The 576,716-nt window shown below is 43.9% G+C and overlaps 2 protein-coding genes across 24 annotated transcripts in view; one reads left to right on the forward strand and one right to left on the reverse strand.

The window, feature by feature from the left end:
• The window catches only part of LOC146861496 (uncharacterized), a 299,073-nt gene extending 238,750 nt beyond the window's left edge, over window positions 1-60,323 (forward strand). For 9 of the 23 annotated variants that reach the window (XR_014978977.1, XR_014978980.1, XR_014978981.1 and 6 more), the window contains 3 exons: window positions 6,451-6,584; window positions 11,345-11,512; window positions 59,745-60,323. Coding sequence is in view for 1 of the 23 variants with exons in the window: in XM_085645824.1 (XP_085501950.1) it covers window positions 6,451-6,541 (91 nt within the window). In the remaining 22 variants the exon portion in view is untranslated. Of the gene's footprint in view, window positions 1-116; window positions 279-6,450; window positions 6,585-11,344; window positions 11,513-58,742; window positions 58,861-59,744 lie in introns of all 23 variants that reach the window. The other 14 variants (XR_014978988.1, XR_014978992.1, XR_014978989.1 and 11 more) reach the window with 4 other exon arrangements.
• Window positions 60,324-94,655: 34,332 nt separating this feature from the next.
• On the reverse strand, window positions 94,656-399,098 carry POU2AF2 (POU class 2 homeobox associating factor 2). The gene is made up of 5 exons (XM_085646444.1): window positions 399,065-399,098; window positions 262,138-262,247; window positions 149,935-149,977; window positions 101,578-101,876; window positions 94,656-96,030 (listed from the first exon to the last, which is right to left on the reverse strand). The coding sequence occupies exons 1-5, from the start codon at window positions 399,078-399,080 to the stop codon at window positions 95,623-95,625; spliced, it is 876 nt and encodes a 291-aa protein (XP_085502570.1). The 5' UTR covers window positions 399,081-399,098; the 3' UTR covers window positions 94,656-95,622.
• Window positions 399,099-576,716: the final 177,618 nt, after the last annotated feature.

Consider the following 576,716-nt stretch of genomic DNA (forward strand, 5'->3'; position numbering starts at 1 on the left):
GGGTCATGGGCCTGAACATAGGAATTATGGCACTGCTGTATGTAGGGGTGAGCTGAATGAATATAGGGCCTAGTCTACCACCTTGGTTTTCAGTGCTAATTCTTTGCCTTCTCCAGGGACCACCCCCCACCACCCTTGCTGGTGACACACCCCTTGATGTGCGGTCCGGAAGCACCTGTATCAGAGAGGGTTTGCCAGCGAAGTATCCCGATACCATCTGAAGCTTAAACACCCACCATCTCAAAGAATGAGGAAGCATATGTGGCAGAATACTTGAAGTAATTTTGTTTATACCTTATTGGTTGCGGCTGTTTTTATCCATTTTGCAGAGGGAAGTAGTGTGCGCTCAACTTGAGATATTGTGTGATAAGTGCAGTGTGTGGTATAAATAGAGGACTGAGTGGTTCAGCTCAGTACACCTTGCACCACATACAGGTATCACATGTGGTTCTTGCGCCTGCAACACCACCACATTACACTCCATAAGCTACTGTAGCCTCATTACAGCAAGGAATTATGTCAGACTTGAGGGACTTCTTGTAACAACCTAAGGTACTGCTGCCTGTTACTGCAAAGATTTGAATCTGACTACAGGGACTTTTAATAATGACCTTATGAGCTACCACCAAAAGAAATGTGTATCTAACTCTAAGGACCGCTAGTGATGACTTAAGATATTGAAGCCAGTTACAAAAAGGATTCACGTCTGACTCCGAGGACTTCTAGAAACAAAAGGTACTGCATGCAGCCTGCTTCAAAACTTATTTGTGTGTGTCTCCTGGGATCTTTAAAAATGACCTGTGGTACTGCAACCTGGTACAGCAAGGAATTGTGCATCTTGGCAAGGATGTCTAGCAACAGGCCTGGAGCCTGTACAAGGAAAGCGCCATGTTTGGCTGAGGTGTCATTTGTGTTCTGTTTATTTAAATCTAAGGCAGACGCAACACATGTTTGAAAAAAAAGTTGCAGGACTTTTGGCTTTGCCAGCGGTTGTTAGTATTTTATGTCTGTAATGGACAGAATGGGAATTTAGGAAAGACTGCTATCCAGGGTTTACATGTAGGGCTATAGTTTACAGAGTAAAGGCAGATATTGATGGAAATATTTCAATTACTGCAATGCCCACATATTAGACGGCTCAAAAGAAGCATCTAGCATGTACCAAAAAAGGTCATTGTACAGTAGCCCTAAAACCTGGTATAGGGACAGGAAGTATAGTAGTACAGGAAGGGGTGGTACATGACCGTATATAGTTCCAGAACTACATAAAGCACTACCTATGACGATACCTGACTTTTTTAAGTCCAGCCCTGGATTCTAGGATAAAGACTACATTCATGCTTTTGAAAGGGGGACAGGATACAGCTTTGAGACTCCTGGTTTCCAGAGGTGTAGCAAAAAATTGGTAAAAGTGCATAAACACTAGAAATTGTATATTATTTTGTAGTTCCAGGGAAAGTTCCATGTGAGTATGAAGAGGCCCTCTAAGATTGGAAAGAGGAGCCTCCTTGCCCCAGAATAACATTAGCACTCATTACATGTACGACAAAATCTGAGGACACTACAATCTCCATTATTGCAGCTTGCAGTGTTATCTGTGAGCACTTTTACCACCTATTGTTATGTTACATGGCAGAAATGGCATATAGCATGTAGATTCTGTTTGACCACACTCACATTATGCATGGTAAAATTCTTCAAGTGCAGGAATAATTCACTGGGGTGTGTTCATAAGACAACTCTGAATACTGAGATCAGACTCTAATAGTGTTTTTTTCACCTGATTCCAGTTATTCCAACATTTGTCTAGTCAGGTCCTTACTTTAAGAAAACAAAATAGAGAGATTCTGTGTAAAAATTGGGATATGTGTTGTAGTGAAATCTGTGTTTGCAAGTAATGTGATTATGGTTTTTTTTAACGTTTGTGAAAAATCAAAAACAATTATGACTTATTGGTCCTCATAATGAGGTCCCTGGAATTTCAGATGGTATCACTGATGGAGTTATGGGCCCCATTGCGAATAAGTCGGTCAAAGGGGAACACCACGGACCTGCTGTGTTACACTCTGTAATTGTGATTGCTGCAGATAGCCAACATCTCTAGGTGAAACACCTGGGGGAAAGAAGCAATTAATAGGTAAATCAGACCTGCTATAAACTATTCCTCCAAAAAATATCCATTTCTAAGGGAATGTTCCAGGTTCAGCCTGGAATTCAATCAACACTCCACTGCCTGAGTTAGGAGCTTCCACAATGTTATTCACTTTAAGGTCAGGGTTAGGCCTGGCATCCTTGGGTTGGTTCTCCCCAACATTTTTGCCTTTAACCAAACCTGTTTTTGCTGATTCGTTTTTGCTGGCGTTCGGACTCTGGTAACCAGAGCTGAAATGCTTTTTCTCTGTCCTTAAAACATGGTAGAATTGGCTCACTCCAAATTGGCCTATTTAATTTATTTGTAAGTTCCTATTAAAATGTACTACATGTACCCAGGGCCTGTAAATTAAATGCTACCAGTGGGCCTGAAGCAGTGGATTTCGCACACACTGAAAGAGCCCTTTAAATTGTCCCAGGACTGCCATTCCAGCCTGTGTGGGCAGTTTTAAACTACCATTTCGACCTGACAAAATAAACCTCTCTTTTCTTTTTGATACCCATCAGTCACCTGCAGGGTAGTCCCAGAAGAACCCAAAGGGCGGGGTACAGAGTATTTAAGAAACAGGGCAAGCACTTTGAAGTTTTACATGTCTTGGTAGTGAAGAACTCCTAAATTTAGTTATTCACCACTGCAAGGCTTACCTCTCTCATAGTATAATATTGCAGTTAATTCATTACATTTAAAAAGCTATAACTTCCAATTGGGAGCAAGTGGACAGCTCAAGTTTGGGTCTAAAGAATTGTAATTAAAAGCCCTAGTTAATGGTAAAGTTTAATTTTTAATCACAATTCAGAATATTTCACTTTTAGAAAGTTGGCATTTTTTTGTCCTAACCGTTTGGTGCCTCCAACCTGTTGGTCTTTGTGTAATGTTCCCAGACAGTGAGGCAAAAAAGAAAAGAAGGGTGTTGGCAGGATGGGCCGCTCTGTGTCAACAAGGAGGAGCAGCTGTCACCTGCAACACTTGCACATCACAACAGCTCTGCCTGAGCACTCTCACATAGGGTTTGTCACTAGTTTCTTGTGACCACAGGCAAGCTGGGGCCAGGACAGGAAGGAAGGGGATGCCTGTCACCTCAGGCAAGTGGAAACCTCTACAAACTCCCTCCACTTCAAAGTGGGCACCAGGTATAAATGTTGGACCCGTAGACCCAACTCTTCACCACACTCTGGAACTGTGGAGTCTACTAGGAGGAAGCACCTCTGTTCTTCTAGCCTGCTGTCCCCTTTCCTGTGCTAGAAGCACTGGACCTGCATCTCAACAACTGTGAACACAGTACCGGGATTCTGCCATCTAAGAGTCCTACCCTGTGAAGTGGTGCCACTCCAGCCCTGGACCCTTGGGAGTGGGACTGAAGTTGCTCTGACAGCCCATCTGTGGACCAAGGAGAACCAACGCATCTCCTCTGCTGCGTGGCATAGCCCCGATCATAACGGATGCATCGCTTCTACCGAGTGGACTGCCGCAGCTCGATGCAGCCTTGATGCAGGCCCTCACTTTGCAAGTTTCTCGTCGATGGCAGCCTCGATGACGAAGAATGAATTCGCATCACAAGCCCCACAGCTTCTTAAGTCCCAGCACTTGTGCAACATATCCTCAACACAGCACTTCGCATCGCAAGGCCCTCGTCAATGGCCTCCTCGACGACAATGCAGGACCTTGCATAACAGCCTTGCTAACTGGGTCCTTGTAGATGGCCCGTGGTCCATTCTGGTTGAATTGCACTTGTGACTCTGTCCCGTTCTAGCACGGCCAGATATTCACAGTTGGCACCTTGTTTTTTTTGGCGCTATGTTCACTTAAATCTTTAAAATTGCATATCTCCAGTTCTACTGATTTGAATGTTGTCATTTTGGTCTCAATTTGTTTATTTAAATGTATTCTATTGTTCTAAGTTGGTTTGGGATTTTTCTTTTGCTGTGTTTTCACTTTTACTGTTTGAAATGGTACTTAACTACTTTACACTTTGCCTCTAAGTTCAGCCTGACAGCTCTATACCAAGCTACCATAGGGTTGAGCACAGGTTAATGTGGGATCTACTTATGAGTCACCCTGAAATGGTTTGCGTTTCCTGCTTGTGTAGGGTTTCACCACCCTCAACCAGTAACTCAATTCCTTACAGTGAGGAATTAACATGCCCATTTAGGGGCAACATAACAATCTTATTTGGGGGGAATATTTTGAATGTACATTCTCCCATGGAAAACCTGATTTCCCACTTTTCAAACTTACTACTACATATAGTTGCACTACCTTAGCATAGTTTCCCATTTAGTATATGAAATTTACCATTGAAAATCATCACACATTCTAATTAATTGAACCAACATTTGGGAAATACTTCCCTGAATTCCAAATTATATCTAAATTGCAAAAGCTTTTGTGAAACAGATCTTGTTTACATAAAAGCAAATAATACACAGGGTGGCTTGTTGAAACTGGTTAGGTTTTAATAACGCATCCAAAAAACTAGCAGTGTATTAGGCATTATAATTCTCTATACCTCAAACCAAAATCATTATTTTGAGAACTGAAATGGAAAAAAAAACTAATATGCATTCCTTTTTGGACACAATCCCCCAAATCATGAGTATATACGCTTTCACTACTTTTGCACTTGAAATGGCTAATAAACAGATAAATACAACATAAGCTAGCATAGTTTAGCTTGATGAGAGGATGTAGCAAGGCTCTAGGTGTTACTTGCAGATCAGTGGTGCAATCCTGGCAGCCCAAAACATTAATTCTTTCAAGGGCAATAAAATCATTTTGTTAATAGCACATTATTATGACAATTATTTTGTTATCCTTTTTTATTACATGAATGGTCACCTTTAATATGGTATGTCTTTATATTGAAGTAGAATGGCTCTATCTGTATTTTAGAAGTTTAATGTGCTTAACAATGCAAACCTTTAAATTTGGGGTATTACATCCATTCAAAAATTGACTGTGCATTATCCAAACTGTTGACCAGCAAAGTTGCCCCCGCTTATCTGAGTCCTTGAGGACATGAATTTGCAGCATATTTTTCTAAAAAACATTATTGTCTCTGAATTAATTTTTATTATAGCTTGGTAGAAGATATTTCACTTAGCTTTCAGGTATTTTAATGGGGCAAGTTACATCTCCTTGTCAAGAAAAAAGACAATTTTTTGGGGGACGTGGCTTACCTCACGCTGAAGATGGCCAAGTCTCGGTGAGGCTCCAGAGGTTGGCGTCGATGTCGGCGGTGCAGCGGCGGCCCCCCTGCTGTCTCTACCGCAATGGTAAATCTTACTTCAAAAGCTGAGTCAAATGTGGCCTCTTCTCATATTTCACCTGCCGGGTCATCTCAAGCTCAGGTCAGTAAATCACAAGTTAAGAGGCTTAAAGACCCACCTTCGCCAACAAAATCTGTGCCTGCAGCCTCTCTTGACCTTTTATTGGAAGAAATTAGGGCTCTGCACCCTTTTATCCAGGACACTAATGCTAAATTGCAAACTCTCACTGAGAGTTGGTCACTCCTGGAGGAGCGTTTGTCGTCGGCGGAAAAACAAATTCTGCACCTTAATGACGCATCTCTTAAAGTAAACTCCTTACAGGTACAAGTTTCTTCTCTACTGAGACAGGTCGAAGACATTGAAAGTCACAATAGACTAAATAACCTAAGCATTTATGGTCTTCCCGAAGGCACGGAAAGGCCGAACGTTGTTTCTTTTTTTAAATCTCTTTTACCTCAGATCTTACAGTTACCGGAGAGTCGCAACTTAACATCTAGAGAGCTCATAGATTGGGTCGCCCTCCTTCAAATGCTTCACCTTCTAAGAGACCGAGAGGTGTCAATCTTTACTTACAGCACACAGATTTGATGCAGGTTATATCCACTGTGCGTCGCCTTAAGAGAATCACCTGGTCTGGGAATGCCTTATATTTCTCTCAAGACCATGCCAAAGCTATGGCAGACAGGAGAAGAGACTCTTGGGGCATGAGACCTGCCCTTCACTCCAACGGAGCCCAGTTTGGTCTTTTTCACCCATGTTTTTGTCAAAGTTACTCATAATAATAAACCAATGACATATGAAGATCCTTCTCATTTGCAGGACTTTTTTGCGTCCTGCAGAGCTGATGTCAGGGACGTTGCTACCTCAGTATCTATAAAGTGACTGCTTTTTGTTGCTAAGCTTAGTTGTTACCTATATTGTTTTTCAGAATATACTATACCATTCTTGTTGTTGATGAGCTTTCTTGTTCTAGTATAAGAGACTAAAGGTTTTTTTTACTAACATTTTATATTGTTCTTTTTCATCCTACAGATCATTTCTTTATGTTGCGGATGTCTTCTTTCCCCATTATTTGTCACACTGCCCCCCTCTCGTCATGCCACTCCCTCTGGATCGGATGTGATGTCTTCTTCGTCCCTCCCCTACCTTCATAAGGTTTTTGTTAGGTATGTTATTCTTCCAGTTTGTTTGCTTACCCTGCCTGTGTTAAATATTTTTTCGATGTATTTTCTCTCCTGTTACGGGGTTCTCTGTCTCCTCTTTTCTCTTTTTCTCCTCCTTTCTATCTTTACTTTTCTCTCTTATTTTAAACTTTCTAACTTATCTTATTCTTTGCATAAGATCCCTTCTTCCTACATCTTCTGTGGCTTTGTTGTATTTTCTCTCAATTAAGGTCTGATTGCTTTCTCCATTTTGTCTGTGCACAATGGTCTTGACAATGGTTTCCTGGCATGTCAGGGGTTTAAATTCTACAATTAAAAGACAGCTTGTTCTCACCCATTTAGCAAAACTTGATGCTCGTATAGCTTTTCTGCAGGAAACTCATGTATTGGATACTGAATGTATAAAACTCAGAAGAGGTTGGGTGGGTGAAGCTTTCTTTTCTCCTGCTCTGGGGAAAAAGCATGGTGTTGCAATATTTTGTCATAAGTCTTTGAAAGTATTATTGTTTTCTCAGGAAAAGGATGAAGAGGGGAGATGGCTAAGACTTAAAATGTACTGTGATAAAAACCAATCGTTTTGTTCAACTTATATGGGCCTAATTCACCTGATTGAAAATGTTGGTGTTTAATTTCTCAGAAGCTTTTACAATATCCGGACAACAGTCTGGTTCTAGCTGGACATTGCAATTTACTTGTTGACTGACACTCTACATCACATTACATTCCAAATGAATCACAGAAAACTTTCACACAAGCTATTCAGAGACATAATCTAACTGATGCCTGGCGCAAATGCAACCCTACCCTAAGGGAATACACATTTTTCTCCCCAGTACATCATACACAATCTCAAATTGATTGTTTTTGTTTCACATCACCTTACTCAATCCTTACATTCAGCGGATATTGTCTCCATTCTGATATCCGCTCATGCCCCACTTTCTGTGCATTTAGACATCATACCCAAGTCTACTCTTCCTAAAAGATGGAGATTTAACAACTCCCTACTGTTGGATTCCTCTTTCACCTCATCTTTTACAACGTTTGCCCAAGACTTTTTCCTCCTTAATCAAATGGAAGACATTCCTTTTCATACAGTTTGGGATGCATTCAAGGCCTCCGCTTGAGATTTTTTAATGAACTTCGTTTCTGCAAAAAGACGTCTGTCACAATCCCAGTCTAAACTACTTCTTAATGAAATAAGACTTTTAGAACATTCTTACTATACATCCAATTCTCAAAAGTTCTAAATCAGTTAATTAAAGCCAAACTTAATTTTGATAAAGTATCAACTGATAATGCTGCTTCTTATCTTCTCAAATCTAGTGCTAAGTATTATGGAGGTCAAAAAAAGCCTGAAAGCTTCTAGATAATTATCTGAAAATGAATTAAAATGAATTATTCATTGAATCAATTATTGACGACAATGGTTCCTCTGATCAAGATATTCTAACTCAATTCCAACAATGTTATACAAATCTTTACACGCTGGAGTACTCGTCCTCTGATCCTATTATTTTAAGTTATTTTTCCACTATTTCAAAACCGGCTTATTCTAAAGTCTACCTCTCCTCCCTAGAGATGGATATTACTCAAACAGAACTTCAACTCGCATTGTATTCCCTTAAAAAAGACAACATTCTAGGGCCAGATGGTTTTACAGCTGAGTTTTACACACTTTTTTCCAAAGTGCCTCTTCCTAAACTCTGTCTGTTAATTCATTCTTTTCTTAATTTGGTTACCTTTTCTGCCTCATTTCTAGATGTCTATACTTTTGTAAAAACTATCGTCCCATCTCTTTAATTAATTTAGATTATAAAATTTTCTCCAAGGCATTGGCTTTACGGCTTGAAGTGCTTCTCCCTGATCTTTTAGGCAAGGAACAATCTGGCTTTGTCAAGGGTAGATTTCTCTCAGACAATACTCGTTTATTTTTTTACATTATTTTCAGATCTGCAAACATACCCTATTCTCTGGCAGCCATTGCTTTAGACGCTGAGAAGGATTTAGATCGTGTCAATTGGTCCTTCATATTTCAAACTTTAACCTCTTGAGTGCCCATGACGAGATGGTCTCGTCATGGGCCGCGGTTGCGCTGTGCCCATGACGAGACTATCTCGTCATGAACCCCGCCCGCTAATGAAAGGGCCGGCACAGGGCGGGGAAAGGGCGGGGCACTCAAGGGGTTAACATGGTTTGGTTTTGGACCGAAGTACATGACTCTTATTTTTCTTCTTTATACTTCCCCCTAAGACGGCTATCTGTGCCAATGTTCTCATATCTTCTTTTTTTAACCTACACAGAGGGGTTTGACAAGGTTGTCCCCTCTACCCCTTCCTTTTAATCTAGCATTGGAGCCATTTTTATCTCGGATCCGCCAGACTGTTAACATTCATGGTTTCATCCATGGCTCACAACAGGTTAAATTATTTGCATACGCTTAAGACATTTTATTATTTATATCTCAACCTAATTCTTCACTTCCTGCTTTCATGTCAGAAATTGCTTCTAATTCATCTGTCTCAGGCTATAAGCTAAATACTGACAAATGCGAAATTCTACCCCTTAATAAATTTGCTTTTAGTCATGATTTTTCTTCCTCTCAATTCACTTGGTGATCCAAACAATTTAAATATCTCGGTCTTCAATTCTCTTCCTCCATCTCATCTTGTATTTCAATAAATATGGACTACTGTATTCAGACAATCACCTCTCTAACTAGTCTGGACACATTTAATATGATGCTGGTTCCTGTTATTCTTTTAACTCTTTCTAATATTCTGCTACATGTTCCACTTAAGCATTATAAGAAACTTAATTCACTACTTTCTTCCTTCCTTTGGAGTAACAAGAAGCTGCGTATGTCTCTAGCAAAGTTGAAACGGCCTACAATTAAAGGTGGAGTACACTTCCCTGATTTCCCGAAATGTCACAAGTCTTTCCTTTTGCAGCAATCTTCTCATTGGATTGCACCCCCTCACTATTTATTCCTTTTTGGGTTGATTTAGAATTAGCTATTTTGTCTCTATATTCTTTTTCAGAATTGCTGTCTTTCATAAGGAAACCTCTAAAAATGTCTACCATATTATCAATACTACTTGCAGATTATTATCCTTTGTAGTTCATTATTTACCCACAGATCTTGGCTCCTTTCCTAATTCTATGATATGGAATAACCCATTTATTAAGGTGAAAGAACATCCAATTTATTGGCATTCCTGGCGACTTAAAGGGTTGATCTGGGTTCATCAATTATTTGATTGGGATACATTTCTTACTTTTCCACAAGTTCAGAATCTTTTTAGCCTGCCATCTACTTTCCTAGCCAAATGTCTTCTTCTACCGGGGCTATGATTCAAGTATAAAACTATTAAAAATCTATTCACCTGCTGATACTTCATCATCCACAAAATTAGCTGACATCCTGCGAATGTGTGCCAAGGCTTCCCTTATTTATTCTCATTTACTCGAACCTCCCACTTTGAGATCCATGTCTAAGACTGAACTCAAGTGGGAGGAAGATCTTTCCACAACTCTACCTATATCTTCCTGGAAACTAATCTGGATTAAAATCAGAAGTCCTCTTGTGCAGCTAGCACTACACAAACACTTTTTTTCATTTACAACAGACTCTTTATTACACCTGATACCCTTCACAAGATTGACCATAATATTCCAGACATTTGTTGGACTTGCTCTGCACCACAAGCTGATTTGAAACATTTACTTTTCACTTGCCCCCCAGTTTCTGCATGCTGGTTACAAGTTTGCCTCCAAATTAATCTTATTTTTCAGGGTAATGTTCCTTTCTCTATCTCAAATGTGTTTTTTTGGTAGTGTATCTGAGGTTTGGGTTAATATTCCTTTTTATTTGCCAATGCTAGATTTGTTATTAGCACTTGCTTTCCAACAAACAACTCGAAATTGCAAGGATTTTACACAATTGTCTTTTAAGGCGTGGTGGTATTCAGTTTGTCAGAACCACCGATTAGAAACTGCCTACATGCCTACATGCACCTTCATCTCTTGTGTTAAAACGAAAGGCCCTTTGGACACCTGTTACTCAATTTCTAGATCACTCTGCTATCGCAGCTTTTGCCCTCTCCACCTCTTCTTCAGGAAGTTCTACAACCTCTCTGACTTTCCCCTCAAGATTTTAGGATTTGGTAATATCAATTATCCCCTTATACTCCCTCAAGTTTGTAAAGTTGATAAATAATCAGACTGTAATGTTCTATTTTTATGCAATGTATACCCTTTTTGTTTTTCTTACTTTTCTTCTGCTTCTCTTGTTTAATTGCTTTGTATTATTCTACTGTATGCTATCTTAAGATGAATAAATATTCTTTCAAAACTAAAAAGATAACATTTCTTATTTTATAGCTATTAATAGATGAGCACAGCTTGGGCACAGTAGTATGCCACATGAATATAATACAAATATCACATATACAGTGTGAAGGATATTGGGGTATGCCATTTTATTTTTTGCAATCAAATATTCTTCACCTTAGAATACCTTACTTGGGGAGCAAGATGGCGCCTGAAAAGTTCACGGTGTTGCTCGCCGCCCACACCTTGCTTCTCAGGGAATCAACCATCGGCTATGCCACCTGTAGCTTGGCCCCTGCTGAAAAAAATGCTACTCCTTGTGCTGGGTGGACGCCGGCATTTTCTTTGTGGATCTCAGACTGGGGGCGTCAGCCTGATCTCATTAGACTGCTTGCTTGTGGCTGATGCAGCATCTTTCCTATATTTCGCAGTGTCTGTGAAACTCGGGCAGATTACTAACACAAGGATACTTCAAAGGAGCGCCATGGCCATGAGGGGAGCAAGGGGCACCAAGACGCGAACCCTTCCATCGATGGCTGGAACCACTGGCGCGGTCTCAGCAGTACCGGCAGACAAATCCAATGAGATCGGCACTAAAGGTAAAAGGGACACTGGAGGAGGTGGCCGGAAAGCGATACAGTGGGGGACTGGGGGTTTGTGCACAAAGAAGGGGGAGATTCCCAACCCTCTATTACGAACTTGTTTCTTCCCTCTTGTACTATTAGCTCTAAGGGGAGGAAAAGCGCCTTAAGAAAAAAACAGTGGGATTGTGCCAGACAAGGGTGAGACCATAGACTTAGTTGGTTTGGATGGGGTCCCCAGGTGGAAGTGGGACAAGAAGAAGACATCCCAACTACTCTTCCCACGGAAAATAGAATTGCTGCCAGGGTGCAGCAACTACGAGTGGTCTTTTCCCCTGAGTTAGCTGTGGATCACTTCTTTTCAGTCACTGATGGATCTGACTCTTTGGCAGGGCGTAATTTGTCTACAAGCGATGATGCACGGTCAGATTCAAATTGTAGCCACACCACAAATGAGGTAGGCACCTCACAATGCAGGAAGATTACATCAAGCAAATGAAAGGGGAAGCGGTATAAAAGCCACATCCACCTAAAATGGGACTATTCCGGTACGCAGCTTACCTTTTCCCACGGAGATGAGCCACTCAGAGAACCCAGGTCAGACAGAATCAAGCCAAGATTGGAAACAGAAGAACCCTCTCTGTCTTCCATTCTGCAATCAATCGAACAGTTCCAAGAAAAGGTGCAGAATGACAATAGCCAAGCAAATGGTGCAGCCAAGAAACTGCAGGGTGGGATTAGAAAGCTGAACTAGACATGCTTAGATATTGCTGAACGTCTCACTATGATAGAAAATGTGCACCGAGAGCCTGGAAGTAGAAGTCAGCTCCTTAAAAAGGCAAAGTATCTCCCAAGGTGCTTGGATGACCAACATCATGTGGAAGCTGGAGGACCAGGAGAACAGACAGTGCCGGAACAACCTTCGACTCCTGGGGATCCCCGAAAGGGTTGAAGAAGATGACCCCGGCAGTTTATTGTGAAGCTTTTTAAAGGAGCATTCCCTGAACATCCAAACTGGAACTGGGATAAAGAGCTACAAAGGGCCCACCAATTTCCTTTCACAATCAAGAAGCTTTATTGTAATGAAGGAGAGAAACCTAGAGTCATCTTGGTCTATTTTGTCAACTTTTTGCTAAACAGTTGGTATATGAACATGCTCATCTGAAAAATGTTTGAAGGGGTGTCTTTTTGTACTAAACCAGATTTCAGTCATGCTTCAGTCGAACGCAGATGGCGTCTTCGCCAGATGTTCACCCATTTGCAACAGATGGGAGCCCAAGATTATCTAATGTATCCATCTAAGCACAAAATGAAATGGCTCCTCTCGCAGCTTTTTGTCTGAAATTAAGGCTAAGGAATATCTTAATGAAATTAAGTCAAAATCTATGCAATGTTAGAACCCCTAGCAGATTTTCGATTCAGATGCTGTGGGATTGATGTGGTTCCCTCTCCTGATATCTTTTCCCAAAAAAGTGGGGGGAAAAGAGCAGGGGGAGGGTAAAAAGTGGGGAAAGAAATTTAAACTAATATGAGTCTGGCCGTGCTCGGCCTAATGTTTAAATATTTCTTTGTCTAACACGGTGGTGTTGGGCGGCATGGTTCTAGCTAGACGTCCATCATTCAAGTGCGTAGTAAGGGTAAGTGGGGCTTGGGGGTTAGACAGAGGGGCCCACACTATGAAGCACTTTTGTGTTCTCGTATAAATATGGCTTCTTTGCTGCAGTAATGTTGTTTTTTGTTTTTTTATTCTTTTTTTCTGGTGACAAAAAGAAGTCTTGGGCATGTCATCTACGACATTGAATGGGAAACCCAGATAAGCAAGAATGTCAAACTTAGCCCATTTTAGAATTTTTACTCTTAATGTCTGTGGATAAAATGACTCGCGGAAAAGACAGAAGGTTTCCCAGGGATTGCGCTTGTTGGGGGCAGATTTAGTCTGCCTTCAAGGAACAAACATTGAAGGGGCGCAAGTGGATCTCTTAAACACGTTGTGATACACTTTGATAGGGGGACTTCACAGAGTGCACGTATTTGAGGGGTAGCCATTCTGGGCCTTTGCAGCAACCTATTTCAAACTATCCGAACTAAGACAGACACCCTTGGGAGATGGGTCCCAACTGAGTGCAGGCCTTTATCTAAGTCCTCATTTACTTTATGTATAATATACTGTAGCACTGCAGATGACCCTGGGGTTATTAATTGGCTTTCTGGTGAGCTGGTACACTGGCCTCTCCCCATCATAATTTGCGGGGACCTGAACATTAATTTACCTTGTGACTGGGCCATGAATGAATGAATGACATAAATGTATATACACCTATTATTCTGCCCCACATCAGTCACATGTCTGTCTAGATTATTTTTTAGTGTCTGCCTCATTGCTCCAGGATGTCAATATTGAGCTTGTGCCCCGGTTTATATCAGATTACAATCCTTTTATTTTAGAGGTCAAGCGTATACACCTTAGCAAATGAATCTCTGCCTGGAGCTTTCAGACAGCCTTATTATTCAATAAGGAATATTGTAACTACATGAAAGGTTGGATCCTGTTGTTTTTGGAAAGAAATAGTGGTTCCGCTCAAAAAGGGGTGGCCTGGGACACCTTAAAGTCATGTATATGGAGGAAACGCTTCAGTTTTCATTAAGGAAGAACAAAGAAAATAAACATTTGCTTCAAGAGTTCCAAAAGAAATTAGCAAGCTCTGAAAAAAATCTTATTTGGGCAGTCCAATAAAATAAGAAAATAGATTCGGCACAATTGGAGGTTGCCACAGCCAGGGCAGCAATCAGTGAAATCTTTGCAGAGAAAGCTGCCTCCAAGTGGGCCGCTTCTAGAGAAAAAGTTTACGAACTTAGTGAGCAAATTGGTCATCAATTAGCGTTGAGAACCAGACAACAAATTATTGATAATGGGATACGTTCAATCAAAGGCCCGATTGCCGGCGTAGTTTCTGAGCCAGACAAAATTCGAACAGCCTTCCTTCAGTTCTATTAACCTCTCTATACCGAGAAAGGGGTCAGCAAATTAACAACTAGACAAAGCGCCATTGATAACTTTTTGGATCTAATTTTGATATCCAGACTGAGTGAGGAGGATCGCACATTTTTAGAAGGCTCCCCCTCTTGGGAGGAGATCGCTACTGCTTTAACTAGTCTACCAGATGGGAAGGCTGTGGGCTCTGACATTATTCTGGTCAAATTTTATAAAGTCGTCATTGATCAAATCAAAGAGGCATTTAAAACTTCGCTAGATCAAATCTTTAATGGTTTAGCCCTGCCTTCATCTTGATCATTTGCAAAAATCATAATTTTCCCCTAAAAGAAAAACCTCTTCATGTAATGGACTGTTATCGCCCAATAACCTTTTATCATCATAGACTCCAAAATCTATTATAAAATATTAGCCTTCTGCCTATCGTTAGTAATTGATGGACTAGTATCTAGATTGCAGCATGGATTTATACCTAAAAGAAGCACTTCTGACCATATAAGTAGAACTATTATACAGTTTGATGCAACGAAGGTTACAGGAGAACCAATGGCGCTAATTTTGCTTGACGCCAAAAAAGGCCTTTGATCGGGTCTCATGGCTTTTCCTGTGAACCAACATGCAGATAATGGGGATAGGGCCCGGATTCATTGAGGCTGTCAGTGCGCTATACATAAACCCTATGGCCAGTGTCTTGATAAATGGGGTACAGACAGAGCAATTTTCAATAACACGGGGGACCTGTCAAGGGTACCCCTGCTCTACCTTGCTTTTCCCAATGTATATTGACACGTTCATCAAGGAGCTAGAAAAAACCCAGGGATCACTCCAATGCATAGTCACAGATGTGACACTAAAATTATGGCTTATGCTGACGATTTAGTGCTTGTTACCCCTCATCCTGCAAGGGAAATCGACCATAGGGTGGTTAATAAGGTGATATATCTTGGGGTGAACATTCTGTCTAATATTGATATGATTGTGGTAGAAAATTTAGCTTCTTTAGCCTCAGAGACGAAGAGGTCATTGCATCGGCTAAACAATCTTCATCTCTCATTAGTGGGTAGTTGCAATGTCCTAAAGATAATATTTCCCCAAAAAATCTTATATTTTTTAGAGCTATCTCTCTTGAATTTACAAACCAAACGATAAAAAAATTTGATAATTTCTTTACACAATTGTTATGGGCCTATTCGCAGCCTAGAAGATCTTTAATATATTTATCTCGCTTTAGGGAAAGAGGTGGATGGTCGCTCCCAAATCTAAAGCTATACTATTGATCCAATATTATGCAACTTTGCCCTGTACTACAGCAGGATCGCTCCCAAGTTTTAATGGCGGAACTTCCTTCTCCGTTCGAGCACTTGATTGGTAAAGAAGCTTGGGGCGGCCTGTGGCGGCAATTAAAGTTTGGATAGTTTAAAAGAGTAAGACTTAAACCCTCATCGGAACCTATAAGGTCTTCAATGCTGTCCGCAAATTATTCAGGATTGGCAGATTGAACTATTATACTGCTATAAAAAACAACGAGAACCTGCCAGAAATATTTGGGGAACACTATTTTGCAATCTAGTTTAAACTGGGATCAACAAATTGGGAGTTTTCTATTCCTCTGGAGATATAACTTTTGGGGACTTAAAGATAAAATTTGGCCTTAGCCATAAGTAATTTTTCAAACATTTACCAATTAGGAATTTTTCACAATGCAAGGGAGGTGGCCCTTTGGGATTTGTCAAGTGCAAATTAATGCAGAAATTTGCTGAGAGTGCCACGAATAGAGACTATTCATGGTATCCTCAATAGCCCGATGCCTTGAGTATGATCTCTGGGAAATGGCAGATTAAATTAGGCATCACGGATAACGCTTTCCAACAAGCCTTCCTCTTTGCACAAACTGATTTACTCCCTGCTAATCTCCAAGCCCAGTTTTATCAAACAAGTTTTTTTCTTTATTATACCCCGAGCAAAATTGTGAAATGGGGGTATGGCAAAGGCATCAAGTGTCCCCATTGTTTTCAACATGGAGCAGATTCTGTGCATATGTTCGCAACTTGTGGGAAGCTTGGACATCTGATGAAAGCTATTTCGGGCTTTTTTAAGATAGTTTTATCACGGAATGTATCTCTAACCCTTCCTATGATGTTATTGTGAGTACAGGATATTATAGAAAGAAACAAGGGAGGGGCACTGATTTTTACCGCTATGGCTATACTTAGGCTGTGCATCGCCTCAGCATGGCTGGATCACAATCCCCCTTCCTCCCAGCAGTGGTTGGCCCGATTACTCTTAATACACAATTTGGAAAAAGCAATAGACGCCAAGTAGGGAATCCACGCCAAAAAAAGGGATTGGTTATCTGGGACCTGCTCACCAGGTGGTCTTGTCACCCAACTTTGCAATATGGGGGGGGGGGTTGAATCCAAGTGGACATACTGTGAGTCTGGGCAATAAGTTATCAGTACGGTATATTTTGTACATTAATTCTATCCACCTAAGGGAGACCCCAAGACCGATTTTGAACCCATAATGAAATCTGTTAGATTTATGATCTGGAATCCCAATCTCAAAAGCTCTTCCCTAGGGCCGCGCTGCTGCACCTGGCACTTTGCACTCAACACTTTATATACCTCTGGTGCAGCTCAGTTTATCTGGGGGATATTACCTATGTGTATAAACATATTTTTCATTTATGCAATGTGCCATTAGGGAGAACAAGCACACCTGAAAGAATATTACTGGGTTAAACCATGTTGTATATGCAGTTTGCAATTGGCACCTAGCACTTTGTCGTTTGCGCACTTTTTTTGGTACTTTTTTTATCTTATACTTTGAATTCAGCGGTGAATATAAGTTGGATTACTTCATTTAATATGATTTTGTTAGGATTTTGCTAGATAGTTGTTGATCTGTGTAGGGCGGGGGGTAGGTCTGGAAGGGTGTGGGTGAACGAAGATGGCATTCAGTCATATAATTGTATTTAGTTGTATATGCATTAAAAATGGTAATAACAATTAAAAAACTAAAAAAAGGAATACCTTACTTGGGGATTTGGAAATACTCCATATTTAATATATTTTTTATAACAATGCACAAATTACTTGTGGTAATGCCTAGCAACACATCCCTTACTGAGATTAATAGTTAGTTCGTCTTCCAGCAAGAAACATTGCATTATCTAACTCTTCTAAACCAGGGGATTTATTGTGAATGAAGAAAAAAGAGCTAGAACGAGTCAAACTAGTATCATGTTTACAAAATAATGTTTTTACAACAAGATTTTTCATCCATAACCCAAGTATAATCATTGACGAGTCCAGAGAGATGGACTCAACAAAGATCAGTCTTATGTGATTCCTGGTATTCTACTAAAGGTTGGTCAGACTCAAAAAATGTAGACCAATCCTGCACTGGAGAAATTGCAATGCGGCACAATGAACGTGCTTAAACGTAATATTCCATAAAAATAGTTTTCATTGATATGTAATAAAAATGATGGTGATGCAGCGTGAATCGATCATACATAACCTTCTCATGTTTATCATAGTGACATAAATGTATGTGCTTTTTTCAATATAGATATAACAAACACAACAGAATGTATTAAGGTATGTGATAATTGTGCAGGGAAAATGTCACCAGCAAAGATACTCATCCTAAAAATATCAAGGGAGAAAATAGAAAACTATCCTGAAGGAATTCGAAATACCTTACATTACAGGGTTGTGGATTTAAAGTCTGCAATTACGGTGTGGCTTGCTGGAGTCAAAGAAGTCAGATGAAGGGGTTTTTTTTGTTTACATTTTTTTATTGAATTTTATCTTTTCAGAAAACCCACAGGTTAGAGTGATACAGGTCATGTATATCGATTTACACACAGAAGTCAGATGAAGGTTGATGGCAGAATGGGAGGTTTTCATCCCCAGCTGCAGTTAAGGGTGTTACTTAAGTGATCGAAATGAATCTACATAGACTTAGTCATGATTTTATTTTTTCACTTCCTTGTTGATGCCGGCGCACAATGGGGAAGCTTTGTCTTGTACACCAGTAGGTTTCCTCTTATATTTTGAATCATTTTCCTATTTACATCCATAAATCAAGTTAGTACAGCCCGTAAACTGAATTGAAGAGCACGAACGGCTTTGGGAACCGGGTCGAGTGAAGGCAAATTAAATATTCATTTGGAAATAACATACATGTGTAAAACTGTACAAAAATATTTATTATAGGGAGCATTATCACATAGAACTTTTATTACCTGTGTAGGTAAATATTGAACGCACATCTCCCACCGTGGGATGCAAATATATAATCTACAAATACCCAGCCCCTCCCTAGACAGAATACGTTTTACATAACAAAACATTTGCCAACGCAAACCTTTCTTACGATACCTAAGTATTGATTATTTTCTCTCGCTTTATGTAGATTAACTATGTTTTTTCTTGCCCTCTGTTTCCTTGTCGTGCAAAGGTTCGATTGGTTGGGTCATCCAACCGGTTTAAACAAGTATTGAATTGCGGCTCGTCTGAACTCGTCCCGCGCTTCACCTTTTGCCTTCTGACTTCGATTTTTCTCTCACTTTTCAACATTTCAAATGGAGGCTGTCTGGAAGGCTGAGGATGAATTTACGTCTATGCATTCCTAACCCCCTGCTGCGCATTGGTCATCCTAACAATGGCTTGTTAATCAAGTTTACCATGTGTCACAAGTGAGTGTATAGATAATCTTGGAATGTGTCGTGCAGAGCTAGTAAAGCGCGTGGCTTTGTCCTTTTTGGAATATTGTACATTTTTGACTGCCTGAGGACAGATCCATGTAGAGCAGAAATATGCAACTAAAGGGTTTTGAGTTAGGGTTATTGTTGTTAAGAACCAGATCCTGCCAAGAAGGGGGGTGGATTCCTTTAAAAAGGGGAGGAGGAAAAGGTGCGTGAGAAAGCAGAGCAAGGGGTAGGATGTCACATACATTCTACTGGTGTTAACAGTAATTTAGACAACGTGGATGCTGTGCATTCATTCTATTTTTGCTCTTAAACTTTATTGAATTTTCGTTGGCAAAAAGGAAATATCGTCGCCTTTTCACACAACAATCCATTGCCTGGTCAAAATAAAACAAGCATTGGCATAGCCAATAGATCTCGCCTTTGGGGCCTTGTAAGTGTTTAGCCAGAGCTATTGTTTTTAAACTATGTTACTCAAGCAGACAGATATACATAAGTAGAAAAGAGAGCATTTGATGAACCCAACGATTGAAGATCTGACGCCCGTGATTATTTAAAGAGCTGGGAGAATGGAGAGTACCGTGGAATAAAAATACTCCATGGTAATTGTATGAGAACACACACATGTTGGAAAGCACATTAACTCATGGTAAACATAGAACAAGCAGCTCTGTGTGCCAGTGAGCAGCGAGGAGAGGGCGGAAAGTAAAAGTAGTGCAGTTAAAGAAAACATAGGGCCCATACTGAAAGAGTCCATGTAGCAGGGGCGGTCGGCAGGGTTGGAACAAAACAGCCACAAGGCAGGACAAATGTACGCTATTCACCAACGAAAACTATGGAATTAGTAAAGGCAGACCGAGCAACCAATGAAAAGCTGTGGTCGTCTGGTGGGTGTGTTCAAAATCCACAGAAGGAATATAGCATGACTCGCAGAGCAGCGAATGCATGCTGTTTTTGGGCTTAACCTAATACATATGGCCTGCTTCTTCGTACTACTCCTGCGCTGGTTCACAAACAGACTACCTTGCACAATGAAAAGTTTTGCACCATGGTGCAGATGTGAGTATATGCTGCCTAACATAGGATTTGTACTGAAAGCATACCCTTTCAGTTCAGAATTCTATGCCTAGCCAAGGTCTGAAACATTCAACACATGACATGTGTTCTGCACACTTGCCATGTGTAGAAAATGTGAAGAAATGTAAATATTTCTCCTCCTTAAAGGAGATGTTATTATTTTTTTTTTACAAAGCACAGTCTGGCTATCTTAGCAGATCTGACCGCGTATCAAAACTATGGGTGCTTGTACTAATCGCCCAAAAATCCACCCCCTTGACCCAAAGTGGCAAAAATCAGCACAAAGCACTAATTGAACTAAGAAAGGGGCACTTTTCAAGCAGAAAATACCTTTTGCACAGAAAGTTAATACCTGTGCAAATGTTTGCACTTCTTTATTTCACTTAGAATTATTTAACCCTGGTGCAAACTCTTCGTAAATTTGGCCCTGTGTTTCTATTAAGCACCCCTTTGATGTCAAAGTACTACAACACCTGTTTTTTTGCATTGTTATTGAGGCAGGAATTTCAAGCACACCATTCACTTCACCAGGGCCTTGGTAGGGGAGGGTCCTGGGCATTTGTCTACTTTGCCAATGCTAATCGTCTCTGAGGGAAGTTAGAGAGAGGAAAGAAAGGACAGTTTTCACTCCACTGAAAATGGGGGGAGTTTGGGAAAATAAATGGGGGCCTGAAAGAATGTGGAGATATAAAGATAGGGGAGAGGGAACCAAGAGACCAGGGCGGAGCACAAAGCTTGGGACAAACACTGAGCAACATGATAATATGCAACAGAGTGAGGAGGGCAGCAAGATAAGGAAGGAAGAGGCGATGAGAGAGGAAGGGACCCAAATAGAATAGGGGAGTGAGAAACGAGAGTAAGGGGAGCTAGAAACAGAATGTGGGGTAGAAGGGGAGAGAGAAGATGACAGATGATGGTGTGAGATGAGAGAATGACAAAATGAAAAAAAGTTTGGAGTAATGTTAGCACAAAAAACAATGGCTGGCACTTATAGTGCATTGACAGGCACCAGTAGTGGCAGTGGGCACCATCCTCTTCTAAACATTTTGGGCACCAGTGCCTAATATTTCTTTTATTGCAGATTAAACATGGCTGTCTTCAGGGAATGTATAAAGTGATGTCAATAATAAGTTGTTGAATCAATATCAACACGTCAAAGGAGGAATGTTTCTGTTTACACCCGGAGTCTGACTTATTGATTACGTGCACACGTTAAAAACTGACGTAATGCTGCTGTAATGTGTACATGACTATCCTATGAAAAGGAAGGCCTTGGGGTTTTGCATTTGGAAGGTCCGTATGTTTCTAGCAATCTACCTGAACAACTGCTGAGTCATAATGTCTGCATCAGTGTACAGTAAGCACTACCTGCTGCAGCTTCTATTCTAGGCGCTTTCCAAAGTTTGCATCCTTTTTACTGTTACCCAGTACAGGGTAGTTTGCTTTGTAAATTAGACCATCGTGTTTCTAAATGCTTATTTTTATTGCATTAGTTAGATTCCTTTGTTGTTGTTTTTTACAGTGGGAACATATGCCCAGGAGTGTTAAAGAGCTTTACACACGATGTATAGTGAGAGGGAAAGTATTTTTACACCAGGAATATATATAAGTCGTGTATATAAAAATCAGTTGCACAATGGTAGATGGGGTTCAGATTTGACATTTTCACAGTCAGGGGTATCAATTTTAATTATACAATATGATATATAGTGTGTAGGCTCTGCATATAGTCAAAGGGAATTTGTGTACCATCGAGGTGTATGTGGCTGATGGTAATGGTAAATGTTAACATCTAAAAACAAGCACAAAAATGTAATATAATTCCATATAAGCTTCTTTAAAAGTCAACATAAACTACAGCATGAGGAGGAGGGCAGGAAGAAAGATAACACGGACAGCAGGAGAGTGGCAGGAAGAAAGACCACATAGACAACTGGAGGGGCAAGAGTAAAGACAACACAGACAACGGGTTGGGGCGGGAAGAAAGTGAACAAGGACCATGGGAGGGGGGTGTGAATGAAGACAATATGGACAACGGGGGCAGGAGTAAAGACAACACGGACAACAGGAGGGGGCGGGAAGAAAGTGAACACGGACAACAGGTCAGGGCGGGTAGAAAGACAACATGGACAACGGGAGGAGTCAGGAGTAAAGACGACATGGACAACAGGAGGGGGGTGGGAGTAAAGACGTCACAGACAATGGGAGGTGGGCAGGACGAAAGTGAACATGGACAACGGGATTCAGAGGGAGTAAAGACAACACAGACAACGGAAGGGGGTGGGAGAAAAGTAAACATGGACAGATAGCAGCAGAGCTCGAAAGTGAATAGGAAAGCTACAAAACAAGCAGAGGCAAAACAAACGTAGTGTGCAGACCAAAACACAATGGCCCATATCAAAAGGATCCATGTAGCAGGGGCAGTCCGCAGGGCGGGAACTAAACAGCCTCAAGGCTGTAAATAATGCACTCCAGTCACAAACAAAAACTATGGCCTTTATGAAGGCGGAGAAGCAACAAATGAAAAGCTGTGGGAGTGTGATGGGTGTGTTCAAACTCCTCAGAGGGATTACGGCATGCCTCGCAGAGAAGCTCATGCGTGCTACCTCTAGGCTCTACCTAATGAGCAATAAGGTGGGAAGCGTAGTATGCATTATCTTTAAGAAAAGTATGTAGGGGTTGTAAGTCCCCAGTTTGAGGTGATTTACTTCTCTCCTAGATCTGAATCGGGTTCTACTTATCAAGCAGACAAGTGCTAAGCTCCATCTTTGCACAGAAACACATTTTCTGGGTTTCTTTGATGAGACCCATGGATTTAATAATGAGGGACAGGCAGGACTGGTCTTTTAATCCATGGAGCATATCCCTGTAAAATTCCAGGGCCACTGCCACATCCCCAGCTCTCCCAGATTAACTGCAAGAGGCACAGTTGAGATCCAGAGACATAGAGGTGCGAAGAGAGAGAGAGAGATTGAGACCAAGGAGAGGAGAGGGAGATAATGGATAGATGAAAAGAGAGAGCAAGCGCGGGAAGAGGAAGGGAGCAGGACTGGTTTGAGCATTTTGCTTTTGGTTCCCTGGTCCGGGTCTGAGGAATTGCATCCCTGCTGGTGCCCTTTGACCTTTCTGAGGCCTTTAACCGAATGGAACACAACGTTCCAATTGACGCTTGTCATTGGTATGGGTCTTGCATAATACAACAAATTAGTCCTGCTCGTTCCCAGTGTCACAGCTTAGGGGGTGATGGATATTTGTGGTGTTACGCCCCCCAATAAATGTATATTCTCCTAAATAGTTGGGTACAGGTGCTTTCAGTCGAGTATAGTGAGGTGTCTGTCAGATTTCAACAGGAATTTTCACCAATACACAGACAACACACAAACACACACTTTTTCCTCTCAGTTTTGAACGTCTTCAACAATGTTGATCATTGGACCAAATAATGTGTTTCCTCTCACTTAGTACCCCTACCATTAGTCTCCCTTTTCATTGTCCTTTAGCCCTTCTCATGTGCCCTGCTTGTCCTATAATGTATTTTAACATTATGTGCCAGTGCCATTGTTGGAAAATCTTCAGCTGACCCTACCAACCCCTGGCCCTAATCTTACTGACCAACAGACAGTTTCAACAAGTGAAACTGGGGCCTTCACAAGGTTATCTCTGATAACTGTCATCCACTAATGCCAAAACAACATTATCTTTCTGGAATTAAACCACAAGTAGAACACCCAGAAATAGACTAACAATTTGTTCGTCTATTCATGAAATGTTTTGGGACGCTGACGGCAGTATGAATCCTGGTTCCTGGAAAGTGAGAGAACGCTAGACAGGCACTAAACGTGAAATATCGAAAGGAGGATAAATTACTTGTTGCAAAATATTACCCAGGAAGAAAAGATAAAAACTGTCTTGATTACAGGTTAATAATAGTAAAGGAATGAATAGGTGTCCAGGTAGTTTTTTTCAGAGAAGAAGTTAGGCAATATAAATAGGCTTTCCTGTTTTCAGTTTCTATTTTTGGTAAATTCTGGTGGGGTTTTTTCAGTGTTTTCAAGTGATTTCAATACCTTAAAAAACAGTTGTCATCAGTGGTTACACATTTTCGAACCACCAAAAACAACAGAAAAGTGTTTTTCCGGTGTTTATGGAACATTTTGCTTTCATTATTGCTTGCTTTCTGCACTGATAGAACATGCTATATAGACAGTGTACGTATAGTGTATATGAGGTCCAAATAGATTTTTGTGAATTAAACTTATTGTAGTACACCATACAATACTTATTCAATGAGTCTTTGGTCATGTGCACTCGCTCTTTCCTTCCCATGTAAACTTCTGTGAAAAGGCCCTCTCAACATTTGCACTTGAGAAAGACAACGCCAAAACAGCCAGTACACAATTTGTTAACTCTGGCCACTGACATAGCTTTCCATGCCAATACTGGTGCACTTGAAGATTGCAATTCTCAGGGCAGGTTCTGCAACATTTGCATTGAGCTGGGCGGGCGCTTATGCCCTCAGAGTTATTGAAGCGGTCAAAAATAAAGCAGCAATTTTGAAACTATGGAGGAAATTCCCCTTTACTGAAGGGATCTAGAACTTGTATAGAGTACCACAGTGAGGTTTCATTGACTTCTAATGTCATTAGTGGTGAAGGGACATTTCTATACATCATTGCAAGCCAGTTCTCATACATTGTAAAATAAGCGTTCCTGAATTGCTCTTCAACATTGCTTTACTTACAAAGTGGTAAGCACTCTAACATGGAACATGATGCAGTGCCAAATTCACTAAAGGTGTCACCCAACCTACCCTTAAGGAGATGTTTCACATCTACACTAGTTAACACTTGGCAGACAAGGGTTTTTTCAGACTCTAGTTTTTTTATTATGTCCACTACAGCAGTTATGTTTTCCTATAAAAATCTAATAATGCAGTAGAGTGTACTTTTTTCACATCACTATCAACATGCAACCCTACGATCTTCACATTTCTTGCCTTTGGCATCATCACTCAGCAAAACTTCTGTAAATGGTTGCCACATGGATAATATAGCATTTATAGCCCCTTGGACTGAGAACCATCAGCTAAGGGACACAGTTGGGATGACTCTTTCTTTGATGCCACACAAAGCATGAAATGATAAATGTTTGTCTTTTAATTCCTGTGCATAAGAAAACAGTGCACCAGAATGGACTAAAAAGTCAATAGCATCCCTCATTAACTCTGAAGATTGTAAAGATGCTTTCAGCATACCATCTAATAAGAGGCAAGAATCTCCTACAGGGAATCACGTCAGCTTGGGTATCAATTTTGACTGGTCATCACACAACTTTTTCATATACGTAGCCGAGTCACTGCAAATACAAACAATATCACTCCAATCTTTGTTGAACTTGGAAAGAACCTTTTTTGCAGAGCATTCCAAGTGACACTACGCTCCATGTTTTCCAAAGGTCTGGTGTCATGTTTTCACCACTATCCCAGATGCTTGGTGATAGCACTCTTTATACATATACTTGTCACTATACCTTGCATTGAATGTTTAAAGCCTGAGGCGTTGGCAATTCACCTACTATGAATACTGACCCACTAGAAACTGTGGGCTGATGTATTAAAGGTTTTTTACCCATTCTCTGTGGGTAAATGTGATGACACATATTAGGAAAGATTCTTATGAAACCAGCCATTTTACCTATCAGTGAAAGAATCATATGCAGCTAAAATATCAAATATGATTTTGATATTTCCTGATTCTCTACAATTTATAAAATAATTAAACAAGACCTAAACATGATTTTAAACACTGCATCTTTAGACCAAAGACCACAAAACTGAGAAAAGCAAAAGGAAGAAGAAACAAAATTTTAGTGGCATCCCTAAACAACAAAACTCAAGCAGAATAATGTTAGCCCAGTCTTTCTTACTACTAACTTGTATAACAAAGTTACATTGTATTGGCACCTTAAGGAAGACAAAAAATGACTCTTCCACTCTATTTTTCCTTCCTTTGAATGACATTTAGTTTGTGGTTGTGCAGGTGTTTTTTCAGTGATTATATGTTTTCACTGGTCCGGGCTATTTCTCTTTCAGTGGGGTTTTATCAGTTATTATAGGTTTAAACCTAAAACCCCACACCCTAAATATAAATAAAACAACTACTGGTTACCTGTCACAGCTAACTTAAAATAAATTCTACTCGCAAGGGTCATTCTTGTTGCTAATTCTTTTGTCTACTTAACCCCTTCGGCGCTCATGACGGAACGGTTCCGTCATGAGCGTCGGTTGAGCTGTGCTCATGACGGAACCGTTCCGTCATGACCACGCCCGCGCAAGCAGCGCTCAGCACAGCGGGGGAATCCGCCCCGCATGGAAGGGGTTAACTCTTAATCTATATCCCAAGATATTGATCTGGAAGAAGTCAGTCAGACATCACTGTTGATGAGGTAAAAACAGGGTACTCATATGTGCTTAGGACAAATTAGCTAGTTATTTGTCTAGTGACACCATCAGAAGACAGACCACCTACATTTAAATGACTTGCCATGTAATTCAGTATTTCTGAATTTAAATACTCCAAGGTGTGAATGCAGTGGAGATAATCCTGAGTAAGGGTAAATATGATCTTTGCTGATATGATTAGGGAACATGATAGACATGATAGACATGATAGGCTAGGGGACATGTAGTGTAAATGTAAACTGAATGGAGAGCTGAAAAATCAAAGGAAGGGAGGGATTCTCATATGAGGTGAAAATGGGATCAGAGGGTAACATGAAAAGGGGGCAAGAGTATGGAAAAGATGAAAAATTATGGAATGACAATAAAAGGAATTGTGCACAGGACAAATAAGGGAGGCAAAGAAAAGAGCGGAATATATGGACACGAAGAAGGGAAATGAAAGAATAAGGCTCCATAAGGAAGAGGGTGATAAGCAGAAAGAAGCATTATAGAAAGACTGACAAAATGTAGGGAAGATGGTAGGTAAAGAAAGTATAAACTGTGAAGCATAGGGGGAGACTAGGGAGAAGGCGGAAAAGCAACGAGGAAGGAAAACTGAAGAAGCAGCGTTGTGTTTTTTTCAGGACAGAGGAGACAAAAATATTAAAGGGTAGTACTAACAGTCTATAGATAATATTCCCTTCACGGTCAATTACTCATTTTGAACTAGAACCTTAGTGTCCAAATTACTTGAATTTGTAAACATATGGGGCCTGATTTAGAATTTGGCGGATGGAGTAGCATCCGTTGCGATGGCGAGGGACATTATCAGTGCCATTCTATTGGTACTCCACCTGCCAAATTTATAGATAACCTCAGCCATTGCAGTAATCGGTCTATATTGAAATGAAATGCCGTCATGGTGGTTCCTTTTAATGTACGCAAAGTTTGGTGTACTGCTGCCATTGGTTTTGAAGGCTGTACACCAAACTATTGAAATGTTTTTTTGTTTTTCCAAAACAAACTTCCAAAGTTAGTTTGTATTTGAAAACCAAAAACTAATGGCACACCCTGAGAGTCTGCACCTAGTGTATGGGGGTCATTACTGGTTTTTTCATGTCTCTCACCGCCAGGTATCAGGCAATGACAGATAGGGAAAAGCCAACCCAAATAAGGCAGACAGTGTAATGTCCTTACTAGGATGAGGGCAACAGGGGCTCTGTTGGCAAAATACTTAAGCTCCACCAATCTCTAAAAGAAGCAGGAGAACCAAGGGTTTGGCAGTTAGGGTACTTCATTGCGTTTGTCTCCAAACTCTTAATCTAATGCTTCGTTCTTCTGAAAGATGTCTTTAATTTTTTTTTTTTTAAATGGTAAACATAAAAATAACTTTAGCATTGATTAAGTGAATGTATTGAACAGCTGGAGGGTTTAAAATAGCACCACAAAAAGACAAGCCTGGAAACCCAATGAATCCACCTGAAAGTTTTCTCAGAAGCATTTTCATGCTGCTGGACAATTCTTATATAAAAAAGATATTTAGCATGTAAATTCTAACAAATGTCAGCTCGGATAAAGGACCTGATTTATATCTTGGGGCACAGGATACTCTGTAACAACAGTGGCGGATTCCCAGTGCCCCGAAATCTAAATCCCCTAGGATATAATGGGATTTATATTGCGACGGACGAGATATCCGTCCCCGTTGTGATGGAATAACCTGTCCACCAAGATCTAAATAAGGTCCAAAGTCTCTTTAAAATTAAAATAATAATAGTTTATTTATTTAACATGCAAAGGAGATCACATTAGAGCATTAGTTGTGTCACTGCATTGAGTGCCATTTATTAGAAGAGATAGTTATTTAAAACAACTTTAAAATATTCATGTCCCTCCCCCACTGTCCTATTACGATGACATTAGTGAAGCAGGTGGAAGTCAGTTCTCATGTTTACCTTCTATGTAGCATAAGTTGGCATTATAGATGGCCACTATTAAAATCGATTCATTCATGTAGGTTTTTGCCAGCGCACATCCTCAACTTATGTATTTCAGGGTGCTTTTATATGTGGCTATAAAGGAGAAGGAGGCACAGTTAAAGTAAAACGTAATTGCTGGGATTGAACAATTTGGACAAGAAGGGAAACTGGGGTAGATTTGAATCCATTCAGTGCATAGGATAGCTCCATGCTATCCTCCGCACCAGTCCTCTTGTACTGAGGATGGCTCTAGGCCATACTTATTGTAACCTCAGTAGCTGGCTGTTTTTCCCTTTGAAATGCCGATTATATAGCATTACAGAGAAAACAAAAGTGAAATGAGCAAATCGGATCATTCCACTTTCACTGCATGGGTGCTCATGGAATATCTCAGCCCCCCAAGCACCAATTGAGATGGGAGATGTCTCATTGGAAATAGGAGAATCTCCTTTGTACAATAGTACCATTCCCTAGTGAATCCCCCAAGCAAGTATCCACCCACTGGATCACCAGGGAACATTTGAGGGTGGAGCTGAAAGCTCACTAGACACCAAAAGAAATCCCTGTGCCTAATGGGTTAGGCCGTCCTCCCAGGTAACAGGCCAAGCCCCCACCCACTAAATAAATCCCAACAGTATTTCTGCCCCCCAGTTGGCATTTTCCTCCAATCCACTCCCGGCAGGGGCAGAAAGCTGATGAGACAACCAAGTATTTAATTTAGGAGGAGGAGCTGCCCTCCTGGCAATGTATTTCTGCCCCCCGAGAGCAGATATTAGGTTCTTACTTCCAATCTGCCCAGGGGGCAGAAAGCCCACTAGACACCAGGGATTTCTTTTGACAGAATGGGTGGGGAAGCCCTCCCAGGCATTGGGCCATGCCCCCACCTACCCATATAACCTTCAACAGTCTTTCTTCCCCTCATCAGGGGCGGATAGGAGGTGTGTTCCTCCAATCTGCCGCTGACAAGGGCATAAAGCTCACTAGACCACCAGGGATTACATTTGGAGGTGGGAGCACCACCATGCCAATGGTCTAATACTCCCCACTATCCCTAGGCCCAAATGTATTTCTGCCCCCGAAGGGGCATATTGGAGGTTGTTAACTAAAATCTGCCCACGTGGGAGTGGCATAAAGTCCACTAGACACCAGGGAGTTTTTTGTATTGCTGCAAGGCGTGGGGGTGTTTTCCCCCTACCCACACATCGGGCCTAGTCGTCTCCTCCTATATGACCCAAACAGTCTTTCTGCTGGGGATTAAAACATCCCCATCTATTTAGGAAAGAAGGGAAGTTCTGATATTGGATGTTTTTGTGTTTTTTATACATATAGGTAGCAGAGTTGGGGTAAGTCCCAATATAGTCCCACTTCTATGGTGAAGGGCAGCACTTTTCGGGCTCGGGCCAGCTGTCACCTGGGAAAGTCTACCAAATCCAGACATTTCTGAAAACTAGACATCCAGGGGAGTCCAGGGTGGTATTCCTTGCATGGATCCCATAGAAATATCTTACCCACAATGCCCTGCAAACATGAAACTTTGCATAAAATTGCACATTTACTTTGCATTTCTGTGATGCAAACTTCCGGAATCAGCAGGAATCCACAAAATTCCTACCACACAGCGTTCCCCCACTTGTCCTGATAGAAATGTTACCACACTTGTGTGACTTGACTATTGCCCCGGACAGGCACGAATCAAACCAGGATCAGTGAGAGTCGCTCCACGAGACTCCCATTGACCTTGGTTTGATGCTTCCTGTTGAATGCTCTAGGCCCAGCCACACAAGTAGGGCCCAAAATCCACAGCTATCCACTTTGCAAAAGATGGGTCAGTTTTGAGAAAAAAAAGTGATGTATCCATGTTGCATTTTGGGTCGCTTCCTGTCACGGGCACTAGGCCTACCCACACAAATGAGGTACCATTGTGATCAGAAGACTTAAGGAAATTCTGGTTGGAAGGACGTTTGTGGCTAATTTCAGATTCCAGAACTTTCCATCACAGAAATGTGAGGAAAATTTGTTTTTTTTTTAAAGTCAAAGTTGGAGGTTAGAGAGGGATTCATCATGGTGGGAGACACGTAAGTCACCCCATACTGGATTCCCCTAGGTGTCTAGCTTTCAAAATTGTGCAGGTGTGTAGGTTTCCCTAGATTACGGCTGAACTAGGGCCCAAAATCCACAACTAGGCACATTGCAAAAAAACAAGTCAGTTTTGAGGGGAAAAATGGGATGTTTCCACGTTGCATTTTGGGACATTTCCTGCTGCGGGCACTAGGCCTACCCACTCAAGTGAGGTCCCATTTCTATCGGGAGACTAGGGGGAGCATAGAATAGTAGGATATTTATTATTACCTGTTGGATTTTGCTGCATTTGTGCCTTCCCAATGTAAGCAGTGTGTAAGAAAGAAGACACTTTGAAAAGTACCCTCTAAATCATATCCTCATAAGGGTACCCAAAAATTCAGAGATGTACAAATAACCACTAAACTCCATATCTTGTGTTCATTTCAGAAATCCATAGATTACCTTGATACCTATTTTTCACTCTGCATATTTCACCATACAAATTGGTCTATACCCGGTTCATAATGAAAAACCATTGCGCGGAGCAGCACAGTTGGTGTGTCCACGTACCTTGGGTTCTTGGAGAACCTAAAAGCCATATATATCGCCACAACCAACAGGGTCTTGCAAACGTAATGGTACATTGCTTTTGTAAATCTGTCATCATGACAAAAAGTTACACATGAAAACATTGTCACAAATGTCTGTTTTTTCCTTGAGGGATATACTCATATGACTCCTTACTGAATTTAGAATTGTGTCTACTTTTCATATAGCTTTCCTGGATCACCCATGAGGTTCACACTTGTTTGCACAACAAACTGGAAGTAGATTGAAAGCACACAAAAAAGGAAAATTGGGCTACCTCTTTGAAAAATTGCAACACTGTGACAAAAATAGTTTTTTGATTCAGCTCTGCATGTTCCTGAAAGTTGGGAAGATTGTGACTTTAGCACATCAAACCGTTCATTGATGCCATGTTAATGAAAAAAAACTGACACTTTTATCCAGAGCACTTTGATCCTATTTTTCCCAAAAGAGTCAAACTTGTGCTATATTTTGGTTATTTTCTAGGTCTCCTCCAAGAGAATTCACAAACCCTGGGTATCTTTAGAATCCTCAGGATGTTGGAAAAAAGCACACACTTTGGGGTGGATCGCTTATGTGGGCAAACAGTTATGGAGGCCTAAGCACAACTACCCCAAAAAGCCCAAACAAAGGCTTAGCATGGAGAGGGGGGAGGCCTGACAGTGAAAGGGGTAATAAATAAAATGGCACCAAAATGACAAAATTCCAATAAGTATAACTGGAGGTTTGAGTTTTTACATTCTGAGTTAAAACTAGCCCAAAAATCTTTATGCTCCAGTCACAGGTATCTGGTCATGGTAGACCGGGTCAAAGGTAAAAGTTAAGGACAACAGCAAATTACCTTCCGCCGTATACAGGGACCTGGTTCTTGCCGGTGGAAAGTTTACCTTCTGACTTAGGAAGGTTTCTGGAGAAAGTTGTCATGAACGAGCTGCTGTCAAGGCAAGCTGCAAACTGGATCCAAAGCAGGGCTTTAAGATGAGGGGGTGCTGGAGAGCAGGGTCCTGGTGTGGTCATTGATGAAGGTGGGGAAAGCTCCAAGTGGCCAAAGTTCACAGTCTGCACACAAGTTTGGCTCAACATTGGTCGGATGCGGCTCAGCATTGGCATCGGTCTTGGTGAAGCCCTCTCTGGACTTTGAAACCTCTCTGGAAGTCAGATCGCCTTCAACAGGGCGAACTGGCAAGTTGGAGGCGACTAGCGATTCAACATCAACTCAATGATGATTCTGGTATCACACCAGCTCTTCAGAGGACAAGTTGGAAAAATGTTTTTAAATTCCAGCTGTTGCTGTTGGACAGGAGTAATACACTCTAATACCGGCCAAGGGCCCCGGAGCTCTGGGTCACCACTTGAGGGTTAGGACTCACTCCAATAGAGGCCTGCAGCAGGATCCAGTTGGAACTGGTCAGCTGGGCAATTTCAGGAAAAATGCTTCTGTAAGCTTGTTGTGTACCTGTAGCTCACACAAGAGATCAGCAAACTGACCCTGGTGTCATGGACCCAAGGCAAGCAAGTCCAGTCTTGATTCAGGTGCAGGGCAGTCCTTCTTCTGATTCTTCACAGGGCCCAGAGTGTTTGGAGGAGAGGTCCGGAGTGTCCACCGCTATACCTAGTGCCATCCTGTGTATGGAGGACAACCGTATGACCACCTCTTAAACTAATGCTGGGTAGCTCACCCCCTACCACTGGGTTTGGAGGCAGCTGAGTAGGAAGACAAAAGGAGGGGCAGGCCCTGGTGTAAGCTACATCTCACAATGGCAGGTTAGGCATCCTTTGAAGTTCAGGCAGGGGTAGGCACAGCCCCCAGTCCATCCTGTCCCAGGGAAGAAAAACACCTCCCCACATCCAAAGCACTTTGTCCGCTGTCTGTTGAGCAATTCACATTTCAATGCAGGGGAGCCTTCAGCGGTCACGTGAGATTGGATACTGCCAAAAGGGCCTTTTGGTTTTAGGCAGGAAAAAGACAACTTTCAGAAAGTATTTTTTCCTTAACATTAATATAAAATCTGACTTTATCATTAAGTTGGATTTTAAATTACTATTAAAGTGAGTCCTTGAATCATTTTTTAGCTGCTCTCAAACTGAACTTAAACATTGTAAGTTGTTATAATGTAGCCCAGTGTTTTCCTAAGGGAGAACCAGCCTTGCCACAGTGAAAAACAACATTGGAGGTTGTTCACTGCCAGGATATGACTAACAAAATGCACCGTGCCTTATTGTACAATAAGACCTACCTTAGGGGTGATTTTATATATATTAAAAGGGAAGCTTTAGACCTGTCAAAACAGTGATTTTTGAGAGTGCCAATTTGCAGTTTAAAAACTGTGCAGCTAGGCTGAAGTGGCAAACGTGGAGAAAGGTTTTACAGGGCTACTGTGGTGGGTGGCACAAAGAGTACTGCAGCCAACTAGTAGCATTTAATGTACCTGCCCTGGTTACTGTAGTGCCATATGTTAAGGACTTGTAGTTAAATTAATTGTGCCAATTAGGTGTATGCAAATTTGACTATGGTTTAAAAGGTAAGCATAAGCCCTTTACCACTGGTTGGCATGGATAGAGTGCACAGAGGTATGTGGCCAACAACAACGTGTCCAGCAACAGAACACAAAAATCTGGGGGAATACCATGCAAAAGATATTCATTTCCAAACTCAGAGTGTGCACCATCAGTTTGTTGTCTGAAATGTTCCTCAGTTGCTTGCACCATGATGCTGCATCAAGTAATACTTTATTGTAATGTTGTGGGCATCTTTTAAACAAATGCCTTTCCAAAACCTTCTATGTGAAGGCCATCATCCGTTTGAGGTGACACGCATTCCAACTTTGTCAAATATGCTTACATTTGCATGCAGGGGTAAATCTCAACATAGTCCGTTAAGATGCTTTAGCTATTTTCCATTGACAACTCTCATGCAGACAAGTATATCACCATCGCTGTTTGTTTAAGCAACTTTGAAATTGTCTATCTCCTCCAGCATCACATGAATGTGTGTTTAGCACTGAAGGTCTGTTAGTCCAGACACTCAAGCTTTTCATTCAAAGCATCAGTGATAGGATTATGTTTCTGTTGAATTTTTAATGCACAGAGTGGTGTCCGTGTAGGAGGGGTAGGTCAGTATAACTGCAGCTGGTACCAGATGATATGTACAGCTTCCACAAAGGTTTCCATTAGTACACAAAATTTGTCAAAAATTAACCAAAACGTATATGGCAGGACTATAAATATAATATTCCAAAAACCATCACAAACCTCCAACATAATTTCCTTCTCAAAACATATATTCCAAATCACAAAAATCAGGAAACCAATGCAAATTGTTCCTCATAGCATATCCCACAACTCTTCTTCAACTTCTCTCTGCTTGCTTTTAATCTTTCAACACACACTTGTCAACATACTCATCCTGTAGTCCACACTCAGGGACCTTCACTCCTATCTCTGAATCTATTCTCATTACTGAACTCTACTGCACCCCATCCTACCCTCTTTAGTTGTAGTGGTCCAAAAAACGTAAACACTGATTTTCTCACCAAACCTCAAAATGTCTCTCTCACTCAAATTCTAAGTTGGAATTCACTGAGCGCACCTTTTTTTCACTCCCGTCATCACAACTCCCTCTTGATTATCTTCTCTACTTCCTGCAATATCCACTGTTCTTTGATTATAGAACATAACTTCTGATCAACTAATTATCTTTTACAGAGTTCTACTTTCTGAATCGACATAGAGCCCTGTGTTTCTCCCCAGCTAGGTTGAAACTATATTAATATAAATATACAATTAATGCAATACCACATAACACAATGCATACATGCACATGGTATGAAAACCCATAAGACTTCCATACTGCATCTCTCTACTTTCCACCCTCACACAACACAAACTGTATTGCCTCCTTCACTCTCTACTCGACCATTATTCTGCAGATATTAAACAGATGATCTGATGTGACCAAGTTGTTTTTACCTCAATAATTCTATTGTTTTTCGTGACACAGACTGGACCATATCGTTCATTAGCAACTCCTTAACAAATCTTTTCCTATCAAATATCCTCCAATAACTCAACAACCAATTCAGTTTGGGTCCACTTACCAATACCCTGAAATGTCTAGTGCTATCTTGTCACATGGCCTTTCCAGAAGGTCCCCCAGGATCTTTGGGTTCACTATCGTTTTCTGAGAATTGTTGCCCAAAGTAGATGGTCTAAAATTCAGAACTTTTCTTTCCTCTCAGTGGTCTACTCCTGGCCACCAGAAATCTTCAAACATGGCTATTTTCGTGGTGCCTATCCCTAGATGCCCTTTAGGAACCAGAGTTCATATGTATTCCCTGATCTGAATGGAGCAACCATCAAATTACCCAATACAAAAAAATGCCCTTATTTAAAATCGATTTGTCAGCAGCCTCCATGAATGTTACTTCCTTCTCACCTACTTGATTTTTATCCAACCTACCTAACTTAACACATTCTATTTCTGATACTTTTTTAATTGCACTGTCATAATCTACCATCTTCATCCAGTCTTCCTATGAGTTACCTCCTAGAATGACGTCCCTCTATTCAGCTATCACATATTCATCTCCTTCCACCTCACAAACCACCAAACTAAACGGCAACAATAAAAGGCACTGGGCCATTGTATTCTTTATTTCCAAAAGGTATACCATCCCAAAAATAACTCTTGTAGCCTTATCTACCATCTGGCTATTGATGTGGTTGCCTCTTGCATTTCCTTTGTCGAAAAAAAAATCAAGCAATGGCAAATGATCTTGTCTTACTAGAAACTCAATCATCCATATGTACTGCTGGAAGCAATTTGCTATCCAACAACAGGAAAATGCCTTTCTTTCAATAATTGATTGATTGCTTTCCTCCCTACTTAACAGAACTGAAACACATGTGGCCTCTAAACCTTGTAATTCCTCATTTGCAGCACCTAGTTACACTTTACTTGAATCTATTGTTGCCAATTTTTGCATCTTAGTTTAAATGGTTTTAAAGACACCTAGATGTGCGTCCCTGCTCACTGTGCCACAGGATCCAAGCTATATCTTACGTATGAGGCCTAAAAATGCCAAAACCATTTGGGGTTGCTTGTATTGGGTTCTGAAGGGACCTCGCCTGGGAGTTTGTGATGGGTTGATTCCAACAACAGCAAGGTCAGTGCTGATTTGCATAGGGCTGACCCTTGTCTAGGGTGGTACAGTCAGTGTTAAACTATGAGTTGGAATGCTACCCTGAGTGATTGACAGGGGTTAGCCTCTTTGCAAGTTTTCCTTTCAACACCTTTTATTTGAAGCTGCATACTCACAGTATATTTCTTCAACTCATTAAAGCCCTTTTAACATCTCTTCCACACATATAGTTTTCTGGTTTCTTAAGCAATAAAACCAGCATTTCCTTTATTTTGTCAGTGTTCTTTTTGCCCTGATCACCCCTATTTTTTGACTGATGCTGATGGTTACTGGCCCTAAAGGGTTCCTGAGCTCTGCTAACCAGGCCTAGGGCCAGTGCTCTGTCCTCTAAAGGAATATGGTAATTGGTATAATTCTAATTGACCAAGACAATCTACCTGTAAGTTCCTATTAAATGGTAGGACATGTAGGTTTAGAGACCCCAGTGGACTTAATGCACCGTAGTGTGCACTGATGTGGTGCCCTGTGTCATTTTAAAGCCAGGCTAGCTTTGCAGGGTGGTTTTAAAATAAAACTGTGTGCAAGTTCGACTTTGGAATTAAAAGTACTCCTAAATCCCAAAACCACCTTTTTATAACTTAGAAGTCACCCCTAAGGTGTGTCCTAGGTACCCCAAGGGTAGGGTGCTTTGTTATTAAAAGCAGGAACAACACAAAAAATGTTTTTATTTGCCCTGTTAGGGAAAAACAGCCTACATAGTTTTTCTCTGTTAGAGTGCTGCTAATCCCTTAGGCTAACATGGGAAGACTTTATTAAACTTAATAAAGTCTAACTTATGATTGGAGCTAGCTAGCAATTTCATTCAACGTATCACAATTATGGTAACATTAAACTCAACAACTTGCCAAGGTTGAATTTAGTATAACTAATACAGGAAAGGAATTTTAGAACTTACTATCCTGAAGTTACCTAAAGTAGCCCTGTTGCAGCCTCTTCTGATTGGTCAGCCTTTTGACAGCCTGAGTCAAGCTGCTGTCTGAGCTGCAACATTACAGACATTTGGTGGAAGGAGATTTGCTTCATGGAGAAGACTGGGAGAGGAAGGGTGCTGGGGAGATACGCTGAACTTCAAAGGCAGGAGAACAGATGTCACAGGACCCACGCCAGCACCCACTTTATTTATGTCCAGCCAGATGGAAGCCCCCTAATTAGATTAGGAGAGGGGCTGGAAGGGGAGTGTAGCAAGTTATTAACCACACCTTAGGGGTGAGTTACACAGACACACACCAAGGAGAGATTTTCATCTATTTGATTTATGGCAACGCAGTGCATTCTAGGGCAGAAATATGCCACACTTCACAGGAAGTGGCCATAGCAGAGGAAGGGAACTTTAGCCCTTTGGATTGGGATGTCCTTCCCTCTTGCCAGCCCAGAATGTAGTATAAATATGGGAGAGCTGCTGGAGCTTCTCAGAACACTGCCTGGAACAAAAGAAGAAGGACTGCCATGCTGGACCCTTGGACTGCACCACAGAAGGCTTGCATTCAAAAGGACAGCACCTACTGCACTCTTAAGGCTCCCCAAGGAAAGGACTATGCCTGACTCAAAAGAAAGGATGTGGACACATGATCAGCAATAGGTACAACAGAGCTGGCAGAAGTTACCTGCAAGCCCTAAGAGAGGATCCCTCCAGCTGACCAGTGGCAACTGGATTTTTCCAGGACTATGCAGGTTCATTGTGGGAGACTGAGTGCTGACCCCCAAGAGGCAATCCAGAGTCACTGAATCCTTGGCAGGTGCTGCTGGACATTTCTCCCCCCAATGGAACCAACAAGGAACAAGATCTGAAAGTTTGAAAACTTTCTACAAAGTTTTGCTGAAAAGCTCCAGGAGGAGACCAGCTCAACATGCAGAGCCAAGCCACCATCGTGGACTCACAAATTGGTCTGACTGCATTGTTTTGTCTGTCTGAAAGCTCCGGAGCTCCTCTCCATCGAGGACAAAGTCTTCCAGAGGCTCACTGAGGCAACGCGCTGCATCAGGCTTGCATAGTTGAATCTATCTCTGGATCCGAGGAACCCAAGGACTTGAGATTGAGAGAAAAGCTCCAAGAAAAAGATGAAGATCGAAGGTAAACTTCTGACCGGCACCTAGTCCTCAATCTATCCAACCCGCGTTCCAATGCAGTGGCCTAACACTTTGACTTTGTTCTGGTCCAGTGTAACCAGATAGCCTTGAGTGGCATTTTAAGCTGTTTAGTGCTAGAATGCACAGTTTTTAATGTATTTTTTAAATATTCATATCTCTGGTGACCTACGTTGGATTTCTGTTGTTTTGGTGTCATTATAAACATAAACATATTTTCTGTTTTTAGAAATTGGCATTGGAGTTTTATTGTGTTTTGTCTCCTGCTTATTTACTGTTTTGTTAATATTAAATGCTTTACACATACTTGTCTCCTAAGTTAAGCCTGAATGCTCATTCGCCAAGTTACCAAGTGTTGAGCAAGGATTCATTTATTGAGACTTGACTGTACCTATTAGTGATTGTGGTAGTATTGCTAGCTGAAGGTGATACCTCACCTACTACTAATCCACTTTCCTGCAGTCAGCAAGTTAGGTGTAAATCTGGATCAACATTCCTAAAGCCAAAAAGTTACCAACTTGTCCCATGTCACCATGGCTTAGCACTTCCTCTAAAGCACATTCCAAACTCTGTTTGGGCACAACACTCTTTTTTATTAAGCGGAGACATAACTGCTCCACCCTGATGGCTCCAATTTTGCATTTCTTTTTTATGATCATACCACACATCCAATTCACCTCCTCATGTCTCATCATGTTCCTTCCTCTTTTTACAACAGATTGTCGTCACAGTATGCTACAACTTATACATCCTTAAATATTACATGCATTGCCCATTGGAACACTGCTGATTCTAATGCTAGTCTATAGGGCCTACTAATTCATGAGTTATAAAAGATGTTATTGGCATTGAATGCTGATGTATTAAAATCTGGTGGTAAGTCATCAACAAACTTTATTTCGGGTCCAAGAACCATAAAAGTGCATGATAACATATCAGGTTAAAAGCAATACAGTATACTGACATAAAAAATAAACATTTGAATAGTAAAAAATATACGTTTCTCGGTAGTTTAAGTGAGGCAAAAAATAATAGCAATTTGAAATGTCAAGTTAAGATAAGCCTAAGTAAAGTTTGGTGAGGTGCCCCCAGGTTTTGAGAAACTGGGAACTCTCTCCCAGTCGGCCTACAATCCAAAACAAATGTCAATAGTCAATGTTTAAAAAAAAAAAGATTACAATCACACACTTTGCACTTAGTTAAAAAATGAAAAGAAACACACAGGGATATCCTCTCAACCATCTGATGCCGCAAATTAACAAAAACATCTAGCAATAGCCTAAAATAGGCTATCGCAAGGCCCACTATGCCATTCAGGCAACCAAGGTTGTAGTCCGGGTTGGAGGTTCTTTCAATGCACTAGGTTTCATTGGTGTGATAAAGTGTGCAGTGCCTAAAAAGATTTAAATTAAAGCTTGGGCCAATGTGTATTTTAGCCATACTGACCTCTGGAAGAAGTTGGCCCAAACTATTTTTTGCCTGATATGCCAAATTGAACGTAAAAAGTTGGAGACACTAGGCCTAAGGTCAGTCTTGCAGATCCTCCAGGCTAATTGTCAATTATCTAAATGGACTTGAAGGCAAAGAGGGGCAATCCAACATGAACACTGTTTTGAGTAAGCAGTGCAGAAAAATAATACGTTTGTCACTTTCAACACTTTGGCAACCCATAGTGCATAATTTAGTGGGCATAGCAAGGCTTTTACTCCATGTAGCAGTGAAGGCGTCCAATGGAAGTGTTGCAACCGTAAACTTAATAAACAAGTATCTCTCCAGAGTAGCTCTCACATAGTCCATGTAATACTCAAAGCACTTGAAAGGCAGATAAACCATCAGACAGACTGCCCGATGGAACGGCCGAAAATCTATTAAAAAAAACATTCAAATAACTTATTTTAGCAATTTACCTTGCATGTTTGGGCATAGAAAGCAGGATTCTGCGAGTATTCGGGTAGACCAAGCTTGAGCAGCTAAGTCTTTACATGGGATACCCATGGTATTGAAAGTACCATGTGGTCGTCAACAATATCCCTGACATTTCTCTAAAAGATGGTGGATAGTACATTTAGAATTCAGAGTAGAGAACACTCTCACACCCTTCAACATTGCTAAACCTTTCCTGTTGTTCGGAAGTAGATGCCTATCAATCCGTATAATTACACTAAGGTGTGTTAGGTTTACTCAAAATTGTATATTACCAAAGGACTTCCTTGATACTGCTATTGCCATGTGCAATTCTGATGCCTCAGTGGGTTCTGTAACGTCCTCATCATTTAACCACTTTAATTCCACCTTCACTTCTTACTTTAACATGATGTGAATGTTGCACACCTTGTATGCCTTATCCTCTGCACCTTATCCCAAACTGATTCTATGACTAGCTTACTTTAACAAGCCAAACTTTTTCTTAACTACCATTGAACATCTGTTCACACCATCGTCTCTGTTTTCTCTACCTTGAGTTCTATTCCTTGCTCCAATAGGCTCATAGCCAGTAATCTGCCTGTCCAAGCAATTCTCCCACAATCAGGGCCTGATTTACAAAGGTAAACTTGTTCTTTTGTGTCATTTAATTTTATTTTGCTATTCACAAACAAATTTTACGAGTAGTATCTTTATGATTGCGGAAACTCTGCACTCATGGCAGAGACTCTACACATTAAAAGATGCAACAGTGATAAAGATACTGTTAATAAATTAAATTTACACAAAAGTGTAAGTTTATCTTTTTGAATCAGGTCCTCAGTGTTGATCTTATCACTCATACCTTGCCCAGGAATTTTGCCAACATGTTGCATGTAATTCTCATGTATTTACAATGAGCAATATGATCCAACTTTATTTCAACTCAAATGACAAATTTGTAATTTATATTCTTCTTGTTCAACCTCAGTCACATAACTAACTTGATACAATACTCTGGCTGTTTCTCTCCCTTATTTCATGCATTAGAAACTCCCTCTTCACATTTTGACAACATGTCATCTTCCTCTGCCCTTCCAGCATACTTGTTATACTAAGTGGTCTCTCCTTCTACAGCACTAGCATACAGTTTCTTTCTTTCACATACCCTTTCCTCCTTGCTTAACTTAGTCTTGTGCACAGTGCCAAACTGTTTTCCCTAACCTCATTCAATATTGTGAGTGCTCCATTACAGCTAGTTCCTTTATACACATGATGTTTCCTGTGATTGGCAAACTATATCTATGGGTTTCTCTGATGTGAATCCTCTGGTCAGCAAGAGTTTCTACAACCATTTTCCTACTACTAATTTTAACCTACTGTTATTATGAAACTCCTGATAATTGCTCCTCAAAGCTAATTCTCTGAGAGCTGCTACATTAGTATCAACTGCCATCTTTAGTGTATGTGCTACTCCCACAATCTTATGCCTCACTCTCTCACTGTTCTAATAATTTACATATTATTCTACAGCATGCATATAGCAAGTTCAAATCCATTTAATTTCTCTAGAGAAGATGGAAAATGTTTTTATATTACCTCACTCCTACTCCCAAACAGTGCTCTAAATTTGCTAAGTTACCTTTCTCACTGCAAATGCGCCTATCAAAAACCTTATTTCATAATTCAAATGCATCCTTCCACTTTTCCCAAGTGAATTCTAACTCCCAGGATTCTACAGATATACAGGAGTACAGGGTGGCCGCCGCGGTGGGGGGGGGAGGGGGGAGGGGGGGCGAGGGGCTGGGAATAAATAATCTAAAAGTAAGAAAATTAAAAAGACTTACCTGCTGCTCCACTAACGCTGCCAATCGTCTCACTGCTCCTCTTGTCGTGCCGGATGGGAATGGGCCCTCATGGTACAGAATCCACACCCAATCCAGACATTGATATCAATGCACGAGAGCAGTGCCAGGATTGGTTTGAGCGGCCTCATTTGCCTGTGGCTTTTTTCCAACCCGGCCGTATAACACAGCCATGTTGAGGAAACATCAGTTTGCCTCGGATAGCTGGCCAAACACACATGCACACTTATGAGTGCGCACTACTTCTCCTCCCTGCCATGCCCAGACCTGCCCCATACTCATTGCGGGGCTCAGACAGCATTAATAAAATATTAATAACATTTTGTTATTATCATTTTATTTATCATCTACTGGTGCGGGCTGTGGGGCAACACTCCTCTGCCATTACGGAGGAGCCACCCCTGCAGGAATTGTTCATAGACTTGATTATGGAACATGTACAAGAGAACCTGTTGAAGCATGTACCCTAGGTATCTGCCTACTCCGATGTACAGGGTAAACAATCTGAAGGAACTTTAATTGAGAGTTATGCAATCCTATGTACCTGTTGATAGAAATGTGCACCGCATAGTTCAGAATGCACACTTCTACAAAATCTACAGATATGTAAAAAAAACCTGTAAGAATTTTGGTTACTGATTGAGGGGGTAAAACCCTACTCAAGCAGGAACCACAATCTTTGATTGCCAGGGTGAAGTCACAAGCAATCCCTAAATTACCCTGCACTTAACTCTCAAGTAGCTTGGTACAGAGCAGTCAGGCTTAATTCAGAGGCAATGTGTTAAGTATCTGTGCACCACTTCAAACAGTAACACAGTGAAAAACACACCACTAAAGGATCCCATATGAAAAATAGAGTAATTTTTGTAAATAAAACAACACAAAAAATACAAAGATCCAAATAGTAGAACCAGAATTATGCGGGTTTCAGTATTTCAGTGAAAGTATCGTCGGAAAGCACAAAGCGTCGACTGGGAATATCTGGTAAGGCTGGACCGGAACAAAGTCACAAGTTCAGGCAACCTGCGATGGAGCACAGGGCAGCTACAGGGACCCAGTTAGGCCAGCTGTATAAAGTATAAAGTACACTAAATGCTGGCTTGTGGGGGCATTGCAAGGATCCGCAATGAAGATGCATCACGCAGCCGAGTCTATGTGTCCGTTCCTGAGATGCGGTGAGGCTAAGATTCAAGGTCCTGCCTGATCATCGACTATCCCAGTGACAATGATTGCAGTGAGAAGTACGGTGTCCATGATGTGATGCACAGCTGGGCTATGCATCAGTTCTGAGGAGCTGCGAGCCTGCGGTACAGAGTCCGGTGGCGTCATTGAGATGGGGGCCTGCATCGAGTATGCACTGTGCACCAGCGGTTCCGAAGAGGCCACGCAGTTTAAAGATGATGCAGGTCTTTGGGATGGGTCCAATCTCCACAGAAGGGACAATGCATTGGTTCTGCTCAGGGTAGCGCCTTGCACCAGAGGAGATGCATCATTTCCGCTTGGTCCGCAAAGGCCTGCAGAGCACCTTAGGCCCACTTGCAAGAGTCCCAGACTAGGGTGGCACCCCTTGGCAGGGTAGACTCACAGATGGCAGAGTCAAGGTGCTCAGTTCATGCATGTTGGAGCCTTCTGTCTCTGAGGCTCAAACAGCAGGCCAGGAAACTAGCCCTTGGAATAAGTCTGGGGTACTGGGTTCAGCTGATGCAGGTCCAGTCCTTCTCAGCCATGCAAGAGGGCAGCAGTCAGCAGGTCAGCACAGCAGGACAGTAGACCTTCAGCGCAGCTTTCCAACAGAGTGACAGTTCTTTCAGCAGCACAGTAGTCCTTCTTCATGGCAGCGTATGTACTGTACTTAAGACTTGGTGTCTGAGGTCCAATATCTATACCTGGTGCCCTTCTCTGGAAGGTGGGAGAAGCTTCTAGAGGTTTCCCTTTGAAGTCCCCAGGCATCCTACCTTGTCTTTCCTGGCTTCTGCCTGACTACAGGGGGTATGCAGCCTTTTTTGTGGTGGTTGGATACAGCCTATACACGTGTATATACAGCTGGGTCCAGCTCCACCCTCCCATCCTGCCAGTGATGGCCCTTCCAGACACACCTATGCTCTTTATTTTAAGTGGCTCTCTAGGAGAAATACACAAAGCTCAATTGCCATCTGCAGCCAGTTATGTGACCTAAGGACAGGCTACAGTTACTACATGGCCAAGGAACAAACTGGTTACATGCCCTGTATGGAAATTACAGCTTGTTAAATGTAATAATATATTTCTATGTAATCCTATAGGAGAGGTAGACCTTGCAGTAGTGAAGAATATTTTTCACTACCAGGACATGTAAAACTTAAAATTACATCTACTATGTTTTAAATACACTGCAGCATGCCCTCTGGCCAGTCCAGGTCCTACGCTTGGGCTGACTTAGAAGTATTAAAAAGTTAGGTTTGGGCCTAACAAAAGCTTTATTTTACCAGGTCGAAGTGGCAGTTTAAAATTGGACACAAACAGGGTGCAATGGCAGGCTTAAGGCATGTTTGAAGGGCTACTACTGAAGTGGTTGCACAATCTGTACTGCAGGTCCACTATAGCATTTAATTTGCAGGTCCTGGGTACATGCCGCACCACTTTACCAGGGGCTTGTAATAAAATTCAACATGTCAATTGGTGGAAAAGCCAATGTTACCATGTTTTAAGGAGTGAGCTTCGACACTTTAGCACTGGTTAGTAAAGTGCACAGATTTCTAAGACCATCAAAAAAAGATCAGCAAAAATGGAGGAGGTAGGCAAAATTTGGGCCTAACAAAAGCTTTATTTTACCAGGTCGAAGTGGCAGTTTAAAATTGGACACAAACAGGGTGCAATGGCAGGCTTAAGGCATGTTTGAAGGGCTACTACTGAAGTGGTTGCACAATCTGTACTGCAGGTCCACTATAGCATTTAATTTGCAGGTCCTGGGTACATGCCGCACCACTTTACCAGGGGCTTGTAATAAAATTCAACATGTCAATTGGTGGAAAAGCCAATGTTACCATGTTTTAAGGAGTGAGCTTCGACACTTTAGCACTGGTTAGTAAAGTGCACAGATTTCTAAGACCATCAAAAAAAAGATCAGCAAAAATGGAGGAGGTAGGCAAAATGTTTAGGGGAAGAGCACCCTAAGCTTGACAGGTCTAACACGTGTTCCCCCAGCTGAAAGTGGGGCGAACTACACAAACTCTTGAGAGTTCTCATCACTAAGGCAGAATCACTTGGATAGACTAACAGCAATGGGGTGGTCTGACCCAGGACGATGTTCCACCACTGCTCGCTTGCCACTCTTTTTAAAATTGATAGAATTGTGTTTTGATTTGTGCTCTGCTTTTAAAATTGAACTCGATCTGTTCACTTAACCGTACGCTCTCTCCCGGTCCGCAGCTGCTGGCTGTCACACCCTCTCCTCAGCCTATCAGCGCAAAGGGGGGCGGAGCCAAGGCTGCCACCGGCTACTTCACGCCGGTCGCAGCGCGGGAACATCAGTTTGGCTGGAACTCTGCGCACTTCAGATGCGTTAGAAACTGCTCGCTTGCCACTCTTTTTAAAATTGATAAGAATTGTGTTGTGATTTGTGCTCTGCTTTTAAAATTGAACTCGATCTGTTCACTTACCCGCACGCTCTCTCCCGGTCCGCAGCTGCTGGCTGTCACACCCTCTCCTCAGCCTATCAGCGCGAAGGGGGGCGGAGCCAAGGCTGCCACCGGCTACTTCATGCCAGTCGCAGCTCGGGAACGCAACGGTGGCGTGCCAAAGGTGCGCCAAAGGCAAGCCCATCTGCGCCCTTCCGCGCCCTTCCGGGACCTGGGGCCTGTCACCATGTCCAGAGAATTGTCTATACTCATGCCGAGCTGCTGGCACTTCAAACAGCCTCTGCTAACCTCACACTCAGTTCCCTCACACATTCCAGCATCCTTGAACAGGGAATCCTGGTACTTAGGACTACCTTCCCTGAAACATGTGGGGTTAACATAAATGGTCCATCTACAATGTAACAAAGCCAGGACCATAATTCCCGCAAAATCTCAGCCATATACCTCAACACTCGCTCACTGGTCAAACACCAGTCTGACATCTTCCTACTGCTCAAATGTGAGCAGCCTGACCTTCTCCTGATCACTGAAACCTGGCTGTCCCAAGAGTCATCCCCTGATATCCTTGCGGCTTTACCCTCGGACTACTGCATCACTCAGGCCAACCGTCCCTAGGGGAAAGTGGGTGGAGGAGTAGCTATCCTTGCTCGCCACAACTTTAATTACAAGACTCTTATCTTACTTGACTTACCCCTGGTAGATAGCCTGGTGATGAAATTTGAGTTTGAATCTGGCGCTTCGCCACTCGTATGTTTCCTGCTTTATAGGCCCCCTCAAGGCATGCCCCATTTTCCCCACTCCCTGGGCGAACAGATTGCCCACCTGGTCACAAACTATGGGAGGGTTTTACTTATCGGCGACTTCAACTATTGGGCCAACGACATTCTCGGCGGCCCCAAATCGGCTGAGCTAACCGAGCTACTCACCGAGCGTAACCTCACCCAACATATATCCACGGCCACTCATATCAAAGGACACACTCTCGACCAGATCTGGACCACGAACATCTCTCTGTCTACTGTCTTTGTATCACCCTGCACTTGGTCCGACCACCATCTTATCCATTTTTCTATTTTAAATAACTCCATGAACAAAATCCCTTGCCCAGCTAAATATACTCAAAGAAACTGGAACAAACTTTAGAAACCATCCTTTCTTGATTTCCTCACTAACTCAGCTCCTTTGGATAACCCCACCCTTGATCTAGCCGACGCTCAGCTCACTAACTGGCTATTGACCGCCAGCGATAAGTTTGCTCCCCTCAGGAAGTCCCACGCACCCCGCCCACATGACGCTCAAAAATGGTTCTCAAATGAATTAAAACTCCTAAAACTTGCCCTTAGGCAACTAGAAAGGAAATGGCGCAGCAATTACAAACCTGAAGACAAACTGTCTTATCTTAATTGTTTGAATTCCTACAAAAAATCCATCTCAGCGGCCAAAGTGGCCTACTTCTCTACAAAAATCTTGTCTGCAACCAACCGCTCTAAGGAGATCTTTCGCATTGTTGATGAGCTCTCCAACCCCGAAAGAACTCTGTGTAGGCCCCCACCCTCTCAAACCTTCTGTAATGCCTTAAATATCTTCTTTATTGATAAAATCAAGAAAATTAAGTCCAGCATCCCGGCTAATCAAAATTTGTCTCTTACACCACCAACACCAGCTCCCTTACGCACTTTCCTTTATTAGCTGATCACACCTTCGCTAAACTCCTTTCAAAAATCAAACCTGGCTCGCCCACTGATTGTTGCCCTCCTAGCATTTTGAAGGAAATCTTCACTGTACTTCCGGGCCCTGCTCTAAATCTTTTAAATGAATCCTTACTTCAAGGTACCGTCCCCGCCACCTTTAAAGAGGCCATTGTCGTACCTCTCTTAAAGAAGATGGGCTCCGATCCATCAATCCTGACCAACTATCGGCCCATCTCCCTTCTCCCTTTTCTGGCCAAGTTATTGGAAGCCCATGTCACCAGCTGTCTCGCTGATTTCTTGGAGAAATCTGAATTCCTCGACCCCCACCAAGCTGGCTTCCGTCCGGCACACTCTACCGAGGCGGTTATTCTTACTGTTCTGGATACCCTCCGCAGTGAGGTTGATAAGGGCTCTCCGCAGGCCCTTGTCCTACTTGACCTCTCCGCTGCTTTCGACACGCTCGACCACCGTCTTTTGGTCGACCGTGTCAGGGAAGCCGGAATCTCAGGTCCTGCCCTAAGCTGGATCAACTCCTTTTTGGAAAATCGATCTCAGGCAGTTCGCACAGCTCAGTTCACTGCCCCCAGCGTTCAAATTTCTTGTGGCGTCCCCCAGGGCTCTTCTCTCTCTGCTTTGTTATTCAACCTCTACCTTCATCCACTTGTCCGAGCCCTGAAGGAGCGCAAAGTTTGCACCTTCAACTACGCCGATGATTTCCAACTCATCTTTCCCATTAGCAATACCCCCGAGTCGATCCACGCTTTTCAATCCACCATGCTGTTCATCAGCAAATGGATGAACAAGAACCACCTGAAACTTAATCCGGATAAAACGGAACTCATCCTAACTGGTGGTATTGCCAAAAACCCATGGGGACCTCACTTCTGGCCTGGAGAACTAGATCAGCCTCCCGTGCCCTCCGGCTCGGCTAAAAGCCTGGGGGTGATTATCAGTCAAGACCTCACTCTGAAGCCCCAGATTAGCTCCGTAGTATCCACCTGCTTCTTCCAACTCCGGAAAATAAAGAAGATTTGTAAATACCTCACTCATGACGCTCGCATCCAAGTAGTCATTGCTATGGTCATGTCACATGTTGACTACGCCAATTCCCTGTACTTTGGCATCCCTCTTCATCTATCTAAACGGTTACAGTTAATACAAAATCAGGCAGCGCGTTTAATCACTCATTTACCCAGGCATCACCATATTACCCCCATTCTGAAGCAACTTCATTGGCTGCCAGTCGCTCAGCGGTGTGCCTTCAAAATCGGATGTCTCATTTTTAAATCACTCAACGGTTCTAGCCCGAAATTTGTCAATAACATGATCAAAAAATATGCCCCCACCCGTCATCTTCACTCAGCTCGCAAAAATCTTCTCTTGACCCCCTCTTTCAGACTCAAACGCACCGGCGGAGTCAGGTTCTCTACCTTAGCCCCCCCGTTTTGGAACTCTCTCCCATCAGAAATCCGTCTTTCCACTACTCTCCTCGCCTTCAGAAGTCTTTTAAAGACCTGGCTTTTCTGACAGGCATTCTAACTCTTCCTCTGGACCGAACTCCTGCCAAACTAGCGCCATGAAACCTCCCCGCGTGCGCTCTATAAATTCTCATTGACATGACATGACATGACACAAAGTCTATTCCCTGTAGGGAGATGGACCACCTCTACAGTTTGGGATGTCACCCGCCACTTGGATGAGCCATATGATCCGCCTTTGGTCTGTCTAAATCGGGAAGTGAGCACCAGACAGGTATGGTTTCAGCTTCTTCACTAGCCAGACCTCAGCAAAGACATCCCTTTTAGTTGCGCTCCACCTCCTGCTAATTAAGGCTACTTGTTGGTCTAGCCCCTCCTCGTTTAACTGTGCTAAGACAGCCCCTTATCTATACTCAGAAGCATGTCTCTGCACTATCAACTCATTACAGAATTTGAGTGCCTTGAGTACAAATGTTGTACACATGAGCTACTCGAGGGCATCAACAGCTGTCTGGCAGGCCTATGTCCAGATCACTTTTCTGGGCTGATTCTTTGAAGTCAGCTCTGTTAACGGGGCCACAATGGTCCCATGTCTCTGAACAAAGCTCCAACAGTATCCTGTGAGGCCCAGGAAAGCCCTCACCTCAGTCTATATTTTTAGTGGGTTGCCAGGCCAGGATTATTTCAATCTTGGCCTGGGGGGGCTGCACCTTGCCTTCATTCACCATGTGGGCGAGAGACACCACAGAACCCTGCTCTATCTGGCACTTACTAGCCTTGATATTCAGGCCCGCCTTCTGCAGGGCCTGAAGCACCCCCTGGTGTTGTAGCATCTTTTCAAGCCCTGGAGCATGCAAATAGATTATGCCACATAGGAGCTGCAGTTGAGCATATCCTTATTCTCCAACATTCATTAATACACTGCACATTACATCATACTTCCCATAACCACACCTTAATACCTCCCCCGCATATCACGTAGTTCCTGTTCCGAGTCTGTGAAGAACCACGAAGGTCCTAATCCACATTGCATCAATATGCTGCACGTGTTCCTCCCACCTGGAGCTGTAGACAGCTATGTCGTCCAGGTAGGTGGCACATAATACCCCTTACCAAGCCAGGACCCTGTTGACCAACCTCTGATAGCGGAAAGGAGCATTCTTTAAACCAAACTTGAAGTGACCCTCTGGGGTCGAGAATGCAGACCTCTCTTTCGCCTCTACAGTCAGGGCAATTTGCCTGTATCCTGATGTGAGATAAAAGGTACTCAGGAAGTTGGCGGCACCCAGCTTGTCGATGAGCTTATTAGCTCGGGCGATGGGGTGGACATCAGTTTTCGTGATGGAATTGAGTGCCCTGTAGTCCACACAGAACCTAAGTTCTGGAGTGGTGCCCTGTGGGGCAGCATTGGGTACCGGCACCCCAAGGCTGAACCAGGGACTGTTGGAGGGCTCAGTCACCCCTGAAACCAGCATCTTGGAGACGACCTCCTTGATACTGTCCCTCACCTTCTCTGACAGCCTGTAAATGTAATTTCTAACAATCAGACTGTCACCAGTGTGAATGTCATGGACGCACTGGTGTCTGAGTCTAGAGGTGAAGGAGAACAGAGTAAAACTGCCCAGCAACTGCCAGTAGTCGCACTGCCGTTTTGGGATCAGGATATGAGAGAGGTTTAAATGCTCTACCGATCCATTGTGCTCTTGGGCAGACAAGAGGTCAGGGAGAGGCTTGCTCTCCTTTTCCACCCCGTGATCTGTCACCAGGAGCATGTTGACTTCAGACCACTCAAGGTGTTGTTTGAATCCGTTCATGTGGAGCACCCTTAAGGTCTTTCCAGCAGTCTTGAGATCCACCAGGGAGGTGCACTCCCCTTCCAATCCTTTGCCTCAAATGGGCCTGTCCAGTGAACCTGGAGACCTCTGGACTCCACATGCTCTATATTCCACACCTCCAGGCCAGGTTGAAACTTTATCAGAGGGGCCTCCTTGTCAAACCATACTTCTTGACTGGCCTCAAGATTTCTTTTCACCTTTTTCCAGAAGTAAGGCTTCTGATTGCGGTAGACCAACATGTAGCTGACCACATCCTAAGGAGGTTTACTGGAAGCTTGCTCCCACCCCTCTCTGACAAGACTGACAGGTCCCCTAACAGGGTGGCCATAGTGGATTTTGAAGGGGCTAAACCAACCCCCCTTCTGTGGCACCTACCTGTAGGCAAAGAGAAGGCATGGCAGTAGGACGTCACACTTATGCCTTATGGGCTCAGGTAGGCCCATGATCATTCCTTTGAAGGTCTTATTGAATCTCTCCACAAGCCCCTTGGATTTGGGATGATAGTGTGTGGTGAAATTATAAATTACTCCAAATTCATCCCACATGAACTTCATGTATGCTATCATGAAATTAATGCCTCTGTCAGACACTACCTCTTATGGGAACCCTACCCATGTAAAAATCTCCATCAGGGCCCTGGCCACTGCAAATCCAGTCACCGACCTCAGAGGGATGGCCTCTGGGTAGCGAGTGGTGCGGTCCACCAAGACCAGGTGTTGCCTAAAGCTGTCTTCAGGTACAAGGGACCAACAAGATCGACGCCCACTCTTGCAAAGGGAGTTACAACAATAGGTAGGTAGAGCATTGAGCTTTTTTCCTAACTTTCCACTGGCCTGACAAGTGCAACATGACCTACAGAATGCATCTGAGGTCCTCTTCACCTGGCGCCAAATGAAGTGGGCAACGAGGCTGGTGAAGGTCTTGTCTTGCCCCAGATGTACTGTCAGGGGAATGTCATGTACAAACCCAAGTAGGGAGACGTGTAACGCTGGGAGACCACCAGCACGTGGGCTGTCCCAGGTCCAGGATCCTTAGGATCACAGTATAGTCGGTCATTCTCCCAGTAGATAAAGTGATCACAAGAGGTATCACCTGCTGCCTGGGCCTCACATTGTCGCCTCCTGCCCTCTAGAGTGGGGCACTCTTTCTACATTTTGCGGAATTCCTCCCTGGTGGTCCACCATAACCTTGCCATCCATCAATCTCACGCAGGTCACCCAGGATGTCATTGTCCTCCCCGGTTGATTCAGGAGCATCCTCCTTGGGTGCCCTGTCAACCTAGACCGCTGGAAATTCAGGGGCTGGCTTCCCACACCCTTGGCCATTACTCTTATTGGCAGCTGCCTGGGCCATTGTTCCAAGCTCCAGATGCCCTTGACTCCCTTTCTGGGCAACCATGGAACTTGTGGTCAAACAGACCCATTCATGCAATCCCAACATCTCCAAGTGTGACCTGACCGCTACCTTCTTCTCCAGAGTCTTCTCCAGGTCATTCCCTAACAGACAATTTACAGGCATGGCAGGGTTCACAGCTATTTCTAGTGACCCTGAGACCCCCCATCCCCGCTCAAAGGGAACCAGAGCCACTTATGGAAGACTCTCACTGTAGTCTGCGACTATCACTTGGTGGAATGTTCGGCAACACCTGCTCTGAGGACACCATCTGCCGCCTTACAATAATTATGCTGGCTGCTGTGTCTCTCAGAGCCTCCATCTATTGCCCTTTGATGGTGACCCACTGCCTATACTTTGAATTATTTGTAGGTCTACAGGCTTTTGGCACCATCTCCTTATCCCCCAGGAACACTAGGGTAACCTATGACCACCTCCTCCCCAAGCACTACATTCGCCAGCCCAGGTGTCTACCCACTGGTGGGTGGCAGTGCCCTCTTGGGACATTTGGTGTCTCCCTTGGAGTACCCATATTTGTAACCATATTCAGTACATTGGGGAACAAACCTCTCTGTCTACTTGTCAAAGAATCAATTCTTCATTGGTCTAGGTTGGGACTGGTTACCACTGTTCCCTTGGAAATATTTTGGGGGCCTTTTGAGAACACCTTACTTTTACTCTTTCTTCTGTTGGGACCCCTGACTATTCTTTTGGGAGTCTCACGCCAGATGCTTTATTGGTCACCGGAGCTGACCCAGAGGCCTGCCTCCTCAGCAAGCTTCCTTGTGTCAGTCAGCTTGCTAAAAGAAATATTGAGCATGTGTTCCTTGAGAATCAAGTTGTACATCTCATTGTATTAATTAACTTTGCTGCGTCTCACCCAGCCATTCAGTGCCTTGTTAGACTAGTCCCACCCAAGACTGATTGGGGAGTTTTTGGCTGTCCCTGAACCCCTGGCGATGCTTTTCAGGGGTCAGTCCTAATTTAGCTAGAAGGACTGCTTTCATGGGACCGTACCTGATTTGGACATCTACTTCTAAGGTCAGAAGAGTGTCCACCACCACTAAAGGCATTTGCTTCCACAGACTATCTTCCAGTGCTCCACTGGGATCTTGTGTACGCTCAGGGTCACTTCATAAGCTGAAAACGATTTACCAATGTCATCTCTCAAAACATAACTGGGTACCAGGTCTATGGGCCTGCTTGTCTCCTTCAGACGATGAGGAAGTCATGCAGTGCTGCACTGCGGGACAGAGAAAGGGCAGGAATGTGCCATATTTAAGGCACTAAAGAACATTCCTGTCCTTTCCTTTGCACTGGCACCCTTTTGGCAGCCATAGCACCAATGCAGGCACCCCTGCACCGTGGTGCAAGGGTGCCTTTGTTGCATCCACATTTCTGGGGGCAGGAAGGGGTTCCGTCCTGCACAAAACCAATCCTGGGAGGAATATTCCTCTTTCTATGTGTGCTGCAGAATGCAGCGTTTCTAGAAATAGGAAGAAACAAAGAGAAATAGAGATGGTTCTCCTTGTTATACCTCCCATGGGAAGATATAGGTTCTTGGCACATCGCCAGGTTTACAAGTTCGTGTAAATCTTGGGATACACCAAAATCCATGGGAGTTGCATGGTAACACCCACGCAATGCCCATGGAACACCTACCAGGACAGAGTAACGCAACCCAGAGATTTGCGCTGCGTTGCATTACAGATTTTTGGAGCCACTCAGAGCCACGGATAATGGCTTTGCGTGGCTTCAAAAATTTGTCTTAAGGTTTGCGTCGCTCTTGTACCACATTGCATGGTGCAGGAGCAACGCAAACAGTCTCATACATAGGCCCCTGAGTGTATGCTGCCACTAATACTGCTGGAACCTGCTTGTTATTCCTTCAGTTCCAGCTCTTAAAGACTCCTTTCATGAAGCCAAATGCTCCAAAGCAAGTTTTAACTCCATCATGATCTTGGCCATTTTCTGCTGAAACTCCCTCTCTGCCTTTCTGTCCACTAGCTCCTCTACCAGGGCTCAAATTCAGGTGCTAATACTGCTCATCCAAATCATTATCATCATCCTTCACCCTTTTGGCTGTTAGTAACTGGTGAATCTCCCACCAGGCCCTCAGAGTCTTCTGCAGCTCCAACTTGTTTGTACCCTTCTTGGTGGGGGGTCCTCTTTCCTGGCAGAATTGCTTCAGCTCAGGCACAGTGTAATTTTTCAAGTTGACCAATTTGAATTCCATCACCGCAGGTATGGTCGCAGACATTCAAGTAGCAAAAAGAGTAGATTTGGAAAAACAAAAGTAGTCAATCTAGGAGAATGTAAAAACTCTAATTCGTCTTAAATTATTTATGTGGGGCACACAAAATTACTGCATGGTACTACACCTGCACAAGTCCAAACCCACGCCACTGTACACCAGCATAAGAAATTGGGTTACTGATTGAGGGGGATGAAACTCTACTAAAGCAGGAACCACCATCCTTGCCAGGCGAAAGTCACAAGTAATCCCTAAATGAACCTGTTCTTAACCCTCGGGCAGCTTTGAACAGAATGGTCAGGAGTAACTCACAGGCAATGTGTGAAGTATTTGTGCAACAATTCAAATAGTAGCATTGTCAAAAACACACCACTAAAAGTTCCCACACCAGGTTAGAAAAATATAGTAAATACATCCATAACAAAATGACAAAAATCTAATCAGTTGAACCGGAGATATGCAGGTTTAAAGATTTCAGTGAAAACAGCACCAATAAGCACAAAGCACTGACTGTTAATATCTGGCCGTGCCAGTCCAGGACAAATTCACAAGTTTTGGTCAACTACAATGAAGTGCACGCTGGCTACAGTGACCAAGTTAGGACTGCTGAACAAAGTAACTTAAATCCTGGTTTGGGAAGTGTTGCAAGGATTCCATCAAAGATGCGTCGGGCAGCTTCGGCGATGCGTCGGTTTAGAGATACCGCAAGGCTGCGATGCGAGGTCCTGCATCATCATTGAGGATGCCATTGATGAGGGCTTACGGTGCAATTCAGGAGCCAAAGATGTATTGCGCAGGCAGGGCAATGCATCGCTTCCGAGGAGCTGTGAGGCTGCGATGTTGAGTCTGTCGTTGAGGCTGCCACCAACGAGGGATGAGAGAGCCTGCACCGAGGATGTGGCGCACATCGGCAGTTCCAAAGGGTCTACAGGCTGCAAAGGTGATGCAGTTTTTTGCGACAGGTGCAGTCCCCGCACCAGCGGCGATGTGACTGTTCTGTTCCGGATTGCATCGTGTAGCAAAGGAAACGCGTAGGTGCTGCTGGGTCCCCAGAGGCTGGTAGAGCTCCTTATATCCACTACCAAGGGTCCCGGACTGTGCTGGGATGACTTGGCAGGGTAGACTCGCAAGAGTCCAGATGCTGGGATAACAGTTGATGATGCCTTCTGTCCCTGAGGCTCAAGTCGGGAGGTCAGCCAACTAGCCCTTGAAGTCACTCTTGTGTGCTGAGTTCAGCAGATGCATGTCTAGTCCTTCTCACCCATGCAAGAGAGTTGCAGGTCTGCACAGCAGGGCGGCAGTCCGTCCGAGCAGCAGTCTAGCAGAGTAGCAGTCCTTTCAGCAGCACAGCAGTCCTTCTTCCTAGCAGAGTATCCAGAGGTCCAGAAGTGTACCAAAGTGTTGGTGTCTGAGGTCCAATATGTATACCTGGCCCCCTCCCTCTGGAAGGTAGGATAAACTTTTGGAGGTTTCCCTTTGAAGTCCCCAGGCATCTTGCCTTGCCTGTCCTGACTCAAGACTAATTACAGGGGGTATGCAGCCCTTTGTGTTGAGGCAGGACACAGCCTATTCAAGTCTAAGTATTGCTGGGCCCAACTCCGCCCTCTCATCCTGCCAGTGATGGCTCATCCAGGCACAACTAAGCTCGCCGTTGTTTGTGTCTGTCTAGGAGGAATCAATAAAGCACAACTGTCATCTACATCCTGTCGTTTGTCCCCAGGACAGGCTACAGGTACTAAATGGCTAAGGCATAAAAATGTCAAATTTCTAAGTAACATTTTCCAAATCTTATTTTACCACAAGAGAGGATTTTTCATTAAATTACAAAGACAGCAGACATGAACTGGTTACTTCCTCTCATTTGGAAATTACAGCATATTAAATGTGATAAGGTAATTCCAGTGGTTTCCTACGGGAGAGGTAGGCCTTGCAGTAGTGAAAAATGAATTTGAGAGTTTTTCACTACCGGGACCTGTGAAACTTAAAATGACATATCCAAATTTTTAGATACACTGCACCCTGCCCTCTGGGCTGCCCTAGGGGTGACGTGTGTATTAAAAAAGGAAGGTGTGGGTCTGGCAAAATGTTTTTTGGGCCAGATCAAAGTGGCAGTTTAAAACTGTACCTACACAGGCTGCAAAGGGCAGGCCTGAGACATGTTTAAATGGTTACTGAAGTGTGTGGCACAATCAGTGCTGAAGGCCCACTAGTAGCATTTCATTTACGGGCCCTTGGTACATGCAGTACTACTTTACTAGCGCCTTATAAGTAAAATAAATGTCAATTGGGAATAAGCCACTGTTACCATCTTTTAAGGAGTAAGCACACACCCTTTAGCATTGGTTAGCAATGTAAAGTATGCAGAGTCCTAAGACCAGCAAAAACAAGATCAGCAAAAATGGAGGAGGAAGGCAGCAAGTTTGGGGGAAGACCACCTTAAGACTGTCGGGTCTAATAGAAACATTAGTGTTGCTCGTCTTTAAGGACCTGCTCACATTGTCACACCAAGCATAATAGATCTTGAATATCATATGGACACAATGTTTCCTTGAAATCAGCTCCTAGATGTCATTCAGGATTAATAGCAATGGAGTTTGGATTCAAAAAGCCATTGTCCTACAGCACCTCATCTTCCTCCATATTGATTTCTTCTGTACCTCCACATATTTTTCTCATATCTTATCTCCTCTACTCCTGTACCAGGCAGCATTCATTGTATGGTGCTTTACCACACCAATATTCAGTGCTTAATTTGAGCTAGCGGTTTCCAGGGCTCGACACTGGCAATTAACTCTCAACACAGGCAATTATGACAACTGCCCCATGGTGGCAATGTTTGTATAATTTACAGATGAGAAGAATAGTAATTGTGTATTCATTCAATACACAATAAAAACAACTAATACCTGCAGTCCAAGTCATTTTTATAGCTGTGGGGGCCTAAAACAGTCTGAATTGGCATACTCGTAGCATTGTGCTTGCTAGGAGTCTTTAGGTACTGTCATAGGCAATGCTGGCAGTGGTAATGGGTGGTGCAAGCTGCGGAAGCCTCCTGACAAAGGCCCTGGCACTTATTTTTTTTAACAAATTAATCACTGCCAATATCTCTCTATCTACTTCAATTCCTCCATAGCATCTGTTCATGATTTCCCAGCTACGATGTGTGCTGTGCCGAAATCCTGCTGCACAGGTGTCGTATGTGCTTCGTCAGATATGTACTTCTTCAGTGGGCGATTGCATACTTTTTAACATCCATGTAATGTGCCTCCAGCTGTTGACTCCACCTCCACTGACTGCTTATTGAGCTCAAGTATGTTTGGTTGACACAAATCTTCCCAAAAGATGGTTTCTCCACTTCACGAGATGCTAGACCAGAGTGCGTTACTGCAGTAATGTTCATCCCTGGGTAACCATTTGACCTGGACCTTTGAGTTGCTGCACCTTTAATTGAACTTTATGTGCAAAGGCTTCAGCTCCTGCTCACTGCCATATATGCTTCCTTGCATTCAGGTCTTTGCTGATATGCTAGGTCAGTGTCTTCAATGTCTAACTCTGGCTCCCCGCTCACTCTCGACTGGATCCGATTTACATTGCACTTCATTGATGCTTATTGGAGTATCGAGTAGGTAGAGGTGATCTCGAAAACTGTCATTGGTACAACATGTACCCGCTCATCTCTGTGTTCCAGATGATATTTTGAGCTTGTGTGATGAAATCCACAGTTTCCATTAGCATTCACAGCAGATAGTTAATTCCACTTCTTGTGCCATGGACCAAAACTTTGAACCTTGACTTAATGTTTATAACTTGTATGTCAAGCAACTCATAAATGAGATTTCATTGTTTGTACATATGCATTTTAGACTCTGTTGCACACTGCAAACTCTCTGTGGCAGTCTTAAATGGTAATACCAAAACAACTTTTTTTGAGTGTTAAGTCAAATTATATATTAAGTAAGTTATATTAAAGATCTTGCTTACACATAATAAACATTAAGGTTCTACTTTTTTATACCTACCTTTAGCGTACAAGGCATTGTTATGTAATAAGTATAATGTTCTCTGCTTGATATAGGCCAATTTCTGTGGGGGTGGGAGTGAGACCAATCCTGTACTGGAAACGTATATGGGCCACACCTGAGCTTGGCTCCTACCGAGAGGGGCTGAATGAAGTCCTAGGAATTCCTGATTAAGTAAGTATACCCTGGATCAAGTACATAAGAGAGATCCTGGGAAACACGGGTTGTGGAAACTTATGTGATGACCAGCAGGCAGATGCCGCAATCAATAAATTAATTCTAAAGGGGAACTATATTCAGAATAAAATGAGTCTTCTCTGGCTCAACCCACCTTTGGCACCCTGACTGACTAGTTCCTCTTAATAAAGGATACATTCAAATGTGAGCACTTTCTCGATGAGATCGAGCCTCCGCTAGCTAGGAAGCTGTATCTTCAGTTTCCGTATAGTAAACTACCGCTTGCCACATCCCCTGCCAATTGGCCCAGCGTGTCAGAGCCAGCTAGGCCCTTCTGTCTTTGTGGGACCACTAGGGAAACAGGAGAGCACGTCCTGTTCTTCTGTCTAGCCTACCTGGGTAGAAGGAGTAAATGACTAGTTCCTGTTTGTCGAAATTTAAGTGTCAGGAAACACGCAGAGGCCCTTCATATTCTAGGAAGAAAAGTTTGGTTTTTGCTGTATCCCCTTATCTGTTATTTATGTGGAGAATTAGGCAAAAGGTGAGCCCACAACCAATTCCCTTAGATACTCTGGAGGGAGGGGCTTTTCCTAAATTATATTTTTTTGCAGCACTCAACTTTTATTAGGCCAAAGGTGCATTGTGTGTACTCATTTTATAGATGTGATGCATCTTGCAATATCAAGATAGCTATGAATTTTAACCAACTGTTTTAATTTTATTATTAATTCATTTTATGAATACTGTTTTAATGATTTTAACTGGACCTGCACTTTTTAATTGCGTTTTTATGGCAGATTGCCGAAATTCAGATTTGTATGATGATATTTTTCTTCTTTTTGTGATATGTTTCTCACCTTCTTGATCTTTTTTCTCTTCAGGATCTTCTGAAGGATCTGTACCCCGATTCACTTGAAATAGATTAATTCATTTGGATATTGTCATGGAAAATTGACTTGGAAATTGCTACTTCACTTGAATGGATGTTCTCCTTTGGATCTTGAAGGACTGTTGACTTTTTTTTAATATGTTAAGAAGGCTTTTCAATTTTAGGTTTTGAATAATTTTTTGAAATTTTTGTGCATTGCTTTATAATCTTTGTTTTCATACTGCTATTTTGGACCTGCAATGCGGATTGTGTCTAGACTTGAAAAATGTTTTTAAGCTCTTTGCACCTGACACAGGTGGGCCTGGATTGTTAATGAATTTTCTGCTTCCCAAGAGCTAATGGATTTTTTCCTGATCCTATCTGTATTTTTCCTGGAGGGGAAATGGTGTTGGCTGGATCTCTTCCACTCCATCCTGAAAGCTAAGTATTCTAATCCCCTTGTTTTCACAGGTGCCATATTTCAGCAAGTATGAAGAAGGCTGATATTCTTAAACTGCCTGTACATGCCCAATATATATATAATTTAACCACATTCTCTTTCATATATAACCAAAATAAATTTATTTTATGATTGCGTTGTTAATGATTCAGAGTTATATAGTAACTTTTCAAGAACATAATTGTATCTCGCCCTCAGAATTTTGAATGTAGCCTTGTTAAATAGTTAAAAAACCAAGTGTGTTTATGCTTACTATTCACAAATCCAATGCTGAATCAGTGCAACTATTCCATTATCAGTATGGGTCACAGAAAATTAAAAATAAAAATTTGAAAACACGATCGGCCCGTGCAGGTAAGAGTGGGGGCGGTGGGGTGGGGCTATGTGGAGAGCATTCGACGAACGACACAGAGAGGAAATTGCATTATTAATTTTCTCTCATCATCGTCTGTTGGTCCCCCACCCGCCCCACTGCTATTATGGGCCGCTCCTGTTTGAAAGGATGTCAAGGATTATTAGCGCAATTAGTCCAGTCAAGATCGTCAAGCATGGCCACATTACATATGGGTTTGTGAGATAAATCACAAGCTGATAAAAAACATCAAATCCACTAAAATGATATACTGAAAATAATATGAACCTGCCCCTTCTCTGGAATTATATGACTGACAGGCACTCCATTGTTTTACCTTGGTACATAATGCCTTGATGAAAATCAACAGTCTCTACTACTGATTCTAGAACTGCACGATCACATAAAATATATCTCTATTGCACTATAGACATTGAAGAGGGACTATCCTTTTGCATTGCAGATGATCATCCTGCTTTTGTAGCTGGAATCCTGAGCATGGATGTGGGAGACCCTCAGGGCTCCATTCTGAGCCCCACACTATTCAATCTCTTTATGTCCCCATTAGCTGTCCTGGCCGAGACATAAGGAGCGAAAATTATTTCATACGCTGATGATACGCAGCTCCTTTTCTCCTGTGACAAAGGGAGGAGTTTCAAGGGATCCAAGATCAAAATCTGCCTCTCAAAAGTGTTTGCATGGCTAAGATCGAACCAGCTTAAATGCAACGCGGAAGAGTCGGAAATCATATTTTTCGGCACTCAACCGCCAGACGACTGGAGACTCTGGTGGCCAGAAGATATGTCGCCATTTCTCGCTGCACAACAAAAGGTAAAGAATCTGGACGTCTAGATAGATAATCGCTTATCTATGAAAGCCCATGTTCAATCTGTGGTGGGAACATGCTTTGGTCTCCTCAGGATGCTGAGGAAGTTCCTTCCACTCCTGACTTTAGACAGTAGTAGATCTGTGGTCCAGGCACTGATTACTTCAAGATTGGACTATGTGAATATACTCTACCTCGGCCTTCCAGAACATCTTCTCAAGCATCTGCAGGTGGCAGAAAATGCCGCTGCCAGATCATTCTCAGGCTTAAAGCTAGGACCCATATGTCCCCCCACCTTAGAGTGCTCCATTTGGCTCCCGGTAAAGAATAGAACCAGATTTAAAGCTATGGTGCTATTCTTTAAAGCCTTGCATGGAAAGGCGGCTAAGTACATCTGCAGAAGGATTGCCCACTATGTTCCTTCCAGAACTTTGAGATCCTCCTCGATGAATCTGGCTACGGTCCCTAGAATTTCTCGTGTCCGGGCTGGGGGATCCTCATTTGATTCCTCGGTGCTCAGGCCTTCACTGAGAGCGGTGACAGATTTAGCTACCTTCAGGAAGATTCTCAAAACTCTGCTTTTTAACCAATAATTGTGAGTAATCTGCCCATAGCTCTCTGTTTTCCTCTCTTCCCTTTTCTTTCTCTGCAATTTGTAGCTAGTGTGGGGGGTCTACTCAAAGGACCTTTGATGGGACAGGACACTCTTTTGAGTAGCTGTGCTCTATATAAATGCCTTTATTCATTCATTCTTTCATTCATCTTGCTTTCCTACCTATTGTAACATATACAGAATGTCTACAGCACTTTGTGAAGCAAGACTATCTTCAATAATTTATATGCTAGACCTCCAATTGTTATTTATTACCTGAGGGCTGGTAGTAGTGGTGAGTGAGGCTACCAGACCTAGCAAGGGAAATAACAGGAAGAATCTCAATGCAAACCTGCTCCCACCACAGGATTTAAACCAGTAATAATAATAATAATATTTTTTTAAATAGGTCCCAGAAATTGACCCACTGAATATTGGAGATGTTTGATGGCCTGTGGAAAAAGCAAATTACCTGGAAAAGCAGTTGAAGTTTGGATGGAGAACTTCTCCTAGACCTTACTTCCACAATAAAATTTATAGCTCACGTTTTAAAGTTATGCAAAAGTTAACATCAACAGATGTTTGCTGTTGATGTATACCCCAAACTCAACCATTAACATAGCAGATACTTCCCTTTTGAGAAGGGATATTTTTCGGGAAAGCTAATTAAGGTAAAGCAGATCTACTTCGAACCTGAGATAATTTCTTTGGAGAATAAATATCATGTCATCCTGATACAATCAAGCCATTGTGCTATATAGAGTGGGCAGCGGGCCAAAAAGTGTGCACCTAACCCATGTTCCAAAAATAAAGTTCACAAACCTTCAATTTTGTACCTGTGTGCACTCACTACAAGCATCTGCTGCCAAAGTGCACGCCTTCAAACTAGGTTAAAACAATAATGCAAAGCACAGAGGTGCATCACATTGGAAATCAACAAAACCTAACATGTGAACTGTATAAAAATATTCTCTTTCTTTTCTTTTCTTTTCTTAAAAGTGACATTCAGTAAATCAGCCTATGCATTTTGTCCATAAGAATGGTCTTATTTAGGTTGCAACGGAAGTGGAGAGTCTAATTTCTCCAGGTTGGGTGCTTCAAAGAAGACCTCATTCATTATCCAAGAAGATTCCCTTCCAAAAGATGTGCTAATCCGTCTCTATCACTGTATAATTCAGCACCAAATCCTTTAAAAATATTTCAAAGTCAGTATGCATTCATTCCCCATGTCCAAATTCAGCTACATGGAAGATCCGGTCCAGTCAGCCTAATAGTGACACTACAATTGGTGCCCTAAGCCACACAAACCCATCCCTTTATTATCTCGTGGAACCAGATGGTGATAAAAATCTTTGCCATCTCAACCTGGAGAAATTAGACTCTCACTTCCATTGGGCCCTGAAGAAGTCCATTGTCATGGACGAAACACATTGGCTGTCTTTGCTATATACGTGTGACACTTTTGAGAAAATAAAATAAAGAGACGATTTTTATACAGTTCACATATGTGATTTGGACTTTTTCTGTTAATTTCGACTGTGGTCCACTTCTGCGCTTTGCATTACAATCAAGCCATTGATCTAATGAATTATGTTTTTGAAACTGATCTGAGAGCCTCATTGGCAGTCAGAAGATGAACTAGTCATTCTCGTGGCAATCTCAAATCACAATAAAAGCATAATAAATGGAAGAATTATCTTATTATGATGCTGTAGAGGAAGAGCAAAGTTATGTACCTTAGCTCAGCTTTCCCTAAGGATGTACATCATTTTGTCACTGGTGAAGTTCACAGCTTTTGGCACATTGGGTGCTTCTTATAATTTTAAAGGTGGGCCCAATTGTTTAAAAAAATATTTCCTGTGACAATTTCCCTGCAAAACATCTCACTTGCAAGATAATTCTCCTCTTAAATTTGTCCTGGGTTTTCTCCCATTAAACCTAACTTCAGATGGTTTTCACATGCTTTTATTTAGAACTCCCCTACCTTCACAAACGTTGTTATGGTTGCAACAGTTTCAAAGTTAAAAAAAAAAGTTTACGAAACTTGCAATGTGAACTAACCTAATTTTGTACACTGATAATTTTCAAATTAAGTCCAGCTGAGCTGGTACAACAAAGAAGGCCATGGTCACTCTATTCAACAAAAAATTCTGGCCTTTGAGAAAGATTTATGTGTCTCTGCAGGCTCGTGTTTTTTTGAAAATCCATACATAAATACTATATTTGCAAATATGTGATGAAGGGGCTTTAGTACAGCTGTCTTCATCCGTTAGTCTGTTACATTGTCATTCCATTTTGCTTCCACCCACCACAACATAATCGATTGAGAAATTAGTCAGCCCACTTCAAGCACTTTCACCCCTCTGTATGGATGCGTGTATGTGTGTATGTATGTATATATGTGTATTTATATGCATTTCTGCAGTATTTGTATATTGCAAACCAATCCAAAAACCATCATGCCTCTTTGCAGGATCAAATGCAAGGACATCACAGTGAAAAGCTGATTAGAAGAAAGCTGGATTTTGAGACTTATGGCACTTTGCTTGTTTACAATGACTGGTCGGCCAATATGTATTTTATTTTTTAAATAGACATTACTATTTCTCTTTACCAAGTTTCCCCCCCCCCCCCCCCCCCACTTTTATGAAAGTTCAGCAGACCCTCATGCACTGCCACTTGGCCACTCGTTGCTGCTTTGAATCCTGTGTGGCCACTGATGCGGTGGCCCTCATAGAGTGGGCTTTCCTATTCTATTCTGTTTTTACTACTAAAGTATACCAAACGCATACAAAGATGACCACGTTTGCATGTGATTTTTGAAAGATTTATCACTTTCTACTATTCAAACATGGTCGATAAGCTTTCAACATGTGAGCCATCTTGGAACATTAAATAATGATAAAATGCTCCAAAAACATCCAAGGATGGCTGTTCCACTGTACACACATACAAGCGAAAATCTTTGCACTTTTTTGCATTTTTTTAAAAAGTTTTGTTTATAATGAGGAATCAGAAACTCCATTATAAGATGGAAGCCGAAATTACACAAACATTTGCAAAGGCATTAAACCCGGAGCAGCAATTTAAGGGCAGACTTATTATCTTTGCCATTGCTCATTGATTCTGATATTGGCTCTACTTTACCTAGAGTTGGTGCAGTGAAAATACATAACAGATCGGGGGATATGTACAATGAAGCGGCGGAGCGTGTCGTTAGCCTACTTGGCTTAACCACACGCTGCAGCTACTTCAGAAACGCAAGGCTGCACCATATTTACAAGAAAGTGGTGCAGCCTTGTGTTTCCCCCTGCGATGGCACTGAGTTTAACAACTTATCACCAATGCAGGCACCCTTGCACCATAGTGCAAGGGTGTCTGCGTGCAGGAGAGAATTGGTTATGTGTAGGAAGGTGTCCCTTCCTGCACATAAACAATCCTAAATTGCCATCCTGTCATTTTCATGTGTGCTGCTTCATGCAGCACACATAAGTTACAAAATGGCATTTTTTAACAAGGTTTGAATATGTACAGGAAGGGACATCTTCCTGTACATAAACAAACCATGGCATTTTGCTTTTTCCATGTGTGCTGCACAAGGCAGCACACATGGAAAAAGCATAAACAAGGAGAAATAATGCATATCACCTTGTTTCGCCAACTTAAGAGCAGGATTTCCCTGGTCTTAATTTTGGCACTGCCTCCTATGTACGCCACCCTTGTACACCCTTGTACTCTACAGTATCAGAGGTAATGTAAATAAACCCGTGAGTGTATATTTAATCTTTTATCATCAGTATCACAATTTGACAAATTTGAGCCATACGTTTGTGTGCATTTCTCTTTGGTGAACTAGTGTAGCACATTGTGTATGTTTTAACTTTCCATTTGTTTGAAAGCTTTGTGAAATATGATCATCCTTTTTTAATTTTTGTGGTATTTGGGAAATCCCCTTTGAGGCTCATAACCTGAAAATATTCAGCGAAGGAGAGATTACCTCCATTTGTTTTATAGTGATATATTTCTATAATTCTATGATTTATTACTGATTACATGTTTTGAGGAAATGGGGTGTATTAAAAGGTATGGTTTCAGTGACCTCATCATGTAATACCCTTTCCAACTCCTTTAGGACCCCTAGGTTTCCTTTGTCAATCCTGGGTAGATGTGGCTCTGAGCAGCAAGGCGTACACAAAGGAACAAGTGTAAAGCACATAAACAGTACTAAAACAATTGAAAAATAAATCGACAGGACACCAAAGAGATCTGACACTAATTTATAAAAATGGATTGTATTTTTGGACACCATAATAAAAAAGATTCACTGAAGGGTTCCATAGATATAGAATTTACATGGCATGGCAAATCAAGATATTTTCACTCAGCCATGAAAAAGCATTGGCAAATTCAACTAATTTGACACTTAGAAACTTTGTCACGAAATAGTTTGGGCTAGGTGCAATGCGGTCACTTGGGGTCACCTTAGACAACCAACTCCAGGGGGAAGTCAGACAGCGGGACCATCAAGGTCCTCAGAAAAAGTTAGTTAAGCAGGTGAAGCAGTTCAGTCAGTTCCAGGCACTTTTATCCTTTGCAGGGATAGTGGTCCTGATGCACGGGATGAAGGATGCTAAAGATGCACAAATGATGCTATTGATGCAATGAGGTAGATGGGACTCTTGCTACAACTACCCCTCGGTCCACATAGGTGGGTTGGGTGGCCCTGGTCACAGGGTCAAATCCCTTGAAGCCCTCTTGATGCTGGCAAAAGTCAAGCAGTGGAGGCTCCTCCGCTAAGGCACAGGAGCTTCGTCCTACCGCTTTCAGCAGTACAAAAAAAGAAAAATGTAATGATAACAACAAGCTGTTGTTATCATTTTATTTTACCCTGCTGAGGCAGTTGGGTGGGGCTAGGCTACCCATATAGCGGGAGAGGAATGGTGAGCATTTAAGTGTGCATGACGGTATGGCCAGCCGTCTTGGGCTGGCCAAATAGTAATGCACACTTTGCATGTTGTAATGCATAGTCTGGGGAGGAACATGCAGGGGCTCCCACTGCCTGTCTGAGTGCCGAACCACAGCACTCAGACCAATCACAAAACTGCATTGCAGCATTGTGATTGGCTTAGGGGAAGCCTGTTTGTTTCCTGCTTCCATTCTGGACTCGTGGAAGGGAAGAGGAGGTGAGTCACCGCTGGCCGAAGAGGTAAGTGAATGTATCTTTTTTACTCACCGCCCCTTCCCCCTGCTGTCACCCTCACCGCATCAACAGCCCCCCTGATCGCCACCCTCCACCCTGCCACCGCGATCCCTGCCAGCGCGCACAGAAGTCAAGTCACCAGTGGACTACCAGTCGCCCAGTATTGTGGTCACAGGACAATCCTTCCTGGATCAATAACTCATTCTCTGGAGGTCCCAGCTGCACTTCAATGACACTGCTAGGTTCAGCAAACTTGTGTGCAACTGTGTGCATTGGGTCCTGGTTCCTGGTGCTGCACGGTGGCAGTTGGTGGCGGGTTGAAGAATTTGGGCTACCAATTTGTCCCAGAAGGCTTCTCAGTCATTGTGTCCCTGTTCTTTGAACTGGAGGCCAGCTCACTGACTCTGATTCTCTTGGCTTTGGCAGGGCTCTGGAGATGACTTTTCTCAAGCAATACATAGCAGGAACAGTCCTTCTCGTTTGCAGCAGTTTAGCAACTGCTGTTCAAGCAGATGCAGCCACTCTTTGCTGTTTCCATGGTTCAATAGAGCAGTCCTTTGTCAGTCCTCCTATCAGTCCAGTCGAGATCTGAGTTTGGGGTGCCAGGGGTGCCCTGCTTAAGGTCAGAAAATGCCCTCCAGGCAGGATGTTGTTGGTAGCCAATGGGCTACCAGGGTTTCTCCCATCTGATGACCACTTCTTGCGAAGTGTGACATCTGGGCATGCCATTCTGCACACTTCCAAAATGGCAGGAGCCCTCTCACAGCATGTGGAGTTCTCTAGCCCAACTGAGAAGTGTGGCTACCCAGGGGGCTGCACGCTTCTTCAAAACTGGTTTGACAACTGGCTTCCTCTTCCCTGTCCCTAGTGGCAGCTTATCTATCCAAATAATAGAGCAGCCCCTCTCCCAAGTGTTCCTCATTTGCCCTTTAAAGGTGGCTTCTCTTTTGAACCTTGACATTTGGGCTAACACCCTTCTGGCTTCCTGCCTGGGGGAGGTAACACCTCCTCCAGTGGCAGGCCTCTATTGATGTCTTTCCTGGGCGTCATTAGCATGTCTCCCCAGGAGGTCAGAAATCTGTCTGCACGACAGACCCCGATAGCAACAGTAAATTGGCACCGTAAACCTTGGGCAAATAAAGTGGCAATTTCTAAAGTTGCATTTTGCCTATCTGTGACCTTAAATTCGATTTAACCAATAAATCATATTTAATGCACTGATTCTTTTGATAGCTTAAAGTACAAACTTTGGTTGTCCCATTCAGAAGTTAGCAGGGCCTGCTACCATTTCCAAGTAAAAACAACAATTTAGGGTTTTTACTGCTGGAACACGTAAAAGTATATGTTCCACTTTTTAACATACAGCACCCTGCCTATGGGCTCGTTAGACCTTCCTTAGGGGTGACTTGCATATACTAAAAAGGGAAGTTTGGACTTTGCCATTACCTAGAATGTCAAAGTTGAGATAGCAGTTTAAACTACCCTTCCAGGCTGCAGTGGCAGACTGGGAGCCATGTTTTACATTCTCACACTCTGGGTGACACAATAAGTGCGGCAGTCTCTGGGGGACACTGTATCTTACAGGTCGTGGGTACTCCTGGTATCATATATTATTAACTTACAGGTGTTAGGCTATGCCAATTGGGGACAAGCCAATTCAACATGCACCATTTTAAGAGTCAGAGCACATGCACTGAGTCGTGTTAGGGTGGCCCATGACATTTCAGAACCATTACACCAGTACCAAGTAACCAAAATGTCAACAAAATTGGGGGTAAACCTGAAAAAAACTTGTTTCCTTACAAATGTGTTTCCTTAAAAGAAGGAATAGGCTTGTTTAACCAACAAATGACAAAATCCACCCAGGTTTTCAGCACAAAAAGCAAACATGTAAACAGTATCCGTTGAAATTGGTTGTATTTCATTGGACTTCACTTTTCAATGGCTAGATGCAACCTACTATGTAAGAAAAGAAGACAAACACTGTTATTACATGAAGAACTTAGTAAATTTTCTAAATGTTTATAGTGAAGCAACTAGAATTATTATTGCTCAGTAAATCAGAATTTGACTTTCTATAAAATTCCTTTGGAATATAACCTCTAACTAAACTACAGATCACGTTTTCATTTCTCTATGCAGGATGTCCTTTTAGGTGTGGATTTGGCAGAGCAGCTGTCAAAGACACCTGTTGCAGTGCATAGAGCGAGCTTTGGATCCGCCTGTTTAATCCATTTGCTTTCCTCAAACAACCTCTTTCATCCATTGGCTGAAGGCTTTGTCAATCGAGCATTGGCTCAGCCCAGTGGAGAATAGATCTCTAGCCTCATGATAATAGCTGTTTTGTGAATCCTTCTGTCCCACGTGTGTACTTGAACTGAAAGGCATAGGAAGGCTGCTTTACAACCCTAGGCGTGGGGGACTGCCTCCCATTCTGCGAGTTCCATCCTGCCTGTCTCGCTCTAAAGAGCTAATGCTGAAAATATTAACACATTGAACTAAGACCTGTTGGCTCTGCCAGTGCTTTTTAAATAGTTAAGTACGCTGCTGCTTGAGAGGCAAGAGATCTGCAAGCACTTTATAACCTCTTCCAGGTATTCAGGAGCACTTTAGGTGTTCAGTTTATTTTACTGGTATTTAAATTCACAAGGTCTGTTTTTCAGCTCTAAAAAACAAGGGCCAAATGTTTCAAATTGCCTAATTTACAAGGGTGTTGATAAAAATGCCAGCTTTCAAGTTAGGGGGATATATATTTTTGATAAGGAAAAGTACATAGCTTAACAAAAGAATATTCAACCAAGAGACAAACGTCCTATAAGGTGGATGGAACTGGTTTGATAAGTCGTGGGTGAGAAAATCTTATTGAGCTACAGCTCACAAGTTGAGCACAAAAGTTGGGAAACCATGGCATACTCCTTTGAAAAGTGCAGAAATAAGGGGATATGAACCCCCCAACCATCCCTCGCTGCACCCTAGGACATCACAGCAGTGACTCCTCTCAACTGTTAAACTTGAGGACATAAAAGAAGTGGATTGAAGTACTCCTAAAATATGTGCAAAACAATTGAAAGAAGTTCAAGTTCTCATTGTTGCAGATATAACACAACCATTAACTTTGCCAAGACGAGTATGTAAGTGATAAACGTGACGCTTAGGTGACACCCCCGCGATCAGTTACACTGCTGTGGAATACCTGCATTGAAATGTGTAAATGGTTCCTTTGAAAGGGTTGGTGCAGCAAAGTGCCTGAATTCCTTCTGCCCCTGAGGCAGGGCCGGACTGGCCATAGTGGGTACCGGGTGGTTCCCCGTTGGAGCGGAAGGGTGAAGGCTGGTTTTCAAGCGCTGGGGGCTGGTTTTCTTACTGGGGCCGATTTTGCAGCAGTGTGCTGCAATATTGGCCCCCTGTAACAAAAGCGGCAGCAGTGCTTCTCACTAACTCGCCCCCTGCCCCACCATCCTGCTGCCCCCCTCTTTCCCCCCCACCCCCTGGGTCTGGTCCGGCTGTATTGCCAGAGCTGGTTTGTGATCCCAGTCCAGCCCTGCCTTGAGGCTAGCCACACAGGGGACGGCTCCTCCGAATTCTGAGAGTTCAAGGCTGATCACAAGGTCAGTATGGCAATCATGGTGAGGTGCATCTCATTCCATGACCTTAGATCAATGGGGTTGAGATCCAAGGGCGTTTGTTTGAAAGAACCAATAAGAGGCCAATTTTAGAAGATGGGTCAATCACTGGAATGATGGGGCAGATTCACTGTGGCGGCTCCTCCGCTAAGGCAGAAGAGTGTTGCCCCACAGCTTTTAAGCAGTGTGAGGAAAGGAAAAAATGATAACTTGTTATTATCATTTTATTGTTTCTAGCTGCTTTGCGGGCAAGCAGGGCTGCTCTGCTCTCAGAGCAGGGCAGGGGAGAAGTAGTTTGACCACTCCAAGTGCTCATCAATGCTTGGCCAGCCCTCTGGGGCCGGCCAAATGTTCATGTACACTTTGCATGTTCTCCACGCAGGCAGCATTGTGATTGGTCAGGGGAGCCTGAGATTGCTTCCTGGTTGCTATTCGGACGGGGTCCCACGGAAGAGAGAGAGAGCAGAGACGCGGGACGTTGCGACAAGGTAAGTGTTTTTTTTGTTTATTTTTTGTTTCATTCCCCTTCCTCTTCCAACCACCCTTGTCCCACCACCCCGATCAATGCCAGCCGCCACAGCAGATTCACAAAGATATTGCTGTGACTTACACTTGTAGTACACCTGTCTTATGTCTGATATCCAGGAGCAAATCAGGAGTGATATCAAAGAATGTAACACCTCCTCTTTGTAAGATCTTTGAGAACAAAGCTCATGGTGTGGAAGCAGGGGAAGGTCCCTAATGTAAGCAACAAGATGACAGATGCATAATGGCGAATGAGAATGACTCCAATAACAATGAATGTGTGTTAAAATCTAAGTAGTGTGAATGTGCCAATTTAAACTTGACAACTGATGTACTTAAAATCCCGTCCTCCACAGAAATGTGGATGCCACGTAACAAAACCTCTGTCATTTTACATTACATTACAGGAACAGTGTGAAAAACGACCTGTGGCTATTTCTTGAATCATGTATCTGGGCGATGCGAATCCCAGAACTGTACAGTGAAGAGGAAGACATGATCTATACACATGCTGGCAACATAACACAGCATATCTTACAGAAGAAAGAGGATGCAACATATCCAGTTAGGCAGCTTCACAAAGAAGCCTTTTTCAAATTGGATATAATTCATATTCTCTGTTTATGGGATCCAACCACAAACCTTAAACTGGCCACATTGTCTTCATTCTAATGTTGATTTCCAGCTTTCCTGCAACCAGAACAGGAGGGAGCAACATCAGTTGTTTTGGCCTCTATGCTTTCCACAATTTGCTACACTCTTAGTACATAGCAGTCAATGCTTCTTCTCTGTCATCTTCAAAGAAGCACAGTGTAAAATGGTAGCAGCAAGGCGTCCTGTACCTGCTTCGCAATGCTGTTGATCTGGATACCCTTGTGAGTGGTAGGACGCTATAAAAATACATATTAACATAACATCTGTATTTGCAATATTAGTAAAGATGCCAAACTAACAATGTTGCAGTATTCAAGCCATACGCATAGATCTTAATAGACAGAATAATGTGTTCAATAGTGTATTCAATTAGATATCAATCAATATAAATAAAGGAAGGTTCAAAATTAATATAACCAATCTGGTTTTATTAAATTGGATTGTGAAAATCGACACCAATATGGAAAATCCTGGGGCTCAACAGAGGGAGTAGTAAAGGATATTTCAGTGTACACAAAACAATTACAAAGTAGAATTTAATGTGTGTATAAATGATTCTAACTGCTCATAAAAGTGATCAGCTGTGGCCAATCTGTACATGTGGCGGTGCCACGCCCCCCAACAAGAAGAGTGTCTACAAGTCTGAACAAATTTCAGCCTGACACACACTCTTCTTATTCAGGTCAGACAGTCAGGTGCTAGACATGTGCAAAATGCACGGGGGCCTGGCTGCCTAAGAGGAACTTTGCCACCTCGAGGATTTCACAGCCCTATGGGTGTGACCTCCTTGGCATGGCAAAAGTGCCCCGAGGCCCTCCTTCTCGTGACAAGGGGGAGTGTCACTGATAGCCTCAGACCTGGGTGCTTTAGTTTTAATTCCAGAAGTGCCAGATACCAAGTGTCAATCAGTGACACCTCATCACAGATTGGGGTAGGGTCAGCAGTCTCACCGACCCCATCCTACTTAGTGACGAGTGAGGGACTGCTGCCTTCCCTGTCAGCCAATCAGGGAAGGCAGTAGTCTCCAACCCCCCCTGGAACCCTGGGGTTTACCTCCCATAGAGCTGCAGCAAAGGTAAGTTTTATGTTTGGTGCTTGCATGTATGTCTGAATGTATGTATGTGTATTTGTGAGTGAGTGAGTGTTGTGAATGGGTGTGTGTCAGTGTGTATGTGTGTGTGTGGCCCCTGGCGCCTCTCCCTGCTAAAATTACAGACCGCCACTGAAACTGATTTGTTAAAAATTGCACAATTTTGATCAAGTAAGGAATAAGCGATTGAAATTTAGGCTTCCTTGTTCCAATGGCTTGAAATGGAATGGATGTCATTACCTTATCTAAGTTTAATCAAGTGAAATAACCAAAACAAACTAAGAAGTTGTAACTGAGCTATACAATTGTGTTTTCCTAGGCTTTTTGCTTTTTCACTTGAGCACGCAGGGCCATTATGCATGTTCCCTCAGGGCTCCCTATTAAAATTGTTTTTAAAAAAGCAGCCTAGAGCGGTTTTCTGTGGACTAGAGGTACTGAGCATGACTACTGCTATCTAATTGCACTGCTGTGGAGATACAGTGCTGGTAGAGACATATTATTGTGCTAAAACATGCCATTTTATCTGTCACCTGCTAGGGAGATTTACTGACTGACCTCTTCTGTTTTTTCTAACTTATCTGCCAGTACCCTACTACCATCTCCTTTTCTCAATTCATGTAGTCCTGTGTATGAGTAATTGTGATGCATGGAGATTGTGCAGTCTTTTGCATGTGTCTCTGACTACATAGGAATCCATTCTAATTTCCTGAACCAAGTGGTTTCTAAGGTGGAAGCTGGAGAAAGCCTAAGATGGAAATGTGAATTTCCGGGGTCCTCAAAGCATTTATACAGTCCCTTGTATTGGACCAGTCTCTAGTGAGTGGAGGAAAGGAGAAAGAAAGTCTCATTGAAGACTAGGGAAACTCCCCTGCCCTTGGCTGTTCTGTTCCATGTAAGGACTCCCATCTTCCTGTAACAGGTCCATAGCTAGTTAAGTGGGACTGCGTCTCCCTCTTTGTGTCCTTGTTTTGGATTTTCCCTTTCAGGAGACTTTAAACTTCACCCCACCTATCTGCTAAGAAAGAGAACATGGTTGGACATGTTTGATAGGAATAAGGCAAAGACAGGAACTTCCCAAAATATGTGTCAAAGCTTGACTCTTGAAATACACAAACTTTTTCTGCAACCTTATTGAATAATGGGAAAGAAATTACCAGCCAATGTGTCAAGATTTCTCTGCAAGAATCCAGGGTCTATCCTAGTGACAGTGTTTGCTGTATTGTTTGCCAGTTTCCCTTTGACAGAAATCTAGGCAGTTCCACACGCCAGTATAAGCTGCTGTGGGCCTGCCTTGGAAGAGGAAAAATGCCTAGAGGTGGAGGATTTCGAATAAGTGAGACAGGAGAAACTGAAGTTTCCCACTGAATCTTGAGGAAAGACCTACACTGTTGTGTTGAACTGTGGAAGTCTATGACAGTAGGGTGCTCAAGGAAACCATCGATATGCTTCACAGGCTTTTACCCCAAAGAATCTCAGTGCCAGAGAAAGTGCTCCGACAAGAAGGAAGCTGTCCCCTGATTTCAGAGAAGACATTGATTGATGGCTTGCAAATCCCAGAGTGCAAAACTTTTTTTGATGGCGGACTTGTATCTGAGGCCTAGGAAGATCAAATGAAAGAGGATCACCAGACTGCAAGCAGTGGAACATAAACATGGCATCTCCATGAAGAGTTCTTGCACTGCTGATACTCACCTGACCATGTGTGCAAGCATGATGTTGATCAAAGTAACATCTGCTGGGCCCAGGGCAGAGTGCTTATCAGGCATTTTTAGGGTACACACCACCTACAACAGCAAAGTCCATGCCATACACAAGCTCATGCAGGCCCAGCCTGCACCACTCCGACAACCAAAAGGACAGAAAAATACTGTGAAAGTGTAACACGGAGAACAAGTGGAACAATCACTCTGGGGGCTAAGTATACTCTTGGACTGGGATCAATCATATCCACATCTGCTCCCTGGGAATATTACCCACACAGTTCCTAGTGAAGGGCTAGTCTCTGCATTGCACTGAACTACCACGTGGCACCTGTCCTAGAGGAGCAGCCTATTCTGTCTCTTAAATCACTCTAATTACTTAAGATATTCATTTACAATTGAAATGCACTGTGAAGGTTATAAAAATGATGTTGTAAAAACTGTGTTGTACCATAGAAGTAAAGCACTTCTTCTTTTATAAGAGGAAGAACTGGCTGGCCATTGATTTACTGATTGCTACTTGATTTTCTACTGAGTCGTCTACTGAGTGCTGAGTTTGCAGCCTAGCACCAGATCTCTGATTAAGCTTTGGACTACTCAACCTCTCTACCATGAGGGTCAGGTTCTCAGTTTTGTGCTCAATAGTAGGAAAAAGTCCCAGGACACGAATGTTAGGAGGTCCTGATTTTTACTATTTGAGCCCCTTAACACCTGTCCATCCTAGTGCTCTGTTAGACCAGCCATACCTCAACTTTCTACCTTTTGCCTCTCATTTTTGATGATTCTTTTTATTGGCCTTAGGACTTTGAGCACTTTACTACTGCTAACCAGTGCTAAAGTGCATGTGCTTTTCCCCTAAACATAATGAAATTAGTTTATACCTGATTGACATATTTTTTGCACTGGTAAGTCCCTTGTAAAATGAGTTACCATATATCTAGGGCTTGTACTTCAAATGCTACTAGTGGGCCTGCAGCACTCCGCCACTCACACAAGTAGCCTTTCAAACCAGTCTCAGGGCTGCCACCGCAGTGCCTGTGTGTGCAGTTTACTGCCACTTCGACATGGCATATACAATGACTTGCCAAGCCTTAAACTCTCCTTACTTATAAATCACCCCTACGGTAGGCCGTAAGTAATCCTCAGCGCAGGGTGCTATGTAAGTAAAAGGTAGGACATGTACCTTTGTTTTGCATGTCCTGGTAGTGACAAACAGCCTATTTTGTTTTTCACTACTGTGAGGCCTACACCTCCTATAGGTCAGCATTGGGAATTCCGTAATATGCATTTAAGAGAAGAGTAGCTTTTTCATGTTTGATATGTTTGAAATGGTAATGATAAATCCTCCTAACTGGTAAAGTTGGATTTAACATTGCTGTTTTTTAGAATACCACTTTTAGAAAGTAGATATTTCTCTGTACTTACTGCTCTTTGTGCCTGACAGCCTGTCTCCGATACACATCTAGTTTGAGTGACAGCTACACTTTGTGCATTCCCTCTAGACAGCCACAAACACAGGAAGGTAAGGCTCATCTGCATTCTGAGCACTCATCTGCATTCTGATGGGTCTTCCTGGGTAAGGTAGGAATGGAAGGGGCTGACACTTACATTTCAATAGGTAGTAGACCTTACATAACCTTTTGACCGCTAGTGACTTCTAAGCACTATTTTTGATTTAATCTTTATATATTCATATCTCGATTTCCACTGATTATGTGTTTGTCATTTTTGTCTCATTTTGCTCAGATAAATATTTAACACATTTTCTAAACCCGTGTGGAGTCTTTTTGTAGTGTTACTGTGTTTGTGTGTTGCACAAATACTTTACACGTTGCCTGAGTAGATAGGCCTGAATGCTCTGTGCCAAGCTACCAGAGGGTGAGCAAAGGTTATCCTATTGTGTATTTAGCTTACCCTGACTAAAGTGGTGGTTCCTGCCTGGCCTGGGTGCATAACTCAGCCAACCAGGAATACAATTTCTAACATTGGTGTTCAGCGGTGAAGATGGGACTTGTGTTTGTGCAATATCATATAGTAACGCATTGTTCACTACAATTCTATACTGAGACCAATTTGAGCCTTTTTTAACTATCCCTGATCTGACATCTTTTGATTTTATCAAACGTCCTTACCCCAATCCCATTTCTCTCTGCAACATCTGTGGTCCAACCTGTCAAGATGTAATTTGAGCTGGTCAACCTGAAAGCTTACACATGGCTCTACTCATGGGGTCCTGCCAGGAGAAAAGGGTGTTCCACAAGGGAAGTGTTAAGAAGACAGAGCTTCAGAAAGCCTTGATATTGATAGCATGGACAGCTGCCCACCCAGAAGGTGAAGTGGATGATGAGGGATCTGTGTCTGAGGAAGAATCAGAGTGATACCTGACAGAGGGTCTCGTCATGCAGCCTACAAAGGAGAGAGCAATTTTCTCCCAGGACTGGCAGTCCACTCTAGAGCAGGCACCAGTGTGTCTTCAATGAGCCTGACCCCAGAGGAGCTGGAGGACAGGAGGGAGGAGAGAAAACTAAAATTAGAGCTGGCAAAGCTTGAGATACAGCAGCTCTGGAGGAGAGGCGGCTTGCCATGGAGGAAAGATAGACCGCCTTTGAGCTTAGCAACAAAGAGCTGGATATCAGAGCCTTTCAAGTGGGGGTCAGCAGCAGTGAAAATGGTAGTAGCATACCTGCAGTGTCTTCACATGAGTCCAGAACCTATATCCCAAAAGATATAGTGCAAAACTATGTCGTGGGGGATGATATAGATAAATGGCTTTGAAAGTGCTCAGGGTTCCGGAGGAGTTCTGGGAGATGGTCTTTGGAGGTACATGCACACGGTGGGGGGGGACACACTCCTTACACTAGAGATGGGGGACCAGACCAACTACACTGCCATCAAGATCATTTTAGTCAGCAAGTTTAGGTTGACAACTGATAGGTGTTGACAAAGGTACAGGGGTAGTCACAAACTCTCTACACAAACATGGGTAGATTTTCTGGATTATGCTGGCAAGCCACTGAAGGGCTGGGCGAGGGGCAGCAAAGTTAATGATTATGAAGAGTTGTATAACTTGTTTATGAAGGAGCACATTCTTGATCTTTGTTTTCCAGAGCTGCACCAACACCTGGTTGATTTTAAGCTTACTGATGCCAGGAAACTCAGCACCAGAGTGTTAAAAAAAGTATCTGAGGGGGACTCCAAAAAGGGTGGTCAGGGTCCCAACCAGAAGGAGGGGGATATAAAAAGACTGATTTCTCTAAAGGCCTCCAAAACAACTCATAGGAAAAAGGGTCTGGTTGATATTCCCAATCTGGCCACCGGAAGAAAACTTACCCTGACAATGGTCAGCAGCACATGCCCATCAAGTGCTATGAGTGCTACAAGTATGGACATTACAAAGGAGATCCCAAATGTTCAAAAATAGCACCACCTCCCACTGGAGAAAATATTCCTGAGGTGGCTATTATAATGCCTGGGGAGGAGTTTTTCCCAGTTAATCGGGGGAGTATACCGGTCTTACCCTACTGTCCCTGGGTGACAGTGCGATGGGTCCTAAGATTCATGTACCCTCTAATACTACAAAGTATAGGCAATGGGTCACCATCAATGGTGAAGGTGTGGAGGCTCTGAGGGATACATTATGAATATGGTAAGGATTCTGCTGGTTGCCCCAGAGCAGGTAATTCCTAGTGCATCCCGCCAAGTTGCGGGGGCTGACAACAGAGAGGGTCACTATCCTGTGGCGCTTGTTCCATTTGAATGGGGGTGGGGTCAGATCTTCTGAAAGCTGCAGTGAGCCCTGTCATGCCTGTGGACTGTTTGTTGGGTAATGACCTGGAGCACACTACCTGGAAGGAAGTGGAGTTCAAGGCTCATGTGGACATATTAGGGTTACCTGCTGAGTGGATCTGTGCCACAACAAGGTCCATGGCTGCCCGGGTGGATCTATGCCACGACAAGGTCCATGGCTGCCCGGGAAGGGAGTGAAGGAGGACTGGAGCCTGGAAAAATGGCGTAGCCAGCCGCTAGGATGGGGAAAGGCAGTGGGTGTGGTATTCCAGCCCCTGAATGTACCTTCAGTTAGACGGATGGTACACCTGCAATGGCAACCCTAGAGTCCACTGAGGAGGCATTGCTTCCCTTGGTGAACTGCCTAAGCTTACAGGCATGTACAAGGAGGGCCCATCAAGGAAGAGTTTTGTTCGTCACAAAGGGAGTGCACAACACTTGTGGACATGAGGCAACAGGCTGAAGCCCAAGCAGCAAGTGAAGCCTCTGGTAGTCACCACATTTACTGGGAGGACAACCTCCTGTGCAGTTAGTCTAAATCTCCTAGGCATGGGACATCAAGGGCCCGATGGTCCCCCAATACTACTGAGCCTTTCTACTGAAACTGTCTCACGAGATTCTCCTGGCAGGACACCTGGGCCCATGACAAGACCTTTGCAAGGCTTGTCCCCCACTTCTGTTGGCCTAGGATCAAGAATTCCTCAGATTCATTTTATGGGTCTTGTGTGACCTGACAGCCTAGTGGGAAGACAGGGCAGAGGCTGAAAGCAACCCTTAACCCACTGCCTGTTATTAGCACCCCCGGGTGGGCATTGAATTGTAGGACTTATGAATCCCCAGAATGCATCAGGCAGTAGGTTCATCCTGGTTCTGGTGGATCAAGCCACTAGGTACCCAGAGGCAATCCCACCCGCAGTGGCAAAGGCCCTGATGGGGAGTTTTTACCTGAGTGGGTTTCCCCAAGGAAGTTGTGTCTGACAGGGGCACAAACTTCATGTTTGCTTATATGCAGCCAATGTGGAAAGATTGTGGGGTAACATACAGGTGTTCTACCCCTTACTACCCACAAACCAATGGGCTTGTTACGAGGTTCAATGAGACCCTGAAAGACATGATCAGAGACCTGCCTGAATACCTGAGGAAAAAGTGGGCTATCCTCTTACCACACCTCTTGTTTGCTTACCGTGAGGTGCCACAGATATTAGTGGGTTTCAGCCCATTTGAACTGTTGTATGGGCACCCAGTAGGAGGACCTCTGAGTCTGGTGAAAGAAGGTTGGGAGCAAGCTCCCAGGAAGGTACCCCAGGATGTAGTGAGCTACATGCTGGCCTTCAGAAGCCAGATGGCTGAGTTACGGAAGCAAGCTTCTATTAACCTTGAAGCGAGCCAGGAAGTCATGAAGGAGTCGTATGACAAAAAGTCTACCAATGTGGAATTTCAACCTGGTCAAAAAGTGTGAATGATGGAGCTGGTAGAGCCCATGGCCGTCCATGCCCACTGGAATGGGCCATATGAGGTGATTGAAAGAAAGGGTGATGCCACAATGCTAGTAGACCTCAAGACCCCTAGGCAACCCCACACAGTGCTGCATGTAAATCGCCTCCAGCCACACTTTGACAGGTCTGAGCTGACCATGCTGTTGGTGACTGATGGAGAAGGGGAAGAGGAGATTGAATCTCTCCCTGACCTCTTGGACTCCAAGGAGAAGGACTGGTCTGTGGAAGGAGTAATCCTTACCCCCACTCTAACTCCTAAACAACAATAGACTACCACCAAGTGCTGGGGCAACACTCTTCTCTATTTTCTCTTAACCCTGAGACTATCCACCTGTCTACCCATGATATGAACACAGGGGACTACCTCCCTGTTAAGAATACATATTACAGGTTGTCAGATAAGGTGAGGTCCTTTGGTCTGTACCAAAAGCTGCCCAGCAGGCACAACACCTGAGCTGAGCTTCTGTGTGGATTACAGATGGCTGATTTCTGTAACCAAGACTGATGCTTACCCCATCCACTGGACTGATGAGCTGATTGATTGATTGGTTAGGGACTGCCCTGTATCTCATTACCTTTGATCCTACATCAGGGTACTGGCAGATAGCCCTAACAGAAGGAGGAAAGGAGAGGTGAGCCTTTTCTGCTCCAGGTGGTCACCATCAGTTTAGGGTGATGTCCTTTAAATTACAATTAAAGAATGCCCTTGCCAACTTCCAGAGACTAGTGAACCAGGTCCTTGGTAATATGAAGGTCTTCTCTGCTGCTTATCTGGATGACATAGCTATCTTTAGTATCAGCTGGAAGGACCACCCTTTTCTCCTCCAGGAAGTGTTTTTGGCTCTACAACAGGCAGGTTAAAGAAATGATCTCTTGGACACTAAATGGAATCACCTAGACCACTGCTAGATTGAAGTCTGTCTGTGGCCTAGTCAACTAACCACACTAATATTATTTCCAGCCCACCCCGCAAGACAAAATCATGTACTAAGTTGTTCAATTGAAAAATTACAAAAACATGTTTTATTTCATTATTATTATCACAATCTAAAAATCATTTCTCTACAACAGGCAGGCCTGACTATCAAGGCTAGTGAGTGCCATATAGGGCAGGTGTCTGTGCTGTACTTGGAACACTTGATGGGCGGGGGAAGTGTTACCCCTTTAGGCTAAGACGGAAACCATTCGTCACCTGGCAACCTACAAAACCCAGACTGAGGTCAGAGCTTTGTTGGGCCTCACTTTGTACTATAGAAGGCTAGAACTATTGCACCATTGTTGGCCCCTTGACTGAGCTCACTTCCAAGAAGTAGCCCAGAAATATGTTTTTGACTGAGGCATGCCAAACTGCATTTGACTCCCTGAAGCAACCCATTTGCATAGCTCTTGTGCTCAGGGCCCATGATTTCTCCCAGTAATTTATCATTCAGGCAGATGCCTCAGTGTACAGCATAGGGGCAGCACAATCCCAATTTAATGGGGAGGGCCTAGACGAACCTGTAGCCTTTATCTCCAGGAGGTTACTCCCAAGGAGAGGTGGAGTTCTATTGATAGGGAAGCTTTTGCTGTGCTCTGGGCACTGAAGAAGTTGAGGCCATACCTGTTTGGCACTCACTTCCTGATTTGGACAGACCACCGGCCTCACAGGAGGCTCATGCAAATGAAGGAGAGAATCCAAAATTGTTGAAGTGGTCCATTTCCCTACAAGTATGGACTTCAGGGTGGAACTCAAACCTGAGTAGACCACATTAATGCTGATAGTCTGTCCAGGTTTTTCAACCTTAGTGATGAGAGCTCCCTATAGGCTGGTTAGATAACCCCACTTTCCGCTGGTGGAGGGGCACGTGTTAAACCTGTCATCCTTAGGGTGGGCTTTCCTTCATCCTTTTGCCTCTCATTTTTGCTGATTCTTTTTATGGCCTTAGGACTCTGAGCACTTTTCCACTGCTAACCAGTGCTAACATGCATGTGCTTCTCCCCTAAATATGATGACATTGATGCATACCTGATTGGCATATTTGTTGTACTGGTAAGTCCCTTTTAAAGTGGTATACCATATAACCAGGGCCTGTACTTCAAATGCTACTGGTGGGCCTGCAACACTCATTTTGCCACCCACTCAAGCAGCCATTCAAACCTGTCTCAGAACTTCCACTGCTGTGCCTGTTTGTGCAGTTTATTGCCACTGGAACGTGGCATTTAAAACTACATGCCAAGCCTTAAACATCCCTTTTATTACATATAAGGTGCCCCTAAGGTAGACCCTTTGTAACCCTCAGGGCTGAGTGCTATATAAGTAATAGGAAGGACATGCGCCTTTATGTTTTGCATAGTTATGTATCAATGGGGTAACCCGATAGACCACTGGACTCGGGTAAATAGCGGTACAAACAAGAAGTAGTCACAGTGGAAATTTTTCACAATGTATCAACAACCAATACATGGTCAGTGGAAATAGAATTATGACAACACCAAAAAGCTCATACAGTAATTGACTGTGATTTAATCAATAACATAGGGATTGTCAATACATTAAGGGCTCACAGGATAAACTATTTTTCACATTCGGCATTATGGTAAAACCAGGTGCATATAACGTGAAGTGACAAGCGTGAAATTGGGATTAATGCAAGTGGTTGTGCAAAGGGAAGGTGGTACATATATATACATCAACATTCAGTGGTGAAAACCTATCCTGCCAGGTTTCTGGCAAACACGAACAATGCGAAATCATAAAGCAACAGATGCAGTTATTAATTCACTGTCATCTGGGTTTGATGTAGAAGGAAGGAAAAAAGTCGAAGTTTCGACCCCTATGGGGACCAGCAAATTGAGCGTCTTGGAGATGGGTTCTTCATCAGGACCAGGAGGGGGGAGGGCACCAGCGGCAGCAAGACTCCTTTGTGCTGGAGATTGGTGATGTGGGCCTGCGAGGCTCGGTTTGTTCAGTTATCCATGTACTGTGTACCATAGGATCAGAGTTGTCTATGGTGGCGGATGTATCAGTAGCGAAGGTGCAAGGTTCAATAGTAACCTGAATGTTGATGTATATATATGCACCACCTTCCCTTTGCACAACCACTTGCACTTATCCCAATTTCGCGCTTGGCACTTCACGTTATATGCACCTGGTTTTACCATAATGCCGAATGTAATATATAGTTTATCCTGTGAGCCCTTGATCTATTGGCAATCTCCATCTAATTGATTACATCACAGACATTTTATATTTTGCATGTCCTGCTAGTGACAGACAGCCTAATTAATTTGTCACTACTGTGAGGCCTACCCCTCTCATAGGCCAGCATTGGGAATTACTTAATATACTTTTAAGCTGTAATTCCTTAAGAGGAGTAGCTTTCTCATGTTTGATATGTTTGGAATGGTAATGATAAATCCTCCTTACTGATAAAGTTGGATTTAACATTACTGTTTTAGAAATGGCACTTTTAGAAAGTTGACATTTTTCTGTATTTGCTGCTATTTGTGCCTAACAGCCTGTCTCCGATGCACATCTGGGTTGGGTGACAGAAAAACTTAGTGCATTCCCTCTAGACGGCCACAAACACAGGAAGCTGAGGCTCATCTGCATTCTGAGCACTCATCTGCACCTATCAGCCTTCTGATGGGTCTTCCTGGGCAGGGGAGGAATGGAAGGGACTGACACTTACACTTCAATAGGTAGTCGACCTCAAGTAATCTTTTGACCGCCAGTGACTTCTAAGCACCATTTTTGATTTAATCTTTACATATTCATTTCTTATCTTTTACTGATTGGATGTTTGCATGTGGACAGGACACTACCTGTTGAAAACAACAAAGCCCTGATTTCCCCTCCCCCCAGTGTTAGCCTTGTACACAGGACTGGGTTGAGAGGGATCCTTGTGCGCTTTGGAAAGTTCTTTTGAAATCACCCCCAACATCAAACATCAAAGGCACTTGTGGGTATAAGTACTGGGTCCTGACCCCCTGAAATCAGACACTTCTGGATTTTGAATTGAACCTCTGTCAGAAGGGCTGCTGTGCTTCTTAAAGGACTCAACTGGACTGCTCTTCTGTACGGAACACATTTCTGCTTGTTGCTGTGCTGCTACCTGACTCTGCTGGAAGGACTCTGCCTACCCTCGCACCTTCCAAGTTATCTCCAAGGGCTTGCTGGCTTGCCTTCTGTTCTTCTGAAGTCTCAGGGACACAGAGGACCTCCTACAATTCTACTGGTTCTGCTGAACTCTGCATTCTGTGAGTCCTACCCTTGCCTGAGGTGCCCTCTCCATGTTCTTGGCCTCAAAAGTGGGTTAAGGAGCAGTTTTCACCAAAAACCAATGCATTGCATCCACTTCATGAGAAATTCCACCGCATCGCTCTTCGACGCCCATGCAGAGACTGCCGGATGACAGCGGTTCCACAGCCTGCGTGGCTCGATGATGACTCATTACCTTCACTTAAGCAAAGCTAGACGACGAAGCAGCGACCCGACTGCGTCGAAAGATCGACTCATTGAGCCCTCAGCATCGGCACTTTGCTCCATCCAAGGTACTTTCTTAGTGGGCTCTGCATGGGTCCTGGAGCTGGCCTGCCCTCCTTCGGGCTCAGTCTGAACTTTGGATTTGCACCAGTCCCTCGCTACCTCAAGTAACCTTTTGACAGCTCATGAATTCTAAGCACAATTTTTGAGTTAATCGTTAAAAATTCATATCTCAACTTTTACTGATTCGATTTTGTAGTTTTGGTCTCAGTTTGCTCAGATACGTTTTCTTTATTTTTCTAAACCTGTGTGGAGTCTTTTTGTGGTGTAATCATTGTGCTACTGTCTGTGTTGCACAAATACATTACCCATTGCATTTTTAGATAAGCCTGACTGCTCTGTGCCAAGCTACCAGAGGGTAAGCACATGTTATCTTATTGTGTATCTAGCTTACCCTGACTAAAGGTTCCTGCCTGACCTGGGTGCATACCTCAGTCAAACAGGAATCCCATTTCTGAATTGAACCCAAAATGACTTCCTACTAGGAGTTTTTCAGACTTTATTAACAAGAGTTCCATTGTAATTTGTTCCTACTAACGTAACATATCTTTTCCTCATCTTATTTGCACTGTCTTTTATTGTACCTAGCCACCGTTAACCCTCACATTTCCAATAGTATTGAGGAAAAGATATCTTGTTATGGATTTACGATTACGGATTAGGGTGATTGTTAGGGCTAGTGTTTCATTTCGAGTTAGGGTCATGTTAGCATAAGGATAACGCTTACTGTTGGAACATGTATCTAACAGTAAGCATAAGGAACCCTTTATCAAAATTTTAAAGTTGAGAGATCCCTTCCGAACAATGAGTAAAGACTGATTACTGTTCAGGATACCCTCACAGGTGATAGTCGCTTTACAAATACACATAACATATTGAAGATACAATAAAAAAAAAAATATGAATCTAAAAACCACTACACGAATTACTTTAATGGAATTTCCTGTCGGTGGTTGATTTATCAGGCTCTGCACCCGATAACAGAATGTCTCAACCAAAACCCATCCCAAACTTAAAGCCCAGAAAGACTCCAACCACTGAGAGACACCTTACAGTTCTTGTGTTTTTAATAGTAAATTGATGACAATCATGATTGAAGCTTACTGCATAAATGTATTGCTGTGTATAAAGGAGCGCCTGGATAATCCATCAGAGATGCACCTATAGATTTCATTGAGCTGTTGAGTCATGCCACATGTTCGGGCCATCCACGTAAAATAAATATACATATAATAAATGTACGTAGGAATCAGTTACATTCTATGTACTATTCTAAATACCAGGCACCATTGCTATCCTCCAGGACCAGCACTGATCATCTTTAATTTCTAAATGCATTACTAGTTCACCTGTCAGTGACATTGACAGTGTGAGTGAGAACCTCTTCTCAAAATGTCTGTTGAGTAACTCTGTGTACATCACTGTATATTTCATCCCATTTCTTAAAGTCTTAAATTTACACCAGTAAAATAACTTCTAGGCATGGACTACATATCAGGCACTTTAAAGAATTCAATGAGCAATTCACTTTATGATTTTATATTCACGCTTTGTGAAAACAAAACATGACCCTACACTCATGAACCAGGGCCTTTTGTTCACAGGAGTGCACCTTAAGTGTGCAAATAGGTTTGAAAAATGGACTCTCTGCTAACATATCTGGATTGTATTTGCAATCAGAAATACACTTCTTAGTTCCAAAAATGAACCTGTACCTTTTCTATCTTTTCCTTGGATGTAGATTTGATATAATGAGCCTAAAGCTGAGATTCCACTACTACCAGCTCACTGCACTGCTGAGTAGATACGGTGCTGGAAGCAACAGAGTGTAGTGCTAAGCAGGATTTTTAGAAAAAAACAAAAAAACACATATACATATATATATATATCGCCGAATCATATTTTCAATTAGTAGAAGCCCATTGTTTGACGCCATGTCCACAGACACGTTGAGGAGTCGGGAGGAGGCAGCTTCTGGTATGTTCACTGATTCCCCGGCTGGGGAAAGTGTGTTGAATCGGACATCTAGCAGTCCGTTGGAGTCACGGTCCAACCTTAGGGAACTTTTCAAATTACTAGAGAAGGCCAGCAAGTCGGAGCAGGTGAAGTGGTGGGAGCACCGCTCGCTTACAAGGTACCTGGAGGTGGGAAGAATACCGCGGGGTTTACACATAATGGTGGCACCTTCATATGAAAACCCGGACCCCCGCATGCTTTTAGAATGCAACCTTGAGTCCTCTCGGCGTCTAGTAGAAATCCTAGTGAAGTACGCCGAGAGTGACCGTGTGACTTTGCAGAGTCAAATAGAGGCATTGAATGAGGAAATTGACAAATTACCGAGTACTCCTCTTATCTCCAAGTATCATGAGGAAATGGCAGTGCAGTTACAGCGTGAGGAGGAAATTATCAAAAAAAGAAAGACCTACAAATTTCAATGAGACCGGTTGGACTATGAATATGGGCAAATATTTACATTTGCCAAAAAATATGACAATGTCAGAGCGAAAAGCAATAAGCCATTGGAATTGCCAATCGCGGCACGACCGGCCCTCAGTGACCCCCCAGAGACTTCATCTGTGTCAGAGCTGAGCTCTAACGTGGATAGTGAGTCGGATAATGACCAACAAAGGGTGCAGAGGCTGGGGTTTCGGAAACTTACCCTGGCGCAGGAATTGTTATGTTATGTTATGTTAGGAACTTTTATATTGCACACAGCTGCCCCAGCTAAGGGGCGTCCTGGCGCATGACCGGTAAGACACAACTAACACTGAAATTGGAAGTAAAAGAGGGGGCCGCAAAAGGAGGGAACAAAATTTAAAACAAGAGGGTTTTTATAGCTTTCCGAAACAGAAGAAGGTCTTCCATCGCGCGAATCTCAAACAGAAGCGAGTTCCAGAGCACTGCTGCTTTTACCCGAAAAGCTCGACCACCAACTCGACTGAGCTTAAACCTCGGAACTACAGCGAGCGCTTGGCCCATTGATCTTAAAGAACGGGTCGGAATGTAGCAGGTCAAAAGACTCGAAATGATCTGGGGAGCTAATCCCCTCATAATCTTGAAAGCCAGGCATAAGACTTTAAAATGAATTCTAGACTTAACCGGCAGCCAGTGTAATGATCGGAGAGTACTTGAAACAGAGCAAGACCTAGGCAAGCCAACTATTAGGCTCTAGCTGCAGCATTTTGAACACGTTGAAGGCGGATGATTTCTGCCTGGTTTGTCCCTATCAGGAGCGAGCTGGCATAGTCCAGACGAGATATTACTGTTGCCTGAACCACCAGCTGCCTGGTAGGGGGGTCAAAAAACTTCAGGATAGGTCTTAGGCCCCGAAGGACCCCAAAACAGCAAGCTGCGGTTTTCTTGGTGTGCCCAACAAAGCTCAGAGAGGAGTCCATCCACACTCCCAAATTTCTCAACTCCGTAACCGGAGTTGGAGACGGCCCAAGTTCCGGAGGCCACCATCTATCCCCCCAAAGTTCCTTACCCGTCCCGACCACCATAACCTCAGTCTTCTTAGCGTTGAGCTGGAGACAGTTGGCATTCATCCAGCTCGCCACCGCCCTCAGACCATTCTGGAACCTAGGGGCATCCAAGTCAGCATCCCCGCTTATAGTAACCGCCAGCTGTGTGTCGTCCGCATATGAGACCATATTCATGCCCCACTGCTTGACGACATCAGCCAGCGGTCTCACGTAAAGATTGAATAACGTGGGACTCAGCGAGGAACCCTGCGGCACCCCCAGGTCCAGAGGATGGAATTTGGACTGATACGGTGGTATAGCAACGCAGAAGGACCGGTCGTCAAAAAAGGAACGGAACCACTGTAGGGCTAACCCACCAATGCTAATCTCCTCCAGGCGATGTAAAAGGATGCGGTGAGAAACAGTATCGAAGGCGGCGCTCAGATCTAATAATACTAGCGCCGCCGTCTGTCCCCTATCCAGCAACGAACGCAAATGTTCAACCATGGCGAGGAGGGCTGTCTCCGTGCTGTGCCCAGCCCGGAACCCATTCTTGGTAGCATCCAGAATGTTAGCACGGGTGAGATGGTCGGCGAGAGCCTGGTTGACGTGAGCCTCCACCAATTTTGCCGGCCAAGGAAGCAGAGAGATGGGCCGGTAGCTCTCCAACCTTAAAGGATCCAAAGATGGTTTCTTCAGGATAGGAGAGACTACTGCACGCTTCCATTTAGCTGGAACCATGCCCGTAGCCAGCGAGATGTTGATCAAAGAACAGATCGTGGAGCGACCCACAAAAGACTGATCCCTGAAAAGGGCAGATCTTACCGGGTCCAAAGGAGATCCAGATTTAATCTTCTGGGCCAGTTTATCAAAAACCTCAGGAAGGAGCAGGGGAAAACAATCCATAGTATGAGGAGCGGGAATAATATCCAAAGCCTCCGAGGGTGACCCCGTACAAGGAAAGGCCCGGTAAATGCCCTGCACTTTCTCCAAGAAGAAAGATGCTAAAGCCTCACAATGAGAGATAGAAGCCATTGCCGGGGAGGAAATTCTTTTTGACAGAAGATCTTTAAGGGCCTTGAATATGGTTTTAGACGGGTTCTTGCTGTTGCGGAATTCCAGAGAGTAGAACGCCGCACGAGCTCTGCAAATGGCACGGTGATAAATCTTAATGGAGGCCAGATACACCGCTTTCTTAGCCGTATCATAAGACCTCCGCCATTCTCTCTCGGCCCGCCTACAATTCCCTTTCAAAGCACGTAAAGCGCTGTCGTACCAGGGATTCGACCTTCTGGGGCTCAATTTACTTATAGTAGTCGGAATCAAAGAGTCAAGCGCCCTGGTAATCCATTGACAGAACAGGTCATAACCCGTTTCAACGTCATCCAGGGGTCCTAGCAGATCGATAGCCAAAAAATGATGCAGGTCCTCTAACCTAAGTTTACTCCAATGCCTTCTAGGGACTGATCTGACCAAAGGAGTAGGAGGAATATCAGGCAAGGAGGCCCGAATATCCACTAGGAAATGATCGGTCCATCCTAAGGGTGAGATGGAAGAGACTGTGGCTTCAGTTAGATTCGTAAAAAAGGGGTCCAGTATATGCCCCCCTATATGGGTGGATTGCGCTACTTTTTGAACCAACTGAAGGGCCTCGAGATCCGCTAGGAAATTCAAGACAGCCGGGGTGCTCTGATTATCAAAGTGGAGATTGATATCTCCCAGAATAGAAAAATTGGCACAACCAAATGCCAGGGAACTTACGGCGTCAGGGAAAGCATCTCTAAACGCAACGTCGTTGCCTGGAGGTCGATATACCACCATCCCTGAAATCAAAAATTGTGGGCTGATCCAGATCTTGAAGGAGGCGCTTTCGCACCCAGCGATACTTAAGACATTCCAGCTACAGGGGAAACTAGATTTAACAGCAAGGGCAATACCCCCTCCTCTAGTAGGACGATTAAGAGTGAAGATTGAATATTCAGGGGGGAAGGCCAGATTAATAATAGCTGCATCGTCCTCCTGCAACCAGGTTTCCGTGATGGCGAATACATCAGGGGTCTCATCCTGCAAGAGGTCCAAGATGTCTTGGTGGTGTTGCACCAAGGACCTAACATTCAGGCTGAATATTCGAAGAGCACGCACCGAACCTTTACTTCGGGCGACGAAAGATGAAGGCTTCTGACGGGTATGAGCCGGAGAGGCAAGAGCCCATCTTTTGCAGGCACACCAGTATGGGCCGCTTAGAGGGTGGATATTTACCTGATCGCATTTAGGAATGGACAGTCCAATGGTCCGCAACGTCTTGTTGGAATATGCGATCATCGCGGCATATGAACTGAGAGTGCAAATAGAGCAACCCGCTACGCCCCGCGTGTCCTTAGCGCGGACGGGCGCAGACGGGCAGGACTCTGGCACGACTCTGGCTAAGCGACGGCGTCCCACTGCGCGATCCCGCTACGTGGGAAAAAAGCGACTTTAAGTAGGCGTCCCGTGAGGCTAACTGAGCGTAGTCACGCTCAAAATGGCGCCCGCCGGAGGATGCAGTGCCCAAGCCAAGATGTCGCCCAACCCGAACAACCCCCGAGACCCGGACCCACCAAAACGGCGGTGAATTAGACTGCATGCGCCAGGATCGCAGGCAGACCCTTCGTTCTGGTGCCCTAAATGCCAATACAAGCAAAGCGCTAACAGGAAACGCAGCGCAAGGCGGAGATGTCGCAAACAGCGAAAATGTGAGTACCAAGCCACCTCACAGAAAGGCGTGCAAGCAGTGGAAGAACAAGTAAGTGGCAATACAATTGTGTGTGATTCACAGTCGGTTGTTAACCTTACCAATTTAATACTTTCTGATAAAGAAAAGAATATCTTGGCTTTGGGACTTTCATATAGCACCAGAAGCAATTTTGACTATGCTGGGACCCGAGTAGACATCTACAAATATGTACGTAAATTAAAACTGCGCAAATTTCACCTATTGCATAGATCTGATCATATTACACCACCAGTTTTACCTAACTCAAGTCCTCCGCCATTAACTGCAGGTGATGCAGAGTTGTTAAATGATTTATTTCAAATGCAGGCCGAGAATACACAATTGACATGCAACCTAGATTTAGGACAGAGGATCATGAATGTACTTACTGCATTCAAACCAAAATCGACGTTTTGTCCTCTGATGTTAAAGGATAATAGTGATATGTTACATGACAAGGTCGCGCATGATCTTAGGCTGTTACATCTTAAGGAGGCCAATACTAAAAAAAGACATCAATATCATGACTTTATATAGCATCAATTGGTTAAAAAACTGCAAAAGAATGTGAATGTGGTCATCCGCCAGCCTGACAAATGCAGGAATGTGGTGCTTTGGCCAAGGGAGATGTATATGGAGGAGGCCCAATAGATCCACTATGGCGGAAGCCAAAATGACATGGAATTTGCTATATATCAATTTGATGGCATGGAGGAGTATGGGCCTAATCACTATGGACGAATATACATTTTTGAAAATCGAACACCCTGTGATGCCTATAATTTATTTCATACCCAAGATCCATAAAGATACTGTGAAGCCACCTGGGCGCCCTATTATCTCTGCCTGTAACAGCATTATGGAGCACATGAGCAAGTACGTGGACTTTTTTCTGCAAGAACATGTAAAAAAAACTCCCTTCGTTCATATTGGATACTGGTGATTTATTGTAGAAATTGCAAGGAGTGCACTGGCAAACTGGTTATCATCTAATTTCTTTAGATGTATCATCCTTGTACACCAGTATCTATCATAGGGATGGACTGAGAGCGATTGAATATTATCTAAACATGAGATCTATCAATTTTTGTGAACACAACAAAATGTTACTATCCATGATCAAATTATGTCTGGAAAATAATTGCTTTATGTTCTCCAATCAGGTGTTCCAGCAGGTTAGGGGTGTGGCTATGGGGGCCTGTTTCTCCCCTAGTTACGCCTGCCTGCATATGGGGTACTGGGAGGAACAGGTTCTCATACCCACCTTTCCTGATATCAAGTTGAATAATGTGGTGAAATGGTTTATGTATATAGACGACCTTCTCATTATTTGGAATGGAACTAAGAGTGATGCTTTGCAGCTCATTGAGAACCTTAACAAAAATAACTTGAATCTAGAGTTTACAAGTCAGATCAGTAATAGTTCGATATGCTTTCTTGATGTAGAAATCTTTATTCAGCATAATGAACTACAAACTAAAATGTATCGTAAACCAACAGCAGGTAATGCCTTATTACATGCCTCCAGTCACCATCCTGCACATTCGATCAGAAGCATACCATATGGGGAAATGCTCCGTATTAGAAGGATTTGTAGCACTGATCAAGATGGTGTAGAGGCTCAGAATGAGTGCAGGGATAGATTTCTGAGCAGAGGCTATCTCCCAGAATTGGTAGATAAGGCAATAAGCAAAGCTAATAATTCCGGTAGCTCGTTGGCAACAGCAGGTAAAAAAGAGAAAGAGCAAACAGAGCAGAATGAAACCCGGTTAATTCTAACCTATAACAATCAGCATCAAAGTATTCGTAAAATTGGGAATAAGAATTGGGTACTTATTGCCAGTGATCCAGTTTTGGGAAAACATTTGTCCCATTCTCCTAGTATCACCTACAGGAAAGCAAAATCTATGAGCAATTATTTAGTCTCTAGCAGCCCAGAGGTTAGAATTTAATAGTTCATAGTAACAGTAGTAAGGGTTTTCTTAAATGCTCAGTTTGCAAAGCCTATAAAAACAGGGTGAGTAAGACAGAATACACGACTCCCCTTAGCAATACACATACTCGTATACAGAGCAAGTTGACTTGCAAAACTGAATACGCGGTATATGTGCTGGAGTGTCCATGTGGCCTGCGCTATGTAGGGAGCACTAAGCTTCAAGTCCACAAGAGGATACTCCAGCACATACGGGCCATTACCAACGGCGATACCGCGTATCCTGTGGCAAGACATTTTGAGGAAAAGCAGGCTAAAAAGCCTACTGGTCTGAAATACTTTGTGATTGACACAGTCCCACCTCAGCGAAGGGGTGGGGATCGTGAAGCACAGTTACGTAAACTCGAGACAAGGCACATTATACTCATGGACTGCAAAGCACCCAATGGACTCAATGCTAGTGGAGATTTTTATACCTATTTTCAATTGGTTAAAGTGATATAACAGTATACTTCAGCTGCCTCATATCTCCATCCAAATGGTTTTAACAGTATTTATGTAATTATACTATGTAAGTTATTTTGATTTTTGCACTTGGTTTGCACTTTATTCTATGAACGTACTGCTTATGCAAATTTGCACAATGTCATTTTGATAATGGGGGTTTTATACCAGAAGGCCCACATGAGCTTAATCTCCTCCCCCTAATATATCATGGAATCGCTAGAGGCATCCTGTGAAACGCACACAAACATTTAAAATGCTGCTATCCTGTGGGACACAAGGTGTTTTATAAAATAATTGTATTTTTTCTTTTATAAAAAAAACTCTTCAGTAAGCTGCTAGTGTGATCAGGATTGAGAAATGCCCAGTCAGGAGTCATCTTTCAATATAACAGTTTTACATTGGGATTGTATTTAAACACATTTATTTATTTGTTTATATATTTATTTAAATATTGATGTGTTGTTAGATCTTTATTCTACATGCTGTTTCTCTAGTGTGATTACTCAACACAAGACGTTTTGATGACTGTTCTCAATTGATGTATTTTGCATGTATTAGGAGCACTCAGGATTCGAATCTCCAATGGCACAGGCATAGTATGTTTTCCATGTCTATTGATTGCTAGGCAGTACGTCATCCATTTGCACTTTAAAAACATCTTACTTCCTCTTCCGTGTCATGTGATCAAGGCCCCACGTGGGCTGAAACGCGTCATGGCGGTGGTGGTGTCGGGCACTAAATAAATAATATTGCACCATCCAACGGGTTTGCTTCGTCTGTTTTCCAGTGCGTGACTGTACCTGAAGGACGACTCAACCATATATATATATATATAAATATATATAAATATATATATATATATAAATATATATAAATATATATATATATATATATATATATATATATATATATATATATATGTATAAGTATATGTATAAGTATATGTATATATATATATATATGTTCTTTCTAAATTGTACAAGGAATTCCATCTCTGAGAAGCAGCGTCATTGTACGTTATGTGTCGAAATGTGTACATTTTCATTTATTTTTTTGCACCATTTTGTTAAATCAAAAACAAAGGAGAAGATGTACAAAGAAGTGGCTGAGTGTGTGGTTAGCCTCCCGGGCTTTACGACACACTCCGCCACTTCAGAAACGCAAGGCTGCACCATATTTACAAGAATGTGGTGCAGCCTTGCTTTTCCCCCTGCGATGGCGCCAAGTTTAACAACTTAGCGCCAACAAAGGCACCCTTGCACCAGAGTGCAAGGGTGTCTGTGTGCAGGGGAGGATTGGTTATGTGTAGGAAGGTGTCCCTTCCTGCTCATAAACAATCCTAAAATGCAATTTTGTAACTTTAACGTGTGCTGCTTCAATAGGGGCTTGTACATATGCCCCAAAGTTTGTAAACTGATTTTAAGGTTAAACCGTTTGCAGAATAGAGATAAACACTTAAGGCCACATTATGAAGCCAGTAGGTCGGACCACTGGCCGCTATTGCGGCGGTCAGAAGACCACTGACAACCATGTGGCAGTCCCCCAGGCTACTGGTCATAAAGTCATCAGTACCACGGCGGGGGCATGTTGTGGCCAAGGAAAATGGCTGCCACCGTACAGCACATCCTGCACGTCAATGCACCGCTTCCCATGCACCATGTCGTGCATGGCACATGGCGCACGGAGGTAAGTGGGGGTGCTACATGTGCCCCCAGTGACACTTTTCATTGGCCCAGTATAGGTAGGGGCCCTGTTTGGCGACCCCTGATCCCTTTCTGACAACCTTTTGATGGCGGAGTTCCCGCCATGAAAAGGCTGTCGGAAAGGTATATCGTAATCCTGACAGCGGTACCTGCCTTGCCACTGCCTCCATTCCTGGATTCTCATCTGACCGCTACACTGTTGGGATCTATGATCCTGGCGGAGGCGACAGTGTTGCTTCTGAGAGCTGTGGGTCTGACCCCCAGTTTCGTGATGCGGTGGACGGACCGAAGGGCTGTCGATGGTCGGACCACCACCAATGAGTTGTCGGCTATCTGACTGCCAGCTTCGTAATGAGGTCCTTAAAAATATCCTTAGGATAAAATGTCCTGCTCAATAGATATCAACCAAATGATTGCAGAATTTTGATATATGCAATATTCTTAATGTAGAATTATTATGATTGATTTTCTGTGCTACAAATGAATACAATATTTTGAAGACTTTTGTTAAAGTATCCTTGAAAATTAAGGTCCACTCTGACAAGAAAGAAAAAAATATAATGAAGAAATATGGCTTACAACACCTACAATCAAACAATCACTTAAACAAATGAATAATCTCCATTAAAATACAGGGAATTGACACTACTCTGCTGTTATTAATTAATGCAACCTGCAAAAACGAAACAAAGTCCAGTAATATTACTTAGTAGTTTCGCCTGAATTCATAAGATCCCCAAACAACACTTCCATCTTCCTTTGGCCAGGAGGAGGTGTCATGCAGTGTGCTCGCCTCAGAGTTCTCTTCGGATGAGAAATGGGACATTTTGGTCGTTAACTCATTCGGAACAGTCATAAATGGCGAGAATGAATAAGACGGTGTCGTGGAAAAGCTTGAAGGGTAGTGTCCGTCCTCGAGGGCATGCAGGGAGTACGTCTGAGTCCCAGGGAGGGTAGAACTCCGGCTTGAGCTCCTGTACGATGGACCGCTTGCTGGATCATGATGAGGTGTGAGGCAGTTGGAGGTAGACGACGATACCGTTTGCAGGGTATCTGGACACAAGACATCTGGCTGGCTGAGGCTGTCTGGAACCGGCTGCTCCCAGGAATCTCTCTGTTGAGGTAAGTGCAAACGTCAGTCATGAGGGAGGAGCTGTGATCAATTACAACATGGGAAATGTGTCCACCCTTTTTATAGATGAATGTTAACTGTAAAGAGTAGGAATTTGATGACAGTAGAGATAGTCAGTTGGGTATAGGCAAGAGCAGAAATATTTCACTCTGTACAGCTCTGGTACAAAGGTATAGGTAGGAGGCAGACTTTTTAATGTATAGATATGTAAGAGATATTAGTGCATAAGTACGCGTGGAGTTACTTGCGTACAGATAAGTCTTTAGCTACTTTACTGAAGGTAGCATTAGATGAGAAAAGATAAGGCGTGGATGTAGGTATGGGTGTTTACAATGGTGTTTAGCAATATGATAGTGCTAGGAAGAGTTTGGGGAAGTAAGGTATTGTAGGGACAAACGAACTAGGGTATAGACTGGGGAAGAGGTAATAGGAGGTAAGTATGGGTAGAGATACCAGGTTATAGACGATGATGGATGAGTAAGATGTAGAAAAAAAATACATATTTGAGGGAATAAGACCCTCCCCTCCCCCAAACCCCCCCCCCCAACCGGCTTTATTATGGAAACAAGGGATCTATGTGAATCTGGAAAAATCAAGTGCAGGGAAATTTCACTAAGAAAGACTAATTATTCACTATAAAGGGTTTCTTTACATGCATTTTTACCCTGAATGATATACAGCCCATACACATCTCAAAGGTGTAAATGGAAGAGAGAGTATTCAGGGCCCCACAGTAAAATGGAAACAAGGGCATTATGAGAACCAGGAAAAATGAACTACAGGGAAATTTTATTGGAAAAGTGGACGCCTATTAGAGATTCTCGAGAAAGAGCACATTTTCATGCAGAATCCCCTACAGTCTATTAAACAAACATGGGTTCATATAGCAAGTTACTGTAGAACTGAAAGAGAGATGGGCAAACGGGTTATTATATCACAAATGTCCCGAATTATCCCATCCACCATATTATAAGTACATTATTTCGAATTGAACTTGTAATAAAGCAGATGGGATATGTCACATTTGTGATGGAGTACTCCTCCGCCAAACTTTGAATGAGGTCTTTTGTCTTCTTCCGTGAATACTGGAAATTCACCATCAAACCAATAGTAAAATAGGAGTTCTGTCAAACCGTTGAATAAAAATGTATATTTTCACAATGTACAATAAAAAGTGACTTTGTATTCCATAGTACAATTGTTGTTTTTTGCCTTCAATCGCAAGCCCCTAATTTTATTGCTGAGGCATTGAATGCAGATTTGTCAAAATTTGTTCTAAAATATCTTGAATGCTGCAATCTAAATATCCACTTTAAATTGTAAAGATTACCGTCCAGAATGTTTCACTTCTTATGGCAAGCATCAGGGAGTGTAAGATTTGCTGAAGTGTTTTTTCTTCTTTGGACCTTCGTGTTTATTCCTAGGTTTAGCAAGAATGTTGGCATGAGTAGAAGGCAGCTTTCATTGCCGCTGATCAATCATTTCTTGCTAGTTGAAGTATGGAGCTTCACAGCTGTGTGAATGAAGGTCATGGGCAGAGGACTGTGATATAACCTAACTGTAACTGTAATTGTAAATTATATTTAGATTGTGCTTACTAACACTGACCAGGCATTGAAGCACTTTGTGGCGGTTAGCACCTTACTCCGGAAGCTAAGGTTAGCGGTGAATAGGTAGTACATTAGTAATTGGGGGGCATATTATCAAGGGCTTTATCTCCGCTAAAGCGGAGATAATGCCATCGCCCTATTAACAAGGCAGCGCAAACATGAATTAGCGCATGTTTGCTGCCTTTTTAGTAACGCCTCGCTTTACATCGCTAATAAGATGCAAAGTGGGCGTACCTTCAGGAAACAACAGGAAAATGATCGCCGACCTCACATCGTTGTATTTACAAGCCATCCTCGAAAAAGCTTAGCGATGTAAAAATCCACGCTAAGCGCGGATATCACCTAATACGAACGTCTGCTAAATTCTCGACTTCGCCATGTACATAATGGGAGGTGGATTGTAAAGTTACATCCACTTCTCCCTATTAACAACATTTTCCTAAGCGCTGTTCAAACATCGCTGGTTTCCATGCGATGTTGATGTCAATCGCCGTATATCTCCGGATTTCACATCGCCTGTTAGCAAATCGTTGCAAATACGCCGCTAACATGGCGATGTGATCCGGCGATATACGGCGATAATGAAAAATGCGCTAGACGCGTATAGCGATATTTATCGCTCGTTTTTGATAATATGCCCCATGGTTTTCCTTTTCCTTGAAATCATTACAATGTGTAGGAATGAGGGTGCTAGCTCCCCTCTCAATCAGACAGCGGCGGCCGCCATAAACAAAGGGTGGTAAGGCGGGTGACATCCTGTGGGGAGGGGGGAGAATTGAATTATTTTTAAAACTTTACGTTTGCCGCCGGCTGCTCTAGCGTTGCATCTCCTCTTCCAGTCTGCTGGTCCCAGCAGGCCCTGGGACAGACTCCCTGTCCAATCCCCGTGCTGCTGCACTGGGATTGGTCTGAGCAGGCAGAAACAATGCCCTGCTCAGACCAGGGAGTCTGTGTGGTTTCTCCAGCCCGGCTGCTTAATACTGCAGGGCCAGAGAAAACCTAAGTGCTCATGTGTGTTTTGGTCATCCTGAGACAGCCGGGCAAAACTCATATGCACATTTAGGGAGTGGAGTGCACATCGCACTCCTCCTCCTCCCTCCCATACTTCAGCCCCGCCCCTCCCAATAGCGCTGGCTAAGAGCCGACAAATGTAAATTAAATCGATGTAAGAACATCCTTTTAATTCACATTTGCTGGCTCTGAGCCAGGCAGTGGGGCGGCGCTCCTCCGCCATTGCGGAGGAGCCACACCTGCATCCAGAACCACCCAACCAACTTGGCATCCATTTTGCCAATAGGGTTGAGCTCATTTACGATAAAGTTTTTCTACTGCCCGTGTGAAAAGTGCTCGATTGTCATCCGAGAATATGGTTGTGCTATTCAAATACTTCAAATAAAAAATGATTTATATAAAGTGTACACCTGTAACTTGTCTGTGTGTTTATGAGAGCCACAGCCACTTTTTGGAAAGTAGGACTTCTGGTACAGCCTGGTTCCTTGCCATAGGATTAACTGTCAAAACAGTGTAACAGGCTTTGCTACATCTTGAGAATCGGATTGTGGATCAGGTGATTTAGCAGAAGGGAATTAGAATGTTTAATTAAGACAGAAGTAAACCAGGTAAACAACATGACTGCTAGGCATTTCTCATCTGAGCGCTGAAACATAATTCCATGATCCACAGTGTCACGTGCATGTGAGAACTGAATGAGTGCATGCCCATGAATCCACAATACTCCTGATATTATCTAGCATCAGCAGAGGTGGACTCAGTGCCTCACTTTGGGCAAAAGCCACTGGCCAGATGTTCCTGTGTTCCAAAACGTCAGACAGTTTATCAGAGACCAATTTTTCAAGGATTTTACTGAAAACTAAAAGAAGTGCGCTAGGTCTGTAAATACTGATCTCAAGGGTCTCTAAATTAGTCACTTGCAGAATAGGCGTTATAGTCCCACTCCTCGAGATGTGAGAGACATAACCCAGCCAAAACTCTGGTGCTAAAGATGTCGCATAAAGTCGAACAGATGTAAGGGCTCAGAGTTTTTAAAACCATCTGGCGTACCATGTCCTATGTAATCTCACAAAAAAATGTTTAAAAATGTCATACATTGGTGGTCATTGATCCAAAAAATGCATTCCTTAAACTAAAAAAATTAAATATATCGGGGCAGATTTATAATAACTGGCGCATCCCTGCATATCAGCAGGGATGCACCAGTTATTTTGCGCCCCAGCTCCGCCATCATGAATGCGCCGCATTTATAATGCAGCGCACCATGGGGCAAATACGGCACAGATGCGTCACGCATCTGTGCCGTAAAAGTGGCGCATTGCTGGAGTTGCGTCGCAAGCGCGACGCAGCTCCAGCAATGCTCTGGAGGGCCCTATCTGCACAATGCTGCGTCAATCCTTACGCCTGCTTCAAGCAGGCTCAGGGTTTTGACGCAGCATGGGCCTAAAAGTGACTGAGTGAAATCTTGTAGATTTCACTCAGCCACTTTTAGGAGGCGTTCCTGCACCGGAACGCCCCCACCTGCCCTGGAACGCCTACATGTGGCGCAGGGCTTTACAACATGACGCATCTCCCAGATGCGTCACGTTGTAAATACCCCGCACCATGGCGCAGGATTTGCGCCGCTGCTGCGTCACAAAATTGACGCAACGGTGGCGCAAAAGTGGCGGAAGTGCAACATAAATCTGCCCCTAAATTTGATATGCTAGTGAGACTCCTCTCCTCAGCCCCTCTCAGTGCTTACTCGTGAAAAGGGCCTTGTTGTGAGTTCACCAGTTTCAGTTTCAATTTCAATGTGAAATTAATAATTTCCAACCTGTTAAGTGCCGTCTTTGCTGGTAACAAAATAAATTATCCTGTATTCATATATATATGCATAACGCAAAGAAAATATCAGATTAGGGGCAAGCATGTGGTGCCTGATTCAAGGAGAAAAATACACAAAACCGGACGTCTACAGAACTTGTGTTTCCTAATACAATTTGCCTAGACTTCCCACTGCTAGGAGGTTTTCCAAAAATCCCAAGGAGAGCACAAGGAAATCTATTCAAATTTTAGATTCCCATGCATACTTTTTCTCTATATTTGCTGCTATGGATTATTCACAAAGCGTGCGGTCTGGAGTAGTGAGACAGAGATGTGTATTTGCCCAATAAATAATTGTCCCTTTCCCCCAACCTGTCAATGTAGAGAAGACTTTCTACTACATCCCTTGAAGTATGGGGTACTCCATACCTTAACCCGTTTTTAAAGAACACTTGCTCATTCTTTTTTGTAGGATTAACAGTATATGTGCTTCTAGGAACTATTTTTAATCATGCTGCATTTATCTGGTTTTAATCAACAAGGCAACAGGTACCTTGTAGGTTAAGTGGACCTCTGACTTGACTTAACAGGCTAGCAATAGTAATGCAAATTGTCAGTCAATACCAAAAATGTTATGACTTAGTAGGCATTGCACTACATACTATGGCCACCTGCTGAAACCCCTCGACTTTCCTTTTCCTACGCCTACTCTTAAGTATATGTATATTGAAAATGTGTGGTTTACTCACTTGCATGGGAAATTTGGAGTAAGAAAAAAATCCAAACTCATACATTTGTAAATCAGGATTTTAGTTTTCCAATTACAGGTTTACTTACCTTCTTGAGCACCAGAGTGGAACTTAGATCCACCAAAGGTATTGTGAATCTACCCCCTGGAGAACAATTATTTGGGACCGATTCACATCTGTTTTTGTTTCCAACGCATATGTTGTATGATCTATTTCATATATGTAAGTATACAAGACATGGAAAATGACTTACTTTACTTCCCATGTTTATATTCAATATCACAAAAAATGGTGAGAAAAAAATATTTCAACTACCTATCCAATTTTTACAATGCTTATAGGCAAATTCTTACTAGTAAGAAATGTGGCGAATCTCCAGAGAAGTGTGGCAGGATTGGCGGTAGTGCTGTTGTGCTGAAGACAGATCCAGTGGTAGCTGTTAGGGATGTGCTACGGTAGTCTCCGAAGGAGTCTGTGAAATACGGGTCCAGCATGGGTGGGTAGCCTTGAACCGAGGACGTCTCACATGTTAATGACTTTGTGCCCAGTGCTGATGAGTAGATATCATTTGAGAGCTGTTTCCCTGTATGGTAGTCTGAATCGCATAGGTACGGCCTTCGAACACCATAGTAGCTTGACAAAGCAGGTGAACCTGAGGATAGAAACAATCTGTGTGACACAGCAGAATTGACAAAGCAAAAAACGTGACTCAGCAAGTTGAGGAATTCGACCTGGAAACAAAAATGCATCAATTGCCAGATCCTGTCTGACATACAGGGATGCATTAAGCACATATTATAACAACAGTTTTGCTAATTTCTCAGTACAATAGTATTGAAACTTCAAAATATAATTGATACATGGAATTTTAACAAGAGATGTTAGGTGTTGGAAATGGCCCTTTCTAGGGTGCTTTCCCTCGACTTTTTGTTTTTCTCCTTTTTTGTTTTCTGCTGATCTAGGCCTTAGGACTTAGAGCCATTCAGTGCCAAAGCAGTCTGCTTGTCATATACATACTGGTGATTGGTGTATACATGATTGGCTGATTCTAGTTACCTGTAAGTCTCTTGTCTAGGGTAAGACATATACTAAGGGGCATGAGCCTCGAATGCTTCTCCGTGGGCCTGCAGCACTGGTTGTGCCATCCATGGAAGTGGCTCATCGATGGTGCCACAGGTTTGTCCTGGTGGGGCCTATGTGTGCTGGTTTCTGTTACTCGGCTTGGTATTTAAAAAGCTACGTGGCAAGGCAAGGTTCTGCATGTCTTTTGCTATATCCGAGTATTCCCTGGGAACAGGGTGCGGTGGTGTGAAGAGGTGGGGCATGTGCGCATATGCTTTCCATGCAAGGGTCATGACTGGCACAGGATGGTGTGTTTGGTACAGCGGGGATAGCTTCTCGCATTGGATTAGCAAGGGGGAATGTAGGGGAAGGCTATTGAGCAATATTTCCTACGTGCAGAATAGTAGCAGTGTAGTGTTTGAGATCGATGAGTTTGTAATGACCAATCCTCTCCAGTAGTGCGAGTGGATCCGACATTACACTTGTGGAAATGTCACTTTGTTGACTCTGTGCCTATCAGCCTGTCTCCAATTCACATCTGGGTGCTGGGGAGACAGATACATCTGTGCATTCCTCATAAAATGCTATAAACTAGGGATCTCAAGGGAAACTGAGGACCTCTGACTCTGAGAAGCCACTCTGGGACGGTTGGGTGGGGGTGGAATTGGCACTTTCATTCCAAGGGGCAGGGTCTCAGCCCCACTAACGATAGTGATTGAACCTCCTAGGGTAGGATGGCAGACAGGAAAAAATATAAAGATGACCTGTGCATTTCACTTTACAATACATTACAATTTCGAAGTGGTCATATCTTCAAATGCCAAAGGGGGTATTACTACCCCCTGTTATAGCGTCTGAAAGTAGGTACACTTTTGGATTTGGAACCATACAACGCTGGGACATTGACAAGAGGAATCATTAGGGCAGGAGGGAAGGAACTGGATTATCCACAGACTTGTGATGGCCAGAAGCTTGTCGTGCTCTAGGAAGGAGACTATCACTTAGTGAATTTTGCCTGGACGTTGCTGGCCTGCAGCTAGGTGCCAACAGTTGTGGCCCGGGTCCCTAAGTACTCTCCAAGGGGAGGTTGGCTGGCCTCCTGTCCACGAGATCCCAGTGATACAAAGTATCTCTCAATTTCCACAAGATCATAAGGACTGCGCCGGGTGCTACAGAATCAGGGGAAAGTGATCATTGGTTGAGACAAGGACTTTCCTGATGTACACCATCATCACAATGTGCAGAGGAGTGTGTTTGTAAAGATCAGCAGCCCACCTGAGGTGCTGGGACATGAGGAGGTCGAGGGGTGTGGGGTAAGTTTGCAGAGTGTGAGGTACCCTTGCTTGTAACCAGGGGACCTGTTCTAGTTTGGACTCCAGAGCGTCTGGTGTCCTAGTGGTATTGAGGGACCTGACCTGGAAGCTGAGAATGTTTTTGACCTCCAGAGCAGGAGGAGGACAGTGTCTGATATCGCGGCCTCAATCTGAGGTTGCAAGCTCTGACTCCCTGGACCCATGCCACAGGGTACTTTGTTGTGGAGAACATCATGACGGGGCCCGAAGGGTATTTCTTATGTGCAGAATAGTAGCAGTGTAGTGTTTGATATCAGTAATTTCATAATGACGAATCCTCTCTGGTAGTGTGAGTGGATCCAACATTAGGCATGTGAAAATGTTACTTTGGAGAAGTAGGCATTTCGATGCTAGAGGCTCTGTGTGCCTGTCGGCCTGTCTCCAATTCACATCTGGGTGCTGGTAGGACAGCTACATCTGTGCAATTCTGATAAAAGGCCCCCTACAGTACCTACAGCTGGCTGTCAGGAGCTACGGCAGCTTGCACCTCCATCTGAGGGGGGACACTTCTCCAGACTTGGAAGCACACCAGATTACTGGGTCACAACCTTTTGTCTACGGGGAGAATAGTGATCCTGCGTTTGTGCAGGTGCCACCGGGTGCCTGGAGGTCTAATCCAAATGGATGATACTAATTAACTGCCTCTTTCCGTTTTAGGTGGTTTTGTCAATCTAATCAACATGGCACCAGCAGGGGCAATGTGTATCGCTAGTTGTTGAGTGACTGAGGAGCTGGGCCATGAGGCATAGTCAAAGACCTGTGATTGCTTGGCTATTGCAAATGTCATGGGTATGCGATGTTGGGAAATGTTATGTTGGATGAATACCTCTGAATAGGGCATGTATGTTCATGCCATTCTGCTGCTAATGGGAAAGTTCGACAATTGCATTGAACTATAAAGTGTATATAAAATGTGTATCTCGGTTTGAATTCAATGTGTGTGTAATACAAAGACCAGTGTTTTATACATACGGTGCAGAAACTTTTTGTGGTGCACACAGTGTGTTGCAAGGGCGGTGTTGTGCCAACACTTTAAACGTAGGCCCTAAGGATAAGCATGACTGCTCGGTGCCATGCGATGTTATCTAAGAGATAAGCATAACTCTGCACATCTATGTTTGACAGGTATTTATTTTCCCTATGTCTGAAAATGTAATGAAAATAGGAGGATTAATAAGAAAAGAAATCTTGCACAATGGAGTCAGCATCTATGTTGCTGCTATTTTTTTTTATTTTAAAAAAACACATGCAGATCTAGTTATATATTTGTAAGTAAAATACAAATGTTTAAGCTTGAAAAATACATTTAAAGTTGGTAGCGGCTGCTGTCATTTCAAAGTGGCAGGACGTAAAAGTTGGGGATCAGTATTACATCGTGAGCGAGCCTGACTAATGTGGGGAAGTTCCCCTTGAGAAATATTTTTAAAAAAGAGTGTCAAATGGCGCATCTTAAAGTAAATTTGGAGAAATAGCACCACCAGAATAAATCCGATATACAATACAAAATGTTCTTTTGCAACGTCATGTTAATTCACTTTGTTGTGTGTTCTGCTAATTTGCTTATTTATTTGATGTTTGCAGGATGATAAACATAGTCTGTTCTCACTCTTGTACTGCAACCTCTCACTCCCCTTGGTTTGCCTACACAATGCTTATTTTTTTTATAAAAGCAGGCAACAAGGTTTCCATCTGATCTCAAAGTTCCTCATGTGCAGAAAATAAACGACAGTGAGAAAATTGGTTAACAAAGAAAAGTTTGCGAACATATTTACATGTTATAATAAATACAAGTGTGTTTTTGTTTACATGGGGGCAGAAACTTGTGCAAGAATATGTTGTGCAATTTAGCTGCCGCTGCTTTTAATTTTCTGCTATCCTGCTGCCTCTAATGACATGAATTAGTCATTTAAGATCATTGAAAATATATGTACTGTGGGAAATGATTTAAAAAATAAACTTTTGACTTGCAAACCATATTAGAAGTGTACCTTACAATGTGTTTAAACTGTTGCAGAAATGTTTTCACACAGAAAATGACACGTTGGAAAATGTGCCTGTATTATAACATGAGAGAACCATTTGAAAATGCATTATTAATATCACAAATAATTTGCAAGTAGATTACATGGCGGGAAAATGAGCTTGCATAAATATATATGAAAAGGATTGTGAGAAAATAAAAATTTCCTGATAATCACTACTAATGACAATCTGCCTTGAGCTTAAAAAATGACACGCAGACATCTGGTGCTGAAAACATGAAAACAAGAGGCTTTGATACTCAAGGTCTTTAACCAGACACTTTCCCTTTAATAAATCTTGTTCTTTAGAATGCTAAAAGATGAACAAATATAATTTATAGTTAATGTGACTAATTTAGATTCTGTCTTAACTATAGAATGTGTTTCTTAACTTACAATTATTATTGTACAGCATTAATGTGTAGTTTGTATTAAATTAACACAACATTTAAAAGTGCAAAAAACAGTGACAGCTAACTAGAATATTGCTTTGTAGAAATGCAGCTTGCATAATAGTAGAATTGGCCTTTCGTTTCTGAAAAAAGACACCTCACATAAAATAGAGCATATAACCTGAAACCTTCATGATATCGTATTTGTTGGTGGTAGAATGTTATTATTTAAACAGAGCCTTATTCATGACTGCCTTAAAGCTTCATTTATTTGCTATAGAGAACAGAAAGCATGCGTATTTCAAAATGCATTACCATATTGTGTTTCTAAAGATTTCCTGCTGAAATAATAAGATTATTTGCAGGTTACAGACTATGTTTTCAGTTACAATAACAGTTGTTTTACCAAAATGTTAGGAAATTAAGTCATTTAAAAAAAATGATTCGAACTTTGGAGAGGATGTGCCCTGAGAAAGATTTATTCATTTTGCCACAAAGGAGATAGCCAGCTCACATGATGGATGACATGGGAGAATGCTGAGATTTCCACTGGATGAAGACAAGAAGAGAATATGCTTTATTTCAACTATAAGTTACTGTGTTTATCAACAAGTTCCCAGCTTAGGAGCTTTAGATTTGGACAGATTTTGACTGAAGAGATTCCTTTAGCACAGCAAAGACGCAGCTGGCGGGGGCAGATCAGCTGAGAATCAGAGCAGAAAGGACAGGCTGTGTTCTCTTGGCATTTATTACAGCCCAAGCTTACTGCTTTGACTAATTGGCTTTGCCAGGGCTTTTTTTGCTCAATGCTTCATTTTCTGCTTAGGGGAAATTCTGCAATTATAAATTTTTGATTTTTAGCGTCATTCTATTCCCACTCTTGCCTTTGTTTTTGAGCTCTTCATGGGTTCTGACTGATATAATTTGCACGTCATTTCTTCGAATAGGGATTCTTTCCTTTATGGCGAACACTGTATTTACATTATAATATGATCTGCACTAACTTAATTTTTCTCTTATCAATTCTGTAACCTTATTGATATTTGACTAATGCATAAAGAATTGGAGAACCCTGAACTTTTATAAGAAAATTTAAACATTTGAAAATTACGCATACCTCTCAATATAGACTGAAAATAAAGAACTTGACAGTTGATGATACACTTGACCTGTAAATTCTGTTTCAGCTCCAATTCAGAACACAGCGGCAAAGGTCCATTGACCTGTCAAGAGCCATCAGGAATTCGAGAGGATGGAATCTGTAAGTTAGGGTGTTTAGTCTTAAATACTCACTTGACTAAATCCTCTAAGACTTCCCACATACTTGAATGGGATAGAATAGGAAAATAAAATGTAACAAAGTACTCACAGTCGCAGGCTGGCTGGTCTGGTGAACCAAAATCAGCTGTGGCAAAATTGCTCAAACCACTCATTCTTCCTTATTCTCTTCTTTCTCCCTCTTTACATCTGTCTGCTAACCCTCTCTCTGTCTAATCGTCTCCTCCCTCTCTCATCTCTTTCTCTCCACATTCTCTTGAATTCCTACTATCCCTGCAATTATCCTTGGGAGCTGAGGAAGTGAGATGCACCTGCCTTGGGCCTAGGTTGTCATAGTCAGCTTTCAGCCCCCTCACTGTACAGAAAAGTCACCACTTACAATGTTGAGGGGTGGAGCATCCCAGATTCCCTAGCGGGAACAGGGAGTTACAAGATGTTAACAAAATGTTCATTGAGCAAAATGTCACTATCAAGCAAATGGCAAGTTCGAGAAAGACACTACAGAAGTTATGAAGTGCACCTGAGGTGATTCAAGATTGAAGGGACACCATCACATTCATTAGGCTTGGTGAGGAATCCCAACAACCGTTAGATGTCAGAAAAGTATGCAGCAACCCAATCATCTACTACCCCATTCTTTGCTTGGTTCTACAGGGGTTGGGAGGTAGGGAGGTAGTGATGGATGGATAGCATGTACCAATTATTGATATTACCTTCTCCCCTTATCATTTTATGCCCCCAATTGAAGCTCATTTATATGGAATGAGCTGTACTTGAGTTCCTTCCTATCCAGCTTACTCCAAACCCCAGCAGTGGCCTCCAGTGGCCTCCAGTGGCCTTCCTTTGGAAGTTGTGGTCCCGAGGCATTCTGATTATAACTAGACATTCCTTAGTAAAGTCAGGACTGGTTCTAGCATTTGTCGGGCCCTAAGCAGAACAAGAACATGCAAGGCCCCTCTAAGACGTAACTTCACAGGACGTGACATCACAGGAAGTGACATCAATTGAATATTAATTTTCTGGCATTGTTGAAGCAGCTTCACAAAATACGACTTACCTAGTATGGATATCATTAAAATGGCCAAAAATATAGTATCTATGATCTCTAGATCTCCTGTCAGGACATGTGCAAGAAAAGGTCCTACTGGGAGTGAGATTTCATAGAAAGATCAAGAGGTGTAATAGAGTACACAGAGAGCAGGATTGACATTCAGCAGACACATTAAGGATGGTTCAAGATCAAAACCCTGTGTGAAGGATGATACATGCATCTCAAAAAACTACAACATTTTGTTTTTACATTTTTATCAAGGAAAATATAGAGATAGTGAATTGAAAACTTTGGCTGAAGGTTCAACGGACTTAGTAGCACACATTGGTCCAAAAACATCTTAATCGCTGACAGACTCATATTTTTTGCTGATTCTGCCTACTTACATCCACATCTCCCCTTCATGCTCTACTTTTCACCTCATCTCTTGCCCAACTATTACCTACTCTTACTGGTTCAGCCCCCTCTTTCATGCTTGACCAACTTGAATTTTGTTTCTTTATCACACATCAGAGAACTTTCAAATATGTGCATTCAGAGTGTGTATTGTATAGACACCTATTGTGGTTTATTTATATACTATAACTTTGATCTCTGTTTAAAATAATCTATCCCGCGTATAGGGTACACATGAACCCTGAAGTACCTTGGTCAGGGCCACAGAATTTTACGGTTTTGCAGTTGCTGCATTTTCCGCATAATTATGAATTTCCCGCATTTGCCACATAATCCATCTGCTGCATAATCTACAGCTTTTAACATAATATTCTTTTTCACTACATCATTTTGTTTACAGCTCAAATGGTTCGAAAGTTTCTAAAAACACAGCAGCGCATGTTGTTGCACATCAGAAAGTGCATCTCAAAGGTTCACTGGTCCTCTTTCTGTTGTTTATTGCTGTATTTAGGTATCATATTGGTACTAATCAGATGAAGCCTTTGCCCAGATAGTAATAACAATGAAAAAAATGACTAAAAATAAAATATGTAAAATATGCTCCATTATGCCACATAATTCATCTTTTCTTCTTGCTTAAGTTGGTAAACTGCCACATAATTTGGTCCTTTCCTTTTGCATAATTCCAGTGGCCTGCTCTTAGGTCACTAATACCAATATCAGGGCAGGGGCAATAATTTTTCTCAGTTCATGTTTACAAGCTCTCACTTTTACTGAATACATCTAAATGCTGTGATATGACCTAATATACTACGGTAAAACGCTACAGAGTGAAACTTTCTTTTTTGAATCTTGAAATTTAATAACATCAGTAAGCTCGTCACAGAACGTGACAGTACTTGGTAGTGGGTTACCGCGGTACCAGCTGGCAAAGCAATCGTCTTCACTGCACAGACACCTATACCACAGCAGTCCCTCCTGGCATAGAGGGTTGTCACTAAGGCCAGCAGATGTCTTGGCACAATTACAACCATGGTTTCCCCTTATGGCATACGGGGTCATCTCAATGAGGTGGTATGGGTGTAACACTGTCCGCATTGGCATTTGATCCAAAGCAGCCCTCTTCTGACATACAGGGTTCACTGATCCAATCCTGAACACTGGCACTGATCCATTCAGTGCACAGCCGTTTCCTCACACTGAGTGCTCTCGACAGGGCTCCCCACTGGACCTCACTCTTTCCAGCACTCTTCTCTTCCTCACAGGGCACACTGATCTTGGCAAGAAGGCAGGCTCCAGAGCAGGTCATCTTGGTTCCCTTGGTGATCTTCCCTCACCCAGCAGGAAGACTAGCAGGCCTTTGCCCACAGTCCTGGTCCCAGGCAGGAGTCTTGCAGAGCTGCCCCTTCTCACACAGCTTGTCAGGCTGCTTTGTAGATGATAACTATTTTTGATCTCAAAATCCTCTTCTTATACTCCATTTCCAGACACCAGATGTGACTTAGCATCTGAGTCTTTGAAGTTTTATGTTGGGGTTCTGCTTCTTTTGAAGTACACCCTTCTCTCCTCTTCCTCTTGAAAGGCTGTCTCTCACAGCAGAAGAGACTCCAAAGCTGATAGTCCTACAGCACAGGCCATGGGAGTGACTAGAGTTCACACCTGGATGTCAAACACAGTGATATGTGCATCAAAAGGTTATTCCTGGCCTCCCAACACTCCTTTTATGATTCCCTTATCAGCCTCCTCTCCTTCCTGAGATGTGTCAAGGCACCTTCCTTGTGATCTCTCACTGAGTCAAAGAGCAATCTTTGGGGGTGTAGAGTGGGAGTCGCTCTCTCACTTCTCCATTGTATCCCACCCAGCATACAGGAATGAAGCAATACACAAATCTCTTTGGGGGGATTCCTCTACTCCTCATGTCTTCAACAGACAGGCCTTGGTTCCTATAATGGAACCAAGGTTCCTCCATGTAATGTACCATGGTAGGCACACTTGCACTCAGTGTATGGACATAGCGCATACACCATTCAGTGCTGTTGCCTCCATGCATTGTGCCACCACTGAAACACATACATTTAGCACACACATTCATTCTGTTAGCACTACACAGTACTGTAGCCTTTCAGCGTTGAGCCATGGTGCGCTACCTGCAAACATACACAAAAATAGCACACACATTCACATTGTACAACACTTCACATTTCACTTACTGTACTTTTCGCAGGAACACATACACCACATGCTTTCACTGTGCACGCGCCACACAGTACTATATCTCTCATGTAATGAATTCCTTGTCAGTATATATATACCCAGTACACACATTCACCACGCATTTACTGCACAGCACTGCTCGATCCCTGTGGTGTACCCTTTCCAGGCACTCATACATCCAGCACAGAGTCACCACTTTTGCACTGCGCAGCACTTTAAATCTAACTGATATAGGCCAAGGGTGAGTTAAGCACATAGCAGGAGAACTTTTATAAAGGTGAGGGAGCTTGTAGACCTTGTTCCAGTGACACAGGTTAAAAAGGACCAATTCACTGCTACTGATCACTGCAAGATATACTGCTACCACTGCACATGTGCTGCTTAGCTCCTGGTGAAGGCAGTGACCTTTCATGGCTGACAGTAGCACTTTAGGGGCCCCTCCCGGTCCAACAAGACCACAGTCCATGTAACAGGCCTATTCATGATGCACACGCATGATGATCCATGTTTGCCTAGGACAACATGAATCCGCATTAGGGATCCAGACTATAGCACAGTTGGGCAATTAGGTCAGGGATACACAACCATTACCATACAGAGGACATTTCCGTCCCAACACCCTGCTTCTCATTCATGCAAGGGCAGGGCTCAATTCACACCCAAAGGCACTTCAAGTACCCATCTAATCGCTGTTAATAAGCAGATGCCACAATTAGATTAATGAAACACTTTCATCCCATGGCTGCGATTCCTAGGGAAGGCCCTAGGCCTCGCAGTGCTGCACCACAGATGCACTATGGGTCTCATCGCACTGTAGTGTTTTTGAAGGTAGTGCTCTGGTTCGAGGCCCTGTGGTTGTGAGTGGGACCCTGGGCAGCGGACCTCACTGCCTATGCCTAGTACTGGCCCTTTAGCAAATTTGCACATGCTCTGTTTTGTTGTTTTGTTTCATAAAGATGAGACAGATGAGGCGTGACTTTACTAAGAAATGCATGCAGAGTTGGACAAGCTTCCACTTTCCCTGGTATTTTATATTTGCATCATGCACCTCTGGACATTAATCTACTAACACGCGTAAAGATTTCCTGAAAGGAATCATTATGGCTGCTAGTCATGTATAATGAAACACCAATAAAGCTGCAGTATTCACTTAATATGGCTTTTCATTGTTCCTTACGTGCAGCTATCATGACCTTCAGGGATGCACAAACTCAGCGCTCAACAATCACTCAACAGCGCAATAATGGATCATCCAACTCAGTGCTATACTCTGTTAAAAGTAACGTACTTTAATCTTAACATTTAAAACATAACAGTTAATTGCATATAAAACAGAACTATATCGTGTACTAGTGCTTAGATTAATGCACTTGTATACTGCCCCAATTCACCCCTCTCTCGGGTTTGCCCCTCCTTTGCAAGTCTAGATAGGTCTCCCACCGTGGTTGAGTGTTGCTTCAGGTCAGTCACACCTCTGCAGGGCTGGCAGGATCCATCCCTATGTCAGCAGCAGATTAACTTCAAGGTGCTTCAAGTCAGAGATTCAGCTCTTCCAGCAAGGCTAAAGTCCAAGTGATGTTCCATCACCTCTGAGAAGCTGTCTGTAAGGCAGACATAAGCTCTAGTTGCACAGTAGTCCTCTGAGTACTAGTCCTTTGTTGAAGAAAATGTAGAACTGGAACAATAAGTGGGTCTGAGCCTCCTACTTTTAAACAGTCAAACCAGACAAAAGATGTGGATTCCTTGTCTGCACTTTTAGAACTGGTCTGTGGGATCTTTTAAATAATATATCCTCCTAGTCTGTTCTCTAGACAGAGACTTTGCAAAGAGTGATGCCACTCACAGCAGGGTATTCACCCACCAGGAGTACCCACAGAGGTACAAAGAGGTTTAATCTTTCTGCACCTAGTTCATCAACATCAACAATGATTAATAAAGAATTGAAAGGCTGGAATCACCTTAAGGCCTCTCCTTCCAGAATAATAGAAACTGCAGTCGCACCCTTTCCCCTATCATCCACCACGGAAGACTAATCAACAAATCCTCTCAGTAAAAAGATTTCATCAAATTTCTAAAGGAGCCTTGTCTCCTCTTTTCCCACTTCATTTTCTTTCTTTCCTCACTCTAGCTTCAGGAATGTCAGCAAAACACTTCTACTGCCTGGAAAACACCACCTCTGTCTTGTACACAGAAGCAGGCCATTGGCTTTCCCAATAGTATCCACAGGCCTCCATTACTCTGACTCTCATTCACACACTGTACTCATCACACAAGCCACATACATGCACATGCATAACATGCACACAAGATGTTAGTGTATGGATCTGGGTTAACACACAGAAGGAGAGCTTTACATGAGTGGGCCAGAAGTCTTCCATTCTGGAGACACACATACAAAATTTGAGTCACAGCTACTGATTCACAAAACACGATATGCTGCCACCCCTACTCTGCTTAATAAACCCATGACAGGGATTGCAATTGTCTGTCATTCAGCGATGGCTCCTCCGCTGTGGCGTAGGAGCGTCACCCCTCCCACCAGCACTTTTAAAAGTGCGAAAAGTAAAACGATAATAAAAAGGGTTTAACCTCTTCAGCGCTGCGCGGATTCCCGCGCAGTGCTGAAAGATTTGAGCGCGGGCGGGGCCATGACGGAACGGTTCCGTCATAAGCACAGCCCAACCGGCGTGCATGACGGAACCGTTCCGTCATCGGCATCGAAGAGGTTAAAACCTGTTTTATTATCGTTTTTATTTTTCCTTGTGCTGAGGCGTGGGGGCGAGGCCAGGGTGGTGACAGGCTGGGAGGGGAGTGCTAGGCACTGCCTTCACTGTGCATGTGGGTTTGCCTGGCCGTCTCAGGCTGGCCAAACCCGTATGTGCAGTGAGACTCTCTCCAACCCCAGCTGCTTTGCTTGGGTTGGAGAGAGCAGGCACAAGCTCCCAGTTTGTACTGGAGTGCAAATCATCGGTGATCAAGCCAATCCTGAAGCTGCTCTGATGATGAGAGCAGCTTCAGGATTGACTGCTGGGCCTGGCAGTGGAAAGAAGAGATCAGCAGAAAAGTGCCAAGCGACGCGATCATGGAGGGTGCAGGTAAGTTCTTTTAAATTTATTGCCATTTGTCACCGTGGTCGCCCACCCTCCCTTCCCGACCCCCTCTCCGCCCCGCCTCTTTTCCCAACACGAGCTGCTCCTGCTGTCATTTAAATGAGGCAATGCGTGGTGAGCCCATCCAGGTTACAGGACAGGTCCAGGAGCTCACCCGAGCCAATGGACATGCCTAGGGCTTTGTGCACACAGTAGAGTAGCATGAGGAGGGGCCAAAATCGAAAATTAGTATACCAGATACTTGGAGTCAAGACCCAGGAGAAGGAAGCATAACTGTATGCTATGAGTGGGACATTCCTGTCCAAACATTTATTTATTCTTTGGTATTTTCGTAAAGGGCTAGTACACCCTGCAAGATGACTTAGGAAGCTTTTCTAAACATAACAGACTCAAAATGATTTTTGGAAAAATGCACTTTGAGTTTCTTTATGCCATGCATAGTAAACAGTTTAGAAAATAAGATTTTACTAAATCAGCAGATTTTCTTCGTACACGAATGTCAAAGAGGAAAAAATATTTTTGGGAGTTTTATATAAATATAGAATTTTTAGAAAAACAACAACCAGAGAGATTAATGGCTGTTGTGACTGCAGTCGACTCATGTGCACAATAGGGATAAGGAAAACAAAGTTTTGCAAAAGTAACAGGTCTCTCCTTTTGACTCCTAATATGGACGTGTTGGCACTGCCAATAGTTTTTAAACCAAAATTACTTTTTGAAGATATATGTCTAGCTGTCCCTTTACAAATTTTAAAACTGACGCTACGACCCTTTTGACATCTAAGGCTTCGAGCATCATCGGCAGTTAATCAACCATTTTTCAGTAAGATCATTGCACTCTTTCAGTATCAATATGTGTCTTTTAAAATTTAGTTTTTTGTATACATGAATTGCACATTTTTAAAATTGTTATGGTTTTTAGTAATCAAACAATAAAGATAATTTAATTTTGAATTCGAAATCCTGAAGCTGTTCAGCATTGGCAAAATGTTTTTCTTGCCATTCTACACATCGTCAGCAAAGAATGCGTTTTGCCTAGGCTGTGTAGCATTGGTAAAAAAATGGCACTGCTGTCATTATTTCATTTTTTCATATGCCAATCCAATAACGCAGATATCAGTCGTAGAGCTGTTAATTTAGAAAAATAGGTCAGATGTACGATGAAAGGGCATTTTGAGAAAGGAGCAATCTGGCAGCAGTTTGGAGCTCCTGGGTCCTCCTAAAAAGTCAAAAAAAGTTTAAAAAATGCAATGAGGAGGGGCTGGGAGGTGGGGGAGAGCAGAAGGAGAGAGATGGGGTAATGCTGGATTGGGCGGTGGTAGGTACAAATGAATGCTGAAAGGCAGGCAGTGGGGGGACACAATGAGGAGAGGTGCAATCACACAAAGGAGTAATCGGGAGCAGGAGATCCATTAGAAGCTTGGGGTTGGGAGGTTTAAAACATATAAAACCAGATGGGGGAGTGTGACAGACAAACTAGAGGATAGGACCAATATGGAAAGTATGGGGAGCATCACAGAAAGGAGAGATCAAAGAACCACATGCATGTGTGTGGAGTGCTGAAATGAATCCCTGAATATAAGCAGTGAAGGGAGGGGACTTATTCAGTCAAAAAGATGATAAAGAAGTTTTGCTCTAGCAGAGGGACAAGCACAAGTAGAGGAAGGAGAGTCACCAATTAAGAAGCAAGCACATTATAGAAACAAGAAAGGCAAACAAAGATAGACAGTGGGCTGGCCCAATGCCCGCTGAACGTTTTTATATAGTCCAAAAAGGTCTTTTAACAAAGGAGCTTAGACCCACTCAAAAATCCTGGGGTCATCATCAGGACAGAGAGAAGTAAAGACTGAGCATCGCAATAAAAAGAAGGAATCAACACATATTCTAAGGGCAAACATTGTACTACTGGTTGTGTCACATTCAGAGTTATCAAGAAGGAACTTCTGATGGAAAATGCAGGCATGTTCTGTGGCTCAGCAGAAAGCTAGTGAATTGCTACGGTGTGTTAGATAACACCCAAAGGTACACAGCTGGAGGTACACCAGGGTCCATGCCCTCTGCATGGAAGGTCCAAATTGGTGCTTTCATAAAGAAAACAAAGACTTTAGCCTCAACCTTTCTACAGTTTTTGGGACATTCATAAACTGACGTTCATAAAAAAGCTATGCATGCCTGATGAGGGCTAATAAGGGCAATATTGGTCTTGAGTTGCTTGTGTTCCGGTCCAGGGAGGATGTAGCCTGGCAGTTTGAGCTGGACAGATCCTACTGGACCAGGGTCAAGACTGATTTACATATGCCTGGGTCCAAACTGAGGATGTATGTTGTGCAAAATAACGATGGACTGGGACAAGGCCCTGAGTAATTACCAGAGGCTGACATTAATTCAAGCATTCTCTCCATCACTTTTTTGAACACTTCAGTAAGGTCAGACAACGGCACCGATGTCGAGTTGGCAGTCCGTAGTAACACTTACAGATCTGAGAAATGGCATCTAATAAATTCCAGGGTGGCAGGGTCCATTTCGGTTTTTAAGGCTGTCAACGGACTATTTAAATTAGTTGTAATTAAATGCATGTGTCTTATCCGAATATACCGAGGGGCAGATTTACAATCACTGGCGCATCCCTGCATATCAGCAGGGATGCGCCAGTTATTGTGCGTTACGGCTCCGCCACCATGGATGCGCTACATTTACAATGCGGCACACCATGGGGCAAAAACGGACAGATGCGTGACGCATCTGTGCCATAATGGCGGCGCATTGCTGGAGTTGCGTCGCAAGCGCGACGCAGCTCCAGCAAGGCTCTGGGGTGCCCTATCTTTGAAATGCTGCATCAATCCGTATGCCTGCTTCAAGCAGGCACAGGGTTTTGACGCAGCATGGGCTTAAAAGTGACCAAGTGAAATCTTGTAGATTTCACTCAGCCACTTTTAGGAGGCGTTCCTGCGCCGAAATGCCTCCCCTGCTCTGGAACACCTACTTCTGGTGCAGGACTTTACAACGTGACGCATCTCCCAGATGCGTCACGTTGTAAATACCCCGCAGCATGGCACAGGTTTTGCGCCGATGCCGCTGCCGCTGCGTCACAAAAGTGACGCAACGGCGGTGTAAAAGAGGCACAAGGGGCTTGTAAATATGCCCCCAAAAATCTGGCATGGACAAGGCCATCCTGAATCTATGCTGGACAGTCCTTTTCTAAAGTATAAAACATGATTTACATATTTGCTACTGCTACCAGTCTGCTATCGCCTAAAACATTGGTATCCATTGGTTAGTTAGAAAGCAGAAATTATTACAGTGTGTTTTAGAGAGGGGATAGAAAAAAACTCAGATGGTAACTCATTAAAAATGAGTGATTGCAAAGCCAATAAAGTAAAATAATTTTTAAAACCTAGATAGACCACGATTCTTTTAGGCAGTGTACCATGAAACATTGACAGTTTAAGCAAATGGTAAACACCTAATTGACTAAATGTTAAAAGAAACATCCGCTGATTACTTTTAGCAGCCTTGGTTGGTGGGGTGATTTCAAACGCGGGGTTAATGGATTTATTTATCACTTATCCCCAATTCCATCCATTTTGCATGAAAAAAATCTTGAAAATCAATGCACAGCATCTGAGGTGGTGTATGACAAACTTTCCTTGGTCTATCAATAGAAGGTACGCATGGGTATTTATACAGTGTGAACTGCACTGCACTGCACATCAATAGGAAAAAGAGTGTGGGGAAACGGTACAACATTATTTAGGTTTACACATTTCAATTGCACAATGTCCTTTCACATATGTACAATTGCCTTGCATTTCACTCATCGTTACGATTTTCAGCACAGAGATATTGAGAGTTTTTCCAGAAATCACAACATTTTCAGTCAAGTGCCATCGAGATTTAGAACTCAGCTCACAAACTTAGCAGTTTGTCCATAAGATCAAATCTACCTAACTGTTCTAATATATATTTAGATCGCTTCTAGTGTTAATTTGCTGCCTCTTCATATGAAAATAAAGTTGTTACTGAAATGACTCTGCAGTGACCTTACTAAGAGGTTTCATGCAAAGAAGGTGGTAGATGAAACAAATTCATGACCAAATGTTTACTATCTATCACATTTAAGTTTCATGAGAGTTTTTAAAACTTTTAAACAATCCTGAAGACATTTTGCAAGGCAGCACTATGAGTGTGGTACTCTTGTGCGTCAAAAGGAGGAGACTATCCTTCCTGGTTTAAGGTTCTTTATTGGGAACTCTGTGATGGCAATTTCTATCCGAGAAGAAACGAATTCAAAAACCGTCCGCAGGCAGGAACCCGAACAGTTCGGGTTCCTGCCTGCGGACGGTTTTAGTGCTGCCTTGCAGTGTTCTATTATCCCTTCATAGATATCAGGAAGGAATATCTTCATCCAACTAAGATCGGAACCAGCATAATCCATTCGAGGAGGGGATGAAATTGCCTCTACTCAGACTGAATTCAATGAGTCATAAGAGTCCTTTTTAGAAATCTCCACTGTCCTGAAGATGGTCTGACGGATTGACGCCATCACAGACCGAAACGTCGACTACATTATCCATATCCATAACATCTATGTACAGTTGATTGCTCTCCTAATATGAGATAGATCTCTGTGTTTTCTCGTGGATTGGATATTTTGTTTCATGAAATGTGGATAACATTTATTTTTTTCTCTCTTCATGTTACACTGCACATTCAATTGTTTATTTGTACTCCTTTTTATTGATTGTATATATAAAAAGATCTGTGATTTTTTCACGAAATAGATACCCCGTGTGTGTTTTACATATTTGATCAATTCAGTCAAATAATGTGTTGTTGAGTATCAGTTCTGAACTCATTTTCAAATTAATTTTCTAAAACTAAAAAAAGATATAATTTCTTCAAACAAAATCCCTTGTTGGCACATTACTTTTTCATTTAAACAGGTATAATGTAGCGCAGAGCTTTACAATGTGACGCATCTCCCTAGATGAGTCACGTTGTACATATGTTGCAACGAGGCGCATTGTTTACGATACCGCTGCATCATAGAATTGACACAACCGCGGCGTAAAGTTGTTGCAAGGGGCTTGTAAATCTGCCCCTTAGTGTTTAAATATCCAGAAGCAGTTTTCACTGTCTAGGTATTGCTGGGTTCTCCATGAACAGGTCTTAGTTTAAAACCCTAATACATATCTTGGATTATGAAAATGAGAGAAAAATGATTCAAAATAATTTTGCACTCAGTTTTAAAAATCGAATTTCATGTTGAAAGTAAATTTTTTTTATACCTTTAGTGGAAAAGTATACAAAAAGTGATGGATGGAATGCTTGACCTAATCTCAGTCATTGGGTATTACTCAGGCCCCATCCTAGTCCATCGTTATTTTACTCACCATGTCACCTCAGTGTGGACCCAAACTGCCCGACCAGGTGCTCGCTGAACCAGAATACAAGCAATCTAGGGGCTCTCAAGATTGATTTGCATATGGGTGGGCCCAAACTGAGGACTCATGGTCTGCAAAATAACAATGGGCTGGGATGCGGCCCCAAGCAATTACCAGTGGCTGAGATTAATTCAAGCTTTCCATCCATCACTTTGCAGAGAATAATGGTGTGGCCTCTTGGCCCAGGAAGGCAAATGTGTTATTAATAGCTTGCCACTTAACAGGGGTTAAACCTGTGGGTGAGCAACAGGAACAGTTGGCAGGACAAAGAGAGTCTTTACACTAAGCCTCCACACTACCTTGTTTGACTTTGAGATGCCAAATGGGCCTGCTCCAATTAATTTGCAGGGTTCATCTTGACTTTCCGGGTCTAGTCCCTGCAAGGCGAAAAACAGTTCTTGGTCTGGAGAAAGGGAAAGATCAAATATATGTTGGGAAATAGTTTTGTGAGAGTCAGAACCATTTCTGATGGAAGAAGAGGTTTTCTATGTTTTATTTCGACTTTTTGGGAATTTGGAAAGTATAGAAGAGAGGAAGTGCTGCAAAAGGAGGCATAGTGTGAGAAACTAGACTTGACTGGGCACAACAAATTCTCCAATCAATGACAATTATACAGGCTAAGACTTATGCCACCACCTCCTCAGAACATTTCTGGATCTGGGAAAACTACATCTGAAAAAAAAGTTCTTGTTGGAAGAAAGAAGATTCAGGAGCTCCTCACTTGAGCTGGCACCTAGGTACTGGAACTGCTCCTCAAGAGCTAGGTGTCAGGGCTCCTGTTTGCTAGCTCCAGGGACATCAGAAGCAGAACAACGTCTGTCTCCAAGGTGACCACAGAGGAAGGGACCCTGCAAGAGCCCTGGCAATAGAGAAACTTAGCCCCTGGAAGTTTCACCCGAGGACCTTTGGGCTGCTCGAGTGACCAGAAAGAAGTTGCCCAGCTTTTGGAGAAAAGTGGAATGTAGCCATTATTTTTCACCTCCAGGGGATCTGCAAGTGATACAGAGATTTGTCAATGTAAGCACACCAAAGGTGGGAAAGAAATCTGGTTTGTACTATTTCAAACTTGATAAATTGTTAAAAAATCTGGCCTTGTGCACACATTCCTGGCTACAGCTTCCAGCCTTGCCTCTGGGGTGGATTTTGAGAATTTGAAATGTGACTAACTCCTAAGAGACTAGCTTGAGCCAGTGCTAATCAATTCCAGTAACAAAACTCACTCAGCAGCTTTTAATTGCAGCTTTGTCCTGCTCAAAGATTTTGGTAATATAGCCAACGGCTTCAGCGGGAGCTCATCAATGACATATCCACTTTCAAGGTATCCTTGAAGGACTTGCCCTTAGTGGAGGGCTTAGACTTACAATAAGTATACTAAGTGCTCAATTTATATATTGGCAATGGCAACAAAGTATGCTTTCGCCAACAATCGTCTGTCTGTCGAATTTAGATGCATAAGAACCTTTAGCTTAAACACAGCAGAGACTATTCAATCAATCAATCAATCAGGACATTTGTAGAGCACGCTACTCACCCGCGAGGGTCTCAAGGCGCTGGGAGGGGGGGGGGAGGTGCCGCTACTGCTCGAAAAGCCAGGTCTTGAGGTGCTTCCTGAAGGAGAGATGGTCCTGGGTCAGTCAAAGGGGGGTGGGGAGGGAGTTCCACGTCCTGGCCGGCAGGTAGTAGAAAGATCTTCCTCTGGTGGTGGTTCTGCGAATCCGTGGGACGGTGGCGAGGGCGAGGCTGGGGGAGCGGAGCTGGCGGGTAGGTGTGTAGAACGTGAGGCGGGTATTGAGGTATTCGGGGTCCGTGTCGTGGAGAGCCTTGTGTGCGTGGGTGAGGAGTCTGAAGGTGATCCTCTTGCTGACGGGGAGCCAGTGCAGGTCTCTCAGGTGTGCAGAGATGTGGCTGTGTCGGGGAATGTCCAGGATGAGTCATGCAGCTGCGTTCTGAATGCGCTGGAGTCTTTTCTGTAGTTTGGCGGTGGTCACAGCGTAGAGGGCGTTCCCGTAGTCCAGTCGGCTGGTGACGAGGGCCTGGGTGACTGTCTTCCTGGTTTCAGTGGGGATCCACCGGAAGATCTTTCGGAGCATGCGGAGGGTGTTGAAGCAGGAAGATGTAACGGCGTTGACTTGCTTGGTCATCGTGAGGGAGGAGTCAAGGATGAAACCCAGGTTGCGTGCGTGGTCTGTGGGCTTGGTGGCGGTGCCCAGAGCAGGGGGCCACCAGGAGTCGTCCCAGGTGGAGGGGGATGGTCCGAGGATGAGGACTTCCGTTTTGTCTGAGTTCAGCTTCAGACGGCTGAGCTTCATCCATTCCGCGACGTCTTTCATTCCTTCCTGGAAGCTGGCTCTGGCGGTGGCGGGGTCGTTGGTGAGGGAGAGGATCAGTTGGGTGTCGTCGGCGTAGGAGATGATGTTGAGGTTGTGTTTGCGTGCGATGGCTGCGAGGGGGCTCATGTAGACATTGAAGAGGGTGGGGCTGAGCGAGGATCCTTGGGGTACGCCGCAGATGATCTTGGTGGCCGCTGCGCGGAAGGGCGGGAGACGGGCTCTCTGAGTTCTGTCGTAGAGGAAGGAGGTGATCCATTCCAGGGCCTTCCCTTGGATCGCGGCGTGGTGGAGGCGGGTGGTCAGGGTGCGATGGCAGACGGTGTTGAATGCGGCCGACAGGTCAAGGAGGATGAGGGCGGTAGTTTCACCATTGTCGAGCAGGGTCCTGATGTCGTCGGTGGCTGCGATGAGGGCGGTCTCGGTGCTGTGGTTCGCTCGGAATCTGGACTGCGATGGATCGAGGGAGCTGTTCGTCTCGAGGAAGGTGGTCAGCTGTTTGTTGACGGTTTTCTCGATGACTTTAGCGGGGAAGGGGAGGAGCGAGATGGGACGGAAGTTCTTGAGGTCTGTGGGGTCCGCGCTATTCTGTCTCTATTGTGATTAAAATATCCAATGCCCTGTGGAAGAAGCCCATAGTAGGCAGATCTCTAATTCTGCCTACCTAATTTAAATGGGCAGAATTAGAGGTCAGTCTTCACTGCCCTTACCACCAGGAAAACCCTAGGCATAAGCGGTAGGTAAAAGTGCTAACTGCGCCCCTTGCCATGGGGGCATTTTCTTTTGTATTTCCAAAGAGAAAATCCCACTTTGAGATTTTATTTTTGAAAAGAAAAAAGAAAACAGTTTGGTACAGGGATCTGTCTCTTATGTTGACAGAGCCCTGCACCAAACTGCAAAAAGCATTGCCAGGAACTGCCATGACTGCGATTCGTTACAATGCATTAAGAAATACCTTGCTGAACATTTCTAAATCTGGTGGGCAGTACCTCTGTCGGAGCGATGGAGTAATTTACTCCATAACCCTGGCAGAAAAATGGGCCGTCCGCCAGATTATGAGTCTGGCCCTAAGTCAGAAGGAAAAACATCAGACAGGGCAACCAAACTGGTGTGTCCGGCTTCTCCTACATTGTGATAGGTCTTCATTCATGCTTAGCTCCTTGCGAACTTCGAACTGAGACTTTAGATTGGCACTTTTCTTTTTCTGGGTGCTTTTTACCTTAAGACTTTAAAAACAAACAGGAGTCCATTTCCCCTGGCGTATTTTGATTGTTTTTGCTTTTTCAATTGTTCTCTCTTTTTCTAATACGGTTTGATATTTTGCCGGGGTGTTTTGTTGGCTTTAGAATTATTTGTACTGCTTGAACGTAACACACAGTTCCTAGGGGAATTATCTGCTGCTTATGTCATAGCTGCTAGGGTTCAGCAGAATTTCACCTAGACTTGTGTTGATACATAACCAAGTTGTGTATATTACATTGGCAAGGGTCCCAATTCACAAATGAATAACCCACTTTCTGATAGTGACATGTAATTTCCTTTTTTTCGGAAATGATTTGGAAATAGATATCAACCTTTAACCAACTGTTGAATGAGTAGCAAATATGTGTGTCTGTGTGTGTGAGAGTTGATAGTGTAACTTGGCAGCCCACATTCAACATCGTGTAGTGAAAGCTGATATGCATGGGTTGCTGAACGTATATCAATCTATATTATGTCATTTTGTGTGTCTACCTAAACATTTTCCTGTTCAGACCACTGTTCTACAGGTGAGGTAATTACTTAATGATCAATATCTGCTTCATGATTGAGAGCCCTAAATTGTGTCAGGAACAACATGCCAAAACTCACACATGGAATAGAGGTCAGAGACGAAAACTAAACCTTATAATGCAATATTTTTGTAAACCAAACCAACACCCTTTCTTGCCTTTTATAATTTTTCAGTAGCGTTTAGTATTTTTACCTCAATTAGGGATGTGACTCTGTCATCTGAACAGCATGTTTTGCAAAAACAAGGCAAGAACTTGATACCTGTTCCATAATCAAACCGTACATCCTGGATGCGGGTCTTACTCCATAGAAAGCACTAGCAAGAGCACTGTTATCACAAAATGGAAGCATCATGGGGCATATTATCAAAGTCCGGCGATAAATATCGCAAAGCGGGCTTAGCGCTTGCATATTTATCGCCGGTTTTCTCTGGAATTTATCGCCCGGTTAGCGCGTTATCAACAACGCGCATGGCCAAGGCGATAAAATTCCAGAGATAGTGGGGATATCGCCGTTTTCCATGGTGGAAAACAGTGATATCCTAGATGATAGGGCCTGTGGTCTTAGCCACACAATCCACCCCCATGTTAGGTATGCCGAGGTCAGGAATTTAACAGATGTTAAATTCCTACGTTAACGCAAACTTAACGTGATTTTAAATATCGCTACCCCTTGTCAATATGACAAAACTGGGTTAGCGATATTTTCCCAAGGGAGTCTTGTCAGGCACACCTCCTTTGCATCTCATTAGCGATGCGATGGGAGACGTGCTGACAAGGGGTGCTATTGCCAGTAAACTGTCGCAAACAGCTGTTAGCGACATCTTGCTGATAGGGCGATAAAAATATCGCCGCTTTAGCGGCAAAAAGTGCCGCTAAAGCGACGATATTGCCCTTGATGATATGCCCCCATATTCTTATTTCTGAACATCATTTGGATGAAATTGGGTCCAGGATCGACACTGTTATTTATGGGTAGACTTTAAAGGCCAGATGCATCGATACACTGTTTTGCGGTTCCCTAATGGTGAATCATTGAGATTCTCAATTAGAAAATCGCAAAACGACATGCATGAAAATGTGTTGAACACTTTCTGCAATTTCTTGGGGATCGCAAATCACCCGCCTCATGAATATAATTGAGGTAGGTCGTAATTTGCGATCCCCTAGGAATCGCAAAAATCACAGTGATGGTAGCCTGCTGGGGTCAGCAGACCACAATGTCCGTGATTGCTTTAAAATAAAGCAATCTTTTTTGTGTACAGCAGCACATTTTTCTTAAAGGAAAACGGGATGCTATACAAAAATTAAAATAAAAGGTTTTCCTTTCATTTTCTTAAGAGCAGGCAGTTGTCCATGAGACCACTGCCTGCTCTTAAAAATGCTTCTGCAAACATCCACAAAGGGGAAGGGGTCCCTTGGGAACCTCTTCCCATTTGCAAATGGGTTACCACCTACTTGAAGTAGGTGGTAAAGTGTGAATGTTTTGCGACCGCATTTCGGTTGCAAAACATTCATCCATACCGATGAGATTTGGTATTAGGAAGGGACACCCTAAACACGCCCCTTCCTAATACAGAATCTTAAACCCAAATTGCGATTCGGTAACCTGTTACCGAATCGCAATTTTTGTTTGATACATGTGAAAACCCTTTTTTGTGTTCGCACATGGGACGATTCTGCGAAACGGCGCAAAAATGATTGATACATGTGGCCCTTTATCCCTTAATATTTCATTGCTGTGTTATCGGCTGATTGCTTTCCTAACTGTTTTTTACTTAACTAGGAAAGCAAAGGATGAAAATGCCAGGCTAGTAGATGTGGCAATTAGTCAATCTACTAACCTGGCATTTTCATTCTTTGTTAGAACTTTAAGTCAGTTTCTCTGTCCTTTACTGAAAGAGTTACATTAGGATTGGTGAAGTTAAAATAACCCTAAATCGCAAATGTTCAGCAGAATCTAACTTTCTTTAAGGTTTCTTCCTGTAGTGGTAACATTATTGCAAAGGATAGAGAAGTAAAGCACGGGTGGGGGGAGGACACTGGGTAAAATCTACTGAATTTCAAAGTTGTGAGGATTTGTTAAATCTTTTTTCCAAGATTTTGAACGCCATGAATGAAAAGAAAATACACCAAAGAACACCTTTTTGTAGTCTTACAACTGTCCTGTAAATAAAATGTTTTGTAGAAAAAACTTTGCTGAAGGAAAAGTTTCCGTCATTTGTTTCCAGCTGCTACTCCTCACTGCCAGGAGATTTTTGTTAAAAAACAAACACAAACTTTGCACCATCATGAAGAATCTCTTTTGTGCACTTTGCCCAGCTTCTCCAATAAAATGATTGATTTCACACACCCCAATATACAAGTGTGAGGATACTGGCATGAGGAGGGTCATGGTACTGCTTTGAGATTTTGGGAACTCAAGCCGAAGTTGATTGATGGTAAGTTCTAACCCAACACTTACATTGCTGTTCTGAAAAAAATATGATTTGTTGTGGATGAACAGTGTTTAACAGTGTGTATCTCGCCCACATAGAGGAACATCCTTATTGCAATAATAAGAGAGCAAGGCCATGTCATGTGATACCCCCAAACACCTGGTTCTGATTATTGAAGAATGTTCAGTCTTGGTAGTGGCAAATACCTGTAGGCCAAACCTGCATACAGCCTGCGAGTTAATGGGATAAGTGGGATTTAAAGGGAGGACAACAAACAAACAGAACTGTGAATTCTTAAATCTTGAGTATTGCGTCCACTTACAACGAGTTTCACAGAGCAAAAGTTAAAATTTGTTTATTTCTTAACATCAAATGTGATGGGTGCAATTAACGATATTTAGTATGAAAGGCAAATGAACAGATACAATAAAATGGGCACAATTAGTTATTTTCCCTTATGTCAGAGTGAACAGGCATCCTGGTTTTGTCAAGACAGTCCTGGTTTTTCACCATTCTGGCAAATTTCAGCAAATTTTGCACATGTCCTGTTTTTAGAGTGGGCTGACTGAACTCAGAGCGAGGCAAGTTTACCAGTGTAAACTTCGATAGCGGTCCCAAGCAGAAAGCAATTTAGGGCCCGATTACGATGTCGGGCGGAAATCCTCCGACCAGCTGTTGGAGGCTTTCCACTTGAGATCGTAGGTTTCAGTCTAACCGCTGTATTAGGATGACGGAGGTCGAACTGAAACCTGCGTAGGGATTCTGATGCTTTTCTGACAGGCTTTTTAAGGAGCCCGTCAGGGTGTCGGAAGTAGGGGTGGACGGAATTTGCGAAATTCACTTTCGCAAATTATCGCGAAAATGTTAAAAATCTCCGCAAACACGCGGAAATATCACGAAGATGCGGAAGTTTTTTTCCCACCCGTTCGCGGTATTTTCTGCGTGGTTGCGGCTCGCCAACTTACCCATGCGGTTGCTCGCGGGCGCGGCCATCTTGTTTTCACTTGTCTCGCGGTGCATGATCGCGAGAAGAAAGACGTGATCGCGAGACGCATGACGTTACTGCGGGCGCGAACTGTCGCGAGACAGCGCAAATGGCTACCAACAATCCAACATCTCATGGAGAACGCGACCGGATCGGGAAAACTTGTCGGCGAACGCGGAGATTCAGGTAAGGCGATCGCGCACACCCAAGAATGTATTATTTTACAGCGCGAGCAAGAAACAAATTATCGCTAAGCTGCGGAATGCGGAAATTTTGACATTTTCCTGCTTTCTGCGGAACGCGAAAATGCCAAATTATCGCAATTTCCCCGAACGGAACGGAATTTTGGCCCAGGCCTAGTCGGAAGCCATCTTAATCCCCTAATGATGGCGGAGCCAGGCTCGGCTCCAAGTAGGGATTATGATGGAACTTCCGGACAGCCTTTTCATGTCAGATTTTCTGACATGGAAAGGCTGTTGGAAAGTGTCTTTGGGGGCCCCTGCACCATTGAAAACATCCATTATCCAATGGTAGCTTGTGCTGCAGGCCTTTTCCGCCCACTACACAAGCTGCCATTGGGATATGTATGCATCCAAATTGGGCGGTCAGAACCGCCGATCTATGGTTGGTCAGTTGCAGACCGTAATGGTGTCGGACAGATGCAAGTCAGAACAAAATCGTAATTAGGCCCTTGGTTACCAAAAACTATACTAAGTGTAAAAGTTGTATTTAATTTCCCGTGGTGCCTCACTGTGTTTTCTGTGTTGGTGAGTGCTTCATTGAAACCATTTTGTGCCCCACTGTCGATGCCAAAATTGTAGTCCTAATCTTTGCTTGTGGAATGCCCAGTTTTTGGCTTTCAATGTCTGGTCACCCGCCTTTATGGGGTGTTGAAAAAGGTGGGAAGCTGTGAACATTTTGACTTTTCTAATACCCTTCTGAACTGTAAAAACATTAGGCATATGCTTTTAAGGTATGTGCTTATCTGGGTTTACCTATGCACCACTGATCCTTCCGTCAGGAGAAGGAAGAGAACATGCTCTGGCGGAGTCGCTCAGATCTGTCATGAACACGAAAAAAGACCTTGGTGCTACCTGAATGTTATAAGACTTATGGAAGACTGCAAGTGAACACATGCCACTCTACAGGTAGATGCTGGTCTACAATAAAATAAAATGAACCACATTGCCTAAAGAGTGAACAGTACCTCCTGATTGTCACCAGGTTTCTGGCCCACAGTACTATATTACCTGATTCGTGGTTGTGATGGCCAGTGCTTCTGACTGTTGGGGGTAAAAATCCAGTTTTTAATTTTTATTTTTTTTACTCAGTAATTTAGAGTCAAAAAAGTTAATACAAAAAGTTCAGTATTTAAAATTCAGACAGCACTAAGAGCCAAGGTTACAAATATTTTGCTAATCACATAGACAACAAGGATAGAAAAAAGACAGACGTTCAGCTGTCAATCTCTTCTGTACAGAGATATCATGAAGGCTATCTGCCGGCTTGGCTACCGATCGAATCATGTTGTTCTATTTTCATAAATCGATACCAAAATATACATATTTTTTCCATATTGTATCAAACCTACTCATGGTCCCAATTCGCTTAGCATAATAACACTCAAGATTCCTGGTTCAAAAAAGTTTCTAAAGTGAGTTTGCATTTGTGTATGATTAGGGAGCGGGTAAGTAGCATTCCCAAAAATATCCAATTACAATACTTATCTGCAGTACCGCACTGTGCTATCCATCCAAGCATTCTAATGTGTGGATTAGGTTCAATGTGGATGGCTACAATACTGTAAACGAAATCAAAAATTTCAATCCAAATATTTACAAATGTTTGACTCACACAAATCATATGGTAAACAACTGCCACTACTCTTGAAAAGACACTTGGGGCATTTGTCTGAGATTGAGATCTGAAGCCTCTATCATTTTCCCAGGATTAATATATTATTCAGTTAGAAAGAAAGTGCATGCATTAGAGATTTGCTCCTCTAAGACAGGTACCTTCACAAATCGCAGACCATGTAGAAAATGGAAGCTCTACTACCATGCTAACATGCTATATTTCCATCAAACCTTTTCCAAACAGAGGTGTGGTGGTGTGAGTGAATTTGTGGCCTGGTGATTTAAAGGGTTCCACCCATTCTGTGTCTATCAGGAAATGTGTTGATACATAAGTACCCTAGTCCATTGTCCAATACCGTGGAACATCATTATATCCGGAAAAAAAGGTTAGATGCAAGGTCTTTGCGCTACAATTTAGAATTTTGGGATGGTTCTAATGAAGCTGACTGTTTAATGATGAGAGGAAAAGCTGTTCCCTCTGCACACAACCTAACACTGCCTAAAGCCATGAGATGACCCAGCTTGTGATACTTCCAGCTCTGAAAACTAAGCAAGTGTCATACATCCCACATGGAAAAATTGCAAAAGGAGCTAGAAACTAAACAAATATTTTCCATGACTAATTCTGTGTTATGGACACCAGGACCACCTGCACGGGTCCCATTAGCCGCTGGGGTGTGCAACAGAAGTACAATTTGCACAGCCCACATTTTCACCCACCTGAATAATTTCCGTTTTTGGCCACGGAGAAATGTTGGAGTGGGTCATGCCTTAACGGAGAAAGGAATAATTTATGCGGCCCGCTCAGTGTGGGAACTACTACCCAACTGACTGAATGAGCCACCACCCACCTAAATAGGTGATATGGTTTGCATTATAGGGGCCAATATGTGTAACAAAGAAGGCCTCTTCTTTAACATAAGAATCCAATCAAGGAGCTCAAGCTAAATGTAGACTATCAAACCTGTTGCACCAGATACAACACAGCAGTGTATTGCTATAGTCATTGGCGTCATTTAAAGCAACAGAAAATGGAGTTCCACTACAGCTGATCCCACTGAAAGAAGGTCTCATTAGTGGGACAGAGAATGACCATCTTTGTGGGGGGGGGGGGCAAGAGCTTTGTAACACGGAGTCTCAGAATACGTGTCAGCTCAGAGATATTGAAGCCAAACACATCTGGCACAAGTGTAAATGATCGATTCGTAGAGAAAAAATGATGTATATGCTTCTGTATTGTAAGAAATTGAATGCAAAACCTGACGATCTGTAACGATACCTTGCAATGAATCGCACAGTATTGTTACAGATTGTCAGTCTTTGCATTCAATTGTGCCAAAATGTATTTGGCTTCAATATCTCTGAGCTGAGATGTATTCTGAGGCTTCGTGTTGCTCTTGAACCTCCAGAGACGGTCATTCACTGTTTACATCAGCTAGCAGCTGCTGTTTTATTGGCTATTCTACCTGCATTACGCAGGTACACTGCTCGCGTTCTGTTCTGCCGTTCTTGAGGCGGTAGACGTGCTGCCACACATTTACACGAAGTAGATCCAGAATCTTCATCTTTTAATCAGGACATCTATTACTGGGCAATCTCCAGAGAAAGGAATTTCAAGAGGCCAAAGACTGGTATCTTCCAACTCTGTTCTCACTAGTGGCTTTCCTGAAGAAGATGCTACTGTTCCGAAATGCGTGTACATTGATGATCGAAGATAAAAAATTTCAAGCCACATATCATCCCAGTCTATTGTATATAATTGCCCGACAGTGTTAACCAATTGTTTTATGGTGCAATTCAAATAATTTTGTGTTCTCTTGTGTGCCTTATTCTCAGAGATTGGATGATCTCAGTATGAATGCAGGTATGAATGAAGTGTGAATGTGATGTGATGTATTTGTATTTTGTTAATTTTAATTTTCAGATTTGATCTTGTAATGTATTGGAATAAAATTCATAGTTTTCGTGCATTCAATTCTTATGTTGCCCTCTATTGTTATAATTATATTTTGAAACTTTGGTCAATGTAAATATTGTAGAATTACCTCAGGTTTCTGTACATTTATTGCATTTACCTGCCTAGAGAAACTCTCACTCAGTTGCAGGGGGGCCTTTCTCTGTATGCTAGACTGTGTCTTTTCTCCACACAAAGGGCCTAACGACCCTGCATTGTCTCTTCAGCCAGCTCGGAGCCAGGACAGGGGAGGCACAGAATTCCCTGGGCTTCAAAGCCACTGTCTAGAAGCTTCTCCCACCTTCCAGAAACAGGGCACCATGGTAAAAAAGAGGGACCTCAGACACCAACTCTTAAGTGCACATTTGGACTTGTGGATTCATCTGCCAGGAAGAAGGACTGCTGAACTGCTAAAAGGACTGCCACTCTGCTGGACTGCTACTCTGAAGGAGCATCTGCCCTGTTGTGCTGACATGCTTCCTGCTTCACTCTTGTCTGGGGAAGAAGAATTGCACCTCCAACCCCTCTTAAACCCAGGACCCAGAGTGACTCAAAGGAGTGGTCTTCTGGCCTCTTGATCTGATTCTCGGGGACATAATAGGCACCTCAACAGCTCCTGAACCCATCTTCAGTGAGTTATGGACCCTCAATGTGTGCCCCTTTGGTCCTGGACCCTTGGTGTGGCTCAGCTGGCTCTAAAATCAAGCTTTTGGGCTCTTCATGACCACTAATGAGCCTGTTCACACCAGAACAGCGCCGCTTGCATGTAAATTCAGAGCAAGACGCCACCAGCCCGTCTCCTCACACAGCAAGCAGTGCCGTCGCAGAGGACCATCACCCCGAAGCTGTAGCCCGCACATCTGCGATGCCTGGCCTGCTCTTCGCACCACGCTGACTATCCCCAGCAACACTTTCCTTGGTGCCTGCAACCCTCTCTGACACGAATCGGACACTTGGCACAAAATGTGAGAACTTCAGTAGGATTTATCCGGGACTGTACTCAACCGTTGTTCCATCATGGTTGTCTTGATCTTTTGACTTTGACACGGACTAGCATGATCAGATAGCTGCGGTAGGAGCTTTCTGTTTCTAGGTGCTACTTTACAGTTTATTCTTTAAAGGTTCATAACTTCGATTGGATTTTTGTCGTTTTGGTCTTGTTTTATTTACAAATTAACCCCTTGTTTGTGGAGTATAATTGCTATTTTCAGGACCCCTACTGACAGGATAAATATCAGAGTGACCAGAGATTAAATTATTTATTTGGAATCTTCCTTCACTCATAATATAAAGGCAGGTACCACTCATTTATAAAAGTTAGATTCTGCCAGTGTCATGTTAATAGTCATATCTATATCAAAGGGAATAATAATATGGCATTTTTTACTGTACGTCTATTTCCATTTTGTTCTTTTCAATTGAAACCAATGGCTTTCACTGTTTCATGTTTCCTGACATCAGTAGAGGCCGGCACTGATCAGGGGTAGCGCCCCAGTGAGGGGCGAGGGGCTTAAAGGGATTATAATTACTTTTTTTAAACTTCCCTTACCCCCGCATCAATCCGTTGTCTCTCCTTGGAACAGGAAGCAGGCAGCCAAGCTCCCCTGACCAATCACAACGTTACAATGCAGCGTTGTTATTGGTAAGCACCCTGTAATGAAGCCTGCATGGAGATCATGCGAAGTGCGCAATACTGTTTTGGATGGCCCGAGAGGCCCAGCCAAGCAGTCATTGCGTGCTTAGGAGGGTGCCACCACTCCTTTCCTGCGAGCAGAGCAGCTCCGCCCAGCCCTGTCACGCAAAGCTGGCGATGCGGGGTGAATTCCCTGCGAGCCACTGAAAGCTCAAACCAGATGTCCGGCCCTGTCTTAGCTTGTGGTCAGTTTGGAAGCTCGGGCCCAAAATGAGCAGAGCTTTTATGGCTGCAATGTTCCCTAGTGACTTAAATTGTCTACCATGTAACATAAGGAACCAGCAGTGACGGCTGGCATGTTCCGAGGGTGGGATATTAAAAATACATGACATATTTTTTTTGCAGAGTTTTATATAGCGCGAACTTGACCCGAATCCAATCAGGTATCAGAGCGCTTTACATAGCACCAGTTACATTACATTAGGACACACATTCATTCTTTGTTAGGCACGGGGAGATTAAGTGATTTGCCCAGAATCACAGGATGTTCAGCGTCATTACCGAGACTCGAACCCAATTCCCCAGGTCCGAGGTTGAGCGCCCTAACCGTTAGGCCAACTCCTCTCACCTAAAATTAAAAGCACTTACCCGCGAGCACGACATCCACCTCGATGATCTTTTCCCCTCAAGGCAGGCTCTAAACTCCAAAGCCAATCCTGGCGCTGCTCTCACCAGCATGAGAGCAGTGTCAGGGTTGGTGGGAGTGGCCTCTATCAGTGCTCAGAAGAGCACTGAAGGCTTTTGCTTTCTCTAACCCATTAGAGGGGTTTAAAGTGTGCATGGGTGGCGGGCCATCACAAGATGGCCGGTCAAAAAGACATGTACACTTTAAACCGAAAGTGACCTGCTCTCTGCTGCAGCCAGTCAGCAGCCATCCGCCCCCGTTCGGACACTCCATTCTGGACGGGTGTCAAAAAATAAAATGGTAAATGAATTAACTTAGTTACTATTTTATTTTTCATCTCTGGGGGCATTTCAGTGAGCTGATGCTCCTCCACTCAAATGGAGAAGCCACCCCTGGGAATAGGGTTTGAACTCCAACCTCTGCTAAGCATCCTGTGAATCCTGACAAACCTCCCAGTTCTGAAAACCAATGTTTAACTGTGTCTGTTCTGAAGAGCACCTATGTCCTTTGGTTTGCACCGTCTAAAACTACCAAAAATAACATCTTGATTCTTCTTGTCAGCCACCTCTAATCTCATTCACCAGGAAATAATAAGAAAGCACTAACCTTCGATGTCAGAAAGAGAAGCCCATCTAGTGCCTGAAATTCAGACTCAGGGACTGAATAAAATATTGGCGGGCGTGTTTCTACACCAGGGCGATGGAGTAAATGACTTCTTCACCCTGACAGAGGTACCGCCTGCCAAATTTAGAAATATATGCTGGCCCAGTGATCGTTTTTAGCACAGGCAGGAACCACCATCATGGCACTTCGTGTCATTGCATCGTAATTTTGGCGTATGGCTCCGCCAATATGATGGAGATATAAAGCAAACTTACAATGTTTTTTATTTTCAAAAAGGAAATCCCAAAGCAGGATTTTCTTTTGGAAAAAAAAACAAAACAGTAGAAGTTTTGTCCCATGGGAATTGAGCACTTTTCAATGCCCCTTACCACCAGGTTTTTCCAGGCAGTGACAGGCATTGAAAAATGTCTGTATAACTTCCTATCTAAATTTGGTGTGTGGACATATAGCCAAAACTTGACCATCGCAGAGACGTCTCTGCCATCCTTAAACCTATGGTCCGCCCAAATCTAAATCGGGTGGGCAGACCATAATGTTTGCAGGGAGGAAATTCCATCGCAGTTGCGACACAGTTCCCTCGCTTCCAACATTTAAATCAGGTACTGAAACCTGGTGTCAATCCCAATTTCTCTGCTTGACCAAATTTTATGATTCAAGGCAAACACTTTATTTCACAATGCTTCCTTTTTGCTCATTATGAAATATGAGAGCACCTTCAAAATACATGAATTCAGCATATATGCACCATAAAAAAATCTCCTGTGTTTTATTTAATTGTCTATAATGTTGTTCTGCCATAAAAAGAATCTAGGCCACATACAAGCTACACATGACAGCTGACTTGCCTCTTAGGTTACTAATAGCATTGTCATCAGCAGGGTCAGACTGGGAGAGATAATGGGCCCAGGCACCAAAATAACATTGGCCCGCAATAGTGAATGGGATAGCTAAAACAGTGGACCATATTTGCAAATTAGGCTTATAAAGACTTACTGAATAGATGTCTTGCAATATATGGGAAACTGCTTGCATGTGTGCTTACTACAAACAATGTCTGTGGTAAGACCAGGCAAATCAACAGACCATTAAACCGGCCTACACAAGCCATAACACCAGCCCATGCACTGGCCTATTTGACCAGCCCATCTGGCACTGCCAGATTGCCTTATTGGCCAGTCCAACCCTGGTCACCAGGACGGAGGCAGCAATGTTTTCTAAGTTCATGTTTGAAAACTCTCACTTTTAATAAATAATCTCAATGAAGTGATAACTCATATACTAAGCGAGAAGAAATATATTGTTTGAATTTTGAAGACACCTTACCCTATTAAAACATGAAGTTTGTTGCATGTTTTTCATGCCAAATATTTTCAAGCCTGAGCTCTTGGACAGGCTTTCACAGCCAGAGACGCTCCTTCGCTCTGCTCTGACTCGGCTCTCCCTGTTAATTTACTCCTTGCCCATTCCTAGGGTAGCCACATATACACTACAGCTTGCGGGCTGGGTCTGTCACCTTTCCTTTTGCTAGATGGTTCCATGGCAGCACTTCTTACAATGGCCAAAGGGAAAGGAGCAGTTTTTCGGTTGGCTGCATTATGTTTTGCCCTTTGCACTCAGGGTTTGCAGCCCAGAGAAACAGCAGGCATAACACAGCTCTTAGGGCAGTGTTTCCCAAACTGTGGTCCAAGGACCCCCAGGGGTCTGTGACACATTCTCAGGGGGTCCGCAGGCAGCAGTTTTAAAAGCACTGCAAAGTTCCTTGTATAATTCGCAGATTTCAAGCAACAATAAAAGTGTCAAGATAACACCAGTGATTAATGTACCTGGTGGAGAGAGATGAGAGTTTTTTCCAGTGGCACCTTTGACTTATCCAATGTAGCACAGAGGGTTAATGTGCCTACCGCAAAGAACATGTGCCATGCATTTTAAAAAACAGTATTTTATGTGCATAGGTCAGTGAGTTACTGCTTTTGTCACAGAGATTCTTTTGCTACTGTGCAGTTCATAAGTGACAATGGTAAACCAGCAAAATGACCTATAAACTGTCATCAAAGAGCTGCTTGCAAACTGCATGGTACAAGCTAGTAACATGTTTTTCACAGTCTTTCTTTATCCTAATGCTGCTTAAAAAGGTTGATTTGGGTGGAAATACATTTTTATTGTTAAAGTCAATGCTAACCATTTCCTGCTTCTCCAGACCAAACACTTCTTTAAAATGCCTACCAGTATGAATGACGTGAATCCTGCACCTTGTAGTCCCCTTTGCCTTATGTAACATTTTCTGTACACTGATTTACACGTATGATTCATTGTCTCTATATTTGTGTGATGTAAAGTGCTCTGACATCCTACAATGGTATGAGAGATGCTATAAAACACATGAAATACATGTGACAGAGGCGCAATGGAGAGATGAGAGGCACTGTTGGAGGGTGATAATAAGGGAACCATTGAAGAACCCCAACAAAGATTGTCGTATTCTGGGGAACAGTAAGGTCTTCGTTTACTATTCTTTAAAAGCTAATACAATTCAATATATAAAGATAAATGTGTTGCAGACTGCACTATTGTTTCCTACATTTTTTAGGGGGGGGGGGGAGCCTCCCAAAGCCCCCTTTGTAGCAATCAGGCTCACTCACTGCACTTGGTGTGCACCGTATAGGGACTGGTCTGAAAACATTTGCCGGGTCTGCTTTGGGTTTCCATTCTGGCCCTGGCAGGAGCAGGAGCCTCGTACTGTGAAATAAAACCAACCATTTAAAAGTTAGTCACAGAGATGTAGCTCCAACCTTCCCATTAAAATGTTTGGTGCTTTGCAAATTCTTCCAATATAAAATACTAAGGTGGATATTTACAACAGAAGTAGTGGAGCGTGTCGTTAGCCTCCTCGGCTTAACGACACGCTCCGCCACTTCAGAAATGCAGGGCAGCACCATATTTACAAGAATATGGTGCAGCCCTGCGTTTCTGCCTGCGTTGGCGCTACACTTAGCAGTGTAGCGCCAACTCAGGTACCCTTGCATCATAGTGCAAGGGTGTCGGCATACAGGGGAAGATTGTTTATGTATAGGAAGGTCCCTCTTTCTGCATATAAACATTCTTGAAATGTTGTTTTATTACTTCTATGTGTGCTGTTTAATGCAGCACCCATGGAAGTTACAGAATGTCATTTTTTTAAAAGATTGTTTATGTGAAGGAAGGGTCACCTTCCTGAACATAAACGATCCAAGGCATTTTGCTTTTTCCATGTGTGCTGCACAAGGCAGCATACATGGAAAAAGCAAAAACGGGTAGAAATAAAGCATTTCTCTTCATTTCGCCAAGTTAAGCCAGGTTTTTCCTAGTCTTAATTTTGCCGCTGCCTCCTATTTACGCTGCCCTTGTAAATAGGGCCTGCGCCAAAATCAATGGGTGTTGCGGTGGAAACACAGCGCAACACCGACTGCCCACCCCTTTCACGCTAAGCATTGCGTGAAAGGGGGCCTTATTTACAAGGCAGCGTTAAGCTACTTTAAGTGGCTTAACACTGCCTTGTAAATAGGGCGAAGCCCCTATTGCCACGAGAACATCGCAAAAAGTGACTTTTCCATGGTGATAGGGGGTTGTAAATATGCCCCTAAAATCCTTAGTAATTCGAGTATTTGTTTTCTGTGCACACATGTTTATTTTTTGCGAATTACTGTTTTAATGTCTGAAATTTAAATCATACAAATGTCTTGGGGGTCCCCGGGTTCCAGTGGTGACTTAATAGGGGTCCTCAGGAATCAAAAGTTTAGGAACCACTGCTTTAGGGTTTTCTGTGTGAAGGGGATAAGGTAGGGTGTAATCGAAGCCTCACCTCACGAAATTCGTTTAATCTTATTTGCAAATGCTGAAAGTGTTCCCTTTTCCCAACAGTACAAGCAAAATATAATGGCACATCCCCAATGGGCACCTGCTATATTCTGTTGTCATTTCACTCTAGCTATGTGCAGTAGTGCCATGAAGTCAAGTGTTCATAAAACATATTTCCTAGATTGCTGTCACTACATGGACATTTAACAATTAGGCACTGGAACGTAAGTGGTTAGGGGAATTACATTAAATGTTTTACATGGAGGACACTTAATCTTACATCTTTGACATTATCTTAGTGCAACATTGTACTGTGACAACTTTAAAGCTAAAGTTATGCAACCAGGTCTCAAATACACATCTACATTTGTGTCAGAAATGTAATTTGAAATTTGAACTTTGAGCATAGCCACTGCATTATTTGCAGTGCATAATAAATGTATTTTTCTTTTTCAATATATTGGGGGAAAGATAAAAAGGTTTTCATCTTCCTACATCTGACAATACCAGGGGGGCCAGTTAAAGACGTCATAGTTCTAATTCTAACGAACCTACCAGAATATTTCACGAAAGAGTGATAATGGGGGTGGGGCATTGAGGTTTGGCAAGGGCAGGATGCGGTTCCTGTACATTCAATGTCTGGTATTTTTATGGTTCTAACTTAAAACTTGCTATTTATGAAAACTTAAGGCCCAATTTTCAAGGAGTTTTTAGGGCCATAAATGTACATCTATGGCTGAAAATGACAGCATTTGTGCCTTCCGAATCCACAAAGGGAGTCCTGAGTAAGTGCATATACTACTGTTGATCTCCCTCTCACAAGTGTGGAGAAATCAGAAGCCACAGACCCCACACAAGGGTTAAGGAGTGGACTCAACAAGATGCAGTAAACCTTTTTAAGTTTGGGAATTCCCACAAGCTTATATTTCTGTGCACATTCCCAAAGCGATAACCCATCTGTCCATCCTAGGGGCATATTATCAAGAAACAGAGTTAAAATTATCGCCCCTTTAGCGGCAGAAAACTGCCGCTAAAGCGGCGATAATGAGCTTGATAATATACCCTGGAGAATTCCCATAGAAGCCCATGTTTTGGTGACAATATGGGCTTCTATTGGAATTCTCTGCGGCATATTATCAAGCCCATTATCGCTGCTTTAGCGGCAGTTTTCTGCCGCCAAAGCGGCGATAATTTTAACTCCATGCTTGATAATATGCCCCATAGAAAGTGTCATAGAATTACCACAGCAAGTAGCTGTAGAAATTCCCTTTCTAAGATGGGAAGGAAAATGAATCACGCCCAGACTTGATGGAGTGTAAGGGAAGAGCTATCTCCATGCGTAGAAAAGTCATTGAGGCAAAAAAAAAGAAAACATATGTATTTGCCCAGTAGCCTCTATTTTATGGACTTGATTGTGCCATATGTAGAATTATGCACATGGGGAAATAGGAGCCCACAGAATGTTTCACATTACACTCAAGGGAGCGTGCCTTGAAACCTGTGCGTGGCACCGCTTTTCAGGTGTACTATTGCGAATATATGAGAGTTATTAAATGTAGTAAATGTGCTCCTGTGTATAGATGTACCTTAACAGATGCAGATTTGCCTCTTTTTTGTTAATTTGCAGCTTAATTTTAAAGTTATTACTTTACAATCTCAGCAAAAATGAGTGTGTCCTCCAGATATTTAAGGGTTCCTTCAAAAAGGTCAAAAACAGCGAGAATGCCCCGATTAATTACCGGTAATCTTCATTACTCCGAGTATTGCCTTCCTCGCCACATGAGTTATGAAGTGAGCTTTAGCTCCACACCAGAACCCTCCAAAGCAAATTAGCATCTCATTCATCATTTACTTTGTTTTGGCATAACACCTTAAAACGTTTCACATACAACATCCAAAGGAAACCGAGTCTTATTTAAAAATACATTCATTCCTATAAAATTCATAAACATTTGAAATTGTGCCGAGTACAACATTCAGAGTGTCGCTAGAATTAAGAAGCTCTACAAAAGATAAAAATGGAATAATCATATATACAAAAGAGTAAAACAGCCTAGAATCGCGTTAATAGTAATTGCACAATCAAAAGGCCTTATGGCTTTTTGACAAAAATACTAAAATCAATTAACATACAGTTAGCCAAGCAGGGACCTAAATAGCATCTCTGTAAATTATGTTGTTCCTCATCTATAGCCATTTAACTACTGTTGGCCACCCCACTATGTTCTGTGCTTTTTCCTTGCAGCTTTGAACTAATACCCCACATGTGGCTTTGGAACTTAGCAACTGTGCAAACAAAGACAGGTCTTGTGTCAGATTTTAAAATACACAAGGCTTCCCAAAGTTCTGCGTGTCCAGTTGCTGACAGATGGGCTAATCAATTTCAGTCTCTGTCGTGCGTAAGCAGGGCAAGCAAACAGCACATGGGCTATGGACTCCACGGGAGCCTTGCATCCTGGGCAGCTGGTAGGGCACATATCGTTAGTATGCCAATTGGCTTTTACCTCATTCACTGGGAGAGTGCAAAGCCTAAATGGATATAGAGCTTTCTTCCTAGTTTACTTGTATTAGGTCAAGGTAATGTTCCAGAAGTCTAGTCTGATTGTGGAGTAGGAATTCTGTAGTTAGTTTTCCTCGGTCAATCCTGGTGGAATCTGCTTGTGTGACCCATTCCCAATAATGCTTCCTTACTACATGTTTTTGGAGCAGGGGTGAGTCAGGGTTTTCTCAGGCTTCTCTGAGTCCTATGCTAAATACAAGCCTTTTCATATTGCTCAGCCACCCAACCTTATTAGAAACATTTAGGAGGATGACCTCTGCCATGGCTTCGGCATAAGGCAATAGCTCCGGAGTACTCCGGACTCTGGCCCAGAATACCAATGGACGAAACTTGGCAATGTCACTAATGGGATGTCAGCCCATGTCTAGCATTAAAGGATGGAGTGGGTACTTTGGGGCAGCATCACTAGATTCCTTATACATTTATGCTCTGATCTAATGAGCTCCAATGTCTTTTCCAAGCCCCACAATGTAGATCCGTACAGGGCAGAACTCACAGCTTTGAGATCATAGACCTGCAGGGCAGCAGCAACTGGTCTGGTGTGGGAGCAGCAATGTTCTTTCGCTAGTGCGCCTGTTACACATTTGTGATTCAATGACATTTTTGTTATATGGGACCTCCAAGACATTTTCTCCGAGAGTTTAAACCCTAGATAGTCAAAGGTGCTTACTCTTTGCAGGGTATCCCTCCTAGAGTTGTCGTGCCCTTATATGACTTATGTGGATTGTAAACCATACATTTTGTCTTGGGGGTATTCATTTCAACGCCCGAGCATTGCAAAAAAGACTAAGGGCCATATGTAGGTAAATTACATTTACCGATTCTTAAATACCGAATTTTACCGATTCGGTATTTATGAATCGGTAAATGTAATGTAGGTAAAAAAATACCGAATCGGTAAGTGTCGGTATTTTAGAGTCGGTATTTACCGATTCGGTAATGGCAACTGGCTTCCCATTCATTCCTATGGGCCTGGAGGCCCATAGGAATGAATGGGAAGCCAGTTGCCATTACCGAATCGGTAAATACCGAATCGGTAATGGGGGAGGCAGTATCATGGGTGGCAGGGTGGCACATTGACACCCTGTTGCACCCCTGATTCGTCCATGTGTGCACATGTGGTGCACATACATGCCCTAAGGGCATGTATGTCTGCCACATTGCACACTTCACAGTGCACAAAAATGCATTTTTACACATATTCGTCATTTACCACCAACTTTTAGTTGGTGGTAAATAACGAATCCCCACACCCACGACACACTCCCCCTACATCTCATTTCTGGATTCGGTATTTACCGAATCGGTAAAATTACCGATTCGGTAATTTTACCGATTCGGTAAATTACCGAATCCAGAAATGATCCCCCTACATAGCAAAAGCCTAAATACCGGTCGGTAACGGTATATTTACCGAAAATCGGCCGTTACCGACCGGTATTAGGCTACCTACATGAGGCCCCAAATCTGTTTAATAATGACTGCAGCCCTGCCGGAGTTTTAGACACCAGTAGGGTATTGTCTGCAAAGAAAAGGGTTACTACCTTCTCCCCACGTAAAGAAGGGGCATCGGCAGGCTCTTGTAATAAAAAACTTACAACTTCGTTCATGTAGAGGTAAAACAGAGTGGGTGCCAAAACACAACCTTGGCAGACACCCCAACTATCTGGAATGCGGTCTGTAAGTTGCCCCTGCATGCCCCATGCTATCCACGCAACATTGTTTTCGTGAAGTCGGGTGACCAAATTGTGAATTGGAGGAGGGATTCCCATATCATTTAATACTTGCCATAACTTTGGTCTGGGAACTAGGTCAAAGGCAGTCTTCAGATCAATAAAAGCTAAGTACAGGCTGCCCTGTCCAATGACTACAACTTTCTAATAAAGCAATAAAATCCACAAAACCTGGTCGATAGTCCCTGTCTTTTCTCCGAAGCCTTCTTGAGATTGCATTAGAATAGCGTTGTCATCTGCCCAAACCTGGATCTTCTGAAGGAGGGCTCTGCTGAAAATGTTTTGCAGCGCATCTATCAGCTAATAGGCCTATAGTTGCAGGGCTGACCTCTGTCCCCTTTTTTGTAGATTGGGATCACCTACAGCCAGGACCCTGGGACGGGAGCACCGCTGGCAATGGCGTTTGAAAGGAGTAATATGTAATGAGGCCAGTTTGAGATGTCTGATAAAAAAGGTCTCCCAGCACACCGTCTGGCCCTGAGGCTTTGGCCTGAACTATTCGCCTAATTGAACCCTTGATCTCATTCAAGGAGAAGAAATCTTCATCCAGTAGCAGGGGAGGGCAGAAGGTGTTCCCCACAGTGGGTGGGACATCAGCATCAGTATAAAACATTTTAAAATGATCATGCCAGACTTGGGCTTAAATATAATTTGGAGGCAAACAGCCCTTTGTTTCACTGCCCCAGACGAATAAGGACCAGAATGTTTTTGGATCTTTGTCGGCACAAGCTTCCTTAAGTGACTGCCAGCGGGATTCATCCCACGCCTTCTTTGCGTGGTGAAGGGCAGCCTTGTAGCTACTTCCAGAGGCTCTAATTTGATTGATGTATTTAGATTTTAGAGCCAGAGCTAGATTTAATCGTTGGATCTTACATTCCTTATTAAACCAAGATACTGAGCCCCCTTTCGATTTTTTGGTCCTTGATTTGTGCCCTGGTACAGTGAAATAGAAGCCTATTTGCTCGAAAAGGCGAGAATGGACAGTACCTACTTCGTCCAGCCCTCCAAGGCTTTTAAGTAGGAACTGTATTTCTAGAGTGCCCGCCATAAGATCCTGCTGTAGACCCCGAAGCTTATCTTCACAGACAATAACCTTTTGCCATTTTAATCTACGGCCATCATTTGATGGGAAGACCTCCTTTGAGATATTCTGGAATGGGGTCTCATTGGTATAGCCACCCCACACCAGTTTCATATTTAAACAGAGCGGGTTGTGGTCGCTATCAGTTGTGTTTCCCACAATCATATCTATGACGCACCTCCATAACCTCATATCTATTAAAATATAATTAATTTGTGATATACTATTTGCCCTATTAAAAGAATTTGCTCATAAGATGTCTGATTTTGTTCTGCTGTTCGCTGCCCTCAGCCCATACTCTAGGTTTACGGCATTTACTTGGAGAACCAGTGGCGACCATCTCTTAACTGGCGGAAGCTCTAAGGAGGGGACCGCCTACATCTGGTCTTTAAATGAGATGTTAAAATCACCTATCATTTATCTGGAATGTGCTAGGCACTTTTCCAATAATTCCTCCAGCTGTGAAAGTGTAGCAGAGGGTCTACCCCCCTTTGTTCCTCCTACATATATATTGTATAGCTCAATAGTTTTACCTGAAGGGCCCATAATATGTAACTCGAGAATATCTGAGCTGTCCGAGTTAAGTAATGTAATCTTGCAACCCAAGGCAATCTTAACCCAAATTATCAGACCCCCTGTTGGGCATCATTCCCTTTGGAGACTGCTGGGGCTCAGTAGCACTGATTTGTGTAAGGGGGCCAAGCTCCAGGTTTCCTGAAAAATGTATACATCATAGCCCTCTATCAAATCATTCCAATGGGGGAGGGACATTTTACTACTTAGTCCTGCCACATTCCAGGATACTATTGTAAGTTGGAGATCAGAGCAAGGGCTTTCATGCTTTCCGCTGCTTGATCTAACATAAAAGCTATCGATAGTGGTTGGGATCATATTGCTAGAAGTGTTTCCGGAGATCATACCAGTAGAAGAAACCCCCCAATTTTGGTTCACTATTCTACCACCTTCAGTTTCTCGAGTCCTACTTGCCTCCCTGATTGGTAACCAGGTACCTTCGGAATGGAAACTAGGGGTAAGTATTGTCGTATTAATGCAAGAGTAGCTGTCCATACAACAATTAACCCCCAGGAGTCAATCAATGGTCTCTAGTGTTGATTTGGGGCCTGTCCGATCCAAAATAGTAGATGGATTTGTATGTGAATATAACTGATCTATGGGAATATGTCGTTTGAGTTGAATATGGGATGAATCGGGTGGGCAGCTTCTAAAGTCTAAGGCCAGAAAATTCTCAGCTAGCTCATTCCCTTTAAGAGTTAGCTCTATGCAATCAGTAAGCTGATTTGGGACTGCGCATCTTCTTACCCCTATGATACATCGCGACTCACTGAGCGGCATCCTCTGACATGGCAAATTCAATGGATTGCTTTATTTGGCAGTGAGTCTCCTCCCTCATGCCCCTTCCCTGCCCCCATTTTGGGGACTTTTGTCATGTAGATCTTCTGGGAAGATATTAGTGCTGGGAGTGCGTGAGCTAGTGGTGTTGGCTGTATCCGGCCAGTTCTCACGGGAGCTGCCTCCCGATATGTGCTGTTTCTTATCACACCGAGGTGGTTGAGATGTTTTCTCCCTGCCAATGTGTTAAGGGGGGAATCAATTTTGGTGCCCCTTGGACATGGCAACTAGTGGAAGAGTGTGAAATGCTTTGTGAAGAAAGATCCCTTCTATGCTTGGTAGGCAGGGCTGGAGGGGGGGGCGCATAGGAGATTTGACTGTTTTCTCTCAATACGGTCTCAATTAGAGGAGCAACTGTTGCGTGAGTAGCCCTGTAAGGCAACCTATCATAGATCTTACAACCCCCACTTCAGCTCTCAAGTCACTAATAAGCCGGTAGGTGTTCTGGTGATCATCTTGAGAGTTTGACACTGGTTCACATAATGCCTCTAAGTCCAATTGCATGTTGCCAACTTCTGGGCTGGTATTTGAATCTGAGAGAAGAGAATATCTGTTGTTACATTGGATCCCTAAGTCAAGTTGGCTCCTGGTACAAATATCAATTGGCGGTGGATGAACTCTTGCAGCGTGGCACATGTCTCTCTGTTTCCTGGGGATGGAGTTCTTACTCTTTATTCTACTAAACATTTTTGGGATGGCCGGCGTAGTGCTAGAACTGGTGTTGTTGCTAGAAGGGCCTTGGCTACCCAATATGCTTGTTGGAGCTTATGCTTTAATGTCTCGGATGCCTTCACATTTGTCTAACAGACAATAAATTCAGTCTAGAACACAATTACTGCCAGCTTGTTTAGTCATTTTCTTTGCTTTTTTCCCCTTACCCACTGCCCCACCTTCAGTGCCCTCCACTGCTTTCCTTTTTCCCATGATTAACATAACAATATTTACCAAGGGACAGACTACCCTCACTCTCTTATCCCACTAGGTGTACTAGTCCCTCCCAAAAAAGAAAAACAACGGGATGCGACAGGTTTGGGAGTGCACCAAAAATGTCCTTGTCGATGTTTACAGTTGTTAGAGGATTGCGAGCAAAGAAAGTGGGTCCCACGCAGCGGGGGCTCGCAGATACCTTTATGCTCCTCTAGGCACTTCAAGATCCGGCAGAAGTATGGCAGGTGCAAGGGAGCCTGGGTGATGAAATCTGTTCCCTCCCCAACATGGCCGACCACTGTCACCCCTGACCCAGTATAAGCGAAGGGTCGAGCCACCCCACTTCCTGTAGAACTACCAAGCCCCAAGGTCCACACGAAGCCGAAAGCCAAACAGGGAGGGAGGAATGGGAACTCATGTGGCAAGGTAGACAATACTCGGAGTAATGAAGATGACCAGTAAGTAACTGGGGCATTACCTCCTCGCAAGTCTTCCTCGCCACCAGAGTTACGAAGTGAGCAGATACCCAAGCCCAGCGGCTTCATGAAAACTCACAAGAAACCACAGACAACAGGACAATGAAAAACAAGGAGGTGTAATCCAAAAAGAAAACAGTTGGGCAACAACCAAGAAGAAGCACAGAAGGCAAAAACAACAAGAGCCAGAAGAACCAGCCCAGAGACCCGCCTCAACAAAGCCCCCCACAGAAGAACCACCTCACACCACCTAGCAGTGATCCATGAACATGTGCGGGGAGGCCCAAAGAGCAGCCCTACAGCTATCAACAATAGAGACCCCAAGGAACGAGGCCCATGAGACAGACAGACCCCAGCCAGGACCCCAGGCAGACCGACCCTGTACCCGGGCAGACACCTCAGAACCATGTGCACCATAGGCCAGCAAACCATCCACTCAGGGTGGAGAGTGAAGGTGAATGACCAAGCCGGACAGGACCAAAAGTGACAAACAAGGTAGCACAGCAGCAAAAAGACGCAGTCCGCTCCAAAAACAGCGTCACCGCCCGTCGGACAACCAACAGCGAGGGAGCTGAATCCACCCCAGACCAAACGACTGGAGGGAAAGTAGGCAACACGACCCCCGGGGACAGTCGACAACCGAGGGGACAATGGGCACAAACGTAGGAAGCGGATGCCCCAAAACGGTCCGTCAGAACCCGCAAGACGCAAGTGAGTGCAATAGGACCCCAGCTTTATTATCATTTTATTTATGATGGTAATGTAGTGGAGAGGGCAGGGGGTACAAGATAAAAAAAATAAAAAAAGAACTTGCCCCCTCGCCACGCCTCTCCTCTGTCGACTCTCGTCGTTCTCGGCTGTTAGAACCAGGATGCACACAGGCTCCCTCCCCTAAGCCAATCATAACACTGCAATGCAGCATTGTGATTGGTCTGAGCGTTGTCGTTCAGCGCTCAGATGAGGTATGGAGCCTAGTCATGTTCCTCACTAGGCTGTGTAATGCAGCCGGGTGGGGAACATGCAAAGTGCGCATGACTGCTTGGCCGGCCCAAGATAGCCGGCCAAACAGTCATGCACATTTGGAGTGTGCAAACCACTCTTCCCAATGTCCCACCAGCCCAGCCCCGCTCTCCCTAACCCAGCCCTGAACCTGCAAAAAATTAAAGGATAATAACTAAGGGGCATATTATCAAGGACAGCGTTAAAAATGATCGCCGGTTTAGCGGCAGAAAACTGCCTCTAAAGCGGCGATAATGGGCTTGATAATATGCCCTTGAAAATTCCAATAGAAGTCCATGTTCTGGTGTGAACATGGGCTTCTATTGGAATTATCCAGGGCATATTATCAAGCCCATTATCGCCGCGTTAGCGGCAGTTTTCTGCCGCTAAACCGGCGATAATTTTAACGCCATCCTTGATAATATGCCCCTAAGTTATTCTCCTTTTATTTTTCCTGCTGTGGGGCAATGCTCCTCCACCTTAGCGGAGCAGTCGCCCCTGGTGGCTCGTCCACCTCTAGGCAGCACAGCAGCGTGTTTGTGGCGCTACACAGCAGGGATCCTTTTCTTGTCAGGTTTTTTCTTCTTTTCTTTTTTTTTAAGGTTCGCCAGCTTTACTCATGGAGGAGTCTGCAAACTTTTTCAAAAAAGTGCAACGTTGCAAGCAGTCAAGTCTCGCACATTCACACCTCTCTAGCGTCCACACCGCAGGCGGGGCAGCCGAGTGGCTTCACAACACAACGCAGATTTCCCACATCTTAACATATATTTTGTCCAAAAAGTCCTTTTCTATTCAGTGCAAAAATGAATTCAAATGCAATGCCTACGCTCACGAGGCAGCAACTTTGTCTGTTTGTAACATCAGGCGAAGGAAAAGGGAAACAACAGGAAACCTCATTGTTATGGTTAACACAATGTCGTGTTGGGCCGGGTATTTCTGAGGAATTGTTTGCCAGGCGCCATAAAGGAGGAATTAACTGGCTCCTAGGTAGAAAGCTGTCCCGTATACATCCTCAGCTGGCTGGATTTCTGCATGGACAAAGGACAGTCTTGGATTGTAGTCATTGGAGTCTTTGTATCCTTAGATGTCACCAGACTGCATTTTCATGCACCCTTTGTCCTTGTGATCGAGTGATGCTTTTTCGACTGCTCGGGTTTGTTTTCTTAGCACTAACCCGCCCCCCCCCACCCCGCATAACCTGTTATCCAGTTCAAATATTCACCTGTATTCAAATACAGGCGAGCGAATAGATTTATGAATGATCCAAAGAAACACACCAGGCACCCATTATTAGCTAAATCCATTTTAAGTATTGTGGTGTGGTGAAGGGGCCAGGTATATATACAGCATTAAAACGAAATGTTAGCTTGATGGGTTGAGAGCCAAGTGCAGTGATCTCTGTGCCACGAATCCCAGAAGGGCTGACTTAGCCTTTTATCCTACCGAGAACAATGAGATATTTAGCTTCAACTTGGGTAAAACAAATAATAAGAAGAAAACACTAGCAGCTGTCTCTACTGTAATAGGAAACATAATCAAATTGAATACATTTATATAAAACCATTTATCACTCGGCTCATAGATATCAGTGAATGGTTCCTTAGAACTACCACAGCCCTGATCAGAGATTAGTACGATTATCAGGGCCACTGGAATTATGCGTCAGATGAGGGCCAAATCATAAGGCAGAGTTGACTAAATTATGCAGCAAAAAAAAGAAAATTATGAGGCATAACGTGGCACGTTTTGTGATAGTATTATTTCATTATTTTGTAATTTGTACACTTGCTAACACTTTCTGGGATTAGGTTGCTCCTCATTGGTGCCAGTTCAACACCTAAATATAGCAAACAGCCAACCTTTGCAAAGGGCGCTCCACTGCCTAGCAACATAGTCACTTGGGGGCATATTATCAAGGACGGCGTTAAAATTATCGCCGCTTTAGTGGTAGGAAACTGCCGGTAAAGCGGCAATGATGGGCTTGATAATATGCCGCAGAGAATTCCAATAGAAGCCCATGTTCACACCAGAACATGGGCTTCTATTGGAATTCTCTGCGGCATATTATCAAGCCCATTATCGCCGCTTTTAGCGGCAGTTTCCTGCCACTAAAGCGGCGATAATTTTAACGCCGTCCTTGATAATATGCCCCTACGTTTTTAGGAACTTTTGATCTGTTCGCGCTAGAAACAATTTTTTTTCATTGATAAAATCTGCAGTTTATGCAACACATAATGGATCATGCAGCAAATCCTGCAAATCCATAATTATGCGAAAAAACGGTGCAGCTGCACAATCGCAGGATTACAGTGGCCATGACAATTATTTATATGACACATGGCTATTTAACCATGAATGTGTCTAGTATAAACTATTCTCGAGTATTAGGATTGAACTGAAAAATGACGCATTCAAATATACAAATTATACGGTTTCATATCATTTATTTAGAAACTGTATTTGTTTTTTTTTTTTAAATCGGTAAATCCTGGGGTACCCCTTTCTCCTCAATCGTTCTACTTCCCTCCTGCTTCTTCCTTTTCCTTTTTCTTTTTCAAAATGGCGGAGTAGCCGGCCGTGCCACCATTTTACATCATACAGTACCCTTAACTGCCTGTACTCTTTTTATCTTGCACTCTTGGTCCAATATTATTTTGCTTTATTGTCTAATTACCTTTTTTTGTCAGTCCGATTTCAACTCACATTATTTGATTAATTTGAAAAAGTTGCTTATTACCCGTCTTTACACTGATTTGATACAGCCCTCCAGACCCACATGGCACCCAGGCTCTGAAACATTATCTCTGTTTGCCTTCTTATAAATTACTCGAATTACCAAAATAATCAAACGATTTTGAGAAACTTAACATTTTAACAACTCTATGTCTCCTTTTAGTACAATCTACTAAAAGCACTGGCTACTACGTCATTCACTATGTTATTCAGATTGCCTAAAGACATTAGATTTCGCATGCACCGTGAAAAAAAAATTGTTCAATTTGCAGTTGCTTAATTCTCCTGTCCAAACAAAAATTTCTTAAGATGACCAAACATTGTACGTGAAATGATTAATGGACAGGATAACAAAATACTGACCTGACATTTGGACGAATTGAGTTTGAGACGCGTTGTTGCTGCCCTAAAAAAAAAGAGACATCTTTTTTTTAAAGAATGTTTACTTGTTAGCTCCAAGTACAAGATATAGATATGTTTTTACTTGACATTTCACAGAACCTGACATGTGGACAGAAGTAATTAATTAGGAAATTCAAAGCTAGCGAAAGTGGAGAAAACATTCAGTGCCAAAATCCAGAGTTTCTTTCCAGGTGATTTTTCATCTGTTTGCAAGCAACTTAGAAATGGCTTTCATACATTAACCATACTGATGGACTATGGGGCATATTCTCAAGGACTTATCGCCGAGTTAGCAGCACTTTATCGCAGCTAAAGTGGTGATAAATGTATCGCCCTATTCACAAGCTGGTGCTAACAGCCGATATCCCCAGTTTTCCTGCGAAAGCAGCCGCAAAAAACATTGCCACAGATGACACCGGCAACTAACGCTAATGAGATGCAGAGTAGGCGTTCCCATGCAAAAAGCCGCGACAACACCACTTCGCAACATTCTCAACAACCAGCCAGTTTGGCGATAAAAACACAAAACAGGCGATAAGGAGCGTTAGCAGCAGGGATTTAACACCTGCTCCGACCTGGTGTTAAGTCGGACGACACCCTGCACCATAAAGGGTGCCCATCCCAGAGCCACACTTGAAGAACAACAGATGCCATGGAGCTACTCATCATGCAGCTCGGAGCCCCAAGAGGGCCACAACACCCACCGCCATCACCCCCATACCCGCCCCCTGGGCCCTCCCTCTGCCCCCCCTGGACTACCATAGAGGCAGCGCAGACAAAGACAGTGGACCTTCAGAAAACGCACCAGCCTCACAGACTTAACACCAGAGGATGTCATTGCCCACTACAGGTTCAAAAGGACAACTATCCTGCGCATCCCCGCCATCATTGCCCACAGGCTGACGGTATCAACACAGCGGACAACCAACAACCCTCCGCAGACAAAGCTGCTGGCTGTGCTGCACATGTTGGCCTCTGGGACCTTCCAACCAACAACTGCCAGAGTCGGAGGTTTCTCACAGCCAACCCTATCCAAGTTCCTCATACCTGTCTTGGATGTCATCATCAGCTTGGTACCCCAGTACCTTCACTTCCCACACACTGCGCACGAACAGCTGGAACCCAAGCAAGGCTTCTACGCCATAGCTGCCTTCCCGCACGTGTTGGGTGCAACTGACTGCACACATGTACTCCTCGTGCCCCCTGCTACCACTGCACACAATTACCGCAACAGGAAGCACACACATTCCATCAATGTACAGGCAATAGTGGACCACCGGGGACTCTTCACCAATGTCATCACCAACTACCCAGGCAGTGTGCATGATTCCTTCATCTTCCGACAGTCTATCACCAACCAGCACTTTGAGGCTGGCACCTATGGGAATGCATTGCTCCTTGGTAAGTACCAAATGAACACACCACACACCTCAACTCCACAATCATGCAACTCACAACTCTGGGAATGCACATGATACAAACTCACACACAACATGCCAAACAACATGCCCACCTACCAGACACGACAGCACAACTTACTGTGGTGACCTGGGCAAGCCATGTACACGAGCCATCAACGGCATGGCACCTCAGCCACACAATAGCAGAATGTGGCGAGAGGTGGGAACCATGCATGTACTAAGGAGGCAAGTGACCCATGAATGAGAATGTACACAATACCAAGTGTGGCGTGGATGTGCTGGCCAGACTGCAGTATGCAGACCACAGACATGCCTGTGTCAACATATACTGCTGGTGTTTGGAGTGTTAGTGAACAGTGGACACAACCATGTTACCCCAGGCAGTGGGGAAGAGCACGGAAAGTAGCTCATTACGTTCCCCCCTGTAAGTATGAGCGGAGTGGGCTGGCCCAGCGTACGCCAGGCCAGAGTAGGGGTTTGCATAAAAAGCCCTTAGCTCTGGGCGTGGTTCTCCTCAGGAATGGCCAATGTGTCTGCCAGGGTGGCGCCTCCCAGCCCGCCACGGGGCCAACACAGTGAGCAGAGGTGCCTGCGACCATGTGCGCCTTCTGTACCCCAGGCCACAGGTCCCCAGACCCGTCTTGGCCGCCCCTGCGCAACCAGGCCACACCGATCACCTTCCGACACTGCCGTATGTCAAAGAGGGCCCACCACGTGCCTGTGCAAGCTCCAAGCCTGGGGCCCGCGACCTTGGCAGCCTCTTCAGACCATCGCTGTCCTCCCCGAGACAGGCCCGCAGCACTCCTTTCTCATTGACGTACCCAACTAGCCTACACAGCGGTCAAGTAGGTCACACAATTGGAACTGAGTCTTGATTATACAATGGCCGAGTACACATATTAATGCAGAGTTTAAAAATCACTATACTCCCTTTGATGTGGTGCCACCAACTCTGTGCATAGCATTCCAACCACACTTGTCTGTGGGCCCTTGCTGACTACGCCTTTGGCCTACACTGCAGTCCAGCACCACGGGGTCACCTGTGTGCTGCCTACACTGCAGTCTAGCAGGCCTCACACCAATCCAATCCAGTCCGTACCAGGCAGGACACGGCATTGTCGCAGGCTGCACACCCGCTCAGCTCTGCTGCTTCTACCTCCGTCAACCACAAGTCATCTCCATATGCCATTTCAACGTCGTGTGTTAGAGTTCCAGGAGGAGCTTGCTAAACAGCGGTTTGCCAGTGCTGACTACTGCCGCTAGCCTACAGTGTGGTCAAGTAGGTCACACATTTGAAACTGAGTCTTGATTTCTGTATGGCAGAGTTCATATCATTGTATGCAAGGAGAGGAGTAAGAGGAAGACGTGGATCAGTCTGGAGGAAAAAAGGATTCTCATTACGGAGGTGATCAAACACTACCAACAACTGCGCTGGTGCCACTAACTCTGTGCATCGCAAGCCAACGACAGATGGCTGTGGGCCCATGCGGACCGCTGCCTCCGGTGTACACTGTGGTCAAATAGGTCAAACATTTGGATCTGAGCCTTGATTTATTTATGGCATAGTTTATATCATTGCACAAGCCTCATCGCAGACTGGATCCCCTTTCAGCCCTGGTGCCACTGACTCTGTGCCTCGAAAATCATGGACACTCTCTGGTTGAACTTTGGTGGCATCTGAGTCTATGGCCTGGGGGTTATCTCCATCATTATGTAGCTGATACTGACTTGGTGGTAAAAAGAAGTAAGTAGCATTTTACTCCTCCATTTGCCTGTTTCGGCTTGCTTCTGCCCTCTGCATCATGCCCTGGAAGGACACCTTCCACTGTCCCCCGAAACACTGCGTGACATTCACCTTCGACATCAACGAGGACCCGCTCAGCTCACGTGGCCCTACCTCAGTGTACCGCAAATCATCGGCCCGTGGTGGTGTGCCTCTGCCGGCCGCAGTGCATCCTGGGTCACTAACTGTGCAGCTCAAATAATGGACCCTGTCTGATTGACTATTAGATGACCTCTGTGTCAATGATCTGGGGCTCATCAACGCCATGTGTCTGTGGCCCTGCGCTGTCCACTGCCTCTGGCCTCAACTGCGGTCCACCAGGGCTCACACATAAAAATCGATTCCTGACCTTCCCGGGCCACCACTGCCAGGACCACCTCCATCCAACAACTGCCAGAGTCAAAAGAGTCTTAGAGCCAGACTATCCGAGTTGCTCATGCTGGAGTGGGGTTTTCTTAAAAAATTGTATACCCTTTCCATTTTGCATGTTTACATTAATAAGAATAATTAATTAATAGTAATTGTACTAATTGTTTGCTTTGTGAATTGACCAACATTACTAATATAAGAAATAAACGTGGGAATTGCAAGTGCATGGCCTAATTAATACGTAAACTAATTTTCGTATGCATATTAATTATACACAATTAGAAACTGCATGATTATATGTTGCTTTCGTGATGTATTCGTGATGTGTGCTTTATTAATGTGAATATAACCCGCATTAAGTGTTGCTTCTGCTAGATAAATACACACACATATGGGTAATAGTAAGGGGACTACATATTATTAGTCATTCTATGTATTGATTACGTTTTTGTGTTTCTTTGCTTAAGTTGACCATTTGGTGGCCACAAAATGGCTGACATCCCCATCAGATGAATTGACTTCATTTGTGAACGCCTCTGGGTGAAGTGCGCATGCGTCACCATCAGCAGCAGTGGCCTTTGGACGACCCTAACTCAACTGTGCCACACAAGGACACACCGGGCTACCAGCCAGCTGCTCTGAAAGAAACAATAAAAGATACATCTCCGAAGAGAATAATGAACTATATCTAAAGACACATTTTCCGTATGGGAAAGCTGTTGAACCATTTTAAACGGACCAATTAGATGCATTCAAAATATCGTTCATTACTTTGTGGAATGTAATTTTACTATAAAAATGGTAGAATAGAGAGGTTGATATGGCGAGACCCTTCAGAAGATTTTCGATTTCCTGACGTTATGCTGACGGAGAGGACGGTGACACTGCAGGACAGCTGTTTCCTAAGACTCTGACAGTATGAACTGATGACCAAGATTTTGACTTAGAGGACGACCTATTAGCCAGAATAGGTCAATATGATGGTCTATTGCTTGATTAAACCAGAGACTCAATTTTGATTATTTAGATAAAAATTTAAGATTCATTACAAGAACTGTGTTGGGTCGTTATTATGAGAAAAAATGTATTTGTGTAAATAATGTTATAGATTTTGTTATCACTCCAACCTGCAGCTAGCTGATCCATGGCCTATTCATGGGAGGAGTACTAAAAGGTGAAGTTTAGGCCTTTATAAATAGGGATATATGAGTACTTCCTTCCATTACAGCGAGTGGAACAATCGCCTCCTTGGAAACAGGTTATTAGAAGGATGAATGTTGGTGTTATGGGCCCCACCAGTGAATGTAGTGATTGTGTGTGATCTATGATCTGTGACGAAGTGAGGGATTTTGCATTCCGCGCTGCATCAGTTTTCTTGGTAGCAGAGATATGGTTAGTTACTGTTTTGGTTTAATTGATCATTGCTTGTAAATAGCTTATTGATTATTGATCGGTATTGATTTATGTACTAACACTATATGTTGAGTTACGTTGAGTTATATGTTGTTAGCACGGCTTCTGGGATGTAGGTAGTCGGAAGTTTGTAAACAGTTCCGTAGCAGAGCAGAGGTAAGCGCTGCTCTCGGGAAAGACGGAATTGTTGTTGCCCTGTAGGTACACAGGGGAAACGTGTGACAAGTGAAGTTGCACGGCGCATTGTCTGGGTTCGATTCGGCAGCATCGTTGTGTGTTGCCATTAGAAATATTCTCTGTGTGAGAGAAATGTGTATGATAGCGAAGGTTACCTGTGAAATTTTGGTCTTTAAGTACCAGGAAACCAATTGGCATACCGATAACGCTTATCACTGAAAAGGTAGCAGGTGTTCTCTGAGCTTGTTAGAAGGACAAAGCAGAGGGAAGCGCTGCTTTGTTAACGTGTGTCATAATTCTGTAGTAGGACAGACTGTTCACTGTTCTCGGGAAAGACAGGATTCTGTGCGTATGTACTACATTTTCTTGTGTGAAAGAGTGTGAATGTAAAGGCATTCGGGTTGATTGCGAAACTCTAGGTTTATTTCTCAGGAGCATCGGGTCTCCAACTATGTGTCTTAAATGCTAGAGAAACAATTAGTGAATGCTTGTTAGAAGGGTGAGGTAGAGGGATGTGCTACTTTATCAACGCAAGTAACGATTCCGTAGTAGGGCAGAGGTAAGCGCTGCTCTCGGGAAAGACGGAATTCTCGTGAGAGAGGTCTATTGCTATTCTTTGGTTAGCGAAGCGGACAATGGAGATGTTTTAGTGTTATAACTAATAGAAATGTAAAAAGTTGCAATAAGAGTTCACGGAGCGGACTTGTAAAGGAGGGGTAGACAGGAGCAGAGCTGCCGCAGCGGCTGCTGACGTCTGAACGACCGTGCTGGGTTTGGACAGTGGGTCAGAAGTGTGAAACGCCCCGGAATGGTGCGTTAGTGTAAAGCCGCGCTAGGATTGGAGAAGTACAGGGTGACGTAAACGCTCCCCATTGGTGCGTTAGTGTAAGTCCCGCTGGGATTAGAGGACTGTGACAGTGACGTAGATGCTCTTGATTGGTGCGTTAGCGTAAAGTCACGCTGTGAGTGGACAGAATAGCGGTACAGTTGCAAGAAGACTAGTGATACACAGAAACCAAGAAGATGTATTACCAGCCACCAGATAGGGAAAATAAATCCTGGTTTGGTAAATTTAAAAAGTGGTTCAAGAAAGATAAACAGGTCAAAACTAGGGAAGGACAGGTAATTCCTCCACTGAAAACTCCCGCAGCTTTAAGGATTGCGAAATATGGATATCATACTTGTATTTGGGTAGATAATTGGGTAAAATATACCAAGGACGATGGAGTCCTGGCATTTCCAGAACATGGTTCCTTTAATTTGGCTGTTTTAAGGAATCTACGCGAAAAGATGATGTACTTAGAACCAAGACCTAGACCAACGCAGTTTGAGGCATTGACAGAGTGGGAAGACGAAGTACATGAGCGAGAGAAGCAAAGAAATGGTAGAAGTTACAGATATCTGTTTGGCAGGTCATATGGGCATGAAACACATGATGATCGAATGAAAAGATGGAGGAATGCAAGTATGACAGAGGGTATGTTTCCCTGTAAGAGCGGTAGGAGAGAATGAAGGAAGAAAATGTGTGGAAAAAAGGAATAATGTGGAATCAAGAGGTTACGGAGCAAATGAATCAGAGGATGATGTGTTTTATAAAAATCCACCACCGTATCGACCAGAACCAGAAATGTTGACACCAAATGCCCCAATGAGAGAAACACTACGAATTATCAAGACTGAGACTATGTCACCAGATTTAGAAAAAAGAAACTTCACTAGAGAGGTAGAAAAGAAATCGGTGAATAGAATAGATAGTGAAAATTCAGCAGAATTGGCCAAAACAACTCTAGAATTAACAGAGAAAATAAGAGAATTAACCAAGAATCTAGAAGCTGTAACAGTTTCAGTGACTATAGGTCCTGTAATGCCCATTTTTGAGAAGCAAAAGGATAGTGAACATTGCTTAACGGTACCATACCGGAATAATAATTTGATTGAGAGTCCAGAACGGAGTCAAATTGAGAATCCATGGGGACCGACAATAAATATGTTTGAACCAAATTTTTCAAATAATCCCTTTATAAATCAGAATTATGCTGAAAGGAGTAGAACGACAGTAGAAACTTTGTTGGAACCCCAGAGAAATCCAGAACAGAGTAGCGAAGAAAAACCAGTAGGACCTTCTGTGGAAGAACTGAGTGAATGGTTAAGAGGGTTAAAGAAACAAGATAAAGAATAGATGTGGCTAAATTACGGATGGTATTGGAAGAATTAATTGTAGGGACTATTCCTGTAGAAAAATTGACAATTTATCAGGATGAGGAGCTGTTATTCCTATGCAAAAGTGTGACATGGAGAGCGAAGAATCTGCATGAAAGACTAGGAGAAGTTGCGAATGAAATGGGTATAGATATTGATAAGGTAAAAGACTTACAGAAACCCTATCGAGTTGATTTTACTGAGAAAGACATTGAAAATCTGAACACCACAGGACAGATAGGTCAGATTAAGGACATAATCATTTTATTGAGAAAATGGGGAGACGTGGAAAACGTAATGATGCCTCAGAAAGGACAGTTTCGGCATTCCCTGTTAGAGAAAGAAAAGGTAGTGACTGAATACCCTATGAGGGAGATCCCAGGAGGAGGATATGTATTCGTCCCATGGACAAGACAAGACATTTTGTCATTTACGAATGATTTCCCTCGACTACGCGAAAAGCCCGTCGAGTGGTACAGGCAGGTAGACAGATTTGTGAAATTGTCAAAAGTACTGTGAATAGATTTGAATAGTCTGTTCGATATAATAGTACCGGCAGATTTGTGGACAGAGTGCAAGCTGATGATCAACTGGCCAACTCAGGAGTATCCTAGGGATCCTAAGATAGGAGCTCCAGACCCTGAGGTAATGAAAAAGTATGAACAGGTTATGGTATTTTTGAAAAACAAAGTGCCCCTAAAGAGACAGATTGGGTAAAAATTGATCGAACACATCAGGAAGGTAAAGAATCAGTACATGCATACTATGAGAGACTAATACAAGCCTTTAAGCAGTTTAGTGGAGATGAGAACCTGAGTGATAAGGATTTGAGTCATTTCGTATACAGATTTGTATATGGTTTACGCCCAGAAATTGGTGACATGATAAAACAGCATACGGTTGATTGGCAGAATAAGAAAATAGATGAAGTATTGAGACATGCTAAATATTTCAGTGACGAAATTGAGGCCAAACAGTGAAAATTAAAAGAAAAGCCAATTTGGGCACAAGTAAAGGTAGCTGAAAGGCAGGAAGCTCAGCTGGTCGAACAAGCAAATAACCCAGGAACTAGACCGAGATTTTGCCCAGGAAAAGGGAAAGGTAATTTAGAAGAAGCTAAAAAGAAGTTCCCATGCCATAATTGCGGTAGGTTGGGGCATTGGAAATCCGAGTGTAAATACCCTCCAAGTACTAATAATGAAAATGCATCATTGAATCCGCAGGTGCAGAATGAGGTGAGTGGTCAACTGCAGCAACAGCAGCAGGTGGTTACCTCAAAGAATCAGGTGCCAAAACCACCTTTCCCGCAGAGCAGAAACACTCAGAAGTATAGTAATGAATCGGGATTCTACAATGAAGAACAGGTAAATAAACCACCACGCGCTCGCGCTGTTTCACAGTATTGGCTGCAACGCGATGAGAGTGACTCAGAGGAAAGCTATTGACGGTGCCGAAAGGAGGAAGAAGAGTGCGCACTTGGCGCAACTCTAGAAGTAGACCAGACAGGACCATTTGTAGAGGGGAAGGTTAATGATGAAAATATTACTTTCCTAGTGGGCACTGGTGCTACTCGATCAACTGTTAGATCAGCTGATGTTAAGAATATTACTCTTTCGAATGAAACAATCCAAGTGGTTGGTGTGTCCAACAGACAGATAAAGAAGTTTTTGACAGAACCAGTGAAAGTTAGTATAGGGAAATTTTCAGAGATGCACCGTTTTGTTGTGTGCGACACCAGTCCAGTGAATTTATTAGGTAGGGACCTGTTGTGCAAAATGAATTGCACAATATTCTGTACTCCAGATGGAATAGCTTTTGAAACCCCAGATGAGGATGTGCTGAATAAAATGACCATAGCTAACAGAGAAAATGAGGTTACTGAGACGTATGCAATATTCAACCCTGATGAACTACCTGAAGAACTAAAGCAGTCAGTGAAGGCAGAAGTGTGGGATTTTACTGGAGAAGATGTAGGGTTAATGAGAAATGTAGATCCAGTCAAAATAACTGTGAAGGAAGGAATAAGCTATCCAAATGTCCCTCAGTACAGATTGACACCTGAGATAATTGAAGGAGTTACCCCAATAATTGAGAAAATGATTAAGCAAGGAATTCTACGAGAAATAATGAGTAGTCCGTGTAATTCACCGATAATGGGACTGAAAAAGCCTAATGGGAAATTCAGGATAGTGCAAGATTTGAGAAAAGTAAACAAAATTGTGGTATCATGCTGTCCCATTGTGCCAAACCCATCAGTAATTCTGTACCCGATTCCCCATGATGCGGAATGGTATACAGTAATTGATCTATGCCATGCTTTCTTTTCTATTCCATGGCACCATGACAGTCAGCAAATTTTGGCATTTCGTTTTGGAGAGCGGATTTTGGCATGGTGCCGAATCCCACAGGGGTATACAGAGAGCCCCTCAATATTCAATCAATTGTTGAAGAAATCTTTGGAAAGTCTGCAAATGCCTGAAAGTTCAGTACTAGTGAAATATATCGACGGCCTTTTGGTGGCGTCGAAAACACGTGAAGCTTGCGAGGTAGACACAATAGCACTACTAAATCATTTGGCAGACGGAGGGGTGAAAGTGCCACCAGCAAAATTGCAGTATTGTAAGAAAGAAGTACAGTATTTGGGACATAAAATTGAGAAAGGACTGAGAAAAATAACAATAGACAGAATCAGAATTATAAAAGGAATGAGAGCCCCCATGACCCAAAGAGAGGTGAGAATGTTTCTGGGAATGGTGGGGTACTGCCGTCAGTGGATTAGCAATTTTTCCCTGATTGCAAAACCCTTGGTACGACTAACAAGGAGTGATGTAAAAGATCCCCTTGAATTGAACAAGGAAGAATTGGCAGCATTCAAACGATTGAAAGAAGGTTTGTGCGAAGCCCCAGCACTAGGCATGCCTGACTATGAGAAAGAGTTTGAGTTGTATAGCAGTGAGAGAAATGGATGTGCACTCTCTGTGTTAATCCAGAAGCATGGAAGGTTGAGAAGACCAATTGCATATTTTTCATCAATGCTTGACCCAGTGGCTGCAGCTTTACCTGGGTGTCTGATAGCAGTGGCTGCAACATGTCGAAGTTTGGAGCAGAGTGAAGGTATTGTGATGGGATATCCGTTGAAAGTGTTTGTACCTCATGATGTGGCGATTCTCTTGACAAGGAGTCGTACTCAGTATATGACACATAGTCGGCTGACTAAGTATGAGAAGGTCATATTAGGTGCAACAAATGTGAGCCTTGCGAGATGTGTGAATGTGAATCCTGCAACTTTGTTACCTGATGCTGAGAATGTGGAAGTGAGAGATGAAGTAGATCATGATTGTTTGGACGTGCTTGAGTACTGCACAAAGCCACGACCATATATAAAAGATGTACCTTTGCCAGAAAGTGATTTTGTGTTGTTTGTTGATGGGTCATGTTTGAGAACAGATGAAGGAGTGCTAAGCGCAGCATATGCAGTACGCACGGTTGCAGCAGTGATGGAAGCATCTTATTTGAAAGGAGTGAGGTCAGCCCAAATAGCTGAGCTCGTTGCTTTGACCAAAGCATGCAAAATTGGGAAAAGTGTGAGAGTGACTGTAATAACTGACAGCCAGTATGGCTTCTGGGTTGTCCATGATTTCGGCCAGCTTTGGCTACAAAGAGGTTTCCTGACCTCAAGTGGAACCCCTATTAAGAATGCTGAAGTGGTTGGAAAGTTGATTGAGGCGATACAGCTGCCTAAACAATTGGCTGTGGTAAAATGTGCTGCCCATAGTCAAGGTAGTGATTACATCACTACTGGAAACAGGTATGCAAATGATATGGCACAGTATTGTGCACGGAACCAGAATTCGGTCAATCGGGCCAAGGAAAGAGAAATGTCTTCTTGCTCAGTAATGTTTACTAACACTGTGGGAACTTGGGAAGAAGTGAGGCAATTGCTGGAAGAGTCAGGAGATGAGGAGATGAAACAGTGGATAAAAGCAGGGTGTGCACCAAGAGAAAAGGACCGTGTGTGGGTCTCTCGAGATGGAAGACCAGTGATGCCTGATAGCATGATGTCTACCATGGCACGGATGTATCATGGCCAGAGACACATAGGGAGAGACGCCATGATTAGGTCTTTTAAGCAGACCTGGTACAATCCAACATTCTGACTTGTAGCAGAAAGCCTATGTCAGAGATGCCTAATATGTCAGCAATACAATCCTGGGAGAAAGACAGTAGTGAGTCTAGGAACCATAGGCCGAGAAGGAGGACCTTTTACCAGAATGCAGGTTGACTTCATTGAAATGCCTCCATGTAACAGACTGAGGTATGTTCTGGTTGTAGTCTGCCTATTTTCCAGGTGGGTGGAAGCCTTCCCAACAAGAAGAAATGACGGGATGACAATGGCTAAGCTACTTTTGAGAGAATTCATCCCCAGGTTTGGGTTCCCAGTGACTCTTGAATCAGACAGAGGAGGACATTTTCATAACGAGATTGTAAAATCTTCTGGTGTGGTTGAACAGATGAATAGTACAATCAAAAACAGAATTGGGAAAATGTGTTTAGCCACTGGTATGAAATGGCCTGATGTCTTGCCTCTAGTTTTAATGACAATTCGAGCAATACCAGATAGAACCACAGGGTTAAGTCCTCATGAAATAGTCATGGGACGAGCAATGAGGCATGTGTACACTCCAGTCAACAAGCTGATGACAATAACTGATGACATGGTGTTGGCATACTGTAAAGGCCTGGATGACGCAGTTCATTCTGTGTTTCATCAGGTTGGAGCGGATGCCGCCACTCTTGAAAGGAAGCCAGCCCATGATCTGAGCCCAGGAGACTGGGTAAGGATAAAAGTCCACAGAAGAAGAAATTGTTTGGTTCCAAGGTGGGGAAAACCAAGACAAGTCATTCTGACCACAACAACAGCTGTGAAGTGTGCTGGAGTGAAAAACTGGATCCATGCCAGCCATACTTTAAGGATACCAAATCCAGTTGACAGCAAAGGAAAAGAGTACTATGACGAATCAGAGTCAAGTACTGAATCAGATAACGAAGAGTCAAAAACACAAGAAAATCCTGAAAGGGGGGAAAAAGAACTTGATCAAATATTAGTCCCCAGACTGATGCAGATTTCTGATATCAGTTCAGATTCTGAAGACGAACAAGGGAGACAAGGTCCCAGAAAAGAAGACAGTAAGAAAAAAGGAAAAGACAACGAAAAAGCAGTAAAAGAAATTCGAGAGAAGGAAGTTTCAGATGAAAGACCAAGAGAAATTCCACCTGAAATAATAGATCAAAGTGAAAAAGGGACAAGTACAGAGAGAGAGGGACAGATTGCGGAAGACCCCCGAGGAGGTGTAGGGAACTGCAACATCCAGCTAGGGGAAGGGACAAGTAGCCAGCAGGAAGATTGCGTGTCGGAGACCCGAGGAGGGACAGAAGTAGGGAAAACAGTGGTGAAAAAAGAAGTTGTTGAAAAGAAAAAGCAAGTTGAAACAGAATCTGAAGAGAGTGAAAATGAGATACCAGAAGGTCGAGTTCTAAGAAAAAGGGCTTGGAGAGAAGAAAAGAATACAGAAAAGAGTAAAAAAGGACGAAGTGTGGCCAAACAAAATAAAAAGATTGAGATATCGGCTGACACGAGTGAAATCACCAAGGGCAGATCAGGTGAATGAAGTGACAAGCCAAGAAAAATCAAAAGAAGAAGAGACTAATCAAGATAAGGAAGAGGGAAAAAGAACAAGGAAACCTAACCAGAAGTATAAGTCACCGGAATGGACGTACGTGGCTCTGCCTGAAACGGAAGAAGAGGCAGATAGTCAAGGAAATCCAGAGGAGGCTGTACTGAAAGTGGTTGAAAAAGAGAAAGAAGCAGGAATCCTGAGAGTTATCTTATCCGACACCGGAGAAGAAGAAACGGAAGATCAGGAAATTCTGTTTTTGGATGAACAGAAAGAAGTGAAAAACGATGAAATGCCAAACTGAGAAAATCACTGATGAAGAAATAACAGTTGAATCAAACGATATATACTGGTAGAACTAAGTAGGGCCTTAGAGGCCTAAGATTAGAGAACTAGTTGCGAAACAAAAGAGGCTAAGTCAAAAGACACAGTCCAAATTAACAAAGATGGCTAATATAGATAGTAGCAAAAGTAGAGGTACATTCATGAAGAGATGGTGTAAAATGTGTTGTTGTTGTACAGGATTATTAATGCTTCTTTGGAGCATACTTGCTCTTTTGATTTCTTTTAAGGTCACTATAGATACATTAGAAGGACACACTGACAACATTACTAACATTAAGAAGATTGAAAAAGTAGTTCCAACTAGAATAGATAATAATTATTTATATAAAGATAAGTCTATTAATGATTTTTCAAATAATGTGTTTTCAAAGTTATTGTATAAATATGTAAAGACCATGGACGTAAGGGACTGCTACGTATGCATGCAGTTACCTGCATCTGTGTCAGAGGGAGTGACTTATCATCACCTTCCAGCAACGTATGGAATAGCGTGTAGTGTGATAGCTAGTTTATTTTACGAGACAGGTAAATTAGAATATTATTTTTCAGATGCAGATAACATTTTTGCGCAGTACCTGCTAATAACAAACTAAACAAAGTAAAACCTGCTAAGGTATTAGGTGAATTTTTCTTAGAAACTAAGGAGCTAACATTAGAGTATATATTTAAAAATAATTTGACATGCAGTTTGAAGAAAGAAGAAAAGACATTCCTAGACATGGTCGAGGAAAGGAGATTAAAAATGCGAAGAAAGGCATCTGAAGGAAAAGGGGAGAAAACAGTCTGGGATGTAGAAATGGAAAAACATATGAAAGGAGAGTCTAATCCAACTTTGGCTTTAGATTGGCCTCGGAAAGGGAAACTGTGTATAAGAAGGAATCAAACAGCGTATGACAATCATTTCCTAGGGAATAGTGAGTGCCATGATACACACCGAATCATGTGTGGATGGGGATTTAAAGGTGGAAGAGATCCAGTTTTCCCTGGACTTTATTTTATCTGTGGGAACAGGGCATATTATCGTTTGTCAGACCATTGGTATGGCACATGTTACGTAGGCCTGGTTTTTCCAAAAATCTTTCACATGGACAGAGGTAAAGATGGTGTACATAGGTTAGGTAATAATTTAGTACGCAGTAAAAGAGAATCTTGGGCAAAAATTGTAGGTGCCATTTTTGGAGCATTGATACCAGCAGTGGGAATATCTCTGAATGCGAACAATATTAGGAAATTATCAACAGTAGTGGATCGCTTGTCAACAAGCACCGCTGGAGGATTCTTATTGGTTAATACTGAAATGGTTGCCATGCGTGCTATGGTAATGCAAAATCGACTTGCCCTTGATATCTTATTGGCAAAAGAGGGTGGAGTCTGTGGAATGCTGAAAGTTCAACATTGTTGCACTTACATTCCAGACGAAAGTAAAGATCTGAAAGTTTACATTAAAAATATTACTGAATTGCATGACGAAATTGTACCACTGGAGGTTGAAGGTGTTTGGGAAAGAATTGGAAAGAAAATTGCTGCTATTAAAAATTTCTTAGTGAAAATAGGTAGTACATTTATAGGTAAAATATTATTTCCATTAACATGTGTGATTTTCGTGTTATTAATATTAAGATTAGGATGTATGTGTTGTAAAGACAAGAAAACAAAGAATAATATAAAAAGAGAAAAATTAAAAAGAAAAAAGGATCCAGAAAGAGACTTAACAGAGATAACTTTAGAAGAATGGAAATAAAGTTTGTATAAAAAGGCAAAAAGAGATGAAGAAGAAACTGAATTATAATTAAGAGCAAGAATACATTTCAATTTTCCGTAAAAGGGTGAAAAAATTGTTGTGGTGGTGATAAAATCACCAAAGGGGGGATTGCTGGAGTGGGGGTTCTTTAAAAATTCTATACCCTCTCCATTTTGCATGTTTACATTAATAAGAATAATTAATTGATAGTAATTGTACTAATTGTTTGCTGTGTGAATTGACCAACATTACTAATATAAGAAATACACGTGGGAATTGTCAGTGCATGGCCTAATTATTACGCAAACTAATTTTCGTATGCATATTAATTATAGACAATTAGAAACTGCATGATTATATGTTGCTTTCGTGATGTATTCGTGATGTGTGCTTTATTAATGTGAATATAACCCGCATTAAGTGTTGCTTCCGCTAGATAAATACACACACATATGGGTAATAGTAAGGGGATTACATTTTATTAGTAATTTCTATGTATTAATTACGTTTATTTGTTTCTTTGCTTAAGTTGACCGTTTGGTGGCCACAAAATGGCTGACATCCCCATCAGATGAATTGACTTCATTTGTGAACGTCTCTGGGTGAAGTGCGCATGCGTCACCATCAGCAGCAGTGGCCTTTGGACGACCCTAACTCAACTGTGCCACACAAGGACACACCGGGCTACCAGCCAGCTGCTCTGAAAGAAACAATAAAAGATACATCTCCGAAGAAAATAATGAACTATATCTAAAGACACATTTTCCGTATGGGAAAGCTGTTGAACCATTTTAAACGGACCAATTAGTTGCATTCAAAATATCGTTCGTTACTTTGTGGAATGTAATTTTACTATGAAAATGGTAGAATAGAGAGGTTGATATGGCGAGACCCTTCAGAAGATTTTCGATTTCCTGACGTTATGCTGACGGAGAGGACGGTGACACTGCAGGACAGCTATTTCCTAAGACTCTGACAGTATGAACTGATGACCAAGATTTTGACTTAGAGGACGACCTATTAGCCAGAATAGGTCAATATGATGGTCTATTGCTTGATTAAACCAGAGACTCAATTTTGATTATTTAGATAAAAATGTAAGATTCATTACAAGAACTGTGTTGGGTCGTTATTATGAGAAAAAATGTATTTGTGTAAATAATGTTATAGATTTTGTTATCACTCCAACCTGCAGCTAGCTGATCCATGGCCTATTCATGGGAGGAGTACTAAAAGGTGAAGTTTAGGCCTTTATAAATAGGGATATATGAGTACTTCCTTCCATTACAGCGAGTGGAACAATCGCCTCCTTGGAAACAGGTTATTAGAAGGATGAATGTTGGTGTTATGGGCCCCACCAGCGAATGTAGTGATTGTGTGTGATCTATGATCTGTGACGAAGGGAGGGATTTTGCATTCCACGCTGCATCACTCACACATGTCTTGGATGCCATCATCAGCTTGGTACCCTGCTCAGCTCCTCAGGTGCCACCAACTCAGTGCACCACAACTCATGGACACTTTTCAATCGATCTTTTTTGATGCGGACAGCTCACGCAACAATGTCACCTCAGGCAGTGTGGAAGACCTGGGACGATAATGGGGAAGATTTGGCCGGTGTGGGGTCGGGTGAAGGCACAGACAATGGTAGGGCAGGAGGCAACAACGAGAAGGCAGCAATGGAGGTGGTAGTCCAGCTACACACCAGGATCTATGAATGAGGTAAGTGCTGTGGACTGCGGACACAACTATGTCACCACAGGCAGTGGAGAAGAACTGGGACGAAGATAGGCAAGATGTGGCAGATGTAACACACCCTACTGTAGCTGCAGCAGAAATATCCCGAAGGGACACAACGTTGGACAATTTCTTCACATGAGCACAATCAGCTCTGGTGCCCCTACCTCAGTGCACTGCGACTCGCTGACCCTTCTAATTGAATATTGGGTGACCTCTGTACTTGCTCCGGCTACCAACATGATGCTTCACAGTTGTTTGTGTTATGTTGGTGTTTTCTATTTCCGCTTTAATGGTGAACACTGTTCAGGTTGTTGCCAGCACCAACCACTCCCTGAGGTCTGACTCACACTCACCCCACACCCATCCAGCAAAGACGTCACTAGTCAGGTGACCCTGGTAATAAAGAGTGGCCGGGCGCACGTGCCCATAGCCAGTTCAACTGACTATCAAAGTGTGTCCTTGTGCTCATTACGTATGCATGATGGCCCCGGGTCCTACCACATTACATTGTGCATTGTACAGCGGACGCAACCATGTCACCCCAGGCAGTGGGTAAGACCTTGTACATGTAGCTCTGTCATCCACCCCTTCATATGTAAGAGGAGTGGACTGGGCCGACGTATGCAAGTCCAGCTTAGGGGTGTGAATGATTGTCCCGGGGCTCAGGGTGTGGTTCAGTACTTGAAATGTGCAAATGCGTGTGGGTATGTCGCAGTGTGTGTGTCCATTGGTGAGTGTAAGTGGTCCCTGATGGGAATTAGACACCCACGTATGTAATCGAGTTCGGCTGCCATGAGTTTGAACCCCACCCGCACCTGTTTAGCCACCTCCTTCTGGCAGACTAACACCTGGCCGTGGAATGCGATGTGTGCTTCTGTGAGGTGCTGGGAGCCATCTGTGGGGGAGTGTGCTTCCTGCTGTGTGGTCTGTGCAGGGGGTGGGGTCTCCTGGATGCAGCTGGGCTGCCCTGCTCCTGGAGGTGGGTTGCCTAAGATGTCCATGAGCTGTTGTAGGGCGTCGGTGTCGAAGGTGTGGAGGTCCTCTTCATCATCACTGATGAGTTGTCTAGTCTGCTCTGCAGGAGGTGTTGATTGTCCCTCTGCTATGTGAAGGGGAGATGCATTGTGTTGACATGTATGTTGACGCATTGTTCATGTTCACCTCGGGACTGCTTGACAATGTACATTGTGACTGTTTGGGAGGAGCTGAGTATTTGATGTGGGACAGTGGACATTTGAACTACATCATAGATGTGAGGTTGTACACGTACTTTTTCATCTCACAGTTTCCTGCTATGCCAGATGTGATTGGCCAGTTTACACACACAGGCGGAATTGTGTTCTCTGTTCTGTCAAGGGGGTGTTGCACTTTGTACCACATTGTCGTCAAAGTTGATTTGCTGTTATTGCTATGTGTGTGTGCTGCATTGTGGGTGAGTCGCCCCTGCTGCTCAGATTTGGCTGCCCCTTATCCCTTTCAGGCAGTGTGCCTTTGACTTCTAGGCATCGACAGTGCTGGTATGTTTAAGACTTGGGTATATTGGGCTCTTGGTCGAGTTGTGACTTTTGGGCATGGTTTGTCCGCAGATGTTGTGTTGCTCCAGGGGTGGTTTGTGCACATGGATGTGTCGGAGTGTGGGCTGCTCCTTTCCGGATGTGGTCCACACTCAGCCACCTCAGTGTTGTGGCGTGCACAATGTCATGATGATTGAGCTGCAGCCATGCTAATCGTCGTGTAGTGTCACTTGCATTGTCGGTGTGGCTCACAAATACGATTCTTTGCTGGGTTTTTCATGTGTGCATGTGTTGGTTGTGATATTGGTGATGTGTGGGGTGGGACCCCTTTGGGCACATTGTGGACGGGGACCTACTTGGTGTTTGTATGTGTGCTGCAGTGTGCCATGGGTGTCAGGGACATGATCCAGAGTCATTGTGGATGTGCAGTGTGCTCTGCTTAATTGTGCATGTGTGCCATTGTGCCTATCTCCCCCCCGTCCCCCCTTCCCCCCAGTCCCTGGTCGGTACTCACCCTGTTGATGTTGTGTCAGGTCATATTGAGCAGTGTCCGGTGCCACAACTCCTGGCACCGTATCCTGGCTGCTGACTGTGGCCACCATTTTCTCCATGTCATCCAGCTCCTGGTGTGCCGCTGGACCCCCACCTCCAATCTGCGTTGCTGCTTTCATGTTGGCATCGAGTTTCTTCTTCAGCATTCACATGGTCAAAGATACTCTGACATATTTGCGTCTTTGTTGCCTATGACACATTGGCTGTGACGAACAGTTGTTGGGAGTGTTCTGTCACCTCCGTGACGATGATCCTGTTTTCATGCGGACTGAACCGTGTCTTCCTCTTTCTCTTCTCCTTGGCCTACCCAGACCCCGAGGTTCCTTGCTGGTCATCTGTGGGTTTTTTGGGGTTCGCGTTGTTCTCTGCACTCGGTCCGGGTGCATCCATGGTGCTACGCAGTTTATTTTTTTGGCATTTTTTTTTGTTTCATTTTTATGGTGCATTTTCCCGCATGACGTGTGGGAATTGCAGGCCTGTCGTTGGTTATCGCTAGTTTTTGTAGTGCAATTGGCCACATTGTAACTTTTTCCGCATTCATGTTTCACATTTTTTATGCGCCGAGTTAGTTTTAACGCGGTCATTTGGCGCGTTATCGTGAGACTATCGCATGGTGCCGCCGGGTTGAGAATACAATGTTAACACAGCGTTATTTTCTCACGATAGACTGCGATGTGCAAAGTTGTGTTAAGTAAATTTTGCGATAGTTATCACACGTTCTTGAGAATATCCTCCTATGTGTTTAAAGAGCAGGGTGTGCACATTCAAAAAATGCAAATCTTGTTAATTACTCAGACAAAACTATGGGTAGTTTATCAGTGTTTTACATTCTTATACTGCAGGTTAAGTAGGTGATATATTGCTTCTGACTGCCTTTAATCGATTTGTGTACGATAAGGTGCATGTCAGAAAAAAAAACCTGAAACACTTTATCTGTGGAATTTGCATAATTAAAATTACGACCGTTCCCATTGGCTAATAGTGCCTGCGGTGCATACAATGTATAGGTGAATGAATACACCTAGCCTTACTGGTATAACAGTATCCATTGCCTACACATTGATGCTTCAGTACAAGAACAATTGTTTTGGCCATGCCCCTGGGGACTTACTTGTCTTCTTCGTGACAGACAAATGCATATGTAACTTCTGAGTGCATACAGTATGTAGCACATATAGCAGTTCTTGAAAACTAGTTCTTTTCGTGTGACTGCCTACTACTAGCAGTAGCATTTACCCAATGTGAGGGGCCAATTACATCTGTGATTGAGTCCTTTTTAGCAGGGATAGCGATGTTTATGGTTGAAAAGCCCACGATTCTTCTTTATTATTGCATATTTGGGCATTATCTCAAAGCTGTGATGTAGTGCCTGGTGTCATAACTTTGGTTAGTGAAGATGGGAAACTCAGCCATGTAAGGCTATTATGAAGTCTTAGCAGTCTCACTATGCCAACCTCACAGAAAATGTAACTCTGGAAGTTCTGTGTTATGCATGACAAGACAGTCGTAGTTCTATTTAGTCGATGATTTAACAGTAGCTCAAAAATAGTTGTTTCAACATGTGTTCAGAACTTCTTCCAGTAGAATATGTCATCAACTGGGTTTACTGACAGCCAGTTTCATGTATGCTTTCCCTTTGTGCTGACTCTATGGGACATATGTACAAGGGGATTGCGCCACCAGAACATCACTTTTACTGACGTTCCGGTGGCGCAATCCCTTGCTCCATATTTACGAAGTGACGTTAAGCCCCTTTTTGTGGCTCAACACTGCTCGTAAATATGGCACCCTTTCACACAGGTTTCTGCATGAAAGGGGCGTGCAATGGGTGTTGCTTTGGGCGTTCCACCGCAACATCCATTGCTTTCTGGCGCTGCCCCAGATTTGCAAGTATCTGTAAATCTGAGGCAGCGCCCAAACTGCAAAAGCAGGCATTAGATTGGCGCAACGAGGATAAATATTTTTATTTCTCCTCGCTTTTTCTTTTTCTCTGTGTGCTGCATTCTGCACCACACATAGACAAAGCAAAACTCCAATAATGCTTGTTTTTGTGCAAGAAGGTGTACCTTCATGCACAAAAACCATCTTTAAATAATGGTGATTTGCTACTTCTATTTGTGCTGAATGCAGCACACATACAATCAGCAAATATCCATTATTGATTGTTAATGTGCTGGAAGGGACACCTTCCTGCACATAAAGAATCATCCCTGCAATGTAGGCACTCTTGCACTGTGGCGCATGGGTGTCTGCGTTGATGATAGGCACCTATTTGTAGTGCCAGCACTAGGGAAAACTCAGGGGTGCGTCATATTCTTGTAAATTTGGGGCATCCCTGTGTTTTGGAAATGGCGCACTGCAGAGCTGCAAAATATGCCGTTGCGCTGCACCATTTCCTTGTACATATGCCCCCATATCTTTGCAAACCACAGAGACCATAACAGAAAATTTGCGCTAGGAAAAAAAAAGTTGGGATGTATAGAAATTATAACTGGTAACCTTGTTATATGTTCCAATATGGACACTGAGGAGTTCTGGTGTCACAAATCATGAGGTAGCGATTTTTTGAGAATCGCTATTTGAGAATTGCAAAACTGGATGTATTTAAAAAATTGCAAAACTTTTGCGATTTCTTAAAATTCCTTAATTGCGATTAGCAAATTGCGAAATCGCAATTAAGGAATACCTTTCCATTCATTCCTATGGGCCAGGAGGCCCATAGCAATGAATGGGAAGTCCTTCTCAATTTGCAATTCGCTATTTGCTAATCGCAAATTGAGAATAATTTCAAAGGTGCAAGGGTGTCATGATGACACCCTGATGCACCCCTGAAATCAGCATCTGTGCACATATGGCGCACATACATGCCCTAAGGGCATGTATGTGCACCACATGGCACTTTGAAATATGTAAAAAAAAGTGCATATTTCAAAGAAATCGCAATTTACCACCAACATGAAGTTGGTGGTAATTTGCGATTTCTTAAGGAGAAATCGCACAACTTGGGTGCATGTTACATTGCATTTAAGAAATCGCAATTTACGATTTCTTAAATGCTTAGGCAAACTTAAGAAATCGCAAATTTAGCGATTCCTTAAGATTGCGAGGCTGAAATGCCTCATACATCTCCTTTTGCGATTTTGTATTCGCAAACGCTGTTTTTTTGTGATTCGCAGCGTTTGCGAATACAAAATCGGTTGATACATATGCCCCCAAGTGATTTGGAAATGTCACCAGTACCCCAAGATGGCAACTTTGGACCATATTACATGTTAACGATTATGGGGCAGATTTACAAGCCCCTTGCGCCTCTTTTACGCCGCCGTTGTGTCACTTTTGTGATGCAGCGGCGGCGTAAAGCGTCACGTTGTAAAGCCCTGCACCACATGTAGGTGTTCCGGCGCAGGGGGGGGCGTTCCGGCGCATGAACGCCTCCTAAAAGTGGCAAATCTACAAGATTTCAATAAGTCACTTTTAAGGCCATGCTGCGTCAAAACCCTGCGCCTGCTTGAAGCAGGCGTAAGGATTGATGCAGCATGTTAGGGATAGGGCACCGAGCCTTGCTGGAGCTGAGTCCATCACGGTCCTGCTGGCTTCCTATCCAGCCCATATCTTGGGGTGCAGCAGGAACTAGCTATGCTTTGTTTTAAATTATTTTTTTGTGGGTGCCACGGTCGCACCTCTGGCACACACAACACTGTGGCCAGATGGCCATTGGGGCAAGTCCAAGTCTCCTGAGGCCCTGCTGGCCTCCCAGACAGCACCCATACTCGGGTGCTAGCCTGGGAACAGACCATACTTCCATATGCTCCTGCTCTGTGGGAGCAACCTTTCTTTCTACTTCCACCAGCTGGAAGCAATCCAGTGCCCTATGCTCTTGCGGCAAGGGGTAAAAAATAGAACTATCTTTAGTGTCCCTGGGATGTGTGTCCCTGGGACAACATACTTGTGTGAGACCCACGGGGGATATGGTCCCTGGGGCCATTACATAGCTAGGGGAGGGGGACACACAAGCCCTCCTCCCCACTTTCATATATGTTAAAAAAAAATCTAAATGTGCCTATCTCCGAGCCCTTCTTTTCATTTCTTTTTTCCGCCGGTCCTGTGGGAGTACGTGGGATTGCAAAATGATTTTTTAAATATTTTTACTTGTGACCCAGAAGATATCCATCTTCCCCTCCCCCAAGGGCTACAGGGTAAGGGTATCCCTACTATGTCCTTCTTTAAAACATTCTCAGGACAGGGGACCAAGTCCCGGAGTCCTGCAAAAGCTGCCACAACATTTCTGTTCATGTTACAACCAGCCAAACAGATTGCTCGTTCCAAAAAATCCCTTGCAGCCAATCAGAAGGGTCCCATTTTTGAATTTCAGCCCAACTGTCATAATATCTCTAAATTTGTAACCTTCATTTCTCCAAAACCACTGAACGGATTAACACCAAAGATCTAGGTAAAGAGTAAACATCTATCTTTCTGCCAAATTTGTGTAATTCCCTACTTCTGTACAGCTGTTTTGACTGTAGTGCTGTCTAAAAATCCCTATGGAATCTTGGTGAAAAAGCATTTTGAGACCCCACCTTTTCTCAGTCGTCACTGGACGGATCACCCTGAAACTTTCCATGGAGGAGCTAATGTGAATGAACTACTTTTTAGAACATTTTGTAAAGACTAGTCAAACAGTGCCAACCTTTTTTAAGTGGAGAAAGCAGCCCCTTCAACATGCCGCTTCCTGCTTTGGCCCTACGCGTTTCGGATGTGCTCCTTGATCACGAGCCATGCGGTAAATCAGACATACAGCGACTGATGTAAGTTGTCAGTTCTTTATTCCCTCAATAAAGCCTCAGTGGGTGTGTCTTTACAACAGAGCATTATGGTATGTGCAGTCCGTACTTTACTTAAATCCCAAGTGGGTGTCACCGCATCTCAAATCCCAAAAATAAAACCACAGTGGGTGAGGCAGGCATCGTTGAATACGCTGTAAATACTGTCTCTCACTATAAGGCATGCTTCCAGTCCTGCATTACGTGCCCGAACCATCAGACACTCCAGGGCTGCACACAGGCTGTGGTTCCTCCTCGCGACCCAGGCATGGCCGCCAAATATCCCACAAAAGAATTGCCCGTTATGAGGAGGCCCACACTGGATGCAAAGCCTCAATTTTTCGGTGGAGATAGCAGCCCCTTCAACATGCCGCTTCCTGCTTTGGCCCTACGCGTTTCGGATGGGCTCCTTGATCACGAGCCATGTGGTAAATCAGACATACAGCGACTGATGTAAGTTGTCAGCTCTTTATTCCCTCAATAAAGCCTCAGTGGGCGTGTCTTTACAACAGAGCATTATGGTATGTGCAGTCCTTACTTTACTTAAATCCCAAGTGGCTGTCACCGCATCTCAAATCCCAATAATAAAACCACAGTGGGTGAGGCAGGCATCGTTGAATATGCTGTAAATACTGTCTCTCACTATAAGGCATGCTTCCAGTCCTGCATTACATGCCCGAACCTTCAGACACTCCAGGGCCGCACACAGGCAGCGGTTTCTCCTCGCGACCCAGGCATGGCTGCCAAATATCCCACAAAAGAACTGCCCGGTATGAGGTGGCCCACACTGGATGCAAAGCACCAATTTTTCGGTAGAGATAGCAGCCCCTTCAACATGCCGCTTCCTGCTTTGGCCCTACGCGTTTCGGATGTGCTCCTTGATCACGAGCCATGTGGTAAATCAGACATACAGCGATTGATGTAAGTTGTCAGCTCTTTATTCCCTCAATAAAGCCTCAGTGGGCATGTCTTTACAACAGAGCATTATGGTATGTGCAGTCCTTACTTTACTTAAATCCCAAGTGGGTGTCACTGCATCTCAAATCCCAATAATAAAACCACAGTGGGTGAGGCAGGCATCATTGAATACGCTGTAAATACTGTCTCTCACTATAAGGCATGCTTCCAGTCCTGCATTACGTGCCCGAACCTTCAGACACTCCAGGGCCGCACACAGGCGGCGGTTCCTCCTTGCGACCCAGGCATAGCCGCCAAATATCCCACAAAAGAATTGCCCGTTATGAGGAGGCTCACACTGGATGCAAAGGGCCAATTTTTTGGTGGAGATAGCAGCCCCTTCAACATGCCGCTTCCTGCTTTGGCCCTACGCGTTTCGGATGTGCTCCTTGATCACGAGCCATGCGGTAAATCAGACATACAGCATGTGATGTAAGTTGTCAGCTCTTTATTCCCTCAATAAAGCCTCATTGGGCGTGTCTTTTCAACAGAGCAGTAGAACCGAGGCACAAGAAACCTAGAAAACAAACGCGAAAAATGCGACAAGGGGGCAGGGTAGAAACACCCTAACCCCCTAGGCCTGCTCAGGGGGTCCCACAAGGACCCCCAGGGCCCAAAAAAGCATTTTTTTTTTGATTTTTTTTAAATCGGCGAGATTTGCGCTCCCAGCGCGAATTTCGGCTGAAAATGAAAAAAAAGGAAGCGCGGAGCTCCCGCGCTTCTTTGGTAATTGGCGCCCGGGGGGCCAAATCCCGGGGGCAGAATTAAAAAAAGTGTGGGGGGTCCCAATCCCCCCCACACTGCCCCGGGGACCTCCACCCCCGGGGCTCAAAGATACTATATGCGGGGGGGCTCACAGCCCCGGGGTCTATTGAAAATGGTTGGGGGACCCCCACACGGCCCCCAAAAGAGGCCAGGCCCCAGGGGATGGGGTCCCCGGGGCCATAAGTGGCCTGGGAGGGGGACCACGCGGCCCCCTCCCCAATTAAAAAAATTAAAAAACAATGGCCGGCCCCGGGGGATGGGTCCCCGGGGCCTTAATGTGGCTAGAGGAGGGGGGCTACACAGCCCCCTCCATAACATTTTTTTTTTAAAAGGGCCATGCCCCGGGGGATGGGCTCCCCGGGGCAAATTATAGCCTCAGGAGGGGGGCCACGCGGCCCCCTTCACGATTTTATTTTTTATAAAAAAAATTGGGGGCAGGCCCTGGGGGATGGAGTCCCCAGGGCCAAAAAATGGAAAAAGAAGGGGGGCTACACAGCCCCCCTTCTAAAAAGAAAGAAAAAGAATGGGATCGGGCCGGACGCCACGCCCCCTCCTTACACCAATCAGCAAATGCGCCCCCTGGCGCGTTTGCAGCGGGGGAACTAATTCCTATTGAATACTGGGGGTTCCTGGGGGCCAACTAGCCCACCAGGAACCTCCATTATGCGCCACGGGGCTGAGTTGCAGAGAGGTGTAATGAGGCCACACCCCTTTTTACACCTCTCAGCAACGCAGCTCCGTGGCGCTTACTGGAGGTACCTGGTGGCCTAGTTGGCCGCTAGGGAACCTCGGGATTCAAGGGGACTTAATCCCCCAACTTAAAACGTGCCACGGGGTACGTTTGCACAGTGGTGAAGGTAGGGGGCGGGGCCTGAGGTGATACTGTGCAAACACGCCCTGTGGCGCATTTTAAGTTGGGGAATTCATTCCTCTTCAATCGAGAGGTCTCCTAAGGGCCAACTAGCCCACCAGGTACCTCCAGTAAGCGCCACGGAGCTGCGTGTGGCCTCTGAACACCTCTCTGCAACACAGCTCCCTGGCACATACTGGAGGTACCTGGTGGGCAAGTTGGTCACCAGGGGACCTCAGGATTCAAGGGGACTTAATCCCTCAACTTAAAACACGCCACGGGGCGCGTTTACACAGTTTTGAAGGTAGGGGACGGGGCCTGAGGTGATATTGAATTGAATTGAATTGAATTGAAGGGGCATTTATAATGCGCATGGCTACCCTAGAGCATCCCAGCGCTGCAGCAACTCTCATACCTGGTGGACATATTAAGGGAACAGAAAAGTTTTTAGAGATTTGCGAAACGTCATGTAGTTGGGTTCAGATCTGATAGTCAGTGGGAGGCCATTCCAAAGCTTTGCAGCATTGTAGCCAAAACACCGTCCTCCCCTACGTATACGTTTTACAGTTGGTACTAAAGCCAGAAGTTTATTTTCTGATCTCAAGGATCTAGTCGGGCGGTAAAACTGAATAAGGGCTCGAACAACTGGGAGTCCCTTGTTAGAAAGTGCTTTGTGAGCTATGCACAAGGCCTTGAACTGGATCCTTTGGGAAACTGGCAGCCAGTGAAGTGCTGCTAAGGAAGGTTTGGCAGAGATCCACCTGGCGGACTTGGTAAGAAGTCGTGCTGCGCAGTTCTGGATAACTTGGAGTCTGTTAATGACAGCCACGGGGGCTCCCAGATAAAGCACATTCGCGTAGTCTAGGCGTGATAAAATGAGCGCCTGGACCACTATTTTCCTAACTGTAGAGGGAAGGAAAAGAAGAATCTTCCTTATCATTCGAATCAGTCCAAAGCAGCTAGCAGCTACCTTATTTGCTTGATTCTTGAAATTCAGCTCATGGTCGAACCAGACTCCCAAGCTCTTAATTAGTGTTTTTGGAATCGGGGGGGGGCCAAGACAAATCGGCCAACAAGGGCCTATTGACGTGGGGGGGCGGTTCCCAAGAAACATAAGCTCCGTCTTTTCTCCATTAAGTTTCAAATAGGATGCGTCCATCCATTTTGAAACTTCTTGCAAACACAGCAAGAGATTGGGGGCAGACTTATTTTCTTGGCTGAGGGATACCACTAAATGGGTATCGTCTGCATACGTCACGATCTGAATTCCATGGGGGATCACCAATTCAGCAAGGGGACTCATGTACACATTAAAAAGGGTAGGACTCAGGGAGGAGCCCTGAGGCACCCCACAACTCAGATGTAATGGTTCCGAAGTGGCATTCCCATCAAAGACCACAAATGATCGGTCCTCCAGGTATGACTGTATCCACTTTAAAGCCAAACCAATGATTCCAAGGTTTTTAATTCTTTGAATCAGAAGTTGATGGTTCACGGTATCGAAGGCCGCGCTGAGATCCAGTAAAATTAAAGCAGCGCAGCCTCCGTTATCCGTGATCTTTCTTAAACTTTCCGTCACAGCTAACAGAGCTGTTTCGGTACTTTGTTGGGCTCTAAAGCCTGTCTGAGTTGGATGGAAGCAGTTATTGGTTTCTAAGAAGGACGCAATTGTGGTATTAACATACTTCTCTGCCAGTTTACCAATACTTGGCAGTAGTGAGATAGGGCGATAATTAGACAGTGTCTCAGAGTCCAAGTTCGGCTTTTTCAGTAAGGCTCTGACCATAGCTTGTTTCCATAGGGGAGGGACGGATCCAGTTTTTAGTGAGGTATTAATAACTTCAAGAACAGTGGGGGCAAAAGTTTCGAAAACTCGTTTTAAAATAGAGAAGGGAGCCAAGTCTGACGGAGCTCCAGATTTAACCTGGTTAAAAATGTTCTGAAGAATTGTTAAATTCATAGGGGGAAGAGAGTCGAGTTGATTTGTGGCAGCACATATAGGGGGGATAACTTGTGATTCTGTGCCCATGGGGAAGGATTGATAGATGGTCTGAATTTTTTTGTTGAAGAATTCTGCAAGTAGATTGCAATGAAGAGAGCTATTTTTATCATTATTAGGGGGGGCAGGGGGGGTAAGGAGGTTTTGGTGATTTTAAAAATTTCTCGGGGGCTATTTTCGGCTGAACAAATTTCTTTTTCATGAAAGACCGATTTTGCTAGTTTTATTTCATCTTTATAGCTTCTAATTGCACTTCTATAGTCCTTCTTCCTCTCAGCTGTCGGTGTTTTTCTCCAACAGCGTTCTAACTGCTTAGCGTTTTGTCTAAGGGTACGTAACTTGGGTGTATACCATAAGTTATGATGACCCCCTCTTTTTTTATGGATGACTTTTTTGGGTAGGACTATGTTCAATGAAGAATGTAGCCAGCTATTGAGTTGGTCATTGGCAATTGCAGGATAGGCGTTTAGTCTAGGAATAGTTTCTTCTAAATTCTTTGACCAGGAGTCATATGACAATTTGGCCCAGGGTCGTATTGAGTTGGTAGTTTTGTTTACTTTTACATCAAGTCCTTGGACTGTCCATGAAAAGGGGATCAGTAGATGGTCTGACCAAGGAAGGGGAATGGGGTCAGCCCCCATTAGATTAGGGATGTTGGAAAAGATAGAGTCAAGAGTGTGCCCTTTATTATGGGTGGGGGTGTTGTTCAGTTGCTTTAGGTCCAGTACTGTAAGACCTTCTGTCATCTCCACTACTAATGGAAGGGAGGCTTTATCTAAATGGAGATTAAAGTCTCCAAGAATAGTACAATTAGGGAGCGAACTAGCCAGGCTTACAATCTTGTCAAGAAGGTTTTTACAAAAATTGCCCGCTGGACCGGGGGGACGGTAGACTAAAATGCCAGAAAATGTGGTCACCTGGGATAAGCTAATCGTGAAGAAAATACTTTCGCAGTTGGATAATGGACTAGGTGTGGTGCGACATTTGAGGCTATCTTTGTAAATAATCGCTAGGCCTCCTCCTCTGCCTGTAGTTCTGTCTAGTCTGGATATAATATAACCTGGAGGTAGTGCTTGAACAATCCCTGGACCTCCCTCTTCGTTCAACCATGTTTCTGTCAGAAAAAGTAAGTCAGGTCTTTCCTCCTCCAGCAGTAGGCGAATTTCAAGTGCATGTTTAGAAAGAGAACGACAGTTTAGGAGAAACATTATGATTTTATTCGAGCTGGTCAATACCTCCGGTACAGCGGGAGTCGCGTCAAGCTCATATTTACATGCTGGACATGGGTTCAAAATTGTCTCAGAATGCGAGGTGTGTGCACAGTGCAAATGCAAATTAGGTCTTAAAGATAAAAGCTCTGGGATGGAATATATTAGAGGGTTGCTGGCCGGAGGAGCAGGGGTTATGGCCCCTGGGACCGGACAGGCGCGGACGGGCGCAGACGGGCTTGCCTTAGGTGCGCCTTCGGCGCGCCAGCAGCGGGCCCGCTGCGCGCGTCCGCTGCGCGGCCACGGCATCGCTCCTAAAATAGCGGAAGTGCGTGGCGCGTGCGCAGGCAGCAACAACAACTATAACACTACCCTTTCTCTTTGGGAGCGTAAAGGTGGCAAGTGCTTCGTGCAAATAGGCAGATAAACAGCTGGCGATTTTAAAATGTTAAAATTCCCCCCAGGAGCATTGAACACAGCTCCTATGCCCCACAGATAAAATTCAAACAGTGCAAAAATCGGCTATGGCATTCGTCCTGTACCTGATCTCAAGAGTGTGCTATGTGTGCAAACATGCCCTGTGGCGTGTTTTAAGTTGGGGAATTAATTCCTCTTCAATCCAGAGGTCCCCTACGGGCCAACTACCCACCAGGTACCTCCAGGAAGCACCACGTAGCTGCGTTGCAGAGTGTTGTAAAAAGGGGCGTGGCCTCTGAACACCGCTCTGCAACGCAGCTCCCTGACGCATACTGGAGGTACCTGGTGGGCTAGTTGGCCCCTAGGGGACCGCAGGATTGAAGAGGAATTAATTCCCCAACTTAAAACGCGCCACAGGGCGTGTTTGCACCCGTCACCTCAGGCCCCGCCCCCTTCCTTTACCATTGTACAAATATTCCTCTAAAATCAGCCGAACTACGAATTCCGATTTACTCACCTGTTATCAGGAGAGAACCCAGGGCTGCATCTTTTAGACCAGCGCTGACCCTGAAAAATAATTCTAAGCTTACTTACCAGTAACTTGTATTTCCTTCCATAGGAATCCATTGTGTGGTTTTCAGCAGAAAAGTTTCTAAGTATCCATTTTTGAAACGTACAAATATTCCTCTAAAATCAGCCGAACTACGAATTCCAATTTACTCACCTGTTATCAGGAGAGAACCCAGGGCTGCATCTTTTAGCCCAGCACTGACCCTGAAAAATAATTCTAAGCTTACTTACCAGTAACTTGTATTTCCTTCCATAGGAATCCATTGTGTGGTTTTCAGCAGAAGAGTTTCTAGGTGTTCATTTTTGAAACGTACATATATTCCTCTAAAATCAGCCGAACTACGAATTACAATTTACTCACCTGTTATCAGGAGAGAACCCAGGGCTGCATCTTTTAGACCAGCACTGACCCTGAAAAGTAATTCTAAGCATACTTAACAGTAACTTGAATCTCCTTCCATAGGAATCCATTGTGTGCTTTTAAGTAGAAAAGTTTCTGTCTATTTTCACAAACTAAAAATATTCCTAAAAAATCGTTGTATGACTTAAACACATTCTTTCAACTGTTTACAGGAGATTCACCTGTGCTGGATCCAGGATCCACCACTGAGTAAGAAAAAGTAACGATAACACTAATTACCTGCTAAGTGAATTTTCTGCCATAGGATAACATTGGTGATTCTATGTGAAAACATTTCTGTCAACTTTTAAAATACAATACTAATCCTTAAAAATCACTACTGTAACCAAAACGCTTTTACTCAACTGTTTACAGGAGATGTCCAAGGACTGAATCTGGCATCCAGTCCTGTGGTTAGAAAAGTAATCCAAAAAGTAACTAAATGCATTTGACTAGAAATTCACATTGAGCTCAATGTTGCTTTGTGTTTGAAATTGTGTTTCCCATTGCAACAACTGTAACTACTGTACATGAAAGTCTATTGCCTATTTGCAAAGTATTTAAACTAAAGTAATTCATTCTGAGAAGGTATATTTTGTATTGTAATGTATAATGTAAATAAAAAAATAAAATTTCTAAAAATAAACAGTTTAAACAATGTAGTAAATCAGTATAAAAAAAATCAGTATAACAATTAATACATTAAAAATTGTCATTTACAAAACCTTTGAAATTCACTGAAAAAATCATAGGTTTCAGGCCTGATATAGTTAGGAATTAGCATTTAAAAAACCTTTGAAATTCACTGAAGAAAACATAGGTTTCAGGCCTGATATAGTTAGGAATTAGCATTTACAAAACCTTTGAAATGCACTGAAAAACCCATAAGTTTCAGGCCTGATATAGTTAGGAATTAGCATTTAAAAAACCTTAGAAATTCACTGAAAAAACAATAGGTTTTAGGGGTGTTATAGTTAGCTGGATATTACACTCGAACAAAACCATTGAAATTCCTCCGCTATAGTTAGTTGTACTAACTACATCTCGCGCGCCCGCAATCCACTGCTGATGATGTCACATATTACATCATCCATGATATGGTCAGTGACATCACTGATGACATCTCAAATGACATCACTGATGTCATTTATATATATATATATATACACGCAAAAGATATTTGCAAGTTATAAGACAGCAATTCATAACTCACATACCAAATACAATACATATGACTTCACAGTATTCAATATTTATGCCAATTAATAATAACAAATAAAAGCGCAATGTAATTAGATAACACATACTCTAAACACTAAATAATACTGTATTCATTGTCATCTCTTTATAGTGTTAATCAAAATACAATATGTAATATCTTCTGTAAGATTATTACATTTGGAATGTTATATGCCACATCAAGGATTTGGTCATAAGCATTCCATTTGGTGTGCAAGTTATGGTTTGCATGTTTGTATGTTTCTATATAACCTAAAGTATGAAGACTATGACTTTGAGCATTTTTACCCATTTCTTTCAGGACATGTGTGTAGTTGAGAGCATCGATATGAGAGAAGGATACATGATCTGAGACTGGTGGTGTGAGTCAGGGGCTCATTTATCTTTTGCTGGGCAACCAGGTAGCCCAACTGATTTACAGTTGACTTGGCCTCAGCCCCAATGGCAGAACATCATGTTTCATAACTGCAGACTCCCACCTGCCTAACCTGGATTGCAATGCCTTCGGTGCATCTGTGATTTTGCTGAATGTACTATTAGTGGAGATGAATGCTGAGTGGAAGGTCTCTGTTTGTACTTTTGCTCTGGTGCAAAATTGACATCTCATGTAAAAATCCAATTAAAGAATGCTTCTTTCAACATTGTGGGTTACTTCAATTCTATGACAAGTACGGTAGCTGAATCCCTTCTTAGTTCTTGCAAATATTTATTAAGAAAGTCTTGTCCAGACTATCAGTCTGATGTGTGAGGAACCACTGCATTCCCGTCCTTGCAGGAGGCATAGAGAAATTTATTATAATGGTTTTGAGACATCTAGATATATATCAATTGTTGCGCTTCAGTAGGACCTAGGATTTAAATAATTTCAGTCAATTATTGAGCCACTCCCTACTTTAAGCCTGATTAATCTATTAACAGACTGTCGAATGAATAATAATTTACAAAATATAGCTACTGTAGTAGTAAATTACAATGGGTCCAAAATATATTTTTGGCTAAACCACACACTTTGGGCCCAATTCCCAAACTGTATTTTGTAGAAAGTTAATTAGTTGCTGTAGTATTACTTACTACAAAATGCAATTCACAAACCTGCTAGTGGAAATCTCCACATCCACTTCTCTTATCTTTTCTATGGGGAGATTTCCAAGCTTATAAATGTACTATTTATGGTCCGATGCGGTTAGGAACGGTTCCGTTCATCGGTCAGAGCCATTCTGACAGCATCGGAATTGCCCTTTCGGATTCCTTTCCAACCGACCCATTTTGATGGGCTCGGTTGGAGTGGAATCCAAATCAGTTTTCCGAATGGCCTCGGACAGGCTCAGAGAGCCCGTTCGCCATTCGGAAAGCCTGCAGTAATCCCTCGGCTGTCTCTTGCCGGCCGAGGGATTACACTGGCAGCTTCCCACTGTCTTTCTGTGCAGGCCTTTCCAACACAGGCACTGGGAATCTGCCCATGGGTGCAAGGCTGACGAATGGACCCCCTTATGATCCCTGCCCGTGGTGGCAGGCACCTTGAGTTAGATGCCACCGGATGCAGGGATGAACTGTACCTCTGCTCTTTGCAATGACAGTATGCATTCCATTCTGAACAGGATTCAGTCGCATCCTACTTCCTCGGCTGGAACTGATGACAGGAGGTCATTTGCTTCCAGTTCCAAACCGATGTCGGATGGGCTCCGTTCCGTCCGACATCGGAATCTGTCCCTTAGTAGTAAATTTGGGAAGTACCGGGGGAGTGATGGAAAAATGGGGAGTGTCTACACAAAATGGTGTGGTTAAGGAAAATTAGGGATGGACAAGTTAATTTATCACCCAACCACAAAAGAAAAAGCCCATTGCCATGCACAAACTGAACTTCTAAAATTACTACAGCACCAAAGGTGACAAAACAGTAAATGTTCTACAGTCCAGCTTCAGAGTAGGTCAGGTACGACACATGACCACTCACAATTATTGCAAAACACTCCCATAGAAAATAATGGGAGCAGAAACATAAAATAACACCCCATAATTGTTTTTACTGTTGGTGGGATTTTGTATAATTATTCATTAAGAAATATTATTAAAAACATATATTTAAATGTAATAATTATTTAATTCAAATTAATTTTAGGGAGTAAATGTGCTAAACATTTTATTATATTAGTTCTAATGTTTAATACTAATTATTTTAACTTATTGTACATTGATGCTATGCATTAACATTTTTAATCATTCTTTAGAGAATAATAAACATTATTATTTTCCCTGGATTTGCGGCAATTTGACCTGACTTGACTGTCAAGACTTAACACTCTCCCTTTGGATGTCATGAGGTTTAGTTAGCAGAACAAAAATACAAAGATTGCAAATGTGAACGAGATATTTTTGAGGACGTAATGTATTTTATTCTGCTGCATAGTCTTTTTGAAGCACTCATAAATCAATTTCTTACACCGATCTTACAAAAGGTAAATCTTTCGGTAATAGGGAGGATGCATCGTATATGCAAATAACAGGAGTGTTTATCAAATAAACTGGTGATTTGTTTATAAAGCAATAATTATTTCACATACATTTTTGCTTTTTTGTATGTATATTATTTTAGATTAAAACTAATCATTTTCAAACTCTTGTAATCAACACCTATATTTTTATATATAAAACTACATAAACAATTCTATTTCCCTTCTTGCACCCAATGCACATGTTGCTATCTCAGGCACACTATTAGGGCTAGCTGCATTATAATTTCAAGCAACATGACCATATCTACAACTACTACTGCTACTATTGCTCATTTCATCATCAAATACTATTACTACTACTGCTGCTACTACTGGTACAAGGGATTCTACTTCTGTCATTAACAGTACCACTAATAATAGCAGTGGAAGCACAAAAACATCATTTGTGGTGTTACTATTGCTATTCGTTCTAGGATACGTGATAGCAATATTATTAATGGTGCTAGTAGCATAACCCAGACCAGTAATAGTAAAAAGCCAGTAGCAGTAATAGTAGTAGTAGTTAAAGTAGGAATCGTAGTAGTGCCAATTGTTATTCATGCCACTAGTGGTAGCACATGTAGTAGCGGTAATTGTGTACCAATACGCCTTACGAGTTGTTATTGCATTGGTAATAATAATAACAACAATATTATCAGAAAGTTTAGCAGCATTAATACTAGACTAAATACTAAGAAATAGTCTTGTTCTGTGATTATTAGTACCAATAACTCGGGCAGTAGTTGTAGTTTCATTTGAGGTCACTAATATCAGTTTTAAGAATAGGTGCTGGTACCTGTAGTTGTACTACATGTAAATTTACCAGTGGTTAACATGGTTTATCATGAGGAGTAGGCAGGCACGATGCTCCTTAAATATGTCAACATTATTTGCAAGTTAAAAGATACAAGCTCACATGTTCCAGTTGTGCTGCTGTAATAGATCTGCAGACAACACATCCTTCTTCATGGTTTGAAGCCTGGTAAGAAACTACAGCCCAGCTAAAAAAAAAAGAAAAACTCCCACAAAGCATTGCAAATCAGCCATATGGAAAGTGTTTGTGAAATGTAAGGCTAAAAGAACTTAAAGAAGTATGGTAAGTAGTTTTAATTTAGCTAACACTCGTGATAGCCTGTAGTGCTAGTAGTACTAACTTAGGCCTACTTGTATCAGAAGGAAGACTTCTAGAAGGAAGACTTCTAGTAGTAGCATCAGAGCTGTTAATAGTATTAATGAGGGCCTCATAACACACTATTTTAAGCATCATAAATAATTCTATCTACGAACCTTAGGAAAAAGGTCAGGTAGAGACTATCTGCGTGACAGTGTCCTGAGATTTTACAACTTTATTTAAAAAAAAAAAAATGTACACCTAAAATTAAGCACTCAAGATTCCAGCAGAGTATTACAGATCTTAGTTTTATGGCTAAAGACAGTACAATACACGAATTCCAGTCTAATATTGGTTCCTTGTGAACCATGCTTTCCAAATGAAGATTTATCTGGTTGCATTCTTGTGGTACAAATGCATGATGAAAGGTAAAGAAGGGTGCCTTGATAAAAGACAGGGAGAATGGCATAGTTTGTTTGTCTCTATCCACATATAGGTGCATTTTATTCTCTATTCCTAGAATGGCAAGCATTTGTGGTGAACCTCTGATATAATTTTTTACCTAAGCCTACGTTGCGCGATTTGCCTACAGCAAACAGCAGGTTCCTGCGATGCTGGACAGCCAAATTTAGAGGTTAGCATTTGAATGAAATTTGAAAGTCTAAGACTTCCTTTTGCTAACACCAGAGCTTAACAGCTGCCCAGAAATCCTTCTATGGAAATCAACTCATTAGTACTAATGGGTGAGGGATGCAGCAAAATGATTCATGCATCGATGAAAGAACCAGAGCTGACCTGCCCACAAACACACAGCTGCTCATTGTGTAGACAATTCTTGGCTTTGTGCTGTGTGTTTTACAGCACAAAGATCTCCACATAATGATACTGAGGACAATAGATGGAAAAAAGCACAATATGTTTGTTGTGTTTGCTAGAGGGGCTCCCAATGAATCATTTGCTCTTGGACTTTCAAGTGTGTGCTATGTGGGATAGAAATGTCAATTTACAATCTCCGCTTCATCCTGCTGAGTGCACTATGTACTTGTCAAACTGCCCTTCTCTTTCATGCACCAGATTGCATATAGGCGGCAAAATCTGACATAGTGTGCTCTCCTGTGAATCTCCTGTGAAGGATAAATAAATAATTTATAATGCACCCGAATCACCCCCAGAGGGGTATCTCCGCGCTATAAGAGATGGAGGATCGGCCCAACAAGGTCAGTTGCAGAACAATTCGGTTTTAAGAAGTTTCCTAAAAACGCAGAGGTGAGTGCACTTGCAAAGGTGCCTAGGCAAGAGATTTCTGTAGAGGGGGTCCAGGTAAAGGAAAGCTTTAACTCCCACGCGGGACTTCTTAAAACGGGGTGTAATCAGAAGGGATTTCTCCCTTAAGCGTAAAGATCTGCTAAGTGAGGGAATATGGTAATTTATTGTTTTATATTAATTTATTAGTATACGTCAGGGAGAAAAAATAACCACGTTTCACACGTTAAATCACAAAAAGATGTCCCATTAGCAAAACAAGCTTCCACACCTTACAGAGATTAGTTTTAAAAAAAAGTTAAAATATGCGAATTTGTTCGCATATGAAATGACACAACTTAATAAAAAATGTTTCTGATATAGTTCATACAAAATAAAACATTTTATCCACATTAAATTCTGTCATGCATCAGTAGAGCCTAATATTTGGGATCAGGACTAAGAAAAACCAAACATGCACACTATCAGCATCTATCTTTGGCATTATTAAAATACACCGAGAACACATTCCACTTTTAATCAATCAAAATAGCACACATGTAGCACTAAAATGAGGAAAAGTTAGCAAAGTGAAAAAAAAACTTAAAAGGTTTTGCTCAAAAGTACAGAACCAGTTAAAGAAAACATTGAGCACATTGTTGTGGCTTCCGAAGCCATATCCAGACATACTATTAACATCGATTTAGAAGATCAGTATAATATACCGATCTGACACCTCACACAATGTTTTTTTTATTATCATGATGTTCTGACATCCGAAAGCTTTGCTTGTTGGGATTCCCTAATCGCCTGCTTCTGAAATAAACCCCATGATTCAGCACCTGCTGTGACCGAAACCTCAGTGTTTCCAGCATACCAGTAACTATAAATGTAAAGGCTAGGGACAGTTTTAACTATACTTTTCAATGGCAAGTTTGATCTGGCATCCATTTTGATTCCATGAAAAGTGTATTCCTTTAACTGTGCCTTACAAATGTCAGTGCGGAAAAGAGCTATCATGTCTTTGCATTTTTTACATCAGAGTGAGAGAGTAGGGACTGGGAATAATTGATTTATCTTTATAGCCTGAAAGCAAATAGTAACATGGGGCTTATTTTTACCAGAATCTGGGTTTTATGGCTGCGGCTCAGGGCAGCTCCTCTTTCAGAATGTTTTATCTGCTCAGCAATACCTTGAGTCTTCTTTTTATCAATTTGATTTTCATGTTTTAAATGCTATTCATATAGCTTATTATGTCACCCTAAATAAAATTATAAACAACAGTATTTTAAAAAGCATTACAAAAGATTAACAGTCTCTTTGCCACTGACCATCAGTGGAAATGGGTTATGTTAATAGATTTATTAAGTGCACGAATACCAGAAGGTGTCTTGGCGCTGAATGTTGGAGTAGGCAGGTTCCTGTAAGGCACGGGTCTCTATTTCTTAAAAGACAAGTTTTCAAGGCCTTCCTAAACGCAGATAAAGGAAGTGTTCTAATGGAGAAAGGTAATGCATTCCAGAGCTTGGGGGCAGCCGCCCTAGAGCTTCTGCCACCCAAGCTAGATTTGAAAACTCTCGGAATTGCTAGCAGTTTAGCTCCTTCAGAGCGCAGATGCCTTTTTGGGGCATACCAATAAAATTGGCATCTCAGGAACTTGGGGCCGGAATCCTGAAGTGCTCTGTAGGTAATACAGAGGGCCTTAAAGATGATACAGTTCTTAACTGGGATCCAATGTAGCTTATGCAAATGTTTTCAAACTGAAAGGTGTAAGGGATTCCCAACAGAAGCCTAGAGGCCGAATTTTGAATCATTTGCAACTTGTTGAGTTGCTTCTCAGGCATGTCAAGATAGAGACCATTGCAGTAGTCTAGTTTTGCAAGAATCAAAGAAGAAATCACTGTTTTCCTACTATCCGAGGGGACAAAAGGTAGTATTTTTTTTTATTGTTTTAAGCAGAAAAAAACTAGATGAGGAGACGGCATTAACCTGTGCCTCGAAGTTCAGTTTATTATCAATAATCACGCCAAGTTCTTTGCCGTGTTAACTGGGATAGGTGCCGTCCCAATGTATAATAAGGTCTAATGTATAATTTAAAAAACAAAGCTCTTTAACTACTTCTATAGCAAGAATAATAAATGAGTGAGTAATTTGCTCTTTCCTTTTTAAATACTTATGAAAACAGTTAAATGCTTTCATCTAAATATTTATAGCACTACACTCATTGTTCGTGGCTCAGGAGAGTACAGGAAGATAGATTTTGACTTTCAAATGCAGAGCTATAGTAGAAGTAAAGTGCTGCTATCTTAATATTGATAACAATACAATTGTGAAACGTGTGCTTACACCATATAATTGGATCTATTCCATATGTAACGCATGCAACTGCTACTGTTTATTGTTTACTTCTTGTGTATACTGTTGCCATGCACCTGTGCTTACCACATGTAATTGTATTTACCCCATATATAACTCAAGTAGTCTGTTACTTTACCAACTATGTAAAGCGCTCTGATACCTTCGAGTCGAGTTTGTGTTATACAAAAATCTATCAATAAATCATTCAAATCTTGTCAGTACTATTTAGCTGCACTTACACCAGGGAATATCAAATATTCTGTTTTCATATCCTCATATCGTGCAGTCACTAAAATTGGAGAGAGGATGCAAATTGTGAGGTGATAGGGCACTTTATGTATAATAGGATCATTTGATGGTATGTTGTCATCAGAGACTGTCCTAAGCAGCAAAGCAAATAAATACTGAAATTGAGAATCTTGTAGGCCGTGTCTTGCACTGGGACAATGTGTGAGATTTCTGTGAACTTCCTGAATACAAGTTTTGAAGTGGGGGAATGATAGTTCATGAAGAATACAAGGTATGTTGTGGTGTTTATTTTTGTGTGTGTGTGTATGTGTGTGTCTTTGTTTGTGGGTCAATGTGTGTGGGATGTAGGTTCCTGTAGGCCAATTGCCACCGGTGAAAAGGCTTTCCTTTAACACTGAACAGCAAGGGACATTTTGGAGTGAGATAAGCAAAGGTTCACTTGGCTGCTTTTCTTCTGTGTCAGCGCTGTCATGTCACCTCTTTTGGAGAACAATTATAATTGCCCTAATTCCAGCCCTGAATCCGGCAAGCTGCGTCCCAAATTACATGCTATTTGACATTTTGGTAACTGTTAGTGCTTTTAAAATTTCATCCACCCTAAGTCAGACCTACACATTTCACCATATCAAAAGAATGTCCAGTTAAATTGCTGGTCTGTGAGAGGCTATTGCCACCACAAACACCTCTGGATTAAAGAATATGTACGATAACAAATGATCAATAATAAAAGCAGATGTGTTTGTGAAATTCTTCCACATTGATCTACATTTCTTTTCCGTTTCATTATGCATCAGCCTGGGAGCAGGCTTCTATGCTTTAATGTCAATATCAAGACAATTAGCTGACTGCTGCATTCAAAGAGAAGGCCATCAAAACCTGTTAAAAGTAGTTCTTGAGTTTTTATGAAGTCACCTTTCCCACGAGGGTACTACAGTTGTGCAAAGAACAGAACAGAGTATGAATGCAAAATGATTATGCAAAATCAGTTTACAAAGGAAATTTGGTGGGCATATTTAACAGATGTATCAACATGGTACTTTGCTTGTGACTGCCTGTAATCGCTAACAGGATAAAGATATCCATCTAGCTGAAGTAAATTATTTGTGATTGAATCCTCTAGTGAACTTACCTCTGCTGGGAGATCTACAGCTAGATAGGGGTGGGGTAAGAGGCTACAGACTTTGATAGGCTTTATATGAGCTATCACAAATCCACTTCCAGGAAACCCACACAGAGGCAGGGCAACGAATCCTTTGAAATATCTATAGCTAACCTTTTCGGTTAGCAAGTCGAGCTCACGCATTACTCTGAAAAGGTGCTAGTGAATGCAGGCATCAACATCAAGTAATGCAATCAAAATAACAAAACATGTTTTATTAAAATATATAATGCTGTTGTAATTAGGTAATATTGGGCATAAGGATCAATTATAGAATTAAGAGAAAAAAATTTTAAAAGCACAAAGAAACTGCCATTAACATTCAACCCAAAAACACATAATTGACAGTGCCAAGAATGTTTAGAATCTTAGCAAAAGAAACATTTTGACAGGGCGCATCCAACATGTTCAACCTGTTATATTTACCCCTGCCAAGACGAGAATGTTAGGACTTCTAATTAATTACCTAGTAGAAAGGTGCCAAAACTATGTTAACATGCAGATAACTTGCAAAAGTAAGACTGTTCTTAATATAAATTTGGAGAATAATCCAGTGAGTTCTGCGGTGCTCTACACAATTATGCATACCTAAATTTAACTTAGGGGTGCAAAACGTATACAAACGAATGAGAATTCCCATACTGGTAAAGGTTTCTTGGCCATAGTGCATTTGCTGAAGCAATTATTAGAGCATGGTTACATCTCTTCCAGTGCACATTTTTAAGAATGGACATGATTTATTGTCTTGGGAGCTTCACCAGTTAAATTTAGTGAACAAACTCAAACTCTTACTTTTTTGAGTATTCACTACCAATTTGTAGGTTCTTCTGTTATGACATGTTATTTTGATGCTCTAAAATTCGAGTTTATGCTATGCTATCTTATGTTGTTAGGTTATGAGTTATACATATACGTTATTCCCATCTCTATCTTATATAACGTATGTCAGGAATCTGGGTCGGAGTTTCCCAAGGAGAGAGGAGATACTGTGCCCCATCCATAGCAACTGTGGAATTTTACCAATGGTGTCTTGGGGTCCCATGCTATGGAACCTTTAGGTAGGAAGCAAGTCCCCTTTTTTAGCACTTGATATTCAGGGTAGAAAGGCAGTGAGATCCAAGGCTTACTCAGGAGAGGTGCTGGGGGTTAGAGACTTAGCATTCAGCAACACAAATAACTTGATAAATCTCTGTTCAGTTAGTGCTTTTTTTATAAAATGAAAAAGTACTTTATTGCACACACCACTGTGCACTACGCACAAATGTGCAAATATATACGTAAGAGTAGAATGAGATGCATATTGTTATACCCTATAAAGGGCCTCACAAACAAGAATTGGCACATGCTTTGAAAGGTCCTACTAATCAGGTAAACCCCAGCTGTAACTTGTGCCCCCTATGCTGGAGGCACCAGTAAAAGTCTGTGTACCAACAACTCCTGAATAGGCGCGGGTGGTAAACTCCGCTCTGCCAGGGAGTTCACCGACTTTTTCCACTCTGCACTCAACATGGAGTTCGGTAAAAACTTCACCTGCCGCTGGCAGAGCAGAGTTTACCAGCGCACTCTCACCCCTAGTGAGGAATGTTATATTAGCCTGACACTCTGCTGTTAACATCACTTAGAATGACAATACAGACCTCTGCAGGAGCTGGACGCTTTCAGTAGAATGCTGGATTGTGTTCTAAAATCCCCATTAATAAGTGTACACATAAATCAGACAGGCCCCTTAAATTAAAGCCACCTAAAGAGAATACAGTGATTCACCAGAAAAACCTCATATTCAGTAAGTTTCTTTTATGTTCACCCCTTTAGGTGTTGACCAGGGAAAAATGGTATGTCTTATGAGTCTGGCTCTTCTCAAACAGCATCGATACTGTTGTATAAACAAACATGGACATCTCTATGGTTTCAATCATTATCTTTTTATAAAAAAAAATTCTAAATTGTACCTCCAGTAGCGGGGCAATTGGGTAGTCGGTAGGTTTCTCCATCCAACAGAAAGCAGATGACTGTCATTTATATGTCTGGTAGTCAATTATTCAATCACTTGCAAACTTTTCTCCAATCAGAGATGGCTGACGCATTCGAATGTGGATTGGCCTCTTGCTGCCCTCGTGCTTCTTTCTCTGTGACGTCATGTCAGGACTGGGGCACATGGGTGTTGAGGGTCTAACCGTACGATGGAGGGGTTGGAGTCAGCATGCAAGGTAGGAGGTCGGCAGAGAATAGGAACTGAGACCGGAAGTGCCTGATAGCAACAGCTTAAGATGTTGTTGTCACACTGAGCCTCTTGAGGTGGCCTTGGACTGCGGTGATCCTGGAGCAGAGAACAGGAGATGGCTAGAACTCAAGTATAGGAAACGGACAGGAGAGAGGAGACGCAGCATCAAGACTACGTGGACTTGATTAAAGGTGACTCAAGTAAGTTGGGTGATGTGACAGTTCCAAGGTGGGAGACAGGAGGTGGGTTGGCAGTTCTTTCACATAAAAACACTGACACAATTACATATATCCAATCAGTGCAGGGATACAATTTTCATAAGAGACAGCTCTCTCGCATCTTCCTCAGAGAAAATATATAAGGAGGACAGTATGTAACCTCTCTCCTCTACCGTACAAACCAACATAGGGGTTACCTAAATGTTACACAAATCCCTGGCCCCATCCTCTCATCATGCTAGGTTCTTCCACTTTCCCAAACTCCCCAGTTTCGAAACTAAGTATTCTAGTTTTTCCTATGTGTCTTTAGGGTGGCCAAATAATACTCTGCCTCCTTCGCAGAACTCAGCGGAATTCCGCACAGTGAACCTCTATGAGCTCCACTCAGGCCTACTCCTGAACCCCTCAATTCCAATGCATCCTTTATGCCTAACACAACTTAGTGGGTACTGGTAGTCAAAGTCAGACCGACTGGTTTTGTCTTGGTCCTACCAAAATAGCAGAAAGCAGAAATATAAAGTCAAAAAAAGAATATAATCTATATTAAAATATTTCAAAAGAATATCACCTTCAATGACATTCCCCATGCACAATTACTCATTGTTAATATCAATATTTATTTTAATGTTTAAAACTGTGTTGTGCATAATTGTTTCTTCTATCTACACAATTAGTGCAAAGCATTTACAGGATCAAGAAACAAAGATCTCTGAGATCCAGAGACATGAAACTGAAAGTCCCTGTTCATAATGTTTTTCAAAATGAAGATAACTTTCTTAGGGTCAATATTTCTGGACCCCATAACACTTGGGGAGCCGCAAAGTTGAACTCAGTGGTCCTTGGTTTCTGGGGAGCCTGAGGTTGCTCCATGCAGCCCTCAGCAACAATGTATGCAGTTTGCCTGGCCTCCGAGGGCATAGCAATTAAAAAATGCTAATTTTGGCAGCCCATCGCTGTGGCTTATAGGGCGACCTTTTCAATAAGTTGGTCTTTTCCCTCTTTGTTCATTTTAGAATATGCACTCTGGCATGTGTAATTGTCCTTTCACTGTGTGCCCAGTGGGCACCAAACTATTGTTGATACAGGGCCTGCAAGAGAACCAAAGCCATAGTAGCTGACAACCCCCCCCCCCTTGGCTAACACAGCTCTTGTGTGCCAGCATGGGGGGCAGCTTTATTCTTTTCCAACCCACAATCAGCACTTGCGGGACCCTGTGCACTGGCTATTGCCAACTACCCTGGACCTGAGCATAGGGAGCAGGTGAGAAACCAGCAGTGCTCCTGTGGTTCTGGAACTCCGAGGAGGACTAAAGCAGAGCTGTGCTCCAATGATACCGCTGGGGAGACTGGCTTCCTCACAGGTGGGAAAATATTTTGGTAGCAGGGAGCACCATGCTCCCAAATTTAGTTTTGCTCAGGGCACTGGCCCTCCCCATGGATGAAAAGAGAGGATCTGGGGAGTAACACATTTGCTCCTCCTCTACATTGTCCCTTAGGGGGTCTCACAAAATCATGGGGGATCAATGAGGAAACCTCTCAAAACAGTTACAATTTACTGAGCCTGGCAGTCGCAGCAGACCCACTGGGTCAGGTGCACATGAACAGCGGAAGCAAAGTGTTGGACCTGGCACTTTCTGTGGGGTCATCCCCAAATGTTTGGTTTTTAGCATCTTCTTTTCTAAATCCATTTTTGTTGGCTTTTAGGTCCTTGCGCTCATTATCACTGCTAACCAGTGCTAATTTTTGTTCTCTCTCCTTAAAACATGGTGAAATTGTCTTATGCCCAACTGGTATATTTAATTTACTGGTAAGTCCAAGTAAAGTGGCACTACACGTACCCAGGGCCTGTGAATTAAATGCTACTAGTGAGCCTGCAGTGTTTATTGCACCACCCATGTAAGTAGCCCTTTAAACATATCTCAGGGCTGCCATTGCAACCTTTGCGTTGAGTTTTAAACTGCCATTCTGACCTGACAAAACAAACCTTTTGCCAGGCCCACACCTTTTTATTACATATAAGTCTCCTCTAAGGCTGGCCATTAACAGCCCAGAGGGCAGGCCGCAGTGTATCTAAAAAAGTTGGACTTGTACTTTTACCTTTTACATGTCCTGGTAGGGAAAAATTCCTAAATTTGTTTTCACAACTGCAAGGCCTACCACTCCAATAGGACAGCATTGGAAGTACCTTATTACATTTAATAGGTGATAACTTTAAATTGGGAGTTGCTGCACGTGGACCTTTTTGGCTAAAGTTCATTAAACGTTTTGCCTTCCCCCTAGACCTTTTTCTGACATTTTGTTGCTGACTTAGATGCTTTGGGCACTTTGCCACTGCTGATCAGTATCAAAGTGCAAGCGCTCCCTGTATAAAGTGTTATGGTAATTGGTTGTCCATAATTGGTATGTTTGTCTTACTAGTAAAGTGCACTATGTGTGCCAGGGTTGGTAATACAAATGCTACTAGTGGGCCTGCAGCACTAATTGTGCCACCCACATAAGTAGCCCTAAAAAGAGATCTCAGGCCTGCCACTGCAGTGCCTGCTCGCAGTTTATTCACTGCCTTGTTGTCCTGACAAGTGCACCCACTTGCCAGGCCTTACCCTTCCCTTTTTATGCACATCAGACACCCCTATAGTAGGCCCAAGGTACCCCCCTGGGCAGGGTGCAGTGTATGTGAAAGGTAGGACATGTCCTGAGGTGTGTACCATGTCCTGGTAGTGAAATACTGTCAAATTTGTTTTTCACTGTTGCAAGGCCATCTTTCCCATAGCAAAAACCAAAGGAAATGATGAACGGAGTGTTGAACATTGCAAGCACTCACCCCCAGTCAACTGATCTGGGTTTAATCCACCACCGTTCTTTAGCCCACTCTGCCACCCCAGTTCAGACATGGCCATATGCAAATCAGTCTGACCCTGTGCCTCATGGGAACAGTCCAGCCCGAACTGCCAAGCCATGTCTTCCCTGGACCGGAAACAAACTTCCTAGGACCGGTTTCTGGCATTTCAGCCGTCTTCAGCCAGGCTTGCTTGAATCCAGTGGCAAAGTGAGCAAGGGACTCACGTCTGAGCATACCCTGCCAACTTATGGCGAACAAAGCAAAAACCAAAGGAAATGATGAACGGAGTGTTGAACATTGCAAGCACTCACCCCCAGTCAACTGATCTGGGTTTAATCCACCACCGTTCTTTAGCCCACTCTGCCACCCCAGTTCAGACATGGCCATATGCAAATCAGTCTGACCCTGTGCCTCATGGGAACAGTCCAGCCCGAACTGCCAAGCCATGTCTTCCCTGGACCGGAAACAAGCTTCCTAGGACCGGTTTCTGGCATTTCAGCCGTCTTCAGCCAGGCTTGCTTGAATCCAGTGGCAAAGTGAGCAAGGGACTCACGTCTGAGCATACCCTGCCAACTTATGGCGAACAAAGCAAAAACCAAAGGAAATGATGAACGGAGTGTTGAACATTGCAAGCACTCACCCCCAGTCAACTGATCTGGGTTTAATCCACCACCGTTCTTTAGCCCACTCTGCCACCCCAGTTCAGACATGGCCATATGCAAATCAGTCTGACCCTGTGCCTCATGGGAACAGTCCAGCCCGAACTGCCAAGCCATGTCTTCCCTGGACCGGAAACAAGCTTCCTAGGACCGGTTTCTGGCATTTCAGCCGTCTTCAGCCAGGCTTGCTTGAATCCAGTGGCAAAGTGAGCAAGGGACTCACGTCTGAGCATACCCTGCCAACTTATGGCGAACAAAGCAAAAACCAAAGGAAATGATGAACGGAGTGTTGAACATTGCAAGCACTCACCCCCAGTCAACTGATCTGGGTTTAATCCACCACCGTTCTTTAGCCCACTCTGCCACCCCAGTTCAGACATGGCCATATGCAAATCAGTCTGACCCTGTGCCTCATGGGAACAGTCCAGCCCGAACTGCCAAGCCATGTCTTCCCTGGACCGGAAACAAGCTTCCTAGGACCGGTTTCTGGCATTTCAGCCGTCTTCAGCCAGGCTTGCTTGAATCCAGTGGCAAAGTGAGCAAGGGACTCACGTCTGAGCATACCCTGCCAACTTATGGCGAACAAAGCAAAAACCAAAGGAAATGATGAACGGAGTGTTGAACATTGCAAGCACTCACCCCCGGTCAACTGATCTGGGTTTAATCCACCACCGTTCTTTAGCCCACTCTGCCACCCCAGTTCAGACATGGCCATATGCAAATCAGTCTGACCCTGTGCCTCATGGGAACAGTCCAGCCCGAACTGCCAAGCCATGTCTTCCCTGGACCGGAAACAAGCTTCCTAGGACCGGTTTCTGGCATTTCAGCCGTCTTCAGCCAGGCTTGCTTGAATCCAGTGGCAAAGTGAGCAAGGGACTCATGTCTGAGCATACCCTGCCAACTTATGGCGAACAAAGCATAAACCAAAGGAAATGATGAACGGAGTGTTGAACATTGCAAGCACTCACCCCCAGTCAACTGATCTGGGTTTAATCCACCACCGTTCTTTAGCCCACTCTGCCACCCCAGTTCAGACATGGCCATATGCAAATCAGTCTGACCCTGTGCCCCATGGGAACAGTCCAGCCCGAACTGCCAAGCCATGTCTTCCCTGGACCGGAAACAAGCTTCCTAGGACCGGTTTCTGGCATTTCAGCCGTCTTCAGCCAGGCTTGCTTGAATCCAGTGGCAAAGTGAGCAAGGGACTCACGTCTGAGCATACCCTGCCAACTTATGGCGAACAAAGCAAAAACCAAAGGAAATGATGAACGGAGTGTTGAACATTGCAAGCACTCACCCCCAGTCAACTGATCTGGGTTTAATCCACCACCGTTCTTTAGCCCACTCTGCCACCCCAGTTCAGACATGGCCATATGCAAATCAGTCTGACCCTGTGCCTCATGGGAACAGTCCAGCCCGAACTGCCAAGCCATGTCTTCCCTGGACCGGAAACAAGCTTCCTAGGACCGGTTTCTGGCATTTCAGCCGTCTTCAGCCAGGCTTGCTTGAATCCAGTGGCAAAGTGAGCAAGGGACTCACGTCTGAGCATACCCTGCCAACTTATGGCGAACAGAGCAAAAACCAAAGGAAATGATGAACGGAGTGTTGAACATTGCAAGCACTCACCCCCAGTCAACTGATCTGGGTTTAATCCACCACCGTTCTTTAGCCCACTCTGCCACCCTAGTTCAGACATGGCCATATGCAAATCAGTCTGACCCTGTGCCTCATGGGAACAGTCCAGCCCGAACTGCCAAGCCATGTCTTCCCTGGACCGGAAACAAGCTTCCTAGGACCGGTTTCTGGCATTTCAGCCGTCTTCAGCCAGGCTTGCTTGAATCCAGTGGCAAAGTGAGCAAGGGACTCACGTCTGAGCATACCCTGCCAACTTATGGCGAACAAAGCAAAAACCAAAGGAAATGATGAACGGAGTGTTGAACATTGCAAGCACTCACCCCCAGTCAACTGATCTGGGTTTAATCCACCACCGTTCTTTAGCCCACTCTGCCACCCCAGTTCAGACATGGCCATATGCAAATCAGTCTGACCCTGTGCCTCATGGGAACAGTCCAGCCCGAACTGCCAAGCCATGTCTTCCCTGGACCGGAAACAAGCTTCCTAGGACCGGTTTCTGGCATTTCAGCCGTCTTCAGCCAGGCTTGCTTGAATCCAGTGGCAAAGTGAGCAAGGGACTCACGTCTGAGCATACCCTGCCAACTTATGGCTGAAGACGGCTGAAATGCCAGAAACCGGTCCTAGGAAGCTGGTTTCCGGTCCAGGGAAGACATGGCTTGGCAGTTCGGGCTGGACTGTTCCCATGAGGCACAGGGTCAGACTGATTTGCATATGGCCATGTCTGAACTGGGGTGGCAGAGTGGGCTAAAGAACGGTGATGGATTAAACCCAGATCAGTTGACTGGGGGTGAGTGCTTGCAATGTTCAACACTCCGTCCATCATTTCCTTTGGTTTTTGCTTTGTTCGCCATAAGTTGGCAGGGTATGCTCAGACGTGAGTCCCTTGCTCACTTTGCCACTGGATTCAAGCAAGCCTGGCTGAAGACGGCTGAAATGCCAGAAACCGGTCCTAGGAAGCTTGTTTCCGGTCCAGGGAAGACATGGCTTGGCAGTTCGGGCTGGACTGTTCCCATGAGGCACAGGGTCAGACTGATTTGCATATGGCCATGTCTGAACTGGGGTGGCAGAGTGGGCTAAAGAACGGTGATGGATTAAACCCAGATCAGTTGACTGGGGGTGAGTGAGTGCTTGCAATGTTCAACACTCCGTCCATCATTTCCTTTGGTTTTTGCTTTGTTCGCCATAAGTTGGCAGGGTATGCTCAGACGTGAGTCCCTTGCTCACTTTGCCACTGGATTCAAGCAAGCCTGGCTGAAGACGGCTGAAATGCCAGAAACCGGTCCTAGGAAGCTTGTTTCCGGTCCAGGGAAGACATGGCTTGGCAGTTCGGGCTGGACTGTTCCCATGAGGCACAGGGTCAGACTGATTTGCATATGGCCATGTCTGAACTGGGGTGGCAGAGTGGGCTAAAGAACGGTGATGGATTAAACCCAGATCAGTTGACTGGGGGTGAGTGCTTGCAATGTTCAACACTCCGTCCATCATTTCCTTTGGTTTTTGCTTTGTTCGCCATAAGTTGGCAGGGTATGCTCAGACGTGAGTCCCTTGCTCACTTTGCCACTGGATTCAAGCAAGCCTGGCTGAAGACGGCTGAAATGCCAGAAACCGGTCCTAGGAAGCTTGTTTCCGGTCCAGGGAAGACATGGCTTGGCAGTTCGGGCTGGACTGTTCCCATGAGGCACAGGGTCAGACTGATTTGCATATGGCCATGTCTGAACTGGGGTGGCAGAGTGGGCTAAAGAACGGTGATGGATTAAACCCAGATCAGTTGACTGGGGGTGAGTGCTTGCAATGTTCAACACTCCGTCCATCATTTCCTTTGGTTTTTGCTTTGTTCGCCATAAGTTGGCAGGGTATGCTCAGACGTGAGTCCCTTGCTCACTTTGCCACTGGATTCAAGCAAGCCTGGCTGAAGACGGCTGAAATGCCAGAAACCGGTCCTAGGAAGCTTGTTTCCGGTCCAGGGAAGACATGGCTTGGCAGTTCGGGCTGGACTGTTCCCATGAGGCACAGGGTCAGACTGATTTGCATATGGCCATGTCTGAACTGGGGTGGCAGAGTGGGCTAAAGAACGGTGATGGATTAAACCCAGATCAGTTGACTGGGGGTGAGTGCTTGCAATGTTCAACACTCCGTCCATCATTTCCTTTGGTTTTTGCTTTGTTCGCCATAAGTTGGCAGGGTATGCTCAGACGTGAGTCCCTTGCTCACTTTGCCACTGGATTCAAGCAAGCCTGGCTGAAGACGGCTGAAATGCCAGAAACCGGTCCTAGGAAGCTTGTTTCCGGTCCAGGGAAGACATGGCTTGGCAGTTCGGGCTGGACTGTTCCCATGAGGCACAGGGTCAGACTGATTTGCATATGGCCATGTCTGAACTGGGGTGGCAGAGTGGGCTAAAGAACGGTGATGGATTAAACCCAGATCAGTTGACTGGGGGTGAGTGCTTGCAATGTTCAACACTCCGTCCATCATTTCCTTTGGTTTTTGCTTTGTTCGCCATAAGTTGGCAGGGTATGCTCAGACGTGAGTCCCTTGCTCACTTTGCCACTGGATTCAAGCAAGCCTGGCTGAAGACGGCTGAAATGCCAGAAACCGGTCCTAGGAAGCTTGTTTCCGGTCCAGGGAAGACATGGCTTGGCAGTTCGGGCTGGACTGTTCCCATGAGGCACAGGGTCAGACTGATTTGCATATGGCCATGTCTGAACTGGGGTGGCAGAGTGGGCTAAAGAACGGTGATGGATTAAACCCAGATCAGTTGACTGGGGGTGAGTGCTTGCAATGTTCAACACTCCGTCCATCATTTCCTTTGGTTTTTGCATCTTTCCCATAGGACAGAATGGGGAATGCTGGGCCACATGGTTCCAGCATATCTTTCCATAGGCATAAGATGGAGAGATGAAGTTTTGTGTACCTGAATTCAGAATTTAAAAACACATCTTTCTATGAAAATTAATTTTAAAATGTGTGTTTAGAAACCACACTTTTAGAAGGGGCTGGTTTCTTGTCCTAACCACCCTGTTTGTCTCTGCCTGGTAGTGTATTGACTGGCTGGGACTGGGCCTGCCTTTGGTGTAGGGGGAAGAGTAGCCCTTTGATGCAAAGAGGCCTGTGCTGCTGCCACAAAAGAATGGCTCCACCTCCTGCGGAGTGTCTGGGGCCCAGAAACTCACTATCAAAGAAAGAAGGTGTGCACTGGCAGGAAGACACCCAGAACTGGTTTGGACCGGGCTCAGAGCCCCCTGAACACAAAGACTTAAAAGGCATTTAGGGGTATAAATGTAAGAGCTGAAACCCCTCAACTCAAGACTGAAATCCAGACTGAAAAAGGATTGCAACTACTTCGTGATCAAGAGGAACCTCTGCCAAAGGAGAACAGCTGAAGAGACTGAAGAGAAGGACTGCCCTTGCTGTGTGTTCTGGGGCTGGCCTGAAGTTTGCTGTTTTGACTAAGGAGAGGACAATGGACTTTCTTGTGTGCTGTATCCCCCTGCTTGAGAGGACTTTGCTGTGTGTTGTGTCCTGAAGTAACTTGTCTCCAAGGGCCAGCGGAGAGCTGGTCCCTTGTTGTGGAAACTCAGGAACATCAAAGTTTCCAACTGTGTCTCAGCGACACTTGGTGATTGTGCTTTTGCACGCCTGAGACTGCCATGTGGTCTGTGGTGCTGTTTAGGAGATGCCCCGTGATCGCATTGCCCATGCAGCGTGAAACATCGTCCATGCTGCTGCGTTGCTGTTTGTGGCTCAAGCCGTCATCGTAACTGAAGCTGTGAGTGAGGAGCGCTGCTGCCGGCCCGAGCCGCAACGTGCTAAGGATTTCTTGAAGCTAAGGAAGCTGCATGGTGAAAGGGATCGTGATCGTTGTTTGCCAAGATGCTGCACAACCATCTCCCTACCCAGACCTCGCATTGCCTCTACAGCGCGACGCATCCTCAACGTGGGACTCCACATCTCTTCACAACCAGGATTAAGGTACTGTGTTCAGCAGATCTAAGCGTATCCTTGTAGCCGGACCGTATCCCATCGGCAGTCGGCCTCAATTTGTGGCTTTGTCCTGGTCTAGTGCTACCAGATAAACACCATTGGCGCTTAGTGGTTTTTGGCACTATTTTCACTGAAATCTCTAAACGTACATATCTCAGGTTCTACCGATTGGATTTTTGTAAGTTTGGTCTTGTTTATTTATTAAAATTCATTCACTCTATCTTTCTAAGTTGCTGTGGGAGTTTTCTTGTGTTGTGTTTTCATGTTATTACTGTTTGAAGTGCTCTTAAATACTGCTCTGTGTCAAGTTACTAGACTGTTGGGCATAGGTTAATTTGGGGTTTGCTTCTGACATCACACTGACAAGGATTGTGGTTGCAGCTTGAGTAGGGTTCACCCCTCTAAACCATTACCACACTTTCTCACATAAAGTAATATATTTCAGCCCCAAATGGGCCAAATAACACAGGGCATCTTGTGTTTTGCTCATGGAGGCATGCTACAGCCAGTTTATCTTAGGACTTTTGGTTTTCAGGTGGAGCTGCTTTTTAATGCCTCTCTCTCGGTAAACAGCATTTACCACGCATGCGTAACAACGCGTGCCATAACAACACGGTTGTTACGACGACGCAATGTTATTTTGCATACCGTGACAACGCAAGTCCGAACAACGACTTGCGTTGGGGGGCAGAAGGTGTTGGATTTAAAATCTAACACATTCCCTAGTGTCCGCATGGACTGGAGTTGGAATAGTAAATTATACTATTCCAACATCCAGCGTCCCCTAACGCAAGTCGTTGTTCCGACTTGCATTGTTACGGTATGCAAAATAACAATGTGGTCGTTGTAACAACCGCGTTGTTATGGGATGCGTTGTAAACGCATGCGAAAAAACATCACATATTCCTCTCTCTCCAGTGAAAGAGAGCTCAAGGCCTGCGCTCTTGCCTCTTAGCTCTTTACAGATTGCGTTATTTGTTCTTTGTGGTACCCAGGACCTGTTCCACTGTCTGGGCTTCTGATGCATTTTATTTTCCCAGCGTTTCTTCAGCAGCACCCTACAGCCCTACAGAAAAGATTACCCTCCCTGCCTGCACTTTCTAAGCCCACAGCCTCCTCGCTTCTTGCATGGTGCCTCTGTGTCAAGCAAGAGTCATGTGGTCCCCCTTTAGGGGTCACTCTCCTTGGACCAGTCCACAGACGTTCCAGGGGAACTCTCTCCAACAGGGTCATCAGCACATCCACCCTGCTACTGTCCCCAAGAGTGAGTTGGAAGGCCATTGTCACTGACCCTGGAGACATAGAATCAGAGTCCACATCAGTACAGTTCCAGAGGCCCCCACCCCTCCATAAAAGGGTTCATCCATGAGAGGTCCTTCAATCTTTGTCTTCCACTGGTTCCAGGGCTTCTTCTGTCTTTCCCTTGTCCAGGGATTTTTACATGGGGTTGTAATGTTTCAGTAAGCAGGTATCTTTGACAAATCTAAGGATGACACACCATCACTCTGCCCCTGGCCCTTCCTTCATGCACAACACCTTGCAACTTTTCAACATGACAACTTCAAATAGTTGATGGTCACAGCTCTCTGTGACCTGTATGCCTACCCCGACCTACCACTGCAAGCTGGCTCTGTACAGAACATCTTTAGAGGGGCCTCATGAGAGAATGGACACAGAGGACTTGCAGCAACACCAGTGGCATAACAATAGCTCCCACAGGCTTGAAAGGTGGGAGGCGGTTTTTGTTATTGTGAGCTGATTTTGTTACTGGGGACGATTTTGAAGCAGTTCTGCAATATCAGCCCACAGTATCTAAATCAGCAGGCTAGCAGAAGCAAATCCAAAATCCATTAGTCCCCCTGTCCACTCACTCACTTTCCAACCTCCCTGGGACAGGGCTTCTTCACATGCAGAAATCTCTGCTGCTGTTTTGAAAATGTTATAAAAATGTAACAATATCCATAGACTGTGGGTGTCACCCCTAGACTGGGGCTAGTGTTACATTTTATATCATTTTCAAAACAGCAGCAGTGGTATGTGCTTTTTGCTTTGCTGCACAGGAAAGTAATACAGATGATGGCTACTGGCTCCTCCACTGACACCCAGGCTTTGGACGGCGCACAGGCTGCCCCAGCACCGGCTGTGGACAGCGTGGAACATCATCTGTGCTCAATTGGCGTACTCTGCGAGGTGTTACAGGGGCCTTCTACTGCGGAAGCAAGCAATGAAAATGTTGCGTCAACCAGCCTGGACACTTAAACAATTGACTCCTTTTGGCTCGTCGTGTGCTGGAAGAATTCACCCTTTTTTAAACAAGCTCAAATTTGGAACTCATAACAAAATTGACATTGACATTCCTTTCATTTATTGGGCATAAATGGCTTTCTAATTCTTATAGTGGTTCAGACTATAACTACGGACACTTTTAGAGCAATAGTTTGCAAACAAATTTCTTTTAAAAGTTTTTAAGCTTTTTAGAAGTTTTTTTTAGAAGTTTAAAAAATGTTAACAAAACAAATGTTTTATGAACTTTGAGCATACCTAAATTTAGTTAGGTTAGTAGTATGTTATAGGTTACATATGTCATCCATTCGGAAGAGGAGTGGGTGTTATATTCCATATAGGTAACTTATATAGGTGCAGGTAACATCACAACCTTTCACCTATCTTCTTCCCTACATTACATACATAATGGTTCTTAGGCACTGACCTTTTACCTAAATACCAAACTGCATTCAAAACACGGAAGAGTTTAAGAAACTGGGGGCCGCTGTCCAGCGAAAGTTTCCAGCACAATTAAAAATCATGTACAATAATAAAATGTACAATGCAAAAACAGTGCAGGAGGCAGAAGAGCTTTTCAAAAACTTAAAATAGCTCTTAAAATAACACCCAAGTTGGGAAAACTACCCCACAAACATTAAGAGTTGGTCAATCGACCATGATAATATACATCTTCTAGACCCACATATATCGCACACATCTGCAAGATTTAAAGTATGAAATGGGATAACAAGATGTTGGAAAAACATTAGAAATAGTGGGAGCCTTAGTGGGAGTTTCAGTTATATATGGTCACTGACAATTGACAAAGCTTAACCTCAGGGCCAAAGTGGGGCACACCGGCAGGCACAATCTGGACTAAGTCCAGGTAAATGGGGGTAGGGTTCTCCAGGGAGGGTATCAGGGATGGGGATGGAGAAGGAGAGTGGGTGTCACGGGTGGGGGAGCATAGGAGTAAAAAAGAAAAAAAAGAAAATTCTCATTCGCATCATAACTCGGGCGTTATTTTTTGGCTATCGTTTTTGACTTGGTGTTGACACTCAGGAGAAGGTAGATGGTTTGGGGTTCAATCTCTTTATACCCCATGGGAACGTTACAATGTCTATCTTGGAATGTAAATGGTCTCCGGGTCAAAAGTAGGAGGTAAAAAATCCTCCAATATCTTAAAGATTCACCTGCACAGATAATCATCCTGCAAGAAACACACCTTCTGAGGGAAGAGATTACCGGCATATGTAGAAAGCTTAGGTGGGTGGAACATTGTGTTAGTTCTGATCAAAATACCAACATCAAGGGTGTAGCTATTTTAGTTAAAAAACAAGCTAATGCCTGTCTCTTAACAACTATGACAAATCCAAGTGGCAGGTGGGTCATTGTTAAGCTATCTGTAGAAGGTGCACCCATAACAGTAGTAGGTTATTATGGTCCTAACCAAGATGACCCTTCCACACTAAAAACTATTTTTTCAAACCTTCTGGGGTTTCCTGATTCAGTTATTCTTGTGGGAGATTTCAACATAGTGTTGGATCCTCATAAAGATAAATTGCCCAGTAGTAGGGCAAATGTCCTGTCTAAATCTAGGACATACCTAAAGATGATGATGAGGCAGAATGCCTTATCTGACATCTGGAGAGAAAGATCAGATATCCAACTAGGTGTTTCCTTCTATAACAAAAAATATACGCATAAATCAAGGATCGATTACATCCTTATCAGTAATGATTTAAGGAGTAAAGTCAAAGATATAGGTTATCTGACCCCTCACCTTTCGGACCATGCGGCGGTCTGGATAGAACTAAAGCTATCAGACAAAGAACGACGAAGGATGTGGACATTCGATCGCACACTCCTCCTAGATGAGGCTGAGAGAGAGTATTTATCCCAGGAGACAGAGTTCTTCCTAAACATAAATGTAGGCTCGGCGGAGACTGCAGTGGTTTGGGACACCCTGAAGTCGTACTTGAGAGGCTTGATAACAATAGGACCTCCTATAAGACCAGGCAGTACATGGAAGAAACGATATCCATTGAAAGTGAAATGAAGGAGGTAGAAAGGAAGTTTAATAATGAAGCAGATCAGGCGACTCGCCAGGCACTAGAAGAGAAACTAAAAATCTTGAAAGACCAGTTGGAGGATATTATTCAGGCTAGAATCTCTAAACGAAGGGAAGCTAGCAATCTTGCCCATTTTGAACACGGTGCGGGGGTCGGTAAATTATTGGCATGGAAGACCAAAACTGACAGAGTTCGTAACCTTATTAAACAGATTGATGACGAGTATACTAAATCATCGACAACTAATGACGAAGAGGTAGGAAAAGCCTTCTTCACCTTTTTCAAAGATCTGTATACTGAGGATAAGGATGTAGACAGCATAAGCGCGTGTGAATGGCTAAATCAGATCAATCTCACTCCCCTAGACTTAGCCAAACGAGAGAACCTAGAGTCTGAGATCTCCCAACAGGAGTTTAGGAAGGCGCTATCAATCTGCAAGATAGGTAAGGCTGCTGGGCCGGATGGCCTTCCTATGGAATTATATAGGAGTTTGGGAGAGACAATAATTCCATCTATGACAACCCTCTTCAACAAAATTTTGGTAGAAGGGGCTAGACCTCCCACTTCATGGGGCGAAGCCAATATAACATTGATTCTAAAGCCAGGTAAATCTCCAACTAAATGCGGGTCCTATAGACCTATTTCACTCCTAAATAATGACTATAAGATCTTTTCTAGAATACTGGCAGATAGGCTAGGTGTAGTAGCAGGAAGTCTGCTGCATGCAGACCAAAAGGGTTTCTTGAAAGGCAGGAATCTTTTTGACCTCAACCACAACTTTATAGGAGCCATCGATTTTGCCTCTACTTTTTCACTTTCCTTGGCAGCAATGACCCTGGATGCCACCAATGCTGTTGACAAGGTCAACTGGAAATATTTAGCAGCGGTACTCGAGAAGTTTAATTTTGGGCCAAAATTCTGCTGAACCATCAATCTCATGTACAGCGACCCATCAGCGAGACTTGTGGTCAATGGAAACCTAACTAGACCCTTTAAAATCGAAAGAGGAACCAGGCAGGGTTGCCCCCTCTCCCCGCTCTTATTTAACATGAACATAGAACCATTTGCTATACGTCTCAGGGAGGAGACAGACATTATTCCATTCAAGAGTGGAGTGTGGGAGAGGAAAGTGGCTCCATATGCAGACGATATAGTAATTCTGTCGTCGAATCTGGAGCTATCTTTCCCTCATATTATCCGTCTAGCGCAGGATTTTGGTCAGGTCTTGGGGTATGAAATTAATGCTGACAAAACCAAAATTATGACATGGAATCTACCAGAGTGTCGACATCAGGTTAAAAATGAGATGCGATATCTGGGAGTGAAGATTGTCCAGGACATCAATAAGATTACAGAAACCAATTTTTTAAACATTGTAAGAGAATGTCAAAAACGCATGAAGTCCTGGGCACACCTTCCCTTGACAATCATGGGTAGAATCAACTTAATAAAAATGGTAATCTTACCAAAAGTTACTTTTCTCTTCAACACCATCCCGCTATACTTTGAGAAGCAGGTCATAGATGAATTTCAGCAATGTATTTATTCATTTGTGTGGGCCTATAAAGCGTCAAGAATAGCGTGGAAAAACTGAGGCGCAGGAGAGAAAAAGGCGGTCTTACACTCCAAGACATTCAGTATTATGCCTGGGCCTTTCAGCTAACACATTCTAGAATGCTACTAAAATGCCTGGACTCATCAGAAAGGGGGGAAATGTTTTTAGCAATGTTAGATCGAGTAGGGTTATCACATGAGGGCTTTCTTTTTAAATATGGAGACCAGAAATTTTTTAAGAAAATAAGGTTGAAGGTTTACTGAGTGCAGCTCAAACTTGGGCCAGAATAAAAAAATCAACGGGCCTAGAGTACTGCTCAAGCTTGGCTCCTTTGTGGGACAACCCAGGAACTCAAAGCTGCTTAAAAGATAAATTGGCAGCCCCCCTTAAAACAGCGGGGTTCCTGGTATGGGGAGACTTGGTCTCTAAGGGAGCACCTCTGCCCTGGGCATCATTCGATGAGAAAATGGAGGAAGGCATGTCTAGATTCAAATATTTTTGTTTGGTTGGATAGATGCACAGCAGATTTGTTGTACCTTTGATTATATTAGGTTTAGTTGATTTTTATGGTGCACCAAAAGGTGGCGCCGAGGGTCCAACGGCGTCTAGAACATAAGTTGAAAAAGTGATACTAGAGGTTCTCTAGAGTCATCCCTTTATGGTCACACATTTTGTTGTCTTTTCCACAGAAAGAAAGACTTCCACTCTGTTGATTCAATGGTTTGCAGGTAATTTATTTCATTAGCAATTTAGCTTAATTTCGAGCATAATTTGTTATCCTTTCACATATTCTCAAACGTTTTTATCCCAGGCAATGTCATCATCATTTATCCTATCCAATGCATTTCGGGCATTAGGGTCATGCCCTTCATCAGGGAGTTGACACTGTAAAACGGAATGGGATACCGTAAATGTAGTATGAAACAATTTGTATCATAAGTAATATCATTGTGGTGTGACATCATGAAAATTAAATAAGGCAATACGAGCAAAAAACGTGAGCAAGCTTACAAGCAGACATGATAATGGTGTACACTCAAGGTGAACATTGACATGAGAATGAAAACGTCACTTACATGCCTTTCTGTGTGTTGTTTTTAAGATCTGTAAAAGAATGGTAGGGTTCGGTTAAACTATGGGTGTTGGGAGCTACGGCATTGCGCTGAATAAGTATGGGTCTATCCTAGCTGATGGACTAACCTGAAAAGGAACTCGAACGTGCTCGAGTCCGTTACTCGTCTTCCGTAGCGACGGCACGAAGATTATCGGCCGCGCTTTGCTATTTTGAAATGATTCCGATCATGTGGTATGTCACATGACCATTGACGGGAAAGAAAGACTACAGTTAATCGGTATTCTACGGCCGGGGGGTCAATCTTAATTGCGGGAATCACCCGTTAGATGAGAAAGTGGACACATTAAACAGGTGGAGGGTATGTGAAATTAATTTGAGTGGTCATCTGCTTCCAAAAAAAAGGTGGTATGAAAATAAAGGAAACGAAAAAATGAAAAGGTGTTGAGAACCCATCGGGGCGCGAACCTGTGTAGATATGTGTACATATCATCTCGTTTTGTGAGTGGTGCCACTAGCGCATCTGGCAGGTTTACAGGGAAAGTGCGAGTACAATAAACAATGATACGGTGGGTGTCAGATATGATTGTGAACGAACACAGTGTTCACGAAGGTACAGTCTGCGGAGCTATTAATTACAAATAACAAGAAAATTAAATTCTTTCATTCAAACCTGTCGGTTTTTGGGTGGAAAGTTTTTGAATCCAGTGGTTCTCTCTTCTAAGGAGATGTTTAGAATTGTCTCTCCCCTCAATTTTCCGGACTGTTTCGAGTATGATATACTTAATTTGGGAAACATTATGATTTTCTTCTACGAAATGAGATGATAGGGCTGATTTCGTGTTCTTCAATCGAATGTTGGATTTATGTTCTGTTAGTCGTATCTTAATGCGACGCTCTGTCTTACCCACGTACATCTTCCCACATGGGCATCTTATCCCATAAATTAAATTGCTGGATTCACAAGTAGCATTCACCCTGAGTTTAATAGGATGACCTTGTGAGGGATGGCATATGGTGTTTCCTCTGATTATGCTGTTGCAATTGCCACAGTTGAGGCAAGGTATGGTTCCTGAGTGTGATGTAGTATCTGGGGGTTTATTCTGTAAGATTTCACCCAAGTTCTTTGCTCTAGTGAACGCAAATATTGGTGATAGGCTGAATGACTGTTTGAAGTCTGGTTCCATGTTCAAAATTGACCAGTGTTTCAAAATGGTTTGTTTGTATTTCTTACTAGCTGTGGAATATTTTGATACCACCACAGTGCGTGTTTGATCTGTTTTCACCTTGGGGGTTAAGAGTTTAGATCTGTCCATTTTATCGATTCTTGTTTTGGATTCTTCCACTAGAGTTGGTGGGTAACCTCTCGAGATGAATTTGTTGGTCATATCTTTAAGTCTGGTTTTGAGGGTCTTTTCGTCAGAGGTGATTCTTTTCACTCTAGCCATTTGTGAGAATGGTAAATTCCTGATGAGGTTAGGTTCATGAAAACTTGAATATAGTAGCATGTTATTCCTATCAGTGGGTTTGACATATAGGTCAGTCGTGAATCCATCTGGGGTAATTGATACTCTAACATCCAAAAAGTTAACCATGGTATCTGATATGTCCCATGTCAATTGAATTCGTTGGTCTATATCATTGAATTTAGTCAATTCCATTATTAGTTTCTCCTCTGTGTTTGTCCAGATGATAAAGAGATCGTCAATGTATCTGATTATCATTTTGAGGTTGTCTGTCCATTCTTTTTTAGAAAGTATATATTGACTTTCATACCACTGCATGAATATGTTAGCATACACGGGTGCTGCCGCAATTAAGTTTGACCCCCCGGCCGTAGAATACCGATTAACTGTAGTCTTTCTTTCCCGTCAATGGTCATGTGACATACCACATTATCGGAATCAATTCAAAATAGCAAAGCGCGGCCGATAATCTTCGTGCCGTCGCTACGGAAGACGAGTAACGGACTCGAGCACGTTCGAGTTCCTTTTCAGGTTAGTCCATCAGCTAGGATAGACCCATACTTATTCAGCGCGATGCCGTAGCTCCCAACACCCATAGTTTAACCGAACCCTACCTTCTAATAAACCTATAGGTATGGGCAATATTCTCGAAGAACATTTGGTACAGAAGCCAGGAGGAAAGAAGGAGGTATCATTCTTTTATTGGACTATTGAAGAGACCATTGATGGAGATTTCAGATTAGCCGAGGACCTATGGGGAGATGCTATCCCGGATATAGACTGGGCAGACTTCTGGCAAATTTCCTTCAACACCTTGTTTTCAGTTGTGAAACCAGCCTGGCTAAGAAGGAATCACTACTTTACCACACATAGGGCCTATCTTTACCCAGGAGACTTACTAAAATATCTAAGGGTCCCCCTGCTAGTTTCAAAAAGTACCATGTGGAAAGCGCCCCAGACACACATATGTTCTGGGATTGCTCAGCTATTTCAGAATTCTGGAAGGAAGTAGAAACCACTCTTACGGATATTCTAGGGTGCCCAGTATGTATCTCCCTTAGGCTTATCATCCTTGGTATATCAAGTGAAGTCATAGGCTCAAGCAGAAGCTTTTTATTCTATGCTATTCTGCTGTCCAGACGTGAAATATGCAAAAGATGGGCTGAGACAATATCCCCCACGCATTCAGACTGGCTGACCTCTCTATATAAAACCTCTAGAACTGATTTAACTAGAATGGGAAACAGCAGGAAGAAAGTCATTTGGGATCGCTTGATAAACTGGTCTCCTGGTTAATAACGATAATCTGCTTCACATTGATAAGATAATTGATATAATTTACATAATTTCTTGATCCTATGATTAAACCTCACTGGAAGCTCTCAGACTGTGTCAGGCTGTGTTGCGTCTTCTCAGTATCGATCTCCAATTACAAAAAGACTCACAGCAACAGTCACCAGTTTTGAGAAATCAGAAGAGAGCATGACCACCCTCTCCTCGACAACGAGAGGTCAGCAACAGGAAGTGGGTCTGTTTGCCACTGGTAGGCGGGCGACAGAGAGGCAGGGTTCACACCTCGCGGGCCTACGTCTCGTAACTGAGTAACAGTGGCAGCCTACCAGTCTCCTAGTTGTCTGGGGTTAAGAGGCGAATGAGAAGGGAAAAAACATGGGGTTTCCCTAGTTCGAATCTCATACATTATGCGTGAGGCTTATTGGAAGCACAGCAGGATTAACAGCAGGACTGACATCTCCTGTATAATATCTCTGTATAAAGTTCAGGGCCGACGTCATCCTTTAGGCCAACATGGTAACACAGCAGGGTAGGACCCCTGGGGATACCTATGGGTATATATATACATCATGTCTTACCTAGAGAGACGGAGGAGACCGTGGCTGCCCGGCTGACACACTGACCAGAGACGCTGAGGTTCCTGCATGCAGACACTCCAACTCGAGACCAGGACGGGGTCCCATAGTCTCTTTTCTCAGGTAATGTGGCTGACAAGACCTTAGAGGGATTCTTGGCATAACACCTACACAGATGATAGGTACATTTAGGTACATCTAGTTAGGGAGGCATCGTAGGAGTAGGCACTTATTATCATGTATTCGATGTACTTGTATATATTCATGATTACTGCAAAATGGTAGAACTGTACCATCCCTTTACTTTCATAGTACTGCTAATCATATATCTCTGCTACTGTCTAATGGTTGCTACAGCACATCTCTACACTGGAATAACAACTGTTCAATAAAACCTCATTGAACTGTTCAGCCTGTTTATTCTGTGTATCTCTGAGACCAACTAAGTGAGCACGAGTGACTGAGCGAAAGGTAGTATATTGTTTACACGTTCCTGGGGGATTAGGGTTGTCATTTTCTGAGGTTGCCAGAAACTATTCTCTCCCCAATAAGAGGAGATTCTTGTGGCACTGTGAGCCAGGTAATGCAAACAGGCTAACGTATCTGGTGGGGATGCTCAGAATCAGTCTGCCACCAAACCCCCAGTTTATGTTATCCAAATGCGCAGATCCCTGTATAGGATATATAGGAACTACACGACAGTATTGATTACACTGACCTGACCCAGTGCTCCCCACCCTCCCTTGCGACAACGCAAGGTGCCTTGTCACCAGATGACGTGATGTCAAGCAGCCTCAATGGAGTCCTACCTTGACCTCATTGTCTTCATCATGCAGCAGGGCAGACAGCTGCAGACAGGCTCAGGCCCAGCTAGTAGCAGTAGACTAGTAGTCCACCACCAGCAGCCACTGCTCTGCCATTACTTCTACAGCACCCCAGCAGGAGATAGACTACTACCTTGGTAAGTGGCTATGAGATTGATGCGATCGTGAGTAGTTCAGCTCCTCACAATGGCCCCTAGCCTATAAAAGGTTCACGATCACAGAATCAAATAAATCTGTTTTAAGCCAGGCAATCCATTCCCACCCTACTGCTTCTGTACTTGCTTGCTCTTTTTTAAATAGTTTACAGTAAGTATACAATCCTCACTTAATTCCACAAATATTGAGGCAGTAGGGGTCTAAGACTCAAGACCACCAATGAGGTGAAAATACTCAGAATATGTTACAGAATCAGATGAAGAGGGGGCAAACCACTCACAGTGGTTCCCTGGTCTCTATCAGATTACACAGCTTTGGCTTGAGAAAAGGGACATCTTTGTGAAGGTGCTGAACCGCATGCCACTGCGAGTGGTGGGGGTAGTGAGGATGGAGATTGAGTCACGTCACCTTGTAGCCTGTGTGTGCTATTTGCTGCACATTGAGCCCTCCCCACCTTCAAACCACGTATGTTATGAATACAGGCCTCACCATAATTAAAGTTGTTTCGCAGCCTTTTCTGCAGGCTGCGCAGGTCTCTGCAGCAGGCACATTGATGTAGCGCTACATGGGAAAGAGTTGCATGGAGAGTTTATGTTATTCCTTCCGGTCATGTCTTTCTACTTGTCAGACTGGTGATGTCAGTGGGCCATAACATCGGGTGGATCCACTCTAACGCTCCCTATGGTGATGTAGGAAAACGTATGGCAGCTTAGGCCTGCAGTCCCATGCAGTCTACCAATCCTTTCCCTTCTGGAAAATGGGCCAAGATTCCCATAAGTGCTTTGGGTTAAAGTGCAGATCAAACGTGCTTACAGTGATCAGGTGTGCACTGCATGTGAAATGCTTGTAAAGTGTTCTGGGTACAGAATAACAGTGGGTTCTAACGTGTTTTGCTTAAGTTCATATTTAGGATTTGTAAAGTTCTTATAGATGCAGTGTAGCTGCGAGGCTTGAAAGAAAAATGTTCTGAGATGTTTCAGTAATACCTAAATTGCTTCAGCAAAGTGTAAGATTAAAGCTTGTGAAGTGCTCTGACATACAGTGTTTATATTGCAGGCTTGGTTTTCAAGTTCTCAGTGGTGCAGAGTTTTCCGAACGGCTTGCAAAGTGCTGAGTGGTGCAGTGCATGATTGACTTGTAACATGCTTTGCCATACAGTGCCTGAGCGGCTTGGGGCGCACTGTAGGTTGCAGTTATCAAGGGCCTCAGAGTGCAAGCACCTCATATGCACGTAAGGACAGAGCACTTTTCAAGTGTGTCATGTGCATTATGTCTCGGTGCACTCTGCAGTCTCCTCATATTAACTGTACAGAAGAAAGGGTGTATGTCAGGCTTGTAAACTGCTCAGTGCTAGAGTGCAGTCCACTAGCAGCCAGCAATACCACAGCATATGACAGGCAGCTACATTTAGTAAGTGACTTTGACAGTGACATAATCTTACTGTGAGTAATAAACCCCCTCACAATGGCCTCAGCACATAAAACGTGCCCGGGAATATACAGTGCAGCGTGCACATTATGGCATTGTCTTTGGCTCTCAGGCCAATAACTGTAAGTGATGAGATTTATTACAGCATTTTGTCACATTAACATCAGGTATTTATCAAATATCTTAAGATTTGTCAAAGCAGACAAGCCAGGCCTTTCGGGGGTGGGCATCTGGGGGGGCCCTCGCAAAAAATTGCATGGGTTTTGTGTGGCACAAAAGGACAGTATTTCCTTACTGCAAGAATGTCTGTGGATATGACTGGGTATCTTTTAAAATGCTTTAAAAGTTAATACATTTGAATATATAATGAAAAATATGTTGTAAAATGCACCATTTGTGACATTTTTTCCACATTTTTCAGGAGCACCACCCCAAAACCCTTCATGCAGTGATCAGGCTCGCTCGCTGCGTTCTCTTGCTACAAACCATATGGGGACTGGTCTGTCTCATTTTTCATGTTCTTTATAAAAAATGTCTATGGCTATAACTAGTTATCCTTGTGCACTATAAGGTAATCTTTAACTATGCTTTAAATGTTAATACACTTGAATATATAATGACAAATGTGTTGTAATATGCACCATTTTTTCCATTTGTTCTGTGGTAAATAAAATATTACGCTGTCAGACTTTTAAAATATAAATAAGATCATGCATAAAGCAAGAGGCTGAGTCTGTGGTATCAGGTTCATAAAGGGATTTATTCCATTAACTCGAGTCAAAGGGAGAATATTTCCATCACCAAAATTGGATCTGGAAAGGGGCTCAAAAGTATTCTCAATATTCTCAAAACATTATTCACAGAGTACAGTATATATACATTTCTCAATTGTACGTAAGCAAAAGAGCAAGAGAGAATGAGATAAGAGCATGTGGGCGTGTAAGTAGGCGTGAAGGTGGGCGTCCATGTGGGCGTCCACTTGATGATAATGGGTAATTTGTCATGTGTGGGTGGATACCTGGAGAATCCTGCAATGTCAGCAGAAATATTTGGCAGAGATGCGTGCACAGTCGCATGACGTGTGATTGACGTGCAACTAGAGGGAGAAAGGGACTTGACATTTAGCTCTACATGTGGAGACAAAAGTCTGGGGTTATGTCAACCTAATCCCAAATCATATCTAACATCCTATGTTTAAAGAACTATGTTATCCAAAAGAAAGGTCTCTCGGAGTAGAACCTTATTCTATACTGACTATATTGACTGTGAGTGCGTGTACAAGCGTCTAAGTGTCTACACTAAATGCGAGGGGGTAGGAATATTCCATGGTAACAGGGCTATGAATTACTTGCATAAAGACAGAGAAGCCGGGCCCTTTGCTCGGTAGCTGGAAGAATGTTTACTTAAACTACTAGACAGGAATGCATTGGGCAGGGAACGGAGCAGATAATTTCGAAGGTGAAATACAGTTTTTGGCAGAGAATAGGCTGATGTCAGGCTTCGTGAGCCGCGCAGAGAATGAGACAAAGTTCATGGTCACAGATGCAGGCTCAGACTGGAGCTTTCAGAGGCAGAAGGCAAGAAGAGTTTGATGACAGAATCAGGGCCTACTTGCCTGGACTGTAAAATGGCATAAGTGAACCATATAAAGGCGGTGGCCTTTCGTACTTAGGAATGGAATATCCGGCCCATTCATGGCGGATCAACAGAGGACATGTTAACGGTGGACGCACATGTATTTGCGTCTTCATAACTGGAACTGGAGGGAACATACATGTACTTGTAACATGCACATAGAACCATTGGGGTCCAAGATAGGGGACATAACTGACCAGAAAAATCCATATTTCCACAGTTCCCACATTTTCCTGAGGGGAAAACCCGCCAAACCCCCGTGCAGGGTCAGGTTCGCTCACTTTGCTTGCTCACTGCACACAGTACGGGGGCTGGTCTGACAACATTTGCTTTGAGTTGCTAGTACGGCCCTGCCTCACTGTTTCATGAAGGTGGAGGCCCCCTCCATGTACTTTGGAGGTGGGGGGCATCAAGTTTCATTACACCCCTGTGCAAGACTATTGTATGCCCAGGCGTGTCATATAGTGTAACTATGATCTAGCTAGGCAGATTTTGCCCCCAGCTTCTTCCTCACAGGATTAATCCACTGAAGAGCAACATGTCATGTGGAGACCACTTTGATCTACTTACTGGTTAGTAGTGTCGGAGGGGCCTAGCTAATGGATCAAATTTAAAGTTGATTCTTGATTAGGGGCAATTATGCTCTTGGGTAAGTGAAAGTGTGTCCGTGCTGAGGATGTAATGATGTGGTTCAGATCAAGGGTAGTTGTTGCTTTATAAAATGTGGCTGGAGTCTATATTTGCGGCACTGTTGTTTAATCTTTTACGGTTAGGTTGATCACAGTAAGGCTTTAACCCCTTCAGTGCCCGCCCCTTTCCCCGCCCTGTGCCGGCCGTTGCATTAGCGGGCGGGGTTTATGACGAGCTGGACTCGTCATGGGCACAGCGCCACCGCGGTCCATGACGAGTCCAGCTCGTCATGGGCACTGAAGAGGTTAATATTCAGGGTGCAAAGGATGTGAGTACCTATGCCCACTCTACTGCATATATTAGCAAGTCACTGAGGAGGTAAACTGGAGGTGGAATTAAGAGCAGTGGTAAAGAGGGAGCACATGAGGGATTTAAACCTACTTCCAAAATAGTTTGTCCTTATATCTGAGGAGGGTGTTGGAGCAGTGTAATTTAGATTTTACCTTGAGTTACTGTAGGAGTGCATTAAAATCATGTGTAGTCATAACTCGAATATATTCTGTGTGGTTAATGTTGCGAATAGAAGATGGGGTATTGCATATTTTAGGCACTCCACGTGAAACTAATAAGATTTATAAATTGTGTGCCGAGAAATGTGATTAATAGAAATTCTTACAACACTTATATATTAATGTTTTAAGAGAAAGATAGGCTTATAACGTGTCTCATGTGAAGCTGATTATATGATATGTATGCCTAGACTAATGTTTAGGCATTTATACATATATAAGGAATTATAGTCATGCAGATATATCTTAAAATGACATCCTTTACATTCATAATTTGCAATTTATGCATTTGTTAAGAAACTGCATTTTCTATGTGTTTAGAAATGGGGACGCATTTGTAACCTTGTGCACTATTCAGTTGACATGATTTTGAGGCCTCAAACACAGTTTTCGCACAAGCTTGCTTCTCAAGTCTAACATTTATTTGCTTTTAACCTTCAATGTAGAATGTCTTTGCTTGCATTTTCATTGGAAGAGGTGTGGTGCAGCGGCCAGGGCAGATGACTCCGGAACACGGGGGATCACGGTTCGATCCCAGACTCTGGCGGCAGGTTAGCCCAGCACCTTGTGACTCCTGGGCAATAGCTTGCTTAATCTTCCCGATGGCCCCAAGCGCTGGGACACCCCTCCGGAGGTAGCTGTGCACTTTACAAATGCTGGTATTTCTATTTCTCTCAAGCAGCCGAAAAGACCATCTGGTTGAGTAGGGATGTTTAAGTAGGCACAAGCTTTCTTAGTGTCACCGATTGTGTCTTGTTTCTAGTGAAGGTGTTTCTAGTGCTGGTGTGCAGTAACAAACACTGTGGTGAACAAGACAAGGAAAGTGAGGCTCGAATAGAGGCAGGCAGGATCAATTACTTTCACACACAGAGTCATGAGGGCAATTAAAGGTCTGATTTATAGTTTGACGGACTGGTACTCCATCACAAATGTGACAGATATCCTGCCCGCCTTATTACAAGCGCATTATATCCTAATGCACTTGTAATAAAGTGGACAGGGTATCGGTCATATTTGTGATGGAGTTATCCTTCTGCCAAACTCTAAAACATGCCCTAAATCGAAATTGCTGAAAGTAGGGGTGGCAATCAAGGAGAGGGAGAAATCATGGGGAGAGACAATGTTGAAGCTGAGCATATACCATAAAGGTGTACTCAGAAGTTCAACACTCCCAGAAACAATTGGTGCTCTGATAAAAGAATTCAGGATTCACTGGGTTAAATGAGTAGGAAATGGTCAAATGAAGCGAGTGAAGGAACTGAAGGGGCGAGATGATGCCTTTTCCTCCTTCACCATGAAAAAATGTTACAGAATGATGTATCCCTGACTGATGTTTAAAAAAATAGGCTATACCAATCGCTCATGAAATGTTATCTGCATGGGCTGCAAAAATTAGGACCACATAGAGTCTCCCTGAGAGATGTATTGAAAATAAGCATTCTTCAGTGACAGCCTTGAAATTTTATCTTGAGCTACTCCATGAAAAAAGGCGGATTTTAAAATATGGTTTATAAGTAGATTAATAACTTGAATGTTGTTGTTTAGAAACATCAGTAACTATTCATTCCAATTTCTGTTAAGTAGTGTAAGATAGACATTTTTTAAATATGTTACAAATCGGAGTGGTCACTGGAATCACCACAACGGTGCCAGCTCTCTCTAGGGGCTTGATATTTGCGAAACAAGTTGGACTGGAATTCGGGCAATACGTAAATATGGTCTTTCTTTGCTGACACATTTGTATATATATTCTGTATTTGTAGGGCCTGGTTACACGTGAGATATGATCAGCATCCAGGCCTAATTCGTTTTTTTTTTGTTTTTTTTATATCCCTAGTTCACATTGATGGAAGAATCTGGAACGAGCACAAACCATTTGGAACTTCAATCAGGTGGGCTCGTACATCTTGTTTAATTTGGCATTTCACCAACATGAATTTTTGGCATTAAACATTGCGTTTATCTTGCACTACCTGCGGTAGGGCTATGTATTTCTGTGTAGCAAGCCAAGCACAACATACCTGTAATTAGATGTGCGATATTATTCTCTGCACTTCCATAAAGGAGAGCCACATAATTTGTTTTTATCACTTTGACCTCTGAAACTGAAATATGCTTTTCCTCTTTGCATTTTTCACATTTATTTTTCATGATTTGGAATGTTTCATATGGGCATGTTAATGGTGTTTTAATCAGCTGCCTCCAGACAAAGTCAGTACAAAAATAATACAAAGCAATGTCAGTTCAATTGTCTGTGTCAGGCACAGCTGCATTACCGAGGTAAACCCTCTGGCAGCCATCTTGAATGTTCCTAAAGGCTTCTTAGTCAGATGAGGGTCACTGAACGCCTAATACATTTTATTTATTAGTTGGCCTCCTTCACACCTAGATGGAGAACCAGCTCTTCAGACGCCAATGCATCCTTTGTAAAGGGGAGGACCAAATGCTAGTTTTAGAAATCCTTGTCAAACAGGAGAGGATCTCTGTCTTCGATGACCCTGTAGGTGCAGTATCTCCACCAAAGGTACTGAACACTGCTGAGTGGCCACCATGTTCAATGCTCACACACGACAGAGTACTTTGTTGAGCAAGATCAAACTCCCATGCAGGAGTTTGTCCTTGCATAACAAAATACCAAAGGCCCCATTGTGGACTATTGTGGGACCTCTCTACCCTTGACTGCCATATCTTGATTGGTGGTTCCAAGTATTAATGATAGTTGCACTGCCCTTAATATAGCCGGGTGACTATCACTGTAAGCAGACAATCCTTTAGCAAATGAGCTATCAGGTTCGAAGTTGTCAGTGGCAGGCCGTTGGCGGACAGCTCATGAGTTTGGCAGAAAGGTGTAGCTACTAATTAATTAGAATGTACTGATCCACCATATTTTGAATGACCCTCCTAGTAAGAATGCTTTCAAGCCAGCACCTTAAATTTTCTGCCCTATGCCTGATGAGTAAGTGGCTGACACTGCTCAAACCCCACCAGCCTTGCTGAGGTAATGACCAATCAGGACATCTCCAAATTTCAATGTGGAATCATACTTTATTTGTCTGGCAGGGCTGGAGCAGATTCAAGAAAAGGCCTACATTTTACTCACAATGACTCACTCCTACAGCTTTGCGAGGGGCACAGTTCCAATGGGAAATAATACCTAAGAGAGATTATATGCCTGCTGCAGGTATCTTCATAAACTGAGATGAATCTAATTACTAATATTGGCAAGATATTTGGAAGGGCTAAGGTACCTGCTGTTGAGAGATGTATGGTGCCTGGTGCTCAGTAGCTTAAGTCTCACATGTCCAGGCACACACCTTCCATTTCTCTTAAAGGCTGAGCTCAGACTATGTATGGCTGAAGTGTCTATTTGTATCCGGTGATGGAGAATGTTCCCTTGACGTAAGTTTCTGTTCAAATGCCTCTTGAGTTGTAGCCACTTTCAGATGTTCCTTTCTGATCTGGTTTGCATGGCTTTGTCTACCTTCCCATGCTGGCAGATTTTGGTGCAAAAAAACTCTGACATAGTGATTTTGCTCCCTTCAAGCTTGACTGCTTCAGTGCTAGGCTTTCTCACATTTTCATATAATTGGTAAGCTCTTCCCCTGGATAAAGAGGTGTTGTATAGTTGGATCAATTTCGCTACTAAGCTTTTATGAGATCGGGAAGTGCCACAGAGCTGGATTTGTTCCCACACTCAGCACATCTCCAGGATAATGAGGACCTAATAGTTAAAATCCTTGGAAGCTGATGCTTTATTGAGTGTCTATGCTGGATAAAGGGGTGCTGCGTAGTTGAAACTGTTCCTGCCATCGCGCTCCTGCATTACACACCCCATCTGGACATGCAAAGCTGCATAACGTCCCGCGTAGAACCTTTTCTGTGGTTTTACTTTAGTTGTACTCAGACGAAAGAGGGATGCATTGTTCTCCTGTTTAGTTGCATGAACATACAATGGTTTGATTTAGGGATCTTAAAACATGAGCAAATGTTAATAGGCTTAGAAATGAGGGTAAAAGAGGGAGCGGGTCTTTAAGTGTTCTTCAAAGCATTTTATGTTGAGAGCTTTATTACTGGTCTAATATACTTTCAAACAAACTATTTTGCAATAATTTCTAAGCATGTTCTTGGGTGGAGTGGACCACAAAAGTTCCTGTAAAGTGGTCGTTAAAGTTATTAATGCGTTGGATAATGTTTAACCAAGCCAATCTTTCACCATGTTTGGACCAACCTTACATTGTTACTGGTCGTTAAGCTTTCAAATTTACAATTCTGAGTTAATTTTCCTTGGGACGAATGCAAACAATACCAATGTAAAGCTGTGTTTGAAGTTCTAGGGATTTCTTAGTCACACATTGCTTGTTGCATAATCTCTTAACAAAGGCATTTCGTCTCCTCCACAAAACCAGTTATTCCTTTGCTGCAAAGCGTTCTTACTGGTAATTAGAAATATGCATCTTTGCTCAGAATTCTTGTTACTGTCACTAACAGTGCATCCAACGGTGAGCAATGTGGATTTTTTGATGGAGGTGACATTTTGCATTCCTAATGCACAGTGCAGTTAGGCCGCCTCTAAAGTGCCTTCCCCATGAGGCCTACGCTTCATCTGTGCATCTAGTAAACCCCACCACTTCCTTTGGAAAGGAGTCCTTGCTATTTCCAACAAAGGCAGCAAGACTCCTTGCTTTCTATAGTCACAGTAAAAAAGAGTGCGCTCCAATCAGGTCCAGCGTGGGCATCAGGCTCAAAGAGGGTTGGCTGCCTACATGTCGCAACCCTCAGGGGGTCTGATTACAATACACGGGTGGGCCTGCATATAGCAGAGGGGACGCCAGGCCTCAAATAACATCTAATATACATTGAAAAGAAGAAACCCTTCATGATAAATCAATACAGGGTGTTATGTGCAATCAGTATAGATCTGGATGTTCAAGATGCATAAATCATCAAGGGCCATATGTAGGTGGGCAAATAGCGATCGGTAACGGTGAAATTAGCAGAATTCCAGCGTTACCGATCGCTAGTTGGCTGCGAGCAATGTAGGTGAGTTTAAACCTACTAGCAAAATAAGGGATCGCAAAATTGTGATTCCTTATTTTGCTCTTGCATTTAAGGAATCGGTAATTGCGATTCCTTAAATGCAATGTAAGTAGCACAAAAGTAAGTGCACTTTAGCCTTACGGAATCACTAATTACCACCAACTTCAAGTTGGTGGTAATTAGCGATTTCCTTTAAAAAAGCACTTTTTTACTTTTTTAAAGTGCCATGTGGCACACATTCATGCCCTTAGGACATGTATGTGCGCCACATGTGCACACATGCACATTTCAGGGGTGCAACAGGGTGTCCTTTTGACACCCTGGCACCCTTGAAATAGCGCCCACTATTTGCCATTCCTTAATACTGAATCGCTAATCGTGAATATCTTCCCATTCATTCCTATGGGCCTCCTAGCCCATAGGAATGAATGGGTAGGTATTCCTTATTAGCTAATCTCAATTTGGGAATCGTTATTAAGGAATGTTAAGGAATCGCTAATATTTTAGCGATTCCTACCTACATTCAATTTTGCGATAAAATTCGCTATTAAGGACTCGGTATTTCGGTTTTACCTACATCGGGCCCCAAATTACTTGTCTTTTATTCAAAATCACATATTTTATAACCACAGTAGAGGAGCACCTCATATGCCATCTGACAGTTCCCGCAAGAATTTATTTGTATGTAATACAACCACTCTTCAGTATGTCATACCACTATTCAAGAGATTAGTATTGGCTGTGGCCTATCAGTAGTAGGACAGAGTCTTGAAAAGCAGTTAAAGTGGACATAACAAATCTAGCACAAAAAGAAAATAATTATTTATTTTTTCATCAGGAACAAAAGTGTTTCTAACTCAAATAAAACGTCAATCAGTTATCACCTGTCCAGTGCTGTTTTGAGAATCCAAAGTGGGAGTGTAAGTTCGCAGCATTTACCTTACACGTTGCACTGTTTGAATTGTCAGATGTCTGTGCAGTCAGCATCCAGTATGTGGAAGAGAGAAGGAAACCTGTGTTTTAATAGACTGTTGGCCCTTCTTAATCACTCAAACATGAAGCAGCATGCAAGCAACAACCTGCTTCAATGGAGCAGGATCCTGTGAAACTTAATGGAGCAGGATTCTGTGAAACTTACACTCGCTGGCAGTGCCTTAAGTTGAATTTCAATTATATTTTGTTTTCGTTTTCCTTAATGTTGCAGCTTAATGGGGTCATTTGGACGCTTTCGGGTTTCCTGCTAGCCAATAAGGATGGCAGAGACTATGGTCTCCGCCACAATGGTGGAAAACGTCCTGTCAGATTTAGAGATCCCTGCCATGCACATATGGATTTCTATGGACTTTGCCAAGCAGGTGCCATGTTTGTTGCATCTGCTCAGCAAAGGGTTGTTCTGTTTTCAAAACACAAATTCAGCATGGCGACCACCAATATGTCCTGGCAGCCCGGCGGTGGTCGAACAGTCAGGTATAAGGTTGAAACAGCTGATACTCTGCTGATATAAACCTGGTGCCTCCGCAACCTCTAAATAGGGTGCAGGAATGGCGGAAGCCTGGGACACCCTTAAGTGCTCAAAGAACACAGGCCCTCATTTTTGAAAAGTGACGCATCGCTGCGAGAAAACAGTGATACGTCACTTTTTCATTGTGCCCACCACCAATGATGAGTCATATTTACAGTATGATGCATTGTGTCGCAAGGAGTTACAGATACGTCAATATTTCTGACGTATCTGTAGTTGCAAAAAATGACACATTGCTACAGTGTGTCACAAAAGTGATGCAACTCCAGCAATAGGTCATTACACATGGGCAAGTCCCATGTTGAATGTGCCTGCGTCAGTCTTATGCCTGCCACGAGGCAGGCGTAAGATATTGACGCATTTACATCCTAGAAGTGGCACAGTGAAATCTTTTAGATTTCATTGTGCCACTTGTACAAGGCTTTCCTGCATCGGAACGCCCTCCCTGCATACATTATACCTGCCGCAGGTATAATGTGGCGCAGGAGTTTACAAAGTGATGCATCTACCTAGATGCATCACTTTGTAAATATTGTGCACACTATAACGTGTGTGAAACCTATGGTTTTTTCAGTGAATATATATATATATTTCGTCACATAGCCATTGGATACTCTATAAGCACACTCTAAAGTTGCATATTGTGTACCAGTTGTTGTATGTGTGGATTAAATGCACAATTTGTTTGCACAATAGTGTGTGACATTAAAAAAAGCATTACCAACCAAAAAAACACCAAAATGTCTTTCATCTTAAAAAAAAAACTTGAACTTATTCTGACATTTCTGTCTCCAAATTTCAGAGACAGAATCCACCCTTAGTGCCACTCTTATTTTTTGCTGTCATTACCGGAGCCATGGCCCCCTACAAACAATCCTGCTGGCCACAGCCCTGCTCCGTAAGTTACTAAGGGGCATATTATCAAGAAACGGCGTTAACATTATCGCCGCTTTAGTGGCAGAAAACTACCGCTAAAGCGGCGATAATGGGCTTGATAATAGGCCTTTGAGAATTCCCATAGAAGCCCATGTTCTGGTGTCAACATGGGCTTCCATTGGAATTCTCTGCGGCATATTATCAAGCCCATTATCGCCGCTTTAGCGGCAGTTTTCTGGCGCTAAAGCGGCGATAATGTTAACGCCGTGCTTGATAATATGCCCCACACTTGTATACTATATACTCAAGGCCAACGAACCACTTGCTCAATAAAAAAAAAAACAGGAACTATAGAATGAAAATTCTGGATGTCTTTTCCTGCTCTGATGCTGGAGTGAAGGGAGAAATGAGCTCTGTGGCCGAGTGGACCGAATGCATCAATCTGAGGTATGGGCAAAGGCATCAAGAGGGTGTCAAGGGGTAGAAATTCTGCTCTTCAGCCATTCTCCTGCTGATCTGACCGACGTCTGCATTTAGCACCTCCTAGCTATAGTAGCTTGTCAGTTGTACGTTATTAGTCACTGTTTAGTTTCACTTTGTTTCATATGTTTTAAATGCATAAAGAATCAATCGGGGGCACGAGGACAGCGTACTACAGAGAGTTAATGTTTATGTTTACTTGATGTACCTTCCTGTGTAAGGCATCAGCTTCAAAATAACTTCCTTTACAGATCTACCCGGTGCGCCTTCGTTAGTGTTTACATGCTGGCCTCAATCGCCATCTTTGGAACATTCACTTTTTAACTTTTCTGACTTGAAAACGTTTTCTCTATAAGATGTGATTGCCTACAACTCCCGCCCATGCCTCCCCTGGGGACATCCAGGAGCGAATCTCTTGGTGCAGCGATTCTCCCATCCTAGACAGGTTCACCCCCTTGCCAACAGTCTAGTAGACTCCATCAATGGGATGTTGCCCTTTGTGAATCACATGCTCCTAATCCGAGACTGGCAATGATGTTATGCCTTTTTGGGGTCTTTCCAAATGGTATCAACCTACGTGAGCAATATTGTGCTACAAGATGCAAACAAAGACATCATTTGCCCATACAGTCCACACTAATGCAATGTATTACCCTTGTTAACATGGACAATTGACTATAATTTTCAAACAAACGCCATATTTTTTGCATAAACCGAACTCAGACGAAGTGCCTTGGGGTGTTGTTTTCCCTCAACAAAAACCCTCACACTTGCTCTTTCTAAAGGGTTTTGTCCTTTAGAAATTACCTTGACTTCACCGCAAGTCTTTATACATACAAATGCTGGCCACAAAAGGATGACTGGATGCTCTATTCATGTGGCTGCTTTGAATATCATGTCCTGCGATGGGCTTTGGGATTGGTGATCAGTGGGGGCAGGTACCCCTCCAGACGCTGATTCAACACAGGGAGCCCAATTGATGAGGGCTTAAGTTGAACTAATAAACTGGGTGCTGTTTATAGTCATGACTGACTTGAGCCTCGCCCTGTGCCGTAACTTTCTTTTAAGAACCTATTGTCCTACCAGGCTCAGCAAATTTGATACTGTTTGTCCTGGTGCTGCGCTGGGCTTTGTCACTTACGGCAGGCAAACAAAGAGCGAAGCCAACCCACCGTGCTATTGTGTTGACATGCCAATAATAGCGTGCAGCTGCACAGCTTGGAGACCAAAACACTGGCTTGCCGCCTCTACTGAATACTTCTACTTACGTATGTTTTTGGTGACATTGGCTGAGTTATTCCACACGCACTAAAACATTTTGGGGCAGATTTACAAGCCCATTGCGCCACTTTTACGTCACTTTTCCCATGTTAAAAGTGACGCAAAAGTGGGGCAAGGGGCTTGTAAATCTGCCCCTTTGTTTTTTGTCACTAAACAGAGGGCTCAATTAAAATATAGTATACAGAGTGCTCCATTGCAAATGCAATGTAGTACTCTTTCCAGAAAACTCCCACTTTGGAAGTTTGTTTCTGAAAAACAAAAGCTTTGGAAAAGTTTAGTGAACAACGGTCAAAATCAAAGGTGTCCATCCACCAATTTCTTTGTACTTTGTGAGGTACCAGAGGGACAGTGATTCCTTTCAATGTAGAGAGATGACTGCTGGGCCTCAGGTCAGTTCTAAATTCGGCACACGTAGTCCATTAAGTGTTGGAGATAATGTCCTCCACCTCCCTGACAGACGGGGAACCATCCACCAACTTTAAGTCAGGCTCAGATTCTGCCTTGATACACTGTTACAAAAAAAAGCAACCTCTACCCATAATCTCCACTGGGAGATTTATGGGTTAGAGTCAAGAACAGCAGATATTAAAATGATGTCTACTGGAGATGATGTAATAAATGAAATCAAATGGATTTCAATGGATCTTCTTTCATGAAGACTCTTAAAGATGTTTTGGGGCCATATGTATCAAAAAAAGAGTTTTGCGGTTCTCAAATTGCGATTTTTAGTGAAACGCAGTTAGAGAATCGCAAAAAGCAATGTATGTAGGATTTGCTCAATATTTTGCAAATCCTACTTATTCCTTATTTGCGGATCGCAAATTGAGATATGCAAATAAGGAATACCTCCGCATTCATTCCTATGGGCTAGGAGGCCCATAGGAATGAATGGGAAGACATTCTCAATTTGGGATTACCAATTAGAGAATCACAAATTGAGAATGCAATTTCAATGTTGCAAGGGTGCCAAAAGGACACCCTGTTGCACCCCTGAAACATGCATGTGTGCACATTTTACGCACATACATGCCCTAAATCGCAAATTACCACCAACTTGAAGTTGGTGGTAATTTGCAATTCCTTATGGCCAAATAGCAAATTTCTGGTGCTTCCAGAATTGCTTTTAAGGAATCGTAATTTGCAATTCCTTAATTGCATTTGCAAAAAAAAAATCACAATTTTTGCGATTCTCTATTTTGCGATGGCCTTTTGGGATAATACATCCGAAAAAGCTTTTTCCCATTCGCAAACGGGCAGATTCTGAGAATCTGCCCGTTTGCAAATGGGAAAAAGGCTTGATACATATGGCCCTTGATTCTGTAGTAATGACAAGGCAGGACCTCCACCACTGACCCTTCCCTTACCCTCTACTTTGTCTTTTTTGCTGAACATTTTTTTTAGAGTTTTTGCATTTAATCGTGTTATTCCCAATAAAACCTATGTTTTATCTAATGTTTTCCAGTAGCTTTTCCCCTACACAAAAAAACTTCTCAACTGACCGACACATTCTTGCACTCAAGTAAATAATACAAAATTCCCATGTTGCTGAAAGTTTTAAGTTTATTTTAATTCAAGCTCGAATGTTATTCCTACTAATACATAGCGAATGGAACTTTGGGTCTGCGCCTTTCAATGATTTGTTTTGTTGAGTGTCATTCAAATTTGGATCAGCCTACAGGGCTGGCATTTGACAAATGGCATGGCAGGACATGTAAGTGAAAACAATTTGTCTGTTTCCCATCTGAGTTTGCATTGGCCTGGGAATGGGTGTGGAGAGTCATAATAGGGCACCTTGCTCTTGCCTGCACTGGAGGAAAAAAGACACAACAAGGGCACACCGTGCAGCCCTGTGGTGTCTGGGGTGCTGTTGAAAGTCTGCCGCTTACTATCTTGTGGCTGACAAATGTGTGACATGTTTATTCATAGTTTACCATCTTCATGTTCATCGCAAACTATATCACTCTCTTCTATCCTCCCCACCTTGTGTTCTCTTTTCCTTGCAAGCAGGTGCCTTCCTGGGTAGACAAAACATGCAAACACTGTGTGGCAACTGACTTACCGCCAGTGTCAGTGGGATTATACTACAGAGAGGAAAGAATTATGCACAGGGTTGACTACATTTTGTAGTAAGAAAAGGCAAATTATGCATCGTAATGTTACACATTTTGAAGCAGAATTACTTCACTATTTTGTCATTTCTACCTGTTAATATTATATGGGCAAGGATTTCACCACATTAATATCAGTTTAACACCTAAATACCACAATCAGCAGCTGAAAGGTGACATGCCTCTGCATGTCAAAAGGCCTACCACTGCGCGGTGTCATGTACTGTAGCGTTTTTAGAAAATGTTGATCCGTTTTTGCTAGAAACTACTTTTGTTGTTAAAATTGTTCAGACGATTGATTATATGGCAAGTGCAGCAATGCCATAAATATGCTTAAAAGAAAACATCATAGCCACAGAATCATGTCATTCCGGGGGCTTTGTTCACGGCATAAGCAGCGCTCACCTGGGCTCTGAACATACATACCGAGAGAGTGGCACTTGTCCAGCTCTCTAGTGACGAGAGCCTCGCAGGCTGGATTTCATCACACACAAAACGGTGTATATTGGCGCTGCACTTTCATTTTCATCTGTCTTACTCGCAGATGTAAGGATATTGGCAGGCCTGGGCAGTGAACTCCACTCTGTCCACAGAGTTTCCGGAGTTTTCCCCACTCCACGTTCCCCGGGGCAAGTGGAGTTACAAACAACTCCGCTCTGCAAAGTTTTTTTCCTCGCTCGCCAACGTTAAGTTGGCAAGTGCGAGTAAGGAAGATCCAATGCTAGACCACCTCCCAGTGAGATTTTTCAAAGCAGGCGGTCACAAATTGTTGTGACCGCTCAGATTGAGAAACCATCCATTCACTTTGAGGTAGCTGCAGCTTAAGTAGAAAATCTACTCAAGCGAAAGAAAGAAGCAGTGCCCTCTTCGCTGCACATGGTGCCGTTTACACTGATTTTATAGTGTGGGACAAACACCCGGTGCTAGAAATCAGTGCAAATCGCCCGACCTAATGCACGCCCCTGCTTTCAGAACTTCACGTTGTGCAGGGGAGTTTTTAGGTCACTCAACAAAGTTCTGGATAGCGTAACTCCACAAACTCCACCCAGGCCTAGATAAGGGTAGCTAAACCACCTCTATGCACACACTTTTTGAAATCTCTAAAGGATGGGGAAATATAGAGGCTTTTAGTCTCCCAATCAGTTGCATCAAAGAGAAGAACGGTTTAAAAGTGAGCAAATGAAAATATATCCATCATTTGTGTTTTTTCAAATATTAGGAGGCAGCTGCTAAATCAGGAGGGTTTTTATGCTCCCAATTTCAGTATGAGTGTCAAAATGGTCTATTTGTGGATCCTATTTTGACTGATTCTTTCTACAGACACCCATAGAGTAATAGTCTTTGGCTTGGCTAGATCTTTGTTAGCTCAATGGATCAAATGTTCAAAATCTATTGTACATTATTTATGTTAGGTTATAGAACATTTAGTATAGAGGCCCAACAACCAATTAGAGGAAGACCATCAGGGGGCCTCTTAAGTTGGATAAGAAATAACATAAAGGCCTCCATAGAAATGTTATCTACTACCACAGATGATATTCTGGGCTTAAGTTTTAAATTCCCAAATAAATCTTGGTTACATCTATTTAATATATACATAAAACCAAGAGAACATTCAAAAGAATCATCAATAATACAGTATCTAGAAGAAGCCCTAGATTCCATCCAATCTAAAGGGCCTATTATAATTGGAGGTGACTTTAACTGTTGCTATGAACCCTTGTCGGGATTAAATACAATCTTTGAGGAAGAAAACCTAGCTTTGGGTATCCCGTCCCTAAGGATAGAAAAAACTCTAGGATGCTCTGTCTCTGCAATGCAACTACTTAATTTTACTGTAGAGAAAGGATTAAGGGCATGCAATGGTAGAACCCCCTCTGATCTCGAATGCTCTAACACTTTTTTGAAAGGCCTTTCCTCATCTCAGATTGACTACATTATGATAAGTGCTGTTCATTGGGCTTATGTCAAGGATTTTAAAGTTGATAACAGAAGAGAAAGTGATAATTTCCCTCTGTGTTTAGATCTCACAGCGGAATATTTACTGCTACATTCATTGATCCATCTTGGATTGGGCACAGAGGTTATACAGCCCATAGTGAGCAATAATAGGAGGGCAGTAAAATGGCCATCCATACGGGGAAATGTAGAACCACTCACTTGCATTTATAACATCTTTAGTGACTTGGTATTGCTCTACTTAAACGAGTGTCCTGAGACCACACTTATAACACAGATCCATCAAAAGCTGGTAGAAAACATAAAACCCCATTTAACTAAATCGGTGACTGCGAAGACTAAATATAGTAAGAAGATGTGGTAGTCTAATCCTTGGTTTGATAAAGAATGTGCAGTGACTAGACAATGCCGAATTAAGGCCTTGCAAACCAAGGATATAATTATGATTAGGCAAGTAAGAAAAACATACAATAAAGTTTTGAAAGCAGCCCGTAGAAACTGGGGAGACGCAAGTTGGGAAGAACTGATAACAGCTTCAAAGGCAGGTGATCAATTTTTGTTTTGGCGATTTATTGCAAATGGTAGTAAATCAAGCAACCCGGCTCAAGATTATAATTTGGACCCTTGTACTTGGCATAGACACTTTGCCCATCTATATGCTCCATCGGCCTTAATGATCAGAGATCCTCCATGTAGTATTGAATATCTCATGTCATCAAATGAGATTGCACCATTACAATTGAGCGTAGAAGATACCACCCTGGCCATAGCAGCTATTAAGCCATCGAAAGCTCCTGGTCCTAATAAGATACCGGGTGGCCTTTATAAACATGCGCCTGAGGTGTGGGCCCCATATATTAATCTCCTATGCAATGCAATCGCTAGAGGGCAGCCCATTCCGAAATCTTGGAAGGGCGCGGAGATCGTCTCGATATATAAGAAGGGCTGTAGGGACGATCCCGCCAATTCTAGACCTATCAGTTTGATAGATATATTGCAAAAAGTCTATGCCAAACAGATTTTAGATAGACTAAATGACTGGATGACTGCAAACGATGTACTTTCCTCATGCCAAGCGGGGTTTAGAAGAAGGACAAGTACCATAGACCAAGTGTTCAGGCTGGTAACTATAGCCTGGAAATATACAAGGCTAAGATCTGGCCATTTATATGTGGCTTTTATTGGCCTAAAGGTTGCATTTGATTCAATTCCCAGAGACCTCTTATGGTTAAATTTCTTACAGCAGGAGGTACCAAAAAATATCTTAGTTCAGCTGGTCAGGCTCCATGAGAATAACTTTGCAAGGGTGCCTGGGGGCAAAGGGGGGAACTCACAGATAAGATACCTGTTAAGAGAGGTGTGCGCCAGGGCTGTGTCCTGGCGCCAACTCTCTTCCTTCTGATGGTTGAGTTCCTGCAAAAATCCAAACACGAATCTCCGAAACTGTGTGGGAACCATGTTTGTGCATTAGCATTTGCTGATGACACAATATTGCTGTCGCAAACGCCAAAGGGCTTGCAAAACCTTTTAAATTCACTTGATGAATATTGCAAATGAAAAGGCCTGGAAATAAATCCAGTAAAAACGAAATATATGTCTATAAGGCCCCATAAGTGTTTTAAGAACGATATAAAGCTGGATGGAGCGATTTTAGAGTGTGTCTCTAATTTTGTTTATCTTGGGGTAACCAGCGACTCTACACTTTCATGGAACCCACAGATAACGAAATCGAGATCAATCTTAATACAAAACTCTGCACCAGTCATAAAGAAACTTCTTACAACTACAACAAAGGCTATCACCCCAGTCCTAGAAGTTTACAAATCCAGGGCCCAAACTGCTGCCCTATATGGCTCAGAGCTGTGGCGGGGAGGATCTCTCTCGAACTTAACTGTGGGGGAAAACAAGGTATTGACAAGGCTAATTGCTCTTCCCCAAAACACACCCGTGAACCCCTTAATGCTTGATCTGGGCATAAAACGAATCGGACAAAGGGCTGCCTGGATGACTTTGTCATATTGGATAAGAATATGGACCACCAAGGAATTGTATACTTATAGACAAGCATTGAGTGAATTACTGGCTCTAGACACCCACGTTACCTTCCAGTGGTTGGCCCATATCCGTAAATGGCTTTTGGATCTGAGCCTGAGCAGGTTTTGGGAACAGCTGAGTACGCTGACTCCTGACTCAAAGAGGGAAATCAAGACCATTTACTGGAATTTTATTAGGCACAGCGTCACTTTAAATAGTGGATTTGGAGCACTCACCACCCAATTTTTGATGTTTAAAATAACCCCCTGTTTCGAACAATTTTTAGAGGAGATTGAACCCCTACTTGCTAAGGTACTGTATCTAAAATTTAGGTTCGGCACTCTCCAGACAAAGTCTTTTACATCCAAGTGGGGAACAACTCAGAAAGGGGGAAATGATTGTAGGTGCACCCAGTGCCATTTAGGAAGTAAAGAGGACTTTGCGCATATCTTATTTTTCTGCCCTGTATACAGAAATCCCAGAAATAAATGGATAAAACCTTTGGGCAGGAAATTGTGTATTAGGAAATATACTGAAATGCTGCGCATTTTAAAAACTGACAGTTCCAAGCTTATTGTATTTGGTATTAGTAGATTTTTACTGGCTGCTAATTTTATAAGGATGAAGAAAGGGCTACAATTTTAACTTTATGAATTTTAACAATATGTTCTATTTTTATGAGAGCTACATGAAACTTAAAATGCTGACTTGTTTATAGTCAATGACAGCATAAACTTAAACTTAGAGTATAGATTAAAAATGTTTGTACTATGCCACGCAAAAGGCATAATACTTTGCACTCTGCACTTTATGGAACTAATCATATTTATGCTAATTGTAAAACGCAGTTCGAAGCACTGTGGTGTAATCCACATGGTAAAGTATCCTTGATGATATAGTATTTTGCACCATGCACTTTGCACTTTATGGAATCAAACACATTGCTACTAATACAAGAACTAGATGTTATGTACTGTAGTGCAACCAACCAACATGACGATCAATGTACTGTATATATATATATATATTTGTTTTTATTTTTTATTTTTATTTTTTTCCTTATTATATCTTTGTATTTATTGATGCTTTTATGGTTCTTTGAATCGAATAAAGATGCTTTGATAATGTTAATAATAATAATAATTTTTATTGCATTTTTAACTGTATATACGGAAGAGATGTTATTTTTTTATTGGCTCTTATGTTTTTATGAATCTTTAACTTGTTTCTTTTTCTATGTACTTTTAAAGATCCTTGTGATCAAAATAAAGTTATGATGATGATGATGATGATGATAGTGAAAATAGCAACTGTCAGAGCTTTGAGTGGACAGGGTCCTAAGAATGACTTTAAAACAGGTCGGTATCGCACTTTATATTCACGGCCGTAACTTTACAGGGAAAAACACAAACTGATTTCTCATGAATGACTGTAAATCCCTTAAGGTAATCCATATCAGTGATGCAGTCACTGTTTAATTTCACATTTTACTTCATCTTGCATTTCCCTAAAAGTATTTATTTTTTCTAGCTGTTGTGTTTTTGTAGTTTTTTCACACAACATAGTACTATTGTATAGTGCATCTTGTTAAATGAGTCGCTTCTAGTTGTCTGAGTGAGTTCAGGTTGTGAGCGGGTGTTCATGACGGGGCACAGTTGAGAGCTCTGGAACTGAGCCTGACGGCAGTGCAGGTTTTACACAGTGCTTTTCAGTAGGCCATAAAAGTGTTCACACTTAATGTGCATCCAGTCCTTGGCCTAACTACACAGCACTTGATGCGATGGGCACCTATGTGTTCATTTTAACTGTGATTCTGTGGGAAACAGTATGAAGGTGGGAACAAAGTCCTCAAAATACTTATGGTGCCAAAAGAAAAGAAACTGCAGTACAGGTGAGTGTGTGGGTCGTGTGTTTGTGAGAATCGTGAAGTGGAGGAGACAAATGGAAGTAGGTGTAGAAAGAGAGAGTGAGGAGACACTATTCAAGAGGAAAGATATCACATGATGTATGTAGACAGAGGATTTCAGAAAGATATGGTTAGAAAAATAGATTATGAGCTAGGTGTAATATTCACTAGGGGGATGTGAAATTTGTGGTATTTCCTTACGTGTAATTACATGAAGTTTTAGCAAACTTCTGCAAAATTACGTAATTGCATGAAATGCAAATCCACTCTTTACAGCTATATTTCAGCGCAATATATGTCCTTGCTTAAATGTTTGTTGTGCAAAATGGATTTTATGCTAAATAAAAACAGTGTAAAACCACCACAAGCAACAACTATGCGCCTGCAGTTGTTTCTGTACATTTGTAGTAAATTCTTATTGTGTATGTCTTATTTGCCGAAATCTTTACCGCAAAAGGTCTGCATTTATGTAAGGTGGTAAAATGGTGTAATTTGAAATAATTTGTGTAACAAACCTAAAACAAAATTCCCCAGCTTATCCATATTATGCAGGCATTATTATTTTTTTGCCCAGGCCTTTTATTTAGTACTTTGCCAAGCCACATGTGGCCTTAAGATCCTCCCTGTGCCAGAAAAGCATGCAGGATTTCAGATTTTTTGGCTGGTACACTTCAATAATTTTAACTTTTGTGATGTCAACTTTTATAATGCCAAAGGTACCTGAAATATTGATAACCTGTTCTATATTGTGCAGTTCCTTCAAAGAATAATTGGTGAGATTTTAATGCTACATTGGAGTCTAATTGTATGGTGCTTCAACCATTCCAAGTCTACCAGGAGGACGCTGTTTCTGGCATCACTGATTTTACGGGAGAAAGTCTTTTAAGCATATCCTTGCGTTGGGGTTGGTGAATTTAATGGAACTATTGGGACCTACTGACCTTGTTATTCCGACCTTTACTGGTTGAGGCTGGGGCACCACAATTGAATACATCTTTGTTTCTCCTTCTATGAGTAGGTTAATCCACTCAATAGCCATCTCCACTAGCGCTCTCAGTGATCACAACCCCTTTGAACTTCCCCTTTCCCTCTAATTGACTGTTAAAATCCCTGCTTCAACCGGTGCTACAGGTATCTCTTTACTTGATTGTGGGTTAAGGATCAGGTGGCAGGATATAGATTTCTCCAAACTTTGTAACACTGTGATTAAATCAAATTTTTCCTTAATAATGGAGTACCTTTTGTCGCCTGATCAGCCCAGTGGTACCATAGATTTAGCATTCTGTTCCTTGAATGCCAGTATAAAAAATCTCTTATCATGTCCAGCATCTGTGGGCTATAATTCCAATCCAAGTTGGTTTAACTAGGAATGTAGGGCTGCTAATAGGCAACTATGTGCAGCTATTAAGTCTATCCCCAGGGATAGGATCTATTTGGCTGCCTGTCAAGCCGCATATAAAAAGCTTTTCATTCTAGAAAATGGGCTATCAAAAGGAAATGTGGGAGAAGCTGGTTTCAACCATTGCTATAAAGGACACCAGGGGCTTTTGGAAAACCAATAACTGGCTAAAAATCTCAGAGGTTTTGACTGATGGGACAGGGACAAATATTAGTGGCAAATATTGGATTGGGCATTTCGAAGCCATTTATTCTTACTCAGACAATGCAGCTGTTAACATGTTAAACCAATTTTTTCCCCTCCCTTTGAACATCAAATTTCATCATACAGATGTGTGTGAGGCAATTATGCCTGTCCTTCAAGAAAGTCACCTGGGCCTGAAGGGGTCCAGATGGATCTCTATAAGGAGAGCATCAGGTTTTGGGTACCTACAGTGCTTTTACCAGCGGGATCTCCAACTCTTGGCATACTGCTGTGATAATCCCTGTTTATAAAAATGAATGAAGACAAGATTCCCGGTGCTATAGTCTAATTTCTTTTTTAGATTCCATTGTCAAAATCATCAGGCGTATTGTCCTTAACAGGACTGAGGATTGGGCTTCGCTTAATCACATGATTTCTCCCCTGCAAAATGTGTTTGGAGAGAGTCTTGGTACAGTAGCACAATACCTCAAACTCTACCTGATTATCAATAATTGTACGACTGCTAAAGAGGGGATGTTGCTTCTTTATGGACTTAAGAAGAGCCTTTGACAGAATTAATTTCAGTAAACTATGGGCAATCCTTTCAGAGTTAGGGTCTGATGATGACTTGCTAGTCTTTCTGTGGGCCCTGCACTGTGGTGTGAGTGCTACTGTCAGGTATGGGCGAGAAGGAGCAAGTATTGAGTTCTTCAACTTACAACATGGTGTTTGCCAGGGCTGTGCCTGGTCACCCATTTTGGTTCTCCAGTACAATAATGTATTAAACGCCTCTCTGCAAGCCTCTGGGAAGGATCTACCACAGATCAAGTCAACCTCAGCGCCGGCTCTGCTTTACACAGACGATGCTGTATTGATGTCACATACTCCCAATGGTTTGAGGCCCTAATTAACAGCTATGCTGCTTTTATGAACAACTTAGACTTGAAACTAACATCTCCAAAACTAAGTGTACAATATGCAGTTCAAAAGCCGTTAAAACAGGTTATTTCTGGATTAAGGGTAAGCTAATCGAGCAGGTCACCAATTTTCCCTATCTCTGAATTATGTTTGACTCCAAAGGTTTGTGGTTGCCTTGTATAGCTAACAGTTGCTATTGTTTTAACCATTCCATGGTGGCCCTGTTCGATTTTGCCAAAAGAGTATGCAATAAGCCAATTAAGCTGCTTTTGGAGGTCTACATGCGGAAGTGTTTACCTGTTTTAACATATGACTCTGGAATTTGGGGTTATTGGGATACCATCAGGGTACAGGCGGAGGATAACCAATTTTGCCAGCATTTGCCCTGCCTCCCCCATCGACGCTACATCTTTTTTTAAATGAAGAATTGGGTTTGAACTATGCATACCGGCTCAATTAAGGTTGCACCATTACTGCTCTGGGTTCTGTTTGGTCACATAAACATACAACCCTTAATCAGGAGATTATCTCAGATTGTATAAATTGTTAAAACGGTACTTCTATCCCCTGGCTAAATTATATGCAGTCCCTCTAAAAAGCCATAGGTTGGAATGAATTGTTTAGTTCTCCTGACTCATTGACAACAGCAAATATACCCACAGCCAAAAAGCTTTTTTATAAGCCACAGGGTGTCATCTAGGGAACAAGAGGAATTGAGGAAAACTCTGCTGTGTTATTATTCCATTGTTCAACCATCACCTTATCTTCAACCATATATGTCATGGTTATGGGCTGCGGCCCTAGGGGCACGGGCACATGCTCGCGACCATTGTGTGGCAAGATGCACTGTGTCAAGCCCATGGCTCGATTTTGGTGGCAATGTTTTAAAAAACGCTAACTGCATTGCTTATAGCCAGTGCCTGCCTTTCTGTATGTGCGTTAATGCATTACTTACAGTCATCGCCTGCCTTTATTTCTGAGCGCACCTTTGAATGCTTTGCTGTTTTGCGCGTGCCTTGAATGCCTTGTTGTTTTGCCTGTATTCATGTGCTCATGTGCGCCCTTTGCATGCCTTGTGACTGCATTAAGTGCACACTCCTTTTTGCATGTGTGTCCTAATCTTTGATAACAGTTTCAGCCTTTTTTTTCCTGCGCTTAGGATGCGCACAAGTTACATCACAGGACATTCTGTGACTGCAGGGTTAAAACGTGCAAGTTCGGGCCGCTTTCTCTAATGAGCGTCATTACGCTCTACTCTCTTCCTTTTCTTGGGTGTGGCATGGCTATAAAAGGAACCACACCCAAGGCAACGCGCTCGCAATTCTCCTGCATCTCTGGAGCATCCCTGAAGCAGCAGCTGATTCCGGTTTTCCCGCGATCATCGGAAAATCGTTTAACAACAACTCCGGGTAGCGAAGCGGAAGCAGTGAAGTATTTCCAGAGCGTTATGAACCTGCTAATTTGAGTCTACTAAATCTGGGTAAATCCATTTAGGATATTCCACTCTAGTATGGAACATTCTTCCCAATTTTTGTGAGAACTTGACAAAGGCTATTATCTCCAGGTTTAGTCTTTAATAAAACTCGAGTACTATGAACATTCATATAATTTTTGGAACATTTGAAACTTTTGAACTGTGAATCCAGAACTATTGAACTGAGAACTAAGAATCTACTCTTTGAGAATTGTATAAAGTTGCGTGGCAGGTCCAGCCCATTTTCAAGACTTTAACAAGTGTGGAACTACTACATAATATTTCAACTATCCCACAGCAGGGAATGCAGGTGATTATAATTTCCAATATGTTATTGAGTAGTACTGATTTACATAGTGTTAAACTGTGTTTTATGTATATTGGATTTCTATTACAGGGCTCCTTCCCCGCTGTTACTTCCCCAAAACCTTTCCCCCACCTGGCAACTCAAATTCAAATTCAAATTTTTTTTTTTTTTGATTTAGTTCTCTTCTGAGAACAACAAATAAGATGGTTAAAAACGATAAAATAACATTTATAATTAGAAGAATTGTGAACGCTTATCCTAATACAAGTTTATAATTAAAAAAAAAAATTTAAACAGATTGTAACATACATATTCATTGGGAGGTGATTTAAGAATAGAAATCAAACTCTGTACAGTTGTAGAATTACACTTTGTTTGAATTGGTTTTAAAAACCGCTTTCTAGCAACAACTACTGTGGAGTTAGGACAAACAAACAAAATATGCATCAGATCTTGAACTCCTCCTTTACAGAGGTCACATAAGCTACTGGCATTATTGTTATTTTTCCATTTACAGGTAAAAGATTTGAGAGGGAGGATCCCAAACCGAAGTAAAATCATGCAACGCCGGGCGCCGTGTCTTAAAGTAAAAGTAAGATATTGTTGCCTTTGTTTGAATTCAATTGACTCAGCATATACCTTATAACATTGCAATTTTGTACAATGCTGGAAATCAAGATCATAGCTTATCCTTGGAGTCAAGTGTTTTAAAAAGAGTTTCAAATGTGCCGGGGTCCAGGTTTTCAGCAGGTCAACTGTACATACTGACAACTTCAGAGCAAACACTAAGTTTCGATAAAAGACGTATTTTGAGGATCGTCAAAGATTTCCAATTTTAGTAGTGCTCTTAGAGAACCTTGATCAGCATGTAAGATGTTATACGCCCATCGAATGATGCTAGTGATTCCTCTAGCGTATGTACTAGTTAGAGAAAACTTGAGGCGCATGAACCCATTTCAACCGACTGGTCTCAGAAACAAAATGGCCAGAGGAAAAAAGGGCTGCCATTAACTATCATGGGTTGCGTGATGATCTAAAAGATGTTCTGGCACAAATAGATCCACAACCCAAAGGATGTACAGAACTAATAAATTTGACTTTACGCCTTGATCATAGACTTTCCGAAAGAAAAGGACGTCGGTCAGAACGAACCACTTTTCGCTTTGAAAAAAGTAAGCCAGTATTCAATATTGCATCCCAAGATAACCATGGAGAACCCATGGAGATTGGATCAATCCATCCTTCTCTTACAAAAGAAGAAAAAGAAGCACGCAGAAAGAACGGGTTGTGCTTATACTATGGAAAAAAAAGGACATTTTGTGAAAGACTGTTCAACCAAACCTAAAAACAGACCGTTGCAACCTTCAAATAAGACAATAAATTCAGTTGTAAATACGAGGGAAAACTAGAAAGCTCAAAGGAAAAAGAAGGGGATCTTTTGAGTATATGGCAAATCCCTTCCATGAGAACCTTAACATGTGAGCGAGTAGCTAATTTCTCCCTAGAAATGGTTTTAACGATTTCTCCAAATCAAAAAAGACATAAAATAACAGTTCTCCTTGATTCCGGAGCAACAGGAAACTTTGTAGATTCCACTTTAACAGGCCATCTGTCAATACCAGGTGAAATCAAGTAGAAACAGGAAATTGTACAGACAGTTGATGGACGTGTCTTAACGTCAGGTCCCATTACAAAGCAGACTCAAGCTATGCGACTAGAATTGACCTTTGCCAGACAACAACATATCGAGACCATTTCCTTTAATCTGATTGATGCTCCACAATACAGATTCATCTTAGGAATGCCTTGGTTACAAATCCATAACCCACAGATAGCTTCGGTGCAACGAAAGATTGTTGGTCTTTCAGAGTATTGTAAACAACATTGCATTACGAACACACATAAGAAATCAGAAAGTAAGTCAGATGAAAACCACAAGATTGCTACAGCTGAAGAAAAAGAGACAATGCTACCACCACAGTATGAGAAATATAGAGAAGTCTTCAACGAACAAGAGGCTGACAAGCTACCACCTGACAGGGCATATGATTGCCAAATAGATTTAATACCTGGAGCAGTCATTCCTAATTGAACATTTGCGATCATATCTTGATAAATATTTGGCCAATGGATTTATTCGACCATCCAAGTCCCCGGCAGGCTCTCCTTTATTTTTTGTGCCGGATGCCAATGGCGAGCTCCGCACCTGTATAGACTATAGAGCGTTAAATAAAATCACAGTCAAAAACAAGTACCCCCTTCCACTCATTCCAGTCCTCCTTGATCAGGTGAAAGCAGCCGTTGTGTATACAAAACTGGATTTAAAAGGGGCCTATCATCTAGTTAGAATGAGAGCTGGTGACGAGTGGAATACGGCCTTTAAAACCAGGTATGGCCTTTTTGAGTATTCAGTGATGCCATTTGGACTATGCAATGCCCCAGGGGTGTTTCAATTCTTTTTGAATTACATTTTACGAGAGCATTTGGATCGATTTGTCATCGTGTATATAGACGATATTCTCATTTATTCATCATCTCACGAGGTCCACGAACAACATGCGTCTATCATTCTGAATCTTCTGTTGTCCAATGGATTGTACTGTAAACTCAGTAAGTGCAATTTCCATGTCACTGAAGTTGAGTTCCTTGGTGTCATTTTAACACCAGGAGGTTTTCAAACGGCAAAACGAAAAATCCAAGCAGTTCTCAGTTGGCCCAATCCAAAATCAATCAGAGACGTCCAATGTTTCTTGGGCTTTGCAAATTTTTATAGACGCTTCATTAGTCATTTTTCTCATATAATCGCGCCCATCACTCAGTTGTTACGAAAGAATGTACCTTTCCTGTGGAACTCAGATGCTCAAAAGGCGTTTGACTCTCTTAAACAGGCCTTCACTTCTGCTCCCATTCTGGTACACCCTAATCCGGAACAACCATCTATAGTAGAAGCTGACGCTTCCAATGTAGCACTGAGAGCTATTTTATCTCAAAGAAATCTAACTACTGGCCAGTTACATCCTGTGGCATTCATGTCAAGAAAACTGTCTCCAGCAGAGAAGAACTACACAATTGCGGAAAAAGAACTATTCGCGAAAAAGGACACCTTTGCAGAATGGCGACATCATTTGCTAGGGGCAAAACATACCATCACAGTGTTTACGGACCACTGCAATTTACAATTCATGAAAACTGCTCGTTCATTAACACCACGTCAAATGCGATGGATGTTGTTCTTTGCGGAATATCATTTTGTGGTCACCTTCCGCCCAGGTTCAGACAATAGAAAGGCTGATGCACTTAACCGTCAAGAATCCACACAACTCACTGTTCTTGAAAAGCAACAAGCCATAATTGATCCCGACAGAGTCATCTGTTTGGTGAATACTGAGAACTTTTTGGATTCAGTACGAGATAGTTTCCCTATTCACGTTTGGAAAAAATGGGTTACACAAGAAGCCAACCGAGAAATCATTCAAGAGTTACCTTTTCACAAAAATGCTTTATTTGTACCCACAGAACAACTACAAAAGACAGTTTTTGAGTGGCACCACAATCCCCCAAGTTCTGGATATCCTGGCAAATTAAAAAACTTAAAAGCCATTCAATTGAATTTCTGGTGGCCACACTTAACTCAAGACGTTTCCAAATGGGTTGCAGACTGCGAAATTTGCGCTCACAATAAAAGCGAACATGGAAAAACCAAAGGCCTGCTAATGCCATTGCCAACTCCACAAAGACAGTGGGAACTCTGTTATGTAGGCTTTATAACAGATTTGCCTGATGATCAAGGACATACCTGTATCCTCGTAGTAGTGGATAGTTTCTCAAAAATGGGACACTTCATAGCGTGTAAGAAGATGCCTACCTCCAGTGAATTGGTTAATTTACTGTTACTTCACGTTGTTCGTTTACATGGACTTCCGAAGAAAATAATTTACGACCGTGGCCCCAATTTTCTGCTACCTTTTGGTCCCAATGGTGTTGATCGTTACAAATCTCTCCTGCCCTTTTTCACTAGTCATCATCCTCAAACCGATGGCCAAACGGAGAGATTAAATCAAACTCTGAAACAATATCTCCGCTGTTACGTCACCAATGCAAAAGACTCCTGGGTTAAACTACTCTGGCTAGCAGAAATTGAATACAATTCCGCTTATCACACATCATTGCAATCCTCTTCATTTTATTCCACTTATGGATTTCATCCTACTTAGCTACCTATCACTCTGCCTATGAACCAGGATTTAGTTCCCTCAATCTCAGCAGGTGAAAAACAGATCCAGAAAGTACATTCTTTAATCACAGAACATCTGAACTCTGCCAAAAGTAAATACAAAGCCTCAGCAGATAAACACAGGAGACCAGGTCCAACGTACACCATAGGAGACAAGGTGTGGCTTTCCACTAAGAACATTCGATTCAAGAATAAAAAGGCCTTTCACCCTAAATACATAGGACCATTTGCAGTACTCAAGCAGATCAACCCAGTGACTTACAAATTGCAATTGGCTCCTCAGTTAAAGGTTCATCCTGTGTTTCATACTTCTTTATTGAAACCTGTTCCCCAATGCTGTTCTTCACAGCCTGGTCCTTTAATGGTGGATGATCAGGAAGAGTTTTAGGTGCGTCGCATCTTGGACTCCCATAGAAGAGGCTCTCAATTGTGGTATTTGATATCCTGGAAAGGATATGGCCCTGAACATGACTCCTGGGAGCCTGCTCACAATGTGCATGCACTTTGTTTGGTACGACAGTTCCATGACTCCTACCCTTCAAAACCTGCCCCTAGAGTCCGCTTGGGAGGGGGGAGTACTGTCATGGTTATGGGCTGCGGCTCTAGGGGCACGGGCACATGCTCGTGACCATTGTGTGGCAAGATGCACTGTGTCAAGCCCATGGCTCGATTTTGGTGGCAATGTTTTCAAAAACGGTAACTGCATTGCTTATAGCCAGTGCCTGCATTTCTGTATGTGCGTTAATGCACTACTTACAGTCATTGCCTGCCTTTATTTATGAGCGCACCTTTGAATGCTTTGTTTTTTTGCGCGCGCCTTGAATTCCTTGTTGTTTTGCCTGTATTCATGTGCTCATGTGCGCGCTTTGCATGCCTTGTGACTGCATGACAGTTTAAGTGTGCACTCCTTTTTGCATGTGTGTCCTAATCTCTGATAACAGTTTTAGCCTTTTGTTCCAACGCTTAGGATGCGCACAAGTTACATCACAGGACATTCTGTGACTGCAGGGTTAAAACGTGCAAGTTCGGGCCGCTTTCTCTAATGAGCGTCATTACGCTCTACACGCTTCCTTTCCTTGAGTGTGGCATGGCTATAAAAGGAACCACACCCTAGGCAACGCACTCGCAATTCTCCCGCATCTCTGGAGCATCCCTGAAGCAGCAGCTGATTCCGGTTTTCCCGCGATCATCGGAAAATCGTTTAACAACATCTCCGGGCAGCAAAGCGGAAGCAGTGAAGTATTTCCAGAGCGTTATGAACCGGCTAATTCGAGTCTACTAAATCTGGGTTAGACCATTTAGGATATTCCGCTCTAGTATGCAAAATTCTTCCCAATTTGTGTGAGAACTTGACAAAGGCTATTATCTCCAGGTTTAATCTTTAATATAACTCGAGTACTATGAACATTCAAATAATTTTTGGAACATTTAAAACTTTTGAAATGTGAATCCAGAACTATTGAACTTAGAACTAAGAATCTACTCTTTGAGAATTGTATAAAGTTGCGTGGGAGGTCCAGCCCATTTTCAAGACTTTAACAAGTGTGGAACTACGACATAATATTTCAACTATCCCACAGCAGGGAATGCAGGTGATTATAATTTCCAATATGTTAATTGAGTAGTACTGATTTACATAGTGTTAAACTGTGTTTTATGTATATTGGATTTCTATTACAGGTCTCCTTCCCCGCTGTTCCTTCCCCAAAACCTTTCCCCCACCTGGCCACTCTAATACTCTGTGTCATTACGACAAATCAGAGTTAGAGCTGCCTGGAGGTGGACCATTCTAACGTCGAGCATGCCCTGAGGAAACTACGTCCTGACAATATCTGACTTGGGTTTTGACCCCTTGGGAAAGAGCTCTTTTAGCCAGATTTCGGATGGGAACTAATGGATCCCTGCTTTATTTTCCCTTGGGCCAATATGATAATGCATCTAATTTAGTCTGTCCGCATGATGAAATTCTGTACACTCTTTGGATCATTTAGTTTTTTTCTGTAAATGCTATGAATTTCAAACAATTTTTTTTTTAAACCTGTTCTTAAGTTAAATGGTTTTCACCAATCCAAGCCTGCTTTGTAGTTTCTGTGTAAGCTTGCAAATCCCTAGGTTTTACCTATGTTGTAAATTTCTTGACGTCTGCTCTATGTAAACGAAATTCATTAACTGTTTGATATTTCCTTTTTTAATCCTGTGCATCTTTAGTGTATTCCTTTTTGTAAGTGCTATTGATGTTTTTAAAGCTTTTATGATTGTTTCTAATTGATCAAATAAAGTATTTTGATTGATTGATTGATTGATTGACTGATTGATTGATTGATTGGTTATGCTTTGCAAAATAATGCATGCATTTTGCAACCAGTTTGTTTGCGACCAGTGAATAATTTTCCAAAACAACCTATGTACAAATAGGTTTGTTCCGTCAATTCACGTTCAAAGTGGATCGCAGTCGGACCTACCTTAATAATATTCATGAGGTATGCCACAAATTATGACTGACTCAGATTTGAGGCCATCAGAGGGAGGGTGGCATGCTGAGGTCAAATGACTACCATGTCTGTGATTGCCTTTTAATAAGTAAACTATTTAAAAAGTGCAGCCTGTTTTCCTTCAAGGAAATGAAACTGAATATAAAAGAATAGTGTACTTTTCTTAAAAGTTTGAGAGTTGGCAGTGGTCATGTGGGCTACTATCTACTCGCCAATAAACATTTTATAACATTCTCAAAGAAAACCCCTTCCACTCTATAGATAGGTTATAACCCCAACCCAATGGTTTACAATCTCTGTTTCAGTCCTAAACCATTGATACATATGGAGACAAATTGCTATTTGGAAGAGGCTCCCACAACATGCCCCTGCAAATAGCGATGTCTTATTAATTTCTGAACTAGTTTTAGGGGTCGGAAAAAAGCTAGATACTAATTACAAACTAAAATGGGTTTAGTTCATTTAAAAAAACTTGCTTGTGGATGCAAACTCTGAATCGGAGTGTTTGTGACCACCAAGATGCTTTGTACAGGTGGCCTGTTATATCTAAGGTTTTATATTATGCATCTTCCCTGTTTCTCTACCTCTGCTGCTCAGACAGTGTGAATGTGTTGGGTAGAATGTTGGTGTGGATGATGATGTCATGGAATGTATGGATTACTGTGAGGTGGACTGTCAGTTGGATCCTGGGCTGAGCAGCAGAGAGGCTGCTCCTGGTGGGGCCTTATTTACATCTTTACTGAAAAACCTACTTAACATCTGAGAACAATCAACTTATTCATCTGTAACCTAACCACGTCTACTGGAACTCCTTACTACAACACAACATAAATTGGCAACGAGTTGGATCAAAAACTACGGATTAGGACTTACTTCAAGCTTCATAGAAACTTTTATTCAAGATTTTACTTAAAACAGAACCTACCTAAGGATTTTGATGCCCTCCCATCCCACCAGTGTCCAGATTCACTGGACAGCCCATTGACAGGGCGTATTACTTCCTGCTTCTGGTCACATCCATTTCAAGTCAAGAGGAAAACCTTCAGATTCTTCTACCAAGGAGTGGACCTAGCATCTACTAAGAGTGGCACTTCACCAAACAACCCACTGACTGGGCATGAATTGAACTGAAGTAGAGTGTGTCAACTGCCTCATCATGCAGCTACCGTGTTGTGCCTCATCATGCAGCTACCGTGTGGTGGTGTAGAGTGACTGCTGAGAGTTGCTGCGCGACATTGGTGCCTTGTGTTCTACTACTTTATATTTATGTTGTGTTGAGGGAAGTGGTAAACCACGACATGCAGCTGTGTACAGATGGGCAAGATTTGTGCATTGTTAACTGAGTACAGCTTTGCTACAATGTCCTTTGATGCGATATTCAGTGGGAATTTGTTTGGTACAGTCACGCATGGATACCGCAAGCACACAGGCTACTCAGTTTCTACGTGAGTCTATTTTTGTCTGCTGTTTTGTTTTAAATCTAGACCAGTTGGGAGTCTGGGCTGTTGCAGCACATGAAGTCTTCTCAAAATGAGCCCCGAGTCAAGCTTTGCACACGGGATCTTACCTTCTGCTTCGAGTCGCGTGGAGCCTCTTTTCCTTCGTCGTCGTTGCTATGCAGCTCGCAAAATTTGTTGGACGTTTGTGAGCTGTAATGCACCTTGAGCTATCCGGTGCAGCGTCACTGTATGCCACCATCTTGCGATTTTAGCCATCAAGATAACTCCGGGCTTACGAAGTACATCGTAGGGTCCAACCTGCTTCAGCCATCTGCCAACCACGTGTAAATTCCAATAAACCTGATGTCGGAGTACTTTCTGTGAAGCTGCGACATGTTGGACACCCATAGTTCTTGCTGTTGCTGATATGCTGGTGCTCACTTCCCGTTTTGATGTCCGTGGAGCCATATCTATCTGAGGTGCTTTCTGAGACATTATTTTCTGCCTTCAGCTTAACCGCCTTCTGATTAGAGACACTTTTCAGTTTTGCTCGCTGCGTTTCTCTTTTTCACCTTTATGTACTGAACTTCAGGTCATAATTGGTACTCAGACAACGTGTTTTGCTGTCTCATTTTGTATCACATAACTACGACGTTTTTACTATTATGCATTTTTTGTTTCTTCTTATACCTGCATTTTCTTTCCATCTCTGTTTCTTACCATTTCACTTATACTATTTATCGGTTCTATACTGATTCAATGTGTTGATGTTTATTTGTTTAGTGTAGTACTGCTACTATATTTCTGATATTCCTTCTTTAACTCAATTATTGATAGTGTGCTTTTACTACATTGACATTTACATATGACAGTACTGTTAACATGTATCTTTCCTGAATTGCAGGTTTTTTGTTTGTCTTTCTCTTTGGTTGTCAGTGGGTATCTTTTACTTCTTTACTTGATCTACTTTTACTACGCATTTTATTGCTCTTGTGTACTACTGGTCGAATGTGCATTTCTCTTCGTTTTCTTTCCTGCGTGGTCTCATTTTAGGTGTGTCTGCACCAGTTATCTTCCGTTGGCTGCAGTCCATCTCCATCACTCTTTTCTTTGTGTGTTCTGTTTGGGGATTTCCCTCACTATTGTGGGGGCGTAAATCTCCCTTATTTTATGGTTGGGTGTATGCCACCCGTTGCGCGCTGCTTGCTTTCCGTTTGGGTGTCAGCCGCCTGTTACTTGCTTTCTTGTTGGATGTCAGTCACCTATTGCTTTCTTTCTGTTTGGGTGTCAGCCATCTGTTGCTTGATTTCTTGGTTGGGTGTCAGTTGCCTGTTGCTTGCTTTCTGTTTGGGTACCAGACACCTGTTGCTTAATTATGATTGCTTTCTGTTTGGGTTCCAGTCACCCCGTGCTTACTTTCTAGTTGGGTGTAAGCCACCCTTTGCTTGCTTTCTGGTTGGGTGTATTCTCATCCTGGTTGGGTGTAATTCACCCCTTTCTTGCTTTCTGTTTGGATGCTAGCCACCCATTGCTTACTTTTGGTTGGTTGTAAGTCTTTGTCCTTTCTTCTTCCTTTTGCTGTGTTCCGTGTTTCCCATTTTCCTCACCAGTCTGGCCAGCTGTTGTGGTGGTGATTTGGAGCACTCTTTCCTTGCTTGCTTTCGTGGTACACTTCTTTCTTATTTAGGTATGTCTCTTTCTCCTTTTGCTTTTGTGTTTTTGGACAATTTCCTTCCTTTTGAAATTTCTTGTTTCATCTTTGCTCTGCTAAGAAAGGAGATGCGTGTCTTATATTTCATTGTTTTCCTTTTCCTCCTTTCATCTTGCTGCATTTTTATGCATAATCGCAATTTAAGTGCCTTGTGTAATTCATGAAATGCTGTTTGCATTTTTGCATTTGCGATATCTTATGCAAGTTTCTTTTTTGGTAACTATAATTTTCTGCTTATATTCTAGTATTTTCTGCATTTCTTATGTAATGCTATTTTATACTTGAATTTTGTTACATTTTCTCTTGCATGTTTCTTTTGTATCATTGTGATCTTTCTTCTTATATTTGCTATGTTTTTTGTGTATTACATAAAGGGGGAAGGTGTGTTATATCTAATGTTTTATATTATACATCTTCCCTGTTTCTCTACCTCTGCTGCTCAGCCAGGGTGAATGTGTTGGATAGAATGTTGGTGTGGATGATGATGTCATGGAATGTGTGTATTGCTGTGAGGTGGACTGTCAGTTGGATCCTGGGCTGAGCAGCAGAGAGGCTGCTCCAGGTGGGGCCTTATTTACATCTTTACTGGAAAACCTACTTAACATCTAAGAACAATAAACGTATTCATCTGTAATCTAACTACGTCTACTCGAACTCCTTACTGTGACACAACATGGCCCTCAGTGGAAAGCGGTGTGAAGAAAACTGGAATGATGGAGACACCCTGATTACTACCCTTCGACAGACCTTAGTGATATCTAAATCAAATTTGAAACATTCTCAATTCTAATTTGAACGAAAAATCACTGTTACTCATTTGATTGGTACTTATTGGTACTGCTTACATACATTGGCAAAGCAAGTGGACTGTTTTTGTCATATGATTTTAAGCGTGTTATATGTTTGGTGGCAATTAAAGAAAACTTCCAGAGTGGTACTGATATACTGAACAGGAGAGAAAGGAGTGTTGCACACAGCTGGAGTTTACCGATTATTTAAAATCTAATGGTCTTATTTCCACTTTCTCCACATAGAAAGTTTCTCTTCTTCGATGTAACTGAATGGGAGGTAAAGAGCCTCTCTTTCTTTCTTACTGTATTGTCAGATCAGATTATAAAATTAATCAACAAGAAAAATATGAAAATTCGTCATACAATTTTGAAACTTGATTAATGAAATCAAAATTTCACTAACTATTCCATACATCAGTGTCTTACAGATCCGATACATAACACATTCTATACACAACTAAGCAGTCTTTCAGATTTTGATGTTTGATTGTCTATCAGCTCAGTTAGGCAGATCTTAGTTTTTTAGGTATTATATTGTCATTGTAATCATATTTATAAAGTGCTTATGACCCCTAATGAGGTGATGAAGCACTTTTTTGGGCTAGCAGCACACTACACATGAACTCAAATTAGGTTTAGTTTTGGATAAGTATCAGGCAATATAAGCTGTTTATTTGAGCAGTGAACATGTGAGTCTGTTAGTTTGATTAAATAGGATAAAGTAGGGATAGAGGAGGGAAGAGTCTAGATAGTGTTATTTAGGAGATGACAGCAGTGGCCCATCCCTACGGGCTGACGGGCCACTCACCCCACCTTTTTCCAGGCAAGAAGAGTGCCCATCAGGCTGAACAAAGGTCAACCTGTCAGACACTCTTTCTGGTTCAGGTCAGGCAGCCAGGAACAATACATGTGCTAAAAGCGCAGGCTCCTGGCTGCCTGAGCTGAACTTTGCCAGGCTGAGGATTTCACAGCCCTGTGGGCATGACCTCCTCAGCCTGGCAAATGTGCCGCGAGGCCCTCCCCCTTGTTACAAAGGAGAGCGTCACCAATTGCCGCAGACCTGGTTGCTTCAGTTTTAAGCCCTGAAGTGTCCAGGGCCGGGTATCAATCAGTGACACCTCATCACAGAGTGGGGTGGGGGCAGCAGTCTCACTGACAACATCCGACTCTGAGACAAGATTGGGACTGCCGCCTTCCCTCACTGAATGAACATAGGTCAGCCAACGAGAGAAGGCACCAGTCCCAACCCTCCTAGGACCTCTGAGGCTTCCCTGGAAGAGAGATGCTGGTGAGGTAAGTTTTATGTGGGTTCTTTCTGTTTGCTGCTTGCGTGTATGTAAGAATGTATGTGTATTTGTTAGTGAGCGTTGTGAATCAGTATGTGTGCATGTGTGACTGAATGGGTCTAAAGGAGGTGTATGTGTGCATTGACCCCTCCCTGGTAAAATTACTGTCCACCACTGTGAGATGTTAGTTGTGAGATGAGATTTGGGACAAGTCAAAGGAGGGATAGAAGAGGGAAGAGTGTAGAAAGGGATTAGCGAGATCATAGTAGTAAAATAAGGCTGGGGATGAGTAAAAAGAAGGATGCATGAGGGAAGAGTCTAGAAAGTGTTATTTGGGAGATCATAGCAGTAAAATGAGGATTGGGGTGAGCCAAGGAGGGCAGGGGAAAGAGTCTACAAAGGGTTCTTTGAGAGATCATAGTAATAGTAGAATGAGTTTTGGGATGAGTCAGAGAGTGGGGGTAGAGGATATATTGAGAGATGTGTAGGGTGAGACATCGAGTAGTACATTGGAGAGTCGAAGATTTTTTTTCCTGCAGTAGAGGTAAAGTAATAAATATTTAGGTGCATAACTACATCCGAAGGGTATATTTATATAGGGAAAACAATATAACAAGATATAAAGTTGGATTGTATAGAGTCCCATATGTACATGTGTGAACAGATAGAATCGCAGACTTTCATGTGTCACTTTACGTGAAGCTAATTTATTTGTGTATTTTTATCATTTGTATTTTTTGTATTTCTATTAGTTTTATATTTTCCACAATATTTCAATGATGAAGCACTTATAGATGCAATTGTTATGATCACATGTACATATTGTGATGGATAAAAACAAATTATAACAGAAACCCAAAAGCAGCCAATCGAATAACTCATAGGAAAACTATGCAGTGACCTATATACATATTAAGCATAACATTATACATATACATATATTTTCAATATAAGTAATATATGCATTCATTATGCATACCTGAAGAACATCTATATATATTTTTAAACCATAGGTAGTATATATATTTGCACACGAAAAACGCATTTATCTAAATACATACAGATAATCAAATTAAATGCTGTACATTTGTACTTGAGTATGGTATGTATGTAGGAAAGAGTCAACTCTTTTGAAGATAAGATAGAGTCAACTCTTTTGAAGATAAGATAGTTATCCATGAATCTTATGTTTGGGGGTTATTAAATCCATAGCTTGGCTGTTTGAGCAGAGAAATATCTACCACCCATGTTTCCATGCTGGGATCTTGAGGACAGGTGTTAATCTGGAGCATAGGTTCCTTTGTTGTATGCATTTCGTGATTTTATTCATGATGAAAAGTGGTCCTGTTCCATGAATTTCTTTGTGGGTGATAAAAAGCAGCTTGAGGGTGAATCTTCTGTAGGCCCCTCAAGGACGGGGATATATTGGCTTGTGGCTTTACATGTAGGAGTAGTCTGGCAACAGAGTTTTGAATTTGTTGTAGTCTTTTCATAGTTGAAATAGATGATCCATGGTAGAGGACGTAGGAATAATAAAGTGTAGACAGTACAAGAGAGATAGTAGCCTGGACCTTGTGTGGAAATCCTAGATTGGGAAAGATGCATTGCAGATTTTTCATAGTAATGAAGCTTGATCCTGCTTATTTGTCCACTTGGGCATTCACTGATAACTTGGAGTCCAAGGTAATTCTGAGTTTTTTTACTTCCTCAGATACTTTAGTAGATGGTGTCAGATTAGAAGGCCAGGCACAGAGTGGGACATATTTTTTCCAATCACCACATGTGAGTATTTCAGTTTTGGAAGCATTCCACTGATACAACAGCTTTGAGGCAACAGAATATTTTTGAGTTTCCAATGTCTTAGTGGTTTTCCAGATTAAAAAGTATTTGTGTGTCATCTGCATAGTTATTGCATGTGAGATGAAATTAATTGATCACTCCCGGTAATGGCTTTATGTAGATGTTGAAAATCATGGGTGAGATGATAAAGTCTTGAGGGACCCCTGCTTTTGTGAAGTATGGTATGGATGAGAAAGTGGGTGTATCGGTGACATTTGTTCCCTCATAGGTAGGATGTGATCCAGTCAAGAGCAGTCCCCTCTATGCCAGCTTCGTAAAGTCTTTTGATTAGAGCGAATGAATGAATGATTGAATGAATGAATGGAGGGAGGGATTTCTAAAGCGCATGGCTACTCCAAGGAGTGTCCCGGCGCTACAGGGAAATAGAAGTTAGAAAAGACAATTAGAGAAAGCTATTTAGCAAGTAAAAAGCCAGGTCTTAAGTTGCTTTCTAAAGATTGTTCACTATTCACTTGGCGGAGTTCCACATGCAATTTGTTCTAAGATTGAGGGCCCAGAAAGGAAAAGGATCTGCCTCCAGATCTAGCTCGTTTTGATCTAGAAACTTTGGTCAGATGGCCATGTGAAGATCACAAAGATCTCGAGGGAGAGTTGAATTCTGGAATACAGACAGTCTGGGCCACAATGGTGCAGCACCCTGTGCATAAGGGCTAATGTCTTAAACAAGATCCTATTTCTGATGGGAAGCCATTGCAATTTCTTCAAATGAGAAGATTTAAGGGCAAGCAGGCATTAGCATTCTGAACAGTTTGAAGCCTTTGCAAAAAATATTGTGGGAGTCCTACATAAAGGGCATTAGCATAATCCAGTTGAGACACCACCAGAGCTACAAGAACAGTGATCCTAACAGGCAAAGAAATAAATCGCACACATTTTTGAGCTGTGCGCAGCAGACCAAAACATTGCACCGACTACCGAATTAATTTGGAAATGTAAAGTCAGTTGTTTGTCAGTCTTGGCACCCAGATTCTTCACTACTTCAGTTTAGGTGTGAGGAGAGGGCACTTCACTTGGCTAATGAATTTGTGGGTCGAAAGTAAAAGTGTGTCCGAAGCTAAGCATCTCAGTCTTATCAGTGTTACACTTAAGTTGGTTAATGCCTAGCTACTGAAAGACTGCAGCTAAACAGGATTTAATGGTGTCTTGATTGATTGAAACATTCTTCTTAAAGGTAAAGAGCAACTGGGTGTCATCAGCATATAACAAGATCTTAGCCCCCAAAGGCCATACCTCTTGATGTCTGTACTCCAGAAAGGAAGTCAGCCATCTCAACGCCATTCCGTTAATACCCATCCGACAGCCTGGCAAGTAGCCTTAAATTTGAGACCGTGTCAAAAGTGACCGAGAGATCTAATAAAACCAGGACTGCTTTGCCTCCATCATCTAATGTGTATTTAATCTCTTCAGTTACTTCAAAAGGTCCATCTCTGTGCTGAATCTGGGACTAAACCCTGACTGGCTGGGGTGGAGAAGCTCATTTGGCTCAACATAGTTTAAGAGCTGCCCAGTATTTAATTTGAGCCGAAGCTTTACGGTGCTGAGCACCGGCACTGAATTGGTTTCCGGTGCTCAGCACCGGCACCTAATTGTCAACACTACACCTAGGGCAGTCTGCCACAAGGTGGCGCTGCTCATGTAATTTAGAGAGGAGCAGTATTACAGCTATTTAGGGAAACAATATACATTAAAAAACTACTAATACCTGCCTTCGCAGCCATTCCTTTAGCTTTGGGGACCTGGAATAATCTTTACTGTCACATTTACATGCAAGAGAGAGGGTTAGTAGTTGTTTTGGCAGTGATGACAGGGGCGATGGGTGGTGCAAGCTACAGTGGCCTCCTGGTCAGAACCCTGGCACTTAATATTTTACAAATCAAGCACTGGAGCTGCCGGTCAACAAATCTCCCCACAATATTTGAAGGAGCAGGCAACAGAGAAATAGGTCTATAGTTATTTGGGACAGTAGGATCTGCGTTAGTTTTTTTTAGAAGTGGCAGAATCTTGGCCTGCTTCAAAACAGAGGGAACGATCCCAGATGCCAGGGATCTGTTGAAAAGGGAATTCAGCACTGAGTTAATAGCATCCACTACCTTTATAAAGACAGACAGAGGACCAGGGTCAGATGGAGAACCCGATATGAGGTTTAAAATGTCAAGTCTCGAATCCTCAATCAGAATTGAGTCAAAGGAGGAGAGCTCACAGTGGCCAGCATCCGACGGAGGTAGACAAGAGTCGGGAGGAGTCGTTGCTGCAAGGCTACTTTGGATGTCTGCAATTTTTTCCTTAAAGAAAGAAGGAAGTTGTTCACACCATTTGGCCAAGGGAACTGTGCGATGGTGATATGCTGCAGGAATGAAGACTTTTTTTACAATTTTAAAAATCTCAGTTAATTTACTTTCTGCATTTGTTTAGAATTGAGAGTGTTATGGTCAACTGTGTTGAGGGCATTTGAGAGGTCCAAAGGAAGTAGTGCAATGACCCCGTTTCAGTCAACTGTGATTTTACAGTCATCCCAGATGATGAAGAGGACAGATCCTTTGCCTCTTTCTGGACAGAATCCTGTTTGGAAGTTGGAAAGTATGGAGTTATCTTCAATGAATTGAGACATCTGGGCGAATGTTGATCTTTCTATCAGTTTGCCCAGGAAAGGTCAATTTGTAATCGGTCTATAGTTGTTTGGGAGTCCAGGTTTGTTCTCTTTAATAATGGGTGTATGTCTGCCTTTTTTTACATCTTCTGGAAAGATGCCTGCAGTTAAAGAAATTGATTCTTCTTCTTACAGTTGTGACAGCAGCGGTAGTTAAAAGAATGATGTTGAAGATTTTTGGCCGACAAGGGCCAGAGGGCATCTGCCTGGCCTGCTTGCTTTGGCAATATTTATACATTCACTTTGTGATAGTTGTTTGAAGGAATGCAGAGTCTGGGTTAGCCTACCATTGGAGGGGATTGTTTGAAATAGGTTGGTGCTGGTTGTTCTCCCTTGTTTTAAATTGAAGTCCAACATGGCTGATTTTGTTGTGCAATGATTTGCCAGTTTGTCAGTAAAGTCTTCAGTAATGGAAAGTGTTCCTTCTGTGAATTTTAATTTACAAAATTCTGTGAGCATTTTATAAAATTCTTTATTTGCACATTTAGCATTTTGAATTCTGTCTGAATAGTACCTTTTTAGCTGTTTTGATTGTTGACTTGTTCATTCTGTCAAGTCTGTGTAGGTGTAGCTTGTCTTGCTTGCTATTTGTTCTGAGCCAGGTGCATTGCAGCTTTGTAATTTGTTGTCTTATCTTTTTTAGTTCTGAATTCCTCCAAGGTGCTTGCTTTCTTTAGTCCTGTTTTGTTGTTCTTAGTGGCATTAGGATATCAAAACCTTCCTGGAGCCACTCTTTAGTTTTTTTAATGGAATTTATTGTGTCTAAATCTGTGTTGGATGTTAGTCGTGTTTCTAACTTCTCAAAATTAAGCTTGTTCAACGCGGTTGATAGGTGGATGCATATAATGTGGCCTTAGGTATTTTGAATTGTGATTTCTTTGTGTTGGAAAGCTACCAGATGGTGGTCTGACGATGTGACTGAAGTAATTCTTCGAAAGGGAACCAGTTCTGGATTTGCAAAAATTACATCTACAATGTGTCCAGCGATGTGTGTGGGTTTGTTGATCTGATATAGGTTCAGTGTATTCAGCGATGGCCAGCTCAGGTAAGCGCAGTGGGGCGGTGGGATGGAGCAGGGAATAGGAGGGAAGAAGCCGACAGACGACGTAATAGGTATTATTCATTTATTTAATCATACCAATTCCGTCGTCTGTCGACTTCCTGCTACTCCCACCACCGCCCCATCACATTTACGTGTGTCAGCTGCCACTGAGTGTATCTAGGCCAATGATGATAGCTTTTGGATGGAGCATGTTGGCTTTTGTCGTACCATATGTTTAGGTCGCCAAGAATGCATAGATTGGAGTGTAGTGTCATAAGGTTTGAATCTGTGCCTTGAAACGTGTATGGGAATGTTGTATTGCTAGGTGGTAGGCAGTAAAGAAGGAGGAAGTTATAGGAGGAAGTTTGTGTAGGGTTGCATTTGGTAATGAGGGCCTCACAACCTTGTATGGAAATGGTGTCAGTTTGGTGAGATTTATTGTTTCCTTGAATATAATACGTAGTCCACCTCCTCTTTTACCTATTCAATTTCGTTTTACAATTTTATAGAGTGAATGAATGTCTTAATGCAACACTGGAGCTATGTCATCTCTAAACCAGGATGTACTTATGAAGAATAAGTCAGGTTGTGTGTTAGTGAGTAGGTCATAGATGTGGTCCATTTTTTAGAGACTGATTGAGTGTTTATTAGTAGGAGACGTGTTTTCTAGAAGAGTGAGAAGTAATCTTTGAACTTCTAGCAGGTGTGTTATTAGTGCTGGTATTAACTGTATGAGGATAGCAATGCTGTTGTTTTCTATATTGTAATCATCATCCAGCAACCATAGAAGCAATTTTGTTGGGTCGGCGTGTGTAGGTTGTGGAGGTGGTGGTTGAGAGTGAGTTGGTGAGCTGCGTTGTTTTTGTAGAGTAGTTTTGGTGTGTAATAGACAAGGAGATGTAAGTTGTGAAAAGTGTTATGCTTGCTTTGTTTAGGTTGAATGGTGTATGGGTTGAGGGTGATGGTGATGGTGATGGTGGAGCATAGGGGGCATGTTTTAAGGCTCTAACTTGTGCAATAGATGAAAGGCGGGTGAATGAGAGTTGGTGTGTTGGGGTATTTGTGGTAGGAGTTGGTGAAGATAGAAAATTAGAGTGTAAAGTTAGTTTAGGATTTGTGTTATTTGTGTAGGCATGAGGTTAGGATTGGGTGTTTGTTTCTATTTTGTGACAAAATGTATCATGAAATTGTGTGTGGGGTAGATTTTGATCGGCTGGTCAGTGTGTTATGTTTTGTTTTTGTGGAGTAGTGAGATGAGGTAGTGATGTAGTGAATTTCTGTGAAGGATTTGGATGTAAAGTACTGCTGGTGAGCGGAATTTGAATGGTAAAGGTGATGTGCATTGGAGAAGAGTGTATGTGGTATATGAGAGCTGATGGACAGACATTATGAGTTGTATTAGATTTTGGAGCACTCAGAGGTAACATGTGTGGTGGAGTAGAGTATAGGCATTGTTTGGTGGTATGTCTTTGGTAAAAAGAGGAGGAGGGTGTTGTTGGTAGATCCTATGAGAGAGGGTTGCGTATAGGATTGGTGGTGAAGGAGTGGGGTCTGTGAGAAGTAAATAGAGTGTAGAGCTGGTGTTTTGTATGAACAGGGAGTGTGCGTTTGAAGGGATTAAGGTTATGTATAATATGGGTTTGTGTTTTGTTGGTGATGTGTGGATTTGATAGTGGTATAGGACAGAGTAGTAGTTTGCAGGAGAGTGAAGACGCCATTTGTGTGGCAACTGGGGTGTAAGGCTGCATAGATGTCCTTTTTGGTTTTTTTTAGTGGTTGTTGAGGCATTGAAATGTAGTTAGGGTTTGTTTGTAGTAAGCGAGTAGTGTGCATTTGATGAAAGTGGGTCATTATGTTTGTGGCTGGGCTAAGGTGTTGACTGGTAAATGTAAAAAAGGGCAGCATCTCTGGCACTAGGCCTGACTCGACCCAACCAGGCAAATGATCTTGTCCTCTCCCTCCTTAGCCTCAATTCTCGGGCTGACACGCTCTGAGCCCTAGGGTTAAATAACCCTTTGGGAAGCCTAGCTCTAACCCTAACCAATCAGAACCCCAGCCCTTTACCTTAGCGCCAATGGGAGATCTAACCCAAACAACCAATCACAGCCCTAGCCCTGGCAGCCAATTAAAACCCAAACCCTAAGCCCTAGGTCCAATAGAAACACTAGTGCTAGGAACTAATCAGAACCTTAGCCCTATCAGCCAATAAGATCTCAAACCCTAAGTCCAACCAATCCCTAGCTGTAGGAGGCAAGCAGTACCCTAGCAATATTAGTCAATCAGATCTCAAACCCAAACTTTAAGCCCAATAGAAAACCTAGCCTTAGGAACCAATCAGAACCCTTGCCCTATCAGCCAATCAGAACTCAAGCCCTAATCCCTAAGACCAATAGAAACCCTAGCCCTAGGAGCTAGTCAGAGCACAGATACAACAAACAGTAAGAAACTTATATAAGGGGCTTGTTACCTTAAACACAAACTGGTGTGCTTGGGTGTAAGACCTGGGGTCTCCAGGCCCTAAGGGGGTAACGTGACACAAGCGGCTGAGCACCCAAAGGCCTGTGTGTTAAGCGACCATACAACACACGTATCCTCTGAAGCAGTAAACGCACACAATAATGGACGCCACCCACACAATAAGGTGAATGCAAATTAATCAGGTTTTATCTAATCAAAGGAGCACACACGGCAATCTTGGAGGGCAATGTGTCTTAACTTGTACACATTAACATTTGCATTACAGTTTCTCATTACCTGTACACTTTAACATGTGCATTACAGCATCTGATTACCTGTACACTTTAAAATGTGCATTACAGCATCTCATTAAGGTTACCTCAGCAATCCCTGCAGTATGAACTTCCCTAGTGCTGCGGGCCGGGGCCTGCACACGGGGCGCTACTGGTGTCTACGAAGAAACAAAGGCACATGAGCATAACTTGCGGTCGTATAATGTTTGCCTAGCACCCTGAGCATAAGCATTGTTGGTACAGGAAGCGCCTTGCACTTGGGACCTTCACTGGCGAATGGAGCGCTTGTGGATGCAACACACGGGGTCAGCGTTCCTTAGACTTAGAACGTATTGAGAACTGGTGAATACACAGGAATGATTAGCGCTACTGCAACATAGAACGCATTGAGCACTGGTAAATACAATTGGACGATCAGCGCTACTCCCACATAGAACGCATTGAGCACTGTTAAATACAATGGAATGATCAGCGCTACGGGGACATAGAACACATTGAGCACTGGTAAATACAATTGGACGATCAGCGCTACTCCAACGTAGACCACATTGAGCACTGGTAAATACAATGGAACGATCAGCGCTACTGGGACATAGAACACATTGAGCACTGTTAAATACAATTGAACGATCAGCGCTACTCCAACATAGAACACATTGAGCACTGGTGAGTCCTGCGAACGGCAGTCCCCAGGAGAGGGTAATCCCACGGAGGGGAGACTCACAATTACGGCGGGAAATCCCACGGAGGGGGGAAAGTCACAGTCACTGCATGCGGTGTCGTTCCCGCTTGGCAGGGGACGCACCGGGCCTTCCCACGACTCCCGGGGAGCAGGGGGGGGCGAGTCTGAGGCCGCCAAACGGCCGCGTTACCTCCCAGCCCCCGGGGGTTACCTTGGTCTCGTCGCTTGGTTCCGCTCCGGGTCCTCCTTCCGATGCGCGCAACGGCGCGGGACACTCCCGGACACTCGCTCTTCCTTCTGACGCTGCGACGGCAGCGACGGGGCCCCGGGCTTCTCCGCAGGCTCCGACTTGGCACTGACACTTCCCTGAGGCCTACGGGCCGCGGCGGTGATCGCGTTGCGGGTCCTCGCACCAGGGGGGCAGGGGGGTCACAAATTAAGCGGGAGCTCGGCCAGCTCCGCGCTCAACAGCAGATCTGCACAGGGGGTCACAGGTCAGGTCTGGCAGCGCAGGAAACACAGCGCCAGTACCTGGTCGATCCCCAGCAGTCAGGCAATCAGTCGTTTCATGAAGTTACAATATTCAGCTTGGCATGAAGTCTCAGGATGTCACTTCTGCAGTTTCAATATTCAGTCTTTGTGGCGCAGATGATACTGGCGCCCTTGGGGTTCTGTTCCTTGGGGGGTAGGGGATGAGTTGGCGACTAGGTCCTTCCTAGTCAGGCTGGTCAGAGGTTCCCTGGGTCCTTCTACTGCTGGGCAAGATCAGTGGGTTTCACAGGATCCCTCGCTCACTTAAGAGGCAGCACCTAAGCCCTGTCACTCTCAGAGGCATAAGTCCCTGGCTAGGCCCTACCGCCTACACTCCTGTGTGGATTCTCCAGCTCTGCTTCACCCCAACTGGCCAACTGACTGGAAAAGGTTCCCTCCCTCACTTATGTATCCCTAGGTCAGGTGACCTCTAGCCAAGGCGGCAAAAGTAAAAACCACACCTCCCTTCTAGAAGGTTCCAGCACATTCCAGGAGCTTCCCCATTCTACCTATGGGACAAAAAAGGCGGGCTGGTGTCGCAACATTGTTGTGGGGTTCCAGCCAGCTCCTGGCAGCTAGGGTGCTACTATGAAAGACCACTCTGCAGTAGCAGGGGTCTGTGGCAGCCATCTTGGGAGAAGGGAGCACCTGCACCTTAACACTGGTTGGCAATGAAAAGGCGCCCGAAGACCTAAGTCCAACATCAAAAATGAGGGTGGAAAAAATGAGGCACGATCAAAAATAGATGGGGAGACTACCCTAGGGCTGACAGGTCCAACATTGGGGGAGCAGCCACGGTCCATGCAGGTAACAGCGGTGGGGCCAGATAAGGGGGGATTTCGAGGGACGATGCAGAGGGAAAATTAGTTATTTATTTAATTTTCCCTCTGCATTGTCCTTCGAAATCCCCCCTTACCCGGTCTCACCGCCCCACTGTGGTTACCTGCACGGACCACGGCTGGGTGAAAGGGGCAAGGAGGTGCTTCTGAAGTCAGAATCTCCTTGGATACAGACAGTCGCAATCCACACTTTGTAGTGCCTGTTCAACACTGCAGGTGAGGCCCACCCAGGAGATGTAGTTTGGTGCTGCCTTTCTAAGAAAAATCTTAATCTGCTGCCGTTATTTTTTTTTATAAGTTTAGCATTGGAAGGAGAGGTGGTGCACAGCAGCCAGAGCGGCTGACTCTTGATCGCGGGCTCACAGTTTGATCCCGGCGGCCGCTCAGCATCATGTGACGCTGGACGATAGCTCACTAAATCTCCCCGACAGCCCCCAGAGCCTTGAAACCTTAAAGGGTGATATGCTCGTGCTTTACAAATATGGATTATTATTATTATTGATTATTATAACCACTTACATTAAACCGAGAGCCCGTTGTCTGCCTGGATCGTTTCTCAGCCAGAAGATCTTTGACAGTATGCTTTACGCGAACCCCTTGGTAAATTCGTTTACTGTAGTCTGCAGGGACTGAACACAAAAAAAAAGTATATCAGGAACTTGAAAAACAGCAAGAAAATGAGAAAAAACATATTAAACGGATATTTTATAGCAGAAAACTCAAGTATACCATACATTTTTGCAAACGTATCCAGAAATACAATATTGTCGGAAATTTCCCACACAATTTTTGAGGGAGGAGTCTTCAGCTTTCTCTTACACAACTTATTGATGTGCAAGTTTTGTACACTTTGCGATTGTCCACAGCTCAAATTCAAACTTAACCATCCCTAACATGAGTGTGTTTGTGTTAATTTGTGTCCATTGCTACAGCTATTTGTGCATTGCCCAGCCGCCGCCCGTGCAAGTAAGAGCGGTGGGCAAGGTGAGGGGGGGTTTCGACAGACGATGACGAGGGGAAATTAATTATTTATTTAATTTTCCCTTGTCATCGTCCGTCGAAATCCCCCTTCACCCGGCCCCACTGCCCCACCGTTGTTACATGCACGGGCTGCAGCTAGTATTGCCCCTATGAAGCGAAAGGCCATCTTGCCATCACATAGGAGATACATGCTCTTATCACAGCCACTGCTCGGAAGGTATGGAAATCCTGTTGCCATTGACAAATAGTTGAAATTTAGGAGCTACCTTGTGGTGGGGGTCTAAAAATAAATGGACATATGTTATGTTATATCAATCAATCTAGTGGGAGGCTGAAGTAAATAAGATTCGCTTGGGTCATGCATGACGTTTCTGAATGCACAGCAAGGGCACTTCTAGAACACCAAAGGCGCACCAATTCAAACATCTGGGAGCACAGTTTGCGACATGTCCCAGGGAGTCATAAAAAACCTTTTGACTGGCGTTAAATTAATTCCTAAGAGCGTGTTCACAGCAATTCCCAAACCCCATGCTTCTGATTAGGCCAAAAGGTTATTGTTTGTCCCTACTACTCTCACGTCTTATTACAAAGCCTCATAGGTGTCAGAAGTTTGCAGTGTTAAACCACTTAAAAGTCTGTGGTTTTATGTACTTTCTATTACATCTAAAGCAATGCCATAGTGATATCATAAAGTGGACATACATCTTTTCAGAAATAATATGTTTTTCTTTACTTAATAATGGTTTAACTCCTCTCATTCAAAAACTATTTCTGTCTATCTTTTTTGAGGATCTCTAAGCATTTTTCCGTACTGAGGCTGCGTTCCATTTTAGGGCCTACCTTTATGCCCTTAAGCAAGAAGTCCAGTGCTTATTTTATGCCGGTGGTTTCCAATGCTTAGCACCAGCACTTTTTAGACAGGGCCGGTACTATAGATTTCTATCATGGGGCAGCGGAGTTGCAGATAATTTTTTAAAACATAAATGCAGGTGCCTGGGCAATGTATTCTTCCTAAGCCGTTTTACGAGATGCCATCATTTGTGACTACGCCTGCTCCCTGCCAGAGCCTCCCCATTGGATAATTAGAGCTGGGGGCTGGCTCATGGCTGAACTGCAGCAAGGCAGACTTGGAAAGCGCGGGCCTTTAACAAAGTTGACCCTCTGTTGTAGGGTGCTGCTTCTGAACGGTGCCTTTGGAACAGAATTCACTGTGAACTTGCTGGTGAGTGACTTTCTTTCTGTCCCCTCCCTCCTCCCTACAGGAGCCTCGTTCAACAGGCTTGACCCTGCAGCGAGAGCGAGAAGCACTGGTAGCCAGGCATGGTGCGTGCAGTATGTGTTCCCATACAAGCACATTGCATATCCAAAAACGTTGGTCCCCGGACTTATGTTTTTTTAACAAATTAAGCACTGAAGAAGTCTCATGAGATGACTGCAGGAAGTGCATGTCAGAAGTTCCTTTATAGAAGGAAAGGTGCCAAGTATAGGTTTGCATTTTCCTTTTGGTGAAAAGTTAAAGAAAACAATATTAGAAATGAGAACCTCCTAATTCTAGAACTATCAATGTCTAGAAAATAAATCACAATGGCCCACAGAACTAAAGATGTAGACATCTTAAAAACATCAAGAGGCCCACTTTTCACCACTTTAGTAGCATCAACTCTTGTTCCAGTAGAGTGCATGTAAGATATGCATATGGTCAATGCCTCAGAACACAAATCAATGATCGACATAATTAGGGGAGGAATGCCTCTCACCTTAACAAGAAAAAAAACTAAAATTAAAACTATCTGACCATGGTTATCAGTAACTTTAAACACATAAAAATTCTCACACTCTTATTGAAACAATGTAGAGACAAAACGCACTGATATGTGAGCTGTACCAAAGAAGTAGAAAGGTAAGAACATAGTTGCCAAAGTCTATTATATCAAAGACCAAATCGAGGAAGAAAAAACAAAAAAAATAAAATAAGTTCATTAGTGTGGAATAAATGCCCCCAATCTTTGACAGAAATTCCAAATTCACCAGAGAATTTCAATAAATTATCAGAATACTTTGCTGGGAAAATCCACAAAATAAGACTTAGAAAAAGGGTTTCTGGTTGGCTAGGGTATGTACCTAGTCTAGGCAGAACCCACCACTCTAGTCAGGGCAAGTAAGTTACACACCAAAGATAACATGTGTTCACACAGAGGGAGAGATAGTAGCGGAAGCCACAGTAGTAAGCCCCTTGACATGTTTATCCCTTATCCCGCCCCCTCACTTAAGCCCATTAAGAAAGGATGGCAAGGTAAATGGCTGTGTTTTGGAAATGTCTGATCACATCTCGGGCTAAACGTCCAAGAAACGTAAAACCCACAACTGTCTCCTCTTCAAACCCTGTCTCTGGGGCTGCACTCCCGAGTTGCAAAGCTTCTAAAAAATTAGAAAAGAAGGAAATGACTAAATCGAAACCTAAACAAAGCACTAGGGGTGTTCCAGTAGTGGGAAGTGGAAACTCCTTGACTATTGAATTAGAATCTGTGAAACTCATATTCTTCAGATAAGCTCATTAGAGAATTTATGTCCACCGTTACCACTAAGTTAGATGTTTTGGTGTCCTCAATAACTAAGCGAACAGAGTCTCCCGTAGAAGCGGCCAGTTAAAGAGCTCCGACGTATCAGGAGGGACTTTGTCCAAAAGGGCTCCTATAGATAATGGCATGGAAAGGGATAGTTCAGCAAAATCTGACCCATTGTATAAACCCCACACGTCTGTACCATTACCCGTGACAAACGGCCAGAGTTCTGGAGAGTTAAATCACTTTCAAAGGTACCCATTGATTAAAAGATTAGATCTTGGCCCACAACCCCAGGTAGTTGCCGATAAGAGTAAAGTGGGAGCTCATTTTAAGCGGGATAATCAGACAATTAGCACATTAGATCTTCCACTGGCAGCCGCACCATATACTGTGATTCTAGCTAATGTCCCGACACTGCCACAGGGGACTGAAGAATCATGGGTCTCACTGAGAAATAATAGTTTAGGTTGGTTAGGCACAAAGTTAGGCTACTCTGAGAAATTATTTAAAGAATTTTAGATGGTGCGAAGGATTATTTGGGTAGGGCGAGGACAAAAAAGGCTAAGTGGTGACTGCGTGGTTTTAACATTTGTCAACCCTCGGTTTGCGCAAATGATTTTGTCTAGGGGTGGCGAACAAGGCATTTCACAAGCCAGTATAAACATTCTCCCCATGGGTTATTTTTACCAACCAACAAGTGCTTACCATCCAACGATACATATAGCCCCTCATCCAGTAAACTATAAACAGCAGTATAATGTCCAGGTCCATATTAGATTCAAGGCTTTCCATAGTTTAGATCAGGTAGATTGACTAACCACATGCAACTCCAGGAATCATATGTTCTCGCCCATTTTTTGTAGCCTTAGCCTTGAAAAGCCTTCTGAATCTCAGCCCGATAATAATGTACAAGACTCAAATCGGGCTAGTACTGGACAGATACGTGATTATAAGGAGGACGTGGAGGAGGGAGTGGGAGTTCTTTGCCCTACCAACATGGAACTAACCACTAAACCACTGGAAGAACAGTACCTTCAGCCACCTCCTTCTTTAATCAAAATTGTAGTACCTAAAACCCCAAAGAGAGAGGATAGGAGGAATTGCCATCAGCTATGTTTTGGAACGTGGCCGGGTTAAAAGCAAAGGTGAAAGACCATACCTGGCTTGACTTTGTCAAGGAGTTTGACATATTAGCTGTCCAAGAGACCTGGATCTTGGATCCCATACACTTAAATGGTTTTAGAACCTTTCACAGCTCTGCTATTCCATCAGCATACGGGAGAGCCAAGGGAAGTTTGTGTCTTCACGTGTCAAACCCCCTGAACTTGGAAAAATCGATTCTAATTGGCAATGAAGCTAATTTTTAGGTCCTGTCATTATATATAGACAGGACACTCTGTTTATTGGTGGTTAACTTCTATAATAATATTTAATTCAGTAGATTTGAGGAGGTAGTGAGACATATTAGCATTACTGTACAGAACATTCAAGCCGTATCACATAGAGACGTGTGTATCATATGGGGAGGTGATTTTAAATGTAATATTTGTGATCATGTAGATAGTGGATGTTGTGGTCTATCTTGGGATAAGGATCATAAGGATCATCCCTTTCAGCACTTTGCACACAAAAATTGGGGATATCCTTAATGAAGATATGTTCGACTCAGACTTGGGTTGTGCCAATATGTTATGCTCTAACCCCATGCCTTTTAATCCCACTTATAATGGGCAGGGGAAATCTTCAACAATAGATTTTATTTTGATGTTGTGTAGTTATGCTACCAGAGCAAAGGATTTTGTCGTACATGATATATCGGTGAGTGACCATTTCCCTTTGAGCATATCCATTAGGTCTAAGAGAAATATAATTGATCAAACAGCGGTATCTATGGGGAACCTCAATCTCTCTAGGCAAAATGGATATGCCCTAAAATGGGATAAGTTGAACCCTGACACTTTCAGAAGGAAGGTTATTTTAAACTGCAAAGAGGAGGTCAAGGCGTGTCTAGATGCAAGCACCATGAATAATGAGATTATTAGTGGGTTCCAGACAATCTCGAGATACATTAAGCAGGAACTGTTTGTGAAACTTAGTAAATCGAATAAAACTAAGCACAGTTGGTTTGATGCAGCATGCTCCAAGGCCCACGCTAAGCTAAAGAAAATACTACATTCAAAGCCTAGAGTTGTGGAGCATGTTAGGCTTGTGCGTAGAGAAAATAACTCTGCCTTACAGCTAAGAAAAACAACTATTAAAAATGAAGCATGGCGGGATCTACAGATAGCATCAAAGTTAAAGGACCCCTCGGCTTTTTGGAAGGCGGTCAACGCACCCTTTTTGATGGAGAAGGACAGGGCTATGATTGAGAACACCATTAGCGAGGTTGAGTGGCTGGAGCATTTTAAAAAATTATACAGCATCTCAAGTCACACACCTATGTCAGAGATGAAGCCTGTAGCCATTACGATTATTACACAAGATATAGAGGCTATGAACCTGAAATTTGAGTTGAGCGAAGTTAATCTAGCCATTGAGAAGATTCTGGGAGGTAAGGCACCTGGACCTAATGGCATCCCAGTTGACCTTTATAAACATAACATCCCATTCTGGGGTCCTCTTTTAACCCAAGTTTTAAATGCTTGTAGTTCAACTGGCCCTTTAGCTTCTTGGCATGAATCAACCCTGGTCCCTATTTTAAAAAAAGGTTAGACGCAGCCTGTTATAGGCCGATATCTTCACTCGACTCAACAATCAAGATTATCGGCAGAGTTTTGTTACTAAGGCTACAAGCCTGGGCGGAAGACCACTCGATTCTTAGCGACCTCCAGTATGGATTACGCAAAGGCATGGGCACAATTGACCAGGGGTTAAATCTGAATATGATGATCGGTAAATATACCAAAGCTAAAAGGGGAAAGTTGTACTTAACGTTTGTAGATTTAACTGCAGCGTTCGATTCTGTAATTCACGAGGAACTATGGAGAATTTTGTCTAATATGGGGGTGGAAAGTTCGATAGTTTTATTTCTGAGACAACTATATATGGGAGCAAACGCTAGGATTCGTTATGGGGTGGGAGGGGAATGCACTAAGCCCTTTAGGGTGAAAAGGGGCGTGAGTCAAAGATGCGTGCTAGCACCCTTTCTGTTCATATTATATATTAACGACCTGGGAAGTACGCTTGGGAGAGAGTGTCAGGACCTTTCACAAGTGGGTAAGAGACCCATACCCACATTAATGTATGCCAACGATGCGGTCCTGATGTCCCATACCCCGTTAGGGATGCAGAGGCTAGCTGATTGTTTTGCTGTATATATGGCCAAACTAGGACTAAAAGTAAATATTTCTAAAACCTTTGTGATGATTTGTGGGACAGGGAATACAAATTTTAGACCCATTACACTCGAAAAGAAATACATTGACTGTTGTAAAACCTTTTCCTACCTGGGAATACTTTTTGATAGGAGGGGGACATGGACCCAGGCCATTAGAACTAGGAAGCCTACTGTTTTCGAAAGCGGTAGCCGCGCTTTTTAATTTTAGTAAGAAATTGGGGAAACGGGTACCAGAGGTCCTAATACAGATCTTTAAGGCGAAATGCATCACAATAGCCACCTATGGGGCAGGAATTTGGGGCCACGAGAATGTCAATTCACTTCAAGGTATTGAAAACAGGTTTTTAAGATTTTTATTGGCTGTCCCGGATAGCACCTCTACCTACATTTGCCACACTGAATTGGGCTTGTCTTATATAACGGATATATGTAAAATCCAACCCGTACTCCAGTGGCACAGAATCTGGACTTCCGACTCGCTGGAGCTCAATAGACAGATACTTATAGACTGTGGTAAACTGGATGGGGTGCGAAAGATTAGCTGGCTTGAGTACATTAAAAACTTTGTTGGTAATCTTGGCCATCCTGAATATTTTTCGGAGCCCCTTTGTTAACTAGATGTAAATAGGAAAGAACTTCAAACTAGCTGTCTATATTTTCTGGATAATAAGAGAAGACACACAGAATTCCAAAAAGTGTTGGTTCAATCTCATCAGTTAATAGTGGCAGATGATAGACCCCAGCCTTATCTAAACATGTTTACAAGAGAACATGATAGATTTCTGTTGACCCGTTTGAGATTGGGCATTTTTCATAGGCTCGTTACTTTTCCTGCCGAAAACAACTGGTCAAAAGAGTTGTGTAAATGCCCTTGTGATGATGTGTCCTTTCAATCGACTATTCACGTCTTGTTTTTCTGTAAACTTCACTCTCACAATAGGTATAGGTGGATTTTGCCAATTTTAAAAAATCGGGGCCTAAGACAATGCCGGCCTGCTTTTCTGTTTTTACAAACACTAGGAGAAAAACAGTTGACCGTTTCAATTTTAATATTTTTAAAGCTGGTGATAAAATGCAGAAATTCAATCATGATGTAAATTGTGTTTTTAAACTTATTGGATATGACTTGCACAGCTATTTTATGGATTTTTTATAATCTAATGTCTGTATATATTGTCTCCGACATTATATTGTGCTTTTACGATTATTCAATAATCGAATAAAGCTGATTGAATTGAAATTGAATTGATGTGTTCACACTCTGGTAGGTTGGCGCAGAGAAGTCAGGCTTATCATCAGAGGCAATGTGTAAAACGTTTCCACAACACATTCAAACAGTAACGCAATGAATACACCACAAAGGATTATATAGAAATATAGAATGCATTGTACATAACACATAGACCAAAACGACATGAATCTTAAATACTGCATATTATACAATCCAGTGATAGTACTCGTTATCTTGACTGCAATAATCAAACGGTATAAATTAGAACCTCAGGGCATGAAATTCAGCTGATTATTAAATAAAAACACATGACTCATAGTTATTGAGCAGGTCAGGCAATTACTCGTTATTTTGATCAAGGAAAGGTAAAAAATTCATTCATTAATAATGACTTCGTAAGTGATACAGAAATAAAAGGACACCTTAGATGTAGCAGGTAAATATCACATAAATTTCACTCTACGGGCATGTGGCAGACAAGTACTTGCAGAACAAAGCACATAACTCACACCGAAATGCAGTAGTATCATAGACAATGATATCACCAAACCAATTTAGAGCACAGACGCTCCTGTCCTCCAACAAGACTCTTTAGGGTACTCTAGGGTGGGCTCGAGCCCTTGCAATCCCAGGCAGTGATGCTAGAGGAAGGCTTCTTCCACTGCAGAGCAGGGACACAGCAACGGTCCCCATGTCCTCCACATGGATCGGGTCTTCCCCCAAGAGAAGGGTGTAACCCAGTTGCCTACAAGTGTAGTGCGACTTCTCGAACTCAGGATACCTGGTGTAATCTCAGTTGAGCGGCTCTCCCTCCACCGCCTTAACAGCTCGTGTGGTTACTGGTGGCTCCAGAGCTTCTCTTCATGAGCAGAGCCGTGTTGCCCTGTATCTGGGTTTGTGCCGCAGTGACCTTTTGTCAGGGAAAGGCGGGTGCAAAGTCCTCCTGGCAGTCCCTCAGAGGTCGGACGGCCGGGATTGGCCATACTGCACTGTCGTCACTCGTGCACAGCCGCTTCTGACATGGGCAGCACAGGCTCCTTCTTGAGGGAAACAGACACAGCGCTTGTGGCCGGCTGGTGATGCGGCTCCTCCTGCTCTCGCAGTTCAGGGAAGTTACGGCACGCGCTGCGCAGGCAAATTTCCTTCGGTGCGGCAGCATCTAACATTTATTGCCTGGTCCAGGCGGGAGAGCCAATACCTGAGGGCCTCTCTTAAATCCATGAGGAATCAGGCAGGCAGTCCTAGGTTATCTTGGCAATGTGACTTTCGAGTTAGACATGCTAGGCCTACCTCCAACGGCACAGTGCACGGACAGAGCAAAGCATCGGACAAGCGACGCTCTTCTAAAATTGCTCTCCACACACTGTTTGTAAGAACTGCGAGGGCTGGACTCAGAGTCCCACAGCCAATTCTGGGGCAGCCCAGTCCCAGTAGAACACTTGGGAGGGACACAAAGCAGGCAGCAGTAGGAAGGCAGACCAGCACAACAAAACTAGTAGTTCTAATGGTGATCTCTCCTGGAATAACCACAGTGCCTTGGCAGAACAGAATCAGGGAGCAGCTGGCAGCAGGCCAGAAACAGAAAAGCATACATGAGTCCTTCAGGCCACCCAGCAAGTAGCAGGCAGCAGGGCAACAGCAGAAGAGCAGTCCAGATGAGACCTTTGAGCAGTGCAGCAGTCCTTCTGACAGAAGTTTAGTTCCAGTTCCAAAAGTGCTCTGAAAACATGGGGTCAGAGCCCCTGTACTTATACTCAAAATTATCTTTGTTCAAGGGTGGATTTCAAAGGAAACCTTAGAAGTGCACAACACTCCCTTTCAACCCGGCCCTGGCTCCAGGGGGTAAATCAGCCCTTTGTGTGAGGGCAGGACACAGCCTATAGAAATGTAAAGTGTGAACACCCGTCTACCTCCCAGCCCAAGAAGACCATTAGTATGCAGATGAATGCAGATGTAACCCTGTCACACCCAACCCTTACTGTGTTATGACTGTCTAGAAAGTATGCACAAAGTGTAGCTGTCACCCATGTCCAGACATGGATTGTAGTGAGGTTGTAAAGCACAAACAGTCATAAGCATAGAGAAATGTCCACTTTCTAAAAGTGCCATATCTAAAATAGTAATGTAAAATCCAACTACACCAGTAAGCAGTATTTATCACTACCATTCTAAACTTATCAAACATGGCAACGCTACTCCTTTCAGAACAGGAATTACCAAACGTATATAAGGGAATTCCCAATGCTACCCTATTGGAGAAATATGCCTCACAGTAGTTAGAAACAAAATAGGCTGTTTGTCACTACCAAGACATGCTACACAATAAAGGCACACGTCCTATCTTATACTAACACAGCACCCTGCCCATAGGGCTACCCAGGGCCTACTTTGGGGGGACCATATGTAAAAAAGGGGAGTTTAAGGCTTGGCAATTAGTTTTAAATGGCAAGTTAATTTGGCAGTAAACTGTGCACGCAGGATCTGCAGTGACAGGTCTGAGACAGGTTTGAATGGCTACATCAGTGGGTGGCACAAGCAGTGCTGCACGCCTACTAGTATCATTTAATTTACAGGCCCTGTGTATATGGGATACCACTGTAAAAGGGACTTACAAATAAATTAAATATGCCAAACAGGTATAAACCAATCATTTCATGTTTTCAGGGTGAGAGCACATGCACTTTAGCACTGATTAGGAGGGGTAAAGTGCTCAGAGTCTTGGATCCAACAAAAAGAGGGTCAGAAAATAGGAGGAGAAGGCAAAAAATTTGGGGATAACCCTGCAAAAAGGGCCAGGTCAAACAAAGACCCTGACCTCTGAACTTCATGCAGGAGGGAGTGGTTCTATGGGTGCAAATGCAAATATATGTTGGCACACATTTTTACTCTATCACAGTAAATCCTCATACAATTGCACTGGAGTCAAATTATCTACCAATATAGATGATCCTAAAACGGGTCCTGGGAACTGAGACGTTTGAATGATTGGAACAGTGCTGGCTCCAACTTAACTAATGAAAACTGTTCCAATATCTACATTATGGGTGATTATTTAATTTTCTTTATAGAATATTGTTTGATTATTTTTATCCCTGCATCACTCTAGTCGTATCCCTGTAATCAATTAACGATTTATAATTACAAAGACATTTGTTTGTTTTCACTTTCAGAGATTGCAATGATGATTGCACCATCTCCGGGTTTTATCTTGGAAGCCATGTTCCCTCTAATTATTTTCCTGTGCATGGGGCAGTGTAAATCAGTTATATTAATCTGTGGCAATCACCCATCTAAACCTTTGCTTACAAAAACAGTGAAATGGGTTGCATTTCTCACATACCACTACATTAAATAGGGACTTGAGACAGTTTTGCAATGTAAATGCACTCCATCATGACATTAATTGTTTACTCGAGTTTTACAAAAACACCAGACTCAGAAGGTTGTACCTTCATAGAATTTTACTGAAGGTAAAGTGGTGTCCTGGTGACAATGAGTTAGAAGGGTTAGAGTTGGTAATGCAGCCTGTATGGCTCCGGAAAGGGGGTTGAGGATGGTGGTATTAGCTTGTACAGCATGCAATAAGAAAACATCCCTCAAAGCGATCCTAATGCTGAACAAGTCATAAGGCACTAATAAAGAGGGAGGTGGTCATCTTACATGGAAGAGCATGAGCCTCTTCTCCGTGGAGTTCTGGATTACCAGGGTGATCATGACCAGGCAGGTGTCAATCTTGTTTCTTCTACTTTACTATCACCTTCTCACCTTGTTCCTTGTGAGTCCCGTCTCCTTATCCCAATCTTCCCAGGCTCTTCTCCTTCATGGAATCCAGGACCCCTATGGGTGCAATGTTTATGGATCTTCAACTCCACTTATGTACTTACTTTTTAAATTTGTCTAGCAACACCATCAATGTCCCCTCACTCCTGGACAGGCCCGCTATGCACTTTCCTCAGTGGCATTGCTATCTGTTGATCCACTATGAAGCTGGGACCGCAGGTAATGTATCCATATCATCACACTGGTGAGTCTCAAATAGGGCAAAAACGTATCTGTGATTGTTGAACAATTTGAAAACTGCTTGACTTGGGCGGTCGAAACTGCAGTTTAAACAGGTACTGTCCTTGGGCAGTGACATTATTGTGAGCTTTTGCTTGGAATCCTTGAAGCTAAAAGTGGTGTGCCTAATGCACAATCTGCATAAGACACAGCCTCTACTTGTGACTTGATTGTGGGGTGGAATCCTACAAGAAGTCGGGTTTGGGTAATATGGGCTATGCAGTGCATATATAGTTATGAGAAGTGTGTCATTTTATAACCGACAATACAATGGATATACATTTGTTGTGCTCCAGTACTCACCTTCTTAGTGGGGGTTGGATGGTAAATAGGAATAGAAAGAAATAAGGATGGTAGCACCCAACTACAAAAACACAGTGTTAATTTATGTCACTTTTAACTCAATCTGTCATATCACATAAACATGATTTATTGCTGTACTTGATACATGCACATACATGCATTGCTCCCAATTGTAAAGTAGACGATGTAAGAAAATTGCATTATTATGAACCAGCATAGTCATTGTATGTCAGTTGTGACAGAGGGAGCCAGTATTTCATATGTTCTGATATTTTTTTATATGCTCGGATTTGTATACCAATGCAAGCTCAGGTTGTAGGTGTGTTTTTATAATGGGCCACAACGTGGACCTCTGTAGTTGAGGCTAATGGAAGTGTGAGATTCACACAATGCCTGTCAGTGGGTCCGAAAGTTGTTCAGAATACTGTGCAGCAAATTGTTGGCCCCTCTGCAGAGTGCACAGATCAATGGTAACATTGTAACTGTGATTGTATGCAAAAGCGTGTGAAGGAGATAGAAAACGTAAACAGCGATAGGGTGAAAGTAAATAAAATGCATTCCTTACAGGTAACGGGGATATTACACTACACTTTCAACAAACCTTAGCAACAGTTACACTTCTGTTTGCCGTGCTCCTTTTAGAGACTCCCTATTTGTTTCATCGAACTGAAAGCAACGTGACAAGTGTGATGTATCCTTTCGCAGGCAGCACACTGGAGACATCATATAATCCACTGATGAGCGACTACTCGCTGCCATGGAAGGGAATGGAGCACAATTAACAACTGTCTGCAGCCCACAGCAGAATGGGGAGTGAGTAGAGGTGGGTGAGCCAAGAAATTAAAAGGGACAGCAGAGCAAGGGTCAGCTTTGGCACTAACTACCCCTGAATGAGCAGAGCTCTGCATATATTTAACATCTAAATCGTGTGACAAGCAACAGGTTAGAATATAGGTTGTCTTCAAGATTCAAGAAAGTGTATATTTTTAACACACATACGTGTTTCACCTAAGCACATACGTTTATTTGAAGAGTGTTTATTAAAAGTTGGAATTGGGGATTTTTAAACATGAACTGAGAAACATTCCTGTCCCGGCCCTGATGACCATGCTATAAGTGAACAAAGAGGTACCTTGGTTGTCATGAATGCATAAGACATGACCTAGATTCCTATTATAGATGGAGCAACTTAAAAGCTATTAAATAAAACACAGGAGAAGTGTTTTGTATATCCTGAACTCAAGTATTCGAAGGTGCTCTACTATGTGATAACGTGCAAAAAGGATGCTCAGTGAAATAATGTATTTGCCTAGGATCACACAATTTGGCCAAGCAGGGATTTTCTAGTTTCACACTATACAATTCATCCACTAGATTGGTAACGGTTTTTCTCATCAAAGGTTAATGCTTTTGTTCTACTGAAAGGATGTGATTACATCGCAAACTTTGGCAGTTTTACACAGCACTTTACAAGAGACACCATGTATGTATTTTTTTATCAACTCCACTATCAACAATACTTATGTCCTAAGTTATCTCCCAGATGCTGCACTTGGCCTTGAAAACTCACTGTCACTGCACTTCGGCTCAAAGAAAGTGATCTCTTTTGTGCGCCTCTCATGAACGTTATCTTGGTCGGTCATGTTTAGAACATTGAAGTGCGTGCTTTGTGACAGTGTGTGCGCTGTGGGAAGGCCGTGTACGTGCCCATGCACCCATGCATGCTAGAGGGAACAATGGTTGGAAGTAAGGACCTTATTTCCCAAAAACTGGCATAGGTAGGGCCACCAGTCTTTTTGCTGTGCTGTGCTGCCCTGCGCCAATTCGACAGGGCAGGAATGCACTGGATTTAAGAGATACGGTGCATTGCTGTCCTTTCAGCCAGCGACCGTGCACAATTTGGTGCCTAGCGCCAACGGAGGCAACCTTACACCATGGTGTAAGGGTGTCTGTGGTGTTGGAAGGATTATTTTTATGCAGTAAGGGGCACCTTCCTGCACAAAAACAATCCATGGGGGCGTTTTCCTCGTTCTGGAAAGAGGAAAAAACAAGGAGAAATGAAAAAATATCTCCTCTTTAGATTTGCTCTGGGGAGGCATAAGGTTTTGGCGCTGCCCCAGGTTTAAATGATTTTGTAAATCTGGGGCAGCTTCAAAATCCATGGGTGTTGAGTGGAAACACCCATCGCAGCACCCATGGAACTCCTCCTTGATGCAGAGTAAGGTAACGCAGTGCTGGGGTGGATTCTACAGACAACCAAAAGGGAAAATTAGATAAATAATTAATTTTCCCTCGTGGTTGTATGTCGAAATCCCCCTCACCCGGCCCAACTGCCCCAATGGTCTTACCTGCGCGGTCAGTGGCTGGATATTTGGGGCCACATGTTGCATTCACAAACTGGCTGATTCTCAGAATCAGCCCATTTGTGAACGCAGTAAAATGCTCTTGCCATGTATCAAACCCTAATTTGCAATTCAGTAACCTAGATGTCTTGTCAGCATATGATACAGTTTATCAATAGACCCACTTTTAATGTATAAATTCTCAATGTTCTATTGATGATATAGATGTAAAATAGTTAACTCATTCCTTCAGGACTGTGCATATTATTGAAGATCAAAGTGGATTCTTTAGGATTTCACAGAAGCAGGACATCTGCGACTAACCAAATGATGTGCTGCGGTGCCAAACTCATGGTCCCCTCACCTCACTTGGAGGATGGGAACTGCTTGGTTTCAGAGAAAGAAGCCTCTGGTGGCTCTGCCATCAGGAGTCTTTAGCCAGCCATATATCCATCACAAAGGTTCCAGGCACAGTGCCTCAAAAGACCTATCCTGTCTAGAAACAACCACCCAATTTGGGGATTTATTTCTGACAAACCAAAAAAATGCAGTGCAAGCTGCCATTACATGATGGCCAATCCGGCATTGCAATATTGATAAAAGTGATCTGTCTCAGGGGAATGCTTTTTAGTTAAATGTTCTTGCCAACATTATAGGAAACTCTCCTTTGGATAGGTATATTGTGGTTAGGCTGGCACAGAGAGAGCCTTTAGCACCCAAGCAGTTTGGCGGCCTGGCACCCAAGCTGAAAATGACCACCAAAGTCTTCTCCTGTTGCCACACTTTATGATGCTCCTCAAAACACCATCTTCCAACCATCACTAGCATATATGTGTCACCTTGAAGTTACCAGCTCAGATACCCCAACCACACCATCCACCTGTAGCTGACGATACCTCCTCTGGTTTATCTAAAGGAAAAATAGTGGGAAAATGCACTGCAACCTAGTTGTCATGTCACTACCTCAAGCTGAACCTGCAATTAATTAAACTCCTTTTTTTTTCCTCTCACCATCTAAACGGATGTTGGATCATAAGCAACTACATTTTTCTCCAAATATAGTAACTAATGCAAAGGAACTGAGGTTTACTTGGTAGAATAGACTGCAATGAGGCATAAAGTCAAAAACTTGATAAAAGTAGTCTCATTCCAAGTTTGCATGATGCAGCTAATACCAACCAGAAACCTACACTCACAGGTTGTGGAATGGGTCTCCTCTTCAGACTAACCAATGGCAATGCCCACCAACAGAACCTCCCTGAAACACATTGGGATCACGGAAGGTAATATGCATCAGCATGTATGATTTCAAGCACCTGGCTTTTGACTTTATCACCCAAATTCTGATCTCACTACACTGGCTCCAAAATGAAAGGCTGGGGCCTTTTCAAAATGGGCTGCCTACTTGGAAGAAAGGGGGTTGTTAATTGAGAGGGGTGGAAGCTCCACTCAAATAACAATCACATTCCTTGTCAGGGTGAATCATAAAAGTCACTAAATTAACCTGTGCCTAACCTTCTGGTAGCTTGGCACAGAAGTAGTCGGTCTTAACTTAGAGACAATATGTATAGTATTTATTCAGCACTTAAAATGAAAGCACAACACAAGAAAAAAAGTAAGCCAATACAGAAAATATAGTACATTTTAAGAAGTAGAATTGCACCAAGCTGACAAAAATCCAATCAATATAACCAGAGATTTGAGCTTTTAAATTTTTAGGTGAAAATACAGTAAAAAACAGAACAAAGTGCCACTCTCAGAAATCAGGACGTGCTGCACGTGGGAAAAGTCACAAGTTCAAGTCAAACGAGATGAAACACAGGTTGGATACAGCAACCAGGTTTGTCCTGCTGAAGAGTTGCCTTCTCAAATCCATGCAGAGAGCTGCCATTTGCATTGGCGGAGCGGCAAAAAGGTCCGTGTTTGCATGAAGAGTGGGCCGGGCATTGTAGATGGTCACTGGTGTTACGCGAAGAGCCGTTTGTCACAGGAGCTTCACATTGGTGGTTGATGCAGGATGTCGCTGTTGGTGTGAAGAGCAGGTCCCACTGAAGCTGTACATTGGCAATCGTCAAAGACTGTCACTGTCTGCGCGATGAGCAGGTCTCATTAGAGCTTCACATTGTTGGTTATCGTGGGCGGCCATTCTCGGTGCACAGCAGTCACTTTCTGGTCATGAGGAGTCCAAAACTTCTGTGTCTTCACCTTTTCTTAAAGAAGAGTACACTCTGATGCCAGCTAAGAGTCCAGGACCTGAAGGGCACATCTTGGGGTTCAGGACTCACTCCAGAAGGGGCCAGCAGAAGGGCTCGGGCAGGTCCAGTTGGTGCTGGTCAGCTTGGCAGTTACAGGAAGAGCTCTGGAAGCCTGTTGTTTCTCTATAGTTCAAACAAGAGGTCAGTCAAGTGGCCCTTGGAGTCACTTCTGGGGAGCCTGGGTTCAAGGCAAGCAGGCCCAATTTTCCTTCTTCAGATAGTAGGCAGTCATGCTTCTGAAATAATTTTCCACAGGTCCAGGTGTAGTGAAGATTGCTATCTATATACGTACAATGCTAAGTTAGCACAACCGCGTTAGATGTTAGAAAGCCATCTTGCCGCTTTTGCTGCTTTTGCACACGACACTGTAGTTACATGTTATTAATTGAGAAATGCTTGCGCGACTTTGCTTCACATGAGAACTGTCTGTTGTTCACATCCCGAACAGTGAGCAGCGACCTTGGTCTGAACATCGTGTAAAGAAACAGTCTGGGTCGCTAGACGGTGCATGTTGTTGGGTTCAGGTTGATCGGCCCACTATTTAGCCATAACACGCACGCAGCTGCAAATACCTGAAAGTCGGGTGCTTTTAATATTGCAGTGTTGCATGTTTTTCATTACATTCGGAAGAAGAGCTTTCCCAGGAGCAGAGTCTAGCTGATCCTGTGATGTGATCTCACTGAGCTGATCTTGACGGTATGGGGTTCCCCATTCAAGCCTAGAGACCTTTTATTAGTCTAATTATAAATAATATTAGTTTACTAGCGAAAGGAAGGTGGCTGATATCCACTGGCATTTTAGTATGATTACTCCTTTCATTCTCTATGGTATTGTAACTATGCTGATGGTTTTGATCTAAATCATTTGTCTGCTTATGTTAGCCAAAGTACTGCATCTTAGGACACAAGGTTTATAAAATAAACTCTTTAAACTTTACAGTGTCTCTGTTTATTCTGTTGTGGACTGATATGAGAATAATTACGAACAGGTATTTCTGATTCCCACCATTCCTGAGAATACCCTAAGTCGCTTGTTCTGAGTTGTCTATGCATTGGGACCGCCGAGATAAAACTCAGGTAACGAATGGGACACTGATGCTGGTCGGATAAGGGGTTCTGGTTTCTGAGGTGAGTTTTTGGTACACCACAATTCACTGAGGTCCTGGTTTCCTGTGCATAGTTCTGTGCATAAGCAGAATCCCTGCAACATGGCGCACCTAGCGTTTGGTCTATTGATTTGAAACGCCTTAGTAGTGCTTGTATTAGTCCACAATATCCTCACTCTGGTTTCCGGTTGACGAGAGTGACGGTTTAACCTACCTGTGTTTCGACTAATAGGTTCATTCAAGCTTGATCATTAAAAAGGTTATTTCTACTGAACCCCAGTGCTACTGTTGATATCGTTGATACTCTTTAGTGTGTCCAAATGGCGGTCGAGATAGCCGCGCATAGTCGTGCACCTCTACACCGTCATTTGACAACGTATTTGGTGCCAGATGATGGGATGGCTGTTATTTTTGTGGTGAGCGCTGATGCGTCTTACCCATATGAGTTGTTTTACTCTTGGGTGACTTTTCCGGCGGTGGATGACGATGATACGTTTCATTCCTTTACTGTCACACAGCTACTGCGGTCTATACCCCGTATAGGACACAAGAAATTCCAATCTCTGCCTGGCAGCATACCATTTGGTTTAATGGCATCCTTCCCCATGATGTTGCACCGGCAAGAATGGGCCCGTTGTCTATTGCAGGGGCCACATGGCCGGTGCTGGCCGGCTATACGCCTCATCCCCGCTATCTCACGGTGGCGGTGGCTGAGTTGCGAGTACTACACACAGCCCTGATTACAATTCATAGGGCTTTAGTGCAGTACGTGTCGCGCAACGTGCAGGTGGGGACACCTGCTGTTGCGGGACAACCAACGGACCACCACGCGGTGGTTATTAGTCCTGTTATGGTTAATTCAGTAATGGGCAAGCGCCCACAGAGTAAGGATGATTTTCCTTATTGGATTGCTGAGAAATTTGACCAACTGGAGGCGGTTTTTCCGCATACCACTCCTGTGGAGAAACACAGGATACTCACCATCAGTTTGCCGAAAGACTTAGTCCCAGATAGGGCTGATTGCACAAACTGGGGCAAGGTCTTTGCCGCGACCTACTCGAAGTGCTTCGGCACTCCGTCTATGTCTGTACTACCCTCCGTCATCAAACGTGTTCAAGAGAATCACGGTGCGGAGGCTGCTGTTGAATTGGGAATGAGGCTTGTCGGAGTGTTCGATGTGGTGGCTTCCATGGTAATGGGCAACCTCAAAGGCGATGCCATGCAGTTCCAAGTACTAAATAAGCTGGACAGCGTGGATGAACTCGACAAGCCCAAGGAGTTCGCAAAAATAATTGCGCAAGCCTACAGGCAAGTGGGCCGTAGTGCGTTGGGTGTTAAACCAGCCGTAATAATTCCTGATATAGTACAGCAAACTAAGGTGAGCTCGTCATCTAAAGACGAACGCCCAAACTTTCCTAAACAAAGTTGGCGAGCAAAGAAACAGGGGAAGCAGCAACAGAAACAGGGATCTCGTCCTGCCTCGCCCATGCAGTCGTCCAGCGAACGCACATATGATCTGCGCGATCGATCTCGTATTAAGTCACCAGATAGATTTCAGGTTTCTGAACAACGCTCTCCTCATTCTTCACAGGAAACATCAGCTTCACAATCCGGTGGCGGAGACCGTGGCAAAGGAAGGGGTGCCCAAAGTCGTGAGCAACCCCGCCAGACTGACGGCAAAGGCAAGCAGGACGAGTCTGCACGTCAACGACCCCCATTTCAGAAGAAGAAAGTGGCTGCGCTAACAGCGAGGTATGCCACAGATGGTGCGGACGCAGCTTCAGAACCTGACATGGGCACTAACGTTGCTTGACAGCGCGGCGGAAGTTACAGTAGTGCGACAAGCACTGCGTCCATTTCTGGTGGCGACAGCAACTGATACGTTCATAACTGTAGAAACTGCTGACACTAGAGTGGCTCCCCCTGACAGACTATATAACATAGTCCTTTTAATTGAAGGTGACATACAACGCACGATTAAAGGGAATTTTTGGGATCATCTGACCACTTCATATGATATTTTATTGGCAGAGGTAGATTGGCCCCCGGCTTTCGTTTTAGATGCTCCTAGAGGGGAGGAGGTAATCCTCCTGTCCTTTGCGCACACAGTGCCAAAGGACCAAGCTAAAAAGTTTGCCGAGGAGTGGGCTCTGGTGCTTGCACCTGCGCTGTATCGTAATCAGGTAGGCTGGGATAAATTGTCCCCCAGCCATGAAATTCCGTTGTGGTCCATGCCCCAACCACAACCCCAATATCCCATGCGTCGCGAAGCAACACCTCACGTCGCGGCTATCCTTGAACAATTGGAATATCAAGGGGTAATTGAAACTTGTGTGTCACCAATGAATAATCCTTTATTCACTGTGACGAAGCCTGACGGGTCGTACCACCTAGTTTTGGATTACCGGCATTTAAACTCTCATTGCCGGACATGCGCAGTACAACATACCCACAGTTCGGCTCTCGTCGATAGTCTCGTGAGAAAACGGTTTAAAACCACACTTGACATTTCCAATGGCTTTTACAGCCATAACCTGTCCTCTCTTAGTAGTGAGTGGACGGCATTTACCTCGGGTGGCAAACAAAAACATTTCAAAAGATTACCGATGGGCTATAAAAACAGCCCTGGTGTCTTCGCCGCTCGCGTGGTCTCTCTGTTAGAGAGCATAGACACTGATGCGTACTCGTATGTGGATGATATTTATCTCACAGATGACGAGTTGGGACCGCATCTCCGTCGCGTTGATCGCATTATTGTTTTGTTTGCAGACTTCGGTTACAAATTCAACTTTGCGAAGTCTCACATTGCGGAATATACAGTGTTGTTCTTGGGATACGAACTCAACAATGAAGGTCGAGGATTGGCTCCGCACTTCCTAGAGAAATGCGCATGCCTACGTGCTCCCACAACACTTAAGAAATTATAATCTCTGCTGGGTTTTCTGAATTTCGGTCGAACTTACATTCCAGATTATGCCCAGCGTATCAAGCCACTTTATGCCTTGATACAACCTCCTTTTTCCAAATCATGTTGGCTGCCGGAGCATTCAGCTATATTGCAATCATTGCAAGCTGACCTTCTTGCTTCAAAATACTTACTGACGCGTGATAACCACACTAACCTGGTAATAAGAATTGTGCCAGGCGCAGTGGGTTTCAAATACTTAACGTTCAATGAGGGCGACACCGTCCCCATTGCCTACAAATCACACTTGTACACTTCGGCTGAACTGCGATTTTCCGCTGTCGAGAAAGTTCTGACGGCAGTACAGATGGCGATTCTGAAAGAGCGAGCGCTATCGCAAGGTAAACGTATGTTGGTGGTAACACCATATCCTGCCCTTGAGGCAGTGACAAAAGCAAGTGCACCAAATTCTAAAGCTTTGCATCCAAGGTGGATACAATGGGCCACTTCCTTGACATTGCCTGACGTCACATATATCTTTGACGCGGCACTTCAGACTCAGGAGTTTTTGCAGTATGAATTAGTTCATCCAGCTCCTCTGTCTTTGCGCCCGCTCGAGGATTACCATTGTGTCATTTACACTGACGGTTCTGCGCAACCGGCAACTGGATCGAAGCATGCCTATTCAGCGGCCTGCGCAATTGTGGTCGGTACTTTCGTGAATGGTGAATTCCAATCCCATGTCGTGCATACGCAGTCATTGGGTGATTGTACCGCACAGTTGGCGGAGCTTCATGCTCTGGTGCTTGCACTGGAGTTTGCTGATCCCCGAGTCACTACTCTTATAGTGAGTGACTCATTTTATTGTGTCCAATCATACAACGACAATCTACATTTTTGGTCTCAGAATGACTACCATGATTCCAAAGGTAGCACGATTAAGCATAAAACGCTTTGGGTTCGAGTGGCAGAACTTAAAGAACATCTGCCTCTCATGAATGTTATTCACACTCTTGGTCACCAACGAGTTGGTGTCCATGCTGTCGGCAACAGCCTAGCTGACGAGGCAGCAAAAACAGCAGTGGCAACATACTTAGTAGCAGCAATTACAAGATCCAAAAGTAAGATCGATGATGACATCTTGGCAGCTATTGCTGCTACAGAGAAGGGAACAAAATATCCAAGAGGTTTCCCTTCTCGTTACCATTATCGCTTAAGTCCTAATAACGTCCCATTAGTGAGGATTAATGACGTTGGTGACAGATTGATTCCCAACGCGGACTGCAGACCATCTTTGATATTAGCAGCTCACGAGGGCATGGCGTCCGCGCATGCCGGCGTTGCAGCTACTGTATCTCTGTTACAACAATGTTACTGGTGGTGCGGTTTATATAAACAAGTCCGTGCTTATGTTCTTAATTGTGACATTTGCCATCAGATAAAACCTTCAACTGCGGCGCGCCCACCACAAACTCAGTTGTACATATCTACTAAACCACTGGGTTGTGTTTATTTAGATCATTGCGGTCCATTTACCTCTGATACTGCGTACAAATACATCTTGGTTGCAGTGGATTCGTGCACACGTTTTCTGTGGGTGTGGCCACAAAGGAGTGCTGATGCCCGTACTGTCATCAAGGATTTGCGTGTCTTTGTTGGAAGTTTTGCATGTGGTACCTTTCATTCTGATCAGGGCCCTGCGTTCGCCTCTAAGGCGTACAAAGAAGCTATGAGAAATTTGGGGGTCCAAGTCAAATTTTCGTCTCCATACCGACCTGAGGGTAATAGTGTAGTGGAGCGAATGAACCGGGACTTAAAGCAATCTTTGACAGCCGGGGTTTTAGGTACTGGCCGGAACTGGCTATCCCACTTGTATGACGTGCAACGTACACTTAATAATCTCCCTAGAAGGTCTCTGGGTGGGCGGACCCCATACATGATGCTCTTTGGCATACGAATGTTTGATGGTCTAGACATGGCGGCGGCGGCCGCACCCTTTGACGTAGATGATCACTGTGCTGTATTGCAGAATCTTCAAGAAGCCAGAGACAGTCTAGCGAAGGAACACGTACCCTCCATATCTGATGCTGCGCTTCAGATTCCGGTAGTCGGCTGGCTACCTCGATTTAGTGATCTGGTCCGTGAGAAGGTGGAGAACAAGAAGGAGTTCGGCCCCTCTTATCGTGCACCAGTTCCGGTGCTTGGAGTACAGGGTACACGTACAGTCATTTTACCTCCACTTCCTGGTCGAAAGGATAACAGGTACATCTCTATTGACAATGTCAAGCTACAGCGAGTGGCCGATTCTTCTTAGTATGACACCGGCACTTTCTTGCCCTTCGATGCTGAGAAATTCTGTTGTGGCCCCAGCTTCTAACACCTTGCCTGATGTTGCCGTCGAGATGCATACAGTTACTGGTCCTTTATTGCCACCGACACCTGTTGGTCTACCTGAAGATATTGAGTATGCTTATCCTGCGGATGTTCCATTGCCTGTTTTACAATCCACCACAGTTACTCAGTCACGATACTCTTTTGACTCTAAATTACTTCCATTGCCCCGTCCAAAGTTTCGATTTTTGAGGCCTGGTTCAAAAGACATTTTTTAATTCCCCCTTGGACTTACATTTGGCTGGTGCTCATATGTGTTTGTTTGTTTATGTCCATTGGCTTTGTGGTAGTGTTTTTTAGACTTATCAATGGACACTACCTGAAAGAAAGATCTACAATTCGACTAATTGATGGAACTTTGGCCCCCCACTCCTCATCACATATTATGAAAAGGGACCAGACTTTTGTGAACATTACTGCCTGGCCTGTACGTGATGGGATCGCTTGGGATGCTGTAAAAGTTCAAATTCATGGCCCCACTGAAGTAATCAATGTGCCAAATGTATTTCGTGTTTCTATGGATGATGTAGTCAAGCAGAATATCCACTCAGATGATTGGGATGTACAAGCAATAGAAGCACTGTTTTCTGATTTGAAATATTACGCTGCATTTGATACTGAAGATTTGTATTTAGATACTGCTAATTATGATGAGCAATTCTGCTATCAACATTATGGCACACATTTCCTACACAAAGCAAATACGTTTAGAAATTTTGTAAACTATACACAATGGGAACACTGTCCCGCCCCTAGGCTGGGCAGCTCCACCACGTTAGTGGACAAATTCACATATTTTCCGGATTTCAGTGTGTCAAATCCGGCCTCCTTTTATTTTAAGGTTGCGACTGAGTCTGCTTCTAAAGTTAGACTGACACACACCAAATTGTTGTATTCCAAGTCCTTTATGGACAAGTTGGCAATTGGAGGATATGATCTGTGGAAAGCTACTATCGATCTTAAATCGGTTTGGGGTTCTAAACCATGGCAGGTACAGGGAACAGAAGCTTTGCATCGTGCCTGCCTCATCCCGAACCACAGGTTATTTTTAAATTCGTCAATTTTTCAGACCACCTGTTTTGGATTGGCTACTTCTAAAAAATTAAATTCTCCTTTCATTCCGGGTCTGGGTGCTTATCCTAATTGGGGTAATCATACGGATCTGTCCCTTGTTACGTTGCAGTCATACATTTCCAACACATCCTTCAATAATTCTGAATTGAATGCGGAAGGGTGGTTGGTGTGGCAAACGAGCTCAGATTCCTGTCAACATCAGTTTCTGGATTTAGCACCAGGGTATACACAGGTTCGTGTAGACCCCCGTTTTGAGTCTTCTCACACTGTAACTACCTACTCAGTAGGGAAGTTATGCCAATCTTGGCTGCAACATTCCACCTTAGCATCTGTTAAACTTCATTTAACACAATTAAACGACAAAATAGATTTGAATGATTTTGTTAAGGGTCCTGCGGTTGGCAGGTCCAAAAGATGGGTACATGCTATTTACAACGAAGTTTGGAAGCTATCACAGATTGAGGCTGCATCCAGATTACGAGCTATTGATCAAGCCAATATGGAAAAGGTATTGGCTGTAATAGATAATAGCATTAACACCCTGTCTTCCAGAATTTATACCTTAGATAATATTGTTTCATCTGTGGTAGACATTGTGCAGGATGATTTGTCTGTTTTGTATCATGGTCAGAATCAATTGCGTTCCATTATGCAGTTTGCATGGACATTGCAAACGTTAAAGGCTGGGAAAGTCCCTTGGGATTACATGAATACTTCATCTTTGTTCCTCCCTTTTAATTTAACTGCGAAACAACAATTTATGTCCATGAAAGATGCGACATATTCATTGCTGCACATTGAAAAGTTAGAACCTTTACCTTTCTCTGTTGCCGAATTAAGCTCCGCTGTGTGGCTTATCCACGGGTTGATCACATTACCGTTCCCCCTGTTTAAGTTCAGTTCGTGCATGAAACATTATGCCCTTGGCAGATATGAAAAACTTGGTACTGCCTTCATGCATGAAGTTTGGTCACTCCCATTCACGTATAGATGTGTGAGAGACGGAAAAGAGGTATACTTAAAAGGTGAAGAGTGCACTTCCACTCCGGATCACTCTGTAGTGTGTAGGCACATTCAATTGCATGGTGCATGTAATGTGCACGCTCCTAATTTAGCTTGCGTCCTGAAAGGGGTCTTTTAAGCTGCTTGCTAACTGTAGTTATTTGCTATTAAATAATGAAGCTTGCTGTGGGATGTTAGTGGGAATTCCCTACATAGTCACTGTATCACAGAGAGTAGTTTGCTGTAATAACGTCCTTTTCCCACCCCCGCATGGACGGCTCGATGTATCCATCTGGCCTTCCATTCCAACCTTGAAAGCAGAGTTCAATAAGATGAGCAGAAAAAGGGCTCTATTGGCTCAAAAAGAAGTCGCGTTGACTTCATCCCGGGAAACATTTGTCCTTCATGTAGCAAACACGCGCACAGAGGTGCAAGCGCTTTTGAATACTGATCTCCCACTTCATTTTCGGGCCCTGATTCAGACTATCTTTAATGCCTCGTCAACAAGTGGCCTGGCTCATTTTTTTAAAATTGTGGGCTCCGGCCTCGTGACCTCCTTTCAACCTATTTTTGGTGTGATCCCGGCATTTTTTCATTCTATTTTTTCCAGCGTCTTCGGAGGTCTCCCTTTGCTTCTCGCCCTCGTAGCTGGGGTACTTTTGTTGATCTGCGTACTACGCTATGGATGCACAACTTGCATCTCACCACAGCAGGTCCTGGCTGCTCCATCTTCGTAACCGGATGCTTGAATACTATGGCACTTTACCACTGGTGACCTTACGCATAGCCTATGGATTGTCCTTCCGGTTTCCCTACTTTACTTGTGTACAGCCTGTCTTTCATTGCCTAGTTTGTCCATTCCAATGGGCTCTGGATTTGTGCCTGTCGAACTCGGTGTCTCCTACCCCGGATTATGATTATGATCGGCTAATGAGCCCCTTAGTGGCTCATGAGTTGGACTGTTCTGGCGTCAGGATTCTGGCCTGTGGAGTCCTTGGGAATTGGGACATCGGAACGGCTGCAACTGAATTCATAGCGAGAAGTTATCTTGAAGAGCATGCCAGTTGTCCTCGAATGGTGCTGGAGGCTCCGGTTGTCAAGGAGCATGTTTGTTCCTTCCCCGTGCTGAACTGGATGGCAGATAATTTTGCAGAACGTTCCAATGATTTCCTCTTGGAAGCTGTTGCAACTTATTGTGCTTATACATTGATGGATTGACTTTTGTACACCTTCATTTCGTCATACGTCCTTCAATGATTTTTTTTTTTATCCTTTGAATGATTTTTTTTTCAAGCCTTTTTATTTTTTCTTCTTTGTTTTTTCTCTTCGAACTTTTTCACTTACCTTAGATGGACTTATAATTCATGCCCTTGGTTCCGTTCTATCAAACTTGAACTCTGCGTTCTTGCAAGTGCGCCACTACTGGTTAGTGGTCCGATCAAGGGGGTGTGTAGTGAAGATTGCTATCTATATACGTACAATGCTAAGTTAGCACAACCGCGTTAGATGTTAGAAAGCCATCTTGCCGCTTTTGCTGCTTTTGCACACGACACTGTAGTTACATGTTATTAATTGAGAAATGCTTGCGCGACTTTGCTTCACATGAGAACTGTCTGTTGTTCACATCCCGAATAGTGAGCAGCGACCTTGGTCTGAACATCGTGTAAAGAAACAGTCTGGGTCGCTAGACGGTGCATGTTGTTGGGTTCAGGTTGATCGGCCCACTATTTAGCCATAACACGCACGCAGCTGCAAATACCTGAAAGTCGGGTGCTTTTAATATTGCAGTGTTGCATGTTTTTCATTACATTCGGAAAAAGAGCTTTCCCAGGAGCAGAGTCTAGCTGATCCTGTGATGTGATCTCACTGAGCTGATCTTTACGGTATGGGGTTCCCCATTCAAGCCTAGAGACCTTTTATTAGTTTAATAATAAATAATATTAGTTTACTAGCGAAAGGAAGGTGGCTGATATCCACTGTCATTTTAGTATGATTACTCCTTTCATTTTCTATGGTATTGTAACTATGCTGATGGTTTTGATCTTAATCATTTGTCTGCTTATGTTAGCCAAAGTACTGCATCTTAGGACACGAGGTTTATAAAATAAACTCTTTAAACTTTACCGTGTCTCTGTTTATTCTGTTGTGGACTGATATGAGAATAATTACAAACAGGTATTTCTGATTCCCACCATTCCTGAGAATACCCTAAGTCGCTTGTTCTGGGTTGTCTATACATTGGGACCGCCGAGATAAAACTCGGATAACGAATGGGACACTGATGCTGGTCAGATAAGGGGTTCTGAGTTTTGAGGTGAGTTTTTGGTACACCACAATTCACTGAGGTCCTGGTTTCCTGTGCATAATTCAGTGCATAAGCAGAATCCCTGTAACACAGTTGTGTTCTGATGAGGTTCTTTTATACCTGGTGTCAGCCTTTGTGTGGGGCAATTACCTGACCTACCCCCAAAACTTGCTCTGGTCATTTCTTCCCCCTCCACTGGTCTTGGGTCCAAACTGTCTAGGGTGACTAAGGCAAAGGCAGGCTTGTTGTCAGGGTCCTTTGTGTATGCTGCAGGCAAGGTCCTCTGAAATGTAATCAAGACAAGGCACAACTCCTCCCCAGTCATACCGTCAGCAAGTACCTCTCCCCTCACACCTTGGCTTCTTTTGCCTCACTGTATAGAAGCAATACACAACACAGCAGAGTCACTCAGTCATGTGACCCAGGACATTGGCAGAAAGCACAGTTGGTTCAGGCAGAATAATACCAAAGTGTCATTTTCAGATCAGTAACTTAAATCCGAATTTACCACTAAAGAGTATTTTAAATTACAATATGTTTGAGTGCAAACAGCATATCTCTATCTCGTCCCAAACTGAAATTAATACTAATTAAGTGTAATAAGTTAACCCAGTGTTAGCCTTTCGGAGAAATAGGCCTTACAATAGTGAAAAAGACTTCGGTGTGTTTCACTGTCAGGACATGAAAAACCTAAACACACACGTCCTATTTTATAAAATACCATGCACCCTTCCCTAGAGGTGGCTAGGACTTAACTTATGGGTGCTTAAAAAGGAAGATTTAGGCCTGGCAAAAGGTTTATTTTGCCAAGTTGAAATGGCAGTTCAAAACCGCACTATAGACTGCAGTGGCAGGCCTGACACATGTTTTAAAAGGTGGTGTTGATGAGTAGAACAATAAGTGGTGCTGCTAACTAGCAGAATTGCATTTATGGACCCAGGATACATTTAGTACCCTACACTAGGGGACTAAAAGTAAATTAAATGTACTAATCAGGTGTAGGACAATTGTACCATGTTTAGGGAGACAGCACAAGCAATTTAGAAATGGTAAGCAGGAAAAAACACTTAAGGTTCTAAGAGCCAGCAAAACCAGGTTAAGCAAAGGGAGGCAAAAATCTGAGTTCACCCTGCAGAGAGGACCAGGTCTAACACCGCCTTACATGGCATTCCAATAGAATCACAGTAGTACTTAGTGTACAAATTCACAATCTCAGGAGGAAGCTGATCTGTCTGCATCAAAGTGAGCCGTACATGGCGACCCTCAAATTCAGGAAGCAACACTCTCGAAGTCAACAAATTTCAGCAATTTTTCACATATCATATTTCAAAGAGAGCAGATATTTCTCTTTCAGAAAAATTATTACAATCTGGCACACTGCTAACATGGAACTTTCAGATTTTAGTTGCAGTAGAACTGCGCAGGGTGTGCCCAACTCTACATTCTCAGCCTACTGCTCTACACTGCCTTTTCTTCTTTTCCATTCCTTTCTACTAGAAACCATATTGCACAAATTCTCTAGCTGGAAACGACATTTTTTACTTATTTCCTCTCACCTCTCCTTAAGCGACTTTTATTGTAATAGTGGGACGGCCTGTGCCACCCAAATATTTTGTCAAGACCTAAGCATGATGGTGTCACCGCTAATGATTAGTCCCTGGGCAGTAACATAGGACATAATATATACCTACTTTTCTCCTTGCTCTTCTAAGAACCCTAGTCACTTCTCCCCACTAAAGGTTTTAGTGATTGTCTATACTTACCTATCCCTCTCCATCTACTTTGCATATTCCTACTACTCTCAATATGGAATCCCTCATGGTAACTTAACTCTGTTTAGACTGTCTCTTGATTCTTTCTAGTGCGTGTCCATCCTCTCTTCAACTCTGGCTGGAAAGCAGCGGCAGCTGGCGCAGGTAAGCACGGTAGGGTGGGACGGTGTGAGGTGGGGTGGGAGGGGGGATATCGACATACAATAAAATAGGTCAAAATGAAGAAAACCCATTCAGTCTGTCGACTTCCAGTACACTCGCCCCGCTCCACCACCCCACCGCGCTTACCTGCACCGGCAGAAACTGCTGGAAAGTGCTTGTTCTGCATGCCTTCCAGCATTTATCCCTGCTAGAATTGATTTGAACATTGCTTCTTAGTTCACTGAAAATCTCATTAATTCTCCCTGGGTCTTGTCTCATCTGCATCGTTGCAACACAATTCTGAGAGTTTCTCTCTTAAAACCTTTGAGAGTTCAAAATTATAGAGCATGCCTTTTGTTTAGCCTGAAATGACATGACCACCTCACACCATCCTTGAATCCTTTCCAGTGACTTCTTGGAAAAAAGAAGAGCTGCCGCCTAAACTCTCTGCCAAGTCCATAACAGGCTCCATGTTCAATCCCTGACAAACCTCAGAAAACGTTATCTCAATTCGAACCTCAACTGTGCCAACAGCTGCCTCGTGCCTCCTGGCGGCACGTGCGCTCCTTTGAAGTACGTACACTGCTGACGGCCCTGAAGGATGCAGGCAGCACTTCCATTTCAGAATCCTCTGCAGGATACCCTGATGAATTATATAAACTAAACCGGATTGCGCACGCAAGAGTGACGCAGCAGATACAAGCAGCCATTTTAACTCAGCCAAGACCCGCTCCAGATATACCTGTTCATAGGTATGAAGAGACGCGATTTCATGTGGCACATTCTCACCAATATCTGTTTCTTTTGTCATCTGCTTAAATTAGATATGCACTGCAAATCGTATATATATATATATATATATATATATATATATATATATATATATATATATATATATATATATAATATATGTGTATATATATATATAATGTAGTTACTGCACATTTTAACACGCGAAGTTATTGCTTCATCTCTTCTCTTTTTCTTCACTTTATTTATTTTCCCTACTTTGTTGTGAAGATAATCAATAAGAAGAGGGTGGAAGGACGAATGCAATAAATGCAGATTGTAGTGCAATCTTCAGAGCATCAGAGTGGAGCAGGTATAAATCCGTAAATTCGTCTCGATGCTAGCTGTGGCCCTCAACTTAGCCCATCTTAATTTAAACCTCTCTTAACTGCATTGCATTTGAACACATGCATCTCTACTGCAGCCTTCCCATCTACTGTGACGTGATCCATAAGTGTACATTCATTTCTTCATCGAGCATTGAGATTCTGTCATTATTATAGGCGCTCGCCTGGTTACAGATTGTCCTCGTGTCTGTGTGAAAGAGAAAACACATCCTTGCTTTTTAGCCTTTACCAAATAGAATTCTGGGGCTTGGAGTTTCACTATGTAAGCGTAGATTTATAAAATCCGCTATGTAAAGTGCTGACGATTGAAAAAATAAAAACAAGCATTGGCAATGGATGTCAGTCTCGTCTTTCTTTAACAAGAGATTGCCAGACTTTTAGTTTTGGCAATGCGTGTTGGCAATGCTGAACAGCTTTGGCAAAAAAAAAAATATATGCTTGCTGATGAATAGCATGGGAATAAAAGCAAAATGACTGGTGCCTGCATATGTATACATCATGACCTTGAAGCAGTCATTTTGCGTTTTCAAATTTACAGTTTCAAGATGTTGGACGCCTATCTTCGAGTGGTAAATTTAAAAATACAAGAAAATAAGCACAAATACACATTATAATGAAAGGAGTGGGTTTGAAGAGAAGTGCAGTTGCATGGACCTTGGAGAAAGTAAAAAAAAAAAATAGATGTTAATATAGAATGGGAAGGGGTGTGAAGGCAATGGACAATACTGGAAAACGGGGCTAGTAGATTAATTCTGCTGAGCAGCATGGAGCAACAATGCTGAGCAGAGAAATCATGGAGGTGCAGGGGGGTTAAGAAACAAAAAAAAAAGACAAGGATGGAGGGTGGAAGAGGAGGAGCAACAGAGAGGGTCCGATTCAGCAAGGTAAATTTACATGTGTAAATTACTCACACTTTTTTTTAATAACACACTTTGTAGTAAATGTACAACTTTTTTCTATGCACCTTCAAGTGTAAATTTACTACAAAGTGTACATGTATTACATGTCATCATCCCCTGAAACCACAAGGTGGGGCCAAATATCCAAATGTAAAGTTACAACTAGTAACTTTTCACATGTAGACAGAGGATTTCGCCACCGCCTGTCTCCATTCTTTTCCATGGGAGGTTGATGCAAAACCAATGGTTGTCCATGTGTTATGCTGGACTTACCACAGATCTGAGCTGTAGTACACTTAACACTCTTTTGGGACCTTTTTGACTGTAGTACTTTTAGAAGTGCAGTTTTGCGGGGGTGCATACCCCTCCCGAAGACTGTCCTTAGCCCGCATAAGACCCTCCTTACTGTCACTAAACACCACCTACTCAGTGGTACATATTGCCCATTTTCCACTCTACCCTGTCCCTCCACATGTGTTACAAAAAAGTATATGCACATGTGTGGAGATCTCTGTAGTCGGGGTGGAAATCTTTCAACATAAAAGAGAGGCGAGGCATAGACCTCCACACGTAGGTTTGTGAATAGCATTTTTTAGTATGTTAGTAGTACTATTTTAGTACTACTAAACATTCTACAAAATACAGTTCGTGAATAGACCTAGAGCGTGCAGGGTGGGAAGGTGAGGGGGAAGCTGCACATTTAGGAAGGAGCAAGAAAAGAAAAAAAAAGTTTTCTGATGTCAGCCGTGGAAGGATACAAGTCATTCAGCCAAAAGGATGGCAAAGAAGGTATTCTCAGAGAGAGAGAGACAAATACAAAAACAGGAATAAAAGTCAATAATACTCATGTAAATGAGACAGACAAGAAACCTATCCAATAAGTGGCAATGGGCTTTCCCAACGCTCATTCTATGTATTGGTATTGTACACAGTAGATGCTTTGATAATAAACAGTTAAACTGTCTGTAGAAGAAACCTAACCAAAAAAGCAGGGCAGATTGAAAGTGTCACACATGATATTGAACCACAGAGCTGTGAGGCGCATTTATGTTACAGTTATCCTTTCAGGAATGCAAAATTTGCTAATCTAGGGAATACATGTTCTGCACTTGTACACTTTCTATATGGAAACAAGAAGTGTCTGTGATTCTCGGACTTCCCTTTCAATTGTTTATTATTGCCCTATTTGCACACAGTGTCCAGGGGTGCTTATATTTTAATATTGTGTAGTTTTGCTTTTAAAACTGTAAGCTTCGGCTCAAATCCCTACATGAAAAGTGATATTCCCTACAAAGACGGGGATTACTGAGAATGCCCCACATGGCATAGGGTCTCTTCATACCTACGGACAGGTATATATTGAGCAGTAGTTTATAATATACCCTCAAGCAAAAAACATGTTCCACACCCTGGTCGTAATTGAAGGATGGCAAGGGAGGCAGCAGAAATTGCAGATGAGGATGACATCTTCTATACCATAAGGGTGCAGTGACCCATGTGCCGGGCTCAGTGCTGTGCAGTGTCATGTCTGCTGTTGATACAGTCTATGAAACATGCGTGCTGCTTGTCTAGGCAGCTTGCAATATTGAAGTGGTAGAGAGTAGTGCCACATGCTCTTGCCACATTTCAGGAAGCAGAGATGCTTCTTCATAGCTGGTACAGATGTGAAGACCGTTGCTGAGGTGCAGTTTCCTTGTTGCTGCAAGCAAGTTACAAGAGGCATGGATGACATTTGGTAGCTGGAACACAGGCAGTATATTGGGATGCAATGTCCTGGTTACTGCTTAGCAGTTCATGTTTTTATGCAGCGTCTTAGCTACAGCTTATTGCTTCAGAGACTTTTGTTGTTTTTGGAGACTGCTGTTAGTTGGGGACTCTGTGAAAGCAGTATACGAAAGGATTTTGTGGGGGAGCTTCCGGACAGCAAGACCAGGTAGTCCAGGTAGGAGGGTGCCTTTCCACCTTCAGGTTTGTCTTTGGTTACTCACTTCTCTGACGCAAGACTGTTCTTTCTTCTTATCACCTTCCCCAGCCTTGGAAAATCCGGTTACGTGTGTAGCCATTGGTTCGGTTGACATAGTTTACCACTCTAGTCCGTAGCATTATAGCCGAACACCCATGGGGAAATGAAAGATGGTCGTGGCAGCCCCCACGGATCTTCCCTCATAACCACAGGGCAGGAAGCCCACTTGTTGTCTTGGACAACGATATCAGTAATGAACCAGCATCCTCGCTTGGACGGAGCAAGAGCACCATTAAAACACTGGCCACCCGCCCTCTAACCTTAGTAGGGGGCACCAGTGTGGTCCAGGGACTGGAGTGAAAAGAAAGTGTTCCTTGACCGGGGTTAAAGCAAAATGCTCAAGGGCAGCGGCCTTGTTTCCCAGTGCACATGTCCCACAGGCCCTGACCAAGGTGGATATGGCGGCCATGATGGAAGCATTTGTGGGTTAACTGTTGGCCAGAATGGACTCAAAACTGGATCAATCAAGAACGATTAGTTACAATTGAACAGGAACTTTTCAATCTTAGTCAGCATAATCTCATGGGTAACTGGGTAGCTAATGATGGATGCGTGGTTCCACCAACCTGTATTAGCAAATAGGGTTGCAGTCGGACTGGTCCACGTATAACGAATCAGGAGCAGTCATCATCACCATCATTAGTGCAGGATAGTATTTCCCTTTCCACAAGGCCCCCACCAATATTAGTTCATTCAGAAGCAAGGACAAGTCTGCCCAGAAATTGCCAAGTCCGCCATGGGTGAGCCATGAATAGGAGGGGTTGATAGCTCAAGGCTTGGAGCTTCGGGTATCCAGAGCCAGAGATCAATTTCCCTTCATCTTCCACCCGAAGCCACACCGTACGTTGTGGTTTTGGGGAAATCACCTGTGCTCAAGCCGGGTGTTTCAGAAGACTTCCACAAATTGACCAACAAAGTTCTGCGTTTGCTGAACTCTAACACGGGTTTCGGAATAAGGGAGGAGATATACATCAACATGGTGCGGAGAGTCGCATGTCTAGGGAGGTCGAAAAAGAATTGTGAAGGTGACTGCATCATAATCAATTTCAACAGACCCCATGTGGCAGAGAGAATCCTCTCCGCGGACAACTCAGGTACCCCTACAGGTCATCTTATGTCCATTGTGGCCCTTCCCTTGGATTGTTTTTATAGACCTTCGAGCTCTGTAACATCTCTTAGCGAATGGTTCTCAAGTAGGTTCCATGATCATGTTCAGCATCGGTGGCAGGTGGCGACCCCTAACACCCCTTCTTAATGGTTTTGCACCTCTGGGTTCCTTGGATAATTTTGATGGAGTACCGGCGGCAGCCCCAGTGGAGATGACAATCCTTACCCGCCACACTGTTCTCACACATTGGATTGATCATGGACCCTCAGGCAGTAGTTCCCTGGATGGCATGAACTATAAATGAATCTCCTGGAAAGTAGCTGGGTTGGCAAGCAAGTTTTCCGACCCAGGGTGAACTTTTTTTAATAAAAAAAGTTTGATGTGACATGCTTGCAGGAAATGTGGGCCATCAAGAACACTTTTTTTATAGAGGGGTACAAGTCCTTTTTGTGCCTGCCACTCCCTCAAGGGCAGGTCGACCCAAAGGGGGGGGTTGGTTGTTAATATTTCCTTGGTGGTAAAATGTAGCACAGTTCTGTTGCCCACAGACAACCCATGCCTGCAAGCTTTGTCACTTTCAAGTGGGTCAGATAAACTGTTGCTCCTGAACTTTTACATCGCTACATCTTCTCTTCCAGAGGTTTGTAACATTTCTTGGTTGGGCTCTTTTTTTAGTAACTTGAATGCCTCTACCACTCGCAATAGGCACTTAATGCTGGTTGGAGATTTCAACATCCATCTATGTGGGGACCCGAGACGGATAGGCCCTAGAGATGCAGGGTGCCCTCGCTTGACTAGTATGAACCTAGAACACACCAATCAGGGAGATATTCTTAATGCCCTAGCAAACGAGCTTGGCCTAACATCGGCCATGGGCAAACTTGATCAAGGCTCAAATTAAATTAACCCCATATTTAAAGGGAACATTCATAGATTTTATTATTGTTTCAACTCCTCTTTTTTATCTAATCTTGGACTTCTCCATTGAAGCAAGTATTCACAGCGACCATATCCCTCTGTGTATCAAAGCCATCTAGCCCCCACTAGCTTAAACTAGGGGGATGGGAGGGGGAAGATCATTGAAACCCACGGATGGTGACAGAAGGCTTAAGTGGGCCTAGATAATCCCTGATTCATTTCATGAGACCCTATTAGCTAAATGTCACAAGGAGCTACAGGCGTGCTTAGCACTGCAGGAGGAGCCAGGGATTACCATTGAGGCCTTCACAATTATTTCCCATACCATAGCAGATTTAATTGGGGCTTCGACACCCAGACCGGGCCCCATGATGGTTTGATTCCGCCTGCTCTCATGAATGCAGGAAGCTTGAGGAAGCATTATGTACCAACCCAAGGGATACTGGTTTAGTAAGAGACTGTAGAAGTCACTATAAAGGTGTTTTAGCTAGGCACAAGGCTGTGTTGAAGGATGTGGCCTGGAGCTAGCTCATTGAGGCTAGTACTTTTAAGAGTAGCTCCAAGGTTTGGAGCATTTGTAACAACCCTTTCCTGGCAGTAGACGTGGCAAATGCCCTCGATGCCCATATCACGGAGGGTGAATGGGTTAGCCACTTTGACAAAATGTTTCAGTGCCCACCAGCCGTGAGTGCTGCCTGTGGAGCGGTAGAAGGGAAATCAGCCCTATCAGTTTCAGAGGAGGAAGTTAGGAAGGGCATAGTGTGGCTGTCTTGTAATGAGGCACCAGGACCCCTCCTGACTTTTATATCTCCAATCCTCTGCTATGGGTGCCGGCCCTCACCTCAAAATCAATGCAGCGGTTAGAGCCAGCCACCGCGGGTACTTGGCTACCTCCACTATCGTCCCTGTCTTTAAAAAAGGTAACAGAGACAGTACCGACTGTTACAGGCCAATTTCCATGCTAGATTCAATGGTCAAGGTGGTTGGACGTATCATTTTAGACAGGTTAACTAGTTGGGCAGATGATAATAACATCTTAGCAGATGTTCATTATGGTTTTCGTCCCGGTCTGTCAACTGTGGAGCAATGTCTGAACCTGTTCATGATTCTTAACAAGTACACAGATGCCCGCCCTGGTACCATCCCACTGGCCTTCATGGACCTGTCCTCTGTTGTCGATCGCTTCACTAAAAGTAAGCTTTGGCAGATCCTGTTACCAATTAGGGTGGACAGAGACATTGTTCTCTTTTTACAAGATCTCCATCGCGATATGAAGGTGGAGGTCCAATATACCAAAAACTTCAAGGTCACTCGTCAGTTTCCTATTCAGAGATGGATCCGGTAGGGATATATATTGGCCCCTTTTTTGTTCAATCTATACATCAATATTCTGGTGAAGGTATTAGTGGAGTCTAAGGTGGACTATCCCCAGGTGGGACGGCGCAGCCTGCCTGTACTACTGTACGCAGACAATGCTGTCCTCATGGCCCATACTGAGAGGGGGCTGCAAACGCTGCTCAATTCCTTTGCCTAATTTATGGAAGATCAGGACCTGCTGGTTAATAATTCTAAATCCTTTTTGACGCAGGTTGGATCTTCTTCGAGCAAGTCCTACATCTTTAAGGTTGGGTCCACACGAGTCCCCAAGACTAGTGTTTTTCTTATTTGGGAGTCCTGTTGGATGCCAAGATGGGGCCCTCTAAAAGGCCAGAATTAAGGGGATTTTACACAGGCAAATGCGGGTATTTTTAATTTTGCGTCTAGATTGGGCAAGAGACCGATTGGGGCGCTCATGCAGATCTATAGGGCCAAGTGCATTGCCAAGGTGTTGTTTGGTAGTGAAATCTGGGGTAATATCGCTCATGAAAACCTACAAATAGCTGAAAATATCTTTCTGAGACAGCTCCTAGATGTATCTCAGGGTACCTCTATCTTTGTAGCCCATGAAGAGCTTGGTATGGCTTATCTCTCTGATCTGTTGGCCTTTCACACCCTATAATTATGGATACAAATCTGGCTCAGCAAAGGGGCTGCTTTAAACAAACAGATTTGAAAGGCCTGCATGGCCCTTCATCATGTTTCCCATATCCCGAGGCTCAAATATATTAGAGTGTTTCTCGAGCCAGTAAACAGCAGACCTTTTTTCTTATCCCGGAATCAAGTAGCAAGAAGTATCTGGGTTAGATAAAGTACGCCTTTTTAGGTCTTGCCTGGCGTTAGCAGCGCATCGCTCCTTTTGCCATGCGAGAGCCGTTTGTAATCAATTCAGCCAAAGCTGAATATGCACGTGTACCGATGGACAGAGATGTGCACGCACACGCCGATGTGGACAGGCCGACTCCATTTTGTTTAAATTCCGGGCCAGAGTTAATGCTTAACTTATGATGTGCTGCCCTCTAGTGGACTCATGACAATCTTCAGGGCTGCAGCAGCACCTGATTTAATCAACAACATTTTCAATGCTTGTCTTCGCCCTGTCTCTTCCTTCTCGTCTGTCTCCCTGTTCTCGTTATCTGCCTCTTTCTCATATCCTTTGCCTCCCAATCTTCCTATCTACCCTTTCAACAGCTGTCAATGTCTCCCTTCTTTCCCTGCCCGTTTCTGTCCGGGTCTCCTCCCTTCACCCTTTCTCTACTCTTGGTTGCCGTCACATCTTTACCTCTCGCTTGGACTCTCTCTTCCCTGGTCTCCTGTCCCACCCACCCCAGCCCCCCTCGGGATCTCAGCATTCCCAAGTCTCTGTCTCCCTCTCTCAATAACAACTCCATGCTTGTTATAAAAGTTAACGTAGAGGAACACATGAATAGTTCAGGAAGTTCAGCGGCCAATCTCCATATCTGGTTTCAGCTTAGAACTTTACAGCTGGTTCATGACGGGTTTTAGTACAACTTAAAACAATTCATCATCTAGTTCAGCTGTTTTGCATCTGTTGATAATTTACAGATCGTTGTCATATATTTTTTATAAACCTAGTATTACAAATTCTGTCGATACCCTTTGCAGATGCTATTCATTCCTTTGGAAAATATTTGTCCAGATGGCTAGCACACTTTGTTGTACAATCAAGGGAACCCGTGTACCGAGAACCCGAACATTTCGCCTTAAAGTAACCTTCTTAAAAGATTAAGCTAGCGAAGCTGGAAGTAATGGCTAAAGCTGTGATTCACCTGACAGCAACGTGTAAAGTGAAAACAAAGGATCTCCCGGAACTCGGTGACCCTCCAGTTTTGTAAGACAGTAGTAGACAGACACAAACACACACACACACACACACAAACACCTCCTCACACACACACACCTCCTTACACACACACTCCCTCACACACACCCCTCCTCACACCCACACCCCTCCTCACACACACACACCTCCACACACCTCCTTACACAAACACACACCTCCTCACACACACACAAACTCCACGCACCTTCTCACACACAACTCCACACACTTCACAGACAGCTCGCTCTCTCACACACACACCCCACTCCACATATCGCACACACACAGCTCTCTCTCTTTCTCTCTCTCTCAGTCACACCCTCCCCACCTTCCACATATCTCACACCCATAACTTACGCTCCCTTTTTTATCTGGAAAATAAAAATATATTATCACACATCTGATTTTGGCAGCATTTATCAAGAAGTGGGCTTGGGACGCAAGATAGTGACAAAACAAAAAATTGCATCTGTGGCTTTTAGTATTTCTGTATAAGAGGCTGACATAACTTTGCTCAATATCTTATTAGACACAATTGAGTATTTTTCTGTGGCTTCTGTACCACTGTCTTGGAGGTTTATAATGAGATTCATGTGCTTGAAACCACTTCCTTCGCCGTTGTTTGGGTATCACACTCCCCTGAAACAAAGGTGGCCATCTTTGGATGAAACAATTTTGTTGTGTATTAGAGGACCCTACCTTGTCTGCTTATTATACTCGTTGCTCTAGGACAGGGGTCTCCAACCTTTTCTGTAGTGAGAGCTACTTGTGTTCAATGAAAATCCTCCTGAGCTGCTTATATTTTTAGAGATGTAGTAGTAACCACATCAGACAAGATTACTGGCCACCATATGCAAGATTACTAGCAGTGACGATCTTCGTGCTTTAGGCATGGTTGCCAGCAGCAATGTAAACAAGCATTGAAAATGCAACAGGTCTCGCCTTTGGTTAAGTTAAAGCCATTTGCTTTGCTAATGGTATTGTATAGCAAATCAAATGTCTTTAACTTAATAAAAGGCGAGACCTATTGCATTTTTAATGCTTGTTTAGACAGCGGTTATCAGTCAGGGAAGAGCAGGATCTAAGGAAGTCCAGTGTACATAGATTTATCATACTAAAAACTATGCAATTTACTGAACATTATTTATTAGGACTTTCAAGCTCTTATGAACGATTTCTACTGTCTAGGTTCTGGTTTGACCTCTTTCATCTTCTTCTTGCCCATCCAAGGGGGCAGGGCAAGGGCCAGAGTTTGCTGCCCTGTGGCTGCGATGGAAAGTCTCCAAAGGACATGCTCCATTTTTTTATGTTTTGCAGCTCTTATCAACTACCTGGTAAGGCATATATTATCCCTATTTCAAAAAAAGGCTAATTTAAGGCAAGTGCAGTCCGCTTTCACCTTTTTAATAATGCTTTCAGGTAAAACACTATTTATGTTCTTAGCTTTTTAAAGTCCGCTGTTCGGCTCAGATCTAGCTGTGATTAACAAGTTTAGGACGTACAATGGCAGGACGTGAGCTGGGTAGCCCCCTTTTTTATCTTGTATACGTACTTTTATCTTTTAAAAAAAACAATTATATAAGTGAAGTTGCAACATTTATGTAAACAGCATCTGTGGTGGCAGTTGCTTTGTATAGATTTGATCTTCTGTAATTCTTCTCTGTCAATCTGACTTTTATGGTTTTTTGCAAAAGCCAAATAAAGTTGTTGTTGTTGACACGGCGACCTACAACATGAACTTCATTTAGGGGAAGCCAGGAGTCACATCTGCAACTCCTCACTTTCCCCTCGCAAGCCCTGGCACTACATTTGTGCGACCCTCTGCTTTAGAGGTAGCAAAATCAGTGCCAAGAAGACAGCAAAAGGTTGCGCTTATGGGTGTCGTGCTCCACCTTCGTTTTCTGCCAATTTTTTATTACACTAATAGTAAATAAAAGTTTATTATTCACTGGTAGTGTAATAAAACAATGGAGCACCAGGAGCTAGAATAAGATCTTCAGTGGCAGATGTTATAAGTAAAACATTTTTTTTAAATGTATGTAGTGTGCATGCTTGTTGGTGAGAGTGTTTTTGTGTGCAAGAGAGCCTATTTATGAATGTGTGTCTGTATGTTTAAGCATGAGTGTGTGTGAGTGAAAGTGAGAGTCAGCGGCCAATAGTAAGTGAAAGTCAGTGACAGATAAATAATGAGTGAGATTAAGTGAGATTGATTTTCAGTGAGTATGAGTGAGTCAGAATGAGTGACAATAAGAGTGAGTCCACATGGGTGAGAAAGTATGATTGAGTGAGGCTTAGAGTGAATGTGAGTGAGAGTGACTGTGAATAAAGGACAGAGAATGAGTGAGTGGAAGTGTGTCAGAATGACGAAGTTAGTGTAATTCAGTATGAGTAAGTATGACAGAGTCGTAGTAAGAATAAGTGAGAATGAGTTAGATTGAGTGAAAGATAGTGAGTGAGAATAAATGAGTGCAAGTGAGAATGAATGATGGCACTTGAGTGAAAATAAGTGAGTGAATAACGTAAATGAGTTTGAGGGGGGATGTTGCTAGGCTTGCTAGTCTGCCATTGCTAAAGATAATTCTTGGCTTATAGAGACACCTATGGAAAACTTCTGCTGCTGGCATACTGGAGTATGGTAATTACTCAAGACCATATGTATTATTTTTCTGCACACCATGTCACCTCAGTTTGGACCCAGTTATATGCAAATCAACCTTGACACTGCTCCAGTCGGAACAGTCCAGTATGAGCTGACAAGCCAGGTCCTCCCTGAACCGCAACAAAAGCAACCCAGGATCGGTTCTGCCCTAGTTATGGGCTCATCAGTTGGGTACAACTTGGTTCGAGTGACAAAGAACACGGGATCCATGTCTGGGCATACCCGGCGCATTTAGTGCATCGAATGCAAAAGCATCAAGGTGATGAATGTAATGCTTAAATTAATCCCAGTTGTGTGATGACATTAATTGCAAAATTCTGGCACTGGGATATTGCAGATCATTTTTGGCATAAGGGGACACACATTGCATATGACAAAATTCTGGCCCTGGCACAATGGTGGTGATTTTTTGACATCCAGGGGCATTCATAACATATTCTGAACTCAATAGAGTGAACTCCTCAAGAGCACAAAGGTTTCATTGGCTAGGCACACCTTGAAAGCCCTTTAATATGAATGAGTGCCCTTTTCAGACGGAGAAGAGGTCTGATTCTCTACAATTCAGGGTAAGTATTACATTCCACCACTTTCAATACTCATGTAACCACCCACATATAGATGGCTTCAAAAATGTCAATTTGTCTGTGTTGTGTTATACTAATCATGCAGTTATTATATTGCAATGTTTTCAGGTCCAAGGTCACATGACACATCTTCCCGGGGACATTATACCCTTCCTGTGATGTCATTAAGGTCATAGAGTCTGTGAGGTCACTTCCACTACCTCAGGCATTTTGATGAACTGTCTTTCATGACCTACAAGATTTTAAGCCATGGTTGCAGATTGCATGGAGATATTACCACATTCCCTTGACAAATATTTAACTGTATCTAGCCTTTGGAATGCAATAAGCTTGAGGTAACCTATTCCATGGGTGGCAAAACGAATATCTAGTAAAATATTTTCTGCAAGAAAATTTTTTGAAGAAGATTTATTTCCAAGTACATTTCCACGGGGTTGGACAAGAGAATTCTCTCTCATAAACTAAGCTTCGATTTTTGTCTAGATCTTTTTCCTCAGTGTATTACTTTAAAAAGATGACATTTTCGTACAGGGCCTGAAAGATGGCAACGTTTTGAGAATAATTCTTAAAGATAATGAACTCTGATCTTGCATACATCACACCCTCCAGTCATAACGAGAATTAAACAGCCATGTTGTACGATTTTTAAAAACAATTATGTTGAAGCAAAAACAGGAATAGTAACACCTCATTCTTATTTCTACTTTCAAATATTAACAATATATGAGATATAACTGTGATGGTAAACCAAAAGAAGCGCAAAAATGTAAATGTGACGCACATGATGACAGTCCGCTAGGGGAAGATCTTCGCCTTTATTCCTACCCTATATTTTACAATACATTAGACCAAGGATGGTTGGGTACCAGTTGCGCAGTGTTATGAAAAGTAACATTCAATATATCTGGTTGCTCCAAGGATATAGGTAATGGCCATCCACCAATTACCAGAGATGCAGACAAAGTCTACACCATTATACACAAAGAAAGGGGTATATCCTGAGCAAATGTTATCCACAGTGGGGGGGGGGGGCGTGGCTTACAGCCGATCTCAATGGCCGCGGCTTAGAGGAGCTCCGGAGAAGGCGCGAGTTCCCCTGCTAATCCGCTAATTAATCTGCCCAATAATCCTTGCTTGAAGAAGTATCCAGGCATCGGAGAGCGTGAGGCTCCCTCTGATTCTGATTTCAGCCCTGAATAAAGCTCCCCATGCCTCCAGGCCCGCGGTGATGGTGACGGCCTGGACGGGTGACTGAAGCCGGGGCCTCGCCTGGTGTGAAGGCCGAATTAAGAAGGGAGCGACCCGGCGGCGCAGGACCCGCTGGTGGAGCCTGGAGGCCTTAGATCTGCATCGGAACGCGAGAGGCGGCCCCTGCTCCTGGTGCCGACACTGCATCACCCTCCTGGGACTCGTCGCCCTTAAGGCCTAGACGTACAACCGAAGCCGGGGCCTCGATTAATGAGGAGGCCCGACGAGACTGTGAGGCACTCGGCTATGATTAGGAGGTAAGGCTGGGAGCACGATATGGCGAACAGGCACAGATCGCCACAAACGGATAACCCCAGCAAATAGTAATGAGTGGTTACTGAGCAGGGGAACATTGGGGGGCCCCCGTGAAGGTCTAAGGTATTGGAGAAACACTGGTGTCGGTTGGGCTGGGCAGCAGCTTCAGTAACGTTGACAAAATAACTCACCTGTTGGGGGCAGATGGAGTGCAGCGCTATGTTTGCCCTGTGAGCCCATCCAAGGTGCCTGAGGCTGCGGTACATTCAGATGCTTACGAGCAGGGGAGTGAGGAGACGGAAGTCCTGTAGGCTCACAAACGTTACCGGGGGAATCAGCAACACCCACATCTCCCTGCAGCTGGGCGGCCTGCACCTGACGCGGCTGGCCTCCTTTCCTGCCACCCATCATGAACATAAAGACACGGCGGGAAAACCAGCAGGCCGCACGTGGCACGAAGACACGCGGCGGTGAGTACCGGCTAGCGACCCAATCACTGGCTACAAATGGGGGGCAGAGGTCCACGTACGACCCCCCAGGTCAAGCTCGACAAATATGCATACACTAAGGACTTCCCAGCACCGCCAGAACGACAAGCCCCATCTGACAAAACCTCGCCGCCAGAGGGTCCGACCAAGATTACACTGGAGGATATCATGTTGCCCTTAACAAGGTCCAAACAACGGTGGGGTCTTATTCAACTGACGTTTCTTTCCTCAGGGCAGACTTTCAAAAAATGACCACCAGGGTTACAGAGGTTGAGAAAGTAACGACATCCCTCACTAAAGATACTACCACCCTGCTAAAGAAGGTCAGTCAATTGGAGGCCGAGAATAAGCTCATGGCGGCCAGGAGGGGCGCTCCCGGTGCAATAACGTGAGAATTACTGGTGTTCCAGAGAGCGAGGGTGGCCCGGCAATGGATCTCTACATTGAAGACCTCATAAAAACTAGGCTTCAACCCAGGGGGCTTTCATCCTTTTTCTCGGTGGAAAGAGCGCATAGAGTGCCCGGAGGCAGACCTAAGCCCAGGGCCCCCCCCCCCCCAGGCCCATTCTGGCCCGCATCTTTCATTTCCGGGATAGAGACGCTATACTACAGACGGCGCTGGTGCCCCCCCCGATACGCATACAGAGCTCGGTGGTCTCATTCTTTCCAGATTACACAGCAGCAGTCACAAAGCGACGGCGCAGCTTCCTCAAGATTAAAAAAGAACTCAGAAGCAGGGAGTTGCCATACTCCATGCTGTTTCCAGCTAAACTACGTGTGGTGGCAGACAGGAAAACGTGTTTTTTTGACACACCGGAGGAGGCCCAGGATTGGCTCGAGGGCTGGAGACGCGTGGGGGGTTCACGCCGGACCGAGAGATTTCGACAGCGACTCAGAGAAGAAGACGACGATCGGGACCATAGACGAGATGGCGAAGAAGGGGCTTCCTGACAGACAGAGGCTGGAATGTAAAACCTAAGCAACATCGCACTGTTGGGACGGCATTGGCGAGCTGACACAGCGCTGGGGAAAGTTTACTCAGAGGGAGTCGAAGGACCCAGACAAAATAGTCGTCCAGGACACCAACCTGAGACAGCGCACCATGGCTCACAACTGCTCCGATGAGCCAAAATGTGTAATTTATTTTTTTCAAGCAGGGGAACAACAGAGGCGCCTCCCGGACTTCCTCCCCTCACACGCAAGTACTGTTCAATGAGAATAAAGCACTCTGCAATGTTGGGGTGGCGGGCAGTTGGGGTTCCGTCTGGCAGGGGAGCAGGGAGAGGGGTGGTGGGGGGGTGTGTTGTTTTTGTTGGTTTTTGTTCATGGATGTTTCTCTCGCTATATACACACAAGCGCAAGCACAACAGATAGAGTTAATCCCACAACCGTTACTCCACATGCTTAATAATCTGCAGGTTGAAACTCACTGTCACGCAGTGACAACAGAATTCCCTAGACTATGCCATCTGGGATCACAAGCTCACAATTAGATCATGTACATGCGCGGAGCACGCCAATGACCATAATATCCTGGAACGTGAATGGGCTCGGCAATAGGATCAAACGGGGTCTAGTGTTGCAGTATCTCAGGAGGCATGGTCTGCCTTTTACAAGAAACCCACCTGGTGGGCAATGCTGTTAAAGCACTGGACAGATGGGGGTTTATGATAGTGACTCATACAGAGTTTACGTCTGGTTCTCGAGGGGTCAGGATCCTGATCAGAAAGAACTGCCCTGTAATATTGACTGGGTCATGGACGGATGACCAAGGGCGATTTGTGGCGGCTTCATGTCATTGGGAGGGGAAGGTGTATAATCAATCAATCAATCAATCAAAAGACCTTTATTCGAATTACTTGAATTCATAAAAGTACAAACATAAAAACAATTCATTAATACAATATACAAGAAACAATATTTTTAAAAATTTTTTAAAAAGGAACTAAGACAGCAATCTTTCAAGGGTTTTCCATCATATAGCGTACACGAATTATTAATCTTAAAAAGGCACTGGTACGAAAGGTCAGTTCCTCTGTGTCCAGAGAGAGTAACTTCAAGCGGGACTCCTCCAGGGAGAGGGGTTTGTGTTTCCTAAAATAGGGTGTTAAGAACCAATTAATATATTTTAAATAAAACTTGCAAAAGAATAAAAAGTGCAGATCATTCTGTTTACTGGTACCATCACAGGGGCAGGGGTTACATTCTGTAGTGTGATTATAACCCAAAGGAAAGCCCAGCGAAATTTTTATAGAGCCTGCCCTTAATCGAAATAACAGAGACCTCTCCCAACTAGACATTGGCAAAGTAAGATAGAGTGGGAGGGGTTGCCTGGACAGGTCATCCTCCATGTATCTGACAACAGTTGATTTGGATATTTCCCTTTCCATCCTTTCAGTTTCAAAGAGTGCGTATAATGCTTGTTTAACCACAGCCTTATCTTGACATCCGATTCTGGAGGGATCTGAAAAGAGATCTCCTTTGTTCGCGGCGCTTAATAATTTTAGGACCCCAGCAAGCCATGGAATTAAGAGGCCGTGATCACATTTAAGACAATCTTTAATTATGTCTTGTGTTAAGGAGGCAGCATTATTCCTCCAGATCCTCAGCCAAAATAGGGCTGGTCGACATCTGATAAAGTCGCTAATATAAGGCAGGTTCAACTCTTTGTGACAAATAAATTCAGAGGACGAGATTGGGGCACCCAATACTTTCCTACAGAAACGTGTCTCTTCTCGTTGGATACCGGGATTTTTAGCAGGGCCCCAGACTTCCGCCCCATAGGTGGCAACAGGGATACACTGCAATCTAAACATTTTTAAAATGGCACTGGTTGCTCCTAATTTTTTAGGGCGTGGGAGACTCAATCTTGTTTCAGTGTACATACCTCCGGCACTTCACACACTTGCTTTCCCAGCCCTGGGTAAATTCCAACTAGACCTGCCCCCCGGGGAACTTGTAATAGGGGGAGATTTTAACGCCACAATGGATGATGTAATGGACAGACGCCCACCAAGGGGGAGGGAAGCATGCACATTGATCTTACGAGACTTCACTGAGGTGATGGGCTTGGTGGATGTATGGCGCATGCGATACCCAACAGACCATCAGTATACGTACCACTCAGGCGCACATAACAGTCTGTCCTGAATAGACCTATTCCTCACAACACCAACAGGCCTGGGAGCTATACGAGACATCGCACACCTCCCTAGGGGAATCTCGGATCACTCGCCGATACAAATATCGTACACATCACACCTTACGGGATGGAGCCGTATTTTCCCCATTCACCCCGGGTACCTCAAGGTGCCAATCATACGTAAGACTATGCATAAGACCACGAACCAATACTTTCAGGAGAATGAAGACTCAGTGGCCTCCCCAGTCACACTCTGGGAGGCGTACAAGATGGTCATGCGCAGCCAGGCCATCTCTGCGATCACTGCCCACAAACGAGAGATGACTCAGCAGGTATTGGCATTAGAACAGGCGGTGGACCTTGCGGAGGGCGCCCACACTGCAGATCCCAACGAGGACACTGCCCACACTCTTAGTCTCGCTAAACAAGCCTACAGGGATCATGTATGGGAGTAAGCCAAGGAGCGTATCACGAAGACGCAGCACAAGATATATGATGTGGGGGACAAGGCTGGCAAATTGCTGGTGTGGTTAGATAAAAAAGAAAGGGCCAGCCGGTGGGTTGCACAACTCCAATCAGTTAGTGGGGAAACGATAACAGACCCTGATGACATCGTTAAGGCATTTGCACGCCACTACGAAGCCGTCTATACCCCTGTGGCCACTACAACGGTAGAGGAAAACTTAGATTTTCTAAGAGACACACTTCGCCCTAAACTTGCACAGCAGGATGTACAATCGCTAGAGGCGGACCTCACAAGAGAAGAAATCGCGGCTGCTATTAAGGGGCTACAATCGGGGGAAAGCACTGGGGCCTAACGGCGTCCCAGTGGAGTTGTGCCACACCTGCTGAGAATGTACCAGGCCAGCCTAGTGATGGGCTCTCTCCCTCATGATCAAAGGGTGGCGATGATCATTGCGAATACTTAAGCCTGGTAAACCCCCCCCCCCCAGGAGTGCAACTCCTATCGATCAATTTCACTCCTTAACGTGGAGGCGAAAATACTAGCTAAAGCACTAGCAACTAGGCTGCAGCCCCATCTCGCGACACTCAAACACCCAGACCAATCCGGCTTTATGCCTGGCAGAAACACGGCGATGAACCTTCGACGGCTACATGGGGTTTTGGCTAGGGGGCCCTATATCCAAGAGGAGGCGGTGATACTCTCCCTAGATGCCAGTATGGCCTTTGACCGGGTTGAGTGGCCCTTCCTGTTTGCGGTGTTGCAGCACTTGGGCTTTGGACCCAAATTTTGTGCCTGGATACAGCTGCTTTATGCACAGCCACTGGCGCAGGTGACGGTCAATGGGCGCCTGTCAGGGGACTTTCCGTTGGGGCGGGGAACCAGACAGGGCTGTCCCCTCTCCCCGCTGCTGTTCGCCCTGGTATTGGAGCCGCTGGCGGCGTGGATACGAAGAGACCCAGTGATTCAGGGACTGAGGTGGGCGGAGGGATGGGAGGACCGTATCTCCCTCTATGCAGATGACATTTTATTATACCTGACACACCCCAGACGGTCCATTAATTGCTTACTGGACATTTGCGCGTCCTACGCAAGGGTCTCCGGTTATACCATCAACTGGGCCAAATCGGTGTTATATACACTTCAGGGCCCTCCCCAAATCTTACCCCGGGGAGCGGAGATACAGATAACACAGACCGGTTTCAAATACCTGGGTATAAATATCACGCCCCACCATGAACAATTTATGGAACGTAATCTGCTCCCACCGCTGCGGAGGCTGAAGAATGATGTAAAAAACTGGCATTCACTCCCATTGACACTGCTGGGAGAGCGGCATTGTTCAAGATGATGGCCCTCCCTAGGTTCCTATATGTATTACAAAATACCCCCACACTGGTTCCTAACTCATATTTTAAAGCCGCGGAGGTGGGCCATCTCCTGTGGGAGAGTAAACGTCACGAATAGCTTTGAGTAAACTAACTCACAGCTGGTATGATGGCGGTATCGCCCTGCCCAACATACAGCTATATTACTGGGCATCCCAGCTTATAGTGATCAATAAGTGGTTGCACGCCCCACAGGATGAACCAGCTCTGTGCATGGACAGGTTCATGTTAGGTGTGAATGGTCCCCTGGGTGCATTGTACGACAAGCACAAGAAAAACACGCTAATAGGACCCACGGCCCACACTGTGCAAATCTGGTACACAGCGCAGCGAGCACTGGGATGGGAGGGAGTGATAACTCAGCACACACCATTGTGGGACTCCCCAAGAATCGGCAAATTGCGCATGAGCAAAGGTTTTACAAGGTGGGACCTCATAGGCATTTCTAAAGTTGGCGACTTATGGAAAAAAGGTGAGGTGGTTTCCTTTGCACAGCTACAGGTGACGTATCTGATGGCGGGAAGGTAACAATATCGCTATACCCAAATTAGGCATGCCCTTACAAAGATCATACCCCCGGGAGCAGATCTGCCTGAGTCCTCCCTGCTCGAGGACCGTCTACTTACAGACGCTCTATCTAAAAAGGAAATCTCTCTCACTTATCGAAAGCTGATAAATAATCAGAGAGATCCTACACAGACACTAAAAGAGAGATGGCAGGCAGAAGTGGGGGAATTGGACGAACAGGAGTGGCAGGAGGCGCTGGCGTCGCCGCGGGAGGTGGCGACCCCTTCCAGGTTAAAACTTGTGCAACTCAAAATATTACACAGAACCTATTATATGCGGTCAATAATGCATAAAATAGGGAGGGCTGACACACCACTTTCCTTGAGGGGTTGCGGGCTCACTGGGTCTTTCCACCACATGATATGGGACTGCCCCCACATCATACATAACTGGAGAGCAGTTATGACGACAATCACCCAGGTATGTGGGTTCGAGGTCCCTCTCGAACCCCGAATGTGCTTACTTAATGTGTGGGAACCCACTGATCTAAACCATGCGGCGCAGAACTGGGCCACACTCAGCATCACCCTAGCTAAAAGGAACATTGCAAGACACTGGGGAGCCCAAATTGCACCTTCCCATCAGCAGTGGTGTCGAGATCTTGACAGCGCCATGGTGGCAGAAAAGGCAGTCTTTATTAATAGGGGATGCCCCCGAAAATGGACACGAGTGTGGGGGAAATGGAACAACTTTCAGGGAAACATATGTACCCCCCTCCTGACGACTCAGATTCTGGCATGAGTGACTGATTTTCAGAATATGGATATGCTATGAGAAAATATCAAATGTGAATCAAAGCAATTTGGTAATTATATGAAGATGGGGAGGGCACACCTGTATTTACATGTCCTTTTATTGTGTACGAACTTACTGTGTGTTGCACCATATGGGTTACTAACTGAATACAGTCATGTCTGTGAACTGCTTTACTCGATGTGTATTGAATTATCAATAAAATGGTTTTTTTTAAAGTTATCCACAGTGATTAAGTACAGTTCATAATAAACGTAGACACAAATGTTCTTCCTTGTCTTCTTTATTCCTTTACAGTGCTTCAACTATGTCCTAGCCGTCCTTCAACAATGTCCTAGCCAACACGTGTTTCGTCTTATTTTGGTGTGAGCCACGGACTTCCTCAGGGCTAGAATTTTTAACACAGAGAAAAAACCCGAATTACAATTCCATAATATACAAATTGAAAAATTGTTTGTGAGGCAAAGAGACCACCATTGTATGTGTATATTGTGAAAAGCAAGAGACCCCTATCACAAGTATAAATACTCATGATACCAAGAAATATAAGAACAGTCAGCTCGATGTGATATAGCTTGAAACCGTATTTTACGTATCAAGTCACCAAGCATAAAAATATAAAAAGGCACCTATAAAGTTATAGCATAAAGAAAAGAGAAAATTAGTTGAGTAAAAAAGATGTTGGAAGAGACTAATAAACGCCGAACCGAAGGGAGTGACCATCTACACAAACCACCGAATTGAGGTAACAGAACTACCGTGCAAGAAAACAGCAAATATTAGTGAGCAATAAACTAAACAAAACCCTGCACCATCTAAATGTTACTAACCACTCACCGGTTACTGCATAGTAATCCCTAGTGTGTTGTTAAGATTCAAAAGTTCTGGTAATGGGAACTATATCATCCCCAAAAAATTGTTTTTTTTTTCATCGGCCAATAGTACCTCAGACCACATATAAATGAACAACAATGAGCCAATCTTATGCAGAAATTATTAACCCTAAAGAAATAGCAAGTCCAACCATGACGAGTGTGGCAAAATACTCACTATTAGAAGCCTGAAAAATGAGACAGTAGTACAAGTTATCCACAGTCTCCTGATTTCCACGGTTATATCTGACCACCTAGTGTAAATAGTATTTGGGAGGGAAGTTCTAAACACACCTTTTCTAAATACCAATTCAAAATGTTTTTCTAAACCCATTTAGCAATTCTGTAACCAGTTGTTGAATTGCCAACTGGGTTTAGTACATTCAAAAAGCGTATTTACTGGTCGCTAATCCTACAATTTACTGAATTTCATGACAAATCTGTGGTTGAAATGAACATAAAAGGTTATAAATACCTACTAAATCACAAGTTCACGAGAGTCCACTTATTTTGTAAGCATTCCTGCCTGAAACATCCACCTTTGAATTTAAGTAGCAATGCTTGCATGCCTTTCTATCTTCAAGCCAGAGGGTCTGGTTCACAAACCGAACCATGCACAATCATTTTCTTACTTGGTGTGATTTACTATTGTAAATTTACTTCTGCAATCAAAAAAAATAATTCACATGTAATATTGCACCATAATATTACATGTTGCAAATCTTCTCCCAGTGGCGATACTAGGCATGGCCAGGAATGGTGTCCTAGAAGGTTTGTGCATGCAATCTTCTGAGTTTCTGGGTATTCACAAAATTATTCCTAGCCAATTTCTACCTTAGAGGCAAGTGGACACATTCAGTTTCTTGGCGTGACAGAGAAGGTAACAGCCCAAGAATTGGTCAGGAAAAAGGGGAGCAGATTTCTGTACCTGAAATATTTCTTCATCAAGAAATTAATGCATTTGCATCTAATATCCATTTGAGGTCACTAGCTCAGCTTCTTCCTAATCAGGGAGTGGTCTTAATGAATTATGCATATGACACCCAACTTGCAATATCAGTGAATTTAAAGGCGTCTGCTTCGTATGAAAGCTTTCAGCAGTGTATGTGCAAAGTCACTAAATGACTTTCCTCAAAGTCCCACAAGTTTAATTAGGATAAAACGGAGGTCCTCTGTTGTGTAGATTTTGTATGCCCTACCCTCTGACCTCTGACCTCATCAGTTTGATTTTCTCATAGTAGAATCACCTGAGGTTAAGAACTGGGGGTTCTTCTTTGATAGAGATTTGTCCTGGGTCTCTCACATGAATAGGCTGACATCCACTTGCTTTTCAGGAATATATGATGTTACTTAGCATGCGTTTAGTTCGCATGCCATTACTATGCGGTCGTTAGTACGACCGCGTTGTTAGTTCGCATACCTTTACTACGCAATTCGGAACAACGAATTGCAGTAGGGGGTGCTGGATGTTGGAATAGTATAATTTACTATTCCAACTCCAGTCTATGCGGACACTAGGGAAGGTGTTGGATTTTAAATCCAACACCTTCTCCCCCCTAACGTAAGTCGCTGTTCCGACTTGCGTAGTAAAGATTTGCTAAGTAACAACGCGTGCGTACTAACGTCCGCGTTGTAATGGCATGCAAAGTAACGCATGCGAAGTAAACGCCGTTTACCGCTTTTCAGTACTTAAAGTACTCCAGAAGTTATTTCCTCTCTTTCCTGTGGAACTTAGATCACTGATCATCCAAGTCTCCATTCTTAGTCAGTTATACTATGCGATCTTGTTGGAAATTGGGTTATTAGTAGATGGGAGTATTCACCCTCAGTTAGTAATAGTACCACAATCACTAATAGTGTCTCAATAAATTAATCCTTGCTCAAACCTTGGTAGCTTAGCAAATGAGCAGTCAGGCTTAAACTGCAAGACAGGTATGTGTAATGCATTGACATTTTTTTGTGAGGAGGGTTTTATATAGCGCAAACTCTTCCGAAAGTATAAGAGCACTTTACATGAGCACCAGTTGCGTTACAGACGGACACATTCATTTTGTTAGACACAGGGATATTAAGTGATTTGCTCAGAATCCCAGGATGTTGAGCATCCCTGCCGAGAATCGAACCCGGTTCCCCACCTTCGACGTCGACCGCTCTAGCTGTTAGGCACCAAAAATGTAAATAAGTAAAAGACACAACACCATGAAATCCAACACCAATTTCTGAAAATAGAAAATATTTTTATCTTGAAAACAATACCAAAACAACAAAAATCCAATGTAGGGAAATCAATTCAATGAAGGTGGCCTGCTGCAGCACGATACCTTAGTGAGTATCTGGAAGACTTTGTCCTCAATGTTGAGGGTGAGGAGTTCTGGAGCTTTCAGTGGGACAAAGCAGCACAATCAGGCCAATTTGCGAGTGCACGATGGTGGCTTGACTCTCAAAGTTGAGACGATCTCCTCAAAGTTTTAAAACTTTGATATCTTGTTGGCTGCTTTGGACAAATAAGGGTCCAGTAACACCAGCTAAGGGTTCAGAGACTCTGATTGCCTCTTGGGGACCAGGACCCAATTTCCCACAATGTATCTGCACAGTAAGTTAAAATCCAGTTGCAATGGTCAGCTGGGGTGATCCTCTCTTTGGTCTGGCAGGTGACTTCTTCAAGCTCTATTGTACCTATACCTGATCAGGGAGTCTACTCCTTTCCCTTTGAGTCAGACACAGTCCTTTCTTTTTGGAGGCTTGTCAGTGCAGCAGGTGCAGTCCTTCAGAGTGCAAGCCTTCGGTTGTGTAGTCCAAGAGTCCAGGAGGGCAGTCCTTCTGAGTGCATACCTTCTGTTGTGCAGTCCAGGGGTCCAGCAGGGCAGTCCTTCTTCATCCTTTGTTCCAGGCAGTGTTCTGAGGAGCTCTTCCAGCTCTCTCATATTTATTCTCCATTCTGGGCTGGGAGAAGGGGTGGAGACACCCTAACCAATAGGGGTAAGGGTACCTGGCTCTGCTATGATCACTTCCTGCAAAGTGTAGCATATTATCTCCCAGAATACACTATTCTCCCAAAAATCCAAATTGAGAAAATCTCTCCTTGGTAAGTGTGTCCGTGTAACAAGACACATGTGTGGCTAACAACTGACTACAATCCTCTTCCAGCCCCCTCCTAATCTAATGTGGTGGTCTCCCATCTGGCTGGGGATCAAGGAAGTGGAGGCTAGCCTGGGTCTTTCTCTCCCTGGCTTTGCTGGGAAGTAAATCTCCTCCCACCCAGTGGTTGAATTGTTTGGCCCTAGACCTCTTCACACCTACTCAGGGAGCAGCTTGGCTCAGGCTGTCAAAAGGCTGAACAATCAGAAGAGGCTGCTACAGGCTGCTTTAGGAAACTTCAGGATAGTGAGTTCTAAACCAACCTTCCTAAAATGGTTACATTAAATCTAACTTTGGCAAGTTGTAGGATTTGATGTGACCATTAAGTTGATACTTTGAATGATATTGCTAGCTAGCTCCAATGCAAAGATAAACGTTATTACATTTAATAAAGATTTTCCTATGTTAGCCTAAGGGGGCTAGCAGCACTAAAATGCGGAAATCGACTTTGGCTGGTTTTATTTGCCAGGATATGTAAATCATCTTTTATATTGTCCCTGCTTTTTATAACAGTGTACTCTACCCTTAAGTTATGTAGGGCAGACCTTAGGGGTGACTTATAAGTAATAAAAGTGTCGATGTGGACTTTGGAAGTACTTTTCTACCTCCAAGGTCAAATGTGGGCATAGTTTTATTTTAAAATCAGCCGCATGGCAAGTGTGGCTTTAAAATGGCATCAGATACCACACCAATGCACATGTAAGTGCATTAAGTTTACTGCGATCTCTAAATCTACATGCCCTACCATATACTAGGGGCTTGTCATACGGTTCATACTTTCTCAATAAAACATGCACATCAGAAATGCACGAGACTGACTCCACACACACCATCCGGATATGTTGGCCTTAGTCCTGCTAGCTCACAGTGCACCATCTGTACCCCTAACCTGACAAGGTAACAATGGGGTGTGCAACCTCAGAACATGACAACCCTGACTATTCAAGGAAATAATGGTAAGAGATCTAGAACGTTTTCATGTGATTACTCATGCATACCCAAACAGATACGCAAGAAATAAACAATATGCAGCTGCAATATTTATTGAAGCACTGTGATTCTTGAGTAAAATATGTGTGCTGCAATGATCAATAGAAGGAAACAGAATAATGTGATTAGCATTACTAGAATGGTGAAAAAGATAAACAGTTCAACCATTTTGTTATTACAGAGAAGATATGCTTTCATATATGTACTGTAGAATATTGTACTCCAAACTAGCGCTACCTAACCTAGTGTGTCTAGGGTGAGTGAATCTTCCAAATCCCAGTAGGGTGATCTAACTCCCCGTTACCTGTGGGCAAGTGTCATCAGGATGCCCATCTTGGTGGAGAGCTAGGAAGCACCCCTCGCATGAGGTAAACAGGAATCAGCTGGGCTGGAGTTCCAGCATGGGTCGGTCTCTTATCACCAGTGAAATGCTCCTCTGTCTAAAGGGAGTGATGTTGTTTATATAATAAACAGCATCCATGTTACCATGCCGAAGCACCAGTCCGGCCACAATTGCTTTTGCTATTGTAAACTCTGTCACCGAACGGGCAAAACAAATAACTTTTTGTGTAGTGAACTAAGCCCTTGTTCAAGGTATTGGATATTGTGCCTACAAAGTGGAAATGTAAGGAAAAACTCAGTTCGGAGAAAATGTTCCCTGTACATACAAGAAAAGGAATATGTGTTAAATGTCACATTGTTTAAGGAAGTAGGCAACTTAACATTGTGGGCATGTAAAATGGTGCTGTTTCTACCCGGGCCTATAATGTGACCATATAAGAGACTTACAGGTAGGTTGCCTTTGACAATTAGAAATATACCAATTGTCATATACCTTTAGAGGACAGAGCACTGGCCTTGGGCACGTTCAGAGTCAGTGACCACCAGTATCAGTCAACAAATGGGGGTGATCAGGGCAAAAAGGATGACATTCCCACAAAACTCCTTGTTCCCTGGGTCTACAGGCTATTTAATCAAGCCACTCTCTCCGATACAAAATGCTACGAAATGCCTTGACCTCTCACTTCCACAAGCTTTATCAGTCAGCTATACACTAAAAAAAATAGCATTGGCTGACTGGGCCAAAAAGAGTTATTTTTACATCTTGGTATATTGTTCATAGGGCTTTCCATAAGGTTGGACTGGTGTACTTGCAGGAGAAGTTTATTAGATATTGCCCCACCCTCTATTTGCATTCAGTCATGGCTAATCTTTTGCTGCAACAGAAATTTAGACTTTCCCAGGCCAGTGGCAGGATGTTCTCGGCACAGGGTTCTTCTCTCTGGAATAGTCTGCTAATTTCTCTTAAGAGGAGCAATTCAGGAAGCTGCTCAAAACTTGGCTGCTTACCTTGTAATCTGGTGCCTTGGGGGAGGGGATGAAATGGGGCCATTAAGCTCAGCGCCAGGGCACCTTAGACAGCAATCATGTGCTTTAGAAATTTACTGATTTTTTGATTCGCAAATGAACTTTTGTAAAACATTTATAGAGGCATAAAAGAACACAATGAATAGTTCTGCACATGTAAATGCTTACGATTGTGGGAACCATAGACATCAACAACTGTTGGAGCTTCCAGGAGTACTCATGGAATTCTTTGAGATTACAAAATCTTTATAAAGTTGCTTTGTTGAATCATCATAGCATGTTTAACTTGCTAGTTTAGATGACAAGATAATCAGGTCTACTTTGGCCATTTCTTTAATTTGAGTAGAAAAAGTCTGCACCGTTTCCTAAATGTTGGTAAATGTGGCAGGATTTAACAGGGTTAAACAATTACGGTATTTACCATGATGTAGATTTTGGTGAAGAAAAAAAACATTAAAATCACGTTATTCCTCAAGAAACCCAGAATAGGTGTAATTTATCACACCTGATAAATTCCGAATTCTGGGTGGATAAAAAGCACCCCAATTACATATATGATAAAAAGCACCTATATATATAAACCAAAGGCATTCGTCAGTTTCTCCCAGGAAAAAGAATGCACGAACTCCTCTTCGTCGGTGAATACTTTTTTATTGCAAGTATTTAGAAGCTCCCTTTACTCTGTCATGACGCGTTTCGGCCGGAAAACGGCCTTGATCACATGAAGCAAACTTTGCGTGTGACAGTATTTAAAGTAAACACACCCACATCACGTGATGGAAAGACATAGAAGACATACTTCAAATCGCAAAAGTGGTGCCCTGCATTACAAAGATAAAAGTTCATTTGTATACACGAAATAAATAAAACAGTCGTAAGTAATTGTGATAAAATATCCAATCTTACGCTCTGAGTTATAACCATAATAAAACAGTCTAAATGCTATCCGCTATACAGTCTCAGAGCAAACAGAACAGTTTAAAGAAAATCGTGTAAAACTAATGCACAATGCGAGACCGAAATCCTGCAGAATAATACCAAGTAAGTACCAGCCAGCTATAAAAACAAATGAAACTCCATGTATAAATACTGCTGGCAAAATATCTGAGGACCTGTCACATAAGCAGGGACACTATGAATACAACGAAGTAATATGTCGATCCATTTGAAATGTTCTATGAGAAAAATATCTATCAGTGTGAATATTGGTCTTGTATTTTTATGTGTTTTGTTGTTAATATGGATGTGCAAAAAATGCGTCTAAGTGCAAATAGAATTATAAAGTGCAAATAGTGCGAGTACATGTGCAAAAACGCAATAAATGTGCAAAATATGTAGCGCCAATAAAGCACATACAATCGAACATAACCTTTTGATAGGAAACAATGTCTCATAGATAAATACCAATAAATACTGATGTGAGTGTTAAAAACAATGTTTGACAAATAATTCTGAAAGCGAGGTTACAGTGACGTTCAAGTCAAACTCATGAGACTCAAAAAGCACAGGACATATCCCAAAAATATTTCCTAAAAATATCTCTAAAAGTATTTTTGATATTTCCTGAAAAAATGGGGATGTATGTTAAGGAGACATGGAACCCAATACATGCACATGGCAAAAGAATATGAATGATAACATCCGATCACTGAAGGAATCATAAAAAGTTGTGCATGTCTTCCGTAGTATTGAGTCCCAACGGTGTCTTGCTGTCTAGCTCGATAATGAACCGAGTCTCCAATTGTCTTAACATGCGTTCTCTATTTCCACCATGTTTTAATTTAGGAATCGCATCTACTACAAAATAAGAGAGACAGTTCAAGTCATTGTTGTGTACTGCTCTAAAATGGCGGGCCACAGGATAGGTGGGATCATTATTCACGATGGCCCTAAGGTGCTGCAGGATGCGGGCATGTGCCTGCAGTTTCGTGCTACCCACGTATTTCAGACCGCAGGTGCAAGTTAAAATATAAACTGCAAATTCAGTACGGCAAGTGTAGTGTCCACCAATGCGTATTGGTGTGGGACTGAAAGGTGTATTGTAGTAATTAGTGTTTACTCAAAATTTGCATGCCCTGCAAGATGCACATTTAAAAAAACCTTTAATGGGCTGCAACCAGCTCGTTTTGGTTGTAGTTTCTGGATTCTTGACTACCAACTGGTTTCTCATTGAAACCGCCCGTCTGAAGGTAATAGTGGGTGTGGATGGTAATCTAGGTGCCAATACTGCATCTGTTTTCAGTATTGGCCAATTATTATTCACTATCCTTCTCAGTTGATTGTGTTGTTTGTTAAAAGCAGTGATAAGACGGGGTGTGTTAGTGTCTTCAGAACTGTTCGTCAAAGGTGTCGTGGTGTCCCTGATGGAAACTAGGAGGTCCTCTCTAGGTTTGAGTGCCGCCTTCTCCTGAGCATGTTAGAGGATTTTACTGCTGTATCCCCTTTCCCTGAATCTAGATAGTGCTTCTTCAGAGCATTTAGTAAATTCCTCGTTTGTGCTGCAGATACGTTTCAATCTAAGGAGTTCCCCGTAGGGGATACTCCGGATTAGATGATTGGGGTGCGAGCTAGTTGCGTGCAACGTGGCATTCCCTGCTGTTGGCTTTCTGAAAAGTGTGGTTTCAAGACTGTTATCCCTGATATAGATGGTAGTATCGAGAAAGGGGACCTTAGATGGACTAATGAGTGCCGTAAATTTGAGATTACAGGTATTATTGTTGAGCTCATTAATGAACAATAAAGCACTTTCATGGTCTCCCTTCCAAATAAAAAATACATCGTCTATATATCTGTGCCAATGCAAGACATGATGATCAACAATCCTGGCCAGGGTGCCATGGAGGGTCTGCTCCTCCCACCGGCCCACGTGTAAACACGCGTAGCTGGGAGAGAAGCAAGCCCCCATAGCCACCCCGCGTATCTGACGGTACACGGTATTGTCAAACATGAAGAAGTTGTTAAAAAGACACCATTTCACCATTTCTAAGAGCATCATGTTATGGTTATACAAGCCCAGAGGTCTACTGTCCAAATAATGCTTCACTGCTGTCAATCCAGCATGATGGTCAATGCTGGTATATAAAGACTCGATATCCATTACCACCAATAAAAAATCATCTTCCCATGTAACATTTTGAATCTTGTTCAAGAAATCCCCTGTGTCTCTAATATATGATGGTAATGCCAGTACAAAGGGTTGCAAAAAGAAATCAATATATTCAGTAATATATATATTATCTACTGGCGGTCGCCAGTAGATAGTTATAGTTAGGACCGTGTTTCCATAGGAAATCCGCAACATTCTATTTGGAATAACTTTGGCGCCGATTGATGAATCCTCGCGAAATTTTCAAAATAGGTGGGGCGCTCCGCTCCGCTCCTACCCTGAAAGTCTCGGGGGGATTCGTCAAGCGGGGGCTGAGAAAAAAGGGGGTCCCAAAACGCATTTTTCCCATGCAATTTTCCATAGGGACCTTTAGCCCAAGGTACAGCCCAAACGGCTGAACAGAATTACTTTAAATTTGGCAAAGAGGTAGTCCTCAGGTCAGGGATGTGCCTTTTGCATATGTGGTATAAATCCGTTCAGTAGTTCCTGTGAAAATCAAAAGTAAAATCATATATATATCTGGGCGGAGCCTAACCACATATCTCATTGTGAGATCTGATTGGCTGTCAGCACTTCATCCAAGAAGTGTTGGCAGCCATCTTGGGACCAATATATATGATAACACCTCATTAAAAAGCATTGCAGTTAATAGAAGGTTTTAAGACTTTAGTTGCATTATAAATCATTTGTTGATGGTACCATACTCATTTTAGGAATTGTGGTATGTTCTAAGGTGATTTTACCATGTGAAAAAACCTTCTGCTGGGATATCATGAATCATGTTTGAGCGAAAACTATTTTCACATGCTTTTCCCACAGAGGTTTGGAAGGTGATCTATAAGCTAAACTGAGAGCATATTTTCTGTAAATTCACATTATCTTTCTCAGTCATGTGAGAATGAAGTCTTACATTCTCAGTAAAACATGTACATCCAACAAGGGCAGAGACTGTCAGTTGATTCCTTTGTGTTCTACTGCAGCTTCCCAGAGTGTTCCAAAGAACAACTAGAGCGCTAACAGTCTTACTTTTGACAAAGGTATGGCCACACCTGAAGCCATCTTGATTGGAATAAAGTGGTAACATTTAAAACATTTAATTTAAAAAGGAACAAAATGAGAGGGTTCATTTTGCCATAGAAGGTATGATTAGTGCTGCAGAAAGAAAAATTAGGGCACATTTTGATTGACCTCTCAAATCCTCTTCTATTTCATTAAAGAATTCTGACATGCAGACTGAAACATGCACTTTCAATACCAGCAGCAGACTTCCCTGGTGAGCAGTAGCTTTACTACAGTGATCTAATGAGCGACTAGAGTGCTAACATTCTGAATTTATGGCAAATGTGTGACACATCTGAATGCCTTCTTCATTGAATCAAAGTAAAAAACTGACAGTATGCCTACTGAGGAGACTGCAGTAAATGAGGAAATTAGGAATCTTCATAACAAGGTTCCCAAGATGGCCACCAGAGACAAAAGAGCCCAAATGTAGCACAAATATCACCGAGATGTAGCCCAAGTATAGCCCAATGACAGAAATCCCAGAGTGTTTTAAAGAACAACTAGAGCGCTAACAGTCTTATTTATGACAAAGGTATGGCACACCTGAAGCCATCTTGATTGGAATAAAGTGGTAACATTTAAAACATTTAATTTGCAAAGGAACAAAATGAGGGGATTCATTTTGCCATAGAAATTATGATTAGTGCTGCAGAAAGAAAACTTAGGGCACATTTTGACTTCTCAAATCCTCTTCTATTTCATTAAAAAGTTCTGACATGCAGACTGAAACATGCACTTTGAATACCAGCAGCAGACTTCCATGGTGAGCAGTAGCTTTGCTACAGTGATCTAATGAGGAACTAGAGTGCTACCATTCAGAATTTATGGCAAATGTGTCACATCTGAATGCCTTCTTGATGGAACCAAAGTAAACAAGCATTGAAAATGCAATAGGTCTCACCCTCGTTTAAGTTAAAGCAATTCTGTTTATAATTAGGTGGCTTTTTAGCTTTATATGTATATGTATATGTTTGCATGAATTTATATTTATATAGATATGCAGATTATATGTTTATATATGTATATATATATATATACACATACATATATAAATGCATATGCATATAAATGCATATATATATGTGCATATGTGTGCATGTACAGAGAGGTAGAGAGGTAGAGGTGTATAGGTAGAGGTGTAGAGGTAGAGAGGTAGAGAGGTAGAGAGTAGTAGAGAGAGAGGTAGAGAGGTAGAGAGTAGAGAGCGAGTAATAGAGAGTAGAGAGTGAGTAGTAGAGAGTAGTTGAGAGTAGTAGAGAAAGTAGAGAGTGAGTAGTAGAGAGTAGTAGAGTGAGTAGTAGAGAGTGAGTAGTAGAGAGTGAGTATTAGAGAGTGAGTAGTAGAGAGTAGTAGAAAGTGAGTAGTAGAGTGAGTAGTAGAAAGTAGTAGAGAGTAGTAGAGAGAGAGTAGTAGAGAGTAGTAGAGAGTGAGTAGTAGAGAGTGAGTAGTAGAGAGTAGTAGAGAGTGAGTATCAGAGTGAGTAGTAGAGAGTAGTAGAGAGGGAGTAGTAGAAAGTGAGTAGTAGAGAGTAGTAGAGAGTGAGTAGTAGAGAGTGGTAGAGAGAGTAGTAGAGAGTGAGTAGTAGAGAGTAGTAGAGAGTTGAGTGCTAGAGAGTAGTAGAGAGTGAGTAGTAGAGAGTGAGTAGTAGAGAGAGAGTAGTAGAGAGTAGTAGAGTAGTAGAGCGTGAGTAGTAGAGAGTGAGTAGTAGAGAGTAGTGGAGTAGTAGAGAGTGAGTAGTAGAGAGTAGTAGAGAGTGAGTATTAGAGTGAGTACTAGAGAGTAGTAGAGAGCGAGTAGCAGAGAGCAAGTAGTAGAGAGTGTGTAGTAGCGAGTGAGTAGTAGAGAGTGAGTAGTAGAGAGAGTAGTAGAGAGTGAGAAGTAGAGAGAGTAGTAGAGTAGTAGAGAGTGAGTAGTAGAGTGAGTAGTAGAGAGTAGTTGAGAGTGAGTAGTAGAGAATCAGTAGTGGAGAGTGAGCAGTAGAGAGTTGTAGAGAGTGAGTAGTACAGAGTGAGTAGTACAGAGTGAGTAGTAGAGAGTAGTACAGAGTGAGTAGTATAGAGTAGTAGAGTGAGTAGTGGAGAGTGAGTAGTAGAGAGAGAGTAGTAGAGAGTGAGTAGTAGAGTAGTAGAGAGTGAGTGGTAGAGAGTAGGAGAGAGTAGTAGAGTGAGTAGTAGAGAATAGTAGAGAGTGAGTAGTAGAGCGAGTAGTAGAGAGTAGTAGAGTAGTAGAGAGTGAGTAGTAGAGAGTGAGTAGCAGAGAGAGTAGTAGAGAGTGAGTAGTAGAGAGTGAGTAGTAGAGAGTGAGTAGTAGAGAGTAGTAGATAGCGAGTAGTAGAGAGTGAGTAGTAGAGAGTGAATAGTAGAGAGTGAGTAGTAGAGAGAGAGTAGTAGAGAGTGAGTAGTAGAGAGTAGTAGAGTGAGTACTAGAGAGTGAGTAGTAGAGAGAGAGTAGTAGAGTAGTAGAGAGTGAGTGCTAGAGAGCAGCAGAGAGTAGTAGAGTGAGTAGTAGAGAGTGAGTAGTAGAGAGTGAATAGTAGAGAGTAGTAGTAGAGAGTAGTAGAGAGAGAGAGTAGTAGAGAGTGTAGTAGAGAGTGAGTAGTAGAGAGTAGTAGTGAGTGAGCAGTAGAGAGTGTTAGAGAGTGAGTAGTAGAGTAGTAGAGAGTGAGTGGTAGAGAGTAGTTGAGAGTGAGTAGTAGAGAATCAGTAGTGGAGAGTGAGCAGTAGAGAGTAGTAGAGAGTGAGTAGTACAGAGTGAGTAGTACATAATGAGTAGTACAGAGTGAGTAGTATAGAGTAGTAGAGTGAGTAGTAGAGAGAGACTAGTAGAGAGTGAGTAGTAGAGTATTAGATTGTGAGTGGTAGAGAGTAGGAGAGAGTAGTAGAGTGAGTAGTAGAGAATAGTAGAGAGTGAGTAGTAGAGCGAGTAGTAGAGAGTAGTAGAGTAGTAGAGAGTGAGTAGTAGAGAGTGAGTAGCAGAGAGAGTAGTAGAGAGTGAGTAGTAGAGAGTGAGTAGTAGAGAGTGAGTAGTAGAGAGTAGTAGATAGCGAGTAGTAGAGAGTGAGTAGTAGAGAGTGAATAGTAGAGAGTGAGTAGTAGAGAGAGAGTAGTAGAGAGTGAGTAGTAGAGAGTAGTAGAGTGAGTAGTAGAGAGTGAGTAGTAGAGAGTAGTAGAGAGTGAGTAGTAGAGAGAGAGTAGTAGAGTAGTAGAGAGTGAGTGCTAGAGAGCAGCAGAGAGTAGTAGAGTGAGTAGTAGAGAGTAGTAGAGAGTGAGTAGTAGAGAGTGAATAGTAGAGAGTAGTAGTAGAGAGTAGTAGAGAGAGAGAGTAGTAGAGAGTGTAGTAGAGAGTGAGTAGTAGAGAGTAGTAGCGAGTGAGTAGTAGAGAGTGGTAGAGAGTGAGTAGTAGAGTAGTAGAGAGTGAGTGGTAGAGAGTTGTAGAAAGTAGTAGAGTGAGTAGTAGAGAGTGAGTAGTAGAGAGTGAATAGTAGAGAGTAGTAGAGAGTGAGTAGTAGAGAGTAGTAGAGCGTGAGTAGTAGAGAGTGAGTAGTAGAGAGTAGTAGCGAGTGAGTAGTAGAGAGTGAGTAGTAGAGTAGTAGAGAGTGAGTAGTTGAGAGTGAGTAGTAGAGAGTGAGTAGTAGAGAGTAGTAGAGTAGTAGAGAGTGAGTAGTAGAGAGTAGTAGAGATTGAGTGGTAGAGAGTGAGTAGTAGAGAGAGAGTAGTAGAGAGTAGTAGAGAGTCAGTAGTAGAGTAGTAGAGAGTAGTCAGTCAGTGTCAGTCTATGTCAGTCAGTCAGTGTCAGTCAGTCTGTCAGTGTCAGTCAATCAGTGTCAGTCAGTGTCAGTCAATCAGTGTCAGTCAATCAGTGTCAGTCAGTCAGTGTCAGTCAATCAGTGTCAGTCAGTGTCAATCAGTGTCAGTCAGTGTCAGTCAGTCAGTGTCAGTCAGTCAGTCAGTGTCAGTCAGTCAGTGTCAGTCAGTCAGTGTCAGCTAGAGCAGCTCTGCTGACCTGGTTCTCTGGCTCTATAGCAGCTCTGCTGACCTGGTTCTCTCTCTCTAAAGCAGCTCTGCTGACCTGGTTTCTCTGGCTCTACAGCAGGTCTGCTGACCTGGTTCTCTGGCTCTAGAGCAGCTCTGCTGACCTAGTTCTTATGCTACAGAGCAGCTCTGCTGATCTAGTTCACTGGCTCTACAACAGCTCTGCAGACCTGGTTCTCTGGCTCTAAAGCAGCTCCGTTGACCCAGTTCTATGGCTCTGAAGCAGTTCTGCTGACATGGTTCTCTGGCTCTATAGAAGCTCTGCTGACCTGGTTCTCTCCATCTAAACCAGCTCTACTGACCTGGTTTCTCTGGCTCTGCAGCAGCTCTTCTGACCTGGTTCTCTGGCTCTAGAGCAGCTCTGTTGACCTGGTTCTCTCCCTCTAAAGCAGCTCTGCTGACCTGGTTTCTCTGGCTCTACAGCAGCACTGCTGACCTGGTTCTCTGACTCTAGAGCAGCTCTGCTGACCTGGTTCTCTGGCTCTACAGCAGCTCTGCTGACCTGGTTTTCTGCACTCACGACGCACGCACCCGACTTCGCGAAAATATATTTAAAAGTAATATAAGTTTCTTATAAGTACAAATATATTATTTTGATGAATATCTTACATTATCTCTTGCCTTAATATGTATATTAAAGACACATACATATCATTTTGGAACATACATTTTTTTTGCGGGAGTCGCGCACCCAGCGCGCCCCAGCACGTATATGATGTCCGCGGGACCCGCAAGCGCGCAAACATCTTGTACCGTAATGCGCATGTGTCGCGAATGCACGGGAGCAGGAGTCGCAGACTGGTCGCATACCAATCGCGCATATCACGTGATATTAAATGTATATGATGTAACTGAAAAACACGCAGCCGTCGCACACCATACGCGGATCCTTCATGACTTTTCTAAAATTGCGGCTAGAATGCGCGCACCCACCGTGATGTGTACACTTTGAGTGCGTGACTGCGAAAAAAATTTGAATTTTTTTAAAAGAAAATGATATAAATATATTAAAATAAAAAATGAAAACAAGAAAATTAATCAATATTTCAGTTTTAATTAAAAAGTGTTTTTTTGCAATTTTCAGAAAAATATATGTTATTTAATGAATAAAATATTTATAAATAAACAGTTAAAAAACTGTAGAAAATCAGTACAAAAAAATAGATATAACTACTACCACACTTAAAAGTTAGCATTTAAAAAACCTTTGAAATTCACTGAAAAAAAACATAGGTTTCAGAGACGTTATAGTTAGAAATTAGCATTTAAAAAACCTTAGAAATTCACAGAAAAAACCATAGGTTTCAGGGGTGTTATAGTTAGCTGCCCATTTCACTCGTACAAAACCATAGAAATTTCTCCGTTATAGTTAGTTCTGCTAACTATAACTCACGCGCCCGCAATGCACTGCTGATGATGTCACATATTGCATCATTCATGACATGGTCAGTGACATCACTGATGACATCTCAAATGACATCACTGATGACATCATCCACTTGACAATCCGATACACCACATCATACACTATTATAACCTTTCATCACTCACTGTAAAATACAGAGTACCATATTTGAAACCATTGACACACCAATACCAGTTACTACATACCCACTCACTGATTCCTAAGTCTACACACACAACTACCCATTTAACAACAGAATCATCTATACATGCAGTCATTAATTAATTGAACACTATCAAATGCACTTATACACATATCTAGACATTGACACATCAGCAGTCATCTTAGTCGGTTATGCAGTCATCCTACTCACTCATGAAAAAAATGTATCGCACTTAAATTTACTCACTTACACAATTATCCAACGACACCTCATTTATTCAAACACATAGTAACTCATCGTTAATATGTTAAATAAGCACCATTACAATTATACACTCATTCATATATTTACTCTCACAATCACTGACTCTTACACAAACTTATTTATATACACCAACTCTCACATACAATGCCTTTTATTTTTTTACTTTGTTGAAGATGTACAACTAAACATATATTCGCTCACCAACACACAAATAAATACACTCAGTCACCCAAACAACTGTTTCCACATGCACTCTTAAACCCATACACCTAGTCAATCAACCATTCACACATCTATGCATAGAGTTACACACACCCCATCCAACCACACACAAACTCAGTGTCCCAGACAAATACTCACCCAACTAATCAATAACTAATATACACACTCATGTAGTTAGTGACCAACTGAGGCAGCATGTTATACAACAACAGAGACAGTGCTGCACACATTCACATAGTTTCGTTACTAATCCACATATTAAGTGAGACACTTTTAATTACTCACTTAAAAAGACAGTCAGACAGCTACTAAATCCTCCATCCAGACAGTTATATATCCACTCAATCTTCAATACAGATTGGTATATATATAATACATATTTAAATTTCAAACTAAACCACATTCAGTGGATGATGTCATCAGTGATGTCATTTGAGATGTCATCAGTGATGTCATCAGTGTTGTCACTGACCATGTCATGAATGATGCAATATGTGACATCATCAGCAGTGCATTGCGGGCGCGTGAGTTATAGTTAGCAGAACTAACTAGAACGGAGACATTTCTATGGTTTTGTACGAGTGAAATGGGTAGCTAACTATAACACCCCTGAAACCTATGTTTTTTTCTGTGAATATATATATATATATATATGTTTCCTAAAAGTCGTTGCGAGATCCCCGCTCTCCTTCCTTTCGAAGCCGGTGCCAGCCGCAGTCGCAACTCCGCTTATTATATCTTTCCAACAGGATGAAATCTGAGAGTTCCCAGAAAATAATCCAGCGGCACACCAAGGACAACACAATAAGATTTGTTATTGCGTTAAACGAACAGAACTACGCGTTTCGGCGAAGCCTTTGTCAAGTTAGTGACCTGTGCCCGAATTCCCCTAGAAATACAGGTCATGGTTGAAAGACAATGAAGAAATATTGTCGTCCGATTTAAATTTGTTCCAGTTTCATGACATACTCAAAGATATTGCTCATTTTACAACCAATAATTGTTAACAATTAGGGCTTTCCTTCTGCCCCACAACGGACATCAATTTTGTTAATACACGGATTGATCTGTTCCTATATATCCGCAAGTTGAAGCTTATGAAGATTTATAAAACAAACACCAAATCCAAAATACTGAGAATGGGCTGTGCACTAGGAGAGGATGATCTCAATCTTAATATCGAAGATGCTAATCTCATTATGAATTTACATCAAATGGAGGAAGATGTGACGGATCTGTCTGCCAAAGAGAAAAGCAGGATACTTGTCAATGCAGGATGCAGACTAGATGCTACATACTGTACAGGCTTAAGACCGAAGTCTAAATTTAACCCAAATGTCCCGCATGACAATATTGAGGCTTTCAACCAAACCATGATTTGGGAAATTAACAAACTTAAGGAACAGAGGATCAAAAGAAAAGAAGATAATCTAACTAAAGTACAAAGGAAAGCTCTGAAAGCTCTTTCAAATGACACCAGCATAATAATCAAACCCTCGGATAAGGGGGGTAACGTGGTTGTGATGGACGTCTCCCAGTACAATCAAGAAGCATTCAGACAATTGAACGATACCTCATGTTATGAGGAGATAAACTGGGTGACTTACAAAGCCTCAATTACTGACTACCACACATTGCTAGAGGGTTGGTGGATGGATGGGTTATTGTCTGCAGATGAATTTGCTTTCTTGAAAACTGAAAATCCACGTATTCCATGCTTCTATTTACTACCCAAAGTTCACAAGCACCCCACTAGACCACCGGGAAGACCAATCGTATCATCAAATGGAGGGTTATTAGAAAATACCTCGATCTTCCTAGATCTTTTTCTAGCACCTTATGTTATCAAATTAAGATCATACTGCAGGGATAGTACTGATTTCCTACGTAGAATACATGACATCACATGGGAACATAACTATCATATGATAGCATTAGATGTATGTTCCCTCTATACGTGCATAGACCAACAAAAGGGTGTAGAGGCCTGCATGTACTTTCTAAAACAAAGACATATATCACTATGGGAACACACTCAAATGTTGAAGAGGATGATGCTCTTCTGTCTAGAGAAAAAAATATGTTCATCATTGGTAAAACATTGTATTGCCAAAAGTCCGGTACAGCGATGGGAACATCTTTTGCGCCCAGCCTAGCGAATCTATTCCTAGGGTGGTGGGAGGAATGTATTGTATGGGTGGACGAGAATGAGAAGTATATACAACACATCCCAATCTGGATCAGGTATATTGATGACCTGTTCCTGATTTGGGATGGACCCCTAGATTTGGCACAAGAATTCATAAATAAGTTAGGGGACAATGACCTAAATTTGTCATTTACTCACTCCATTAGTACCTCACACTGTGAATTTCTGGATGTAGCCATCAATATAGAGGACAATCGGATAGTAACTACTCTTTTCCGAAAAGAAACCTCAGGGAACACCCTACTTCACGCAAACAGTAACCATCCTGCACCACTCCGAAATAGTATCCCATTTGGAGAGTTCCTTCGGGCTCGAAGGAACTGCAACACGGAAGGTGGTTTCTCCAAAGAAAAACGTATCATGGAAATGAGATTTGAACAAAGAGGCTATTTACCGAAGGTGATCTCCACGGCAATCAAAAAAGTTGAGAATATCTCACGTAATGATGCACTCTTCTCTTCACGTAAGAAAAGGGAGAAAGGGACAGTGATACCTAGGCTGATTACCACCTATAATGGCAGATCTAACACTCTAAGGTACATAATGAAAAAACATTGGGGATTACTAAAATCTGACCCCGTAATTGGTACTGAGATAGGCCCTACTCCTTTAATAACATACAAAAAATCCAAGTCTCTTAAAGATCAACTTGTGCATAGTTATCAGTACACTCTGGATAACATGACATGGCTGGGAACTGCAAAGGGTTTCAGAAAAAGTGGCTCGTGCAAGACCTGCGAGCATAGCAGAAATCGTGACAGTTACATCGTAGGGAAAAACAGAAAAATGATCAGTAAATTTATAACCTGCACCAGTGACTATACCATCTATGTCCTGGAATGCCCCTGCGGTATGAATTATGTGGGCAGCACAAAATTACAGCTTAAGGCCCGCATTTTGCAACACATGAGAGCTGTGACAAATATTGACCTCAACTACCCCGTAGCGAGGCATTACCAGGATAAACATCAGAGCAATGCCAAACAGATTAAATTCTATGGCATTGATAGGATCTCACCACTTCCAAGAGGGGGAGATCGTGAGAAACTTTTAAGGATCACTGAGTCCAAGTACATTATTGAACTCAATACCAAAATCCCTAATGGGATGAATTATGGTGAAGAACTGACCACCCACATAGGGGTATAGATTCTGGGTCTTTTCCTTTCCCCTTCTCTTACCCTTCCCTTTCTTTGTTTCCCCCCTCCCCTTCTTTCCCCTTTCCCTCTCTTTCCCCTTGTCCCTTCCCATCTTCCCTTTCCTCTTCTTTCGATGTGTTCTCCCAATCTGAATATAGTATTTTAACACCTTTTTCTTCTTTCCTTCTTTTAAGTACCGGAGTAAAGGGCAGACTCATAATAATGATTTTTTGGAATTTTTGGAATATGGATTAATGGATTAATTGTTTATCACGAGCTAGGCTTAGCTGAGTGATATAGATATACTGCCCCATCGTATCGGTTATATACACATTTTCTATGTTTCACTGGGTGTATTGATTTGTACAGATAAGTTTTGGATTAATAGGGTTTCCACGAACAGTTGCTGACCTTCGCCCCTGAGTACCCCCTTCTCTTTGAATGGTACATATTGTGTAGACACAGTGATAGGAGAGATATATCGCTGATATGAATTGTTGAACTGCTCTTGCAAAATTTGAAACTAAGATATATTGCTTATTATGCAATTACGTGTTTAAATGACCAGATAATGTTTAGGCATTGGCCTTTTATAAAATACCTGTAATTGGAGAACGTTTGTTTGATCACACCAAAGGCACTGGCCGGCAATATGATTAGAGTTCGGGTACATTACCCGGTCATGATTAGAATTCTCCTAATTGTAAGATATATGGAGTTGAGCATTTGCATGTCATAGTGTGGGTACATTACCCTTGCACTTACAGCACCTCTGTTATTTAACAAGGATACAAAAATGAATTGGCATCGTATCCGTGAGACAATTCTTTACTGGTATTTACAGGCGGAAGAGTGATCTGATCATGTTTTTCATTGCTATTTTGATTTTCATTTTTAATTGGTCATTGAACTAATTGTATTCTTGTGATTGTTAACAATTATTGGTTGTAAAATGAGCAATATCTTTGAGTATGTTATGAAACTGGAACAAATTTAAATCGGACGACAATATTTCTTCACTGTCTTTCAACCATGACCTGTATTTCTAGGGGAATTCGGGCACAGGTCACTAACTTGACAAAGGCATCGCTGAAATGCGTAGTTCTGTTCGTTTAACGCAATAAAAAATCTTATTGTGTTGTCCTTGGTGTGCCGCTGGATTATTTTCTGGGAACTCTCAGATTTCATCCTGTTGGAAAGATATATATATATATATATATATATATATATATATATATATATATATATATATTACCAACTGGCGGTCGCCAGTAGGTAGTTATAGTTAGGACCCTGTTTCCATAGGAAATCCGCAACATTCTATTTGGAATAAATTTGGCGCCGGTCGACGAATCCTCGCGAAATTTTCAAAATAGGTGGGGCGCTACACTCCGCTCCTACCCTGAAAATCTCGGGGGGATTCGTCAAGCGGGGGCTGAGAAAAAAGGGGGGTCCCAAAACGCGTTTTTCCCATGCATTTTTCCATAGGACCTTTAGACACAGCTACAGCCCGAACGGCTGAACAGAGTTACTTGAAATTTGGCAGAGAGGTAGTCCTCAGGTCAAGGAAGTGCCTTTTGTAGGTCTGGTGTAAATCTGTTCAGTAGTTCCTGAGAAAATAGCATTTAAATCAATATATATATCTGTGGCAGCTTACGGTGCGCTTCCGTGCGCTTCCGGTAAGCTTACCGTACGCGTACGGTGACGTGCGCGAGCGCGATTCTGATTGGATGTTAGATCTTAGTAAACATTCGAATCGGTCGAAACCAGGAAGCGGCGGTCGCCATTTTCTCTCTCGCACTCTGAGTGGGGATTAAAAAACAAAGGACCAAAACATGTAAAGGGGCTGTTTAGACAGCTCCTAAGCACCTAGCCATGTTGGGGGAGTCCCCAAAGATCCCCCAAGGCCAAAAACGGAATTTTAATTTTTTCGATAATTTCGCCGATTACGCTTACGCTTACGGTAAAAAAAAAAATTTTTTTTTAAATTATCCATACTCTCCCCACCCCATGTGCAAATGGTGCCCGAAGGGCACCATTTGTGCATGGCATAACACAGATGTGAAAAATTAAAATATTACCTTTCACAACGAAGCGCATCATATGTCCTCCATGTGCGCACGGTGCGCGAAGCGCATCGTGCGTACATGGCCCATCTAGCGTAAAGTGGGCGCACGGTGCGCGAAGCGCACCGTGCGCGCACGGAACGAACTGCGTTAAGTGGGCGCGCACGCCACGAATGGCGTAAAGTAACTTAGCATTTAAAAAACCGTACAAATTCTCTGAAAAAACCATAGGTTTCACACACGTTATAGTTAGGAATTAGCATTTAAAAAACCTTGCAAATTCACTGAAAAAACCATAGGTTTCACACATGTTATAGTTAGCGGAAATTTTACTGATAAAAAACCAATGAAATTCCCCCGTTATAGTTAGTGCAGGCAACTATAACTCACGCGACCGCAATCTTCTGCTGATGACATATGTGTCTTTATGAAAAAAAAATATTTGTAATATATGTATAGCTAAGAATTTATGGAAGAAGACATGGGCAAATAAGTGTCTAAATACAGTATTAGCATCAGCAGAGGATTGCGGTCGCGTGAGTTATAGTTGCCTGCACTAACTATAACGGGGGAATTTCATTGGTTTTTTATCAGTAAAATTTCCGCTAACTATAACATGTGTGAAACCTATGGTTTTTTCAGTGAATATATATATATATATATCCAAAGTATCTGCTGATAAGCAAAAACGCACTCTCAGTAGCTATGTAAGTAACATTTAATTACACTGTAACGCGTTTCGGGAGACACGCTCCCTTGGTCACACAGTGTGGCCTCACACCACAAGCATCCATAAGTACAAGGTAAAGTAAACATAGTCAAAGGACTGCCGGCTGGAAGTGCAAACCAAAGGGTGACTTTGGCGGCCATCTTGTAATGTGTGATGGTGTAAAAATATTCAACCAAGTGGTATACATTATACATAAACAAAATAAATTGGCCCCATGTACATAACATATTACAGTTATTCATCAAAACCATGTCAATACATCTCGAGTATTGACATGGTTTTGATGAATAACTGTAATATGTTATGTACAAAGGTGAAAACTTACAACGTGTGTGGCTCTTCAACCTTCGGACACTGTTCATTTGGAATATGTATCGGCCTGCCCTGGCCGAGAAGACGCCCCTCTGCATACGATGCAGATCCTGCGCTGGTGAACACAGAGCGCAAAAGGAACTTTGTACCGTGTTTGGAAGACGTAAGTGAGCAGCAGCTCAGTCTAGCTGTGATCGGCGATTGAGAAATATTTAAATTGAATAAAGGGAATGGTCAGCAGCATCCACTGTGATAAGATAACTTACCTGACTACAAGGACCATGATGCCATGTTGGTACACGCCCAGTGGGACGGGATAAGAGTATGAAAATCGCGAGTGCGATCTAACTATGTGCAGCTGTTTCCCGAGCCAGTGAACAAGGGACTTCAACCCCGAAACGCGTTTGGCAAGTAATACGCACTGGGAAGGCTTTTCTGAATGTGCTGCTGTCTCCAAATAAAAAGGTGAAAACTTACAACGTGTGTGGCTCTTCAACCTTCGGGCACTGTTCATTTGGAATATGTATCGGCCTGCCCTGGCCGAGAAGACGCCCCTCTGCATACGATGCAGATCCTGCGCTGGTGAACACAGAGCGCAAAAGGAACTTTGTACCGTGTTTGGAAGACGTAAGTGAGCAGCAGCTCAGTCTAGCTGTGATCGGCGATTGAGAAATATTTAAATTGAATAAAGGGAATGGTCAGCAGCATCCACTGTGATAAGATAACTTACCTGACTACAATGACCATGATGCCATGTTGGTACACGCCCAGTGGGGCGGGACAAGAGTATGAAAATCGTGAGTGCGATCTAACTATGTGCAGCTGTTTCCCGAGCCAGTGGACAAGGGACTTCAACCCCGAAACGCGTTTGGCAAGTAATACGCACTGGGAAGGCTTTTCTGAATGTGCTGCTGTCTCCAAATAAAAAGGTGAAAACTTACAACGTGTGTGGCTCTTCAACCTTCGGGCACTGTTCATTTGGAATATATATATATATATATATTTATTTATATATTTATATATATATATATGCTGAAAGCCACAAAGCTCTTTCCTGGATCTCCGCCCGTAGTCCGTTGGCGCATACATGCCGGCAGAGCAAACCCCGGCAGTAACATTTCTTAAGCCAATTCAAATAATGATGCGCTCTCACAGATATGGAGAAGTGTAGCGTTTAATCCTCAGTAGTACTACTGAGGATTAAACACTACACTGCTCCATATCTGTGAGAGCGTGTCATTATTTGAATTGGTTTCCGAAATGTATATATATATATATATATATATACTGTTTTCCATACCCCTTAAAAGGCCAACATAGCTTTCTCGATTGTTCTATATGCAGGAAAATATCTCCAAACAAGCTGTCCAACACCAGTCACAAGTGGCAAACAGGTGAAATGCGCCTATACAACGCAAGAAGATGGAGGCTAGCAGGTGCTACACAAAGAAAGAATCTTTCACTGATCATAAACTATACTCCCGCAATTATCTGCTCTATTGCACGCCACAAATCCTGCCTGTTTTGGTATGTGCAATATAAAGGGTTTTAGAGCAATAGGCCTACGAGGTATTTGAAGGGAGATCTCACGTGTGGGTCCTGCCAGTCTCCCAACAGACCACAATCCAGGAGTCCTTTTGGTGGAAAACCACCAGCAAACAGAATGAAAAGACCTATTGTTAGAAGAGCACACACGCTGCAGAGAAAAGCTACATAAGCATAGAAAAACAATATAAGCTTCATTGATTCTGTATATACAGTACGCTTACATCTATCGACCGTGGAGGACTTCGAACTTCTGCCTTTAGCACAATGCAATCTCGGAAATTGTATATTCAGAGCTTAGTGGCCCTGCTCGCCTTATTGAAAGGAAGATGCGCGCCGCAGACAATAGGTTGTATTGTTCACTGCCCGACAAGTTACAACTTGGCGGGTGCACACACAGGACCGCTCTGAGAGGGTTCAACGTTTTAGAAAAGGCTTTTTGTTTCCTCCGTCCCTCGCCATTCACGCGCGCGCCACCCCGACGCATCTGCTCCTGACGTACGTTGAGCGTAACCACAAACTGACCCAACCATTCACCTTGCAGCACAATAAAAGACAAAGCAACAGGTGGCGGAAAGGTAGCGACAGGGACGTTCGGATAAACAAATTTGCTAATGGTAAAAAAACTGGAAGGTCTGGTACCCAAAGAGCCAATGTCTGACTGTCGCAGTGCTGTGAAATACATTCCTGGCCAACCAGGGGCGGAATACTGGTGTGCAGGAATGGAAACTGAATTTGTGGTAACTGGAGGTTTTTACTCTTTTTTTTTTTTTATTGCGTGTTGTTACTTTTGAGATGACACAAATATTGCAGCAGTACTCCAAACAGATGTATACAATGTGAAAAGCAATAATAACGCTAATGCTAATACATTAGTATCATGGGTTTTGTACTGTATTTACTCCAACTGCGCTATCTTTGTTTATATTTCTACTAATAGAACTTTGTGTTTAATATATGACTTATATTTCATAATGCTTGAATACATTGCTATTATTATAATTATAGGGTAAAATCAATGAACATGCTTTTCATGCAGTGGCTTAAAAAATGTTGAAATATGTTGTCCCTCTCTCTCAAAAATCGTCTAGAATCCATTTTTTTAAATCTAGCTCTGATTTCTACAGAACTTCCGTTTTGTTGCACAAGCTGGCTAGGCTGTTTCTGTTTCACAACAATTTTGCTATAAATCTTCACAATACATGTATTCAAAATATAAGTTGCATAACACAGCTCAACTGAACATGCTGCACAGTCTCTCCATACGACATTTTTGCCTTTAAGGAAGGCATGTGAAAATTCTAAAGATCCTCAACGGTGCATTTTTTTTTTTTTATTGTGGCATGATTCATTAACTAATCCAGTGAGGCATTGAATGGTTGGATGAAGGGCAGAAATGTGAGTAATAAATGAAGGGCTTTCTGATCTGCTTTTGAGACAGCACATGTTCAATACTTGCTTTACAGAGCTGTACCAACACCTGATTGATAACAAGCTTCCTTCACCCTCAAGAGCTTTGAAAGGAAGAAGAACTCTGGATTGGCACCAGAGTATCCAAGAAGGTATCTGGGAGTGACTCCAAGAAGGGTGGTTCAGGTTCTCCCAGCAGAGTGAGGGGGTGCCAAAGGTGACACAGACAAGTCCCAGAGTAAAGTGAGGACAAGGGTTCCAGATGAGTCAGTTCAGTGGCTCAGGAGAGTAATGGAGGGATCCAACTGGGTTCAGAAGTGCATAGGACTGACAAGTGCTTCTGCAGTAGAGGGCCATTGTCCACGTCCTATCGCCTGAGCAGGGAAGCCCATCAAGGTATTGATTAGCATACCCTGGTTTTAGGCTGGAGGGGGGTCATATTGGACCTGGCCCTCTCTGCAGGGTCACCACAAACATTTGCCTTCACCCCACCCCCTGTTTTGCTGAATGGGCTTCAGTAATCTGTGCATTTTACCCCTGCCAACCAGTGCTAAAGTGCTTGTGATCTCTCCCTTTAACCTGATACAGTTGCATTATACCTAATTGGCACATTTAATTTACTTGTAAGTCCTTAGTAAATGGTACTCCATGTTAACCCCAGGCGGGTAACAACGCTCTGCCAGCGGAGTTTATGTAGTTTTGCCTACTCTGCATTCTATTACAAAAGTGGATGTCAGGCAAAACTACGGCTCCGTGGCGGAGCATAGGTAGCCGGCCCCTCCACCCTCACAAAATAATTGAAAGCAAGTATAAGGCACTTACCTGCCCCGTGGCTGCCTCCTCCTCGACATCGCCGCTCTCCTGCATCCTCCTCACCGTCCTGCTTCACTGATAACCCCTACGATGTACGTCTTGCGAGTGCGCATGTGCACGCCCAAGACATACAACGTAGGGGTTATTAGTGAAGAAGGATGGCGAGGTGAAGGCAGAAGAGCGGCGATGTCGAGGAGAAGGCAGCTACGGGGCAGGTAAGTACCTATTACTTACTTTTAATTATTTTGGGAGAGGGAGGGCGCAGAGCGTAGCGTAGCGAAGTTCCACGGAGTTGCTTTCCAACTCCGTGGAACTTTACGTAGAGGCACTACGCCTGCTCTGCCCAGGGTTACTCCATGTATCCAGGTCTTGTGAATGAAATGCTAACAGTGGGCCTATAACACTCATGCCACCTACCAAAGTAGCCTTTTAAAACATGTCTCTCAGGCCTGCCACAGCAGCCTGTATTGCAGTTTTAAACTGGATCTGGCAAAATAAACCTTTTTCAAGCCTAAACCTTCCTTTTTAATTCATACAAGTCCCCTCTAATGTAGGCCCTAAAGGCTCATAGGGCAATGTGCATTGTATTTAAAAAGTAGAACATGCGGGTTTAAGTTTTACCTGGCTTGGTAGTGGAAAACTCCTGAAGCCGTTTTTTCACTATGCAAGGCCTGTCTCACCCACAAGATAACATTCGGTTACCTTATTACACTTAATAAGTGATAACTTAAGTTTGAGGTCATATAGGACAATTGTGTTTACACTTGAATGTACTGTAATTTAAAACCATGTTTAATAGTAAAGTTGGGTTTTAGGTTTCAATTTTGAAAAGGCCACTTTTAGAAAGTTGGCATTTTCTTGTCCAGATCATTTGGTGCCTGCTGCTTGTGTCCTGGGTCACATTACTGTTAATAGTTGGCAATTGGCCTTTGTGCATTCCTTCCAGACCGTGAGACAGGGGGGACTAGTTGCTGGCAAGATGGACCATCCTGCCAGGATGCTTGGGGCAAAGCTATTCCCTGGCCCACCAAAACTTCAAAAGGCTACCTTCAGCACACACACAAAGAAACTAGACATCAGTCTATTGTCACTTTTGACAGAAGAAGGAACCTTCCACAACCAGATGTGGGGGTAGTCTAGGGAGTATTCCCATTCCAAAGGCTGGCACCAGGTATAAACAACGAACCTCTTGAACCACTCATTATATCACTTTTGGACCTGTGGAAGAATCAGAATAAGGACTGCCCAGCTGCTGGAAGAACTACTCGGCCATCCTTCTGTCTGAGGAAGGAAGCCTGGGCTATCCGTGATGTTCCTCCTGTTCCTCGTGGCCTTCTCCACTTTGAATTGGACTATTCATGCCGGACTTTGAGAAGGAAACTTTTTCAGTGGGAATAACCTGGTTCCTGTATCAAGTCCATTCTCCATCATGGTCAGCTGGAACCTGTGAGTTGCCCCTGGTCTCAAACAACCAGATGATCACGAGTGGCGCTTTGTGCTTTTGGGTGCTATACTTACCAAAAACTTTGAGATTGCATATCTCTGGTTCAACTGTTTAAATTTTTGTTATTCTGGTATCATTGTATTTACAAAGCTGTAGTCTATTTTTTAATTTGATGTAGGATTTGTATTATGCTGTATTTTTACTTTATGATTGTGTTCAGCATAACTACTGTCCACATTGCCTCTAAGATAAGTCTGACTACTTTTGTGCCAAGTTACCAGAGGGTTAAGCACAGGTTAATTTAGTGACTTGTGTTGTTATACCCTGACCGGGATTGTGCTTTTTGATTGAAAAGGGTCTTCACCCTCTCCCAATCAAAACTCCAATTTCCTACAGTTACACATTTTCTGTAGCTACTCTATTGTCAAAAACAGATGAATCCGTGGTCATCCATGGTTCATCATATATAAACTGTGGTTTAGCCATACACATGAAAAGTGATGTGCTTACTGGGTCATAAGGGCTTTTAAGGCCCACACAAATTGAATCATCTACAAATGTGAGGATAGATGTCGGTGAGATCCGGAGAAGTGGAATGCTAAAATTAACTAGAGATTGCTGACTTCTCTGTTTTTTCATGTCTGATTGACATAAAGTACTGCAAGGTCTCATTGATAGGTAATGCTGTGATTTCTTGCACCTGCATCTAATTCACTAGTTCACATTGGGTCCGTGTGCATTACAGAGAACCCTCAGTTCCAATTACCTGCCATGATAAGTTTATCATGGTTATATGCTACTCCATTAACACAAAGAAATTGCACATCACACCTCAACCAAGTGCAACCATTTCTACCGGTCCAGCTCAGAAGCACACGTTTACAAGTCCGTGCTGACAACAGCACAAAACCTGAAAAACCAAAGGAGCCAAAACAAACTACTACCATGAGTTAAGAGAAAGCCCCACAACATTCAATCTATTTATCTTCTTAATTACACCAGCAGCCATACAGTTCATGCCACACAATTTGCATGAGAAGTATTCCACCAGCAATCAAGTTGTTGGATTTTTTGCGATGGATTGAGATTGTTAATAATAATTTTAAAACAATAATAAATTCATTTTCTGGTTCTAAATTGAGGGAATGCTCAGATCTTGACAAGGACCCAATACCAACAAGGCTTTACCACCATAACACCACAGGACTTCCAGTCAAATTTGTCTTTATTCGATATTTTCAATCATAAAAGACACAAATACAATATCTTTAAATCTCATTAAAATTAAGATTCCTTATAACATATATCATAAAAAAAAAGAATTCTTCCATTAAAACATACGATTAAATATAAAATTAATAGCATTGGTTAATAATAAACAAATAATCGGTAGTATTGTTATATCCATAAAAAATTTAAAAAGCACCAGCATAGTAAATAAATTACTCATACAGATTCAATACACACAAGAGACACCACATTATGTTCAGAGGACCTAATTGTTACAGTGTGGTAGCTGCTATATCCTCCAGGCTATTTCTTCTGAGGGCCAGCATCCAACTCAGAAACTTTGCCATTGCTATTGCTGCATCTTTGCGTGTATCTGTTTTCAGGATACGCAGCACTGTTTGGCATGATCTTGTGCCAAGGTTTAGACAGATCGCCTTAAGCCATTTTTATCTAGGGCACTTGTATGCTGGACATACAAACAATATGTTGACAATGGACTCTTCCGTCGCTGCACACGTGGGGCATTTGGTATCTGGTGTATTATGCCATTTTGATGTGAATGTTTTTATGGGGAGGGTACCAACTCTAAATTGATGATATAGTTTCCTGTCGCATGGTCTAGCAATAAAATCCCAATATGCTTCAGGCCTAGATTCAGGACTTCCGCCTCCATCTCTCGTCTCCATCCACCACCCTGACCAGACCTGGTCTCACCAAAACTAAAGCCTACACCCACACTTTGAAAATGCACCCAATCTTCAGAAAATATAGGCTTCCTGTGGTTTTATGGCGTTAAAGCATTGTTAGTAATTGATCTGTTAATTTTAACAAACAGAGGTAAATGGTCGTAAAATGCTTAATTTTAATAGAGATGTTTGAGTTAGAAGGATGCTTTTCTGAGGGCCTAATTGCCGAGGTGCACTGAGAGAAAGAAAGAATTTAGCTTCCCTGGGATTCTTTTTGCAGGTGAAGTACATTTTCAGATGTTGGTGCACAAAAAAGGATCCTAGTGTAACCATAAATTACTTTGACAGTAAGAGATTTTATTGAGTGCTGAAATGAGCAACGTTAAAGCAAGCAGAATTTCCATTAGGCAGTAATTGTTTTTAAATGACACGAATTTGCATTTGCATACAAAGCTATTTTTTAAATTATTTTTTTAAAGAAAAATACATTTCTATCATATATGGGCTTCTTTACTCCTTATTTGCACTCTGGAAACGCACATACTCCTACCTTCAACAGGAGTAAAGTTGTGTGCATTTCCAAAGTGGGAGAAAAAAGTACGTTGTGTTGTGTATTCACACAAATGTATGTTTGTGCATTTTTTATACATATATAATATTTTTATTTGTATTGTTCATACCCTCAGCTTATGACAATTTCCTTTTGTTAAATCAAAATTTGTAATTTTAAAACGTCCTCAACACTTTATGAATGCTGCTATTAAAAAGGTGCAAAAGTTTATATTTCAGACAGGTCCCACTTTCTTTTAACTACCCCTATGTTCAAATGAAAGCCACTTTTTAACTATAGATGACCAAACTACAAGAGTACTAGCACACATTGAAAGGAGATTTGAGCTGTGTGCTCTGCACTCATTTCATGTCAAGAATCAACACAACAAAGGCACCCAAGCTGCATTGCTCTACATTTAGTAATACTGAATGTAAGGCAATTCTTGTCAGCATAAGAAGAGAGGTGGCTGAAGATGGGCAGTTACCATATAGAATAGTTTATTCCAATTAAAAGCAGGCATTAAGATTAGGTTCACACATTACGCATCGAGGAGTTTGAAGTTACTTTTCCCAATTGGTATGTTACATTTAGGGATGAGAATATTTGTAATTATGCTTGTGCAGTCTAGACAAGTTGGGAAATGTCAACCTGCTAGTAGTAGTCAGAGGTTCCCATTTACATACGACTAGTTGATTCAAAGTTACAAAGGTTATTTTGGCTTTCCATCCACCAGTTCCTCCCCAGAATATTTCTGAGCAGCAGGGCTGGACTGGGAGATGAAACCGGCCCTGGCAAACTGCTCAGCTGGCCCCACTGGGTGTGAGGAGGGGGTTGCGGCCGATCTGTTTGCTACTGCCGATTTCCACCAATTTTGTTACAGGGGGCTAATATTGCTGGCCCCCGGTAACAAAAACGGCCCCTACCCTGGTGGACTACTGGGGAAACACCTAGTGCCTGCTACGGCAAGTCCGGCCCTGGTGACCAGGACATCCTGGAGAAAGAAATGTACACACTAGTGGTTAGGAAGGTTATCAGTGGGACTGTGCAAGAGGGTGGGCATGGTGGGGGTGGGGAGGCCTGGCTGGATGAGAACACCCTGTTCTGATTCAGACAGGATTGCCAGGAATCTTTGTGCAGGGACACAGAGCAGGAAATGGTGTGGACTGCTGGCAAGAGGAATCTTTTTCCCCAGGTCGCCTTGAGCATGTCCTTAACCCAGCCCACAAAGTTTACCACTGCGGCAAAAGGTCCTGGTGATGCCGACTTGTTTTTGTAGGTCGAGCCTAGCAGAAGCGCACATGCGCTGCTCGCTCTGTGAGACTGCTGTAGTAGAGTATGGGAGAGAAGCCGCGCCCACTCTCCTCCCATATTTTTCATTGGCTTGTGTCATTGTCTTTCGTAAATGCTGCCTTCGGATTTGATAATAGGCTTGTTAGTCCTTCCTTAGTACGGTCTTGTCTTGTACCCTCCCATGGCGACTGGCCCTTTTACTTTAGTTGTTACATGGGACCTGTTATTTACTCTGTAAGCACTATTTACTTAATTAAGTTTCTCTTACCTCAGGCCGGACATGCGCTGCTTCAGCTGAAACCGCTTGTGTTTTTTTAAGCAGCAGGGCCGTCCCCATAACAAGGACGCCTGCTTTTAATCAATTTAACCCAGGCATTATCCGGTGTCTGTTTCAACCCCCCATGTAAAATGGATTTAGAAATGATTTACAAATTAAGTCATGTGAATTGCAGGTAGCACATAATCCTGTGCTAATGAGCTGATGCTGACAACAGCACACCTGTGTTACATGTCATCTGTACTAATGCCACCTGATGAGTTGTTTTCAAAAGCCTGTTTTATCAACAACACCACCACCACCACCAATACCAGCACCATCAATACCACCAACACCAATACCACCACCACCGCCAATACACCACCACCACCAATACCACCAGTGATACTAACACCACCAAACCCACCACCAATACCACCAAAAAGACCACCACCACCACTAATACCACTACCACCAATACCACTACCAATACTACCACCAACACCACCAATACCAGCACCACCAATACCACACCCACCACCAATACCACCACCACCACCAATACCACCACTACCACTGCCACCACCAATACCACCACCACCAGTACCACTACCACCAATACCACTACCAATACTACCACCAACACCACCACCACCAATACCACCACCACTATCACCACCAATACCATCACCAATTCCACCACCACCAATATCACCACCAATACCACCACCACCAATACCATTGCCAATACCACCACCAATACCACCAGTGCCACCACCAATACCGCCACCAATACCACCACCGCCACCATTGTTACCACCACCACCAATACCGATACCACCACCAATACCACCACCACCAATACGATCACCAGTAGCACCACCAATACCACCACCACCAATTCCTCCACCACCAATACCACCATCACCAATACCACTACCACCACCACTACCACCACCAATACCACCAGTACCACCACCACCAATACCACCACCACCACCACCAATACCACCACCACTGCCATTACCACCACCATTCAAAACCACTACAACCACCACCAATACCACCAGCAATACCACCACCACTAATACCAACACCAATACCACCACCAGCAATCCCACCACCACCAATACCACCACCTCCACCACCACCAATATCACCACCAATACCACCATCACCAACACCACCACCAATACCACCAATGCCACCACCAATACCACCACCAATACCACCACCAATAATACCACTACCAATACCACCACCGCCAATACCAATACCACCACCACCACCATCAATACCACCACCAATACCACCACCACCACCAATAGCACCACCAATACCACCACCAATACCACCACCAAAACCACCAGCTCCACCAATACCACCACCACCAATGCAACCACCAATACCACCACTTATACCACTACTAATGCCACCACAACCAATACCACCTATACCACCATCATCAATATCACCACCACTAATACCAAAACCACTACCACCACCACCAATACTAATACTGCCACCACCATTATCACCACCACCACCAATACCACCACCACCAATACCACCAGTACTATCACCACCAATACCAGCACCACCAATACCAACACCACCAATACCACTACCACCAATACCAATACCAACACCATTACAAATACCACCAATACCACCACCACCAATACCAATACCACCAACACTACCACCTCAGCGCCTCTCGCTAACAAGTAATAGCAGGAGCGCAGTACAAGTCTGGAGCTGCAGCTGAGACCATCCCTCCCTCCCACCATGCCTTTCATAAAGCACAGCCCACCCTTCACCAGTAGGTGAAGCCAGGGCCCTACTACAGCTGGAGTGTAAGGTGTTGGAGCACTTTGTTAGTGTTTATAGCTCGGATCATATGTAACTCTCACTTCACAATTTGTGTTTATGTATTTTACAACACTTACACATCTTCTTCACTGCACTATTTATCACTACTTTGAAGATGCTGCAGGCCGGTTTCTTCCTCTGAAATTTACAATCTAACCAGCGGTTGTGCAGGCCCTTTATTGCAAAGCTATTAGTATTGGAAATGACAATGCCTTTTATTTATGTTTTAAAACCCAAAACATAAATAAAAGGCATTGTCATTTACAGTACCAATAGCTCAAACTTGTGTGAATGCAAGACCTATTGCATTGCAAATGCTTGTTAACTGTGGATAGCTGCTCTCTTTATGTAGCAACCCTTAGTTTATTTTTAAAAAATGCGTACAGAAATGTGAGCCCTCAGTGTTTAAAACTTAGAACACACCTGGGGCCAGATGTACAAATGACTGATCGGAAAAATCTGGTTGCAAATTCCAGCAGTGTCTTTGCAACCAGTAAAGAATTTTAAGAACTGATCTATGACAATTGATGGGTCATCAAATTCCAATTCAGAGTGAGTCACGTTCTGGCTTATCTCGTGAATAATAAAGGGGCACGTCACATGTCACGACTCACTACAACTGAAAACCATTACAGCAAATGTCTTCAAACTGTGGGGCGCTCCCCCTGGGTGACCATGGCCATGTTCCCAGGTGGGGGGTGCAAATGCCTCAGTAACAACTTGTAAATGAAAACGACATGGAAGGTGAATTTGTTTATAAAACGCGCTTCCAGGCTGTCTTCATTTGCAAACAGCAGCTGAAGTATATGACAGGAACAAAGACATGATTAAAAGGTGCATAATATTCTGGAACTATTTTGTAATATTTTAACCTGCAGGTAACGTAAATGAAAAATAGTTTCAAGAAAATATTTATAAATCCTCAAATGATTAATGCGGTTACTGCAGATGTTTGTGTATGAGGTCAAAGAGTAACAGAAATGAATGTTGGAGGGTGCAGTGGGGAAAAATGGCTTTGTCTGTATCGATCTACGAGGTCCAAGCCTGTAACAGAAATTACTTTAAATGTCAATATGTAAATCATTATTTTAAAACTGCATTACACCCAATATAAAATAGGCTGCTACAGAATAGTTTAGTTAGAGCCACTGGAATTAGGGTTGAAAAAAATATGCACTAAGACAAGACAAATTATGTGGAATAATGTGGCATATTTTGTACAGTATAACTTCATTGTTTTGTACTTTTTTCACATGGTTATACTGTTTGGGATTTTTTTAACCTCATTACTACCAGTTTAACAACCAAATACAAAAATAAGCAAATGAAAGGTGACAATTTAACCTCCGTCAAGGTCCTGCCATTGCGTGGGACCACATGTCGCCATATTTTAGTAACTTTCGATATGCTTAAGCTAGAAACAAATTGTTTCTAAAATCTGGAGCTTATGCACCAGATGATGGATTATTTGGCAAATGTGGCAGATCAATATTTATGTGAAAAAAGACACAAAATCTCATAATTTCAGTGCACTGAGACCAAGAGTGTGAGTGGGCCACTGCACTCTAATTAAGACGGCAGCACCGAGTGGAGTGAAGACCCAGTTTCCTTGCTAGTATGAGGGCCCAGGCCACCCTTGTTGCACAGGGAACAGAGCCCCAGCACTGGGAGGGGGAGACGTGGGACTTTGTTCCCTTTTTTCTAATTACACAAAGGGGCAGACAGTCTACTCTGAGCCTCAGGCCTAGGAGTAATATCTATGCGTAGTGGGCTGAGGATGAAGCCTGTTTCCTAAGGCTGTAAGCATCACTGGTGCTGATGGTGCAATGACACTGAGGCCCAAGGGTGTGAGAGGCCAGCTAAATCCCAGTTATGGCTGTTTTACTATCCTTCCTTGTTTGCATTAGGTCCCAGTGCACTTTTGCTGTGCCAGTTTTTTTGGCCTCATACCAATGGCCCAAGGGAGGTGAATGTCGAAGCAGAGATGACAGCTTAGCTTCGGCCTCGAGCTGATGAGACTGTCTGGTTCGGAAGGCTGTAGCTATCCTTAGTGAAGCAGGTACAGTGGCACTGGATTCCAGGGGGTTGAGGGGCCCACTACATCAGATTCATGACTGTCTTACTTTGCAAAAGAGGCATGGGGCCTTGCTAGAATTAGGGGTGAGATAACCATTGATGCAAAGTGTGGGAAACACATGGGGGTTCATTTGTGTCTGAAAGAATCAGAGAGTCTGTATCAGGGCTGGAAGGATGGCCTGGCAGGGAAAGGCAGAGAGGCGGCCTGCTACTCAGGGCTGCAGCTATCATTAGACCTATAGGTATATCTGCATTGAGGTCCAGGAGAATGAGGGTCTCACAACACCCTAATTATGTGAGGCAGAGTTCTTTGGTCATATTTTCTTTTGTGTGACATATTTGCTCTTTTACACTGCTCATATTTAGAAAAGAATTTCAGCTTCAGAAAAGTACCCTTGAAATTATCTCACACTCCTAGTCCCCTCGGCTCAGCTGTACCACTCCCGCTCCCCCAAGTCTTGCCATAAAGATTTGGAGTGGGGTCCGACTTCAAAAAATTTTCCTTAGGGGTGCTCAGATCAAAAAAGTTTGACGACCTCTGCATTACAGGGATAATGACGTGCTAGGGTTAGCATGCCTGTGATTGCCTCCCAATAAACAAAACTTTTATTTTTAAAGGAGCCAATTTCCATTAAAAGAAACAGGACTCTATTTAAAAAAGAGAACGTGTTTTTTTTAAAAAAGTTTGTTTAAGAATTGGTAGAGGCCTTCTGGACCACTGCCTACTCCCAATCGATATTTTTTCTAAATCACAAAGGGGACGGGGTCACAATGATACCACTTACCTTCTGTGAATACATTACTGTGGGAGTCTGGCTGAGTATATGGTGTACACTTATGTAAGTGGACACCTTGAACTGATCCAGACAACCCTTATTGTGATTCTAGTGGTCCTAGACAACCTTTAAAAGCTCTGTAAGTGGTAGCTGTGGAGAGCAGCCTTAAGGCTTAGTCCAGAAGGAATGTAAAGCAGCTTGTTTTACCAGAAAATAATCTTATAGGTATTGATTAAGTAAAAAAGAACCACACAATGTATTTATTATAAGACACTCACTAACACATACAGATATCGCCTACCTGTAGATATACACAATGTACACAATACTTTGAAATAGAAGCACGTAAGTAGCACAGAGTACACAGTGTCCCCAGGGGGAGACCAAAGCATATACTAAAATAGTGGTATGCAAACCACAACTCGAATCAAGGATATACCCAGAGGACGTAGAAGTGTTGGGGACCCAGGGAACATCCGTGGTAAGTATCTAGGAGCCCCACATAGGGCGAGGGCAGTGTGGGAACACAACCGCGTTCTCCGTGCAAATCAACGTGTAAGTCGCAGTGGCAATTTTAAAGAAAGAGAACCCTTCCCAGTAGACCCTGAAGAAACCCCGTGGAAGACAGAAGGTTGGAGAGCCACCCCACCCGTGGATACGCTAGTACCCACGTCACCTACACCAGGGAAGCCGGGTGCATAGGTGTGAAGTGGTGCGGAAACCGCCATTGAACCCAATGGAGGGTTTCAGGAAGATGCCGCTGCGGGGGGAAGGTGAAAGTGTCCTGTGGAATTCAAATGTGGATTCAAGGTGAAGAGTACCTGCAAGCAGAGGGGACAGAGTCTATGTCACTCAGAGTGAGCAGGAGGCCTAGAAGATGAATGCACACTGATGTCGGATGTTGCAGGAGAGATGATGTTGACCTTGGAGCTGCAGCTGTGAGGACCAGGCAACGCTGTGGAAGACCAGAAGCTGTTCACGAGCTGTCCCACGTTGGATGTCGAGAGTTGAGGTGTCGGTGTCTATCGAGAGCACTAACAAGCCTCGGCAGCTGCAAACAACATGGAAAGCGAAGAAGGTGCAGTGTTGGGACGAGCAAGGTCCAGGTGACTCACCACAAGCTGGGGTGTTAGGGCAGGCCTCAAGTATTCAGAGGAGCCCAACAAATTCAAAGGTGACCCTCAACAGGACTCACAAGCCAGAGGTACTGGAGTCGCAAGAGGACCTCGAGCAGCTCACTAAAAGATTCAGGCCACAGTGCAAGCGATGTGGTGTGGTCAAAGATTCGGGTCACTGGAGATGCTTGAGGATGGAGCTACTTGGAGCCCGAAGATCTTGATGGAAGGAAGCCAACAAGCCTTTGCAACGGCAAGTCGACGGGGTGCACTGGGGTTTGGTTCCTGCGGCTCCAACAAGGGATACTGGCCTCAAACTTGGTGAGAGGACAGGGCAGGCCTCAAGGGATGTGAAGAACCACCACGTGTGTTGAATGCCTACAGGTCTTGGAAGGTTTCCTGTATGGAGCACAGGCACGGATGTTGCAGCAGACGAGCAGGGCGAAGAGATCAGGAGCAGAAGGAGTCTTCCCGGTTGCAGCCTTGATGACCAGAGCGAAGTCCAGTGAGGTCCAGAATGCCCAGACGGTCGAAGTTGAAGTGGTGTCTGAAATGAATTGTGTCCAACGACGAATCTAGGGACCCACCCTTAAGTACCCTAAGGAAAGGGTTGGAACATTTCATGGTTCCCTCCCAGGGGAGGGGTCAGACAGTGGGAAGGATACTCCCATGTACTTTGTCCAGTTTTGTGCCAGAGCGGAAGCCAACGGCTCCCTGAGCTGGTTTGAACTGGACTATGCAAGAAGGGCACCAAATGTGCCCCTCAAGCAGACTGAGTGGTGCTAGCAAGCACTCCCACCCGGCTCCAATGCACTAAAACCTGTCTGGGAGTTGGTCACACCTTCCTGTGACAGAATACCATTGTTCTGCCTTCCCCTGCTCGAGCTTGGCTCAGCAGCAGGAGGGCAGAATCATGTCTCTAGTTGGCAGCAGCCATGTTGTGCTGTTTGGGTCTAGAAGACTAGTACCGGGAGCACTGAGGACCTAACGGAGGGCCTCTACATGCTTGTAATCATACCTTCACACTGTTTACGGTGTGGGGGTATGAATCCAACATGTTTAATACCAAACAAGACAGGGTTCAGTACAACCAGTTTCAAGATAGTCATCACGTAATGATGCGGTGCCCCTCTATATGTTATATGGCTGTCTCACCTACAACCCGGGAGAATGGACTCTGTAGGCTGTAGGGCTATCCGGCTCATGCAGGGGTAGCCTCACACTTAGAACAGAGCACCCTGGCTTCAGGATTGAAAAGGCCTACTTTAAGGGTGACTTATACGTCTTAAGTGCAGTGACCTTAGATATAGGGAAACCTATATCTTTCGTAAGTGGCCTGTAGTTACAGTTTTAGTGGTCCCTCATGGGTGGCATAATGCATGCTTCAGTCCATGGGGGACCCCTGGGGTACCTATGTCCTGGGTACCTTAGTACCATATACTAGGGACCTATAGGTTTACCCCAGTATCCAATCTGGGAAGTTCTTAAGTACTTACCATAACAATTTAGGGGAGAAAGCAGAGAGACTGGTGTTCTGATTAGCAGGATCCCAGTCAGACTAGTCAGGATCAGCATACCACCAGGCAAAACGTGGGGGTACCCATAAAAGCAGATCCTACTTTCCTACATGTACTGTTTCAACTCTCAGTCTGTAATATTTTTATCTTTTGCAACCAGATTATTGTCTCAAAGCATTGATACATCACAGACCAATTCACAATTTGGAAGGGGCGCCTACAACTTGCCCTTGCAAATTATGGAACAGTACAAATGTCTCCACACTCAATAGAGTGACCTGGGCTACTGTTATACGGGGTCATTGCCACTCACTTCAACTGGAGTTAAAATTAGCGGGCCCAAAGGGAGGAGCAGATTCAGTTTCAGCGGACCATCTGTTCTCCTGGTGATTTCGCCATCTAGACAGCCGATCACTGGTCGCTCGAGTAACACATTCCAGCATAAAACAGTGACAGAGTGGTTGAAATGCTCACGAGAAGTTCCCTACTCCTAAAAACCCAGGCAACTAGAGCATCCAGGTACAAAACAGTTCCTGCAAAAGAAAACAGGGGGAACTTCCTTCAACAAACTTAGTAGTACAGTTTTATTTCTAAGATCACCCCACACGGTCTTCAATCCAATTATGGAGGATCAAGTCTTCCCTTCTGAGGAAATAAGGAAGTTCTTCACTGTAAAAAGGAACAACTGTTAGACAAAGGGGATAATGGGGACACCAGCTCCAGCCCAGGAACTCCAAACTTAGAGACCAATCAACGACAATACCACCTCATCCAGCAAAACAATTTTGTTCCAAATAACGGTCACCACATTCAAGAGGATAAAGAGGACAAAGCTGCTGTTGGCATCTACAGTGCACAAACAGCAGAAGGTCACCTAATTGTTCACAAACCTCAGAAGGAGGCCCAAAATTGGGCTCAAATGGAATTACCCTGAGGTGTGATCCAGGTAGCACAAACAGTATCAATGAATATCAAGCCGCAGACCAGCAACCAAAACCACATTGGTCCCTATCTCAAAAATTAAAATTGTATCCACACCACTGCAGGAGTCCACACAAATAATTATAGTGGCTAAGGTGGATTCTCTGCAGGAAACTGTGGTATTCATGAATGGCCACAAGATTGCCAGTGACAAAGCCCTGATTGAGTGGAATGACGACATTTTGAGCTCCCTCACAATGAGCAATGATGAGCTATTTCAGGCCACAAAATTAGAGGCACTCAACAACAGGACTGTGCAAACATCTCCTTTCAATTCAAACTCACTTGGAGAGAATAATGCAAAGCTGGAAGAACGCTACATCTAAATCCTGAATGTAATCGACCCGTTTGATCATCCAATTTAAGACTAATCTCTGACTGACCCAACTGGATGGCCAAATGTGACATTCGCTAAAAGTGGGCACCAAGGCTACAGTCCTACCACCTTCAAAACAGTGATGAACTTTATAAACACGTTGTCAAACAAAACACCGGTAGTCCCTTGCCTCCATGAATCCTACTGCAAAGACGGAACAGTTGCAGGAGAAAACCCATTGGGCTGGTAGGCCGCCATTGACAATCACTAACAACTATGGGCAAGCTGCCATAATGCATCAATCAAATTAGAAACGGGCAAAAACTCATTTTTCAGTCACTGGCAAATTACATCAGAAACATTGACACTCGATTAGGCAACTTAAATACTTTGTGAAAACCCAACAGCTAGCGGCCAAACCAGCTGATTGATCTATGTTAATATTCACATCTTCTGGAGAAGATCTCAGCCTTGCCAAGTATATTGTCAGATTAAGTCAGAGAATGCAAATCTAAAAACTGTGACTCAACGTCAAGAGCTAATGTTGAAGCACCACACACCAACATCATAGTCTCAAATGTTAACTACACAATTGTCATTGAACAGAACATCTCATGGACACACCTAATTGTCCAGGCCAACCAACTAAGGAGGGAGAAGACAATCATTTGGTTAATGATTCGCTAGATTCGAATAGTGGGGAGTAACTAAAAAAATATACCCCATATTTGAGGATCCTCAGTTGGGGAACAAGTCAATGAGCATTACGTCCATGGAGTCTCTTCCTCCACTTGAGGTTCTTAAACCTGACCTAGGTAATGGAACGGTCAATCGCACAGAGAACACAGACTGAGCAGATGTGACAAAATGCCATCAATGGAGACCCCCACAAACTAAGACAACCTCCGCGGCAGAGGACATCAACGTAGTCCTAAGTGCTGGGATTCATCCTATAACCTTGGAAACTGCCAAACCGACTCAAGGGGAGGGTAATTCAAATCCCCTTCCTACTAGAGAATTGTATAATACAGACCAGTTGTCCCAAAATGTTCAAACCATCAAAAAAGAGTGTCTGGACCTAAATCCATTAGAGCTTGTATCTTGTAAAAATACCCCGCAAACAACAGTTTGCAACTTGCAGCTTTTAAACACAAACACGTACAACAATTTCAAAAATTCGAACTTGAGAGACACTCATAATTGGATGGAAAGACTGTACTTCAACATTAATGCCCATTAGGTACTCAAGAGTGACTTCATCCATGAAGCCACTTGTGTGTCAGAAGGAGCCTGGTGTGCGAAAGCATCCTGGGGTGGTGCATCCTTTTCCCCCAATCAAGAAAACGCGCATAAAAAAGCACAACACAATGAGGCAACTCTAATATTACATCCCGAATATACTTCCTGCGGGCACTTGCTGGTCTGGATTTTCTCAAATCAAAAAATCTCAACTATATTGCATTTATTCTGGAGAAAGGAGAACCCTAAGTGCTGTTTCGAGGAGCTGAGATAGCAAGACATGTGGAGTGGCACTCAAAAATATTGTCAGAATGGGGGATCGGCATCAGTTAAGTGATAATACCAAAATACCCATGGGTCCTGTCCAAAATACACGCGCAACACCAGCAGCAGGAATCTGTCATTTGTTCTTTAAAGGGCTCACAAAACCCAAGGCCAGGAATAGATCTGACTTTGAACAAGAAGAACCTTGCTGCTGATAAAAGAATATGCTGGCTGTCATCCAGCTTGCACTGAATGGCGTTAAATCAACATACGAATCACAACATTGTTGACCCCAACAATAACCTATCCGCACATCCACTACATCAGCTGCAATTTTGTTCTTGGAATATTCAAGGCCTAAATAACATGATGCAAATACTGATGCGATGGAGGAAATCAGTAATAAAGATATAGCATGCTTCCAGGAGACATGGCAGCTAGTGGCCACAACATGACAGGACTACTTTGAATTCTTCTCATCAGCCAAACCGTCTGTCAAAGGGGGCAATTCCTCTGGTGGTGTTTCAATCTTGATACACAAATCATTGTCGTTTGAGGTAACAGAGCTTGAAGGTGGCCCGGGGGCCTATATCTTTGTCAAAGTGGTCCTAGCAAATAAAACACAACACACAAAAGTTACTCCTATTGTCCTGGGCAATATCGACATAAACCCGAAGCAGACTAAGAAGAGAATCTCCCCTGGAGAACTCTTAAGAAATATTAAAACTTTAAGGCAGCAATATCAAGAAGCCATGTGGGTAATGGCCGGAGATTTCAACATGTACCTACCAGGAACAGCGGAATCCTCAATATGGCAGCCGGAGGAACACATCGGTTGCCATATTCCAGAGACGGTTTGCATTCCTTCATCTGTTTTGAACTGGCATATTTCCAGTGCTTAATTTGAGCCGGTGGTTTCCTGTGCTCAGCACCAGGACTTAATCATTAACACAGGCACTTTTCATGAGCACCAGTTAAGAACACATTCATTTACAGGGAGATTAAGTGATTTGCCCAGAATTGTAGAATGTTGAGCCAATGCCAGATTTGAACCTGGTTCCTCAGCTCCGGAGTCGCAGCTCTGGTCGTTACACCACATCCTCTCCCAACTTTCAGGGTTAGTAGTTGGTTCTGTTTTAGGCTACGCTAACAGGAGAAATGGGTTGGTGCAAACTGCCTCCTGATGAGGGCGCGGAACTTAGGGGCATATTATCAAGGAACGGCATTAAAATTATCGCCGCTTTGGCGCCGGAAAACTCCCGCTAAAGCGGCGATAATGGGCTTGATAATATGCCCTTAAGAATTCCAATAGAAGCCCAGGTTCTGGTGTGAACATGGGCTTCTATGGGAATTCTCAAGGGCGTATTATCGAGCCCATTATCGCCGCTATTGCGGCAGTTTTCTGCCACTAAAGCGGCGATAATTTTAACGCTGTTCCTTGATAATATGCCCCTTATTCTTTTTTACAAATTAACCACTGCATATTTCTGTCCCTCATTTGCACCCTGGTTTGAAGATTGAAAAAGTCAAGGAAACATCATGTTGGAGGCCACTTGGGAAAACTGCACCTTTTAGAGCTCGACAGCGAGAAACAACCCATGCTACTAAATCATTTGTGATGCATTGAAAAAGAAACTTTTCCTGTTCAGGTCATGCTGACATTTCACTATGTGTTTGAGCTTTTAATTCTTTTCTTGTTATCATGATTATCATTATTTTTATTGTATTGTTCACACCATAAGTTCTTGATTGCATAGATGTGGTGCCATTCACACCATAATATGGAACAATTGAGGTTATTCACATGCTTGGTTTAGAATACAGGAACATGGTGTGCACGTATTTCTTTTATGTTTAATTCATAGCATTTTCAAATGGATGGGTTGCACCTGCGGAGTTCACCAAGGGTTTAATGAGGATGAGCTGGGTTCACGGCAAAAGTTTGTTGGTTTCACGGTCGTTCAACCCAATGGTTACACTCAGTACTTGAAATGGAAAAATAGAAGTGCACGTACTCTGTATCAGAGTACCTGCTTGTTTCTGAGAAGTGCCAGTACTCTCCAATTAAAAGTAGTACATCTTTCTTGAGAAGTGCAGGTACTCTCCCTCTCAACTGATAAAAGTGCCGGTACTCTGTACCGGACAGTACAGGCCCATTTCAAGAACTGGTTACACTGCCAGCAACAGCACTGAAAATATTGGAGACTTATTGTAAGTTTATGTTGGGATTTTGCATAATTATTTTGGTATACGCGGACATGCAGCAGTGCATTTGTATTTACGGTGTTATAATACACACATTGAACACTTTTCTGTTCATTTTTTTAAATTAATTTTTGTTCAACATGGTGCATGGATGTGGGGGCACGAATGGTTGCAGCATGTTTTGGTGGTGGCCTCAGCACATTCACTTCAGAGAGTGTTTGTTAGACATGGTTTAATGGTTTATTTATGTTGAAGTTTCACAAGTAGATTCATTGTCGCTGTTCAAATCATTGGGTTGTAGAGCTCTTAATTGTAGAAGTGCCTCAGACCAACCGCCTTCTTGCACGTGTATTACAAATTCCAGCTAGGGAGAGGCTATCACCAGTGAAGAAAAAATCTGCCTCATTTTGAACTTCAGGTCCCACAAGACCAAAAAAGTTCCCCAACTATCACATTTAAATCTGCAATAGATGTATGGGTCTCCTTATTAGGTCCCCTATTTAAGAACTGCATCATGATGAATGATGCATTTGGTGCCCACTTTGCATACTCCAGTTTGAACCAGTTCAGTAACCAATGGTTCCCACTCTGGGGTAAAAATGGACAAAGGACAGGCGAGTATCCTTCCCTCTGTCCAGCCTCGCCTCTGGGAGGGACACCCTAGTCATTCCAACTCTTTCCGTAGGATACTTAGGGGCTCCCCTGTGGGTAGGTCCTCAGATTCATTGTGAATTCCCTCTAAAACCAAGACACTCTTCGGTCGTCTGGGTACTTGGACTTCCTTGGACTTCAACTGGAACCAAGACTGCATCAAGGAAGAATTCTGCTTCTCCTGGTCTTGCTGTTCTTCAAGTCTTCTACATCGTCTGTGTCTCTGCTTTATCCAGGTTCACCAGAGGGCCTGGGGGCATCAAGGACATCTGAAGTAATCTCCCTTGGAGTGAAGGAGTCACTACCCTGCATCTGCAGCCACCGCAACAAAGCTGATTTGTCTGGTGCTCCAGTCTTCTTATGGACTTCCCCAGGCCCAGCAACACAGGTGGTGGTTCTGTGGCTCCTTAGAAGCCTGACCTGTCTTCTCTGCAATTTTGAGGACAGTATCCCTTGTTGGAGCTGCTGGGACCAAACACCTGTGCACCGCTGTAGTAATCAAGTCCACATCCAGAATGTAGTTTTATGTAGATTTATTCAAGTTGGTTACAGATCAGAAGTGGAGTAATATTCAGAAGAGGATCAGCAGTATTCAGCCCCACCAGGAGCAGCCAGCAAGGTGCTCAGCCCTTCTCCAACTGTGGATTTCATAGATGAACATTCCATATTGCATCATCTCCACAGTGTTCCACTGGTGGAGCAGTGAATGGCAAGAACAGCACTATAACAAGATACTACATATCCTCCTTTCTTCCAGAAGGAAAACGAGAAAAGAGAGATTAAAGAATTATATGTAGAACTTAGAAGAGCAAAATAGAGAGAAGAGTACTAGGGAGAATAGAGCGGAGGAAGAAAGAAGAAAACAAGCAAAAATCTTAATGAAACAGATAAATAACGAGTTCGAGTGCGAGTTAGGGGAAACACTTACCCAGTGACCTGTCCAGTGATCTGCTGACATCGCCGTTCTCCCTCCCGCTGCCGCAACCGGACATCCAGCGGCCGTCGCATGGAGGGAGATTACATTACCCAGCCTGCCCTGGTATCCAGTGACGCTTTTCCCGCGCCCGGAGGCGAGATTAAAGCCCGCACAGCACGGAGGAGCGGGTGGAGTGCGAGTTAGGGGAAACACTTACCCAGTGACCTGTCCAGTGATCTGCTGACATCGCCGTTCTCCCTCCCGCTGCCGCAACCGGACATCCAGCGGCCGTCGCGTGGAGGGAGACTACATTACCCAGCCTGCCCTGGTATCCAGTGACGCTTTTCCCGCGCCCGGAGGCGAGATTAAAGCCCGCACAGCACCACGTCCCGGGATCGCGCGTGGGTCGCGCCGGGCGAAGCCCGGGCAAAGGGCGGGCCCTCTGTGGCCCTCAGAGGCCTGAGGAGACTGGACTGGACCCGTCCCCCTGGGCAAATAGTGATTGAAACAAAGCGAGTGCACAGTAAGTCACAATTTCACCCTATCGCTATGTCATCTGGTTGCCAAGTCCATAACATGCCCCTGGATGTGCTGAGTCCGATAAATACGGTGGCTAATAGAGTGGGGACCCCATTGAATGGCACCCTGGATCATTACATTGTTAGAACTCCATCTGGAGGCTTGACAGATCGCTCACTTGTAGAGCGCCGAGCAGAACGCCGACACTCTATCGAAAATATTAAGAAGAGGGCACTGTCTGAGCCTAACCCTGCTGCCATTTATAATGATGAGCTAGCCCTAGATTCTGCAAATAATACCTTATCCACAGATGGTGTCCCGTATTTGCTGAGAGACTGTGAAGTGCCTAGCAATAGCTCTGCTGGAATAGTCACTTCTACCTCACCACATAATACTCTCTGTACTTCTAGTACCTCTGGAGTTCTGATTGTTGTGTCACCCACTCCCCCCAAGACAGCACGACAAAGGTTGAAGAAACCAGTACAAACTATAAAGCATGGTCCACCTCCTACCAAGAGGAGATGTAAAAGGATGGAACCCAATAAGCTGAAGCAGAGTTTTACTGACTTTGGGAAAAAGGCCATTCCCTCTAGTACTAATGCAAGGACTGACGCTGTTCTTAAGGATGTGACTGGAATGGTTAATGCTTCTATATCCCTGTTAACTTCTGCATCTACAGAGGGGGAATCTAGCATTAAACACAGCTTGGAGGATAATAGGTCTAACTCAATACATACAAGCAACCTCTTGGATAGTATTGAGATTATTATGTGAACCTATACTCTAGCTATAGTAGAAAGATTGAAAAATATGGAGAATAGACTAGGGAATATAGAAGCAGAGTTGGGTAGGAAGAGAAGTCCATCAAGTCAAAAAGTTAATCCAGAGTTTAAATTGGCGTCAGTCCCTTCCCTAGTAGATAACCCTGCCAATAACTCCCGACCATCGTCTATAGAAATTGTGTCAGTATTAAACACAATTCCAAACAATCCCACACTAGATGTCCCGTCTTCCAGTAGTCATCCTCTGAATGGGATAGCTCCTGCCCCTAATTTAGCTCACACTAATGTTACAACTAATCGGGTAAATGCCCCTGTGTGCACTGCAATAGTTAAATCTAATTGCCATTCAATAATCCATGACAATAAAGCTTTTAAAGATTTGGCCAGTTGCCCGATTGGACTAACGAGATATGAGGAGGGGGGCCCCATGCAGACACGGGGGAACACCTTAGGAGACCACTACCGGATCTTCCCCCTGAGGCCGTACCATATGTAGTGATTCTTACAGGGGTACCAGAGCTTCCAGTGAATAAGAGAGAGAGTTTTTCCCAACTTAAGAATAAAATAACTCACTGGCTGACATTACACAGGCCAATTGCCAGCAATATAGATGGCAAAATAATACATGTACGCCGTCTTCAGTGGTTGGGTGGAAGACCTAAAGATATTGGGGGGGATATGGTTGTGGTCAATTTTAGAGACCACAATGCTGTACGATATATCCTGAATTGGGCTCAGGCAAATCTTAATAGTAGCATCTTTCCACGCGCTCTGACTTACTTCTATCCAAGATCTGTGGTATTTCCTTTCCAAACTGCCCATGATTACTCTCTTCCTACTACCAACCTACCCCCTATGCCGATTGATAGGAACTCGGCCTTTGTGCAGTATGTAGCTTCAGCTGTAGAAACTCCTGGGTGGAACAAAGTACCTACCAGGCCAAACGTTGCTGTACATAGGAGTATGGACTATGCAGTGCCATTCACCCCGCTGGAGCTGTCAAACAGGTTTGACATCTTCAGCGGTCTGGATGCCTGTGATTGAAGTCTACAGTTAGGTGGGGAGGAGACCGTGGGTGTACACTTCTTGGTTACAGGTGCTTTGGACGAGGTTTTGGAGGGGATTGTACCCATTGTTCCAAGTTTATCTGATGGAGATTCTGATCCGATCAGTGTCATTGTTAATGTACCTAATAACCATGATAATTGTACACAAATAGATAACCAAGGTAGTCGTCTAGGTGGTGTAACAACTCACGGTTGAATTAACCATGAGGCTCTTCCTGGAGCTACAGGATATTCTACACCTGGTGACAGTTCAGGAATGGCCAATGCAATTGGTTGTCCGGTGGAGATTAGTGGATCAGAGTCAGTGGGAATTCAGGCCACCAGTTGGCATGGGAGATACTACAAAATGTTCACAATCCTCAAAATAGAATTGTGGAGAGCCAGTTTCTGGTTTCGTGGAATGTGGCAGGTCTTAAAAATAAGATGGCATCTAGGGATTGGGCCTCCTTTATTGATAACTATATGGTTGTCAATATGCAAGAAACATGGGCATTAGAACCCCAATATAGATCTGGGTATCTTCATTTTGCAGTAGCTGCAACTAAAACAAATAAAGGTAGACCTAAGGGGGGACTGACCACTTGGATAAAACAGGATGATAGATTCTCAATTACACAACTAGCAATTAATTCGAGGGATATTCTGGGGGTTAAGTTAAAATCTCCCTCATTTGGTGAACTCATTATTTTTAATGTTTACGCCAGGGGCAAGCCGGGAGGGAAACCGTCAGAAGTTGTTGTGGCATTGGGACATTATCTAAGTATCTGGAGGGGAGGTGCCAATATATTAATCTGTGGTGATTTCAATTGCTCCTATGAGCCTCTGGACCATATGGATCTAGAGCTCACGGAGGCTGAGGATATCTGTTGGCAAATTCCCCCCCTTAGCATACCCCCTATTAAACGGTGGACCCAGGCAGCCCTCCAACTTAAGACCTTTAGTTTAGAAAATGGGCTGAGAGCAGCGAATGGTAGGACACGAGGGGATGAGTTGGGTAATCCAACTTTTAATAATGGACTGAGTACTAGTAGAATTGACTATATTCTGGTCAATCTTGAATTTTGGACTTCAATACGAGATATGACTGTCATCCATCGTATTGAAAGTGACCATAATCCTCTCAGTCTTGAGCTAAAGCTTTACAAAGGGCTGGGGCTGGCATTAGATGATGTAACAGATGATATCGTCATGGCAAATGACACTCGGCGGGTTAGATGGGCCGAGTGCCTGGGCAAACCTGAAACCATTAGTGAAATGAATGACTTGGTAAAAGAAGCAATCACTGAAATACAGGGGGAGTCAGATCATGAGGATTACTGCAGTAGGGTAGTCCATATTCACTCGACCCTTTTTCTTAAATTAAGCAAATATTTTAGTATTCAGAGGAAGAGGAACCACGGTAAGGGGAAAAGAAAACCGGTTTCATGGTATGATAAAAACTGCAGGACCGCATATAAATCATTAGCTGACGCAGTGCGATCTACTGATAGGGAGGCTATTCGGGTGGCAAGGAACCATTATAAATGGACACAAAACACCGCGAAAAAAGCGTGGGACACTAAATACTGGGAGGAGTTACTGGCAGCCAGTAAGTCCAGAGATTCGACGGACTTCTGGCATCTTGTGAGGTGGGGCTCGGGGAATCAAAAACCAATCCCGGTTAACTATGTCCCGCCAGAACACTGGGTCAAGCACTTTAAGTCCCAGTTTGCTAATATAAACACTGTCCCAATACCTGCCCCAGCCTTTTTATGCCGTCCCTTATCAGTAACCACGCTAGTGTTTACCAAGAAAGATGTTGAAGATGCCCTCAATTTAATACATAAGGGCAGGGCCCCGGGCTTAGATAAAATCCCTGCAGATTTGTTTCTGCACAGCAAATCAGTCTGGGTCCCTTACATCAAATTATTGGCAAACACTATTGCCACAGGTAACACTGTGCCGGATATTTGGCGGGGAGCAGAAATCATACCAATTTTTAAGAAGGGTGACCGAGCGGACCCGGGAAACTACAGGCCAATTAGGTTAATAGCCTGTATTCAGAAGGTCGTGGCAAGAATGGTACTTCTTAGGGTCCAGAATTAGATCGAGGACTCGGGAGTCATGTCTACCTTCCAGGCTGGCTTTCGACCCATGACCAGCACGGTAGACCAAGTTTTTAGATTCTCCACTATATACTGGAAATGGGTGGTTCTGGGGGGTGGTACACTTTATGCAGCCTTTGTTGATCTAAAGGCTGCATTTGACTTAGTCCCAAGAGATAGGCTGTGGAGAGCGCTCCACTGCTTGTGGTCTTGATAAAATTACATGAAAATAACTACGCGCAGGTCAGATGGGGTAACCAGAGCCAGGTGACCGCCAGTTTTCCAACGGAAAGGGGTGTGCGGCAAGGGTGTGTGCTGGCTCCCACATTATTTACACTATATATAAACAGAGTCATGGATTATTACAGGGACTCTACTACTGATCCACCTAAACAGAATGGTATCCCCGTTCCCCTGTTAATGTTTGCCGATGATACCCTCCTATTGTCAAAGACCCAGGAAGGGCTTCAGAAGGCAATAGATTGTTTTGAAAAATTTTGTAATGACTACGGCCTCTCTGTTAATGTTTCTAAAACTAAATTTATGACTATGCATAGGTATAGAAACATCAGGGGCAGAGTCTTTATGAACGGGGAATCATTAGAGCAGACAGATAGCTTCAGCTACCTGGGTATCACACTGGGCTCTAGGTTACAGTGGAAGCCGCATGTGGCCCATCTAATCTCTAAGCACGCACAACTATCCGGTGCCTTATTAAGAGAATTCAAGTTGTCAGCCACTAAACCTGTAGCCCCAGTATTAAGAATTTACGATTCTAAAGTAAGATCCTCCATGTTATATGGAGCGGAACTGTGGGGGTCGTCCAACATTGCAGGTTTACAAAAAGCACATAACAAATTCCTCCGCTGTATAACTGGGCTTCCACCTTCCACACCACTCGTACCCCTGCGTATGGATCTGGGCTGTCAGAGTCTAGAAAATATTTGCAGATTCAGACCAGTTGCATACTGGAGAAGACTGTGGGTGACCCCAGAATTGCATCACTATGCCTTAGCACTTCTGGAAACGCGTGATATGGATACTGGGGGAAAAATTCTATGGTTTAGAAAGGTTAAAACCCTCCTTAAGTCTTTAGGTTTGGGAGATCTTTGGGATAACCCTCAGGAGACATTATTTCCAACAAAACAACAGTTAAAAGAGGTTTATTGGTCATTCATATCCCAGGAGGAGTTTCAGTCACATACTGCTCCATCGTATACAAAAGTTTTTATGGAGCTGAAACATACTCCCAGGTATGAGTTGTACTGGGATTTGATCACAATGCCCTATGACAGGAAACTATTCCACCAGTTTAGGGTAGGTACCCTTCCGCTGAATACGCTTACCTGTAAATGGGCATCTAGTAAAAATGACCAAATGTGTCCTTTCTGTATAACACTTCGGGAAACCATAGCTCACGTTCTGTTTATCTGCCCAGAGTACAAGGTCCCCCGTTATAAATGGATAAGAGCAGTCTGCATTCAAAAGGGTATTATGACAGGGATCACTGCATTGAGGATATTTCAAACTGACTGTTCTGAAATAATGGTGATAGCGATAGCTAAATTCTTGAAATGGATGTGGATAATAAGAGCTGGGAAACTGAAAGCTCTCCAGTCGCCCTAAAATTAATTCCAGTATAATTGTGGCATTCTTATTTTTAACTACTAAAGTTTTAGTATGTTTTTATGGAAGACAGATATTTATTTTTTTAAATGGCCGAATAGGAATATTAATTATGTAGTGAACTCCTGCGGTTCCTGGTTTAAGTGATATGCTTCTGTGTCCAACTTAAATGTGGATCTCTAATGGTTGTACTTGATGTTGTACCGTGCTTCTCTTTTTTCTTTTTTTATGTATTTGATGATGAAATGTGTGTTTTTAATTTGTCTTTTATGACAATATGTCGAAATAAAGACTGAAATGAGATAAATAACCTGTTTCCCATCCTCCTTTCTATAAATGAGAAAAAGAAATAGAGACAAAGAAAAAGAAACCATCAATGAGTACTCTCTGTACACCAACTGGCCAGGTAAGTATGCAAGAGAGCAATCCACATCAGGAAGAAACAAGATGACAGAGAAGAAGAGAAATACAAAGGATTACTCATGCTTCCCTGTAATGAAAAAAAAATTAAGATAATAAAATGTTACAGCACTGGGTTAAACAATATACTAAAACAGGAAACAATACGTCGAGAATGCACATAGCACCCAGTGTAAAAAATAAATAAAGCGCAGGGCGACTTACATAGAGAAACGCGTGAGGCGCAGTGCGACTTACACACAAAAGAATAAAGGAAGCGCAGGGCGACTTGTACTTAACATATAACGTGAGACGCAAGGCGGCTTACACACAATACAAACGTAAGGCGTGGGCCGGCTTACACACAGTCCAAACGTGAGGCGCAAGTGCACATAGCACCCAGTGTAAATAAAAAATAAAGCGCAGGGCGACTTACATAGACAAACACGTGAGGCGCAGTGCGACTTACACACAAAAGAACAAATGAAGCGCAGGGCAACTTATACATAACATATGACATACGACGCTGGGCGGCTTACACACAAGACAAACGTGAGGCACAGGGCAAATGTTACCATTTCGGGTAAGAACCCGTATACGTGGATAGGAACCCATGACTTCAATGTGGGTAGGAACCCGAACCAATGGGTAGGAGCCCATGATGACATGCAAACGTGTGAGAAAATAGGAACCCATGACTTAAATGTGGGTAGGAACGCGAACCAATGGGTAGGAACCCATGATGACATGCAAACCTGTGAGAGAAAAAAATATACATGAAACAACACATATCGTGAACAGAAAAAAAAAAAACAATGGCAGAAACGTTTGTATTGATGGTTAAAGTGTAACGACCATGACAATGGACCAACGCCGGTGAGCGACAACTCACCCGAGCAACGATTGCGTGAAACATCCCTTCAAATGCCTTTAAAACAAAGCTCCAGGCTCCAACATGCTAACGACATCTGTAGAGGTGGTTGAAAGTGAAATTAACCACTAGACATTAATGGCATACTACAACTCAATGCTGTGCACGAGAAAACAGACAGGCAGTCGTAACGTGGTGTGCCTGTCACCGGAGTGAAGAGAAGCGCAGGTACGCAAATGAGCCATGAAAATAAACAGCTCGCTGGTGGAAACAACGTCGGATGAAAACTTTCCCTTCCAGACAACCAGTGCTTGAGTGCAAAAGTGACTCACGCTACTGTTGAAGATACTGTACACTGGTGAGTACTTGAGCTCAACATCAACCATTGTAGCATTAGTCCGTAAGACTTACGGTGCGTAGCAGTAGAAGCCGTGACGGAAAGAAAGCGGTGAACATAATGTGGTGAAAAACGTGGTTGGCAATAAAAATTCCTGGGCACATGAGAAACAGCGTTGAGAGACTTGAGCCTCCAGCCACAAGATGGCGGCACGTTTTGAGCGCCGTGCCGGGTGGCTCCCGGCACGCTGAAGCAGCTGGGCGTCTATGAGCAGGAGCGAAGAGACTGCGGCGCACGAAGACGGCTTTGCTGAGGAGGAAGACGTCACAGTTGGAGCGATGAAAGCATCGTAGGAGCGCTGAATGCAGGTAAGGCTGCACGCGCTGCGTATACATTAAAAAAAACAGTAGCGGTTCAACTGTTGTAGCGACAATCCGCAAAATGTCAATGCGCCACATATAAAGTGAACCTCCAAACTCACAGTCATGGCCCATAGAATCAAAAGGAGAGGTTGCACGCGCTCTGAGAATGCACGAGCTGTGAAGGGGGCTCGTGCCATTTTTAGATGGCAGCAAGTGACAAACAGCGGTTTAACCGCCAAGAGACAGAGCCACAATCTCCAGGTAAACAAATGAGTAAAAAAATAAAGTGAGAACACTCACCATACACAAGAGGTTTATGCCCCACATAAATGCACATAAGTTATTTAACGCGCTGTGTGCTGCACTGTAAGAGCAGCAGGACCAAGTCAGAACTGCACTGAAAGAAACCAGGCACTCCTCAAGTTAACGCTCTATAGGCAGTAGAGGCAGGCAGTAGAGGCAGGCAGTAGAGGCAGGCAGTAAAAACAGAGATCTTGGGGAGTTGTAGCGACGGAATGCAGTAATTTGATCTAAAGTATCTTGACAGAAGGCACTGACCTTTTGAGATGCTGAGGGAAACCTGAACATCAAGCAGAAACTTAAACTCAGGAACACACGTTGACAGATGGTTGGCTTACATTCACCAAAGGCACAGCTCAGGACCAAGGTGTTGTAGAGTGTTAGGCTTACCCTCACTGAGGGCACAGCATAAAGGCGTAATGGAGGAGACACAGGCAGCTATGATGACTTTAGACCCGGTGATGCAGTTGAAATATACTGTATGAACAGTAAGAACAGACCTTTGAGATGCTGTGGAAACAGCAGGCAGAGACTTGAGCTGCGTAGAAACTGGTACTGGTGCTATTGCGTTGAGAGCGACCGGTGGGAGGTCACTGGTGGGGCTGATGTGTTGCCAGTTGATAAGTAAGTGCAGCTGTAGATATAGGAGTAGCTTGAGGGTGAGAGTAGGAACTCAAGATGTCCTCAAAGGTAGCAGACGCAGGTTCTTTGGTTCAAATTGTCGCCAATAAAATGTAGTAATCAAGTCCACATCCAGAATGTAGTTTTATGTAGATTTATTCAAGTTGGTTACAGATCAGAAGTGGAGTAATATTCAGAAGAGGATCAGCAGTATTCAGTCCCACCAGGAGCAGCCAGCAAGGCGCTCAGCCCTTCTCCAACTGTGGATTTCATAGATGAACATTCCATATTGCGTCATCTCCACAGTGTTCCACTGGTGGAGCAGTGAAAGGCAAGAACAGCACTATAACAAGATACTACAACTGCATTCACATGCCGTTGCCAAGGCTTGTTGGCTCTGTATTTCAGAGATCTTTGGGCTACAAGAAGCTCCAGCATCCAGCACCTCATCCCTTGAAGGTCAGCATTTTCACTGCGTCCCTTGCACCATGGGCCTCCACCTTTCGGGAGCTGCCTGAGGTCCTTGTGCAAATCCTGTGCCTTTGGCCTGTGGGTCCTCGTGAGGGTCTACCTTTGTTTTAGGGGGGCTCCCCTGCTTGCTCAGGACCTGCACTGACTCTCCTGTACTTGGTGAGTCCCTTGGACCTGGCTGGTCCTAACGTTTGTATCTTTTTGCTTTCCAAACCATCTGCACTACCAAGGCTTTTTGGTGCTCTGGCCAGACATCGACCACCTAGATACTGAAATCCAACAAGAGACAGCTTGTGCATGGCTACTGGTCTTCCTCAGAATTGCCTGGTCCTCACACCGTCAGTCCTGAACCTCTCGCATTGATGGGCATTGTGCTTCCTTGCCTCCTGGTCACCTCTGAGTGGCATAGACTCTGTCCCCTCTGCTTGCAGGTTCTCCTCTTCAAGAATCCACCCTTGAATTCCACCAAACTTCTTCACAGGATTCTCCAGAGGCATCTTCTTCGAAGTCTTCCATTTTCGTCTATGGCAGGTTCTGATGTCAACTCACCCCTATGCACCCGGCTTCCCTGGTGCAGGTAACCTGGTTTCTGGCGCATCCACAGGTGGGGTGGCTCTCCAACCTTCTGTCTTCCAGAGGGTTTCTTTTGCGTCCTCTGGGAAGGGTCCTTCTTCTGTAAAACTGCAACTGCAACACCTCCGTATACTTCTATTGGGCACGCAGTGTATTTCCACTCTGCACACAGTCTCTGTGGGGTTCCTGGGTACTTAGTTACCATGGGTGGTTCCTTGTTTCTCCGGCTCCTCTGAGTCTCCTGGTCCAAGTCTGATGCTCCTTTGCAGTTCACATTCCACTTTCTTAGTATATGGTTTGGTCTCCCACTAGAGACCAGTGTTTATTTGGTGCGACTTACCTGATTATTATGAAGTATTCTTGTGTGTATTGTTGATATATCCGGGTAGGAGATATACTAATGTGTTAGTGATTGTGTAACATAATAAATAAACGTATCTTTATGAACTGTGTGGTTCTTTTTCATCTAATCTACACTGTCGATTGAATGTCAAAAAACCAGCTGCTTTACACTTTTTCAAGATGAGGCTGAAGGCTGCTCTCCACAGCTACCACTTTTGAGACCTTTCCATGGTTATCAAGGATCACTAAAATCATCATAAGGGTTGTCTGGATTAGTACAAGATGCATCGCTCCTTAGTGTGTGCACCATATACTAAGCCAAGCTCCTTAGTGAAGGCCTCAATTGGGTGTCTCTGTCTCTGTGGACAAAACCTGTCAGCAAAATTAAATGCCAAAATTCTTGCCAAAAATGATAAAATAAAAGCAGGTGAGGAAGATCGGCAAGAGTTAGCGCAAAAAGCACATGTGGACCTATGTGTAGCTTTCTACCAAGATCAAGGAAAAGCTGCGTACTTATCGAGCCCTCTGAACTTGGCTTATAAAAAAGAACTCATGATACTGAGATGAGGACTAACTGAAACAATAAACTTTTGCTTACATAGTTGAGACTAGTCTTTCCGATGTGCGCTTTGTGCGAGAGTTTGCCTTCTGTCATGTGCTTTTCTTTGTCCACGCTACAGTCATTACCCACCATTTGTTTAAAATGATCTGCCAGTTTGATGTTGACACTGAGGTTTGCAGTGGGACCGGGGACAAAGCCACCATCATATTTTATCTCTTGTTTTCCGAGTGAAGACTTGGTCCCTGCCCACAGAAGCCTGCACTAAACCCAGTAGAGCTTTTATTCAAATCTTGTGGAGATGCATTTACTTGGACCAAAAGTCTGCTCCAAGCTGGGTGGTCTTGTGGTATCTTATTCTATATTTTCAAGTGGACATAACTTGCTTGTTTTCACTATTTTTCCAGCACTGTCTGATGATGACATTCAATTGCGCTGTGTATGTGTTGGAAATAGGGGTCTCTAGTTGGCATTGGCTTACACCCTGTCCCAGTAGGAACCCTTATTCTGGTCAGGACAAGGGAGTTGCACACCCAAGATAACCCCTGCTCACTCCATTGGTAGCTTGGCATGATCAGTCAGGCTAATCTCAGAGGCAATGTGTAAAGTATTTGTACACACACAGTAACACAGTGAAAATGCTACGGGGCATATTTACAACGAAGTGGCGGAGCATCTTGTTAGCCTCCTTAGCTTAACGCCATTTATTTATTTATTTATTTATTTATAGCATTTATAAAGCGCTCTGTAACCCTACGGGCATCCTGGAGCTGTGTACATAGCTGAGAACTCTGTGCATCAGGGAGGAACAGGAAGGATACCTTATGAGTCTAGATGGTTAAATTTTAGGAAAAAGCCAGGTTTTCACCTTTTTTCGGAAGGCCATCAATTCGTCTGTTTCCTGATATCAGTGGGTAGTCTATTCCACAGATGTGCTGCCGCTATGCTGAAGGCTCTGCCTTCAGGTGGCTTTCCTGGTCCTTGGGATATCGATGAGGTTGGAAGAGGAGGATCGGAGGGACCGAGTGGGTTCGTACCACTTAAATTTATTTTGAAGTGGACGGGGGCCCATCCCATGTATTGCTTTGAAGACAGTACATAGGGATTTAAAAAGGATCCTCTGGTGTATAGGTAGCCAGTGGAGATCTGCCAAGGCGAGGGTAGTGGAGGCTCTTCGCCCTCGAGAGAGAGTCAGTTTTGCCGCAGCTGCCTGGATGGTCTGAAGTCTGGAGATCAAGTAGGCAGGGGATTCCAGTAACAAAGAGTTACAGTAATCTAGGCGGCTGAGGATGGTGCTTCTTACTATAGTGGCTCTAACCTGTGTTGGTAGAAGAGGCAGCAGCTTACGCAGTCCTCTTATTAGAGCAAAGCAGCTACCTACCTGCTTGTTGACGTTGGTCTCAAGACTCAGGTTTTCATTGAAACTGACTCCGAGGTTCCTCACTGACTTTACCGGGGTTAACGACTCCCTTGGCTCCAGAGGCCAGAAGTCCAAGGGTAGCTTTCTGGTGATTCTGCCTGCTTTGCAGTGCATTATTTCAGTTTTATCACTGTTGAATTTCAGAGAGTTCTGTTTGAGCCATGATGCCATTTCCCGCATACAGGTGTGAAAAGTTTCGAGTGAGTCTGCCTGGGTACCGTCCAGGGAGATCATCAGCTGCGTGTTGTCCGCATAGTTGACCACGCTGATACCGTGAGTCTTGATGATGCCCATCAGGGGTTGCATGTAGACATTAAAAAGTATTGGACTGATTGCAGACCCCTGTGGGACCCCGAATGGAACTGGAGCGAATTCTGACTGGTACGGAGGAATTGCTACTGCCTGCCATCTGTCTGTCAGATAGGAGTGGAGCCAGCCAAGCGCAGCTCCCCCGACTCCGATGTTCTGCAGTCTAGTCAGCAGAATGTCGTGGCTCACCGTATCGAAAGCGGCGGACAGGTCAAGCAGAATTAGAATTGCTGATTCTCCCTTGTCCGCCCTCATTCGTAGGTCGTCCAATACCGTCAGCAAGGCTGACTCGGTCCCATGAGCTGGTCTAAAGCCGAATTGCTCCTCCTCCAAGATGTTATTAGTTTCCATGCTCTGCCACTTCTGAAACACAGGGATACACCATATTTAAAACAATATGGTGCTGCCCTGCATTTCCCCCTGCACTGGCGCTAAATTTAGCAGCCTAGCGCTAATGCAGGCCCCCTTGCACCATGGTGCAAGGTTGTCTGCGTTGAGGGGAATCTTTAAATGGCGGTTTGTCACTTCTATGTGTGCTGCTTAATGCAGCACACATAGAGTTACAAAATGTTGCTTTAAAAAAAATACTGTTTATGTATACATAAACAATCAACGACCTGTAGCTGTTTCTATGTGTGCTGCATAACTCAGCCCACATGGAAACAGCAAAAACTAGAAGGAATAAAGCATTTCTCCTCGTTTCCCCTGTTTAAGACCAGGTTTACCCTTAGGGGTGTCTTACATGTAGAAAAAAAGGAAGGTATGGCCCTGGCAAGTGGGTGCACTTGAATCCAAACCAACCAGTGCATCATCTCGCTCCAGTTACAAGCTGCACAGCAATGTTGTCATGAGTTTGCTCAAGTGAAAACATAACTCCAATTTTTCTTCCAACTAAATCATATTTATTCCATATTCATCAATCTTTTTTGATTCATAATGGAGGCAACTTCGTTCCAAGATTCAAATGCTACAGACATGCCTTTCCAGGCTTTATCTTGCAACACAATTGAATTAATAGTACATACAGGTTAATTATGAAGATATTGACCCATTGCATTTCAGGCTGAAGTGAATGTACTTGCCAGGTTGTCATGGCAGTTTAAAACTGCTCATACAGACACTGCTGTGGCAGGTCTAAGACATGGTTGCAGGGCTACTCATGTGGGTGGCACAATCAGCGCTGAAGGACCACTAATAGCATTAGAATTACAGGCCCTGGGCACACATAGAGCACTTTACTAGGGACGTAGCAGTAAACCAAATATGCAAATCATGGATAACAAATCACAGTTTACACAGGGAGCACTTGCACTTAGCACTGATCAGCAGTGGTAAAGTGCCCAGAGTTCTAAAACCAGCAAAAACGAAATGCAGCACACAGTCAAAACACAAGGTCGGAAGCAAAAAGACAGGGAAACTCATGCCACAGATGCCAGGTCTAACAGTAGGTATTTAATTTGGGACACCTACATAGATCACAGTTCCTGGTCTGGACTCCCTCAAATCTAAAAATCTTGAATATATATTGCATTTTTCCAGAGACAAAGGAACACCCTACTAAGGTCACCAAAGTGCTCTTTTGAGAACCTGAGATAGCAAGACATGTGGAGGGGCACTCTAAAATATTGGCAGAATGGGGGATCAGCATCAATAAAGGGACAATACCAAAATACCCATGGATCCCGGCCAAAATACATGAGCGACACCATTAGCATGAATCTGTGCATTGTTGTTCGAAGGCCTAAATAACCTAATGGCAAATACTGATGTGATGGAGGAAATCAGCAAAAAGATATGCATACTTACAAAAGACATGGCAGCTGGTGCTCACAACATGGCAGGACTAATTTCAGTTCTTCCCATCAGCCAAACCATCTGTAAAAGGGAGCCATTTTTCTGGTGGTGTATCAATCTTTATACACAAATCAATAGCATTTAAGGTAACAGAGCTTGTGGGTGGCCTGGGGGCTATATCTTTGTCAAAGTAGTACCAGCAAGTAAAACGCAACACTGGAAGGTTACTCCTATTGTCATCAGCAGCATCTATATAAATCCAAAGCAGACTATAAAAAGAATCTACACCGGAGAAATATTACAAAATATTAAAACTTTAAGGTAGCAATATCAAAAAGTCATGTTGGTAATGGCCGAAGATTTCAACATGTACCTTATAGGAACAGTGGAATCCTTGTTCTGGCAGCAGGAAGACATTGCCTGCCACATTCCGGACATCGCCATGGGGAAAACCGAGAGGAAGAAAGCAGAGGAATGCTTTGCCACCACTCTTAAATCATTCAGTTATAGAGTTTTTACTGGCAGAAGTGCCTTAGACCACCCCACTTCTTGCACAGATATTACAAATTCTAGTTCCTCACTAATCGATTACATTTGGGTATCCACACAGAATTACCTCCAAGTAACCAACTGTCAAGTACAACTCTGCTTGACCAACGATCTCACAAGACTAACCTGTTCTCTCGCCATCCATGATGACCAGCAGACTCCCTCAAGTCAAAACATTTGGTGACGAGGAGGGCATTTGTGGCCTGCATAGAATAAAATGGTCTTCAATGCCAGTAGGCCTAAAAAAGAAAATTGACAAAAGACCTATTGACAGAGACAAGTGTGCAGTTACCATCACCCTTACAATGGTCATCATTAATGGTGCAGCTACTCAACCTGTTCGCACCTAAGATAGACATCATGGTAACACAGCAATCATTCAACCCAAACCCCGGATTGAAAGCTCTAAAGCAAAAACTGAGCAACCTCTTGAGAAAATCCAGGAGTAAAATCTTTACCCCCCTCAAGAGTTGATGAGATTCAGAAGGCAAGGAAGACCTACAGAGCAAAGTTATAGGAAACTGACAGAAAAAAAGAGAAGACAAACAGTGGGTTGAATTGAATGAAGCTTTGGGTGGGAATGTGCCTCTTTTGGACATGGTTAGGTCCCAATTTGTTCCTGGAAAATGATGTGATTTGGACAGGAAGCGCATAGGGCCAACTAGGTCTCCTGTGCCAGATCTCTTTGGTTAAACTGTGTCTTTTGTTTCCACAATTGGAACCCCTCCAGCTCATATATAAGTCTCAAGTAAAAGGTATCCCTGGTACCAAGGGCCTTGCGATTAAAGAGGGTCCCTAAGGACTGCAGCATAAATTGTGCCACCCTAAGGTATCCCTCACCAAGCACATGCACACTGCTACTGCAGCCTGCGTGTCTTTGTGCAGACAAAACTGAAGAGGCAATCAATCAATCAATCAGGAGTGTGTAAAGCACAACTACTCACTCGTGAGGGTCTCAAGGCGCTGGGGGGGGCTGCTGACACATCTGGGCATGGAGGTTCAGTCAAAGAGCCAGGTCTTGAAATCCTTCCTGAATTGGGTCAGCGACAGGATTGCCTGAGGTGGATGGGCAGGGTGTTCCAGGTCCTGGTGGCGAGGTAGGAGAAGGCTCTTCCTCCAGTTCGGGTTTTGTGAATCCGTGGGACGGTGGCCATGGCAAGTTGGGTGGAGCGGATTTGTCTGGCCGTACATGGAAAATGAGGCGGTGATTCAGATACGTTGGTCCTGTGATGTGGAGAGCTTTGTAGGTGTGGATGAGCAGCTTGAAGGTGATTCTCTTGTTGACCCAGAGCCAGTGGAGTTGTCGGAGGTGTTGAGTTATGTGGCTGCAGCGGGGGACATCGAGGACCAGTCTGGCTGAGGCATTTTGAACATTCTGTAGTTTCCTGAGCTGTTTCTGGGTGATGCCGGCGTAGAGTGCATCACTGTAGTTGAGTCTGCTGGTGATGAGTGTGTGGGTCAACATGGTACACATCCCTGTGTGCCATACCCACAGACACTGCATGAGACATAGGTAAGACACCTATCTGGCAGGCCTTAGGCCTCAGGCAGGGTGTACTATATCTCCAATTAGGTCATATTTGCATAAGCCGTTATGCCCCTACAATAACCTTGTAATTTCCTGGATATTATAAGTGATCAGGGAAGCCATAGTAAGTACATGGCCGGGAAACTTGTCATCACTCGTAGTTCCCTAGCTCTGTGATGGCTTATCTGAAATATGGGATGTTTGGTACCAAACAACTCAGCATATTAAACCTGCAATAATTCCAGTGTCAGATTTTTTTAAAAGTGCACATCCCTTAGAGGGGCTCCCTGAAACCTTCCAATCCTTAGTGTGGTCACCGACTGGTCAGAGCCAGCCTACTGCCACCAGAATGTGTTCTGACATCATTGGGAGAGTGCCGGTGCACTCTGAGGCCAAGAACAATGCCTTTCCTGGTTGGAGGTGTTCACACTACCCACCGGTCAGGAAGGGCCATCTGTGGCGGGGAGCTTCAAAGTCCTATTTGCCTTTGTAATGTTACCCCAGCCTTTCCTGTTAGAGAGAGCAGGCACCCTTCCTTTCCTCACCGCCTTTTTGGCTGAACGACAGGTGGGAAAACGAAGATGGTATAGAAGTGTACCCCCCTCTGCCAACTCCACCCTTCATGTGCTAGAGGCAAGAAGTACACTTTTACTTGCCCACCATCTTGAAGATGGTGGGACTCCTCCAATCAGGGGTATGCCCACCCCCCATGTTGGGTGAGTATTTAGAGGGTGTAGTCACCCTTAAGATAAGTAGCCCACTGGCTATTACCTGGCACTCCCTTTAAACACTTCTAAATGCAGTATTAGGGAGGATCCTGTGAGCTCTGAAATTCAGTTCCTGACGACCTAAGAAGAGCCGGACACTACAGAGTCACACAAGCAGAGAAGACTGCAGACACCAACTGACTTGGACCCAGCCCTACCAGCCTGTCTGCAGCCCTCGCCCATCCTGCGCCAAAAGACGACCCATCCTGCTGCCCAGCAACCTCCAAAGCCTCTGGAGGACTGCCTGGCTTCGACAAAATCAAGACTCCAGAGAACAGTGGACCTGGTCATCAAGCAACCATCTTTAAAGTAAAGACTCTGTGATCTAAAGTACTGCGAAGCCTGCCCCCTTCCACCTTTGCATCCAGTCCCTCTGGCCCTAGTCCAAGTTGCCCACGGGTTCCAGCAAGGTACCCCAGTGCTTCAGAGCCCGAGTTCACCGTGAGTTGACCTCTCCTCAACGTTGTCTGCAGCCTCAGCATGAAGACCCCCTCACTCAATCTAGACCAGCTCCAGTAAGCCATTATCCAACACCAAAAGGCACCCCTGCACCCGTCTGTCCAGGGCCTTGGTGAAGAGGACAATAGGTGTCCCTAGGTCCCTGAGCATCGCAACTTACCTCTGCAGCTGTTAGCCTCCTGCACCTGGCCTCCTGGCCTGAGCCTGCAGCCTGCTTCTGATTTTGGATGTCTCCATTGCTTTGCATTGGGCCCCCAACGCTGTGTTGGCACAGCACCCAGCCGCCGCTCTGTCGCTGATGGTGTAGTGTTAGTGCTGTCTTGGGCCCCATCCAGTGCTTGCTTCAACCCCTGGAGACTGGCCCCCCAAGCTGCTGCTTCTTACCTGTAAGCAGCCTCTGACTGATTGCTCCCAATCCCCTTTGATTTGCATTGGGCGTCCGACCTCTAATTTGCACCCTGCACCCGACTGCCCCTGTGCCACTGGTGGTGCACTATTGGTGCTGAACTGAACCCTGCCCAGTACTGCCCTTAACTTCTGAAGACTGTTCTTGTAAGTCGATGTTATCCCTATGTATGCTGAATGTTTTCTTCCTCCCATAGGTTAACATTGCAAAGTCTGAAAATTGCACTTTGTCCATATTTGAAACTGATACTTTTTTTTATTGAATAACTTATTTACCAATGATGAAGTTCCCTGGTTCTGCAAAATAAATATAACCAAATATTATTTTTATAAATTGGCCTCAGACTTATTCATTGAATGTGTGTCTCATTTATTGCCACTGTGTGCACAACAAATACTTAACACTACCCTCAGATAAGCCTAACTTCTCACCTACACTACCACAAAAAGGAACATTTGTATTATCTACATTAGCCTCAGCAAAACCTCTGGGGATCCACTGGACTCTTTGCACACCATACCTCATTTTGGTATAGTATATAGAGAACCAGCTTCCTACACTTTGAAAATAAAAACTTCCACAAAATGTTGGAGACTGGTCAAGAAATGATCAATTGAAAATAATCTGAAGATGACATCATCCATACAAGCATCCAAGTGTCTCGAATACATTTCTAAACTATACTATACAGCAGTTGATCGATCAGAGCAGATCCCTTAGTCTGTCAGAAATCTGGCCATCTATTTGCCAGTCGTGGCCAATGGGGAGAGGCCAAAGAAGAAAGAAATTGATCTAATAGTTGCCTCATTTCGATCAGCGGGTGGTCCAGGACCATATAGGCTCCCCACTAATACATTCAAATCTTCAATAGACTAATGGGCCTCCTTAAGTGCTTTATTGAAGAAATGCATCATGATGAATGACGTACTGTAGTAGTGCACCGGAATCTAGCAGGAGGGAGGTTGTGTTGAAGAAGGGGCGCGCGTATCCCGTATCATGGGAAATGCGTGGATAAGGACAAAGACTTAGATCAAACGCATGCTTGGGCACACAGCTTTTGAACAGATCTCAACTTAACAAGGATGAGAGGAGCGGGGGACTTCACTCCCCAACAGGCATCGCGCAGTGACGCCATCTACACACCAGGAGGTGCATTTCAGGGTGCCGGTTCTCCCACAGAGTGGGAGATCACAACTTGCACTTTTCCACAGGAGGACAAGAGCAGGGGACTTCACTCCCCAACAGGCATCGCCTGACCGAATGCCGATGCCCACCAGTGATGCCATCTACGCGCCAGGAGGCACATTTCAGGCCGCCGGTTCTCCCACAGCGCAGGACGTGCACGGGCGTGACTTGCCCGTGCCTGGGCAAAGCCTGGGTAAAGGGCTTTGCCTGTCAGAGACCGGAGGAGGTTGAGGTGGGCCACCCCTCGGTGTTTTCTGTTAGGACATCAGGGCATTTTGCAAAAAATAGTTACCTACCAATTGATCCTTGGCTTGGAGTAGAAGACGTCCAGGGGGGACTCTGGTGAATTAATCAGCCATCGAGCAGTGGACTACAGGCACTGCTTTTGTGAGTTGCGTAGTTTCTATCATCTGGAACCTTATGTAGCTTGCCTAAGACTTGGTTGAACTAACCTGTATTTATATTATGCTGTATATTACTATTAGTTAATCAAGGAGACTCTCAGGACCTTACAGGACAGTACTTTGTGACTTTGTGAGTTTGTGACTAATAGTCTGAGGTGGGTCCAAAGTATAAATCTGTGAGAAAAGGTACTATCCTATGTCCTGGTATGAACCTTTATATTTTTCCTATTTTCACGTTTAATTTCTAACTTTTTAATCTTATAAACTGTACATATATTATATACTGTAACTTACGTTGTGGGCAACACTTGGAGCAAGTATGGGAAAAAGGAAATTGTTACCTGACCAAGGAAGGCCTAATTCTCCAGAATGGCCTCAAACGCATACACAGACCTCACTGTTAAAGTTTACATCAGGTGCTATGGGTGCAATCGAGAAGCAAATTACGAATGTTGAGGAGTCATTATTAGTTTGTGGAGAACAAAACACAACAATTTGGACTGTACCACAAGTCTAGCTAATAATGATGAAAACCCCAAAACTTATGATAAAGGTATAGCTACAACAACTGATAAGGGTATGAATGGGTGTAAACAGAATATAGCTGACACTATTAACTCCTCTAAAACAGATTCCCCACCGCCTCCCACACAATAAAAAAAACACATATGTGTACTACAACTAGTGCTCCAAATAAATAAGTACCCTATAATAGAAGGACCAAACCCCAAAGTAAGATCATGAATGGCCTTCCAACGGCATCCGCTGAACAGTCCAAGCAGTGCGGTGATTTAATTAACGAAAAGTTGGACATATTATGCTCAGCCATCAAATCCCTAGACCTATTTATGAAAAATAGCCAGGAAAGCATTAATATACGATTAAAAGAATTAGAAACCAAATGTAATATATGCTTGGACCCATTAAATTCAAGATTGTCAAGTGAGCCCACTGGGATTGAAATAGTTGCTAGTAACCTAGCGGTAGCTAACACAGCGAGAGAATCAAATCACCTACGTATTCATAGCTGTCAGGGTGTAACATCTTATGATCAAACAGGCCCATGCATAAATAAAGGGTACAATCCTGCAAGCACATTGCTCCCGCCTGTTAAAAACCTACCTGTAGACGCTCAGCTAACAAAGCCACCAGAGTTTTTAGACCTCCCACCTTCTGCTACCCCATATGTAATTGTGTTATCAACTGTCCCTCCTTTAAAGGATACGACTTCTGAATCCTGTACCTCTCTTAAGAACAAGGCATTAAATTGGTTAGGGGTGAGATAGAGCCTGACTGAACATCTGTTTGCAGGCTTAAAAATGGTTAGACGAATTAAATGGGAGGGCAGGAGCCAGAAATCTCTACGAGGAGACTGCTTAGTTTTGTCTTTTAAATCACCGAGACTGGTGGAGACTGTTTGAAATAGAACTCGGCCCACTCACGTCCCCCTAAATACGATCCCTGCACTCCCACTAGGTTATTTCTACCAACCAGATTTATTAAGACCCCATAACTGCCTTATGCCTTTAAACATCCCTCCACCTGCTACCTTTCAATCTTACAATGTTCCAACCTTTAACAGACACCAGGGACTAGAAAACCTTTTAGATATAGATTAACCATCAGTGGAGAATTGGGAGGGAACAGAGCGGACATATGATTGGATAAAAGCATTGTCCCATCCGGGAAGGCAAGCACAGGCCATAGTATCTATCAGTTCAACTATTCAACTTGGTGTGACATAGACGTAACGCAAACTACTGCTGCCGGGAGCTCTTTTCACACTTCTAATGATTGTATTGGCTTTTTGTACTACAATGTAGCAGGGCTCTGGAACAAAATGAATAACCGGCCGGAATGGCTAAACTTGGTAGAGGGTTACAAATGTATCTGTCTCCAGGAGACCTGGCTGGTGGAACCTCTTCATATCAATGGTTTTAGAACATTTTATGTTCCTGCTGTTCCAGTGACTTGAGGTAGACCTAAAGGTGGTTTTTGTATTTTTGTCTCTAATAGCCTACCACCTACAAAATGATTAAAATAATTAACTGATCCCTACTACCAAGTGATTGTATGAGAAGGGTCGGGATTGACCAAATTGGTGGTGGTCAACTTTTATAACAAAGTCACTAGTGGTGAGATGATAACACATTTTTGTAACCTATATGAGTACCTGGAAAATCTGGATAATAGCAACAAGAAAAAGTTATCGATTGTGTGGGGAGGTGATTTTAATATTCAACTGTGTAGTTCACTAACAGAGAAAGTATGTGGCATGAATAATTTAGATGGTCAAGTAAATCGCATTTTACTCACAATTGCTATGGAGACAAACCAAATGAACTTAGTGATATGTTTGGATATCCATATGTATGGATTAACAAAATGTCATTACCATATGCTCCATTCAGGTGTATCTTCAATCGGAGAAATAATCATAGTATTATCGATTATGTTTTAACCTTTAATAATTTGAGGCCTCATGTTCTTAATTTTGAAACTCAATCTATACTACTAAGTGACCATTATCCACAATCTGTACAAATCACAAAGGGCCTAGGATTGGATATGGGAACGGGGGTGGATGTACAAGACCATTCAGCATAGAGAGAGGGGTGAGGCAGGGCTGTGTCCATGCACTTTTTTTATTTCCACTTTATATAAATAATGTAGGCACTGCCATTACATTGCAACCAAGGTGTAGGAGAGTAGGATCTGCTTCACATGGTTACCCCCACTTTTTGCTGGTGTTTCACTGTTTTTCGACTTTAGTCTGGCTGGGACCCTGTTATTCAGGGCCCCAGCCTAGCTGCTTCCTCTCTAAATTGATTGCATGTACTTTAGGTACACTTCATATTGGATTCTGGGGTACCCTTGTGAGTCCCTAGTATTTGGTATACTATGTACCCAGGGCATAGGTACCCCAGATGCCTACCAGGGGCTGAAGCTTGTATTGTGCCACCCCTGGAAAGCCCTCCAAAATGACACCACAGGTCTGCTACTGCAGCCTGGGTAAGTTGGTGCATGCCCCCTTACTGTGGTATAGGTTTACTATACGTCACCTACCACTGCACATAGTAACCTATTAGTCACCCCTGTGGCAGGCCTTATCAATCCGGAAGACAGGGTGCTTGGTTGTATGTGAGAGGGTGCCCAGACATGAGCTGAGCCCCTCTGCAGCCTTCGGAATCTCTTCTCCGGGGTTGTCAGTAGTGCAGCCTAACCATATACTCTTAAGTGCATTATATCTAAAACAGTTAATGCTAACTTTGGACTGGCTGCACAGAAACATGTTGTGTTTGGTGTCAAACACCTTGAAATCATACCCCTACATCAATTCCTGATGTGAGAATATGATCCCACCCTTCTAGAGGGAGAGACATGGCAGTACTGGTATACCCGGTAGAAACTTAACAGAGCCCGTGCATCACAAAATGGATGCTGCAGCCACAGACATGGGTCTGGCCTCCTGCTGCTGACTGAAACTCCGGCAGGGGAGGCCTGGAAAGGGTTTCCTGTCACTGGGAGGTGTAACCACCTCCCAGACAGGCTTATATTGGGACTGAGTGGGAGCACTCTCAGAGTGCTTTGAAGTCCTGCACTGGGGGCATATTTGGTGTCCCTGTGCATAGTTCTGCTCAAACCGGTTCAGGGGCTTCCAGCCCCTGCTCTGGCATGAAACTGGACAAACAAAATGGATGTAGCCACCCCTCTTTCCAAACCCTCCTGTAGGTGGGTCCCCAGAGTTAGCCCAACCCCTTCCTTAGGTATAAGTAAGGAACCTCTGTAACCAGAACTTTAGATATCCCTGGATGAAACTCTGAAGCTGAATCATGGAACTTCGACACTCTACTAAAGACTAGAGGACTGAAGAAATCTCCCTTGGGGTCAAGGTGTGACTCCCCTGCTTGGCAGGCACCAACGAAGCATTTTGCCGGTCTGCATCTCCAAAGCTCCCGCCGGACTCCGAAGCATTTGCAGCCCAGGAAGAGGATTTCCAGACATCTCAGAGGCCGACCCGAGTACCCAGCAAAGCTGAGACTCGCAGCCCTCATAAGTAGCGTGGAACCGGAACTCCTGGTCACCGTACTTCTCGACGTCTCTTGAAGTCATGCTTGGGGTTACCTGTAGCCCCCAACTCGAGCAGAGAATCCACCAAACATTGTCAGTCTAGTCACCCCGAGTGACCCGTGGGCCGCCATTTTGTGTTTCCTCTCGAGGCTCCTTCGCGAACAATGGTCCGTCGACTGGTGGGTCCCTGTAAAGGCAACTTTGATTTTCCTTGGGCTTCCCCGGTTGCTCCAGACGTGCCCTGACTCCCTACCAAGTGGTGAGTTCCTCAGACCCTGCTGGTCTGCACCGAAGCATCTTTCTCCTTTCTGCGTGGGTTGCTGTTGCCAAGGCTTGTTGTGTCCAATCCGGGAACCGACGCTGAAGCACTCATCATCCTTTGTGGGGCAGCTCGAATCCAGCTCCTGGTTGTCCTCGACGCCTCCGGGTCCTCGAGGATGAAGAGTCAAGCTTCACCTTCTTCACCTGACATCGATGGGCATCCGCCTATCGTCCTCCTGGTCACTGGCTAGTGACCCAGACTCTTTCCCCTCTGCTTTCAGGTTCTTCTCGACTTCGATCCAGGCTTGGATCTCTTCGGACACTGTGCATCTTCGAGGCAGCAGCACTTCTTTGCCAGCTCCCATTGAAAACGACGACGCGACCCGACACCATTTGACACCTATGCAACCGGCTTCCCTGGGTGAGGTAACTCGAGTACTCCAGTGCTCCCGTGGGTGTTGACCCTAGAACTTCCTAAGTCCCAAATGGTTTGGTCCTGACTCATTTCTAAGTGTCCCTAATCTTTACAAATCTAACTGCGACTTTCCCCATAGAAGCTAACAAGAGCTCGCGGCTGTGTTCTCACACTCCACACGGCCTCCGTGGGTTCCCTGTGTCACTACCTTGGGTGGTTCCTTGGGGTCCCAGCGATTCTACAGGCTCTAGGCCTTGTGTCTAGTTAATTTGTGGTTCTTATATCACTATTTTAGTATATGGTTTGGCTCGCCCGTAGGGCCTGACGTGTATTTGTGCAATTTTACTGTAATATTTGAAGTGTAACTTATGTGTTTTGACCTCTAGCCTCATAAAGAGACTAGCAGGGTATGTTTAGAAATAAATACATATATTTTATATACATGCCTGGTGTGGTTGCCTTTCATTTAGCCATTCAGGGGATTATAGACTGGTAAAACAAGCTGCTTTACATTCCTTCAAGACTTAGCCTGAAGGCTGCTTTCCATAGCTACCACTAGGATAGCTTTCAATAAAGGTTGTCTTTAACCTATCATCAATAAGGGGTTGTTCGGACTGGTACAGGATGCCCACTATAATTAGTGGACAGCATATACCAGGCCAACTTCTCACATTGGATCCGGCCCAGGTGAGACATTGCCCTGTGCCTGCCCTCCTCTATGCTGATGACGCTGTCTTGATGGAACGCACCCCAATCTCCATGCAGTTGGTACTGAATGATTTAGTTAACTATATGCCGGATCTTGATCTACACGTGAACTAGTCTAAGACATTTATAATGAAGTGCGGCAGGAAAATAGGCAACTGCCACAATATCAGAATTCTGGATTCCAGCATCGAATGTATCAACACTTTTTCCTATCTGGGTGTCTTATTTGACAAAGGCGGAACATGGACTCCCGCCATCAAGACAAGGACACTGCTTTTTAGAAGTCGTTTTATGGCCTTATGTAAATTTGCAATTTTTAAGTACAAACCCACCACGAGAAATGATTACTATTTACAAGGCAAAATGCGTTATTAAAGCAGTATACGGGAGCTAGAATGTGGGGTTATGCAAACTGTATGTCAATACAATTGGTGGAGAACGAATTTCTAAGGTATCTGCTTGCTTCCCCTAAATCCGATTCGACATTTGTGTGTCACGCAGAGCTGGCGGTACCGTTCCTTGCGGATTCAATTAAAAACCAACCGATCCTGCTGTGGCACTAAAGGTATGGTCATTAGAGTACGCCGCCCTAAACCGGCTCATAATAAGGGATTGCCTAAAGTCTACTCTATATTCACGTATCCCATGCCTGAGGTACATAGAGTGCTTTTGCCAGGATCTGGGGCATCAGGAGTTTTTCACCAACCCCGAATGACTAATTGAAATAATTAGGAAAGTTCTGAAGGCCAACTGTCTAACACACCTAGAGAACATTAGGACGTCTGCCCAATTGTTAAGACCCACTGTTTTAAGAAACCAGCTTATGATATCAAAAGCACAGATATATTGTAACTCGTTTTAGAATGGACATCTTTCACCGCATGGTCACCTTCCCCGAACCAAATGATCAGTCCTCTAATCTGTCAAAATGTCCTTTTGCAATGTCTCTACACAGACTACAATGCATGTCGTATTCTGTAAACTCTATAAAATGTGGAGGAAATACTATATATCAAGTTTTTTAAAACACCTAGATTTTTATTCAATGTCCCCCGGCCTATTTCTTTTTACAGTCTTTACCTACAATCGATATCTGTGTAAGAATGTCCTCCTTTTAATGGAGTGTTTTTTATGCTAGGAAGAACATATCGTTAGAGGAAACAGATGATCCAGATGGACGGGGGAATAGTACTTAGAAGAATCACGTTAGAAATTGATGTGTGTCAATTTTATATAAATTAATATATTTATAACTGTTGTTATCCATATAACTTTAACAATAAGATTTGTAGTAAATAAGTGGAAACAGGATCGTATAGCTGACCCAGATTTGAGGTTTTTACCTTCCCGAATTTTCCATTATATTTACACTGTTAGGTATAGATGAATTTGTGGAATGGCATAGATTGAATCGTTTTAAATTGAATCATGATTGTTAGTCCTTGGTACCTTGTATAATTATATCTGAGAACTGCGGTAGTAATGAAATGGGATTGATAACGCATTGTTCTATGTATTATATATGTATATTTTTATTTAATGTGCTTTCATGGACTAATATTTTTTGACCGAATAAAGATAATGTTTGAGTGATTGAATGACCTCCCAGAGAGTTGGAGAGACTCCATATTATACCTAATGCACAGAAAAAGCACAACCAATCAATCGGCCAACTTCAGGCTGATTGCCCTCCTTGACATCGATAGAAAATGTTTTGCTAAAGTCCTGAATGAAGAGCTGGAAGAATGGGCCTCTATGAAGGTCTTAATCCCCATCACACAATCAGGATCCAGATGAGGCCACAGTACTGAGGACCAGCTGTGGTCCGTGCAGGTAACAGCGGTTGGGGAGTGGTGCCGGCTAAGGGGAATTTTGAGGCATGATGCAGAGGGAAATTTAAATAAATAATTAATTTTCCCTTGGCATCGTCCCTTCGAAATCCACCCTTACCCGGCCCCACCGCTGTTACCTGCACGGACCGCGGCTGCTGAGGACAATCTTCATTCTCGCCTCCTGATCAAGACTTCTACTATTAAAAGAATCCCCTCCTCTGTATGCAGCCTTCATCAATTTCACCACTGTATTTTACTGAGTTGATTGACAGAGCCTCTGGCTGAAGCTTAAAAATTGGGGTGTTGCGGAAAAACTCTTGAGAGCAATCATGAGCCTATGCACAAGGACCTGGGTGAGGATTAAAATATCTGCTAATAAGGTCACAATACAAATGATTTGGACCAATACTGGTCTGAAACCGAAGCTTGCATTTTAGCCACCCCCCATTCATTCTCTGTTTGGCAGATATAAACAGTACACTTGACACAGTGACAGCCGTCCCCCCACAAATTTGCGGGAACCCACATCTACTGCCTCCAGTATGCGGGCAACACACTACTATTTGATCATATGGCTGTTGGCCTCCAACGATCCCTGGATGCCCTCTCGTAACCAAAACAAATTATCAGCTGACTACAAAAAAACAGAAAAATAATGATCTGTGGTGCTAGATGCTTTAGCAAAGCCAAATGTATTATGGACGAAGTAAGACTACAACAAGTACTGCACACAAAGTATCTGGGCATCCATTTTAACCAGCATGAGTCACACCAGGCACAGCTGAAAATGTTAACAGAATTCTCTCTATCCATGATTTTGCACTTCAAAAAGTTGTTAAAAAATAAGCAAAGCCCAGACCTCACAAGCATCGTAGAGTAATGACCGCCAAGTTCATGTCAACCTTGACCTATGACTCGTTGATATTCAAAGATCAACTTGCCACATGGCTGGATAAAGCCCAAACCCCATGCTACAGACGCTATTTCACAGTGGCGGCTCCTACGCTAAGGCGGAGGAGCGTCACCCACCACTGCTGTGCAGCAGTAAAAGAAAGGAAAAATAAAATGATAATAACGCAATGTTATTATCATTTTATTCTTCCCTTCTGCGGAGCATGAGGACGGTGCGTGCGGGGCTGCTCTGCTGACAGAGCAGGAGAGGAGTGGTGAGCACACAGAAGTGCGCATGAAGCTTTGACTAGCGCTCTCGGGCCGGCCAAACAGTCATGCTCACTTTACCATGTCCTCCATGCAGGCTGCAATTGAGAACATGCCCAGGCCCCCAGTCCCCATCTGAGCGCCGAACCGCGGCGCTCAAACCAATCACAATGCTGCATTGCAGCACGGTGATTGGTTGGGGGGAGCCAATCACAATGCTTCATTGCAGCATTGTGATTGGGTCAGGGGAGTCTGTCTGCTTCCTGTTTGGCGGAGGAGAGACGACGTGGGACAGGGCGGTGAGGAAGTAAGTGACTTTTTCTTTTTTTGCAATTATACCCCCGCACCCCACTGCTCCACCACCCCAGATCCATGTTGGCTGCCACTGCTATTTCAGCTGCCAGATGCTAACTCCTCTTCCCAAATACGTCTGGAACTGGGCCTGTGCAAACAATCAACTATGCTTAAAGCTAGGTTCTTGGGATATTATGCCAAGCTCATGGCAGCCCCAACAGGATCTGTCAGAAATCTGATAAGGTTAGGTATTGATGATAAAAAGCTCCAATGGAGGACCCAATTGAACGTTTGGGTGCACAGAGTTTGACAAAACCTGCCTCCAAAATTAAGTGCCAATATTCTTGCCAAAAATGCTAAAATAAAAGTGGGCGAGGAACATCGGCAAGCGTTACCAAAAAAAACACATGCGGACCGACACGTATCTTTCTGCCAAATCTAGGAAAAGCTGCCTACTTATCCAGCTCTCTGAACTTGGCTTATAAAAAGGAACTAACGAGACTGATATTAGGACTAACTGAAGCAATAACATTTTACTTACTTACATAGTTGATACTAGTTTTTCCGATGTGCACTTTGTTCAAGAGTTTGCCTTCTGTCGCGTGCTTTCCTTTGTCCACGCTGCAGTCATCCCCCAACATTTGTTTAAAAAGATCTGGCAGTTTGCTGTTGACACTGAGGTTTGCAGTGGGACCGGGGACAAAGCCACCATCATATTTTATCTCTTGTTTTCCGAGTGAAGGCTCAGTCCCTGCACACAAAAGCCTGCACTATACCCAGGAGAGCTTTTATTCAAATGTTGTGGAGATGCATTTACATGGACCGAATGTCTGCTCCAAGCTGGGTGGCCTCGTAGTATCTTATTCTATCTTTTCGAATGGTCATAATTTGCTTATTTCCACTGTTTTCCCAGCACTGTCTGATGCTTACATTTGATTACACTATGTAGGTATTTAATTTGGGGCACTTACACAGATATCACTCGTGTCAAGTGAGATTGCACTGTTGCCTGTAGTTTAGCACTGTACTTTGACCAACCACCCACTGCAAAAGCGTTATTTTGCACTGTTCAATTGGTTTTCAGTCAGTCAACTGGAGTAAAGGATGGTGAGAATTTGCACCAGTATTGGTGTTAACCAATGGTTTGGTTGCCAGTGGACATTCTTATACACAGAGGCATAATTTAAATGTAGTTATGGCCTTTTTAGCTTGCTTTGTAAATTCTTTGATTTGGCATATGTGATAATTGCATATGAATTCAGCGCGTTTAAGGAATTCCCTGTGATACATTTCCTAACAGTGAGCTAAATTCATCTTCTGCTGCAGACATTATATGAGCTAAACTTACATGCGCTGAAAGCATTCCTCAGACATTTAGGTACACCCTCTTGCTCTTGGATATTGGAAAGGGATGCTGGGGATTTCTATTTAGGGTCCCACGATCTTCGGGGGCCCGACGGTTCTGCTACAACGTGCATTTAAATCATTAAGAAGCAGGCCTGAACTGATGGTGCTACTAACGTGGTAACATCCTTCTGTGGCGCCAAATACTGAGGGGCATATTATCAAGCACTGCGTTAAAATTATCGCTGCTTTAGCCGCAGGAAACTGCCGCTAAAGCGGCGAAAATGGGCTTGATAATATGCCGCAGAGAATTTCAATAGAAGCCCATGTTGACACCAGAACATGAGCTTCTATTGGAATTCTCAATTGCATATTATCAAGTCCATTATCGCCGCTAGAGCGGCAGTTTTCTGCGGCTAAAGCGGCGATAATTTTAACGCCGTTTGTTGATAATATGCCCCTGCGTTTTTTCTTTCTCTGGTGGACAGGTTGCATTAAATATAAGCTGCTACTTGAATCAGGAAACGAAGAGGAGCCCCACAAAGCTTTGTGGCCTCGCCACACAAAAGCTTCTCACCTATCTGCTCGAATACCTAAGAAAGGCTGCAAAATAACTACATGTAAATAAGTGATGCATCTAGGAACCCCATGCAAGTAAAAGACCCACTGCAAGACCGCTTCAAACTGAAAGCAGTTTGGTTCTTTGATAAATTTTAGCTTCTTATGTTTCAAAGCAAGTTCATGTACTGTTTTTCTTTGTAGGGTCGGGGGACACAGCAGGCAGATCATGGTCACTCATCATAATTTGGCCACCACCTATTGTTGAATGGACTGCGTAGCATATTGATGCTATGCACACTAGGACCATCACGGTTAAGGCCAGACTCTGAACAGGAACTATGTGATATGCAGGGGAGGTGTTAAAGTGTGATTATGGGAAGTATGACGTAAAGTGCAGAGTATGAATGAACGCTGAAGAAAACATGCTGAACAGCAGCTCATGTGTGTGGCATAATATATTTGCATGCTCCCAGGCTGGGGAGGACGCTACATCTGGCAACAAGTAGGGGATATGTGCCCGTGAAGAACAAGATTGCTCTAGCTGAGACTTTTCGATTGAACAGCAAACTGCTTGTGCATGCCGCATATGCCAGAGTCAATGCAAAGTGACATGTGATCAGCACACGTGGAGTCAAAGCCCCGCTCCAGCCCATATATGACTGCAGAAGCAATCAGAAGCCCTGCAGAGGAGCTTGTTCAAAACACTCGACAATAATGACCATGAGGTTGTCATCAAAGACACTGCGCTTTGCCCCAAACATATAGTGACAAGGGAGCGACCTGAAACAGCGCATTGCACTGAACGTGCCTAAATTACAGAAACAACCTGAACTCTGCATGGTAATGCGTGCGTGTGTGTCCTGAGAAATGGGGTAGTTCGAAGAATGTGCAAGCACTGATAAAGTACAAGAAATAGAAAACAAAAAGAGCATACTTACATTTCTAAGCAATTGGAGTGTGCTGCGTTATATACTCCTGCACGTGGCAGATGCTTGCAGAAGTTACTGAGTCACCCTGTGCAGTGAAACCAGTCGAAACACACGTGATAACACAATGGCGGCAGAAGGGTGTAAGAAATCCAATGCAGTGATGTTCTTAAAGCTACCACTGCCATTCGATACAGCCAAGAAACAAAACACTGGTGCCAGGTGGGCTATGTGGATTAAAACATATTGGGGCCTATGCATCAACAATGCCATTTGCGATTCCTTATTAGCGAAAAATAAGGAATCGCTAATAAGGAATAGCAAAAGGCTATGCATGTAGGAATCGCTATTCAAATAGCGATTCCTTAATATTCCTTATTACCGAATCGGTAATACCGAATCGGTAATAAGGAATACCTACCCATTCATTCCTATGGGCTTGGAGGCCCATAGGAATGAATGTAAAGCCAGTCTGTATTAGCGATTCGGTATTACCGAATCGCTAATAGCGGGAGCACTTTCAAGGGTGCCAGGGTGTCAAAAGGACACCCTGTTGCACCCCTGAAAATGATATGTGCACATATGTTGCACACACACATGCTCTAAGGGCATGTGTGTGCGCAACATGAAACTTTGAAAAATGCACAAAAGTGCATTTTTCAAAGTTTTTGCAAATTACCATGCAGTTCATCTTCATGGTAATTTGCTCCCCCTATTAGCGAAATCGCTAATTTTTTAACTTTGATGCATTGCATTTAAGGAATCTCACTTTGGGATTCCTTAAATGCAATCGCTATTTAAGGAATCGGTATTTAAGGAATCCCTATTTAAAGAATCGCTATTTAAGGATTCCTTAAATAGCGATTTCTGCTTTTGGGTTGATGCATTGGGATTGGGTATTTTTTACTTAATACCGGGAGCTATTACCGAATCGGTATTTTACCGACTGGATTTTGGGTTGATGCATCAGGCTGTTTATGACTTCATTGATGTGCTTAAGGAGAGGGATGATAAGAAAATCATCCAAATTTGAAAAACCTTGCAGGTGATGAAGCAAAAGAAGTGTTAAAGAAAGTTTCACAGGCTGAACCAACATCATTCTAAAAAGTGAAAGAAAAGTGCTGGAAGCCAAACTCAATCCAATGTCGAATATTGATTATGAAAGGTGTATCTTCAACAAAGCAAGACTGGTGAAACAATGGATGAGTTTGTTGAAAGACTTGATGCACTTATTAAACAATGTATGTTCTGTGACTTTACCAATGAAGAAACCATGAGTTTCAGAGTCATCAATAGCTGTCTTTCAGATTCTTTTAGATGGTGTATGTTGAAAGATACACTCAGTCTAGACAAAGTGCTTACGGCTGCGAGAGCATAGGAATGAACAGAATGACAAGCGGCTGACATGGAAGCAGGGACAGCGCACAATGAATCAGTGTTGAAAATGAAAAGCAAGCACTAAAGAGATGCAGATAAGTCAAAGTCCTCGAACGAAAAAAAACTATGCTTCTGATGTGGCTTTTTTCTTCCCCATAAGGGCAAATGTCCAGCCCTAAGACACATCTGTAAAGGTTGTGGAAAGGAGAACCACTTCATACCTGTATGTCGAACTGAAGAAAAATCAAGTGCGTAATAACAGAAAGAAAAGATGGACCAGGGACCGTGCCAGAAACACTCTCACCAAGCCCACATACCCAATAAGCAACATCAACTATGCCAAGTAGAGACAAAGAAAAGTCAATCGGTGTCAACTTCATCATATAAAGGCTATTCAACATGGCTATCGAGAAGCAGTGAAGAAGATGGGTGCTTACTAATGATGTCCACAAAAGGACGACATGCACATGTGGGGCTAGCTGCCTGTGAAGAAGACTGAAGCTCAAGAAAATATCACCAAACAAAATGTCAAACTTCATTCGGACACTGTCCCAGAATTACTTTGAAGGTAAACGTACACTCTGCAATGTTCATCATTGAGAGTGGGGTGTCAATTATGCCAGTGGAAAAGTTCAACTGCCTCTCACCTGTGACCCGCCTCTCTCCTTCCGACATGCATGAAAGTGTATAACTGGGCAGCTTCTAGCCTTTACAAAGCCAAGGGTCATTCACAGCGGCAATGCAACACAAAAAGACGTCAGTAACAAGCCACCATATATGTTCTACAAGGAACCTCGTTTAGTGCATGTTTAGTCAGTTTTACCACAAAGGCTGACATGGGGTCAATTACAAAAAGAAAAATTGATGAACAGAATGTAGAACAATGTCATACATTCACCCCAGTACAAAGATCTGGGCCTAAATCCATCTTTTTTTGCTCACCATGCCATTCCAGTTTGGACCCAGCCATATGCAAATCAGTGTTGACCCTGCACCCTGGGGTCAACTACAACTGCTCTGCTCAGCCTGATATTATAAACCGATTCCCGTAGTTATTTAATGGCTTGGGAAAGCTCAACAAAATGAAAGTACTGCTTCATATCAATGAAGACATTTATCTTGTTGCCCAGCCGCACTGGAGAGTTGCTTTTCATTTGCAAGCAGCTGTAGAGGAAGAGTTGGCTAACCTTTTGAAACATGACATTCTTGAACGCTCCACAGGCACCACATCATGGGTTTCACCCATAGTAGTAGTACAAAAGAAAAACAGTAGTGGAGCAGTGTGCATTTGCGTTGAAATGCGGCAGCCAAATACAGCCATTGAGAGGGAAAGACACCCTGGTCAGCACATAGTGAACATGATCATGCAACTGAACGGAGCTAAAGTATTTTTCCGTCTTGACCTAAACAAAGGATACCACCCACTTGAGCTAGAACAGAACTACAGATATATTACCACTTTTTTTCACATCATGTTGGTTTGTTCAGATATAAGAGACTACATTTTGGAGCATCTTCAGCTGCTAAGATATTTCAGAATGTTATTCGCAGAGTAATCCAACCTGTCACACATTAATATGAAGACATACTGGTTTTCGGAAGCACTCAAAAGGAAAACGACAAAGCTTTTACTCAAGCATGCCTTGCTGATGCAGGTCTCACTTTCAATGCCACGAAATGGGAATTCCACAAAATCAAACGTAAAGTATTTGGGGCACATATTCTCTGACACCAAATCTAGACAAGGTGCAAACACTGTTATCCGCTTGCCCTCCACAAGATGTGATCATGTTGCAATCCTACCAGTTACTGCTCAAGACCCATTTGCCACAGTTATTGCCCCATTTAGGGACTTGACAAAGTGGAATGTTCTTTTTCAGTTGTCTCCTAATTGAAAAGTTTCATGGAAAAAAAAAAAATTGGGAATGCAACTGAAATGGCTGACTTCAACCCAAGACTACACACCAAAGGCGATGCGAGTCTGGTGGCAATTCTTGCTCAACACAGCAGTCATTGAATTGCTCAGAGGTATATTGTGGTTCTGTTTCAGACAGACGTTGACTAGCATAGGCTAGTCAAAGTCTGTCTGAAACAGAACATCCCTACTCTCAGCTGGAGAAGGAGAGTCTGGCTTTGGTGTGGGCCTGCAAACATTTTCATGTATCCGCTTTGGAAAACGATTTACTGTCATCATGGACCGACAACTATTGCGTGTTATTTTTGGAAACCTGAACGCTAAGATGCCCCTTTACATCGAAAGATGGCGGTTGAGACTGCAAGAGTATGACTATGAGATTGTACAAAAACCTGGAAAGGAGCACATCCCCGCGGATTACTTTGTCATGGTTCGAAATCCAGGACCACTGAAGAATATCTCAATTTTATTGTGAGGTCCTACACACTAGCGGCTCTGTCTGTGGATCAAATCATTGATGCCACCAACACAGACAAAGACATGACTGTCATAAAAAAACTCATTGAAACAGGATGTATGTCGGAACCACAAAAGCTATTCAAACTCATGGCTTTATAACATGGTCTATACAATGACCTGTTTTTACCACTACATTCTTTTACCACACAAGTCTTTACAACGAGCAACAACTTGCCTTAGGGTAAAGAACTGGACTTTGGAGAGGTTCCAATTACTGTTCCAACTCCAGTCTGCCCAACAGTAGGGAAAGAGCTGGACTTTGAAGTCCAATACCGATTTCCCTATGGTAAGTCGTTCTAAAGGCTCTCATGGTAAAGGAAGGCAATGGTAAAAATGCCTTGTTGTAAGGACCATGTTGTAAAGGCAGTACGTGGTTTAGACTTTATTGTAAATGCTGTTTCATAATGAAACATAATCATGGAGATGAAGCACATGGCCTCTGACCAATAATGTTGAATTCCAAAAGTTCAAAAATGTACAGGATGAGTTGGCAGTCACACAAGAAGGCATAATACTGCGAGGATTGAGAATTGTCATACCTATGAGCCTAAGGCAACGGGTCATAGAGTTGACCCATGAGGGAAACTGTGGCATTGTAGCCCCTAAATGAGCATTGAGAGACCAAGTGCAGTTCCTTCGACTAGAAGAGCAAGTAGAAATAGAATTGAAGGCATGCCACAACTGCAATTGCCTGTCCCTCAAGGTAACTCAGCACTCAATGACAATGTCTGGCCTTCCTGCCCATGCTTGGGAGAGAGTCGCAGTCAACTTATGGAGAAGTGTGGCTCACTGGTTAGAAGAGGCATACCCTGAAGCAGAGATCAGACCCGGGACCAGGGTTCAATTCCTGACGCGACAGGGTCTGAGCCCAAGTGTCCACTGACTCGATAATTCTCACTTCGGTGCCTACTCGAATCATGGGTTCACACTCTGCAACTCTGGGCAATAGCTTGCTTAATCTCCACTGCGCCCCCCCCCCCCGCGGCGGGATGCCTGGCTTTCACCTTGGGGATGCCCAGTACGGGTTATCTCACAGGGAAAAAGCCAGGACGGGTTCCCAATGCAAGCGCCGAGATGCCCAAGGGTAAGTCGAGCGCTATATAAGAACACACATACATACATACATACTTCTTTATACCTTTTAGGAAATGGACAGGATATCTTGGCGGCCATAGACGAGTATTTACGGTTCCCCTTGGTGGAAACACTGTCCTCAACAACTCATGATAAAGTCATCAAAAGGCTGGATGACATATTCGCAACCTGGGGCACCCCTGAAATGCTCAAGTCCTCCGATAATGGCCCACATGCCAATGGTGTAGGTGAAAGATTTATGGGCACCCTCAAAAGGGTAATTCAATGAGCATCAATGGAAGGAGTCGGTTCAAGTCAAGCTACGTGCCAGGTCCTCCTGACCTATCAATCAACTCCTCACTCTACAAAGGGTAAAAGATCAGCTACCTTGTTGATTGGGAGAGCCATCAAAACAAAACTACCTCAATGGAAATCAGAGTGGTCAGTGAACACTGGCAAACTTTGTGACATTGACCCCTCTCAGTAAAGGAGAATGAAAGAGTATGCTGATCAGTGCAGACAAGCTCAGGAAACAGTCTTTGACAAAAGATACTGGTTGCTGGTAAATCTGAGACTGAAACAAAAGACAGACACCCCATTCTCTATCGATACATTACAGGTGGTGGTGCTCAAGGAACACATGATGACAGCACTCATCCTGGGAAGTCCATCACTCGGAACATATCCAGTTTCAAACACCTACGTCATCACTCGTCAGCTTCTGATGCTACTATGGCGTCAACCACATCTTCAGGTTTGGCTCCAGAGGCTGAGCCTGTACCTCCGTTGACTGATGAGGGTGGACCTCGATCACGTTGGTTCACCCAGGCTGGCAGACAAGTGCAAGCTCCTTGCAGACTGATTTAGGAGATGTGATTTCAGTTATGTCTGCCACTTTTTTTTAAATAAACCAGGAGATGTAGCATATTGATGCTATGCGCACTAGGACCATTGTGTTTCTGGGGGTACACTCTGAAGCGGAACTATGTGATATGTGGGGGGGGGTTAAGGTGTGGTTATGGGAAGTACGATGTAATGTGCTGAGTATGAATGAACGTTGGAGAATAAAGATATGCTTAAGCATAGCTACCATGGGTGGCATAATCTATTTGCATGCTCCCAGGCTGGGGAAGACACTACTGGTTAGCCATCTTGGTTTTCCAGGGCTTGTCATTGTACATAAATGAATGGATCTTCTAGGGGCACGTCATCTATCCAAGATGGCCGCCTGATGTGCGTGCTCTCTGAGATCGAGCTATTCTTGGACAAATTTAGGCCGGAGGATGGAGAAATAGTGAGTCGCTAGGGAGGGCTCTCCCCTCTACTAATCATGTAACATGTGATGCACTGATTTTCTCATTCCAATGAACTCCCATTCTAAAGCTATCAGTTCATCTGTACAATGGAGATCAGACAAGAAAATGGCCAGTGCCACAAGTTTACCACTTTTCATCTTCCTGTTCAAAATAAATTGTAAAGTTTGGGAAAGAAACATATCCATTATCTACCTCTTACCAGTGACTTACTTGAAATACTCAGATGGGCTGTTGAAACCCACCCATTGTGGGTCAATCTGAGTGAAGGTTAGGCTAAAAGATTGTGACAAGATGGATAACATCTTACGGCTTCACTGAACATAGAGCCTAAATACATGTTTGACTCCTTTTCTCACTCGTTTAATGCCTGATTTGTTGTTTTGTTCATGCATCTGGAGCCTTATTAAGAGGAATTTAAATCCAACTCCAAAAGCAGCCATTCTCTAGAAAGTGTCTCCTGCTTCATTAATATTTCTCTATGAATACACTGAGACTACATTAAAGTCTATATCAAGACTATACTGAAGCGCTGGTTATAACCAAATGCAACCTGTGTATGCTTGCCTACCTTTATTTCATGACTACATTTTCTCTATAATCTAACATTCACTGAACCATAGGAGACAACAAAGAAGAAGAAATTAAAGGAATTGAAATCTGAATAAAAAAGGCCCAATTCTACTCCTCTACTGCCTGAATCGCCACTAAAATCTAATTCTGACCAGTCTTATAGTATGGATCTTATTTTACAGAGACTAATTATGTTACATGACTGTTGGACTTGGCCCGCTGCAAGATCATCCCCAGTCTTTTTGCCTTTGTCATCTTGTTTTCTGTGCCCATTTTGTTGAATTGTATGACTCTGCTCACTTTACCACCACTAACCAGTGCTAAAGTGCTTGTGCTCTCACCTCTAAATATGGTAACATTGGCCTTTACCCAATTGGCACATTTAATTTCCCTGTAAGTCCCTGATAAAGTATTACAGCATGTACCTAAGGCCTGTTAATTAAATGTTACAAGTGGGTCTACATTACTTATGCTGCACCCACTTAAGTAGCCTCTTTCACAATGTCCCAGGGCTGCCATTGCAGCCTGTCTGTGCAGTGTTCACCTGCCATTTCAAGCTGGCAAAGTAATTCTTTTGCCAGGGGCCTAAAGTTAGGGTAGGCTCTAAAAAGCCCAGAGGGCAGGGTGCAGTGTATTTAAAAAGTTGGACATGTACTTCTAAGTTTTATATGTCCTAGTAGTGAAAAACTAATTTAGTTTTTTACTACTGAAGGCCTGTCCCTCCCATAGGATAACATTGGGTTAACTTATTATATTTTGATAAGTGATATCTTACAATTGGGAGCAAGTTGGAATTTCAAGTTTGGTGTCTAAAGAATGCTAAAGTCAGATTTTAAATCACAATTCTGAAAATGCCCCCTGAAGAAAGTTGCTATTTTCTTGTCTCTGCCATTTGATGCCTCCAGCCTGTATCCTAGTCACATGACAAACTGTATTGGGGTTCATTTATAAAGCTGTTTTACAATGTATCCTGCACTCCTCTGTTTACGTTATTATTCTGAATGCATGGACCGTGCATACGTGTCCACTACTGGAATAGAGAGATGAATAAGATACAGTCAGTGGATGGATGGACAGGTGCCTTCACCTATCACTCACAGCTCCACAAGAGCACGTGTATAACGAGGTGCTAAGAAATAGAAGAAAAAAGTCAGGCCACTGTCAAAAAGCTCATCACCCCAGCCCCCCTTTGTTGGCACCTTACTGACCCCCGATTTTCAGGACACAGGAGTAAATTTAGTAAGTATTTCTGATGCATTTCGTGGCCAGACATGCGATGAATGCATGTCACCTCTCTCTTATGAGTTTTCCATCTAAATCTGATGAAAACTTGTAAACAGAGCAGGAATGCCGGGATACAGGGCTCCCTTCTCACTGCCTACTCTTGTCTGCTGGCATCCGGCTCCGAACACCTAAATATTTTGAAACATAATGTACTTTCCTGAGGAGGGCTGCATGCCACTGAGGGGATCTTTCATGGGCTGGCGGCAGATGGCCAGTAAAGCCAAACAGCGCCAACTTAGTATAGAGCCTTGAAGAGGGAAAGTGCGCTTCTGACCCAGGCTCTCTCTCCTCGGCAAAGGCTTCAGTAGTACCTTCTGATTCCTGTGGCACAAAAGAGGCACTGAATCTCCTGCAAATAAAAACATATCGGCATGCAGAAGATGTTTAATAAGCTTGTAAATTGGATACAGCTTTACCTCTGATAATACCTAAAAGCAAAGAAGGGTAGCTGCTGAAAATAATAAAAACAGAAATCGAGAGTGCACGTGCATTAATTATGCCAGCACGTACGACCTGAAAACCTCATCTTCTCTAGAATGCCCTGGTACCTAGCAGCTGAAAGGAAACTCTCCAGCTCCACTCTTACCATCATTCTTCTTACACCAGCTTGTCCTGCCCGAGGAAATGTTTGAAAATTCAGGTTGAAACCGCAGAACCAGTGAGCTTTTTGAGATATTCCGTTCCTCCAAGCAGCTGAATCGGACATTAAATCCAGCTGGATTTGGCCCCATCTGTCAGTTGGTGCTGCAATTTAGTGGTGAGCGGAAAAACTCAGTGAAAATCCACAGAGTTTTTACATCACTCCACGGAATTCCACAGAGTGAAACTCAGTGAGTTCTGCCCAACCTGTTAGACCTGGCTCATTTTGCAGGGTGATCCCCAAACCTTTTGCCTTCTTCCTCAACCAATCAATCAATCAGAGAATTATGAAACGTAGCTGCTCACCCTGAGCTACATGCGCTGTAGGCTTTGTTTATTTTTGAAAGGTGATTAGATACTGGCATTCATTTCTAAAACACTTAACTTTTATGCTGTTTATCTTTGAATTTACATCCACTAACTTCTTTTCAGAGTTAATTAATATAAAACCTCACATGCGTATGGTTAGTTTGCAATTTTAAACAGCTTCAAGCGTCTTGCTTTATCCAAACGACAGCAAAATAACTTTAAAATAAAATCCTGCTTGCCGCTTGTAATTTAAATAAGCCTTGCCTAAGTCAATTTTTAAATTACTTACAGTTCAAGATCATCATCAGAATTCCTTGAAGAGTTTTTTTTTTTTTTTTTTAGGTGGATGTCACTCAGTAATCTGCCTCCTGCGCAGGTCTTGTGCAGATCATGTAACTCCTAGAACCATACAATTCAGCTTGCAGCACTCTGAAATTTCCAAACGGTCAGTTCTCAGCCACAGTCAGTTATAAGAACTTCTTTAAGAAACTCCCACAGCACGTTTCTTTTAGCAGAGAAATCTTCACTCTTTGTAGGTGTTATCCCAATTTCGTCGCCATTGTAAAAGAGTCATCCAGACACAGTAATTATAGTTTAGTATTATCCTTTAATGGAGCTTGTAAATCAGCTTCCATGTTCATCCTAGTACATCAATTGAATGCTCCCTGTGCATTCCTTAAGCCTTAACGTTCTTTTAGAACTAATGACATCATAATGTCATTTACACATTATTACACCCCGCAAGAGTCTAAAGGTGCTCGGGGAGACAGCTCCATTGTGTGCTGGGGTCATCCGAAGAGCCAGGTCTTGAGGTCCTTCCTGAACTGGGGCAGTGTAGGCACTTGCCGGAGTGGGAGTTGGAGGGGGAGGTCGTTCCAGGCCTTGGCTACTAGGTAGGAGAAGGACTTTCCTCCTGTTCTGGTCTTGTAGATGTGTGGGATGATGGCAGTGAGAGGTCAGCTGATCAATGTCTCATAAGTGCGTGGCTGTTGTTTAGGTATGTTGGTCCAATGTTGTGGAGTACCTTGTATACGTGGGTGAGGAGCATGAAAGGTAATTCTTCTTTCGATGCGGAGCCGGTGGAGATCGCGGAGGTGTTGGGTGATGTGGTTGTTACGGGGAATGTCTAAGATCAGTCTGGCTGCGGCGTTATGGATGGTCTAAAATTTGCGGAGGTTTATTTTGTTGATTCCGGCATAGAGGGCGTTGCCGTGCTCTAATCTGCTAATTATGAAGGCATGTGTGACCATTTTTCTGGATTCGGGTGGCATTTATCTGAATGTTTTTCGGAGTATGCAGAGGGTTTTGAAGCAGGCTGAGGATACAGCGTTTATCTGGTGGTTCATTGTGAGCGATGAGTCAATTATGATGCAAAGGTCCGTCGGTGTGAGGGGGTTTCTGAGGGCAGGGGGCCACCAGGTGTCGTCCCATGCGGAGGAGGTGAAGCCGAGGATGAGGACTTCTGTTTTCTCAGAGTTGAGTTGTTCAGGCAGCTCTTTTTCATCCAGGTGGTGACAGCTTTCATCCCTTCTTGGAAGTTGTGCGTGGTGATGTTGGGTTGTTTGGAGAGGGAGAGGATGAGCTGGGTGTCGCCAGAGTAGGAGACAATGTTGAGCCCATAGTTTCTGACGATGGTTGCGAGCTGGCCATGTAGATGTTGAAGAGGGTGTGGCTGAGGGAGGATTCCTGGGGCACTCCACATCTGGTCTTTGTAGGTTCTGAGAGGTCGAGCAAGAGTCTGACTCGCTGAGTTCTTCCTGTGAGAAATGACAATACCCAGTCCAGGGCTTTTCCGTAGATGCCGGCATCATGGAGTCTGGTGGCTAGTGTGCAATGGGAGACGGTTTCAAAGGGAGCTAAGAGGTCCAGGAGGATGAGGCCTGCCCTTTGGACAAGGTCGAGGAGGGAGAAGATGTTGTCAGTGGCGGCGAGTAGGGCGGTCTCGGTGCTGTGGTTGCTGCGGAATCCGGATTGGGAGATACTTCCTCCTAGGCGGGTGTGGCGGCCTTCCAGCAGGATCTTGTATCCATCTGGAATGGCGGTGGAAATGTCGTACTTGGGGTTGGTGTTGGTCCAGGTTTCTGTGAGGAAGGCAACATCGGGCGTGTGGGAGTTGAGTAGGTCTCATATTTCTATGGCTTGCTTGTGTAGGGAGCAAACTTTGTGGAGGATGCAGTTGAGTTGTTTGTGAGCAGTAATGACTGGTAGACTGGGGGCTGCTGCTGGGGTCCGTTGGTTGGTGAATGTGCAGCGGCAGTTTTGACAGGAGATTGGGCCCTGGGTGTTCTGCATTGAAAGCTGGCAGTTGTTGTGGCGTCCTGGGTTGAGAACGTGGAGAGTGCTGGAGTTGTAGCGGAGGCAGGTCGAAGAACTAGGTTTCCTTGTAAAGTGGTGACCCATATACCCAGGGACTGTACATTAAATGCTACTAGTGGGCCGCAGCGCAGATTGCACCACCCCAAGAAATAGCTTTTCAAACATGTCTCAGGCCTGCTGCTGCAGGGCCTGTGTGCATAGTTTACTGACACATTGACTTGGCATTTAAAACTACTTGCCAAGCCTTAAACTCCCTTTTACCTACACATAGATCACCCCTAAAGTAGGCTCTAGGTAGCCCTGGGCAGGGTGCTGTGTAGGTAAAAGGCAGTACATGTGCCTTTATTGTGTGGCATGTCCTGGTAGTGACAATCTATTTTGTTTTTCACTACTGTGAGGCCTGCTCCTCCCATAGGCTAACAGTGGGAATACCCTTACATGTGTTTAAGTGATAATTCCTGATTTAAAAGGAGTAGCGCCACCATGTTTGGCATATTTCCATTGGGAATGAAAAATCATGCTTACTGGAGTGGGTTAATTTTGTATTATTATTGTAGAAATTCCACTTTTAGAAAGTGGCCATTTCTCTGTGCTTGTGACTTTTTGGGGCATATTTACAAGCCCCTATCGCCGGCGGAGCATCACATTTTGTGATGCTTGGGTGATGACGCGCCATATTCAATATTTACAAGGTGGCGCTAAACCACTTAGCGGTCTCAAAGCCACCTTGTAAATATGCCCCTTTCCGCTGCAGCCCTCTGTGGCAAAGGGGCATGCAAAATGTGTTGCTGTGGGTGTTCCACCGTAACACCCATTACTTTTTGACACTGCCCCAGATTTACAAGGAGGTGTAACTCTGTGACAGTGCCAAAAACTAACGCCATGCAAGAGCAGGCGTTAGAATGGCCCACAAGTTAAAATGCTTTTATTTCTCCTCATTTTTGCTTTTTCTATTTGTGCTGCATTCTGCAGCACACGAAGAAAGAGCAAAACACCATTAACAATTGGTTATGTGCAGGAAGGTGTCCCATCCTGCACATAAACAATCATTAAATAGTGACAATTTTCTACTTCTATATGTGTTGTAGAATGCAGCCCACATAGAAGCAACAAATAGCCGTTATGGATTGTTTATGTGCAGGAAGGAACGCCTTCCTGCTTATAAACAATCATTCCCTGCAACGCAGGCACTCTTGCACTAAGCTGCAAGGGGGCCTGTATTGGCAATGTGCATCTAATTTTAGCACAAGTTCTAGGGAGAACACAGGGGTGTGCCATATTGTGAGAGTAAGTTCTGCCAGAATTCCATAACAGGTGGGGACCCCATTTGGGGCAATCACAAATGTGGCACATGTCAGGACTGCGCCACGGCGAATGTGGCTGACACCATTAGAATTAACAACAGACCCGTCTACCTAAAGGACTTCTCAAGTTGCCTCTCATCCAACATCATCTACCTCATTATGTGCCCATGTGATTTCGTATATGTTGGCGAAACAGGACGCGAATACAGGACGAGAATATGGGAACATAAATCTAACTGGAGTACAAACAAGTCTGTAGCTCCTTTGGTTCAACACTGGAAGGATCCCCCATTATTCGCCTTACTTCGAGCATTTGCCCTTAGTATCTTGTTGTCTAGCGACCCCTCGGTTTTTCTCTTTTTCTCGGGCCGTGTTTCACCCTTTGTTCGGTCAGTGTGCTATTTCTGTGGGTATGCTTACCTTTATCTGTATATATCCAGTTGTAGTGTTTATTTTCATGATTGTATTCACCTTACGGTGTATTTGAGGCCCATTTGTTCTTCTCTCTAATATGGCCGCCGTATTTACCCTTCGATGTACGGCAGGCTAGAGTCCCCCGGAACTTCTTCCTATCTTCTGGGTCAGGGGCAGCTGTTAAGCGTGTGTCTTTGACCTTTTGCCACGCACTGCGGGTTCTGTATCTTCTGTCAAGTTGGGGGTATTCAGTACAGTCTTTTAGAATTCCCTATGACTAGGGCTTCCTCTCCTGTGGTGCCATCTCTCTCTTTCTTTTTATACTGTGCGGGGGAGCTCACCTCGGTTGCCACCCGTACGGGAGCTGGCTTTGTATACAGTGTGCACGTGTATATAAGGGATTCTTTATTTTTCTATTCACCCTGTGCACCCCTATCTGGTGATCCCTTATCGACCGTTTAGTCACTGGGGCTCTGATTCTCTGTCCCCCAACTCACTGTCTTTCCGGTCCTTGGGCAGGTTTGTTCCCTTTTCTATCTTCACCTATTTGATTGTCAGCTCTGGCACTGTTACTATTGCTAGCTTGTTCCATCTATTATGATTTACCCCCTCTCACTACCATCTACTGCGGCGTTGCTGTTCTATTCCATATTTTTTTATGCGTAATCTGTTTTGTGGTTTCTAGATTCCTGTGTTCCGCTGATGGCTCTGTGAATCTTTCTTCCACAGTCTGATTATAATTTTATCATATGAGGACACCTGTGCCCTGAGAGACTAGAGCTCCATCTTTTATATCAGTACTGGAGGTTTACATTCCACATATCATTAATTCCAAGGTAACTTAGCCTTATTGTTGTATACTTAGTATAGCTTCTGGTACCACTCTGTCATCTCTTCTAATCTTTTATGCTCCTAATTATCTCCTTTTTAGGTCTCGCCTGACCCAGCGTATGCGCTGGTCTGGCGAGACTTTTTAAGAGGGCTCCAAAAAGTGCTACCAGGCCAGCCTAGACCTACAGTGCATGTGCGAGGCCGCGCGCGCCGTGCTTGACGCGAGTACATTCGCTTTCGTGGCCGCATGGCCGCTTTGATGTTTGATCACGATCGCGATCACTTTCGCGGCCACATGGCCGCTTGGCATAGCCAATAGGTCTCGCTTTTGGGACCTTATAAATATTTAGTTATGCAAATGTTGCATGGCTAAACACTTATAAGGTCCCAAAGGCGAGACCTATTGGCTATGCCAATGCTTGTTAGAATAGCTTCTCCCCTTTTGGGTCCTCTTTTTAGTAGCAGCTTCTATTGCCAGCAGTTGTTGGATGATTTACCATAACTGACAACAGGTACCAGCTATGCAGTCTAGATCTATCTTGAGACTTTCTTCAATTTGTCTTTATCACACTTCTAGCCCCTGGCCTTGCCGATCTTTAGCCTTTCTCTATCACACTAATCTAGGGTGACGTTTTGACACTCTCCCACTGTCGGGTGTGGGCACTCCACCTCATGTGTTCTATGAGCATGCAGCATGGTCTCTCTGGGTTATAAGGTTCAATATCTGGAAAGTGGCATGACTTGGATGTTTTTTACTTAGTTTCAGTATGTATGGATTTTACTAGGGACATTTTATCGATACTAGTATACTCAGGATTTGTCTGTATAATTTTTAGACTCTCCAGGTTTATGATGCCCTTCTCGTTACCAGTGGAGGTGACGGTGTAACCCGTGCATCTGGGTCTCCGCACCGAAACGCGTGTCAGCGCATTTTCTTCACACGAGTGGTGCTACTCCTCCATGAAATTTGGATACCTGTTGGAATATAAGTTCTCAAAAAATTTGTATATAATAATTTTATGAAATTAGGATATCACATATACTGACATTTTCATTGCTCTGTACCAGGATAATGTTGTTATTTTTCATTTTTTATGTGTTTATGTTCTGTGGTTTACATTGAGGTGACCAGTCTTGTCGTGTGTTTTGTCCATGTGTTTGTATGAATGGGTTATGAATGTGGTCACTATTTGAATTTTTGAATTTGTGGGGTTTTCATAAATATTACTTTGATTTATGTGTTGGTCTGGGAGTTGTTTCAATAGCAATGCTAATTGTTGTGTATATCTTTTTTATTGAATATTTATTATCTATGTGCAAACCTTGCTAGAGTGTTGTATTATAGATGTGCATTATAAATTATTATTGTATATTCTCAATAAAATGAAAAATTGTTTAGTACTTCGGTGGTTAATTTTGCCCTTTTGACCTCACATTGTGCTGGCTCAAAAGTGAGGCGGTTATTTTTTTCCCCTTTTGTAAATTAAGACGTTGTTGCGTTATATAAGAAATAGTTTGCAGGCAGTGGGTTTCTTTGTTTGATTATTGGCAGCCCTACGTTTTCCCCTGCACTGGCACTAAATTTAGATGCCTAGTGCCAATGCAGGCACCCTTGCACTATAGTGCGAGGGGGCCTGCGTTGAGGGGAGTGATTGCTTATGTGCAGGAAAGTGTCCCTTCCTGCACATAAACAATCTTTAAATGGTGTTCTGAAACATCTATGTGTGCTACTTAATGCAGCACACATAGAAGTTGCAAAACTTCAGTTTTTTTTAATGATTGTTTATGTGGAGGAAGGTACACATTCCTGCACATAAACAATCAATGGCCTTTTGCTGTTTCTATGTGTGCTGCACAAGTTTTCATTATTAGGATGTTTCAGTCTATGTTTATATGCAATACAAAAACATATTTTTATATAATACTGTGTGGACTCTCTTTTTGTGGTGTATTTATTGTGTCACTGCTGCGAGTGTGTTGCGCAAATGCTTTACACCTTGCCTCTGGGAAAGGCCTGTCTGCTCTGGCCAAGCTACCAAGGGGGTGAGCAGAGGTTATGTTGGATGTGTAACTCCCTTACCCTGACTAGAGTGGTTGGTTCTGCCTATCTTAGATGCATACCCTAGCCAACCAGAATCCCACTTTCTAACACACCCTTACTACTGACATTCTTAATGCGTGTTACGTATCAATGGGGAGACCCGGAAATCTACCAGACCTGGGTTAGTAGTTCAGTACAGTAAATATTGGTCAGGTAGTGTGCAACAAATTTGGATATACAGATTCATTCACATCCACAATAACAAATTTTACAAATATGATGAATCATCGATTTATTTTGCTGTTGTTGTAAATCACAACAGTACAAATCAACTGGTATTTCTTATTTATACAAATATTTATACATTTATGGTGCTCAGGGTGGAGGAGAAGGGAAAGGAGTGTTTGTGACCGTTGTGGGTTTGTGGGGGTAGTGGACACGGACAGAGTGGTGTGACATAGATACATCACATTAGCATTGTAGTAAAAATCCGGCCTAATCAATAAGACAGTTGTTCCACATCTTATACATAGCTCAAAAAGGACACTGTTAGTTTAACACAATTGTCCTAGCTTGTAATTTAATGGATATTTGTCGACGTTTCGACCCTTGTAACTAGAACTAGGTGAGTCCAGCCTTAGGTTAGGGTCTTCATCAGGACTGGGGTGGAGCACCTAGAGATAATGAAATATCGTGTGTTAGAGTGATTGTATGCTTTGCTAAAAGAGGATGTGCTGAGAAACTGTTACATCAGTTACCTATTTGGACTTCCAGCTAAGTGCTTTATGCTGGGCGAAGTAGGGAGTGGGCTTGGTCGAGCACCTGTATAAAAAGAGAGGTGGATGTCAGTGTGTGGCCCAGGGTTACAGCATATTGAAAAACTCCTGGCGATCTGATAAGACTGAAAACGTACTCTTGTTGATGAACGGCCTTGCGTGCACGTTGCTATGGGAGAATGGCAGGTCGTCCGATCTCTGTCATCTCATGAATAAATCTGTGTAAGACAAGGACAATGAAGAGAAAATAAGTGCCCCTTAAGCGTGCTGGCTTCCTTCAATCATGGTTGCAAAAGGCCTAAGAGGAATTGGAAGGGAAAGGGCCCCGCATAGTGGAGCGAGGACGTTCGTAGATAACAAGGCAAAAGTCCCGCTGTGAGTCGGCATGGATACGGGAATGCAGAAAACTCAAATCTGATTGGGGGAGGTATTTCAGATTAGTCCCAAGGGAGAGGGTCCTAGGGTAGGCACAAAGTGCCGAGTAGAATGCATACATCCGACAGAACTGTTCAGTGGGTCGGTGTGTCTCAGAGAGAGTCCCGAAAATACGGGTACATAGCGGGGCATGGAATGCCAAATAAAATATGAATGCCTTTGCCAAAGCTAGAGCTGTATGTAGTGAGACTAATGAAATGCAAATCAAGGCATAGGCTATCAGTGGGACTCCTCCGCTAAGGCGAAGGAGCCTCTCCCCACATGAAAAATAAAATGATAATAACGTACATTATCATTTGATTTTTATGGTACCGGGCTTGCACAGTTTTGATTGAGGGGCGGGCTGGGTCTGAGCTGTCAGCCAGCAGGGAGAGGAGTGGTATGTGCACTTATGTGCGCATGACAATTTGGCTGGCCATCTCGGGCCGGCCAAACCGGCATGCGCACTTTGCATGTTCTCCACCCAGACTGCATTACAGCCTGGGTGGAGAACATGCCCAGGCTCCCACTCCCTTTCTGAGTGCCGAGCCATGGCACTCAGACCAATCATGAGGTTGCAATCAGCATTGTTGTGATTGGCTAGGGAGCCTGGGTGCTTCCTGTTCCTGTACATACTCGGGGGTAACAGTTCCTCGAAACTCAGAGAAGTGATAACCAAATTGAGGTTTCTAAGAATCATGACAGGTTGGATCTATATTTGTGATGGGGGAATTTCCGGCACACCACGATGGAGGGGTAGGTCACTGGACCAGAGGTAGGCGAGCACATTTACTCAGCCTCCAACCGAGAGGGTGCCGACGGAACCTGATCTCCTTAATAGAGGGGTTGGGGATAGGTACCTACAGTGAGAGTCCCTATCAGCGCAAGGACGCTAAACTCCTAAAGAATAAGGTATTACAGGTTCACAGGCTCTCTCCTTCCTGGAACCTGTTCCGAGTTGTTTGGTTTTTCATTCACATTCCGGTCCTGACCAAGCACCATAGGATCCTTTAGGGACCACCTGAGAGCGCGAAACATGTTGACCTTGTTTTATGTATGGCTTTTTTCATTATAGCACACATCCTGAGAGAAGCAGTTAGTCACACACCCGCCCTCTGTATTTGGTCTTAACAGGAGCTCCAGGATCCATACCCTTTTAATTTACCATATGGACCCCTGAATAAACATAGGTTCTGGGTACCGTTTGGAAAAGTTAAAACACCCACTCACCTTTTTCACGAGGCCCACACACCCGAATGCACAACTGCGGCGTCTCCTTAAAAGATCTCCACTAAAGAGTTCTCTCACGGGGTCCGTGAGGGACTGCAGCGCCACTCCCATGAGGAGCAACGCCCGATGAGGAAGCATGACACTCGCAAGTGTGTGTGAGGGCACCACATTCAAAATGAGAAATTTCCCCATCACAAATATAGATCCAACCTGTTGTGAGTCTTAGAAACCTAAATTTGGTTATTACTTCTCTGAGTTTCGAGGAACTGTTACCCCCCGAGTGTGTACATGTTATCTTGTGGGAGCATGGGTACTGGACCTCCTTTCTTTCTAATTTGCTCCCGGTCCCCAATCCTTTTTGTGTGACAATGCTTCCTGTTCCTGCCTTGTCGAAGTAGGAAGACAGGAGAGTTTTATTTTTTTAACACCCCCTCTCCTGTTCCCCCTTCCCTGCCCCTCCACCACAACCGCCCCATAGAGGCCTCTACTGTAGGCTAGTCTCCAAAGTTATAAGACTTAACAACACTAACAATTCTATAAAGATCTCTGCCACCAAATGCAAAATATTAAAACTTAAATAAATAAATACATTGCAATTATAATATATAAATGAAGGCATTTACTTGCTAAACAAAATAAAGATTAGAGTTTAGCAGAAGCCTGGTCGTGGATTATGTTCCAGGCCAACATGCATGCCCAAAGTCATGTCAACTGACAGAAATAGAACTGTATGATACACTGTATTTCTACATTAAAACAATTTGAATGCTCAAGTTGTAATGGGACCTACTCATGTTGCTGTCAGAAGCGTGGACTACCGGTTGCTTTTTACAGGCCAGGGATGATGCCACCACACTCTACAGCCCGAGCCTTCCACAGTGGTGGTGGCCCTCTACTGCTTAATTTGTAAGTGAGTGAGTGCCAGTGATCAAGGCACTGCTCAGAGGCCCAGCTGGTGCTATTTAATATCAGCGCACCAAATTCCAAGGTTCTGTGGCCTTGAATCCACTTCATGCCTGTTTAATCCACTGCCAGAAACTCTCTGCCCATCCATCCCACACTTGCAGGTTCCTGCTTTCTCCCTTGGTAACGTTTTTTCTGTCTCTCTCTCCCTCCTCCTTTTCAATTTGTGTGTCTTGACCTCTCTTGCTCTCAGGAAATGTCTGATGAGGAAAAATAAGTGCTGGTCACCAAATACTAGTGCTTGCCACCAACATCTCAAATTAAGCATTGCGGCCCTCCATTTCCCCTTGATTTTGAGGGCCTAGAGCAGAGCACAGTCAGCTCCACACCCTCTGAAGAAGAACAAAAAACAAATACAAACTGTGCCTGTCAGCTTGGCAAGTGCAGTGTGTGGATTTACAGTGTTGATAGAAAGAGTTCTGAGAGAAAGCATGCCTGTAAATTTGCCTCAGAACTATCCAATGGAAAGCTGCCAATAAGAAGGGTCGGAATTAAATTATATGGCAATCTGGCAATGCTTGAAGGGCTGGTATGAGAGGTTAGTGTTTGAGCTACTCTGTTGGCTGTTTGTGGGCCTAATTTGTGATCTGGTGGGTCGATTATTACTGTTGATTTCCCTGATAATAGCATTACTATTGGCTGCAGCAAGCACAAATGCACGCAGTCTTCCATACCTTGCAAAACAAATACACAGCTTGTCTTTACAAATCCAAACATGCCTCAATTGCAAACATGGCCACTTTTTAGCTATCTAATGCTCTAATGGGGCCACTTTTATTTTGGTGCCCAGGCCTATTTCCTGTCCTTTCTGCCTGAGAAAGAAATAGAATTGCTGTTTGACCTTGAGACTTTGACTTTAAAGGTTACTCTCAGGGTAAGGCAAGCTGTTATGTTAGTCCTCACAAGTAAAAAGCCCATTCAGGACTTATCCAGCCGTGTGTTCTACGTGAACTCGTGGCCTGGTGTCCCAGGAACAGTTTCTGTGGTTTGAGTTTGAGTAGCAGAACAGATGTTAGAGAAATGTTGCACAAAGGGGGGAAAGTGTGGACATCAGCTGTTTTCTAAATATGGACATTAGTTGCGTAAACTGTTTTAAAAGCATAGCGATTTGCTTGCAGTGCCCAATTTGTTTAAAAAAATGGGGTAATGTTTAGTTTGAGCATTAAAATGACTAAAATGCTGTTTAATAAAGGCTTGTTTAAAAAAAATAAGACTTCTTTAACACTAATCAGTTCTTTACCCCCAAAAAACCTTGAAGACCCAAAATGTGGTGGAGATGTGCTAAATTGAGCCACTTTCTGTGTATGACCTAAGGTTTGATTTTTATTGAAGTGGCCATGCAAACCAACGTGCAATACCACATGTAGGTAGAGCTTATCCTCCTGCACATTGAAGAGAGGGATTTTTCTTGTTAGGATATATTTCTTTCCAATGTTAGTATGGGTAATTGGTTGGGCCAGTTTATTTCCTAATGAAAAGCATGCACCGAGATACTTCCTTGTCTCATGTCAAGTTATGACTCTGGAATAGGATGGCCTAGTCTGTAATCTGGTTTTTGATCTGTAATATACGACTAACTGGAGATACACAACAATTGTCTTAAAACAAGTTCAGCCTTTTTAGGTCTGGGTTTTGACAGTGCGGCTGTCAAACAGGCATATCACTAATGGGTCTATGGGTGTGCCTTAATCAACCATTGACTTTCTTGCACTAGCCTTTTCGGCCATTGACTTGAGGCTTCGTCATTCACGCCTTGGCTGAGACCTGCAGAAAATTCATCTCTCACCTAATGCTCTTGGCTGTTTTGTGCATACTTCCATCCATACTGTAGGGCTTCCAGTGGCCTGCATGAGAGTCTACTTTACAACTATAGCCCTCCCTGCTTGCGCCTGCTGGCTCCCCTATGTGTCTCACTATGTTCTTCTTCTGTTGTTCCTCTTTGTTTCTCTCCCACCCCTTCCGCACTCCTTATTCCCTCCACCTGCCACTATCTTGTATCTCCCTACTACCATTCCAACCTTCACTCACATATGGGCTCCTCAACAACTACGGACTGATGCAGCTTGAACGTTCTTAACTAGATTTATGACCACCAATACTGAATGCAACAACAAGATTACACACAAATGCGAATGTGTACTTTGTACACGTAAAGGGAAATACAAATGTAGTCATTTAAAGAGAAAATATAAGCATCGAAAAAGAATGCTTTGAACTGTGGAAATAGAAATAATTCACATATTGTATGTTTAGCATGTCTAATAATCATTTTTACTGATGGCTTAACAATGTCGTCATAAAAAATTCATAAAAATATGTACTGAATAATATGTGAACTAAAGTAAACTAAAATTGGTAAAGTCACATGCCCAAGCATAAATGGATCTCGATTTAATTGTGCACCATTTATAACAAATACTATTATTGAATGCACCATAGAGATTGAAAAGCTGGTGCAAAAGTTCACAAAATAACTTACATGAATTAAACTTTCTGTGTGGTTGCTTTACATTGTTATGGATCTAGATTTATTGAAACAACAATGATTATACGATTTTTAGATTTATTTTACATACAGGTACTTTATGGCTCGTAGTAATAGGCCATACTTAGGACTAAACATTTCTATGCAATCATTTATGACAACTTATAATATTTGTTTTTTTTACATGAATGCTTAGTTGAGTTTATTATGCTTGGATCTAATGGCACATTTGTTTATTAATAAGAATTGCATTGCATTAATATGCATTAAATGATTTTTACTAGAGGTGAATTTTACTTCATGGAGGGATGTGAAAGGATTCTGCTTGCCTATTCATGTAACTTTTTCTGGTCTTTCACAAGACATTCCTAATGCCTAACGGATACTTTTCTGACACTTCGACATTGTTTTCTGTGTAATGAACCTAAACACTTGACACATGGGAAGCAGCATTTTGAATTAACCTGTGTGCCTGGAACAGACGATTGATTCCCATGGAAGTTATGGGAAAATTATTTAAAGTATCTTCTTTTGCACCTTGAGAACAGATGATAGTCACATGAGTGACAGGCCATTGTGGGTGACGGTTGATGTCACCTCCGGATGCAGCAAGTAATATATTCTTGAACCGACCCTTGGCAGAGAGAGCTTTTTCGAGCTTGATGCGGTATTTAGACACTTGCTGATGCTTTCAGACAATCAGACTGAGACATCTTTTCCTTGACAGCCCTCGTTTCTCCGATGCTGACTTTCCTTTCTCTTGCTACCTTTGGAACTCATGTCAATGAGGTTCAATGACACTTCTGGTTCACCAGTCTTTGTTACTGTTTTCCCTAAACTTAACTCTGACTGAACTATATGCCTACGTCAAAGAACTGTATCGAACCACCCTCCTGCTTTTATTGGTGGAAGGAATTCCCCTTTGCTTAGCAACTGTTACAAATGGGATTTCTGGTTGGCTAAGGCTTTCGCCAAAGCTAGGCAGAAACCACCACTCTAGTCAGGGCAAGGGAGTTACACGCCAAAAATAACCCCTGCTCACCCCCTTGGTAGCTTGGCACGAGCAGTCGGGCTTATCCCGGAGGCAATGTGTAAAGTGTTTGCGCAACACACCCACAGCAACAACACACTAGGCACACCACAAAAGGAACTCAACACAAGGTTATATCAAAAATAGCCTTTGTATTATCATAAAATACATTAGAATAGTAATCACACAATATACACTGTGCCACCTGGCACTAGGCAATATTTACAGGGGATTGTATACACATGACAGGGCCACTTGGACCACTGTCAGAACCATCACAAAGTGAACATAGTAAATGTAGAACTTATAATAAACATAGAACACAACCAGTAATTACTGGCAAGCACTGTACTCAGCATTATCCTGCAACATAAACCATATTATGCACAGTATCACATCAGGCACAAAATACTTTATACGTTAACCTCATAAGCCTAAACATATTAGACCCTAACCTCCTAATCATAACTCACATTAGGCATACAGCACAGTGGAGAATAATCTCCTAAACATAAACCACAATATACAAAACCTCATAACATAAACCACAGTAGAGGCATACATCACGATGCATAAAACACAGTACATGAATCACATTTCCTGACCACCACATAAATCACATAAGGGGTCTGACGTCCTATCAACCTAACAGTTCCCCTGGCCTACTGGCCTTCTCAGAGGGCTCAAATGCCCTATGTCCGAATGTCAGGGCAGCTGCCAATGCAGCAGAATCCACGTGCGCAATTGCGCTCGGGCGGAGGAGTGTATCTTACTCCTATCTCATCAAAAATGCCCCCAAAGAAATGTCAGACTAAACATTGAAGCTGACGCTAATTGCCACACAGCTGTGAATCCAATAAAGGCCCTGGCACCACTGTGCCCTTAGAGTGGGTCCCCACTGGGACTCTGTAAACACATGTGGCCCAAAACGTTGCAGTTGCCCGCTACGGTGGCGCAACTCAGAAATCATCAAGAGGCCCTGCGCTGGGGCTCTCTGTACGAACATGCGCCACGTTGCAGCTGCCCACTGTCAGGCAGGGCAGCTGTCACAATATCCCCAAAGGGGAGGGGCCGGCACCACTGTGCCTTTGGGACCCCCACGGCTCTCAAATTAAATAGGCCCCCATCGTTGGGGCGGCCCGCTTTCTTGCGGGACCACCCAGGCCAAGTACCGGCACCGTGCCTCGACTGTCACCAACACGGTGTGACCTCGAGCCCCCACTCACCGGCTCTGGGGGTAGGACTCTGTTCCAGCCTCTTCACTCGGTCCCTCTCCTGGGGCCGGGACTTCTCTTGGCATACGCGGGGCTTCCCTCAGCTCATGGAAGCCCCACTAGGCAATGACGGTCTTTCAGGTCGCCTTCTCCTGGATGGGGAAAGGCGGAAGTGACGCCTGCGAGGCCCCGCCCACTGTTAGGCAAACGCGCCTGGCTTCCTCCTTCAGTGCTCCTCTTCCCTGGGCCGCGGTGGTGATTTTCTTCGGTGCAAGTGCAGGGTGGGCACCCGCCTACATAAAAGCATATGCAGGGTGGGCACCCACATATTCAAATATCAAATAAGCGGGGTCGGCACCCGCGAAGATAAAGAAAAACACGGTGTGGGAACCCGCTGCTCAGGCATCACGGGGGAATCCCTATGATGGGGATTCCCTCTCAAAAGGGGTGCAGCTCAGTGCTGCGCAGCCCCCGCTGTCCTCCTTTTTAGGGCAATAAAAAGAAAGCGTTCACGAAGCGCTAGAAGCAGGAGTCCTGTATTTAAAAGGAATGGATCCAAGCCAAAGTTCCCCCAGGTCCATGGGGCATAGCTGGGCCCAGGGAGGCCAGCACACAGGGCCCTCCAGCAGGGAGGGAAGCCCCTATGGCGGTTCCTCCCAGGCCGCAGCAGCAGCACGCCCCCCAAGTCAGGAACAGCACCAAAGCACAGAACAGAACAGATTCATGGGGTCACAACCCCTACATTTATACCAGACATTCCTTTGTCTGCAGTACAGGGCATGGGGGAACCAGATGCAACTGGTTCAGGGGGGAATTGGAGCACTTTGTTTTCCAAGCTCCTGTTCTCCTTTGTCAGGTAGGGGCTAAGTGATCAGACACACCACAGGGGGCGGAGCCAGCATTGTCCAGGCTAGGCACAGATCTATTCAGAGTCAGGGGATTACTCCTCCCACTACTCCCAAAGCAGATGTCTCACTCAGCCCCTGTCACTCAAAAGCCAGACATGCAATCTACATCAGGCAGGCAGACACATAGCAAACAGAAATACCAACTTCTAATGTGGCATTTCTCAAATAGTCATAATAAATCTGCACACACCATTGCGCAGCATTTATTCTTACAATTTCATACAAACTAAACTCGACCACGCTGCTCCTCCCATCCCAGGAATTATCACTGACACACTTTATCAGGGAATCCCCAATGCATTCCTATGGGAGGACAGGCCAACTTCACCAAATGTAACACAGAGAGCACTGGACAGCAGTGCTAAAATGCTCAGAGGCCTAAAACCACTAACACCAGGTCGCAGAAAAGGCTAGGATAAGGCAAAAAGTTTAGGGATGAACCTGTCAAAAGGGCCAAGTCCAACAGCGACCATTACGGACTCTGTGGTGAAAAAAATAGGTTTCATATTTCCTTGTAAAAGTGCCTTTTGACTTATCTGTGCAAATGTGTGGTTCTAGATTACCTTTTTTAATTGCTTATCATGACTTATTGCTTAAAATGCTGATTATTGCTTTGAATTCTAAATTGTTTAATACAATGACTAGATTTGACCCTCATTGTTTGAGCCTTCTTTATACTAAAACTTTGAAATGCTCTTTCCACAGAGACTGTGCATACAATAGCTCAGATTCTAATACATAATGGGAGACAGTGATAGATTATTTTAAGACAACCAGATTCTTTTGTTATTATTCTGCACCGCTATGGCAGAACTATTGATTTGCAAAATTCTGCCCTGACTGAACTTCTTTAGGAGGTCTGGGGTTCCCGTTGTAATTGTATACATTTATAGCATGCTCTTGAGAGTAATATATTTGAATTTATGGGTTTAACGGGGAATGCACCACAACATTTCAGGTGAAGAGAGGTGTAAGACAGGGGTGCGTCCTGGCACCTTTCCTCTTCACATTATACACAAATGGCCTAGAAAATAAACGTCTCAAAAACATGTATAATGAATTGTGGCAGGGGAAGCTGGCGACTTCTTCCACCTATCCCTATTTAGGGATATTAATTGACGACAAGGGCTCTTGGGGTCAAGCTATAAATATTAGGAAGCTTCTGTTTGCAAAAACCACCACAGCCCTTGTAAATTTCTCGCAAAAATTGGGTAAGAGGCACCCAACTGAACTAATTAAGATCTACAATGCTAAATGTAAATCTGTAGCAACATACGGGGCAGGGCTATGGGGCCACCGAAACGTATCTGAAATACAGAAAGTGGAAAATGCGTTTTTTAGATATTTATTGGCAGTGCCTAGAACTACATCTACTTTTATATGTCACACCGAACTAGGCTTGCCATACATTACAGATATCATAAAGGTGCAGCCGGTTGTCCTATGGCACCGGATATGTAAATCAGAGTACAATAAATTTAATCAGCTGGCATTGCAAGATAGTCTAAAGCTAGAACATACCCTTGAGATAGGATGGATGAGATATATAAGGGATTTTATGACCGATCTTGGAAAACCGGAATACTATTATAATCCCAAGACAATTTGTGCCATCTCTGGAAAAGAATTTAAAAAACAGTGCATGCAGCATATGGAAAGCATTAGATTTGTGAATGAGGCGTCAAAACCAACAGTCCAACCAAATCTATTGATAACTGTCCTTTTTAACATCCAACCATACCTTCAATACACTTTAAAAGGGTATGACAGATTCGTTCTTACCCGCTTTAGACTAAATGTTTTCCATAGGCTGGTAAGTTTTCCAATGGTCAATGACTGGTCAAAAAATTTAAAGAACTGCCCGTGTGACAATATGTCTACTCAATCGACGATACATGTTGTGTGATGTTTTGTAAATTTTATCAGGATCTAAGAAAAAAGTGGATAAAACCCATTTTAAAAATATGTGGCTTGCGACAATGCCGCCCAGCTTTTATTGCCCTCCAATTCTTAGATAATGAGTGTCTAACAAGTAACGTCGCCTCATTTTTGAAGAAAACAATTCAGTCTAGGAAACAAATTGATTTAGACACCCCTGAATGTAATAACAGGATGGTATTGTAATGTCTTTTTTTGAAGAATTGCTAAGAATTGAGAATGTAAATATGAGGGTTCAATCTTTCATTATCTTCCTTTATCTTTTTTAATGTTTTCTCTCACATTCTTGGCTTATTCACCTCTAAAAAAAAAAATGAAATGTGAGAGATATTTTATAAGTGTATGAACATTTTAACAGAATTTCTGAATATGTTTTAAAAATTGGATTTGAATAAGTTGGCAATTTTTATAAATGTACATGTATGCTTTTATGATTTTTTATGTGACAAAAAATCGAATAAAGTACTTTGATTGCTTGATTGATATATTTGAATGTAATTTCCAATTTGTGAGTTGGTTACCAATTAATTGGTCCACTTTGGGTAGCCAATGGGAGACACCCTAGATCCTCAACCCTCAATGCGATAAGCAAGGTCCATAGGAGGACCAAACCCTCTGTGGGTTTGAGTAGGGATCAAAATTAGATACAGTGATTACAGTGGCGGACGAAATGGCTAGCGGGTGGCGGGGCAGGTGGATCGCGGGTGGCGTGGGGGGGTCGAGTGGGGGCAGTTGCGTGGGGATCGCGCATATAAAAAAAAACTAAAAAAATAAAATAAACTTACTGTTGCCCCTGGTCCCGCATCTCCGCTCCTGCTCTTCTCTGCTCTTACACCGAGGCTCCCCTAACCAATCACAATGCAGCAATGAAGCGTTGTGAGAGTCCTGGTTGGACGCTCAACCAGGGAATGGGAGCCTGGGCTTGTTCTCCATTCAGGCTGTAATGCAGCCTGCATGGAGAATGGGTAAAGTGTGCATGACTGCTTTGGGTTGCCTGAGAGGGCAAACCACTCCTCCCCTGCCCTGCTCCAAGAGCAGAGCAGCCCTGCCCATCAACCCGCCCGCAAAGCAGCAGGAAGCTGCATAAAATAATAATAACGCAAAGTTATTACCTTTTTATATTTCTGCTTCACACTGCTTTAAAGCAGTGGGGCAATGCTCCTCCGCCATAGAGGAGGAGCCACCACTAGGTGATTAAAGAAATTGTAAGAGATGTATTTTTATGTGCCCAGTGGATAAAAAGCATTGAGCTTCCGCTGCAATAGCACCATCCGCTTGGAGCTCTTTGCCTTCACTCTCTACCCTCTGTGCTCCTTGGTCCTACCATCAAGCCTTTGCTCCTGACAACTTCTCATAAATGTCACCTGTCAAAGGGGCATATCAGCAACAACGGGCGACAATTATCGCTAAGCGCACTTAGCGCTAGGATAATTATCGCCGGCTAGCATGGATTTTTATCGCTGAGATAGAGTGCTATTAGCAACGCTTATCTCAAAAGCGATAAAAATCCTAGCGCTAACTGCCAAACGTGTGAATTATCGCTGGAAACCCAGCGATAATCCCACTTAGTTTGGCGATAGCTTGCTGATAGGGCCTCACATACTTAGCCATGATTTCCACCTTCAATAGGATATCATGGCTAAGTCAGTTTCAAAGCAGGCGTAAGGAAAGTAGCGATAACAGAGGTTATCGCTACTTTTCCTGTCTCTATGCTGCTTTGCGTGAAGCTTGATAATAGGAGAAATGTCGCTTAGCGACATTTCTCCCGTTATCCTGGGGAGGAACGCCCACTTTGCATCTCATTAGAGATGCAAAGTTGGGCGTTAGGAATTCAGGCGCTAAGGCAAGGTTTCACGCGATAGCGTGACCTTGCTAATATAGCGATAAGATTATCGCCGCTTTTCAGCTGAAAACGGCCACAAAAGCGGCGATAATTTTCTAGCGCCGCCTTGTAGATATGCCCCCAAGTATTTTTATTCCCATTGTACAGAAGAAAAGGAAGACTATAAGGCTCAAAGGCTCTTTTGTCTTCGATACAGTTTTCTTTTTCAAGAGATAGTTAGATGTCAAGGACGCCTTCATTATAGCCTATATTTTTTCTTCCCATCATAACAACTAAAGAAGTATTATAATGAAGGTTACTTTGCAAACCGAACTTTATTTGAAATTGACACAAAAACAGGGCTGTTTTGGAGGCAAGGGAGCCTTAAAAGTATCCAACCTTTCTTTTCTTGCCTGACTTTCATGCACTTATGCTGCATGAGTTCTCATATTAACCTCTTAGCTATTGGCTTTTTCAATGCTTGCTATTATTATCTGATCAATTTATGTCATTCTCGACTGATATGAACAGGATTACAAGTCTATTTGGAATATGACAGTCTGCAAAGTAGAGATACAGAGATACAGCCCTACCCATCAGAAGGGACGCACTCTGGACTTGGTTTTTGCCAATCCAGTCACCACAAAAGTCTTTAATATAATGCCCCTGAACTGGACTGATCATTATCTTGTCCTCCTAAGTATGGTGCTGCCCAGCCACAGGAATCTGCCTAGCCAGCGAAATTTCTACAGGATGGACAGAGAATGGGACAAATTGGCAAGGGCTGATTCTATAACTACATCTTTTGATGTTAATCTCTTCTCCCCCGATAAGTCCATGGAGGATAATTATAGGTCCTTCACGGAACATATCACTAAGCTCTTAGACCATTGTATCCCTATAAAACCTTTAAAGAGGGCAAGGAAAAGATCAGCGCCCTGGTACAATGAGAAATTACATCATCTTAGACTCTCTCGCAGACAAGCAGAGAGGAAGTGGAGAAGAAATTATTCGGAAGAAGATAAAAAAGATCTTAGACTAATACAATTGCAATATAAAGCTCTTATTCTGAGATCTAAGGCAGACTTCTATGCCAACTCCATCACTCAGGCTTCTAATGGATCTAAGGCCCTTTTTAAGATCGTTAGGGACCTCTCCAACCCAGACTGCATGAACAACAGAGTCGCCCCCTCGCAAACCTTGTGTAGTGAAATCGCCTCCTTTTTTCAGGAAAAGATTTCTAATATTGTGAACAAATTGCAGGACAACACTCAGAACAGTCCGGAGGATATAACTAGCCTGGCTGATGGAGATCAAGAACCAACTGCTGTCCTAGACAGTTTTCAACCTCTTTCTCTTGAAGACTTCGACATCCTGACTAAAAGCGTGTCGTCTGGTTCTCCTTTAGATCCTCTTCCTCATAAAATATGGAAGCTGTATGGGCGTAACACTTTTCCCTGGTTAAGGATGATCTGTAACCAATCCCTGCTGGCCGGATCCGTTCCTGTCTGCTGGAAGCTTGCAGTAGTAACCCCACTGATAAGAAAGCCAAACCTGGACCCTCTGGTGCCAGCTAACTTCAGGCCCATTTCTCTCCTGCCTTATCCGGTGAAAGTACTCGAAAAGTCTGTAAGTAAGACTTTGTCTCAATTTTTGGAGGAGAATTCCTTGCTAGATAAGGATCAGTTTGGTTTCCGCCCTGGCCACGGAACTGAAACAGCGCTAACCACCATGCTGGACCACCTCCGAATGCGTGCCGACAACGGGAACGCCATGATTTTGGTGCTTCTTGATATGTCGGCAGCATTCGATACGGTGAGCCATCCAGTCCTGTTAGAGAGGCTGAGACAGCTAGGCGTAAAGGGTAGAGCACTACAATGGTTTCATTCCTATCTAGAAGACAGACAGCAGGTTGTTACCCTACCTCCGTTCTCCTCCAGCAGGTCTCCAGTTGCGTACGGGGTGCCGCAGGGGTCCGCTATTAGTCCCATTCTTTTTAACATCTACCTGCGGCCCCTGTTCCCGTTAATTAAATCTTTCGGAGTCAGCGTGGTGAACTACGCTGACGATACGCAACTGGCCTTCTCTTTGGAAGGGGCCGATGCAATATCCATGGACTGCTTCCATCAGTGCATGAACCAGACCACGGATTGGCTCAGAAGGAATACTCTTCAGTTTAATAGCGGCAAAACTGAGGTGGTCTTCTGTTCGCCATTCAGGATCCCCAAACACCTCCCTCCTGATTTTTGTCTTACACCGGAGGAAGGACCTCTCACACCAGTCAAGAAGGTTCGCAACCTTGGGGTGATCTTCGACGACGATCTTCAGATGGTATCCCAGGCTAGTAAGACTGCCAACGTCTGCTTTGCCTTGCTGCGGGTACTTCGGAGCATTCTTCCTCTGCTCCCCAGGGAGTCGCGAGCTACGGTGGTCCGCAGCACGGTTTTGAGCAGACTTGATTACTGCAACTCCCTCTATCTGGGCGCTCCGCAGTATATCCTCCAAGGTTTGCTGAGGATTCAGTCAGCCGCAGCTAAGCTAGTGCTTGATAGGTGTCGTCGTTCTTCGTCGGCCACAGCACTAAAGGACTTACACTGGCTGCCTGTGAGGGAAAGGTTTGCCTTTAAGTCTTTGTGCATAACTTTTAGAGCAATACATGGGCTTGGCCCAGTCCCTCTTCGTGACAGGTTTGCTCGCTATCTACCAACTAGGCAGCTCCGCTCCTCTTCAGCTGGTCTCTTGGCGATCCCGAGATTCAAGCGTACTAGGGTAGGCGGAAGATCTTTCAGTATAGTAGCATCCGGCCTGTGGAACAAGCTCCCCGCGAACCTGCGACAGTGTAACTCTCTACTTGAATTTCGCAAGGGACTTAAGACCTGGCTATATCCTACAGTTTAACTTTAGTAGGTTTCTCTCTCTGACTCTCCTTCTGTCACCATTTGATGATGTCCTTCAGTCTAAAGCGCCAAGATGCCCGTAGGGCGATAGCCGCGCTATAAAAGTTTCACATCAATCACATCAATCAATCACAGATCTCTAAACAGAGGAGGGCAAATTCAAAGAGTTGCTGACCTAATGTTTTGGCCTGTAGATGAGAAAAAGATAAAAGCATTAAGGGCCACGTGACACTGGAATTTCTATAACTTCAAGATGTAGGTAACTAAGCAACATTGTAGAATGTACTATTAGAATGTTATCTATGGAAGAATGTTGTTTGAAATACAATTGTCAGTTTTCCGGGTGCAAAGAAAGAAGTGGAGATGTCCACGGCTTTAATAAACATAGGGATGCGATCGTGGATTTTGGTCTCCAGCGGGACTCTGTGTCCCAATGTGCTTTGCTGCTCTGCTGAGGAGGAGGAGGGGCCCAGCTTGCCTGCACCGTGCTGTGCTCACAAAAGCGATGTTTCACTCCCGCGGCGTGGCACGCGATTGTGGATTTTGCTCGCCTGCGGGACTCCGTGTTCCAGTGTGCTTTGCTGCTCTGCTGAGAAAGAGGGGCCCAACCTGCCCACACCGCGCTCAGAAAGTGCTGTTTCACGCCCATCAGTGGAGAGTCATCTGTGAGCTTAGAAGAGCGGTTAAGGGGCTGAACTCCATCTTACACCCGGAATAAGGTAGGCCCGCTGGTGTTTTCCTGCTGTATATCTACTATAGTCTTCGCACACCGTGCACTAGCATGAATCAATTTATTGCTCTACCAATCCACCCACACAGCTTGCCCCACTCCTGACCTCTAAAGAAGGGTTAAAGGAGGTAGCATCATCCTTGGAGACCCCTCCGACGAACACCCTACCATGTAGCAATAGGACCACGAGGAGGGAGTATGGGCGAGGAGGGGGTACCCAACCTGGTACATGGAGCACCGGGCCTACAGTCTCAGGGACCAATTACCCTCCACTTACCCCAGGAAACAACCCCGTACATTGTAATCCTGGGAAATGTACCTTGATTGAAGCCCGGTGACACCGAAGACTTCCACCAATTAAAAAACAAAGTATTGCACTGCCTGAATAATAATACAGTCCTTGGGTTCAGAGTGGAGAGCCACATCAACATGTTGCAGAGAGTTGCCTGGGTAGGAGGGTCTAAAAAGAGCAGTGGTGAGGACTTTGACATAATTAACTTTAACCAACCTCATCTGGCAGAGAGAATCCTTTATGCGGCCAGCCTTTGCACCACATCTATTGTGGCCCTCCCCTTGGGGTTTTTTCTATAGACCCCATCACACGCTTTAACCGCAAGTTCATGGCGCCTCAAGAGGCTTCCTGGCCTGGTCCACCAGGAGTGGCAACAGGTGTCATCACCTGTCTATGTCTCAAATGCTTTCGCCCCCCTGGGGTCTTTAGATAACTGTGATTGACTCCCAGCGTCAGTGACCGTGAACCCGACGGTTCCCACCTTGCATTTCGATTCCACTCCTCAACTGGACAAAGGCAATTCCCTAGATGTCAATCATCTTATGGAACATAGCCGGTTTAGCAAGCAAGCTTATGGACCCAGGGTGGTGCTGTCTTGTCAAAGACTTTGATGTCATATTGTAGTATGTAGTAAAATTGTGGTATGTTTCTTTAAGCATTATAATCTATTCTAATTAGGTGCCTTACCTAATGGGCATATTGCTTCATGAAATTGAGGTTTAACTCAGTCTCAGGTTTATCAAATTGTAGGCATTCTATTGAGGTACATTTCAGGAACACAAAGTTGCGGAGTCCCCCTCACCCACATCATCAATGCATATTTCACTACAGCTTCTTCCCCTAATAATCTTGGGAACATCACTTGCTTCTAATTAAGTCCTAAAGTGATTAATTAGCTCACAGAATGTGCCTGCACTGGGAAACATGCAACTGGAGAAAACAATCTTACAATCATTACATTTTCCTTTCAGAAGGCTGAATATGCACAAGAAAATGGTTCTCACCTTCTGCTCGAAGTTTTGAAATAAACGTGTCCATAAAACATTTGCTTCCATGTGTTTGTGATATACATTTAAAGTGTTGCCAGTCATAAAATTGTGTAGACCATGACAGTTTTGTCTGTGTTTTAAAATATTTGCTTCATTGTTATCAATTAAAATGTTACTTACTTAAAAATATGTTTTAGGTAATTTATTTTGAATGTAGCCCTTTGTAAGGTATACAGTTAAACACTGTTATAGACAATAAATCATTTTAAACATGTTTTATTACTTCTTTATACTTAACTCATGTACACAAATGAAACTACTGACAACAGTAAGGGAAAGTAAAAATAAAAATGAAATGCCCAACCAACAGCTCATGCAGATGGTGTCAGTTCCCACAAGAGCACATTCAAAGTTTTTGAAAAAAAATCTGTCTGCAAATAGACATCTTCACCTATAAAATATCTTCTCTTCTGTATTTCAATTGAAGTTTTAAAACCATTTCCAAAATGTTACCACATTTAAAATATGGCAGTGATATTCATCATAAAGGATCTATATTCTGAGAAACTAGGTATGGAAAATGGATGCTGAGCTAATGTTGGAATCTGTTCATTAACAATTTTTTTCACTTTTTATATAGTAATAAGGGGCTACATCCCATACCTCCCCTCATAATTTTTGAAACAGCTGTTTTCATATGTACATTAACTCCACCCAACTGCTTCTCCACTCTTTAGTGACTTGCGAATTAGAAATGATGGAAACCTTTTGGCTCCAGATGGACTCCATAGAACTATGACGTAAGTGTTACAGCGGAATGCACTGAAGGCTGGTTTAGAAAGTTGAGTTTGTGGTTACAGACAGAAGAATAAAGATGTGTATTACTAAGAAAGCTCGGTGTGTGGCACAGGCAGTCCTTTGGGGGTGCCCAGACTGGGGAGGGTGCTACAACTGGTGACAAGTTAGGGGACAAGTAACCCGAAGATCGACAGTGCTCTTCCAGAGAGTGTATAGTGGTTCAAGCAAACCACATATCCATGCCATGTGCGTTTGCTATCAAAGTGAGGAATTGGTGCTTAACGCATGTGGAGTCAAAGAGCAACTCCAGCTGCCATAAAGAAGTAAAATATTACAAAAGCATTTCAAAGAAATCTTATCAATTGCCTTGTCAGCTTGAAGCGTGTCAATGACTGAGCACCTGCTGGTCAAACCATACGTAAAGGTACCATGCTGCTATGCAATATACAGATTTTCAAAGAGCAGCGATTGATAATTACAAAGTGCAAGATAAGAATACAAGTAGAAAGTGATAAAGACAAAGAGCATGCAAAGAGACACCTAAGAATAAAACTGTTATTTACTCACCAGAACCTGAGTATAGTGAGCCGGTATGATCTCAGTGCCAGGCACCTCAATCCAGGTCTAGCACGTGGTTTGTGTTTGATCACGTGCGCTACCATCATCCACAGTGTACGAATGTCTTTGGAATATTGAAATGTTTCAGCAGTCGGAGAAGGAAGTCCCATTTCCAGCTATCATTAAAGATGATCCAAAGGCCAGCATTTCGCAAGGTCTCTATGCTGAGTCTCATAAACCACGCCACAGAGATCCACATGCAGTGTCAGTAAGTTCCACACTGGTCTACAACACTGTCGCTTTCCTGAAATCCCCACCACCATTCGATATTGCCAAAAAGCTAATTATTGGTGACGGATAGACTGCTTGGATAGAGACCGATAAAAATATTATCAAATATCTCAAAAATATTGCTGGTGATGGTGTAAAAGAAGTCATAAAGAGAATGCCACAAACTGATGAAGAAGTCACCTATTGTCAGATTAAAGAAGTGTTGAATCTCAAGTTTAATCCAATCCAAATGTTATTACGAAAGATACATCTTCAACCAGGAATGACAGAAAGCTGGTGAAACCATTGATGAATTTGTGGAGAGACTTGACAAACTCATTAGATATTGAAGGTTCAATTAATGTAATGATGAAGAGGCTATGTGTCTGAGAGTTATTGATGGATGCTTATCAGAATTATTCAGATGAGGAATGCTGAGAGCAACTCTTAGTCTGGAGTGAGTGCCAGAAGTGAAGAGTGTGCCAAACGACAGACTGCTGATATGGAGGTCGGAGTGTAAAAACTAAGTTGAAGCTAAAGACTGAAGAACACAAGGTCTTGTCTGCCTGTAAAAAGAAGTTGTACTTTAGATGTGGATTTCCATTTTGCACACGTAGGCAAATATTCCACTCTCTGACAGATTTGGAAAAGCTTGTAGAAGGAGAGCCATTTTGTGACAGTTTGAAAAGCCAAGAGAAATGCAAGTGTGTCATGGAGTGAAAACAAAATGGTCACTAAATGTTCCAGAAGTAACGCTCGACGCGCACCCACAAGTCCACGTGGTGACATCAGTTAAGACAAATCGACATAGGAACGACGTTGATCATTGTCAAACAGTTTCTCTGTATCAATGCCAAGTGAGAGTGAGGGAAATGATTGAGCCATGTTGATGTTTACCTCAGAAAAGTCTGCACGTTTGGCTGGCCGCTTGTGAAGAAAAGTGGCAGTCAAAGAAAGATTGTCATGCCAAAACACCAGTCATTCAAACATTGTAATAAAATTACACTGAATGTAAATGGTTGTTCGATACCTTTCATTATCGACAGTGGTGCAACGATAAACATTATGCCTGAGAAGAAATACCATGAATTATCTCCATTACAGCAATTTATGTCATTGAAAACCAAAGAATATACATAGGGTGCATCAATGCCCTTAAAAAGTCAAGGTTCATGTGTAGTGACAATGAAACACAAGCAAACGAAGGTACAAGGCCCCTCCGTGTGCTTCAAGGCATAGCGTCCAGGGCCTGTATACTCAGTTTCAGCTCCAGGACTGCAATGGGACTGATTTCTGTGAAATACAACATGAATGCTCACCATGAGATGGTAAGTTAGTTCCCTTCATTATTTCATGGTTTGGGAACTCTTAAGACTTCGAAAGTGAAGATGCATATTAATGAGGACGTCCATCCTGTTGCTCAGAGACATATATGAATGGCTTTTCATGTGCAAGAGGTTGTTGAGAAAAAAAATTAATTGTTACTTAGGCATAATATTATTCAGCTTTCCACTGGCCCAACGTCATGGGTTTGCCCATACTAGTAGTGCCCATAAAGGAAAGTGAAGGAGATTTACCCATATGCATTGACATGCTTCAAGCTAAAAAGGCAATTGAATAAGAACGACATCCAAGTCCGCACATTGCTGACACTATAACGCAACTAAATGCTGCAAAGGACTTCGCTCGTCTTGCTTTAAATAAAGATTTTCATCAGTTAGTTGGTCTGTTTGACACAAAAGACTATGTTTTGGTGTGTCATCTGCTCCAGAACTGTTTCAAGATGTCATATGAGGTATCATACAGCATGTCATGAATGCATTCAATTACAATGATAACATATTGGTTTTTGGACCTACACAAAAAGAACACGATAAAGCTCTTACCCAAATATATAACTTACTTGCTAGTTTTTCTTGAATTCAGACAAGTATGAGTTTCATAAGACAAAGTTATAATTCTTTGGCCATATTTATTCTGATGGGGGTAGGGTACCAGATCCTGCTAAAGTACAAGCGCTGTCAAGCGCTGATCCCCCACAAGATGTTTCCATGGTTCATTCATTTCTTGGCATGGCCAGTTACTGTTACAGATACATAAGAGACTTTGTTCCAAGTGTGTTCCAGTGTCTCTTTGGTGAGACTGTGGGTGTAGGGGGCAGAGGTCACTAGTAACAACCAAGGGGGAGGAGGTAAGTGACTTATACTAGGCCTTGTGCACAAACTCTTATAAATGGTCCAAGCTGTTCCTATGACCTGCAGTCTGTGCCTGATATTGTGCTTGCAGTGGGACTACATTTGTGTCACCCAGACTTATGGCGGCAAGGAGGGGCTGGCTTGACAAAGCCTAGAAGCGAGCTCAGGATCCCGTCATAGAGCGCTGGGAGTGTGGACTTTGAAGTACCCAGGTTGACCATCGGTTATGGATGCCTCCTCCAATCCTTATAAAAGGGAGAAGCCTGCAGGAGAGGCTCCAGCGGCAAAAGGGAAAACAAATTCCCAACAGCAGGCCAAGCTTTACCCCTGGCTTGAAACCCCAAAACAGTCTCAGCTAGTGCAGACATGCCAAAGAGTGACTTTGGACCTTATAAACTATGATGTTTTATGTGACAAAATTAGTATCATTCTAGAGAGGAAACTGAGACCAATTCGGAGTGCCTTGAGCTTATCGAATGCCAGGTGACAGTTTTACTCAAAGCACCTACTTCCAATCTTGATAGGAATCCTTCAACACAGTAAGTAGTTAATACCATTCAATGTACTAGGAAATATAGTGCACATGAATAAGAAAGGCGCAAATAGCTTTTCGGGGAGGGTGTCAGGATTGCGTTCAGCCTGTAGCGTTAGGGTCTGTGGATAGACCCTCTGCATTTTGCCTGTAGCCTCAAAAGGCAAAAGACCACCTGGAGGCAGAGAATCTAGAGAAATGAGTGCAGGTCCTTCTGTAGTTAGCTTAACTCCTATTACAGGGATCCTAAATTTGCCCCCTGCAGCTTGTCCCTATGTCCTGGCTTAGTAGGAGTGCCCTCCCTTAGACACAACCAAACGGATTAATGGGCAGAGCTTCGGAATAGAACTGCACACTGGTGGGGTACTCATAACTGCATAAATACCATGGGGTATAAATGATGTTATAATGGTACGGAGTCTGGATTGGGTGGGAGGTTCATGAAAAGATATCAGTGGGGATTTAATTGTGGTACATTTTCGGAACTCCTCCCATATGAGACACAATCTGAAAATGCAAGAGGGAAGTAATTGTAATGCTTCGAGAATTATGCCACTACACCTAGCCTAATTTTTACAAGCTATGAGTAGTGAATGTCTCCCACACACCTCTGATCCATTAAACCTTGGACTCCTGCTGACACATCAGAAAAGGTTTTTTGTGTTAAGTGACTTAGCAGATGTAGACTGTCTGGCAGCTAGTCCAGTGAATAGTAAGTAGCTATCTTCTAATTGTCTAGCGACACCTCCCTGATTTGTTATTGTGCCTCACTTAGAAGATAGCTCTGGCCGTTCTAACAACTCACTAAATATACTGAATGTAGCAGAGCTTCAGACTAAGATTTTGTCGCCTGAGAGACAAGCTTTTATAAGGTGCTACAATATTGTCATGCTTCAGGAAGCCTGGGATACCCAGATAACAGAAATTGATAGCTACTTATGTCATAGCACTCTGGCTTTGCCATCCCCCTCGGACTGTGCATCTGGAGGGCTAGCCATTTGGGTAAATATAGCTGTGGGTGGCTGCGCTAGTGTCCTTAAGTGCCCAAATAACAGTTTTCAAAAAGTAAGGTATAAGAGGGGTATGACTCTGTCTTTAACTAATTTCTATAATAACAACTTTGCTAATATTCCCAATACAAACCTTCTGGTCTTATTTGATTACATCAATTTGATATTGAGTGATGCCGCTAATAAGGGGCATGAGGCCATATTGTTCCTAGCTGGTGACTTTAATATCAAACTTCCACCACCGTCTAGTTTATCTCATGTTGCCATGGGTGTCTTGGCCAGCCCGTCAGTGAGCACTGTTGTGAGCTCTGACCAAAGAGGCCTAGAGTTGTCCTCTTACCTACTCTCCCATGACCTAAGTAACATAATGGATGTGGCATGTGCAAATTATTGTCCTGTGGCAACATATAGAGGCAGAGGTTTTCTCTCCACTATTGACTACCTCTTTATCTCATCTAACTTAATAGAGAATGTTGTGCATAAGAAAGTGGTGTCCTCTAACTTTGGAGAACACAACCCCATTGAAGTAGAGCTTTTAATGTCATCAAAACCTCAATATAGAGTAGACAGTGGGGCATGTAACCTCCAACCCTCTTCAGACAACACTAGATTGGTACGGAGATTACGTAAGCCAGTCCAATGTTTTACCCAGATGATCAAGGAGAATTTGGGGCTCATAGAAGCCCGCCTACATAGACCATCAGGTGGTAGGAGCATTTACCAACCTCTTTACCAATATTAGGAAAGCCCTAACTAGAACCTTCTGCACCTCCACCTAACACACCTAGATGGCTAAAAAACAAACGTTTGTGGCCAATCGATCATTACGTCAAGAGCTTCTGGCAAAGCCAAGGGTTCCTTCGGTGGTAACCAACTTGTGGAGGTATTAAAGAGGTCACTCTCAAGTGACGCAGGGTAGTTCTAACACAGCAATTGGACTCCCTTGCAGCAGACAAAAAGTACAGTAAACTCTTTTAGTAAGTCGTGACAGAAATGTGTAGAATGAACTTAACTGTGAGCCCAATTACCTGTCATATTCCCACTGAATCTTGGGAGGCTCATTTCTATGACATTTACACACTATTGTCTACCAATATCGAGTCATCCCTGGTTGTTAACAATTGCTCAGGCACTAAGGTAACTCTGGGAGAAGTAGAGGATGCCATTTGCCAGAGTTTGTGTGGTCAGACCCAAGGTCCAGACATAGTACCTATTGATCTAATAAAATGCAACCTGGAATTTTGGGCACCACTATTAACAAATGCTTTTGACAACCTTGTTAACTACCTACAACCAGAGTCCTGGAAAACCTCCATTATTTTACCCATCTTTAAGAAGGGAGATCACTCTCACACAGGATGCCACAGGCTAATTTCTCTTTTGGACACATCTGTTAACATTTTAGGGAGGGTGTTGTATAACAGGATTAAAGTGTGGATACAGGAAACGTCTAATCTGTATCCTTGTCAGTACAGGTTCAGAAATCAGGTTGGGACTGTTGAGCAATGTCTTAATTTGTCACTGATTATTAGAAAATATCCTGTTGCAAAACGTTCTCTCTTTATACTTGCAATTTATGGACCTGTCTCAAGCGTTTGAGTCAATAACTCCAAGTTATGGGAAACTCTTCTCTCTTATGGGATGGACGAAGCACTGGTGCAATTTATGGCATATTTGCACAGGGATATGAAATTAAATGAAATTAAATGAAAAGGAAAAGAAAATTTGTAAGAGCACGAAACATTCACCCTTGGGTATCATGGCATTAACTCAGCATAAGTCGAGAGAGGAGCAGCTAGGACACAGTTCAGAGGTTAAACAGCCACGTCTTCAGAGCCCTCCGAAAAGCTGGCAGTTGATTTTCTTTCTTGATATGTATTGGCATCGAATTCCGAAGTCGGGCTGTACCATGAGGACTTGGGTTGCAATAAGTTCGGATGGAAAGATGTCCAATGATATAAGAATTTTTCTGAGGGGTGAGACAAGGGTGTGTTTTGGCCCCTTTTTTTATTTATATTACATAGTAATAAGATTCACCTTTTTTTACTCTCTTCTACCCCAGATGTACCCAGAATCCAAGGACTACCAACCCTGTCTCTCCCTTACGCGGACGACGCAGTGCTAGTGGCGCAAACACCAAAAGCCCTGCGTCAGCTGGTGTATGGCTTTGTGAACCCTATGGGTTCCTTGGACTTGCAAACCAACGTTATTAAATTCTACATTATGGCATGTGGTCCAAATAGTAAGCCGTTCACAGCTCTTTTTGTAGGTACTAATAGCTGCACCAGTACTTTTTCCTATTTGGTGGTCACCTTTGCTGCTTTTGGGTCCTGGACACCTCATATCTCTCAGTCTAGGTCTAAGTTGTCTAGGGCGGTTGGCTCACTGTGTAATCTATACCAGCCATCAGGAGAAGGAATTCTTGGCCCTTTGTTGCATAGTTATAAAACTCAGTGCACTCCTGTCGCAACATATGGAGCTGGGATATTAGGTATCTTCAACTACAAAGCTATGCATTACTTTGGGTAGCAGTATGGAAAAATGCAGAAGCCACTTTAACCAGGGATATTATATGGGACTGTCTTGGGTGTGAATGGAGACACCAAATCCCATAGTTAGCAACTGTGGATTCTGTTTTTCGAAAGATCGGTTCACAGCGTGCCTTCACAGACCCTGAAAATATTGTGGCACTGATTTACAGTAGCTATATATCATCCAATCCCCGGTAGTTCTTGATCACAGCGGAGTAGGCTTTGTCTCATGGCCCTCTGACTCCACCCCAACCAATAACTATCTGGGTGTGACTCCCCTCATGGATAATATTTCATAAGAATCTAGGATTTGAGGCAAGATTCCAGTTTTAGTGCTGAATTCCACTCAAAGTTCTGTAGGAAACAGACTGGTGAATCTACCAAAAATGGATATAGTCTGATTTACTTAGGGATAAGCCTAATTTGAAGCTGCATTAACACTCAATCGGTCAATAAAGATCACACCTTAAAGGGGTTTTTCCTGCCTTAAGACGTTCTTAAGAGCCTCATGGGACTGTGACGTGAGATAGCCTTACGACTATATTTTATAGCTTCAACCAGTTTTACGATTGCTGTAATCTAGAGGGACAAATTCATAAATCAGACCCATTTCCCAAGGTTTACAACAATCTAAAGATAAGTCTCAAGTCAAAAAAACAGTGGCACGTTGTAACCATGAAAGAATTCAATGTGTTAACTCGGGTTCTCTGCTTCTGAATGCATCCCCTCTGGAGGGCAAGTGCTGGTTATTTGCATATGTTTTTTCGGTCTAGTGACAAAACCACTATAAATCAATAAAGAAAGTAAATTTACGATGTGTTCGACTTCCTCCTGGAATGCAACCAGTTATCACCACTCGTCTTGCCTTAGGGGTGAGAAATTCCAAGGGAAGGTGTGGCTGAGTGAAAAAATAGAAGTCTCGAGCTCAGAGGAAATGCTTATGTTTTCAAATGCACTCCCGAAATCATATGTAAATATCCTACCACAGTGGCGGCTCGCCGAGGGAGTGCTGCGGGGCAGTGAGGTGGGGCGGGGGAGGGGCAGGGTGGGGGTTAGTGGAGTACGACGGACAAGAGTACGGTAAGTAATTAGACAAATAAAACAATTTACCTTGCGCGCGCTGCATCGCCAACTCGGCGATGCAGGGCGCGCAATGTAAATTGTTTTATTTATATATTTACTTACCTGTCCGTCGTATGTCGGACTCCTCTACCCCCCCACCCTGCGCTTCCCCCGCCCCACTGCCCTGCAGTACTCCCTCAGTGAGCCGCCACTGCCTACCATTGCACCACAGACCTGTTTACGTAATACAAATATGATACAGTGAAGTCAATTTTGCATATTTGTACCAACCATCCAATGTAATAGTGAACATTGCTGCAGGGCGCCCCCCCCCCCCACTAGGGCAGAGGAGACCCCCCACTGTCAGTGCGGTAAAAGTGAAAAATAATACAGTAATATAATGAATTACCGTTGTATTTTTCACTGCTCCCAGCCCGAGCAGTGTTTGGGGTCGGGGCTGCTGCAGACTGGCAGCAGGGAAGTGGTGCTCACTCCACCAGTTTACACTGCACAAGTCACTTCGGCCAGCTATCTTGTGACGACCAGCCTGACATGCTCACTGTAAACCTCTCCACCTACCTGTCTCAGACAAAAGGGTGGAGAGCAGGCACATGCCTCCTGTGCCTGCTGAAGCTTCGAGGCAGCCCGCTTCAGCCAATCCTGGCGCTGCTCTCATGCTGCACACCTGCAGCATGAGAGCCACGTTGGGATTTGCAGAAGGGGGCTGCATGAGGCTCCTTGAGGTGCCTGCTGTCACGCTGATGCTAGAAGAAAGAAGGAAGGGGAGCGACACACGGGTAAGTATGCTTCAATTTTTCATTTTCTTATCTTTTTGCCCCCCACTGGATTTGTCTCTTGGTCCCCCCATGCCCTCCAGTGTTGAGGGGCACCGTCCGCCACTGCACACTAGTTTTGAAATTTGAGACCATAGCATCCTCATTACATCGAAACTAATATACCTATGTAAAATTACACAGAAACCAATACAACCCACTGTATAGAATGCCACTACATCCACACACAACTACATCAACAACAGTATGCTGCTATAATTATGGACTTGAGATAAGGTTCAGGGCTAGGGTACAGAGGTAGGCATGTGTCTAGGGTTAGGTTCAGTGTTATGGTTACTTTAAGGTTTATAATGAGGGCAGTGGTTGGATAAAGAGTGAAATGTAGGATTAAATTACGATATATGACAGTCACAGGATTATGTTTAGAGTTAGATTCATATTAGGTTAAAATCTGGTGGTCATGGTTAGGGTTTGGATTAGGGTTAAGTTCAGCATGGGCCATGGTAAGTCATAACGTAGTCTTAGGTTTGGTGTTATGGCTCGAGGAGCTCATTTTAAGGATTTAGGGTTATTCCTTCAGTTTGGGTTATGGGTAGGTTTAGGGTAAAAAATAGGGTTAGCTGAAGGTGTACGGTTAGATATCATTTTAGGTTTGAGGCTAGGGAAGGGGTTATGGTCAGTGCAAGGTTTGCCGTAAGTATAATGGTTAGGGTAAGGTGTGTGTGTAGGTTTCGGTTTTGTGTTGGGATTAATATAATGTTTAGGATTATGCATAGGGTTAGGCATTGGATGAGGCTGAAATTGCAGTTTAGGTATGGGGATAAGATTAGATGTGTGTTACATTTAGGTTTAGGAGTGATTTGAAATAGGGGCTGACACTTGAGGCCTGATTAGGATGGCATCCTCTTGGGAAACGGGACTGCCTGACAAGCTGTCTGCAGTCCCGCACCCTGAATCACGATGCGACTGCATTTAAGGCGGTCGCAAAGTGCATATTTTGTATTGCCGCAGTACAAAATATGCACCCCACGCATTTCCCTGCACCATGTGGCAGGCACCATATGATGCCTGCCACATGCTTAAGGGATATGTTCGGGGGCACCATAGGTCCCCTCCTGGGGCCATGTCGGAGGGCCGGGGGAAAAAGGGCCTGCTATGGGCCCCTGATGGCCCTTTCTACCTGACTTTTCATGGCGGGTAAACCGCCATGGAACGGCTGACGGGAAGGGAAATTGTAATCCCTACGGCAGAGCCTGACAGGCACCGCCACTGCTGTAGGCATACAAGTCCCCCCCAACGGACGGATCTGTGTCAGTCGGTCTCTCCAACCCCCAACCATCTGCCTTCCATCCTAATGTGACAGGTGGTAATCAGTATTACGATGGCGGACGGACCGCCACCAATGGGCTGTCAGTGCCAGTCCCACTATCATCGTAATCAGGCCCATGTTTTGAGATTAGAAACGCGGTCCAGGTGATGATATTTTGGACAGCAATACTATTTATCATGATGATAATTTTTGTGAGAGTTTGCTATTGTTTCCAATTGTCCTTCGCTGTTTAGTGCAAATAAAACTCACCATACATCATAGACAAAACACGAACATTGATTGTCGATTCCACAGCACAGAACTGACCACTGCAAAAAGCAGTGGACAACCTAGACAAGAAAATCCTTCTATTTTGGAACATGGTGCTAAGTGGCACCTTGGTGAGCATTTTCCGGCCGTAATATTTAACCTGTCTTCAGGTCTGTTTTCAAAATGGTATTATGAAACTAAGGGGGTTATTTACAAAGGGTTGTGCATGCACTCGCAGGCTTTTAGAATAGTGGGTAAACCAACATAGTGATTTGAATGACACACAAACGCCTGTGCACAACCTTAGTAAATCACCCACAAAGTATGTTTTACAGTGGGGAAGAATATCAGGTGCATTTTGACATGGGCCTAGATACCAGAACTTGCCAGCAGCCTCTGGAGGAAGTGTACACCTTCACATTGTGAGTCAGACTGTGGGTTGGAGCATAAGAACACCAATCACGGCAAGACAGAGTGGAAGAGGTAACACAACTGACATCTTGCAACCTTTGCCCACGGGTGGCTCCTCCGCAAGAGCGGAGAAGCGTCTGAGGCAAACACACGTAAATAATATGGCATAATAATGCCATTTAATTTTGCCACCAGCTCATGCTGTGTACAGCATGAGGCAGGGGGTGGGGCTGAATCCTGCTATTGCAGGATTACTGCTGCCCCTTTCAGTGAGCATGTCAGGTTGGCCGGCTGGCTACCTATGGCCAGCCCGACATATGCACTGTAGACCCAACAATCCATGGGCTGTGAAACCGCTCAGGGATTCCTGCACAGACCCCCAACCTCAAAATGAGCACTGGGTTAGCCTGCTCCCACCAATCCTGGAGCTGCTCTCATGCTGAAAAAAGCATGAGAACAGCCCCAGGATTGGTTGGACTTGCGTTCCACCTAGCAGGAAGGAAGCCCTTTTTTGGCTATAGGGGTAGTTTGTGCTGAGGGCTCCGTAACTTTTCTGCGATCCAGTCCAAATCTTTTCTTTTCACCTCATGGGGATTCTAAACGTACCCAGGGTTTGTGGATTACCCTGCAGGAGGGCTGAGAAAATACACAAAATATAGCTACATTTTGAGCGTTTATCAGAAAAATAGGGAAAAATTGCTTTGGGTAAAAGTGTCTGTTTTTTTCTCCTAAAAATGGCTTCAAGGACCAGTTTGCCGTGCTGAAGTCATCATCTTCCCAGATTTCAAGAGCATGCAGAGCTGAATACAAAAAAACTATATTTTTACCACAGACTTGCCATTTTTCAAAAGGTAGCCCATTTTTCCTATGTTTTTTGTGCTCTCAACCTACCTCCAGTTTGTGGTGGAAACCAGTGAGAAACCGATGGGTGATCAAGGAAAGCTATAGATTTCCCAAAAAAGTAGACATAATTCCAAATTCATCAAGGAATCATATCTGTAGATCCCTGCAGGCTTTCCCAAAGAAATTAACTGTTGAAATAAAGACATATTGAAAATGAGCAGGAAAAAACCCCCATTTGTGACGGTTTCATCTGTAGGGTTTTCTCACGATGGTCGATTTATAAAAGCAATATACCATTACATCCACTAGAGATTTCTGGTTGCAGGGATATATAGGGTTTGTAGGTTCTCAAAGAACCCAAGGTACCTAGAGTCAACAACTGGCCCGCACCATGAAGTGCTTTTTCATTGTAACCAATGGTAGACTAATTCACAGGGTGAACCGTGACACCCTCACGGGTGAGTAGCGTGCTTACAATTCCCTTGATTGATTGATTGATTGAAATACATAGAGTGAAAAAAGGGTATCAGGGAGACCTATGTGTTTCTGAAATGGGCATAAGACATGGAGTTTAGGAGCAGTGGTTTTTTTGTACATCTCTGCATCTGTGGATACCCACACCAGCATATGATTTACAGGGTAGTTTTGATAACTTCATCTTTTTACACATTGGCTTACATTTGGAATACAGCAAAATCCAATTGGTAATAACAAATGTTCTACTATTCTATGTTCCCACATGTTTTCTGATCAAAATGGCACCTAACACTTGTGTGGGTAGGCCTAGTTCCTGCAACAGCAAATGGGCCAAAACACAACATGGATGCGTCACATTTTTCCACTAAAAGCTGACCCTTTTTTCCAATGTGAGTAGCTGGGTATATTAGGCCCTAGCTCAGCCAGCACCTAGCAAAACCTAGCAAACTTGCACATTTCTGAAAACTAAATACCTGGAGAATCCAAGGTGAGATTACCTCTGTCTCTCTCACTAGGTTTTTGGGCGCAGAATCCATTGCAAACCTCAAACGTTGACTACATTTCTGTGATGGAAAGCTCGAATCTGTGGGGAGTTGAAAACATTCTTCCACCCAGCATTTCCCTAAGTCTCCCAATAAAACTGGTACCTAACTTATTTGGTTAGGCCTAATGCCTGCAACAGGAAATGGCCCAAAATGCAACATTGATGCATCACATTTTATCACTCATAACTGACCATTTATTTGAAAAGTGGTTAGCTGTGGATTTTGGTCCCTAGCTCAGCTGCATTTATGGAAACCTAGACAGCTTGAACATGTTTGGAAACTAGGCACCGGGGCAATCCAAGATGGGGTGACTTACGTGGAACCTATCATGATTTTTTACCCAGAATTCCTTGCAAACTTCAAGGCCTGCCTAAAAAACAAATGTTCCTCACATTTGTGTGATGAAAAGATCTAAAATCTGCGTGGACCCAACAACTTCCTTCCACCTAGGATTCCGAAAATAAATGGTACCTCACTTGTGTGGGTAAGGTTAGCTCCCACGACAAGAAATGGCCCAAAACGCAACATTTTTCTGCTCAAAACTCTTTTTTGCAAAGTGGGGAGCTTTGGATTTAGGGCTCCATCTCAGCCGGCACCTTGGGAACCCGAACAAGCCTGCACATTTTTAAAAAAAAGACAACTAGAGGAGATGTTATGTGAAATGCAAAGAGGGACAAATGGTAGAGATTGACAACTTTTGAATGCAGTGTGGGTGTTGGCACACTGAAAAGGTCAAAGCAAAGTTCAGTCTTGCTATCTTATGAGATTGAACTTGGTGCCAAAGCATATGGGTGTTTGTGCTGATCCTCCCCATTAATGCTTCCTTGATGTAGAATAGTGTAAAGTTGTATTTGCACTGAGAAAGGGGCACCTTTCAAGCACAAAACACCTTTTGCGCAGAATAACAAATAACATTTGCTACTTTGCTTCCCACCTCGTCACTAATACAAAGCCTTATTAAATCTAGGCTCTGTGTGCAATCATTGGTATTCTTGCATCAATATTGCATTTTGGCAACAAGGATGTTTGAACCAAGGATTGCATGTTAAGTTCTGTGTCTAGGTATTCAATACAATGAAATCCTTCTTTGGTACAACACTATGGGCCTGATTATAAGTCTGATGGTCCATGGACCGCCAGACTCACAGTGACATGGTGTTCCAGCCACTGCTGCACTGGCAGTCCGATGGCCCCATTACAAGTTGGAAGGTCGAACTGCCATTGCACCGCTGTAACTGCCAGGGATCATAGATCCCTGGCAGCCGTGCGGCGGTTGTGAGGCCGCAATATGCTTTGCGGGACTGTTGCAGTCCGGCCAAGCATATTACGAGTTTCCACTCTGCCATGGTTTTCATTGCAGGTCCTACTCTATGAAAACCGTGGTGGAGAGGAAATAAAGGGGGCCCCAACAGGTCCCGCAATTGTCTCGGGCCATGGTGTGCGTGCAGGGGGCACATATTTGCCCCCTGTGTGCATGCACCCCATTATCTTCATGGCATGGACTGCACCAATATTTCATAGGCACCACCATGGGAACGCCAAACAACCACCACCCTGTGACTAAAAAAGTTATATTCTGGTGGGCAGTGTGCATACGGGATTGGCAGTGCAGGAGCAGGCCGGCGGTGTGTCGTCCCGCTCCTGCACCACCAAACTTGTAATCAGGCCCTATGTGTTCAGAATTATTTTTAAAAGAGCTTTATAATTTTGGAATCTAATTTCAAAACTACTAGTATACATTTTTATGTGTGCAAACATGCTTTATATTACAAAAAAACATTTTTAACCTCACATAGGTTTAACTTATGAGTTTCACTTTTTCTTTTCCAAAAATCACAAAAACCAATAAAAGTCCTTAGAATGTAACTCTTTGGCCAAACAAAGAGGGGATGAGTGTAATGCATCTCTATGCCCAAAGACTCACATTTTTAACAAAATGTCATAGACTAAATTGTTTCCGTGGTACAAATTTGATGCTGCTTTCTCTAGTTGTCTATGAATTTCATCGAAGGTGTCGCCATGTTTAACATATTTGCATAAAAGCTCAATTCACAAAAGTATTTGTGCACCTCAATGCATCTCATGCAAGGCCAGACCGGCTGTCCCAGGCTTCAGGCATTTCCCCAGGAGTCTGGAAGGGTGGGGGACGTTTTATTTAGTGGGGGCTGGTTTTGTAGCAGTTCAGCAGTTTTAAAAGCACTGCAGTGTTCCTTGCATATTCAGCAGTTTTTCAGCACTCATAAAACTGTCAAGTTAACTCTGGTGATTAATGTCCCTCCTAGAGAGGGATGGGAGTTTTCTCTAGTGGCAATTTTGACTCATCTAAGGAAGTGCAGAGGGTTAATATGCCTGCTGCAAAGAACATGTACCATATCATTTAAAAAAACAATATTTTATTTGCATAGCTCAGTGGGTTTCTGCTTGTGTCACAGAGATTCATTTGTTAACTGTGCAGTAAGTTACAGTTATAATGTAGCACAGTGAGCTATGAACCGCCATCCAAAAGCTGCATGCAAGCTGCATGGTGCAGGTTAGGAATGTATGTTTTTTCCCAGTATTTTATTCTCCTTATGTTGATAAAAAAGGTTTGTTTGGGTAGAAATTAATTTTGTGCTGTAGAATACACAACTTTCCCCAAATTTTCTTAGGAGGAGAAACCCCCTTAAACTCCCCTTTGTAGTGGTCAGGCTTGCTCACTGACCTCGATATGCACTGTACGAGGGCTGGTCTGTCAAAATTTGCAAGGTCTGCTTTGGGTTCCCAGTCCGTCCCTGATCTCATGTGAACATTAAAAACATTTCCCATGTGAAATTCCACACCCAGTTAGATTGAGTGAAATTTAGAAAGTGCAAAACTACCTTTCCATTGTTCTAAGCTTAAGCTTAGAAATAGGGGTGGTAAAAGGGCATTACATAGAGTCACCCTGCAAGGTGTACTGCACAGCCATAAACATGAGCAAGCACGAAAAGTGATGCAAACTCGCACAAGGTCTTGATAAATGATCTACTTTCCAGCACTAAACTATATTTGTGCTGGAGCATGGTAGAAAACAAACACATATAACACTTTGCACTACTTTGCATTACTTTGTGTTAAGGAGCATTCTTTCCCCATGGATGCTACCATCCATGGGGACTTACTTACAAGCCCCTTGCTTTGCCGGTGCATCACTTTTAATATGGGGAAAAGTGACGCACCAAGGGGCTTGTAAGTAATCTCCATAGCTTTTAATACAAAGCAATATCTACTAACATTTGTTGACAGGGCTTTGCACCGAATACATTCTGTCTTGTGGCAGGCATGAAGCAGAAGAAAAGTTGTTGTTTTTCTTCAAGTTTTCGGCATTTAGTATGGGTTCTACATTGTACTGTACGCACACAAAGTGGGAAACGTTTGAAAGTATGTCTGAACATAGTATTTTGTACCCTGAATTCACACTTACAGTGAAAAATCTATACTGGACATCAAGCAGACATGGTGCACTCTGATGCAAAGATATGTACATAGGGGCAGATTTACAATAAACTAACACAGCACGGTGCAGCAAGTCATTTTGCTGCACCGTGCTGCGATAATTTGGAAAGCACAGGGATGCAACATATTTATAACAATATGGTGCATCTCTGTGCTTCCCCCTGTGCTGGCACACAAACTGCTGCCATGTGCGGACGCAGGCACCCCTGTACCATGGTGCAAGGATGCCTGCGACGTGGGGAGATTGTTTTTGTTCCGGAAGGGTTCCCTTCCTGCACAAAAACAATCTGAAATGCCGTTTTTCAACTTATATGTGTGCTGCATTAGCACACATAGAAGTTGAAAAACAGCATTTTTTCAATGTTTATCCAAACCTAGGCTCACATCAAGGTAAATCAACAGTATGTATATTCACTACAAAAGTTCAACAAAATCAAAACAATGATCCATAAACATATAAGTGCGATGTTGCTTTGTCTTTAATTCAGTTTTCATTAAGTCAAAACAGAACCAGCCGACACGTGTTTCGTCGCATGTGGAAATAGTTCCACGACTTCCTCAGGGCTGGGAAAGATACAAAGGATATGTATGATACATATTTCTAGTGCGATGTACAAGAGAGATAAATGGACGTGTCCACATTTGTTTGTGACATTATGCTACCAGTGGAAACCCTACTCACTGAGAGATAATGCGAGAACATTAAAAAATTCCAAGATTGACAATGGCAAATAAATGTGTTTCATTGGAGATCACAGACCCTTAAAGGTGACATAGTGAACGGTGCCTGTGCAATACAATGTATTTTCAAATGTCCTACTCATCATCACTACATGAAAGTCAACCAGCGAATATAAGAAAAATTGTACTGTACAAGTCGCTAGAATACATCCTTAAAGCAAAGAAGAGATTGCTGTATACCTGAATGGTGAAGATAAGGTCTTTGCAATCTAAAGAATGCAAGTAAAAAAGAGAGAAAAACGGAGGAACCATGAGCATCATGGATCCATCTAATTAGAACCAATAGAAAATATTTGTAGTTAGATAGTGGTTGAGAAAAAAGGGGACAGTAGGACAAGATAGCGCTTACTGTGATGCTGGTGATAATTTCAATCCGGCTGGGCTAGTTACTAAGAGTAGTTGGAATCTTTGTAAATAAAAACGTCTGTGGATAAAGTGAAAACAAGAAATAAATATACTATATCAACTTGGGATTGCACCGCTCCAGTGTTCTCAAAGTTCTGTATTTCTGCTTGGCAGTTGGCATCCCACAACGGCAGGTGCAGGAGCTGAGTGTGCACACCGACTTCCATCATATAAGTAATCTATTACTAGGGGATCACATCGAGAAAGTGCGGCAATTGGGGTCCACCGTTGGTTCTCTATTCTCATTGAAAACAAGAAATAAATATACTGCTGTGTATAAAGAATGGTGTTACATAGTGCGCGGTGGAATATCTTGGTGCGTAAAATAAGACAAAAAGTGCGCTTACCGCGCTGCCGGTTAAGTTATTGAACGGCTAACCCCAACATGGTCCTTGAATAATGGACTCACTCTGTAATATCTATGGCATGAAAAGAGTGGATAAGGTTTATCATCCTATATGGGAATCACAAGAATACGCTTAAGCTGAATGTTTTGTGACTACTGGGACAAAACTGATGGTGAGATATTGGGAGTGTACCTATGAAAAAGAATCACCAGTGAATGAAACCACAATAAATGTGGTGATGTGTGAGACGCAAATACTGGTGTCACATGGGTGTGGGTGACCTCAAATCCTGACAAGTAATGAAAAAGCATATTGCGCTGTTGATGAAGATAATCTGCGGTTAACAAAGCGAGGGTAAGCTGAATGAATCATGACTAATGGGACAAAACTGATGGTGAGACCCGTGGCAAGAAATGACAAATGAAATGGGAGTGTACCTATCATAAAAAATTCACAAGTGAGACGCAATTACTAGTATCACATGGGGGTAGTAGCCCTCATCAGGATACTTAATCTCTACACGGTGACTTTCACACGTAATTCCTGCAGTTATTGTATCTGACTATCCATCAAATTTTAGAGTAACTCTCTCTCATACTTTGTCACTACTTATAGAAATTTTCGAATCTGGCGAGTCCTACACTACAGGACCTCGCTTGGCCAAAAGGAGATTATCTTCGCCCACAGCGCGGTAAGCGCTTGTTCATTACTTATCTGGTTGTGAGGTCACCTACCCCCATGTGATACTAGTAACTACGTCTCACTTGTGAATTTTTTATGATAGGTACACTCCCATTTAATTTGTCATTTCTTGCCACAGGTCTCACCATCAGTTTTGTCCCAATAGTCATGATTCATTCAGCTTACCCTCGCTTTGATAACCGCAGATCTTCTTCATCAACAGCCCGATATGCACTTTTTCATTACTTGTCGGGATTTGAACCACATATATTGTGGTTTCATTCTCTGGTGATTCTATTTTATAGGTACACTCCCAATCCAACCTGCCATCCCTTGTCACGGGTCTCACCATCAGTTTTGTCCCAGTAGTCACGAAACATTCAGCTTAAGCGTATACTTGTGATTCTCATATAGGATGATAAACCTTATCCACTCTTTTTGTGCCATAGATATTACAGATTGAGTCCATTATTCAAGGACCACATTGGGGTTAGCCGGTGAATAACTTAACCGGCAGCGCGGTAAGCGCACTTTTTGTCTTATTTTGCGTGCCAAGATATTCCACCACGGACTATGTAACACCATTCTTTATACACAGCAGTATATTTATTTCTTGTTTTCACTTTATCCACAGACGTTTTTATTTACAAAGATTCCAACTGGCCTCAGTAACTAGCCCAGCCGGGTTGGAATTATCACCGGCAGCGCGGTAAGAGTTTCCTTGTGCTTCTGTCCGCTTTTTTCTCAACCACTATCTAACTACAAATATTTTCTATTGGTTCTAATGAGTTAGAGCCATAATGCTCATGGTTCTTCCTTTCTTCCTCCGTTTTTCTCTCCTTTTTACTTACATTCTTTAGATTGCAAAGACCTTATCTTCACCATTCAGGTATACAGCAATCTCATCTTTGCTTTAAGGATGTATTCTAGCGACTTGTACAGTACAATTTTTCTTATATTAGCTAGTTGACTTTCATGTAGTGATGATGAGTAGGACATTTGTAAATACATTTCACTGCATAGGCACCATTCAGTATGTCACTTTTAAGGGTCTGTGATCTCCAATGAAACACACTTATTTGCCATTGTCAATCTTGGAATTGTTTTATGTTCTCGCACTATCTCTCGGTGAGTAGGGTTTCCACTGGTAGCATAATGTAACAAACAAATGTGGACACGTCCGTTTATCTCGCTTGTACTTCGCACTAGAAATATGTATCATGCATATCCTTTGTATCTTTCCCAGCCCTGAGGAAGTCGCAGAACTATTTCCACATGCGACGAAACACATGTCGGCTGGTTCTGTTTTGGCATAATGAAAACTGAATTAAAGACAAAGCAACATCGCACTTATATGTTTATGGATCATTGTTTTGATTTTGTTGAACTTTTGTAGTGAATATACATACTGTTGATTTACCTTGATGTGTGCCTAGGTTTGGATTGATTAACATTGATAAACATTTAGTAAGTGTGAGGACTTCTTCCCACACAACATTGAGGGGTTACAGGGCATATCCTTCTCCTAGCAGCACCATCTGACTGTTTTTGCAGAGCAATAATTTGCGTTACACAGCTGAGCGCCTACAATCCCTGGCCTTTAAAAACCCTTCATTATAGATTCAGCTTTCTTTCAATGATTGTTTATGTGCAGGAAGGGAACCCTTCCTGAACAAAAACAATCATTAGAGATAAATTCCTCGTTCTATGCGTGCTGCAGAATGCAGTGCGCATAGAAACAGGAAACACAAACGAGGAGAAATGAATACATTTCTCCTCGTTGCGCCGGGGAGGCGTAGCATTCACACGCATTTCCAGATTTACGATTCCTCCTAAATCTTGAAATGTGTCTCATTCCATGGTTGTTGCGTGGGAACACCCACAGCAACACCAATGGAACGCCCATTTCACGCAAAGTGCTGCGTGTAATGTGGCCATATTTACAAAGACAGGAAAAGCAACGCAGGGTGGCTTTTCCTGTCCTTGTAAATATGGGGCCGTGTATTGCGCTGCCAGTGCGTCACAAAAAGTGACGTACTGGCAGCGCAAGGGGCTTGTAAATCTGCCCCATCGTGCTTTGCGGAGTAATTGCCCATCAGTGCTTGGAAAGGAGCAGCCCTACCATATTTGTGTAGCTAGTGCCCTCACCTGCCCTCTCTCGCAATGCAGCACAGCAAGTGCATTCCTGAGCTTCCTTGTATGAAATATTAGTGATCTACCCCATAATTCGTGAGCATTTATAAACATGTTTCAGATAGTCCCTCCAGTTTGGGAAAAATATACAGAACTATTCCTTTTACAGACAAAAGTATGTGCCTTCTGCCAGATTTCTTCTTTGGATTTTCTACCTCGTGGTAAGTATGCATGTGTACATTCTGGTGCCGATCACGATCCGGTAAAAAATTCCCCCGTGCGACTCGTATCGGGTCTTTTTACCGTACGAATCGTCCAAGTGCCGTACGAACTGGCAATCACGATTCGCATGGTAAAAAGTCCATACGACCCGCACCGGGAATCAATCCCCACACGTCCTCGGGACGGAAAATGTGTCCGACACGTCCTCGGACGATTTACCTTACAAACGTAAAAATCCAAGTCCGACCGAGGAATCACGATCCATCCCGTGCGTCCGAGCCTACAACCGTATGGAAAAAACACCGTCCGCACCGAACACCAATAGCAACCATGGAGACATGTGCCCGCATACGCGCCCAACACTCCCCCCAGCCCCCGTACGTCCGACACGTACCCCCCGTATATGTATACCCCCACCCGTCCATGTACACCCCAGTACGTTCCAGTCGTACCCCCACCCCAGTACGTGTCGTACCACCGTCTATGTACACCCCCCCACCCCTGTACGTGTCGTACCACCGCCCATGTACACCCCAGTACGTTCCAGTCGTACCCCCACCCCAGTACGTGTCGTACCACCGTCAATGTACACCCCCCACCCCTGTACGTGTCGTACCACCGTCTATGTACACCCCCCCACCCCTGTACGTGTCGAACCACCGCCCATGTACACCCCAGTACGTTCCAGTCGTACCCCCACCCCAGTACGTGTCGTACCACCGTCTATGTACACCCCCCACCCCTGTACGTGTCGTACCACCGTCTATGTACACCCCCCCACCCCTGTACGTGTCGTACCACCGTCTATGTACACCCCCCCACCCCTGTACGTGTCGTACCACCGTCTATGTACACCCCCCCACCCCTGTACGTGTCGTACCACCGCCCATGTACACCCCCCCACCCCTGTACGTGTCGTACCACCGCCCATGTACACCCCAGTACGTTCCAGTCGTACCCCCACCCCAGTACGTGTCGTACCACCGTCTATGTACACCCCCCCACCCCTGTACGTGTCGTACCACCGTCTATGTACACCCCCCCACCCCTGTACGTGTCGTACCACCGCCCATGTACACCCCAGTACGTTCCAGTCGTACCCCCACCCCAGTACGTGTCGTACCACCGTCTATGTACACCCCCCACCCCTGTACGTGTCGTACCACCGTCTATGAACACCCCAGTACGTTCCAGTCGTACCCCCACCCCAGTACGTGTCGTACCACCGTCTATGTACACCCCCCCACCCCTGTACGTGTCGTACCACCGCCCATGTACACCCCCCCACCCCTGTACGTGTCGTACCACCGCCCATGTACACCCCAGTACGTTCCAGTCGTACCCCCACCCCAGTACGTGTCGTACCACCGTCTATGTACACCCCCCCACCCCTGTACGTGTCGTACCACCGTCTATGTACACCCCCCCACCCCTGTACGTGTCGTACCACCGTCTATGTACACCCCCCCACCCCTGTACGTGTCGTACCACCGTCTATGAACACCCCAGTACGTTCCAGTCGTACCCCCACCCCAGTACGTGTCGTACCACCGTCTATGTACACCCCCCCACCCCTGTACGTGTCGTACCACCGTCTATGTACACCCCCCCACCCCTGTACGTGTCGTACCACCGTCTATGTACACCCCCCCACCCCTGTACGTGTCGTACCACCGTCTATGAACACCCCAGTACGTTCCAGTCGTACCCCCACCCCTGTACGTGTCGTACCACCGTCTATGTACACCCCCCCACCCCTGTACGTGTCGTACCACCGCCCATGTACACCCCAGTACGTTCCAGTCGTACCCCCACCCCAGTACGTGTCGTACCACCGTCTATGTACACCCCCCACCCCTGTACGTGTCGTACCACCGTCTATGAACACCCCAGTACGTTCCAGTCGTACCCCCACCCCAGTACGTGTCGTACCACCGTCTATGTACACCCCCCCACCCCTGTACGTGTCGTACCACCGTCTATGTACACCCCCCCACCCCTGTACGTGTCGTACCACCGCCCATGTACACCCCCCCACCCCTGTACGTGTCGTACCACCGTCTATGTACACCCCCCCACCCCTGTACGTGTCGTACCACCGTCTATGAACACCCCAGTACGTTCCAGTCGTACCCCCACCCCTGTACGTGTCGTACCACCGTCTATGTACACCCCCCCACCCCTGTACGTGTCGTACCACCGCCCATGTACACCCCAGTACGTTCCAGTCGTACCCCCACCCCAGTACGTGTCGTACCACCGTCTATGTACACCCCCCACCCCAGTACGTGTCGTACCACCGTCTATGTACACCCCCCCACCCCTGTACGTGTCGTACCACCGTCTATGTACACCCCCCCACCCCTGTACGTGTCGTACCACCGTCTATGTACACCCCCCCACCCCTGTACGTGTCGTACCACCGTCTATGAACACCCCAGTACGTTCCAGTCGTACCCCCACCCCAGTACGTGTCGTACCACCGTCTATGTACACCCCCCCACCCCTGTACGTGTCGTACCACCGTCTATGAACACCCCAGTACGTTCCAGTCGTACCCCCACCCCAGTACGTGTCGTACCACCGTCTATGAACACCCCAGTACGTTCCAGTCGTACCCCCACCCCAGTACGTTCCTGGCGCACCCCCAACACAACCTTCTAAGTACGGAGCGCACCCCATGCCCCAACATCACAACCGCATGTACGAGTCGTACAAAGCCACACACAAGGACCAAATCGTACAACCAAATGGCCCATGTACACACCGTACACACGCTCAAAACGCACGTACACAACAAGGACAAAACAAAACAACTCAACAATACACCATTCGCAAGGCACACAGCCACTAAACATGGCCAACAACCACTAAAATAACACAATCACTGACCTGCAACTGTCAAAAACAAACAGAGGCCCAATACACCACCACTCCTTATAACACACCCACCCAAAATTCAAACACTGCCACACCCACCCATGGACCAATAAAAAGGGCCCACACACACAAACCATGAGCCTTTGCAACAGACCCACTGCTGCCAGACACCACAGAACCAGACTACAAGCGACACCACATCTTACACTTGCACACCTTCACACGACCACCCTCACAAACACCCTCTCATCACATTCACACACACACACAACCATCCACACCCCCCCCCAACATCCACACCCCCCCCACACCCACACCATCCCCACCCACACCCCTCACCATGCCCACTACCAAGAATCCAAAGTTCAGTCACCGAGAGTTGGAGGTCCTTGTTGATCAAATCCTCAGAGTCGAGCCACAGATCTTTGGAACATTGGTCAGAAGCACCAGCCAGGCAGCCAAAACAGCCATGTGGCAGACCATCGTCGATGCTGTGAATGCTGTTGCGGACACCAGGAGGACCAAGCAGGATTGCCAGAACAGGTGGTACGATCTGCGGAGGAGGGTCAGAGCCAAGAGACAGGAGGAACACGACCAGGCCAACGCCACCGGAGGAGGGCCCTCCCGCAGACCCGTACAGTACCATCCCTGGGAGGAGAGGGTGATGGCCATACTGCCGGTGGAGGCAGTTGAAGGAGTAGAAGGACTCCGAGACCCGGGTGAGTACACAAACAACGCACCTCACATGGGGGGAACTGCAACCACAACCAAAATTAATAACAGGCACGCAAACACCACAAGCCATCGCATTACTCAACCACACTCCATGAGCAGGCACATGCCACTGCTGCCACCATGCCCCATGCACCCAGCTGGACAATGTCAAGTCACAGGCCACAGAAGACAACAACACATGACACGGTAACCCGGATGGCGGGAGTGTGGGCACCAAGAATCACATAGTGCGACTCCAAAGCAGACAACAATGCCCTCTGCCCATATGGCCTAGGTCACAGCCAGACAAACACTGTGTCCCAACACAGGAATGACTTGCCAGCAAATGGCGGATGCCTTGCATCAACACATGGGGGTGAAGGCACTGTTTTGCACATGCCAGCAGCTAATAAACAGCCAACAGTGTGAAAGAGTGGCAGCACACACCACCACAGCAGCAGCGCACAGACACACAGCAGACAAAATGGGTGCCTGGAGATCAGAAACAAACTCACATCAACAGGCCAAGGGCCACTCAAAGATCTGCTAACAGTGTGTGCCCAGGAAGCTGGGCCAAGGTGACAGAGGGTGACACACGGAGGGAGGGAGAGGGGGACACAGAGGGAGGGAGAGGGGGACAGAGAGGGAGGGAGACACAGGAAGATGGACAGAGGGAGGAGGCTGACACACAGAGGGAGGGAGAGGGGGACACAGAGGGAGGGAGAGGGGGACACAGAGGGAGGGAGAGGGGGACACAGAGGGAGGGAGAGGGGGACAGAGAGGGAGGGAGAGGGGGACAGAGAAGGAGGGAGACACAGGGAGAGCAAATCAGTCCTTTGGTGTGTGGGAATGTCTGCTCGTCAGCAGGTGGACTGCGTGCATGTAGACAAGGGTGCCCAGTGCCAGAACCCCCCCTCTTCATCATGGCAAAACGCAGGGCCATGTCACAACCTGTACACGAGCACAAGGACAGCCACCTGCATCATATGAGTGTGTGGATCCACTCCATGTGCACATGTACAGTGCTACAAGGAAGGCGCAAACGCATAGCTCGGCACACATGCACACTCCACTGCTGACTGCAGTCACACTTGACGCAGCAAGTAAGACTGTGCCACACATAGTTAAAGGGGCCAAATTGGTGCCCAAGGGACACACACATGCACAAGTGCACTGTGAGTGGAATGCAAGACAGATCCTAATTCCAAGAGGAAATGTGCCAACTTTGTAACGGATGCAAAATGGATGTTGCATGGATCAAAAGTAACATTGTCTCTCTCACACACAGGTCAACGTCGTGCTGCACCCCCCAACACTGGGGGGGAACACTCACAGGACCCGGATCTGCAGGAGACCGATCCCACCGGCAGCGACCACTCTCACCACTCTGCGGACGACCCCGACCGACCTGGCCCCTCTGGTGTCCAACCACCTGCAGCACCTGCGTCAGGTACAACCGTGCCAACCACCACCCCCACTCCTGCCACATCCCAGGAGACACCCAGGATCCCTGCCCCAACACCACAATGCAGCCAGGCTCGCCAGGAGGGACACGGTGTCCCGGGCACCCAGGAGGAGGCAGGCGACAACGCCAATGCCACCCCTCAGGGGTCCCGGAGACCCCATGTGCCCACAAGTGCAGGCCAGACGCAAGTGGGCAGGGGTGGTGGGAGTGGAGAGCGGCGGAGGCGCGAGCCTGACCAGTTGGCTGGGGATCCGGTATTTTCACATGTCCGTAACATCCTGGACTCATACCGGCAGGACACCACGGGCATGGCCCAGGTTGTGTCCGTCCTCGAGGGGATCAAGGTCCAGCAGGCCCAGCAACATGCGGAGCTAATAGCCTGTCTACAGCTACACCAACGGAGGATGGAGGACAGACAGGCTGAGCAAGTGACGGCGTCCCAGGGGATTCACGCTGAACTCCGTCGGATGGCCGACACCATGGCCGACCCTCCCTGTGCCAGAAGGCGGAGAACATCACCACCCACAGGGAGGGATCATGAGGAGGAGGAGGAAACATCCGACGGAGCATCCCAGACGTCGTCACGGCCTGCTGCTGAGGTTCCCCGCAGGAAGCCGGGTCGTCCACGGAAAGGACCGTGAGGGTGGCTGCTACATCACCATCTCCCAGGACACCTGGCCTGGCACCTGGCCCACTGGAGCAACAGCATCACAGCATCAAGAGACATTCTCTGCCACATGGCCCTGCTGGTCACTGGCTGACCAATGTTGACAAAGACTGTGGCATGGACTCTGAGGATTTCCAATGGCAAGGACACCAACTCCCCTACTGAACTTTGGATTCCCTAATCCCGGAAAGGCCCTCACTTGGCCCCCCCCCCAATAATAAATCACACTATTATGAGTTGATGCCTGCTGGTAGCATTATTACCTAACATGTGTCTTGTACAGTCTAAACATGCCTGAGTCATCTGTTCACTTCAACCATCCACACCCTGGGGCCTGAGTCTGGCACAGGACACATGGGTCACAGTTTTCTAGGCAAGACAGACATGGAGCACCATACACACCCGTGATGGTCAGAACCAGCTGAGGGGGTGGCCGAACAACCGTGCTGACAGACACATTGAGTACAGCAACAGTCATGCGCAGAGGTCAGGGATCCTGGCCCGTGTCCTGGGGGGCACCCAGGTACGTGTAGACAGGTGGCAGAACCATGTCCTGCAAGCTTGAGTCCGGTGGATGCAGAGAATGGGGTCATGGACAACGTTGGATGCATGGGGATGGCACATGTCACAATACCCACACAGTCATGGACATCATGCCCATTACACAGTCTCAGCACACACACACAGCTTGCATCTTGCCACTCGACACATTGACACATAGCCACAATCAGGGAATACCATGCCAGACATGCAGGATGCACCGTGCCAACACACCAGCATTGACTGAGAAGAGGCACCTTGGAGGCATAGGGACATCTTTAATAGTCATGTGTTTGGGATTGCAGAGGCAACTTGAAGTACACATGAACACATCATGTGGAGTAACATGTGGCTCCAACACTGGCACCCCACTCTGCAGCACAAATGCGTGATAGCCATGGAACTGGCACACAAGTGTCGGATAATAGCTAAATACCCACAGCTGCTCACGGAGAGCCTGCCATACACCATACATCCGCTGATGTGGAAGTCCCACGCCATGTCAAGACAATGTTAACCGTATGTGTCCGAGGGCAGTGTCACACACATTGATGCCTTCATCACAATCCACCATCCCATCACTGATGACTGACAACCAGGCAGCCCATCTATTCAGGTGTACCCAGCTGCATGTCGTGTCCCATGGGGATGCCACATGTCTGCAGAGGACCCAAACCCCGACCGGGGCAGTGTGCACACATCGTGAACAACTGCCACACCCAATACACCCCAGATGCATCCCTTACCCCATGGAGACTTCCAAACGTGTCCGTGCCTGTAACGCTGAGTCAGCCCACGATGCCATGTCCATGAGGAATAGCAGTGCCACAACAATGCAACCAGCAAACGGCATGCGCAGGTACCTGGGGAAGAGAGACACACAAGAAGTCAGCCACAAGAAGCACAGCCACTTGCATGTGCATGTACTCGACACATGTATGTATGACAACATGCTAGGTCACAATTATGTCTGGGGAAATACTACCATCACTGCCACCATCACTCCAGTGACACACCCACACACACCTCTGACCCACGTGCCATACATGCAGGTGGAGACACACATCACAACGCATGCCACACGTGGACCAATGCGTGCACACTCAGACCCTGGTACTCACCACTAAGCAAAGAAGTCGCGTATGAGCCGAGTCCGGATGTCCTCTTGAGGCTCCACATCCTCCACATCACTAGCCCCATTGCCAAGCCCTTCGTCCTCCACGGGTGGATGGTCCTCGTCATCTTGATCCAGGATGAGGGGCACAGCTCTTTCAACTGCCATGTTGTGCAGCATGCAGCAGACCATGAAGATCTTGCAGACCTTCGCCGGGGCATATGGGAGTGCGCCGCCGGTCTTGTGGAGGCACCGGAATCGGCTCTTCAGCATGCCAAACGTCCTCTCTATCACTCGCCTTGTCCGGCCATGGGCGGTGTTGTAGCGGAGCTGGGCCGGCGTGATGGGGTTGCGGAGAGGTGTCAGCAGCCAAGGCATGTTGGGATAGCCAGCGTCCCCTAAATGGAAAGCACATGGATATCGTTAGAACTGGCGAAGCGGTAGTGCTGCTCGGCCAAACAGAATACAGGACAGACAGACTGTACCCACCAACAACACATGCACGTTCGTTGCGCAGCTGCATCATCATATCAGGCATCCCGCTACGCCTCATGATGTAGGCATCGTGTGCTGATCCTGGAAAACGAGCACAGACATGTGAAATCACCATGTTGGACAGACACACCACAAGGGCATTGATGGAGTGGTAGTGCTTCCGATTGCGGTACGCCACCTCCCGTGCGTGTGGTGGTACCAAACCTACATGTGTCCCATCTATGGACCCAATGACATGGGGCATCCCTCCCAGGGCATAGAAACCACGTTTGACCTCAGTCATCTGTTCAGGGGTTGGGAACTTGATGAAGTCATCCAGGTGAATCAACATGGCCTCCAAGAAATCATGCAGCACACCGCTGAACATGCTCTGGGACATGCCACCAACATGGGCTATGGTATATTGGAAGGTACCCGTGGCAAGGAAATGTAGGGCAGCCATTACCTTCAGCTGGGGTGTCAGTGCCGTAGGATACCTGTGCTGCGGTTGCAGGTGTGGTGCCAGTCTCGCCGTCAGCTCCAGAATCAACGGTTGGGTGAAGCGGTAGAGCCGGATCCTGTCATTCTCCTGCATGGTGGCCAAGTCTGGAATTCTTCGGGCAACAGGAGGCGCTCTGCAGTAATTTGGAAGTGACAAGGAAGAGTGAGTGCACTACGAGAACAACTCATGTCTACTGAGCACATGTAAATCTGCCAATACACACATGCCACATAGGGAGTCAGGCATGTGCTACATGCCCAGGACACGTATGGATGCAAGGTGACACTCCTTCCAAGACCCAGCTACACACGGTGATTGAGAACCTCCCCATGCCACGCCATGGGAATAGCTGTGTCCCAGTGCAAGTGAACAGCCCGACGCAAGACAGAAGTGACATACACACACACATCAGCAGAAGTAGGATGCCGATTGTAGAGACTGGTAGCGGAACACCGGAGCCACAGGTCACATGACATTACACTAGGCCTGCCCACACACCTTGCCATGAAGGTGCACATGTCATGACTCACCACACATTCCTTGTGAGGATGCTGACATGGCCTTGTCACGCTACTCCGTGTCCCATGCATACATGTGCACCTCACATCAGATACCACATGTGGCATGGTGTGCGGAACAGTGTGCAATGACAATCTACACACAGACACATGTTGGTTGCTGCAACGGCTGCAGCTTTTGAGGGTGCTACAACATCAACCTGATGTAAATCCCGGACACATAAATGACATAGTCACATTGTGCACTGTGGGTAGTGACAAGTCAGGTGTCATGACCCCTGTACCGGGCATCATGGGACACTTCCGTGTGTTGGTGTCCGTGCCATGCCAGTGACGCTCACCCCAAGTGCGCAGTACGACATGCACACATGTCAAAGGAGTCAAGGGCATGCCTGGCACACATTGCACCCTCACACAGTACACCTGTACACATCTCATCATACATCTGGTGCCTCCTCCACTCAGGAGGCATGTTCCACATCACAGCCTGTCACACCTGTGCCCCACACATGTAGTAATGCACAGACGATGCCTTGATGTCCATTCCTGGACAAGTATGTCCATCCATGGACAAGTATGTCCGCCCTATTCCTACCTGTGTGTCGACTATCACCACAGTGATGTGTACAAACCGGCGTACTGCTGCTAAGAGGGCCTGTGTATGTTCCCCAATCACTGTGGGAGTGCTGCCGTATGTGTACCCATCGTGATGGCGAGCGTACAGGCATTTGTACGGTCCGTACCACAACGAGTACGCATACGCGTGCAGACCCATAGTGATAGTGAGCGTACAGGCATTTGTACGGTCCGTACCACTACGTGTACGCATACGCGTGCAGACCCATAGTGATAGTGAGCGTACAGGCATTTGTACGGTCCGTACCACTACGTGTACGCATACGCGTGCAGACCCATAGTGATAGTGAGCGTACATGCGAGTGTACGGCCCTCTCACTATGGGTCTGCACGCGTATGCGTACTCGTTGTGGTACGGACCGTACACTCGCATGTACGCTCACTATCACTACGGGTACACAGACCCATAGTGATAGTGAGCGTACAGGCATTTGTACGGTCCGTACCACGACGAGTACGCATACGCGTGCAGAACCATAGTGATAGTGAGCGTACAGGCATTTGTACGGTCCGTACCACTACGTGTACGCATACGCGTGCAGACCCATAGTGATAGTGAGCGTACATGCGTGTGTACGGTCCGTACCACTACGTGTACGCATACGCGTGCAGACCCATAGTGATTTTGAACGTCGGCATGCATGTACGGGCCGTTGCCATGCATTTGGGGTGCCCTAGGGACCGGAAACGCACCGTACCTGTGTGTGATTCTCCTAATTACATAGGGGACAAGTATTAAGGCCTACATGCATGCTGGTTGTCATGGCGACCAGGTTCAAATTTCGATTTTGTTCTGGAAGGTGCACAGCAGAAGTCAGTTGGAATTCTTCTACTTTGTTGCAATGTGTTTGTGGGGCTGACATCATGCAGGAGAATGAAACCGATAGAGAACCCACAGACTGCTAGGTTTGAAGGGATTGGTGGAAACATAGGATGCAAATGTGAGTGACCAATCACTCTGTACTCCTGTGCATGAGACTGGGCAGAAGGCCACATATAAGGCAGCCAGGTCCCATGAGGGATTACTTGCCTGCACATCTTTGCATTTGTCGACCAAGCTGCTGCTACTGATTCCCTGGAACCATGTCAAGGGCTGTGGAGAGGACACAGCCATTCACCCTGGAGGAGAACATGGCTCTGCTGGATGTGATCCTCCCACAGTACCCCATGCTGTATGGGCGACCAGGGTATCAGGTGAGTGCATAGGCCACTGCCACAGACTGTCCCTATGTTGTGACTGTGTCTTCAGGCATTGTGACCCGGTGTGACACACATGCCATGTACTGTCGGGGGGGTACCAGGGGGGGGGTGCCTGATGTCTCCCAGCAGTGCCCTGAGACAGGAGGGGTGTGTGCAGAGTCCTCCCAGCAGTGCCCTGAGACAGGAGGGGTGGGGACCTATCACTAACAGCAGTGCCCTGAGACAGGAGGGGTGGGTGTGGAGTCCTCCCAGCAGTGCCCTGAGACAGGAGGGGTGGGTGTGGAGTCCTCCCAGCAGTGCCCTGAGACAGGAGGGGTGGGGACCTATCACTAACAGCAGTGCCCTGAGACAGGAGGGGTGGGTGTGGAGTCCTCCCAGCAGTGCCCTGAGACAGGAGGGGTGGGGACCTATCACTAACAGCAGTGCCCTGAGACAGGAGGGGTGGGTGTGGAGTCCTCCCAGCAGTGCCCTGAGACAGGAGGGGTGGGGACCTATCACTAACAGCAGTGCCCTGAGACAGGAGGGGTGGGTGTGGAGTCCTCCCAGCAGTGCCCTGAGACAGGAGGGGTGGGTGTGATGCACAGTGTGAGCCTTGATCATTGATTGTGACATTGCCATCATTCCACCTGAGTACCCACTATGGCACGTACTGCCTTTTCCCTCACCAGAGGATGATGTCCCTATGACAGAGGTGCAATGCGTTGTCTGCATTACATGCCATGTAGTAACCAGCTATTATGTTCACATATGTCTCTCTGTGACATGTGGCTGGTGTATTGATGTGGTGTCACTTGTACTTCCTCACAGGTAGGCGCCTCTGCCAAGGAGCAGATCTGGCTGACCGCCGTCAGTGCCGTGAGGCGTGTGGATGGTCGGAGGCGGAGCCTGTCCCAGGTGAGGAAACGCTGGCAGGATATCCGGTGCTGGACGCGGAGGATTGCACGGCTCCTGCTGGGGGACTCACCTGAGAGCCACAAGAACCGCGGCCGCCGCCGTCTGACCCACCTCCACAGGCGTGTGCTGCCGGTGGTCTTTCCAGACCTGGAGAGGCGCTTACAGGCGATGCAGCAGGCGGAAGGGGGTAGGTACATGTGCGTTTGTTGTGTGTCACCGGCATTTGTAAGGGCACAGTGGCATTAATTCACTGGCAGGGTTTAAAGGTGCTGTGCCCATCCAGTTTGCCCAAGTGTAGCGCTGCGCCCCTGCCACCCTTCCCCTCCTTGCAATGTGTTCCCTGGTCTGTGTGTAGTCACTCCTTCACAAGGTAATGTAGGCTGGCGCTTTGTCCACGAGAACAATGACTGTAGCATCATGGGTGGTGGTGGTGGGTAACAGGTTTTGGGACCTTGCCTGTGAACTGTCAAGTTCACTGCATGTGGGTTCCATGTCAGTTGGCACTGATGCTGGCTCCAGACATGGGAGTTGGTCTCTCATGTGTCATGCCTTACAGCGCGCATGTCCTATGTAGTGGCCTGTGACATGATGTGCATGAGTGTGCGCTACGCATAGTGCAGGGATGGTGACGTGTGTAGCAGTCATTCCCATTCAGCCATTCAGTAGCATGTAGTTGCGTGCCCAATACTGTCCCCTGGGGCACCTTATCCTCAGTGTTGTTTGTGTCATCATCAACGTGGACACTCTCACTGTCTACAGCGTAGGTTGTGCTCTGTGCCATTGTCCCCTGTCACCATGTATATAGACGTGCTATTATGTACAGGTGTCCACTGTGCAGCCTGACCTGATTGTCCCTCTTCATACTCACAGTTGCCAGTGCCTGTGTGTCTTGTTATACTCATCTGAGGATGGGCACTGGTACCTCATTATTTGTACAGGCGCACCTTTGCTGTTTTGCGTCCAATCTAGCCTTTTGCCTGCCACTGTGTTTATCACCCAGACTATGAGATGTTGGTGCCACCTGTGTCTCAGCAATTAGCATCGTGTGGGGGTTGCTTGGGGCGGGCAATGCCTATGTGTCAAATCCTGATTCCTAATTGCTGGGTCTGGACAGTGTGTGATGTTACTGGACACACACGCAAGGTGCAGTGACCGAGTTATGTTGGGCATGTTTGCAGCATTACCTATGCAGCATGTGTCTCAAGTTCATGGATATTGTCCCTGGTCATAGGTATTTTCACAAACGCTGTGTGGTGCAGAGGCAGTGCAGGATTGTCCCCAGGGCCTGGGTGCTATGTCAGACTCCGTTTCCTGTCATCAGCTATTGTCTCATGCTCTCCATGGTATTTCAGTGGCATGGTGGCTCAACCAACTGTGTTTCATGCCCTACATCGGTACCTTGTTTTGCAGATGTTAGGGATCTGCCTCTTCAGGCTATGCAATGTTGACTATGTAGATTGGACTCATGTGACAGATGTGTACAGGTGTCTGATTAATTTCTGTCTCTCCACCCTGCCCACAGCATCGTCGGGGGACACAGAGGGAGACATGGACACGGACCAGGCGGAGGGACCGAGCACCAGTGGCAGCCGTGACATCGGGGCTGGCACATCGAGTGGGACAGAGGCGGAGGATAGTGTGGCCGAGGACCTGTCGACTGGCACATCAGACTACGAAGCTGACAGGTCCGAGGAGGATGTCTCAGGGTTGGCGGAGGCTGCACCAGCAGCTGACAGTGGAACAACACCTGCCACCGCCCCCTCAGTTCCCACCAACCGCCTCCCACTTGCTCGTGTCCCTTCCCAGCGTGCCCGGTCACCGCATGTCTCCTTCCTGCCAGGCACCGCACCCCCTGCCCCTGTCTCCACTGCTGCCGCCAATGCTGAGTCTATGGACATCCAGCGGCAAATGCAGGTTGGTCAGGCTGCGATCCTGAATGTCCTCCATTCCCACGGGAAAACCCTCACCAACATCGAGGCATTCTTGGAGGGCATTCATTCTTTGCAGGCTGACCAACGCAACTTGCTGAGGTCCCTAGACTCCACACTGACTGCAGCAGTGGGTCTCCTGCAGCGCGACCTCCCCCCACCTACCCCTGCCCCATCCACACTTCCCACTTCCATGCCTGTCCCACGTACACCCAGACGTCGGCATGCACCCACCACAACAGACACAGGCACCACACCAGCAGGGAAGGTCCACCGCACTCCTCCTGACACGCACACACAGGGTGAGATAGGCACACCCACTGGGTCGGGGGGCAAACGTGTGACACGCAGCCAGAGTGGGAGTCCGCATTCCACACAATCCACTCCCTCCAAATCCCCTCCCCTCAGCTCTCCTGGCCACATCTCCCCCAAGGACTCCTTCATGGCCGCTCTGTCCCTGAGCCCCACAGTGACGCCACCACGCAAGCGGTCAAGGAAGTCCTCGGTCAGGGTGGTTGAGTCTCCCCCCCTGTCTCCACCCTCCCCCGGTGGCGCTGCAACCCATCCCTCTGAACCCCCCCCCTCCTTGGGGCCTGAGGTCACTTCGGGTGCAGGGGACTCCCTGGAGGACCTTGCTAAGGTGTGTAGTGCCATCCTGGCCTCCGCCTTTGGCCATGACACACCCCCTGTGGTTGAGTCCTCCATCCCTGCACCCACAACGCCGCCCCTTTGCCCTGATGTCCCTGCGGTGCCTGTTGCTTCCCCCCCCCCTGATGCCCTCACCAGTATGGAAGACGATGGCATTTGACTGTGCAGGCAAGGTAGGGGACACACATCCCACTGTGTCCCCCATGCAGCTGGGAATAATTGACTGCCCTATGGCCTTTGTTGACTTTGAACTGCCGTTGATCCACGGACATTGTGCTCATGCTGATTAAAGCTTATTTTTTTTTTCATTATCACACTCCTGCTATGGTGGTATTGGTGTTGGTGGGGCTGCTACATTGTTTTGGGTGGTGTTTAAGGCTTTGGGTGTGTGGGATTTGTAGTAGTGTTCTGCTCTTTGGGGCCACCCTAGGATCTGTGTGCCATCACAAGGTGTTGGCTAACTTCCTTAGGTCATGTCAGCAGTTACTGCATGGTTCAATTGTCCCAGGGTGTATTCCTTCCTCTGTGTACCCAGTTTCTTCCCTGCAGGGTGTTCCCAATGTTTAGCGCAGAGCTGTGTGTACATGAGCTGTGTGTGTGACGGAGCCCTTCTACTTTGGCCATGCATGCATGGCCATGTCTCCACCTGCAACAATCGTGGCATCCTTGGTGATCACTGTACTTGTGTGTGGAGTCAGTTGACATGAGTTCATGGGGACATGTTCCCTTGTAGGCAGTATGGATGTGGGTAATTGTGGCATCACACACATGTGTTACACCCCTCCTGGGTGTGGACACTGCTGGGAGGACTCTGCACCCACCCCTCCTGGGTCTGGACACTGCTGGGAGGACTCTGCACACACCCCTCCTGTCTCTGGGCACTGCTGGGAGGTGTCTGCACCCACCCCTCCTGGGTCTGGACACTGCTGGGAGGACTCTGCACCCACCCCTCCTGTCTCTGGGCACTGCTGGGAGGACTCACCACCCACCCCTCCTGGGTCTGGACACTGCTGGGAGGACTCTGCACACACCCCTCCTGTCTCAGGGCACTGCTGGGAGGTCTCTGCACCCACCCCTCCTGTCTCTGGGCACTGCTGGGAGGACTCACCACCCACCCCTCCTGGGTCTGGACACTGCTGGGAGGACTCTGCACACACCCCTCCTGTCTCAGGGCACTGCTGGGAGGTCTCTGCACCCACCCCTCCTGTCTCTGGGCACTGCTGGGAGGACTCACCACCACCACCCACCCCTCCTGGGTCTGGACACTGCTGGGAGGACTCTGCACCCACCCCTCCTGTCTCAGGGCACTGCTGGGTGGACTCTGCACACACACCTCCGATTTCTGGATATGTGCGCTTGGCACATACACGGTGGGGTTACGCACACTGCATTAGAGGTGAGGGTACGTGTCTACTGACACTGGTGTGGTGGGGGTACGCTCCGTACGTCCGCGGGTGTGGGTACGGGTCGTACTTACACTGTTGGGCAGGGGGGTACGCTCCTTGCATTCGTGGGTGGGGGTTCGAGTCGTACTTACACTGTTGGCATGGGGGGTACGCTCCATGCATACGCGGGTGTGGGTACGGGTCGTACTTACACTGTTGGGCAGGGGGGTACGCTCCTTGCATTCGTGGGTGGGGGTTCGAGTCGTACTTACACTGTTGGCATGGGGGGTACGCTCCATGCATACGCGGGTGGGGGTACGGGTCGTACTTACACTGTTGGGCAGGGGGGTACGCTCCATGCATACGCGGGTGGGGGTACGGGTCGTACTTACACTGTTGGGCAGGGGGGTCCGCTCCTTGCATTCGCGGGTGGGGGTACGGGTCGTACTTACACTGTTGGGCTGGGGGTACGCTCCGTACGTCCGCGGGTGGGGGTACGGGTCGTACTTACACTGTTGGGCTGGGGGTACGCTCCGTACGTCCGCGGGTGGGGGTACGGGTCGTACTTACACTGTTGGGCTGGGGGTACGCTCCGTACGTCCGCGGGTGGGGGTACTGGTCGTACTTACACTGTTGGGCTGGGGGTACGCTCCGTACGTCCGCGGGTGTGGGTACGGGTCGTACTTACACTGTTGGGCAGGGGGGTACGCTCCTTGCATTCGTGGGTGGGGGTTCGAGTCGTACTTACACTGTTGGCATGGGGGGTACGCTCCATGCATACGCGGGTGGGGGTACGGGTCGTACTTACACTGTTGGGCAGGGGGGTACGCTCCATGCATACGCGGGTGGGGGTACGGGTCGTACTTACACTGTTGGGCAGGGGGGTCCGCTCCTTGCATTCGCGGGTGGGGGTACGGGTCGTACTTACACTGTTGGGCTGGGGGTACGCTCCGTACGTCCGCGGGTGGGGGTACGGGTCGTACTTACACTGTTGGGCTGGGGGTACGCTCCGTACGTCCGCGGGTGGGGGTACGGGTCGTACTTACACTGTTGGGCTGGGGGTACGCTCCGTACGTCCGCGGGTGGGGGTACGGGTCGTACTTACACTGTTGGGCTGGGGGTACGCTCCGTACGTCCGCGGGTGGGGGTACGGGTCGTACTTACACTGTTGGGCTGGGGGTACGCTCCGTACGTCCGCGGGTGGGGGTACGGGTCGTACTTACACTGTTGGGCTGGGGGTACGCTCCGTACGTCCGCGGGTGGGGGTACGGGTCGTACTTACACTGTTGGGCTGGGGGTACGCTCCGTACGTCCGCGGGTGTGGGTACGGGTCGTACTTACACTGTTGGGCAGGGGGGTACGCTCCTTGCATTCGTGGGTGGGGGTTCGAGTCGTACTTACACTGTTGGCATGGGGGGTACGCTCCATGCATACGCGGGTGGGGGTACGGGTCGTACTTACACTGTTGGGCAGGGGGGTCCGCTCCTTGCATTCGCGGGTGGGGGTACGGGTCGTACTTACACTGTTGGGCTGGGGGTACGCTCCGTACGTCCGCGGGTGGGGGTACGGGTCGTACTTACACTGTTGGGCTGGGGGTACGCTCCGTACGTCCGCGGGTGGGGGTACGGGTCGTACTTACACTGTTGGGCTGGGGGTACGCTCCGTACGTCCGCGGGTGGGGGTACGGGTCGTACTTACACTGTTGGGCTGGGGGTACGCTCCGTACGTCCGCGGGTGGGGGTACGGGTCGTACTTACACTGTTGGGCTGGGGGTACGCTCCGTACGTCCGCGGGTGGGGGTACGGGTCGTACTTACACTGTTGGGCTGGGGGTACGCTCCGTACGTCCGCGGGTGGGGGTACGGGTCGTACTTACACTGTTGGGCTGGGGGTACACTCCGTACGTCCGCGGGTGGGGGTACGGGTCGTACTTACACTGTTGGGCTGGGGGTACGCTCCGTACGTCCGCGGGTGTGGGTACGGGTCGTACTTACACTGTTGGGCAGGGGGGTACGCTCCTTGCATTCGTGGGTGGGGGTTCGAGTCGTACTTACACTGTTGGGCAGGGGGGTACGCTCCTTGCATACGGGGTGGGGGTAGGGTCCGTACATATCCGTCCCCACGCTATGTGATGTTTGTGCGGCCCGTACCCAGGCCTTTGCCACGTGGGTGCGATCCGTCCCGCCATTGTTGGGGTGACGTGTGTGGGCGTGGTCCGACTCGTACCCACGCTCTTCAGGCGTGGGTACGGGACGTACCTGTCTGGTTGTGTTGCCGGTTCGCGTGGTGACGGACTTCCGTTGTGGCGGTCGCTGGATTATCAGGACACGCCCCCACCCCCTCGTGGTGACCAGGGCATGGGAGTCAGGTATGTCCAGGCCATGTGTGGTGTGTGACTTATGTGGTTGTTTTGTGGCCTGCCCTGGTAGTGCCACCCCCACCCCACCCCACTTTCCCCCCTCCCTTAGTTATTCTGACCTTCTGCGGCGTCTGCGTCGTAACCTGTAGAGGAGGTGTACTGCTATGAGGGCAGGGATGACTCGTAGGTTCGGGTCCATGTCTGTCCGTCGCGTACTGGTACTCCTTGCTCGCGTCGTCCTGTCGCGTACGGGTCCTCCTTGATCGCGTCGTCCTGTCGCGTACGGGTCCTCCTTGGTGGCGTCGTCCTGTGTGTCCGTCACGTACTGGTCCTCCTTGTTCGCGTCGCCGTCTGTCCGTCGCGTACTGGTGGTCCTTGTTCGCGTCGTCCTGATTTCCCGGCAGTTTTTGGGTGCCGCAAAATATTCACCGTGCGGGGTGACGTCGGTGCGAATCGTGATTCCTGGGTCGTGAATGGCTGGCTGCGTGCGTCCCGACGTCAGGTCGGCGCTTTCCCGGATCGCATTGGTAGGTGTTTTTTGTTCGGTCGGTCTTTTTTACGATTCGTACGGTAATGGTGTACCCGTGCGAATCGTAATTCCATGTTTGTATATTTTGACGACCGGGTACGCGTCGGACGGAGAATATGCTCCGTCCGACGGTTCGTACCCGGTTTTTACCGGATTGTGATCGGCACCTCTGTGTCCTAGATAAGTCTCAGACTGTTGTAAATTTCTGTTTGAATAGTCAAAAGTCAGAAAGCTATTCCAAAAACAATGGGGACCTGCGGGAGAAGACATCCAAATTTTGCCAACAGATCTTTGTGAGTCAAGCATCAAAGGGTTAAATGAAATATATTGACTTCTTTTTTAAGGACGTAACCCCCATCTATGTATTTAGCAATCGTAGCTTAGGACTTTTCACAATGTTTCATGAGATAACTAAACAAAAGACATGTGGTTTAGGGCCTCATGTAGGAAGCCAAATACCGGTCGGTAACGGCCGATTTTCGGTAATTATACCGTTACCGACCGGTATTTTGGCTTTTGAGATGTAGGGGGAGAATTTCATGATTCGGTATTTACCGAATCGGTAATATTACCGATTCGGTAAATACCGAATCATGAAATGAGAAGTAGGGGGAGTGTGTGGTGGGTGTGGGGATTCGTTATTTACCACCAACTAAAGGTTGGTGGTAAATGACGAATAGGTGACAAAAAGCATTTTTGTGCACGTTTAAGTGTGCAATGTGGCAGACATACATGCCCTTAGGGCATGTATGTGCGCCACATGTGCACACATGGCCGAATCAGGGGTGCAACAGGGTGTCAATGTGACACCCTGCCACCCTTGCATGTGCTCCCCCATTACCGAATCGGTATTTACCGATTCGGTAATGAGGCATACCTTCCCATCAATGGGAAGGTATGCCTCATTACCGAATCGGTAAATACCGATTCGGTAATTACCGAATTTTTCCGATTCGGTAATATTTACCGACTCATTACCTACATTGCATTTACCACTTCATAAATACCGAATCGGTATGATTCGGTATTTATGAAGTGGTAAATGCCAGCCCACCTACATAAGGCCCTATGTGTTTAAATTGTTGGTTGCGGAGATGGGATTCACCTAGTTTCAAATGGGGTCAGGGCCTGTCTGCTGTACTTGAACAAACTGTGTGATCTTTTGCAGAATTCGTTATTGAGCAGTTCATCAGTTGTCCTACCAGCCAAATAACAGGGAGGGACCTAGAAGCACCTTAACGCCTAGTACTTTACCTAACATAAATAAACAAACATTTACTTATCTTTGGTGTAGATTTACTTCTTGCAGATGTCCTATACATCTGCCATTCTGCGTGTTTCGGATTACTTCGCAATAAGCATTCCAGATGCCAAATCCAGAAACCGCGGAGACTACAGAACAACTCATCTGGAGCTGGCATGTATCTCATGCTGAAGTCAGTGCTTAATTTGAGCCGATGGTTTCCAGAGCTCAGCACCCGCACTTAATCATCAACACCTGATACTTTTCACGAGCACCAGTTAAGGACACATTCATTCAGGCACAGGATATTAGGTGATTTGCCCAGAATCACAGGATGTTGAGCCGACGCGGAGACTTGAGCCTGGTTCCCCAATGCCGAAATCGGCAGCTCTGGCCATTACACCACATCCTCTCCCCACATTCATGGTTAGTAGTTGGTTTTGTTGTAGGTGGTCCTAGCAGGAGGAATGAGCTGGTGCAAGCTGCCTGCTGAAGAGAGCCACGGCACATATATATATATATATATATATATATATATATATATATATATATATATATATATATATATATATATATATATATATATATATATATATATATATATATATATATAATATTAATTAACAAATTAACCAATGGCTGAAGTACTACTACATAATCTGAAAATCAAGCTCTCCACAGGCTTCTAGTGTGCAAAGCATAAGATACACCACACCTGTGTGGAAGTCTCCAAGTTTGTCTGTAAAAACTGTCATCCTAGAAAGCTTCCATTAGAACCTGCACTGCATCCATATAACGGTACCCAGCTCAGAAGAGGTATAAAGCAACGTGGAGACAATGAAATCTCAGAGTGGCATGCAAAATCCATGGAATTAAGATCAATAAGATGATTATGTTCAGGGTCGGACTTGGACGGAAAAAAGGCCCAGACAGCAAAATAAAGGTGGCCCCCCATTAGTGAATTAGATAGCTAAAAAAAAGTGGCACATGGTTGCAAATCACAGCAGTTTGAAACTTGTAAAGGCACGCTGTGTAAGATTGTTTGCAAGGAATGGAAGGCTGCATGGATTCGAGCTTGCCGCAGGCAATGTTTGTTTCAATATTAGGGAAGTGAACAGTAAAAACTGACCCAGCAGATCCTAAAACAGGCCCAGAAACATCCAAAAACGAGACACTCACTCACCTGCATGTGATGATGTATGTGGTCTTGGTGTATTTTTAGCACTCTGTTTGCTTTAATGGCAAATAACTTACTGACATACCACTTAGGGGCATATCATCAAGACACACATCACCGCTTTTTTGGCACATAGCGCAGAAAAAGCGGCGATTCTAATATCGCACAATCATCAAGGCGGCGCTAACATGCATTAGCGTATGTTAGCTGCCGTTTTCCGAACGCCTCGCCTTGCATCGGTAATTAGATGCAAAGTAAACGTTCCTCACATAGAATCCATGTAAAACATCGCTGACACAGCATTGCGATATTTACAAGGATGCCCTAGTGCCGCGAAGCGCTGATAATAGTTGCGCTAATGCCCCTTAACGCTGGATCCTAACGTCTGGTATTCTCTTGACTACACTATGAGGCATATCTACAAGGCGGCGATATAAAATTTTCGGCAGAAAAGCGGCGATAATTTTATCGCTATATTAGCAAGGTCACACTATTGCGAGATACCTTGCCTTAGCGCCTGAATTCCTAACACCCATCTTTGCATCTCTAATGAGATGCAAAGTGGGCGTTCCTCCCCAGGATAACAGGAGAAATGTCGCTAAGCGACATTTCTCCTATTATCATGCCTCACGCAAAGCAGCATAGCGACAAGAAAAGTAGCGGTAACCTCTGTTATCGCTACTTTCCTTCCGCCTGCTTTGAAACTGACTTAGCCATGATACCCTATGTAAGGTGGGTCATGGCTAAGTATGTGAGGCCCTATCAACAAGCTATCGACAAACTTCGTGGGATTATCGCTGGGTTTCCAGTGATAATCTCACGTTTGGCAGTTAGCGCTAGGATTTTTATCGCTTTTGAGATAAACGTTGCTAATAGCACGCTATCTCAGCGATAAAAATCCACGCTAGCCGGCGATAATTATCCAAGCGCTAAGTGCGCTTAGCGATAATTATCGCCGGTTGTTGCTGATATGCCCCAATGTGTACTATTGGAGGTGGATTCTAGGGTTGAGGCACAGGGCCCTATCAGCAAGCTCATCTCCAATTCTGCTGGATTATCGCTGGTTTTCCAGCGATGACGCCCCATATCGCCGGCTATCGCTCGAAATATTATCGCCAAAGCGCTAAGCGTTGTTGACACAGTCCTAGCCAGGCGATAATTTCCTGCGATAGCTGGCGTTAGTACAAAACGCGCTAAGCGCGTTCAGCGATGATTATCGCTGAGGCTTGCTAATATTCCCCTTAGTTCTTTTTCAGAATTACTCTCACTCTGAATTAAAGCCAGCAAAAGAGAGTCATACCTTTTGCACCAAAATGATACAGCTAATGTAAATATATGTGTAAATATATACTTTAAAAGACAAACAAAGTCTTTCATTAAAATATGGAAGCACGTCTCTTTAGAACATAAGATAATATTACTTTATTGAGCGCTTTTCATTAAAAGTGAACATTTCTAAACATTAGCTTACAAACATTCAAAACCCCAGACTCCCTACCTTGACGAGGACGCCAGGGGTGAGCCAAGGGAACAGTCAGGAGTCGGGTGCCTCTTGCAAATGGGCAATATTTTTGTTACAGATGGAGCAACTTTATTAAAAGCATATACAAGAAAGGTTTTTACATAGAGCACATCCTGAAATGAATCACTTCCAGGTGCTGTCAAGGGCGATGATCAAGGAAATTGTGAAGGAAACACTTTTGCGCAATTTAAATACGAAATTGACTCCTCTCTCTAATATCGAATGGGAGTGATTTTTGTTCACTTATATTCGGAGCTAAATAGTGCACTGTATATAAATAAATGAATATACCAATCATATGTTCCATCAATTCGACATAAGGCGTCTTTCTAAAAGAAACGTTAAGGGAAGGCTTGACACTAGTTGCATTAGATTTTAGAACTTCACAAGATATCAAGATCTCAGGAGCAGCTCGCATCTCATTAGAGGCAACCAAACACATTAGGAAAAAATGGAGGAGTCAGGGTAGTGGCGGCTCGCAGAGGGAGTGCAGCGGGCGGTGAAGCGGGGTGGGGGGGGGTAGTGGAGTCGGACATACTACAGGCTGGAGTAAAGCAAGTAAATAAATAAATAAAACTATCTACCTGGCGCTCGCTGCATCGCCAACTCGGTGATGAAGCGAGCGCAAGCTAAATAATTTTCTTTATTTACTTACTTTACTCCTGCCCGTCGTATGTCCGAGTCCACTAACCCCCCCACCCTGCCCCTCGCCCGCCCCTTGCCCGCCCCGCTCACCGCCCCGCAGCACTCCCTCTGCGAGCCGCCACTGGTTATCACAGATGTATCTCTCTGTTTACAGAAACCCTTCATTGGACGGTCGTTGATTTGCAAGAGCATGTCCGTGTGTTTTTGTATGTGGGCGTGTATGTCTTTGACTGCACTAGTCCACGTTGTTGTGTGAATGCTTAAGGACGTAGGGGCAGATTTACAATAACTGGCGCATTCCTGCATATCAGCAGGGATGCGCCAGTTATTGTGTGTCACGGCTCCACCACCATGGATGCGCCCCATTTACAATGCGGCGCACCATGGGGCAAAGATGCAGGCTACGGAACAAAGTGGTAACTTCTGGTAAAATTCAGGCCGTACACAATGGTGGTAAACCCTGGCACAATAATGGTCATTTCTGATAAAATTGAGGTTATATTACAAAGGTGTTAATTCCTCTTAATACGACAGCCCTAGTATAATGGTGGTAATCCCGGGAATCATGCTATGGTTGTAATCCTTGATAATTTGATGACCTTGAAACAATAGGGGTGACACCTAGCAGGATACCGAGAAACAATTGTAGAAATTACAGGCACAATCTTAGCCCCGGTACAATGGTGGTAATTGCTGGCATCCTGTTGGTGCTGGCACAATGGTGCTCACCCCCAACAACATACTTGCCATGATACAATGGCGGTAATCCCTGACAACATGCTGGCATTCTCCCAATGGTTGTAATCACCGGAAACATGCTGGGTCTGGCATATTGGTGGTAATTCCTGGTAAATGCTGGACATGGTACAGTGGTGGTAATTACTGGCAACATGCTGGCCCTGGCACAATGGTAGCAGTCCTTGCCAACAGTCTGGCCCTGGTACAGTGGTGGTAATACCTGACAACGTGATATGCCCATTGTGGAATAATAGAGTAACTTCTGGTAAAATGTTGGACATGTCATACCCTGGCAACATGCTGGCCCTAGCACAATGGTAATTCCAAGCAACATGCTGCACCTGAAATAAAGACAGTAATCCCTGGCAACATTCTGGCCCTGGCACAATGAAGATAAACCCTTACTACAAGATAGACATGGCACAATATTGCAATCCTTGGTATCCCTGGCAAAAGAAGAGCTCAATGGTGGTGTGAGAAGTTGGCCTGGTATATGCTGGTCACTAGTTAAAGTGACCCCCTTGCACCAGTACAATTCGACTCTTATGGTAGTAGGTTTAAGACAACCTTTTAAAGAAAGCTATCCTAGTGGTAGCTGTGGAGAGCAGCCTTCAGGCTAAGTCTTTAGAGGAATGTAAAGCAGCTTGTTTTACTTTATAATCTCTTGAATTACTAAATGAAAGGACACCACACAGGTATATATATAAATTATATATATATTTTTTACTAGACACACTCTACTAATCTCTTTATGAGATTAGAAGTCAAGTACATATGCACAAATCCTGGACCCGGTGAACAGAGGCGCTCTAGGCTTCAAACGGGTGCCGAGCAGCGAGGGCGGTGTGCCATATTGCTCCCACCCCCTTCCCGGGATCCCTGAGGCTTCAAACGGATTGCCTCTAAAATAAACTCGTTTCTCTCCACCATTGTACTTTTTTGGCGGATTTTTCTCACTGTAAATATTTTTCACACAGTAGTCCTCGGAAGGGTGAACCTTAGCGCTCTCATACCTCCGTGACTCCGCACTCCCACTCTGGTCCTGATGAAAGCCTGTTGAACACACATTGAGGCAGAAACATGTTGACCGCCAAGGAGTGAAACAGGTCTTTTATTTTTTGACCTTCACTCCCCTTTTTAACTTTCCCAATTAGCAAAACGAATAAAATTTACTTTTTTGACTTAGTTGGCAATTTTAAATTCACTGTCACCTCACTTGAACCCCGCTCCGCAGTAACCTGGCGTCGCAGCACACTGGGATGACATTCGGTCATACCCAGTGGAGCCCGATGATGAAGCATGTCACCAACCAGGTTGGCGAGTGAGGGCTTTATACATAACGGGCTGTGTACATAATGGGTATAGCCTGTAGAGGTCTACGTCTTTCTCAACAATATAAGTGTTTGTTTTGAACCTGTGGACCCATGCTCCTTTGATATACAGTGCTCTGTTTACATCACACTGACTTTGTTGTTTCCCAGTCTTTCCCTGAGGGGAGTAGTCGTGTTGTTCCCTTCCTCTCTTGTTGTTTACACATATGCACAAATCAACATTTCACAAGTTAAGCACAAATATGGCTGGGGCCCTAGGGGCGTACCAGACCATATACTAAAAAAGAGACTTAGAGATAACGACTTGCAAGGGGACAAGGCATAGGGCCTTCAGAAGTACTGGGGCCTCACTAATCCACCCAATGCAGGTAAGTAAAGGACCCACAGGAGAAGCATGCAGTGTGAGAATACAGCCGCGGATCCCAATTGACTTCATTGGAGCAAGTCACGATTGGAAATTTAGAGTTTTAGGATACTTCGGGAGAGTCTACAAGCAAGTCACTTACAGGGTAAGTAGTTCTAGAGCCAACACCCACAGGCGCACCGTAGTGCTGGAGTTACCTTACCCAGGGAAGCAGGGTGCATAGGTGTCTTTTGGTGTCGGGTCGCGGCGCCGTTTTCAATGGGAGCCAGGGAAGACTTGCTGCTTGTGAAGACAGGAGAAGTGTCCGGTGGAATCCAAGCCTGTATTCAGAAGAAGGAAGACCTGAAAGCAGAGGGGACAGTGTTCAAAGTCACTTGGCAGTGACCCGGGGCAAGGAAGATGGATGCCCACAGTCGTGGGGTGATTTCAGGTGATCACTGGTGTCTTGACTCTTCAGCCACGAGGTCCAGGAGGCATCGACGACAACCAGGAGCTGGATTCGGCGTGTCCCACAAAGTCTGCAGCTTACTGCGGTGTCAGTGACCAGATTGGAGCCAACAAGCCTTGGTAACAGTAAGTCTTGTGGAAAGTGTAGAAAGTCAGCGGTGCAGACCAGCAAGGTCTGAGGGACTCACCCAGCGAAGGTAAGCCAGGGAAGGCCTGGAGCAACCAGGAGAGCCCTTTGGTTCTGTAGAAAAGTCTTCTGGGGACCCACAAGCCAACCGGCAAGGGATCGCAAAGACGCCTCGGGAGGATTCACTCAACAGGGGCCCACGGTCACTCGGGATGGGGTAGGCCTCTGATCATCGGTTGAAAAATTGCTGGAGGCTTGGACCACACGTGTTCCATAGCACAAGTTTGTAGAATGTCGTGAAGGGGTTGCACTCGAAAATAGTGCACGGTACCCAGGGATTGCAGTTCCTCGTCACTCGTGGGGTTCACTTGCCTCAGCGTCGCTGGGGACTCGCGATGGCCTTGGAGAAGTCAGGAAATCCTCTTCCTAGGATGCAGGGACTTGGAACTCCAGCGGGAGCGAGAAAGTTTGCGACCGTTGATTGCAAGATTTGGTGACTCCAAGGGAGATTTTTCAGTCTTCCAGAGGTAGTGGAACGTGAGAAGGTCCAGGATTCTTCTTCAGAGGGTCGTTCAGGGATATCTAGTTTGCACTGGCAAGGATTCCCTAACTTATACTAGAAGGAAGGGAGGGACTAGCTCTATGACCCCACCTATGGGAGGGTCAGGGGAGTGGGTGGCTACACCCACTTCCCTCTGACAGTTTCGCGCCAGAGCAGGGGCACGTAGCCCCTGAACCAGTTTGAGCTGGCATATGCACAGAGGAGCCTACTGCTCCCCCAGTGCAGGACTTCAAAACACTCTAGGAGTGCACCCACCCAGGCCCAATACACTAAAACCTGTCTGGGAGGTGACCACACCTCCCTGTGACAGGATGCCTATTGTTGGGCCTCCTCCACTGCGAGTTTCGGTCATCAGCAGGAGGGCAGCCCAGTGTCTGTGACTGGTGGCTTCCATTTTGTGATGCCAGGGCTCTTCAGTATTCGACCGTGTTTCCACAGTAGGTACATGTCTATCCCTCTAGAAGGGTGGGATCATACTCCCACACCAGTTACTGGTGTGGGGGTATGATTCCAAAGCGTTTGACACCAAACAGGACATGTTTTGATGCAGCCATCCCAGAGTTAGCATTTACCGCGAGGTTATAATGCACTTAAGCGTATATGGTTTGACCGCATTCACAAACAGTCCCAGAGAATAGACTCTGAGAGCTGCAGAGGGGCCCTCCTCAGGCAGAGGCACCCCCTCACATGGAAACTAAGCACCCTGCCCTCAGGATTGATAAGGCCTGCCTTAGGGGTGACTGATAGGTTTAAATGTGTGTGCAGGTGAGATATAGTGAACCTATATCTCAGTGAGGAGTGCTAACACTACCAAACCCAGGCTGCAGTAGCAGGCCTGTGGTGTCAGATTTAGTCTGCTTCCCAGGGGTGGCATAATACATGCTTCAGCCCCTGGTAGGCCTGTGAAGTACCTATACCCTTGGTACCTAAGGTACTGTATACTAGGGGCTCATAAAGTACCACAGTATCCAATCACTAGTGTAACTAATATGCACTCCAAGTTGTTTAGAGAGAACAGAGAGGCTGGGGCCCTGATTAGCAGGGTCCCAGCCAGACTATAGCCAGAAACCAGTGTAAACATCAGAAAAAAGTGGGGGCAACATAAGTGTAGATCCTACTCTCCTACAGGTGGTAATCCCTATCAACAAAATGGCCCTGGTACAATGGTTGTAATAACTGGACACATGCTTTCTATAGCACAATGGTGGTAATCCCTGGCAACTTTCTTACCCTGGCACCATAGCGGTAATCCTTTACCTGGACTATGCACAATATGGCAATCCATGGTAAAATGCTGGCCCTGGCACAATGATCATAATCCCTGTTAACATGCTGAGCATGGTATCTGGGTGGTAATTCCCAATAAATTGCTGGCTCTGGATCAGTGGTGTTAATCCCTGTAAAATGCTGGGCCTGACACAATAGGGATAATTCATTTTAAAATGCTTGCCCTGGTACAATAGTTGTAACTGCTGACAACATTCTGGCCCTGAGATAATGGTAGTAATTTCTGGTAAAATTACGGCCTGGTAAAATGGTGGTATTTGCTGGCTTATTAAGGGACCGTGCCATAATAATATAGGTACACAAATGAATATCATTTTGAATATAATAAAGTTCAGGCAGGATCAGGGAAGAAAAGAACCAGTGCAAGTGAACATATGTAATATGCATTTTAGTGTACACCCATAGCTAACCTCTCCAAATCCCAACACAGTGTCTGTGCCATTGGCCAGGATTTGGGGAGAGATAACATTTGTCATTCTTGTTTGAATCAATCAATCAATCAATCAAACATTTGTAGAGCGCACTACATACCCGTGAGGGTCTCAAGGCTCTGGGGGGGGGGGCTACTGATCGAACAGCCAAGTCTTGAGTAGCCTCCTGAAGGTCAGCAGGTCTTGGGTCGGTCATAGGCACAGTGGGAGGGTGTTCCAGGTCTTGGCGGGGAGGTGGGAGAACGACCTCCCGCCGGTGGTTGCTCTTTGGATGCGTGGGACGGTGGCGAGTGCGAGGTCGGTTTGAAGAGCCTACCCCCAAGTCAAATGCCAGACACAGACATTTGGCCCATGCTAGGCTAAAATCTTGCATTGTTTATCCACTTATAAGTGCAAGCATACCTACTGTTCTCCAACTTTACTGGGAAATTCGCTTTTACAAGTGAAGACAACAGATAGAGTTTTTTAGTTCCTGTGTGCACAGCAGTTAGCACAATATGTCTGCAGCACATTCAAATGTCTTCCTAAATAATTGACACTATGGACCCTATCCGTTAAGGTATTTTCTGAGGTAAAATGTAACTTTACAGCGTGAAATACCTCATTTATGTCTGAAAGGAATTTGCAAAGGGGTCTTGGGAGGCACGCATGTATTTAGCACAAGAGATTTGTCTGTGTGGGGTGCAGAGAACCCACAGTAGGGAGTGTGGGTTACAAAGCGTGGTTTGTATTGTAAGTTTGTGAATACCTATAAAAGTGTATGTCTGTAAGCTTTCGAAAATTCTGCTCCGACCTCTTCCCACCATGAAAATGGTCATAAAGTTACTACAGCCCATGGTTGGATTAACACTTCTTCCAGAATGAGAAACAGAACACCCTCGATTTGGTTGGGGTACATGGTAAAGCTTTCTTCATACAAAAAATGTGTTTTGTTGTGGAGAAAAAATAGGAATAAAAAAGTGTGCATTTGCATAGCCACACATATATGTTTGATTAATTTAAAAATAAATCTATCTTCATCCAAACATCTTTGAAAAATTCATTTAGACACTAAAAACCACAATGCAAACACACTAATATGGCCTAAAAAGTAATGTCACTTCTCATGGAGTTCCTAAATGTATACAAGGCACCTCTATGTTAGATCTTAAAACCTTTTAAACACTGATAATAAAAGTCCAGTAATCCAGTGTAATTAAAAGACAAAAATGCCCAATACTTTAATTCATTAAAAGCCAAATGCAAAATTTGTGCCAGGCCAGACAAATGTATATTCTCAGTAAAAGAGCTGCGAAGTAATGAATATTACACCCACTCATAGCCAGCCCGAGTCTGAATCGCCACTCGAGTAGCATTACCTTTCTCTGCAGGTCACACTATGCAACAAGTTGCCATGTTGATAGAGCTCTGTTACTGCCAAGTCCATATATTTAACCAACCTGCAGATCATCTTGACAATCGGTGCCCAGCCGGCCCATCCAAAAAGTGTATTCAGGAGTACATGTGCCCAATCTGTGAAAAGAAGGGCGTAGACGTTTTCGCCGCAGGTGTAGTAAAAATGTAAAACTACAGATGACGTGTTCTAGCGACCAGTGCTTTAAATGGGGAAAAATAAGTGCAGTTACTCATTAAAATAGAGGTGTGGCGAGTGGGAGGGGCTAGGGGCGGGGCTAAGGGCATAATATGATCATACATAATTACTTGTGTACCAGTTGCAGCACATCTTAAAACACATGAGAAATGTGTTTCTGTAAAAAAAAAAAAAAACAGATTAACTCATTACACAAAATGAAAGTCAGGATGGCACTTTCACCCGAATGGTCCCTGCGCACCTGATTGACAGTGCAGGGTCTGTCGAGACCCTGTCCTGTTAATCACAGCATGGCTCAAACCCTCTAACCCCCCTGCAGTTTGGGGACATTTACATGGGCGCTGCTGGAATCTTTGCCAGCAAATCTGCAAAAGCTGCTTCAGCTGAGTTAATTACAAGCTCCTCGGAAGCAGAGCGGCCTCTGCCCTGCACCGGAGGAGAAAAACTAACCTGAGCCATACCGTGCCTCCGATCAGGGTACCGGTACTCTCCCTGGCTACAGAGAAGTGCCGCACTGACGTAAAAAAAATTCGGAAGTGCCTGTACTCAGTACCGGCGAGTACCGGCCCATTTAAAGCACTGCTAACGACTCATTACGGAAGCTGCTTCTTCTTCAACATATACAATTCTTGAACTAAGAGGAATCTGAAAACTCATCAACTTGTTTCTGACGGTACGTTTCAGGTGCTTCTCCAAGAAAGGCTGGACAACTAGAAATGTATAAATTGGCATGAGTAATGCGCCACGCGACAGCTTGCTGAGATCAATCCACATCAGTGCTTAATTTGAGCCGGTGGTTATCTGCTCGGCACCGGCACTTACTTGTCAACACTGGCACTTGTGGCAGTCTGCCACAAGGTGGCACTGTCTGAGATGACCACAACAACAGTCAATTACTAATTCAATATACATTAAAAATTACCATTATCTGCCGTCCAAGCCATTCTTATAGCTTTGGTGTCCTGGAATATTCCGAATTGTCACACTTGTGGGAGTGTGATGGTTAGTAGTTGTGTTATTATCATTGGCAGCAAGGAAGGGGCAATGTGTGGTGCAAGTTGCAGTGGCCTCCTGACTAGAGCCCTGGCACTTATTTTTATATAAATTAAGCGCTGGTCCACATTAGCTGCCATTCTGGCAATAGCTCTGAAAGCTCAATCTTGCCCTGCCATTCTTTTGTATTGCCAGGGAGTCTGATATACTGTGCACATTAGCAATCCCATTGAAGGCATGCAGTTTGGTTTGGACATTTGTATAACCGGCTCTGTTTCCCCTTTGCTTACTTGTACACTATGTGGATTTAGGCACCGCAGGAAAAGGAGCCTAGGGAATGTGTCACATTGACATACCTGGAAGTACACCTCGATACCTACACAGATTTCCAGGTGTACATTTGTGACTTTGAAAAAAAAAACATTTGTTTCAGGTGGGAATGTAAGTATAAGCCTGTAAGTTTGCAAATGTTTTGTGAATTAAGCCCAATGACCAGGGAAGTGGGTGTGGGCACACCGCGTGCAGCTCCTGCACCCGAACCTAGAAGTTACTGGGCGACACCCCATTTCAACCAATCTTCTCTATTGGTTAAATTGACAGGTGGGGGACACCCCTTTCACAGCATTGCTGCAAGAATGCGGGCAACACATATTTGTAATACTTTTCTTGAGTTGTCATACATTTCATTCTTTATGGTTCATACTAGGTGCTACTGAATCCATAATTGCAAATTTTTTCCATAAACAAGAGTGTTTTAATGCCAGGCATTTGCTAATATTTTATCATTTGTTCCTATCATAGATGCTGAAAGTAGGCGTTGGTTGGAGCTGCAGTATACTTGAGTTCAGAAGGTGAATGAGCAATAAAGATGCCTTTAAAGTTTGATTTTATCTTGTCAAATTTGCTGTGTGTTGAAAGACAGAGGTCAGATGTCAAGCTGTGTCTTCTGACAAATTGCTGCTTATTATTTAAAAGTGGAGATTGGTAGTTACTTTTCTTTTACTGACTGCAAAGTGAGAAGACTGTATAAAGTAAACTATGTGAAAGTCTTGCTAGTGTACAGGGAGTGAAAAAGGAAAGGATATAACATGTCTATTTTTTCTAACACACTAACAAAATGTAAACCTGTAAAAGAATACTATAAATATTTTGAAATGTATCAGTAGTTAGGAAAGTTCAAATGTAGCAATTTTTTTTATGAAAACAACTATTTTAATAACATCAAAACAAATCAGAACACTTTACTTGCTGATGCGCAAATGATAAAAATTTGCTGAAACCACATGCTTTTTCTATTGTTTGTGTTCTATATAGTTTTATCAGTAACATTGCACGCCTGTGCAAATTTAGTAGGCATTTCCATTGAAAATGGCTGCCTGTAAAAGAGAGGCAGCTACCACACCATGCTTTAGTAGTATATTTGTGACAGTGTGCTCCGCAATGCATGGCTACCTAAATATTACACCTTCATCGATCTCCTCGTGAATGGACATGGCTCATTCATTCCACCTGTTCTTTGTGTGCCGCTCAGATGTTTCATAATCCTTATCGATTCAATAATGTAACATTGATGGCATACACACCCACTCTGAAAATGTTTCCAGCACCACTGAATACTATCCCTCCATACAAGAAAACCAACTTCTGAAAAAGGGGAAAATTCATGAGTTGAACAGAATTCTGTATTTCTGAAGACTGGCAAAATTTCAAGTAGTACAAGTGAAAGTTATGCATTACCTTCACGTCCCTCCCTTACCTTCATTCAGTACACAAGAGACTGCATGAAGGCAAGGAAATATGACTAGGAGCTATGCAATTACCGTAAGAAATTGAGGCATTACCTCCACATCCCTCTCTCGCCTTCATTCACTACACATGAGACTGCATGAAGGCAAGGAAATATGAATAGGAGCTATGCAATTACCGTAAGAAATTGAGGCATTACCTCCACGTCCCTCTCTCGCCTTCATTCAGAACACAAGAGACTGCATGAAGGCAAGGAAATATGACTAGGAGCTAGGTAATTACCGTAAGAAATTGAGGCATTACCTCCACGTCCCTCTCTCGCCTTCATTCAGTACACAAGAGACTGCATGAAGGCAAGGAAATATGACTAGGAGCTAGGCAATTACCGTAAGAAATTGAGGCATTACCTCCACATCCCTCTCTCGCCTTCATTCACTACACATGAGACTGCATGAAGGCAAGGAAATATGACTAGGAGCTATGCAATTACCGTAAGAAATTGAGGCATTACCTCCACGTCCCTCTCTCGCCTTCATTTAGTCTAATTTTTTTTTAAACAGATTTTATTGAGTTTTTAATCAGTAACAGAGCGTGAAGCAGGCACATATACAATGTAATATCCAGGTACAACCAATCTTTAAGTTAAGAGCATCAGTTACATTTTTATACTACGTGCGATAATGAAAACCATTGTGCATACAGAAGGAGGCATTTGGGTGTCGCATCCTATAGCAATAGATCTGGATTAGTGTTGCCAGTGGACAAAACAACACTAAAGTAAACATATATATTGCATATCTGTTACCATACAATATCAACAAATGTACCCATTCTCCCCCACCCACTAACTAATGGGTGCATTCCCTGTGGTAGGCAGTAGCAAAAGAGAAGTCTGTATCATGTAAACATAGTAGCTGGTGTGTAGTAGTAATTCTAGTGTGCAATCCTCGGTGCGGGCGAGCATATTCAAGCATCTATTCCCTCTCGCGGTCCCAGTATCATAGGCCTTCATTCAGTCTCATGTGTACTGAATGAAGGAGAGGGAGTAAGAGTAGGAGTAATGCAATTACCAGTAAGTAACTGAGCCATACCAAGCACACAGGAGCGGCCCGTGCAGGTAAGACAGATGTCGTGGGGGGAGTCAACATAAGACGAGGAGGAAAACAAATATATATTTAATTTTTCCTCATCGTCGTCTGTTGACTCCCCTCCACCCCTGGACAAGGGAAAATTAAATAAATATTTAATTTCCCCTCATCGTCTGTTGACTCCCCCACGACCCCACCCTACCGCTCTTACCTGCACGGGCCGCTCCTGCAAGCACACACAGACTCCCATGAACGAAATTGTGTAGATTGTCTTCTGTCTGGACAAGCCACACATGTGAGTAGGCGGGAAATATTGATTTGCACCTTTTACTTTGTTTTTCCTTCATTGTGTGCATGAAAAACATGGGCGTCCCTTAAGCAAATGCACGCTCCTATTTTAACACCTATTCCAAACTGGATTTCAAACGTCATCTGGAATGCTTGTGAACACCTACATAGTTACATCCCTGTGGCTGTTGACCCCGAAACCGGTCCTAGGATGCTTGTTTCCAGTCCAGGAAGGACCTGGCTTGGCAGTTCAGGCTGGACTGTACCCATGAGGCACAGGGTCAAAACTGATTTGCATATGGCTGGGTCCAAACTGGAACGGCATGGTGAGCAAAAAAATGATGGATTTAGGCCCAGATCTCTGTACTGGGTACTGGGGTGAATGTATGACATTGTTCTGCATTCTGTCCATCAACTGTTGTTTTTGCTGTTGACTGCATTCCCAGTGACCACATGATGCCTCCGTGCTTGGAACTGCAATAAACCTACTCCGAACCCTAAACTTATCACAGCATAAAAAGTAACATTTACTCTAATTTCCTTCTGTAGACTGGAATTTATATCAGAAAATTCGCAAATCTTGAATGTCTTTTCAGGAACCCACGAAAGATTCATGCAAAGCTTCTAACCCCACCAAAGGTACTTCTATGGACTGTAATATTAGGATTGTCAGTGGATGGTCTGAATATTATGGCTCTGGTGGAGAAGCACTGTTTAAAACACAGAATGGGCTCGCCCACACTCCATCCTTCACTCCAGTGAAGTAGAGTCTCACATAAACATAAACGTACCAAAGCATGTGCTATTACACCAGTAATCATGAAGTCGCCCCACTAATTAGATCAGCCTCTATGTTTTAATTATTCTTGCAGGAAGAAGCTGAAACATCTCTTTCATGTTAGAGTGATTGCAGTAAAACAGGACCTGTCACACTTTCTGTAATTTCCCAAAAATCCAAGCTCAATAAATATCTGTGCCAGTAGTTCAGCTACTATGAAATGTTAGTACAACATCACAAAGATTCTGGACAACATCAGCCTTCACGTTGCTAACATGACACCTAGTCCCCAAAAAAAGACCCCCACAGATGCCAACATAGGCAAAGGATCCCAGAAACAACTTCAGTTCCTTCATAACAATGGGACTAAAAGCACTGATGTCTTTAAATGCCCAATGTCAATTACATTGAAAAGTAACCTTCTGTAAGGTATGTTTACTATTCAGATAAACCTGAATTGCAAATGGAAATAGGTGGCATACTTTAATGTTTAATGAACTGCAAATAAATAAAGACCTAACACAACAGCTTAGCAATATTTGATAATTGTATTAAATGTTGATTTATTTTCGAGAAATAGGAGAGATGTACAGTAGGTTAACCGTGATTCATGCAAACTCTAGCCAGAGCAGAGGCCTTTGAAGACAAATCGAATAGTCAAAGATGCGTTCGCTTGTCACAAAGTGGTGCAGCTATCCTGATCTCAGCAGCCTGTCGTGGGTATCAGTGAACAATTGAATACCATGAAAATTGGACAGGATGGGAGAGGATGCAGATGGGGGTCAGAGAGGAACACTTCCACCTGTGACAAGTGAGAGAGAACCTTTTCTGAGAGATGTCTCACAGGTCCATGATATGTACTGTCTCGCGGATGCATTGGTATTACACAAGTAGCCTTAGTCCTATGCGGTCTGTGATCCTCTAACCAAACTAGGAAAGATAAATGCCAGCCCCTGGACTCTGAAGAAGGCCTAGGGAAAAACACATGCCACAGGGGAAATTACTGTGGACTTGCATCCCAGAATTACAAAGACTTGCCCCTATCACCAGTACAGCGTCCCTTTCAGTGACATTGTGATGGCGATGGGGGCCTCGCCATATTTACAAGGCAGCGTTAAGCCACTTAAGGCTGCCTTCTAAATAAGGCACCCTTTCACACTGTATTTAGCGTGAAAGGGGAGGGCAATGGCTGTTGCAGTGGGCGATCCATTGCAACACCCACTGATTTATACGCTGCCTCCTATTTACAAGGGCAGCGTAAATAGGAGGCAGTGGCAAAATTAAGACCAGGGCAAACCTGGTCTTAAACAGGCGAAACAAGGAGAAATGCTTTATTTCTCCTTGTTTTTGCTGTTTTCTTGTGTGCTGCCTTGTGCAGCGTACTTAGAAACAGAAAATTGCCTATGATTGTTTATGTGCAGTAAGGTCCCCCTTCTTGCACATAAACAATCATTTTATAAAAATGCTGCTTTGCACCTTCTATATGTGCTGCATATGTGTGCTGCATTAAGCAGTACACATAGAAGTTACAAAACGGCATTTAAAGATTGTTTATGTGCAGGAAGGGGGACCTTCATGCCAAATAAACAATCTTTCCCTGCACTCAGACACCCTTGCACTATGTTGCAAAGCTGCCTACGTTGGCACTGGGCTTCTAAATTTAGCGCCAGCGCAGGGGGAAACGCAGGGCTGCACCATATTCTTGTGAATGTGGTGCAGCCTTGTGTTTTAGAAGTGGAGGAGCGTGTCGTTAGCCTTCTAGGCTTAACAACATGCTTGGCCACTTTCATTTTAAATATGGTCCTTGGTGCGAAAACAAAAAGGGAAAAGTAACTTTTCGCCTCAGAGCAGTAAATTTTAAGCCTGGTATGACGTATCTGCCTGGGGCTCATCAGGTTGTCTCCAGCTCCATCAGGACCTGCTCTGTGATGTACAACCTAGGCCATAAAAATGATAAATGTCACAGTAATCCCAGACTGGAAGAACTAGATATGAACAGAGGATGCAGTGCCTACATACTCCCAGTGCTTGAAGAACTAGGGGGCATATGTATCAAAATTTCCATTTGCGATTCTCAAATAGCTATTTTTTGAGAATCGCTATTTGAGAATTGCAAAACAGGATGTATCTAAAAATTCGCAAAAATTTTGCGAATTCTTAAAATTCCTTAATTGCGATTAGCAAATTGCGAAATCGCAATTAAGGAATACCTTCCCATTCATTCCTATGGGCCAGGAGGCCCATAGCAATGAATGGGAAGTCTTTCTCAATTTGTGAATCGCAATTTGCTAATCGCAAATTGAGAATATTTTCAAAGGTGCAAGGGTGTCATGATGACACCCTGATGCACCCCTGAAATCAGCATGTGTGTGCATATGGCGCACATACATGCCCTAAGGCACTTTGGCACTTTGAAAAATGCCAAAAAGTGAATTTTTCAAACAAATCGCAAATTACCACCAACTTGCAGTTGGTGGTAATTTGCAATTTATTAAGGAGAAATCGCACAACTTGGGTGCGTGTTACATAGCATTTAAGGAATCGCAATTTGCGATTTCTTAAATGCTTACGCAAACTTAAGAAATCGCAAAATTAGCGATTCCTTAAGAATGCGATGCTGAAATGCCTCATACATCTCATTTTGCGATTTTGTATTCGCAAACGCTGTTTTTTTGCGATTCGCAGCATTTGCGAATACAAAATCGTTTGATACATATGCCCCTAAGAGGCATGTTGCTTCCAAGACTGTGATTCTCGGGAAATCCTCACAGAAAGCATCCAAAGCTCCCGACATTTTCTCTCATCAGAGTAAAATGTCTTCCTTACACTTTAAGCGGTCAATCCACAATTACAACTCAATCGTTTTCCATTCATTAAGCATTTATAGAGAAAGGCATGCAAGTAAGCGACAGGTATTTACACCAATGAAATGTAGAGTCTCTGTGTTTGACCTACACCAAGAGAGCATTGTCTCTGCCGGACGCAGCAGAGAGTTTTCGCCTGATTGGCTGGAGCCAGACCCTATGTCGTACGTGCTAATAGTTGCCAGCCACCACCACACACTACCAAAGGCCATGTGCAGCCTGGGTTGGTGGCAGAACTTGGCTTTCTGCCAGCTCCTGCTCCCAACCCTCGGCAGGCAGCCTAACGATACTGTGCATGTCCCCTTGCTGTACGCATTGGGAATTATTTTTCTGCTTTTCAAAATAATTTTTTGTATAAAAAATTTCCTCATATCTATTTAATTATTTATTTGTAAAAAAAAGATTTTTATCAAAATTGTGATTTGATTTTATACAAAATGGTGTATTATTCTGAATATAACAATGGCAGCCATTTGTTTCCGATTTTTATGAGAATCTTAATTTTTTCGTTTACACTCTGCTGGGGTCAGGTATCTCTCACGGCAAACCTCCACAGCTGTGGAAAATGTATACACGGAACGAAAAAAGTGTTTTTTTCTAAAATTGTGATTTTTAAGATAGTGGAAAAAATAAATCCCCCCTCTTCAGCCGAATCAACAATGGGCTGCTCCCATATTTACACCAGCCTTGTAAATAGGGGCAGCGTAAAAAAGCAATGGGTGTTGTGGCAGAACATCCACAGCAATACCCATTGCCCGCCACTTTCACACTAAGGGCCTCATGTAGGAAGCCAAATACCGGTCGGTAACGGCCGAAATTCGGTAAATATCCCGTTACCGACCGGTATTTAGGCATTTGCGATGTAGGTGGCAGATTTTCTGGATTCGGTATTTACCGATTCGGAAATTAAGAAATCGGTAAAATACCGATTCGGTAAATACCGAATCCAGAAATGCTATGTAGGGGGCACTCAAGTGAGTGCATCATTGGTGTCTGGATTCGTTATTTACCACCAACTACTAGTTGATGGTAAATGACGAATACCTTTCAAAAAGCATTTTTGTGCTATTTGAAAAGTGCAATGTGGCAGACATACATGCCCTTAGGGCATGTATGTGCGCCACATGTGCACACATGCACGAATCAGGGGTGCAACAGGGTGTCAATGTGACACCCTGCCACCCATGATAATGCCTCCCCTATTACCGATTCGGTAATGGTAACTGGCTTCCCATTCTTTCCTATGGGCCTCCGGGCCCATAGGAATGAATGGGAAGGGATGCATTATTACCTATTCGGTAAATACCAATTCTTAAATACCGATATTTACCGAATCGGTAATAATTACCGATTGGTTACCTACATTACATTTACCGATTCATAAATACCGAATCGGTAAAATTCGGGATTTATGAATCGGTAAATGTGATGCTACCTACATATGGCCCTAAGTGCTGCGTGAATAGGAGCATAATTTACAAGGCGACATTAAACCACGTTAAGTGGCTTAACGTCGCTTTGTGAATAAGGCAAAGGGGTAATCGCCACGATAACGACAAAAAAGTGACGCTCTGGTGGCAGTAACCCTTTGTAAATGTGCTCCCTGGTCTTAAACTGGCGCAACGAGGAGAAATGATTAATTTCTCCTCGTTTTTGCTGTCTCTATGTGTGCTGCATTCTGCAGCACAATAGAAGTTACAAATCGCCATTAGTTATTGTTCATGTGCAGGAAGGGAGCCCTTCCTGCACATGAACAATCATTCCCTGCAATGCTGGCACCCTTGCACTATGGTGCAAGGTTGCCTACTTTGGCGCTAGGCAGCTAAATTTAGTGCCAGCGCTAGGGGAAAGGCAGGGGTGCACCATATTATTGTAAATACGGTGCATCCGTGCGTTTTCTGAATGTCAGAGTGTGGCGTTACCAATTTTGGCATAGATAGATAGACAGACGGACGGACGGACGGACGGACGGACGGACGGACGGACGGACGGACGGACGGACGGACAGACAGACAGACAGACAGACAGACAGACAGACAGACAGACAGATAGATAGATAGATAGATAGATAGATAGATAGATAGATAGATAGATAGATAGATAGATAGATAGATAGATAGATAGATAGATAGATAGATAGATAGATAGATAGATAGATAGATAGACCACGTTGAAAGGCCAATAACAAATGTTATTTAGAGAAACTATGTTAATAAACAAATATTCACACTTTTATGGGGCAAACGTAATATTGCAGCTTATTACCACAGTACAGCAAATATGGCATGAGAAAAACACAATTTTCTGCCACGCAGATTGCATATTAAAAGATACTTTACACAAGGACAACAAAACAATTTCACCAACAGCCATGAGGACTCTCCAGTGTGATTTTGCCTCATTGTACAACTTCAACCTTTCACTCTGGTTTTGAATAGGGACATTTTTGCAAATGAAGTGCACTTGAAAAATATCATGGCACAAACCTAATATGTAGATGTGAAGACTTGTATAAGCTATTTATTACTATTGTTGAGGGGGAGGGGCATGATGAACCCTTCGAGGCGTCGCGTCTCGTGAGTAATGGCGCCCCCCCACACTCAAGAATGAGAATTAATGGTATGTTACATTACGCACGTTATAATTATTATTATTGTTCTGATCCTTATTTTTACTCTGTGAACGTAAGCAACAATTCTGTCTTGACGTATGCCATGGTTCTAACCGTTGAAGTGTTTATTGAACCGCCTACACCATGATCTAAGTTGCAGATGGGTGATGTTATTAACTTATTGGTAAGCGAACTCAGTGGGTTAATGTGCACCTTGCACAGTTTGCTCGTCATTATCAGGTGACAGGTTCATATCTGCAAGAGCCTACCTAGCCTTTCTTCCTTTGGAAGTAGGCAAATGTGACCTAAGCCAGTTTTAAATCGTGTACAATACACTGACACTAGAGCCAGTTCAGTGAACTATATGCAGAGCCACTGGAATTATGCGACTGTGCAGATGCAGCGATTTTCGTATAATTATAAATTTGCTGCATTTGCCACGTAATCCATCATTTGCTACTTAATCTGCAGATTTTAACAAAAAAGTGTTTTGTTTCTAGCTCAAACAGTTCAGACGTTACTAAAAATGCAGCAACACATGTTCCTGCGCAGGGGAAGGCCTTTGCAAAGCTGGATTCATCACCTTTCAGATGCTTATTGCTATATTTGGTATTAAACTGGTACAGATGAGGTGCAACCAATGCCCAGACAGAGTTTCCAAGTTTAAAAATGATGTAATATTGGAGTAATACTATTGAAAAATGTGCTGCGTTACGCAGCATAATGACTTTTCTTGCAGGATAATTTACTCACTCCTGCCGCATAATTTGGCCCGCTCCTGCCACATATTTCCAGTGGCCCTGACTATAAGTGAAGAGTTTTTTGTTACATTGCAATGCTTGTCCATGGCCTTCACTTCTTTGATGCAGAAAGTGTGTAATCGCGATATCGTAATACATAATATTAATAAATATGGAACTGAATGCATTCATACATGGACAAACAATATAACTAGACTAGGCCCAAATATGCCAAAATATCACAGTGCAATCAGGCAAGAATTAAGCAATGTTCAAAAAAGAGGAATCAATTACATGGAATACAAAAATATCAACATCATGAATATTGTATGATTATCATTAAAGGTCTTATGGTAGGCCTGATTATTATCGCTACCTATATGATTATTATTATATACCTATAAAACATGATGGGATATAAGACAAATAAGTTCATAATCAATATTTCTTATCAGAATTTAACAGAAGTATTTTTAAAAAATCAATGTCTTCACATTGCTCTGACCATCCATTCATGCCCACATCCATGATCAGGTTGTTGCCATTAGGACACCAAAACATACATGACAGTTTTATGTCGTGGGTTCTTTTTTTGTGGTGAGGTCATATTCAGGACGTTTCAGAGCGGTAAGAGTCTCCAAATATGAAAAGTGGTACCAATTTGTTATATGAAGTGCTGTTAGGAAATATTTTGTTGTAATTCAAATAAATAGAAGCAAGTGTGCCTGCGACAGCGTGGTAAAATGAATAGGTGGTATTACCAACTATTGGGAGCATATGCATTTCCTATATAGGAGAGCGTGCTGAGCTTAAGAGTGCGGTACTGGAAGCAAAGCAGATCGACATTCACTTTATGGTGCATATTTACAAGCCTCTGAAGGCACTGGAGCATCACTTTGCTCCGCTGGCGTTGCGCCAATTCCCATATTTACAAGGTGGCGCTAAGCCACTTAACTTGGCTAAATGCCACTTTGAAAATATGCCCCTTGCCGCAGCAGTCTGCTGCGGCAAAGGGGGCGGGCTATGGGCGTTGCAGTGGGCATTTCACCGCAACACCCAATGCTTTTTTACACTGCCCCAGATTTACAAGGCTGTGGCAGTGCCAAAAACTTAGGCCAGGTTATACCTTGTCTTAGAATGGCAATACGAGGAGGAATTATTTATTTCTTCTCCCTTGTTGCTCTTTCTATATGTGCTGCAGAGCGAGCAAATTGCCATTATCGATTGTTTATGTGCAGGAAGGTGTCTCTTCCTGCACATAAACAATTGCCGCTGCAGCGCAGGCACCCTTGCCACATGGTGGCAGGGCACCTACGCTGGCAGTTTTTAGCACCAGCGCTAGGGGAAATGCAGGGGTGCACCGTGTTTTTGTAAATACAGCGCAACCCAGAGTTTTGAAAATGTCGGAGAGAGGCGTTGGCAAATTTGCCGTGACACCGCACTCCAGCATTTTCTTGCAAATATCCCCCTATATGTTTTTATGAGTAGTTTAGGGATCCACCCAATTTCATCCAAATGTGCATGAACTCCTTCAGCTTGCCCTGATTAGAAGGTTTTAGGTATTTTTAGGCAAGCGCAGGTTTGTACATTCCTTGATCAGTGGCCTACAGGTAGAGTTGGCGGACTTTCCCATTTCCCCTTCCCCTACACCCAAGCATGAATATACCCCAACACTTGAACTTTGCTTCTGTTCTCAAAGTAAATAAAACTTTTTCCATAAATGTGCCCCAAAACACATAATAACTCATTTTAAACCACTTTTTCTTTTCTAATTCCCAGCGTCCAATGCGTAAGGAAATGGGTTCACAAAAAGTACCACGGCAATGTTAGTCGCCATTTTCAAAGAGAGGGGGTACATTGGGTAACTTTTCAAGACAAGTTATTCGACACTATTAAGGGCTAGGAATGCCAAAAACCATTGCGTACAAAAACAGTGAAAATGGAGGGTATGAGATGTGAAAAGCCTTGCGAATGTCCCCATTGTGAACACAGAAACGCAATCTTATCCACTTTTGATATCTGTGTGCATTAAAATACATGAGGGTCGTGAGACAAAAAACTCTGCAACTTTTAAAACCCTTCACCCATGGAAATGCCATGTGCACAGCTTAATGTGCTGATACATGAATCTAGAACCTGGGGTTTTAATCCTGATTTTGCCACACAAACAAAATGTGCATGATTCTCCATGTACGTGTACATCCATGCACCTGTAAATATATATTCTATAAACAGGTGTCAACAGGTCAAATGTAAAATATACGCCGAGTAGTGTCTATTCTTAACAACCCACATCTACCACTGATCTGTGGAACCAGTCTTAGGCTTATATCACAATGAATAAACTTCTAGTTTGCGTTTATGGCAGAAGAAAGCTTAGTTTGCAAACACCGTTTTTTTAATGATCTTACAAAGTCCCTATTGTCTTACTTTGGCTTCCTCTCACAACTTATTTAGAAATAAAACCACGTGAAGAGCAACATAACTGCGTGCGCGTGTGGTGTCGGGTAGAATTTCATAGAAGGGTACTTGACAGTGATGGAAGTTTTTTTTGCTTTTATTGCGTACATCAACAAACACGGATTTTCATCACAGGTGGTATCTGGCCGGCTGCTTGATAATTTAGAAATATTCACCCACTTCGGTTCCCACGATTCACCCAGACAGATTAAATGGCCCCTCAGGCTACTTCTTGGCGCATGAAATGTAAAGGCCCTCACACACTCACCGGTCTCCATGCTGCAGACTTCCGGTACTGCGCGTCGTGGGTAGTGCGGGGACTCTCCTCAGAAGACCAACTTCATCAGGTGACGAACCAATGAGCAAGTGGGCGCATGGTGCGCAAGTTAAGTCTGATAAAGGCAAAAAACACATGTTGTCATCTCTTAATGTGTTTGAAATGACTTTCCACGGATTTGTATAAATGCAAATCGTGTGCTGCTCGGCTCGGTGCAATTTGCATCGCCGGCGCAGTCTGCCATCAAGCAGGTTTCTCTATTCCTCCTGCGGGGTCAAGGAGCCTGCAGGGTGGGGAGGGTGAATAGGCAATACACGTTTGCTAAGCATGTGTTTCTTCGTGCATTTCAGACTTATATTGTTTCTGATGGTCGAAAAAGTGAAAACAGCGAGAGGTCAGTTTACTAAAAACGTGAAAATAAGTAGGGTTTACAAAAAACGTAAACATTAAGATGCTCATTTTCAAGCCTGCTCTTTCTTTCTGAAATATTGGAGCGTGTGCAATATTATTTTTTCATTTTTGCCACTTTTATTAGTCTGCCATTTTGGAAAGTACTGTCAGCAGAAGTCACATATACCTCATACGCAAAAAATGACCTGATTTGTTTAGCAAGGTTTTAACTTCAATGCACATTACAGCACTTAACAGAGAACATTTGAATTACAGAATAAACTTCTTCAACTATCTGTACCTAAAACACCAAGGAGTATATTTGCAAGGGGAGAGCAGCACCAGAACGTCACTTTTGGCGATGTTCTGGTGGCGCTGTACCTTCATGCAGAATGCAGCACACATAGAAGTAACACATGCCCATTATTGATTGTTTATGTGCAGGAAGGGACACCTTCAACGCAGGCATCCTTGCACTGTGGTGCAAGAGTACAGCATTGAGGCTAGGGAGCTAACTTTAGTTCTAGCGAAAAAACGAGTGCACAGTATTGTTGTAAATAGAGCACATCTCTGCGTATTGGAAATGTCAGAGCGCTGCACTGCCAAATTTGACGCAGCCCTGCTCTCCAACATTTCCTTGTAAATATACCCCCATGTCTCTTATTCTGAAGTGGCCTGATAACTCCCCTGGTTGAACCACACAGGGAGCTATCACTACCGCTAACGTACAACAATAACACAGCCTCTTTTATTAGGTGGTTACACGTTTCACTGGTTAGATTGATGAATAATGACCTGGTTGCTTACTGGTAATCTTCATTACTCTGAGTTCAGGTCTTCCTTGCTACAGTCCTGACCATGGAGATCACTTTCTGTCCCTGCAGATATTGCTTCCCTTAGTCCAAAACTCAATACGTCTTCCAACATGGCCGTCCTTCCCAGCAACCCTGAAATGCCTGACTTCGCAGCAGGGAAGTTGGCTGGATATGACCAAAACATCATCTGAACTTGTTTAATAAAAACATGGTTAAAGTGTCTTTACAGTTACACATACTAAAAAGATATTCCCTTAGATTAAAACAAGACTGTAGAAGTTCACTGACTGGCAAAGGTTTAAGTAATGTTACAGTTAGGTGTTGAAATAAGACAAAAACTAACATTAAATATAAAAAACACGGAAATTTGTCAGTTATAGTTAACTATTACTTGCACCCCTACCATGCACTCCTTATGAGATCATGTATTAAATCACTATTGACATGTTAAATAACATCAGTGATGACATAAATCATAACATCTCAAATGACATCACTGATGACATCAGCCAATGAGTGTGACGGTTGCAATATGCTTATAGACTGAACAGTATTTAGTAAGATGCGCGTAGAGCAAATTTTCTATCTTTTCAATTGCTAATGAGTTCAAGCTTTCACAGCATGTAAGGCCTCCTAACATGGCTTATGCATCTGCAAGGAGTCTCCTCTCTTTGAAGAATTATGCATTGGGTGAAAGTTGTGCGTTATAGGGACTTGTCCACCTAATGGGGCTTGGGTGTCTGTGGGTGGTTGTCTCTGTATTAACAGTTGTCCACAGGGCAAAGTCAGTTCATAGTATGAGCTTGAACACCTAATACAGCTTGTATCTGGAGGGACTGTGCTCTCTGTATAGAGTTGTACACTTTGCAATGGCTGTGTGGAGCAGGGGCATGACCGCCTAGGGCGGCTTTTTTGTCTTGAAGAAGTGAGTTCTCAGTGAAGACTTGTGCACAGTACAAAGGCTGTCTGTATGAAGAACTTGGGCAACTAAGGGTGCTTGTGTATCTGGAGGGAGTGAGGTCTCCTTAAAGAGTTGTGCACAGAGAAAAGTCTGTGCATACTAACGGCTTGCCCACCTAATGGGGTTTTGGTGTCTGGAAGGAGTGTGGTATTCATGAACAGTGTTGTACTGGATGTAGTGACTTTAATGTAATGGGTCTTTAGTGTTTTGTAGAAGTATGTTTGAATATGATCATTTTATATATGCACATATGTGCATGCAATTTATGCTTTACATAATTGTGCACCATTTAGTACTTCTTTACATTATGAATTCCTTTAGTGATTTATAAGCAATTCAAAGAACAGTACTTTGGATGATCTTATCAGTGATGTCATCAATGATGTCATTGAACATCATGAGTGATGTAATATGCAAGGTCATAAGCAGTGCATTTCTGAGGCCAAGTTATAGTTAGCTCACTGAAATATAACTGGCAACTTTCAGTGGTTTTTCAGGTTTAAAATGTAACACTATGACTGACATTGTCACCTAACTAGAACGCCACTTTAACATTTATTTTGTAAGTTAATGTCTTTTTTTCTATACCCAAATATAATGTCACTTTACGTTTTTTATTTCAGTACATTTCTAGGATTTAAAAAAAAAAATAAGTAAGATCTTATTACAAGGACTAGGTTCACAATTGTCTCCTTACTGAGAATCAAATACCCCATTGTAGCACTTGATATTCTCATGGTTGTGAAGCAAAGCAATGCAAGGCATTCTAAGGGTAGGAAGTGAGGGCAAGCAATCCCAATACGTTGTCATGCAACACTAACACCAAATACATTGTTGTCAAGCCTGTTCTTTGTCTTGTAAATAGGAAAAGTACATTTATTACACACAAACTTCTAAATGCTACACATTAAATTACAAATAAGTACATCTGGCAGATAGAAATAATTTTGGTTACACCCTCAAGTCACCCATAGAGGGTCATGACTCCTATATCAACACTGCCCCCACCTATACCAGATACGTAATAATATAATGGGGTCTCATTTTAAATAAGGGAGGCATAACTGCTTTTAATGGGGTCTCCACGTCAAAACATAAAAGTCATCCCTATTGGTTTTCTCACTAGTCGCCACATCAACATATATATGACAGACCTACTGGCATTGCCAAATTAGCACTACATAAATAAATCAGCCACATGTCATTATGTATTATTAATACCAATGGAATCAATGACATAATACAAGGTATTCATTATTAGTTTCTATTATTCAGTATCAATACACACATTGCATTGTTCCAGAAAATCTTTATTTGGCTGTAACCAGCCATAGAAGAATACATCGCAAAATTAAAACATTTTCATCAGATTTCATTAAAAGAGTAGTTAATGGGGCAACTATGAGCGTGGCACATATCAGCAGCGCATTTAAGTTTCAACATTAATCAGTGTGAGAAAAATAAATACATAAAATCATTTTCCAACAATGTTTCGAAACCGAACTGCGGAAGAAATATATTTATAAACCATCAGGCAAGTGAATTCATAATTTAAAAGCTGAAGATGATGCAGAGTGGCCCGACATTTTCTAATATTTAGGAATTTTAAAAGTGGTTTAAAAAAAGCACATCTTTCATTAATATACAGTTTACAAAAAAACATAAAGTGCAGCGTTCTCTGGACAGATTCTGAATCACAGGGGCATAAATCCAGTTTGGCATAAGAATTTATGTATCGAGGATATGAGACCAAAAGATGGGAGATTCCAATCCCAAACCTAATAAGATAATACAATTTAGCATGGCTAAGGTAAAAGAATAATTAAAGCTCCGTGCCTGGAGAGCAGACTAAAAGTGAGTGGTCAACAACCCTTTTTTTCATTGTTTCTTGTATACCTCTCAACGCATAAGAGTTAGCTAAAATGTCCCTTTTCAACTTTGCCCTTGATATTTTTGCAACAGTTCCAGGGTTGTCGAAACTAGCCAACAATCCCAAGGTCTCCAGTTGGGCCTTGAAATAAGCGATCCATGGGGTTTTGCTACCCCAGTCTAGTTTTAAACAGTCTGTTATAACAGCACGATTCAAAGCAGCTTCTTCCTTCACCCAGATGCTACGCCACAATAACAAACGGGCTAAATGTATACGGAAGGACAGGGGAATCAGACCCAGTTCGCTTTGACAGATGGTAGCAGCAGTGCTTTTAGGTACACTAAGCAAACGTTTCAGAAACTTATTCTCAGCTCTCTGCAAACATTCAACATTACAAGATCCCCAGACTCCGGCACCATACAGGGTGACAGCACACATACGTGCTTTATAAATTTCAGTCATTACCTTAATGGGGCGAGAGCCTAGTTTTTTTGTAAACCTGAAGATTGCCTCCAGGCTTTGATCGAAACCCCTGATCCATGCCTCTAGTAAGTGAGACCAAGTATTTTTCGATTCAAAAAGAATTCCTATATAAGAGAAAATGGGCACATAGAGCAATTTTTCATTGTTTGTAAAACATGTCTTTAAAATTGCAGGGCATTTACCCACCACCATGATGTGAGATTTATCTACATTTGTCTTCAGGTCAAGGTCATCCATAAAATTGTTAAAACTAGTTAAAAGCCATTGCAGCCCCACCCCGGTTAAGATACAATCGTCTGCATATAGTAGTGCTGGTAGCAACCTTCATCCATTCTGGGGAGCGTCCACATTCCCACCTTTAACCTCTTCAATGCCCGTGATGAGCTGGTCTCGTCATGGGCCGCGGTTGCGCTGTGCCCATGACGAGACCAGCTCGTCACAAACCCCGCCCGCTAATGAAACGGCCGGCACAGGGCGGGGAAAGGGGCGGGCACTGAAGGGGTTAATCTGGCTCTCAAGGTCGTTTATATACAGACAACACAAAAATGGGGCAAGGACACAGCCCTGACGTACCCTGCATTTCATTTCAATTGGAGCAGTAAGTTCCCCACCTGCTCCATAACGTACCCTTCCCGTGACATCCTGATGCATTGCTGCTAAAAAATGCAAAATGGCCTGTTCGTTGCCCATTTGCAGCATCTTCCCCCAGAGCCTCTCTTACTGCAAACAGTCAAAGGCAGATGTCAAGTCCATGAACCCTAAAAAAAGGGATCCAGGCTTGGCTAGGGTGAATTTCCCAATGACTAGGTGCAGATTGAGGCACTGTTCGACGGTGCCAAGGCCTCTCCTGAAGCCATACTGAATGTCCGAAAACTTACCGGTTTCCAGTACCCAACCCTCCAGCCTTTCTAAGATGACTCTGCCCACAATTTTACAGGTACAATCAATTAGGGATATTGGCCGGTAACATTTGGGATCCGCCCTGTCACCTTTTTTAAAGATGGGAACTATTATCACGGTTCGCCAAGAGTCAGGGGGTCCCTGAACCGCATAGCAGCTCAAAATATTTGTTAGCAGCAGGAGCCACAAGGAAATGTTAGCAAAAAACAGATCAGCGGGGATGTCATCGGGGCCTAAGGCCTTATTCCTCACAGTTTGTTTTAGGGCCCTGTCCACCTCATCTAATGTGAGGGATGCCAGGGTTGATGCCACATAGTTAAAATTAATACAAGAATCAAGATCACTACCAGATTTATAAAGATGTGAAAAGTGGTCGACCCAAGCCTTCAGGCATAATTGCCACATTAATCTTACTACTATGATTCCCATTAAAATAATCCTGGTTAACGGTTCGCCAAAAGAGTTTGGAATCTTTACTTTGGCAAGCAACATGAAGTTGTTCCCAGGCCTCATGTTTAATTTCTAGCTTGCGTTTCTCTAATGCCTGTTTATATTCAAGGCGTAGCTGCTTTACCTCGGATATGTTACAGGGATTTATTTTCAATGTTTTAATTAATTTATTATGAAAGAAAGAACAGTCACTATTAAACCACCTCTCATTATTCTGTATGCTGGACTTACTTTTTTTAGTTAATACAACATTTATGGTGTCTATTATTGACTCAAATGATGTTATTATAACTGAAGGGCTTATGATATCTTACAGGCAATCTAGAACTTCGGTCAAATTAGTTGTTAAAATTTGAGATAAGACCAGGTCAGGGTTTATAGTAGACCACTTCCGAAGTAACCCCTTGTTCTTAACATAGTTTAGTTGACCTGTTCTAACTGTAGCAGTTTGTTCATAGGGATGGGTCATCAGCTCTAGCGATAACGGGTAGTGATCACTAGAACACATTTTGTGAATATTAAAAGTCAATGATTGAGGTTTAAAATACTCTGAAAGAGCAATACAATCAATTAAGGTGCCTTGTCCTCTCCCTGTATGTGTAACTAGATCAGTGCCTAAGGAATTTATAAGATCCACAGTAAGGAATAGGGAAAATTTGGACAAAAGTGAATTAAAAATATTCCCACAGGGATTGTAATTAAAATGACAGCTACCGTCGGTCACCTCAGCCACCAAATGGCAAGCAGCCTGTTTGGACAAAGGGCAAAGTTTACAATTGAAATCACCTCCACACAGGGTTACAAAATCCATTTTCAACTCCTCAACGTGGGCTGACAAGACATTATCCAACTCTTGGGCAATACTAATGTTTGTGACATTGAAGTTGTTGTGATAAAAATTTACAATAACCAGTGTAAGATTTTTCCTGAGAGAGATGTTAATAATCTGGAAATACGATGAATCAGTCTTAGTCTTTCCTAACCTGCCATTCAGTGTCGTTGAAACCAGAGTCAGTAATCCTCCCTTTGCATGACCACCTAAAGACGCGTTTGCTGGTGTGTGAATGGAAAAGAAGCCATTTATATATACAGTGTCTCCTGTAGGCATATTATACTATATTTTCGGATAAAGTTGGCCCACTCATTAATTACTAGCTTGCATGACAAACCTGCAATATTCCAAAATAAACTACCATAGTTGGTCATATTTGCGTGACAAATAGACCCCTCTGATATAGAGGGCAGGGATGGAGCGTGGCCGTCCAAAAACACAATATCGACAAATGCCATAGGTAATTCCAGTTCACCCTGCAACATGGCGCTGGGTGACAGAGACTTACTCTCTGGTGATACATAAGAAGTGATACTGTCTAAATTAGAAATAGCAGGGGAGACCGGATTATGCTGACCACATGCATAAACCTGTGACAAATCTCTTTCCAAATTATCATCAAGACATATTATTGAATTCCCTACAATCTCAGGAAAATTAACAACATCCATCTTGGTCTCGAAAAAGGATGGCGTATTGTCCACCTCAAGATCCTTTATGCTGGACAATGGGTAGAATAAACCATTTTTAATTCCACACAAATTCAGGCCCAAAAAATGAAGTCAATCCACATAATCTAGAGGAGAGAAGCATTGTTCATTATTAGTCATTGTCATTAAAGTCTTCTAAATAAAGTGCTCATATTCAAAATAACCATAGACATGTATTTGAGCATTTTTAACACTCTTTTAACACTCTTCAGGCCCCATAATGTAACCATTGGACCAACCACAAGGAATGTCCACACTTCAGAGTCTAAGAGTAAAAGCTCCAACTCTGGAAATGCTTAATATCACTTCAGAGGGTCCTTGTGTTTCCTGCAGCCCCCCACAAAACTTAAGTTACTCGCTGGTGGTTTCACTCCATGTTTTAGAGCACCATAGAAATATGAACAATATATATAGTTTTATTCGATCAAAGAAATGATCATTCACATCATAAAAAATACAACTCATCAGAATAAAAACAGTTAATATTCGTTAAAAAAAATAATATATATATTATCAGAATATCCACTAAAAACAAGTTTAAAATTCCTGTAGAAAACACAGTAGGCCAAATCATCCATTAAGACAAATTAAGGTTATGTATGCACAACGATTTTCACAGGGTGAATTACAAATTTTAGCCTCCTCCTCCACGCAAATAGCAGAAATCTTGAGATAGAAAACACAAGCCAACGTATGGTATCAGATTTAAAAATGCGTATAGCTTCCGAATGAGACCTAATAGAAAGCATACGACAAACAGGGGCTATCCAGGTTCTTCTATAGTCAGCAGAGGAGGGGCAATAAAAGAGAAAATGCTCAGTTGTCTCGGATTCAACAAGGCAACATGGACACAATACATTAACCACCACATTTTCCCAGCTGTTTTTCCTTGTGTTTAAAGGAATCGTTCCATATCTAAGTTGGGTATACAGCGCTCGTGCCTGTGGTGGCTCGATGTCGTCCAAAAAGGACTCAAAGCTGTAGCTGTCTTTAACATTTAAAAACCTCACGGTTAAAGTGCCATGTGCAAAATGTTCAACACTTTCCAAGATCATCAGTGCCCAGAACCTTTTTTTAACAAGAGGGATCAAAGATTTAGTAATGGACCCAGGTTCCTCCCAAAGCCGCCCAACCCAATTTTTAAAAACCAATCCTTGATCTTTTTGAACCACTTGATTCGACTAGTTTGCCTGTGCAATGCAATCAGCTCAACCATTGCTTCCTTCAGTGGGACCTTTGTATTACTTGTCCACACCCTTATCTAGAATAGGAGGGCCCGGAGAATGGCAAAATATTCAATAGGTTTTAGGCCAAGGTCTAGTCTTAGTGGCAGAAGTGGTGTATTTACTGGTAAGTTCATAATGGCTCTAATAAATTTGTTCTCAGAGGGGGTTAGGTCTGTAAGATTTTCCAAACCCCATAACTCAGCCCCATAAAGAGCCGCTCCTAGACCTTTAGCCCTATGCATTTCTAGGATAGGTGAGATGGACCGGTAGGGAGATGCCCAAGCTCTACGTACTAGGGCACAATCTACATGCTGGAGGGCCAAGGTGCTCTTTGCCAGCTGCGCATTCCAGGTTAACCTATCACTGATGCGAACCCCCAAATAGTCAAAGGACTTAACTTGCTCGAAAACTTGCGTACCCATATACTTAGTCTTGGAGCAATTTATTTCTAAGCCCTTTTCTTTACAGACCTTAGCAAACTTATTTAATAGATTTTGAATTCCTCTAGGGGTTTTGGCAATAAGCAAAGTGTTGTCTGCAAATAGCAGACACGGCACTGCTCTACCTGCCAATTTCAGGGGGGACACCGTCGCAATTAAAGAGTTCACCAATTAAACCATTGATATAGAGGGTGAACAATGTCGGAGCAAGGACGCAGCCTTGGCGTACGCCTTTCTGAACCAGTATGTTATTGGTCAGGCTGCCATCGGAGTTCCATCTAACCTTGGCATATGTATCATGGTGTAGCCGAATCAGGATTCTGAGTATATAGGATGGTAATCCTAATTTGCTCAAGGCTAGCCAGAGTTTGGTCCGGTCAATTGAATCAAAGGCCGTCTTTAGGTCCACAAACACCACATATAACTGACCACCTCTAATAGTAACTTCCTTCCAGATTAACAGGAGGAATCTAAAAACTTGGTCAGTGGTGCATGTGGAAGTCCTAAAACCTGCCTGCAGATCAGACAAAACATTTTTATCCTCTATCCAGTTATGAATTCTTGTTAGAATAATTTTTCAAAATATTTTTGGGGGAACATCTATTAGGCTGATAGGCAGGGTGACCCTTTATCACCCTTTTTATGGATAGGAATAATTTCCGCGCCCCGCCAAGTTTCCGGAATGGCTCCCACGTGCAGGATGGTATTAAACACTTTTTGAAGCAGGGGGCCCCATATACCAGGCTTGGCTTTAACCAAGTCGCCCGGAAGCTTGTCTAGGCCCGGGGCTTTCCCACTCTGTAACAAATTGATTGCCAGAATGGTTTCGTCTACTGTAAAATTATCTCCATCTAATATGAACAATATGCAAACTAACCAACACAATAGATTCTGGGGCTCTACTTGGAAAGACCAGTGAATATTTAAACAGCGTACCTCCCGCTGTGCTCCTGTCTTTTTTCACATTTGTTTTCAAACCCAGGACACCCGAGCATAATCAGAGCAATCGGGAGGTGAGGGTGAACCCCAAGGCAACCTCGTCAGCTCCCTGCCTAGCACCTCCTAGCGAAGTGGGAGCCGGAAACATTTTGATTCATTAAAAATAATGTCTGTGGGTGTCCTAGTCCCACCGAGGGTCTCCACAACTCAGCGTTCCGTTAGGAGATTAAAGGGGGGTGAATCCCTATGCTCTGCAGCCCAACCGGCTCTTTGGGAAGTACCAATCCTCAGGTGCTGGAGCAGAAACCAGCCACTGTTGTTTGTGCTCCCGCCTGGTTGGAGCAGCTTTACTTCCTGCTCCTGCCTGTCGCAGGAGTAATCCTGTGGCCCCTGCCCATGGTCTCACAGGAATGAAGAGGCCTCCTAGGGCCCGATTATGAGTCTGGCGGTCCGAGGACCTCCAGGCTCACAGAGGTGTGATGGTAGCGGTCCAGCCACCGCCGCAACGGCGCTCCGATTGCCTTATTACAACTAGGGCGTTTGTACCGCTGAGGCCACCAGGGAACGGTAGTTCCCTGGCAGTGTCACGATGGTGTAGTGGCAGCAATATGCTTGGCTGGACCGCCATGGTCCTGCCAAGCATATCACGACTTTCCTCTCTGCCACGGTTTTCATTGTGGTTTCTCCTCCATGAAAACTTTGGTGAAGAGGAAACAGAGGCCTCTGGGCCCTGGGGTGGATCCAGGGGGGGAAGAACCTTGTGCCCCCCTGTGTGCATGCATCACAGTTCCTGCATGGCATGGACTTCACAGTCCATGCCGTGCTGGTACTTCCTTTGCCCATTTTCTGAGGTACCGCCATGGAACTGCCAAAAAAGCCCATCAGACACGAGATACCCCGACCACCTGTTTGGTGGTGCGGGAGCAGGCAGCCAGCATGGCGGCCTGCTCCTGGCCTGCCACACTCATAATCAGGCCCTTAGTGTGGTCCCCAGGATATAACAGTTATATTGGGAACATGGTGGCAACTTTAATAAAATAAGGCACTTTAAAAAAAATTCTGGCAGTACTGCAATACCCTGGCAGGACCACAATACAAAAAAATATGGTCCCTCTGGGACTGACCCACAAAGGCCAGGGATCAGGGAATCTTTACCCCTGACCTCCTTTATCCTTTTTAAAAGCATTTTCAGGACAGGGGACCTGTAATGGTTGCCGCAACATTTCTGGTCATGTTGCGGCAAACTAATCAGATTGCTCTCTCTGAAAAGCTACCTTGGCCAATCTGAATGCTTGACTTTATATATATATATATATATATATATATATATATATATATATATATATATATATATATATATATATATATATATATATATATATATATATATATTCACTGAAAAAACCATAGGTTTCACACATGTTATAGTTAGCGGAAATTTTACTGATAAAAAACCAATGAAATTGCCCCGTTATATTTAGTGCTGGCAACTATAACTCACGCGACTGCAATCCTCTGCTGATGCTAATACTGTATTTAGACACTTATTTGCCCATGTCTTCTTCCATACATTTTTAGCTATACATATATTACAAATATTTTTTTTTATAAAGACACATATGTCATCAGCAGAAGATTGCGGTCGCGTGAGTTATAGTTGCCAGCACTAACTATAACGGGGCAATTTCATTGGTTTTTTATCAGTAAAATTTCCGCTAACTATAACATGTGTGAAACCTATGGTTTTTTCAGTGAATTTGCAAGGTTTTTTAAATGCTAATTCCTAACTATAACGTGTGTGAAACCTATGGTTTTTTCAGTGAATTTGTACGTTTTTTTAAATGCTAAGTTACTTTACGCCATTCGAGGCGTGCGCGCCCACTTAACGCAGTGCGTTCCGTGCACGGTTTTTATCAACTTTAATAAGCCCTGTACATTTGGTGGCCTTCGGCCACCAAAAGCACAGGGGGTGGGGTCAATGTGGATAGTGTTTTTTTTATTTCGATTTTATAATTTCATGTTGCCAAAATATAGTTTTTTTACTGATGTAATAAGCCCTGTACATTTGTGGCCTACGGCCACCAAAAGCACAGGGGGTGGGGTAAGTGTGGATAGTGTTTTTTTTATTTCTATTTTTTACCGTACGCTTACGGTAAGCATACGGTAAGCGTACTCGGCGAAATTGCCGAAAAAAAATTTAAACCGTTTTGGCTCTTGGGGGATGTTTGGGGACTCCCTCAACATGACTATGTGGGAGGGAGTTGTCAAAACAGCCCCGTAACATGTTTTTGGGCATCATGTTTGATAAATAACACTCAGTGCGAGAGACAAAATGGCGGACGCCGCTTCCTGGTTTCGGCCGATTCGAATGTTTACTAAGATCTAAGAGCCAATCAGAATCGCGCTCGCGCACGCCACCGTACGCGTACGGTAAGCGTACCGTAAGCGTACCGTAAGCGGGCTCAGATATATATATTGATTTAAAGGCTATTTTCTCAGAATCTACTGAACAGATTTACACCAAACCTACAAAAGGCACTTCCTTGACATAGGGACTACCTCTCTGCCAAATTTCTAGTAATTCTGTTCAGCCGTTCGGGCTGTAGCTCTGTCTAAAGGTCCTATGGAAAAATGCATGGGAAAAACGCGTTTTGGGACCCCCCTTTTATCTCAGCCCCCGCTTGACGAATCCCCCCGAGACTTTCAGGGTAGGAGCGGAGCGTAGCGCCCCACCTATTTTGAGAAATTCGCGAGGATTCATCGACCGGCGCCAAAGTTATTCAAAATAGAATGTTGCGGATTTCCTATGGAAAAGGGGTCCTAACTATAACTACCTACTGGCGACCGCCAGTAGGTAATATATATATATATATATTATCTTCTGGCGGTCGCCAGTAGATAGTTATAGTTACAACCTAGTTTCCACAGGAAATCTCAAAATTCTATTTTGAATAACTTTGGCGCCGGTTGACGAATCCTCGCGAAATTTTCAAAACTAATGGGGCGCTCCATTCAGCTCCTACTCTGATAGTCTCGGGGTGATTCGTCAAGCAGGGGCCGAGAAAAAAGGGGGGTCCCAAAACGCATTTTCCCCATGCATTTTTCCATAGGACCTTTAGACACAGCTACAGCCCGAACGGCTGAACAGAATTACTTGAAATTTGGCAGAGAGGTAGCCATAAGGTCAAGGAAGTGCCTTTTGCAGGTCTGGTGTAAATCTGTTCAGTATTTCCTGAGAAAATAGCATTTAAAAGCATATATATATGTGGGCGGAGCCTTTCCACACATCTCATCCTGAGATCTGATTGGCTGTCAGCACTTCATCCAAGAAGTGTTGGCAGCCATCTTGGGACCAATATACATGATAGCACCTCATTAAAAAGCATTGCAGTTAATAGAAGGTTTTAAGACTTTAGTTACATTATAAATCATTTGTTGATGGTACCATACTCATTTTAGGAATTGTGGTATGTTCTAAGGTGATTTCACCATGTGGAAAAGCCTTCTGCTGGGATATCATGATTGAGAGAAAAATATTTTCTCATGCTTTTACCACAGAGGTTTGGAAGGTGATCTATAAGCTAAACTGAGAGCTTATTTTCTGTAAATTCACATTATCTTTCTCAGTCATGTGAGAATGAAGTCTGACATTCTCAGTAAAACATGTACATCCAACAAGGGCAGAGACTGTCAGTTGATTCCTTTGTGTTCTACTGCAGCTTCCCAGAGTGTTCCAAAGAACTACTAGAGCGCTAACAGTCCTACTTATGATAAACGTATGGCACACCTGAAGCCATCTTGCTTGGATTAAAGTGGTAACTCTTAAAACATTTAATTTAAAAAGGAACAAAATGAGGGGGTTCATTTTTCCATAAAAAGTATGATTAGTGCTGCAGGAAGAAAAATTAGGGCACATTTTGAGTGACTTCTCAAATCCTCTTCTATTTCATTAAAAAATTCTGACATGCAGACTGAAACGTACACTTTCAATACCAGCAGCAGTTTTCCCTGGTGAGCAGTAGCTTTACTACAGTGATCCAATGAGCAAAAAGAGTGCTAACATTCTGAATTTATGGCAAATGTGTGACACATCTGAATGCCTTCTTGATGGAATCAAAGTAAAAAACTGAAAGTATTTCCTACTGAGGAGACTGCAGTAAATGAGGAAATTAGGAAACTTCATAACAAATAAGTCTCCCAAGATGGCCACCAGAGACAAAAGAGCCCAAATGTAGCCCAAATATCACCCAGATGTAGCCCAAGTATAGCCCAATGACAGAATGTCCCAGAATGTTCTTAAAAACAACTAGAGCACTTACTGTCTTCATTATGACAAAAGTATGGCACACCTGAAGCCATCTTGATTGGAATAAACTGGTAACACTTAAAACATTTAATTTAAAAAGGAACACAATGAGGGGGTTCATTTTGCCATAGAAATTATGATTAATGCTGAAGAAAGAAAATGAGGGCACATTTTGAGTGACTTCTCAAATCCTCGTCTATTTCATTAAAATATTCTGACATGCAGACTGAAACATGCACTTTTAATACCAGGAGCAGACTTCCATGGTGAACAGTAGTTTTACTACAGTGATCTAATGAGCAACTAGAGTGCTAACATTCAGAATTTATGGCAAATGTGTGACATATCTGAATACCTTCATGATGGAATCAAAGTAAAAAACTGAAAGCATTTCCTACTGAGGAGACTGCAGTACATGAGGAAATTAGGAAACTTCATAACAAATAAATCTCCCAAGATGGCCACCGGAGACGAAAGAGCCCAAATGTAGCCCAAAATCACCCAGATGTAGCCCAAATATAGCCCAATGACAGAAGTGTGCAAAACACTTATTATTTTGTGTTTTTGCAGTGTTATATAGTGCAGACTTGTCAGGTATTGGAGTGCTTTACATTAGCATTGGTTACATCACACAAGAACAAATTCATTTTGGTTGTAGACATGGGGAGACTAAGTGATTTGACCCGAATCACAGAATGTCGAGCTGAAGCAGAAACTTCAACCTGGTTCCCCAGTTGCAAAGTCTGCAGTTCTGGAAGTAACACCACATCCTCTCCCCTAAGTGCAACATTTATTCAAGTGGTCAACTGGATAAAAAAACATAAAGATAACAAATAATTTAAAAGTGCTTTGTCGCTATTTGAAAACTCAGAAAATATTTCCTTATTTTAGTCTTTTAGAGCACTAACCATAATTTTGATGCCAATAAGACCCTCTCATATATGTAATTTCTAAAGGAAAGGCTCTAGGTATTACAGTTTTGATTACATCAAGATGATGTCAGGCGTTCCACACTTTTGTAATAAATATAGAATGTTAGCAATCTAGTTGTTCATTAGGATACTGTTGAGAGGCAGAGGCCAGGGGCACGGACTCTGAAAATTGAAGGCAGGTAGGAGGGTGCAAAGGCAACAATTTAACCACACTGAGCAGGCAGGAAGGGCCGTGGAAGCACAACAGACTATGGAGGGCAGTGGAAAGGGGGGCAGGGGCAACAAACCAACAATATAGGACTTGCAAGAGAGGCTGTGGCAATGTAATAGACCATTGTGGGCAGAATGAAGAGGCAATGGTAGTACAACCATACATGCCAACAGACCCGATTCAGCCAGGAAACGTCCAATGTTTTTAAGCTCAAATGGGCTTTATTTGATCTGTCTCCTGTCTACAATCTCCTCTTTTTCAATGTAACTCAAAGGGGAAAATCAATACCCCAGTTTTTTTTCAAAATCTCCCTCTTACCAAGTTCAAAATGTTCGCAAGAATGGTACATTGGATCATGGAAGGAAATGGGATAGGGACATGGACTTGGATAAAGTTGTAATATAAAATATGTGCTGGGGAGTGTAACGTTGCATATGCACTGTGACAAAGATATGGATCCCAGATTGTAATATGTATGGCATAGCACTGTGCGTTATAACATAGGCATCGAGGAAGGCACGTTAGATGGGGCAACATAACCCGTGCGAAGACAAGTGTGGCATGACATATTCACGGGGTGGTGTTACAGTGCACATGGGCTAGAGAGTGTCATAGCATATGCACTAGCTAGTGGAATACAACACAGAGGTGTGTGGCACTCGGCAGGCAATGGTGGGTGTAACACAGCATTGGGCTCTGTCAGGAGCGCGCTGTGACTCTCAAGTGATGTTCCTCCCCTTTCCAGAGAGTAAAATAAAAAGTATTACACATCCGGCAGTGGATGTGTGTTTTATTAACCGTGAGGGGGGTTTCCTGCATAGTTGTGGTCGAATTTTTGTCGAATCCCCTTTGAATGGCTTGGTGTGCATGTGTATTAAATGTGCCAGTCAATAGCTACCCATGTTTGTATAAATAAACGACAAGGGTGTCTACCGGGATTAGGCACGGTAGGGCATCAGACATGTCAGAGCTTCACTAGTGGTGTAAATACATTCCATGTGGAGTCATTGCATGCATAGTCGCCTTTTAATGAATATCACGCAAATCGTCATGGTGATAGGTACGTATGGTTTGTCCAGCATGTCCTAGGTGTGTCTATAAATATATATTTTTTTAAAATAATAAAAAACAGTGGCCGGCCCTGGGGATTGGGGTCAAAAAAATATAATTAGGAGACAGGCCCTGGGGGATGGGGTCATCAGGGCCAATAAATTAGAATAAGAAGGGGAACCACACAGCCCCCCTTCTTAAAAAATTAAAATAAATAAAAGACTGGCATCGTGCCGGAGGCCATGCCCCCTCCGTGCAGCACTCTTCAAACGCGCCCCCAACAGGCATCTCCAGTATGCGCCAGGGAGCTCCGCTGCAGACAGGTGTTCTGAGGCCAAGCCCCTTTTTACACCTCTCTGCAACGCAGCTCTGTGGCGCTTACTGGAGGCTAGTTTGACCCTAGGGACCCTTAGGTTTCAAGGGGACTTAATTTCTCAACTTAGAACAGCCACAGGGCGCGTTTACACAGTGGTGAAGGGAGGGGACGGGGCCTGAGGTGACGTGTGCAAACACGCACTATGGCACGTTTTAAATTGGGGATATAATTTCCCTTCAATACTGAGGGCCCTTGGGGGCTAACTAGCCCACCAAGCGCTTCCAGTAAGCGCCACTGAGCTGCATTGCAGAGAGGTGGTCCAGGCCGTGCCACTTTTTACACCTCTCTGCAACGCAGCTCTGTGGCACTTACTGGAGGTACCTATTGGGCTAGTTGGACCCTAGGGACCCTCAGGATTCAAATGAACTTAATCTCCCAACTAAAAACGGACACAGGGCGTGTTTACACAGTGGTGAAGGGAGGGGACGGGGCCTGAGTTAACGTGTGCAAAAACGCCCTGTGGCCTGTTTTAAGAGGTAGTTTTAATCCCCATGCCCTATTATATACTAGGGGCTTACAGAGGAGGTCATGCTAATCACAGGGGGACCCCAACGCATAATGTTCCCTAGTGTATGTAGGTGTTTTCACTGTATTCTAAGTGTCTTTTAACATAGCACTGGCTCTAGGACTGGTTAGTCAGACTCAGTTACCACCAGTATCCGTCTGAAAAAGTTGAGGGTACAGGATGATTTTGCAACAAGGCTTCTTTCTGCTCTTCTTTTTGTTCTTTCTGCACGTTATCCTTCTTCCTGCACTTATCTTCGTATTTGAGGACTTCTGTTGCTTCTTTCTGCACTTCTTTTGTTTCTTTCTGTGCATTTTTTCTTCTTTCTTCACATGTCCTATCTCTGTAGGCATAGTTAGAAATTAGCATTTAAAAAACCTTTGAAATTCACAGAAAAAAACATAGGTTTCAGGCACATTATAGTTAGGAATTAGCATTTAAAAACCTCAGAAATTCACTGAAAAAACCATAGGTTTCAGGGGTGTTATAGTTAGCTGGACTTTTCACTTGTACAAAACCATTGAAATTCCCCCGTTATAGTTAGTTCAGCTAACTATAACTCGTGCGCCCGCAATGCACTGCTGATGACGTCACATATTACATCACTCATGACATGGTCAGTGACATCACTCATGACATCACTGATGACATCTCAAATGACATCACTGATGACATCACTGATGACATCATCCTTGTGATAGAGTGGCATACCTCCTCTCACCCTAATATAACCTTGGATACACACATTCAATAATAGAGACTAAAAGTTTCAAAACAATGGACATACCAATACCAGTTACAACAACCTCTTCAGTAATTCTAAGATCCACATATATATCCACTCATTCACCAACAGTCCTATACAGTCACTCATACATGTACTCACTCATCATATGTACTCATACACCTATACATCCTGTTACACAATGCCACTCATCCATAGAGTTACTCACACACATAGTCACTCATGCTAATAAAGAATCAAACATACATTTACTTGCATATACAGTTATACACACACCACCACACTTACTTCTACGGAAACTTACACATACTTAGTCTTTTAACCCCTTGAGTGCCCCGCCCTTCCCCCCTCCTGTGCCGGCCCTTTCATTAGCGGGCGGGGTCCATGACGAGATAGTCTCGTCATGGGCACAGCACAACCGCGCTCCATGACGAGACTATCTCGTCATGGGCACAGAAGGGGTTAAACAATCACTTATAGAAACACATACTTATTCATACAGGAACTCTTTCAATCTCTCACTCTCACATATACTCACATATATACACCAATAGTCACATATACTAGTTTAAAACATATGTAGTTACTCATAAAGACACTATTGAGACAGTCATTCACTCACTAACACACCCATACACACACTCATCCACCCATACAGTCCTGCACACATGCTGTGTTCAACACATACAAACAGTGAGTCACTCATTCATGCACCTATGCACTACGTAATACCCCCCACCGAACCATGCAGACACTCAGACTGATACTCAAAAAACCAACTAATAACCTATATAGACACCCATGTAGATACTCACCAACCCATGCAGCCACTTATACACAAAGTGAGAGACTGATACAGATATTTACATATTTAAACATTACTCACTTAGCCATGTATTCACTATGATACACTTAATCAGTCAGTTACACAATCAATTTTTCAAAAACAAATCATCCATTTAGACACTTATATACCCATTTATTCTTCCATCGACCTTGAGATATACATATATAAAACATATTTAATTTTCAGAAAAACACACATTCACTGGATGATGTCATCAGTGATGTCATCAGTGATGTCATTTGAGATGTCATCAGTGATGTCATGAGTGATGTCACTGACCATGTCATGAGTGATGTAATATGTGACGTCATCAGCAGTGCATTGCGGGCGCGCGAGTTATAGTTAGCTGAACTAACTATAACGGGGGAATTTCAATGGTTTTGTACAAGTGAAAAGTCCAGCTAACTATAACACCCCTGAAACCTATGGTTTTTTCAGTGAATATATATATATATATATATATATATATATATATATATATATATATATATATATATTCACTGAAAAAACCATAGGTTTCACACATGTTATAGTTAGCGGAAATTTTACTGATAAAAAACCAATGAAATTCCCCCGTTATAGTTAGTGCAGGCAACTATAACTCACGCGACCGCAATCCTCTGCTGATGCTAATACTGTATTTAGACACTTATTTACCCATGTCTTCTTCCATACATTTTTAGCTATACATATATTACAAATATTTTTTTTTCATAAAGACACATATGTCATCAGCAGAAGATTGCGGTCGCGTGAGTTATAGTTGCCTGCACTAACTATAACGGGGGAATTTCATTGGTTTTTTATCAGTAAAATTTCCGCTAACTATAACATGTGTGAAACCTATGGTTTTTTCAGTGAATTTGCAAGGTTTTTTAAATGCTAATTCCTAACTATAACGTGTGTGAAACCTATGGTTTTTTCAGTGAATTTGTACGGTTTTTTAAATGCTAAGTTACTTTACGCCATTCGTGGCGTGCGCGCCCACTTAACGCAGTTTGTTCCGTGCGCGCAATATATAATATATATATATATAATATATAATATAATATATATATATATATATATATATAATATATATATTACCTACTGGCGGTCGCCAGTAGGTAGTTATAGTTAGGACCATGTTTCCATAGGAAATCCGCAACATTCTATTTTGAATAACTTTGGCGCTGGTCGACGAATCCTCGCGAATTTTTCAAAATAGGTGGGGCGCTACGCTCTGCTCCTATCCTGAAAGTCTCGGGGGGATTCGTGAAGCGGGGGCTGAGATAAAAGGGGGGTCCCAAAACGCGTTTTTCCCATGCATTTTTCCATAGGACCTTTAGACACAGCTACAGCCCGAACGGCTGAACAGAATTACTTGAAATTTGGCAGAGAGGTAGTCTTTTGTAGGTTTGGTGTAAATCTGTTCAGTAGATTCTGAGAAAATAGCCTTTAAATCAATATATATATCTGAGCCAGCGAACGGTGCGCTTACGGTGCGCTTACCGTACGCGTACGGTGGTGTGCGCGAGCGCGATTTTGATTGGCTCTTAGCTCTTAGTAAACATTCGAATCGGTCGAAACCAGGAAGCGGCGGCCGCCATTTTCTCTCTCGCTCCCTGAGTTGGGCAGCAAAAACGAACCCCAAAAATGTGTAAAGAGGCAGTTTCATGAGATCCTAACCACCCAGCATTGATACAGGGGTCCCCAAACCACCCCCAAGCCGGAAAATCGCCGATTACGCATACGGTAAAAAATTTTACAAATAAAAATTATCCACATTCTCCCCACCCCGTGTGCAAATGGTGCCCGAAGGGCACCATTTGTGCATGGCATATTACAGGTATGAATTTAACAAAGAATACATTTCACAAAGATGCGCATAATATGTCCCCCATGTGGGCACAGTGAGCGAAGCGCATCGTGCGTACATGGCCCATCCCGCTTAACTTGGGCACGCGGTGCGCGCAGCGCACCGCGTGACCACCGTGCGTGCACGGCACTAACTGCGTAAAGTGGGCGCGCGGTGCGCGAAGCGCACCGTGCGCGCACGGAATGAACTGCGTTAACTGGGCGCGCACGCCACGAATGGCGTAAAGTAACTTAGCATTTAAAAAACCATACACATTCACTGAAAAAACCATAGGTTTCACACACGTTATAGTTAGGAATTAGCATTAAAAAAACCTTGCAAATTCACTGAAAAAACCATAGGTTTCACACATGTTATAGTTAGGAATTAGCATTAAAAAAACCTTGCAAATTCACTGAAAAAACCATAGGTTTCACACATGTTATAGTTAGCTGTACATTTCACTCGTAAAAAACCAATGAAATTCCCGCGTTATAGTTAGTGCAGGCAACTATAACTCACGCGACCGCAATCTTCTGCTGATGACATATGTGTCTTTATGAAAAAAAAAAATTTGTAATATATGTATAGCTAAAATTTAATGGAAGAAGACATGGGCAAATAAGTGTCGAAATACAGTATTAGCATCAGCAGAGGATTGCGGTCGCGTGAGTTATAGTTGCCTGCACTAACTATAACGCGGGAATTTCATTGGTTTTTTACGAGTGAAATGTACAGCTAACTATAACATGTGTGAAACCTATGGTTTTTTCAGTGAATATATATATATATATATATATATACATATAGATTTTTTTTTTAACCTTCATTTCTAAAAAAACTTCTGGGTGCATTTACACCAAATCACATAAAGCATGCTTTCTAGGTAAAGAACGAGCTTTCTGCTAAATGTGGGGCAGTTCCATTCAGCTGTTTTTGTTGTAGTGCTGTCTAAAATTCCCTTTGGACATTGCAAGGAGAACTTGTGTTTGCCACCCCCCCATTGTTTTCGGTTTAGGGTTGACAGATAATCCTGAAACTTTACAGGAAGTTGCTGTGGTGGATGAACTTGTTTATTGGAAAGTTTCATGAAGATTTGATGGACAGCGCCTAAGTTATTAGCGCAATGAAAAATGCTCTTCCTATGGAAATTGTGGCCTAACTATAACTACACAGTGGTGACCAATATTCATATATATACTGAAAAAACCAAAGGCTACATGGGGGTTATAGTTAGGCTCATGTTTCACTCATACAAAACCAGAAGAATTCAGCAGTTGTAGTTAGCTGAGCTATGACCTCACATATTACATCACTCATGACATGGTCAGTGACATCACTGATGACATCTCAAATGACATCACTGATGACATCATCTAGTGACTGTGAGGTACATACCAAGGTGTGTTGGTGAATCAGTGGGTGTAAAAGTGCCTGATTGGATGATTCAGTAGGTGCATGAATAACTGTAAAAGTGAATAAGTGAGTGTCTCAGTGAATGTATGGGTGAGTGACTTGTGGTGTGAATGTCTGTATATGTCTGTTAGTTGGTGGTTGTTTAGGTGTGTGAGTGGGTACATGAGTTTCTGTATGGGTGAGTGATTGGTTGTCTGAGTACAGGTATGGGTGTCTCAATGTTTGTGTGCGTGGGTGAGGGGTGTGTAACTGCCTGTATGGATGAGTGCATGAGTGAGTCAGTGGCTCTATGGGTTAGTGAGTGTGTGTGTAATTAGCTGTATGGGTGAGTGAGTGTGTGTATTGCTGTGTCAGTGAGTGAACGGATATCTCAGTGGTGTATGGGTGAGTAACTGCATATGTGAAAGGCAGTAGAGGTGAGTTTTGGAGTATATGAGTTACTGTATGTGTGACTGAGTGATTGCAAGAGCGGCCACATGGGTGAGTGTGTGCTTCTGTCAGTGATTGCATAGGTGAGTGAGTATGTGTTAGTATCTATATGAATAAATGAGTGGGTGTATGTATAAATGTATAGGTAAGTAAGTAGGTATGCGAGTAGCTCTAGGAGTGACTGACTGTGTGTGAGTGGCTGTTATGGCTGTATGAGTGGATATATCAGTGGCTGTATTAGTGAGTGAGTTGATGTATGAATGGCTGTATGGATAACTGAGTAGATGTGTGTGTAGACCTATGAATTAGTGTATGGTGTGTAAGTACTGGTATGGGTGTGTCAATTCTTTTGAGAATGCTAGTGTAGAAGATGGAGTGGGTGTATGAAAGGTTACATTGGGGTGTGAGTGGGTGTGTCAGAGATTCTATGGATGATGTCATCAGTGATGTCATTTAAAATGTCATCAGTGATGCTACTGACCATGTCATGAGTGATATAATATGTGAGGTCATAAGCAGTGCATTGCGGGGGCATGAGTTATAGTTAGCTCAGCTAACTATAACTGCTGAATTTCTCTGGTTTTGTATGAGTGAAACATGAGCCTAACAATAACGTCCCTGTAACCTATGGTTTTTTCAGTGAATGTCTAAAGTTTTTTAAATTCTATTTGCTTACTATAATGTCCCTGTAACCTTTCGTTTTTTTCACTGAATTTCTAAGTTTTTTTAAAAGCTAATTCCTAACTATAACGTCACCATTAACCTTTGTTTTTTCGGTGAATTTCTATGGCTTTTTAACTAGTAATCACATTTGCAGACCAGCTCTAGGGTCATCCCACTGTGTAGGACTTGCAGGAGGTAGCAGGAGGGTTTCTTGGCTCAGGAGTAAAGTGGACTTCATCCCCTACCAGTAGTGCACCATGAGTGGAGTCGCGTTTACAAAGTTGTGCAGAAAGGGGGCATGGCCTCCTAAGACCTCTTAGCTGGAGGTAACAGAAGGGGTAGTTTGCCCTCAAGGATGTCCTTGGGAGCCAACTACCCCTACTGTTACCTCCAGTAAGTCCCACACAGCAGGATTCCTGAGAGGTTATCAGATGTCATGCACCCTTTCCACCATTGTGCAAACGTGGCTCCTGGTGCACTACTACTAGGGGATGAAGCCCCCTTGGCTCCAGAGGATTCTTGGGGGCTAACTACCCCTCCTGTTAACTCCAGTAAGTCCCACACAGTGGGTTTGCTGAGAGATATTCGGTGGCCACTCCCCCTTTCTCCACCACTTTGCAAACACACCTCCTGGTGCACTACTAGTTGGGGGATGAAGAACCCTTGGATCTTGAGGGTCCTTGGGGGGCAACTAATCCTCCCGCCAGCTCCAGTAACACCCACACAGCTAGAATGCTGAGAGGTTGTCAAAGGTCACACCCCCTTTCTCCACCACTCTGCAAACACGCCTCCTGATTCACTAGTGGTTAGGGTAATTAGTCCACTTTAGTCCTGAGGCCCTCAGGAGTAAAGTAGAATTCATTCCCCAACCAGAAGCAAGCAAGGAAGTGTGTTTGCAGAGTGGTGGAGAAAGGGGGCGTGGCCTTCAAGTCCTCTCCGCAATCCTGCTCCTGGGACTTACTGGATGTAACAAGAGGGCTTGTTTGCCCCCATAGACCCTCAGCATTCAAAGAGATTTCATTCCCCAATACCATTGTGCCAGGAGGAGCGTTTGCAGATTGGTGGGGAAGGGGGTGTGGTCTCCGGAGACTTGCCGGAGTTTTTTTTTATATATATATTTTTTTTTAGGGAAGGGGGCTGCTGGAGCCTCCCTCCCCGGGCCGATTACGGCCCCGGAAACCCCATTGCCCAGGGCCTGGGCTTTTCCTTTGTTAAATGTAATAATAAAATAAAGGATGGGGGCCTAGGGACTCATTCCCCAGGACTTTGCCTTTATTTTTTCTAAATGGGAGGGGGGCCATGCGACCCCCCCCCTCATAAGGCCAATTTTGTCCCCGGGGACCCCATCGACCATTTAACTGGGGAGGTGGGCCTGCACAACCTCCCTCCCCTGCCCGATATTGTCCAGGGGACTACATACCCGGGGCATGGCCACCATGTTGGGTTCCACGGGGGACTCTCCAGGCCCCCATGGTGCCTGCCGGCTCCTCGGCTCCTGCAGGAGCCAGCATTGTTTTTGGACAGAGGGAGCTGCTGACATGCAGCTCCCTCTTGTAGTGTAGTTCCTTTTTCCCTTATAGGCTCTGCGCATTGGAATAATATACACTATAGTTCTGTGCATAGGACTGAGGTCAGTATGCTCCTATCAAGTATATTAAACTTAATTACTTGTGTGCCAGCTAACTCAAAGGTCACTAGAAACTTCTCGAATGAACAAGAAGGGATTAGTCTCTGACAACCGTATAAACATGACAACTTTGTTTCCTTTCAGAATCGGAACGTGTCTCAGAATCGTGGAAACAATAGATAACAGTTTCACTCAGTCAATCGTGCATGCTTAGTTTCTTCAGAGTTACACAGAAAATAGGAAGACAGGCGTTTTCAATAAAAAAGAATTTATTGAACAGTCTTAGTTCTTGTGTAAGAGATATGAGCTGTCCCGATCATTAGACAGTAAGCAAGATATAATATGCACAGCGTCAGCAGTAAGAAGAAGTAAAACTGCAACAGCATTGTCTTTTAGCTATGACCTATATCTATATACATGAACATAAATACACAGGCTAAAAGTGGATACTCATCTGGTGCTTCTAAAATAATTCTACCCCAGTGTACCTAACTTGAATGTAGTGCAAGGCAGGAAGTAGGTGCTGATTTAAGCTATAGTTGGTCTGAGCTTAAGTTAGTATTTTATATGAGATGCCAAGAATTTCCTTAGGTTCTAGTCAGCTCCATACCTTAGAATGAGAGAGGTGGGAATCTCTTTCCAGATCTCGAATTCTAACACCCGCAAGAGGAGTTAGAACACTGGAAGCTGGAATCTCTGCGTGCGGGGCAGACAGCGTCTGTTCAGTGCGTCAGGCGGAGACTCGAACTCCTTCAGGACTTGCCGTGACTAGCCGTATAGCCGGGCTGTGCCATGCCGTGAATTGCCAGGGCAAGTTAAGATATATTTATACCTGGAAGGTGTCTAGGAATGCTAGCATTGACGTAAAGTCGGGCAGAGGAAGACGTCATGGATGAACCCCTAAGGAATAGTAGTTCATGCATAATAGATGAGTTCTTGGAGAAATCAATTATCCCAGCAGGGAAAATGCCAACAGCTTAGGGTCTGGTTTCTAAGAACTCGTTGTGACCTGGGATGGACGGATGTAGGTGACCATGCCTCTATCTGGATCTGCATGGCCAATGCCTAAATAAGGACTGGAATATTATGCCTAAATAAGGACAAGTCGAATTGTGCCTATATAAGGACATGATTCAATAGACCTATATACGGGTATCTAAAGCGACACACCCACTCCACTTTTTGTCATGTCTGAACAACATTACTAAATGCTAAATATGATAAAAATAGAGTATCACACGATTCACTAAAAACATATCTAAAAGCATAGAAACCGTGGCTATGCATTAAAACGCAATAGTGCTGTACATAATCAAAGCAGGTCTCATTCTAAGCAAAACATATTACATCGATTGCTAAATGAATGAGCACAAATATATACAAATATACATACAATAAAATGGTTCAATGGTACAGAAAGGAAAAACAAACCATTTTCTGTCATTATTACATTGGTGTAAATAAAAAGATGACAACGTGTCCCTGGATGTGTTCAAGGAAATCTATTCTCTATGAATAGTTCTACGATAAGCAGAGTTCATGAGCCAAAAAAAAAAATGATAATGCGTAAAAATTAAAAGTTCTACATTTTTTCCCTTTTGTTTTTTGAAAAATGAAGGCCAAATTCAGTGATTGTCTGGTACAATGTGAGCCAAAGCAAAAGTTAGTGGAAGGTGTCGGAGAGAACATGTAATCCTCCAATCCTGTAGACAAGAAGTCATCCACCCATATTGGTGACAGGTGATGGAACATCGTCAGTAGAAGTATTCAATGTTACCTGTGTGCCTGTTGATCCGTCTCGTACCTCAGCAGTAGCATGTCGCGTCTGTGAGATCTCAATGAATGCTGTCATCAGGATTGGTAGCCGCTGGGGACAACACAGAGCATGGGCCGTTATCAGGTCCAGCAGAGTATCGATATCCGTAGGCATGACTGATGGAAGTGTCGGACATATGTCTAGCACGCATTCTTCACCGCAAAGCAGGCAGCGCGGAACAGGTAAGATGCAATCCTGCCAGATTGATCTGAATGACAGAAACCATGTGGCGTTCAGTTCTCATAGACGAGGTAAACCCAGTAGTTGTACTTTGCGCTCACGACACCTCCTCTCTAGGAGCACTTTCTCCAAATTGCTGGGAGTGACGATAGTGGATAGGCTTGCCATAGCATAGCAGGAGGAATAAAAATAGGATTCCTGCAATGAGTGCTAAAAGAAGCGGCAGACCACCAAACGCTGAGTGCATAAACTTATGAATGATTCCGCGGACTGCTTGAAAAGGTGTTAACAGTCCTGAACATCTGGTCTTAAATACATGCACAATACCGTTCGTATCAGACATTTTAAAGATACGTCCCAACATTTCCGTGAAATGTGTAGGGCAGTTGGTACGTAAAAGAACCTGTATCTCAGCCGAAGTCCTTGCAATTTGTAGATCATAGGTTTCTTTGGCAGAGGTCAAAGGTAAAGTTTTCTGTACAAGAATGGCTTTCATTCTGCTTAGAGTATCAATTTGTATAGAAGAGTGTTCAGTGAAGGCCATAAAGGCGACTCCCTGACCGTATCTATTAGGGGGAACAAGACTTGCATACTGCAAGTGACCCTGGAAGTAACCGTTGCTAGATATGGGATATCTGGCAACATGCCACAACAGCTCTGATCATTCAACATGAGGTAACTCCCATTTGAAAGTTGTCCAAACGTTGGATTAATCACATCGGCCGGTGAACCTTGCAGGTGGCAGGATAAATTTGAAATGGAACCGCTACAGGCCCCGTGTAAACTAATATCCCGACATATAAGTGAACCACTCAGTGCATTTTCACAGTGTGCACCGCTAATAAACACTTCACGCCCCCCAATCCAACATCTGTGTGTGTAAGGTAAATCCCAGGATGTCTTGATGTATTCTTTACCCAACCTTTCATATTTGCCTGCTGGTATGTATTTGAGGCAATACTGAAAATGGAAGGTTGTAACAGGCAGAGTTATTTTGCCACGAATTGTCCATTCAGTAGCTGGTTTGTCTGCTACCGTAAATGGCATTTTTTCCAGTTTTTCAATGCTCAGCATTGTATACTTAGCTCCCCTTTGTGCCAGTTCGATCTGTTTATCAGTGAGATTGTATTCTGAGAACAGAGAAGTCGTATTAATGAAACGCCAAGGCACATAGCCTGCACGCAATTTTTGTAGCGTCCAGCCTAATGACAGAATAGAACGTAATTGAGACTGGCCTTGTTGCAACTGGACCAAATCTTGTTCCACAATGTCTATTGCTGAGGATACAATGTTGCCCAATGAATATATCCTGGAAGACAGAGTTGTTAACCCATTGTCGACTACAGCGTGAGTTTTCTCTAAATTAAAACGATCAATTTCTCGTATTCTTTCTGCAGCGTCTGCTTGGGTAACCTTCCATATTTCATTATAAGCAGCATAGATACCTGCATATATGAAACGTTTTTGACGCGGTCTTCTTGGTCCTAGCAAGAAATCCCTAAAGTCTGCGTCGTCTTTAAGTAAAGATAAGTGTTGTTTCACATCCTCTAGTGTAGATGTCTGCAGCCAATCGAGGCATAATTTTCCTACACTGTATGTTGTTACTACCCCTGGATGCTGTCTTTGGACATGGCGTGGGTCTGGCCTATTGATTGTGAAACTCTGTGTTCTGTTCAGGAATCTTTCTTGACAGTTGTTTGTGTCTATGGGCCAGAGCAACCATTTTCCCCATTCGGAATCTGTTCTGTTGTTATGTAGAATTTTATGTACATCGACCTCCCCCTGAGTAGTGCTATCACTGTCAGGTTTAGGTATGGATGGAGTGTTCATGTCTTTGATCTTATCTAATCCAAGGCAAGACGTTTGTTGGACAGTGTCATTCAAAAACATTATCTGCTGTGGGATAATGCAGGCTCTGAACAAAGCTTCTATCCCCTGCACTTGCCAATCTTTTGTACCCCAGACAGATTTTTTGTCAATAGTTTGTTTCCAAAAATCGAAACCCTGTCTAGACATTTGGTCAATAAGGGATGCAGAATAAATCTGTTTTGTAGTTGTTAACATATTTTTCTTTCCTAATTTGTTGACATTTTTATAATTAAACGTTTCTGGGATAGATGTATTGTACCCTGAAAAATATGGAAACTTTTTTTCAAATGTTTCTGAGCTACCCCTCGGTGGTGTAGGACAATATTCCCATTGGTTATACAAAAATACATTTCTAGGAGTTGTAGTCTTATGCAAGAAATGATTACCATAGTGGTTGTAACAAAAAAGCTGTTCATAGTCTGTTGAACCCTCTAAATATTCATGGTTAGAAAATGCAGCAGACCTTTCTAGATCAGACATCATGTTTTTAACAGTCTCAAAGTCCCAATCATCAGAAAAGGTACTAGAGGTAATAAAGTCACTTAATGATATTTTGAATAAGTGTGGAATCTTCACAAGTTCAGACAGACCGAATATACCATAATCTGTTTTGTCCCAAACGATATCATCTTGTATAGGAATGGCTGTGATGTTCACTGCTGACAAGTCTCTTGCTTCACGATGGGATGATTTGTGTGGTTTCAAAAGTAAGTTCACACTTCTGCTTTCTGTGTCCAAGTGAATATATCTTCCCTCTGTCAACATGCTCAAAGTTATTACAAAAGCAAGCCAAAGTAGAAAGAAGAAAATTACAGAAATAATCCATAGTTCAATCCATGGTGAAACCAGATAAGTGTTTTTCAAGTGATGAAAAAAGTCTTGTGCTTGTTCTTTAAAAGTCTTTTTTGCTGGTGTTGTTTCAGGTTCACTGGGATCCTCAGAAAATGTATCAAAGTTAATGAAATAGCCAGAGGCAGTTCTGTCAATGGTTGGAATTGCTTCAGGATTCGTTTAAATCGCTGGCACCAGCTGATCACATGTTACGTTGGTGTAGATAGGTGTGTCAGGATGAACTGTTATTTGGGTTTCAAGAGGGACGAGTTCCATAGCATTGTTGCTTAGTCCTTCATTTCTTACTGTTGGAGTCTCAAAGGTGATGAGTCTTTCAGTTTGAACCTCTTGGATAGTAGCTAGAGGAGTGTGTCTGCTACTTGGTCGGAGTCCACTTGGCCTACTATTTAGTATTGGCCACATGGTGTGGTTTGATAAGGTCACTGGACACAAATCTTTTCTCCTTTTTACCAGCAAGGGGCGGCAGAAGTACTGTTCTTGATCCGTGGATTGCTAGGACAGGTACTGGTTGACTGTAAGAAGGCCCAAATTACTTCTTATCCGCGATCTTTTCTCTGACTTGATCCCCAGCTTTGGGACCCAGACAGGCCTTGGTGGGATGGCTGGTTTTTCCCCAGTGGTGGTTGGCTTCATGAAGACGTTGCTTTGTTTCGTTCTCAATTCATTTATGACCTGCAAAACAGCCAAACGATCTTTGATATCAAAAGGTTTATTTTCCTCCACTGTGCCTGCACATTCTAGATCTGGGACCCACATTCTTGTCCCAAATAGGACCTCGTATGGAGTGATTCCCCCTAGAGAACTTCTTGGCAAATTGTTTAAAGAGCGATGGACCCCATAAAGATGTTTGCCCCACCGTCACCCGTACCTAATACTCTAGCTGTTATAGACCGCTTTATGTCCTGGTTTTTTCTTTCCACAACCGAATTTTCCTCAGGATGGAATGGAGAAGAGTACCGCAATGCAACGCCCAAACTGACCATGGCTTTTTTGTAAGCTTGAGAGCTAAACGCAGGGCCCTGGTCAAAGTGTAGCGTGCCAATTGCGTATGTGCCGATAAAGACTCGCAAATCTTTTATAACAGTTCGAGCGTCAGCCGAGCGCTGAGGCCACATCAATAGGAACCTTGACTTAGTGGTTTTGGGATCGCATTTGTCCAAGTGGACGCCTGCATGTAGATAGTCTAATGCGGTCTAACACTGGTGTCTGTCTGTACTGGGCAGGCTACTTCATAGTCTGGTGGCGTTCTGCACTGCGATCTCTATTGCAGTCTATGCAGTTATTGATGAAGATGTGAATCAATGTATTCATTCCAGGCCACCAGTACATCTCTTTTAATGCTAATATTGTTTTAGAGGTCCCCTGATGTGACAGACCCTCTCCCAGATGTGCTTCATAAATCAAAGCTGCTCTTTGTTCCATGTTTGGAATTACCCTATCCCCCACTCCAGGGATTCGAGCAAACGGAACATTGTTCGCATCAATTATGTATGAGTATTTGAGTGGAAATTTTTTAGGTAACGCTGTGCCGCTGCCTTTGCTTGAAGCATTGACAGCCAGTAGTATCTCACTGTCACCCCTTGATATTCAAGTTGATCTAAGCTCTCCCTGACCTGGTTTTTAGCTTCTTGCTTAATAGGGTACTGCCTTTATCCAGTTGGTTGAGTTTTTAATTGGATTTTATGGTGAGGTGAGTCCTCATCCCATCCGACATGATTTTTATATAATGCAGGAGCTTGGGCAACTGCCCACTTCCTGGCTTAATTATATTTTAGATGTACTGGAACATGGTTGGAAAAGGCTGGCATAATGATGTCTTCACCATGTGGGCACTCCCTGACAGATTGTGGTGGCCAGTCTTTTTCTGCTCGAAGTATGTCATAACCCCTTGAAAGCTTCTCCCAAAAGAGTGCTTACACTTTTCTTGGTATGTCTCCCTCCATCCGGAGTGTTATTTCGTATAACTTTTGTGGAGAACTAACCCTGGTGTCTACAGTTTCAACTGTTATGTATTCATTCAAGTCTACTATCTCCAGAAGTTCCTTCAGGTTCTGATGAGCAATTGTTACTTCTGCTGCACTGTCCAGCATTGTCTGAGCCCATTCTCCGTTCTTGAGTTGTGTCCTCAGGATTTTTGTCATGTCTGATTTTCAGACCTGCTACCCTTTCCTTAGAGAACTGAGGTTTTGGTTTATTTTTCTGAACGTGTTGATCATCTCTGGACTTCACTCATTCTTCTTTTTGTTCTGACCGTCCTCTTCTTTCGGATGTCTGTGAAGATGTCTGAAAGGTACGAGAGGAACGTGTATCAGTACCTTGATACCTGTCAGGTTTTCTCAAATTGTCCCTATTCCTGAGGTTATACCTCCTTTCAGAGGGCTCCTTTTGAGGAGACCTAACTCGGGATTGAGAACGTTTCTCCTTTGATAATTGTTTTTTGTTTTCCCACTTCTTTTTAGAAGATGTAGGATTGTGTTTAATTGAGTCCTTTTCAGGATCGTCAGACAGTTGTGGTTTAAGTGGTTTCCCTCCTAACCAGTTCCTGCCCAGTTCCTCATAGGATTTTTCTATTATTCTGGTTTTTCTTTTTGTTGTTCTCTTACATCAAATTCTCTCAATTTGTGGCGGATCGCCACTGATGCTGCCTCTCCTTTAATATCGGATAATATTATTGTTGAGACCTGGTCGAAGTTTTTCAGTAATTTCATACCTAAATTCAGAGCAGGCTCTGCCCCGTATTCATTTTGAATTTGTTTCAGGACATCAGGTATTACCGCAATAGACGGAACACCATGTGTTTTAGTATAGATGGCAGCAAAGACTGTGCCCCAAGTGGTGCATTCTTCCAGATGTGGTGTGATCCCCATTGGTAAACAGATTGTTAAAATTCTGTGTTTTTCATGAGGGCTAGTATTAGGAAATACTGCTTCGATTTGAGTAATTTTTTGAGCTATCCAGAATGGAATTTGTTCACGTTTTGTGGGCATTTTACCCATGACTGCGTGTAAAGTCTGTGGAGTAATTTTTAGTGTATTCCCCTGGTGGAGGGTTTGAGTTGGATTGGTTAATGGTGGTTGGACTGTGAAAGTCCGCATAACATATTGGACTAGTTGTCTGTAAATGCTTATTAACTCTTTGAGTTGAATGAGTAAATCCTCGTCTGACATCTCTTCAATGTCAGGATGAGGTGTTTAGCCGGCTAAAATCGGCCATGTTGCTCCTGGTCTACCTAGTGGACCGAGCCTGGTTATGTGATTGTAATGTTTTAGGGCGCCTTTGAACCAGAGCTGATGCTCCTGGTATGTGAGTGGAATTTCAGTATCCTCGAAGGGAATGTATTCCTCAGGTGGTTCATCTTCTTTGAAGAAGTGAAACACATGTGTTACTGGATTTGATTCTGGAAATGTAATCCATGAATAGAATACCTCTGTCTGAAAAGATTAATGTGCCTCTAGCACAAAAACTGCTCTGCCACCTCTTGGTGTTAGGCCATGTTTTATAAGTTTTAGAGTGATGGCTCTCCTTAAATTTGGATGGATGATTATAACACCCTCATCGGTTTCATTTAAACCTGTAGTATTAAAGGTTGCTACGGCATGGTCAGCCGCAGCCTCTGTATTATCCTCGTTTTGGGACATTGATTTTTGAAAAATGAAGAACAAGTTTCAAGGAAACAAAGATAAGGTGCACAATATTTTGGAACACTGTATCCTTCAACGTTGAATAAACCAAACAGCTAATACATAGGATTTTCATCCTACTCGGCTATGGCAGATATTATCCCTACCCACTCCAGACGTCTTATGGAGTATTATGAGTAGGGGTCTCTGAGAAAAGCACGACTGAGTTACTTCAGTATCTAGCGTTAAATTAGTGCCTTACCAAATCGTTTGGAGCCATGTAGTGTAGTTCCTATTTCCCTTAGAGGCTCTGCGCATTGAAATAATATGCACTATAGTTCTATGCATAGGACTGAGGTCAGAATGTTCCTATCGAGTATATTAAACTTAATTACTTGTGTGCCAGCTAACTCAGAGGTCACTAGAAACTTCTCGAATGAACAAGAAGGGATTAGTTTCTGAAAACCGCATAAACATGACAACTTTGTTTCCTTTCAGAATCGGAACGTGTCTCAGAATCGTGGAAACAATAGATAACAGTTTCACTCAGTCAACTGTGCATGCTTAGTTTCTTCAGAGTTACACAGAAAATAGGAAGATGGGTGTTTTCAATAAAAAAGGATTTATTGAACAGTCTTAGTTCTCATGTAAGAGATATGAGCTGTCACGATCATTAGACAGTGAGCAAGATATAACATGCACAGCGTCAGCAGTAAGAAGAAGAAAAACTGCAACAGCATTGTCTTTTAGCTATGACCTATATCTATATACATACACATAAATACACAGGCTAAAAGTGGATACTCATCTGGTGCTTCTAAATAATTCTACCCCAGTGTACTTAACTTGAATGTAGTGCAAGGTAGGAAGTAGGTGCTGATTTAAGCTATAGTTGGTCTGAGGTTAAGTTAGTATTTTATATGAGATGCCAAGAATTTCCTTAGATTCTAGTCAGCTCCATACTTTAGAATGAGAGAGGTGGGAATCTCTTTTCACATCTTGAACTCTAACACCCCGCAAGGGTAGTTGCAATACTGGAAGCTTGCATCTCTGCGTGCAGGGAAGACAGCGTCTGTTCTGTACGTCAGGCGGGGACTCAAACTCCTTCAGGACTTGCCACGGCGAGCCATATAGCTGAGCTGTGTCATGAATTCCCAGGGCAAGTGAAGGTATATTTATACCTGGAAGGTGTCTAGGAATGCTAGCATTGACGGAAAGTCAGGCAGAGGAAGACGTCATGGATGAACCCCTAAGGAATAGTAGTTCATGCATAATAGATGAGTTCTTGGAGAAATCAATTATCCCAGCAGGGAAAATCCCAACAGCTTAAGGGTCTGGTTACTAAGAACTCATAGTGACGTGGGATGGACGGATGTAGGTGACCATGCCTGTATTTGGATCTGCATGGCCAATGGCTAAATAAGGACTGGAATATTATGCCTAAATAAGGACAAGTCAAATTGTGTCTATATAAGGACATGATTCAATAGAGCTATATATGTGTATGTAAAGCGACACACAACACTCTGTCCAAAAGCAATTCTGCTCTCGCTTCCATAAAGTGGACCAAAGTTTGCTATGGCTTGGCAGGAGCAGTGCTACCACAAAGCCATCGCAAACTGCAATGTCATGGGGTGGGTACCCCGTGACATTGCTGGAGCCGGCCCTGAGGATACCCCAGGGCCATCTACGGCTCTACAAGGGGGCCTCTCTCCAACACAAATTGAGGCCACAGTGGGTGCAGGTCCCGCACGGCCCCCATATGTACTCAAATATAGCATTGCCCTGGGGAGATGGCGGTCCCTGTGTCTTCGTGAGGGGGCCGGAGCCTGCACAAATTACTTTTTAAAACAGCCCAGAGGAGGTGGTCTGCGGGGGGTGCGTGGCCCCCTGCATTTGGATGAGTTATCCCCAGGGAGGTGGCTGTCCCCGGGGCTGCTTGGGGGGCTGGAACTCTACAACACATTTTTAATATATCCCTGGGGAGGGGACGGTCCCTGGGGTTGCAAAGGGGCTGCATGGCCCCCCGCATTTTTTTTGTTTTGTCTTGAGCCCCGAGGAGGTGGGTGTCTCCTAGGCTGCAGGGGGCCCACACGGCCCCCCATCATTATTCTAATTGCCCCCAGGACCTGGTCCACACAAGGGCCTAATTAAACAAAGCGCGGGAACCCACGCTTTGTTTTTAAAAACATTTCGGCTGTATTCCCGGATCCACCACAATTCTGCCAAATCTTTAAAAAAATGATTTTTTTGGCTCATGGGGGGTCCCTGTGGGACCCCTCCAGGAGGCCTAAAGGGTCGGATGGTTCTCCCATGCCCACTTTTCTTTTTTTTAAATATTTTTGCTTGTGGTTCAACCGAGTTACAAGATGGCTAACAACAATTCCTGGTTTGAAGTGGTGGCAGCCAATCAGATCTCAAGCACGAGATCGGGAGGGTCGCGGATCCACCACAGCCACAGTTGTATATCTGAGAAGTCTTTACATTTCTCAGCAACCACTGTACGGATTTACATAATTTTACAAAAACAGACCTGGACCAAGAACTACCTTTTTGCCAAATTTGATGTAATTCAGTTCAGCAGTTTGGCTGTAGCAGTGTCTAAAGTTTCCTATGGAAATTAACATGGAGAAAAAGCGTTTTGAGACACCCTTTTTCTCGGCCCCCACTTGACAAACCACACTGACTGCATCGATAGCTTTGAAACTTTGACGAAGATTCGTCAAATGACGCCAAAGGTATTGGCAAATTAAAAAACGTTCTTCCTATGGAAACTGTGTCATAACTATACTACCTACTGGGGACCACCAGTAGGCAATATATATATGTGTGTATATATGAGAACTTAGCAATCCTGCTGTGTGGGACTTACTGGAGGTAATAGGAGGAGTAGTTGGCCCCCAAGGATGTCCATGTCCTTGGGTGCCAACTACCCCTCTTGATACCTCCAGTAAGTCCCACACAGTGGGATTGCTAAGACATCTTCGAGGCCATGCCCCCTTTCTCCACCACTCTGTAAACACACCTCTTGGCAGACTACGGGATGGGGGATGAAGTCCAATTGACTCCTGAGGAACTTTGGGGGCCAAGAACTACTCCTGGTACCTCCTGTAAGTCCTACTCAGCGGAACTCCTGAGCACTAGTCGGAGGCCCAGCAACCTTTCTCCACCACTCTGCAAACACGACTACTAGTTAAAGAAGTGTTTGAAATGTAATAGGTTTCAAATTTGCGAGAGTTAGAGCTATTGGCTTTGTAAATGTAAACATTTTTAACAATGTTTTTTGGAGTAGAGTGGATGTACGTTGTGTGTAGTGGAATTATGTGGTAAATTGTGCAGTGAAATTATGTGGATAGAAAGTATGTGGTATTTATTTTATAGGAATTATGTGGGACTATGTGGTATGTAGAGTAATTATGTGGTATGCCTGTCTGTGTTGTGGAGTGGTAACCTCAGGTTTAGTCTTCCTCGTTTCCATAGAAGCTCAACTATGAACTCACTGAGACAAAAAAGAAGGAATCACAGAGGAGCACTTGTGGACCTAATCAGAGGTATGAGCAGGGCCACTGGAATTATGTGACTGTTTGGCTGCACCGACTTTTGCACAATTATACAATTTTTGCATTAGCCACATAATTCATCATCTGCTCCCTAATCTGGAGATTTGAACAAAAAAGCCTTGTTTCTAGCTAAAACGGCTCAAATGTTCCCAAAAATGCAGTATCATGTGTTACAGCGTGGTGGAAGGTACTTTGCAAAGCTGGAATGGTCATGTGTTACTTATTGCAAACTGTGGGTGTTAAACTGGTACTAATGGTGCACAAACCTCTCTTCTTTCTGTGCCTCTCTTGCCTCTTTCTGCCTTTCTCTTGCTTCTTTCTGTTCCTTTCTTCCTTTTTCTGCACCTCACTGTCTTCTTTCTGCACTTCACTTGCCTCTTTCTGCACTTCTCTTGCCCCTTTCTGCACCTCACTTGCCTCTTTCAGCAGCTCTGTTGCTTTTTTCTATAGATCTCTTGCCTCTTTCTGCACCTCCCTTGCCTCTTTTTGCACCTCTCTTGCCTCTTTCTGCACCTTACTTGCCTCTTTCTGTATTTCTCTTGCTTCTTTCTACTCCTGTCTTGCCTCTTTCTGCACTTCTGGAGCCTGTTTCTGCAGTTCCCTTGTTTCTTTATGTACCTCTCTTGCCTCTTTCTGCATCTCACTCTCTTTCTTTTGCACCTCTCTTGCCTCTTTCTGCACTTCTCGAGCCTCTTTCTGTACTTCTCGTGCCTCTTTCTGCACCTCAAGTGCCTCTTTCTGCACTTCTCTTGCCTCTTTCTGCACCCCTTTTGCCTTTTTCTGCACCTCTGTTGGTTCTTTTTACCCTGCCCTTGCTTCTTTTTGCACCTCACGTGCCTCTTTCGGCACTTCTATTTCTTCTTTCCACACCTCTGTTGCTTCTTTCAGCAACTCTCTTGCCTCTTTCTGCACTTCTCTTGCTTGTTTTGGCACCTCTCTTGCGTCTTTCAGCACCCCTGTTGCCTCTTTTTGCACCTCACTTGATTCTTTCTGCACCCCTCTTGATTCTTTCTGCACCCCTCTCACCTCTTTCTGCACCTCTCTTGCCTCCTTCTGCACCCCTGTTCCCTCTTTCTGCACCTTTAGTGCCTGTTTCTGTGCCTCTCTTGCCTCTTTCTGTACCTCTGTGGCTTCATTCTGCACACTTTGTGCCTCTTTCAGCACCTCTGTTGCTTTATTCTGCACTTCTCTTCCTTCTTTCTGCAACCCTCCTGCCTCTTTCTGTACCTCTCGTGCCTCTTTTTGCACCTCTGTTGGTTCTTTTTTCACTGCTCTTTCTTCCTTCTGCACTTCACTTGCCTCTTTCTGTACTTCTATTGCTTCTTTGTACACCTCTGTTGCTTCTTTCAGCAATTCTCTTGCCTCTTTCTGCACTTATCTTCCTTCCTTCTGCATCCCTCCTGCCTCTTTCTGTCCCTAGATGGCCTCTTTGTGCACCACTTTTGCCTCTTTTTGTACCTCTGTTGGTTCTTTCTGCACTGCTCTTGCTTCTTTCTGCACCTCACTTGCCTCTTTCTGCACTTCTCTTGCCCCTTTCTGTACCTCACTTGCCTCTTTCAGCAGCTCTGTTGCTTTTTTCTGCAGATCTCTTGCCTCTATCTGCACCTCCCTTACCTCTTTATGCACCTCTCTTGCCTCTTTCTGCACCTCACTTGCATCTTTCTATACTTCTCTTGCTTCTTTCTACTCCTGTCTTGCCTCATTCTGCTCCTCTCTTGCCTCTTTCTGTACTTCTCTTACCCCTTTCTGTACCTCACTTGCCTCTTTCAGCAGCTCTGTTGCTTTTTTCTGCAGATATCTTGCCTCTTTCTGCATCTCCCTTGCCTCTTTATGCACCTCTCTTGCCTCTTTCTGCACCGCAAGTGCCTCTTTCTGCACTTCTCTTGCCTCTTTCTGCACCCCTCTTGCCGCTTTATGCACCTCTGTTGGTTGTTTCTACCCTGCCCTTGCTTCTTTCTACACCTCAAGTGCCTCTGTCTGCACTTCTATTGCTTCTTTATGCACCTCTGTGCTTCTTTCTGCAAATCTCTTGCCTCTTTCTGCACCTCTCTTGAGTCTTTCAGCACCTCTGTTGCCTCTTTTTGCACCCCACTTGATTCTTTCTGCACCCCTCTTGATTCTTTCTGCACCCCTCTCACCTCTTTCTGCATCTCTCTTGCCTCTTTCTGTACCCCTGTTCCCTCTTTCTGCACCTTTACTGCCTGTTTCTGCACCTCTCTTGCCTCTTTCTGTACCTCTGTTGCTTCTTTCTGCACTTGCTCTTTCTTCACCCTTCGTGCCTCTTTCAGCACCTCTGTTTCTTCTTTCTGCACTTCTCTTCTTCTTTCTGCAACCTTCACGCCTCTTTCAGCACCTCTGTTGCTTTTTTCTGCACTTCTCTTCCTTCTTTCTGCAACCCTTCTGCCTCTTTCTGTACCTCTCGTGCCCCTTTTTGCACTTCTGTTGGTTCTTTTTTTCACTGCTCTTGCCTCTTTATGCACCTCTGTTGGTTGTTTCTTCCCTGCCCTTGCTTCTTTCTGCACCTCAAGTGCCTCTGTTTGCACTTCTATTGCTTCTTTCTACACCTCTGTTGCTTCTTTCAGCAAATCTCTTGCCTCTTTCTGCACTTCTCTTGAGTCTTTCAGCACCTCTGTTGCCTCTTTTTGCACCCCACTTGATTCTTTCTGCACCCTTCTTGATTTGTTCTGCACCCCTCTCACCTCTTTCTGTACCTCTCTTGCCTCTTTCTGCACCCCTGTTCCCTCTTTCTGTACCTTTACTGCCTGTTTCTGTGCCTCTCTTGCCTCTTTCTGTACCTCTGCTGCTTCTTTCTGCACTTCACTTGCTCTTTCTGCACCCTTCGTGCCTCTTTCAGCACCTCTGTTGCTTCTTTCTGCACTTCTCTTCTTCTTTATGCACACTTCACGCCTCTTTCAGCACCTCTGTTGCTTTTTTCTGCACTTCTATTCCTTCTTTCTGCAGCCCTCCTGCCTCTTTCTGTACCTCTCGTGCCTCTTTTTGCACTTCTGTTGGTTCTTTTTTCACTGCTCTTGCTTCTTTTTGCACTTCACTTGCCTCTTTCTGTACTTCTATTGCTTCTTTGTACACCTCTGTTGCTTCTTTCAGCAAATCTATTGTCTCTTTCTGCACTTCTCTTGAATCTTTCAGCACCTCTGTTGCCTCTTTTTGCACCCCACTTGATTCTTTCTGCACCCCTCTTGATTCTTTCTGCACCCCTCTCACCTCTTTCTGCTCTTCTCTTGCCTCTTTCTGCACTTCTCTTGCCCCTTTCTGTACTTCACTTGCCTCTTTAAGCAGCTCTGTTGCTTTTTTCTGCAGATCTCTTGCCTCTTTCTGCACCTCCCTTGCCTCTTTCTGCACCTCTCTTGCCTCTTTCTGCACCTCACTTGCATCTTTCTTTACTTCTCTTGCTTCTTCCTACTCCTGTCTTGCCTCATTCTGCTCTTCTCTTGCCTCTTTCTGCACTTCTCGAGCCTCTTTCTGTACCTCTCTTGCCTCTTTCTGCACCCCTGTTCCCTCTTTCTGCACCTTTACTGCCTGTTTCTGCGCCTCTCTTGCCTCTTTCTGTACCTCTGCTGCTTCTTTCTGCACTTCACTTGCTCTTTCTGCACCCTTCGTGCCTCTTTCAGCACCTCTGTTGCTTCTTTCTGCACTTCTCTTCTTCTTTATGCACACTTCACGCCTCTTTCAGCACCTCTGTTGCTTTTTTCTGCACTTCTATTCCTTCTTTCTGCAGCCCTCCTGCCTCTTTCTGTACCTCTCGTGCCTCTTTTTGCACTTCTGTTGGCTCTTTTTTCACTGCTCTTGCTTCTTTCTGCACTTCACTTGCCTCTTTCTGTACTTCTATTGCTTCTTTGTACACCTCTGTTGCTTCTTTCAGCAAATCTATTGTCTCTTTCTGCACTTCTCTTGAATCTTTCAGCACCTCTGTTGCCTCTTTTTGCACCCCACTTGATTCTTTCTGCACCCCTCTTGATTCTTTCTGCACCCCTCTCACCTCTTTCTGCTCTTCTCTTGCCTCTTTCTGCACTTCTCTTGCCCCTTTCTGTACTTCACTTGCCTCTTTAAGCAGCTCTGTTGCTTTTTTCTGCAGATCTCTTGCCTCTTTCTGCACCTCCCTTGCCTCTTTCTGCACCTCTCTTGCCTCTTTCTGCACCTCACTTGCATCTTTCTTTACTTCTCTTGCTTCTTCCTACTCCTGTCTTGCCTCATTCTGCTCTTCTCTTGCCTCTTTCTGCACTTCTCGAGCCTCTTTCTGTACCTCTCTTGCCTCTTTCTGCACCCCTGTTCCCTCTTTCTGCACCTTTACTGCCTGTTTCTGCGCCTCTCTTGCCTCTTTCTGTACCTCTGCTGCTTCTTTCTGCACTTCACTTGCTCTTTCTGCACCCTTTGTGCCTCTTTCAGCACCTCTGTTGCTTCTTTCTGCACTTCTCTTCTTCTTTCTGCACCCTTCACGCCTCTTTCAGCACCTCTGTTGCTTTTTTCTGCACTTCTATTCCTTCTTTCTGCAACCCTCCTGCCTATTTCTGTACCTCTCGTCCCTCTTTCTGCACTTCTGTTGGTTTTTTTTTTCACTGCTCTTGCTTCTTTCTGCACTTCACTTGCCTCTTTCAGTACTTCTATTGCTTCTTTGTACACCTCTGTTGCTTCTTTCAGCAATTCTCTTGCCTCTTTCAGCACCTCACTCTCTTCCTTCTGCACCTCTCTTGCCTCTTGCCTCTTTCTGTACTTTTCATGCCTCTTTATGCACTTCTCGAGCCTCTTTCTATACTTCTTTTGCCTCTTCCTGCACCTCACGTGCCTCTGTCTGCACTTCTCTTGCTTCTTTCTACACCTCTGTTGCTTCTTTCAGCAAATCTCTTGCCTCGTTCTGCACTTCTCTTGCGTCTTTCAGCACCTCTGTTGCCTCTTTCTGCACCCCTCTTGATTCTTTCTGCACCCCTCTCACCTCTTTCTGCACCTCTCTTATCTCTTTCTGCACCCCAGTTCCTTCTTTCTGCACCTTTACTGCCTGTTTCAGCACCTCTCCTGCCTCTTTCTGTACCTCTATTGCTTCTTTCTGTACTTCACTTGCTCTTTCTGCACCCTTCGTGCCTCTTTCAGCACCTCTGTTGTTTCTTTCTGCACTTCTCTTGTTCTTTCTGCACCCTTCACGCCTCTTTCAGCACCTCTGTTGCTTTTTTCTGTACTTCTTTCCTTCTTTCGGCAACCCTCCTGCCTCTTTCTGTACCTCTCGTGCCTCTTTTTGTACCTCTGTTTCTTTTTTTCACTGCTCTTGCTTCTTTCTGCACTTCACTTGCCTCTTTCTGTACTTCTATTGCTTCTTTGTACACCTCAGTTGCTTCTTTCAGCAATTCTCTTGCCTCTTTCTGCACTTCTCTTTCTTCCTTCTGCACCCCTCCTGCCTCTTTCTATCCCTCTCTTGCACTTTTCTTCCTTCTTTCGGCACCCCTCCTGACTCTTTCTGTACTTGTCTTGCCTCTTTGTGTACCTCTCCTACCTCTTTCTGCACCCCTATTGCCTCTTTTTGAACCTCTGTTGGTTCTTTCTGCACTGGTCTTACTTCTTTCTGTACCTTACTTGCCTCTTTATGCACTTCTCTTGCTTCTTTCTATACCTCTGTTGCTTCTTTCGGGAATTCTCTTGCCTCTATCAGCACTCTTCTTGTATCTTTCAGCACTTCTGTAGCTTCTTTCTGCACTTCTCTTCCTTCTTTCTGCACGCCTCTTGCCTCTTTCTGTATCCCTCTTGCCTCATTGTGCACCTCCTCTACCTTTCTGCACCCCTCTTGCCTCTTTCTACACCTCTGTTGCTTCTTTCAGAAATTCTCTTGTCTCTTTTTGCACTTCTCTTGCTTGTTTCCGCACCTCTCTTGCATCTTTCTGCACCTCTGTTGCCTCTTTCTGCACCTCACTTGCTTCTTTTGCACCCTTCGTGTCTCTTTTTGCAACCATCTTTTTTCTTTCTGCACCTCTTTTGCATCTTTCTGCACCCCTGTTCCCTATTTCTGTACCTTTCCTGCCTGTTTCTGCACCTCTCTTGCGTCTTTCTGTTCATCTGTTGCTTCTTTTTGTACTTCTCCTGCCCTTTCTGCACCCTTCGCACCTCTTTCAATACCTCTGTTGTTTCTTTCTGTACTTTTCTTCTTTCTTTCTGCACCCCTCCTGCTTCTTTCTGTACTTGTCTTGCCTCTTTGTGCACCTCTCCTACCTCTTTCTGCACCCCTCTTGCTTCTCTCTGCACCTTGGTTGGTTCTTTCTGTACTGCTCTTGCTTCTTTCTGCACCTTGCTTGCCTCTTTCTGCACTTCTTTTGCTTCTTTCTATACCTCTGTTGCTTCTTTTGGCAATTCTCTTGCCTCTTTATGCACCATTCTTGTCTCTTTCAGCACCTCTGTTGCTTTTTACTGCACTTCTCTTTCTTCTTTCTGCACCCCTCTTGCCTCTTTTTGTACCCCTCTTACCACTTTCTGCACCTCTCTTGCCGCTGTCTACATACATGTTCCCTCTTTCTGCCACCCTTTTTCCTGTTTCTGCAACTCTCTTACCTCTTTCTGCAGTTCTCCAGACTCCTTCTGCACCTCACTTGCCTCTTTCTGCACTTCTATTGCTTCTTTCTGCACCTCTCTTGCTTCTTTCTGCACCCCTGTTGCCTTTGTCTGCACCCCTGTTGTCTCTTTCTGCACTCGTCTTCCCTCTTTCTGTACCTCTCTTGCGTCTTTCTGCACTTCTCTTGCTTCTTTCTGCACCCCTCTTGCTTATTTCTGCACCCTTCTTCCTTTTTTGCATACCTCTTACCTCTTTCTGCTGTTCTCTTGTCATTTTCTGCACCTCTCTTGCCTCTTTCTGCACCTCACTTGCCTCTTTCTGCACTTCTCTTGCTTGTTTCCACACCACTGTTGCTTCTTACAGAAATTCTCTTGCCTCTATCTGCACTTCTCTTGCTTGTTTCTGTACCTCTCTTTTGTCTTTCTGCACCTCACTTGCCTCTTTCTGCACCACACTTGCTTCTTTCTGCATCCTCTTACCTCTTTTTGCACCCATCTTTTCTCTTTCTGTACCTCTCGTACATCTTTCTTCACCCCTGTTCCCTCTTTCTGCACCTTTCCTGAGTGTTTCTGCACCTCTCTTGTCTCTTTCTGTACCTCTGTTGTTACTTTCTGCACTTCTCTAGCTTCTTTCTGTACCTCTCTTGCCTCTTTGTGCACCTCTCCTACCTCTTTCTGTACCCCTCTTACCTCTTTAAGCACCTCTGTTGCTTCTTTCTGCACTGTTCTTGCTTCTTTCTGTACTTCTGACTTAGAAGTAGTTTTAATCCCCTGCCCTATTATGCACTAGGGCATTACAGGCGAGGTCATGCCAATCACAAGGGTACCCCAACTAGGGGTGGGCGGAATTTGCGAAATTCACTTTCGCAAATTATCACGAAAATTTTACAAATCTCCGCAAACATGCGGAGATATCGCGAAGATGCGGAAGTTTTTTTCCCGCCCGTTCGCGGTATTTTCTGCGTGGTCGCGGCTTGCCAACTTACCCATGCGGTTGCTCGCGAGCACGGCCATCTTGTTTTCACTTGTCTCGTGGTGCATGATCGCGAGAAGAAAGACGTGATCGCGTGACGCATGACGTTACTGCGGGCGCGAACTGTCGCGAGACAGAGCAAATTGCTACCAACAATCCAACATCTCATGGCGAACGCGACCGGATCGGGAAAACTTGTCGGAGAACGCGGGGATTCAGGTAAGGCGATTGCGCGCACGCGAGAATGTATTATTTTACAGCGCGAGCAAGAAACAAATTATCGCTAAGCTGCGGAATGCGGAAATTTTGACATTTTGCGCTTTCCGCGGAACGCGAAAATGCCAAATTATCGCAATTTCCGCAAACGGAATGGAATTTACCGCCCAGGCCTAACCCCAACCCATAGTATACCCTAGTGTATGTAGGTGTTTTCACTGTATTCTAAGTGTCTTTCAGCATAGCACTGGTTCCGGGCCTGGTTAGTCAGAGTCAGTTACCACCAGTACCAGTCAGCAAAAAGTTGGGGGCACAGGATGACTTTGCAACAAGGCCTCTTTCTGCACCTCTGTTGTCTCTTTCTGCATTTCTCTTACTTCTTTCTGCGCTTTTCTTCTTCTTTCTGCACATGGCCTACCTCTGTAGGCATAGTTATAAATTGGCATGTAAAAATCCTTTGAAATTCACTGAAAAAACCATAGGTTTCAGAGACGTTATAGTTATAAATTAGCATTTAAAAACCTTTGAAATTCACTGAAAAAACAATAGGTTTCAGGGACAATATAGTTAGAAATTAGCATTTAAAAAACCTTTGAAATTTACTGAAAAAAAACATAGGTTTTAGGGACGTTATAGTTAGTTGGACATTTCACTCGTACAAAACTGAGAAATTCGGTCCTTATAGATAGTTGAAGTAGCTATAACTCGCACCCCCGCAATGCGCTGCTGATGACCTCACATATTACATGATTCATGACATGGTCAGTGACATCACTGATGGCATCACTGACGACTTCCGAGTTCGAGCAGAGGATACCAGACCTTTAAAAAATACCCAACAGAATCGCTCTTTAGACTAGAAGATGGAAAAACGTAACAGACATATAAATGAAAGGGCAAATATTTTTGGGGGATTAAATCTATTATTTCTGGGTGTTGCAGAATACAAAGAAAACGTGAGAGGCACGTTACAGAATTTGATCAAGAAACATATTCCCCCCATAGTTCTGCGTACCATTCTATAATGTGGGCACATAGACTTCCAAGCCATCAAATCACCCTCACACTATTTTAGTGAACTTTGCTGACTATCGAATAAATCAGCAAAATCTCTCAAAAGCGATTAATCACATATTTGTGGGGGCACTAGATGATTTTCAGTTTCAAGTTAATTCAGATTCAACCATTACTTCAGCTGGACAAAGGAAAGAGTTTAAGGGTATGCTGAACTCTCTTAAACTGTTGCTGGTCAAGCATCTTTCTTCCAGCAATCTAAACTGAAAGTTCTTCACAAAGGTAGTTTCAAGATTTTCTTTTCAGTATCTAAGACGCAGGAATTTTTAAAGGAAATTAGAAAATAAATTCTTTGTTCAAGACTCATATAGTAATTTAAAACACTAAAAATATGTGATTGTTTACTCCAAAATATATGTTGCTGTGTTTATAGCCCACTAGAGCAAATCTTACTATTCTCTCAAGTAGAATTGTTTTGATCACTTTCAATGTTTGGATGGGGAGGCTGTGAGGTTTATCTTCCATAGGCAGGAACTCTAGGTGCAGCAACGCGGCACCCTTTAATAGGGCATTGCAATTGCAGCTTAAGGCTAATGTCAGGCATTGCCATTCTAGAGGTCGCACACAAGGGTATTGGCGATGTTAAGGAGAGCGGGAAGGTTTCACAGGGTGCTAGTATAAAATACATAGGGGCATATTTATAATAACTGACGCATCCCTGCATATCAGCAGGGATGCGCCAGTTATTTTGCGCCCCAGCTCCGCCACCATGGATGCGCCGCATTTATAATGCGGCGCACCATGGGGCAAAAAAAACACAGATGCGTCACGCATCTGTGCCGTAAAAGTGGCGCATTGCTGGAGTTGCGTCGCAAGCACGACGCAGCTCCAGCAATGCTCTGGGGGGCCCTATCTGCACAATGCTGCGTCAATCCTTAAGCCTGCTTCAAGCAGGCGCAGGGTTTTGACGCAGCATGGGCTCAAAAGTGACTGAGTGAAATCTTGTAGATTTCACTCAGCCACTTTTAGGAGGCGTTCCTGCGCCGGAACGCCCCCACCTGCCCTGGAACGCCTACATGTGGCGCAGGGCTTTACAACGTGCCGCATCTCCCAGATGCGTCACGTTGTAAATACCCCGCACCATGGCGCAGGATTTGCGCCGCTGCTGCGTCACAAAAGTGACGCAACAGCGGCGTAAATGAGGCGCAAGTCAAACATAAATCTGCCCCATAGCTTTTTAGCATTTTATGTCTTTTATGCAAAATCTCCAGCTGTTACTTTGTCACAATAATTATGATACAGTTGATTAGGATTATAACCTGTAATATAAATGTCTTCAATAATAAGTGAAAATACCCAAGCAGCTTTGAATTGGATCAAGTCCTTCAACCCAAAGGTTCTATTTTGGCAGGGCACGTATTTAAAAAGTAATAGTCAGAACTGATTCATTCAGTGGTGTGCCTCCCAGTCTGCCTTTGCATCACCATCACCTAAAGAGAGGGGTGTCGCTATTTTCTTTAATCTAGCATTAAATTGGAAAATATTTCAGACCAACAGGTATACCTTGGGTAAGTGTCTCTGGATTACAGGCATGTTAGATATTATTCAATTTAATTTAGTCAACAATTATGGCCTTTTGAAGATCAAATGCATGTTCTTTAGCAGACCTTTAAATATCAATTAGTTCAATAGGTCCAATTATAATGGATGGTAATTTCAAATCCATTCCAAGATCTAGATGCTTCATGTAAGGGGAAAAGAGTCAGAAGCTAAAACTGCTTCATTTATTTTCACTTTGAAGCAGGATTTTATGGCTTCTCAATCCGTGGCATGTTGATAATCCCCACACATAGCACTACACATGTTTTTTTCTTCAAGGCTTAATTCGGCTACTAAATTTGACTTTACTTAATTTCCCAGTCTCTGATCAGAAACAGTTCATCTGTAGTCATGAATTGTTTTTTGGATCCCACCTTTGTTTTTTCTAGCAATTGGGACGTATCTGAATCTCTAAACAACTCCAATGTGGGGTTTTAACAAATCTCTTCTTTTGTACTTAGAGTGGAAAGAAGCAGTTTGTTTATTCATACAAGATTTTGTTCAGCACAGTCTTTCCACTGCTCCACTTTTCGTTGTCCGGGATGTCTTCAAAGCATTCTTCAAGAGGCAGGTTATTGCATATGTATCCAAGATTTACAGAACACAAAAAATAAGCATAATCCCACTTCAAGAAGCATCAGTCAAGGCAATCTACACTATTTCTACATGTGATCTGCCCTCCAAATTCGAAAACCTACTGCAGGCTAGACAAAAAATTCAAAATACTATTTTCTATCTGAAGAGCTCCTCAATAAGAAAACCTTTGAGTAGAAATGCTATTAAGAGAGCCAGCATATAGGAAAAATGTTTGTTAGGCAGCCAAAGGCAAAGCTAATAACAACCAAATAAGGACAATTATGGATCAGAGTGTAGCGTCCTCCCCCGCCTGGATACCCACCAATGACTATGCCACACATGGAGCTTAGTATTACAAGTCTTTCTTCGGCTGAGTATAGCCAGGAACTCAAGATTCTAAACCTGCAATCACTTCACAACTCTCTAACACTCATGTCACAGTTCTATGGAGTCCATCAGGAGCCAAACTGGTTACGTCATTGTGAACTCACACGACACTACTACTGTTATATACACAATTAAATATTTTTACAAATATATGTACAATCATAGCTCTTCAATGAGTCTTTGTGGTGGTCTTGAGTGTGTCATTGGAAATTGGGGACAGGCAGTAGAAGTGTCCGTGATCTGCATTGGTGATGTAGGAATCACAGCAGTCAATGGGTTTTCAATTGTCCTTCCAGATCCAATCTCTACGTTGACATCACTGCCTGACGAGCAATTAGCCACATGTCAGAAATGTAAGGAAATTTGAGTAATGGACTTCCCAGGATGTTGGGCAGTCACCATGTGTCCTTTGCAGGTCACAACATGAAAGGGATCAACATTAAAAGGAGCATCAGACTTTTGTTTTCCAGACTGGCAGACAAGCACTCGATCTCCTCTAGTGAAAGTAATGTCTTTGTCATGTTGTCGCTTGCTTGCATAGGCCTTTATTTTCCTTTTACGATCCAAGTCATTTATAAGGGTGTCTTCTTCAGTACGAGATCTACTCTTGGTCCATTGCGTGACCTTGGTCATCATGGCTATCCCGTACATCAAGTTTGCCGGGCTTTCTCCTGTGGTCGAGTGACAGGTCGAAAGGTAAGCTCTAAGAGTAGAATTCAAGACAGTTTTAAGGTCGAGCTTTTCCAATACAGTACTCTGAACAGATTTCTTAAGAGTGCTCGTGAAACATTCAACAAGACCCTTGGCCTGTGGCCAAAGAGGTGTGCTCCTCTGAGGCTTTACATTAAAATGCCTGAGAAAGTCTCTAAGTTTTGACTGTTAAAAGGTGGACCGTCAGATTTTAAAATCACAGGAACACCTGATGTCGCAAAGATGCAATCTAATCTCTTGATGCTTCTTTCTTGAGCGATAGGTGAGAGTTCACCATCAGGTGATGTCTATTATCAAGAGAACCAAAGAAGTCAACAGCAATTCTTTCCCATACAAGCTTTGGCAACTAAGACATGGTGAGTTGAGTGCTTTTTGATTAAAGGCAGTTGCATAGATGACAGGCCCTCAGTTCTCTTTCAATGCTCTCATTGAGATGAGTAAGTCAGACTCAGTCTCAGTGAGCTTGTTTTGTGGCAACAATTCTACGACATCCTTCATGGGCCACTTCATTTATCTGTTGAAAATGTGCTATATATTTAACATTACATTAATAAAAATGTAATTAATAGTACATTACATTCAATATTATCACAAAATTAAAAAACAACATAAAACTATAAACAATCAGCTAAATAAAAACAAATCATAAGTTTAAGTGTATATGAAATATAGCATGAATAAATTTAAATTGATATGACATATAATCATTTATAAATGCTATTCACAATTACCTATTTCATAAAAATTAAATACATATTATTTTTTATTAATAATACAATTCATTTAATAATTAAAAATTACAATACATAAAAAATATCAATATTATAATTCATTTTCATACATAAATTTAATTTAATACAAAAACGTATCTATAAATAGAATGTATTACACACAATTCTTATGAAAAAGTAATGTGAATTTGTAAAGTAAAACAGAAAATATATATTATAATTATATTTTAATATTAAATATCGATTTAATTTAAAAACAATTACATTTTACAAAAGCAAATAAAGTATCTTAAACAATACAGTATTTAAATATTTACATTTAGAAATTAAATGTTTGTTTGATTTCTAATTGTTTAAATTATATACAATAAATGTATATTTATTTTTAAAAGTATACGGAAAATGTATATAACATGTAAAATCTGTAATTAAATTAGTAAAATCTTATGAAAAATGAAAAAACAACATATAAAAAAAGAAGAAATTTATTGGCATGTTTACAAAAAATTAACATACAATCAAATTAATACTTAACAATTTTAATAATTTCCCCATCCTTATCTCCTAAAACCCAGCATCTCACTATTATAGGATAATGACATATACATTAATTATACACATTCATACAATTAGAAAAAATAATAATTTTAAACAAATAACTAAAAACGTACTAACACAAAAATTAACATACAACTAAAATAACCCATATTACAAGAGAATTAAATAGCTCACAAAAACAAAATTATGAACAACGAAATTATCTCTAAAAATATTTTAGTTAACAATATTAAAAATTACAATATTCTTGCCTTTGATATTCCTGTCAACTATTTTATTGTCATCCCGATATTCTTGACACGATTTTTCTGTATCAGAATATTTTATTTTCCAATATGTTATCAAAACACCAGCCTGCCAAATAGCCCTTGGAGTCACTCTTGAGTTCAAGCAGGAAAGCAGGTCTCAAGCAGCAGAGCAGCCCCCTTCAATCAATCAATGAATCAGGAAATATAAAGTGTGGCTAATCACCCAAAAGGGTATCCAAGTGCTTGCAGGTCATAAAGGTTCATTCGAACAGCCAAGTCTTGAGGGCTGTTCAGAAATCCGGAAGTGAGGTGAGTTGTGTGGGGAGGCTGTTCCAGGTCTTTGTTGCGATGTGTGAGATAGAGAGCCCTCCACTACTACTTTGGTGTTTGTGGGGAGCTCAGGTAAGTAAAAAGGAGGCAAACCCTAGTCTCCTCTATGGTTGGTGGAAGTCCAGACATTGGTTAATGTAGGTGGGTTCTAAGGGCCTCATTACGACAGCGGAGGGATTGCCACTGCCAGCCGTGCCTGCCATCTGAAAGCAATATTTCCCCGCCTGATTATGAAGGCGGGGGGAATCCTCAGGGAAGCGTGACGGACGCAAAGACTGTCCGCCATAGTTCCACAAGGCATTCCTTTTACGCCCGCCTTGAGGAACCAAAAGATAGGGCAGCATTGCATGCACCGCCGTAGGGATTACGATATCCCTTTCCGCTTGTCTTTTCGCGACGGTCATCCCACCACGAAGAGACAGGCGAAAATGGATTCGGGGGCCCGTAGCGGGACCCCTTGTGTTGGGGAGGTAGTTGTGCACTGGTGGCTGTGTGGTGCCCGTCACGTAGTGCAGTGAGATACAAAACAAGCACCCGCCGCAATGTTAAATTGCAAAATGTGACCTCAATGTTGGTGGTAGCATCCTAATTTGGTATGCAGGACCGCCGCATGTATTGCGGACGGTCCCAGTTTACCACAGAATGGCGGATGAACTCCAGTCCATCCGCCATCCTAATGAGCCCCTTAGTTATGAATAGCTCTAGTGTGCATAGTTCAGCAGCTTGAATTGGTATCTCTTCTGTACCACGAGCCAGTGGAATTCCTGAGGAGGAGTGTGATGTGGGTTCATCGGGTAAGGTTGAGGAAATATGTTCTGAAGTATCTGTAGGGGGATTGCAGTGATTTCTACGTAGAGGGCGATGCCGTAGTCCAGTCAGCTAGTGATGAGGGCCTGTATTACTGTGTCTTTTGTGTGCGCAGGGATAGCCACTTGAAGACGATACATAACATGCGCAGAGTGAGCAAGCAGGCAGAGGGAGATGTATTGATCTGTGATTTTATGGTGAGCTTGTTGTCAATGATGATTCTGAGGTTTCTGGCATGGTTGGAGGAAATGGAAGTGAGTCCTAGGCCTGATGGCCACCATGAGTCGTTCCACGTCTTACTGTTGATGCCAGAGATCAGTACTTCTGCCTTGCCTGTGTTCAGCTGCAGGCACTTGTTCTTCATCCAGTTGGCGACACGTGATGCATCTGTGGAAGTTAGTTCTAGTGGTGGTGGGGTCGTCTGTGAGTGAGAGGATGAGTTGTGTATCGTCTGCATAGGAAATTATGTTAAGACCATGGGCTCTGTCGATAATGGCCAGTGGGGGTCATATATGCGCTGAAGAGTATGGGGCTAAGGGAAGAGCCCTGGGGGACACTGCAGGTGATCTCCTTCGGTTCCGAGGTGAAGGATGGGAGGTGGATCCTCTGGACTCTTCTGGTAAGGATGGAGGTGATCCATCTCAATGCATCCCGTTGGATGCCAATGCAGTGTAGTCTTTCAATCAGTGTGTGGTGGGATACAATGTCGAAGGCTGATGAGAGGTCAAGGAGGATCAGAGGTACAGTTTCTCCTCGGCTCGGATTTGGATTTTGAGGGCGACTGCGATCAGGGTAGTTTCAGTGCTGTGATTGCTACGGAAGTCGGATTGTGAGAGGTCGAGTAGCTTGTTCTGCTCCACGTGTGTCCTGAGTTGCTTGTTGGGGATCTTTTCCAGTACCTTCATTGGGAATGGGAGCAGGGAGATTGGCCAGCAGTTTTTGAGTTTGCTGGGGTCGGCATTTAGTAATGTTATGGTGGTGACAGAGGTGTTTCACTGGGTGGTGAGTTCCTGGCTGATCCTTTGCTATCAGAGGTTGAAGATGTGGTGTAGGCATGGGTCTATGGGAGCTCCTGAGTGAATATATTTGATGTTATAGGTAGTGGCCTGGGTGGAGATGAGGTTCCAGGTGGTCAGTATATGGTTCATGTCAGTTTCAATGGTAGCGCTTCTGTCAAGGAAGTCCAAAGGTATGGGTTGGGGTTCGAAGTTTCTGTATATGGTTACGATCTTGTTGTGGAAGAAGTAAGCGAGGTTATCGCACAGCTCTTGTGAGGTTGTGATGTTGTTTTTGCTGGCATCTGGGTTGGGGAATTCCTTAACAATGTTAAAAATGTCCTTGGTGTTGTTGGTGCAGGTTTTTATGTGTGCAGCTAGGGCTGTCATCTGTGTTGCCCTCAGCAGGCAGTGGTAGAGGATGAGGAAGGTCTTGAAGGCTGCCCTGTCTGAGGTATCCTTGCTGACGTGCCATATTCTCTCCACTGTTCTGTTTTCTTGGGTGTTCTAGCTGGCCTTTTTGAAAGATTTTCTCTGGATGTCACTCTTTATGGGTATGATGGTGTCAGTGCAATTGGTGATCCAGGTGTTCAAGTTCTTTATTCCCTGTTCGAGATTAGCGACATTAGCGGGTTTGGAGGTGCTGAGGGCATCTGTACGGCTGGTCTCTGAAACTGTGTTACACCTCTGGTGGTGTCATGGCTATGGGCTGCGGCTCTAGGGGCATGGGCAGATGCTCGCGCAAACTTTGTGGCAAGATGCATGGTGCCACTTCCATGGCGTGCTTTTGGGGGTTCTGCTATCAAGCACGGAGCCTTTTGTGTTGTATTGGTTCTGTTGTTTTCAATGTCTGTGCCCACTAATGCCCTCTGTGTGCTCATATCTGTAATGCAGGTATTATGTAGCTAATGCCCTCTGTGTGCTCATATCTTAAACGCAGGTATTATGTAGCAAGCATTCAGTTAAACATTGTTCAATGCCAAGAATACAACTGCTATGTTTATTTGTGCCAAGAATACAACTGCTATGTTTATTTGTGCCAAGAATACAACTGCTATGTTTATTTGTGCACCCATTATTAACGTTAGTATTATGCAAGTTCTTTTCTTTTTACATGCTCTATTGCCGGTAATGTTAGGCCATGCCTCCTCCTCCTGACGTCATTCCGCTCCCGCGAGCGTGTTTGCACACCTGCAGCTTCCAAGGGAGGATCCCTCCTATAAAAGGGAACCACTCCCGTACTTAGCCGCTCACTATTCCCCTCGCTGCGGCATCTTGACTGGATCGGCAGTTGGAGTTTTCCCGGCGGCTCCGGGATCAATGTGCTTGACCCGACGGCTTCTGGAAAGCTGCAACGAACCTTCAGGCAGACAACAAAGGCTTTGATAGGAAGATCGGAAGGCTCGTGGGTAAAAAGGTGATATTCTCACCACTCGACTGAATCAGGTTAAGATCATCATTAACAGGACATCGAGCGAACGTTCCTGTTGATGTTTTGAAGCGTTCTTGTTAATTTTTTGACTGCAGCGTAATGGGCACATTACTTTGACCTTTGAGGAATGACTGTGAGGAATTTATTCCTATAAGAACAACCTTGAACTCCGAGGATAATTTTTGGAACTCTGGCCAGGAATGCGCATGAGCGGGCTCCCGCGCATGCGCAGTTCCCAGAAGAAGAAGCAATGGAGACGGATGGAAGCCCGGGGACGCCGCCGATAAGGTAAGGTTATTTGAAATGTTATATATCATGCTTTTTAAAGTTATTTAATACTGCGGGCGGGAGGCGGGCGGCGGGCGGGAGGCCAACTTCCGTTGTGCCCGAGTGTGCGGAGATTTGCCTTGTTTCTCCGCCTATATCGCAGAAGGCGGAAGGGGCAAATCTCTGCACATTCCATGGGCGGAACGGAGTTGTCCGCCAATCCCTACTGATGAGCACGGTCCAGGCACGGACAGCTGCAGATGGGCTTGCCTTTAGGGTGCCGTTGATGCACCATCGGCTCACCCACAGTCACTGTTATGTTTCATACAGGTGCCCGATATAGGTTCAGGTAGCAACCAGACCTTTCACATATGTTTCCCTGACATTACACTACATACCGATTCTTAGTACTGACCTTTTACCTAGTTATGGCAATGCCTAAATGACATGGGGTTGCCCTGAAAACTAGCCTCATCCATTATGCATGAGGATTCTTGGAAACACAGCAGGACTACCATCTCCTGCATAATAACTATGTATAAGGGTCATTCCTTCCATCATCCTACGTCCAACATGACACAGCAAGGTAGATTCCCTGAGGGTACCACTTTGGCTATATAAACACCATGGGCCCGATTCACAGAACTAACCTAAGAAAAAATCCTAAACTTACTACCATTTGGGTATTCACAGAAGGCACTTACTCATTTTGGTATTCACAGAAGGCACTTACTCATTTCGGTATTCACAGAAGTTAGGAGTCCTAACCTTAGGACTCCTAAATGCCTTCTGTGAATACCGAAAGTCTTAAAGTTAGGATTTTTCACAGTTTAGGAGTAGTAAAGTTAGGACTCCTAACTTTAGGACTCCTAAATGCCTTCTGTGATACCGAAAGTCTTAAAGTTAGGATTTTTCTCAGTTTAGGAGTCCTAAAGTTAGGAGTCCTAACTTTACTACTCCTAAACTGAGACAAATCCTAACTTTAAGACTTTCGGTATTCACAGAAGGCATTTAGGAGTCCTAAAGTTAGGACTCCTGACTTCTGTGAATACCGAAATGAGTAAGTGCCTTCTGTGAATACCAAAATGAGTAAGTGCCTTCTGTGAATACCAAAATGGTAGTAAGTTTAGGATTTTGTCTTAAGTTAGTTCTGTGAATCGGGCCCCATATCTTTGCTGCGGCATATGACGTGAGACGCTGAGGTTCCTGCACGCAGACACTCCAGCTCGCAGTAGTCTGACATCCCTTGTGGGGTGTCCATCTCGAGACCGAGACGAGATCCCACAGTCTCTTATTTCAAGTAATGGGGTTGACTTTATCCTAGAGGGATTCTTGGCTACACACCTACATACATGCAAGGTACACTTAGGTACATCTAGTTAGGGTCGCATCATAGGAGTACGCATTTTACTGTCATGTATTTTTATACCTGCCTGTATTCATTGTCTTAGCACTATGGTAGAAATCTACCATCCTTTTACTCCATTGGTACTTATAATCATCTATATCTGTTTCTGTCTAATGGTTGTTTCAGCACACCTATTTTACACTAGAATGGCGGTGGTTCAATAAATGCTTATTGAAAACCTCCCCACTGTTTATTCTGTATATCTCTCTGAGACAAAGTGAGCACAAGTGACTGGGCAAAAAGTATCACACTGTTTCCACGATTCCTGATGGGACATAGTTGTCATGTTCGATAGTTGCCAAGAACTATTCTCTCCTTGGTAAGAGGAGATTTCAGGGGCACTGTGAGCTGGCTGGTATACAGATTAACATTCCCAGTGGGGGTGTCTGGAATCAGTCTGGACACGAACCCCGCAGTGTATGTTGTCTAAATGCGCAGATCCTATATAGGTTTATAGGAACTACATGACATGGCGCCGCCAATGTTGGTTTGGTACTTATACAATGGTCAAATCTGAGTAGTTCAGTCATGCTGTTCTCAGAGGACCCTACTCACATTTCTTGAGAGACGTCTGAAGTGGGAAGGGAACTATCCGCCACAGCTGAATAGGCATATACTATGTATTGGCTGTAGGTTTATCAATCTTAAAGGACAAATAGTTCCTATTGTGCATAAAACCTTATCTTAGTTTCCTTTAAACTTTTTCCTTCTTCAAAAAATGGCTGATGAACAACGAGCAGCTACAGCAAGGAAGGAGGAAGATGAAATAAACATTTCAGAAAATGTCAGAACCGGCCCTCACTTTAAAACTAGCAGAATATGGAGTCACAGCTAGGGGTGGGAGACTCACATTCGTGATTGAGGCACACAAATCATACAGAACAGAGGTATTCTATTCATGGGCTAAATTCCCACAAGCAGATGCACAATCACATACAATTCATTTTTATACTGAAGATGAAACACCAAATAAATACTGTCCATATGAGGACATTGAAATTCCGCTCACCTACCAGAAGCACATAAACTGGTTTAAAGGCGCCCTCCCACACACAAAAGAAAAAGTGAGACTCGGTCCGCTCGATCGTCAGTCCTAGCTGCATACAAGCAACATCCAGATATTGACACAATGCCAGTAGAAGACTTACATCCCTTTCATAAAGAAATAATATAACTTTAGAGAAACCTGACACAGTTTGTGATGAAAACACTAACACTTCAGCCAGCAATAGCTACACCAGTAGGACAAATTCAGGGATCTTCAACTAAAAGAACATCACAAACGCTACATGCCGTAGTGGGTAAAATGCCCAATAGATGTGAGCAAATGCAATTCTGAATAGCTCAAAAAGTAACACAGCTAGAGGCAGTATTTCCATACACAAGCCCTCAAGAAAAACACAGAATGCTAACAATCTGCTTGCCAATGGTATTGCTCCCCAGATAAAGGATTGTACCTCTTGGGGGACAGTTTTTGCTGCCATATATACCAGAACTCATGGTATCCCTTCATTAGCAGTAATACCAGATGTATTCAGACAAATACAGAATGAGTATGGGGCAGAACCTGCTCTGAACTTAGGGATGAAATTTATTGGACATTTTGCCCAGGTATCAGCTATTATATTAGCTAACATAAAAGGGGAGGCAGCAGCAGTGGCAATACGCCAAGGCCTGAGGGATTTCACTCCTTTACAACAGGAACATGTGTTATAAATTGGCAGCGATTGGATTAGCATTAACGGAATCCATCTTGTATTTAGAGGCTATCTTGTCCATTTTGTGGAATCCATTTTGTATTTCTGGCAGCCATTTTGTTTGCCATGTGCTGCCACGTGCTCACCATGTGCTTTGTCCTCCCTCAGTGTTGACTGCTCTTGTAATCTGCCTAGAAACGAACTATATTTAGCATCTTCCACCTTTGCACATGCCCAGTGAGTTTTCAGCTGTCCTTGCAGCTGTTAGTAGTATGTAACTGTCAGGATGTGTTTACTAGCATTGGCAAACTGTTAACTCCTCCTACTTGTCGACTGTGCATTTCTATATGACCTTATATGTACATAAAACATTCTTCTGTACTTGTACCGCCCTCTTTTAAGCCCCTGTGTGGGTATAAAAGGAACATGCTCCTTCTGTTTGGTGTGCTACTTCATTCAATACCGAAGGGTGCTGTGTGAATGTAGTTCCACCTCATGAGGTTTATTAAACTTTGTATTTTCTATTCCAGTTTCTGTGCCAACTTCTTCCTATTGCTCTGAGGACTCTGTGCAGAGAAGGGTGAACCCCTTGCACTGGTAGGCCTAGCTGAGGCCCACTTCTACAAATTGGCGCCCAACCAGTGGGGCTCATCGGCGACTCGGATGCCCAAAGGATTGGTCGCGACGAAGGATTGGAATCTCGCTCTGTACGCGATCGCTGCCCGATGAGACCCTAGTCTTGGCAACCACGGCGTTTTTCCTTTCTTTCTGATCTGAACATCCAGGTGGTGCCGGTCCTCGACTGAGATCTCTTCTGTTAATTCGCCATACAGTGACCACTTGGTCGATTTTAGAACTTGGCAGTTGGAACCTGGACACCAAGTGATTGCTAAGTGTCATTCTGCGGCGCTTGCTGTTGGTTTTTTTATGCCTGGGATTGGTAAGGTAGTTTAGTAACACTTACTGCGGCTTTTGTATTTTGGAATTTGTGTTGGCCAACTTAGATTTCTATGTGATTCATATATAAATTGCAATTTATATAGGCAGGTAATGAGGAGAATTTTCTCTATCTGAATTGATTTGAATGGCACATCGTACTAAAGGTACCTTAAGTGCTACTTTGATTATAATACTGCATATTCTGCACTATTTTTGGCATGCCTGTTTTCAGCACACTTCGTAGGATGTGTTGCTTTTGTAGTGGTACCAATTTGAGACTCGATGAAGCACAACCGGCCCCCCCAGAGGGGACACCTAATAGGGATATGTATATTAAGTATGGTCTTTCTTCTATAATGTACAGCACATTATGGAATAAATACACTCGTAAGGATTCTGAGTTGGGTTGGCCTATGCATGGGTCATTTGATTTACGAAAGATTGAGTATGTGGAACAATGTATGTTTAAGCGAAAGGCTAGGCAAGATATGTTTGACTGTGTACGAATGTGGGAGAAAGAAGTGCGTGAACGAATGAAGCGTGAGCAAGCCTTGATTGAAAAAGAACGGCGAAGGAACATTTATGCGAAAGCATTAGAGTTGAAAAACAAAGAAATAAAAGAGTTAAAAGAGAGAGAAGATAGGGAGCGCAATTTACAGGTAACTGGCCAATACGCTGTTCGGCGGCCCCTTTATCCTATACTTAATAAACCACAAGATGATTTCTTATTATTAGATCGTCCTCCACCTCTGTTTACTGTTCCTTCTGCCCCTCATGAGTCAGATGAGGACTCTAGTTCGGAGGAACACAAGGCACGAGAAACTCGTTCTATGTTGACCGCTGAGCGTGCGTCCCAGCTTAGATCTGCTGCTCGCAAAGCAGTTCGTAGCACTGCCCCAGCCTCTGAACTTCTAGATAGTATGAAAGGGTGGCAGGAAAGGGAGCAGCTGTATTTTACTGAGGTGTTTGCCGCAGAGGTCCTTGAGCTGTTTAGGAAATTTTCTGAGGAGTTAGAGCCCAACGATGTAGCAGTTAATTGTAAGCAAATGCGTGATGGTCTTTTTGTTTTCCCTCAGGTGAATGATACAATCAGGCGTTTGGTTAAACTGCGTGTTGATGCAGTCCATCTGCGAGAAGAGAAAAAGGCTGCAGACGTAGCTCCACAGACATCTCAGACCAGCATGGCACAAGCTTCTATCTTCGGAACAGATAAGACTACGATAGTTCATGCAAAACCTATGCGGGAGGCCGCGCCTTTGTATGTTCCTCCTAAAGGACAGGGTACAAGTGATGATAAGGCATCTGTCGATGCAAAGGGTTATTTTTATTTATAATTGGGTTTACACTCCTTGGAATAGGACAGATGTCATGGCACTTAAAACTGCATTGCCTGATCCGCGGAAAAATCCAGCCGCTTTTTATGAGGAAGTTGAGGGTGCTATAAGCTCTTGTACTATGACTTTGCCTGATATTGATTTATTTTTCGGATTGATATTACCGCCTGATATGTGGAGAACTTTTCGTAAAATTAATGATCGTGCAGCTTTTGGGGCGTTATGGAAAGACTTAGAACAAATGGATGTAGAAAGGGAACCCGCACAGAAGCCATGTCAGTTAATTTTAGATCTTCCCGCAGCTATATTAGTTCAGTTAAAAACGATTATTCCCCCTAAAAAGATAGATTTTAGCGTCTTGTAAGCAAAAGGCAGATGAATCGGTCTCTGATTTCTTTACACGCTTTGAAGAAGCATTCCACAATTTTAGTGGCCAGTCATTGACAGATGACACGGGCAGACATCTGTTTGTCGATAAATATGTCGCAAACCTGTTGCCAGGAATAGCTAGTCGCTTAAAAGCCAGTGAGAGTTCATGGACCACCTCTTCTCCTGTTTCTCTCTTGACTATGGCTCAGTATTATGAACGCCAGGAATTAGAAGCAAAGGGTAATGAGGATAAGAAGACTAAAGAATTAAAAACGAAGGTTATGTTGGCTCAGGATTATGGTCCGCCTTTTAGAGGTAGTGATAGAGGTGGACGTGGATCTTATGGTTCGTCTTTCCCTTCTTATACTCGTTCGAATTTGTCTGTTGACCAGTGCGCGTACTGTAAGAAATTTGGGCATTGGGCTTCCGATTGTCCAGCACTGCGTGCTCAGCAGTGTCCACGTGGTCGGGGACAAATGAGAAATCGTTCAGGATATTCATGGCCTAGAGGAAGCACAGGTGATCGTGCTAGGTTTGATGCTAATATTCGTGGGCAGGATGGGTTTAACACTTTTGATAGAAGGAACCAATATCAAATGTCCGACTATGTGCCGTCTGATTCTCAAGATTCTGCTTATGCATAGGATTGCCTAGGATGGGGTAAGGAATCAGTTGAAGTTCCAGTAGATCAGAGGGGTCCTTTTGTTACAGCAAATGTTTTGGGTTCTACTGATCAGTTTCTGGTTGATACAGGAGCTACTCGTAGCGCGTTGTCTAAACAATTGGTTCCAAGTGCTCCCCTGTCTGGCTTAACCATTACATCGATAGGTTTTGATGGAACCCCTTCCCTTAGCCCACTGTCACAACCACTTGCATTCCATGTGGATAAATTTACTGCTCCATGTCCATTTTTGCTTTCCCCGAATACACCAGACAATATTGTGGGTCTTGATATGCTCAAGTATTTCAGGGCTACGATACGATATTCTCCAGAAGGTGTACGTGTTATCTTGAATGACAACCATCCTGTGAAGGAGAGAGCTTGTCTTGTTAAAGAGGATATTGCATTAGCTTCACTCCCTAGTAATTTGTGGGCTACTTCAGACACTGATGTAGGGCAAATGGTTATTCCACCAGTACATATTAATGTCAAGGAGGGCGCTGTGCTGCCACGTTTGCCTCAATACAAAATTTCACAGGAAGGTGAAGAAGCACTCATACGTATTGTCCATGATCTCATTGAAGTGGGGGTTGTTGAGGAAGTTCCTTACAATGTTTGTAACAGTCCGATTCTTCCTATTCTGAAAAAAGATACTGACACTAGGATTTACCGATTCATTATTGATTTGCGAGAAGTTAACAAGATTGTAGTACCACAATACCCCGTGGTTTCTGACATAACGACACTTCTTACTTTGGTTCCTCCGAAAGCAACTACATTCTCTGTGATAGACTTGAAGAATGCTTTCTTTTCGATCCCTATTCATCCTGATAGCCGATATTTGTTCGGTTTCACTTTGAATAATCGATCGTATAGATTTTGTAGAGTTCCTCAAGGCTATACTGAGAGTCCTAGTATTTACAGTCAAGCATTAAAAAGACAACTTGATTCTTTCGTTTTGCCTGAAGGTGTGGCTCTCATACAATATGTCGATGACATCTTGTTGGCAGCCGATACCCCTGAACAGTGTGAAAAATGTACTTTGTCCTTGCTTTCTTTTCTTGCTTCCCATCATCACAAAGTGTCACGAAAGAAATTGCAATATTGTAGACCGAAGGTAACCTACTTAGGTCACCTTCTGTCTAAGGAGGGCCGTGCACTCACACCAGATCGCATTCAAGCTATTTTAGACACACCAGTGCCCCGTACTCAGAAAGATGTCCGTGTATTCATTGGTCTTACTTCTTTTTGTAGGCAATGGATATTAGGATTTTCACACATTGTTAAACCCTTGCTAGCACTTTTGACCAAAGATACTCCAATGCCCCTCCCATGGACAGATGAATGTGAGACTGCTTTCCGACAGTTACGACAAGCTCTTTGTTCAGCACCAGTGTTAGGTACTCCAGATTATACGAAGCCTTTTACATTATATGTACACGAGAAAGATGGATGTGCATTGTCAGTTTTAGTACAGACACACGGTGACAAACAGCGTCCCTGTGCATATTTTTCAGCAGTACTTGATCCTGTTGCTCGTGCGTTACCTGGATGCTTCCGTTCAGTTGCAGCAACAGCTGTGTCAATACGTCAGAGTGAAGGGATAGTTTTGTCACATAAGCTGTTGGTGCTAGTACCCCATGCGGTTGATGCCCTTTTAAATCAGACGAAGACGCAGCATTTAACTAGTGCTCGTCTGACAGGATACGAATTGACATTGTTGGCCCCTCACATTACACTAAATAGATGTGCTACACTAAACCCAGCCACTTTGTTGCCATACCCGGTGACTCAGTCTCAGTCAAAGGAGTCTTATGAATGATTGTAAATTCCTTACTGAGGAACAGACAAAGGGTCCTGTCGATTTGCAAGACACGCCCCTTTCAAGTGTTGATGGGGAACTATGGGTTGATGGGTCCTGTTTGAAGTTACCAGATGGTACAACGTCAGCTGTATATGCAATTACAACACTTCAGACGGTAGTTGAGACAGCTCGTATTCCACAGAAGTCAGCTCAGGCAGCTGAGCTAATAGCTTTAACACGAGCATGTGAAGTTAGTACTGACTTATCTGTGAACATTTATACAGATAGTCGCTATGCTTTCGGAGTGGCTCATGATTTTGGGCTACTCTGGAAGGAGAGGGGCTTTCTTATATCCCACGGGATGCAAATAATGCATGGAGAATTAGTACATAATCTCTAGACTGCTTTAACATACCCGAAGAGAATAGCAATTGTTAAATGTAGCGCACATAAGAAAGTAACTGATAAGATAGGACAAGGCAATGCTTTTGCAGACCAAACAGCCCGTGAAACTGCCATGCAGCGAAGCACCACGTCTATGTACGTAGTGAAGTCACAGGCTGAACACTGGCATGATACCAGACAGGAAGTGCTAGATATGCAGAGATCTGCTTCTGCAGAAGAAATTGAGCAATGGTCTAAGGAGGGAACATTGGAGGATGAGGGCTCTTGGAGGAATAAAGAGATGAGCAAGTGGAGATTGCCTACAGCCTATTTACAACCTGTGATTCATATGGCACATGGGCCGGCACATGTTGGAGCCTCCTCAATAACGAAATTGCTCACGCAAGTTTGGCAGCATCCAGAAATTGCCGGCACAGCTAAAAAGATGGTGCAGTCTAGTCTGGTTTGTCTTCAGCATAATCCTGGTAAAGGGACACGAACTCCTACAGGAGGGTTTGCTACGCCAACCGCACCTTTTGAAGTTTTGCAAATGGATTTCATCCAGCTTGAGCGCTGTAACAACTTAAAGTATGTTTTGGTAGTGGTATGTGCCTTCAGTAAATGGATAGAGGCATACCCTACGAAGGACAATACAGCTCTCACTACAGCAAAGGTACTTCTGAAGGAATTCTTCCCTAGATTTGGTGTCTGTAAACTTGTATGGAGTGATAACGGACCCCATTTTATTGGGCAAGTTGTCGAATATGTCCTGAAGGGACTAGGAATTAAGCAGAAATTTCACGCTGCTTTCCATCCACAATCAGCAGGGCTAGTGGAAAGGTATAATGCCACCATTAAACTAAAACTAGCAAAAATACTGGCTTCCACATCCTTGAGTTGGCCAGACGCATTACCTTTGGCACTGTTGTCCATTAGGTCAGTACCACATTCGCGATCTGGTCTTACACCATATGAGGTGGTGTTTGGAAGGCCTATGAACATTTGAGGAATTCCTAAACCACGTCCCATACATGATGTACCATGTACAGCCAAGCTTCAGAAAAGACTTCAGCGTATCCAGAACGCCTCCGCCCGTCTCATCCTGGACGCCCCCCGACGCAGCCACATCTCGAGCCACCTGAGAGACCTGCACTGGCTCCCTGTCAACAAGAGGATCACGTTCAGACTCCTCACCCACGCACACAAATCCCTCCACAACCTGGGCCCAAGGTACCTCAACGACCGCCTGACCTTCTACACGCCCACCCGACAGCTACGATCCGCGAACCTCGCCCTCGCCGTTGTCCCTCGCATCCAGAGAGCCACCGCCGGAGGAAGATCCTTCTCCTACCTGGCGGCTAAGACATGGAACTCCCTGCCCGTCCACCTGCGGCTGACCCAGGACCACCTCGCCTTCAGGAAACAGCTCAAGACCTGGCTGTTCGAGCAGTAGCAGACCCCCTCCCCCAAGCGCCTTGAGACCCTTCCGGGTGAGTAGTGCGCGATATAAATTCCATGATTGATTGATTGATTGATTGATTGTGTGTTGATGAGTGACTACCTATCACAATTGACTGACAGTTTGGTTTCTATTCATCAACAGGTTCGAGAAGCTCTTCCTGATAGGTCTGCAGGTGAAGGCCATGGACTTTGACCTGGAGACCAAGTGATTATCCGATCATTCCAGAGGTCGAGCAGCTTGAAACCGAGGTGGCGCGGCCCAGAGCAGGTGCTCCTTTCAACGAGAACTGCGGTCCGAGTGACGAACAGGAGGAACTGGGTGCACTCTACCCACTGCAAGAAAGTGCCGTCTACCTTGGTGGATCCTGCTGCCTTAATCGACCATCGGGACATCCTGGATACAGAGAAAGGCCAAGCCATATCACCTGACGAGCCTAAGGGAGTCTTCCCGGACCACACGATTCCTGGAGTATCCCGATACCAACTGAGACAACGGAAAGAGCCTGCATCGTCGAAATAGACTGGTTGAGCAACCGCCCTAGGTTAGTGAAACGGAATGCCGATGTGGCAAGGGGGGGGGACCAGTCCTGTATAGTGTAGCGACACCCGTCTTGACCCACGATGAAGAAACCAATGGCTGCCCAGGGATGAGAGCTCCAACTATTGTTTCCAACGACAAGCTGATCATGTCCACAATGAGATCAATTGTTGCTAAGAGAAAGATTATTTGTGCTATAGGGTTTGTTTTTGCTATGGTGGCTGTAGCAGTAATAACCTGGTTCGTTGAGAAAGTGGCTCCTGCTCGAGAGCTTTTGATCGCTACTACTCCAGTATCAGTTGAACACCACTACTTTACGCTTCCCTACCATGAGCAGAAGCATCGACAATCTTATTTAAATAATACCTTTATCCAGATGATGCATCATACTCATAATGCCACAAATACTACCAACTGTTGGGTGTGTGGGATGATACCTGCACATCAAAAAAAAGGAGGAACACCTTTTATTCCTCTTCCCTTTTCTCATAATGGTTCTTGTCAAGCTTGGTATGCGCTTTTGTTTGCATCTGGAAGACGTACAGTAGGCGGGCTTCTTTTTCGCCTAAATAAAGTATGCTACCAAGATAAAGATGGTTATCCTCAAGCCAAAGGGACCAAATGGGAATGGGAAGAGTATCAACAGGACAATATTTCAACACCATATGTCTTCACAAATATGAGAACTTTTACCAGTAATGAACAATTTGTGATTTCTGTTACTAGAGCTAAAGCAGATCTATGTGTAAGCAGTATTGGAAGGATTCCACTGGGGAAAAGCGAATGAACTGTAATTCTGACTATTGAAGGTGTAAACAACAGTAGTTTTATAGCCTCACATAATACTTACTTTATCTGTGGTAGCCACGGATATTATCAACTACCTGCTGGGTGGTCAGGTGTGTGCTATGTGTCCTTTCTATTGCCCCCTGTGTTTCTGGCACCTGCATCATACCACCGGGACCTTAAATTATTCAACGATATCTCTAGAAATAGATTTAAAAGGACAATAAATGCTGACGAAATAGACCAAACTGATACCACTCTGCAACAATATGTCGATTTTAATTTAGGTTTGTTCTTCTTTGTGGGTGCTGCATTAAACAGTAGGAAAATAAGACGATTGACTAGAGTTGTGGAAGCTGTTACCAATCAGACAGCTATGGCACTTGGGAACATTACAGAGGAGCTGCAAATTGCAAGGATTGTAGCTCTCCAGAACCGAATGGTTCTAGATGTGGTTCTGGCTGATCGAGGTGGTGCATGTCGCATCATCGGTAGCAGCTTTTGGGTATTCATACCGGATCACTCACATTCAGTATATGATGCAATATCAAAACTGCATAAAATTGCTGCAGAAATTCATCCAGAGACTGGTACTTGGACTTTTGCTGGATGGTTTTGGACTCTTGTTTCTGCTGGGGCTGGAAGCTCCTGACTATCCTGTGTGTAATGATTACGATACTTTTTACATGATGTGTATGTATCCAATGTGGTCCATTGCTTTGCTCCATTTGCACCTCTGTCTGTATACCTGTCAAAAGGAATGTTGCAGAAACAAAGGCCCAACAAATGTTGAATAAAGAGGTGACCGAAATAATGCTAATAGATGTACGGGATGCATATTTAGGTTACCCCAGAGGAACTAATGTCTTCAGCTAATGCTAAAAGGGTCATCTGTTGTAAATTGGCAGCGATTGGATTAGCATTAGCGGAATCCATCTTGTATTTAGAGGCTATCTTGTCCATTTTGCGGAATCCATTTTGTATTTCTGGCAGCCATTTTGTTTGCCATGTGCTGCCACGTGCTCACCATGTGCTTTGTCCTCCCTCAGTGTTGATTGCTCTTGTAATCTGCCTAGAAACTAACTATATTTAGCATCTTCCACCTTTGCACATGCCCAGTGAGTTTTCAGCTGTCCTTGCAGCTGTTAGTAGTATGTAACTGTCAGGATGTGTTTACTAGCATTGGCAAACTGTTAACTCCTCCTATTTGTCGACTGTGCATTTCTATATGACCATAAATGTACATAAAACCTTCTCCTGTACTTGTACCGCCCTCTTTTAAGCCCCTGTGTGGGTATAAGAGGAACATGCTCCTTCTGTTTGGTGTGCTACTTCATTCAATACCGAAGGGTGCTGTGTGAATGTAGTTCCACCTCATGAGGTTTATTAAACTTTGTATTTTCTATTCCAGTTTCTGTGCCAACTTCTTCCTATTTGTCTGAGGACTCTGTGCAGAGAAGGGCGAACCCCTTGCACTGGTAGGCCTAGCTGAGGCCCACTTCTACACATGAATTACCTAAAATTATCGAAGGCACCTATGCTGAATAAGGTTGAGATAGTGTGGGAGCTACAGCAACAAAACCCCAACTGATGGGTGGTCCTGAAAATGATAACACTAAGCAAGCACCTGATTTTTCTAAGAAGAAATGGGATAACAATAAAAAACAAAAGAAGAGATCATAATCCAGGGGTGAGTCTCCTCAACAGGAGCCCTCCAAAAGGAGTTACAACCTTAGTAATTGAAATAATATAAAAAAAACTGACAGGTATCAGGATACTGACACATGTTCCTCTCATTCCTTTCAAGGTTCATCAAAAAACTCTGAGAGGGAAGGACGGTCAGAACACAGACAAGAAGAGCGTACAAAGTCCAGAGACACACAACATGCTTCAGATTATACTTCCAAAAACAGAAGAGAAGCCAAAATCAAAACCTCACTTTAAAAAGAAGAAAGTAGCAGGTCTCAAATTTAGACGTGCCCAGAATTCTGAGGACTCAACTTCTGAACGGGGAATGCGCTCTAATGATGCTAGAAAGCACAGCAGAAGTAACAATAGCTCACCAGAACCTGATGGAATTTCTGTCGACAGCGGAGTTGAATAAATATATCACGGTGGAGACACCTGATACGAGGGTAAGTGTCCCACTTAGGTTGTATGAAACAACACTCCAAATGAAGGGGGATAAATCCAGAAAAATCAAAGGGAGAACCTGACTTACAGTTATGACATCCTTTTAGCTGAAAAAGATTGGCTGCCTGAAAGTGTTATGGATTGCCCAATGGGAAAAACAGTAATATTACTGGCTTTTTCCAACCTCGTTCCAATATACTTAAAACGTACATGCACGCAGGAGTGGGCGATAGCATATGCTTTAGCATTATATTGCAACCATGTTGAGTGGGATGCTGAGTCACCTCACAAAACAATCCCAGTAAAAACGACTCCAACTCCACAGAGACAGTTCCCAATAAAACAAGAATTGGAAAAACAGGTCAGGGAGATTATAGATCAACTTGAATATCAGGGTGTAATAGGAACTTGCACCTCTTCAATAAATAATCCTTTGTTTCTCATAATGAAACCCAATAATTCATACCGTCTAGTTTTAGACTACAGACATCTGAACACATGCACAAAAACATTTGCAATACAGAATGCACACGGTGCCGCATTAATGAATAACATTGTGTGGAAAAAATACAAAACAACACTAGATATCTCAAATGGATTTTTCTGCCAAAATATAGTGCCTGGGAGCAGGCATTTGACAGCATTCTCAGCGCTCGGTTCTCAGAGTCAATTTTGTCGACTCCCCAAAGGGTATAAGAATAGCCCTTGGTTGTTCTCCACTAGGGTAACAGGGTTACTTCAGAATTTGTGTGAAGAGGCATTGTGCTATGTAGATGATATTTATCTGACGGATGATGATTTGAAGGATCACTTGACCAGGGTGAGCAACATAATTTTGGGGTTCACCTCTGAGGGCTACAAATTTAACTTTAAAAAATCAAAAGAGCCCACCTCAATGTGCTATTTTTAGGATATGAGCTTTCAAGTGAAGGATAAAGCCTGGCAGCTAACTTTTTAGAAAAGTGTGCACTGCTCCAACCTCCTATATCACTGAAAAACGTACAATCCATATTGGGATTCTTGAATTTTGGAAGAACATACATTTTAGATTACGCAGAAAAAGTGAAACCTTTCTACGGCCTAATAAAACCTGATTTTTCAGTTAGGCATTGAACACAGGAACACACAGATATCCTTTGTTCTTTACAAGTTGACATGAAAGCTTCAAAATACCTACTCACACGTGTAAACACCACAAATTTAGTGATCCGTGTTATAGCGGGTCAATCAGGGTATACTTACTTAACCTTCAATGAACGAAGGCGAAACAGTACCCATAGCACACAAATCACACTTGTACACAAATGCTGAAATGCGTGTTGCTTCTAAAGAAAAAATTCTGACAGCAGTAAAAACTGCTGTAATGAGAGAAAGAGCACTGGCTCAGGGGAAATTAATAATTGTCGTAACTCCGGTACCAGCCTTAGAGGCTGTTACAAAAGCAAGCATTCCGAATGCTAAAGCTTTACATCCAAGATGGATATAATTGGCTAATTCTCTCACTGCAACAGACATAGATTACAAATTTCACTCTACACTTAAAACACAAGCATTTCTGCAAGATGAACAAGAATATCCTCTGCTGAATGAAAAAATGCCTCTAGATCAGTATGAATACATTATTTACACTGACGGATCTGCTCAGCCGGCCGTAGTAAGTAAACAACAAAACAGCGCCGCATGAGCAATTGTGAAGGCTTGTATGCAGGAAGGCAAGTTCCATCCTAGCAGCACGAAGACACAGTCTCTAGGAGACTGCACGGGACAGCTGGTAGAATGAAAAGCCCTATTACTGGCACTAATAAATACGGATTAAGAATTCCCCACACTGATTGTGAGCAATTCCTTTTACTGTGTCCAGTCATACAATGAATATCTACACTACTGGGATTGAAATGGGTTTAGAGCTCAAAAGGTGGCACAATTATGCATAAATTGCTATGGGAACAGGTAGCTGAGTTGAAAAATGAACTACAGAGAGCTCACGTGATACACACGCTGAGTCATCAACATGATGGCATTCACATTGAGGGGAATTCATCGGCCAATGAAGCCACAAAGGGGGCAGTACGAACTGCTGCAGTAGCTGCAATTACTGGTTCAAAAACGATAATAGATGGACAGATAATGGTAGCTGTCATTGCTTCATGCAAAAACAGCACAGCCTTACTGAAAGGCTTTCCACTCAAGTACTCCTACAAGTTAGATGCAAATAACATTCCGTATGCTCAGATTCCAGGAGTGGGGGATAAAGTAATACCAAACATGGATCACAGATTAAGTTTCATTCTAGCTGCACATGAGGGTCTAGGTTCTGCCCACGCAGGAAATACAGCACAAGTTTATTTACTGAAACAACGCTATTGGTGGCCAGGACTAACCAAACAGACGAAGAATTTTGACTTAAAGTGCAACATCTGTCAGTAGATGAAGGGTTCCACCGTAGCACACCCACCGCAGACACCATTACTTATATCAGACAGACCACACACTTGTGTCTATTTGGACCACTGCGGCCCCCTACAATCAGATGGGGCTTACAAGTATATCTTGGTGGCAGTGGATTCATGCTCCGATTCCTGTGGGTTTGGCCTCAGCGCTCGGCTGATGCTCAAACTGTTATAAAAGATGTGTGAGTCTTTATAGGGACATAAGCAGTTGGCACATTACATTCTGACCGTGACCCCGCGTTTAGCTCTAGGGCTTACATGGAAGCCATGGGAAGTTTGGATGTTGCACTGCGGAAGTCCTCTTAGTACCATCCTGAGGGAAATGTGGTCATCGAGAGGCAAAAACGAGACTTAAATCAATCTTTACCAGCAAGGGTATTAGGTTCTGGTGGTAGTTGGGTCAATCAGTTATATGGAGTCCAGAGGGCACTCATCAATATGCCAAGACGTTCCCTAGGAGGTGTCTCTCCTTACGAAATCCTATTTGGGACAAGAATGTTGGTACCTGATCTTGATTGTGAAAGTACAGTGGCGGATGAAAAACCATTTGACATCAATAAATGTTTGGCTGTTTTACAGGATCTCAATGAATTCCGGGCACTACAAAGCAACATGCAAGTAAAACGCACTGCCACTGGGGAAGTCAAATCAGTCACGGCAAGACCTGCTTGGATCCCAAAAGTTGGGGATCTGGTCAGAGAAAAGATTGTGGACAAGAAAGAATTTGGGCCATCATACAGAAAGCCTGTACCTGTCCGGGCTGTCAAAGGAACAAGAACAGTAATTCTTCCATCTCTTGTCGGCAAAAAAGAAAAGAGATTTGTCTCCATTGATCTAATCAACCCACACTATGTGTCCGATACTGAATAGTAGGCCTCATGGACTCCTGGGTAGCCGACACTCTCCTCTCACTACCATACAGGAAGTTTAGACAGAAAGACTCATAACATTTGAAGAGTCACCAATACCAAGTAATGGAATTTCCAACAATGAAATGGAACTCGTTCCTGTTGAAACAGAACATCAACACACACATGAAAGACAAATATCAAATCAGCCTACCACTGATGTATACATTAATATGCCTCTAAAAGAGACGTCTGCCAGTTCATCAAAACCTGCAGAGCCACTGAAAATAGATCAAACTGCATCTGGCTACTTCATCGATTTTGATACCTTCTCTCTGGATTCCAGTGCACCTGAAACAATGCCAGCTCCAGTTTCCTGAAAGCAACAACTCCATGATTTTTACAGTTTTCTTAAATATACTTACCTGGTCTAGCCATGGCTACAGCTCTGGATAATAACTGGAATATTGTTTCTTCTATTCTAGATTGGCCTAGTGACCGTCTTTTGCTTGCTCATGAATGAAAACTATCTCCCCAAACGCTCTGCAGTTTCAAACGTGAACTTGGTCCTAAAACCACATACGTCATCTCATTCTGAAAAAAGCAACCTGTCCTTCTTGAACATTACAGCTGTTCCAATTCCTGACGGTATAGTTTGGGACAAGGTTGACTATTGATGTATTTGGTCATACAGAACTTTTGAAAATACCTTATGTATTTAAAATTTCTCTAAATGAATCATTACCTCCAGTGCATTTTCCCACGATTGGGATTTTGAAACTATAAATATATGTTGTCTGACTTGGAACAATTTGCTGCATTTTCAAGCATTGAAATGTTAGAGGAGACATCTGATTGATACCATGTACTGTTACTAACATTATGCTCATCACTTTTTACATAAATCCAATATCCCACGTGATGTTTTTACACACCACCAATGGGAACATTGCCCAACACCACCAAAAGGTAGTTCCAAAACGTTTGCACAGAAATTTCCTTATTTATCAGGGTTTAACACTTCTGACCCGGCCTCATATTGCTATAAGGTTGCACCTACAACTGCACAGAAAAGTATGCTAACTAACACCAAACAGATTTATTCTGCATCCTTTATTTCCCAACTGTCTGAACAGGGTTTCGACTTATGGAAGGACACTATAGACATAAAATCATTCTGTGGTTCAAAGAAATGACAAGTTCAGGGAACAGAAGCACTATTTTGAGCATACCTAATTCCACAGCAGCTAATATTTCTGAACGACACTGTGCAACAGACCTCATGTCTTGGACCAGCCAAGAACAAAGACTTGAACATACCTTGGATACCTTCACCATTACACTTTGAGGGGTGGCAAAACTTTACAACACATTGTGGGGATGCAGTAGATGACAGCCTACAGTACAATTCATCAGACCCCAATCGTAAGAGATAGTTAGTTTGGCCCACAGACAAAAATAGGTGTCAAACAAGATTCAGGGGTACTACCGAAGGGTTTAGTATCCATAGCCCGGACCAACGCTATGTACATAGAGAACATCCTGGAGTAGTGATGTCTTACAGTGTTAGGAAGTTATGCCTCGAATGGCTAAAAACCTCAACACTGTCCCAGGTGAAACAACACTTATCCTTACTTTCAGAAGACATGGATCTAAGGGACTTTTTATTAGGCCCCCGATAGCCACATCAAAAACTATTCTTATATGCTGTGTATAAAGAAATCTAGAAAATCTCTCAACAAGAAGCCGCGGAGAGACTCCGTGAAATTGATATAATTAACCTACAAAAAGCATTGCTGTAGTCGACAATGGTATGACTACATTAACATCCAGAATTTTTTCACTGGGCAACATTTCATCGTCTGCTATAGATATATTGGAACAGGATTTGCCCATACTATAGCAGGGATAGTCTCAGATACGCTCTATTATATTGTTAAGCTGGACGCTACAATCATTATGTTCCGGCTATGTGCCTTTTTTCGATTTTGTCCCTATTCTCTTCATACAATCTAACTAAGAAGCAGATGACAATGGCACAAAGGGGAGCAACATATACAATGCTGCGTATTGAAAAACTGGACCAATTACCTTTCACTGTGGTAGAATCACCATCAACAAAATGGTTAATCCATGGCCATATTACGTTACCGGTCACAACTTTCCAGTTCCAGTATTGCCTAGAACAACAGGCAGGCAGATATGAAGTGAATGGTAGGGAATTCATCAAGGAATCTTGGGAATTGCCATACAGATCTTGATGCTGGAGTGGGGACATGGAAGTGTATCTAAGCGGTACAAACTGCAAGAACTCTTTAAGTGGATCTCTCATATGCCAGGATATCATGCTTCACGGGGCTTGAAACGGTTCAGATGCAAACTTATCCTGTGATTTAAAAGGGTCCCCAGCTGCTGTGATTATTCCGGTGTTCAGGTTGCTCTCAGATGGGAGTTGCTTGATGCTGAATGATCAAGGTTGTTGTTTTTTTTTTTTTTTTTTTTTTTTTTGAAACCGTTTATTGCAGTTTGAAAAAGTTACAGGTATGGGCCTACAACCACTCGGCCGGCCGCTAGAGTGACAAAAGCATTTTGCATACATACAGTAAGAGTCTCTTGGCAGTGCAGATTAGCAAAACAGGAGAAATCAATGTTGCAGGCCGCATAGCTCCATGCCCACAGTACGGTTCCCTTTTATCAAAACAAAACAACACAAAAAACCACACCCGCAAGGCAACCCGCGATCCAAAGTGACAGCACGTGCTCCATAAGTGGGGGATCCCAACCAGCAGCAGAACTCTGGAGAGGGGAATGGGAATAGATCAGGGACTGGGGGACCGCGTGCCCAAGGCCGAGGGAGGGGGCCCATCTAAGGAGACGGAGCAGGCGAGGCAGCCGGTAGCAGTGGTGGCTCACAAATACCCCCGCGGTAGGCGTTCCAGGGGCCCCAGATTTTCACCCACGCCCCAGGCTTACCCCTCGCCACATACACCACCTTTTCACGAAACATACACCAATCCATATGTTCTTTCCAGGCCAACACCGCGGGGGGCCTCTGGGATCCCCACAATTGAGCAATGTCACGCTTAGCTATCATGTATCCCAGAGTCACCCACCGCGTCTGCGGGACCGAATAGTCATTTGGTTCCCACACATTCAGCAAGCATCTCCTCGCTTCAGGCAACAGCGCGACACGCGTAACCACACGCAAGACCTCATGCACACCACGCCAGAATCGCTCCACCTTTGGGCACTCCCACAGTATATGCATGAAAGTTGCCAACGCGCCACAGCCACGCTTACACATTCCGTCACCAGCAAAGCCCATACGTAGAAGCCTTGGCCCCGTCACGTAAACCCGGTGAAGGATCTTAAGCTGGACGAAACGAAGGCGAGCCGGGATGGCCACCTCTTTTGGAGAGGCCACCGCGGAAATCCAATCCTCGTCGTCCAGCTCTAGCCCGTCGGCAACCCAGGCCTCGCGGAGACTAGTCAGCAGGCACGATCTGTCGTTGATCAGTTTTTTATATATGAGGGAGATCGTGCTGTCTGGGACATGGCCATCCAGCACTCTGTCCTCCAGGGGGGAAGACTCCGGAATGGACGCGACATCCGGGAAGACGGAGCCCAGCGCATGGCGGACTTGCAGGTACCGAAAGTACTCACTGCCCTGCAGCTGAAACTCCGTCTGCAGCGTCGCAAAAGTCTTGAATCCCCCCCTCGTCCAGAGATCTCCCACAGTGCTGATTCCGATCGTGTCCCACTTCTCAAAGCCCTTCGATGTCCACAGGGAGCCCAACCTCTCAGACGCATATAGCGGTGACGCCCGGGTCAAACGGTTCCTCCACCCCATAGCTGCATTAGCCGCGTGCCAGACACGCACCATGACACGCGTCGGTCCCGTCAGACGGGGGTCGGGCGCGGCAGAGTAAAGCGCTCGATTGTAGTCGCCACCGGGCAGGAGCATCTTGTCCATCTCAAACGCCGGGTTCAAGGCGGGCCCGTAAAGGACATGATTAATTGCAGCCAGTTGGGTGGCCCAGTAATACCGTTTAATGTCCGGGAGGGCGACCCCCCCATCGTACCACGGGAGCGTCAATTTAGCCAGAGCAATGCGCAGCCTCCCGTCCCAGAACAGGCGCCGCTGGAGGCCCTCCACCTCACGGAAGTAGCGTGCCGGAACCAAGTCCATAGTATTCTGGAGGGCGTAGAGGAAGCGCGGCAAGGACATCATTTTAAACAAGGCCGCTCGGCCGAGCGGCGAAAGCGGCAGACGCCGCCAGCGCACCACGTCCTCCTTCAAGCGCTGGAGGGGAGGCAGCAAATTCCGCTCATAGCGGGCCTCCGGGTCAAGAGTGATATATATACCCAGGTACCGAAACCCCTGGGAGGCAATCTGGATCGGACAGTCCCGTGGTAGGACCGGAGCCTCCCCGGAAAGCACATATACACAGGATTTCGCCCAGTTGATGACAAGGCCTGAGTTGCGACCGAAGGAGCGCAAAACATCAACCAGGACGATCAGTGATTTACGCGGGGAGGCGAGATACAGGAGGATATCATCAGCATAGAGGGACACACGGTCCTCATGCTCGGGGGTCCAGCGGAGACCACGGATGGAAGGGTGCCACCGCAGCCACTCCGCCAGGGGCTCCAGGGCCAGTGCAAACAGGAGAGGCGACAAGGGGCAACCCTGTCGCGTGCCCCGCCCCAGCGCGAATGGGACCGAGACTCGCCCATTCACCACCACCTGCGCCAAGGGGCCCGAGTACAACAATTTGACCCAGCTGATAAAGCCCGGTCCAAATCCAAATTTCGCCAGCATCGCCCAGATGTATGGCCACTCAAGCGTGTCAAACGCCATGGTGGCGTCCAAGGACGCCAAGATGGCCGGTTCCCGCACAAATGGGACACGCGCGAGCACACCGTGCAAGCGCCGCAGATTGAGCGCCGTGTTGCGGTGTGGTATAAAGCCAGATTGGTCTTGGTGGACCAAATCGCCCACCACGCCAACCAACCGGTTGGCCAACACCTTGGCGAGGATTTTGGGCTCCGCGTTCAAGAGCGAGATCGGCCTATAGGATGCGACCCGTTCACGGGGCTTCCCCTCCTTGTGGATCACCACGATTGTGGCCAGACGCTGGTCCGGCGGGAGGGAACCCTGCGAGTGTGCCGCCAGGAACATCGCGCGCAGGTGGGGCGCCAACACATCCGGGCGTAGCTTGTATAGTTCGATGGGGATACCATTGGGGCCCATGGCCTTGCCGGATGCAACCGAGCGAATAGCCGAGGCAATTTCGTCCGAGGTGGGAGGAGCGTCCAGCGAATCCCTGTCCTCCACCGTAAGGGAGGGCAGTGCAATGTCCCGAAGCAGGGCATGGGAATCTTCCTCCGAGCAGGGGGAAACCGGGGAGTAGACTTCGCGGAAATAATCCGCAAAGCAGGAGACAATGGCTTCAGGCTCGGTGACACACGCACCATCCGCACTCTCAATCAAAGGAACCACGCGACTCGCTCTCTCCCTCTTATCCAACCACGCAATCAATTTGCCAGCCTTATCACCCACATCATACAATCGCCCCTGCTGCTCTCGACTGAGGCCCCTGGCCGCCTCCGTGACGAGGGCCCGATAGGCCGCCTGCTTTAGGTGTAGAACATGCAGCTTGGCATCTGTTACCCCGCTCCCCAGGTCACCCTCCAGTTCTGCAATCTCGGCCTCTGCCCGGGTCACCTCCTCCCGCTCGCGCTGCCGGGCATGGGAGATAAAGGAGAGGGCCTCCCCTCTAAGAACTACCTTAAAAGCCTCCCACAGGGAGATGGCCGAAGGGACCGACCCCACATTCTCGTCGAAATAACGCTGTAAGGATTTGATCAAATCGGCACGAATGGTGGGGTCGCGCAAATACCATGCATTGATTGGAGCCACCCTGCCATCCCCCCTCGGGAAGACATCGAAATGTAACAGCAATGGGGAGTGGTCTGAGATACCCCGCGCCAGGTGGCGCACCTCCCCCACCCTCCCTGCATGGGCCGCCGGGACCAGGATGTAATCAAGCCGCGAGAGGCTACCATGGGCACCCGAGTGGAAGGTGTATTGCCGCTGTGCGGGATGCTTTAGTCGCCAGCAATCCACCAGGCCCAGCGTGTCTAAAAGGCCGGGCAGCCACGCCTGTGCCCGGGGAGGTCCCTGGGGGGATGGCGATCCATAGACCCAGAAGCTACCGCATTAAAGTCCCCTCCAACCACCAGCAGGCCACTCGGAAGGTCCAGGAGGAGGCGACCCAGGTCCGCAAATGTGGTGGCTTGTAACCCAGGCGGGACGTACACTGATATCAAAATAAACACTCTACCCTCCATTCTTCCTACCAGGACAGTGTAGCGTCCCCTCTCATCATGGCGCACCTCATCGATCTCCAACGGGAGCGAGTTCCTGATCATGATACCCACCCCCCGCGAGCCCGAAGTGAAGCCAGAATGGGCCGCCAAACGATAGCCCCGCCGATTCATTGCCTGAAAGGAGTTACCTATAAGGTGTGTCTCCTGCAGGAAGACAACATCTGGTGAAATACGTTTCAAGTACTGCAGGACCACACCACGCTTAATCCTGTCCCCCAGGCTGTTAACATTCCATGACAACACAGTCAAATCCCTACCCCCCATCATACATCGAAACAATCGGTCGTCCCCCACAGAGCATCTTAAAAACAACAATACAGTAGCGGGTTTGCCTTGCGGTGCAAACAAACAACACACCCCCCCCACCCCCCCATCCCAACAGAACTCCCCCCTCCCTGCACCCCTGCATGAGCCCAGACAGCCCCCCCAAAGTGCAGTGTGCCTGTCGCCCCATAGCTAAAAACTAACTAGTCCCCCAGAGGCGGAGGGAAGCCCCCAACAGACCCCGCACGACCTCCATAGGAGGGGAACATATGCAATCAATAAATGAGGAAGGAACATCGTCCAGAGCAAGGCCTATTCAGTCACCCCTCAATTCTGATCCGGTGGGCCCTCCTCGCCAGCCGCGCCCCCCCCGCCCCCCCGGCCCCGATCTCCAGGCAGAGTGTCCAACCAGTCCCCAGCCGCCTCGGGCCGGTCAAAGAAGTGCGTGCGACCATCCACCTCCACCCTCAGCTTAGCTGGAAAAACCATTGAGTACTTAAGGTTCAGGTCCCGTAGGCGACGTTTAACACCAAGAAAGCTCTGTCTCTGCTTCTGAACCGCCGGAGTAAAGTCTGGGTAGAAATGCACATCCATGTTGTCAAGCTTGACCGGTCCCTGTTGCCTGGAGGTCTGGAGGATAGCATCTCTGTCCCGAAAGTTAAAAATCCGGGCAATGAGAGGCCGCGGCGGGGCACCGGTCTTGGGTCTGCCCCCAGGGACCCGGTGAGCACGCTCCACCGCAAAAAGCTTACTCAGCCCCCGGGGCTGGAGATGGGTAAGGATCAATTCTTCCACAAAAAGATCTGCCGCCTCCGCCTCTCGTCCCTCCGGCACCCCCACAATACGGACATTATTCCTCCAGGCCCGACCCTCGGAATCCTCCAGTCGTCGGTCCATCAGGGCGCTCGCCTGGCCAAGCCGGCGCACCTCCTTTTGGAGGGCCACCACGTCCGTCGTGAGGCTCGTTGCGGTGTGGGCCAGGGAATCGACCCGGTCGTTCGTTTTGGACAAGTCTGCCCTCACAAGGCTCACATCCACCAGGACCGAGTCTATTTTTTGCGCTAGGGTGTCGAAACGCTGGTCCACCGAGGCCTTCATCTCTGCGATGGCGCCCATGACGTCCCGGAGGGTCAGATCCACAGGCTGAGCAGATGCCTCCGTCGGGCCCGCCGGGGATGTGCGCGATGTCTCCGGAGAACCCTTCTGGAGAGTGTAGCGGTCCATACTGTTAGCCTGGTGCGCCGTGCCACGGCGGGTCGTCTTCACCTTCGCCCGGTCGCCATCTTGTTTGGTGGACATGCTTGCTCTCCCACCGTCGTGCCAAGCTCCTCAAACGGGCCGCTATACCAATTCACGGGCTCCGGGGGGGGGGTGGGGGCGACCACCGAACCGCAGGTCAACCCACAGCCGGCGGGTCAGCCGGGCACTTGGACAAGACCACTCCACCGCACCCCGCTCCGCAACCCTACCTCGCTTGAGGGCAAGGAGGGCGCAAAAGCGAAAGTGAAAGTGCGGGGTACGCGAGTCGCCCAGCCTTGCCCGCCGCTGTTGTTCACTTTGTCCCCGGATCGCCCCACTACTCCAATCCGGGGGGCCGGCGAGGAGAAGGCCGCAACCTTCGATCGGTGCTCCCACCGGTGTCCGGGGTCCGATTCGAGCCCGAAAAACGGGTGGCGCCTCAGCTCGGGTTCCCCGACACAGTCCCCTCAACAAGGACAGGATATCGCCAGGATTAATTCAGGAGGTCGCGGAGGTCCTCGGGAGCCTCGCACCTACGCGGCCATCTTGGTTGCGCGCTAGGCTCCTCCTCGATCAAGGTTGTTGTTGGATGCTTTCGGGCATCGCATATCTTGTCACTGTTAACTCCAGGGTTACTTGTTGTATGCAAGTATTGTTTCCACCGACCCACAAGGTCAGGGAGGAGCCATTATGGCCTTCATAAAGTGTTTCCTTTATACAGTTTGATACTATGAGCTGAATGAAAGCCATGCTTTTACAGAAAACTGTGCCCTTAACCTCTTCCCGAGAGACTTTTGATCGCCAGGTCGCAAGGTCCTCTGCTGAAATACTGCCACTAGTACAAACAAACTGCCCTTTCCATTCCACAGAAATGGTACAATGTATCTTAAACAAGTCTGATACAACAGGTGTAGTACACCTATTGAAGACTATAGGTTGTGGACTGTTAAGCAACTTTCCGACAATTTTCGGAGTTATTCCAAACTTCATAAACTCCATATTCTGAAGCGTTTTTGGAGGACTTCCGCTGATCCTGTTCGTAATAGCAGGAATCCTGATTGTAATTTTTCTGCTACGCAATGGACGTCCCAGTCATCAAGGAGATGGAAAAAACACTCCTGGAGCACCGATACGTTGTTCGGATGGTACTCCATCAGGGCACACCTTGCCTTCGAGAACTAACCAAGTCTTGGCTCCTATCATTTAGAACTGTCTGGATCGACTGGGTTCTGCCTGTCCTCCGATGCCTGTTCTGTGGACAAGAATGCATGTTTCTATATCTAACACTTCCATTGGTTGCGCCACCAGACGTGGATGCTTTACTGGACCCGATAACTGCCCATGTACTGCTGTGTCCTCAGTGTATTCCCATGTTGATGTCTACATTCTTAAAGCCACCAACGGATGCTTCAGCTCCTGTTGGTATGAATAGAGGCTCCTCTTCAAACACTCGTATTGGATGTCACACAGGCTTCCCTAGCATCGGGTGTGGACAAAAAAGAAGATCATCTGTGCTCAATTGACTTGATCTGTGAGGTGTTGCAGGGACCGTCGCATGTGATGGCAAGCAACAGTGTTGTTGCTTCTCCCAGCCAGGACACATAATCATTTGACTCATCGTGTGCTGGGAAAATATGGCCTTTTTAAAAACAAACAAATTTGGAATTTTAAACCATTGACACTTTTTCTTGCTGAACTGCATGGCTTTCAGGCACTCTTAGGTGTTCAAACTATATATATGAAAAATGTTAGTAAGACTTCTACTGCTTAAAATACAATTTTAGCATTTTTAGCATTTTTACAACATTATTTTAAACGTTGAGTACAAATGCCTAGAAGTACATTAATATTTTAGTATGTCATCCAGTCAGATGAGGAGTGGGTGTTATGTTTCATACAGGTGTCTGATATAGGCTTAGGTAGCAACCAGACCTTTCACCTATATTCCCCTGATATTACACTACATAACAGTACTGACTTTTTACCTAGTTACGGTACTGCCTAAATGACATGGGGTTTTCCCTGAAAACTAGCCTCATCCATTATGCATGAGGATTCTTGGAAACTCAGCAGGACTACCATCTCCTGCATAATAACTATGTATAAGGGTCATTCCTTCCGTCATCCTAAGTCTGACATGACACAGCAAGTTAGATTCCCAGAGGGTACCACTTTGGGTATATAAACACTGTATCTTTGCTGAGGCAGAGAGAGGAAAAAACGGACTTCCATGCTGTCACACTGACTGGAGACACTGAGGTTCCTGCATGCAGACATTCCAGCTCGCAGTGGTCTGACATCCCTCGCAGGGTGTCCATCTCAAGACCAAGATGGGGTTCAACAGTCTCTCATTTCAGGTAATGGTGTTGACTTTATCCTAGAGGGATTCTTGGCTCCACACCTACATACATGCTAGGTACACTTAGGTACATCTAGTTAGGGTTGCATCATAGGAGTACACATTTTACTTTCAAGTATTTTTATACCTGTCTGTATTCATTGTTTTAGCACTATGATAGAAATCTACCATGTTCTTACTCTGTTGGTGCTTATAATCATGTATATCTGTTTCTGTCTAGTGGTTGTTTCAGCACACCTATTTTACACTACAATGACGCTGGTTCAATAAATGCTTATTGAAACCCTGCCCACCGTTTATTCTGGGTATCACTCTGAGGCAAAGTGAGCATGAGTGACTGAGCGAAAAGTATCGCACTGTTTCCACGATCCCTGATGGGACAGAGTTGTCATGTTCGATAGTTGCCAATAACTATTCTGTCCTTGGTAAGAGGAGTTTACAGTGGCACTGTGAGCTAGCTGGTATACAGGCTAACATCCAGTGGGGGTGTCTGGAATCAGTCTGGACACCTATCCCGCAGTGTATGTTGTCTAAATGTGCAGATTCTATAGAGGTTTATAGGAACTACACAGCATTGCAGCCTCTATTAAGTAGGTACTGGGAGGAAGGAAGGTGCTGAAAGATGGTGCTAAGTGGGAGCCAGGAAACTGCGGATGGTGGGAGCAGATGGCAAAGAGGTAAACTAGGAAAAAATGGACTTGGAAAATGGGAGAAACAGGAGAGAAAGGCATAGGAAAAAATGGGGGGAACAAGAGAAAAAGGTACAGGGAAAATGGTGAAAACAGGAGAAAAAAGCACAAGGAAAATGGGAAACAACAGGAGAAAAATGCACAAAGAGAACTGGGGAAACAAGGTAAAAAGGCACAAGGAAAACGGTTGCTGCAGGGAGAGATGCCCTGAAAAAATGAGGGAACCAAGGGGAAGTGGAGGCAGGAGCTGTGCAACAGCACAAGGAGAGCTGGGCCTTGCTGCAGTAGGCCAGTCCTCTGAAGTGCACAGCAGGCCACAGGCATCCTCTGCAGGTCAAGAAGTGAACTGAAGAGTAGATCTAAGAGCCCTAGTTTTATACCTGGTGCATCCTTTGAAGTGGAAGAAGCATCAGGATTTCTCTCCCACACAGAAGTGTCTGGAGTTTCCTGCCTCCCTGCCTTGGTCCCAGTCTAACTGCAGGCACAATACGCTAATGTGAAGTTCTTTGTGTGAGAGCTGAGACACAGTCTTTCAAGTGCAAGTGGGGCTGTGCACAACCCCCTCCCCTCATCCTGCCTGTGATGGCCCATCCAGGCAACATCGAGACCCTCTATTTTGTGGCTGTCTGAGAGGAATACACAAAGGCTAACTGGTAACTACACCTAGTCATGTAACCAAGGAAACAGGCTGCAGGCACCAAGGGCCAGATGTATGGCCCTTGTAAATTGCGCCTCGCAATTTGCACTCGATTGCGAGTCGTAAATTGTGAGGCGCAATTTACAATCTACTACAGTGTCAGAGACACTGATTGCGATACCCAATGGGCAGTGGTGGCTGGTGACATTTGAAAGTGGTGAGCGTAAAATTAGTGATGGCGCACACCACATGAGCGCGCATAGCGTGTGAGCCCGAACCACCTAAGGATGGTTCGGGGGGTTTTCCCCCTGAGAAAATTTCGAAAAATGAGTAGGCAAATGGTGCATTTTCAAGACTTTCGGAAGCCACTGTGCTAAACAGAAACAGGTCACTGCCTCCCCTCAAACTATCATCAGTTCCAAGGTCTCATAAATAAACCATTCTAAATTGCAATAAACCACAATTAATTTCAATATTGTTGCATAAATAGGTTGTATCTGTCTACTGAGCCAGTGCCTACGTGAGATAAAATGGCATTCAAGATGGCCCAACAGAGTAAAATGCCTACTTTTTCCACATAGAATTGAATATCAATTGGTTAGTGTTTAGTTTTTGAAACTCAATATCATGCATAAAGGCAACTTGCATAAAGTAAAAACACATAAGCATACAGAGTTAAAATATAAACATGCAACACATAAAATGTTTTCCCTACCTGTGCTTGTCTGTTTCCTTTATGAATCATTTGTTCAAAGCCAAGTACACAGGAGGTGAATGAAATCTTCATATGATATAATTGGCTACAGATAGACTGCGCCAGTGCCAGTGGCCAATCGCAAAATGACAACCCGCCACAGGCCCCACACAAGGCAAACAAACCCTGCACAGCACTTCACGAGAGCTAAAGTGCAATAACATTGAAATGACTCAACATAACATTTCATAGCAGTTAATCTAACCTCAAGTTAAGTATTCATAATTGTAATTGCATTTATATAGCGCTTACTACCCCTAAATGTCTCACAGGAAGAATGCCTAAGATTTCTTCAAGTACATAAAAACACTAATGAAAACCCTTTCTTATGCAGAAGGTGCATCTTCAACTCTGGATAAATATCTGCTTACTACCTCATTGATAACCTTTAAAATAAACAACATAAGGGCAAGCCAAGAAAGGCGATTTCTCACAGGTTAACACTCCCACCCCGACATCCATCCATGCCCTTACAAGGCCCTAACTTTGGCTGTGGCAAGTCTTCACACATTCATGTCAGTCAGGGATTTTAACAAGCTGCAGATACACACCCGTCCAAACTTATCTTAAATAATCGCTATAACTGGCAATTCTCTCTCCTAGACTGCAGGCTATAATTACTTATATCCAGTATTAGAAATGCATTAATAAACTACGGGAACTGTCCAACCAGAGAACTCCACAGAATAAAATCTATCTTTACAGAGTGAATATCTTTGAAGCAAAATGTTATGAGTAATCGACACCAAGGCCCAAATATTTAAGAGTGGACTGTCCTATGGCCCAACGTTTTACTAGCAAATCATGTAGGCGCCTCAGCATTAACTAGCTGAGTGCACAGAGGCCCAACCTGCAGGAGCAAACATTGCAGGGACCCTACTGGGAGAACACTGAGGGTAACTAACATTTGAGGAGTTTCTTGCATCATGGCCAAAGTACACATTTTTAGGAGCAAATGGAAGCAAATGGGAGAGAGATCGAGGATAACATATTTCCAATTCAAATTGCGCCCGTGCCCACCTTTCAGGAGTCAACAGTGAATTAACTTCCTCTACATGGAGTTGCCTGCTGTATTCAGCGAAGGGATGCTCTAAATATTTATTTCATTTATGTGGAACTCTGTACAACGAGAACAGAAGCCCACATGGAAAGAGAGAGACGTGGCCTTCACATTTTGAGAAATGTTGGAAATGTTTTGTGAGCAGAAAAAAGTAGGGAAAATACGATCAGCCAGAAAAAGAGACCTCTATCGGTCCTTATCCTATTGTGTTCTGTTTTTGATACACGCGGGGTAAAATTCATGTTACTATGTGAGAGATATAGGATTATGGTAGTAGCCTTACTTGTGGATTCATGTCTTTTGAAGTTTTCGTTTGTGGCCTCTCTACACCTGTCAACCTCAACTAACTAACTAACTCTTTTCAGGGAATTATTTTATTGATATGTATCTTTTGTGTAGTTTGGGATTTATAATCACTCTTGGAAAATCTAGTTTGCCTTTCACAGAATGCAGTACACATGTTATGTAAAACGGGGAAGGAATACTCAAATACATTCTTGAATGTACAAATCTATTGGAAACAGAAAGGAAAGCGAATTTAAAACAAGAACGAACACAGGCAACAAAAGAAATTGAGCAACAATTTAATAGATGTACGCGTTCAAATCTGCTCCGAGGTGAATAAACGTTCCTATTTTTGCTCAACGCCGTTCTTCTGAGATTCTGAAAGTAGAGTTGTTTGCAAATATTACTGAATTTACATGCCTCTACAATTACAGTGTCAAAACATTACCGCATATCTCCGAGGACGGATTTACACATGGGAATGCCAGCAGTACTACGATATATCGCTATTTCATCCATTATATATAGAAACTGCAGTTACTGTGTTTATGCGCTGCTGACTCTTAACAGGTCAACCCAGAAGTCTGTGGGCCACTGAGTAATAAATAGACTTATGCCATTTTTATAGACGTGTCTGGAATGCAGCTCGCCCCCATGAAGTTCTCGAGAAAGTCATTAGCATATCTGACATGCCCTGGCATACAGAGGATAAAAAAACGGCCCACAGGTGCCCCTGAAGCACCGGCCCATCGCCCCATGCCCGCCTTCCCAATCCGACCCTGTCAGAGAATATTCAATAACAGACGTACAGTTGCAGCTGAAGCCATAGCCAACGGGCCTATAAATTAATAGTTAAAAACTTAGGGCCCGATTCACAGAACTAACTTAAGACAAAATACTAAACTTACTACCATTTTGATATTCACAGAAGGCACTTACTCATTTTGGTATTCACAGAATGCACTTACTAATTTCGGTATTCACAGAAGTTAGTAGTCCTAACTTTAGGACTCCTAAATGCCTTCTGTGAATACCGAAAGTCTTAAAGTTAGGATTTTTCTCAGTTTAGGAGTAGTAAATTCCTAACTTTACTACTCCTAAACTGAGAAAAACCCTAACTTTAAGACTTTCGGTATTCACAGAAGGCATTTAGGAGTCCTAAAGGTAGGAGTCCTAACTTTACTACTCCTAAATTGAGAAAAATCCTAACTTTAAGACTTTCGGTATTCACAGAAGGCATTTAGGAGTCCTAAAGTTAGGAATACCAAAATGAGTAAGTGCCTTCTGTGAATACCAAAATGGTAGTAAGTTTAGGATTTTGTCTTAAGATAGTTCTGTGAATCGGGCCGTTAAACTGCCCATCTGGGCCTTACCTGGTGAACTGCGCGAGTTCACAACTGGTCCAGTCCTTCCTACTACCCTACTCTGGACAGCAACCTGGCAGCCTGCAGTGTGGCAGTGGCAAGCAACCACATGGACTAGCTGCTGCTGGCGATGCTTCAGGACAGACTGCCTCCTCACTGCTCTAATTCAGTCCGTCCGTCTCGAGGAGTGATGCAGTAAAATGGCTGCCACTTCCAACTGCCACTGCAGACTCACGCAGGAAGCAGTCTGAGATCGAGTCTGCGCAGACTCGACTCCTCAGCTTCCCGCCTGCCACAACCTTTCCCAACTCGTCACAGGGTGGGTCCCACCACGCCCTGTGACGAGTTGGGAAGGGGTGGGGTGACACCGTGACAAGCTCTCCTCCACTCTCTGATTGACGTGGAGAGTTAGCAATCCCAGGCTTGGATTTAAAACGCCTGGGGCTAACTTAACCTCCACGCCATCAGGGGGTGGAGACTGGGCCTTGCAGCTAGGTCTTTGCCAAGCTGATGACTTCACGGCCTTCAGGACTGTGAGGTTCTCAGCCGGCAAACACCACGTAGCAAGCTTCTTTGGGCCCGGACGCCCAGGAGCAAAGCGTCACGTGACAACAGCCGGGAGCTGCGGCGGTATTGGTGACAATGGTGAGTGGGGCAGACTCGCAGAGACAGTGAGTGGAGATTTAATTTTGAAATTCCCAAAGAATGCCACGTGTTATTCTTTGGGAATTTCAAAATTAATTCTCTTGATAAATGTAACTGGGGAGGAGCCCCTACGCCCTCAAAGAGAAACCGCCACTGCCAATGAGGTCGCAAAATGCAAGGCTCTTGAATGTTAATGAGCCACTCACAATTTGCGACCCCATTCGGAATGGCTGGCCCTCCCAGGGATGGTGGCCTGCTGGGCTCAATAGACCACCATGTCTGGGACTGCTTGTCAATAAAGCAGTTTTTTAATTTAAATGCAGCCTGTTTTCCTTAAAGGAAAACAGGATGCATTTTTTAAAAAAATGAAACGTTTTCATTTCATTTTTTAAGGGCAGGTAGTGGTCCCCTGGACCACTGCCTGCCCTTAATAAATATTTCAGAGCCAGTCACAAAGGGGTAGGGGTCCCCTGGGGGACCCCTTCTCATTTGTGACTGCATTACCACCTTATTGAAGAGGGTAGTAATTTGCAGTGTTTTGCGACCCCAAGTACGGTCTCAAAACATTGGTACATGGCTTGTGACTCGCTATTTGGAAGGGAACGGCCCTTCGTGATAGCAGGTCGCAAAACACTATTTTGCAAGTCGAAAATTATTTGCGACTCACATATTAGTGTTTGTATGGCCCTATCAGAATTAGCATGCGCAAACGTGTCTCAAACCCTTTTGCGCATGCTAATTCTTGCCGTACATCTGGCCCCAAATGGTTAGGACAAGAAAATGCCAGCTTTCTAAAAGTAGCATTTTCAGAATTGTGACTTAAAATTTGATTTTAGAATTAAAGAGGATTACAATTTCTTAGTCACCAAACATGACATTCTTGTCTGCTCCTAATCCAAAGTTACCACTTAGTAAATATACAAAGGGAACCCAAGGTTATCCTAAGGCAGAGGTACGCCTCTCAAACGTTTGTAAGTTTTTCACTACCAGGAATTTAAAACTTAAAAGTACATGTCCAACCATTTAATTACAATGCACCCGTCCCTATGGGCTGTCTACACCCTATCTTAGGGATGACTGATGTGTATCAAAATGGGAATTTTAGGCTTGGCAGGAGGTTTATTTTGCCAAGCTAAATGTGCAGTTTAATTAAGTGGGTGGCACAGTAAGTGCTGGAGGGCCACATTTAATTTTCCAGCCCTGCCTATACCACTTTACTAGGGTCTTAT

This window comes from Triturus cristatus, chromosome 3_1 (genome assembly GCF_964204655.1).
Source record: "Triturus cristatus chromosome 3_1, aTriCri1.1, whole genome shotgun sequence".
Taxonomy (NCBI): domain Eukaryota; kingdom Metazoa; phylum Chordata; class Amphibia; order Caudata; family Salamandridae; genus Triturus; species Triturus cristatus.

Bases quoted from the DNA above. Each gene is read 5' to 3' on its own strand.
- POU2AF2 (XM_085646444.1), bottom strand. The intron at 101,877-149,934 runs GTCAGTATTTTG...TTCTATCCTCAG, and splicing joins TCAATTCGTCCAAATGTCAG to GTTCACCTGCTTTGTCAAGC. The intron at 96,031-101,577 runs GTAAGAATTTGC...TTACCTCAACAG, and splicing joins ATTCGCCACATTTCTTACTA to AGAGATTCCTGGGAGCAGCC.